General features: G+C 47.1%; 3 protein-coding genes across 4 annotated transcripts; 1 reads left to right on the top strand and 2 right to left on the bottom strand.

Moving 5' to 3' along the window:
- Positions 1-145,668: 145,668 nt before the first annotated feature.
- RECQL4 (RecQ like helicase 4) lies at positions 145,669-395,029 on the bottom strand. The gene is made up of 26 exons (XM_086966354.1): positions 394,946-395,029; positions 347,071-347,167; positions 346,825-346,935; positions 345,562-345,595; positions 342,186-342,310; positions 326,151-326,294; positions 318,192-319,492; positions 316,264-316,363; positions 308,006-308,135; positions 303,210-303,320; positions 290,884-291,036; positions 278,735-278,827; positions 256,912-257,048; positions 255,874-255,957; positions 243,085-243,273; positions 222,227-222,415; positions 212,255-212,450; positions 211,847-212,124; positions 209,264-209,401; positions 191,152-191,314; positions 189,961-190,090; positions 182,832-183,004; positions 171,073-171,259; positions 162,641-162,821; positions 151,539-151,647; positions 145,669-147,576 (listed from the first exon to the last, which is right to left on the bottom strand). Exons 3-26 carry the CDS (start codon positions 346,906-346,908, stop codon positions 147,455-147,457), a joined length of 4,551 nt encoding a protein of 1,516 aa, XP_086822480.1. The 5' UTR covers positions 346,909-346,935; positions 347,071-347,167; positions 394,946-395,029; the 3' UTR covers positions 145,669-147,454.
- A 271-nt stretch (positions 395,030-395,300) lies between these two features.
- On the top strand, positions 395,301-458,165 carry VPS28 (VPS28 subunit of ESCRT-I). Of its 2 annotated transcripts, none has more exons than XM_086966353.1 (10): positions 395,301-395,549; positions 437,388-437,456; positions 440,426-440,454; positions 441,760-441,797; positions 444,061-444,150; positions 444,375-444,480; positions 445,238-445,339; positions 447,315-447,368; positions 450,339-450,430; positions 454,018-458,165. In XM_086966353.1, exons 2-10 carry the CDS (start codon positions 437,420-437,422, stop codon positions 454,133-454,135), a joined length of 666 nt encoding a protein of 221 aa, XP_086822479.1. In that variant the 5' UTR covers positions 395,301-395,549; positions 437,388-437,419; the 3' UTR covers positions 454,136-458,165. The 2 variants fall into 2 exon arrangements, with proteins under 2 accessions (XP_086822479.1, XP_086822478.1); XM_086966352.1 differs by having other exon boundaries at positions 395,526-395,629.
- A 67,907-nt stretch (positions 458,166-526,072) lies between these two features.
- On the bottom strand, positions 526,073-527,170 carry CCDC166 (coiled-coil domain containing 166). The gene has a single exon (XM_086918120.1). It carries the CDS (start codon positions 527,168-527,170, stop codon positions 526,073-526,075), a length of 1,098 nt encoding a protein of 365 aa, XP_086774246.1.
- Positions 527,171-576,716: the final 49,546 nt, after the last annotated feature.

The raw sequence follows: 576,716 nt of genomic DNA, 5'->3' as shown, positions 1-576,716 counted from the left end.
TTATGGCATCAACCTCATTGGCAATGGGCAAATAATGAAAACATCATGGCATTACTGAGAGTGGCACCTTCTGCACAAAATCGCCAGTGTAAATGCACCATCCCGATAGCCATAAATCAAACTCCTTTCATTAAGCATGAATTACATTTGTAGGAGGCATCAGTAGCCTACAGGCCACAGTAGACCTGCCAATCATACTCTGCACCAATCCTATGGTTTAAACATATTATCATGTGGCTTCCCTTTTGCAGGAACACAATAGGCCTAAAATCAGCACTGAAAACCGGAGGGAAAAGCACTAGGTATCATCCTAGGTACAAATGCATTATGCAACAATAGTATGCAATAAATCATATGGGGCAAAAGGCCTCGCCAGCACAAACACAGTTCGCCCCAATCGGAGGCACAACACTCTGAAACTGACCCGAGGCCAACTGACCTCTCTCCGGGGCTCAAATGCCATATGTCCCGCAAAGTCAGGGCTGGATGCAAAAACAGCAAAGTGCACAAAGCGCTGGGGCAGGGCATGAGTGTCTCTCACTCCTCTCTCTCTCTTCTCATGAGGAGTACAATGCCCCCAATACGTTGCAGCTGCCTGCGCACTCGCGACGCTGCTGGGAGTCAGGCCCAAAAATAAGCACTGGCACCACTGCGCAGTTGGGGGCCCAACTCCGGGACCCCTGAAATTCACAGTGCTCCCCAAGGTTGCAGCTGCCCGCTGTCAGACGAGGCTGCTGTAAGGTCAGCACGGGCACCACGGTGCCCTCACAGCGGCACCAGGTCGAGGCGAGTACCGACAATGTGCCCCAACACCACCCCCACCAAGATGGGACTGAGCCCTACTCACCGGGCTCCCTGGAGTCCTTGCGCAATCTCTGGGCACCGCACTGTGCCCCGATAGGCCCCTTCCTGCTGGCAGGCGATGGGGGCAGCCGGAATGGAGCACGCACTGCTGCCGCTTCTTCGGTAGCTGCAGGGCTCTCTCTGGCAACACCGTGGGGAGTCCCACAGGCCTTCTCCTTGGGGGTGGGGTTGAAATACAGCACACAGGAAAGTAGTGCCCACGCTCCTCACTTCCTTCTGGGGCACAGCTGTAGCGCTCACGAGGCGCTAGAGTCCTCCCAAGTCCAGGGTGTCCCAGAATAAAGTAGCGCTCTGGCAGCACAGCGCTGCAGGCATCAGCTTCTCACCTCCTTGATGTACAGGCCACCAAATATAGCGCTTTGACAGCACAGCGCTGCTGGCATCACTCGGAATGGAGCACGCACTGCTCTGCTTCTTCGGTAGCTGCAGGGCTCTCTCTGGCAATAACGTGGGGAGTCCCACAGGCCTTCTCCTTGGGGGGAGGGTGGGGGGGTTGAAATACAGCACACAGGAAAGTAACGCCCTGTTGCATTTAACAAAATAAATTGATGACTCCTTGTGTTGCTGCGTCCAGATGTGTGTTCATTCTTGGTAATCAAATAATCAAGTACAGTATTTAGATAAGGTAGTAATCCAGGTTCCAGTAAAGGTTAAGGTAAATGCCCCACCGGGAGCTGCTGCCCTGCTGCTCAGCCTCCAAGGTAATGGACAGTACACTTCAAGACACACAGATAGAGCTAAGGATGACATCATAGAGACAGGCTGAGCAGCAGAGTACAAGAGACTAAGAAAGGACAAGAATGAAAGATGAGCAGGGAGAAGCAGGATACAACACGCCCACGCTCCTCACCTCCTTCTGGGGCACAGCTGTAGCACTCACGAAGCGCTAAGAGTCCTCCTAAGTCCAGGGTGTCCCAGAATAAAGTAGCGCTCTGGCAGCACAGCGCTGCAGGCGTCAGCTCCTCACCTCATCACCTCCTTGAAGTAACAGGCCACCAAATATAGCGCTTTCCCAGCACAGCGCTGCAGGCATCACTCCTCCTCTGGCATCCAAGAAAATAGTGCCTTCAAGGCGCTAGGGAGCTGGTGAGGATCCTGAGTCCCACACAAGACAATAGTGCCCACGAGGTGCTAGCTCCCAGGAATGACATCATGGTCCCACAGAAGCAAGCTGCAGCAAAAATGCGGGGAATTGAATATATAGTGCTTTAGCAGCACGGCGCTGTATAGAAAATAACCAGCTCTCCCTGGCAGCACGTGCTGCAGGTCCCACATACTTTCTTCTCCTGGGCAGGTGCTGGAGGCAGCGCTCACCAGGCGCTAGAGAGGCCCAACAGCTCCAGGGACAACTGACAGTGCTCCTCTTCTTTGGCAATGTAGACAATAGTGCCCACGAGGCGCTAAGAAGCAGGAAAGTACTTGGGGGCTGGGATAGCGCTGCCGGTCCAGTGAAGGAGATTAGGATGCGCCCGCCACACTGGCGGGGGCATTTAGCATTTTTTACATTGCGGCGAGCAGTGCTTTCAGCAGCACCCACCGCAATGCGAAAAAGGAATGATGTGCATTTGCATGAACGTGGCAGGTACCACACGGTGCCTACCACTTTGTACTCTCAACTTTTGACAAGTAACACAGCAGTATTAATTAAAGGGAAACATTTGAAATGGATGGTCAAAAACATTTGGGAGACAACTGTCACGATTGCCAGTTCCACATCAAATATGGCCACCATGCACAACGCATGTGCAAGGAGGTCAGGCAGCCTTAAAAGCCTGACTTCCCCTGTTTGATGCGCTTCGTGTTCTAGTGCTCGACTCTTCGCCGCGTCATTTACGCCTCGCTGCGTCACCCTCTGTTCTGTCCTCATCAGATTTCCTTCGTTCCTGAGAGACCCTTGAACTTTTGTCGGTTCCGCGTCTCCTAGAGTTTTCCTGGCAGCTCTTGGCCTTCCCCGGAGCCACAACCTTTGCAGCTGTGAAACGCCCGAGTAGCTTGGCCGTTCTTCCTCCCATTGCGGCATCTTAGAACCTCCCTTTGTTTTTTTTACTTTGAGCCGGCTTTCTTCTCCTCTGTCCCGCAGGCTGAACGGACTGTTTCTTCGGCTGGACTTGTTGTTCCGTCGGCCGGCTGGACTTCGTCAGAGCAGTTTCCGTCTACTTTTCCGGGGCATTGTGGTTGTTGAAGTCCGCTCTACATGATTGTCATATACCCCTTATTTTTTGTTGTCCTCCTTGGATACCATTGAAGTCTTGACACCAGGCACCTGTCACGGCAGTGAATTCCTGAAAGACTGGTAACGGCGCAGTGCGCTACTTTATTATTACTTCCACCAGATTATATGTACCTTCAAGCTTACAACACCTTGTATCTTTCAGAACACACATGGTAAACTGATAGATTCTAGGGACCTCATTTATGAGAAATTACGCATCGCTGCGTGAAAGCAGCGATGCGCCACTTCTCAGTGCGCACTCCTTGCGACATTCCTGATGCGTCATATTTAATGTATGACGCATCATGTCGCAAGGAGTTACAGATACGTCAGTATTTCTGACGTATCTGTAAGCGCAAAAGTGACGCATTGCTGGAGTGTGTCACAAAAGTGACGCAACTCCAGCAATGCGTCCTTTCACATGGGGCAAGCCCCATGTGAAAGGGCCTGCGTCAGTCTTACGCCTGCTGTGAGGCAGGCGCAAGATTTTGACGCAACAGCATCCTAAAAGTGACACAGTGAAATCTCATAGTTTTCACTGCATCACTTCTACGACCCTTTCTTGCGTCAAAACGCTCCCCTTGCATACATTATACCTGGCGCTAGATGCGTCACTTTGTAAATATAGCGCAACAAGGCGCATTTCTTACGCCACTGGTGCGTCACAAAAAGTGACGCACCAGCGGCGTAAAAGTGACGCACAGCCTCATAAATTAGGCCCTAGGATTCCTCAAGACCTACGCCCACTGTCGATGAGCCAGATAGGGTGATCCTCTATTAGGCGCTGGTGTGCCACTGTAGATATTGAGCCGGTTCACACATATCTTTTCTTTTCTTTTCATTATTAGGCTGCTTAGAGTAGTGGTAGTCTCTGGTCCAATCTATTGTGGGATCCTGTGAGAAAACTTTAGTAACCTGTGTTCTGAGAACCTGCAAGAAGACCTTAGGTAAACTCATGAAGGAATACCCAGTTGTGTTTTTCTCTCTTGTTGTCTATTGATCGCTATCCTTTTTTTTAGTACCTGTGTCCTACTCGCCTGTTTGAAGACTCAACCAGTCCAAGGAATCTCTTCCCTCTTCCTTTCCTTGTTTTGTTCCCTCCTTTCCCACCATATCACCATCGTGGTCTAGAGTTTGATAGACGCAATAGGTGTAGGTGGGAGGGGGTGGGTCTGTCTTAGGTTCCAGGACACTCTTGAAGAAACAACGCTTGGATCCTTACAACAATCAAGAATTAGATCCTACAAATAGTCTTTCACCAGGGTCCCACAAACCCTTCTGAATAATCTGCTATGTGGATAGATTTGAATTCACTAGGAGGAAATCTGATGCTATCAGACCCATCACCCAAACTGTTAGTATGGTATGTCACAATACTCCACTGCAACCAAAGACAAGGAATGCAAGCTCCCATTAGAAGGTAGTTTAAAGTCAAAGACAGGAAAATGGGTCCTGGGCATGGTCACAACTCTACCCACTGGATTGAACATTACTAAACATCTGTTACTTTAGTTTCTTAGACATTTATATTTTAGAAAGATGTTGTCAGAGTCTAAACAGCAATCTTAAAATAATTTTGATAATCTTACTAGCTTCCCCCATGGCCCACACCCAGGTTTCCTTCCTAGATGTAGAATCCAGAAGCCGGGCCTGATGCAGCAGCAGAATTACAATATGGCTGAGATACCCGCCACCCCCTCTCAACACAATCCCCAGGGATGGGAAACCGGAAACAGTTCTGAACTTTTGGAAGACGGGAGGGAGTGACCCTCCCGGCCGTATTTATTAAAATATGAAACAAAATTAAAACATTAAAATAACAGTTTCATATTATGTACAATTTCATTACCACATTGCGATGTTTGGCTAACCTTAACATATTCTCTAATACAAAGGTTCTCCTAGCCGAACTAACATCCTACAAAACATTTAACTTGAAATTTTGAAATTGTACATCCTAACGTTTAAGGGCCAACGGCAAGGTCGTAACCGGTGTCAAGATCCCTAACCAGAAATATCCCCCTCACTTGTGAGGGGCGACCGCACAGAGGTGTACCTCGAGTGCAACTACCAATTTCCCTTGACTTGACGGGGGCCCCAATAAACTCGACGCCACTTAAAGGTCGTCCGAGGACTCGTGTGAGGAATCTAGAAGGTAGCGTAGACCCCCCCCCAAACCCCACACAACTTACCACATCTGCCGTCGCAGATGTCCTGGCCCCGGGAAATTCTCCAGGAGGGGGCTGTAGCCCCTCCTACCCAGGAAGGGGCCTTGACCGCCTTTCCTTTCCTTTCGGCGGCCCATCCTTAGAAGGGACCGCCTTCCCCGTTGAGGGGCCAATGGCCACCTCCCTCGAGCGCTCCCATCCGTAATGGGTGACGCCCACTCATAGGGATCTTCCAATTAGTGCTCACCGATCATGACCTTACCGCCCGACCCAAATAAATACGACAGTTCTAAACTAAATGACTAATTTACTTAAAAGACAGTTAAAACAACAACTTTATTAAAAGCATGCTACTGATCAACACTAGAGCAGGATTACTTTATTTGCAAAACATACCACAAATTGACCATTTCTTTATTGCATATTCAAAGTTAACACGATAATAATCCGAACCTGCAAACAAAAAGAGTTACCACATCAAACTTTATTCAAAACCACTTGCTGTCCTCAGGGGCTGGTGGGTGGGTCAAAATTGGCTCTTCGTTCCGTCTCGAGCTCACGTGCAGCGAGGTGGTGCAGCTTCAGAGCACAGGAACAAGAGGATGCTTCCTTGGCTTGTTGCTCCTTTTATCCGTCTTCAGGGCGGGCGTAAACCCGCCCCGGCCTGCCCCGAGGGCGTGGCCCGGCCGCGTCAGTGTCTAGGCCAGCCCACTCCAGGGCGGGAAAAAGGCGCGCCCCGGCTACGCCGCTTCGGGCATACCAGCCGAGACTCGCCTCCCGCCCAAGATGGCTTCCCGGGGGGATCGTGGTACTCCGCCATACGTTCGGGGGGACCGAATGGTCGCCCCTTTCCATATGGCTGAGATACCCGCCACCCCCTCTCAACACAATCCCCAAGGATGGGAAACCGGAAACAGTTCTGAACTTTTGGAAGACGGGAGGGAGTGACCCTCCCGCCCGTATTTATTAAAATATGAAACAAAATTAAAACATTAAAATAACAGTTTCATATTATGTACAATTTCATTACCACATTGCGATGTTTGGCTAACCTTAACATATTCTCTAATACAAAGGTTCTCCTAGCCGAACTAACATCCTACAAAACATTTAACTTGAAATTTTGAAATTGTACATCCTAACGTTTAAGGGCCAACGGCAAGGTCGTAACCGGTGTCAAGATCCCTAACCAGAAATATCCCCCTCACTTGTGAGGGGCGACCGCACAGAGGTGTACCTCGAGTGCAACTACCAATTTCCCTTGACTTGACGGGGGCCCCAATAAACTCGACGCCACTTAAAGGTCGTCCGAGGACTCGTGTGAGGAATCTAGAAGGTAGCGTAGACCCCCCCCCCAAACCCCACACAACTTACCACATCTGCCGTCGCAGATGTCCTGGCCCCGGGAAATTCTCCAGGAGGGGGCTGTAGCCCCTCCTACCCAGGAAGGGGCCTTGACCGCCTTTCCTTTCCTTTCGGCGGCCCATCCTTAGAAGGGACCGCCTTCCCCGTTGAGGGGCCAATGGCCACCTCCCTCGAGCGCTCCCATCCGTAATGGGTGACGCCCACTCATAGGGATCTTCCAATTAGTGCTCACCGATCATGACCTTACCGCCACAGGCCGGATAGTTGACCGGCTATCCGGACCCCCCACAACACTCCTACCTAAAGGTCATGTCTTAAAGTCTTTAGCCAAGCTATACAGTCTCCTATGAGTAACTCGTTCCCCACCCGGGACAAATGAACACCATCCCCCAAATACATACTGTCACCAGTAATACAACCATGCGAAATAGAATGCAGTGTATTGGAACGGAACAATCTACTCACTTTGTTATTAATTTTTCTTACTGAATGATTCAGAGCAGAAACAGAAATAGCCCCCCGCCATACTTTTCGTGGGATCATATGGGACCATGCAATCGTGCACCCTGGAACTCTCCTCGCTAACCAACTTACAGTGGAAAGCATCGCCTCAAGAAGAAGTCGTCTACCAGTGGTGACCAAATCATTGCCCCCAAGATGTACTATGACTATAGACGGCGGTGACCTCGTCCGCCCTAGCAAACCCTCAAAAAATGATTGAAACTGGTCAATACAGAGTCCGCCCTTTCCGTAGAAGGACACACTGTACCCGTATTCCCCAGCCACGTGAATCATGTCACCTGCTTTGAATACGTCCGCGGCACGCCTCACGTATGAGTGGCCCACGACCCACACCTCCTTTTTCACAGCCGGTGAAGTCTGACCGCTGGCCCGGTGTTGGGTCGACTGCATAGTCCGCCCCGCCTCGTAGGCTTGCGCAACTGAAACCAAACAAAACAAGAAGCGTGAGTACATCATTACAGCTTCACAACATGTGCAACCGCACATACCTTTTATAACAATTGGAGGACCAACGCCCCACACATTTAACTTGTTCGACATTCAGACCCCTGGCTGTAGCCTCTGTAGCAGCCCCTATCCGAAAGGAATGGGTCCCAAACTCGCCCGGGTTCAAGCCCGCAGCAGTAATCGACATCGCAAGCACCCGCTGAAACTGAAACCTCGTCAGTGGGGTGGCGTCAGCGTGTCTCAACAAGGTCCCCCCCCATGATGCCACCCTTTGTGCTAAATATTCCTCTACACAACTCACCGGGCACATGGAGGACCCGGGAATCCTTTGTATGATTATGCAATCACCCATCGCACCCTGATCGGTCTTGGACCTGACAAACGAGACAGTCATTGTCTCCCCTCTGATCTGAACGTGCTCTTGGCACAGTCCCCCCATCACGTCCTGCTTGTTCCTCGCCACTAGTTCGCTTACCCGCATAGCCCCATGGAATGCCAGCGTAAAAGCGGCTCGGAATAACACTGTTTCATACTGGGATGAACACGTTGCAGGGAGTCTGGATAATAACAGGGCCAACCTATCCAAACCTATCGGGGGCCTTTCATCTACTCTGCGACCCTCAAGGCGTTGCCACCCACGTAGCGCTGTTTGCACAACGAAAGACGCTGTCGGGTCCTGGATCCCATGAGCCCTAGCCACAAAGGAAATGGCGGCCCGATGCCTCTGGGCCGTAGCCACTGATTTGCCTGCCTGATGTAAAGACAGCAGGAATTTCACTACCAACTCCTCCTGGCCCCAAAGCTCCCCTCTAGCCGCCCCCAAAAAGGCCCAATAGGAACGGAACGCCCCTTCATATGCCTTCCTCGTCCTGGGTGCTAAACTCTCTCCCACGAGGTTACGAAGTTCGGGGCACCGAGAGACCAGAGAGCTTCGGGAAAGGGTGCCGCCACCGGGTCCGCTGTGGGCAGAAAACCCCAGAAGGCCTGCATACGAAAACGAGAAAGTGCATCAGCCGCCTGGTTCATCACCCCCGGCACATGTCTTGCCTTAAATAGCACATTCAATTGCATACACAGTAATACAATTTCTTTGAGCAATCTCAGAATCCATTTGCATCATGCTGCCTGGCTATTGATACACTCAACCACGGTCATGTTATCAGACCAGAATACCACAGAGTGATCTCTGAACCCCTCGGGCCAAGTTCTCAGGGCCACCAGAATGGGAAAAAGTTCCAGAAAAGCAATGTTACTTGTCAATCCATTATCATGCCACCATGACGGCCATTTTTGTGCCGACCACTGAGTGCCGAATATGGCACCAAAACCAATGCTCCCTGCCGAATCTGTCCACAGCCCCAGCTCCTCAGAGGACACCGTCGGTTTGTTCCAGACAATTCGACCATTGAAATCCGCCAGAAATGCCAACCAAATGCGCATGTCCTGGCGAACCTCTGCCGAGAGCCTTGTGCGATGATGACCCTCCTTCAGGCCGACCATGGCTTGAGCGATCGAGCGGGAAAAGGGGCGGGCCATCGGTATTACTCTTAGGGCAAAATTCAACTGTCCCACCAATTGCTGTAATTGATGTAGCTTAACCTTGGACTCATTTATACACGTTTGCAGGCATGCCCTGAATCTTAACACTTTGTCTCCTGGTAAACGAAAACAACCTTCTTCCGAGTCGAGCTCGATCCCCAGAAACTCGAGGCAAGTCGAGGGACCCACAGTCTTACCTGGTGCCAATGGCACGCCAAACTGATTCATCAAGACACAAAATTCAGTCAAAGCCTGTCCACATTCCGGATCCCCGGCTGCCCCCAGAAACAAAAAGTCATCGAGATAATGCATAACATGTTGAAACCCCGTCTTCCTTGTGAAGACCCATTGCAGGAAACAACTGAATTTTTCAAAATAGGCACAAGATATAGAGCACCCCATTGGCATACACCTATCCATGTAATAGTGACCCTGAAACATGAAACCAAGGAGACGCTGATCGTCTGGATGTACCGGGAGCAACCGGAACGCTGACTCGATATCAGATTTTGCCATCAGCGCACCGGGCCCCAGGCGATTCAATATGGCTACGGCCTCATCGAAGGATGCGTACCGCACCGAACACACTTCCGGGTCTATCGCATCGTTTACGGAAAGACCACGTGGGGCTGATAAATTATGTATCAGCCGAAACTCACCCGGGTCCTTCTTGGGGACCACCCCTAAAGGGGAACAAACAAAGTTAGCAACTGGTGGCACATTAAATGGACCGGCGACTCGACCTCGAGTGACCTCTTTCCCGATCTTCTCCTGTACCACGGTCGTATGTTGCAAGACCGATATTTGGTTTTTACATTTCGCTATACCCTGAAACTCACCCACTGGGATGCGGAAACCATATGAAAACCCGTTCCGCAACACCCCAGCGGAAGCGTGATCCTGCGTTGCTCACTGCACCATCCCAGTTTCAGAACCTGGCTGTATGCAAATTAGTCTGTTCCTGTCCCAGTGCATGATGGGAACAGGGCAAACCAAACTACAACAGCCAATTCTTAAACTGGGAAGGAAACAAGCTCCCGGGGACCGGTTTCTGGCATTACAGCCATCTTCCTGCATTGCCGGTCGGCCTCGAGTGGTTGTCGTTACTCGTACCTGATCGAAAGGGCGTCCCAGCATATTGGCGGGAGGATTCACCCACGCTACTCCCTACCAATGGCAACTTCAACATACCAGTATCTTCCATTTTGGACCAAGACACAGAATCATAGCAATCCCAAGTTAAGTTCTTATCATGTTCTTTCGCTTTTCTGAAAATATTATCGTAACAGAACCATTGATTGCCCTCGTGTGATACAGAATACCCCATGATCCGCGACTGATAAATCGGCAATTCGGACAGCAATTCGGGCCTACGCTCACCCATGATGGATGTAAAAATCCCCCACGCTCTGCCCCAAGTGCCAATGTTTTCATTTACCTTAAAGGCGGCCATCTTTGCGCGCCAAACACTCGGATGCATGAGCTCCTTCTGGCTCTTAACATGCTCCATCTCATAATGATCAGTAAGCAACGAGAAGATGTTTATATACTCCTCTGCCCATATCTTCTCTTTAATAGCCAGAGGGACATGTTGACCCAACTTTTCCCTTCGTGAGGGTGCAGACTCGTCCCTCGCAATCGGCAATGGCCGCTTACCTGAACCGGAAGCTGTATCTGCGACTGGACCTGTCCCAGGTGGCTTCTCTACTGCCGCAGCCGGCAATGGTGCCTTCGCCGCTTCCCTTGTTTCCCGCAGTTGCTTCATCAACACCTGCGCGTCGTCAGCCGTGGCGCCCTTGCTACCTTTACCCAACCACGCTGCTAATTGTGCTGCCAGCTCGGGCGGCATATCCTCCCCGGACACGGGGGTGACCACCACGGGAATCGGATTCCCCTCTTCCGGCACGGGAGTTGGTTCCTCGAGTGGGGTACAGGGAACCGGGATGTCTCCCCCAGCTGCTCCCCTTCTGGGCCTCTTGCCTTTTCCCCCCGGAGCTGCTCCTGCCAAAGGACGTTTCGGTCCCCCTTCCTCGTCTTTATCCGCCATTCGCCTCTTTAGGTCGGTCACCTCTTTCATAAGAACACGCAGCATCTGGTCGGTAGTCATTCGCTTTCCCGCTTTCTTGGGCATTCTCCAACAGAGTGTCTGCAAAACAAACAAGAAAGATTACAACGCTCAAAATTGGCTCTTCGTTCCGTCTCGAGCTCACGTGCAGCGAGGTGGTGCAGCTTCAGAGCACAGGAACAAGAGGATGCTTCCTTGGCTTGTTGCTCCTTTTATCCGTCTTCAGGGCGGGCGTAAACCCGCCCCGGCCTGCCCCGAGGGCGTGGCCCGGCCGCGTCAGTGTCTAGGCCAGCCCACTCCAGGGCGGGAAAAAGGCGCGCCCCGGCTACGCCGCTTCGGGCATACCAGCCGAGACTCGCCTCCCGCCCAAGATGGCTTCCCGGGGGGATCGTGGTACTCCGCCATACGTTCGGGGGGACCGAATGGTCGCCCCTTTCCATGATGTATGATTCCTGTGTTGGACTTTTTTCCGCTTGCAGATTCTCTACTGGCAGCCACTCCCCAAGGTGCATATGAACTGGTCCAGAAGAGAATATACCCGATAGGTCAGATTTAAAAAAAATAACATGCAATGCAGCGCAACACCCAAAGAGGCTGCACTACGTTCCGTGACAGGGAGGGAGCAGGAGAGCGCCATATCTGCTATATGGCTCTTTCCTCCCCTTTCCTTAGCGCCAGCACTGATTTCAGCTGCTGAGCACCACGGACACACCTTAGCGACATAGTGCTAGGGTGTGTGCATGAGTCTAGCATAGGTTGTATACAGGAAGGGTACCCTTCCTGTACCAAATACCATGCCTAGACAAGTTTGAAAGTTTTTCCCACTTTGTATGTGTACTGCATAGTGCATCACGTAGGCAAAGTTGGAAAAGAAAGGAGAAATAAAAACATTTCCCCTGTTAGTGCTTCCTTTAAAGTGGTGTTAACTTTTGGTGCAAAATCCTGCCTACAATTATTGGTAGATAGTTTTGCATCAAAAGGCATGGGCGGTTGTATGGAACAGTCATGACGCTCGCGCAAATTCACACATTGTTTTATCCTCTGACCAAAACCCGTTGTCCAACACAGTTGCACTTAGCAGTAGCGCGTAGATGCTATATGAGAAGCTTGAAACTCACTAGCTCCATGAAGCTGTACGCTCTGATCCTACCCCTGCTGGGGACACCCAGGGAGTGCGGCCTGGTCACAGAGACGGTGTTGAACAGCTGGGCGCAAGCTGGGGTAGATACTGTCGGAGATTTATATGCAGAGGGGATGTTAGTCCCCTTTGGGACGCTAGCCACTGACACGGGCCTCCCAGCAGGACAGTTTCTGCTACATGCAACACTCGCAGGCACACTAACACGGGCCTGGGGCGACCTCTCTGAAGAACTACAAACTCATCTGCTAATACAATATTTGCAGGTCATGGGGAACGGGTCCCACGTGGTATACTGGCTTGCGCAGGCCCTCCATACCCACACACAGTTTTCTTCCCAGCGCCTGCGGGACAGGTCGGCGGAAGACAGGGGACGGGAGTGGACAGACAAGGAGTGGGCAGGGGTACTGACTGGCGTAACGAACATACCGCGCAACTCCCGCTTTAAACTCATTCAGTTCTACATCATACTCCGTCCTTATTTGTCTCCAGACAAAATCAATCGCTACTTCGGGTTCACAACGTCTGCGTGACCCAGATGTGCGCTTGTAGCTGCAGATCTTTTGCATATGCTTGGGTCATGCCCCTCGCTGCAAGCTTATTGGCGTGCAGTGACAGCCTCCTTAGCTGAAAGTGTAGGCGGGGAATTGCAACACACATGGGAAACATGCATCTTAGGCCTCTACAAAAGGACGAAGCAGACAAGAGTTCCTACTAGATTCTGGGACCTTGGTTTAATCACAGCGAAAAGGTTAATTATTAAACGCTGGAAAAACAGCGAGCCCCCCCCCCCAGGCGGCACATTGGCGCAGCTCTTTCGACAATTGGGCGAGAGCGGAAAGCACGACACTACATAGGGAAGAAACAGCGGGATTACGAACGTACCCTATAGCACAGTCCTGGCATGACACCTTGATTGCCTTTCACCGGGCGTGCCTTCAATGTGGAATTACATAGACGCACTCTTTGACCCAGTCTGTGAGCGAGACACTATCACAAGAGGTGGCCCAGTGCAATTATTTCGTGCCTGGCTTCCACCTGGGGAAAAGTCATTTGCGAAGCAGCGTTGACATATTCACATACTAAATTCCGATAACTCGGTTCCTAACATGCTGAAACCCTACTGAGGCCATTATTGACACTTGTACCTCCCCGCTGACCCCCCCCCCCCTCCGACCACGTCACCTACATATCCCCTGACTCCCAAATAAGCCACACCTCGCATCAGATGCTTTACATTAGCAGTAACACAACATTGACAACCAGCCTCTCTTTTTTTTTCTTTCTGCTTTTTTATATTTTCTGTTATTATTATGTATTACGTTATTGTTGCAGTTTTTGAAGATAGTTTCAATGTTCTGAATATTGACTTGTACAAGCACCCCTTTGGGCTCTTCCCAATGACTACGCTTGTGGATTTCGTTACATTGGTCCTATAACTGTTTAATGATACACACTACTAGAGGCACATAGGTGAGACTATACCTTTTGAACAGAATCATCGGCTGCTAGGAAGAACGGCTAGACAGACCACGATGTCATGCACTCTTTGCATTTCTTTTGCTTCATGTATCCCCTGCACCTTTCAACACCTTAGGTAATGTGGCACTAAATTATTTTGAATTGTATTTCCTTTTCTCTTCTATGTGAACCCACCACATCTTGGAAGAATGATTCCTTAGTAGTCGTGCCTTAGGCTGCATATTTGACATGTAAGATATGGAACATGAGTAATACCATCGTAGCACACTGTTGTCTCTACTGCATATTTTTATATGACTACGATTTGTTATGATACATTTTCACTATTGGTACTTTTGATATGTAAAGCAATCCACATAAAAAATGCAATAAAAGATATTTTAAAAAAAATGGGTGGTTGTATGTAAATGCCCATGTAACGCCCTGATGGCGCAAAGTAAAGCGCAGTGCTTTCCGCTTATTTGCAACACTTTTAGGGTACTTTCCAGCACATAACAAGTTTTGCAGAGAAAAGAAAATCCCCCCCCCTCAATTTTTTTGTGGTGGTTAGCGTTACTTTTGTGATGGTAATCCAGTTCAAAATGTTTGAAAATGTACCCCAATGGAGCAAATTTTCAAAAAATATATACAACACAGCACCCAAAGAGGCTGTGCTTCGTGACAGCGAGGAAGCAGGAGATCGCCATATCTACAGGGATATGGCTCTCTTCCCCTTTCCCTAGCGCTGGTGCGGATTTCAGCTGCTGAGCACCACGCACATACCCTAGCACCATAGCGCTGCAGTGTGTGCATGTGTCTAGCATAAGTTTCGTACAGGAAGGGTATCCTTCCTGTACAAAATACCATGCATAGACAAGTTTAAAGGCTTTTCCTACTTTGTAGGTGTGCTGCACAGTACAGCACGTATGCAAAGTCAGAAAAGAAAGGAGAAATACAAAAAATCCTCCTGTGAGTGCCTCCTTTGAAGTGGTGTTAGCTTCTGGCGCAAACCTCTGTGCACAATTCTTTGCAGATAGGGCTTGGGTCAAAAGACATGGGTGGTTACATGGGAATGCCCATATACCACCCATGTACGGTCTCCTTGCCACTAAGTAACACAAAGCAGTTCTTCTTTTTGCTACTTTTAGTGTACTTTCCTGCGCAAAAAAAATTTTGCGCTGGAAAGTAAATTCCTTCAAAAACATTTTGTGATGGTTAGTGTCACTTTATTGATGCTAACCCAGTGCAAAATGTTTGAAAATCTAGCATGCAAAGTCAGAAAAGAAAAACAGAAATATAAACATTCATCTTGTTAGCGCCTCTCTTGAAGTGGTATAAACCTTTGGCACAAAACACTGTATACAATTGTTTGTAGATAGGGTTTTGAGTCAAAAGACAGGAATGCCCTTCTACCACCCATATAACTACTACTAGTAGCTACTTTTAGATTATTTTCATAGAAAGTAAATTTAAAAAGAAAAACATTTTGTGCTGGTTAGCATCACTTTTGTGATGCTAACCCAGCACAAAATGTTTGAAAATCTATCCTGAAGTGTCCTTGCAACACAAAAGATAAGGAAACCACTTTTTAAAAGCACAGACAAAAAACGAATCTAGTGATGGTGATGGTATACTGGTCTTTAACAGAGAAAAATCGCCATTTAAACAGTTTTTGTTAATTTAAATATCAATCGTGCAATGTAACTGTAGCAATTTCAGAAAAAAACTTGTACAAAACCAAAGCTGAAGATAAAAAGCTATTGAAAAAATAACCAACATATTAAAGAAATGTAAATTTACAAACGGAGAAGGCTTAAAAATATCAGAACCTTCCTGTGCAGCGCTTTTCTTATTCCCCGCAAATGATTGACCTGTGCCTCTAAATATATCCTGATATTCGGGTGTGTGCTAACATTTAGTTTAAAAGTACGTGGTTCTTTCGAATCCTGTTAAAAGAAATCCAGAGGCTCTGCCCAGCCTTCCTGTGCAAAGAAAAAAGAAAGGGCGCCCGGACGTTTCCAGGGTCAGCCAAAGATATGCAAATTCACACATCTGCATAACAAAGCGCAAGTAATCAACTTGGCTGATACCTGCTGGCCGTTGTCACGTCGTGATGCAGTCTAGTAGTTGGGGGGCGGAGCCGGGAACCAGGAACAGGAATGGGAGGGACAAAGACCGAGAGGCAGTTAGGAGAGAGCATGAACGAATAAAGATGTATTGAACTATACTCTCCGGCTCCTGTAGTAATTGAGGGGAAGGCATGACACTGGCGACCAGGGTGGGATAGCAACTGAAGCCCACATTGCCTAAGACCCCTGCCGCCCGTGGACGGCCAAGAAAACAGAGAGCCTGCAGCCTGTGTCAGCGCAGCGCGTGAGGAGCGCGAAAAGGAAATGCTCCACACGCCGCGCTTGAATGCTGCCCTTTTTGAATGACCGGTAACTGAAGAAAAATAAGGGAGCTGCCTGCCGAACACGTTGAGTCTGCAGCCTGTGTCGGCATAGCCTGCGGGGGCTCGGAACCAGGATCACATCTAGCAGTGCGCGCGTATGCTGCCCAAAGCGCGAGGATCAGCGCTGCTCCAAAGAAACTGCTGCCCGTGCCCCAGACCTGCTGATCAACATAGCGGAGGCATTGCCCGCTTACCTGTGTGCCTCCGGAGGGTGACCCGACACCTGAGAGCCTGCAGGGGTCCCGACGCGATGCTCAGAAAGAGCGCGGAAAAGAGAAAGCGAAGACCGGACTCGAGACCGCCTGCCGACAGCACCAAAGAGGCCTGGGGTGAGTCCTGAGCGTTTGCGCTTCCACATAATGAGCCAGAAAAATAAATAAATAAATAAATCAGAGACTTTAAATTTGGCACTCACACGAAGAAATCTCGAGCAAATACAAGCAGAGTCTGTCTCGAGCGGCGGCCATCTTAGAGTCAGGCGCCAGCCATAGGCCCCCATTGAACTGTATGTGTCGGCCATGTTAGAGTCAGGCAGTTGTGGAATCTGCCAACAAGTGTGAGAAAATGCAACCCTTGAAATCAACAGAAAACATAAGCAAAGGCAAGAGGCCTAACAAAGAAACAAGCACAGGCAAGTGCAAGAAGGAAAATAAGCAAGATGCAAGTGACGAAATAAGACTGACACACATACGACAAGCATTGATGAATGCACGACAAACAAGTAATAAAACAAGACTGCGTAAATACAAGAGATAGAATGAGTGAACAAGCACAAGTGACCGCAGGAAACAATCAGCGGTGAAGACTAGAGGAAACCACAACATGCATTGGCAAATACAAGAGAACAAGCCCTAATGAGCGCACACGACCAGTGCAAGCAAACACGAACGACCAAACACAACAACCACGGACAAAGAATCATACCGCCAACGGCTGAGTGGCAGACAAGCTGATCTCAAGAAATCAAGTCCGTTTACCTGAAGCTTGCGTACTACACCATCGTAAGCAAACACGAACGACCAAACGCAACAACCACGGACAAAGAATCATACCGCCAACGGCTGAGTGGCGACCAAGCTGATCTCAAGAAATCAAGTCCGTCTACCTGAAGCCTGCGTACTACACCATCATGCCTATGAGGAAAGACAGGCATAAACCCAATCCCTGCATTGGAGTACCTCCTCCAGTGACACAGACCAGCGCTCACCGTTTAGGTCCTGAATGGTCCAAGTGGCTGGAGTCGTTGGACGAATTCCTCACAACGATCGGTGAGTGGAGGGATAGCAGAGGTCGACTACTACTGCTTCAGCTGGTGGGTCACGAAGGCCGACGTTTAATCAAAACATTTTTAGCAAAAGACACAGAGACATATAGGGGACTCAGAGAGATGCTGTTCGCTCATTTTTACGCGAAGGAAGACGTGGATCATGCACGCATTGCTTTCAACGCAGCACGGCAGGAACCATTAGAACCCTTACCAAGCTTTATTACCCGACTGCAACGTCTAGTGAAATGTTGCCACTTCGACACCTTCACAAATGAAGATGCAATCCGACTGCGGGTGATTGAAGGCTGTTCAAAACCCGACACCAAGCGCAAGATCATTCAAGGGCGGTTCTCGCTAAAAGAGATCATCAGGAGAGCCGAAATTGGAGAGCGGGTCACAGCGAGGGAAGAGTCCGAAGAATTCCACCAGGACGCTGGAAACAAAAAGAGAAGTAAGGAGTCATTCCCCATGTCCGCGAAGAAAGCTCAGGAGTCAAACAAAACCCGAGAGAGGGAGGGCGAAAGCGGCCTAGAAGTAAGACACCATGAAAGACGAAGTGACAGGGAACTCCCGAGTCACCAATACAAAGGACAATGGATAAGGGTGTACGAAAGACTGGGACAACCAGGAATCGTGACAACCGGTTTGACATAACGCCGAGAAGCCACTCAACACACTACTCTGGAGACATATCAAGCAGTGACACAGACCACACAGAGGAGGCCGAAGACAGTCTACTCAATGGTCATAACGGAAATTACAAACACCGGCGAGGGGACAAGTCACGTTATATTCGGAAACTAACATACTACTCCGGAGAACCATCAAGCAGAGACACAGACCACACAGTCTACTCCGGAGAACCATCAAGCAGAGACACAGACCATACAGAGGAGACCGACGACAGTCGACTCAACAGTTATGAAGAAAGGACCAAACACCGGCGAGGGGACAAGCCACGTCATCCCCAGAAACCGATACACACGTACACTAGAACAACTCAAGATACATACGCTCAAGCCATTTGTGATCTGGACACAACAGAGAACAGTCAAATATTCCAAGATTAAACCAAGGAAGTAAACACGTGACCAGCAAACAACCCTCGAACAACTCAAGACGCATACGCTCAAGCCATCTGTGATCAGGAGAAAACAGAGAAGAGTCAAACATCTCAAGACCAAACCAAGGAAGCACATACGTGGCTAGCAAACAACCCCGTCATAGCAATAACTCAAAAGACACTTCAAAAGATGCACCCAGAGGAGCGTCTCCTCGATAGCGTCGACTCCAGGAGTGCGTCGTCGACCGACTCAGAAAGCATGTCCGGACGATCACTTAAATCAACAGAGCCCTGGTACCGACAAGGGTCACGGTGTCCACCACTTGAAAATACAGTGGAAGCAAAGGCCGCCTTCCCTGTCCAAAGCAACACACCTCAGGCCAACAACCTGCAATGTCTGAACTCCCCACAAGACAACATGCCATGTCAGCCCCAGGAACACCATGACGTGAAGAATATACCGTCACCATTGAAGGGGTCAGCAAGGCTTACGCAAAAAGGGCACAGAAGAAGCACAGATGCAGGTGACTGTACCCGCTGGGCGGAAAGGGACCACCCAGTCACCCTACCCAGAGGGGCCAACACGTTGGGGAAGAGAGGTCATCATCATCAGTCAGAAGGAAAACGTGCACCTGTGTTGTCTGATAAGCCTGTCCAAGGACAGGAGGACAGTGTTGTCCTTGACCGAATAAGACAACAAGAAGTAGAAGTGCATGCAGGCGCTCGGAAGAAAACTAAAACAACGGACACACGTGCAAGCGATCAATTGCCGCTCAAACAAGAACTACAAAAGAATACGAACGGCCGACATCTAGCGGAGCCATCGACAGCCACATCACAAGAAGCGATACTCCTGTCAAGACAGCCGGAAAGACACAATGAAGTGTCTCCAACAGACTGCACCCTGCTGACACCTGAGAAACAGACCGAGTTTGAGTTTGTGATGGAGATGTGTCTCATGACTCAAACAGGCGGGTTGCCCCCCTGTGCAGCTGATCAAGACACTATAGAAGTTTCGGGAATCAATTTTGTTTGTTAAAAAGGGGGGAGATGTCACGTCGTGATGCAGTCTAGTAGTTGGGGGGCGGAGCCGGGAACCAGGAACAGGAATGGGAGGGACAAAGACCGAGGGGCAGTTAGGAGAGAGCATGAACGAATAAAGATGTATTGAACAATACTCTCCGGCTCCTGTAGTAATTGAGGGGAAGGCATGACAGCCGTGACTGTCAGAGATTGGGGGTTGGGCGCTCCTCCAGCCTAATACACACACCTTGGCTCTGCGAAAAGTTATAAAACAGTGTTATGGGGGCATGGCCAAGATGGCGGAGTGAATGGAGTGCTTTCCTCGCAATCCATCCCCATCCAGAAAATCACCTGAAACTGCACCCCTCCCCTGGCTAGATAAACAGCAAGGGGCCCCTTTAAGTGCCTCGGATGGGGGTGTGGGGGGGTCCGATGCATCCGGGAGCTGATCGGTGCCTGAGTGACATATACCTGATGGAGCCAAGAGATCTGGCCTGTGACGTGAGCGGGCCACGCCACTGTTGGACGAGCACGGACAGGTGAGTGAGGTGGAGGTGGGCCCCGGCGGGGGCGTATCGGGAAGAGATGGTGCACCTGGGAGGGCTGAGGTCAGTTCCCCTGTGACTGGCAGGCTCAGGCGTAGCAGCCACAAGGGAGCTCCAAGCCTTCCCTCATCTGTGCTCTGGGCCTGGGTCAAACCTGGAAAGTGTTTCGGGTGTGCACCAGACGGAGTGCAGCCTTGAACACTGTAGCAGTTTGAGGATGGGTGAGCTCGGACCCTCAACGTCAGTCTGGGAGGCCCTACGTTGACAAATGGATTTCCCCAGGCCAATGACTATGTTGGGGCTTCGTTGGGCCCGCTCCTCGCCCAGGGTCAACCTTTGTGACCACGGCTGCTGGTGGTGACTTTGCTCAGCTTTTGTTCAGATCTACTTCCCGGACTTCCCCCCACCCTCGGAGCTGCATCCCACTGTCCACCCTCACTCCCCCCGCGACAGAATCTCCTGGTCCCCGGTGGAGGATCTGTGGCCAAGTGTGGCAATGCTGGTTTCTGTCCGTGACTGGGGGGGGGGATAGCACTGGCCTGAAGGCCCCCATTGTCTGCACGACCCTCTGGAGTCCCTTGGCAGCTTGATGAAAGCATAAGGGCCCTCCTTTCTCTAGGGGCCTGTCTCTGGGAGTCAGGTCTGTCCTGTGCGCACCTCGGGTAATGGACCGCCCTGCCTCCCCCAATTCTGCGCCTCGTGCCCTGGCAGCCCTCCCCCTGCAGCTTGACTATTTCAACGCTTTGTGGACTTCGGGGGAGGCCATCAGTTATTGCACATTCTGCACTGGAATCGGACCACCTAGGGGTCATCATCCTAAGTCTCCCCTGGCCGTAGGGGAGAGTCTATCTTGCTGGCCTGCCACCTGGGTCTCGTCAGGGAACAGGATCGCTGGTTTGTCTCTTTAACAGGTGCCTTCACACTCTCATCGCCCTGGCTGGGTTGCTGGGGGCAACACTCAGAGCCCCCACCTGGCTTTCGATTTTGCACTTCCTGTGCATGATGTGACCGGGGGTGTGACATTGCTAGGCATTCTGACGCCCGAGGGCTGCTTCCGTGTAGAGTATGCTGGCCGTGAGTTCAGCGGTTCCCTCTGGGACCCCGCATTCTTATGCCCCTGGGTTCAAGATAAGTGCGCCATGGCTATAAAGGTGAAGAAAGACAGATATGTTAAAGATATGCTATGTAAGAATACGATGGGTCCGCAGCAAGAGAACTCCAAGCACTTGGTGTTGGCGACACAACTGAGACCTCAGTGACCCGTGAATTTCTGAAGGCGCTGTTCATCTCTGCGCGAAGACCTACAAATGGGTAAAAAAGCTCTTACTGCAGAGCTAAGGAAAGTATACTGAGACATCGATGAGGTGGGGGAGAGAGTGGTGGCACTGGAGGAGAGCTCCCTATCTAGGGGCGTAGAGGTCGAGGAGCTACAGCAGGCAATCATTCGCTTGCAGGACCAGCAATTAGTTCTCCAGCCCCATGCTGAGGACGTGGAAAACAGATCAAGAAGGAATAACATTTGCATGAGGGGAGTCCCTACGGGTGCAGAAGGCATGGACCTTGAGGGCTACATCCAGGCCCTATTCAAAAAACATTGTAGGAGACAACTCGCGACTAGCACCAAGGTAGACCGTTGTCACAGAGTCTGCCCCCAGAGCATCGCATCACCCACCTGCGGATATCTTCTTTGTATCCGTACATTCACTGAGAAAGACGCGATCCTCAGGGCTGCCAGATTTGATCAGACGACCGTTCTGCTGCCACTCCAGATATACCAGGAACTGGTGGCCTCTACCCTTCTGAAGCGGAAATAATTCCAGCCTGTCACTGGTCACCTTCACTCCCAAGGAATCTCATACTTCTGGGGCCACCCTTTTCACCTCGTCTTCCAGTTGAATGGCAAATCCTACCAGTTGAGTTCCTTCACGGAGGCCTGTAAGATTCTCAACCTCGAAATTCCTGACTCTGGACTCCCAACATCCCTTAAATGATCAGAAAATCCAGGGCAGGAGCGGCCGGGGCCTCTGGCAGTTTTTGAGATCTATGCCCCACTGCCCACACTCTGCACCCACGGCCTGGGAACGTTCAGAAGTTCTGCGTTCCCTCACTGGTGAGAGCAAGCCTGATGGTGACTCCCCCTTATATGGTACTGTGCATTGGCAAAACGGATGCTATCATACGGGTGGGGGAGGGAGTGCTAATCTACTTTGTTTCGAAGCTGGCTCACTGTGCCTTGCTAACCCCCAAGGACCCGGACTTCCAAGTCTCAAAACACTTCCTGGACAATATGTTTATTCTTATTTTTCATGTTATGTTGTGGTTCTGGGGTTTTCCTCTTCCGACTGACTACAGGCGGGCGACACAGCATGCCACGGAGCAGCTATGGCCTTCCTACTTGTCGGATCCCCATACATTGCACATCTATCCCTTCGTGCCCCCAGACTACATTTGCTTGGTCCTCTTCACACCTCAGAACATGGAGATAAAATTACTTAGTCTCACTGTAAAAGGCCTTAACAACACTACTATGAGGGTAGCGATTCTGTCTTTTTTTAAACACGCACAAGGAGATTTCTGTCTGCTTCAGGAGACACATCTGCTCGCACATGACACTTTCAGAATGCACTCTAGGAGAGTCCCTCACCAAATCTGGTCATCTGCGCGGGGGAAGAGAGGGAGAGTACCAATGCGGTTCTCCAGATGTTTCCAAGGGGTGATCCTGGGTACCTGTCAGGAGGTTAAGGGCCGTTTGCTAGCCGTCCGGGTTCAAAAAGGCACATTTCGCTAAACAATAGCCTTACTGTATGCTCCCAACGAACAACAGGAGACCTTTATCCCTGACGCTCTTGCCAAGGTCTTGCAGTCGCCAGACCAGGCCGTCTCGGTGGGAGGAGATTTTAACATAGTCATGGACAGGAAGTTGGACCACTCAGGGCACAGGACACAACACTTGAGGGCTATCTCTCTCTCTCCTGTGGGGCTGGCCTGACTAGCAGACTGCGGGCTATGAGATGTATGGCTTTTACAGTACCCCGATGAACAGGACTACACATTCTACTCAGTGGCGCACAAAACCTAGCTTCTCACTCCGCTATCCGACACTTACCTTACTATTGCACTCACTGGAGTGGGAATAGTACATTTTCCCCTCCGCTATCCATCACTTTCCCTACTGTTGAAATTACTGGAGTGGGAATAGTACATTTTATCCCTCTGCTATCCAACACTTTCCCTACTGTTGCACTCACCCATGCTGTCTTTCACATACCCACTTTCTCACCCATATACTGACACATACTGCCCCACACATACTCACTCACTAACCCATACAGTCACTGATTCACCCACTCACTCTTCCATACAGGCAGTCACACACACCCTCACCCACCCACACAGGCAGTCAGACACCCACACAGGTACTCATATGTTCGAGGCATGAGGGCTGCTGAATTCATATCTGTGCATAGATCGCCGCCTAGTGTTGGGTCCGGATGATTGCAGTCCTGGAAGAGTCTTCGAAGTATCACAAGATAGGTGGCTCCTCCCCTGGACTACAGTGCGCATGGGCATCCTCTGAATCCCCAGATTGTTTTTTTCCGCCATTGGGTTCGGATGTCTAATCTCAACTCCAGTTAAATAACTTGTACTCTTTCTATTCCTAAGGCCAAAAGGCCTTCATAGCGTTGGTATTGTACCGTTCAGTGCCTGGCCCTTTCGGTTCTTCGATCGGCATCGAAAGAAGATTCTCTCGACAACACAGGCCCAGACTACATCGACGATGGAACGGACCCCGTTTAAGCGGTGCCCCGTTTGTAATTCAAAATATTCGAACTTAGATGTGCACCCAGTGTGCAATACCTGTTTGTCCCCCGACCACGACGAGTCAAAATGTTTCGCCTGCTCAATGTTCCGCTCAATGAAAATACTATTAAACTTTGACGCGCGGCGAGGCAGTCGGCCCAGCAGTCGGCTCCAGCACCTGCAAACATCTTCGATGCCGGGGACGAGGAACTCTTCCAGGATGAGGAAGAGGCGGAAGAAGACGTTTCCGAAGAAATGTCGGAACCGGCTTCGGAGCAGGACTCCAATTTCGAGGTGGACGAGCCAGATGAGGAGTTCGTCCACGACCAAGACGTCGTCGAGGTAGGGGACAACGATCAGGCCCTTGCGACCGTTGATGACGACACCGGTGGAGAACCGAGTCCGCCCGCAGTTCCGGGGCCTATCATTAACATTCAGCCCTCTCCGGCTCCGGTCGAGGCATCGCCGAAAGGCCTTAGCCAAGATTCATCCTCTCGGTCTACAGCCCCGCGACATAGCCAGGCTAAGACCCTTTCCAAGGAGCCATCGGTCGATTCAGCGAAATCGAAACCGAAACAGACGGAGCCGAATTCGAAACCGAAACTACTCAAGATGGTGGTCGGTTCGACGTCGACGACCACCTCGAAGGTTGTCCACGATCCTTCGACGCCGAAGATACCCGTCGGCGCCAAGACTGGGACTTCGAAGCAGGGCTCGGCCACCAAGAACGTCGCCTCGAAGGCCTCGGCGTCGGTGCCGGCGTCGACGACCAAACATGGCGAGAAGGGCAAAGGACTTCCGTTGGGAAAAGGTCTCCAGCCACCCCTCTCAGGACTCAAGACTGGGCTGGCGAAGAGGGTCGAAGCCACGGCCAAGGACGCCCCGAAATTATCGTCAACGTTCAAGGATGGAGGCGCACCGCGCCGGGAGCTCGATTCGACGCGGTAAAGAGAGCGGCCTACACAGGCGTCGAAGAAACCCGAAACAGGCGCTTCAGGTTCGAAGAATACGGAATCAACGCCACTTAAGTTTGGCCTTCCGCCCACGGCCTGGCCAAAGCATCTCGAGACTTCCAAGATGGCGACAGTGTCCCCACATGCACATGTCGTCTATCATGAGCCTTCTTACGACAACCAAACAAAACTGTTTATTGACTCGGAGTCGGGCAGGCTTACCGTCCACAAGCGGAAGATCGCGCCTGAACATCCTTTGGAAGGTTACAGGATTCCCCTCAAAAAGAAGATGGTCTCCACCACCTCTCCGGTTCTTGTTGAACATATTCAGGACTACTCGCACCATACTGTTCATTCTCCAACACAGAGTGAGGAGGACTTGAATGTGGACTATGGCCAAATGGCCTTCTCTTACAATACTGACACTGATCAGGATGTCTCAAATCAATGGTCAGGAGCAGGAGATCAAGGCGATGACCCTGATGACCCCCATACCGCTCCAGACTCTCAGTCCTACATTGTGAAACCATCTCCAACTGAGGACACTACAGCATTCAATGCATTAATAGAGCGGGCAGCCCTTAACCATGACGTCGAAATGCATGCGGAGCCAGTGGATGAAGATTTCTTATTTGACACCTTCTCCACATCTGAACGCTCCACCAAGACTCTGCCCATGCTTAAGGGGGTCCTCAAGCATGCCACAGCCATTTTCAAGGAGCCAACCAAAGCCAGGGTTATCAATCCCCAGATTGACAAGAAATACAGGCCTGCCCCAGTGGACCCCACCTACATCAAAGGCCAGCTCCCCTTGGACTCCCTCGTGGTGGCTAATGCATGCAAAAGGGCTAACTCTCAATCAACTGGTGACGCTCCCCCTCCGGACAAAGAGTCCAAAATCTTTGAAGCGTCTGGAAAGCGTGTGGCGGCGCAAGCCGCTAACATTTGGAGAATAGCCAATACACAGGCCCTGTTGGCTAGGTACGACAGGGCGCACTACGACACCCTAGAACAATTAATGCAGAACATGCCTGATATGTACAGAGAGGCAGCGGAAATGGTTATACAAGAGGGAAAACTGGTCTCCAATGCGTCAATCAAATGCGCACTGGATGCAGCAGACACTGCAGCGAGGGCAGTCAATACTAGCGTGATGCTGCGACGCCATGCATGGCTGCGCATCTCAGGGTTTAAATCCGAGATCCAAACTACTCTTCTCAATCAGCCGGTTAGTCTGGACTTCCTGTTTGGACCCGAAGTTGACACAACACTTGAGAAAATGAAAAAAGACACTGAGACAGCGAAGTCCATGGGGGCTCTCCAGTCACAGCAGTTTCGGGGCAGTTCCTTTCGTCGCTCCGGTAACAGGGGAGCAACAAGAGGACAGGTTCAACAGCATTCCCAGTACGCCAAGGGCAACACGCAATCTGCCTACACTAAAAACACCAGAGGCGGATACCATGGGAACAGCGCCAAAGGGAGAGGCCGCGGCAATAACAACGCCAGGTCCTCCACTCCCAACAAACAGTGACTTCTTGTCACTGCCCCCCGACCATCTAACACCTGTCGGGGGGAGACTCCAGCAGTTCCTGCCACTCTGGGAAAACATCACAACAGACAGGTGGGTGAGACAACTTATCCGTTACGGCTATTGTCTAGAACTAACCTCCACCCCCCCAACATACCCCCAAGAAACCGTCCTATGTCTGCAGAGCACTCGCTCTTATTGCAGCAAGAAGTACTCTCCATGCTGCAAAAAGGAGCCATAGAACTCGTGCCTGCCGAAGAAAGGGGTGCAGGGGTGTACTCCCTGTACTTCTTGATTCCAAAGAAGGACGGGTCCTTGTGGCCCATTCTAGACCTCAGACCCCTCAACCAATACATCCTTTCGGAGCACTTTCACATGCTAACCTTACAACAAGTCCTGCCGCTGCTCCGTCAGGGCGACTTCCTAGCCACCCTGGACCTCAAGGATGCGTATTTCCACATTCCCATTCACCCAAGTCACAAAAAATATCTCAGGTTCACAATCAACAGTCAGCATTACCAATTCAAGGTTCTGCCGTTCAGGGTCACTACTGCTCCCAGAGTTTTCACCAAGTGCTTGGCGGCTGTGGCAGCGCACCTTCGCAGGGAAGGTGTTCACGTGTATCCCTACCAGGACGACTGGCTCGTGTAGGCCAAATCTGCCATGCAGTGCGGCCGCGACATGTCGCGGACCATTCACCTCCTTCACAGTCTGGGGTTCTCTCTCAACTACGCAAAGTCTCACCTGCAGCCAGCCCATGTGCAACAGTACCTGGGGGCCACACTAAACACCCAGTCGGCCACGGCGCAGCCGAACCCAGCCAGGGTCAACAGCATGCAAACGCTCATCCGGAGGTTCCAACCTCAGCGATCCCTCCCAGCGCAGGTTTTCATGCAGCTGATCGGCATGATGGCATCCTGCATATTCATTGTCCCGCACCCGAGACTGCACATGCGACCCCTTCAAGAATGCTTAGCCCGTCAGTGGAACCAGGCTCATGGCCATCTAAAAGACCTAGTGTTGGTGACCGGTCGTGCTTACAACTCTCTGCATTGGTGGAACCCACAAAACCTTTGCAGGGGACGACCATTCCAAGAGCCTGTCCCACAGATAGTGCTAACGACGGACGCATCTCTCCAGGGTTGGGGAGCGCATGTCCTCCACTACACAGTGCAGGGACTATGGACAGCACAACAGCAGAGGATGCATATCAATGTGTTGGAACTGATGGCGATCTTCATGGCACTGAAGGCATTCAAGTTGCACCTGTGCAACAAGGTCGTGTTAGTCCGGACGGACAACATGACCGCCATGTATTACATCCAGAAGCAGGGAGGCACGCACTCCCCGCAGCTGTCTCACCTAGCCCAGAGCATGTGGAAGTGGGCCATTCAGAGGAACATCTTCCTCATGGCGGAGCATCTCCCGGGTGTCGACAAACAAATGGCGGACCTGCTCAGCAGGCACAGTCATTAGATGCACGAGTGGGAGATCCACCCGTCGGTTCTCCATCCATACTTCCAACAGTGGGGTCATCCAGACATCGACCTCTTCGCCACAAGCGAGAACGCAAAATGTCCAAACTTCGCCACCAGGTTCCCACACCCGCAGTCTCAGGGCAATGCGATATGGATGAACTGGTCAGGCAGATTTGCGTACGCTTTTCCAGCCCCCCTCATACCTCTGGTGGCGCGCAAACTGCGACAGCACTCCATGACACTCATCCTGGTTGCTCCAACGTGGGCACGGCAAGCTTGGTACACCACGTTCCTGGAACTTTCAGTGGTGCCTCACCAACGGCTGCGCCTCACTCCCAGCCTCCTCACTCAGAGCCATGGCGACATTCAGCACCCAGATCCCCAACAGTTGAACCTTGCTATTTGGCTCCTGAGGTCATAGAGTTTGGATACCTGAACTTGCCTCCTGAGTGCATGAACATCATCAAGGAGGCAAGACGACCGACTACCAGGGCCAATGGAAGCGGTTTGTTATTTACTGCTCCAACAATAACATTAATCCGTTGGACGCATCTTCGCAAAACATCATGTGTTACTTATTGCATCCGTACCAATGCAACCTGGCATACAGTTCCATCAGGATCCATCTGGCGGCTATAGCTGCTTACCTTCAAAACCGGCAGCACCTTTCCGTTTTCAGGGTACCTGCCATTAAACATTAAGTATGTGAGTATGACCACACGTAAAGTCCGCATAAGGATATCGGAGCACAAAAGTACCATTCGATGTGCCAGACAGGCCACGAAATTAACCACCCATTTTTTGGAAGCCAAACATCTAGCTACGGAGTTCCAGTGGACCGTTCTTGAACAACCCTTCATTCCATCACACACAGCGGATGTGGCTAAATACCTATTGATCAAAGAACAAAAATGGGTACTGAAACTCAACACACATCGTGAAGGTCTGAATGATGAAATCCCATGGTCCACCTTATAGTCTGTCTTACTGTAATGAGTGTCCTGATCTGAGATATAATCAACTAAATGAACCTGTCATTACCAATCTGTTTTGCCCTTTGCACGGTTCTCCTCTGAGTCCTCTTGATAAAGTATACGAGTACTGTCATCTGATCCTGTTTACCTTGTTGTAACAGTGCTAAATTATATTCTACAACATAGTAACAACAGTTACCTAGACAACCCTGTCTCACAATCAAACCTTGTTCAGTTTGGCCATATGTCCACCCATGTGGACATTTCATCCCTCTAGAGCGGGATTTTTCTAGTCCACACTCTTTGTATTTATGACAACACAGGACACGAGTACTGTCATCCGATCCTGTCTATGACAACGCGTTTTACCTTATGCATTACAGTGTGACATCTCATTCAATAACACAGTACCAACAGTTACCCAGACAACATTGTCACATAATCAGACTCTGTTCAGCTTGGCCGCGTTGCTGCCTATCGGATCGCTTGTTTACCAGCAAAGCACCAATGGACAAGCTTGTAAGTCATTACACGCGAGAATAGCCAATGAGATCGTGCGTCCATAGACACCACGTGACTCGGCCACCAATTGGAGCCCGGTTGATAAACAGCCCTGATCCTGCCGTTCGGTACCTCCCCAGTCGGCAAGGACGACGGCCACGGAGCACCGACGGACAGGTAAGAAGAGTTGTTTTGTGCCGAATTCTTAACTTTAATTTAGGTAAACTCGCTGCTATGCTCCGTTTCGAAGAGGACGTTAGACTAAAGGAAGCCTCCCCTTCTTTTAGATCCAGTCACGTTACGCTGGGAACTGCAGCATTGTTTGCCAGTCTGAGATTTGCTACTTTCCGGTCATTGATAGTAGAGAGGTGTATGTATTTTGTTCTGCACACTATGTTTACATGTGTTTTACATGTTTTTTAGAGTGGTGCTTCATTTTCCCCATAGCCACTGCCAGGTGGGGTGAGGCAATTCTAACTTACAGATTAAGGTAAGAATTGAAAGATGTTTGGTTAATAATATGTATTTGCAACTGACCCTCTAATAATAAGAGAGCATGTATCAACATCATTTTGATGTGACGTTCTAGTTGATCCATAGATGATGGACTTATGTTGGAGTTCAAAGGGTGCAGATAGCCTTACCTGACATTCACTTCCTTTATTTTTATTCCACAGTGAACAACACTAACTGTAATGGCATTTGGATCATACAGGTGACCCCTTGCACTTGTTTCACTTTTCCTGTTGTCACTTTATGATTTTTTTCACTTTGTGCAGTAGCACTAGCCTCATATTTCTGGTCCTGATGAAAGCAAGGACGCAATAGTCCATGTTTGCTGAAACATGTCGACCTCACCTCAGACGGTCTACCTAACTTGACTGCCTAAGGTTACATTTTTTAATCTTGGTATTTAGAGCATACACAGAATAAAGGTTGTTCTGTGCTCTCATAACCAATTTTAACACACTTTCCTGTTTTGGTTTCTTTTTCTCACTCACAGTTATTTGCACTGCACACCCCAGTCCCATATTTCCTCTCCACTCATTAAGATCGAGTGGTAGACCACACTGTAATTGGAACAACAAAGGGGACCTCCTAACCACCAGGTCATCCTTTGATTGTGACACTGATTTTCTCAGACGGGTGGTCCGGATAAATCCCAGATGATGAAGGGCGGATCCGTATGGTGACTGATGGGTATTTTCCTCATCCCCTTGGGAGCCTTTGTGTCGATCAATTTGACCTCTGGTTGAGTAAGGGACTGTGGTCTGTTGGGTAGATATCCTACACCTTTGAACTCTTTTTTTGTTCTTAGACCCTCTGGTACCTTTCGTTATTACCTGCCATTAAAGCCTTTTTAGAAGGACTTAAGAGAGTAATCCCTCCCAGACACCCCCCTTCGCCAGTCTGGAACTTAAATATCGTTCTCACCAGACTCATGGGGCCGCCCTTTGAGCCACTCCATTCCTGTGAAATACAGTTCCTCACCTGGAAGGTGGCCTTCCTAATAGCTATTACATTGCTGCGGAGGGTCAGTGAACTGCAAGCCCTCACAATTCAGGAACCCTACCTGCAAATCCATGCAAATAGAGTGGTGCTTCGCACCAACCCTAAATTCATGCCAAAGGTAGTTTCGCAGTTCCACCTTAACCAGAATATTGAACTGCCAGTTTTCTTTCCTAACCCAGATTCAGTGGCAGACAGAGCACTGCACACCTTGGATGTCAAAAGAGCTCTCCTGTATTACATCGACAGGACAAAAGACTTTCGAAAGACTAAACAGCTGTTCGTTGCATTCTCTCCACAACATAAAGGCAACCCTATCTCCAAGTCAGGTATAGCCAGGTGGATTGTTAAATGTATCCAGATCTGTTATCAGAAAGCTAAGCGCACATTAACAGTTCCCCCTAGAGCGCATTCCACATGCAAGTTAGGGGCCTCCATGGCTTTCCTGGGTAATATTCCTCTAGAGGACATATGTAGAGCAGCCACATGGACCACCATACATACATTTACCAAACACTACTGCGTAGATGTACACTCCAAGCAGCAAGCTGCTGTAGGACAGGCTGTTCTCAGAACTCTCTTTCAGACTGCTGCAGCTGGCACGGGCACCCGCCGGTAAGGAGGAAACTGCTATTTATTCTATGCACAGATATGAATTCAGCAGCCCTCATGCCTCGAACGGAATATGCTACTTACCAGTATGCATCTGTTCTTGGCATGAAGGGCTGCTGACATTCATATCGCCCGCCCTCCTCCCCAGTGCCTGTCGCAGCTGCAGCTCTCAGAATCATTTTCAGGCATGGTCATCACTTTCAGTATTACACTCCATCTCTGCCACAATGGCGAAAAACAATCTGGGGATGGAGAGGATGCCCATGCGCACTGTAGTCCAGGGGAGGAGCCATCTATCTCGTGATACTTTGAAGACTCTTCCAGGACAACAATGTGCAATCATCCGGACCCAACACTAGGCGGCGATCTATGCACAGATATGAATGTCAGCAGCCCTTCATGCCAAGAACAGATGCATACTGGTAAGTAGCATATTCCAACCAATCAATTCCCCATACATCCACCCATGTGCTTACTCACACCCCCATACAGCCACCTGGACTCCAACTGACAGACTAATACAGACATTCAGACAACCTTGTAGGTGACCCATACATTCACTGAGACACCTAATCACTTGCTTATACAGTCAGTCACACACCCACTGAATCATTGATACAGGCACTCACACACCCACTGATTCATCAATGCACCTTGGTGTATATATATTTACCACTCACAGTCACTGGATGATGTCATTTTAGATGTCATGAGTGATGTTGCTGACCATGTCATGAGTGATGTAAAATGTGAGGTCATAAGCAGTTTCTTGCGAGAGCGCAAGTTTTAGTTGCCCAAGGTAACTATAACTGCTACATTTCTATGGTTCTGTAAGGGCAAAATCTGAGCCTAACTGTACATCCCTATAACATTTTTTCAGTGAATATATATATATATATATATATACAATATATACAAAGTAAAAAAATTACCATTAACAGTAATTAAAAGCATATATTAACAAAAACACATTTGATTAAATGAAAATATTAATTTTAAATGAAAAAAGATTTTATATATTTTAGAATTAAATATAAATACAACAATATAAATCATTTTAACAATATACCAACAAATATTCATTTAAAAAAAAGAATATATTAATAAAAGTTGGAAAAGAGTCACACTTGCGAGGAGTTACACTTACTATTACCACTCCAATGTATACAAAATCAGGGAAAGGTTGGAGTTTTGGAGGTGTTAGATTTGTTAGTCCCACTCCAATCTAAACAACAGCAGGGAGAGAACTTGACTTTGGAAGGGTTAGATTTATAGTTCCCACTCCAACTTAAACAATACTAGGGAAAGTATTGGACTTCAGAGGGGTTTGATTTACTGTTCCCACTATAGACTAAGCAATAGTAGGAAATTGTTATAATTAAGAAAGAAAGACCATTCCAAAATAGAATCACCTTTTAATAGAATCTTTAAATACCTAACAACATAAAGTAATTAAAATATATTAAAACAAAAAATATATATACTACATACATTTGAAGAAAATAGTTTTTAATACAAAAACACAAAATAAAAGCACACATTTAATTTACATGAAAATGAACTAACATTAAATACAATGTATAATTTGATTAACGTCCAGCCCTATTTCTTTATAATACTAAATTATAAACTACTGATTATCTTGAAATAACTATAAAGTACAATTTGAAATAACAATATATTTAAATATATTAAAATGTATTCCAATAAGACTTACACATAAAATGTACATATACATATACATAATTGCTTAAAAAATAATGATCCCAGCTATATTAAAGTAAAGTATAATAATTACAATAATATCCTTATTAACAATATTGCATACTAATAACCTGTTCTTCTTCTTTCGATATTCTGTTTCACAATATTTTTGTAGTGATGATATTTTTGACACATTATTCTTGTCAGATAATTTTTTTGAATCAATATTTGTGTCATGTAACATATTTGCCATGTGCCCATATTGATACTCTCTTTTCCAATGGAAAATGTAGCTGCACAACTTTAACTGATTTTCTCTACTCTGGAAAAAGGGACTGCAGATCCAATTCAGAAAATAATATTTAATACTTTATGTAAAAATGCTCATTCATGAAAATATGTTTTTGAACTTTGTGAAGGATTCCTATCTATAACTAGGGCACATTTTATGGATTCTTTTCCCACACAAATGGGTGTTGCATGCCTATCAAAGTCCCTCATGTCAGTCGCTCACATTCTGTTCCTGTATGTTAACTGCAAATATTTTACTCAAACTGCGCAATTTGTGATTAGCAGCGAATATTGCGACATTATAGGCATAAAGGTGTATTTACTGGAATTTTGCATTAACAAGAGTAACATGAAATACCTGAAGTTATAAGAAATGTGTTGCATAATTTACATTTCACCCATGCCTAGCACTAAGCTGCATATGTGCTATGATTGCATCCAAATGCAATCAGTTAATGTAGCATCAGTGTTAGGCAAGCAGAGCAGCTGAAAGGAACTGATGCAAATCCATTCATGTTGCCCAAAAGACTGACTGTGGACCAACAGGGAAGTGTGAAGAGCAGTAAGGAATCTTGTGCTGAGACACAACCAGCTGAGAATGCAATGTGGGGATCTGTGATTCATGTAAGGGGTTGGTGGGTGGGGCCAAATTGTAGGTGGCAACTGAACAAGGGTTCCTAAAAGAAAAAAACCAGATCTGTGCCTACTCTACTGATAGGTGACCCCAATTGATGTTAATTACTTTTGGCCCACTTAACCCTTCAATGCCTGTAGATTATGCCTATGCCACTTTTAGGAGAACCTCAAATACCCCTGGAATTGTTGCTTTCCATTGGGTTGCTCATTTAGTACCTCAGAAGGCCCCAAAGTTTTGTAAATGCCTGTTAATTGTTAGATTGACACCTCCCACCTTCCTATGACCCCTATAAGGAAAACTGACTACCAGAGTAACATGTAATAGAACAGCCACTGAAACTAAAAATCTCTATTGTCAAAGAGAAGCTCTGCAATCTCATCAAAATGTGCACACTACGCGTCCATTTTCCAAGAAGATCTTATGCTCCTGAACACCAGTCTTACCACTCTAGCCTCTGTATCCACCCTCTATCTTATCACTTCAGTCTATTGTACATCCTGAGTACCTCCTCCACACTGGTATCCTCCTGCAAACTGCTCAATGCCCCTCAGTCTTTTAATACAGAATAAATGAGACAAGACAAAAACAGCATTTAAAGGCATCTCTATGCCTTATTCATCTTTTGACCCCCGGCTTACTTATTTTGAGGGTGCTGCAGTAACCCACCTTCCCATCCTTCAAATATTACTTTCCACTCCCTTTCATATAATCATACAATTTTTTCCACCTACTCCCATAAAGTTCCTCTCCATCTAACAGCTCACTTCCCAACATTCCCAGTCACCTACCCTAACATCCCGTACCATCTCAACCATCTCAACTCTTTCTAACCTACCTAACAATTCCCTATCTCTCTTATCCTGTCTGTCCGTCAACGCATGATTTACCAACAAGAATTGCTTAATTATTTACAGTTAAAACATGCCATTTTAAACTAAAAAATACACTGCATTCACCAGTTATAGTTATCTCAAGTAATTATAAGTTGAGCTGAGTGGAAACACCAGGAGTCAAACCTTGAGTGGGAGGTCAAACACTGATCCTTCAAGTGAATACATTAGTGTACTAGTCCACCAGACTAATATAATCTGTTCGGTATCTTTAACATGGCATCATTGCACACATTATTGTGGAGACTTGAATTTGACTACGGTCACACTCTAGCAGCTGGGGATCTTGGCACCCCTATAATCACACACCGTCTCGCTGGGGACCTGAGCAGCCCTATAAGCATAGACTGTCTCTGTGGGGACCTGGGCATCCCTATTATCACACACAATATCTGTGAGGACTTACACATTACTACAATCACACACTATCTCTGTGGGGACCTGGGCATCCCTATAATCACACACTATCCGTGTTGGGACCTGGGCATCCCTATTATCACACACAATATCTGTGAGGACTTACACATTACTATAATCACACACTATCTCTGTGGGGACTTGGCTTCCCTATAATCACACACTATCCGTGTTGGGACCTGGGCATCCCTATTATCACACACTATCTGTGTTGGGACCTGGGCATCCCTATAATCACACACTATCTGTGTTGGGACATATAATCACACACTATCTCTGTGGAGACCTGGGTATCCCTATTATCACACACAATATCTGTGGGGACTTGAACATTACTACATTCATACTCTATCTCTGTGGGGACCTGGCTTTCCTATGATCAGATACTATCTGTGTAGAAACCTGACCATCAATATAATCACACACTATCTCTGTGGCGACCTGGCATCCCTATAATCACATACTATCTGTGTGGGGACACATAATCACATACTATCTCTCTGGAAACCTGGCCATCTCTATAATCACACATTGTCTCTGTGGAGACCTGATCATCCCTATAATCACACACTATCCGTGTTGGGACCTGGGCATCCCTATAATCACACACTATCTGTGTTGGGACCTGGGCATCCCTATAATCACACACTATCTGTGTTGGGACATATAATCACACACTATCTCTGTGGAGACCTGGGTATCCCTATTATCACACACAATATCTGTGGGGACTTGAACATTACTACATTCATACTCTATCTCTGTGGGGACCTGGCTTTCCTATGATCAGATACTATCTGTGTAGAAACCTGACCATCAATATAATCACACACTATCTCTGTGGCGACCTGGCATCCCTATAATCACATACTATCTCTGTGGGGACACATAATCACATACTATCTCTCTGGAAACCTGGCCATCTCTATAATCACACATTGTCTCTGTGGAGACCTGATCATCCCTATAATCACACACTATCCGTGTTGGGACCTGGGCATCCCTATAATCACACACTATCTGTGTTGGGACCTGGGCATCCCTATAATCACACACTATCTGTGTTGGGACCTGGGCATCCCTATAATCACACACTATCTGTGTTGGGACATATAATCACACACTATCTCTGTGGAGACCTGGGTATCCCTATTATCACACACAATATCTGTGGGGACTTGAACATTACTACATTCATACTCTATCTCTGTGGGGACCTGGCTTTCCTATGATCAAATACTATCTGTGTAGAAACCTGACTATCAATATAATCACACACTATCTCTGTGGCGACCTGGCATCCCTATAATCACATGTGGGGACACAATCACATACTATCTCTCTGGAAACCTGGCCATCTCTATAATCACACATTGTCTCTGTGGGGACCTGATCATCCCTATAATCACACACTATCTCTGTGGGGACCTGGGTGCCCCTATATTCACACACTATCTCTGAGGGGACCTGGGTATCGCTATTATCACCCACAATATCTGTAGGGACTTGAACATTACTATAATCACACACTATCTCTGTGGGGCCCTGGCTTCCCTATAATCACATACTATCTCTGTGAAAACCTGACCATGAATATATTCACACACTATCTCTGTGGGAACCTGTGAATCCCTATAATCACACACTATCTCTGTAGGTACCTGGCACACCTATAAATCACACATTATCTCTGTGGGGACCTGGCGATCACAATATTCAAACACTATCTTTGTTTGGCCCTGGGCATCAATATTACCAATCACATGCTATCCTTGCAGGGCACTGCGCCTGCCTATATTGACACACTTTCTCTGTGGGAAATCTGGTAACACCCTTCTCCAACACTATCTTAGTGAGGAAGTAGACATCCCCATACTCACACACTGTCCCTGTGGGGAACCGGGCATCCCTACATTCAAAAACTATCTATGGGCATCTGGGCATCAATATAATCCATTACAGACTATCTTCTTGAGGAATCAAACATGGCTATCATCACATACTATCTCACTAGTGACCTTGCCATGTCTATAATCACACACTGTTGGGACCTGGCCATCAATTTAATCACACTATAGCTTTGTGGGAACTTGAACATTATTGTCTTCACACACTATCCCGGCAGGGATATGATTGTGTCTGTCAAAAAAATAATTCCATAGAGAGACTTGTGCTTGACTGTTGTCTCACACGTGCGCTGCAGGTCTTCAGTCACTATTGTTGTGGGGGTGTGGGCATCCCAATCATCACACACTATCTTTATGCGGGCCTAGGCTTCACTATGATCGTACAACACAACAATCCCTGCAGGACTTGAGCAAGACTATAATACCCCACTATCCGTGCAGGCAACTTGTTATAACTATAATAACATACTATCACTACAGGGACATGAGTATTATAATAAACTTGAACATTACGATCATAACACTCTCTATGTGGGGACTTGAACAGAACTATGAACAATCACTATCTATGTGGCATGTGAACATAACTATAATCACAAAATATATTTGAGGGACCTTGAACATGAATATAACCACACACTATCTCAATATGGACTTAAGAGTGACTATAATTAAACACTTTATTTGTGGGGACCTGAGCATTAATGTACTGACACACTATTTCCACATAAACATCAGTATGACTACCATCGTACCCTATCTCTACAGGGACTTGCATATGACTATTATAACACTTTTTATGTGGGTACTTGAATATAATTATGACACACTCACTCTGCAAGAACCTGAACCTGACATTATTCACATGCTATTTCTGCGGGGATTTGAAAATGACAATCACACACTATCTCTGCGGGGACTTGAACAAGACAATAATCACACACTATCATTGCGGGGACTTGAACATGCCAATCATCACACACTATCTTTGCGGGGACTTGAACAAGACAATATTCACACACTATCTTTGCGGGGACTTGAACATGCCAATCATCACACACTATCTTTGCGGGGACTTGAACATGCCAATAATCACACACTATCTTTGCGGGGACTTGAAAATGACAATAATCACACACTATCTCTGCGGGGACTTGAACAAGATAATAATCACACACTATCTCTGCGGGGACTTGAACAAGACAATATTCACACACTATCTTTGCGGGGACTTGAACATGCCAATCATCACACACTATCTTTGCGGGGACTTGAACATGGCAATAATCACGCACTATCTTTGCAGGGACTTGAACATGCCAACAATCACACACTATCTTTGCGGGGACTTGAACATGCCAATAATCACACACTATCTTTGCGGGGACTTGAAAATGACAATAATCACACACTATCTCTGCGGGGACTTGAACAAGATAATAATCACACACTATCTTTGCGGGGACTTGAACATGCCAATAATCACACACTATCTTTGCGGGGACTTGAAAATGATAATAATCACACACTATCTCTGCGGGGACTAGAACAAGATAATAATCACACACTATCTTTGCGGGGACTTGAACATGCCAATAATCACACACTATCTCTATGGGGACCTGGGCACTTCTTGAATAACACACTATATTAGCATGAACTGCAGCATGACTGTCATTGTACATTATTTGTAGGGGGCCTGAATCGGACTATAACCAAACTAGATCATAATCAGACACTGTTTTGTAGGATTTAAACATGTCTAAAATCACATCCTATCTGAGAGAGAGTCTGGGCATCGCTATAATGAAAAACTATCTCATGTGACTAAAACATAACTAGCATCAAACACAATCTCGTTGGAGACTTAAGTATTAGTATACCCACACATTATCTATGTGGGACTTGAACATAAATATAATCACGCACCATCCCCATAGGAATTTGGGAGTGACTACATTGAAACACAATTTTAATATAATCACGCTCTATCTCTGCAGTGGCTTAAAAATGATTATCATCGCATACTCTTCGGTCAGCTGTAGAACATTACTATAATAACATACCATATATTTTGGGGCTTACATGGTAAGGTTGATGAAAAGGGCCTAGGGAATCTCAACTTGCCTTTCCTAATAGACCACATTGCAGGATGTGTGGCCTCTAAATTATCTTAACAGTGTGTTTCCTTATTCCTGAATGTTTGTGAGCAATCAGAAATAGACAAAATACTTGTAAATCCATTTCCAGGGACTTCATATGCAATAGGCTGCTGCTGAGAAATTCATGATCATCACAGTTCTTGTGCTCCTAGGACACAATGAGCTATTTATATATGAACAAACGATCATGTAATGTAAGTACAGCATTGAAAAATAACATTTAGCCACGTGTTTATGAAGGCATTCAATCACATATGACAATTATTGAGTAAGTCCCCACAAGGATGGTAACACATGTTCAAGTCCCCACAATGATGGTTCTGTGCGCGCGATTAAAAAACAATATATTTGCAAATTTGAAGCAGGATCCTTTATTATGAATTTTTTCTTAACATATTTCTGTTATTTCCATTTTTTCAAACCATTGGGAAAGGTGAGTCTCCACAAGGCAGGTGTTCACACATAGTCCCCACAAGGATGGCAACACGTGTATGTGTGTGTGTGTGTGTGTGCGGTTGGGTGTGTGGTTGTGTGTGTACTGTATTGAATGGCAGCTCTACATGTAGACATCTTATTTTATAACGGCTTTCAATATTTCCCAGAATTAAAACAAGAAAGCATTTCGTACAAGTGAAAGACTATGTTAAAAAAATGTATTACCTATAAATAATGTCTTGATCTAATTTTGTTCTTTAAATGCTGGCAACTTGTTTCTGCGTGTGCCAATGCTTGCTTATGTTTTTTTTGTTATTGGGGGGGCATAAATAACAGGAGGCTGAAGCTTGGAAAATTGTACCTGTGTAACAGTTAGTGAGATAGCAGACAGTCTGCGGCATGTAGGCGCTACCTCTAACCAGCCTGTGACATAAGACAAGCCGCTGGGCGGTGCAAAAAACTGAAAAGTATCACAGCAACCACAAGCTGGGGACCACGGGTCAGATGGGAGTGGGTTTTCATTCTGGCTCGTGGGTAATATTAGCGCTTTACAAACTGTACCAATGTGCATTCTGTGTAGTTTGGGTCAGCGCTTTACCATACCGAGGCATTACGAATACCGACCTGAGGGTGGCGCTTTAGATACAGTGCCTGTGCCGGACCTGTTGGCTCCGCTGCTGGTCTGCGAGGGGTGTTTCGGTGTTTCTGGTACTGTCTGACTTCCAGCATGTGAGGGTAGTGAGAGGATGTTAGTGGTGTGACAGTGCTTCCGGTAGAGCAGGACTGTTAGTTTGGGAGGCGTGTGAGAGTGGTGTCTGTGAAGGGTGTGTGACAGTGTTTGAGTGAGTGCGAGACTGTTAGTCTATGAAGGGTGTGCGAGTGTTGCACGTAGTGTGAAGGTGTGAGAGTGCTGTTAGTGAGAGACTACTACTCTATGTGGAGTGTGCACGTGTTGTTGGTAGTGTAAGACTGCTAGTTTGTGAGGGATGTGGCTGTTGTGAGTATTGTGGAACTGATTGTGCGGAAGAGCTGTGAGCGGCTGGTGATAGTAGGGGGATAAGAGAGTGGTGAAAGTAACGTGGGGCTACTACTTTACACTGATTTACACTCACCACCAAGCCAGACCAACTGTCATCATCCAACTGCTGCTGCAGTCATTCGCTGAGGGTGTGCATGTTTATTTTGGACCGGATGTGTCACTCACATTACTGGTCCGAAATCATTACCTAGGTCATTGCTAGAAGTACACAGCTGAAAGTACATTTTAGTACCGAAACTGCCTAAACTGAAAGCATGTTAAAAACAAGTATCATGAAGACATTGTCTTAATGCCTTCATTGTAAAGGCATCTCGTTGATCACCCTTCGTTATAAAGGCTGTTTCCCCTGATATTACCACAATCATTGGCTGCAGCAAGCATACATCCATGCAGTCTCAAACATGTTTAAAACTGACCCGGGTTGTTCGAAGATAAAGTGTACATGTTTTAAGTATGTAATTCACTAAAGGGCCCAATCTAACCCCGCCCAACTTTTACCTGCAGTAGATACCAAAGTGAAGGTCTGCAGCATGCTATTGCAGTAGTGGTGCAAAAGATTCATTTGGAGTGGATGTGGCGGAATGGTCAGAGCTCCATACATAAATATGAATCTGTCCTCATATAATATAACTGGTGCTCATGTAAAGCAATCCTAAACCTGTAGGCCGCGTTTGCGCTATATAAAAACTACAAAACAAAATATAAGATTGGTCAGTGTCGGACTCAGTAACCGAACGGGGCAAAACTGTGAATAGACTTGGAGAGAAAAAATATACATTTACAAAACGGAGTTTGAGGTAAAGCATTAGGAGACGAGGGAATGAAGTAAGCAGAGAATATGAAGTGGCCACAAAAGACAACTGTGGAAAGAGCACGGGGATACAGATAGGAGCACATAAAAGGGCTCTACGAAGAATGACAATTTCATAAAATAGACTGACTTCACCAAAGATCCGTGCCTCATGACCCAGTGGCCAGTAATTCTGTTCTGTGTATGAGAAATGTATGGTTTATTTGATGGCAATGGAATCTACTTAATGCATGTTTTGTTCATGAGGAATACTCTAAGCTGCAGCAAACACACGGAAACTGATAGCGCGCTTTCCCTGCCACACTGATCATTGGTGTCTGGGCATGTAATTGCAGGAGCAGGCTGGGGCTGTGACGGTGACTGTTGGGGAAGGGGGGGGGGGGTGGGCTCATGTCAAGGGTGGAAAGCAATCGCGGCACAGGGCAGTAGTAAAAGTGTTCATATACGAAGGTTTGCCATCTCCTGTGTGAGCAGTGGTAGAAATAAGGGACTCCGTATAGCTACAAATTGTGATTTTGTTGCTACCAGAGTCCCTGGTTTGTGATCCGAGCAGCGGGATTTTATCTCCAGACTGGTACCTGCCCCACCCCCTGCCTGCGCGGCTGCTCTGAAATCTGGTGGTTCCGTGGACAGAGGGAGCCATCAGGAACAGCCATTGTCGAGATGCTGCCTGCCCAAGCTTCAAGGCGAAGGAGTAGTTTCTTACCTGTAACTCCAGTTCTGTAGTAGGGGTATCTCTGTTATAGTCATAATTAAGCATGGGCGAATTTTGCGAATCTCGCGTTCGCGAATTTTGCGGATTTGCGAACTCGCAATTCGCAAAATCCGTGAATTCTCGCGGATTTTTTTTTTTGTATGTTTGCGCGGGTTTCTGCCAGTTCGCGAGGGTTTTGTACAATTTCGCAAACGCGAACTTACCTGTCGGGTCGCAAGTTTCGCGAACTTGTTGTTTCTACGTGTCCAGCCTGTTTGGGACACTCTTCTTCATCACTGCCACTCTCTGTCACCACTGCCACTCTCTGACTACTCATGCCACCCTCTGGCCCACCCATGCCACCCTCTGTTTCATCACAGCACCCTCTGGTTGTCCAGTCAGTGTACATTATTGTGGCAAAGCAAGCACACCTTCCCTGCCTCAAGTGACCTGAATTAATTTGGGGCTGATTAATGTGTCACAGAATATTTTTTTAGCTGGCACCTGCTTCCTTAGTGCTTCCTGATTAGTGATCTTTTGCACTTGCTAAGTGCTTTCATTGTTGCAAAATTAGTTACAACACCTGCCCTGCCCCAACTGACAATAATGAATTAGGGGCTGATTAATGGATTTGAACTTCCAGCCTGGCTCCTGCTTGTCTCCCTTAGCTGTAATTCAGGACCTTTGTGGCATATGTGTAACTATTCTGAGGTTCAGAGCAGGGTCACATAATAGTTGCAACTGGCAACTGAACTCTGGAGGGGCCCCTCAGGAAGCACTACAGGAAATGGCTACTAATGATGAGCCTGAACTTTTGAACCTGGTAAGTAGTTTCAGTTTTGCTCAGATCGTATTTCTGCAATTTTGCGCTTATTCGCGGGGCGCGAAGTTGTACTGGGAAGCCGCGAACTCACGCGAACAGTGCGAGCAAGCCATAAAATCCGCTGCTCGCGGATTTTGCGGGAGATTCGCGAATCTCGCGGATTGCGAATTTACCGAAAATCCGCAAAATCCGCGAGCGAAACGGATTTTCCGCCCATGCTTAGTCATAATCTAATGAATAGTCCCGCCCATGTGCGTGGACCCCGGAGCAATCAAAAATAATCTCTTAAACTGTCCTCAGTGCAGACCTGCATAGACACTTAAGAGAAAATTAAAGACAATAATGCAGCCTATACCTAAAAGGCTACACTGTCCAGTACTTCAACTAGAAATGCAAAGGATATTTCACCAACATCACATTTAGCACAGTCTGTTAAGTTTCACCTATAGAGAAACTTCCCCTTCACAAAATCCTTGGAATGATAGAGAGGAAGGGATGGACAGACAAGCCCCCATAGGCTGCCATTATATGTCTGGAAAAGGGATACCGTGCCTTTAAGGAACTCTCCAGAGACCCTCGGTATCCCATGATGCACAGCAAACTACTTTTACTTTCAGTTCTTTTTGAAGGTGTATAAAGTAAGGCCTGTAGCATACAATACAGTACCATTTTCTCCACCGGGGAGGAGGGCGGGCGCTTATGACTATAACAGAGATACCCCTACTACAGAACTGGAGTTACAGGTAAGAAACTACTCCTTCTGTAGTAGGGGATCTCTGTGTATAGTCATAATCTAGTGAATAGAATGGCAAGCCCATCCCAACAATCTAACCGGCGGTGGAGAAAAAGACAACACCATTATTGTGCAAACAGATTTCTTAACAAAGACTGCCCAACCTGAGCATCTGCTCTGGCATCAGAGTCCAGACAGTAATGCTTAGCAAAGGTATGGACCGACTTCCACGTGGTAGCCCTGCAGATCTCTGCAATGGGAATATTACGTAGCAAAGCCGTTGTAGCCGCTTTGCCCCTGGTAGAATGAGCCTTAAGCTTACCTCCTAAGGTCTTATTAGCCTTCTGGTAACATAACTGGATACAGGACACAATCCACCTAGAGATGGACTGTTTCGAGGTAGCAAGACCAGTCCTGACCGACCCATAGCTGACAAACAGTTGGTCTGACCTACGAATGTCCTTGGTCTTATCCAGATAGAATTACAACACCCTTCTCACATCCAGGGAATGAAGAGATCTTTCCGCTGGAGTGGAACGATTCTGGAAAAAGGTAGGTAAAGTTATAGTCTGATTAACATGAAAATCAGAGATCACCTTAGGAAGGTACTTGGGGTGAGTACGCATCACAACCTTAGCAGCATGAAAAACAGTATAAGTTTCTTGACAACATAATGCCTGAATCTCACTCACCCTTCGGGCCGATGTAATGGCCACAAAGAAAGCCGCCTTCCACGATAAGTGTTGTGGTGAGGCCTTATGAATGGGTTCAAAATGATCCTTCATCAATCTGGACAGCGCCACATTCAATTCCCAGGAAGGCGAAGAACTCCGAACAGGAGGACACACTTTCTTCAATCCTTCCAAAAAATCCTTAATCACAGGGACCTGGAAGAAGGAAGTCTGTGAAGGACATTTCCTGAACGCAGTTAACGCTGCGAGGTGAACCTTAATAGATTGAAAATTAAGGCCAGACTGAGCCAAATGCAAGAGATATGGAAGGACCAATCTTCCTTGCAAGTCGTCGGATCATAGTTCTTGGACATACACCCGATACAGAACCTCTTCCACTTGTAGGCATAAGACGTCCTAGTGGAAGGCTGCTTAGCCTCCTTGAGAATGTTCATGCCATCCTCAGGCAGATTAAGGTGTCCATATTGCACTATTTCAGGAGCCATGCTGCCAAACTCAACGATGAGAGGTTGGGGTGCACCATCTGCCCCCCAAACTTCGTGAGAAGGTCCGGCCGACACGGCAGTCGCATGTGAGGCTGAAGAGACCGGTGGAGCAGATATGTGAACCACCACTGTTGAGGCCACTCCGGAATCAGGAGAATGGGTGGAAAAGCGTACAGAAAGCTGTTTGACCAGCTGATCCATAGCGCATTCCCCAGAGTCCCCGGTTGGTAATACCTGGAGGCGAAGTCTCAGCATTTTCGGTTTTTGGCGGTGGCGAACAGATCTACGTCTGGAGTGCCCCACCTCCCGAAGATGCCTACTAGAACCTCGTCGTTCAGAACCCATTCGTGGTTTTCTTGCACGAGCCTGATGAGGGCGTCCGCCTGAGCATTCTGCACACCTGGCAGATGAGTGGCCGTTATCGTCAGTCCTCTGGCTAGCAGCCAGTGCCAGATCGTCTGCGCTTCCAGTGACAGAGTGTGCGATCTCGAGCCCCCCTGCTTGTTGAGATAATACATTGTGGTCGTATTGTCCGTCTGCACAAGCAAGGAGTTGGTCTGGAAGGACAGATGAAAAGCCTTCAGGGCCAAGTGAACCACTCTGAGTTCCAGGAAATTGATATGGTATGTGGATTCCGCAGGGGACCACGTTCCCTGAATCTGTAGCTGGTCTGAATGCGCTCCCCAGCCGAGGAGAGACGCATTCATGACGATAGTCTGACTCGGAATGTCCTTGTGGAATGGAACCCCCTTGTGGATGTTCTCTGCTGAACACCACCATTTCAGGGACTGTAGGGCATGAAGGGACAGCCTGATCCTGTCGTCCCAGCTCCCTCGCCTCTGATCCCACTGATCCTCCAGACATTCCTACAGCGGTCTCATGTGGAGCCATGCATGTGATGTGAGGAAGATGCAAGAGGCCATTGACCCCAGTAGAGACGACACCGTCCTCACTGTCGGAGATGGAACAGCCATGAGAGCCTGAGCCTTCTGAATGATCAATAAGCGTCGCTCCTCCGAAGGAGACACGTTTGCTGACAGCGTGTTGATGGAGGCTCCCAAGTACTGTAGGCACTGGACAGGAGTCGGGACAGACTTGGACATGTTCATGTGCAAACCCAGCTGGTTCAACAGAACGGCCGTCCAGTTGAAATGCAATTGCGCTTCCTGGAAGGTGGAGGCTTTGATCAACCAGTCGTCCAGGTACGGGTAGACAAACACCTTGTTCTTCCTCAGGTGCGCTGCCACCACAGCCATGCATTTCGAAAAGGTCCTGGGTGCAGACTACAGTCCAAACGGTAGTACGGCGTACTGATAGTGATTGGTGCTGACTAGGAAGCGCAGGAACTTCCGGTGTTTCTGTGCAATGGGCACATGGAAGTACGCATCTTGCAGATCTATTGCGCAAAGCCAGTCTCCTCTTTGCAGCTTAGGATAAATCCGGCGCAAAGACAGCAACTATCTGTTTGCTTATCGCAAAACCAGAATGGGTCTGAACTCGTTCTGGTCCTTCTCTCGCACCCGAAAGCACAGTGAGTAAAGACCCTCTCTTAGAGACCGAGGGACGTCTTATCTCCCTTCTTCTTAACAGGGTAACGGCCTCCGCTCGGAACTCGCGCAGCTGGAACTGCGAGCGAAAGGTGGAATTGCTGGAGGAGGGCTGACAAACGAAGACTGTCTTTGACCCGGCCGGCCTTTGTTCGCCGAGGAGCATCAAGCTCTCCCGCGTATCCACTGCGTACAATATACTTTTGAATTATTAAATGGCGGCCCGGGACCACAGACAAATTCTGGGAGGAAAAACGCCGCTAGAAAGGGCGGAAGGCCTTAAGCCGTTCTCCACGCTTCCCCAAACATCAGCCTTCAAAAGTTTCTGATTCTGACACCATGCGGACCACTCCCTACCCGCATGGCAGCCCAAGGGTTGCCCAAAGAACGGGAGAGTAGCAGCACACTGCTGTGCCGCAGGCAGGCAGAGATGTCAGACAAATCCGAGTATGGCAACGCAGGACAAACCCATGGCAATACCTGGGGGTCGCCAGGAGAGAAAACTTCGCTCCAACACCGATGATTAGATCTGAAACTATCAGGCCCTTTAGACTACCTCTTGTAAGAAATCCCTCCTGTCTCTCGGCAGAGGAACCACAATCAGTGAAGAAACACCCACACACAGGGATCTTACCACAATGGCCCAGCAACAGCAGGCCACAGCATGCTGTCTGCATGCCGTCACCCCTGTGACCAAGTCAGGAGTACGTTCGAAGCCAGAACCTCCTGGCAGGTGGTAGTGGATGAAAGTTAAGTACCGCCAACCAGTGACCAACCCGCTAGGAGGGATCTGTAAGAGTAGGAGAGCACCTCCTCGTACTCATGGAAGATGCATCCCTGGCATCCATAACGGTGACGTCTGGACCCATCGGAAGACAGCGGAGCCCATGCGACCAACGCCCGAAAATGAGATCTCGTTCTAGGTCATCAAGGTTCCACGGGGTTCGCAGACTGGGGGGCCGAAGGCCCCTGAGGTGGTGGGTGGGAGAGAGACCAGAGAAAATTCCGAAACATCCCCGGTGGTCTCACCAGTGGTGGCAGAGCAGGAGGCGACCTAGACAATGAGTAGGTATGCAAATATTCAAAACTAAGCAAAAGGGCCAACGTCCCTCGCTTACGAGTGGTAAGTAGCCACAGACTCCCCATCAGAAGGGTTCTTCACCGCTGATCAACTGCTCGGCGTCGAGAGTGGACGTTGCTGGGAACACAAAGTCCCCTTCTACGATGAGAGGCTCACCATGGAGCAAGACCTGGAACAAGACCCAGGCATCAAGCGCCGGCAATGACTCCGCGGCGGTAACCCATGACGTCGACCTCACTACGACGTCACCATCACTAAGACATTGACTGTCTCTACGACATTGACCAACACCCCGATGTCAAAACGTCACTACTGTGTCAAACCCTCTTCACTGCGACATCAAGCAGCACTGTACCGAGACGCCGAGCATCACTGCTCTCCAAAGCAGAGAATCACTGTTCCTCGACGTCGAGCATCACTGCTCCTCGACGTCGAGCATCACTGCCTCTTCGACGTCGAGCATGACTGCACTTCAACGTTGCCACTATGACGTCGAGGCACCCCATGACGTCGAGGCACTCCATGTCGTCGAGGCACTCCATGACGTCGAGACACTACATGACGTCGATCACTCCATGACGTCGACCTTGAGCCTCATGACGTTGATCATCCTCACAACGTCGAAGTCCTCCAGGTCTACTCCTAGACGTCGACTTTCAACGTCACATCGACCGGAGTCCTGGGTTGACGGAGAGTATCCCTGCTCTTGACGTCGCCGTCCTCGACGCTGACCAGAACCGCGTTATAGTTCAGACGCCCTCCTACTGGGGAGAACCCCAGAGGTCACAGCATGGGACTCGGTAGAGGACCTACCCTCTCCTTACCCAGAGGCTGAAGATGCCTTCAAACTCCCCTGCTCCAAACCTGGAAGCCAAAGCCTCCTGGAAAAGAAGTTACAGAGAAGACAGGTGTCAAAAGACATAGGCAAGCACAGAATACAAACCCTGTGAGCTTCAGCTTTTGTCTTTAATTCAACTGCAGACAAGCACTTGTCAGATAGAAATAGTATAAAGACAAGAAGACTGCAGAAATTCTGCCAAAAAAACACAGCAGAATGTAGATAAAGGCCAACGACGTCGAGCGAAGTTGCAAAAATTCAGAAATAATCACAAAAATTGAATAAAGAAAAGCTCAAAAATGAAGAGCTAATGCTCCAGGGTCCTGCTAGCAGGAGCCGGAAAAAAGAACTGGAAGTAAAAGGAGTTTGCTGTGCATCATGGGATACAGAGGGTCTCTGGAGAGTTCCTTAAAGGAACGGTATCCCTTTTCCAGAGATATAATGGCAGCCTATGGGGGCTTGTCTGTCCATCTCTTCCTCTGTATCATTCCAAGGATTTTGTGAAGGGGAAGTTTCTCTATGGGTAAACTTAACAGACTGTGTTAAATGTGATGTTGGTGGAATATCCTTTGCATTTCTAGTTGAAGTACTGGACAGTGTAGCCTTTTAGGTATAGGTTGCATTATTGTCTTTAATTTTCTCTTAAGTGTCTATGCAGGTCTGCACTGAGGACAGTTTAAGAGATTATTTTTGATTGCTCCGGGGTCCACACACATGGGCGGGACTATTCACTAGATTATGACTATACACAGAGATCCCCTACTACAGAACTGTGCTACGCCGGGCAGTGTGCAGGGCGGAGGAGGTAGGCCAAACGCCGCACCACGTGTGAAAACATGAAAGGATGTTTATTTTTTTATTTATAAAGTTTTATATAGCGCAAACTTGATCCCGAAGGATATCAAAGCGCTTTACAATTTGAGGCACAGGCAACAAATCAGAACATTAGTCTAACATGGGGTATCTAATGGGCATTGAATCCACTAGTACAAACATAACTCCTCAATATAACCTGAGTGCACGAGTAGGAATGGGCTATGCGATGGAGCATAGAGAGATAAGGGGAGTACATACAATAATCATATACAGGAATAATAACCAGTACCCAAAACAATAATCAAAAAAGAGCCAAATGGGGAGTCTAAAAGACATTGAATCAAATGTTGAACATCTAATGCCTCTAGATTACTCGGCTAACGCACTAGTAGGCTACTTTTATCCTTGGTTCTAATGTCCCTCATTGCCCTCCAGGTTCCCCTGGCTGCCGACGGATACCATCGAGTATCGCGGCTTCCGCTGCCCGATTCTGGTAAGACTCGCCCCGCTGGCACTTTAATCACCTCCTTACCCCACAACGTAGCTCATTTACTTAATTCTCTCCCTCCCTTCTATCTAGGGCGAGCGTTATCTCCTACTGCCAACCATTGATGTATTTTGGTAAGCACGATCCTATGTGCGGTCCCGCCCACACGGCACCACTTGCGGTTGTTAGTACGATCTGCTGTGCCTCACGTTTACCTTCCACGGGCACACGGTCATAAATTCTTGGAAATCGTTCACTACGCTCGATTTTTAATAGCGCCCACTCTGTAAACGCGGTCATTTCGCACTACGTCCACTACGGGCTCGGCAACGCTGCATGCGGTCTATTCGCCGTTAAATTACACCCGTGGGCTCCCATGACTTTTACTGCTGCACCACTTCCGTTCCAACTCAGGGCAGCTCGACTGTTGTCCAACACTCCTGCAATTTAAATAGAACAGCTCACCACCTCTAGCACCTCTGCGCCGATTCACATGACTTCACGCACTTGCAGCTATTTAACGCTGGTTAAACACTGCATTCTGTCAATGTTTTACTGTAAGCTATTTGGAGTCACAATTTTAGTCACCTAGCTAGCACTTCTGCGCCGATTCACATGACTTCACGCACTTGCAGCCGCCTAACGCTGTTGAAAAAATTGCATTTTGTCAATGCCTTACTGTAAGCTACATGGAGTCACAATTTCAGTCACCTAGCAACTCACCTTACTTTCCAGGGTCCACACCCGCGTCGCACAATTGTCACCATAAGTCACTTTCTCTTGAAACCCGAGTTCATGTAATCAAATGTATATATTTTCCTTTCCCCCCCCCCCTTTTTTAGGCATTTAGAGGCTATAACCTTGTTAAGGCTTTCATTGCAAATGTCCTGATGATGGACCCTATGATTTACTAGGGGTCCGAAACACCGTCGACCTTTAAAGCACCAAAAAGCTTAAACGTGATTACTATGTGTTCTGAGGTGCTTAGTTGTAATACTCTGTACGATTGCATTTATGACAGAGCAACGTGTTTTGCCTTATAAAGCCCTTCTTTGCTTTCTATATCCACCCTTTGTACCCGTTCTGTAAGTGCTGGGCACAGGCTTGTGTTCCACGCTGGCTGACTTGTGGAAGGTACTCTGTGTGATATTAACTACATGACAATTGAGTAAAACTTTGAAAGACCACTGTCCGGCTGGACATGTCTCTCTTAATATAGATTGACTCTGTCTATATTTTTATTTGCTTCCAACTCCTTTGTATGAATGGGACCAATGTTGTTTGAAAAAAATGAACATCTAATGACAGCAAGTTACCCGTTCAGGAACAGACACTAATTATTTTTTATTTTTATTTATTTATAAAGTTTTATATAGCGCAAACTTGATCCCGAAGGATATCAGAGCGCTTTACAATTTGAGGCAAAGGTAACAAATCAGAACATTAGTCTAACATGGGGAATCTAATGTACACTGTCTGCGAGGCGCTGCCTCGTAAACATCCACTGCACGAAGAAACTACGGTTTCCAGCAATGCCAAGGAGCTTTGTACAGGACTGTGGGGTGCACAAGATGCGCTTAGTGATGGGGGAGGGAATGAGCGGCCGCGCTCGTAAAAAATAAAAACAAGAGTGGTGTGGTGGACAGACTAAAGGTACTCACCTCCTCTTTACTTTGACAGATGTGAGACTCCAACGTGCAAGTGGACAGCAGAGAGCTGGATCGCAGGAAGACCCTCCAAGTTACAAATGCAACCAAGCCTGTCGGAGAGAACGATGAATTTGAAAAGCAGAGTACATTGCAGAAGTACAGGCAAACACACACACACACACAGATGCTTTCGCAAAGATACACAATCATGCACACATACACACACACGCCGAGGCACACACACACAGATGCGCACACGCCCAGGCACGCACACACGCACAGATGCGCACACACGCCTAGGCACGCACACACAGGCCCAGGTATGCACGCACACACACTCAGATGCGCACACATATACAGGCACACACACATAGGGACGCACACCTCCCCAGACACATATGCTTTCACATACACAGGCAAACACACATACACACACACAGAGATGCTTTCAAATACACAAGCAAACACACACAGATGCGCACACAACCCCTTAGTGCACAATTTGCACCACAGCTGGGATTCCGTTTTCGATGCAAACTTATTTTGCAGCACATCGGGATGTACACGGCCCTTGGGATACAGAAACAGTGTCCATCAGAAAAAAAGGGAAATTGTGCTTGTAATAAAAGAACCGACGAGCTACAGTGCATACCAACAGTCTGGCTTTTTTGATCAGCGTAGCTTGGTATGAGAGCAGGTGTAAATTTAGGGAACCGAGATGTCAGTCAGCATTATGTGAAGTAATCTGGGTGTTAGAAAAACACTAAAAGCGGTCTTTGAAAATTGTGTGTTATCACACACCCTGGTCTGTCTCCAGCCTGGCCCTCCATAACTGAGCCTTTCCTGGTAGACAGACTGAAGTGAACGATAGGTGCTAGCGTGAGAACCGACAAGGGAGACACGTGATCATTTTACAGCTGCCACCACTTCCCCAAAGCGGAAGGGAAAGAAACGTTATCTGTTAGAGATGTCAGCCACGTAATTGTGATAATTAAATATAAAGGAAACGTGGAGCGAAAGGCGGGTAATACATTGCTATAGTAACAAGCGGAAGCTTGTAAAGTAATAGTATGTTTTCCAGCACACCTAAGACAATGCTGGGACCTTGTACCCAAACCCCCACATTTTGTCCAGAAAGTAAGGGGGTGTCCCAGGAAGTTCAGAAAAGTGTGGGGGAAATGGCGAAGCTATCACGGACTGGATGCTGGATTGTAAGGGTTCATGGAGGGAGGCCCAAATCGGCAGACAAAGAGACTTTCTAATAATGGAGACGCTGATGAAGTGGTGGAAAACCTATTTTGGACTATCTTTGTGTGTGAATTACATGCCTTTTCATGGGTAATGGCTGGGATGGGGAGGCGGGAATGGGGGGAAATGCATAATGCACTTTATGGTAGTGATGACTGCACTGTTCAGTTTGGAGAAAATGTCAATAAAAACGGTTTAAAAAAAAGAAAAAGAAAGTAGCTTTTAAAAAAAATATAGGCTCAAGTAGGAAATGTGTAGTCAGCCCCAGCGCTATTTAAATGTCGAAAAAACACAATTCTTCTGATGCTCGTCCAAGTACAACCTGAAACACTGATCGGTCTCCTTCAAGTACAACCGGTATCCCCAACTCCATGCACAACATGCAAGTACAACGTTGCTTTTTCAAGTACAATATGGGCGCAGGGAAGGGCTTCGCCTCTGAATGGGGCTGGCGGTCTCCCAACAGAGGCGTCGGCACTCTACCTGTTCAAGAAGTTTCGAAATCAACACGAAAATGTACAGCGCCACATGTGGGGGTTGTTAATTACGATTCTTTCTGTGTTTAGGAGGAAAGGGTCGATTTTTAAACTCTTAAGCGATTCTGCGGTGTTGCATTACGAGGTGCTAAGTGCCAAAGTTACTCACTGATCTTGGATCAGACCAGCTGCCTTGTGAAGGAGGGGGCAAAGGGCAGACAGGGGAGAGCAATCTGCAGAGTGGAGAGCACGTTTCAACCCTCTCAGCTACAGAACGTGGAAGAAAAACAAGCGGCTGCACGGAACGAGGGAGAGGAGAGGGCCAGATGGCACACTGCAGGCAATCAAGTGCAAGCGGAGTGGAACTGTAGTTAGGCGCCGCTGCCTCGGGACTACACGGAAGTGACCACAGGGCCAACAGCCAACAGAAATCAAGAAAACAACAGCAATGCCTAACTTAAACCAATCACGAGGGGTAGGAGAAATTACATGAAGGTGAAGTCAATATAGAGATTACTTTAGTCTCGCTGAGCCAGCACATGCAGTGCATGCGCTGCCAAACTCAAGACCTAAAAATACAGCATGGGCAAAAAATATGCAGTGCAGCGGAGGAGGAGAGAGCAATAAAAGAAAAAGCAAGAGTGACATAGTCTGGTCACCCACTATCCATGAATGTACAGAGAGAGAGGAGACAACTCGGATAAAGAAGACTAGGTTAATTGACGTTGGTCATGAAAGTATTTGTTTAGGAGATGGAGTTTCAGGTCCCTTTTGAAACAGGAGAAGGAGGGGTTGCATCTGAGGACTCCAGTGAGAGCGTTCTATATCCTGGGAGCGTTGCCAGAGAACGATCGGTAGTGGGTGGTTTTCTTTTTAAATTTCGGAGGAATAAGTGAGTTGGAGCTTCTTAGCGTTCTGGATTGACCTGCTCTACTCAGTTTATTATTTAAGTAGTTGGGGCCAGGAGAGTGAAGGGTTTTGTGTGTGATGCAGGCCAATTTATAGATACATCTCCCTTCCATGGGAAGTCAATTGAGGCAGTTGAGAGCTGGAGTGATGTGTTCAAATCTTTTAACTCCTGATACGAGTCGAGCGGACATGTTCAGCACTGCTCTTAGAGGGGCTAGGTGCACTTTCGGAGTCCCTGTAAGAATGGCGTTCCCGTAGTCTATTTTAGAGAGAACTAGGGATTAGACTACTGTCTTGAGGTCATCGTGGGGTAGAAAAGGTTTCAGTTTCTTGAGGTGTTTTAGAGAGAAGAGAGCACTTTTTGCAGAGTTTTTGATGTGAGCTTCCATTGATAAGTTCTTGTAAAGGGTGATGCCTAGAGACTTAACTGAGTCGGATTGGGTAAGGGGGCAGTTTAGGGCTACCAGATTCTTGAGCCACTCTTGGATTGTACAATGGTTACTTTTCGGAGAGAATAGGATTAGTTTAGTTTTGTCTGGGTTGAGCTTTAAGTGGTTAACGTAGAACCAAGTTTGGATCTCGGTTAGGGTCGTATTGAGGAGTTGGATGTCGCTGGGAGACTTGATCCTGAAATAGATTTGGGTGTTGTACGCGCAAAGGTGGTAGTTCACTCCGGCTTTTTTTCCAATATGATTGTGAGGGGCTCCATGAAGAGATTGAAGAGGGACTGGGAGAGGATCGAGCCTTGTGGGACCCCAAGCGTGACTTTTGTTGGCTTTGAGAGACAGGAGTTAATTTTAATTTGTTGCGAGCGGTGTTGAAGGAAGGAGGTGAACCATTTAAGTACTGTGCCATTAATGCCGGACCGTTTCGACAGGGTCTCCAAAAGGGCTGGATGGTTTACTGTGTCGAATGCCGCAGATAGTTTCGATAGAGACTTTGAGTGGACCTTTAACTTATGCTTTATAAATGCCATGCTTGAACTGCTGACCTCTGTTCTGCCATGGGAACACATCAACATTGCACTGTATAAATGTATTATACTGAGATTATGTAGAGTCTGGGGATGTGGGGGGACCATAAGAGGTGTTTTGCTTGATTGTGAAACTGTCATATTATTCAATTTGTCAATTTTGGTAACAAAAATGTGGAAACATCAATAAAAATGTATACTTAAAAACAAAAAAAATAGCAGCACTGACAAATCCAGAACTACCATACAAGACACATAGCAGAATAAAAAATTGTTCAATGTAATTTGTTGATGCAGCTCTCCCCCTCCTCGCTCATTCCGTCTGTTCACGTCCCTAGACCATATTTTACGGGTTTTTCGTGGGCCAACTTCTCAGTTTGTGCATGGTTTGTTCTGTTGCTGCACAGAGGCCCGTTCCTCGTGTTCAGTCATCTAGGGCAGGGGTGGTGGGTGCAATCCAGTGATGAGCTTCCGTTTTTTGGCAACCAACAAACCCATTGCCACTAAACGTCGTGCATGGCGAGGTGGTCAGAGGCTATCCAGTGCTTAATTTGTATAAAATACTTTTTTTAAAGAGTGCCAGAGGTCTCGTCAGGAGGCCAAAACAGCTTGCACCACCCATTGCCCCTGCCAGCACTGCCAATGACAGTCCAACACAGCTTACCGCCACACGCTCCTCCAAAGTGACAATTCAGACTTTTCAAGGCCTCCAAATGTATAAGGTATTTGTCATTTTTAATGTATATTCAATCAATTAATCAGGGAATTGTGAAGCGCGATACTCATCTGTGAGGGCCTCAAGGTGCGGGTGTGCAGCTCCGGGTCAGGGGAAGAGCCAGGCCTTGAGGCTCTTCCTGAAAGTGTGCAGAGTGGGGGCGCGACTGATGTGGATAGAGAGCTTGTTCCAGGTCTTTGCTGCGATGTAGAAGGCTCTTCCACCCATTCTTGCTCTGCGGATGCGCGGGGTTTCGACAAGGGCGAGGTCAGTGGATTGGAGGTTTCTCTTGGGTACATGGAAAGAAATTATTTCGTTGAGATATTCGGTTTTGATGTTGCGAAGGCATTTGTGAGTGAGTATCTTGAAGGTTACTCTCTTCTCGACAGGGAGCCAGTGGAGGTGTTGCTGGTGTTGGGTGATGTGTTCATGTCGACGGATGCGGAGGACGAGTCTGGCTGCAGTGTTCTGTATGGTGTGAAGCTTGCGGAGCAGGGATTTGTTGGATGCGGTTCGGTGTCCTGAGTCTGTTCATTGAAATTGTCGTAGAGGGATCTTATCTCCAGGTGGAACTAGGAGCCGAGTTTGTTGCAGAGGTCCTGAGAGGGTGTGACGTCTGTGGCTTCGCTGGGGGGCTTGGTGAATTCCTGAATGATGCTGAAGAATTTCTTGAAGTTGCTGGTGTTGGCATGGATTTTGTGTTGGAAAAAGGTCCTTATGGTGGATCTGATGAGATGGTGGTATTCCGTTATGGCGTACTTGTAGGTGGTCCGGTCTTCTGAGATTTTGCTGTTTCTCCATAGCTTTTCAAGACATCTGCTGGTGCGTCTGGATTCTTGGAGGTCAGTGGTGAACCAGGTGGCCTTACTGGGGCGCTTTCTGTTGGGGTTACGGAGGGGGGCGAGCTTGTCTGCGCAGTTGGTGATCAATCTGTGAAGTTCTTTGACTGCAGAGTTGGCGTCAGCGAGGTGAGCGGCGGGATCATGGATGAGGGTGAAGTTGAGGTGCTCCTTAGTGACCTTGCTCTAGTTCCTTAGGGGAGGGTGTGGTGTAGGTTTGGGGAAGGTGGCTTTGTCGAAAGAGAAGTGTATGCAGTGGTGGTCCATCCAAGGGGCTTGCATGGTGTGGCCTAAGTGGATGTTGTTACCTCCTGCAAAGATGGGGTCGAGGGTGTGTCCTGCCTTGTGGGTGGGGTTAGAGATGATCTGTTTCAGTCCGAGGTTGGTGAAGTTGTCCAGGAGGGTGGCGGAGTTGGGGTCGCTGAGGTTGTTGAGGTAGAAGAAGAGTATGTAGACTATGGAGACGATGGCGTGGGGTGCTATAAGGTCGCAATGGTAGTGGTGAACGAGATTCGAGGTCTGGGGGGCCTTTAGGCAAGGGTGCCACATAGGGTTGTTCTTGGGCTGGTCTGGATCTGGAAATGGAGGTGTTCGGTGGCGGATGGGGAGTTGCTCGTGCTGGAGGTGGAGAGTCGGAGGGAGCTCGTGTGCAATGGTGAGTCCTCCTAGGCGGTTGGGGCGGTCCTTCCTCTGGATCCTGTATCCAGAGGCAAGCCCATCTGCGCCCAACTGCGCCGGTCTGCGCCTGGACCATGCCCAGCGCCAGAAACCCTGTACCCCGCGCCCTCCGCAACGCCAGACTGCACTACGACTCCAGCACCCTCCACGCACTCAACTCCGGACGAGACCACCCCTGCTGCCAGGCCACCCCGAAGCACACCCAAGGGCCCTTCCCCTGCCAGAACTGCAGATTCACCAGCATCCAGCCCACCAAACTGCCAACCAGAGAACCCTCCGCTGCATCCTCCTCAACGCTCGCTCCGCTCGCAAACACGCCATCGAACTCTGGGACCTCCTAGACTCTACCGCCCCCAACGTCGCCTTCCTGATGGAGACCTGGCTGAACGTCACCTCAGCACCAGACATCGACATTGCCATCCTACAGGGCTCCAAGATCTCCCGCAGAGACCGTGCCAACAGAGTGGGAATCGCCATCATCCACAAGGACACCATCAGAGTCTCGACCAACACCAACGACACCCTCACCACCGCCGAGCACATGCACTTCCAGAACCACACCGACCCCAACACCACCCTCAGAGGAACACTCGTCTACAGACCACCCGGACCACGAGCACAGTTCAGCGACACCCTCGCCTCCACGGACTACATCCTCCTCGGGGACCTGAACTTCCACCTCTAGAACAATGACGACGCTAACTCCACCACCCTGATCGATAACCTCGCCAACCTCGGACTCAAACAGCTCGTGACGACACCCACCCACACCGCTGGACACACGCTGGACCCCATCTTCTCCACAAGCCCCCACGTCTCCTTCAACCACACCACCAAAACCCACTGGACCGACCACAGATGCGTCCACTCCACCTTCAGGAAACCCACCACACACCACCACACCCAACAGCTGCCACGCCGCTGCTGGGGCAAGGTCACCAAGAACCAACTGACTACCACCCTCGCCCTGAGATCACCCGCCGACTCACCGACCCAGACACCGCCGCGACTGACCTCAAACAGTGGATCAACGAATGCGCCAACACCCTCGCCCCCTCAAGACCTCCACAACCAACCACACCAACAAGAAAGCCGCCTGGTTCACCGAAGACCTCCGGATCTCCAAGTGCACCTGTCGGAAGCTGGAGAAGAAATGGCTATACCACGACCGAACACCAGACAGCCACAGAGCCCACAAGAGCGCCACCCGCAGACACCACCAACTCATCAGGACCGCCAAGAGGACAGCCTTCAAGGACCGCTTAGAGAACAACGCACACAACACCAAAGAGCTCTTCAGCATCGTGAAAGAACTCTCCAACCCCAGCTCCAACACCAACGACATCCCACCATCACAAGACCTGTGCGACTCCCTGGCCACCTTCTTTCACCGCAAGATCACCGACATCCACGACAGCTTCAACTCCAACACCCCCGCACCAACCACAGAGTCCACCACCCCTGCGACCACCACCCGCACCAGTCGCCTGACCACCTGGTCCAACGTCAGCGATGAAGACACCATCAAAACCATGAACTCCATCCACTCCGGATCCCCATCCGACCCCTGCCCTCATCACTTCTTCAACAAAGCCAGCACGACCATCGCGCCCCACCTCCGGAAAACAATCAACAGTTCCTTCGAGATCGTAACCTTCCCGGAAAGCTGGAAGCACGCCAAGATCAACGCCCTTCAGAAGAAGCCCTAAGCGGACACCAATGATCTCATGAACTTCCGGCCCATCTCCCTGCTCCCGTTCCCAGCAAAAGTGACAGAGAAGATTGTCAACAAACAGCTAACCCTCTACCTCGAAGACAACAACATCCTGGACCCCTCCCAATCCGGCTTTCGCAGCAACCACAGCACCGAGACCACCCTCATCGCCGCCACTGACGACATCAGGATCCTGATGGACAAAGGAGAAACAGCCGCCCTCATCCTCCTGGACCTATCAGCAGCCTTTGACACAGTCTGCCATCACACCCTGTATATCAACAAAAGGAGAGAGAGGGATCTAGGGCACTCTTAGTCCCCAAACAATCTACAGGTAATCAAAGAAAGAGTGACCATAAAGGTAAAGTATATAAAGGAGGTGGGTGTGGCACGTGAAGTCTGAGGCCAGTTGTAAGTGGTCCGGTGGTAGGACTAATTTCAAGAAAAAATACACTGTTTTTTCAGGAAACCCTCACTCACCCTAGTGGTGACATGCTTCATCATCGGGTCCACCGGGAGAGATCGAATACCTCCCCGGTGTGCTGCGACGCCAGGAGACTGCGGAGCAGGTTTTTGTGTGAAGATGAAGTGTGAAAAGAATATTAAAGTTTAAAAATGTCAGAGGTTGTACCAAAAAAAAACTTTATTCGCTGGTCAACCTGACATGTTAAAACAAGATATGTGAAGGGAAACTAGCCAATTACTTTATACTGGTGTTTACCCTGTGAAGAAGGTCAACATGTTTCTGCCCGTTTTATGTGTTAATTTACTGGGCTTTCATCAGGACCGGTAAGCGAGTGTGCCAATGACAGGAGGGGCGCGCTAAGGCCCGCCCTGCCAAAGGTCGTGAAAGTTAAAAATAGCACTATGTGTAAAAATGGTGCAAAAGAAAAAGAAACAAACTCATAAGTAGTGGGGTTTTACCTCTTTTGCGAGGAACCTAGGAGTCTGTAGGAAGGAAAATGACAAACAGACAAAAACAAACATAGACACATAGATATTAGATCAATGATTTGTGCATATGTACAGTGGCCATAAAGAGTGACTTTGTGGCATGACACGTGCTTGCATACCTATCAAGGGCCGTGGCCGGTATGCCTGGGTTGCGTAGTTGAGGTCATGCCGAGATCCGGAGTGGAGGGGCCTCAACTAACGCTGATTAAATCTATTCAGCGCAGACTGTTGCATATGTGCAGTATAGCAACAGTGGCTAAACAGGCAGACTTGTCACGTCTGAGTCTATTAGTGAAGAAGTACAGGAAATAACCTACTACCTATGGTGGGGTGTCAGGGAATGAACCCCGATGGGAAACAACGTTAGAGCAGTGTTCCGGTGCAACGCGCCGTGACACTGCTGGCCGTGGTATATAAATTACCCAAGCACACAACACTAAGTACAAGATATAGGAAAGATGTCCTCACTTGTAAGAAAAACGATCCACGCCCCATAGAACACAGGAGGGGGGTGGGAGCGACAATGGCACACCCTGTAAATAAGGGGGAGAGAGACACACAAAGGAGGTTTTTAGGAAAGGCAGAGTCCCATTCATACAACTTATCTGGTTAGGATGAAGTCTCCAAGGTAAGGTCTCTTACGCCCGCAACGCTCAGCACCCGCTCGGCACCTAGCTGTACCCTCGCTGGATCTCGTGGATCCTTTGCGACGGGCGAGCGAGGTGTTTATGGGGCGGTGGCTGCGCACGGGCCAATCGGGCGCCTTGGATAAAAACGAGGCTTGGAACTCAAGGCTGTTAGGCCTATGAGGGACGCTCGCGTGGTCTCGCGAGAGGGCGTGAAGACGAGGCTTGCATTGAGACGCAAGCCTTGCTCATGGGAAGGGCGGGGTCCGCCCTTGTGTACTCCTTTCCGATGATGTTGACTAGGTGCTCCCGTGATAGCGTGAGAAATAGCCTGTGATGATAACGAGGCTTGAAACACAAGCTATATTGACACGCAAGCCTGGATAGTGGAGTGGGTGGCATTATGCAGGCAAACGCTGTATCCGGCATATATTGCTAAGCAAGGTTGGGGTACATAAATGAACAGCATGGGTATGGGAACCCTGATCAGGGTAACTGATACAGGAAGTTAACAATGAATCTTGGTAGTCGCGTTGGTGTCAATGAATCACTCAACACGTGTGATTGTGGAATATACATATGATGTGCAAAGGCATCAGAGGACTCAGGATACTTTTAGTGTTTGAGGACACTGGTCCACGGAATTTGGTCATTTAGTCCGTTAATATGTGTGCTGAGTCGATAGACCCAGCGCTGTTCTTTTTCAAACAATATGTTTTCTTTGTTTTTAACACAGTTGACCTGTTCGATCACTGTCCAGGTCATGTCATTCGGAGTATGATTGGCTTGCAGGAAGTGCTCGCTCAGTTTGGTAGTAATTTTTTTGCATCGTATATTGCTGCGGTGTTCTCCGATGCGTGTTTTAACTTTCCTGGTGGTCATCCCTACGTAACGTTTCGCGCAGGGGCAGGTAATTAAGTAGATCACATTTGTTGAGTTGCAGTTTGTGTGGGATTTTTGTGTCCACACTTTTCCTGGTTCCAGGTGGAGTTCTTTCGAATGACTGGTCAGATGACAGACGCTGCAGTCTGTGCATGGAAAATGGCCTGTAACTGGGGTTAAGTGCCAAGCATCAGTGACAGACCTGATTGCTGTGTTTGCACTGGGGGCTGTGAGTGGTCTGGTATGCACCAAAGCATCTTTAATACTCCTCCCTTTCTTAAACGAAAAAAGGGTTTTTTCCCAGTTACTGAAATTGCTGCTGATAGTTCTCCAATTTTTGTTAATGGATTTTTTCACAGTGTCTGAAAGGGTGCTGTAAGTGGTTACACATGTAAGTGGTGTTTCCGTGGTTGTCCTTACATTGTCCTCTAGTAATGCCTCTCGGGGTTGATTTCGTGCTCTGGTTTGGCTTTTATTCAGTACCCCTTTGGGATAACCTCTTTGTGTAAGTTTGACTGTTAGCTCCTTGGCCTGTTCCTTGTAGTCGTTAATATTACTACAATTCCTTCTCAGCCGTAGGAATTGGCCGTAGGGCAAGTTTTCCCTTAAAGGTCTTGGATGGAAACTCCTGAAGTCGAGGAGGTTGTTTTTCGCCGTTGGTTTGTGGTGAGTCACAGTAGTGAGAGAGGTGCCCTCTATTTTAATTACCACATCAAGGAAAATGACCGATTCCCTACTGAAGTTATTAGTAAACCTCAAGAAGGGATCCAGAGTGTTGACCCACTCTAGGAACTGCAAAAGACTGGCTTCAGTACCTGTCCATAGTAAAAGGATATCATCGATATACCTCCTCCATAGTCCTATGGAGGAGGCAAAGGGGTTGGTCGGTGGTAAGATATGTTTTGTTTCGAAATCATAAACATACAACCCCGCTACGCTAGGAGCGAAGGTGCTCCCCATAGAGGTCCCTGTGCATTGTAGATACAATTGGCCCTTATACTCAAAATAATTTTCTTTGAGTGCCATTCGTGCACATTTCAGGATGAATTCTTTGGGGGTGGTGTATTCCCAATTTTCTTTGTCTAATGCTTCCCCTAGTACCCGTAGTGTGTCTTCCTGCGGGATACTAGTGTACAGACTCTCTATGTCCATTGTTACCAATATTACTGAGTCTGCTGGTAGAGTGGTATCGTTCAGTAAATTGAGTAAGCTCTTCGTATCTTTTAAGTAGGTTCTGGAGTTCTGTACTAGTGGTTTCAAGTAATGGTCACAAAAAGTGGATAAAGGTTCCAGGACTGACCCGATCCCTGATACTATTGGTCTGCCTGGAGGTGGGTCCACATTTTTATGCGTTTTAGGCAGGGTGTAAAAGTAGGGTATGGTTTGTCCCCCTGCCATCAGGAATGCTGCTTCATGCGAGGAGATGTGACCTTCAGTCTCTGCTTCCTGCACTAAAATTCGAATGCGTTCCTTCATTTCTGTGGTAGGGTCTGTGTTGAGGAGCAAGTAGTTTGTTCTGTTGTTCAGAAGTGTCATGCAGGCCTTCTCATATTCAGTGGTGTCCTGAATCACTATCCCTCCACCCTTATCGGCGGGTTTTATAGTTATTTCTTTGTTGTTTCTCAGGTTGTCCAAGGCTTTGTGTTCTGCAGCGGAAAAATTGTGGAATCGTTTGGGGTCTTCGCAATCACACCCTATCAGCACGCCTCCATGACGCCGGAATTCAAGAGAAGGCCCTGGCCTGGACCACATCCTTCCTCTCCGGCAGAACCCAGAGCGTCCGCCTCCCACCCTTCCGCTCAAAAACCACTGAGATCATCTGCGGCATACCACAGGGATCCTCCTTCAGCCCGACGCTGTTCAATATCTACATGGCACCGCTCGCCCACGTCGCACGACAACATAACCTCATCATCTCCTACGCCGACGACACCCAGCTGATCATATCCCTCACTGAAGAGCCCCACACTGCCAAAGCCAACCTCCACAGAGGACTGAAGACCGTTGCCGACTGGATGAAGGACAGCAGACTGAAGCTGAATTCAGACAAGACGGAGGTCCTCATTCTCGGACCCACCCCATCAGCCTGGGACGACTCTTGGTGGCCCACATCGCTAGGCACAGCCCCAGAACCCACAGACCACGCACGCAACCTGGGGGTTATCCTCGACTCCACCCTTTCCATGACCAGGCAAGTCAGCGCCGTCTCCGCGTCCTGCTTCAACACCCTCCGAATGCTTTGCAGAATCTTCAAATGGATCCCTCCCGACACAAAAAAATCCGTCACCCAGGCCCTCATCACCAGCAGACTCGACTACGGGAAAGCCCTCTACTCAGGAACAACAACCAAGCTCCTGAGATGACTACAATGAATCCAGAACGCCTCGGCACGACTGATCCTCGACATCCCCAGACGCAGCCACATCACACCCCACCTGAGAGGCCTGCACAGGCTCCCCGTCAAAAAGAGGATCACCTTCAAACTCCTCATCCACGCACACAAAGCACTACGCAACACCGGACATTCCTACCTCAACAACCGACTCAGCTTCCACACCCCCCCCGAAGCCTCCGCTCAGCCAACCTCGCCCTCGCCACAGTTCCTCGTAGCCGTAAAACCACAGCCGGCGGCAGATCCTTCTCCTACCTCGCCACCAAGACCTGGAACGCCCTCCCTACCAGCCTACGACAGACTCAGGACCTGCTGGCCTTCAGAAGACTTCTCAGGACCTGGCTCTTCGATCAGTAGCGCCGTGTCTCTCCCCCCCTCCCTCCGGTGCCCCACGGCGCGCCCCCCCCCCCCCCCCCCCAGTGCCTTGAAACCCTCACCGGTAAGTAGCGCGCTTTAGAAATGCAGTGATTGATTGATTGATTGATTGATTGATCAGGGATGGCAGTTGCGATGTCAGGAGCGGAGGTGGGGTTGGCCCAGGTTTTCGTGAAGAAGGTGATGTCTGGCGAGAGGGTATTCAGCAGGTCCCAGATCTCCACAGCATGTCTGTGCAGGGAGCACACGTTGAGGAGGATGCACCTTAGGGCTTTGGGGTGCTGGCATCTGGCGTGAGTCCAGCGGCCGGGGGGTGCGGAGGATGGTGAAGGATTGCAATCAGTGTCGGCAGGACAACTGGCCGTGGGTGTTGTTCAGCGTAGACAGCTGGCAGTTGTTGTTCCTTCTAGGGTTGAGTGCATGGAGGTCAGCTGAGTCATAGCGGTGGGTGGTTGGAGAGCCAGGGTCCCTAGCGCTGGTTGAGGCCAGGTCACGGACAGGTGCAGACGGGCTTGCCGTCCGCTGCGAGTGGCCACCATTAAATAGGGAAGGGTGGAGGGAAGCGCAGCTGGGAGGCGGGAGTGAGAACCGGCAGGGCGGAGGGGCCGCAGAGTTGGGAAAGGAAAAGGGCATGGAGGACACAAACAGGCAAAAATAAACAGAAAGACAGAAAATAACAAATACTAAGGCAAAATAAACAGAAAGACAGAAAATAACAAATACAAAGGCACAATAACAAAAAGACAGATGAAAGACAGAAAACGGGCACAAAGAAAGCCGGACAACAGCGGACCAGCAGAAGAGCAAGGCTCTCCCACTGGACCACCAGAGATGAGGCGCAGGCAGGAGCCAGCGGGTGGAGGAGGGCCTCGAACACCTACCTACTCAGAGAGGTGTAGGGGGCAGCGGTACAACAGCGAAGCTGCTGGGGCAGAGAGCAGAGTCTCTGACCAGGAGGGCAAAGGTCTTACTCACACACCCGAGCAGCGGACGCTATTAAATAGGGAAGTGGGAGGGAAGCGCAGCCTGGAGGTAGAAGCGGGAACCGGCATGGGGGAAGGGCCTTGGGGGCAGCAGCGACAGGAAAGGGAATGGGCACAGAGGACACAAACAGGCAAAAATAAACAAAGTCAGAAAATAACAATTACAATGGCACAATTACAAAAAGACACCTACTTTCTCAGAGAGGTGTAGGGGCAGCGGCACAACAGCAAAGCTGTTGGGGCAGAGAGCAGCGTCCCTGACAAGGACCAAATAATAAGCAACAGTTGTGCTCAACTCTAAATTAGACAGAGAGCGCCATCAAGTGCCGGTGTTGGCGAGCACTGAAAGCCACGGCTCAAATTAAGCACTGGCTATATCACCACTTACCCAACCTGGAGTATATATCCAACCAGAAGTTAATAATTTGGGGAATATCCAAATCATCTGGATGACATCTGCTTGCTTCTCATTACAGCGCGGGCATGAAGGGTTTGGTGGGTTTGTAATAAGTGGGGTGGAAGTATTTTACTTGATTCATTCTCAGTATGATTGGTACAACCAATGAACTAGTTGCCATTTTCACCTTCATCTACTCAACGTCCTCCAATGGACCTATAATCAGACTGCCACTTATCCCTTGCTGCCACTTATCCCTTGGTTGCACGACAAAGTCATGGGAATGTATGAGTAAAGATCGATATATAATCGAGAGGCCTTTCGTAATGATAGGCACTGAAAGAGTACTTTCCTTAGTGCAAATTTTGGTGCAGACAAAGGTTCATGAAGAGCTCCCTGATGAATCTTTAGTTCCGACGGAACCTAACATCAGAATTCAATATATTTCAATAATATGAAGCACATTAGGCGGGGGATGGTTACGTTTCAAACCATAAAGGTTTTTTTCAAAGGATTAGCAAAGTAAAAAATTCTGAACATCAAATTAGTTTTAATCAATAATCAATACATGAATGCTTTATTCAATATGTTCAAATCAGGTCAAAAGTTCATAAAACAAAGACAAACTATTATAAAGTTCTCTCAAAAGGGAAAATTAATTGAAATCAGTTATCCCATAAAGCGAGCACTCCACTCTCCTTAATCAGGGAGAGGTTATGTTAGTAAATCATGAAATGAGGGTTCTGAATTTCCATCTACATTGCAGTAGTATAAATCCCACAATTCTATCAATTGAAACACCTACACATGGTTCCCACATAATCAACCAATCAGAGTTAAGGCACAAGTAAATAACTAGGCAGGCTCCTTATTTTCTAAAGCCACTGCTCAGCCAGTGCTTGTTTTTCTGTAGCTCCAACCTAGCCCAAGGCCAACAGCGCTATTTAAAATAGAACGAAAGCTACTTTAGACCTTTTAAAACATTTTTTAGTCACATGGAGATTAAGAGATTCACATGCCGTTACGCTGACGGGGGGATCCCCATGTGCAGACGTCGGCAGCTTCAGCCCTTAGGCCACACCCCTCCCCTGCCTGCCGCACCTTCACGGTTGCAAATCTCTCGTGCGCAGCTCGGGGAACAATATTTGAACATCTGCCCACACTCTGGACCGGCAGAGTGGAGAGGGGGCTTTGCGGATTTTCCTAAACAAAGACAGGCCACTGCCTCTGGAGCAGCCATGCTGCACTGGTACCCGCAGCAGCATCGCCTCAGCTGTGACGCAGCACAAACACATGGAACGAAATGCTGCCAATGGCACGTCACTGGGAATCCCAGGCTGGGTACAACAGAGAGCAACGCCACACTGTCCCCCTGCCAGGCACCTGCTGGGCACAATCAAGAATGCCACACAGTCCTCCTGCCAGGCACGTGCTGGGCACAATCAAGAACAATGCCACACTCTCCCCTGCCAGGCACGTGCTGGGCACAATCAAAAACAATGTCACGAAGTCCTCCTGCCAGGCACGTGCTGGGCACAATCAAGAACAACGCCACACAGTCCCATGCCAGGCACCTGCTGGGCACAATCAAGACAAGCATTGGAAATGCAATGTGTCTTGCATTTGCTTGAGTTAGAGCTATTGGAGTTGTACATAGAAACGTCTTTTACCCCTTAGTTCTGAATGTATGTAATGTGTAGTGGAATCGAAATTTGCCTAGCGAAGTAACGGTAAGTTTCAATTCTATTAAGGACACGGAGGCGAGGATTATGCTTTTCTCTCTTCGCTGTTTATTCACATAACATCACACAGCAGCCAGAAAAGCATCAAAAACTTGAAACATTTTTGTATTCCAAACACAGGAATATCAGAAAACATCATAATAACATTTTTAATAACTACAAGTCCCTTGAGCTGAACATTAGGCAGTCCTTTCTTAGTGTCCATAAATCCCAATATAAGGCGTCCATCCTGTGAACTCCTCCTCTTTCTTCGTCGCGAGTCAGGCCAAAGTCTCAAGCATCTCATTTCGCACCATCATTCCCTGGCGGAAAAAAGAACAACGTGAGCTAAGCCATACCCGCTGGGTTCGAAGGCAAGATAACAAGACAACGTCACAAGTCAATGACATGCAATCCAGAACAATAATCCACATTGAAATTCGAAAAGAGATTACTTACACCAATACGGGCAGGATCTCTGCAGGAGGTATGGGTGGGATAATCCTCGCCTCCGTGTCCTTAATAGAATTGAAACTTACCTTTACTACGCTAGGCAAATTTCGATTCTATGTCAGGACCGGAGGCTTCGGATTATGCTTGTTCAAAGCTTGTCCACCACCAAACTAGCAATATCCACCACCGGCTTAAAATAGAACCTTTTGAAGGTGGAATCCGAAGACCAGTCCGCAGCGCGCATGAGGTCTTCTAAACGTGCCCCAAGGGCAAACGCTTTGGAGGCCATGGCCCCTCTTGCAGAGTGAGCTCCGAACTGCTTTGTATCAATACCAGCTTCCTGCATTACCCAACGCACCCACCAGGCTATAGTGGGGGAAGAGACAGCCCTGTGAGGTTTGCGCAGCGCAATGAGTAATTGCCGCTCGCCCGGAGGGCGAAGTTCCGTCGTGACCTCCTCATAGGTTTTCAAACACTGTACCACACACAACTTAGGGGCATCTGCAAATGCCGGATAAGAAATAGACCTTGTAGCCGATTTCGTACGGCGGCCCACGGTAAAAGGTCACCCCATCCGGGGAAAACGCTCTCGCCGTGACATCTAGGGCACGCACGTCAGACACTCTGCGACATGACACTAAACAGAGGAGCATCGCCAGTTTAGCTGACAGTTCCTTTAAGGAGAGATACTTGTTAGGCTGCCAGGAAAGAAAAAGGTTCAACACCACGTTAACATCCCACAGGACGGAATATCGTGGCTCCGGCGGTAAAGCCAGATGCACTCCTCTGAGGAGCCGACACACAAGGGGATGTTCCCCAACCGCCACTCCATCCAACTGCACATGAGCTGCTGATATGGCAGAACGTATCGTGTTAATAGTCCGGTATGCTAAGCCCGCAGTAGAAAGTTCCGCTAGAAAATTCAGGATGGGAACAAGGCCTGCGACCATGGGATCCAAATCCCGTCGAAGACACCAACGAACCCACCTGGTCCAAGCCGATCTATACCTCTTGGCAGTGCTGCCTGCCCAGGCCTTGGACAAAAAGTGCTGAGCTGAGTTCGAAAGGCCAGGGAGCGACCAGCGTCGCCTGAAAGCCTCCATGCCATGAGGCGGAGAGAACCCTGGAGGAGATGGTGAGGAACCCCGTCTGGACTGAGGAGAAGACGAGGAAGCCGGGGGAGTAGGATTGGAGAATCCCAGGAAAGTTTCAGAAGAACTGGAAACCACACTTGCGACCTCCACACGGGCGTCACCATCACCACGTCCGCCGTTTGACGGCGAATCTGGGCCGCGGCCCGCACTATCATGGAGAAAGGCGGGAAGGCATACGGTCGTTCCTGGCTCCAGTCTTGGAGGAACGCATCCGTCGCCTCCGCCAAGGGATCCGGTCTCCAGCTGAAGAACCTCGGCAGCTGGAAGTCCAGACGGGATGCAAACAGGTCTATGGAAAAAGGACCCCAGCATGCCGCCAGCCAGCGGAACACTTGAACATCCAGCTTCCACCGGCTGGAGTCTCGAAGGTATCTTGAGTGCCAATCTGCCACTTGATTGGCCCGACCCGGCAGGTATTCCGCCGTTACCGAGACCTGATGGGCGAGACAATAATTCCAAAAGTCTTTCGCCAGATCCGCTAGGGCTCGTGAGCGCGGACCCCCTAAATGGTTCACATACCGAACCGCCGAGACATTGTCCATCCGCAGAAGGACACATGACTTCACCGAGTCCCTCGTCCAGCAACGGACGGCGAACGAACCTGCTAGAAGCTCCAAGCAGTTGATGTGAAGTCGCTGTTCGTCGGACGACCAAGCGCCGCCTGTGGAGAAATCCCCGCAGCGGGCGCCCCAGCCGGACCTGCTGGCGTCGGACTCGATCACCAAGTCCGGAACGGACCTGAAAATCGCTCGGCCGTTCCACGCCTCCATGTGGGCGAGCCACCAGGACATTTCTTCCTTGACCTCCACCGACAGGGGAATCAAGCGGTCGTAAGAGAGACCTCTGCGCAAATGGTGCGCTTCCAGTCGCTGAAGGGCCCGATAGTGAAGAGGGCCTGGAAATATCGCCTGAATTGACGACGAGAGAAGGCCCACTACTCTGGCCACCTGCCGGAGGGAGGTGTGCGATTTGGAAATAGTTTGCCGTAGCACATGTTTGATTTTGGCCATCTTCCTGGACGGCAAACTGAGAGTCGATTTCACCGAATCCACCACAAAGCCCAGGAACACCATTTGCTGGGCGGGCGTGAAAACCGACTTCTCCCTGTTGACAATAAAACCCAGACCTTGCAACAGGGAGATTGTCTGGGACAGATGAGCGGCCAACTTGCTCGGGTCCTGGCCCAGCAGCAAGATGTCGTCGAGATAGACGATCAGCCGAATCCCCTGACTCCGCAGGGTTTCGATGGCCGGGTGCAGAATTTTTGTAAAGCACCAAGGGGCCGAGGAAAGACCGAACGGAAGGGCCTTGAACTCGAACACCATGCCTTTCCAGCAAAACTGGAGGAAACGACGATGCGGGGGGTAAATAGGAACCACCAAATACGCATCTTTGAGGTCCAGACGGACCATCCAATCGTTCGGGAGCAAAACGTCTCTCAACAGATGGATGCCCTCCATCTTGAAGTGGTTGTACACTACCCAGCCATTGAACTCCCTGAGGTTGATGACTGGCCGTCTGCCCCCGTCCACCTTTTCCACAAGAAAAATATTGCTCAGGAAACCCCCGGGGTGGCGCGTTGTTCGACAAATAGCCCCTTTGCGCAGCAGCGCCGAGACTTCTTCGTCGATCAACAGCACGTCTGGCTGAGAAAAAGTTATGGGCCGAGGAGGCTGTAACTGGCACGGTTGGTCGTAAAACTCTATGCGGAACCCCCGCACGGTCTGAAGGACCAATGCGTCCGTCGTAATAGCCGCCCATGCCTGGGGGAAACATGCCAACCTCCCCCCAATAACAACTTGATCCGCAGGGATTACACTCACCGTGTGAATTGTTGCCGCCGGAGTCGTTCCGGAAGTTTCTGCGTCCTCGGAAACGCTGACCTCTGGTGGGGTAAAAGTTGTTGTAGTTCACAGAGGAGTTGTAGCCTCCTCTGCCTGAGCCATGCCCTTTTCCGGGTTGTTGCTGACCACCACGGCCGGTCGTGAGGCCCCTACCACGACCAGCCCCTCGGGAAAAACGCTGGTGGAAGACCCGCTTGATGGTCGACAGGGCCTTGTCCAGGGAGGTGAAGGTGGAAACAAACTTTCCCAGCTCCTTTATGAACGGCTCCCCAAAGAGACCTCCTTGGGCGACAGCGCCAGCTTCCGATGAAGCCAAATCACCCAACTTGGGATCCAGTTTAATCAGCAGCGACCGACGCCGTTCAGTCGAAAGGGCGCAGTTAGCATTCCCCAGGAAAATAACGGCCCGCTGCGCCCAGTTGGACAACACCTCCGGGCATATGTCGCTGCCCGACACCTTGGCTTCCTCGGCCATATCTAGGATCTTGGTGAGGGGGCCAATGGTGTCCATTAGCTTGTCCTGACAGGAGCGCCAAGAACGGTCGATCCCCTTACGGGGGTCCTTCACAAACTTCTCCATGAAGGTGGCCATCTTCCCATCTAGTTCCGGCGTCATGGCCACCTACCCATCCAAAGTCGGGCGGGGGCATTCGCCCCTCAAACAACTGCGCGCCTCCTTCTCCAAGGGCTTGCGGAGGCGGCCCGCCACAAATTGCGCCACCTTGTCTCCAGGCGCCCAAGCAGCCGACCGTGGGTGCATGATTTCATCCGGGTCGAGCATGCCCGAAGTGTCCTTGGGCAACTCCGTCGAATTAGATGCCGGTCGCCATGACCGCACGGAGTCTTTGTCGTCGTCGTCGTCAGTATCCGCGGGGGAAACACCCCCCGGCATCCACCGGTGTCGAAGGGGTCTGAGGCGGGGGCGCCTCGGAGGCCGACCCGGACGCCTTAGCCAGGAAAGCATCTCGTAGGCGCTCGAAGGTGTCCTTGTCCACGCCTTGTGCACCACTGGGACCCACGTCCCCACGTGGCTTCTTGGCCGCCGGTGGTCGGCCAGGATCGTTGGCGGGCATCCCCGCGAGGCCCGGCGCCAACTTGGCACACTCCTCAACAATGCGGGCCGATAGCCTGTCCTCCATAGGCCCAACGATTTCCTGCACGCAACGGTAAATCGACTGATCCACAGCCGCATAGAATTCGTCGTCTTGGAGGTATTGGTGTGACTCCTCCTCCTCGACGTAGTACCCCTCAGCCATGGCGTCCACCACGCAGTAAAGAAGAATCAGGTATCCGAGGGTTCCGATGGCGTAGACAAACAGCCACGTGTGGGCCAACCGGAGGTTAGCAAGGTTTGTAGGCCGGCAGAACCAGGCAATCAAGAAGGCAGCACCAGCCTTCACAGCGCGCCGACCCTCTCTCCAGAGACCGGGTCGCACCGCCTCCCAGCGCGCTTGAGCGTGTAACACCCCAGCGGAAGCTGATGCAGAAAAAGGTGCTGAAAAATCGCCCGCAGGCGTCAACGTGGTCACAACTACCAGTACAGACCCCACCGGGGCGTTCAAGCACAGGACAGTACAACCCAAAGGGGCGTCAAGGTTAGGCGGCAGCAGGGCTCCTGCGACGTCGACTCCCCAGCGCGGCTCCAATCAGCGAGATTGAAGCCACGCGCGGGCAGGCGAGACGCTACGGCGCCCTCTAGCGGCAAAATCAACACCGCGGAACACACGGGGACATCGCGTAAGGGGCGAAGGCGTCCCCGCGATGGAAGGGGCTCTGGAAGGGAAAAAACTGGATTCCGCCCGGGTCACGGCACAGATACCGCCCTCCTTGCCGTCATCGAGGAGACGAGGCGCATTCTGGACTCAGGAGGGTCAGTGGCAGTGATCCTCCTGGATCTCAGTGCAGCCTTCGGCACAGTCAACCATTGTGTCCTCCTCCATCGACTCGAGGCAGCAGGGATCACCGGGACGGCACTCAGATGGATAAAATCCTTCCTCACCGGGCGCACGTTCCAGGTATGGGACGGCAATTTCCAATCGTCTACCCTCCCCCTCACGAGCGGGGTCCCTCAGGGATCTTCCCTGAGCCCGACGCTTTTTAATGCATATATGGCCCCTCTTGAAGACGTGGTGAAAGCATTTGGTATAAAAATAGTAAGCTACGCTGATGACACACAACTGGTCGTCTCCCTATCCCAACTTGACGACCACCCAGACAACCTGGCTAATTGCCTTACGGAAATCCACGGTTGGATGTGTGACTCATCGTTAAAACTAAACGGGTCAAAGACCGAAGTGATGCTCCTAGGAAAGCAATGGGTGACCATCCCCCCAGCAGTCTGGCCAGACGTGTTCGGGGAAACTCCCACCCCGAAGCGCGAAATCAAGACCCTCGGAGTGTGGCTTGAACCCGAGCTCTCAATGAAGACGCAAGCGGCCAAAACCGCAGGCACCTGCTTTGGGCTCATGCGCACTACCCGCAGGATTCTTCCCTTACTGCCACCCGTCTCCAGGAAGTTACTTATCCAGGGGCTAGTGTTGTCACGGCTGGATTATAGTAACATGGTCTACCTGGGAGCCCCGGAGGCCACCCTGACGAGACTGCAACGGACACAGAATGCAGCAGCACGTCTGCTCATGAACCTTCCATCCAGAGTGTCAGCTAAACCTGCCCTCAAGGCCCTGCACTGGCTCCCTGTGCGCCAAAGGGTGAAATTCAAAGCCATGTGCACGGCATATAAACTGATCAATGGGTCTGGTCCTGCGATCCTTAGTAGCATGGTCACCCCCTACAAAGCACCCAGATCCCTACGATCTGAGAACGAGCACCTAGCCAATATTCCTAAATTCAAAAGGACACGCACAGGAGGCCGACGATTTTCTGTACAAGCGGCTACTGGATGGAACTCCCTCCCACGAACCCTCAGACTGGAACCTAGTTATTTGGCCTTTCGTAAAAAACTGAAGACACTTCTGTTTCCTAAATAATGTCTCCCCTCTCTCTCTCCCCCTCATCTGGATAACAATTTCTTTACAGCGCGGGGATGCCCTTGGGTCACCAGGCGCTTTACAAGTCGCTAAATAAATAAATAATAACGAAACCCCCACAGACCCCCCAAAGCAATAACAAGAGTCTATGCAGATAGAATACCAATATGCAAGAAAAACACACAAGACCTCAGCAGACACAAATTGTGAAAGAGAGGGAGAATAGTACTTAACTGGCTGCGAAGCAGCGAAGAAAGAGGAGGAGTTCACAGGATGGACGCCTTATATTGGGATTTATGGACACTAAGAAAGGACTGCCTAATGTTCAGCTCATGGGACTTGTAGTTATTAAAAATGTTATTATGATGTTTTCTGATATTCCTGTGTTTGGAATACAAACATTTTTCAAGTTTTTGATGCTTTTCTGGCTGCTGTGTGGTGTTATGTGAATAAACAGCGAAGAGAGAAAAGCATAATCCGAAGCCTCCGGTCCTGACATAGAATTATGTGGGTTGGATTGTAATTGTTAGTTGTAAAATTGTGTGGCGGGGAATAGTGTGGTGTGGAATGGATTTGTGTAGTGGAATTATGTGGCATGGCGTGAAGTGGAAATATGTGGATAATATTTATGTGGTACTGAGAATCTATGTGGGTGATAATTTCTCAGTCCGGGGTCGTTTGTTTTCCTTTAAAGTGAACCAGACGTGTCACTGCGGTCTGATACTCACGTTTGTTCTATACAGAACAGAAAAATATGACCATTAACAGAAATAACAGCATGCTTATCACAGCTCTCACTACACTGCTGAACCTGTTTCCTGCACAGTGGGACTTTAATTTGTAAAGCATCTTAAGGATACTGAAGTGCATTTCCATAAAATAAGTTACAGAATGCAAAGCTAGCAAACACGACAGGCAGAAAGAAATAACACGTGGACTGATAACAATATGTACATTCATCTTGCTTTAGTAAGTTCCAATCACTGATGATATCTAGTGTGACCTTCATGTCAAGATTCATCTTTCTGAGGTCGAAAATCGAGTACCATTCGATTGTATCATAATAACAGCACTTTAAAGTTAACACATTACTCTTGGCATCTTTATATATGCAATGTGTGCAATGCTGATTTTCGCGTGCATACATCAGAACAAGAACAGAATGGTTTAAATCTGTGCATTACACGTATGGGACCAATAGTTTTGCTGTGTACAGCAGTGCTTAATATGGAAAAATAGAAGTGCTGGCACCCTTACTTTCTTGCTTCTGATACGTGTTGATATTCTCCAATTAAAAGCATTGCACCTCTGCTGAGAGGGTACTCTACCTCGCAAAATCAATTTATCAAACAGCATTTGTAAAGCGCAACAATGTCACCGCTAGGGGTATCTGGGCGCTATGTCTCAGACGAAGAGCTTCTCCGTTGAAGAGAACTGTAGGTACTGAGTACATGCCCATCTAAAGCACTGATATACAGCATTGTTTGTATGTAATACGCAATCTATGATGCAGTAGACACTGAACTTTCACCTATAGTAATACACGAGTGAATGTAGTGTCACATGAATGAATGTGTCGAGTAGCAGATTTTATTTTCACTAGCATCGCAACGCTCTTTCAATTAATAGTAGCTTACTGCAGAGATTTACCTGTGGTTTAAAATACCTTAGTTAATATCTTCTGCATGTGAAAAATACGTCACGGCGTGAATCGAATCGATCGGGAGATATGCGGCCAGGTAGATTACTGGGACAGCTCTGCCCTGAGGAAATCCCAACGAAAGAGAGACTTAAAAGTTCAGACGAAAACTAAAACCCTAAATCTATGATTATAGGATTACGCATCATCAACTCAGAAGCCAAAAATCAGAATTAACTCAAACGTTCTCAGCAATATGATTAGCAGCACAAACCCAGCACACCCACTCAAGCAGAAAGTAAAGACCTACCGCATAGTCTACCAAGACTTCAAAAGACAAAGTGACGCAACTACATGGGTTAGTTGCAGAAACAGAGGACATGGACCCCACTGCATACATTATGGAGAAACAACACTGTAAATACTCCACCCTCCCACGGCTATGGCCAAGGCCACAGTGGCGCACCTACCATTTGGAACTCAACCTAAGGGAAATATTAAAGTCCATTACAACTGCACTTTTTAGGTCTCGCCTGTCGATGCGCATGCGCATCGAGCTTGCGAGTCTATGGTGGCTTATCCACTCTTTATCCAACTTGCAAGGAATCGTGGCGATTCCTTGCAGTGCCCGTGACTTTTAAGCTCAATGCGCATGCGCATTGAGCTTAAAAGCGCGTGCACATCAGTTCCCTCCCTCCCCTTATCTCTCTTCACTCCGTCTTGTTTTTTTACCCGCTCCGCCCCCTCCCCTGCCCGCCGTGTCGCATTTCTCCTCCCCCCTCCCCTTCTCTCTCTTCCCTCCGCATTTCTCCTCCCCCCTCCCCTTATCTGCCTTCCCTCCGCCTGTTCCCTTTCCCCGCTCCGCCCCCTCCCCTGCCCGCCGTGTCGCATTTCTCCTCCCCCCTCCCCTTCTCTCTCTTCTCTCTCTTCCCTCCTTTCCCCCACCCTACAGCCATTAACACGGTTTCGTCTTTTTATTAATATGTGGCGATTCTTAGACTTGTTCTTGTTTCATGTGAAGTGCTCTGTTGCCCATGTGGCTTTGTTTGCGGTAGACAGATACGCCTAAAAAATAAATAAATTAACGACTATTCCCGTTGTACGATTTGGACATCATTTACACGGGACAAGCTGTGCGAAATCCCGTTCGCTCCACTCTCGTGAGGCTGTCTGAAGAAGGATAATTAAGTGAAATTGGCCCATATGTCGGTGCCCAAACTTGTCCATTCAGTATCTCGCATACCACGCCTGCTCTCTCTCTTGCCACAGACCCTCCACAGCCCCCCAGTCCTTCATTAGCAAAACATGCTCAACTGTGACTAATACGCTTTTAAAATATAATTAGCAACACGCATCCATCTCAAACTGGGATTCCTGGACATAATTGCTGCCCAAAGCTAGAGTGATTTGGCTAATAATCTATTTTACGTGTAACTGACTCGCAGCTTTCAAATTAATTGGAAAGGATGAATTACTTGTTAGCTTAGCTTTCTCACCCAATCTAATGAAACATTGGTGCGGACTCCTTCCAGGCACTACTGATTAAGACATGAGACGCTGCATCTGCTCTGTGTTGCTTCTGTTAAGCGGCGCACTGAAAAGTAGACTTGCACGAGGGAATGAATATTTAGGATACAAATGACATTAGCCCACACACCTGTTGCCAGGCACACATAGGAGCAGACCTATGTTTTTACATAAATTAGTGTGGGTATAATTTGGTACGACTTTGGCACATAAAACAAAAAACAAAATAGAATGACGTATTTTCCATTTTCACAAGCTGTACAAAAAAAGGCGCGCATACATGTAGCTATCAGTGAAGCGGGTGCAGTGGCACCGGGGCCCAAAGATGGCAGGCTTTCCTGCGCTGTATGCAGTTATCTAATGGTCCGCGTGCTCCGACTTATTTTCTTTTGTGATTGCCTGCCTGTGTCCCGGCTCTGTTTTCTCTTCTTCCCGCAGTTGGGATGAGGGAGAGAGTGACGCTGGTGTGTGGTCCGCGAAGCAGCAGGTGGTTTGAGGCTGCCTCAGATGAGCTGCTGCTCGTCATGGTCTAAAATTGAAAATATGTTTCAGTTGGCCTGCTCCAATTGACTCTATATGATTTGCCGCAGAAATCTTCAATAAAGTTCGTTATAAAAAAAGCATGTTTTTCGTGGCACTGAGACTAATAGCGAGGTGACGCCCGGTCCACCACAACGCTGTTAATACCGTCATCATTGCGCACACAGCTTTATCTTTTTAATGCATCTCACACTGTATGGTCCTAATGCTTTAAATAATGATGACTTACGTTGGTGGCGCTAGGCAAGACGCTGCTGCTAAAAGCCGTTCTTTGGCACTTTAGCTTGAATGATTTTAGCGACTCGTAATGTAGCTAAACTGCACCTGTAAAACTTGCTAGCACCAGGACTGCAGATACAGCTCTGACTCCCATGAATGAACTGCAGCTCGAGCGCATCTTCTTATGGCCCCTCGACTAATACTGAGATTAGTTCATGGACCATGAAGCTAAGATCTTTCACAGTATGGGGCAGATCAGAAGACGAGGGTTTGGAAAGTTTCTGTCCCCATTGTGCACAAACTATTTTTTTTTTTTACTTTAAAGAGGATTTTATTGAAATCACAAAATGTATTACACATAGATTAAATTCAAAAGTGAGTAAGCAATACAATGCATGTAAATGTGTTGGGACCCTCAACTCCTCACCCTCACTCACCCTCAACACCTCACCCTCACTCACCCTCACTCACCCTCACCCTCACCACCCTCAACCCCTCACCCTCACCCTCACTCACCCTCACCCTCACTCACCCTCACCCTCACTCACCCTCACTCACCCTCAACCCCTCACCCTCACTCACCCTCACCCTCACTCACCCTCACCCTCACTCACCCTCAACCCCTCACCCTCACCCTCACTCACCCTCAACCCCTCACTCACCCTCACTCTCACTCATCCTCACTCACCCTCAACCCCTCACCCTCACTCACCCTCAACCCCTCACCCTAACTCACCCTCACCATCACTCAACCTCAACACCTCACTCACCCTCACCCCCTCACCCTCAACCCTCACTCACCCTCACCCTCACTCAACCTCAACCCCTCACTCACCCTCACCCTCACTCACCCTAAACCCCTCACCCTCAACCCCTCACTCACCCTCACTCTCACTCATCCTCACTCACCCTCAGCACCTCACCCTCACTCACCCTCAACGCCTCACCCTAACTCACCCTCACCCTCACTCACCCTCAACCCCTCACTCACCCTCAACACCTCACCCTCAACCTCAACCCCTCACCCTCACTCACACTCTCACTCACCCTCAACCCCTCACCCTCACTCACCCTCACTCACCCTCAACCCCTCACCCTCACCCACCCTCACCCTCACCCTCACTCACCCTCAACCCCTCACCCTCACACAGTGCAATAGGTCTCAGACCATTTCAGTTAGAGCTTTTAGAAATGTTTATGGCTTTTTTTATTTGTAATTCTTTAGCATTGGCTACAGGAAACAAAAATGCTAAACATTTACAAAAAAAACCCATAAACAATTCTAAAAGCACTAACTCTAATGGTGCGAGACCTATTGCATTTCCAATGCTTGTTATCTTTTGGAAATGGGAATCCAAGGACACCCTTCAGAGTGTACCTACACCGGCTCATGCGTCTGCAAGAGCAAACACTAAGGGGCCAAGTAATTGGTGCACTTGCACTATATATAAAATGCAAATGCTCAGAGTACTGTGTGCTATTTACTCTTAAAATCCGAATATGTGGTTTTTCTACCATTATGTTATTTTTTTCATGTTCAAAATTAAGAAAGTAGGGTATGTGTCTAAAACTGGGGTAGGAGGTGTTCAATTTGTCCAGTAAGATAAAACCCAATTTAAAAAAGACCTCATGAACATGGCCCATGTTGACAAGGGAGAAGAGCCCACTTCAAAAGTAGGAGGAGGAAAAAAAAGCCAAAAACTGTGTGAACACAAAAGAAAGACCCCAAGAAGTTATGTTTTCGTGCAGTAAAACACGTTAGTACTGGAAAGACAAATACAGTTGTCGTGTTCTAATCTAGGACCCCGATCAATATTGTGACCTTATGCCCCAATACGGCTATAATCCATCCATACCCCTATAATGGCATAAACGATCAGAGCCATATTTCAGAAACTCGTCTCTGGCATAAACGATCAGAGCCATATTTCAGAACCTCGCCTCTGCAGCTCATTACAGTAGATGACACAGTAGAAGCCACTATCTTAGATTCCTAGATTACACTCCGAGTTCTTCAACTAGATAAAACCCCCAGCAACCTGGTAAAGCCCCGCTTGCTTTGTTTTTATTAGTAATAGAACTCTAATGAGCACTGTAAGAACGACCAGTTCCGAGTGACATCTTTATTGACGTCTTATGTCCAAAACTTACGTCAAACAAGGAACCTTTCAGGTATAAATATTACCAACGTTGCCTTAGGCAAATGCAATGGTGTGGTGAATACAGGACCAGAACAGCTGTCCCTTGCAGAGCCCAGCAGATGCGAGAAGCCCACGGACGTTGCCCCTCCTCCTCCTTGATGCGCTGAGAAAGACGCTGTCTTTTCTCCTGCAGAGAAAATCCAGCTCTGGCGTTTCCAGCCTACCCTTGCGGGTGACTGGAATATCGAGTCCTGAAAAGAGATACCATCCCTCCAACATTCTATTCCAGAGGTATGGTGTTGACTAAACCCTTAGAGAGAATTCTTGAAGCAAACCCTTGGCAAAACCAACTTAACTAAACTGCTACTTACTTACTCCCTCCCAAGTATTAGGCTTAGGTCAGGTACACTGGGGTAGGCGTAGTTAGAAGCACCAGTTGAGTACGTTAGTCAAATGTATATATGAATGTATATATTTTATTCATTTTAACCATTGTATGGCTAAGAAACCATATCAATGCTTTTACAGTATTATTTCGCAATTCTCCTTTTACTGTACGCACTTTTTATAATAACAAGTCTTGTAATTGTGGCAATTCATTTCTCTTGCATGAGAAGAAAGACTGTTCAATAAATAATACCTTTTATTGAAAACGCCCGTCTTGAAAAAAAAGAATGGGAAAAGGGGTTTTGAGCACAATTGCACCTATCCTATATATTGCCTCGTTTTTTTTATGGTGCCGCGGATCGGAGATTCTTTTCCCTAGACCTCCTAGAACAAAAGATTTGTTCGAACATACAATTTTTGCAACAAACGATCCAGCACACAAATCAATGTATTGAAAATCTGTACAATAATAGTCACTATGCATAAATCAAAAAATGAAAAAAGTTCAGTAGCAGAATCTTTGGATGTTTTTTTTTGAAGTTCAGTCTTTATTTGATTCTTCACACATGTAGCCAACGCGTTTCGTCCTCCATGGACTTCTTCAGGGCTACAAACAATGTATATACATATACACACAATTAATATATGTACAATATATACAACATAATACAAAACATTATTTTCCACATTTCAATTAATATGTCGGGAGTGCCCTCGTGGCGAAGAAATGATTATGCCTGCCTTCTCGAATCACATTCCGATTCACACTAAATATATATATGCGAGGAAATGGGCAGTAGCCCAGGCACCAGCATTATATAAAAATCATGCAGGATGGGATGAGGACTCTCCTCCTCACAAAATCCAGTTAAAAAGTCAACCGACTGCACAAAGGCAGTATCCAATTAAGCAAGAAGCTAAAAAACAAGTCAGGGAGATTTTAGATCAACTTGAATACCAGGGGGTGATTGAAACATGCACCTCCCAAATGAACAATCCTTTGTTTCCTGTTTCCAAACCGGACGATTCATATCGTCTAGTCTTGGACTACAGACACCTAAACTCATGTTGCAAAACATTTGCAGTACAAAATTTGCATAGTGCTGCACTAATGAATAACATAGTTCGTAAAAAATATAAAACGACATTAGACATATCTAATGGTTTCTTTTGTCAAAATATTGCACCAGAAAGCAGATACTTGACCGCTTTCTCAGTAATGGGGTCTCAGAAAAAATTCTGTAGGCTCCCACAGGGATTCAAGAACAACCCAGGACTATTTTCAGCCAGAGTAACAAAGTTACTACAAATATATGATGATGAGGCATTATCTTACGTCGATGACATCTATCTCACAGACGACGACTTGGAGACTCACTTGAAAAGGGTGAACACCCTAATACTTGGGTTCGCTGCAGAGGGTTACAAATTCAACTTTAAAAAGTCTCGAATTGCCCATCTGACAGTATTATTTTTAGGATACGAATTATCAAGTGAAGGGAAAAGCCTAGCGGACAACTTCTTAGAGAAGTGCACTGTACTCCAAGCACTAAAAACGCTGAAGAACTTACAATCGATTCTAGGTTTCCTGAATTTCGGAAGAACTTACATTCTAAATTATGCGGAGAGGGTTAAACCTCTCTACGAACTAATTAAATCTTATTTTAAACCAATCAACTGGACTCAAAAACAGACATGTTAGCAAAAACAAAATTAGATAGACGTGATAATACACGAATCCTTGTAATCCGAGTCATCCCAGGAAGATGCGGATTCACATACCTGACCTCTAATGAGGGAGAAACGGTACCAATTGCTTACAAATCTCACTTGTACACACAAGCAGAAAAAACATTCAGTCTCTTAGAAAATACTGTGAAAGCAGTAGAAACTGCAATAGCGAATGAACGAGAACTAGCACATGGCAAAAGGATCAATGTCCTCACAGCGGAATCTGCCTTCGAGGCGCTATTCAGCCCAGTAAACCTGCCTACAGTGTCACTGGATCCAAAATGGATACAGTGTGTAAATTCTCTTGGCGCGGAAGATGTGAAATACTATTTTGCCCCGCACATGAAAAAACGGAATGATTTAACTTATGAACAAGAATATCCTCTGCCAATCGAAATTCTTCCTCTACAACAATACTCCTGTATAATCTACACAGACAGATTTGTACAGCACTATAATGTAGAAAACAAATCGTACGATGCAGCCTGCGCGATTGTTAAAGGTCGCTGGCTGTGCGGTAAATTCAGACCGAAAATAACAAAAACTGAATTAGTGAGAAACTGTTCGGCTTAGCGAGTTGAAATCAGATCTTTAAAGATGGCGCTTGAAAATGCAGAACGTGAATTCCCGACACTAATCGTGTGCGATTCGCATTTTTGCGTCAACTCTTACAATAATAAGTTGCAGAGCTGGGTTCAAAATGATTACAAAGATGACACAGGTGCCACAATCAAGCATAAAATGCTTTGGAAACAAGTAGTTCTTTTTCAGAAAGAACTACAAAAGGCTCACGTGATACACACTGTGAGTCATCAACGTGATGGCGTTCACGTTGCAGGGAATTCATTGGCTAATACAGCCATAGCGGAAGCTACTAAACCGGCTTCCGTAGCCACAAAAATCTTTCAGAAAAATACATAGACGGGGAAACCATGCTGGCAGTAAAGACGTCCTTAAAAGGGACTATGCAGCACTACCCGTGAACTATCCACTCAATTATGCATACGTAATTGATGCAAAGTCCGTTCCTTTTGCTCGAATCCCTGGAGTGGGGGGATAGGGTAATTCCAAACACGAACCGGAGAAAGTTATTAATAGCAGACGCACACATGGGTGAAGGTCCAAGGCGCATACAGATGAAGGAATCCCTGACTGAATTACAATCAGTATACTGGTGGCCGGGGATTGTTGGACAGGCCTCGTGAAAGGCCCGCTCCCTCCCCACATGATAGGGTCCGAGCACAGACTCTCCCGGTGTCGCCAGAGGAACCACCCCGGCAACCCACAGAAGCAACCCGCAACCTGTCCCCCACGGGACGCCTGCTCCCGAACATCCCAGCATCGGCTGACCCGGGCCCCCGTCAGCACCATTGCCGGCCCAGCCGCCATCTTGGACACTGCACCACGAGGCCGCGTGGCCTCAGCCCGACCCCAACCCTGGGCCTGGCCAGGCCCCGACATCGAGGCACCACCATCCACCCAGGAGGTGAACGGACCACTTGGCAGGTCAATGGGAGAGAGGAGTGTCAATGGCTCTCCCCCGCCAGGTGCCGATCGCCCCCAGCCTCCCTGGGCACTGGCTCCACCCCCCTGCTGGGTGTCTGGACTCCCTCATCCCGGACCTCCAGACCTCCAAGAGCGAGGGTCCGGACATCAAAGGAGGCCAGACCTATAACTGGGGCAGCTCCAGAGCAGGAAGGCAGTTGTATCCTGGAGTCGAGAGACACCTTGAAGAACTCATCCTTGACGGACTGCTGGCGCTGCCGCAGCCCTGCCTTGTGAACCATCGTCCTGCCTGCTGGCGCTGCCGCGGCCTTCTGCAACCTACATCCTCGTCGGGACCTGCTGGCGCTGCCGCGGCCCTCTACAACCTACATCCTCGTCGGGACCTGCTGGCGCTGCCGCGGCCCTCTGCAACCTACATCTTCGTCGGGACCTGCTGGCGCTGCCGCGGCCCATCCTTGTGTGAACCATCGCCCTTGCCGGCTGGCGCTGCCGCGGCCCTTCTCAAGTGAGACTTATCATCCGAGCCTGCTGGCACTGCCGCGGCCCGACCTTCCAGAACTCCGAGCTCGAGGATTGTGAGCTATTCATCGTACCACCAGTACCAGACCGGTACGAAGACTGTCCCGCTACCCTTTTCCCCTCAGAGACTAGAATTGAGAGGACCCTTGTGTCCCGATCTCACTGTATCACTGATAACCTTGCTTCAAGAAACCTTATATAAAGAGTGTTGACCTCATCCTTGTGTGGTGTCCATCTGTGGGGGGAAGTTACTTGTCTGTACGATCGCTGGAGACGGCCCTCTCCGGAGGCCTCTCCCCTTGTCCTCGGCCGACCCTCCAGGTCTCCGTCTAACATTGGTGGCCAGCGGCGCGATCCGAACCAACGCGTAATCGTACAGAGAGTAACTCACCCCACGACTCAACCACAATGACAACAAAAGAGAGCGGATCCACAGAGAAATTCCAGATGGAGAAACTAGAAGAGTACAACCATCGAGAGCTAAAGCAATTTTGCATATAACTAGGCATTGCTACCACCGGGCTGAGCACGAAGAGGACTTCAAACACGCCCTAGAATCTTAGGCAGAAACGGGTACAGCCGTACCCCAAAACCAAAACCGCGAGGCGCCAGAAACAAACACCACTCCGACGGAAGGAAGGAGAGCGTGTCTCTCCCTGGAGGAGATCCAAGAACGAGAGAAAAGCAGACTCCATGAATTAGAGTTGGCACGGCTCCGGTTGGACGGAGAGCTGAAATTGGCGGAACAAAAGATAACATTAGAACACTTGCGGCTCCGAGAGGAGCGGGAAGAGAAACAAAGGCAGAGAGAACTCGAAGAGAAAAAACTGGCATACGAACATGAGCGAAGCTAGCGGAGATAGAGATGCGGAAACAGAATAAAGACCTCGGGGTGCCCGAGCGCCCGAACATCCCGGGCACTGCCGAGCCAAAAGTCCACATCCCCAAGGATGTCGTCAGAGAATACTATCGGAACGACGATATCCAGCAGTGGTTCAAGGCCTACGAGATCGCCATGACCTCCCACCGGATTGATCGAAGTGACTGGGGAGCCGGGCTATGGGGGAGGTTCGTCAATGAGGGGCGCGACGCCCTGCTGCAGCTCCCGGACCATCAGATGACATCCTATGACCACATGAAGGCCGCCCTCCTCACTCGATACGGACTCACGCCCGAGATGTACCGCCAGCGGTTCCGCGACTGCAAGCGGATCCCGGGTACAACTTGGGTGGAGTACGTGAACTATTTCAGCCGAGCCTTCGAGGGGTGGATCAAGGGCAGCCACATAACTACCTACGAGCAACTCTTTAACCTCATTGTGTGGGAGCACCTCTCCAACAATTGCTTCGTCGAGCTCAGGCAGCACCTCCTCGACAGTAAACTGACTGAACCTCGGCAGCTCGCCGCCGAAGCTGACCGATGGGAAAGCACTCGAGTTGCCCGAAGTGGGCCAAGTGAGCCAAACAGAACCAACCAAGGTCCCCATCGCCCCGAGGAGGAGGAAGCCAGGGTCGGGGCAGAGACGCCGTCCCGGCGGCTCCCGCCAGCAACACCCCGCCCCCGGCCGGTAGGGGAAACCCCCCGATGCGTCCAGGGTTCCGAGCCAACGTTACTTGCCACCGGTGCCAGCGGACCGGCCACTATGCCAACGACCCTAACTGCCCGAAGAACCAGAGTCCCATACCCCGCCAGGTCGCTGCCGCCGCCCTGGGAGAAGAGCAAGCTCCCGAAGATTATGAAGAGTACGACCAAGAACAGCCCGAGTGGGAACCAGCCGCCATGACCCTGGTTTGCCTAGGGGAAAGAGACATGATCCCGCGGGCTCCCCTACCCGCCAACACGAGAAAATATAGCCAGTGGGTGAACATCAATGGGCGCAAGGCCGAAGCCCTGCGTGACACCGGGGCCAGTGTGACGGCAGTCCGCTGTCATCTGGTAACCCCGGAACAGATCTTGCCAAACGTTCTTTGCCCCGTCCGATCAGCCGACAATTCAGAGAGCCTGTGTCGGATGGCCTGCGTGCCCTTCGAATGGGGAGGAGTGTCCGGGATACTGAAGGTGACTGTCCGCGATGATGCCCCGGTGGACTGCCTCCTGGGAAACGACCTCGAAAGTTCCCCCTGGGCAGCCGTTGAGAGGAGAGAGCACCTGGGGATGTTGGGCCTGCCGGACTGGGCCTGCGTAACGACCCGGTCCATGGCCGCCCGCACCATCCCCAGTCCCGAAGAACCCGAATGGCCAGCACCTCCTCCCCCGATCGTCCCGGAGAGAGACGCCCTTAGTACTGACCCCCCAGAGCAAAACCCAGAAGGGCCCGCTCAGCTCCAGGACCTTCCAGACCTGGCCCGTGGCGTCAAGAGGGTGGACCCACCCAGGAACAATTCCGGCAAGAACAGAAGACCTGTCCCTCCCTCGAGGGACTCCGACAGCAAGCCCTCGCCCAGAGCGCAGGAGACACCGCAGGGGCACCCTGGATCTATTGGGACAATGACCTCCTCTACAGCGAGCAAAGAATTGCTGAGATGGGGGCCAGCCGGGTGCTGGTGGTGCCCCTCCGCTTCAGAGACTTCCTTTTGAACTTAGCGCACGATGTCCCCCTTGCTGGGCACTTGGGACAAGACAAAACTTACAACCACCTGGTAACACACTTTTACTGGCCCAAAATGCGAAATGATGTCTCCAACCACTGCCGGGCCTGCCCCACCTGCCAGGCCAGCGGGAAGAACGGCCGAAAACTCAAAGCACCCTTGCAACCATTCCCCGTCGTCACCACCCCGTTCGAACGGGTGGGAATAGACATTGTGGGGCCCCTGGACCCCCGAACAGCACAGGGGCACTGGTTCATCCTGGTCCTGGTGGACCACGCCACGCGCTATCCCGAGGCCTTTCCCCTTCGGACCGTAACAGCACCAGTGGTAGGCCGAGCCTTAATGGGGATCTTCTCTCGAGTGGGCTTCCCCCGGGAAGTCGTCAGCGACAGGGGCACGAACTTTATCTCCAAATACATGAAATCTCTCTGGCAGCAGTGCGGGGTTACCTACCGGTTCACGACCCCCTATCACCCGCAAGGAAACGGACTGGTCGAGCGGTTTAACCGCGCTCTCAAGGGGATGATCATGGGCCTGGAAGAACCCCTACGTCGCCAATGGGACGTGCTGCTCCCGTGCCTCCTCTTCGCCTACCGAGAGGTTCCCCAGAAATCCCTCGGTTTTAGCCCCTTCGAGCTCCTGTACGGACACCCTGTCCGGGGGCCCCTCAGCCTGGTCAAAGAAGAATGGGAGATGACCCCCCAGAAGACCCCTCCGGACGTGTATAAGTACCTCCTGACCCTCCGCAACCAGACCCGGCGATTCAGGGAACTCGCCAAAGCCAATCTTGAGGCCAGTCAGGAGGACATGAAGAAATGGTACGATCAGCATGCCTCGTCCATTGAGTTCGAGCCCGGTCAGCAAGTCTGGGTGATGTCTCCAGTTGAGCCTTGTGCCTTGCAGGACAAATGGACGGGGCCCTTCAAAGTGATTGAGCGCAAGGGCCCTGTCACCTACCTAATAGACATGGAGTCCCCCCGGAACCCCCTCCGGGTCCTCCATGCCAACAGACTCAAGCCACGCTTCGTACGCTCGGAGCTCAGCCTACTGATGGCAACAGATAGTGGGGCGGAAGAAGACTCCGAGCCCCTCCCTGACCTACTGAGGACCGGTGAAAAAGATGGCTCAGTGGAAGGGGTCCGACTCTCCGATGCCTTGACCCCGGATCAACGCCAAGACTGTCGGGCTCTCCTGCTGCAATTTGCGAACCTGTTCTCGCTCACCCCGGGGGTCACCCCCTGGTGCCTCCACGACGTGGACACTGGGGATAGTCCCCCTATTCGACACAGGGCGTACCGAGTGCCGGATCGGGTGCGCGCCTGCATCCAGGACGAAGTCTCTAAAATGCTCGCACTCGGAGTGATCGAGCCATCCGACAGCCCCTGGGCCAGCCCAGTCGTACTGGTCCCCAAAGATGCCGCCCCGGGCACCACCCCCGAGCTCCGATTCTGTGTAGACTATCGGGGCCTGAACGCTGTCACCCGAACCGACGCTCACCCCATTCCCCGGGCAGATGAACTGGTTGACCGTATGGGGGGTGCCCGCTACCTGAGCATCTTCGACCTGACAGCGGGCTACTGGCAGATCGGCCTCACCCCCGAGCCCAAGAACGATCTGCCTTCTCTACCCCGGATGGCCACTACCATTTCAAAGTGATCCCATTCGGCATGAAAAACGCTCCAGCTACTTTCCAACGACTCGTGAACCGGGTATTGGCGGGCCTCGAAGAATTCAGTGCTGCTTACCTGGACGATATCGCTGTGTACAGTCGTCACTGGGCCGACCACCTTCCCCACCTCCGAGAAGTCCTGCACGCCCTCCAACAGGCCGGCCTTACCATCAAGGCCAGCAAATGCCAGATTGACCAGGGGTCCGTGACCTACCTCGGACACCAAGTGGGGAGCCGTCTGGTGGCCCCCCTCCAGCTCAAGATCGCTGCCATCCAGTCCTGGCAGCCACCCGTCACCCAAACCGAGGTCCGAGCCTTCTTGGGGCTCACCGGCTACTACCGACGGTTTGTGAAAGACTATGGCAGCATTGTGGGGCCCCTCACAGAACTCACATCCAAGAAAAACCCCAAAACCGTCAACTGGACTCTGGACTGTCAAGCGGCCTTCGAGAAGTTGAAGGCCGCCATGTGCACCGCCCCCGTGCTCCAGGCCCCCGACTACAGCCGGGAATTCCTCGTCCAGACGGACGCCTCGGATCATGGCATTGGGGCAGTCCTCTCTCAACTCAACGCCGAGGGAGTCGATCAGCCAGTGGCCTTCATCAGCCGACGCCTGCTAGCCCGAGAGCAGCGCTGGAGCACCATCGAGCGGGAGGCCTTCGCAGTGGTATGGGCCCTCAAGAAACTCCGGCCCTACCTATTCGGTACCCATTTCAGGGTACAAACAGATAACAGACCCCTGCAATGGTTGATGCAGATGCGGGAGGAAAATCCAAAACTGTTACGATGGTCCATTTCCCTGCAGGGGATGGACTTCACTGTGAAGCATCGCCCTGGCCAAGACCACGCCAACGCGGACGGCCTGTCACGATTTTTCCGCCTCGACGAGGAGAGTACCCAAGAAGATGGGTGACTCTCCCCGCCTTCAGCTGGGGGGGACGCATGTTGGACAGGCCTCGTGAAAGGCCCGCTCCCTCCCCACATGATAGGGTCCGAGCACAGACTCTCCCGTTGTCGCCAGAGGAACCACCCCGGCAACCCACAGAAGCAACCCGCAACCTGTCCCCCACGGGACGCCTGCTCCCGAACATCCCAGCATCGGCTGACCCGGGCCCCCGTCAGCACCATTGCCGGCCCAGCCGCCATCTTGGACACTGCACCACGAGGCCGCGTGGCCTCAGCCCGACCCCAACCCTGGGCCTGGCCAGGCCCCGACATCGATTGCAAAAACAACAAGTGATGGACTGAATGTGGATCAATGTCGCACACTCCCCCAGTCAAAAGATCTGGGCCCAAATCCATCGTTTTTTTGCACTCCACACCACCCTGGGTTAGACAATGGCGATATGCAAATCAGCTCTGACCCTGTTGCCTCATGGGAACAGTCCAGTCCGAACTACAAAAGCCATGTCCTTCCCAGAATGGAATCAAGCATCCGAGGACCGGACCGGTTTCGAGGTAACACCTCTCATCAGCCCGGCTAGCTTGACTCCAAGTGGTGTGGAGTGCCTGGGACCCACGTCTGGGCATCCCCAGCGCACTTAGGGCGGCAATTGCAAAAACAACAAGTGATGGACTGAATGTGGATCAATGTCGCACACTCCCCCAGTCAAAAGATCTGGGCCCAAATCCATCGTTTTTTTGCACTCCACACCACCCTGGGTTAGACAATGGCGATATGCAAATCAGCTCTGACCCTGTTGCCTCATGGGAACAGTCCAGTCCGAACTACAAAAGCCATGTCCTTCCCAGAACAGAATCAAGCATCCGAGGACCGGACCGGTTTCGAGGTAACACCTCTCATCAGCCCGGCTAGCTTGACTCCAAGTGGTGTGGAGTGCCTGGGACCCACGTCTGGGCATCCCCAGCGCACTTAGGGCGGCAATTGCAAAAACAACAAGTGATGGACTGAATGTGGATCAATGTCGCACACTCCCCCAGTCAAAAGATCTGGGCCCAAATCCATCGTTTTTTTGCACTCCACACCACCCTGGGTTAGACAATGGCGATATGCAAATCAGCTCTGACCCTGTTGCCTCATGGGAACAGTCCAGTCCGAACTACAAAAGCCATGTCCTTCCCAGAACGGAATCAAGCATCCGAGGACCGGACCGGTTTCGAGGTAACACCTCTCATCAGCCCGGCTAGCTTGACTCCAAGTGGTGTGGAGTGCCTGGGACCCACGTCTGGGCATCCCCAGCGCACTTAGGGCGGCAATTGCAAAAACAACAAGTGATGGACTGAATGTGGATCAATGTCGCACACTCCCCCAGTCAAAAGATCTGGGCCCAAATCCATCGTTTTTTTGCACTCCACACCACCCTGGGTTAGACAATGGCGATATGCAAATCAGCTCTGACCCTGTTGCCTCATGGGAACAGTCCAGTCCGAACTACAAAAGCCATGTCCTTCCCAGAACGGAATCAAGCATCCGAGGACCGGACCGGTTTCGAGGTAACACCTCTCATCAGCCCGGCTAGCTTGACTCCAAGTGGTGTGGAGTGCCTGGGACCCACGTCTGGGCATCCCCAGCGCACTTAGGGCGGCAATTGCAAAAACAACAAGTGATGGACTGAATGTGGATCAATGTCGCACACTCCCCCAGTCAAAAGATCTGGGCCCAAATCCATCGTTTTTTTGCACTCCACACCACCCTGGGTTAGACAATGGCGATATGCAAATCAGCTCTGACCCTGTTGCCTCATGGGAACAGTCCAGTCCGAACTACAAAAGCCATGTCCTTCCCAGAACGGAATCAAGCATCCGAGGACCGGACCGGTTTCGAGGTAACACCTCTCATCAGCCCGGCTAGCTTGACTCCAAGTGGTGTGGAGTGCCTGGGACCCACGTTTGGGCATCCCCAGCGCACTTAGGGCGGCAATTGCAAAAACAACAAGTGATGGACTGAATGTGGATCAATGTCGCACACTCCCCCAGTCAAAAGATCTGGGCCCAAATCCATCGTTTTTTTGCACTCCACACCACCCTGGGTTAGACAATGGCGATATGCAAATCAGCTCTGACCCTGTTGCCTCATGGGAACAGTCCAGTCCGAACATCGAGGCACCAACATCCACCCAGGAGGTGAACGGACCACTTGGCAGGTCAATGGGAGAGAGGAGTGCCGATGGCTCTCCCCCGCCAGGTGCCGATCGCCCCCAGCCTCCCCGGGCGCTGGCTCCACCCCCCTGCTGGGTGTCTGGACTCCCTCATCCCGGACCTCCCGACCTCCGAGAGCGAGGGTCCGGACATCAAAGGAGGCCAGACCTATAACTGGGGCAGCTCCAGAGCAGGAAGGCAGTTGTATCCTGGAGTCGAGAGACACCTTGAAGAACTCATCCTTGACGGACTGCTGGCGCTGCCGCAGCCCTGCCTTGTGAACCATCGTCCTGCCTGCTGGCGCTGCCGCGGCCTTCTGCAACCTACATCCTTGTCGGGACCTGCTGGCGCTGCCGCGGCCCTCTGCAACCTACATCCTCGTCGGGACCTGCTGGCGCTGCCGCGGCCCTCTGCAACCTACATCTTCGTCGGGACCTGCTGGCGCTGCCGCGGCCTATCCTTGTGTGAACCATCGCCCTTGCCGGTTGGCGCTGCCGCGGCCCTTCTCAAGTGAGACTTATCATCCGAGCCTGCTGGCGCTGCCGCGGCCCGACCTTCCAGAACTCTGAGCTCGAGGATTGTGAGCTATTCATCGTACCACCAGTACCAGACCGGTACCAAGACTGTCCCGCTACCCTTTTCCCCTCAGAGACTAGAATTGAGAGGACCCTCGTGTCCCGATCTCACTGTATCGCTGATAACCTTGCTTCAAGAAACCTTATATAAAGAGTGTTGACCTCATCCTTGTGTGGTGTCCATCTGTGGGGGGGAAGTTACTTGTCTGTACGATCGCTGGAGACGGCCCTCTCCGGAGGCCTCTCCCCTTGTCCTCGGCCGACCCTCCAGGTCTCCGTCTAACAGGGATGAGCGTGCAACATCAAATATATGTAAAGAACTGTCCCGACTGTGACAGGGATCGCAGTAATGAACCGGTCCAGTCTGTTGCCCAGTTACCGTTTATAGGCAGGTTAATGCTGTCTATATACAAACCCGCGTCCTATTAATTATTTAAGACTAGATTCACTTAGAAAATGTGGCCCCAGCGCTCGGCTGACGCCAAAACTGTTATAAAAGATCTGCGAGTCTTTATCGGCACATACGCAATTGCCATGTTCTATTCTGACCAGGGTCCTGCTTTCAGCTCTCGAGCTTATAAGGAGGCCATGGCCAGTATGGGCGTTGGGTTGTGATACTCTTGTCCATCACACCCTGAGGGGAACAGTGTAGAGGAAAGAAAAAACCGAGACATAAAGCAATCTATAACAGCGAAGGTATTAGGTTCGGGTGATGGGTGGGTCAAACATTTAATAAGTGTCCAACTTAGTCTAAATAATTTGCCAAGAAATTCTCTAAAAGGTTTCAGCCCGTACGAACTATTGTTCGGAACTAGAATGCATGTTCAAGACCTCGATAGTCAGGCTTCAGTGGTAAAAGATAAAAACTTTGACATCAAAGATCGTTTGACTGTTTTACAGGACTTGAATGAAACAAGAAAATCCTTAAGCAACATAAAAATAAAGCAACAGCCAACTACCACTGAAGAGGCACCACCAGCCCCAGCAAGACCTGTCTGGATTCCAAAGATTGGGGATCTAGTCAGAGAAAAAATAGCGGTGAAGAAGGAATTTGGGCCTTCTTATAGAAAAGCAGTACCTGTCTTGGCAATCAACGGAACAAGATCAGTAGTACTACCGCCTCTTGCTGGTAAAAAGGAGAACAGAGTTGTATCAATCGACCTGGTAAAACCACAATCATGTGGCCTATAATCAACAGTAGGCCAAGTGGACTCCCAAGAAATAACAGAATACCCAAATTTGCAACAATCCAAGAGGTTCAAACTGAAAGACTAATCACATTTGATAAGCCTGCAGTGCACAGAGAAGGACTATGCAATAATGCCATGGAACTTGTGCCTCTTGAAACACAGATTGAAACAGTTCATCTTGAAACACCAGTTTACAATGATGTGGCATCAGAATGTGCTACAGAAAGACAAATTGAGAAAACAATCCCAACAATTGACAGAACTGTCTCTGGCTACTTCATCAACTTCGATACCTTTTCTGAAAATCAAAACGACCCTGAAGTGACGCCAGTAACAAAGACTTTTAAAGAAAAAGCAACGGAACTCTTTCATCAAATCAAAGAAGTATATCTGGATGCACCATTGATTGAGCATTGGATTATATCAGGGGTACTTATACTCCTACTAGGCCTAATATTGGTTTTAATTTTAGGAAAATGTATTACAATTCAATGGACACAGCCAGCCAGAACATCAACTTAGTTCTGAAACCACACAAATCATCCCACGTGAAGAAAAGAGGACTATCATCGGTAAATGTAACAGCCATTCCAATACCTGGTGGGGTAGTATGGGACAAAACTGACTATGAGTATATGGCCCGGTCGAAATCCTTAAATATCCTCACCAGTTCAAGGTTTCATTAAGTGACTTTGTAAAACCAAGTACATTTTCTGATGAATGGGATTTTGAAAGTATAAATAATATGATGTCTGATTTAGTGTTGTCAGCAAGATTTACAGAACATGATTATTTACAAGGTTCGTCTAATTATGAACAGATGTACTGCTTCACACATTACGGAGACCATTACTTACATAAATCTGCACAACCTAGAAATGTTTTAAAATATAACCAATGGGAACATTGTGCTACTCCACCTAAAAGTAGTTCTAAAACATTCTATGAGAAACTCCAGTACTTCTCAGGGTTTAATACAAGTAATGCAGAAACATTTTATTGTAAACTGTTGGATAAAACAGGGACGAAAACCATGTTGACAAATACTAAATTGATATATTCAGAAGCATTTTATGAAAAAATGATGTCATTTGGTTTTGAGTTTTGGAAAAATAACATTGAAACAAAAACCATCTGGGGTACAAAAGAAAGGCAGGTACAAGGCATAGAAGCATTATTTTGAGCCTGCATGATCCCAGAACAAATAATGTTCTTAAATGACACAATTCACCAAACATCCCGTCTTGGCCTAGCTAAGATTAAAGACCTTAATAAACCGTCTATTCCAAAGCCAATACCTGATAATGTAACCACAGATATTGAAAGAGACGTATCTAAAATTTTACATCTAAAGAGAACACATCCTGATTGGAAAAAGTGGTTAATCTGGCCTACTGACACAAATAACTGTCAAGATAGATTCCTGAACAAAACACAGGGGTTAAAAATGACCAGACCAGACCCTAGATACTCCCAGAGACAACATCCAGGGATAGTAACAACATACAGTGTAGGGAAACTGTGCCTTGAATGGCTAGAATCATCCACACTGGCAGAAATTAAGCAGCACTTATCTTTACTTAAAGATGGAGCTGACTTGCGTGATTTCATTATGGGACCACGCAAACAGCGTCAGAAACGCTTCATAGTGGCCAGCATCTATGCGGCATACAACGAGGCTTGGAAAGTAACTCAAATTGAAACAGCTGAAAAAATACGAGAAATTGATCGTATTAATTTGGAAAAATCACTTTCTGTTGTGGACAATGGGTTAATGACTCTGTCCTCCAGAATATATTCACTGGACAGTATTGTATCATCTGCCATCGATATAATAGATAAAAACTTGCTAATGTTACAGCATGGCCAGTCGCAATTGCGTTCTATTGTACAGCTAGGCTGGACGCTGCAAAATCTTCGTTCAGGCTATGTGCCATGGCGTTTAATCAACACAACGTCATTGTTTTCCATCTTTAACCTTACTGATAAACAAATCAGCTTGGCACAGAAAGGAGCAGACTATACAATCCTGAGCATCGAAAAACTTGAGAGATTACCATTGACAATGTCAGAAAGACCTGTCATTGAATGGATAATACACGGGATTATCACAATTCCGATAAAAACTTTCCAATTTAAAAATTGCCTTGAATATATACCGACTGGCCAGTATGAACGATTGGGTAAAGGGTACATTAAGTCAGCATGGAAATTAACATATACACACACATGCTATAGTGACAGCAACAAAAATGTATTTCTTAGTGGTGAAAATTGCAAACATTCACTAAGCGGTATACTTTTGTGCCAGGGTATTAATTTACACGTGGCCTGTGAAGGAACTTCAAACAACCTTTCATGCCACCAACATGTCACACCTGCAACGCAGATAGAGCCTTTCTTTAAGCAACTCTCTAACGGGAGTTACATTCTAATAACGGATCACAGCTGTTGTGGCTTGATGCCAGGGAAAGCATATCTCGTAAGCGTAACTTCCATGGTCACTTGCTGTATGCAAGCATTGTTTCCAAACGGCCCTGGAGACTCCGAGACTCCCATTTGGCCTCGTTTGAATGTCTCTTCTATACGAATTGATACTTTAAGCAGAATGAAGTCTGTGCTTTTACAGACAACAGTGCCCATCACGTCATCAAAAGAGACGTATGATCTCCAAGTTGCAAGGACAGCTTCGGAGATACATGACCTTTTATCAACAAATTGCCCCGTGCATTTCACAGAAATGCTTAGACAAATTCTAAATATGTCAGATGCCGTAGGTATCTCAGGCGTATTTAAGACGATTTTTTCGGGACTGTTAACACCATTCAAAGCAATCCTAGGAATTATTCCTAATTTTGTCCATTCAGTCTTTGGCGGCATACCCCTAATTTTGGGACTTGTAGCAGGCATTTTATTTTTGACCCTCCTGCTCCGATATGGCAAGCCAAACCACAGACATGACTCCGGCAACGATGGAAGAAACTATCCTAGCAGTACGCTACTGGGACCGCATAACTAGAGTCCTTGGATTGGCCAGGCTGAGAGATCTGAACATGACCTGGTTTCTTTCATTCAGACCTATATGGCAGACCTACATCTTACCTGTGCTTCGATATATGCTATGCGGAGAAGAATGCGTGTTAGACACCTGTCTTGCACTTCCATCAGCAGTACCAATGGATATCGATACTTTGCTAAGTCCTGTAACGGCTCATGCATTGTGTTGTCCCCAGCGGCTACCAATCCTGATGACGGCATTCGTTGAGACTCCTGTGCTATGACTAGGTGGCGACAGTGGAGCGAGAAATAAAAGCAACATCACCCAGGAACGACCTTCTGTGAGCATTGCTGATCCAGACATTGATGATAGCAATCATTCTCACACCTGCCAAGTTACAGCATTATCGAACTTGGTCGAACTGTCACCTGATTTTGTAGACCAATTCTTTGAGAGCCTGTCTGATATGATGTTCTCCCCTGAACAGAAAAAATTATTTTTGAAAAACATTCCGACACACAGCGTTCCCGTGAACTCTGAATTCGGCCTTCAGTTTTGATCAACAAAAACTACTGAAAGGCGTTGGAACTCTATTCCCCCGTTCACCATGATTTTTTTTTTTTTTAATTGAACACTTTTTCTAAATATTTACCTTTTTTTTCTGGCACGACATACCATTGCTTAAAGTAGAACTATTCATAAAGAACAGAACTTCTATTTTTAGTACATCTAGAGACATAATAACCTCACCTCAGCCTCTAGCACATGTTACAGCGATTGCATTTATATGTGATGAAATAATCTCGCCCTTCTTTTCTGTATAAAGAGATATTTCATGTGTAATTCTTTTTTTCTCGCAAAATCGTTCAAACTGTTTATATATGCTATAATTTTTGAATGATTTCTATGCTTAAAGACGTACAGTACCTATATTTTCATGTATTTCAAATACACCATTTCAAATGCAAAATGTATTTTGGGGTGGGTAATGTTACACGCGCATCTTATTGCTTTAGTTTTTAGTAATTTGATGGACATAAATTCGTGGAGTGGGTGTCGTGTTCTAATCTAGGACCCCGATCAATATTGTGACCTTATGCCCCTATACGGCTATAATCCATCCATACCCCTATAATGGCATAAACGATCAGAGCCATATTTCAGAAACTCGTCTCTGGCATAAACGATCAGAGCCATATTTCAGAACCTCGCCTCTGCAGCTCATTACAGTAGATGACACAGCAGAAGCCACTATCTTAGATTCCTAGATTACACTCCGAGTTCTTGAACAAGATAAAACCCCCAGCAACCTGGGAAAGCCCCGCTTGCTTTGTTTTTATTAGTAATAGAACTCTAATGAGCACTGTAAGAACGACCAGTTCCGAGTGACATCTTTATTGACGTCTTATGTCCAAAAACTTACGTCAAACAAGGAACCTTTCAGGTATAAATATTACCAATGTTGCCTTAGGCAAATGCGATGGTGTGGTGAATACAGGAGCAGAACAACTGTCCCTTGCAGAGCCCAGCAGATGCGAGAAGCCCACGGACGCTGCCCCTCCTCCTCCTTGACGCGCTGAGAAAGACGCTGTCTTTTCTCCAGCCGAGAAAATCCAGCTCCGGTGTTTCCAGCCAACCCTTGAGGGTGACTGGAATATCGAGTCCTGAAAGGAGATACCAACCCTCCAACATTCTATTCCAGAGGTATGGTGTTGACTAAACCCTTAGAGAGAATTCTTGAAGCAAACCCATGGCAAAACCAACTTAACTAAAATGCTACTTACTTACTTCCTCCCAAGTATTAAGCTTAGGTCAGGTACACTGGGGTAGGCGTAGTTAGAAGCACCAGTTGAGTACGTTAGTCAAATGTATATATGAATGTATATATTTTATTCATTTTAACCATTGTATGGCTAAGAAACTATATCAATGTTTTTACAGTATTATTTCGCAATTCTCCTTTTACTGTACGAACTTTTTATAATAACAAGTCTTGCAATTGTGGCAATTCATTTCTCTTGCATGAGAAGAAAGACTGTTCAATAAATAATACCTTTTATTGAAAACGCCAGTCTCTCTATTCTCTGCATCTTGGTGAAAGTAATCTGCACAACTGACTGAGTGAAATAGCGGTCTATTGTTTCACACGATTCTAGAGATTGACTCTTATTCTAAGGAGCAAAGTTGTCATGTTTATGCAGTTGTTGGAAAACTGAATCCCTTCTTGTCTGTACCAGGGAAGCTGATCACTTCCTATTCAGTCAAGAAAGTTTCCAGTGACCTCTGAGCTAGTTGGTACAAACCCAATTAAGTCTAACATAGTCAGTAGAGACCTGGAAGACCGCACTTCTACGTCTACACTGTTGTTTATGTTATTCCAATGCGCAGGGCCTACAGGGAAAATAGGAACTACACTGTTTAAAACCGGTTGAAAGTTATAAAATTAGACTGACAGGCAATATTATGATGCAGGAGGGGAGTGATGGAGATAATGCCTCACGGAGCCTGGCAGTACAGGTGGGGTTGGCAGGAGAGTGAACAGGAGCAGATTGGCACGGCAATAGTGCACAAGTGGAGCAGCAAAGGGTACCCCCTTGATGGGGAACCTCACAAAGGGTGGCTGCAACCCCGACATTTCTGTTTTTAAGCAGAAACAATGACTATGACAATAGGGTCATATTCAAGAAATATGATCTGTCAGCGAGGAGATACAGGCAGATGGGTGCTTTCAGAGTTCTCTGCATCTAACTGACCTATACTGCGACAGCAGCCTTGGCCATGAGCTCCTGGCACTCACAGTGGCATCGCTCGGTCTCCAGCCAAGAGGAAGGGTTGTCGTCTAATTAAGGGCAACGCTGCGTTTTTACTTGGAGGGTGGGGGGGGGGGGGCTCATGATACAAGTTGGAAGGGAGAAGAAAAAAGAAACAAGCGGTGACGAGGGGAAAGCAACAATTAAAACAAAGAGTTCTCACAAACAACAAATAAACAATGAAAGCGTAAGAAAACTGTACTTGGCTGGTGCTCCTCAGCCTTGAGTAGAAGTGAGGTATTGGCTGCACTATTGAGTTAGGAGGCAGCAAAGAAGTGCAACACTAGAGTGAACCAATGGTAAGCAGGAGGCGGGAACAAACTCGTTTTATTGAATACAGCAGGTTTTGCGTTTTGCGTAGAGCATGAGCGCTCGTTAAGATTGAGCCCAAAGCTCAATCTTAACGAGCATTTACAATGCAATGGTCTCGGCATTATTAAAGGTAGAGCTATTCGCATTGCTCATGACATTTTTTTTTCAATCTTAAATAAATGGCATTGTCATTTACATTGCTAATAGCTTAATCGTTAAATAAATGGCATTGTCATTTACAATGCCAATAGGTTAATCGCTCGCAAATGCAAATGCTATTGCATTTACACCCACACAGAGCCACACACACCGAGCCACTCACACAGAGCCTCCCCCACACACACACACACACACACACAGAGCCCCACACACAGAGCCCCCCCCCACACACACAGAGCCCCCCCCCACACACAGAGCCCCACACACACAGAGCCCCACACACACACACACACAGCCCGCCCCACACACACACACAGAGCCCCCCCCACACACACAGAGCCACACACACACAGAGGGGGATACTTTGGGCATTAAAAAGATTTCCCTTTCGGGAATAAAACACAGGGACGATGGTCTACTGTTCCTTGTAGACCATATTCCTTTGTGTGTCATCAAATACAGGGAGTCACAAATAGCAACCTGCCTAGTTAATTTTATTTAAGCTAGTCGTTCTGATGCCCCTTGTGGATAGCGATTTTGCGACGTAATTATTAGCATGTAGGTCACATCACAAAATTGTAAAAAGTTGGTGCTAAATTTGTGACCACTTTTGATGATCTGTCTATTCGTACATCTGACCCTTGGCTCTACATGTAATGATTATTATAAGAGTAGCCCCTCTGGGCTACTGGGGTTCCTTTTTGGACAGTTTTTCAAAAGAACAGAAAAAAGAAAGAATGAAAGAAATAGGGAACAGGGGGAAGAAAGACAGAAAGAGTGAATGAAGGAAGGGAGAAATGGAAATAAAAGAAGTCAGCAAGAATATAATAAAGAAAGAATGTCAGAAGAAAGAAATGATGGAACAAATGGCTGAAAGATACAACAATGAAGAAGTGGAGAAAAATAAATGTGATAAAACAGGAAATTACTGCTACTAAATGGGGAATTGTGTAAGTGAACTTTCATATGCCTCCCTCTCTTTTCTGTTTTCTCTCTTTCTATTCTCAAGAAGTAAAGAACACACAGAGGATCACTAAAATATTTATTTAACATAGCAGTAACCCTAAGGTGGTATATCACATGAATAGGTCAGAGGAGACACAGGGCCAAACCCTGCACCCAAGAGCAGAGGAGACACGGGGCCATCCCTGCACCCAAGAGCAGAGAAGACACAGGGACACCACTGCACCCAAGAGCAGAGGAGACACAGGGACACCACTGCACCCAAGATCAGAGGAGACACAGGGACACCCCTGCACCCAAGAGCAGAGAAGATACAGGGACACCACTGCACCCAAGAGCAGAGAAGACACAGGGACACCACTGCACCCAAAAGCAGAGAAGACACAGGGACACCCCTGCACCCAAGAGCAGAGGAGACACTGGGCCACCCATGCACCCATGAGCAGAGGAGACACAGGGACACCACTGCACCCAAGAGCAGAGGAGACACAGGGACACCCCTGCACCCAAGAGCAGAGACGATACAGGGACACCACTGCACCCAAGAGCAGAGAAGACACATGGCCACCCCTGCACCCAAGAGCAGAGGAGACACAGGGACACCCCTGCACCCAAGAGAGGAAGAGACACAGGGACACCCCTGCACCCAAGAGCGGAAGAGACAAAGGGACACCCCTGCACCAAAGAGCAGAGGAGACACAGGGACACCCCTGCACCCAAGAGCACCACCTATGAGCCAGGGATGGCGGGTGTGCCTACGGGCACAGAAACACCCCCGGTGTTGAAGCAAAGAATGAATATTTCCGGGAAGGTTGAGGGGTCTCAGTGTCATGGCGTGAGTTGGGGGGGGGGGGACTAGGGAGGGGGGGGGAGTCACAGCCTCAGCTCAGCGCGCCAGATCCTATAAAAGTAAGCCTGGCAAAGAATGCCCTGTCACATTTGTATAAAGTAAACACCCAGCCTGCATTGCACAATACTACCCCCCCACCCCAGCCTGCATTACACAGTACTACCCGCCCCCCCCGAGCCTGCATTGAAGAATACAAGTGACCTCAAACTGGACCTTTACAGTGTCTTGGATCCAACCGGTTCTTCCCCGTTCCGGACCCGGCAGAGACACCCCCCGCCGGCATTTAACCTCCCCCCACCCCGTTACCCCTTCACGTCACTTCAACCCTGCCTGAAGCAAGAGGGTAAAACCAAACCCAGAACCGAAACCAAGCAAGAGATAGGGCCGGGCAGAAGAGGGGGGGCTGGGCCAGGTAGAAAGGGGGTGGGGGGAGAATCGAGGCAGGCAGGAGGGGAAACGAGCCAGGCATAATGTGGAGCCGAGCCAGGTAGAAACAGGGAAGGGGGGGCGGCGAGTCGAGCCAGGCAGAAAAGGAGGAGGGCGAGTCAGGTAGAAGGAGGGGCGAGCCAGACAGAAGGGGGGGGGCGAGCCGAGCCAGGCAGAAGGAGGGGGCGAGCCAGGCAGAAGGAGGGGGGGGCGAGCCGAGCCAGGCAGAAGGGGGGGGCGAGCCGAGCCAGGCAGAAGGAGTGGGGCGAGCCGAGCCAGGCAGAAGGGGAGGGGGAAGCCGAGCCAGGCAGAAGGGGGGCAAGCCGAGCCAGGCAGAAGGGGGGGCGAGCCGAACCAGGCAGAAAAGAGGGAGGGCGAGTCAGGGAGAAGGAGGGTCGAGCCAGACAGAAGGTGGGGGGGCGAGCTGAGCCAGACAGAAGGGGGGGCAAGCCAGACAGAAGGGGGGGCGAGCCGAGCCAGACAGAAGGGGTGGGGGGCGAGCCGAGCCAGACAGAAGGGGTGGGGGGCGAGCCGAGCTAGACAGAAGGGGGGGGCGAGTTGAGCCAGAAAAAAGGGGGGCGAGCCGAGCCAAACAGGCTAGGAACATGGTAAGAAGCCTGGGCCGGTCATGCATCTGCTGCAAGGGTCTGCATTGAGCTCACTGCCTGCACTGCAGGCTCAGTGCCGTGTAGGAAGCCTTGACGGGTCAGGCACCTGCTGCAAGGGTCTGCATTGAGATCACTGTCTGCACAGCAGTCTCTGAGCCGGGTAGGAAGCCTGGGCGGGTCATGAATGGGAAGGCTACCACAGGAAAGAAATGTGATCCAAATCGAGATATAGCAATACACTTTTATTGGATGGATGATGGCTATCCCAGATGGGTGGGGGGGAAGGCCGCAAGGAAACCCCCCCTCCAGTCCCTCACCGCCCCCACCAGAGCAGGGAACAATATGTTGCGGCTCCAGCAAGTCTCCCCCCGCACCGCAGCCGCCCCAGCCGATCAATGTCCAGTAATGCCGCCGAAGCTTCCTCCAATCAAAATGGCGGCGGCTGTTGTCGGTGCCCGCCGTCGTAGTGATTGCCAATAGTTGTAGCAGACCCCTCCGCTCCAAACGCTGACTGAGAGTGAAGCGCCCTCGTAAATTCAATAGGGGAGCGTGTCCTCCGTGCCCAATGTTCGTCCAAACGCTTCCCCCTTGCAATGTATGGCAGCAGTAGCAGCTTCACTTGGGGCTTAGCGCTCCTCTATGTCAGCGCCGTCACCTCGGCATCCCCGAGCCCCCGAGCGCGTGACTCACCCTCTCCAAGGCTGGGTATCGGCCGTGCAGGCAGTATGTCTCTGCGGGGAGGGGGGGGACCGCTGACTCCGATCCAAGGGACCAACGCTGCTTCAGCCAGAGCAGTGGGAAGGCGCTCCGGCGCAGCCGATCCCGCACGCCAACAGCCGCCCGATGTTTGCCGGTCCTCTGGTGCTCTCCGCCGCTTGCTCCGTAATGGAGGACACACAAACATCTTGCACCACCCTTCGCGGCTGAAACAGGTGAGATGCGGCGCCCGTACCTGACGGGAGCCGCCACGGTTTTGTAATCTACCGGAGCCGCGTTTGCACAAACCTCCTCTGCCCCCGTCCACCTGAAACAGGCGAGAAGCGGCGTCGATACCTGGAGGGACAGCCAGCGTCTTGGAATATACCGGAGACCGGAGCAGAGTCACAAAAACCCTTTTAGAGCCAAACGTTCAAGATTGGACCCGAAGGAGGCATTTTATTTTACTTAGAAATCAGTGTAGAAAAAAAAAATGGCGGCCACAAAGCTCCACAAATTTCAGATTCAGGGGCGTGTTTTTGGGTTCTGAGTGACGGCTGACGTCACAGGGCGAAAGAACGCCAAAAACACGCCCCGAATCCGAAAGAGACGGCGCTTGTTTTGAGTGACTCCCTTCTCCTCCAATGGCTGGCCTCCGTTTAGGAAGCCAGCCAATGGAGGAGAGGTGGAGTACAGAGGCGGGTTCAAGCCCCGTACTCAAAATCATTAAATCTCCAACCGGAAGCTGGCAAGCCAGCATTTCCGGTCCTCGACCTAAAAATACCACTTAGTTCTCTTGCCAGGCACATGCACGTGCTAGGTACAACAGAGCAATGCCAATCAGTTCCCCAGTTAAGGCACGTGCTAGGCACAATAGAAAACAATGCCACACAGCTCCCCTGCCAAGCAAGTGCTGGGCATAATGGAAAGTAATGTCAAACAGTTCCCCTGGCAGGAATATGCTGGGCACAATGGAGAGCAATGCAACACATTTCCCCTGCCAGGCACACACTGGGCAAACCGAGAGAAAACCACACAGGCTGCAGTTTCTGGTGTTCTTACTGAAATCCCTGTACATTTGACTCCTTGGATCAACTCTGTAAGTTTACAAGGCTGATTTGGGGTCTAATTTGGACAGTCTACTGCAGCCTGCAGATCTGACGCAAGGCTTTCACAGCAGGTGTTCAAGTAAGTGAGCTATCAGTTGAAAGAGACACAGACGGTAGCAATCGTGGGATGCAGACTGGACCATGGCAACGCTGTTTGTCCTTGGGATGCAGACTGGACTTTGGCAAAGCTGAATATCCTTGGCAACGCAGTTTGTACTTGGGATGCAGACTGGACTTTGGCCAAGCCATATGTCCTTGGCAACGCAGTATATCTTTGGAATGCAGACTGGACATTGGCAAAGCTGTAGGTCTTTGGCAATGCCATATGTCTTTTGGATGCAGACTGGATTTTGGCAAAGCCATATGTCCTTGGGAAGCGGACTGGACTTTGGAAAAGCCATATGTCCTTTATGACGCAGACTGGACTTTGGCCAAGCCTAATGTCCTTGGCAAAGCAGTACGTCTTTGGGATGCAGTATGTCTTTGGGATGCAGACTGGACTTTGGGCAAGCTGTATGTCCTTGCGATGCAGACTGGACTATGGCAACGCCGTATGTCCTTGGGATGTCGACTGGAATATGGCAATACCGTATATCTAGTTCTGGCTAAAATGTTGATTCTGCAGCACGTCTGGAAGTGGTGGGGCATTTAACCTCTTTTCTGCTAGCGGCACTTAATGGTTTCCTACCCTAGCTTCAGTCAATTTCAAAGAACTCTTTATAATGCATTGGGCCCGTAATGGACCAGCAATTCATTTCTGAAAAAGAGAACAAACAGTGAGTTTCTTGTACTCTTCGGAGATCTTCGCAATAATTTGTTTAGAGAAACAGGAGTGGGGTGGCAGGGCCTTTTCTGTTAAGGCCCATGATATCTGGAGCAGAATTTGAAGAAGGCGGGTATTTGGCAGGGGGAGAAGGAAAGGTGAGCTAGGAAACACATGCCCTCTCAGAGTGCTGAAGCAAGAAGAAAGACATAGTTCCCTAAATGTGAGCAGTGAAAGGATAGAAGTTAGACCATGAGAGAGGTGGTAAAGAGGCTATGCTCCAGAGGAAGACCGTGACAAACACAAGATGGGTACGCTGTGGCAAGAAAAGCCATCAAATAAGAAGCAAGCAAATGAGTGAGAAGAAAGAAAGCCCATTGTGAGCAATGGGCTGACTGTGAGGCCCTATAAAACCTTTGGTAAGTGCAGAACTGGCCCTTTGCAACCAGATTCTGTGCACTTTCTGGTCGGCTCAATCTAAAACGGCGAGAGGGAGTGTCAACACGAGGGGTAGTTATGACGGCATGCATGCAGAGCCACCACATTACTGGCCCTACCTCTGCACCTTTCTTCCCAATGAGATCTCACCAAAGGGGTGAAAGGTCCAAACCTGCATATTAATGGGTCATCTCACTGCCCTTCAGATTCGGTCTTACATCTCTTTCTGTATTATTGGAGAACTGGTGGGCAAGAGCAAGTCCTACTTACTCCCATCGTAAGTCATGCAGCCCCTTTATTCTTCCGCAGAAAATGTCTATTGCAAGATTTACGGGGTTCAGATCAGATATTACAGAAACTTTGTGCTGGAGTAAAGAAAAAAAAGGGGGGGGGGGGAGCATTTTTGCACTATTAGCTAATCATATATGTTGGACCTGACACGCTTGGCAAGCGTTTCCACCAACATTCTGCCTTCCATCCTTCTGTTTTTTTCTGACTTTAGGACTCTGCACTCAAGCAGTGCTAAAGTACACATTCTCTCTCCTTTAAACATGGTAAAATGGGCTTACACACAATTTGCACATTTAATTTACTTGCAGGTCCCTAGAAAAGTGGTACTACATGTGCCCAGGGCCTGTAAATTAAATGCTACTAATGGACCTGCAGTACTAATAATCCCACCCACCTCGTTGGCCCTTTAAACATTTCTCAGGCCTGCCATTGCAGCCTGTGTGTTCAGTTCAAACAACAACGCTGGCCTTGTAAAATAAACATTTTGTTAGGTTTACACCCACCTTTTCCAATATTATAAGTGACCCCTATGGTAGGCCTATACAGCCCAAAGGGTAGGGCGCAGTGCATTTAAAAAGTTGGACATGCACTTTTAGGTTTTAAATATCCTGGTTGTGAAAAACTCTTAAATTCGTTTTTCACTACTGCAAAGCATACCTCTCCCACATGATAACATTGGGTTGCTTTATTACTTTTAAAAAGTGGTAACTTTCAATTGGTAGCAAGTAGAATGTGGAGCTTGTTGTCTAAAGAAAAGCAATTTAAAGCCCTCTTTAATGGTAAAGTCGGATGTAAAGTCACAATTTTGAAGACGCCACTTTTAAAAAGTTGCAATTTTCTTGCCCGAATTGGTGTCTGCATCCAGGGTCACATGACTAGGTGTAGCTGGCAGTTGCTATTTGTTGTTTGCTCCCAGACAGTGAAACAAATGTTAAGAGTTGGCAGGCTAGGCCATCTCGGCCTTGAATAGCGAAAGGTGTCATTTGCCACACTTGTACATCACAAAGGCTCTGTCTGAGCACCCTCACAAAGGGTTTGACACTAGTCTTTTGTGACTCTAGACATGCTGGGGCCAGGGCAGGGATGCAGAAAATGTTTAACAACTCTGGGTGCATTCTGCAGCAAACAGAGAGAGAAAAAGCCTCCCAGGATTGTTTTTGTGCAGGAAGTGACCCTTCCTGCACAAAAACAATCCTAGACGCAACAGAGGCACCCTTGCACCATGGTGCCTGCGTTGGTGCTAGGCTGCCGTAGGCTGCCAAAATGGTACCAGCACAGGGGGGGAAAAGGACAGGAATGCGCTGTATTGGATACATTTTGCACATTCTTGCCCTTTTCCTGTAATGCTGGGCAGGCCATCAAGGTTTCCTGCTGCACTGCCCTGCTCCACAAAAAACATAAATATGCCCCCAAATATTCAACACTACATCTTGACTGATGATTACAGCTTCTTTCAAATTGGAATCATGAGCCAACCATAAGCCTTCATGAATATTTGGACTGCGCGTTATATTTGTTTTGTTTTACACATCAGCTATAGGTTCGTAGAGCGATATTGACTATTAAATGTCCTTAGTCCAGCTACTTTTGATGCACCATTTCGCTTAGATTCTGTGCCCTCAAGAACATTTTGTACAATTCCAAAATGACATGCAATTCTTTTACCAAAGTACTCCGAAATTGTCCCCTGGTCTTTAGATATGTACAATCTCTAGAACTGCTTTTTAGGTTTTGCCTGGCGAAAGCTGCGCTCTGCGCAGCTTTTTCGCGCAGGCGAAAACCTAATGAGAACTGTAGTGTGGGTTTGGGTCGGCCCTCGTCATTCATTGGCTGGCTCCATAAATGGAGCCTAGCCATTGGACGAGGGGCCTGTCCGTCAATGCCGGAGTAGACACGGGGGCGTTCCCGAGATTCTTTGGCTTTTGCCGACGTCACGCGACGTCAGCCGAAAGCCGGGAACGCCCCCGAATCCGGTCCGGCATTGAAGGCACCCGGAAGAAGTCCAGGTGAGTGCCTGCTTTAATTTCCCGCTGTTCCCACCCCCTCTCCTGCTCGCAGCGTCTCCCGTTCCCGCCCCCCTCCCGCTGGTGACCGTGCTTTCCTCTACAATGCCCGTTCCCGCCCCCCTCCCGCTCTCCGTGTCTCCGGGCCCCCTTTCCCGCTCTACAATGCCCGTTCCCGCCCCCCGTGTCTCCGGGCCCCCTTTCCCGCTCTACAATGCCCGTTCCCGCCCCCCGTGTCTCCGGCCCCCGTTCCCGCTCTACAATGCCCGTTAATCTGCTCTGCTGCATCGCCTTCCTGCTCCGGCCGTCTTCTGTGGAGGGAATGCATTCCGGACTCCGTTGAGCCTTGGGTCCACCTGAGAAACTACTTTTCCACGCCTTGCCATTTCTGGCTGCTGTAAGTTGCCCTCACCGTGCTCTCCCCGAAACGCACTTCCCGTCCTCCCCAGTTCCTCGCTCCCCCGCTTACACTCTACAGCCCCCTCAGGTTATCGCTAGCTTCCAGACGATTGTGGTCTCCACCTACCCTCCCTACCATAGGCCACCGCCCCTCTTTTGACTGTGTGCCAGACTCCGCCAATCGACGGACACAATTCCATTGTCTGGCTTGCGTCCACTCACTGACTCACCACCCCGCATGAGCGCCCTCCGGCACTCTATTCGCTTCCACACATCCACATTGCCAGTTTCTCGCCTGCCTCCTCCCCGCCCCGGCACCTCTCCCCGTGATTTCACCACCCACTTATCGAACCTCAATCTACCCGGAGCCACCGCGCTACCAGCGTTTCTTACATAAACCGATGTAGCCCTACCTCGCACATCCTCCCCTGTCCCGGACACACCGTGTGATGACTTTCCATTCCCCCGCTCCACAGAGTCTTAGCCCTTACCTGGCTCAGCGCACCCACGCCTGCAACACCTTCACCATCCTAAACCTTGCAACCCCCACGGCGTCCGCAGTCCTCCTTCCGGCCCTCATTTTCCCTTTTCCCACTTACTAATCTAGAATGTACTCTATTGACTTCTGTAAGATTGCTGCTGTAAGTTGCCCTCACCCTGCTCTCCCCGAAACGCACTTCCCGTCCTCCCCAGTTCCTCGCTCCCCCGCTTACACTCTACAGCCCCCTCAGGTTATCGCTAGCTTCCAGGCGATTGTGGTCTCCACCTACCCTCCCTACCATAGGCCACCGCCCCTCTTTTGCCTGTGTGCCAGACTCCGCCAATCGACGGACACAATTCCATTGTCTGGCTTGCGTCCACTCACTGACTCACCACCCCGCATGAGCGCCCTCCGGCACTCTATTCGCTTCCACACATCCACATTGCCAGTTTCTCGCCTGCCTCCTCCCCGCCCCGGCACCTCTCCCCGTGATTTCACCACCCACTTATCGAACCTCAATCTACCCGGAGCCACCGCGCTACCAGCGTTTCTTACATAAACCGATGTAGCCCTACCTCGCACATCCTCCCCTGTCCCGGACACACCGTGTGATGACTTTCCATTCCCCCGCTCCACAGAGTCTTAGCCCTTACCTGGCTCAGCGCACCCACGCCTGTGGAAAAAGGGTAGGGCTATGACCTTTTTCAAGATTTGCCCGGCGCTAATCGCCCTTGTACCATTCAAATTACCAAGCAATGAGGCAGGCGCCGGAGACCAGAAGGCAGGAAACAGAAGTTTTATTCCGACGGAGCAGAACACATCAGATCAGACAACAAGGTATCGTCTCGAGGTGCTCTAACAGCCTCTCTGAGGCCTGGCCTCTTATACACCGGTTTATGGCATGTGACCTTTCTTTATTACAATCATAACATTGTGCAGTAAGGAAAAAGACATCCCCATAATCCTCGTGTCAATCCCACCCCCGTATACCTTCACAATAGAGGTCCTCAACCTGCTGATAAGAGGAGGGGGTCATCACGCAGCTGAGTGTTTCGCCAAGTCTTAGGATGTGTGCGCCTGATCATATCCCAGGGGGTGGGGAGGCCCTGATCAACAGTGTGTCCTTTGAAGAGGGGCGATTCCATACAATGAGGGGCAGTAAATGGTATCTCCCGGCTTAGGCAATGGCCTCGGACCTGTGTGGACAGTCGGACACGGGGTAAGAGGTCATCAAAGGAGTGGTATTCATGCCGTGTGGACAATTGAGCGCGGAGGGAAGGTTTATCAACAGAGGGGCATTCATGGGAGGAGAGGAGGTGCTGGTCAGGCGCTGGCGTGACTCCCAAGGACAGGGTCATGCAGAAGGGTTATGCTCATGAGGGGGAGGGAGGGGGAGCCAGGGTGCGCGGAGGATGCTTGCTGGGTCAGAGGGGCGCGCTGGCGATCGATCGTGGACAGGGAGACCATGATACCTAAAATGGCTGCCGTGCACGTCGTACGTGGGTGACAAGCTGGCGCAGATGATGTTTAGATCGCAAACTAAAATTCCACAGTCCTCCCTTTTAACATGTCTCGCCAACTTGTCAGTTTGGATTTATCCCCATAAGGCCACGTATCTCTACTTCATAGAGGGGACTCATGTGCTCATTTCGGAAGTCCAAAGTCTTTGGGCACATACAGTTAGAAACAAGGCCGCACAAAGATGGCAGACATTGGATACCTAAGCAACACCCACATAATATTACAACAGGTATCAGTATGAAGGAAAACAACCTCCAACCCCAGTTCCTCAAAGTGTCCCAAAACCAGCTCCCAAGCGACCATCCTTCTTGTTCTTGGTGAACCTCTGAGGAAAGTCTGTGGAGGTGTTCAATTGCCTTGTAGACGGAAGGTGAGTTGTCAGGCACGTAGGTGCAGCAGCTAGATCCGATGATGCGGCATGCTCCTCCTCGGTCGGCTAGGACCACGTCTAGGACAAGGCGGTTTTGAAGGGTCACAAGACGGACCGCCTGAAGCTCCGCCGTGTTGTTAGCGAGGATGCCAGCCGTGATGTTGATTGTCGTTTCTACTGCCTGGGTCAGGTGTCGGATAGCGCGGCTGTTTGCCATTGGGCCCCACAGGGGAACAAGTCCCTTTGCTGCATCCAAGAACTGAGCTCCAGTGGAGTCGGCTTGTTCCATGTCATCTGCACGCCTCTGCCGGTGATGGTTAGCAGGGGCTACATACGTGGGGGGAAGAATGAAGGCAATGTAGCAGATACCCTTCCAACCTTTCGGGAGCCAGGTGTAAGCTTTGGTGCCACACACAAAGTACATGTTTGGAGAAGCAACAAAGGAAGGGGGGTCGGCTGAGTCCAATGTTATAATGATTCGGCAGGAACTGCGACCCACCGGCTGTGATCCCTGGCCTTCGAGACACACAAGACCTGTGACATTGATGACTGAAAGAGCCACGGTCAGAGTGGCGGTGGTTTGTTTCTGCAGATGAGAGAAGGTGGATCTAGCTGGATTGTGGAGTACCTGTACTTCAACACGTTCTTTGGCTGGAATGTCTTTAAGGAAGGTGGCGCCTGTGAGGGCAGGACACAAGGCAGCAGAGGTCTTTTCGGTTTTGTTCAGCCAGAAACCAGAGTAGAAGTGCGACACTGTCTGGCTGGAGGTGGCGTTGTCCTTGTGGCTCTCTTGCATGAGGATCAACCAGGCGAGGCAAGAGCCGTGAACTGAGAAAGGAGAAGGGATGAAGGGGATGGAGTGTCCAGTGGCATGCGGGAGCAACCCGCAGATCCAGCAGTTCGTGGCGTTTGCAGCAAGGTTGTGTTGGTGCAACAGTTGCACGAAGGAATTGTTCCAGAATTCCCTGCGCCTTTCTCGCAGCTGAGGCGACAGAGGGATTAGGTGATGCTCTTTCAGGGGTGTTGGTTGTGCAGTAGGTAGCAATGCCTCATGAGCCGGTGTGCTTTCCTCCAGAATCCAGAAGGAGGTCATGAGGAGGAGGCAGAAGAGGAAGACAATAAAGAGGGCGATTGTCTTTGATTTGTGCAAATTGTCAGTCTTTGGGTTTCTATAGTGGGTATTTCCTGTTGCTTCCATCATCTTCTTATCTGGCGCTTCCATCATCTTCTTATCTGGCGCTTCCATCACCTTCAAGGGGCTCGGTAGCGGGCAGAACCACAGACTTCGTTTAGCTTCTCTTCCGGCAACCCTTGGTTGTGCTTAGGTCACCGTTCTGAGATTCAACTTAGTCCGAGGTCTACTTAGCCGAAGCTCCCTCCTTTCGACGCAGGAAATACCCTTCTCTAGATGGCACAGTGGGATCAGAGAATTTTGCAAGTTCAAGTGCCCCAGTATCGGGATAACAGTTCAATGTCGGTCGGTCCTTGTTCAGGAGCTCTTCTTGGGTGTTGACGTTTTCTGTCGTGGCCAGGTTCGCAGAGACCTTCCGGCAATGATGTGCGTGCAGCCAGTGCTTCTTCCCCTCTACTCGAAGCGCCGTTCGTGTGGTGATCAGCACTTGCCAGGGGCCCGTCCACCGGGGTTCCAGACTCTTGGTCCGCTGGAAATTTCGTATTAGCACGAAATCTCCCGGTTGGATGTCGTGGCCGGGGCCCCTGGAAACATCGGGGATGGCCTGCTGCACCTGTTGATGAATGACAGACAACGTTTTAGTTAATTTGCACAAATAATCAGACAGTAGGACGTCCGGGACGTCATGGATGGAGGTTGGTTTGGGAGCAGTCCAGAGGTTCATCGGTCGCCCGAATACAACCTCGTAAGGGGTCAAATGATGCTTGGTGGGAGTGGAGCGCATCGATAACAATGCCAGTGGGAGGGCATCCGGCCATTTAAGTCCAGTGGTGGCCACTATTTTTGACAATTTCAGCTTCAGTGTGGCATTATGGCGTTCCACCAGGCCGGCGGATTGGGGGTGGAAGACTGCATGAAATCTCTGTTTCACCCCCAACCCCTTTAGGATTAGTTGGATAACCTCAGCTATGAAGTGGGGGCCATTGTCGCTCCATAAAATTCGGCAAAGGCCATAGCGAGGGAAGAATTCTTTCAGTAGTACTTTGGCAGTAGTCATGGCCGTGTTGTCACGGGTTGGATAGGCCTCTACCCATTTGCTGAAGGCACATACGATGACTAGTACATACTTCAAGCTTTGGCATCTCTCTAGTTGGATGTAGTCCATCTGAAGGACCTCAAAGGGGTGACTGGGGATCCCAAACCCTCCCCGGGGTACCACAGTTCCTTTCCCGGGGTTGTGTTGCAGACAGATAAGGCACTGCTGGACTAGGCGTCTGGCTGAGTCGGGGATTTTGTCGTTGTGCCAGACTGTGGAAATGAGTTCGATCATGGGTGCAGATCCTATGTGTGCGGGGGAATGAGCCATAGTCAGTATGGGGATTAGGTATGAGTCAGGCAGTAACCATTTGTCTGCATCTCTTGTTCGCCAGCAGCCCTCATCATCCTTCAAACCCACCCCTGCCCACTTAGTCAGTTCGTGAGGGGTGCTGGCCGACTGGATGTCTCTGATCATTTCCCTTGCGTCAGTCCATTTCTCTGCTTGTGACCTGGTCACATACATGCGTGTCACCGTCCTATTCTCAGCTGTGGTTCGTGCAGTGATGTTGGCCAGTGCATTCCCTTGTCCGACTATGTCTGTCACCCTCTTGTGTGCCTGACATTTGATCACCGCCAATCGTTTGGGGAGGAGAACTGCATCAATCAGGGCGGAGACTAGATCTCCGTGGAGGATAGGGGTGCCGTGGGACGTCAGGAATCCCCTCTCCCTCCACAGGAGTCCAAAATGGTGGACCACCCCGAAGGCATACTGGCTGTCTGTATATACGTTCGCGGTGGTCCCTGTGGCTATGATGCATGCTCGTGTGAGGGCTATCAGTTCCGCTGCCTGGGCAGATCGTTGTGTGATGCAGGTTGTCTCAACTACTGTTCGAGCTGTCGTAACTGCATAGGCAGCTGAAGTGGTGCCATCTGGGAGTTTGATGCATGAGCCGTCTACCCATAGCTCTCCATCGGGGTCAGTGAAAGCGGTGTCTCGGAGGTCAACCCTACTCCTGGTTTGTTCGTCCGTGAGGGTCACACAGTCGTGTAAGGGAGGAACGTCGGGGTCATTTTCAGGCAAGGGCAACAATGTGGCAGGATTCAAAGTCGTGCATCTCTTTAGTGTGATGTGGGGTGCAAGTAGCGTCAGTTCGTACCCTGTCAGTCGTGCGCTAGTCAGGTGTTGAGTCTTGGTTTGGTTCAGAAGGGTGTCGACTGCATGGGGTACTAGCACAGTGAGGGAATTTGAAAGTACGATTCCCTCACTCTGACGGATAGAGACAGCAGCGGCAGCTACTGCTCGAAGGCAGGCAGGTAAAGCTCTGGCTACAGGATCAAGAGTGGCGGAGAAGTAGGCACAAGGGCGCTGCTTAGGACCAATTGATTGAGTCAGGACAGACAATGCACACCCCTCCCTTTCGTGGGTGAAGAGGGAGAAGGGTTTGGAGTAATCCGGGGTTCCTAGGACGGGTGCTGAACAGAGTGCATTTCGTAATTCACAAAAGGACGCTTGACACTCAGGGGTCCAAGGGAGCGGGAAGGAGGCATTTTTGGTTAATAGGGCAAGTAGGGGTTTTACAATGAGGGTGAAGTTAGGTAACCACTGTCTGCAAAAAGAGGTTAGGCCAACCAAAGAGCGGACTTGCTTTTGTGTTTTTGGGATGGGGGTGTCTAGGATGGTTTGGATTCGGTCGGGTGTAAGTTTCCTTCCTTCTTTGGACAGGAGATGGCCTAGGTAAGTCACTTGTGGCTGGCAGAACTGCAACTTCTTTTTGGAGACCTTATGGCCATTTTCTGCAAGAAAGTGTAGGAGTTGGACAGTGGCTGTCGTGGCAAGTGGGGGGGTGTCGGCCGCCAAAAGGATATCATCAACATATTGGATCAACACCACTCCATCTGGTAGCTGGAAGGCATCCAGCTGTCTTTTGAGGGCCTGGCTGTAAATGCTCGGGCTTTCAGTGTACCCCTGGGGAGCTCTACAAAATCGGTACGAGCGGGATTTTAAAGTGAAGCCGAAGAGATAACGGCTGTCTGGATGGATCGGGATAGAGAAAAACGCATTTTTAAGGTCGATGACAGTGAAGGTGGTGGCAGTGGACGGGATGAGGGTCAGAATGGTGGTGATGTCTGAGACTACAGGGTATTGGGGTACAACCACTTTGTTAATTTCTCGCAAGTCGATGATGAAGCGGTATGCTTTCTCATCTCCTTCGCCTTGCTTCTTAACAATAGGTAGGATTGGGCTGTTGCAGACGTTGCTAACCACCTCTTCAACCACTCCTGCATCTACCAGAGACTGAATGATCGCTACCAGTGCCTTCTCGCCCTCTGGGGATATCCGGTATTGTGGGAGCTTCGGGAGCATAGCGTCCTGTCTTACAGTTATATGAATAGGATCAATCATCATTCGACCCACATCAGAGTCATTTTTGGCCCACAGGTACGGAGGCAGGGTGTCAAGCAAGGACAGGTCAGCGTCAGTTATGGAGCACATGTGTCGTAAGGGGCAGGGTCTGGGCATGCCTGGGTTGTCGTACAGGATGACTCGGATTCCATCCGGGGAACATCTAATGGTAGCTCGAAAATGTTTCAGTAAGTCAATGCCCATAATGGCGTCTGGGGAGTTGGAGGAGAGCAGAAATGTCGTGTCAGTGGTGTTGCTTTCTAGGTCAAAGGTGATAGGTACGGACAGGGGGTTAGTGGAGGGCGTCCCATCAAAACCTATCGATGTAATGTGTGAGCCAGACAAGGGTGCCCTTGGAATCAGTCGTTTCGATAACACACTACGTGTCGCCCCAGTGTCTACCAAAAATGGAGACTCTGTACCCAGGACCTTAGCGGTGACGTAAGGACCTTGCTGGTCAACACAGAGCTCGACTGGATCCCTCCCTTGCCCCTGGCAGTCCTATGCAAAATCAGGGGCATTCACACCATCAGATAGTTGATATTGGTTCTGTCGGGGGCGGTCGAATGTGTTCAATCTCCCTGATCTGTCATTGTTGGTGTCGTTTGTGTGCCCTCGTCCTTGTCCTCTGTTTCTTTGTCCACCCGCCACATCCCTGGGGTCCCTATTTCTATTCATCTCTAGCAGAACCGGACACTCGGATTTCCAGTGGCCGAACCCTTTGCAGAAGGCGCATTGGTCATTGCTAATGTCTCTACGTCCAGTGTGGGGTGTTGGGGTGTGATCTTTAGGAGATAGATCTCTGGGGGGGGTTGATTGGTAGTTCCCCCTTTTGCGTTCCCGTCCCACCGCTATACCTTGTATCTGGGCTATCATTACCCTTTCTTTTAAATCTTTCTTCTTTTTCTCGGACGCCCTATCATTCTCATTCTTTTGGTGCTCGTAATACTGAGCCATCTGAAGGATAGCTGCAGGTTTGGAGGCCCCCCAACTACTCTCACTTGTCTGCAATTTTTGGGAGACCTCTTGTGTTAGGCCCTTTACATAATTTTGTACAAACAGGTGCTGTCCGGTTGCAGTGGTCATATCTTGGCCACTGTAGTCGGAGAACACTGTCTCGAATCGGGAGAAGTATTCTGACACGTCTTCCTGGGGTTTCTGTCGACAGGCCGTGACTATCGACCAGTCTACCTTTCTTTCTGGGATCAGCGTCTTTAACTTCTGAACTAGTTTGTCTGGGAGCTCCAGTATGTCCTTCACTGGTTTCCTTCCTGGCTCTCGCTGTCTATCTAGTTTACCGAGTTGGTCCCAGGTATGTCCAAACAGATCCGTGTGGTCAGCCTTCCGGATTTGCTTCCACACGTCAGCTGGCAGGCATAACCCGAAGAACAAGTCAATGTCCGCTAAAGTCATTATCGTCGAACCCAAAGCTGTGCCTAATTCGGTATAGAATGCTGTCGGGTTCTTTCTCAAATCGGGCAGAGTTTGTTTAAAGGTTAGGATATCTTGTCGGTCCCATGGTTGGTAAACCCAATTATACACAACTCTCCCTTTTGCATCTGCATGATTAATATCATCGCTTGTTCCCAGGCCACGTGGCGGGATCCAATAAGGGGCCGCCTCTCTGATGGGCATCATAGTATTGGCTACTTCTACTGAGGTCGTTTCAGGGACTGTAACCTTGGTTTCTGGATTTTGTTCCATGAGGTGGCGGAAGACCTCAAGCATCTGCATGAAGAGCTCCGTCGCCTCACACTCAGTCCCATCTCCAACATCAATCTTCCTATACAGCTTTGTTAGTTTAGCGGGGCCCTTACTTTGATACCTATCTTCATATGCGTTCAGGGTGTGGTAGCTGAATCGCAAAATGAAATGCCGTCTGTGGCTGTCGGCATGTGAATTATATATGTTCATTGTGTATTCTTCGCTCTCCCTTCGTTCTACTAAGGTCTTTGCTATTTTGTCGATCCCATCCCGCTCATCTTTGCTCAACCTATCTGGCCTGGCTGGTGGTTGCTTGCTAGCCTCGGGATCGTCTGACGATGTTGTTAATGCGGCTGGTGCGGAGGCCGCGAGGGCCGGTGCACTAGCGCCAAGATCGCTCTTGTTTGCACTTAGGGCCTGCGGGTGTTGTTGGCAGGGGGCATACGGTGGGGGCATGTAGATGATTGGGGGACCTAATAGTAACTCATCGTTCGCCCGTTGTTTGGAGGGCACTTCAGGGTAGAGCGCAGAGGGGGTCCTAACAGGACATTGACCTGTCGACCCTGATTCTTGGTTTTGTGTAGCTTCCTTTCTTTCTTTTATTTCTTCTTCTAGTTGCTTAGCGGCTAGGTGGGCTGCCTTTCGTAATTCTTTCCCTATTTTTGCTTCTTCTCTTTTCTTTCGTTGTTCCGTTTCTTTGCGCCACATGCCGATACTGTCGAGCATAGTGGGCGTAGTCTTATTTTTCTGAAGCGCTATTTCTAATGCTTTTATTTTATGATCGTCAAAGGAACCTATCAGTGGCCACTGACTTTCAGGGTTCTTCTTTGTATATTTATGCCATAACTTAGTATAAGCTATAGCGACTAGTCCATGCTTAGTGAACATGTCCTTATTAGGGGTGCCTTCCAGTGGAGCTGGATGGTTCATCTCTAATAAGCGGTCCGAGCTGTACAGGCTACCAATCAGTGGGGAGAAGATAGGCATGACGGGTTACAACGGGGACAAAGGTCTGCACTACCTATCTTATCATGGCGGGCAAAGACTAGACAGAATATTTCTATTCTCCGTTGTTTGCCGGCGGTGAATACCTCAAAAGAACCAATACCGAACAATCAGTGTTCGGTCAATCAAACAATCAGTGGGGAGAATAAGTGGGTACGAAAAGTTTGCGTTACCCACCCTTTCTCTACCTGCAAAGAGAGACCTTGTTCTTCCCTGTTTGCAGACAAAGAATCTCCAGACAATAATCCCCGAACGATAGTTCGGGAAAACAGTGGGGGAGGAAGATAGGCACGACGGATTACAACGGGGACAAAAGTCTGTGTTACCTATCCTTCACTGCTTGCAAAGAGAGAGCCTGTTATTTTCTCCGTTTGCAGACGGTGAATCTCCAGAGGGTTCAACAAAGCGTAATACTAGTATTATCCAAACCAAACAATCTTTTCTCAGTTCGTCGTGTCTACACGACCTTACCCGGACCGCATGGACGGTTTCCTGTCTTCTGAATCCAGCGCCCGATCGTCCTCTCTTCTTCGTGATGTTCGTGGCACTCCTGATGGTTCCCAGTCAGGACCGTAGATCACTCGAGAGAGGTCTGTTCGGAACTAGTGAAGGTCGGATGATCGGCTGTCAGACGAGGGTCTATCGGACACGAGCTCTCCCGATCGTTGCAGTCGTTCATTCTGTCGTCGGGACCTCTCCCACTGGATCCACGTGTCGCTGATGGGCCCCACGCTTTGGGACGCCAATTGTGGAAAAAGGGTAGGGCTATGACCTTTTTCAAGATTTGCCCGGCGCTAACCGCCCTTGTACCATTCAATTACCAAGCAATGAGGCAGGCGCCGGAGGCCAGAAGGCAGGAAACAGAAGTTTTATTCCGACGGAGCAGAACACATCAGATCAGACAACAAGGTATCGTCTCGAGGTGCTCTAACAGCCTCTCTGAGGCCTGGCCTCTTATACACCGGTTTATGGCATGTGACCTTTCTTTATTACAATCATAACATTGTGCAGTAAGGAAAAAGACATCCCCATAATCCTCGTGTCAATCCCACCCCCGTATACCTTCACAATAGAGGTCCTCAACCTGCTGATAAGAGGAGGGGGTCATCACGCAGCTGAGTGTTTCGCCAAGTCTTAGGATGTGTGCGCCTGATCATATCCCAGGGGGTGGGGAGGCCTTGATCAACAGTGTGTCCTTTGAAGAGGGGCGATTCCATACAATGAGGGGCAGTAAATGGTATCTCCCGGCTTAGGCAATGGCCTCGGACCTGTGTGGACAGTCGGACACGGGGTAAGAGGTCATCAAAGGAGTGGTATTCATGCCGTGTGGACAATTGAGCGCGGAGGGAAGGTTTATCAACAGAGGGGCATTCATGGGAGGAGAGGAGGTGCTGGTCAGGCGCTGGCGTGACTCCCAAGGACAGGGTCATGCAGAAGGGTTATGCTCATGAGGGGGAGGGAGGGGGAGCCAGGGTGCGCGGAGGATGCTTGCTGGGTCAGAGGGGCGCGCTGGCGATCGATCGTGGACAGGGAGACCGTGATACCTAAAATGGCTGCCGTGCACGTCGTACGTGGGTGACAAGCTGGCGCAGATGATGTTTAGATCGCAAACTAAAATTCCACACGCCTGCAACACCTTCACCATGCTAAACCTTGCAACCCCCACGGCGTCCGCAGTCCTCCTTCCGGCCCTCATTTTCCCTTTTCCCACTTACTAATCTAGAATGTACTCTACTGACTTCTGTAAGATTGGAGGAGAAAATTCAGTATAATTTAGCACACTAGAAGATAGGGTCATACTGATTGCAAAAGCTAGTTCCTCAGTAAACTCCAGCTAGAAATGTAACAATGGCCGTCTTGCATCTTATTCAGCACCATACCTTCAGATTATTTGGTGCTTTGGGCCCTGAGTCCTGAAATGCTATTAGCCCCATGTTGAGAGCAAAGCCAACAACCTCCGCTTCATAAAATGTGAGGAGACCTGGCTGGTTGGGCAGAGTGATGAGTGTGAGTGAATGTAATCTTAACTACGTTAACCCATGATTCAAGTTTTTGCTTTGAACTGGATCCACAAGTGCCTCGTAGTGACCCTAAGGCAATCTGTCTTATTTTAGAAAAACGAAATAATATCTACTGTTACATGCGTAATATCCAGTGGTGTAATTATCTCTGGCAAAGCATATACTCTGTGAGAGCAGTCAAATACATTTGCGCTTATCAAGTTAAAAGAACACGCATGTGTGTTAATACATTCTAGCCTATTCCAAAATCGATGCTCTTCCTTTTGAAATAAGTCAGAAATGATTGGAGAAAGACAGCCGCCACAAAGTGTAATTTTTCCACTTTAAAACGTGGATACAAGTGATAAAGAAACCTTAGAGAAAATAAAGACTGGGTGATTCTGCTAATTCGAATTGCGGGGCATGCTGTTGCCATAAGTGTTAGCAGCACTTCTTTAAACTATTTGGTCAGTAAAAGTTATTTTGTGATGCGTTGTTAAATATATGCTGCCTTGGTTGTAAGAAGGGGTAGAAATGTAGAATTGGTTCTGTTGTTAATTTCACCAGCTCTTAAGAAGCGCCTCCTGCGTTTCAGGAAGTTAGCCATGATTTTGCACTGTGGAGTTCAACTTTTGGGACCTTTGATACTCCCTTTACTTTTAGTCAAGTAGTACGAAATCTTTTTTTTCTGCTCCTTTGGCATTGCCATAGTTGTTGATTACACTCCTGCATAATTATGGTAAAGCATTAAACAAGCTGGAGACTGGGCACTATGGTGTTTACTTTCACTGTGCCGTTCTTCTCTAGTTAACATGTTCACCCATTCCAACCATACTGGCTTTTAATTGGGACTGAACAGCCACTTGGCAATATTCCATTGAAGATGGTGTGTGGGAAAATTGTAGAAAGTAGACAATGCCTATAATATAACTACTGTAGTTGGTCACATTTGTTTTGAGCTACATTTCCTTTGGTGTATAAATAGCAGAAAACATTTTCAATGTATATGTAGTTATTGAGACATTGGCCCTTCTGATGCCTTGCTATTTTTAATGATGTTTGCATTCTGCTCCACTCTCTCCTCTCACCAGTTTTCAGATTTTGTGGTTGGCTCTTAAAAGGCTGCTATATCATGTTTGGCTTTGAAATAACTGTTATGATGTTCCTTCCTTTGTGGTAGCTTCTGCTGGCTGTCCTTATCTACCCACAGAGCCTCAACATTTGAGGATCACTTCTGATTAGGAAGTGGTCCAAGTCTCTTGTTTTTTCTAATAATTCGTTGCTCCTTTTGAATATGAAATCTGCATTTGTACACACTTCAGTAGACTGAGATGGAAGAGGACAGGGAATTATGTGGTGTCTACATTTTGAAGTGTACTGGTATTCAGCTGCCAGTTTAGTCTGACATCCCTTGCTTGTCATGGATCCCCCTGGCTCCCACTCTCCATTGAGGAACTAATGCTTGTATTTAGTCTTTAAGATCATTGTCGTTTGTCTATCAGAACTATGCTTTAATTAGCTAGAACTCTTGAACCAAGGCCATTAACAAGGTGAGGTAAGTGTAGGATACCCCACCAACTCCTTGTCATCAAGGTGCACTTCTCTTCAAGCAAATTCTATATTGTTAAAACATGTTGTAGTTATTTTCTACTCTAGCTACTCTAGGTTTCCAATGTTTCCCTATTTTTTTGAAGCATGCGCATTCTTTCACTACCAAGTTTTGTGATGTCCTTTCAGGGGCACATTAAAAAAATGTTTTTCCCATTCTCCAAAGCCCTATTGTCTAATCTAGCGTTTTGTGGCAATTGCTAATTTGTGTGGCCAAGACCCATTTGTTTGAGGTGCTTGTTTTGAAACACGTTTGTGAGCTGTGCCCATGAGGCTTTTATTGTAGTACATTTGTTGCATGCAAATACCTTTTTATATACTTAATTTAACATACTGATCAGCATTAGGCATGAGCGGATTTTGCGGATTGGCAATCCGCGAATTTGCGGATTTGCGAACTCGCAATCCGCAAAATCCGCGAATTCCCGCGAATTTGCGGATTTTTTTTTTTTTTTGTGTTCGCCCGTGTTTCTGCCAGTTCGCGAGGGTTTTTACAATTTCGCAATTTGCGAACTTACCTGTCGGGTCGCAAGTTTTGCGAACTTGTTGTTTCTACGTGTCCAACCTGTTTGGGACACTCTTCTTCATCACTGCCACTCTCTGTCACCACTGCCACTCTCTGACTACTCATGCCACCCTCTGGCCCACCCATGCCACCCTCTGTTTCATCACCACACCCTCTGGTTGTCCAGTGTACATTATTTTCGGCAAAGCAAAGCACACCTTCCCTGCCTCAAGTGACCTGAATTAATTTGGGGCTGATTAATGTGTCACAGAATATTTTTTTAGCTGGCACCTGCTTCCTTAGTGCGCCCTGATTAGTGATCTTTTGCACTTGCTAAGTGCTTTCATTGTTGCAAAATTAGTTACAACACCTGCCCTGCCCCAACTGATAATAATGAATTAGGGGCTGATTAATGGATTTTAACTTCCAGCCTGGCTCCTGCTTGTCTCCCTTAGCTGTAATTCATGACCTTTGTGGCATATGTGTAACTATTCTGAGGTTCAGAGCAGGGTCACATAATAGTTTCAACTGGCAACTGAACTCTGGAGGGGCCCCTCAGGAAGCACTACAGGAAATGGCTACTAATGATGTGCCTGAACTTTTGAACCTGGTAAGTAGTTACTTTCAGTTTTGCTTAGATCATATTTCTGCAATTTCGCACTTATTCGCGGGGCGCGAACTCACGCGAACAGTGCGAGCAGTGCGAGCAAAATCCGCTGCTCGCGGATTTGCGGATTTTGCAGGAAATTCGCAAATCTCGCGGATTGCGGATTTCCCGAAAATCCGCAAAATCCGCGAGCGGAACGGATTTTCCGCCCATGCCTAATCAGCATGTCATCTTATGACACTGCCTGCTGGTGCCTCCTTGTGCTCCTGTCGCCTGCTTGTGCCTCAGTTTTCGTGCCCCTGTTGCCTGCTTGTGCCTGTTTTCGTGCCCCTGTTGCCTGCTTGTGCCTGTTTTCGTGCCCCTGTTGCCTGCTTGTGCTTCCGTGTGCCCCTGTTGCCTGCTTGTGCCTCCGTGTGCCCCTGTTGCCTGCTTGTGCTTCCGTTTTCGTGCCCCTGTTGCCTGCTTGTGCCTCCGTTTTCGTGCCCCTGTTGCGTGTGCCCCTGTTGTCTGCTTGTGCCTCTGTGTGCCCCTGTTGTCTGCTTGTGCCTCTGTGTGCCCCTGTTGCCTGCTTGTGCCTCTGTGTGCCCCTGTTGCCTGCTTGTGCCTCTGTGTGCCCCTGTTGCCTGCTTGTGCCTCTGTGTGCCCCTGTTGCCTGCTTGTGCCTCTGTGTGCCCCTGTTGCCTGCTTGTGCCTCTGTGTGCCCCTGTTGCCTGCTTGTGCCTCCGTGTGCCCCTGTTGCCTGCTTGTGCTGTGTTCGTGTGTGTGGAGGGCTCTGTGTGGCTGTGTGTGTAGGAAGCTTTGTGTGGCTGTGTGTGTGGGGGGCTCTGTGTGGCTGTGTGTGTGGGGGGCTCTGTGTGGCTGTGTGTGTGGGGGGCTCTGTGTGGCTGTGTGTGGGGGGCTCTGTGTGTGTTTGTGTGTGTCATTTGCGATAGATAAAGCTAGTGGCATTGTAAATGACAATGCCATTTATTTATGTTAAAAAAAACATAAATAAAAATAATGTCAAGAGCAATGCCAATAGCTCTAACTTTAACAAAGGCAAAACCATTGCATTGTAAATGCTTGTTCGAGCTTGTTCTTCATACTGATTACTTTGAACATACTCCACCCTTCAGCTCCCAGGCCATTCCAAATCATCGCCAATTTCTTATCTTTAGAAAATCTCTCACCTCCATATCCTACTACTTCTACCCGTGCCGTAAATATTTGAGGTGGAAAGCAAAATAAACAAAAGTGAGAAGCCAGGAGGGCTGAATAAAGCCAGGTGTATGTTAGCCCAAAATGGCTACGGCAGTGCCAGGTTGGCAGGCCTAGGGCAGAGCCAAGTCACATATGGGTCTTTGGGGCTAGGGCAGAGTACGTAGAATGCCAGGTTAGTGGGGCTGGGCTAAGTAGCCCAGGCCAGAACAGCTAGTGCTGAGCCAATCACATCATATGCGGCAAGGACAGTACATAGCTATTTACATTATAGGGCACTGTAACTGGGGCAGTCTGCTGTTCAGCAGACCAGGAGGGCAAAGTTATAGCACGCTGCATGACAGGCCATTAGGGATAAGGAGCTGTGGTATGGCACAGTACTGGAGTCATAACAAGTGTTGAGTGTTGCTGGCAGAATGTGGAGAGTGTGTTAGTTTGACAGTAGAAGCAATTGACTTAGTCAGAAGACGCTGGTAGCTGCCAGGCCTAGTTGCTTAATTGGCTGTATCTCAGTAAGGAAGATTGCATTTTAATACATCAACTATTTGGATGTTATTCCTTACAACAATGGCGACGAGGATAGGATACTGAAGAAGATCACGCTGCTGAAACATATGAACATGTTGTCGAAAGCTTCAGGTTGCAGGGTGGTGTGTTGATGGAAACTGAATGCTTGAGGTATGATGAAGATATATGTCATTGGAGAAGACATGTTTGGGATAATGAAGACGTTTTTGGTGCATGGTTGGCCTTCTGAGAAAAATCTGTACAGAGACTGGATGGAAGGAAGGCTTGGGAAGACTGACGGAACACTGAAGGGAAATGTGTTATCGAGGTATGACAATGTGGTATCACCTCCAGGTACACATTTCAAATTCAAAAGGTCTTAAATGAGAAATTCCATCTAACAGTAGCACTGTCACATGAAGGACATAGGGGGAGGTCGGAAACCAAAAGAACAGGAAGGCAATCAAAGATTTGAAATTGGTCCAGAATGGATGCAAAGATTGGCAAGTGTGTGAGACAATGTTATTTGTGTGGAGGAGTGATAAGTTTCCACGGACGCATAGTGTGTCAAAATGTATGGTGGAGTTACCGGATGGGCCTAGAAGGACGTTAGCCATAGACATAATTGAGCCATTTTAGGTCATACGGCAGGAGGAGTGTTATGTGTTGATGTTAATTATTTCTTGAAATAGCTGGAGGCCAATATAGTAGGCGATGTTATTGTTATTGTTATTTTTGATTTGTATCGCGCCCAATCACCTGCAGGTCTCTAGGCGCTCGGAAATCGATGGTAGGAACAATAACTTAGCAATCACAAAAGAAGGCATCCACTAGCCTATATAGCACTCATGGATCTTCTAAACAGCAGTGTTTTTAGCACCTTTCTAAACCGTAGGAGATTCCCTTCCCTGCGCAGCGTCTCAGGTAGTGTGTTCCATAACTGAGGAACTAACACAGAAAAGGCTCTCCCTCCCTTGGTTACAAGTTTGTACCGGGGACAGACCAATAACTGAGAATCTGAAGATCTAAGAGTTATCAATGGACTGTACACCACCAAGCGATCTTTAATGTAGGCGGGTGCCAGACTGTAGATTGCCTTATGAGCTGTACACAGATTCTTGAATTCCACTGGCTCTTTGATAGGGAGCCAGTGCAGGCTCTGTAACAGGGGAGATGCTTTGGTTCGTCTTGGGAGCCTGAAGATGAGACGTGCAGCATCGTTCATGACGACCTATAGCCTATTTGTCAGGGTTTTCGGCAGGCCGAGATAGAGGGCATTCCCGTAATCTATCCTCGAGATAACAGTGGCTGCTACGATTGAGCGCATCATGGATTGTGAGAGAACGGGGACTAGCCTCCGTAGCTGTCTGATGATGTTGGTACAGCTTCCCACCACAGAAGAGCTCTGACTGACCATTGATAGATCGCAGTCCAGTTTGATCCCCAGGCTCTTTACATTCAAGCTAGGTTTTGGAGCCGGGCCTAACTCCGCAGGCCAATAGAGGTCACACCAAGGTGAGGTGGCAGATGGAATCACCAATACCTCGGTCTTATCTGGGTTGATTTTCAAAAGATTTTCTGTCATCCATTGTACAGTGTACCTCAAGATGTTCTGGGCTTGGAGTTGTGCGGCGCTTGTGTTATCGACACTCAGCAACAGCTGCGTGTCGTCCGCATAGTTAAATACTGTACAGCCCATGCACGCCAAGGAAGCAATCAGAGGTTGCAGGTAGAGATTAAATAGAAGTGGGGACAGGGCCGAGCCCTGAGGCACCCCACATTCTAGAGTCCCCACCTCGGAGATTTCGTCCCCAAGTTGTATCCTTTGGGTCCTTTCCAAGAGGAAGGATTGCAACCATCTGAGGGCCAGGCCTTTGATCCCGAAATCACTCAATCTCTCCAGAAGCAGGGCATGGCTGACGTAAAAACAGATGTTGTCATGCATTTCTTGGAAGATGTTTCTTGCTGCAAGGGTATTCCAGAAGATTTGGTGATCTAATAACATCACATAATTTACGCCTGTTAAGATGCAGCATTTTGTATCCTTGAGTAGCAACAGACGCTCGAGAGTGGCTTTGTCTCATCCTCAGGCGAAGGGACAAATTGAAAGTTTTAATACGGAAGTAAAACAAAAATCCATACAATTGGCACACATCAATATAAGTGCTAATACTGTAAGAATTGTTGAGGGGTGGAAGCAAGCTTCTAAATTGGTTCCCTGGTGGTTAATTCCTTGGTAAGAACTGGAATTGGAATTTGCCAAACATGTGGTATTAAAAGAGAAGGTGAAGTAGGGCCAGGAGAAAATGATGCAGCAAATGGTTGGGCATTATGAGAGCAGAAACAGAAGTTCTCCTGCAGTGTGTGTGGGGAAGCGGGTGAAGATCAAGAAACCTGGTTTTGTCATAAAGGAAGTGTGAGGTGGTCTGAGCCCCAGGAAATGATCGAGGTATTGAAACTCCTGTTGGGGTTCAAGATGAACGTGTGTGGAATATGGAAAGAGTGTTGGTGTCTAGCGGTGCTAAGTGGTTGGCGGCATCTGAAGGTGATGTTGGAGGGGAGATTGAGGACAATGTATTTTGAATTCTTGAAATAGAGTTCGGTGTGGAGGTTTCCCTCCAGGATGCACATGATCATGCTGTGAGATCCACAAGTAATGGGGTTAAATGGGAATCAGAGCAGAATTTGTCAGGCAGTTATGATGTGCTTTAAGGTGGTTTTGTGCCTAGTGACAAAAGAAGGGTGAGAACATGTAAAATGCTGGTTTAAGTAGAGGGATTATATTTAGAGTTATGAGGAAGAATGTCTTATTCTAGTGTGTTGTTGAGAGAGAACATATAGTACAGTACCGCAGCCATGGAATGGATGGAGTGTTTGTTTGAATGCAGAGGGACATGGCTTGGTCAGAAGATCCTGGAATCTGCTGCATCAAGTTGCTCTCTTGTCTATACCTCAGTAAAGAAGATCACCTTTTGAATGGATGTTCTTCCTTACAGCAGGAAGGGTTAAGAGAATGCAAAGTCAGTGTGGCTGGGAAACGGCTTGATCCCCGCCACCCTGCAATGAACTGGCTGAGTTAGTCACTTGCCAGGCCGGTCAACCACAGAATGAATCAATAGCACGGCTAGCCATTAGGGGTGGCCGTAGCCAGTGACATGACAAGTCATAAGGTTTGGGGTAGAGCAAGTCACGTAGAAAGCAGGAGAGACTGGGTCAGGACAGCTGCCAGGCACACGTCAGGTTGAAAGGGAGAGGGCAGAGCCATGTCACATACCAGGCCATTAAAGTTAGGCTAGAACCAGCAGGCTAGTGGGACTAGCTGAGAGCCGGTGAAATATTACGCCAGTGGGGGAGGGGCAGGGCAGACTCAGTCACCAGACAGGCTGTTAGGGCTGGGACTGATCCTTTTGGATGGCGAACATGGGGCATAGCCAATTGCCATGCACATCTGCCCCAGATTCTATTTTACCTTCCAAAGCAGCTGTGTACAACTTAATGCAGTACACAGTTGGTTTTAGAGGAAGAGGGGCTTGACGAACACAGTGGCTTAAGGTCACAATCTGCACTTAATCCCTACTGTGCGCAGCCATAGACTGTGTGCATTGTGCTCCGACAGCTGGTGTTTTGGGGGGGTGGGACGGGGTTATGGGCAGCAAGGCAGTGCCAAAGACTGTGCAAGGTAGCCAGAGAATGTTTACCCCTGAAAGCAACTGAACACAGCTGTAGGCCTGTGGGATGGGGCAGCTTTGGATGCAGGGTGTGGTCATTCAAGGAGATCTCCCAACACCCAAACACCCTCGCTTTCGCAAAATCCACAGCAACGTCAATGCAGTTTGTTGGTTTCAATCAATCCTACACTGACTGAAAATTAGGGAGAGGGTCTTCTGCTAGGCTTCCCTGTTTGCAGCAACAGGTCATCTCCTGAAACCAAGATTTAATCTCAAGCACCCGCAGCTACCTCCGCTCTATGCGTGGCATCGTGCAGACAACGCACACAACAAGGGATCCTACTTTAAAAAGTATCAGCCATCCCAGCACTAGTAAGACAAGAACATTTTAGGGTGGCCTCCGAAGACTATCAATTGGCTTGATAGGTAAGTGATAGAGCAAGGTGTTGCAATTTAAAAAGATAATAATTAAAAACATCTAATTGATTGCATTGTAGGTTTTAGCACTTTATACCCCAAGTGCGATGACAGAGTACATTTTCGGACAGGAAATGCTACACCTTGAGGAGTGTGTTGTTGGCAATGTTGTATTTGTGGTGCTAGGTGGGAAGTGCTTTGGTGTCTTGCGTGAGTGAACAGAGAAGTTCTCTTGTCTTGGTCAGAGGTACCTACCTAGCAGTGGGAAGGATAAGGGGGGTTGGGGATGGTGAGATAAAGGCACAAAAAGTATATATGGACATTTTATCTGGCAGGTCCAGTCGGCAAGTGTTATGTTTAAGTTTTCTTATTAATCAATCAAAAAAAGACGGTGGACTAAGAGCGAGCTAAAGGTCCAGAACCCATGCTACCATAAAAGAAATATATGGATACAAAGGAGGGGGGGGGGCGGGTTATCTGTTTCTATAATAAGAAACAATGTCTGGTGGAAGTGTGGAAGTGTAAGTGGAGATTCTTCAGTTAAGGGGGTGTGTAGGAGAGTAGGGTCTGCAATCCTATGGTCACCCCCCGATTTTTGCTTTTTGCTTCACTGGTTTAAGACTTTCCCTGGCTGTGGGTCTGCTAATCAGACCCACAGCCTAGCTGTTCTCTCTCTAAATTGACAAGCATGTACCTTAGGTGCATTTACCAATTGGTACTGGGCCACCTTATCAGTCCCTGTACAGTGTACTATAGGTACCCAGGGCATAGGTGTAGCCAGGGCCTACCAGGGGCTGAAGCATGTATTATGCCACCCCTGGCTGGCCATCTAAACAGACACAACTGGCTGCACGACAGCTGGGGCAAGGTGGTGTAATCACCCTTTGCTTTTGATATAGTATCTCTATATCTAACCCTAAAATGGACACATATATTCCTATCAGTCACTCCTATGGCAGGCCTTATCAATTCTGAAGGTAGAGTGCTTGGAATTATGTGAGATGGTGCTCTGGCATGAGCTGAGCCCGTTTGCAGCTTTCGGAACCAAGTCCTAATAGCTGTTCCATGATAATGCTATACCATATACTCTTTTTAAGTGCATTATGAACCTTGCGGTCAAAAGCTAACTTTGGCATAGCATTATCAGAACATGTCGAGTAAGGTGTCATACGAATTGGAATACTACCCCCTCGCCAATTCTGGCGACGGGGGTAGCATTCCACCCTTCTAGAGTGACACGACATGTATGTAACTGTGAACCCCGGTTAAAGTTAACTCGAGCCTCAGCATCACAAAATGGATGCTGCCACCACAGACACAAGTCTGACCTCCTGCTGCTGGGAGTCCTTCCAGCGAGGGAGGCTTGGACAAAGGGTTTCCTGCCTTGGAAGGTGCTAGCACCACCCCAGACAGGATTTAGTTTATTAGGTAGGACAGGGCTGAAAGGAATGAGACATGCCTGGGGCACACAAGGTGTCCCTGTGCATATGCCGGTCTAAACCAGTTCCTGGGGCACTCCAGCCCCAGAGCTGGCGCAAGACCGGACAAAGGAAAGGGGGTGTAACCACCCCCCTTCCTGGTCCCACCCAGGAGAGGGACCTAGTCGTAGTGCAGCCCCCTTTAGCTGAATAAAGGTAGGAGCTGGTCCCATTCCAGATTAGATTATCCTGAACAACTCTACAAGAAGAAACTCTGGACTTCGACGTTCTGCTCCACAGAAGACTGAAGAAAATCTCCCTTGTGGGCAAGGAGTGTCCACCCTGCACCAGCAGGCACCATCAGCGTACAGCGGCTTCACTTTGTCGTCTTCCTGCAAGGATCCAGACTTCAGAGCCCCACGAGACCCGGACTCCCAGACCTCTCTGACCTCTACCTACATCTGCAGCACAGCTGAGACCCGTGGGTGCGACGAGACACGTGGGACTGGCCATCTTGAAAGAAGCAGCACTTCGCTCCAGCACGACTTCCGAGGCCTCCTCGTCCAAGTGCTTTGGGGACTGAGAAGCCCCGACCCCGAGCAGCTCCTGCACCGAAGATCAGCCCTCTAGCATCCACGAGATCTGCGTGGGGCCCTTCTGCCAGTTTGCTGCTCGATGCGTTGTCTGGTCACTTGCCGGCTGGCTAGTAACCTTCTAGACGACGAACTCCGACAACTTTGCTGCTGGTCTAGTTGCTCCAGACTGGCCCTGGCTCCCTTCCAAAAGAGGAGCACCCCGGACCCTCCTGGTCCACTCCAGACGCTGTTTCTACTCACCGCGTGGGTTGCCTTTGCCAAGGCCTGTTGAACCCGAATCCGGAGACGACCCCGCCGACAGCGAGAATCTGCGCGGGACAGCTCGTGCCTCCATCTTGGTCATCGAAGATACCACCTGGTCCACGTGGCTGCAGAGACAAGCGTCCACCTTCACCTGATCGCGACGACGACATCTGGTTCCACTCCAGTCACTGGCTAGTGACTGTGAACATTGTCCCCTCTGCTTTCAGGTCCTCCTCTTCACTGATCCACCCTTGGATCACACCGGACATCTTCCTCCTGACCGCCTGCAGCATCTTTTCCTCCAGGCTCCATAGACTTCAACGCCGGAACCCGACACGACTTAGCACCTATGCACCCGCAGCCTGTGGGTGAGGTAACTCGAGCATCACGGTGCTCAGGGGTAGCTTGACTCTCCTAGTGTCCAGATCCACAGTTGTTTTTGTCCTATCTAGTCAGGGACGTCCGTACTCACCTTTTCTTAAAACTGTACTGTCCATAGACGTTTGTACGCATCTCGCGTGTGAGTTCACACTCTGCACATGCGTTCCGTGGGCCTCCTAGTACTTACCTCAAGTTAGTATAGCGTGGTCCCAGCGATCCTACAACCTCTGGACAGCTCCATTCCTTTGATTGACTTTCACATTCCACTTACTTAGTATATGGTTTGTCGTGCCCCTAGGGCACCTTTGTAAATCGTGCAACTTAAACGTATTTTTCCTAAGAGTTTGTCATGTACTTAGCCCTCTGACATCATAAAGAGTTTAGAGGAGTATGTTAGTTAATAAATATCGGTTTATGTTCATAACAACCTGTGTGGTATCCTTTCACTTGGTATTCAAGGGGTTATATGTGGTAAAACAGCTGGCTTCACATGCCATTCAGAGTTTAGCCTAAAGACTGCTTTTGTCCACGCTACTAGGATAGCTGGTCTATAAGGTTGACTTACAACCAATCACCATAAGGGTTGTTTGGACTGATACAAGGTGATCACTAGAACTAGTGAGCATCATATATCAGGCCAACTTCTCACATTGGTGTGCAGCGGTTGGGATTTGAGCTTGCTGTTGTTTTTACCAAATATAATCTTGAGATATCATTTGAAAGATCACATAAGGTACCATAGGTACATATAACAAGCTTAGAAATACTCTGAGTTCTACTGAACCAGCTGTTGTGGTAGAAAGGGAGTAGCACCCCCTGACTACAACTCTTAGCAAGGGATCAGTAGGTAAACCCATAGTGTAGGTAAGTGCACCACTTACACCTCACTAGAAAAGCATGTCTGACACAGAAGAGAACTCAGTGGCTCCCCTTGTGTCAGTTGACCCTCCACAGGTCATGTCAAGATATGTTGCTCTTAGCTTCCAGGAGATGAGACAATTGTGTACCTCCAGGAAACTAAAACAGGGTTCTAACCCTACCACTCCTTTTCTGATAGGTCTCTTAGAGACATATGATGCCAGAAGGGCTTCTAACACAGGCCCCTCTAATCCAGATGGAGCATGCCCCCCTTAGAGGGAACCCTTGGTGATCCTGACCTTAACCTCCATGGAGCAGACAGTGAAGGGGAGGAAGAGGAAGAGGAATTATAAGGGGATGAGGCAGGCAAAGGTCCAGTAGTAGTCAGTAGGCTCACCAGGACCAACTTAAGCATCCATGAGAATGGAACTGGGGGACTACAGGCCCATCCTCAGGCAGGCTTAACCTTGGGAATAGACGAGTTAGGTCTCACTAGTCAAGTCAAGTCAAGTCATAAAATGTGTATAGCGCACTACATACCCGGAGGGTTTCAAGGCGCTTAGGAAGGGGAGGAGGATTATTTGTCAAATATCCATGTTTTAAGCTGCTTTCTGAACGCTAGGTGGTTCTGGGTGAGGCGAAGGTAAGCGGGGAGTGAGTTCCATGTTTTAGCAGCCAGGTATGAAAAGGATCTGCCCCCCATGGTGGACTTGTTGATGCGAGGTACAGTGGCGAAGGCTTGGCTGGAAGAGCGAAGTTGGCGGGAGGGGGTGTAGAAGGACAGTCGAGAGTTGAGGCAATCTGGTCCGATGTCGTAGAGTGATTTGTGTGCGTGGGTAAGCAGTCGGAAAGTGATCCTTTTATTGACGGGTAGCCAGTGGAAGTCTTTAAGGTGACCAGAGATGTGTTCGTTGCGTGGGACGTCTAATATGAGCCTGGCTGTGGCGTTTTGGATTCGTTGTAGTTTCTTCTGGAGTTTAGTGGTGGTACCTGCGTAGAGGGTGTTTCCGTAGTCCAGTCGGCTCGTGACCAGAGCGTGGGTGACTGTTTTCCTTGTTTCGGAGGGGATCCAGCGAAATGTTTTTCTGAGCATGCGAAGAATGTTAAAGCAGGAAGAGGATACGGCGCTGACTTGTCTGTTCATAGAAAGTGAAGAGTCTAGGATGACGCCAAGGTTCCGTGCGTGGTCTGTCGGGATGGGTGCTTTTCCGAGGGCTTCCGGCCACCAGGAGTCGTCCCAAGCAGAGGGGGATGTACCTAAGATGAGGACTTCTGTTTTGTCTGAGTTCAGTTTCAGACGGCTTTGTTTCATCCATTCGGCGACTTCTTTCATTCCTTCGTGTAGGTTAGTTTTGGCGGTGCTGGGGTCCTTGGTGAGAGAAAGGATCAGTTGAGTGTCATCAGCGTAAGAGATGATGTTGAGGTTGTGTTGGCGTGCGATGGCCGCGAGGGGGCTCATGTATACATTGAAGAGGGTGGGACTGAGTGATGATCCTTGTGGTACGCCGCAGATGACTTCAGAGGCCTCGGACTTGAATGGAGGAAGGCGGACTCTCTGGGTTCTTCCGGTGAGGAACGAGGTGATCCATTCAAGTGCTTTTCCTTGGATTCCGATGTTATTGAGGCGTTGTAGAAGGGTGCTGTGGCAGACTGTGTCGAATGCTGCAGAGAGGTCGAGGAGGATGAGGGCGACTGTGTCTCCACTGTCCAGTAGAGTTCGAATGTCGTCTGTTGCTGCGATGAGGGCGGTCTCAGTGCTGTGTTTTGCTCGGAAGCCAGATTGTGAGGGGTCGAGGGATTTGTTGTCTTCGAGGAATGCGGCGAGCTGGTTGTTGACGGCTTTCTCGATGACTTTGGCCGGGAATGGAAGAAGCGAGATGGGGCGGTAGTTTTTGAGTTCGGTGGGGTCTGCTGTTGTTTTTTTCAGAAGGGCGGTGAGTTCAGCGTGTTTCCAGTCTTCTGGGAAGGTGGCGGAGTTGAAGGAGCAGTTGATGACGTCTCGGAGGTGCGGTGCTATGACGGAGTCTGCTTTGTTGAAGATGTGGTGAGGGCATGGGTCTGTGGGGGATCCAGAGTGGATGGAGTTCATCAGGCGGATGGTGTCCTCGGTGGAGATTGGGTTCCAGGCGTTAAGGGTGTTTACGGGGGGAAGATGGTCAGCAGATGGTAGGGTGGGTTGGCTTCTGGGTTGGTTGTCAAAGCTGTTGTGGATGTCTGCAATCTTGTTGTGGAAAAAAGAGGCTAGGGAGTCGCAGAGGGTTTGAGAGGGGGTGATGTCGTTGGAGTTGGCCGAGGGGTTGGAAAATTCCTTGACGATGTTGAAAAGTTCCTTGCTGTTGTGGGCGTTGTTGTCAAGTCGATCCTTGAATGCTGTTTTCTTGGCTTTTCGGATCAGTTGGTGGTGAGTGCGGGTGGCGCTTTTGAAGGCGTCCTTGGTGCTGGTGGATGGGTCTTTTTTCCAGGCCTTTTCAAGGGAGCGGCATAGTTTCTTGGACTTCTTGAGATCATCGTTGAACCATGAGGCCTTCTTGCTGCCAGGTTTGTTTTGACGTTTTTTCAGTGGTGCTAAGGTGTCGGCGGTGTTGGATAACCATAGGGTGAGGTTGGAGGCGGCTTCGTTGGCGTTAGAAGAGAGGGCTGGGGAGTTTTGAAGGAGCGATGCGGAGATCTGGTCCGTGGTGATTTAGTTCCAGTTTCTTTGTAGAGTTGGTTGGAGGTGGTTGATGGGTTTCGGCTTGTTGTAGGTGAAGTGAACGCAGCTGTGGTCAGTCCAGAGGAGATCCGTCGTGTGGCTAAAGGAGACATGATTGCTGGAGGTGAAGATTGGGTCGAGTGTGTGACCTGCGATGTGGGTGGGGGAAGTGACCAGTTGTTTAAGTCCGAGGTTGGCGAGGTTGTCTAAGAGGGTGGCGGTGTTGCGGTCGTTGATCTTTTCAAGGTGAAAGTTGAGGTCTCCCAGAAGGATGTAGTCTTTGGAGGGGAGCGCGTGTGGGGTGATGAAGTCCGTGATGTCTTCACTGAATTTTGCGCGGGGTCCTGGTGGTCTGTAGAGGAGGGTGCCTCTGAGAGTTGTCTTGGGATCGATGTGGATCTGGAAGTGAAGGTGTTCGGAGTTAGCGAGGTTGGCGTCAGAGCTGGTTGAGATGCGGATGGATTTCTTATGGACGATAGCGATTCCTCCTCTTGTATGGTCGGTGCGGTCCTTGCGTGTGATCTTATAGTCATCAGGGATAGCGATGGTGATGTCTGGGGCGGAGGAAGCGTTCATCCATGTTTCCGTTAGGAAGGCGACGTCTGGAGAGGTGGTGTCTAGTAGATTCCATAGGTCAATGGCGTGTCTGTGGACCGAGCGGGTGTTGAGAAGTATGCATTGTAGGAGGTTGGGGTCGGGAATCTGTGGTGTGGTCGTAGCTGAGATGTTGTTGGTGCCGTTGAATTTGCACAGAGGCTCTAACAGATCTGTTCACACCCATGTCTCTCAGGCATCTTCTCAGAGAGGGATGACATCCCCTCAGAGAAGAGAGCATGAAGCCAAGATGAGGGAAGTCAATCTGAGGATTGAGAGGGAAGAACTTGCCCTTGCCAAAGAAAGACTTGCCTTTGCCAGAGAGCATAAATTGAGTGGGGCAGACCCCACTGGTGGCAGCATTATCATTAGAGATAAAGACAGGAGTTTTGATACTAGACACCTGAGTAAAATAGTGCCCCCCTTTAAGCAAGGGGATGACATCCAAAAATAGATGACTGCTTTGGAGAGGGCCTGCACTGTCCAGTATATCCCCCTGAGTCAGTGGGCAGCTATTTTGTGGCTCTTCTTTGAAGGTAAAGGTAGAGATAAGCTCCTCACTACTAGAGCTGAGGATGCTAACAATTACCAAGTCCTGACAAATACACTGATTGATGGGTTTGGCTTAACAACTGAGCAGAACAGGTTGCTGTTCAGAGACACCCAGAAAATTCAGTCTCAGGATTGGGCTGACGTTGTTGATTGTGCCACTAAGGCTTTTGAAGGCTGGTTACTGGGAAGTAAAGTTACTGATTACACAGGATTGTATAATCTAATTATGAGAGAACAAATCTTAAGTAATTGTCAAAATCAGTTGTTGCATCAGCACCTTATTGACTCAGATCTGACCTCTCCCCAAGAATTGGGAAAGAAGGCAGACAGATGGGTCAGGACAAGGGTCAAGCAGCAGAACCAGAACCAGGGTGGTGGCCAGAAGAAAGCAGACCAGAAGGGTAATGAGAATAAGCAAAATGACCAGAAGTCTTCAACATGGCCCCAACAATCTAAGGAGGGTGGGTCCCAGAATTCCCAAAAGAAGAAGAATAATGGTCAGAAGAAACCATGGTGCCAATACTGTAAAAGTAATACTCACTGGTTTAGTGAGTGCACCAAGAAAGGCCCAGCTCCTACCACTACTGCCCCTAAGGCACCTGCAACCCCTAGTTCAGTTAGTAGTGGTAGTGTTCCCCCTAAGGCTATAGTGGGGTTGACATTGGTATCTGAGGCAGGTTCTGACCTAGTCAGAGTACCTACCCAGGCTTTTCTTGTTTGTACTGGGGACATGGATTTGACCCCTACAATAAGTCCCAGTACTCTGGGCAAGTACAGGCAAACGCCTTTGATCAATGGTAAGATGGCTCAGGCCTACAGGGACACCTGTGCCAGTGTCACTATGGTGACACCAGCATTTGTGGACCCTGGACAGGTAATACTAGGTTCAGACTACCTAGTGACCAATGCTAGCAATGTCACTACCAACCATAGTATGGCACTTGTTAATTTCTCCTGGGGAGGGGTAAATGGCCTCAAAAGGGTTGTTGTTAGTTCAGACCTCCCAGTGGACTGTCTTTTGGGCAATGATTTGGAATCCTCCTTATGGTCAGATGTGGAGTATAGGACTCATGTGGAAATGTTAGGTTTGCCAGCACATGTCCTTGCTGTGACTAGGTCACAGGCCAAAAAATGCCCGGCTGAACTAGTGCTGGATCCTGGAACAATGGACCAGACACTAACCAAGAGTAAGAACAGTAGGGTTAAGGCAGTGCCTTCCCCCTTGCCTCAAGGTGAGGATCAGCTATCACAGGAGACTGACCCAAAGACCCCAGAAGGAACTGTCCTAGAAGAACTTGAGCCTGAACAGGTTGAGTTTCTTGGGACAGGGGGACCTTCCAGGGCAGACTTGAGGCAGACACAATTAGACTGTTCATCTCTTGAACCCCTCAGACAGCAGGCTGCTGCTGAGGCTGCAGGGAATGCCACAGGTGCCCATAAAGTGTATTGGGATGATGGACTCCTTTACTCTGAGGCAAGAGACCCCAAGCCTGGTGCTACCAGGAGGCTGGTCATCCCCTTGTCTCTGAGAGGTTTCCTTCTCACCTTGGCCCATGAAATTCCTCTTGCAGGTCACTTAGGCCAGAACAAGACTTGGGACAGGCTTGTCCCACACTTTCACTGGCCCCATATGTCTGAGGACACTAAAGAGTTTTGTCGCTCATGTGTCACCTGTCAAGCCAGTGGCAAATCAGGTGGCACAACAAAGGCCCCCCTTATACCACTACCTGTGGTGGGGGTACCCTTTGAAAGAGTGGGGATTGACATTGTTGGACCAATGGACCCCCCAACAGCATCTGGGCACAGATTTATACTGGTGGTAGTGGATCATGCCACCAGGTATCCAGAGGCTATTCCCCTTAGGACCACTACAGCTCCTGATGTGGCCAAGGCCCTACTCTCAGTTTTTACTAGAGTGGGGTTTCCTAAGGAGGTTGTCTCTGACTGAGGTGCAAACGTGATGTCAGGATACTTGACTGCAATGTGGAAGGAGTGTGGTGTCAATTACAAATTCACCACCCCCTATCACCCACAGTGCAATGGGCTTGTTGAGAGATTCAACAAGACCCTAAAGGGATGATAAAAGGGTTACCAGAAAAGCTTAGGCGAAGATGGGACATCCTTTTACCCTGCCTTTTGTTTGCTTACAGAGAGGTCCTACAGAAGGGGGTTGGCTACAGCCCTTTTGAACTTCTATTTGGGCATCCTGTAAGAGGACCCCTGTGTCTTGTGAAGGAAGGATGGGAGAGACCTCTCAAAAAGCCTAAGCAGCACATAGTGGACTATGTACTTGGTCTCCGCTCCAGGATGGCAGAGTACATGGAAAAGGCATCTAAAAACCTTGAGGCCAGCCAAGAACTGCAAAAAGCTTGGCATGACCAAAAGGCTGTCCTTACTGTTTACCAGCCTGGACAGAAGGTGTGGGTGTTGGAGCTAGTGGCCCCAGCAGCTCTCCAAGACAAATGGTCTGGACCCCATACTATCATTGAACAGAAGGGAGAGGTCACCTATCTGGTAGACCTTGGAACTCCCAGGAGCCCTCACAGAGTACTTCATGTGAACAGGCTCAAGGCATTTGTCAACAGGGAAGACATGGGCTTGCTCATGGCTACAGATGAGGGACAGGAGGAAGAGAGTGACCCTCTCCCAGACCTGCTCACTCAGAACCCTGATGACGGGTCAGTAGATGGTGTAGTCTTTTCTGACAGCCTCTCTGAGCATCAACAAGAGGATTGTAAACAAGTTCTTCAATCCTTTAGACAAATGTTCTCTCTGACACCCAGTCGGACAAACTGGTGCACCCATGAGGTGGACACTGGTGACAGTCTGCCTATAAAGAGTAAAATCTACAGGCAACCTGACCACGTCAGGGACTGCATAAAACAAGAAGTACAGAAGATGTTGGAATTGGGAGTCATTGAACCCTCGGAGAGCCCTTGGGCTAGTCCTGTAGTTCTAGTGCCTAAACCTCACACCCAGGATGGTAAGAGAGAGATGAGGTTTTGTGTAGACTACAGGGGTCTCAATGCTGTCCCTAAGACAGATGCCCATCCAATACCAAGAGCAGATGAACTCATAGATAAATTGGCTTCTGCCAAAATCTTGAGTACATTTGACCTGACAGCTGGTTATTGGCAAATCAGGTTAGCTGAGGATGCCAAGGCCAAGACAGCATTTTCTACCCCAGGAGGTCATTACCAGTTTGTGGTGATCCCTTTGGTTTGAAAAATGCACGTGCCACTTTTCAAAGGTTGGTGAACCAAGTTCTCTCTGGGCTGGATGACTTCTGTGCAGCATATCTAGATGATATTGCTGTCTTTAGCTCCACCTGGGAGGATCACCTGATCCACCTGAGGAAAGTTTTGGAGGCCCTGCAAAAGGCAGGCCTCACTATCAAGGCTACCAAGTGCCAGATAGGGCAGAGTCAAGTTGTATACTTGGGCCACCTTGTAGGTGGAGGCCAAGTTCAACCTTTGGAGAGCAAGATACAGGCCATAAAGGACTGGGCTCCTCCAACCACCCAGACACAGGTCAGAGCTTTCTTGGGCCTGACTGGTTACTATAGGAAATTTGTCAGAAATTATGGAACCATTGTGACTCCACTTAATGACCTGACAAGTAAGAAAATGCCAAAGAAAGTTCAGTGGACAGTTAGCTGTCAAAAGGCATTTGATGACCTAAAGCAGGCCATGTGCACTGCACCTATTCTCAAGAGTCCAGACTACTCCAAGCCCTTCATTGTCCAAACAGATGCTTCTGAGTTGGGTGTGGGAGCTGTTCTATCTCAACTGAATATTGATGGTCATGACCAGCCCATTGCTTTTATAAGTAGAAGGCTGACCCCTAGAGAGAAATGTTGGTCAGCTATTGAGAGGGAGGCCTTTGCTGTGGTTTGGGCCCTGAAGAAGCTGAGGCCATACTTGTTTGAACCCACTTCAAGATTCAGACCGACCATAAGCCCCTCTTATGGCTAAATCAAATGAAGGGTGAAAACCCCAAACTTCTTAGGTGGTCCATTTCCCTACAGGGGATGGACTTTACAGTGGAGAACAGACCAGGGGCTGACCATGGCAATGCAGATGGTCTCTCCAGGTACTTCCACTTAGAACAAGAAGACTCACCTGGTCAAGGTTAGTTTATTGTCCCTAAGTTTGGGGGGGGGGGGGGGGTTATGTAGGAGAGTAGGGTCTGCAATCCTATGGTCACCCCCAATTTTTGCTTCACTGGTTTACGACTTTCCCTGGCTGTGGGTCTGCTAATCAGACCCACAGCCTAGCTGTTCTCTCTCTAAATTGACACGGTGCATTTACCAATTGGTACTGGGCCACCTTATCAGTCCCTGTACAGTGTACTATAGGTACCCAGGGCATAGGTGTACCCAGGGCCTACCAGGGGCTGAAGCATGTATTATGCCACCCCTGGCTTGCCATCTAAACAGTCAGAACTGGCTGCACGACAGCTGGGGCAAGGTGGTGTAATCACCCTTTGCTTTAGATATAGTATCTCTATATCTAACACTAAAACGGACACATATATTCCTATCAGTCACTCCTATGGCAGGCTTTGTCAATCCTGAAGGCAGAGTGCTTGGAATTATGTGAGATGGTGCTCTGGCATGAGCTGAGCCCGTTTGCAGCTTGCGGAACCAAGTCCTAATAGCTGTTCCATGATAACGCTATACCATATACTCTTAAGTGCATTATGAACCTCGCGGTCAAATGCTAACTTTGGCATTAGATTATCAAAACATGTCGAGTAAGGTGTCATACAAATTGGAATACTACCCCCTCGCCAATTCAGGCGACGGGGGTAGCATTCCACCCTTCTAGAGGGACACAACATGTATGTAACTGTGAACCCTGGTTAAAGTTAACTCGAGCCTCAGCATCACAAAATGGATGCTGCCACCACAGACACAAGTCTGACCTCCTGCTGCTGGGAGTCCTTCCAGCGAGGGAGGCTTGGACAAAGGGTTTCCTGCCTTGGGAGGTGCTAGCACCACCCCAGACAGGATTTTGTGTATTAGGTAGGACAGGGCTGAAAGGAATGAGACATGCCTGGGGCACACAAGGTGTCCCTGTGCATATGCCGGTCTAAACCAGTTCCTGGGGCACTCCAGCGCCAGAGCTGGCGCAAGACCGGACAAAGGAAAGGGGGTGTAACCACCCCCCTTCCTGGTCCCACCCAGGGGAGGGACCTAGTCGTAGTGCAGCCCCCTTTAGCTGAATAAAGGTAGGAGCTGGTCGCTCCACAGAAGACTGAAGAAAATCTCCCTTGTGGGCAAGGAGTGTCCACCCTGCACCAGCAGGCACCATCAGCGTACAGCCGCTTCACTTTGTCGTCTTCCTGTAAGGATCCAGACTTCAGAGCCCCACGAGACCCGGACTCCCAGACCTCTCCGACCTCTACCCACATCTGCAGCACAGCTGAGACCCGTGGGTGCGACGAGACACGTGGGACCGGCCATCTTGAAAGAAGCAGCACTTCGCTCCAGCACGACTTCCGAGGCCTCCTCGTCCAAGTGCTTTGGGGACTGAGAAGCCCCGACCCCGAGCAGCTCCTGCACCAAAGATCAGCCCTCTAGCATCCACAATATCTGCATGGGGCCCTTCTGCCTGTTTGCTGCTCGACGCGTTGTCTGGTCACTTGCCGGCTGGCTAGTGACATCCTAGACGATGAACTCCGACAACTTTGCTGCTGGTCTGGTTGCTCCAGACTGGCCCTGGCTCCCTTCCAAAAGAGGAGCACCCCGGACCCTCCTGGTCCACTCCAGACGCCGTTTCCACTCACCGCGTGGGTTGCCTTTGCCAAGGCCTGTTGAACCCGAATCCGGAGACGACACCGCCGACAGCGAGAGCCTGCGTGGGACAGCTCGTGCCTCCATCTTGGTCGTCGAAGACACTACCTGGTCCACGTGGCTGCAGAGACAAGCGTCCACCTTCACCTGATCGCGACGACGACATCTGGTTCCACTCCAGTCACTTGCTAGTGACTGTGAACATTGTCCCCTCTGCTTTCAGGTCCTCCTCTTCACTGATCCACCCTTGGATCACACCGGACATCTTCCTCCTGACCGCCTGCAGCATCTTTTCCTCCAGGCTCCATAGACTTCAACGCCGGAACCCGACACGACTTGGCACCTAAGCACCCGCAGCCTGTGGGTGAGGTAACTCGAGCATCACGGTGCTCAAGGGTAGCTTGACTCTCCTAGTGTCCAGATCCAGCCCTCTAGCATCCACAATATCTGCATGGGGCCCTTCTGCCTGTTTGCTGCTCGACGCGTTGTCTGGTCACTTGCCGGCTGGCTAGTGACATCCTAGACGATGAACTCCGACAACTTTGCTGCTGGTCTGGTTGCTCCAGACTGGCCCTGGCTCCCTTCCAAAAGAGGAGCACCCCGGACCCTCCTGGTCCACTCCAGACGCCGTTTCCACTCACCGCGTGGGTTGCCTTTGCCAAGGCCTGTTGAACCCGAATCCGGAGACGACACCGCCGACAGCGAGAGCCTGCGTGGGACAGCTCGTGCCTCCATCTTGGTCGTCGAAGACACTACCTGGTCCACGTGGCTGCAGAGACAAGCGTCCACCTTCACCTGATCGCGACGACGACATCTGGTTCCACTCCAGTCACTTGCTAGTGACTGTGAACATTGTCCCCTCTGCTTTCAGGTCCTCCTCTTCACTGATCCACCCTTGGATCACACCGGACATCTTCCTCCTGACCGCCTGCAGCATCTTTTCCTCCAGGCTCCATAGACTTCAACGCCGGAACCCGACACGACTTGGCACCTAAGCACCCGCAGCCTGTGGGTGAGGTAACTCGAGCATCACGGTGCTCAAGGGTAGCTTGACTCTCCTAGTGTCCAGATCCACAGTCGTTTTTAGGTCTCGCCTAGACGTAAGCAAAGCGAAGCTTTGCTGTCTAGGGAGACAACTAATGTTGTCGCTTTCCGGGGAATGTGGACTGCAGACTGTGACGAGCCTGTCCTCCTGGAGATTGCAGCTCGTGAGCGCGCACGTCGCGTCGCCCTGCCTGATATTCGCATTCACACAAAGGCTTCCGCACGCATGCGCACATACACACACTGCATACACACACGCACCCCCCCTTTAACAGACACACGCGCAGACAGACACACGCACGCACAGACACACTACAACCGACACACGCGCACACCCCACCTCCACTCACCCCTCCTCCTCCGCAACACATTCACCTGTTCTGGCGGTGCTCGGCGTGCCTCTCGGGCGGCGGTTGCGCTTTGCGGGGCACTCTCACCACATGAGAGCCCCGCCTTCTTCATGCGCCCGGCCGCTCTTCACCCGGTCCCCCATCTCGGGACCGGGACTCGATCAGGAGCCCTCGGGGCTCCTCGGACAGTGGCTTCTCTCTCGCGCCGCGATGGGGGCGGGACTTCCGGTTGGGGCCGCGCTGCGATTGGCCGGCTGCCCAACCGCTACCGGGTCGTCGCAGGCAGCGCGGCGGCCCGGCGGGAGTAGACCTGAGTGATTTAATTGTGAGGAATTTCTCTTCATTGCGGATCACCAGGGCCACATAAAACACGAGGTTGACGCAGAGTTCAGGGTCCCGGGTGCGCGGTTGCTGCGTCCTCGCAGCCATGAATCCAGTCATGGTTTACCCCGGGGTCGCTTTACCTGCAACCACATCTCGGCCTTACCGGTTAGTCATTGGAACGTCTCGTCCGTTGTGACTTCATATCTATCATCAACGCACGGCCTACTCTTAAATCTCTCTTACTTTAATTAAGACGATCGTAGATAAAATATTTTCACAGTTCGCGCCAGGTAGGCCACGAAGGTTTAGCAGCCCCTTCGTCACTCCTCCTGCTGGGGAAAAGCACGTCCGTCTCTACCCGGACTGTCCCTTCAGGGCCGCAGACGTCACGCTGTTTTATTGGTTTCATAAAGCATACTTCACCCTCGACGCTCTTGTTTCATTCCGTTCTGCAATGTACCGCTCGGAGAAAATATTGCACGAGCCACAGGGGAAACTGTTGCTTGTTATGTGTTGAGTTGGGAACAAAAATAGCTTTTATCTAAAGTTGCTATTGCACGAGTCATAAGTAATCGAGTTAAAGCGGGTCGGTGTGTTCAGAACTGCAGCTCACGTTCAGTGGGGTTGAAGACACTGGGAAATGGCCGCCTTACTGGGCCGAGTACGCATCAGGGCCGGAAGGGAACCCAAAGTCCTGGCAAAATCTGTCCGACCATTCCCCCAGACAAGCCCCCCCTACCAAAAAAATGTACAATGATAACAATGTGAAACTGTGGGGTTTTTTTTAACGCGGCTCCTGCATATGTTACATTCAAAATCAACTCTCATAACGGCCCATTGAGCCAGTTACGGATATTTAGGTAATAACGGCGGATTCTGGGACTTGTTCTGGTTAGCAGTCTGTGTGTTTTTCTCTAGTGGACTCAACATTTGTGCGAGCGCGCTAGATGTATGCGAGCACACTAGATGTACGCCCATTTTAAAGATGAGTCATCAGAGCTGAGCTTTGTTGTTGAGGTAGGTAAACATGGAGATACATTCCTCACAGTTTAGCACTCTCTTCTCTTGTACCTGGACACAAATAACGGGGAAATGACTTGCCAGTTTTTGACTGCACATGTGAATCTGGACTTGGGCACAGTTGCTTCAAGACTAGTGTCTAGGTGTCTCTGTTGCATATTATATTGTGCTTGTGTCTTTCATTTTCCACCTGTGGGGATGGGGAGGGAAGCTGTTAATGTTTTGGGGTGGGGATACTAAAAGTGGTAGAAGATATCTAACTTTATTGAAGTACTGCATACAGCAACCACTCTTCAGATTAAATGTTCAGTACAAATGTTTTTAAAACAAGCATTTGCAATGCAATAGGTCTCGCATTTACTCGAGTTTGCGCGATTGGCATTGTAAATTGCAATGCCTTTTTTATGTTTTGGTTTTTAAAACATAAATAAAAGGCATTGTAATTTTTTTACTTTAATCAGTGTGGCGCCATCTTAACGGAAACCCGCGCTATGCAATGCAATAGGTGTTGCTTTTGGTATTGTAAATAACAATGCCTTTAAATTTTTTTTTAAAGACATTGCCATTTACAATGTCAATAGCTCAAAATAATGTCATTGCGAGACCTATTGCATTGTAAATGCTTGTTGTCCTATCTAGTCAGGGACGTCCGTACTCACCTTTTCTTAAAACTGTACTGTCCATAGACGTTTCTACGCATCTCGCGTGTGAGTTCACACTCTGCACACGCGTTCCGCGGGCCTCCTAGTACTTACCTCAAGTTAGTATAGCGTGGTCCCAGCGATCCTACAACCTCTGGACAGCTCCATTCCTTTGATTGACTTTCACATTCCACTTACTTAGTTTATGGTTTGTCGTGCCCCTAGGGCACCATTGTAAATCGTGCAACTTAAACATCTGTTTATTTTCATAACAACCTGTGTGGTGTCCTTTCACTTGGTATTCAAGGGGTTATATGTGGTAAAACAGCTGGCTTCACATGCCATTCAGAGTTTAGCCTAAAGACTGCTTTTGTCCACGCTACTAGGATAGCTGGTCTATAAGGTTGACTTACAACCAATCACCTTCCCTGGACGGGAAACAAGCTTCCGAGGACCGGTTTCTGGCATTCCAGCAGTCTTCAGCCCGGCTGCTTGAATCCAGTGGTGTGGAGAGCATGGGACTCACGTCTGAGCATACCCATCCCACTCGGAGTGACAAATGCAAAACAAATGGAAACAAGCTTCCGAGGACCGGTTTCTGGCATTCCAGCCGTCTTAGCAGTTCGGGCTGGACTGTTCCCATGAGGCACAGGGTCAGACTGATTTGAATATGGCCATGTCTGAACTGGGTTGGTGTGGAGTGCAAAAAAACGATGGATTTAGGCCCAGATCTCTGTACCGGGGTGAATGTATGACATTGTTCTGCATTCTGTCCATCAACTGTGGTTTTTGCAGATCTCAGTTACCTGCCCAGGCTCAGGTGCTGTTCGCCAGCCGCACAAAACGAACCTGACAAGCAGACGCCTTTATAAAGTCCATGCAACACACAAGACCTCAAAACAATTGTTTTATTAGAAAAATATGATTTCAAAATATAAAATGACAGCACATGTTGAAAGATCCATTCTGTGAGGTAGAGCAAGGCCTCAAGTAGAAGTATGACACAGGGAGGACTACGGTCCAGTCTCAATAATGAAGTCATATTGATGTGCTGAATGGCATTAACCGGAGTTCGGCTAACAAAGAGGCGTCCGAAAGTTGTTGACCTTTGGAGGGTGGTGTCTGGGAGTTGGCCCCTTTGCTAAATTCACCATATAAAATAGAGAAAAGTGGTAAAATAAAATAACAAATATAAACATAATACACTTTATAAATACCACAGGTAGAAAGGTCAGAAATTAAAAGATAAACATGTAAAAACAACAGGCACTGGTCATACTCTATGCAGGCCTCTGAGACGTGAAAAATAAACCTGCTATATTATTTAATATCGACTCACCATGGGGAGCACAACAAGACACTACAGGAATGACTGATTCCGGAGTTCGGAATGAGTGATGTCATTAAGAGAAGAGAGACATCGACTGTTATTTATATGGACTTACAATAAACATTAGAAAATTTAATGTAGGCCTGTGCTCATATCCCCCTTTTTATGGCTCGTGGAGCAGTGATTTCCAGAAATCCATTGATGTGTCACCTAAGTGCAAAGTTGGTACTTTGAATTCATAATGGTGTGCCCTGCAACTTCCACTATGTTATTTTGGGTTCACTCGCCTTGAAGAACTAGTTCCGTATCTGCTATGCAACTCTTGCGTTGTATAATCCATTTCACTTCTCTAGTCCCACCTGCTTTAGAAACGTGCTTACTAAATAAACTATTATTATTTACAAACACCCTTATCTCCAGCCTCCGCCACTGACATCTTTTGGGCAATTACTTCAAGGATGCGTATGACTTAAAAGCAATCTGCAACAGATGAAGATAACGTTAGTTCAGTTCTTCGAAAGATGTGTATGACATTAGTGCAGCTTTTCGGATAAGTATGATGTTAGTGCTGTTCTTCAACAGATGCTTATGACGTTTGAAGTTTGTACAGTTCTTCGACACATGCATATGTGGCTGGTGCAGCTCTTCAATGGATGTACATGGCGTTAGAGAAGATCTCCAGCAGATGCGTATGATGTTCGGGCTGTTCCTCAATGGATGCATACAAGTTGGGGCAGTTCTTCCACCGACGCTTATGACATTGGTGAAGTTCTTCAATGGATATTTAGCACCCTTGATCTCTCCAGCCTCTGCCATTTATAGCATATGGGCAGTTCTTTGATGGATGTGTATGACATTAGGGTAGTTTGCCGATGGATCCCAACATCATACTGTAGTTCTTCCATATGTATGATAGTACTGTTCTTCAACCAATGCGTATTACGTTAGTGCAGTTGGTCAATCGATGTGTATAATATTTGAACAGTTCTTCAACAGATGCGCATGAGGGTATTGCAGCTCTTCAACGGATGTGCATGCTGCTAGGAAAGATCTTCAAAGGATGCGTATAATGTTAGAGCAGTTCTTCAATGATTGCGTATTATGTTAGTGCAGTTTGTCAATAGATGTGCACAATGTTTGGGCATTTCTTCGACAGGTGTGTATTATATTAGTTCAGCTCTTCAATGGATGTGCATGGCGTTAGAGAAGATCTTCAGCAGATACGTATGATGTTAGAGCAGTTCTTCAATGGATACGTTCGAAGTTTGTCGATGGCTGCGTATGATGTTAGGACACTCCCTCGAAAAATGTACCCTTTCTAGCAGACACAGCTACCTGCAAAGTAGCAGCTCACTTCCAGCGAATAATCTCCTCAGTTGCCAGACGTATGAGCTCGTTAAAATCAAAATGGATATACTTTCGCCAATATCTGCGGTCCCGCCCATACACCTGAGGAGGATAGCAGGGACTTCCTGTTAAACGAAAGAGAGGCTGAGTTAATAAAAAAATATAATGGATACTGCAAAACAAGACAACTCAAGAACATCTTTTCTGACAGCAAAGAAACTGAAGTACAGCAACAAGGAGATGGTGCAGTGAGTAATGCAAGCTAATATCTATTAAGGCTTACAAAACCAAGATGGAAAAAATCAACATTTTATTTAAAATACCCATGAGTACATTTATCTCCTCAATATGCATGTTACAATATCAATAGGATACGCCTTCTGTTCACTTTACATCTACATGGTGGAAGCCGGTTAATATCAGCTGATCCATTGAGGGAAGCGATTGAAGCCTTTGTAGTGTGTTTTGTCTTCTTAAAGGGGCGGTTCAGTCTCAATTGAAGCAGAGGTCATCAAACAAAGCAACATTCTAGAATGCCGATTGTTGGTGGTAGTTAGTGATGTAGGACTTCTCTTCACTGGATGGCCCTTTAAGTCTCCGGGTTGTTTCCCAATTGTGCTGATGTTTTCAGCAGTAGAGGACATGACCACCAAACCCAACTGAGCTAATACACTCCTAAAAAAACAGCAGTGTCCTCCAGCAGCTCTCCGCTCCACAACAAATTAACCTTGAGACCCAGGACTTCTCACCCTCAGCCTTGAAATGAAAATGTGCCATCAACTGCACAGATGAACAGATCACGCATCCCGGAAAACCTTAATACCTAAAGGTGTATCATTGAGGTCATACTGCCTCCTTCCATTCATCCAGATCGGACTATTTCCACCTCTTGTATTCTCAAAAACTGACCTTTGATACCACTGCATACTTTGAACTCCCTCCTTGTCCTATTACCTCTTTCCAACCTTACTGTTAGTGACTTCAACACATATCTTTCCTCTTAAAAAACTTGACTACTTTGCCCCTATCTAGCCACGGAACTGAAGTATATTCTCAAATCAACCAAGCCATTGTGTGCTCCATCCGACTCGCTTACACCCTCCTATGAGGAAATCACTAGCCCTCTCATCCTGCCTTCTGTCCTATCTCTCCACCTTCTACAACCAATCCGATCTTGCTGGTTTCTTTTACACATAATGTTTAAATCTGCAAGTCCACTCCCTCTCCTGTAACAAGCTGCTGGATATCCCACCTCCCCATCCACATAACGCCCGGTGCCCCACTATCTGCTTTCTATACAGCTCTCGAACAGCTAATACGCAATTGACTCACCTGTACGCCTTTTGTTCTCCGGCATACCTAACCTGCTACAATTTGGTTTTCACCATCTTTAGTCCATTGACACAGCCCTCCCGATTAATTGAAACTCAATAACTTTGGTTCCTACTGATCAATTTACCTCAATGCTTATCAATCATGATCTTTCTGCAGTTTTCGAGCCGGTCAACAGTACAGTCCTTCACTCCTTGGGCATATCAGGTAAGATTCTACGATATTTTTTTCTTACTTCTGCAACCGCTCATTTTCAGTCTCCTGACGTTCTTCCCTCTCACCGCTGATACCTTACTGATGGGTGAACCTCAAGGTTCAGCCCTGCACTCTCCATTCCATATTTACACTACTATCCTTGGGGACGTCATTTCATTCTAAGGTTTGTCTTGCTTCTATGACACAGATTATTTACACATTTTCATTTCCTTTCCCTTGTTGTCACACATTCACCAACACCTGACTGCGTCCGGATCTAGAGACAGTGGACGGTCTTCGGCTCTCTAAAGCTCAACTTCTGCAAAACTCTTTCACCCTTCCCTCCCCAGATCCAATGTGTCCCTCCCCTTCTACCAAAACTGTAGGAGTAAAATTGGTAGAGGCATGAGACTCTCCTCCATCATCTCTCCTTCTCCGAGAAACAATCCCTGATGAATACTCCAGTGCTAAGGAAGCTTGATTATTGAAATAGGTTCCTTAGAGATGTTCCCAATATAGCGATGTGACAAAGTACTAAATACTGTCAGAGGAATTACGTACAAGCTTCCCTGATGCTCACCTAGGCAAAAGAGCCTACTACATATTACTTTCCCTCACATTCATAGCTACTCAAGGCCTTTCCCGGCTTACCAATTTACCATAATTTCATGGTGCACCCTCCCATGACCATTTTTCTCTGCCACCCTTTGTCGGCTACATGTACCCAGACTCCCAAGAATCCCTCATGGTTAGATCTTCCGAAGGGGGGTTTTGAGGCATGGAGAGGCCACCTTTGAAATTCCAACAGAGGTGGGGGAACCTCTTGTTCTGTTTGCTACTTGGCCCTCACTTTAATCTTGCTATACTGGGTCTAGTTGAGGACCTCAGAGGTAAATTCAGAGCGAGTTCTGGGAGACATCTGATAAAATTATCTTGGGGGAAAAAAAAAACAGGAAAACCAAATATCATAATCGGCCCTTTCAACAGTGGATGGCTTGCAGACGAGTATGTGTGTTGCATCAATGCAGGCTTGCAATGACGTGGCGCTGCAAGCGGAATATGGGGGGGGGAACTCTGTTTTCAGGAAGTTTAGTTTCAGATACAGTGTCATCCAGGACTGAAAGGTCCACTAGGGTCTTCACAAGTTAATGTATGTGCTCCAGGGAAGAAACGTTCAGATATAGCTATATGTTATCGTTGTATAAATGGAAGTGGATGTCGGATTGTCTCAGAAGGAGCTAAGGGGTTCATATCGAGAAGTTAACGAGTGTGAGAATTATGCAGGACTACATGCTAAAGAGGCGAGGTGCTGAAAAGAGCACTCAATAGTCTTACTTGCTAATAAATATTGCAAAGATAACATTCAACCTATCTCAGAGCTGTGCCCCAGGTCTCCTCTTCTCTTTTAAGGTTTTTAGAAGAGTGGCATAGTTGATTGTAGCACACTCTGCTGACAGGTCCAAAGAAATAAGAAAACACAATTTGCCTCTGTCCAAGATGTGCACCTTTGCCATCTCTGTGCTGCAGTCAGGCCTGAAGTCCGAATGAGAATCATTAAGCAAGTTGTATTTTTCCAATGAAGATTCAATTTTCATTAGTTTTTGCCACGAGGGGTAGATTAAATGCAGGACAAACATTTTGTTAAAGTCTTCAGGATACCCATCAGGTTCTTTTGAGAAGGAGGTAACCTCTCCAAATATCAGGCAGGAAAGGACTACTCTTTTATTCAGAGAAATTTTGCATGCATAAGTCAATAGAGTGGGATCAGCAACTTTAAGTTTTTGACATAATTTGCTGCATAGGGTCAGCATAACGAGAATGTTCTAAGGCCAGAGAGTGTGTACAACAAGTCAATTTGAATGAACTCTTAGCAAGTTCTCCACTCCCCTGATATTTTACTCATTAAGGCCTTTTGTCGTATGTTGGTTGTTGCAGAGACGAGAGAAAAGCTCAATCTTTTTTTTATTTTGTTGTCAAAGAATCGCTAGAATCTCCAACAGTTTTCTTTAGTTTTAGAAATATCAAGAGTGACAGAAGGCTTGGTGGACTGCATGAACAGGTCAAAAAGATTCCTCGGGCATTTGTTGCTGAATTGATCTTTAGTTTGAAGAAGGTACTTTGGCCTCAAATAGATGTTTTTTGTATTGCTTGATTAGAAATTAGAAATTCTGTTTATGGGGGTCTTAAGATCATATATGTTCATTGCTTTACAAGTTTTCCGCTCTTCAAATATAGCTTTTAAAACCATTGTGTAGTTATATAGTTGTGCTGATACTGCTCATCTGCTTGCTGTGTGCTTTGGATATGAAAAGTTGGCGGCATACGTCTTATTTTGGGTAGGATGGAGTGGGACAAGATTTCAAAAACTCCTGGCACCTAGTGGCTGCAGTCATCTCTAAGGTTTTCCATGCCAAACTGCGAGGCATGTCAATGCTAGTTTCGGCTGTGGGATAAATCTGATGCTGTAGTGATGAGAGGGGGGACTGCATGCCACCCAAACCAATCTGAACCTCAAGTGATAAGTAACCAAGGCTGTCGGCTAATAGAAGACAACACTTACCGATGCCATGGAATATCCGAGCGACGGCGCGGCCTGAAAACTTCTCCTCACTGCGGATGGACAGAAACTGCCGGACATCAGCACTGATTAGGTTCTCCCAGTCCCGCAGCTGTGAAGACAGGCAGAGAGGCATTAGAGTGACACAATAAAATACATTCATACTCAAGAAAAAGTGTATTCGGTGTTTATGCCCTAGTCAAGAGGGTTCAATAAAGCATCAGTCACACGATACAAGTAGCGTGTATTATACTTTTGTCAAAAACAGCAAACTTTGTGTTAACTCACTCAGCCTGCAGATCCCCAGCCATGCTAATTTCTTGTGCACAGTTCTTGTGTATTACATTTAGTGTGAGTTACATTTGCTTCAAACAAAGGCTGAATGTTATCCTGAAGTGCTGTGTGTCGCATATAAATACATCCATTAAGGAGACGCCACCCAGCCTGACAAAAAATACTGCAATGATGGCCAAGAAGTAGAGTGCAAATTATTCTCTCTAAGACATCAGTACTATCCCGTATGAATATATCAGAAGCAGATTTGTCTGCAGATACATTTAGGACTCTCTCCTACTGTAGTTTGCTTTAATTACAATGGACACACACAGCTCCCTCACGCAAAGAGTGAGCCCGCATCTGCTTGAGTGTACCATGTAAACAGAGGCCTATGATATGAGGCAATCCAAAAATGGAGCAATGCTTATATTATAAAAAGGAAAAAAGAAAGGAAAGAAAAATAATAGGTGCACAGGCTCATGTTTTTTCTTAAGGCCTTCCACTGCCAAATGCCGGAGATACCAACTACAAGGGTGCCCAGTATTGGTTCTACATCCACCACAGCCTTCTTTTTCTTTATTACACTCTTGCAGACTCTTTTTAATCCCTGCTTTATTCCTTTGTCACTATTTTTCAGCCTCGCCTACCTTTTCCTCCTCCTTTCTCTCTGTTGATCTAAGTCACAGTCTGAAGATGAAAAGGAAGACCTGGCCCTCAAAAGTGATTACTCCTGCCCACTGCTTGCAACCACCAGCACAAATGGAACACTACAATAGTGGTCTTAAAAATATTTATCACCAACTAAAGACGTCTTTACGATGCAGCTGCCTTTACCGTAAGATCACAGTATAGTTCTCCTGATGTGCCATCTGCTGCTGAAGTTATTTCCAGAAGTGAATACAGATCATTATTTGGCAATGCAAGGAAATTCCAGAAGCACTCTTGAACCCTCATATGCTTTATGAAATGTGTTGCTCCCTAAATTCCCAACAGATCTGAATATTGTCAATTGTGCCCATTTCCTTTGAAATTCTCTCTGTGCTTAATTATACTTCCACCCCTATCTCTGACATTTGCCATGCTGGACTGGTTTATGGGCAGCATTGCAGAAGTTCAGTCGCTGAAATCCCTACCTCAACTCCTCAGCATTGGCAGCAGTGCTTGTGATGTCAGAGGTTTGCTGCAACCAACCAAACACCATTTCCAATCTCATGATCATCTATCTGAAAACATTTCCTAGACTTTTCCAATCCGCTTCTCATTTCTTTAGAGCGTTCTCCAAGTATTAATAGCTAGCCAAGTATTTGTCGAGTATTTACAGCTAAACCAATGCCCAAGCAGAAAGGTAATAAACCACAGTAGGCTGGAAGGGGGTGTTGGGACAATGGAGGATTTAAACTGGTCACAAACCTTTGAAACGCACTCACTTAAAATTAAATAGAAAAATCTCAGTGTGTTGAAGAAAAAAAAAAAAAGATACTAAACGTGCTTCAAATGCTTCCATAAATCAATCTTTTAGGGATCTTGCATTGCCGGCTTGAAAACGAAGGGACCTATTATGATCCCGGGCGGATCGGCGGTGGCGATTTGTCCGCCAAATGTCCCTGTGACACCCCGCGCCATATTAGTATGGCAAGGGGCACCGCGACAAACGGTCCGTCTGCCCCTTTTCCGCCAGTCGGATTGCCAGCCGGGCGGAAAAGGTAGATAATATGGTGGTGGTGCCTTGCACGCACCGCCATCCATATTATCATGTGCCATTGAAAAGGCCTTTCCATGGCGGAGATGCCATGGAAAGGCCGGCGGAAAATGCAGGGGGGGCAAGAGGGTTGGGGGGTTCCACTTGGGAGGTACCTATGGTCCCCCCTTCATTGGCATACAAAAGGTGGCAATGCACAACATGCATATTTTACATTGCGGCGGGTGCTGCTTACAGCACCGCCCGCCACAATGTAAAATATGCGGGATGCGACCGCCAGGGTGGCGGTCGAATCCTAATGGGCCTGGTGAGACCGCTGCACCTCTGGCGGTCAGTCCCGACAAAATCCGCCCACCATTGTGATGGGGCCCTAAGTAACTGATTACCTTCCACTTTGTATCTCCCATGCATTAAGATGGTTGCATCGTTCTGCTATAATATACAGAATCATATTTTTAAAATGCCAACTTAGCCTGTGGAAGAGGAAGTACCTGTATTAAGTTCTACGATTTCATTCGCAAGTCCAGATCATTGTTAAATGGGCCCACCAAATAACAGCTTCATATTTTTCTGAACGCCATCATATTGGGGTCTAGAAGCGGACTGTTTCATATCACTGTGACAAGGCTGTACCTATTTGTTCTTGATTGGTCTTATTTTAAACTTAGACTTTGGGGTCTTTGAAATAGAACAGACTATTTCAATTGCTTATTGCCTCTAAATGGAAGGCTGGGATATGCTTGATAAGTGTGTACACCTCTTGCTACCGGACCAAAAACCAGAGGACTAGAAAGCTTGCCAATGGTCCAAGCCAAAGTCCCTCAAGTTGAGAGAGTGGACAGAGGATCTTAACTCAAAGAGGGTGAAATATTTAATGTCCACTGTGATCCTCCTCAACTCTTTGGTAAAAGATCAACCGACTAAGATGAGTCGCCTCTCTGGTCCAACAAATAGGTCTCAGACATGCTATGAAACATCTTGTAAAAAATAATATAATAAAGATGGCATGAAGGCAATCTCTTTGTGAGCTCAATAATCTTTCAAGAAAAATACCAACCCAAATAGATGTAAGCCTCGAGACCAGCCAAAGCAGCATCACTGTCAATGCCCCACTCGAAGTCAAGATGCTACGTATGAGCATCAGTAGGCTTTGGCATAGAAACACCAACGGGAATGTTAATGTTTTGTAATGTTGCGGAGGAAAACAAGAAGTTGCGCTCCAAAGAGGATATCAACCAGATTTTCACATGATGTAGGAGGACATCTACGGATTCATTCTCTGTGTGGCTGAAGAGTACATTAAATAGATTCCAAAATAAAAAGAACAATTGTGAGTCATAGTTGAATCTTTGCCTGGATTTGTAGCTGTGGCCAGGGCTTTCCTAGAAAATATCCAGGAAGCTACCCAAGGATATCATAGTACTTCTGCATGCTGTAAGCATATGGTATAATACATTCTTTTGAAGTAAAGTTATAAATAAAGTAGCAAATTCCAATCGTATCACATTAGCATTCACAAGGAAGGAAGCTAAGACCTTCAGTGACGTCGTTGTAAGGCAGTAAATAGAACCATTTTATGTCAAACCAAGAAAAGGAGTGCCAATTCTAAAGAGATAAAAATTATGACAGTATACCTCTGCACTATTGGTAGGAATTTGGAAACACCGAATCAAACAAGGTTAAGAGGATAACAGTCAAAATCATGAAGGGTTTAGTCCGAATCGTTTAAACAAAAGCACAATTTGCAGACCCCCATTACTTTATTTATTCATTTATTTATTTGTTAGAAAAGTTTTATATAGCGCTGGCTTGACCCGAAGGTATCAGAGCGCTTTACATGAGATAGGACCTTGCACCAAACATTTTCACATAGTTACATCAGTTACTTATTAACGTATACGCACGTCTTATGAGGAGTGGAAAGGTAGAGGGGAGAAGGCGAACCGGGGTAAGGAATTCAAATAGTAAACACAACGGGGAGGCGAGGAAAACAATCTCCGATGTCCGGCTGGGTAGGTGCTGGCCAAGGGGTGAACCAGAGCCAAACTCCTCTTTAGCTGCAAGGGACAGCTCCACCGAGCATCGGCCAAGGTTGCTTGAGCACCGTGGAAAATAAAGACCAGTTCAGTTTTCCGCCCAGGAGGCATCGTCAAAAGTTCCATCAAAAGTATTGGTTAAGGTATTGTTGGAGGGTAAATGTCTGAACTGGAGATCTCGTTAGGGTTCCTTGCCTTGGGATTGGTGGTTTTGTTACCGTAACTCAGTTGCATGTCATCCTCATTAAGGTCAAGCAGACCGGTAATCAATCAGTACATATGTAGAGTAGCGATTGTGGGAAAAGATCAGGGTTGTTTTACATCCTCCATGGCTAGTCTTCCATGTTTCACACAATGAACCACCTGCACTTGGACTAAGCCATGTTATGCGACACTCAGAGCTCCTTTCCGTTGGATCAATATCTACATATTTTTAAACCTTTAATGCCATGTGCAAAATAGGTCTATTTTCCTTCATGTAAATAACCTCCTTGTTTTCAAACATATAGCTCTAACTAGATTGAGTTTGATGCGTAACTACAAGTGAAATATAGGTTTAGACTCAGATTATATGCCCTCACTTACCATGAAGAGGCATGTGTATAATTGTAGTAACTTGGCTATCCAACTGGAGAACAACAGTATCTGAGGACCTGTGACAGCAATGATAAACTACTGTGCCCACCAATCCTGGCCGGTAAGCCCTGATTAGCCCAGGACAGAAAGCAACAACACTAAAACAAACACACTAACAGACACACATACACCAACCACAAAACCTCATTGTAGGAAAGTGCCCCTATGTGACATGGTCACCCCCACTTTTTGCCTGTTAAATTATGTGATTTTGACTGAAAGTGCATTGGGTTCCTGCTAATCTGGTCCCCTGTGCCAGAACTCTTTCCCAAAGGTGTACAATTGTTCCCCTAATTTCTAAAACCTTAGTACCCTCTATAAGTCCCTAGTAAATGGTACCCTGGTACCTAGGGCCTGAGGAACTAAAGAGTGCCGTAAGGGCTGCAGCACAAATAGTGCCACCATAAGGGACCCCTCACCAAGCACATGCAAGACTGCCATTGCAGACTGCGTGTCTCAGTGCTGACAAAAGTGAACAAGCATTTGCAATGCAATAGGTCTCGCATTATTTAAGTTTGAGCTATTAGCATTGTAAATGGCAATTGTTTTTTGCTTTATGCTATAGTTTTTTTTTTACATAAAAAGCTTCATATAAAATATGTTTTATTAAAGTTATTTATGCAGTATCTAAATTTTGTTTGCATAAAACAGTATAATAATATCTTAGTAAAAAAGTCAAATATTTTAATGGAAATTCACCAAATGTTCATTTATGTGTTGGTTTTGAAAATAGCTAAATTAATAGCTTTGTCATTTACAATGCCAATAGTTTTAACTTTCGCAAATGTGACACCTATAGCATTTGTAATGCAACATTTGTATTTACGTGACTTAGATGTATTGATATTACAAATAACAATGGCTTTTAATGTTTTTTAATACTTAATAAAAGTGATTGTAATTTATAATGGCAATAGCTTAAACTTTTGTAAATAACTTTTGTGAAGATTATGTTCAGTGTATTTTATTGTAACAAAATCCAAGAACAGAAGTGAAATATTAACATCTTTTTGTGACATTTGTAATAAAGCTTGAAACATTGAGAGAACATATTTGTGCTGTGGTGGTGCTGAGTGATGCTGTGGTGGTGCTGAATGGGGCTGTGGTGATGCTGAGTGATGCAGTGGTGATGCTGAGTGATGCAGTGGTGGTGCTGAGTGGTGCTATGGTGGTGCTGTGGTGGTGCTGAGTGATGTTGTGGTGGTGCTGAGTGGTGCTGTGGTGGTTCTGAGTGATGCTGTGGTGGTTCTGACTGATAATGTGGTGGTGCTGAGTGACTGTACTCACTGTCACTCTGCACTCACTGTCACTCTGCACTCACTGTCACTCTGCACTCACTGTCACTCTGCACTCACTGTCACTCTGCACTCACTGTCACTGCACTCACTCTGCACTCACTGTCACTCTGCACTCACTGTCACTGCACTCACTCTGCACTCACTGTCACTCTGCACTCACTGTCACTCTGCACTCACTGTCACTCTGCACTCACTGTCACTCTGCACTCACTGTCACTCTGCACTCACTGTCACTCTGCACTCACTGTCACTCTGCACTCACTCTGCACTCACTGTCACTCTGCACTCACTGTCACTCTGCACTCACTGTCACTCTGCACTCACTGTCACTCTGCACTCACTCTGCACTCACTGTTTCTGCACGCACTCTGCACTCACTGTCACTCCGCACTCACTGTCACTCTGCACTCACTGTCACTCTGCACTCACTGTCACTCTGCACGCACTCTGCACTCACTGTCACTCTGCACTCACTGTCACTCTGCACTCACTGTCACTCTGCACTCACTGTCACTCTGCACTCACTCTGCACTCACTGTTTCTGCACGCACTCTGCACTCACTGTCACTCCGCACTCACTGTCACTCTGCACTCACTGTCACTCTGCACTCACTGTCACTCTGCACTCACTGTCACTCTGCACTCACTGTCACTCTGCACTCACGGTCACTCTGCACTCACTGTCACTCTGCACTCACTGTCACTCTGCACTCACTGTCACTCTGCACGCACTCTGCACTCACTGTCACTCTGCACTCACTGTCACTCTGCACGCACTCTGCACTCACTGTCACTCTGCACTCACTGTCACTCTGCACTCACTGTCACTCTGCACTCACTGTCACTCTGCACTCACTGTCACTCTGCACTCACTGTCACTCTGCACTCACTCTGCACTCACTGTTTCTGCACGCACTCTGCACTCACTGTCACTCTGCACTCACTGTCACTCTGCACTCACTGTCACTCTGCACTCACTGTCACTCTGCACTCACTGTCACTCTGCACGCACTCTGCACTCACTGTCACTCTGCACTCACTGTCACTCTGCACTCACTGTCACTCTGCACTCACTGTCACTCTGCACTCACTGTCACTCTGCACTCACTCTGCACTCACTGTTTCTGCACGCACTCCGCACTCACTGTCACTCCGCACTCACTGTCACTCTGCACTCACTGTCACTCTGCACTCACTGTCACTCTGCACGCACTCTGCACTCACTGTCACTCTGCACTCACTGTCACTCTGCACTCACTGTCACTCTGCACTCACTGTCACTCTGCACTCACTGTCACTCTGCACTCACTGTCACTCTGCACTCACTCTGCACTCACTGTTTCTGCACGCACTCTGCACAACATCTCATTATTTTAGTTCCTAAAATTATCTTGCAGAGTAGCCTAAATTGAGGACTGTCAGGAAACGCAAAAAGAGTCTGCAGAAAGAAAACCGTATCCATTACACCAAACATTACCAAAGGTTTGCAACTTTTTCGCTGAGGGGGAATACTAAGGAAATACCAATTTTAGGCCTGAATGTGCTGTTTGTCACGTAGTAATATGTTCCCAATATGTGCTGCTCAACCATGACAGCCAAAACTACTTCAACCATGTCATTTCCGAGGGGAGCCAAATGTGCATCTGTACGCTGTTTGGATCTGGGGGGAACATCATGCCCGCATTCCGAGTCTTTAACGAGCTCCGTGGAGCCCACCTTTTTACACTAAAAATAATGCAGGTGATACAGGTGCAAAACGGAGGTTGGGCAGAAGATCGGCATGTCATTTAATTAATAATTGATGATAATCAAATGCCATGCCGATCTTCTGCCCAACCTCCGTTTAACACCTGTATCACCTGCGTTAGTTTTAGTGTAAGAAGGTGGGTCCACGGAGCTCGTTAAAGAAATCAGACATAAAAAGACAAGGCAAAGCCTTCTCTCTGGCTGCTTTAACAAGCTCCGTGGAGCCCGCTTTTTTACAGTCTGGCTTCTTGGCTTGTGTATCACTGCCGTACTCCTGTTCTCCTGTTCTACTGAACAGGAATCCCTCCCATGCCAGTTCCTTACCTTACTTGCGAAGAGGATCCCACGGTGGGCAGCAATAACGTGCCTCAAACGGTCAGAGGCGAGCTGCATATGCCAGTAATGGCGACTACTACGCCTGTGAAAGCACGACTCGTACGTACGTGCGCTCTTGGGCCAAATAATTTTCCCGGATTATGCAGGCAGCAAGTTTTTTTGCGCTGCAGCTGCAATAAGGTCAATTTTCCCAACGTGAGCGCGGCGCCCCTGGCTGCTCATGACGGCGCACCGGGGCGCCGCGGCGCACAGTTTGGGAACCACTGTTCTAAGCATTTTTTATGCAGCGTCGTTTTGCGCCGGCCTGCGACCAGGAAGTCAGGCAGGCCGGGCGGGACAACCGGAAGTAGGAGGGCGGGAGCCTACCCCGCCTCCCACGGAAGAGCCGCGATTGTTTGGCGCACCGGAGCAGGCAGGAGCCTACCCTGCGCCCCGGTGCCGAAGAAGGGAAGAAGAGTCTTGCTGCCGGTGGGAGCCGCTGCACTGAGGATGCCGGTGAGTGGGGCGTCGCCTTGTTGGGGGGGGGGGCATCTGTGCGCGCGCGCGCGCGGCGGCGGACTGTGTATGTGTGTGAGCGTGCATGTGTGTGTGTATGTGTATGTGTCCTGGAGTCTGTGTGTATGCGTGTGTGTGACGGGGGGGGGGGGTTGCCTGTCTGGGTGCCTGCGTGTCTGTGTAAGTGTAAATGCGTGTGCGTGTGTGTGGAGCCGAGAGGAGAGGGGCTGGTGTGTGTGGAGGGGTCTCTGTGTATGCGTGTAGGTGACGGGGGTGTGCCTGTGTATGCGTGTGTATGTGCGCATGCGTGAGTGCTGTGTATGCGTGTGGCTGTGATGTGCGCATGCGTGAATGTTGACGCGCGTGCACGCAGCTCAATCCAGCCAGGATAAGCTCGTCACAGTTTCTTGTCCCTCATTCCCCCGTGTCAGACAGCTTTAAGTCTCCAGCCTGGACGCATCCTTCGGATGCGATGTCCAGGCGAGACCTAAAAAACGACATGTCACACATCCCTGTGTGCCATGTCCCCTACCACTGCATGTAATTGTATGTAAGTCACCGCTACAGCAGGCCTTACAGCCCTAAGGCAGGGTGCTGAATATTACATGTAAGGGCATACCTGCATGAGCAGATATGCCCCTGCGCTGGTCAGTCCTATTACTGCCAGTACAAGTGAGCAGGGAAAACATTTTAAAATATGTGCTGGACACAGGTGAAACAGAGTTCCCCAGCTTTGATGGCTTCACTGAAAATAGGGATGTTTGGTATAAACATCTTGTATTGGTGAACCCACATTGATGCCAGTTAAGGAATTACCAATACATGCACCCAGAGGGCACCTTAGAGGTGCCCCCTGAAAACATACCAGCCTCTGGTGTGCTTGTGGATTGGTTTCTTCCAGCCTGCCACCGAGACGCTATTCTGACCTCCTAGGGTGGGAGTCTTTTCTCCCAGGAGACCCAGAACAAAAGCCTGTCCAGGAAGACAGTAACACTCCCTCCCACAGGTTGACCTGCTGATTAACCTGCTTGGGTCGGCGGGCTTCAAAGAAGCGGACACCTTTGGAAGATAACAAGGCAGAACTTTTTAAAGTAAAAAGAATTTATATTTAAAAACGTAGTCACCTGAATGATTTTCTCTGATGCCAAATTATATATAAAAGTACTTGGTATTTTTAATCAATCAATCAAGGGTTTATAAAGTGCAACTACTCACCCTTGTGGGTCTCAAGACGCTGGGGGGAGGGAGAAAGTGAGGGGGTTGCTGATCCTTCAGGGTGCAGGGCTTCAGTCGAAAAGCCAGGTCTTGAGATCTTTCCTGAATTTGGTCAGCGATGGGGATTGCCTCAGGGGGAGAGGCAGGGAGTTCCAGGTCGTGGCGCTGAGGTAGGAGAAGTATATTCCTCTGGTTCTGGTCTTGTGGATCCGTGGGACGGTGGCCAGGGCCAGTTGGGCGGAGTGGAGGTGTCTGGTGGGATGGTGGTACATGGAATGAGAGGTGGTGGTTCAGATATGCTGGTCCTGCATCACGGAGGGCTTTGTAGGGTTGTGTGAGAAGCTTTTTCTTTTGTTGACTTGGAGCCAGTGGAGTTCTCTGAGATGTTTGGTGATGTGACTGCAGCAGGGGAGGCCAAGAACCAGTCAGGCTGTGGCATTCTGAACTTTATGTTGTTTTCAGATGAGTTTCTGGTTAACGCCGGCATCGAGTGTGCTGCTGCAATCGAGTCGGCTGCTTGATGAGAGCATAGGTGACCGTCTTTTAGATTCGGTGGGGATTCATCTGAATGTCTTACGAAGTAGGCAAAGCGTGTGGGAGCAAGATGAGGATACTGCATTGATATGGCAGTTCATTGTGAGTGAGGAGGTCAGTATGATGCCGCGGTTTTGTGTGTGGTCCGTGGGGGTGGATCCCACAGCAGCAGGCCACCAGGAGTCGTCCCAAGCTGAGGGGGGTGGGTCCCTGGATAAAGACTTCGGACTTGTCCAAGTTGAGTTTGAGTCAACTGTCTTTCATCCAGGTGGCAACGGGCTTCATCCCCCCATAGAAGTTGTTTCTGGCGGTTGCATGTTCATTGGTGAGGGAGAGGATCAGCTGGGTGTCGTCGGCGTAGGAGACAATGCGGAGTCCCTGATTCCTGGCGATGGCTGCGAGCAGTGCCATATAGATGTTGAATTGGTGCGGATCTCCTTCTTGAGTCGTGTTATCATTTATAAATCATTCTGTGTATTTTGTGAATATCTTTCACTCCTCTGGGATTAGCCTAAGGCTGCTTGACCACACTAACTCCTAATAGGGCACATTGGAATTGCACAACAAGCCCCTGTACACTCATAAGGGAACTCCTGAACTCTTTACATGGTTCATGAACTTATTGATATATCACGTAAAGTGCCAGCTTCCTACACTCATCATCCCAAATGCCACCTACTAGTGTTTCTATATCTTCTCAATTCCCTATAGGCCCACTCACACATGCTACTATTGTTCCAGGACTTACTATGCAGCCTGGTTGATCTAGATCACATCTGGAAGTTCTGATCACTCTCCCACTAGCTCTTTTCCCAAACAGCAAATAGTACTCACTTTAATATCCTGGAGATCCTTGTCGTCCTCTTCCTCATCTTCATTGTCACTGAGTACACGTATCCCATTCTCATCAGTGACCAACTTCTTCTCAAAGTACTCCCTCAGCTTAGCCTTGAGCTTCTCGCTTCGTTCTATATTCACCTCATCTGCACACCGACTACTGCTCCTGAAAGCCACACTGTGCAGGGAAGGAACATTTGATTACAACAAACTGGCATGACCAGGTCCAAAATAAGGATAAGGTAGATGTGGGCTGGACGTTTGAAGGAAAATGTAACAGAGAACTGATTATGTAAAGCCTGACCACACACAACTTAGCAGAGCGAAGAAACCATGTAAAAAAACATTGGGTAATGCTTCTCAGAGGACCGGTTTTATGACATGGCACGTCCTTTAAATGACACACACAATATCTGCATACTAATTAAACAAAAGCAAAATGAAAAACATTCAAATCAAACCATCTTGCTTCAGTAACATCAAATTTCCACAGTGCACCAATGGACACTACAGTTTCATCAAGACCATTCCATTCTAGCAACTCTGCAGGTTTAGTCTTTTCTATTAAAACAAGCATTTGCAATGCAATAGGTCTCGCATTAGGAAAGTTTGAGCTATTGGTATTGTAAATGGCAAAGTTTTTATTTATGTGTTGTTTTTGAAAATAGCGAAATTAATAGCTTTGTCATTTACAATGCCAATAGTCATAGCTTTCGCAAATGTGATGCCTATAGCATTTGTAATGCAATATGTACTCCTCTGTAAATCTATTATCTAATTTATCATAAAATGCAACTGGTTTCCCTTCTTTAGACCTCTGCCTAACATATATATCATATGGGGAAATGCAGAGCTAACCAGAACTGCCGGCGTACATACCACACATCTACAGGTGCGCTTTTAACTCTCACATTCCATTCCATCACAATGTTAAGCACACGATCCTTAACTCGATAACTGCACTTTGGTACTCATCCTGCACAACCTACAACTACTTCCCACAAACGCTCAAAACAAGGAACGCACCCTCCCAGCCACATTCCCACATGGTGTAGCTTACCATCCGTGCCAGTAAGGGCTTTAGCACTCCACGGAAGGCTAGTAAGTGCTACACAAATGTTACAGTACAATAGCACTTTCTAATGTAAGCTGCACAAAAACACGACTTGGACGACTAAGGCATGTTGGCCATTTTTTTAGTTTTTACACCTTCATGAGGGATGAATGCTCTAGATACACATCAGTCGAAGTATAGGGACAATGTGGCTCCATAGGTCACAATGAAAACCCTCACAGCTTATAAGGCGTGACACTTCGTTTAGCAGGCCTTAAAAAGAAAGGCCGAGCACTCGGATTGCAGTTTTCTCTTACCTTACAACAACTGCGAGGGCAGGGAAATCTTCGCGAGAGCGCGTGCTGCAGTCCGTCCAGAGCTCGCGCCGCCGGCCTGCGACCAGGAAGTCAGGCAGGCCGGGCGGGACAACCAGAAACATGAAGTAGGAGGGCGGGAGCCTACCCCGCCTCCCACGGAAGAACCGCGGCTGTGTGGAGCACCGGAGCAGGCAGGAGCCTACCCTGCGCCCCGGTGCCGAAGGAGGAAGGAAGAGTCCTGCTGCCGGGCCCTGCAGCTGCCGATGAGAGGAGCCGCCGCCGCTGCACCAAGGAAGCCGGTGAGTGTGGCTTTGCCTTGTTGATGATCTGCGAGGGCGGGGGCATGTGTGTGTGCGCGTGCGGCAGTGGGGGGCTGTGTATGTGTGTGTGCGTGCGTGTGTGTATGTGTCTTGGAGACTGTGTGTGTGACTGTTGGGGGGAGAGGGGGTGTGTGTGAGCGAGTGTCTGTTTGTGTATATGCGCGCCTGAGCTGCGAGGGTGGGGGGCATGTGTGTGTGCGCGTGCGGCGGTGGGGGGCTGTGTATGTGTGTGAGCGTGCGTGCGTGTGTGTATGTGTCTTGGAGTCTGTGTGTGTGACTGTGGGGGGGAGAGGGGGTGTGTGTGTGAACGAGTGTCTGCTGTTTGTGTATATGCGCGCGCATGTGCATGGCACGGGACGGAACGTGCGCGTTCGCGCACCGAAATCTGCCTTCAAAAGCTCGTAACACTTTCTTGTCCTCATTCCCCCGAGTCAGATAACTATAAGTCTCCAACCTGGACGCATCCTTTGGATGCGAATTCCAGGGCGAGACCTAAAAAAGGACATGACCTCTCATTGTCAGACCCAACATATTAGCTCCTGTACTGCTTAACAAGGAATGTGCAATTGCTGTGTACTGCCCTGTTCATGTCTAGGAGTAGAGATCTCTCTATAATGTTCCTTTTATTATTATTGGTTGTCTGCTGTTTGTGTATATGCGCGCGCATGTGAATGGCGCGGGACGGAACGTGCGCGTTCGCGCACCCAAATCTGCCTTCAAAAGCTCGTAACACTTTCTTGTCCTCATTCCCCCGAGTCAGATAACTATAAGTCTCCAACCTGGACGCATCCTTCGGATGCGAATTCCAGGGCGAGACCTAAAAAAGGACATGACCTCTCATTGCCAGACCCAACATATTAGCTCCTGTACTGCTTAACAAGGAATGTGCAATTGCTGTGTACTGCTCTGTTCATGTCTAGGAGTAGAGATCTCTCTATAATGTTCCTTTTATTATTATTGATTTTAAAATCATATACAAAGTTGTACTAGTTCCAATAAGAAGGCAATCTATTCTGAACAATGACAATTCCCTTCACTTTTGAGCCAGCCCATCACATCACTGACGATGCATGGTCTGATGTAGATATGCATTTGTTCATAGCGCAGCCGTACAAAAATCTATTACTCAAGGGAGAGAACAAATTACGTACTCTCATTCACACTTTATTTGACAAATATTCCCAAAGATAACTTACAACAGACTACTCACCTTCTAGAAATACTCTTACGTATTAAGATTGTAGGTGAAAATATGTCAGTTCTCTTCTGGAGTTATACTGAGCAGCAAGAACTGCAGATCAAGGAGTGGCAATCTAGGCGTCATCATGACAAGTGACACGCCCTCCTTGCAGTGCCAACACCAGTGATAATATGTATGCCTTAAATTCCTGGATCACACATGGCAAGAAGATACAGAGGAAAAAACGCTAATATTTTGTGCCACAAAAACACAAATTCAACTATTGGTTCCCCGAAAAAAGGGGTGGCCAGAGGGCTATGAGGAACCTAGAGGAAGGGAGCGTATTCCTCAAAAAAGGTGGTATTTGTAGTACATATATATATATATATATATATATATATATATATATATATATATATATATATATATATATATATATATATATATAAAAATATATATATATTCATCTTACTGGTGGATGCCTGCACCACCAAACTTTCGGGGGAGGGATGCTGAGACAAAAATGCAGGAAGGCTCGGAGCAGGGTGGTGGCGTCTCCAAATTTGGCAATTGGGGGGCCAGAGTACATTTCTGATAAGGTCACCAAGAGAGTATCCATAAGTGGCTCATTGAAGTGGAGGAGGGGCCCAGTACATGCAGCAGAGCATACAACACACTAGAACGTCACAAATAAGTATATATAAACATAATATTTATGAAATCGTAGTTAAAACTGTTGCGCAGTAGCCTTAAAACAATTATTAAAAGCTGATGGAGCCTAAAACATCATAAGAAAAATATATACACACCAAGAAACATATACCACATAAAAACATTCATTCAAATTTGTATTCTTATTGATCATTCTCAGCAAAAAGGTCGAAGTGCAGCACAATAAAGCGGAATTAGCTACTTGAAAAGACCAGACTATTGCTAGGGTGAAATGGGGATTACACCATTACCTTAGCTCTAATCGACCAGCTCCAATGAAGGAGTATAGCAACCGCATAGACAACCGACTCCCTGGTAGCCGTAAGTAAAAGCCTCAGCATCGGGAGGTACTGTCAACAACCAAGGAGCCTACAGATAGGAAGATCCAACTTTTCCTTGGTCAGAAGTACCCAGGGCAGAAGAAAATAAAATGTGGCAAAGTGAGCTGAGGGGAACTGTTACCATTAGTCCAAAACTCACAGGGACCAAGATTAGTCAGCATACCCTTTACATAACCTAGCAATTTTCTTTTGCTTGATTTGTACAGTGCAACTATTTCCCTTAGACCATGGTAATAGTCATTCAAAGATGGTGTGTACTTAGGTCTGCACCAATATAGCGGAGGCCGTAGCTGAGTACTGTGAACCAAAGGGGTGAGACTCCTGCCCAGTCGTAATGGTAAAAGGGGTGTACTTTGCTTGCAAGCATGACAGAGCCTTGCTCTCCTCAATCCAGTGTTCAATCTGATACAAGATCTGTCTGCTAAAGATCTTCGGAATTATGTCGATGAGACTAATTGGTCTATAATTCAGCGGGACGTCTTTTGGGCCCTTCTTCTAGACAGAGATGATCTCGGCTGCCTTCCAGCTAGATGGAATTTCCACCCCCCACCAATGCTAAGTTAGCTAGTGTGTTTGGATAGTGAGACCAATTCTCGACATCTGTTAAGAGGAGATCCACTGGAACCCCATCCGGCCCGACACTTTGTCGCCCGCTATGGATTTTATGGCCCTCTCGGTCTCACTGCTCTTGATGGTTAATGGGATGGAGGGGGCTTGCCCTACTGTAAGGGGCAATGCCTTAGTGTCTAGACTCCTTACTGTCATCTGGGCATACAAGTCAGAAAAACGTTTATGCCAGGTCTCGGGATGAATAGAAACCGCAAGCCGGGATGCAGAGTGTTGGACCCTGGTTTGCGACTGCCAGAATTTCCTAGTATCTTTATTAACTACAGCCACATGCATGTCTTCCCTTAGTTGAGAATCCCACTTATGCCGCACATTCCTTTATGCTATTGTATGCAGTTTCCTAATAGCTCTGTCACCAGGGTCTCCTCGCTCTAAAGCCAACTGCAGCTCCAATTTTGCCCCTTTGCAATCAGCATTGAACCAAGTGCATCCCCCTTTAGTGGTCTTACGAATGGGTGCATTATGGCGTGTAAAGAACTCACCCAAAATAAACTTTTGTGTATCTGTTGGGCTGCAGCATACCTATTATGGGAAGGAAGGGAGATATCTAGGTCTGAGGTGGCCGTAAGCATAGCCATATTCATTTTGATCGGGAGGTCAGAGTGAGTTGCTACAACAGACAAACACTTCTTATTTAAGTTATCCCCACTTCTTACCACATTTTCTGTTGTACAAGTGATGCCTAGTGGATCACGAGTGGCAGTTAACACCTGGAGGTGGTGCAAAGTATCTTCCGCAATTGGGAAGAACCTTAGCTCAATCTATTTGTAAACAATGTGCAATGTCAACAGTTCTGCTCATTGGTGTTTTCAAGGTGTCTCTCACTAGGAGATGCGTTCTGCCTAGAGTAGACCCCAGGACTCCTGTATGCATTTCTGTCTGTACCTTTTCTGCCCAGAGTTCTGAAGAAGATCAGGGCCGAACGGGCCCAAGTCATCCTAGTGGCCCTGGAATTAGCATGGAGAGTATGATATAGAGAACTCCTTGGCTTGAGCATCAGTCCTCTAATCACGTTGCCCATCCGGGGGTACCCCTGCTGTTGCAACAACTGAGCAGGACTCTGCATGCCTGGCAAGGCTCTGGGCAAAGTTAAAGGGTCCTTTCGGCCTTTTCATTGTTGCTGGAACAGCCCTCATTGTTTAAATCACCTGGTGTGGTGTCTTTTTTTAAAGTCCTGTAACACTGGTTTCCTCGGTCTCCTTTTCTCATGCCAAAGTGGAACTTAACTTAGACCACACATATTTGATGTGAACTTCGTTTGAGCAGCTTCACAGCTGCGCTTTGTGGCTTCTTACCCTCAAGGCGGACTGATAATTCTCGCATCGGTGCCTACTCCGACCAGGGAGCACACTCGGCAACTCTGGGCATTAGCTTGCCTCATCTCCACAACGGCCCCACACAAACGCCGGGGATGCCTGGTTTCACCTTGGAGACCCCCAGGAGGGACTATCTCACAGGGAAAGCCAGGACGGGTTCCCCAGCGGTCTATAGCGCTACGAGGCCTCCGGGTAGCAGTGCGCTTTACAAGACACAACAATTTAAAGATGGTATTCCTTATGTCATAACCCCAGTACAGCGAGTGAGTGAGCTTCAGGCTCGGGGTTAACCTGCCATACACCACTTTCTTCCCAGATAAAACAGGTTCTGCGTACACTAGCATCCTTCTTGTTTAAAACTTTAAAATTGCGACAGTTCCACGTAGGTCAATCCACCATCTGCGAGAGTTTGAGATATTGTGGAAGAAGTCCACAGCCTAGTTTCTACTTCCCCCTTGTGACTGAAATAGGCATTAAGATTTAAGATGCCCGCCACCTCAGGATGTAGGTACTACTCCTGATCTGCCAGGTGACGTATGTTCAGTTCCTCCGCTCCTGCATTCAGGCACCCCACCAGGTGGTTGGTGCTCAGGAAGATGACCTGGACTCATGCTACACCCAGAGAAGCCACACCTCTAAGCACAAGACCCAGGGCCCCACTGCGCCCTGCCTGTTTCAGTACCAAATGGCAGTGGTTTGGCCAGTGAGAACTAGCACCGGCCTTTCCCTGATAGATGCAAGGAAGGCCTTCAGGGCCAGACCAATGGCTCATAGCTTCAAAAGATTGATGTAGAGCCAGATCTATACTGGAGACCAGAGAACTTTGAGCTCCGCATCATTTGAAGGGCAAGTATTTGAAAAGAAGCATCCTGCAAGTCCAAGAACAGCATCCAATGTCCGGTTGAGGGAAGAAAGGATCTGAGCAAGCATGAACATTTTGAATTTGTCCTTCTGTAAAAAGAAATTCAGCTATCAGAGGTCCTGCAGACGCTTGAGGCCCTTGTCCTTTTTCCAGACGAGGAAGTAGCGGAAATAACAACCCTCTACCTCTCTCCAAGTCTGATATCATCTCAACTGCACCATATGAGAGCAAAAAAGACACCTCCAGTAGCCTGGATTTTTTCGTCTTTAGCTAAACCTTATATTTTGGCTGGCTTTAGCACTCTAGCACTTTACCTCTGCTAACCTGTGCTCCCCTTTTAATGTGGTAGAATTGGTTTATTCCTAATTAGTACATTTAACTTACCTATAAGTCTCTAGAATATGGCACAAATTGTACCCAGGACGTGGAAATTAAATGCCCCAACCCCCACAGTGGATTGTAGCACTTATTGTGTCATCCACTAGAGCGGCAGTGCTAACATGGCTTTACGCCTATCAGCATATCCTGACTGCAGCAGTGTAAAAACCGCAATTCAACCGGTCAAAATAAACCCTTTTGACAGGCCAAAACCTCCCCTTCAAATATTCCTAAATCATCCCAATAAAGGCTCAGTCGCCGACAAGGCAGGGTGCACGGTATTAAAAATTAGGGCATGAAGAAATTTTATGTTTCCATTTTCTTACAGTAAATATCACTTAAAAGCTATTTTTCACTCTGGCAGTCTTAGCTGTTCTATGTGTAAGACCATAATACAGATTAAAATCCTAATATTGTATCTCAGGAATAGACATAGCTAAAAAAATTATTAAAATAGTTTTAATAATTATTAAAAATCCAATTTAATGAGGGTCTGATTTTTAATAAATACTAAGCAAAAGCAAGTTAGAAAGTGCCGTTTTGCCGAATTTCCTGGAGGCTAAATTGACATTTATTTTCCCACTTATGACAGTTAGTAATTAGCATTGGAATAGGTGTGAAAAATATGTGAAAAGATTCCTTGGCGCAAACAATAGGCCGACCTGAATGGACTCTATTCACAAGGATAGAGCTTTAAATCAAAGGCAAATCACAACTCCAACCAAAGGTCATCAGAGACCTTTCTCAAAGGAATTGTCACCATCTAAGTATACTTAAACATGCCTAACATCCAACTGCCAGGTCCATCCTCGCACCAAAGTTGAAAGCTGGCTTCTACAATTGTAGCACTGCCCTGCCCCAAGGCATTCTCTGCAATAATATACAGATATGCCACACTGAAGGAGACTTGAAAAGCCCATCGGCAGCCACTTGTACTATAATTTCAGCAGGTGCCCACCCTTAGGGCACTCTGAAATAATAACCTGCCCTGCATGAAAAGCCAGAGCTTACTCAACTGGCATTTTATGCAAGTCATGGAAGGCACAACGGTGGTCATTGGAATAAAGACTTCAGAAGGTGTCCATCTTTAGAAGGCGGTGCAGCGAAACCTGGCCCACATGAATGAATTGTTGGGGGCACAGTTATCCGCCACCATGAAGTAAATCTCTACGAACAGACACTAGCCAGGCGGATAGCATATTAACATTCAAGCTCCGCCCTCACCTCTGGAATGCCCTGAAGCAGGCCTGTAGGTTTTGTTACTAACCACTAGTCAGCCACATGCCGGGAGTGTAGCACATAACACACTGGCTCAGAACTCACCTCTGGAAGGCCTTGAAGCAGGCCTGGAGCTGGTAGAGCGCAGCCTTCTCACGTGTAACCACCTTCTGGTGCAGAAAGTCACAGATCATGTCCAGTTCCTGGTCTGAGAGGTCACCGTAGGAGCGCAGGTGGAAGGAGAGGTTACTGAACTCACAGAAAACACCGCTCTTGCCGGTGCCTCGGAAACCTAGGGAGGAAACAGACTACAGCTAAGGCTCACGCTTCCTCAAAGTTGTAGCCGCGCTAGAGTAATAAAGTTTCTCAAAGGCATCTTAGACAATGTATTGTAAATGCATGTAGAGTGACACAGAATAAATGTACAGCTACTCCAAAAAGCGAGGAAGGAGCACAACCGTGCCTTCGGACATCTATTGTACCCTCTCTCATTGTTCACTTCACACAATGTTAGATGTGCATTCGAAAAATGATAAAAATACGAAAGTGGCAGTTCAAAGAAACGAACATGGATCTAAGCCACACAGGACACCTTGACCACAAAAAGAGTCCCGGTGGAGTAAAGGAGTGCACATGGGTGAAAGAAGAATACAGGGGTGAGTGGAAGGGTGGTTCATTTTGAGCAGGCTAATGGGGAATAAACATTTACGGATTACAAGTTCATTTATTTCATTGTTTTAGAGGGAGATGGTCGGGATGATACAGCGGTTAGGACTGAGACCTTTACTGTACTGCCACTGAAAACAAGCATGGCAGTGCCAATAGGTATGGTTTAATGTGACAACACAAACCTACATTCATGTAGAAAAGACTGTTCCTTGTGATAGCACATTATATCCAGACCTATTGGCTTTGCCAAAATCTGGCAGTAGAGATGGTTTCGGTGGTGCAGACGGTGTTGTTTTGATGGTGGTTGTGCTATTAGTGATACATGCGGTGTAGATGGTTCGTGGTGGCATAAGTGGTATTGGTTAATGTATTGTGGTTGCAGTGATCTTGATTATGGTGTTGTAGGTGTAGTGATATTGGTGCTACTGTTATTCATCGTACTTGTATTAGTGGCTGTGAGGTGGGGCTGGCCATATTGTTGAGAGTATTGGTGGTACTATGGCATTGGTGGTAGCAGTATCGGTGGAGGGCATGGAGGCATTGGCGATGGTATGGCATTGGTAGTGAACTGGTACTGGTTTCAGCATAGATGGTGGTGTGATACGGGTGTTTTTAATCGAGTAATCACGTCTTAATGCATAAATCTTGTACACACAGCTCGTAAGCACTTCGGGACGGCCTGACCTGAAGATTCACATAAAATGTGATAACAAAATCAGCAATTATGAGGCTGTGTTAGGGTCTGGCGAGGAATCAAGTCATGACAAAAGCATAAAAAATACTGCCACAGTAAACAAAAATGCATTTTATATACAATACACTATGACTAACAGTGTGTATGTTGAATGTAGTTTTCCAACAACATAGATTGAGAGAAAAACACTTTTACAGGCTTATCTAAGAATTCATTGACATCTCAAGCCAGTGGCTTAATGAGGCAGATCCAAACAAGCAAGTTCCTGAAGGATGTTGACTGAAAGCCCGCTCAATGAATTTTACAAACCATACATACGTATGATAGGCAGCTATGCTGTCAAACAAGACCTAAAAAGGCTCTGAAGCAGGTTCTGCCCTCGTTAATGAGGGGCATTTGAAGTAGGTTGATGTTATTTCTAGAGTTGTCAGATTGCGTGCCATGTTTCGGATTGACGGTTAGCTGGAGTATTCCAATTTCATAGGGATGCATAGTTGTATATTTGCCAACGCTATGTAATATGGGTCGCGCTTTGGCCCTCTCAAGGCAGTCCTTACTCAAGAGCTAACTCTCACAGGGGTCCTACCTGAAGGCAGCGAATTCACAAAAACCATACTCCATTACCTCATGGGACAGTTGTTGGTATTGTCTAGCGGAGATGCTATAGGAAGTCCAGCCAGTGCTGGCTGACACCATTAGGGCAGAAGTGGAAACGAATAAGAGATGGAGTCGGCCAACAGATGGAAAAGTGACATCAACGTACCTGGCATTCCAAAGGGCTCCACGATCAAAAGAGGGACAGACTTTAATGTCACAGCAGAGTAACATTATTGAAGACTCATGACGTCACTGTAAAAGACATCTCAAACATAACCCATCTTCAGCAAGTTCCTTGTGGCTGCAGGAGGCACACTGTGTTTTGCTGCTAGTTCTTTCAGTTTTTTTTGTAATGATCTGGTAGAGCAGCTGACAACATCAGTCATTTAGGAACACAAAATAGAGTGGGTGTTGTTTAAGAGGTAGCTGTCTGCCTGGGCAACCATTAACAATGACTCCTTCAGGAACATGAAGAACAAACATACAATAGTACACTCAACAGATTCTACATGACCAAGCCCGGGCTGTAGGATAATATAGGGCATCAACTACAATGTTAAATAGTTAAAGCGTTAATAAAAGGTGCTGAGACCAGTCTTTCATTCTGGTTCCTTATTCCAACTATCATTCCTCTGCGGTAAATAAGACCTCTACTTTGTCTAAAGTAGTGTTTTCACTAAACTTGACTGTGTAATTATTGTGTCATACAGAGACCGAGGTTCAAATCTATGGATTTCTTAGAGTACGCCTTCAATGTTTACCCAAACTACTACTTGTGAGGCAAGTGTGCACAGAAATGTTACCCATGCAATTGGAACTCCGATGGTGAACAATATTTACAAGGACATTGCGAATAACCACTGGAGAAAAGGCCAAAAGTTGTCTTAATCGACAGACAGCAGGTCTTGCCACTAGGGAAGTCAATACATTCCATCTGAAGAAGAGGAGGATGCCCAAGAATTGAACTTTCTAGTTGGGACGACAAAAATAACCAATCATCTGGAGAGGTCATTGATCTTTGAAAGACTCTCAGAATTACTCTAGTTGGACAGAATTCATATATGAATGTCCAAACAGTCACTTGGCTGTACCCCAGTGTTCCTGCACACTTGCCTATCCATGAGGTGAACTGCTTGCAGCTGTATTCCTGGTGAGTAGCAAAAACATCGGTTATAAGGTCTGGAGGAGGAGCCAAATCCAACATGGCTGCTCGGAGATTTTGCTACTTTGAAGCCCCGTGCTCTACAACCTAGAGCGGTGCTTAAACTCCACCAAACCAGCTGATGGAACCCTCCCCTGTCATCGGAAGTTGGGGAGCGTCTATTGTTGTGGCCGCCATCCCATCTAGACCCTACATCGCCGGGAGTTTTTCTAAAGTCTTGCCGTACGATCTCGCCTCAAGATGGTGCCTGGGATAGAACAAACTGGCGTTTTAAAATGTTTTCGAGCTGGGGCTGCGACATCGGTGAGCTGAATCCTGGGATCCTGCCTACCCGCTTCTCTGATGGGCGCCCGCAACGGAATTTGCTCTACTGCACCTTAGGCGCAGTACTGTACATCGGACCTGCACCCAGTTCGATCCTGGCATGTTGTGAGCCTCCTTCCGCTTGTGTGGTCCGATAGCTGCGAGCGGAAGGCATCAGGCAGCCGCAGAGGATATGCCGGAGAGTTTTCCAGGACCCTGGAGACACTTGTTGCCTAGGATTGAGGTTAGCGCCCCCCCCCCGCCGCTTCCCCACACAAAGCTATATGGCAGCTCCTACCGCGCTGCTTTCCTTCTTGGAGATGTGTCCCAGTTCGCTTACAGAGACGGTGCTACTCCAGAGCGCCTGGGAAGTCTTGTATCTTTTTTAAGACCTAAGAGAGAGTGGCTCTTCCTTCCCTGCAAACTTCTATCGCACTCTCAAGGTTTGGAAAAGGGTCCCAGGATGCCTGACCCAAACATGGCCGCCAGTGGGGACTTTCTTTTTTTCCGCCTCCGGATCTTCTTCCTTGCATAATCCTTACCAGGACTATGCCTGACCACAAGACAAAGTCTGTAATTCTCTGGGACCATGGCTCCCCCCGCACAAATCTGACTATCCCTGAGTGCACATTAGCTCTATCTCGACTGCGGAGTCCGAGCACCATGTCCGACGCCCGGTGGAGCTGCTCTGTTCAGCTGAAGAGGAGATTGGAATAGGTTCATCCCCTGATCGTCGCGTACCCAGCCGGACCCTGGGCATAGTTTCTCTCCGTCTCCCCGTCTCACCCCCTCCTCTTCGTATTTCTGCAATTTTTCTTTTTCCTTATATCCTCTCTGTCCATCCCGCTGCCCGATGGAGCGACTTTGCGTGCTATAGGGGAGATTGGCTGTCGATTACCTCCTCGTTCCGTCACCTACCCACTCGGTTTCTGGGCTGACACCCTCTTCCCCCCCTCGACTCTCATTCCTTCTCCCCCCATCATTTCCCCTCTTGTCTCTCCTTCTCTACCTTTACGGTGTCACATATATTTGATGTATCGTGCAATTGTTTTCTGTGCTGTAACATTGTTGACCTTATGTAAAGCGCTCTGATACCTTCAGGTCTAGCCAATGCTATATAAAATAAAATAAATAAGGTAACTCAAGTCCTTCATGCAGACATGGAGGACTACTTGTAGGGAAGTGGGGATGCCTGTTTAGTCAATTCGCTTATTGGTTTTGAATCTTAGTGATCTGGGGTACAGATAACCGCTGACAAGTGCCCACTACCAGGCAGCCCGAAGTGCAGAGGGCGAATACCCCTGCTTCTCGATGTAGAAGCAGACTGTAGTGTTAACTGCGTCGATATTCGCCACTCAAAGAGAGGCGTTAAAATCCAGCAAAACAGCCTTCAGCTCCATGAACTTTAGGAGGAAGGATGGCTTGTGAATGCCCACAAAGAAGGCATGGATAGAACTCTGGTGAGTTGGCTGTGACTGTGCTCTCTAATCGTGGCGTTCGCTCATCAACTTAGAGATAGACTTAGGCTGCATGTGTAGAATCTGACCTGAGTGCTCTTGCAGGTTCAGTTGCATGAGAAGGATACCCTGATGCACAATGTCTGCAGTTCCAGAAGCCTCTGGCATCACCAGGGTAATATGGTCACTTTCTGTTAAGGGCTTCTCTCTGTGCTAGAGAAGAAAGGTAAATCCCTTAAATGACCAAATGTTCTTTATTCTTGTTAAAGGAATAAGGGAAGATTTAAGATTGTTTTCAAAAATTGAAGCGGGAACCCGAGAACCATGCCCACATCTGACTGCTGACCCATCAGAAGCCGCAGAAAGCGAGGTATATCTGAGCGAACTTTTCTGAAAACATGAGTTTTGGACTGAGTTGTTGTGGCATCTTACACACCATGAACTGGAAGCACCACCTTTTGATCTGCTGGCTAAGTACGGGAAATAAAGCCACTTGCAGAACCATATATCAGAACCAGTCCTTGTTCCGGGCAGCATATTGAACGTCTGCCGGTGGAGAAACTGGTGTATATTTTATAGATCTTGCATTGAAAAAAACCTGCACACTTTTTTCTGACCTAGAAATAGTGAGAATCCTAGAACAATTCTCCAGAAAGGGTAAGCAGATGAATCTCGCAGAGGTTTCGGAGGTGGAGACTGAGATGGAATGGGGCTAGAGAAGGAGGTTGCTGAGAAAGATGTAAAGCACTGCAAGGGTAATTCGGGTCCACTGGTGTTTTGGGAGGGGGGAGGAGGGACAGGGAGGTCTTTCCTCTCTATCGACAGGAAATGAAACTCTGGAGATAGCCCTGTGAAAGATGATAGAGAAACCAGTGGGATTTCCTGGCCTCTGTTAACACCTGGTAAATGCATGATTTTCATTTTCCCCAAATATATTTCCAAGTTAACAGGCAGACTCATAGGAGGTCACTCCTCAAGGCTTGGGATTTATAGCGTTTGCAGTATGGCAAGGTTTCAGATCTGGCTGCCATTTCCTGGATGACAAATATCAATGTGGTTGTAATTTTGACTTTAGGAACTTGAGGACTTCAACCACTCTTGCAGACACATGAAAAGGACAGAGCTTAAGATGCCGGAAGCAATATTGAAGTGCCAGGACATCAGCCAATTCAATATAGCCTGAACTTCTACATATACTCCTCTCGAATGAAGTCCGGGAGCAACGGCAGACAGTGGTCAAGCTCATGTGGGAGCTGTGGCCCATAGCTAGCCACAATGGCACCAGCTTGCCTGAATGAAACAACTAGATTGGCATATCTTCCTGAAACTCAAGATATTTGGTCTGTGTGTCTAAATTAAAGGAGGGCCAGTCACCAAGCAGGGAATTTTCCATCACTTTAGGTTGGTTGTGAGGGAAAGGTTGGGGCACTACCAGTGTAAGTTATCACTAGCAAGCTTGGCAAACTTGGAGATTCGGGACTCTAGGTCAAGTTTTGGTTTCATGGGAGACACCGAGAACAACACAAATGATTTGGCGCCCGGTTCCTCTGTCAACCTCTCAATGAATAGCAACTCAAGGATTTTAGTTTGCACCAAGAAGGATCATATGATAAGTGCTTGAGATCAGTTGTCCATGACAGTGCCTGGATCAACAAAGCACAGCTTCTCCAAAGAGCAGCTTGGGTTATGGATCAACAGGAGTTTCTCTTGTGCCCATTGGTCCTGCTGGCATCTTCAGAGGCTGGGGTGAAAGTGCTAGTTGAAAATGCACGGATGATGCAGGAATGGGGCTATTGCAGGCTGACCTGGTCGTGACATGAAAGGCACAGGGCAGGGGAGAAGATTTCTCGTATGCATGTTGCCTGGGAGTACAGACAACCAGTGCTCATGTTTATATTGTCCAATGGACAAGTAGGTACAATCCCCGGCAGCACAAACTCTTTGGCTGCCATTTTATGTATGCATGTGGTATATATTCAGTGAAAAGCAAGTCAAAAGGCAGCAGGGTGCCATACTGGGTCTAAAGCAGGCATGCAGCCAACGAGTGATAGGGGGTGGAGGGTTCTGGGTGCAGAGGAATACTGTCAATGCATTGTGATGTAGTGTGCTTTAATGAGGTTTACAGTAAAACAGTATGTTTGAGGCACAGACGATTGTCGTATAAGTATCCAAATAAACAAGAAGTTCATAAATGTATACATGGGTCTTTAACTCAAAGCCTTTGCTATTATGATGAGTGCTCTGAGAAAATACAGTGAGCTATAAGCTCGGTTTGCACTAGTGACTGTGGTTCCATCTTGGAAAAAGTGTACACATTTGCAAAATTTGACAATTTTAAGCTATTTACAATGCTTTTGGGTTATATGCAAATACATTTAGAACAACGGAATCAAGATTAGTGATTGTTTTCAAAATATAATATAGTCAAATATGTGCAATTTGAAAAAAATTACAAAATTTACCAACAGATTTGTTAAATTATCATACATTTTTTAAGAGCAACTTTAAATATAATTTCTCTAATAGAGCATTAAAAAACGGTTTGATACATGCTATTGTTTTAAAAACATTAGTAGGTAAACACTCACTCAGGGCAAAATGTTAACAAAAATTATAGGTCTCATTCTTAAAGATCACAAAAGAGCGGTTGCATTTGTATGACCTTGCATTGGAGCAGATTTAGGACTTTCACGAAACAGTAAATAAAAAAAAACCCTAGCAGATGTTGTGAATTCCATTTTCGAATGAGCAAATAAACATTGTGTCCCCAGCAGGGGCGTCTTCACTTTCCTATGTCTTATTATTTATTGCACTACCAATGTTGCAGCACAATTTGCAGTTATGCCCCCAATATAGATGCACAGCACAAACAACAGCTTTACTCTGTCACCTTGTGTGTTGCAATACACACTTGTGTAACTGAAGAAATAATTATGTTACTGAACAAATTATTACTGATTGCTGTTGTGTCATATTTGCTATTATAGAGAAAAGTTACGCATGTTAACACCATTAGTACTGCAGCAATTCCCCCTCTGTGTTGAAAGGCTTTGAAGCCCATGGTTCATGACGAGCTCAGCTCGTCATGAGCACACGAGCAGTGTACTGCATGACGAGCTGAGCTCGTCATGAGCATCGAAGGGGTAAACTAGGTTACTGTAAACACAATTATATATAAAGAAGTGTGTTACCAAGTTCAAATGTAAGTGACAAGAAACAAGGTTAGATAGAATCAGTCCTGACGTGCCTCCTGAAAAAGGGATAGAAGTTTTAGAATCAAAACAAAATGAAACAAAATATATAAAATGTTTTACAAACCCTTTAGAACTAGAATGCTGTGAGACTCAATATCCATATAAATTCCCTTCTTGGAGTCATGTATCTAAAGTTTAAATTGTCTGTTTTTTTATTCTCTATAACCATATTGTTATTGGTGTTTTGTAAAGCGCATGAATCACCCGGGGGCATCTCCGCGCTACCTAGTTCAGTTGCCGAGAGCAGCGAAAACCCAGAGCATATCATCAATATAGGAAGGCTTTCAGATGTTTCCTGAAAGTCAGGTAAGAGGAGGACTTTCACAGCACTTCCGGTAGGGAGTTCCAGTATTTGGGGCAGACGTATGAAAAGGCTTTACCTCCCAGGCGATTCCGATAGATACGCGTCATCGCTAGGAGAGCTTTGTCATTAGATCTTAAATTACAAAACGATGTCAGTTTGCATAGTTTGGTTTGTAGATATTTTGGGCCAATTTCCCTCATGGCTTTAAAGACTAGGCAGCATGTTTTGAAGAAAGCTCTCTTTTTGACCGGCAGCCAATGCAGTTCCTTCAGAAGGGGGAGCGATGGGGTACCCGGGGGGCGATTTAGAACCATCCGGGCGGCCGTGTTTTGAATGACTTGGAGCTTTGCTAGCTGCGTGACTCCTACTTCCGCCAGCAGAGCATTGCCATAGTCCATCTGACTAATAACTAATGCTTGGACTACCGCCCTGCGATGGCTCAAGGGGAGATAAGGAATAATTTTCCGCAACAGCCATAGGCTGTAATAACAAGAGCTCATTATATTGCTGACATTTTTTTCATAGACAGGTTTTCGTCAAGCTGGATTCCCAGACTTTTCACTGAGTCCGAGGGGACTGGGGCGGTGCCGAGCTCTGCTGGCCACCAGTCGTTCAGCACGAGTTCCTGTCTTTTTCCCAGAAACATTAGCTCTGTCTTTCCCGGTTTTAATTGAAGGCAGGATTCAGCCATCCAGTTTGCAATAGCAGCATTCCTTGTGCGAAACGCGCTCTTTCCTCTGCCAGATTTTTCCCAATATGGAAAATCAGTTGAGTGTCGTCTGCATATGAGACGACCTCAAACCCATACTGCCGCACTATTCTGGCTAGTGGAGCCATATATACAGTGAGGAGGTCGGGCTTAAGCACGAGCCCTGTGGGACCCCTCTCTCCAACAGGTATTTGGAAGATCTGAAAGGGCCCATCATAACCGGTTTCCTGTTAGCCAGGAAGTGGACCAGCCACTTCAGTGCCAGATCCCGATTCCGCAATCCTGCAGCCTCTCCGCCAGCAGTGGATGTGACACAGTATCAAATGCTGCGGAGAGGTTCAGAAGAATAAGCATCACGGATCCCCCTCCGTCCAGCATTCGCCTGATGGAATCCGTGACTGCCAAAATGGCAGTCTCTGTACTAAATCCCGGCCGAAAGCCGGACTGCGATGTGTCCATGATGTTATTGGACTCCAGATACTGGCTCAAGTGAGTGTTAATGTGTGCCTCCAGCATCTTTGCCAGCAGAGGGAGTAGTGATATTGGCCTATAGTTGCTCAGGACTGCGGGATCTGCTGAACGTTTTTTAAGGATAGGGCGCACGTGGGCTTCCTTCCACGTCATGGGAATGTAGCCGCTGGCCATCGAGGAGTTAAAGATCTCCTGAATAGCCGGCGCACAGCTGGTTGCAATCAAGGCCATGACATATGGCGGGCAAGTGTCACTCGGGGATCCGGACTTTGATGTTTGGAGAAGACGAATGACATCCTGCCGGGTAATAGGCTCAAACTGGTTGAGCCATTTCCCGGCACCACAATATGGGCACAAGGTTCAAATAGGCTGGTGCTTTTATTTTTAGAAAACTTCTCATATACCAGGGAGATTTTATCCTGGAAGTAGGAGGCTAACGCCTCACAGAGCTCCTGTGTTTCCATTGGTTGTTGTATGCAGGCCTGCGGGGAAGAGAAGCCCTTCACCATAACAAACAATGTCTTTACAGAATTCCCTGTCTGTTCTATTTGCATTTGGATGTATATGCATCTGGCCGATTTGATATTGTGGTGGTAACCGGCTAGAGCTTTTTTATAGGTCCTTTTGTCCCCCTCGTTTTTGGATCGTCTCCATTGTCTCTCCAAAGTTTTACAGGAGGATTTTTCCGTTTTTAGAGACCCTGAGTACCAGGGTGCTGAGACTCGGCTAGGCCTAGGCTTGGTGTTCTTTTCCGGGATAACCACGTCCAGTGTCTGAGTCAGAGCCCTGTTAAAATTGGCCAGTAGCGCCTCCGTATCGTGGTCCCTCGATTCCTTAACCTGATTCTCAAAGATCTGAAACTTTCCCTCAAATGCTTCTACGGTAAGTTTCTGCCAAGGTCTGGCTTTCTGAGTTTTTTTTAGTCTGGGTGGTTGCTCCTGTTCATATTTCATTTCCTCTGGGCAGCTGAAAGAGATCAAATAATGATCTGTCCAGGTCAGAGGCTGAGCACCTGCAACTACTAGGGTTTCATTATTCGAAAATATCATGTCCAATGTATGTCCAGCTGTGTGTGTAGGGCCGAGGATGTATTGTCCCAGACCCATATCTGATAGTCCTGAAAGCAGCTGCGCCACTTCGGATCCTGTGTGGCTTCTCCATGATAGTTAAAATCTCCCAACAGTATAAAACTCCTGGAGGCTACGACCTGTGCTGCACAAGGTTGACAAAGTTCGATTTTGAACTAGGTGGACGGTACAAAAGAGCGCCCTCCCAGGTCTTGGTAGGTGAGATGCTGACCCTAAAAAGACCTATCTCTAGCTTCTCATTCCTAAGCGTGTCTAGCCTTTGGACCTTTACATTCTCTTTAAATGCAATGGCAATTCCCCCTCCCACTTTCCCCGCTCTGTCCATAGATATCCGGAATCGCGATATTAATTGCCGGGGTGTTTTGGGGGTCAGCCAAGTTTCTGTCAGGAAACATATGTCTGGGGAAAGCGAAGACAAAATATCCCAAATTTGAATAGCTTGTTTTATCAGTGAGCGAACAGTGCATAAAATGTAGCTCGATTCTTCATAAGTTGCAGCAGGGGCGATCTCCCCTAATTCGCATTGGCTCCTACAAGCCCTGCACCCTACTGGCCCTTCTAAGATATTTGGTAGAATAGTGGAACAGATAGGGGTTTTCTCTGTTTGGGGCCCTCTTTCCGATGCCACGTAGCGCTTTACTCGTGTAAGTCAAAGGGTCGGTGCCTAATTGGCCAGCATTACTCGTCCCCCGTCGTGGCCCGGCGCGGACAGGTGCAGACGGGCTTGCCTTTGGCCCGCTGCGTGCGTCCGCTGCGCGTCCGGGTGTGAGGTATCATTTTATCCCGGAAGTCAGGTGTTGTATCTCGCCAATGACTGGCCCGCTCACCCGTCTTTCTAGCAAGATGGCGCCCACTATTAGCGCTAAGGAAAGAAACTGCAACAATTATGCCCCAATGAAGCAGAGAGCATGTAAATCTGCCCTGCCCGCAATTCTTAAAAGCAAGTATCAGGTGAGTGGAACATAAAGTAACAATACAGTGAAATTTAAAATAAGTGTCTGGATTCCTGGCTTTCCGCCTCAGGATTGTATTGTATTTCAGTTTCTAGAACTTATGTATAAACTACTAATAAGGGAATAGTTTGCAAATCAAAATAAATGACAAAGCAACAACTATATCCAGGATTTACCTGTGTAACTGGGAGATAAAAACCTACCTTTCTGGAAATCAGTGTTCCACTGCAGCTGCCGGAGTGCACGTTTCACAGGGATAACCTCCCACCCCATGGAGTCAGCCAATTCAACCACGTTAAACTCCAATTCGCTGCAGTGGGTATGGTCTTTGCCTGCCAGGCGTTCGCGTGCCATGCACACCGCAATGGGAGGGCAGCTGGAACAACAGTGAAAAACATACATGAGTAGAGAAGAGGAAGGAAACGGAGGACATGGCATGGCAGAACCGATGCAACCTAACACTATTAGGCAGAAAATGCCACAATAGATCTCAATACCCCAGCAGATGTTGTCTAACAAAGCAACATTCTAGTATGCTTATAGCTGGTGCCTCTTAGACACAGGAATGGGTAACGAGCAAAGCTTACACAGGACTGCTCCATTGAGCAAGTTATTATCAAGACCATTCTCAACCACAAGAGACTCACTCCCACCTGTTTTAAACTTACCTCTTTAAATGCTACAACTAAATCTGTACTATGCTAAAAATCTGTCTGTCGTAGCACAGCATTAAATGCCTGATTGCCTCTATATTGCTTATTTCATAGTTATTCTGTACAACACTATGAAACCTGCCTAGGTGGAGTTTGCCCTATTTGAGGCAGCAAATAAATAACGCGGCTTACCTTTACTGCAGGTCCATCTGTCCAGCACCCCACTGCTGTATGAACAGCTAAATCGCCCTTCAGTAATACATTTGCTTGCTACTGCACTAGACTATAAAGTTTGAATCACAATAGCCCATGAATGCATCTATCTTGAGTTCCTTAACTATAGCCCTGCACTCTAATAACATGTATTGTATATTGGAGTGCTGCGGTACTGTTCATGTTTCACAGGTACTGTTCAAAGCCTGTACTATCTCGCCATAATATTCTGAAGACATGCTTTAGATATTCAAGTACAAAATATACCAGTTGGAATGCAATTGTGGACAAGGGTATCGATGATGTACATTTGGAATTCAGCTGGTGTTGCTGAAGTAGTTGCTCCAAAAAGCGTATATAAATATTAAAGAGCTAGCAAACGACAGGCGATTATGTGTAATTCTTAAGATTTTGTTTCATATCTTTATTTATTAAAAACATATCTGAACTTCGTCTGGTCTATATCAATACAGTGGATCAAGTTAATCTCATGTGTTAAAAAGCACACACATTTCATTTTCTCATATTTTTTTTTTAAATAACAAATTCAGCCAACAGCAGTTGTTGAATGGGTACTGTTGGCACCAAGTAGCTCTCTTTGGGGTATGCACCTCCGGTACCTTGTTGCCGTCTTCACCTGTGCAGGTAAGGTTGGAATCGAACTACTTTTTCTGTCAGGATACTGGAAGGCTTCATCTACAAGCCTATTTCTGCCTGTCACTGTACATGTGGTCCACTAACCGTTTGTGCTATGCATCACCTATCCGCAGTGAGGCCGTGGCTGGCTGGTGCTGGCATGTTGTCTCTGTTGAAGCCAATACACATGGCTTGACTAGTTTATACCAGCGCTTTCCTCCTCCTCAAGTCCTCCACCCTCACTTCCACTGCTTTGAAGAAAGCCCTGGAAGTGGCTTCCTGCCTAGAATGGGATTGTGTTCACATACTTGAACAAGCGTGTTCTTTGGTTGTCACTGGCTACAAACAAGTGCCAGTAAAGCAGGATGTATAGTGTCTCGTGCACCTGGCATTTGCGCTTTGTAGGAAGCTGGCTCTTTATGTGAGCTATCAATAAGTTCATATACCGTGAAAAGAGTCCCGGGGTTCCCTTATGAGTGGACAGGGGCTTGCTATGCAATCCCAAAGTGCTCTATTGGGGGGTAGTGTGGTCGAGCAGCCTTAGGCTTAAGACAGAGGAGTGCAAGACAATTGCAAATAGACACGATTAATAAATGTAACAACTCATGAAGGTGATCCATAACCACTTTATAAAAATATCAAGTACCTTTATATATTATTAGGCACTAGAGAAAATCATTCAGGTAAGCACGTTTTTAAATATAAATTCATACATTTTGAAAAGTGGACACTTGCAAACAGGTGTAGTACATCGACTTACAGGACCAATCTCCAGGTGTTAAGGTGAGTGGTGGGCAAGGTCCTAGGCAGCACCAACAGTACACCACCAGGTCCCGGGTGCAAATCAGCGTTGGAAGGCCAATGCACTTCAAAGGGGATCGGTCACTGTAAAAAGATGCTGCAGGCTCTGGCTAGGAAGCTCGTCAGGCTGAACAAGAAAGTGAGCTCAGACCTTGAGATGGTCGGGAACTGGGGGGACACCTTTCGTCCTCTTCTCCAAGGCCCAGGGGCGATGGGTGCAGAGGTGTCCTTAGATGCCTTACTGAAGCACTCGCGGTTGCTGGGTCCTGCATGCAGAGGCTGCAGGTGACATTGGGGAGTCCAGGAAGGGTAAAACCCCGTAGGACTTGAGCTCTGGAGGGCTTGGGAACTTTGTTGGCACCAGTAGCCAACTTTAACTAAGGCTAAAGGCAACGCATGCAGTGTTGGCTTCGAGTGTCGGGTTTTGGCTGTTCGGGAGGACTCAGAGTCTCCTCTTTTGGAGATTCTTTAGACCAGGTCCGCTGTTCACAGGAGGTCTTGATTCTTTTTAAAAAGGCAGGCAGTCCTCCCAAGCTACTGGAGTCACAGCTGCATGACGTGTAGACTTTGGCTCAGTTTTCGACGAGGGATGCAGACAGGCCTGCAGGGTTGGTACCAGGTCAGCTGCTTCTTCCCTCTTCTTGGCTTTCACAGCTCTTCATTGTGCTCTCTCTTCTTGAGTCATCAGAATATGCTTCTATAGTGCCAGAGACTTCCCTAATACTGAATTTAGGGGCGCTAGGCGAGTGTAGTGTAGCAGCCAATGGGCAACTGACCACAGGGGGGCACTACGCCCGCTATGACCACTTCCTTTGGAAAGTGTCCATTACCCTGTTCCAGATGGACACTGCTGATAAATCGTGTCCACCTTTCAGTAGCCCACTTTAGGGGTGGTACTAGCATGAAGGTGGCACACCCACCTGACTAGCTAATTTTCCTGCCTGTCCAGGTGCCAAGGGGGCTCTGGACAGGAGGGGTGGGGAGGGTCTTCCTCTCCTTTGAGGAGAGCCAGATTCGAAGTCCAAAGGTGGCAGTTTCTTTGAAGCTCGCCAGCCCAAGGAGGCTAATTAAAGGCTTACCCTGAGGGTGGGGGTGTTACATCCTTTTCCCGAAAAGGCTTTTATTCGGGGTCTCTTGAGAACAAAAGGCTCTCACTCTAGGAGGTCAGAACAGAATCACGGGTGGCAGGCTGGCAGAAACACACCAGAGGCTGGTAGGTTTTCAGGGGGCACCTCTAAGGTACCCTCTGAGTTCATGTACTGGAAAATCTGACACGGACATCAGTATGGGTTTACCAATACGAGATGCTTGATACTAAACATCCCTATTTTCAGTGAAGCCATCATGTAGCTGGGAAATTCGTTTTCATTAGTGTCCAGCACATGCTCTTCAAATGACTTCCCAGGTCACTTGTACTGGCAGTAATAGGACTGACCAGCACAGGGGCATATCTGCTCACGCAGGTAGGTATGCCCTCACATTTTATATTCAGCACCCTCCTTTAGGAAGGTTAGGCCTACTGTAGGGGTGAGTTACAAATATTCCATGCAGTGGTAGGGGAGATGGCACACAGGGATGTGCTAGATGTTGTGTCAATTGAGTCTGGATTGTTGAGGATCGTAGAGAATGTCCGGCTGAGTGGACCAAATTTGAATAGAGTCCCAAAGGGAGATCTATTAGACTTCACACAGGGATGAACGCCATGTTGTGTTTTCACTTTTGTCTGCACCAAGACACGCAGCCTGCAATTGCAGTCTTGCATGTGCTTGGTGAGGGGTCCCTTAGGGTGGCACAATTCGTGCTGCTGCTCTTAGGGACCCATTTAGCACCTAGGTACCAGGGATACCATTTACTATGGACTTATAGAGGGTGCTAATGGTTTTGCCAACTGGGTAAACAATTGTACATTTTTGGGAAAGAACACTTGTATTGGGGAACTGATTAGCAGGAACCCAGTATACTACAGTCAAAGGTGTATCAAATACCAAGCAAAAAGGGAGGGCAGTACTGCAGCAAGTACCTGGCTTCCTACACGCTTTGTGTGAACTTCATGGTGAGACAATGCATAAACCCAGAGAGGAGTTTGCTAGGAATGGGACCTTCCTGGTGGTTTCCTTAAGGGCAGGAATAGGACCAGAGTCTGAAGAAGCCCTGCTCCTGCGACTTCCCTTGGAATAAGAGAAACATGTAATATTAAGTGTCAGGAAAGGAGAAGGACTAACTAGAAGGACAAACGGTAGCTAGCATACTGATGCTTGTGTAGAGGTGTCTCAAACACATGATTCTACTGAGAACCACAAGTATCTTTTATCCCAGCTGGCCATGATCGAGCCAAGATGAATCTGGGTGGCCAGAGGGCTGAGGATCGACAGGGAAGCGTAACAGAACCGAGAATGTGACGAGTCATGAAATGTCCCCAACTGGTCTGGTACCACCCCTTGGAAGACAGCGAGGCATCCTTCCAAGAAAACTGAGCTTGTTTCCCTTCACCACATGCCTTGGGGTAATATCCCCGTAGCTGCTGTCAATCACCCAGATTCCAGAAACATTGGGTGTATCTCCCTAATTCTTTTGCAGCTTGGAATATCATTCTTTGAAGATGTTCTTGAAAGTGACCTTCCAGGTCTGTTTCCTATTCCAAAATCATGGGTCTGCTTGATCAGTAGGCACCTCTAGTCCCTGACATCCTTTGCCAACTGAAATTCCCAACTGTGACCGCCAAGTTTCGAGATATGAACTGGCTGTTTGTTTGGTACCTCTTGTGGATGTATGTCAGATGCAAGTCCAGCTCCAGCCCCGGTAGTGGCCCGAGTTGAACTGTGACAGCCAACCCAGTTAAGACCACAGCTTGTCCTTACCTGAACTGTGGACTGTTGAGAATACAGACTGACCATCACTAAGGCAGCTCCTTTAACCGCACAACTAACTTTGAAGTTTAGCATTTTCATTGAATTTTCAGCCACTTAGGTCAAACTCACTGTGTATTCAGTCAAACAATTGCAGAATGAGGAACAATAGTGCGCACCATGAGTGGGCAAATACCGCAGAAATCAAGAGATTCCCAGGTCTCGGCATTGCACATTTGAGTGACTTTAGAAGGATGCGACAAAGGTGGGGTGGTTTACATTGAGTGTGGAAGTGGCGCCTCTTAAGTGTGCGTCAATCAATGATCCCTATGTGAGCAGTTCAAAAGGTGAGGGAAATAGACACACTGAACCCTCCTACTGGGCAGTCTGCACGGTCCACCTATAAACTGTAAAACTTGTCCTTTGCACACACTAGTGTTCTTAACATTATTGTTCAATTAAACATCTATTCTTTACCCGTTGTGGTTAAGTCTATCTTATCGGCACGTATAAACATTGGTTATTCAGTCTGTGGTGTCCTTAACACTCAGTATATCTCTTAAACACGGCCATGTGTAGGTTTCTGAGTGAGTGCCCTGCAACAAATTCAAGCCGCTCTGTACGTGTGTCTGGTGACCCGGAAGTCAAGAATAGACTTAGAGCCGAACACACAAACACAGCCGGGACGGAAGTAGAGCCAGCGGGGAGAACGGGACAGACACAGTCCATTTGCTTGTAAGCCCTGAAGAAGTCGATTGGGTTATTTGCCCAAGACGAAACACGTGTTGGCTGGGCAATTCGTATGAAATAAATGAACACAGGAACACCTAACGACTCATTATTGAAAAAACGAAGATTACAATTAAGTTTACTGTGTGTTGCATACTAGTCACATGCATTTGTGTCATATAGATGTTTGACTTTAGAAGGGTGCCCGGAATGGGTAATTCAGCGATCCACATGCAGGTCGGTAAGTATGCTGCTGGCAGGTGATTGCGGAAACAAGGGGGACCTAGGTACGGTGACCAGTCCGCTCCAAAGGAGTCTGAATAGAGAATCCCGGTGGAGTAATGTTTCCGCAATCACAGGAATCACGCACTTCGATGACTGCATCACCTGCCAGTTCTATACTTATGGACCTGCACTTGGATCACTGAATTGCCCATTCCGGACATCGTTCTTGGATATACTTCTTGATTGTGATATTTCTATTCAGCATCATGGACTGTTTTAATAGGCATATTTCTCAGGCATAAATCTTGTGTCCTGATTATGATGCCTCAACTATAGTTGGTTTTGAAACGTCGTTGACCTTAGTGCCTTGATATTGATTGTTATGTATATATTGTCGAAAAAACAAAGATACTCTTATGTATTGTGGCCTACAGAGTGAGCATCTCCTTCTCCGTCACTCAAATGTGCAATGCCTGAGACCTGGGAATCTCTTGATTTCTGCAGTTTTTGCCCACTAATTTTGCACACTATTGTTCTGCATTATTATGTGACTGAATAAATGAATTTCTCCATTTGGAGACTGCATACGTAGATTTCATTGTACTTTTATGCTTTATTAATTAATCAGTCTTGGAAGGGACCATTTTTCTTGTGATACTTATGTACATCCTAGGTCCCTCTGACTTCCAGGGTTCCTTGTTTCTTTAGAAATTGTTTAGAGAAAGAAGACACAAATATTTTAGTAAATATTTTATACTGCAATATTTTGCCTGAAAACATCTGCTTACTGGACAATTGTGAGAAACAGAACACATAGTAAACCAATGTCATTGCCATAACCTTTCACCCCACTCATTGAGTAAAGGTAATGCATTTGATTTGTCCTGTATTAGTGTTCCATTGTGCAAGCATGCCACTACATATTACAAGCTAAAATGCTTCTCTGAGCAACGTGGGGACAGCACTGGCCCATACATGCTATCTTAGCCAGTGCACTTTCACTGCCCTGTGAGCCTGTGTAATTTCAGCTCTTTTACCATTTTAACAATACCTCTCTGGCTTTGTCCTTAAAAAATATATAGATGAAAAGACACCTAGCTATTCGCTAGTATATTTGCTAACGCTCGAGATTCATGACTGGGTCATCCAGCTCTCTTAGTAAAGAGGAGTGTTAGAAAATACATTGTGGAGAGTGAAAGCTAAAAAAGGTTGTTCAGAAACTCTCTCACCGTTTTGCCACTGTCCGAAGTTGCTGAGGTCCACCATAACAGAGGATTCGACATGAAGCAAATGTGGGATGCATCATCTCCAACCAGTTCCGGGGATGCAGCTCCAGGTAGCACAGTAAGGTTTCTATACCTGGAATGAAAGAGACCAAGATGGAAGGTGCGTGTTTGCCACCACAGCAAATGGCCCAATGTTGCTAGTGTGCAAGCATATAATGTGCACGTGATGGATTTTGCTAATGTGTACTCTACAAAGAACCCATGTATACATCCGATAATAGGCGGTTCACCATGAGCCCGGTGATAGACACTTCTAGTATGTGGTTTACAATGATCTCAAGGAAAGATTCTGCAAGTGTGTGCTTTTTTTACTTGTCCAGGCATAGATATTCTGCTAAACTGCCACGTGCAATGAGCCACCACGGATATATTATACCAGTGAGTGGTTTGTAATGTGCCCCTGGCTAGATTCTACTAGTGTGTGGTGAACACTGAACTCATTGATAGCTCTGCGGATCAAACCAGTCCCAGGTACAGGGTGTAGATGCAGTTGTCTGCGGTTCAGGATGAGCTCAAGGATACAGTCTGCTTTATTTGATTTTCATACTGTGAGATCACGTTAATGCTAAGTTGTGATGTCAGCAAGTAGAGGTCTAACCAACGAAAATGAGTGTAGTGCTCATAAAATATACTTCTAATGTGGCTCACCTGCACATAGTATATACGACTGAGGCAAGAGGCAATTTACACATGGAAAGGGCGAGAGATGGATCTAAATCACGACAACATGCAGATCTTTTCTTGTTCCCAGCTCTCGCTACTCCCTTGCCGACTCCCTAACATTTGCCTCCTTTGCCAGAAATGCTTCCCCCAGCAAACCCAGACTATCCTGCAGCGACCCGCATAGCACCTCGCTCTCATTTACCACTTTCTCAGAGCAAGACTTGTCCCCCAGAATACTTATCAACACAGAAAAGGACCCAGCGAACTTGGGTCTACATAATATTACCCATTCTGGGAATTATAAATGATATCAGCCAGATTTAGGTATTCGGATATGAACAACCGAGAACGTTAATTCCGGCCACCTGTATCCCTCCATCTCAATCTGCCAAATTAAACTCTGGCACCTAGTGTGCTGTGTTCTATAAATCATGTCTCTTGTTCACTATACAGGCCAGGCACACTTCTCACCTTCCTCTCGGACATCCATGGCCTGTACTGTTGCCTCAATGGGGATGGTCCGCTCGTGTTTGTAGCAGACCCTCGGTTGTGTTCCAAGATCGGTCTCGGACAGTCGGGCCGGTTCCTCACACTGCTCTAGTACATCCATCATCTCACAGTCATCCACTTCCCCCTACCGCAGAAACCAGAGGAAAGAAACAAAGTGACAATCGTCAGAGGTTGGAGAAGGTGGTTACCTCGGGAAACATACTCAGTGCAAAGAATTACAGGTACAAAGAAAACTCTACACGGAAAAAATCGTAAAATGTAATCAGTATAACAAAACATTACAAAATAAGTCCTACAATGTAATTAGTGTAACAAAATATTAGAAAAGAAACTCTATTCAGTAATTAGTGAAACAAAACATTACACATGTCATCCTACAAAGCAATTCGTGCAAACATGAATAAGTGTTGAAAGTAAAGCCCCACTGCCTCAACACTAGGAGTCTGAGGAGCACAATCAGCCAAATGGTTGGTTCATATCTCTAAGCAAAAACGAGAAACAAATCAAAGTTAGTTACTCAATATAGTAGCACTTGTATTTCTAGTATTACCATTCCTCATGCACACCAATAGAAAGTCATCCCATCGGATAGTGCCAAAGATTAGATGCTTTAGAAATTAAAATGCTTAAAAGCCGTATAACAAGAAGCCGGCTAGATGCCATCTCTCCTTCCTTGAGGCTCCACTTCTTAAATTCAAGCAGCTCCAGTCAAATGTTGTTCTCTTTTCATTAACCAATAGAAAAAAATTAGAATGTAGAGAGTAAAGGCTCGGACGGTGAAGGACTAATGATGCAAGTATTAATACTGTGATTAACTAACATTCCGATGGCCCACTCCCTTCGGTCCAACCAATGGGAAGATTCAACTACATGAAATTATAGTTGGGATTTGGAATGAATACAGATCAGAAGATGTCTGCTGAGATCACCTGCAGGCCTGACCAAATTGTATTATAGCCTGGAACTAGAATCCAAAGCATAGTTTTACAGAGTTTTAGACCAGGTGGCTGTCTTGCACTGATGTAAATAGGGTCATACATCTGATAGGTAATAGACGCTATTTTGGTTTGATAGCTTGTCGGTGAATTCCAGTAAAAAGAGGAATTACCTGAAAGGAGTGTCAATCAAGAATTCAAGAAACAGTCCACCTTACTACAGAACTACCAAAGTTGACAAATAGTTTCAAAGACTAGCATAACTCTTTCAATCTGTCAATGTAAAATCTAAAGCGTCTTCAAATCGAAACACCAGATTGAGTAGCACTATTTCTGGCTCTGAAGATGTGTTTTTCAAATGATCAGGCAAGCAGACTTTTGAAACTAAATTATCTTTAGCGAGTTTCAACTGTAATAAATGAAATTGTATTAATACATTGTACAGTTGCTTAGTGGTCTCACTAGATAGGTTTACAGTAGTTCCTTAAGTGCAACAGATGTGTTTTGCAAGAGTCTGCAATTTCTTACATGTTTTGACAGTGTAGATTAAACAACCCTACAAATTAGTTAAAAATTGTATCAATAGTAATTGTCATCATTGCAATATTTAATTTGTATATTTACAATACAAAGGCAAATTCTTAATTTGACCAAGACGGTACTCACCCTCAGGGCGAGTCAGTTCTTGCATAAAAGTTTGCCAGTCTTGCACATCTTCAGTCAATTTTATATCCCTACACAACAATTTCATATTTACTTCCTCTGCAGCCGTCCATTCAGAGAAATGCAGATGTCCATGTGGACATCTAGAGAATATCTATTCACCTTCCTGCCCTACAACAATGTAAATTCTGCAGCTTTTTAAAAAATCCTTAGTTTTGATAAAGAAATGCCTCCAAATTTATTCTCAATGATAAATTTGTGATTTACTTACATGCGTTTCCCACAGATTTCCAATTTTGCTCCCACATCATTTAGGCTTGACATTTGGGACATTGCAGCAGACCGTCCTGTTTCATCATATGTGATATATGTAAGATTCCATGGCTTCTATGTAAAATATGCCAATATATAAGTTGGAATCTGGCATTACAAGATACATTCCAAGATAACTGGCTCTGTCTGTCATGGTCTCTCCACAAACCTTCATCAATTTATTTTTATCATATAGATCTTTTTCATGAATGCCATTTCTGATCGCTGTGTACAGTGGTGTTATGGCTACATTGTACACAGACACACCCAACAACACAATTAGTGAACCCGATGGTGCTGGTGTGCGACTCCTACTGGACCAGATATTTTCCACTGCTCTTCGTATTCTTTTGTATTGGGACAAATTATGTCGAGGGCAATGCGAACACTAAATGTTATGATTTCCGCACCTGTGTATAGGTGCACCATATTAAAAATTCTCCTACACCCAGGATTTTCGCGATTTGGCTGAATTCATGTAGAGGCCATAAAAGCTCTTACAGCACCTTAATTATGTGCAGCGCTACCATCCTCCTCCATTGGGCTGCTTTCATCCTAATTCTTGTTTACTTAATAAGCCCCTCCAAAGTCCGGAACATCACAGCTAACATTTCATTTCACAACCACAGACATCTTGTACGTTTGATGTTCAGTCCCCTCATCAAATAACCATCCCACCATAATTTGAAGCTGTGTCGCTAAGTATTAGCTCTGCATGTAAGGCACCTTTTTCCACCTTCCTCGTAACATAGTTAAAGAAGATTATCTAATTTACCTGTATATCTTTTACAAACTCATAGCATTATTGAAAGTAGGAAATTTAGGGCTAGATGTACTATTATTCAAGTAGCAAAAAGTGGCACCCAGAATCTTATTTTGCAAACCGACCTTCCTGGTAGTAGGATGTTTTCAGAATAAGGTTTCTGAGTGTGTACAATCCGACCTACCTAATTAATATTAATCTGGTTGTTTGCAAATTGCGACTCACTCTAACTGGGCAAAATCACAAGGATGGAGACCTGCAGGGCTCTGCGGATCACCATTAATTGCTGTAAAAACACATAAACAACAACAAAAAACAGAAAGCTTTTTGACGAATTGCTCAATAGAGCCAGGTGACTAAGCTCGGACTGTGCAAAGAATAGAGGACTGCATTTGTCGTGGGCTCAAATCGCTGTATGCACCACAGCTTTTTCAGCACTATTTACGCTCCCATAAGTAAGAAGGATACCCCTACTCGTCCAAATTGAGCCATTAATCCATGAAAGGTCAAGAGGGTACCCCCCTGAGGATAGATTACCTCATTCTCACCAGGGTACGAGGTCTCTTGTCATGAAACGTCCCGAGTCAGTAGCTCCAAAAGAGGTACTGTCTGAGCGAAGGGTTGCGGCTGTGTAAAATAGAAGATAGCATTGTTAAGTCAACTAATGCCAGTCTACAACAGTAAAGGAGACTTCCTTAGGGGACTAGAGCCCGAAAATAGAAGTTGATGTAGCGCCCCATCCTGCAGCTATGTCTGAGGGAGCCCCTTCTGGTAGAGATGGTGCCCCGCAAGCCAGTAAGCCTGTCAGGGCAGCTGTGCTGCCGGATAGCTGGCCTGAAAATCTTGAGCCCCAAGCCCATCCTTTGACACTGGGAGACTGCCCTTTGTTAACGCAACTTGTCTGCGCCGATGCTCCAAATTTAACAAATACAAACCAAGGAATTTTACCGGCCCAGAGAAAGGCACAGAAGTACTGGCACATATAATTGAAAAATTGTACTAGAGCATCGTATGGGTAGTCCTGCAGAACATAACAGGCAGGGCTGTGAAATCATCTTAAAGAGGGTGATTCTGCTCTAGGTAGATATCGGGTGATAATTTCATCCATGTAGGTCTTTATGGAGAGCAACTAATAAAAGCTTAATATCTAACTCCGAGCTTAGCAAAATGTTTCACCATGCATGCATAGATACTTAAAGCTTTACCTTGAGATACATGATGTGATTGCATCTGTCAACCTGGGGTAGAATCCCCGCCCTACATGGGAAGATGGATTTATCCCAGTTGAGAACTAGAGCGGAGGTATCACCAAACTTATGAAAGAAATAGCCTAAATCTCCTCAGCGGAGAGCCTGCAGCGTACTCTGTTTGCAGAGGTTGCTGCTATCAAAAGCTATGTTTTACATGTGACCCATCTAATGTGAGAATCAGCCATGGCTGGAACCCCCTATTAAACAGAGCACTCAGTACAATGGTCCAAACCCACAATGGGAATAATAATTTTAGAAAAAACCATAACAATGTCCTTTAATCCCTCCTTTTGTAAAGAATACATGTGATCCAGATGATTCATGTAAATACCAATGGCGGCCTGGAAACTTTGACTCCCAAAAAAGGAAAGAAACAAGACTGACAAGTAAACATGCGAGAGGCTCAATGCATTGTTCCAGTGTACAACTAAAGCAGCTTTGGCATTATCCCATGTAGTCTTCCAAGTAGCTTGTACGATGTCCATGTACACCATCAGGAAAAAAGTTCCTTACTTAAAAACTGAGAGGACTGTCGAAAAAACGTATTCCCTGGATGTGTAGCCTTCCCTGAGACATAGTGTTTTTCCTGGGACATAAAGGGGAGATATCAGCATAAGTGGATGGGTACAAGAGGCTCCCACGTATGCACAATAAAGCACTGGATCCCTCGGTGTGCTTATAAAAGTATCATGTTTCGCTGTAGCACCCTTTTAAATTTTGCAAGATGTTTTTGGGGTATTAAAAGATACGTTTGTCACGGTAGGGGACATGTGGTACAAGGGGGAAGTTGTAAAATTTGAACGCCTGCAACAAAACGAATTAGCGCGCGCCGAAATTTTTAGGTACACGCAAATACGGCATGCTTTGACAGCAGCATTACCACCCGGTACCGAGGTCCCGGAGGCTTCACCTCTCGATGATAGATTACTGACGAAATGTAGGTATAAGAAGGCCACGTCATTCACTTACCGTAAATTAATTAACAACCTTCAAGATCCCACGGCAAATCTTAGGAAAAAATGGTTGCACGAGCTAGGTGACATTGACGACACGGCATGGGAGGAGGCGCTAGCTTCACCGATAGAGTTAGGCATTCCATCATGCCTTAGGTTGGTGCAGCTTAAGATTTTGCATCGGGCCTACTACACCAGAGTCACCCTGTACATAATAGGTAGGTATTCACACTCATATTGCCTGCGGGCGGAGGGTACCTTTAACCATACCATATGGCACTGCCCGAAGATTCAAGAGTACTGGGCAAAAGTGATGAGGATGATTTCACAGTCAACGGAGGTGTTGTTGACACCAGAGCCCAGGAGATGTTTGTTTAATATGTGGGAACACAATGACCTTACACACCCTGGGCAAGATTGGTCCACGCTGGGGATAATGATTGCTAAACAAAATATTGCACAGAAGTGGGGGGCAGGGGAAGTGCTGACACTCACCGCATGGTGTACAAACATGGACGCGGCAATGGTGGCGGAAAGAAGGATTAGTTACTTACCTGTAATCCTAGTTCTCTTCCAGGGGTATCCTCATCAAAGTCATAAGCATTCGAATATTCCCGCCCATGCGCGGGACCCCGGAAAATAAATATATATATATATATATCCGATTCAAGTTCCTGCTATGTCTCGATAGAGGAAAAGCATTCCATGAACAGAGAAAGCCACAGGTACAGACCACTCCACAGCGCTGCAAATGCAAATTAAAGGTTGTTTATTGTCTCCTTGTCGCCAGCATGACGCGTTTCGGCTACGTCACGGTAGCCTTGAAAATATATATATATATATCCCGAATGCCCCTGAGCTCAGAGACGCCACTCCACAGAGAAACAGGAAACTCCTTCTATTAATTCAAACCGGCTCACTTTCCAACTGATTCGTTTGTCCCTTACGCGTTTCAATGCACCTGCATCTTAATCATAGGGCGGGGAAAGTCACAAAACACGGAACGGACTACAAACATATTTTGACCCTGTTCAATTGTAACCACCTTCCAATCCGTGGTATTCTGGGTATTGTAGTCCCAATTGCTACCCTCCGGTGGGGTCCGTGTAATTGTCCTAGTTTTTAAACCCCCAAATATTTTCCTCAATGTTTATGGCCCTCCAGTGGGTTCCAGGAAAATGCTCCGTTTCTTTTTTTTAATTTTTATTTTATTTTTGGTAAACCTTTATTGTTACGTAAAACAGTTACAATCACGGGCCTACAACCATCACGGCCGGCCAGCAATACAGAGACGGTCAAAGCAAATCAATAAAGCCATAAGTATGCAACATTCCGCCTCCCAAATGCCCTATTGTAGCTCAGGATATTGTCCGTACATATAGGTACCAGGATTAAAGAGGTTTCTTTTAAAAGTTTAAGAGAGAATAGGATTCGACGCCGTACAATCGAATAATACCAAAGCAAGGGTTTATCAGTGATCAGGATCTTCACAGTCAGGACTAATGTAGGCAGGGCGTTGGCGCTAGCGCATATTAAACAGGATAGACAATAAACAGTACAGTTCGCCCACCAATGCAGTACATGCCCGCTGCAACTTAAAACTTTAGAGAAACATCCACCCTTGTAATTCGAACCATAAGAACGTACGGTGAGCAACCTACTGCTCGGTTTCCCAAAAGAAAGGGAAAAGAAGAAGAATAAAGGGAAAGCCAAGAGAAACAAGAGAGAAAAAAGGGGCCCTAGAAACAGAAAAAGGAAAAGAAAAACAGTAGTACCCTCCCGTAACCCCCCACCCTGCACCCCTGCCTACGGCTACGGCCTCCCCCTCAGCAGCGTGCCTGTCGCCCATTATATGGAACCCGAAATTTAGAAAAGAGAGGAAGAGAGCTATCGCTCAACTAAATTAAAGGAAGAATCTAAAAGAGGGAAAAAAGAAAGAACGGAGGAGGACACCAGGACAGACCCCCAGCCCACACCTACTCCCCCTCCCCCACCACAGGGAATACCCACTCCATACAGAAAACGGAATGCAATACAATAAACGTAATTTGAGTGGGTTCGATCTTCGCCAGCCTGCCGTTAGCGCCACAATGACATAGGTGAAAAGTCCCGCACTAGCCCCACACAAAAAAAACAGTACTACGATACTTAACCCAGGCCCGCCCGGTCCAAAGTACGGATGCGGCCCAGACCCTCTGTTACAGGTGTAAGTGAGTCAAAGTACCAGACTGGGACGAGGATGCCATCTTGAGGTACGGCAATATACAGTGATGTTGTTCGAAGGACGTAGTCATCCACATGCCCAAGGGCCGTCAGGGAGCGCAAGTGGTGGCGCTCACTCTTTAACACCAGTCCAAAACAAAGTAAAAAGGACATGTCGTAGCGCCACCGCTGCCCGCCGCTGTCGTTCAGTTGATTATTGGAACAGGGTAAGGCTCCCGGGAATAGTACCATCATAAGCTCTTCCGCCTCCGCTGTAATTGCCGGACTGCGCACAGCATTGCTGTCCCCCTGTCGGGCATGGGCACACAAGTTGCCTCCATGTACTCCCGAAACCACAAAGTCCCGGGGACACTCATGAGCCGTCTGCCAATAATCCCCATGCCCCACAGCCTCTAGTGGTCCGTCCATCGGGGCGGAATCCGCTCCACCGAGACGACCCTCTCGCACAACGGCATCCAGGGCCCTCCCCACGGTCTCCATCTTGTGTTGCAATGCGAAATGCAAGTCCGCAATGGCCGCCATGACATCTCCCAACCGCAGCTCCATTTTCTCTCCCCCCATTAGCGGCAGTCCCAGCATCAAGCGGGGCTTCATCACGCCAGGCCGATCCACGCCGGGTATCTGATCGCATCATTTTTGTGGCCCCTGCAGAGCAATTAAGGATCGATTTCGAGACCCTCTCAGGCACCATTGCGTGCAAGGCGTTCCCACCACGGAGTGCACCTCACTAGGTGAAAAGTGTCCCGAGGCCGCTCGTCAGGTAGCCGGCAAATAATCTCAACGGGGGTTTTGGGATACACTCACCTCCGGGGCATACAGTCACAGTGCCACCAACGGGGAGGAGGGGCGGGGGGGGGGGGGGGGGGGGTTGTTTCTTCGAGCATTCGCAGAGAGGCGGCAGATCAAATTTCACCATTGCTGTGATGTTGTGCGAGAATCGCCGTCAAAATCGGGAAAATCCGAGTCCCCATCTCCCCAGACCGGTACTTCCGCCATACACCCTGCCGTTGTTGTTGAAGTCGAGGCCGGGCACTTCAGCACCCTAGACCCCGGTTCCAGGTCAGGGGCGGGCCGCAATCTTCAAGACGACACATCTCCGGCCAGGAAGCCGTCAGAGCACTCGGGCGCGCATGGATCAGCGCCGCTTTATCTCGGCCGTGCGGGAGCATAGTAAGGGCGCTTGCTAGAAAGCTGGATATGATGGTGGGAGACGGCGGCCGACGGAGCTGGGAGCCCGAGCGGCCATCTTGGTCTACGACCTGGCTCCTCCCCCCAATGCTCCGGTTTTTAATGACAAATCCCTCTGTGCTGAAAGGTGGCTGTAGTCTTTTGAACAGCCACACAGACCTGTCTGCTTCATCAGGCGGTGCAATCTCCCCCGGCCGAGGCCGCCGTGTCCAAACATTCCTCCCGAATGCCCCTGAGCTCAGAGACGCCACTCAACAGAGAAACTCCTTTTATTAATTCCAACTGGCTCACTTTCCAACTGATTTGCGTTTCAATGCACCTCCATCTTAATCATAGGGAGGGGAAAGTCACAAAACACGGAACGGACTACAAACATATTTTGACCCTGTTCAATTGTAACCACCTTCCAATCCGTGGTATTCTGGGTATTGTAGTCCAAATTGCTAACCTCCTGTGGGGTGCGTGTAATTTTCCTGGAGCCCACTGGAGGGCCATAAACATTGAGGAAAACATTCGGGGGTTTAAAAACAAGGACAATTACACGGACTGAAAAACCCAAGTAACAAATAGGTTAACAATATCTCCTTATTAAAGAATGTCCTTTGCCCGGGGAGGCGGGAGGGTTGCTTATGACTATTGATGAGGATACCCCTGGAAGAGAACTAGGATTACAGGTAAGTAACTAATCCTTCTCTTCCAGGGGATCCTCATCAATAGTCATAAGCATTAGAATAGAATAGCGAGCCTCTCCTCATCCCTGCGGGCAAAGGAATAACAAGACAGTAATCTCATCAACAAGCCTGAGCAGGCGATAGGCTACCCAAACAGATTCCTCAAGGAGGCATGTCCTACTTGAGTATTGGCCCTGGAATCAGATTCTAGACTGTAATGCCTCGTAAAGGTATGAACTGATTTCCAGGTTGCAGCCTTGCATATTTCTGACATTGGAATGTTGTGCAAGAAGGCCACTGTGGCCGCTTTCCCTCTGGTAGAATGTGCTTTGGGTGACACCAATGAAGGCTTGCCTGCAAGCTGATAGGGCAATTTAATGCAGGAGACTATCCATCTAGAGATGGACCTCTTGGTCGCTGGAAAGCCCGTTCTCATTGAACCATAGTTCACAAACAGCTGATCCGCCTTCCTGATTCCCTTGGTTTTTTCCAAATAGAACTTGAGCACTCTCTTTAAATCCAAGGAGTGCAATGACCGCTCTGCTGGGGTCGCTGGATTTGGAAAAAAAGAAGGGAGGGAGATGGACTGATTTATATGAAAATCAGAAACCACCTTAGGCAAGAAGGATGGATGGGCCCTCAGGTCCACCCTATTGTGATGGAAAACAGTATATGGTTCCTTCGCACAGAGCGCTTGTATCTCGCTTATTCTGCTCGCTGACCTGATTGCCACTAAAAAGGCTGCTTTCCAAGATAGATGTTGCAAAGAGGCCTTGTGGATAGGTTCGAAAGGAGGTGACATTAACCTGGATAGAACCAGGTTCAATTCCCAAGGAGGAGAAGGATTTCGCACAGGGGGATAGATTTTTTCAACCCCTGGAGGAAGTCCTTAACCACCGGAACCTGAAAGAAAGAAATCTGATTAGGCGATTTCCTGTACGCTACTATAGCTGACAGATGCACTCTAATGGAAGCATATTTCAATCCAGAAGTTGCCAAGGAAAGGAGGTATGGCAGAATTACCTCCTCCTGCCCTTAAGTAGGATTCAGGTGATGATCCCTACACCATATGTAAAACCTTTTCCACTTGAACGCATAGGACGCTCTCGTGGAAGGCCTCTTAGCCTCTTTTAAAATGACCATACATTTGTGAGGCAAGTTCAGATGTCCATATTGCAGGACCTCAGGAGCCATGCTGTTAGGTTCAGTGATGGGAGGTTGGGATGCAGTATCCTCCCGTTCATCTTGCTCAACAGGTCCGGCCTGCAAGGAAGTCGTCTGTGTGGACACACAGACAGATGCAGAAGGTCCGGGTACCACCACTGCCGAGGCCAATCCGGAGCTATCAAGATCATCTCCATGTCTGATCTGAGGACACTACCTTCGGAATCAGAGCCAGGGGAGGAAAAGCGTAAGCGAATGTTCCCGACCAATCCATCAGGAGAGCATTCCCCTGCGTCCCTGGCCGGTGGAACCTGGACGCGAAGGCGTGGCATTTTGCGTTTTCGTCGTCCGCAAACAAGTCTATGGCCGGACGACCCCAGAAACGAAAAAGCTCTTCTACCACTTCGTCGTTTAGCACCCAGTCTGGCTGATCTTCCAAGTGCCTGCTGAGTGCGTCTGCTTTGACGTTCAATTCGCCTGGAAGGTGCACCGCCACTACTGAGAGGCGGCGAGAGACAAGCCAGTGCCAGATGGTTTGAGCCTCTCGGGAGAGTGGGCGTGACCGCGTACCTCCTTGTTTGTTCAGATAGAACATGGTGGTCGTATTGTCCGTCTGAACTAGGACTGAGTTGGACTCGATTGCTGGAAAGAAAGCTTTGAGAGCTAGAAATACCGCTCTGAGTTCCAGCATGTTGATGTGGTATGTCTGCTCCTGCGCAGACCACTGACGCTGAATCTGAAGCGGACCCATGTGCGCTCCCCAGCCTTGCAGAGAGGCACCCGTCACTATAGACTGGGACGGAAGAGATTGGTGAAAAGGCACTCCCACCAGCACATTCCTCGTCCGAGTCCACCATTTGATGGCATCCTTCGTTGCTTGGGAAAGAGTGATACGATCTTCCCAACACCCTGTCGCTTGGTCCCACTGGTCTTCGAGAGCCTGTTGCAGAGGCCGCATTCTCAGCCTGGCGTTTGGGATGAGAAAAATGCAGGACGCCATGGAAACCAGCAGGGATGCTACTTGTCGGGCTGTTGGAAACAGAGACTCTAGCAGAATCCCACATTTCTGTCTTATGGAAAAAAGTCTCTCCTCCGAAGGAAACGCTTTTCCCAATTTTGTGTCCAGAACGGAGCCTAGGTAGTGGATGGACTGTGTCGGCCGCTGGACTGACTTCTCCAGGTTTACATGGAGACCGAGCCGGTGCAACTGGTGTAGGCAAAGTTGCAGATCGTGTGCTCCCCGTACCGGAGATGGACCCTTTAGGAGCCAGTCGTCCAGGTACGGATAGATGAAGAGTCCCTTTTCGTGAAGAAAAGCCACCACCACTGCCATGCATTTGATGAAGACTTGTGGTGTGGACTTGAGTCCGAAGGGTAGCACTTTGTACTGGTAGTGTTTGTTTCCTCGACAAACCTCAAGTACTAAAAGGGGACGCGGTAGCATCAAAAAGCCATACATTCATTGAAACAGTTAAAATGAAGTTATGGTTAGGTTTGGTTGCAGCACCTTAATATAGGTTAAAAGAATCACTTGATGGGGGGAGGAGCTTCGCCGGCGATCAAGATGGCCGCGTGAGCTCGGAGCTCCGAAGACCTCCCGATCCTCCGCAATAATCCTGATGCCTATCCTGTCCCACAATTGTGGGAATCGATTGCTGAGTGGGTCCTGATGCGGCGCCCGCTTTCGGAGTGAAAATCGGACATTCCTGGACCCCGTTAGCTCGACGGGCCTCGGTGGCTCCGCCCGTGCCACTGGTCTATTGCTGTGGTGCGCAGCGGTGCTCCCATGTGGGCGCTCCTTTGTCTACGCCTGGACCCTGCGGTGTGTGACTCCGATATCTGAACTCCCTGAGACTCGGTTGGTGTATCGGACCCTGGCAGCATCATTAAATGTGTGGCGCATCTCCCGCTGGACTTCTTGGTCCCTGTTGATCATCTTGTTGGACGCGCCAATATGGCGGGCAGAGGGGACCTGGACAAAGGCAAGTCCCAACGGGTCAACAGAAAACCGTCCCAGTCCCAATCTACCATCCCAGAGAGCTTCTCCCAGTCGAAGGGCTCGCCGGTTCTGGCAGGCCGTGCTAAAGACCCGACTAGGGATCGATCGCCGGAGGACTCTGAGATAACGCTTCGGGACGTTATGGGTGCAATCACGGGAGTGCAATCAGAAATGCATACTCTCCGAGAGGAACTGTCCAGTAAGGTCGACTCCCTGAAGATTGAGTTGAACCTCATCAGAACTGACCTCGGGAAAACCAACGACCGGGTCAAGTCGCTGGACCTTAAGACGACTAGCCTGACCACTGATGTGTCGGATATACAGACGGAGATGCGTGACTTGAAACTGGCTAACGGTATGCTGGCGCGCCGGCTGGACGATTTTGAAGGCCGTGCGCGACGCCAGAATGTCCGCATTACTGGGGTCCCGGAGAAGGCCGAGGAGGACTCGGTGGAACTTTTCGTGGAGGACCTGGTGCTTAAGAACTTGATGCCCGGAGGCTTAAGTAAATTCTTCTCGGTGGAACGGGCCCACAGGATACCGGGGGGACCGCCGAAGTCAGGCGCCTTCCCTCGCCCTATTATCGCACGGCTTTTTAACTTTAGGGACAGAGACGCTATCCTGCAGGCATCGAGGACCGCGGGCCCTCTGCGTTTCCAAAACTCCGAAGTTAACTTCTTTCCGGACTTCACCCAGGCCGTGCAGAAAAAACGTCAGAGTTTTACTGGGGTGAAACGGCGACTGAGGGAAATGGGCCTGCGGTACTCCATGCTCTACCCAGCCAAGCTTCGGATTGAGCGTGACCACCGGACCCTGTTTTTTGACTTTCCGGATGAGGTGGGACACTGGCTGGACACCCTTCCCCAGGAGCGACAAGAACCGGCTGACCAGACGGAGGAGGCTACCGGAGGCGCGGAAGCACGGGAGTAATGGTTTTCAGTTTGACTTTCCGCTAGCTGGGTGACCGTATGGGACCTCAACTTCGGACATTGCTGCTATTGGTTTTGACTCTTTTTGTCATTAATATGGGGGATGACGGGGGGCGATAGGATGTCTCCTTTCTCCTCTGTAGACTTCTTGTAGGTTAGTTAAGGGGCGACAGGCACACTGCTAGTTGGGGTGGATTATAGTCTAATGCAGGGGTGCAGGGTGGGGGGTAGTTGGGGTGTGATCTTTCAACTTTCCTTTCTGTCTTTTTCTTTGTTCTGGCTGAGGGTTCCTTGGACTGTTATGTTGTTGTGGTGGGCGCCATTGCGGGGGGTGGGGAGGGGGTGGAGCTTCCTTGACGATGGGGGGTAAATCTCTAAACTTGTTGAGTTGGAACGTCAACGGGTTAGGGGATCGCATTAAGAGGGGTGTTGTTTTGCAGATGCTTAAACGATATTCGCCTGATGTCATTTTCTTACAGGAGACCCATCTAGTGGGACACACTTGTAAAGCACTGAGCAGACGTGGATTTAAAATGGTGGCACACTCGGGGTTCTCTTCGGGATCACGAGGGGTGGGCATCATGGTGCGCATGTCCCTCCCGTTGGAGGTGGAGTCAGTGGCTGCGGATGAGAGAGGCAGATATGTGGCTGTGGTGGGCAAATGGGAGGGCCGTACTCTGGTTTTGGTTTCAGTTTACATTCCCCCGGGGTTACAGGAAACTACTTTTAGGGACCTGGCTGCCGCCATTTTGGGTCTCCCCGAGGGCCTGTTGTTGGTGGGTGGGGACTTTAACTCTGTCGTGTCTGGAACCCTGGACCGCTTCCCATCCAGAGACCTGCGTCCTTCCCAGTCCTGGTTGCCTGACTTTATGGGTTCAATGGGGATGGTTGATTGCTGGCGGTTGATGCACCCCTCCCAGCGACAGTACACGTTTCTCTCCAGCGCACATGGTAGCCTATCCAGGATAGACTACATTCTCACCCCGGCTGCCCAGGCGCAATCCGTCTCCACGGCGCGTCTCCTGGCTAGGGGTATCTCGGACCATTCTCCAGTTTGGGTTTCCTTCGATTTTCAAATCCCCGCGTCATCGCGGGTGGCTCCCATTAACCCGTGGTACTTCCGTGACCCGAAGTCCAGGTCGCTACTGACCAAAGCAATGGACCGGTACTTTGCCGAAAACACTGGCTCAGTTGACTCAGCCGTCTCCCTCTGGGAGGCTTTCAAGACCGTGCTGCGCGGCGAGGCCTTCTCCTTGATTGCGGAGGCCCGCCGCCGGCGGGATGAGGATGTTGTTCGGCTGGAATCCGACCTTGCTGAGCTAAACTCCCAATTGGAGCTAGACCCATCTCCCGACCTGCTTCACACGCTCTCCCTCAAACAGTCCGAGCTCCGCGCGTCTGCCACGGATGCGGCGAAGGCCCTGGGTAGGGAGCAACAAGGTAGGATATATGACGCGGGGGACAAGGCTGGTAAGCTCTTGGCGTGGCTGGATAGACGGGAACTTGCGTCTCGAGTGGTCCCGGAGTTGGTGGGAGCGGAGGGCGTCACCTTGACGGACCCGGCGGCGATAGTTGGGTCCTTCGCGGACTACTTCGAGGAGGTCTACGCCTCAGCGGACCCTCTTCCGGAGTCTGCGTCGGCCTCCTTTTTGGAAGATATAGAACTTCCCTGTCTCTCGGACCTTGAGAGAGACGACATGGATCGGACGCTGACGGCGGACGAGGTGGCCTTGGCTATCAAATCCTTGCGCTCTGGCAAAGCGCCGGGGCCTAACGGCATCCCGGTTGAGCTCTACAAACTCAGGGCTGACTCGCTTGCCGGGCCCTTGTTGAACATGTTCCTTGAGGCCCGTGCTGTGGGAGAACTCCCCCCAGACCAGCGGTTGGCTACTATCGTAGTGATACACAAGGAGGGGAAACCGCGCGATCTTTGCCGGTCTTACCGACCCATCTCCCTTTTGAACGCTGAGCCTAAGATTCTGGCTAAAATACTGGCTAACCGGCTAGTGGGCGTGATTTCGGACCTGGTCCACCCGGACCAGTCCGGATTCATACCGCACCGGAACACAGCGCTCAACCTGAGACGACTTCACGCAGTAATGGCACGTGTGCACCTGATCCGTGAACCTGCTGTCCTCGCCTCTCTCGACGCCACTATGGCTTTCGACTCGTTGGAGTGGAATTACCTGTGGGCTGTACTGGCTAAGCTGGGGTTTGGACCCGCATTCATTGGCTGGGTCCGATTACTGTACTCTGCACCACTGGCCAACGTGGCGGTTAATGGTCGGCTGTCGGCCTCTTTCGCGCTAGGCAGAGGCACTAGACAGGGTTGTCCGCTTTCCCCGCTTTTGTTCGCTCTGGCACTTGAGCCATTGGCGGCGTGGATCAGAACGCACCCCGATATCTCTGGCATATCGTGGTCCCCGGGGTTTGAAGACCGGGTGTCGCTCTATGCTGACGACATCCTTTTGTACCTCACTTCTCCCTGTCACTCACTCATAGTGGCTTTCGATCTCTTGAGGACCTTTGGGGCCCACTCGGGCCTGGTGATCAACTGGGCTAAGTCCTCGCTGTATGTACTGTCCGGAGATACGCCGCGCCTCCCCCGGGGATGCTCAATCCAGGTGGCCCAACAGGGCTTCCGGTATTTGGGCATCTACGTGTCGCGGGACTCCCGAGCCCGTTATTCACACAACCTCCTTCCACCGTTGGAGCGGCTGCGCCGGGACGTAGAGGGCTGGCGGAAGTTGCCGATCTCCCTTATGGGCAGAGCCGCCCTTTTTAAAATGATGGCGTTACCTCGCTTCCTGTATGCCCTGCAGAACACCCAGGACCCTGTGACAGCTAAATACTTTGCGCAAATTGAATCCCTCCAACGAGCGTTGCTGTGGGACGGCAGGCCGCGGATTTCGCTGGCCAAGCTGACTATACCGAGTTATGATGGGGGTATTGCGTTGCCCGACGTGCGGCGATATTACTGGGCGTCCCAACTTGCGGCAATCAATCACGGCCTCTACGGCCCGGCGGTTAACCCAGGCTATGCGATGGATCGATGGCTCGTGGGGGACGGGAATTACTACAGAGCGTTATACTCTAGGTCTCTGGATCGGAAGCTCACGGGTCCCACTAAGACTATGGTTCATATCTGGCGCGCAGTTACTAAAACTTTGGGCTGGCACGATAGGGTTACCTTGGCCACCCCGCTGTTTGACTCGGATGTACTGGGGAAGTTGTGGCACACGAAGGGCTTCGACAGGTGGGACACCATCGGGATATCCAAGGTTGGGGACATGGTGGCCATGGGTAGGGTCAAGTCTTTCGATGTGTTGCAATCAGAGTACCAATTGGCGGCAACGGAATATTTCCGACACGCTCAGCTTAGCCATGCTCTTTCCCCTTATGTATCGGGGGAGGAAGCGATCCCCGAATCATCTCCCCTGGAGGATCGGGTGTTGGACGGCCATATGCCGGACAGCGCTATCTCCCTGACCTACAAAAAGCTCATTAATGTGCGAGTTGATTTGCTGGTGCGATTGAGAGAGCTTTGGGTGCAGGATGGAATTGAGGTGGATGATGAGGATTGGCAATCGGCGATTTCCTCTCCTAGAGAAGTGGCAATTTCGGCGCGTCTCCGCCTGGTGCAGCTGAAGATACTGCATAGGGTGTATGTCACCGGCCCCAGACTAATACACATGGGGCTGTCGACGGATGGCATGTGCCGGAGGGGATGTGGAATGCTTGGGACCTTCCTACATATCATATGGGAATGCCCTTGTGTGACCCGATATTGGGCGCGTGTGCATGCCGTGATGGAAGAGGTAACTGGTGTGACCCTGCCGGCTGAGGCCCGGAGATGTCTCCTTAACATCTGGGGCCCGTCTGATTATAGTGTTGCGCAGACTCGATGGGTCACCCTGGGTTACATGGTGGCCAAAAGGGATATCGCCCAGAAATGGGGTGCGCCAGCTCCCCCCTCGCTCAGCCTCTGGGAATCAAATATGGACTGGTGCATGCTGCGTGAGAAGACGGTGTATGTGGCCAGGGGTAAGCCTAGAATGTGGATGTCTGTGTGGGGTGCCTGGAACTCCTATAGGGGCGACATCTGCGACCCTCCCGTGGCACTCGGTTCCGAGACCCTGCCTTCCCCGTAGTATCCCCCACCCGGGACTCCACTTTGTCTCCTGCTGTGCTGCCCCCCACGTAATTCACAGTTGTCATTCTTTTTGTGCACAACCTTGGGTGTCGAGCCTCCGACCCCCTCCCGCTACAAAAGCCCGCTATATCTGTACTGTCCTCAGCCTCTTTCTTTTCCGCTGTTTATCGTGCTTTCTGCACGCCTTTTTTCTCTTGGCCTTTTCTGGGCCTTTCTATCTCATGGTTTATTTATTTTTGAGTTCACTCTTATTTTAAAAATTAAACCTGACTGCTTCTGATTATTGTGTTGTGCACGACCTTTCCTGTTGAATACATGCTGCCTGGCCTCCGGGATGTATGGCTGAATAGCGGTGTACTTTTTTTTTCTTCTGCAAATAAAGGTTTTCCAAAAAAAAAAAAAAAAAAGAATCACTTGAAAAAACACAGTTAAGGCACAGTTAGGGATATAAAAAACAAAAAAATTACTTAAATTCCCCAGATATAGTTAGCTCCACAAACCATAGCTCGTACACCTGTCATGCAAACAATAACTTGCACACTAAATGCAATGCTTATGACTAGAGTAAGGATAAGTGACTGAATCTAGGTCTCCTATTGGATGGAATCCAATATCCTGTGAAACACGCTTAATAAACAGCATTTTGTGGAATAAAAGCACTTGAATGATATCTGAACATACATACACACCTTAATGTCAGGTAGGTGATATGTTATTTTGATTAATTCCCACTGACGGTGCAACACACATCTCATTAAAACATCACCTCTCACCACTACTAGGGTGCTCTCTGGCTCACTCTGGTGTTTGAACCACAACATACTGGCAGAGGCAATCAAAGTCAGCAGCCAGACCCCTTGAACCTCTTACCAAGTTGAGCGCCTGCGTCTTCTGTTGGATTTCCCGACACTTGCATTTCAGAAAAGCCTTCTGCACCAGCTTCTTGATGGTGAAATAATCCACAGTATCTGCATAGATGTGTCTTCTCAGCTCATGCAGATCCCCGCCCTAATAGAGTAAAAAGCGGTGAGGTTCCAAACAAGAGAAGACGCAGCAAACACGACATGCAGAGCGAGCAATAGAGGTCCACAGTGACACGGGAGTCTCACACAGCAAAGGCCTGGGTTTTTATCCCATTACTGCTGGGAGACCAGCACCGCACACCGTGACCGGTGCGCTTGATGGAACTTTTGGACTATGCCCCATCCCAGGCAGAAACTATAACCTTTCTGTATGTACTGCGGTGCCCGAGCAACCTTTGGCCGATGACCGGTGGAGCTGTCCCAAGCAGCTATAGAGGAGTTTGGCTCTGGTTCACCCCTCCGCCATCACCTACCCAGCCAGACATCGGACACTGTTTTTCCTCGTCTCCCTGCTGTGCCTCCTACTCCTCTTCTCTCCATTATTCTCCGTCTACCTCCCCTATTCCTTCCCTCTCTCCCCTAATCTTCTCTCCCCTTCCTATTTTTTTCCTCTTGTTTATGATATGATTTTGTACTCATGTTATTCCTGTAACTACGCTTCAGTAACTTTGTAACCATGTTCTGTAACAATGTTTCTTCCTCATGTAAAGCCCTCTGATCCCTCCAGGTCTAGCCAGCGCTATATAAAACTCAATAAATACAAATAAAAATAAATAAAGGTCATGTCAAGCAGGGAATGCAGGTGGATCTTTGGCAGCCTCTAATACTGTAGGAACATATGTACACTCATCTTTACAGACCCCTTTCATTCATATGCCAGGGCCATTTCCTGCAGGGGATGCCATGGTGGCCACAACAGCAATAAGGGAAGTCCGAGTGCCCGGAACGCACTTCCTGTGCCCAGGCAATGCTTCACATGCGTGTGTGGCCTTTGTTTACTCCTTATCTATATTCCAAAATGGTATACAAGAGTTTGTGGGTGAGAGCGGCCGATGGTTCTAGTCACAACATAGTGACAGCTCTACTCCAAGTCCAGCTTTGCTCACTTCTGTATCCCTTTCACTACCAGTGGGTTTCCGCACCTCTAGGCTAGAGCTTTTTTTTTTTTACTGTAGTTTAAAGATGTATACAAACTAGTTTTTCAGCACATTCAGAGCTGTATACCAGTACAAACAACACATCAATATTTTGTTGCAGGCTGAAGCTATAATAAAAAATATGGATATATTTTCATTTTTTGTAACAAATTTGGTCAAGATTTTGTTGCATTTCTCAAATGGACAAAAATAAATCTGCTAACGCTAACCAAGCAAATGCTGCCCTGAATGGCTGGAGTTCGGCTACACCAAATAGGAGTGAATATTCATAGGAAAAGGAGTCTGCGTCATCAATTATGTTTATGTAATATTCATGTAGATAACTGAGATGAGGCATCAATGTTTACGCTGCACTGTTCGATTGATGGCCAATATAAAACTTATGACTATATAGATTATATCTTAAGCTATCAAAATATCCAAACAGTGTTTGTCACTTTGTAAGGGCACAGACCCAAAGTTCATTTGTTTCACAATGCTTCTCTTGGACGGAGAAGCAATGTGAAACGAAGGAGCTGTGGGAAACTGAATCAGGAAGTGGGGACTGGGAGGGAAATGGGAACAACCCCAGTCCCTCCTCTTCCAATCCCCAGCTCCTGGTTCATTTCTCCTGTTAATGGTGCAGGAAAGAGGTTGATAAGACATGGGCCGTGCTTCCACCCTCTCTTCCACCTTCAGAAAAAGTAAAGTGAGCTAGAGGGCATGGCTTGGCACAGCTGCCCTAAGCTCCTCATGAAGCCCTGCTGACCAGCTGGCTCCTGGGATAGACTCAAGTCTAGGGAATGCCTTCTAAGTCCATGCGATGAGTATGAAGTCTTTCGTGATGTCACAAGCATGTTAACGAGGTGGCCTCGAAGTGAGCAATGGGATGCCTTCTTTGGAAGTCTGCCGGACCCCCAGAAAGGATCATGCACCGGCAAACTACCTCTCACCACCCACACAGGCACAGCTGCCACTGAACTGTGATCTGTACACTTTAGAGGGGCCGAGCAGACGGGTTGCTTGAAGAAAGTGGGTGTAATAGACTAGGAGTGAGAAGGATTTTGTTTTCAACAACTTTCCAATTCTCTTAGGAATATCCACTGACTAGTTCTACTGTAAACTGGGCGGTGTTCAATTACAAGTGCCAAGACACCTAAGGGTATATGTGCGCTATACGAGTCATAATACCATAACATAACAAGCCTTAGTACAAGAAACAATTGAAAATGGCATTTATATGGCTCCATGTGGTCCATCTCGAGGCCTCACCACCATCCTATAGGCTCAAACACTTAAGACTGCCAGGCGCATGCAGCCTGCCAGTTTACTATAACGCAACAAGCTCTACAGCTGCCTTTGCTGTCACACTTTAGCGCCCAGGCCTGCCCCATGGTTTTATGAATTTACAACCTGCAGGTGTGTATTTACTGATCTCACTAGGATCTTCCTACCTCAGGGTCCAAGAAGAGGTGGCAGTGCGCAGGCTTCCCGTCCCTGCCAGCTCTGCCAATCTCCTGGACATAACTCTCGAAGTTCTTGGGCATGTTGTAGTGCACAATACCGCGCACATCGGACTTGTCCAGGCCCATCCCGAAAGCCACAGTTGCCACCACGATGCGCAGCTGGCCGCTCATGAAGTTGTTCTGGACTCTACGCCTCTGGGCTGCAGACATACCCGCATGGTAGGAGTCAGAGATCCATTTTAGAGGCTTGCGGATCTTCTTTTTGGCTGCAAAGAATGGACAAGCGATACAACGGATCAACCATAAACCACTGGAACAATTTCATACAAGAACTAACACTTCTTTCAGAGGAGGTGAACCAGAGAGAAATGGCCACTCAGCATAGGGAAGTACTACCTTCAGCTTTCTTTCTTTTTGACTTTAGGTCTTCCTCTTCTCCCACTTCCTCCGTGGTTGCCTGTTTCAGCGTCACTCCCTGGAGACAGGTGCGCAGCAGGGCAGCTATGCGGGCAGTCTCCTCCCTGCGGGTGCAATAAATGATGACAGAGTCCAGACAGCTGAAGCGGTCACCCTTTAATAAGGAGACCAGAGCCTGCGGGGAAATCGGAAACAGGTAAAGTCAGACTTATCTAGGTATTCAATGTAGTATAAGTAAAACAGGCTTTTTAAGACGCATGTGTTTGGAAACTGTATATAAAGTTTTACCAAACCGCTGACTTCAAAACATTACATGGATTTCAAGCAGCAAGTATTTGGTGTCATTAATGATGTCAAAACGGGAAAAGTGAGTGGGACTGGCCAAGGGAGGATGCTGGACTGTTTTCCTGTCACTACCTATACTATTGATTTGTATTATGCGACAGAGAAAGATCACTGTGAATTTCATTTAAAGTGCAAGCCGAGGTCTACAGACATAGGACTTAACCATTTGAAAAAGCCTTGAATGGCAAAGGCATCCTCACCACCAGATGTGCCACACCTTGCAAGACCGACTGCTCTCCTTGGGCCTCCCTCTGGACTCTTCCACACTTGTAACTCCAACTTCTCCAACCCTGTGCTCCTGAATGACTGTACTGAAAAATGCTCAACATGCCTGCATCTAGTGGAGGTGTCATCATTTCTATTGATAATGCAACTACCAAAGTTACATGCCTGTACTATCCTTAGTAAGACAAGCTTGCTACATCCTAAACATCTCCTTCGCCTGTTCTTCCCCAAAGCAAAACCATCCTCTCGTACTGCCTCCCAATGAAGGCCACTCATTATCTACCTCGCTTTCTCATCTTGCCATGTAGTGCGATAAGCAATTTGCTATTGGAGACTTCAACTTCTGGATATACCTTCTTGGCTCCCACTGAATCTGGGACTCAGTGGCCACTTGTTACTCTACATCCCCTCACATTTCCTTGCTTTACATAGAAACTAGTACCAAATGCCTGGACCTTATACCCATCACCTAGTCCACCACCACATGCACTAGGACCGCCAACCACTTCACCATGAAAACTCTTCGCTTGAAATAAGCAAGCAGAGTCTTTCCAACTTATGGGAAGCCCGAAAAACACCCTCTTTTCAGATGTCGTACCCTGGCTGTTCACCCTCACATCAGACCCTTCCTATTCCATTGTTTACATCAGTGGTTCTTAACCTGTGGTCCGGGGATCCAAGGGGTATGCAACGCCTACTCAGGGGGTCTGCGACTGCTTAGAAAATTAAATAACTTTAAAGGATTAATAAGGTGTATATAAATAAGCAAAATGCAAAACTGAAAATGTTAAAACATTCATGTGGAGGAATTTGACAATGGAAGCTAAAAATGAAGCTGGTATCCTCAGATTGATTACGTGGGAGCAGTCAAACAGATTGTAGTTTGGACGATGGTTTCAAGTTAAGTTTATTTAGCACAGTTACTTAAAACCATTGCTACAAAATAACTCATTACATGTCATCAATTTTTAAAATAATAATACCGATTTGCTAAAAAAATCAGTTAAAACATAAAATCGATGCAAACTAATTGATCTTTGCAATACATTTGTAAAATAATCAGTCATTTAACAGCATCTGACATTTGCTTTTCAGCCATATTAATGATCTGTCTAGGCATGTTCTTCTCCACTTGTTTCAAAAACTTTATAAAGTGGCAGTTAAGCAGCGTGTCCTCAGGTGCAAAGCATGTCAACAAAGCCTGCGTCCGTGTGAATACCTCTCTGATTTAAAAGTGGTTTTAAAAGCAGTTTACTTTCCTGTGTTAGTTCTTTGCACGTGCAGAGAAGGTGCAGCATATCTTCTTGCGCTATACCGCATAGGCGACGAATGGAATCAGATTGGTTTTTTAGCCAATGTGGAAAGTGCCCGGTGCATTGAAGCAGGCCTAATCTGTATTTTAAAAATTGAATTTTGGTAAATTTGGCAAACCCCAAAGATAGATATTTTTGTGCAGCCACGGAGGTATAGCAGCTCAAAATCATCCAGCCATGCGATCTTTTTGATAAGGCTGCCTTGTCTTCAATCCAGGATTGGTTCTTTACTATTCTCTTTGTTGTTTTTTTGAGAAGGCAAGGACGATGGGTGGCCTCAATTGACTTTTGAAAAGTTCCAACCTTCCCACTAAAATTAAAGGATTAGTATTTCTTTATATTTGCGAATTAAATATAATATCTCATAATTTCTGTATTTCTTTGATGAAAGGTTGTTTCCATATTTGTATATATTGTTTTTATCTCATAATTTCTGTATTTCTTTGATGAAAGGTTGCTTCCATATTTGTATATATTGTTTTGTGGTGAAAATCATCGAAAATGCTTCGGTTGGGGACCCCGGCTACCAGTTACTGTAGTTTAAAGATGTATACAAACTAGTTTTTCAGCACATTCAGAGCTGTATACCAGTACAAACAACACATCAATATTTTGTTGCAGGCTGAAGCTATAATAAAAAATATGGATATATTTTCATTTTTTGTAACAAATTTGGTCAAGATTTTGTTGCATTTCTCAAATGGACAAAAATAAATCTGCTAACGCTAACCAAGCAAATGCTGCCCTGAATGGCTGGAGTTCGGCTACACCAAATAGGAGTGAATATTCATAGGAAAAGGAGTCTGCGTCATCAATTATGTTTATGTAATATTCATGTAGATAACTGAGATGAGGCATCAATGTTTACGCTGCACTGTTCGATTGATGGCCAATATAAAACTTATGACTATATAGATTATATCTTAAGCTATCAAAATATCCAAACAGTGTTTGTCACTTTGTAAGGGCACAGACCCAAAGTTCATTTGTTTCACAATGCTTCTCTTGGACGGAGAAGCAATGTGAAACGAAGGAGCTGTGGGAAACTGAATCAGGAAGTGGGGACTGGGAGGGAAATGGGAACAACCCCAGTCCCTCCTCTTCCAATCCCCAGCTCCTGGTTCATTTCTCCTGTTAATGGTGCAGGAAAGAGGTTGATAAGACATGGGCCGTGCTTCCACCCTCTCTTCCACCTTCAGAAAAAGTAAAGTGAGCTAGAGGGCATGGCTTGGCACAGCTGCCCTAAGCTCCTCATGAAGCCCTGCTGACCAGCTGGCTCCTGGGATAGACTCAAGTCTAGGGAATGCCTTCTAAGTCCATGCGATGAGTATGAAGTCTTTCGTGATGTCACAAGCATGTTAACGAGGTGGCCTCGAAGTGAGCAATGGGATGCCTTCTTTGGAAGTCTGCCGGACCCCCAGAAAGGATCATGCACCGGCAAACTACCTCTCACCACCCACACAGGCACAGCTGCCACTGAACTGTGATCTGTACACTTTAGAGGGGCCGAGCAGACGGGTTGCTTGAAGAAAGTGGGTGTAATAGACTAGGAGTGAGAAGGATTTTGTTTTCAACAACTTTCCAATTCTCTTAGGAATATCCACTGACTAGTTCTACTGTAAACTGGGCGGTGTTCAATTACAAGTGCCAAGACACCTAAGGGTATATGTGCGCTATACAAGTCATAATACCATAACATAACAAGCCTTAGTACAAGAAACAATTGAAAATGGCATTTATATGGCTCCATGTGGTCCATCTCGAGGCCTCACCACCAGCAGCCACGGAGGTATAGCAGCTCAAAATCATCCAGCCATGCGATCTTTTTGATAAGGCTGCCTTGTCTTCAATCCAGGATTGGTTCTTTACTATTCTCTTTGTTGTTTTTTTGAGAAGGCAAGGACGATGGGTGGCCTCAATTGACTTTTGAAAAGTTCCAACCTTCCCACTAAAATTAAAGGATTAGTATTTCTTTATATTTGCGAATTAAATATAATATCTCATAATTTCTGTATTTCTTTGATGAAAGGTTGTTTCCATATTTGTATATATTGTTTTTATCTCATAATTTCTGTATTTCTTTGATGAAAGGTTGCTTCCATATTTGTATATATTGTTTTGTGGTGAAAATCATCGAAAATGCTTCGGTTGGGGACCCCGGCTACCAGTAATGACTCAGTGAGGGTCCACAGATTCAAACAATGGTTCAGTGGGAGTCCACTGGTTGCAATAATGGTTCAGCGGAGGTCCCTGGATTCCAATAATGGTTCAGCGGAGGTCCCTGGATTCCAATAATGGTTCAGCGGAGGTCCCTGGATTCCAATAATGGTTCAGTGGAGGTCCCTGGATTCCAATAATGGTTCAGCGGAGGTCCCTGGATTCCAATAATGGTTCAGTGGAGGTCCCTGGATTCCAATAATTGTTCAGTGGAGGTCCCTGGATTCCAATAATGGTTCAGTGGGGGTCCCTGGATTCCAATAATGGTTCAGCGGAGGTCCCTGGATTCCAATAATGGTTCAGCGGAGGTCCCTGGATTCCAATAATGGTTCAGCGGAGGTCCCTGGATTCCAATAATGGTTCAGTGGGGGTCCCTGGATTCCAATAATGGTTCAGCGGAGGTCCCTGGATTCCAATAATGGTTCAGCGGAGGTCCCTGGATTCCAATAATGGTTCAGCGGAGGTCCCTGGATTCCAATAATGGTTCAGTAGGGGTCCCTGGATTCCAATAATGGTTCAGTGGAGGTCCCTGGATTCCAATAATGGTTCAGTGGAGGTCCCTGGATTCCAATAATGGTTCAGTGGAGGTCCCTGGATTCCAATAATGGTTCAGTGGAGGTCCCTGGATTCCAATAATGGTTCAGTGGAGGTCCCTGGATTCTAATAATGGTTCAGAGGAGGTCCCTGGATTTCAATAATGGTTCAGTGGAGGTCCCTGGATTCCAATAATGGTTCAGTGGAGGTCCCTGGATTCCAATAATGGTTCAGTGGAGGTCCCTGGATTCCAATAATGGTTCAGTGGTGGTCCCTGCATTCCAATAATGGTTCAGTGGTGGTCCCTGGATTCCAATAATGGTTCAGTGGGGGTCCACTGATTGCAATAATGATTATGAGGGGATCCACAAAAGGTTGAGAACCACTGGTTTACGTCATTATTTCTGTGCAGGTATTTGAGTGCTGTCCTCTATCCCTTGCTGTATACTTCAGGTATTACAGTAGAAGCCTTACACCATTCACTTGCTTGTTCTACAATATAAATAGAATACTGTAAATACACAAATTAGTTGTGTTTTTGTCATTTATAAAATATGAAAGCCCAGAGGTATACACGTGCGGATAAGTAAGCTATGCACATAGGCAGACAATCCAGCCCTAACTCCATCAACAAGCGTGAACTATGCTTCATGGGGATATTACAGCAACCATGCCAAAGTGTACAAAGAGAGGACGAGCAGACCACCACTGCCCGACAGCCTCCTCCCATGTCCTCTCCGTGTAGCATCTGTGGAAAGCCCAGAGTTTCCAAACACCCCCGTCTGTTCTAATGATTTGTGCTTCTCTGCTAGGGATTTGCTAATTAACTTCATATAAAGGGAGAGCAGCAGGGTTGGTGAGAGTAGTTGGCCTAAAGGCTAGGGCAGTCAACCTCGAATCTGGGGAACTGGATTCGAGTCTCAGCAATGACGCTGAGCATCCTGTGATTCTGGGCAAATCACTGAATCTCCCCGTGCCTAGCAAAAATAAATGTGTCCTCATGCAACGCAACTGGTGTTAGTGTAAAGCTCTCTGATACCCGATACCGGGTCAAGTTCGAGCTATATAAAACTCAGTTTAAAAAAAAAAAAAGGGGTAAACCATGATGAGGGACGAGGAGGCCTTTGAGGAGATGCTCCTGCAGCAGAATCATTGTATCAACCAACAGAAATAGGAAGCTAGGCACATGGAGAGGCACCAAGTGCAGGAAAAACATGCAACAGTCATTCTGGTTCTGTAGGCAAGCAGTCATGAGAACTTGGCGGACTGTCAACCAGCTTGCTTTGAAATTGGAGATGACCTTGAAACTAGACATAGTTGTCATTACTCAGGGAAAGGGCTATAAACAGGCCAAAATACAGATATTGAGTATGGCCTAGAATGTCTCCTGCTGAATGTCACTTAATGTTGTGTCTGTGAAGAAGGTTCTCTAGCTGTATATGAGGGTTTGAGGAGAAAAGAAAACACCACCCCCAAAATTTAACAGGCCCTTTGGAAGGTGACCTTCTTGTAATTGCAGTCCAACCTCATACATATTTTCTCAGAAATCATTACCCATACTTTATAGCCATCAAGCGTTGGGATTCCGCCTTAATAGGCACAATGTACACCTTAGAAAAGGCCACTTAAAATGAAACTGAAGCATGCAGTGCAGCCTACAAACATTGCATCTAATGTACAACAATTATGACACTGCTGCTTGAATTACATTCATCATGGAAGCATTCATGGCGAACGCACTCAAAGAAAACACTCACCATGGAGAAGGTGGATTTCAAGTAAATAGTTTTCCCAACCAGATCAGAAGATTTTCCCTAGCATCCATAGACAGTACATTAGAGCTAAGGAAGAAATGATTATGTAACCTGTTGCCCAGAGGGTCCTGACCCAAAAAGATACTCATGGGACAATTACTGTCAACCACTTGGACCCATCTTTAGGTGGGAGTCCTACAAACTTCAGAGACAGGGATATTTCTCAGGAGGGTAGCAATGGCCACTGTACCTTTTGCGGAGTGAGCCCTGGGTCAACTGTTGGCCTTTTGGCAGCAGACGGTAAAGCCGGATAATATCCACTCTGATAGTCAAGTCAAGTCAAGTCATAAAATTTATATAGCGCACTACATACCCGGAGGGTTTCAAGGCGCTTGGGGAGGGGAGGGGGGCTGGATATCCCTAGGGAGGGGGATTATTTGTCAAATATCCACGTTTTAAGTTGTTTTCTGAACGCTAGGTGATTCTGGGTGAGGCGAAGGTAAGCGGGGAGTGAGTTCCATGTTTTGGCAGCCAGGTATGAGAAGGATCTGCCTCCCATGGTGGTTTTGTTGATGCGAGGGACAGTGGCGAGTGCTTGGCTGGAAGAGCGAAGTTGGCGGGAGGGGGTGTAGAAGGACAGTCGAGAGTTGAGGCAATCTGGTCCGATGTCGTAGAGTGATTTGTGTGCGTGGGTAAGCAGTCGGAAAGTAATCCTCTTATTGACGGGTAGCCAGTGGAGGTCTTTAAGGTGGCCAGAGATGTGTTCATTGCGTGGGATGTCTAGTATGAGCCTGGCTGAGGCGTTTTGGATTCGTTGTAGTTTCTTCTGGAGTTTGGCGGTGGTACCTGCGTAGAGGGTGTTTCCGTAGTCCAGTCGGCTCGTGACCAGAGCATGGGTGACTGTTTTCCTTGTTTCGGTGGGGATCCAGCGAAATGTTTTTCTGAGCATGCGAAGGATGTTGAAGCAGGATGAGGATACGGCGCTGACTTGTCTGTTCATTGAAAGTGAAGAGTCCAGGATGACGCCAAGGTTCCGTGCGTGGTCTGTCGGGATGGGTGCTTTTCCGAGGGCTTCCGGCCACCAGGAGTCGTCCCATGCAGAAGGGGATTTACCTAAGATGAGGACTTCTGTTTTGTCTGAGTTCAGTTTCAGACGGCTTTGTTTCATCCATTCGGCGACTTCTTTCATTCCTTCGTGTAGGTTAGTTTTGGCGGTGCTGGGGTCCTTGGTGAGAGAAAGGATCCGTTGAGTGTCATCCGCGTAAGAGATGATGTTGAGGTTGTGTTGGCGGGCGATGGTCGCGAGGGGGATCATGTATACGTTGAAGAGGGTGGGGCTAAGTGAGGATCCTTGTGGTACGCCGCAGATGATTTCAGAGGCCTCGGACTTGAATGGTGGGAGGCGGACTCTCTGGGTTCTTCCGGAGAGGAACGAGGTGATCCATTCCAGTGCCTTTCCTTGGATTCCGATGTTTCTGAGGCGCTGTAAAAGGGTGCTGTGGCAGACTGTGTCGAAGGCTGCAGAGAGGTCGAGGAGGATGAGGGCGACTGTGTCTCCATTGTCCAGTAGAGTTCGAATGTCGTCTGTTGCTGCGATGAGGGCGGTCTCAGTGCTGTGTTTTGCTCGGAAGCCAGATTGTGAGGAGTCGAGGGATTTGTTGGCTTCGAGGAAGGCGGCGAGCTGGTTGTTGACAGCTTTCTCGATGACTTTGGCCGGGAATGGAAGAAGTGAGATGGGGCGGTAGTTTTTGAGTTCGGTGGGGTCTGCTGTTGGTTTTTTCAGAAGGGCGGTGAGTTCAGCGTGTTTCCAGTCTTCTGGGAAGGTAGCGGAGTTGAAGGAGCAGTTGATGACGTCTCGGAGGTGCGGAGCTATGACGGAGTCTGCTTTGTTGAAGATGTGGTGAGGGCATGGGTCTGTGGGGGATCCAGAGTGGATGGAATTCATCAGGCGGATGGTGTCCTCAGTGATAAAGAGCATTTTGAAAATGCAGAGACACTGCATTTAGAGCCATAATTCACCTATGGTTGGTCTGATTTTCGTATAGATCTAGTTTGAGCAAGACAACTCTTTTCAACCTCCAGTTTATCATGGAGCTTTTCATGGAGAAGTCAAATTTAGGGCAAGTAAATAACTGGATTAAAATAGAAATCTGGTGTAACATTGGAAAGAAAGTAAGGATGAATTCTTAATAAATCCTTATTGTGGTTGAGTGTGGCATAAGACTCGTTGGCATGAAGAGCTTGATTCTCACTCATACTTCTAGCGGATGTCATACTTAAAAGGAAAGCTACCAGCCATGCAGTAGGCCAAATACCACCGTATGAAAATAAACCATGAATACATACTGAAATTATTAAAAGTTACTGGAAAGCATACAAGTTGTGCCCAGTAGGATAGCTAGTAAAGAGCAATTCACCTTATATGTGTAGGGCGGGTATCCACGATCAGGGGTACTTAAAAAGAGGCACGCTCCAAGCAAGTTGTTATCGCATACTTCCTGCTGGAGATCTTCTGCTCCTGGTTGTGACATAACACACATTTGCAAATGTCCACGTTCCAGACCCTTTTGGCTCTTTGTGGGGAAGACTTTGACTTCTACAATGTCATTAACATTACCTTTTACATCCGCCACCATTATTCTACATGATTTTCGAGGTTTCCCGAAACTTTCTAAGCCACAAATTCGCCTTCTTCATACTGGTTTGGCCACAGCCAAGATTTGTATTTTACGTCACTGGAAATCTCCCTCCGCTCCCTCTCAGGAAGAATGGTTGGTGGCAATGATGCAAACAGCTTTACATGAACGCACAATTTACAATCTTCAGGACCAAGCTTCCATTTTTCTTCAAACTTGGTCCCCATTTTTGGAAACTACGATAGATGATGACTCTACATCTACTCCTTCTTCTTTTACACATGCTATATCTACTTAACTTTTTTCCTTCAGTGACTCCTTCTCTATTACTCTACTCTAGTTATCCTTTCTCTCCCCTCTTTCCCCACCCCTACCCTTTCCAACATTGTTACTTCAGTACTTTCTTACTTTATTTCTTACTGTATTTCTTCTTTTTCTTTTTACTCATCTATCTTTCTTGTTTTTTTTTCTTCCTCTTTTTTGCTTTTATATTTTATTTTTATTTTATCTTTCTCTCCTTTTTCTTTGCTTTGCCTTATATGCCAAGACATATCCTTACCTTTTTCTGATGTTCTGAGTTATGGAATATATGCTATTAATTTTTTTTTTCTCTCATATTTGTTCTATTTGGCATAAGACTTATTATTACTTGTATTTCCCTTTTCTTACTATGACATTTTATTGCTTTATTATTATCTTTGTATTTTATTGAATATTTCAAATAAAAAATTTCAACACCAAAAAAAGAGGCACGCATCACACTTAGAAGCACGCAGTCAATGAACATTTTTTACACAATGTTGCAGAGTATAAAGTTGTCTTATTTTTTGATTGTAGGATGTCCTTAGGTTGTCTGAATCCCACTGTTTTTGAGCCCCTCAAGTAGAGTGTAAGGACCATCCCCGACCATACTTTGCCTAGTTTTACCTGATCCTTCTCTCGGTCCATAGAGACCGACACATGGAGGTTTGATGGAACTGCAGCAGAGCGTACAGCTATTCCTCCTTCCTCCTCCTCTGACATGCCCAGGTGATGGCTAATATCCTGGGCTGTAGCCAAAGTCGCTGTGGCTGTCAGCCCCAGCAAGCAGCGCACACCTAGGCGATCCCGCAGCACCTAGAAGAAAAATAATGAATAAAATGGCAAAATTATAACTTCTTTTGCTCTTCTACATAATAACAATTTTTTAAAAAATGTAGTGTTTAGAACGTATTCATTTAACAAAATCTGACTGGTGTAACTTGGAAAAAACTCTGATGGTAGTAAATTATGGCTTTCCATAGATCCAAGACACACTAAATCAAAGCACAACATAAGGTGTCAGCAGCGGAGTTGTGGGTGCCCAATAGAAGAGTAGGGTGCTGTAACAATTAAAGCAAAAACAAGAACCCATAAAATGAAGCAAGCCACATTCCATCACACACAAGTATTGTTGCATTATGTCAAATACAGCGGTGGAAGTAGTATCGTATGATGAGACAAAACTGGTCTATACACAGACCTTAAAAAAGGTCTCCAATCAAGTGCAATTCTACCTTGAGCACAATACGTCAGAGGAAAGCTCAGTGCAGGTATTTTACATTAAGAATTTTACAAATAACAAACTAATGGTTCAGTCTGCACCAACATCGAGCTACAGAGATATTCTAAAGAGATACATTCATTCAGCAACAATACAAGCCAAAAGTGTACTCTACCATTGGACTGAAGGTCTAGACGACAATGTGCACTAGAACAGAAACCAGCATAGTCTTCACACTACCACAGAGTTACAGATTTAACCATTTCTTCTGCCACTGAGCAACAGATGTAGCATAGACTGCACCACCATAGAGTCACAGATACAGCTCAGCCTGCACCACCATTGAGCCATAGATACAGCTCAGCCTGCACCACCATTGAGCCACAGATATAGCCCAGCCTGCACCACCAATGAGCCACAGATGTAGCATAGACTGCACCACCATTGAGCCACAGATGTAGCATAGACTGCACCACCATTGAGCCACAGATGTAGCATAGACTGCACCACCATTGAGCCACAGATGTAGCATAGACTGCACCATCATTGAGCCACAGGTGAGGCATTGTCTGCACCCCCATTGAGCCACAGATACAGCTCAGCCTGCACCACCATTGAGCCATAGATACAGCTCAGCCTGTACCACCATTGAGCCAAGAATGTAGCATAGACTGCACCACCATTGAGCCATAGATGCAGCTCAGCCTGCCCCACCATTGAGCCACAGATACAGCCCAGCCTGCACCACCATTGAGCCACAGATGTAGCATAGACTGCACCACCATTGAGCCACAGATGTAGCATAGACTGCACCACCATTGAGCCACTGATGTAGCAGACTGCACCACCATTGAGCCATAGATGCAGCTCAGCCTGCCCCACCATTGAGCCACAGATACAGCCCAGCCTGCACCACCATTGAGCCACAGATGTAGCATAGACTGCACCACCATTGAGCCACAGATGTAGCATAGACTGCACCACCATTGAGCCATAGATACAGCTCAGCCTGTACCACCATTGAGCCAAGAATGTAGCATAGACTGCACCACCATTGAGCCATAGATGCAGCTCAGCCTGCCCCACCATTGAGCCACAGATACAGCCCAGCCTGCACCACCATTGAGCCACAGATGTAGCATAGACTGCACCACCATTGAGCCACAGATGTAGCATAGACTGCACCACCATTGATCCACAGGTGAGGCATTGTCTGCACCACCATTGAGCCACAGATACAGCTCAGCCTGCACCACCATTGAGCCATAGATACAGCTCAGCCTGTACCACCATTGAGCCACAGATGTAGCATAGACTGCACCACCATTGAGCCACAGATGAGGCATTGTTTGCATCACCATTGAGCCACCGATAAAGCTCAGCCTGTACCACCATTGAGCCACAAATGAGGCATTGTCTGCACCACCATTGTGCCACAGATACAGCTAAGCCTGCACCACCATAGGGAATATGCTACTTACCAGTATGCATCTGTTCTTGGCATGTAGAGCTGCTGACATTCATATCTGTGCATAGATCGCCGCCTAGTGTTGGGTCCGGATGATTGCACATTGTTGTCCTGGAAGAGTCTTCGAAGTATCACGAGATAGGTGGCTCCTCCCCTGGACTACAGTGCACATGGGCATCCTCTCCATCCTCAGATTGTTTTTCGCCATTGTGGCAGAGATGGAGTGTAATACTGAAAGTGATGACCATGCCTGAAAATGATTCTGAGAGCTACAGCTGCGACAGGCACCGGGGAGGAGGGCGGGCGATATGAATGTCAGCAGCCCTACATGCCAAGAACAGATGCATACTGGTAAGTAGCATATTCTGTTCGAGGCATGAGGGCTGCTGAATTCATATCTGTGCATAGAATAAATAGCTGTTACCTCCCTACCGGCGGGTGCCCGTGCCAGCTGCAGCAGTCTGAAAGAGAGTTCTGAGAACAGCCTGTCCTACAGCAGCCTGCTGTTTGGAGTGTACATCTACGCAGTAGTGTTTGGTAAATGTATGTATGGTGGTCCATGTGGCTGCTCTATATATATCTTCTAGAGGAATGTTACCCAGGAAAGCCATGGAAGCCCCTAACTTGCGATGTGGAATGCACTTTAGGGGGAACTGTTAATGTGCGCTTAGCCTTCTGATAACAGATTTGGATGCATTTAACAATCCACCTGGCTATACCTGACTTGGAGATGGGGTTGCCTTATGTTGTGGAGAGAAGGCAACGAACAGTTGTTTAGTTTTTCGAAAGTCTTTTGTCCTGTCGATGTAATACAGGAGAGCCCTTTTGACATCTAAGGTGTGCAGTGCTCTGTCTGCCACTGAGTCAGGGTTAGGAAAGAAAACTGGCAGTTCTATGTTTTGGTTAAGGTGGAACTGCGAAACCACCTTTGGCATGAATTTAGGGTTGGTGCGAAGCACCACTCTATTTGCATGAATTTGCAGGTAGGGTTCTTGAATTGTGAGGGCTTGCAGCTCACTGACCCTCCGCAGCGATGTAATAGCTATTAGAAAGGCCACCTTCCAGGTAAGAAACTGTATCTCACAGGAATGGAGTGGCTCAAAGGGGGGCCCCATGAGTCTGGTGAGAACGATATTTAGGTTCCAGACTGGCGAAGGAGGGTGTCTGGGAGGGATTTTAAGTCCTCCCAAAAAGGCTTTAATGGCAGGCACCCTGAAAACTGAAAGGTGCTGCCTGTTCTGAAGGTAAGTGGCTATGGCCGCCAAATGTATCCTGATTGAACTGTATGCTAGGTTGCATTGGTACAGATGCAATAAGTAACATATGATGTTTTGCGTAGATGCGTCCAACGGATTAATGTCATTGTTGGAGCAGTAAATAACAAACCGCTTCCATTTGGCTGCATAGCATGCCCTGGTAGTGGGTCGTCTCGCCTCCTTGATGATGTTCATACACTCAGGAGGCAAGTTCAGGTATCCAAACTCTATGACCTCAGGAGCCAAATCGCAAGGCTCAACTGTTGGGGATCTGGGTGCTGAATGTCGCCATGGCTCTGAGTGAGGAGGCTGGGAGTGAGGCGCAGCCGTTGGTGAGGCACCACTGAAAGTTCCAGGAACGTGGTGTACCAAGCTTGCTGTGCCCACGTTGGAGCAACCAGGATGAGCGTCATGGAGTGCTGTCGCAGTTTCCGCGCCACCAGAGGTATGAGGGGGGCTGGGGGAAAAGCGCACGCAAATCTGCCTGACCAGTTCATCCATATCGCATATCCCTGAGACTGCGGGTGTGGGAACCTAGCGGCGAAGTTTGGGCATTTTGCGTTTTCGCTTGTGGCGAAGAGGTCGATGTCTGGATGACCCCACTGCTGGAAGTATGGATGGAGTACTGACGGGTGGATTTCCCACTCGTGCATCTGATGACTGTGCCGGCTGAGCAGGTCCGCCATCTGGTTGTCGACACCCGGGAGATGTTCTGCCATGAGGAAGATGTTCCTCTGAATGGCCCACTTCCACATGCTCTGGGCTAGGTGAGACAGCTGCGGGGAGTGCGTGCCTCCATGCTTCTGGATGTAATACATGGCGGTCATGTTGTCCGTCCGGACCAATACGACCTTGTTGCACAGGTGCAACTTGAATGCCTTCAGTGCCATGAAGATTGCCATCAGCTCCAACACATTGATATGCATCTTCTGCTGTTGTGACGTCCAGAGTCCCTGCACTGCGAAATGGAGAACATGCACTCCCCAACCCTGGAGAGAAGCGTCCGTCGCTAGCACTATCTGTCGAACAGGCTCTTGGAACGGTCGTCCCCTGCAAAGGTTTTGTGGATTCCACCAATGCAGAGAGTTGTAAGCACGACCGGTCACCAACACTAGGTCTTTTAGATGGCCATGAGCCTGAGTCCACTGTCGGGCCAAGCATTCTTGAAGGGGACGCATGTGCAGTCTCGCGTGCAGGACTATGAATATGCAGGATGCCATCATACCGATCAGTTGCATGAACACCTGCGCTGGGAGGGATCGCTGAGGTTTGAACCTCCGAATAAGCAGCTGCATGCTGTTGACCCTGGCCGACTGAGTGTTTAGTGTTGCCCCTAGGTACTGTTGCACATGGGCTGGCTGCAGGTGAGACTTCGCGTAGTTGAGTGAGAACCCCAGACTGTGTAGGAGGTGAATAGTCCACGACATATCGCGGCCGCACTGCTTAGCTGAACTGGCCTGAACCAGCCAGTCGTCCAGGTAGTGATACACGTGAACACTCTGCCTGCGATGGTGCGCTGCCACAGTCGCTAAGCACTTTGTGAACACCCTGGGAGCAGTAGTGACCCCGAAAGGCAGAACCTTGAATTGGTAATGCTGATTGTTTATAGTGAACCTGAGATATTTCTTTTGACTTGGGTGAATGGGAATGTGGAAATATGCATCCTTGAGGTCAAGGTGGCTAGGAAGTCGCCCTGACGGAGCAGCGGCAGGACCTGTTGTAAGGTTAGCATGTTAAACAGACCCTCCAGGATATCGCGATTTCGCGATTTGCCGCGAAATCGGCACTTTTGTAAAAATGCCGCGATTTTTACAAAAGTGACCGCGAAATCGGCACTTTTGTAGAAATCGCTGCATTTTTACAAAAGCCGCTATATCCTCGCTATATCCTGGGGGGTCTGCTTGATCAGCTTGCCCAAGAAGTGTCCTTTGCTTGGATCCTCTGCCCACCTCGTATTGTCCGGCACCGAACTCGGTTATAGACCTCACAGATTTTAGCTGACAACCCAGTAACACATCTTATGGGGCTAACATAACGTGCGGCTCGGCTGAAAGGGGGCATTGTGGTGCCAGTGAGATGCGCGCGGGCGACCCTGCCGGCGCTGGGGAGGAGGTTGCGCCATAGGAAGCCCCCTCCCTGCCGCCCTCCCAGCCCTGGAAGCATGCATCGCCCCCGTGCCAGCAGGGCTTCAAATGGGAAAAGAAATACGTGCAGGTATTCCCCCAAATAAGCCGTGGAGTTAAAACGGGACTTCTAGTAAGGGCTTAAGATGGAAACATTGAATCGATCGAAATGAAGGAAACGGAGTACCATCAAAACTGGGAAATGGCCACAGCTGTTATTTAGAGTGATTATAGAAGGAAGAAGTGTGAATTTAAGCACTATACATCAAAAGCAAATTTAAAGTGCACCGTACGAAGTAAGGATTATGCCCACAATTGCGTCATATATCATGCATGCTCAGCTAGGACACATGGCATTTATTTTTCATAGAATGCATTTACTATTGTTGCAGATCGCTTTCCCCAAATTGTTTTTAGAGGTGGCCAAGTCCATTACGTTCTGTAAAAGTATGAATGATAATGTGTTCGATTATAAACACACTTTTACCCAAGGATTTCCGTGATAGTCTCGCCTTTGTCGGTCTCTTCGCAAGCTCTTTTTTGTCTCTCTTGCACAATCTCTCCCCTTCCCATCGTCAACTGTGTGGTTAAAACGTGTCTCTCTATTTTTGCTCTCCCCTCTAATATCATATCCCCTGGCTTGGCCCCTATCTTTCACTTTCCATGTTTGTCCGGTGTCTCATTCTCCCTCCATTCACAGTCTCTTCTTGCTCTCTTCTCTCCGATGTCTCACCCTTCCCCTTCCAGCTTCCCTTTCTGATGCCTCTCTACTGTGCTTGCTTCTGTCGGCCAGTCTGCAAAAAGACGACGGAAGGGAGAACTGCTGGGGTCATCTCATCTGCTCGCAGCCCCTCTGGATTTGTCGGGACAGCCACGACTAGCTTTAAAATAAAACAACACAGTATCTGAGTGTACTGCTAATACAGACCCTCCAGGATATCGCGATTTCGCGATTTGCCGCGAAATCGGCACTTTTTAAAAAATGCCGCGATTTTTACAAAAATGCCCGCGAAATTGGCATTTTTGTAGAAATCGCGGCATTTTTCGCTATATCCTGGGGGGTCTGCTTTATTCAAAGACATGCACCGGTTGCCCCACACCTGTAGATGATCTACAGACACTGGGGTCAGAGGGTTAAAGCAGCTCGGCTGCAGCTGGCAGTGTGAAGGTCTAGGCTCTTTGTCATTCAGAGCTGCCCGGGACTGAGCTCGTTCGCACCTCTTCCTGGCCCACACGAATGACAATGGGAGCCCTCACCTTGCACATCAACAGGAGGGGAGGGGGGGATGGGTTGTTGTCACAGAGGATCGGCCTATTTTTGCAAGGATTGTAAAGACACTTTTTTTAAACATTGTGGAACGAACAAAAAACTTTTGTTTTTACTTTTGGATGAAACCGGGTATTTTGTTTTCAAAGTTTCCTCCGTTGGATTTGGCGTTTCTTTTGCGCTGTACTTGAAAGTGGAGGTTGTACAGCAGAAGGGGGGGCTTGTTTTGAACCATGGCAGAGGGGGCGGCCAGAGGGAAGTACCGCATCTACAGGAGCGTGTCCTTCAAGCGCCTGGAGATCAGGAGCGCCCCGGCGGAGGGGGCTGGGGAGCCGGAGGGTGTCGCCCGAGCCTCGGGTGAAAAAACTCCCCGGGCTCCTCTCCGCTCTTTGAGTGTGTCCAGAAAGCTGTCCAAAATCTCCACTGCCGGTGCCAGCAGCACTCCCAGCCCGGAGCCCAGGCGGCCCGCCCGCTCCCATTTGCCCTCCGTCAGGCAGCTGTCGGAGCGCTTCAGTGCCGCCCCCAGGGGGGCAGAAGGGCAGCTCCGGGACGGAGGGGTTGTTCATGCTGGGACCCCCGAGCGCAGAGGACCTCTGGGGGTGTCCCCCGAGCCCCCGCTTCCTGCTCCCCAGGACCAAGCGAGAAGGCCCGAAGCCCCGAGGGTCCCTTGGATGATTTGGCCCTGGAGGGCCTGCGCAAGGCGGACCCCAGGGAGCAGACCCCCGAGGCCTCGGCTCTCTGGCCCAGCGTCACCGAGATGCGCAAGCTGTTCGGGGAGAGCTTCAGCAGGTACCCCAGGGGCCCCGAGGAGGGGAGGGCCCCTGGGCAGACCTGGAGGGACCCCCTGCTAGCTGGCTACCCCGAGCACTTCAAGCACCCCTGGGCCGAGGGCCCGCCCGGCCACCACAGCTCCTCGGACAGCTTGCCTGGGGCGCCCTCCGCCAGGCGCACGAGCCTCTGGAGTGAGGGCAGGCCGCCTTCCAGCAGCAGCACCCCCGAGGGCAGCCTCTGCACCTATGAGGATGAGGGGAAGGATGGATGATGAGGGGAAGGATGGATGGATGATGAGGGAATGGATGGATGATGAGGGGGTGGGTGAAAGGATGGATGGATGATGAGGGGAAGGATGGATGAAGAGTGGGTGGGTAGATGGATGGATGGATGATGAGGGCAAAGGATGGATGGATGATGAGGGCAAAGGATGGATGGGTGATGAGGGGAAGGATGGATGATGAGGGGAAGGACAGATGGATGGATGGATGGATGATGGGTGGGTGAAAGGATGGATGGAAGGAAGGATGGCTAAGTGAAAGGGTCGATGGAGAGAGAAAGGGAGGATGGATGACTAAAATAGTGGATGGGTGGAAGGATTAGTAAGTGAAAGGATGGCTGGATTGGTGAAAGGGTAAATGGCTGAATGGATGAGTGAATGGATGGATGGGATGAAGAGTGGATGGATAAGTGTACAGATGGATAGGGTGAAAGGGTGGATGGATAATGGAGATGAGTGAAAGGATGGATGAGGGGACCAACATGCAGTTCGCTACTGTGTAACAAGTGACCACTTGGCGGTTTTGACTGCTCTTTCTCTAGTGGTTAGGTCTGTCAAACGGGCATCCGGTGGGATATCAGGTTGTGTTCAAAATACACTGTACTATTTAACGTGCTTACTAATAAAAGGGGCGATAGGTATAGCCATCATTAGTGCAGCAGGTACTGTGGCACCCAGCTCTAAGGCTATTGCAAGACACAAACTGACCTGCAATGGTACGCCTCTTCTGGCGCAGGGCTTTGAAAAGTGACGCATCTGGGAGATGCGTCACGTAGTAAATACCCCGCACCATGGTGCATCTTTTGCGCCGCCGCTGCGTCACAAAAGTGACGCAACGGCGGCGTAAAAGCAGCGCAAGGGGCTTGTAAATCTGCCCCAAAGTGTCTACATTGTAAAGAAACCAAATATACATAGCTTCATGTTGTTAAATAACAAAAAAAACTAAGATATCTGTGTTTGTTGTAGGAAAAATGGCCACATAAAATGCCGCTAAATTGCCGCTAAATTTCCATATTTGTGCCGCTAAATTTGCTATTCCATGCCGCTATATCCTGGGGGGTCTGCTAATAGCTATCATTCATGAAACACAGCAGGTGGGCAGCAGACCCCTCAGTCCGGAATCAACTTTCTTGCGCTGGGCCTCACCTCCCGCTGTTCTGCACTAAACACAAGTCAAGGCGACAGGATTCTTTTAGTCCAAACTGCGATGTTTTACCCTCAAGATAAAGTACTCAGTGAATGGGCGATTTCCCGGGCGTCATTGTGCTGGGTAAATCGGCTCCACTGCTATCTTTCACCTTTTAATGCCGCAGGTGGGAGGGACCTCTAGGTAAACTGTCTTTCAATCTGCTGTGTTGCCAATTTTAAAAGCGGCTCAGTTTTAGTTTATAAAAATGGTCTCGAACTTAGAAAATGTAGAACAGCTTCCAAACCGTTTCTAAATACCTGTCATATTATTTGTGCATGGTTGTGTAAAGAAACTTGATGTTTTTAAATTAATAGCTTTTGCATCTATTAATCTAAACATTTTATAAATGGTTAATACAATCTGCGTCAGTGGCATGCACTCTTGTACTCCTCCTTAGGTGCTCAAGGTCTCTTCTTAACAGCTCTAAAGTAAAAATGTTTTCAAAAAAGCAAAAACTACAACCCCAGCATGCTGTTGCTAGCAAAACGCCTAGACCGTTCTTTAAGGTGTCATATGTGGCATGGGCCTTTCTGGCAAGGTCTGTTAATTTGCATGTGCAGCAAGTAATCACAGTTTTTCAATCTGAGAGACCGTATTCTTGAGGAAACAAAGTGTCTACATTGTAAAGAAACCAAATATACATAGCTTCATGTTGTTAAATAACTAAAAAAACTAAGATATCTGTGTTTGTTGTAGGAAAAATGGCCACATAAAATGCCGCAAAATTGCCGCTAAATTTCCATATTTGTGCCGCTAAATTTCCATTTTTGTGCCACTAAATTTGCTAATCCATGCCGCTATATCCTGGGGGGTCTGGTTAAAGTGCTCTGAAAGGATGTATTGGTTGAGGGGTCGGAGGTCCAGAATGGGCCGCAGGGACCCGTCCTTTTTTGGAATCAAGAAGTACAGAGAGTACACCCCTGTACCCTGCTCTTCTACAGGCACGAGTTCTATCACTCCTTTTTGCAGCATGGAGAGTACTTCTTGCTGCAATAAGTGTGTGTGCTCTGCGGACATAGGACGGTGCCTTGGGGGTATGTTGGGGGGGGGGGGGGGTGGAGGTCAGTTCTAGACAATAGCCGTACCGGATAAGTTGTCTCACCCACCTGTCTGTTGTAATGTCTTCCCAGACTGGCAGGAACTGCTGGAGTCTTCCCCCGACAGGTGTTAGATGGTCGGGGGCAGTGACAAGAAGTCACTGTTTGTTGGGAGCGGAGGATCTGGCGTTGTTATTGCCCCGTCCTCTCCCTTTGGCGCTGTTCCCACGGTATCCACCCCTGGTGTTTTTCGTGTAGGTGGATTGCGTGTTGCCCTTGGGGTACTGGGAATGCTGTAGAGCTTGTCCTCTTGTGGCTCCCCTGTTACCGGAGCGACGAAAGGAAGTGCCCCAAAACTGCTGGGACTGCAGAGCCCCCATGGATTTCGCCGTCTCAGTGTCTTTTTTCATTTTCTCAAGTGTTGTGTCAACCTCCGGACAAACAGGAAGTCCGGGTTAACCGGTTGATTGAGAAGAGTAGTTTGGATCTCGGGTTTAAACCCTGAGATGCGCAGCCATGCATGGCGTCGCAGCATTACGCTAATATTTATTGCCCTTGCCGCTGTGTCAGCTGCGTCCAGTGCGCATTTGATTGACGCATTGGAGACCAATTTCCCCTCTTGTATAACCATTTCTGCACCTTCTCTGTACATATCAGGCATGTGCTGCACTAACTGTTCTAGTGTGTCGTAGTGCGCCCTGTCGTATCTAGCCAACAGGGCCTGTGTATTGGCTATTCTCCAAATGTTAGCGGCTTGCGCTGCCACACGCTTTCCAGACGCTTCAAAGATCTTTGACTCTTTGTCCGGAGGGGGAGCGTCACCACTTGATTGAGAGTTAGCCCTTTTGCGTGCATTAGCCACCACGAGGGAGTCCAAGTGGAGCTGGCCTTTGATATAGGTGGGGTCCGTCGCATGCTTGAGGACCCCTTTAAGCATGGGTAGAGTCTTAGTGGAGCGTTCAGATGTGGAGAAGGTGTCAAACAAGAAATCCTCATCCACTGGCTCGGCATGCATGTCGACGTCATGGTTAAGGGCTGCCCGCTCAATCAACGCATTAAATGCCGCGGTGTCTTCAGTTGGAGATGGTTTAACATTGTAGGACTGGGAGTCCGGACCGGTATGGGGATCATCAGGGTCATCACCTTGATCCCCTGTCCCAGACCACTGATGCGAGTCATCCTGATCAGCGTCTGTGTGGTAAGAGTAGGCCATTTGGCCATAGTCTGCACCCAAGTCCTTCTCACTTTGTGCTGGAGAATGAGCTATTTGTTGCGAATAGTCCTGAACTGGTTCAAAAAGAACCGGAGAGGTAGATGAGTCCATCTTCTTTTTGAGGGGAATACTGTAACCTTCCAAGGGATGTTCAGGTGCGATCTTCCGCTTGTGGACGGTAAGCCTGCCCGACTCCGAGTCAATAAAGAGTTTTGTCTGGTTGTCATAAGAAGGCTCGTGATAGACTACATTCTAGTGTGTGGACTTGGGGGACACCTTCGACGTCTTGGAAGCCTCGGCGGTTTCATGGCGTTTGAGATGCTTTGGGCGGGCCGTAGGCGGAAGCCCAAACTTTATTTGCGTTGAGCCCGCAGTTTTTGAGCTTGAAGTGGCTGTTTCGGGTCGCTTCGACGCCTGTGTAGGCCGCTCGCTTGACCGCGTCGAATCGAGCTCCCGGCGCGTGGCGCCTCCATCCTTGGGCGGCGACGACACTTTCGGGGCCTTGGCCGTGGGTTCAACCCGTTTCCCAAGCATAGCCTTGAGTCCTGACAGGTTTGGCTCGAGACTTTTTTTCGACGGGAGGTCTTTGCCCTTCTCGCCATGTTTGGTCGTCGACGTCGGCGCCGAGCCCTTCGAGGCGACGTGCTTGCTGGTCGAGGCCTGCTTCGATGTCCCAGTCTTGGAGCCGACGGGCATGTTCGACGCCGAAAGATCGTCGACAGCCTGTGTGGGAACGTGCGTCGACGTCGAACCGACCACCATCTTGAGTAGTTTCGGTTTCGGTTTGGCTCCGCTTGTTTAGGTTTCGATTTTGTAGAATCGACCGATGGCTCTTTGGAAAGGGTCTTAGCTTGGCTTTGGCGCGGGGCTGTAGACCGTGTGGAAGGATCTTGGCTAAGGCCTTTCGGCGATGCCTCGACCGGAGCCGGAGGGGGCGGAATGTTAATGATAGGCCCCGGAACTGCGGGCAGGCTCGGCTCTCCACTGGAGTCGTCATCGACGGCCCCAATGGCCTCATCGTCGTCCCCTACCTCGACGACGTCTTGGTCGTGGACGTATTCTTCGGTTTGCTCGTCCACCTCGAAATTGGAGTCCTGCTCCGACGCCGGTTCCGACAGTTCTTCGGGAACGTCTTCCTCTTCTTCTTTCTCATCTTGGAAGACTTCCTCGTCTCCGGCATCAAAGATGTTCGCAGGCGCTGGGGCCGACTGTTGGGCCGACTGCCTCGCCGCGCGTCGCAGTTTAATAGTTTTCTTTGAGCGGAACTTCGAGCAGGCAAAACATTTTGCCTCGTCGTGGTCGGGGGACAAACATGTATTGCACACTGGGTGCACATCTAAGTTGGAGTATTTTGAATTGCAAACAGGGCACCGCTTGAACGGGGTCCGTTCCATCGTCGATGTAGTCCGGGCCTGTGTTGTCGTAACAAATTTCTTCTTTCGACGTCGATTGAAGAACTCGAAAGGAACAGGCACCGAACGATACAATACCGACGCTGTGAAGGCCTTTTGGCCTTAGGAGTAGAAAAAGTACACGTTTTTGGAACTGGAGTCGAGATAAGTACATCCGAACCCAATGGCAGAAAAAAACTATCTGAGGATGGAGAGGATGCCCATGCGCACTGTAGTCCAGGGGAGGAGCAACCTATCTCGTGATACTTCGAAGACTCTTCCAGGACAACAATGTGCAATCATCCGGACCCAACACTAGGCGGCGATCTATGCACAGATATGAATTCAGCAGCCCACATGCCTCAAACACACAGATACAGCTCAGCCTGCACCACCATTGAGCCACAGATATAGCTCAGCCTGCACCACCATTGATCCACAGATGAGGCATTGTCTACACTACCATTGAGCCACAGATACAGCTCAGCCTGCACCACCATTGAGCCGCAGATACAGCTCAGCCTGCACCACCATTGAGCCACAGATACAGCTCAGCCTGCACCATTGAGCCACAGATGCAGCTCAGCCTGCACCACCATTGAGCCACAGATACAGCTCAGTCTGCACCACCATTGAGCCACAGATGTAGCATAGACTGCGCCACCATTCAGCCACAGATGAGGCATCGTCTGCATCACCATTGAGCCACAGATGATACATAGTCTGCTCCAGCATCGAGCCACAGATAAGGCATTGTCTGCAACACCATTGAGCCACAGATGAGGCATTGTCTGCATCTCCATCGAGCCACAGATGAGGCATTGTCTGCATCACCATTGAGCCCCAGATAAGACATAGTCTGCACCACCATCGAGCCACAGATGAGGCATTGTCTGCATCACCATTGAGCCACAAATGAGGCATTGTCTGCACCACCATTGAGCCACAGATACAGCTCAGCCTGCATCACAATTGAGCCACAGATGAGGCATTGAGTGCACCACAGATGAGGCATTGTCTGGAGTGGTGTGGCTCACTGGTTAGAGGCGGCGGAACCGGAAGCAGAGAATGGCCCGGGACTAGGGTTCAATTCCCGACGCGGCAGGGTTGTGGACCAGGGTCAACGGACTCGATAATTCTCGCCTCGGTGCCTACTCTAACCAGGGATCACACTCGGCAACTCTGGGCATTAAGCTTGCCTCATCTCTACAACGGCCCCCCCACAGACGCCGGGGATGCCTGGTTTCACCTTGGAGATACCCAGAAGGGACCATCTCACAGGGAAAGCCAGGACGGGTTCCCCAGCGGTCTTCAGCGCCAGGACACGCCGAGATGGGGTAACAGTGCGCTTTACAAGTATCATCATTACACTACCATTGAGCCACAGATACAGCTCAGCCTGCACCACCACCGAGCCACAGATGCAGCTCAGCCGGCACCACCATTGAGCCATAGATACAGCTCAGCCAGCACCACAATTGGGCCACAGATACAGCTCAGTCTGCACCACCATTAAGCCACAAATACAGCTCAGCCTGCACCACCATTGACCCACAGATGAGGCATTGCCTGCACCACCATTGAGCCACCGATGCAGCTCAGCCTGCACCACCATTGAGCCACCGATGCAGCTCAGCCTGCACCACCATTGAGCCACAGATACAGCTCAGCCTGCACCACCATTGAGCCACAGATGAGGCATTGTCTGCATCACCATTGAGCCATAGATGAAACATAGTCTGGATCACCATTGAACCACAGACGAGGCATTGTCTGCATTACCATCGAGCCACAGATGCAGCTCAGCCTGCACCAACACTGAGCCACAGATACAGCTCAGCCTGCACCACCCTTGAGCCACAGATACAGCTCAGCCTGCACCACCATTGAGCCACAAATACAGCTCAGCCTGCACCACCATTGAGTCACAGATACAGCTCAGCCTGCACCCCTATTGAGCCAAAAATACAGCTCATTCTGCACTACCATTGAGACACAGATACAGCTCAGCCTGCACCACCATTGAGCCACAGATACAGCTCAGCCTGCACCACCATTGGGCCACAGATACAGCTCAGCCTGCACCACCATTGAGCCACAGATGCAGCTCAGCCGGCACCACCATTGAGCCATAGATACAGCTCAGCCAGCACCACAATTGGGCCACAGATACAGCTCAGTCTGCACCACCATTAAGCCACAAATACAGCTCAGCCTGCACCACCATTGACCCACAGATGAGGCATTGCCTGCACCACCATTGAGCCACCGATGCAGCTCAGCCTGCACCACCATTGAGCCACCGATGCAGCTCAGCCTGCACCACCATTGAGCCACAGATACAGCTCAGCCTGCACCACCATTGAGCCACAGATGAGGCATTGTCTGCATCACCATTGAGCCATAGATGAAACATAGTCTGGATCACCATTGAACCACAGACGAGGCATTGTCTGCATTACCATCGAGCCACAGATGCAGCTCAGCCTGCACCAACACTGAGCCACAGATACAGCTCAGCCTGCACCACCATTGAGCCACAAATACAGCTCAGCCTGCACCACCATTGAGTCACAGATACAGCTCAGCCTGCACCCCTATTGAGCCAAAAATACAGCTCATTCTGCACTACCATTGAGACACAGATACAGCTCAGCCTGCACCACCATTGAGCCACAGATACAGCTCAGCCTGCACCACCATTGGGCCACAGATACAGCTCAGCCTGCACCACCATTGAGACACAGATACAGCTCAGTCTGCACCACCATTGGGCCACAGACACAGCTCAGCCTGCACCACCATTGGGCCACAGATACAGCTCAGCCTGCACCACCATTGGGCCACAGACACAGCTCAGCCTGCACCACCATTGAGCCACAGATACAGCTCAGTCTGCACCACCATTGGACCACAGACACAGCTCAGCCTGCACCACCATTGAGCCACACAGACAGAATATTGTCGGCGCCACCATCGAGCCACAAGACCTATCCACACTTTGGTGGATCTGTATTACATGTTAATGGAAAAGTCTACATTACAACCAAGCCAGAAATGGAGGACCCAATTTGCACCACATTTGCAATACAGATTTTACATACATTATACGTTACCATTGAGCCAGAAACCAGCACAGTATATGTATTGCTGTCAGGATGAAAGTCCTGGCTTGGCAAGGAAAGCTGTGCTTCACTGTTACTTTTAATACCTGCCCTGTGATTTTAACCCTGCTCTGCCGCACCCTACACAATCTTTGAGTACACTGAAGTGTTTCCACCTTTTTGGTAGTGATCAGTTTACGGGGTGATCCGAAAGTGTACTCCACGTTTAGTCGAGTTTCACCTCATACCAGACCTTCTTACCTATACCCAAGTGTGTGAGACGGCTGACTGGCAAATCCCTGGAAGATTATTGTAGTTGTGATTTATCAGAGACCTAACATTCTACTCATGGTGTGTGCACTTATGATCTTCAGAAAGTACTATTAAAAGCATGTTCTCATCAGTCAATGTATTTCAGCTTTTTAATTAATTTATGCATTATAAAAATAAAATTGCTGTTAAGAGCTTCTTATTTCCCAGCTGGAGGAATTTCTTCTTTTTTCCCCTTTTCAGCATGCAGACTGCTTTTAATGTACATTCTTCTTACAGTGAGGAAATGTCTCGGGCGAGGGTGGGAGCATACTGCTATTTTTAGGAACCATTTACAATGTTCGAATAGAATGATGCACCAGGGAGAAGGGTTGAAGGTCCCCAACTCACTCTCTCCCCTGAACTTTCACCACCATTTCTCATTAATTACCACCAACCAAGTCATGTATCAAAATTGCTCAATGCACTCTATGACCACGTAGGCTATGCACTCCGCCAGCCCAATATCACCATCCACTAACGTGTCAATGGGTGGATGAATGACTGTGTAGACAGATGAACAGGTAACGGACTGGATACACAGATAAATAAAAGTTCAAACCTTACACATTGGCTATAATCCTTCTGAAGTATTTTAGGTGGCAGCCAACTTGTTTCCTGTGCATGTGATTGAGAACTTCAATATGTTCATAAGCCAAAGCATGGAAAACAACACAAACATATCTTTTAATATCCCAAAAACATGTTACAAAAGTGAAAAGTGTGCAACAGGGAAACATGATACTTTTATAAGCACACTAAGAGAGGCAGTGTTGTATTGTGCATACATGGGAGACTCTTGTACCCATCCACTTATGCTGATATCTCCCCATCTTGGAGCTGCAAGTTCCGAGGTTTCATAAAGTCTGCAGGGTTGGCCTTGCTTTCTCGGTCCCGGCCACTACGTTGTGGAACTACAGTGTGCTTTATAAGATTGTGGCATCCAAACCTACGTCTATCAGAGAAACCACACAATGGATTGCGATGCAGGCTGAGCCGGGTGAACACTACACACATCATACAGTTGCTAAACCTAACCACCGTAACTACAGCCCCGATAGTCATCATCATTAATCTTTATTTCGGTTAATAAAAACAATACAAGTACATATAGCAGCATAGGTTTAAAAACATAGTAAATTGTAAAAAATTTCAATTCATTAAAGGAAATTTCTGCTTCTAACTAAGAGGAAACTTAGTAGGGTCTTTTTGTCAAACCCTAAAATCTAGCAACTGTTCATGTGCCGAGATAAAAAAAATACTTAACACCATAATCCATCTACAATCAAAAAATATCCATAATCCAAATTTTACTTAAAGTGCGTTGAGGAAGTGATACCTCTTTTAGTTAGCTCGTAGCTGAATAAACAACACAGATCCTAGTGTCTGCCCTACATATTCTCAAGGCATTATGCCGGTCGTCAATCCCCTATAGTCATTTGGCACGAGCCTTCTACGAGGCATGAGCCTGCTAACCAAGGATAAACTTTGTGCAACAAGATTTTCATGCACTTTCAAAGGAAAATAGTCTTCATTTGGTGTAAGAAGAAACAGACGGATTAATCACAAGGAATTCCCAAGAAGAGATAATAATACTTGATGCTCTTCATCTGGCTAACAATTTCATTCTATTAAAGTTCACCTAACAGCTTAACAAAAATACCCTTCATAGCTATCCTTTTTAACTGTTCTGGATAATGAATTTACTTGAGGGCTTGAAAAACATCCCCCTGTTCCCATGAGAAGATCATCCTGTCTAGAAATCAGTTCTTCCTAAACTGATGGGCTCTCCACCAGAACTAATGCCTCAATCTAACCTTCGGTCAGCATAGTGGTCATTATACAAGGCAGAATATCAAGTGCAGATCCTCTTACCCATGACATTTTTATGAGCCTTCCATAATATGTTCTCTGTGAATCCACAAACGTATTTCATTCTGAAGGTTATCCTAGATTAACACACACTTAATTTCGCCATCTTAATGTTTTGGAAATCATTCCTCATTAGAATAAATGTCTTGTTCCAACTTATGATTCAATAGAGACATTGGGTACTACCATGCCTAAACATGTCCCATTAGAATATCCAAGCCACTCTTCATTAATTCTAGATCCATCCACACAGGTTTAATACCCAGACGTATAAACCATGACGTGTATTTGGATGCTGTCAGAAAGCCAACAGACCCACTCTAGGTAGGTCTAAAGTTCATTCTGCAAAAGACAAGGTAGCTTCAGATTCACTGATGAAAAACATTCCTCTCTGGGATCGGTGAGTGGGGTACTTCTAGCACAGAAGAGAACTCTATCATCTACTATTGTCTTGAGTCGTACTCAAGAACATAAGCAGTAAAATCAGGGATGCACAGAAGTTCAAACCACCTCTGAAGAAGCGCACAGCAGACCCATTGGCCCTCAAGAACTAACGCCCCATCTTGCTCCACCCCTTCCCAGCCGAGTTACTGAAGAATGCCGTCAACCTCCAACTCACTGACTGACTGACTGAATATTAAAAAGCACACTATTGCCGAGCCATCTTGGCGCTGAGGTGTGTGAAACTAGGTAAACACTCACAGACTACCTGGAATTGAACCACCTGCTCGGCCCCTCACAATCCGGTCTCTGCCCAAACTACAGCACAGAAACCATCTTTACAGCCGTCATGGACGATGTAAGAGCCACCCATGGCCGTGGCGAGTCAGGAGCCCTGATCCTCCAAGACCTGTCAGAGGTCTTCAACACAGTCTCCCACCACCTCCTCATCCAAAGATTTCACCCCATCAGCCTCTACGGCAATGCCCTCAAGCTGCTATTCTCTTTTCTCACTGGATGCACTCAGAGAATCAGCCTCCCGCCATCCACCTCTGACCCCAAGTGCATCATCTGCGGCATGCCCCAGGACTTCTCAAGCAGCCCCACTCCGTTCAACGTATAAATGACTCCGCTGGCACCCATCACTCGCAGCCACGGTCACATCATCATCTCCTCCGACACCCAGCTCATACTCTTCCTCACTGAAGACACAGACACCACCAGAGCGAACTTCTCGAACGCCATGACCGATGTCGCAGACTGGATGAGAGCCAACTGCCTTAAACTCAACACCCAAAAAACCCAAAGTTCTCCTATTGGGAAAAGCCCCCTCACCGTGAGATGACTTCTGGTGGCCCTCGGCTCTCAGTCCAGCACCGATTCGGAATAATCCTCAACAGCTAAATCTCCATGAGAAGTCAGATCAACTTGGTTGCCTCCACCTGCTTTAACACCCTAAGAATGCTCCGTAAAGTCTTCAGATGGATCCTAACCAACACCAAAAGAACAGTCACTCAAGCCCTCATCACCAGTCGACTTGACTACGAGAACGCCCTCTACGCCTGAACCACCACCCTCCTCCTCAAGCGCCTCCAAACAATCCAGAAAGCAGCAGCAAGAATATTCTTGGACCTGCCCAGACGAGCCCACAACCCCCCCCCCTCCCCCCCCCCCCCACCTATGTAGCCAGCACTGGCTCCCTGTCAAGAAAATATGCCACTTCAAGCTGCTCATGAACACCCACAAAGACCTCCATAAAACGTAACCAGAATACCTGAACAACCGTCTGATCTTCCACCAGACACCTGCATTCTCCCGCCCTGGCCATCAGCACTGAACCCTGCATCCATCGTACCCAAGCTGGAGGACACTCCTACCTCGCAGCCAAAGCCTGGAACGACCTCCCCATCCACCTCCGAACATCTATCTCCCTCGCGGACTTCAAGCGTATACTCAAAACCTGGCTGTTCGATTAACACCACCTCAAACAATTGCCTGGATATCCCTTGGGGTGATTAGAGTGCCCTACAAGTTCCAAATGATTTCATGTTTCTCTCAATTGCCTTAGCTCACCCACATTCTTGTACAATGATTATGAATCTTATTGAAGATATCGGGATGCAGAAATAATGTTTACCTAATTCTAGTGCAAGTTCTGCCTCCTGGGTATTCCCAATATATTCACGAATAAGACTTCTACATTCACAGTAAAGGTAACATACTGGATAGACTAACTGCAATCCAGATTCATTTCTTTGTTTGATCCATTGTAAATGTGCTGCAACTGCACTGCAACCAAGGAAACCTGGGGCAGTGTTCTACCTTAAAGTATCAGTGTTAACTTTCTCTATAATAAGTTTGCTGTCTATCAGGCCCCACTGCAATAATTTTTCTTTCAAACTGAGAGATGAAAAGCACTTTCAAACTCTTTGTTTTTGTGCAAACTTTATGTTTAATTCGAATAGATAACTGTTTAAATATTTTTGAAAAAATATGGTTCTCTTTAGAACCTCAGAGGTATTTAATACTTAGGAATTGTATGAAGCCACAACGAGGCAGACCAAGGATTAAAAATAAGTAACATTTCCAAACTGATCGTCTTCTGGGCTGGGGTCAGGGGTATTGATTCCAGGTGGGTAAACAGCAGGCTATTATAATAAGACAGTAAGCCTCGTAGGGATGCTATGACCTTATGGTGGATGCCACGTATCCTCCCTTGGATGGAAAGTAAACCTGGGATTGATAGTAGTAAATAAGGAGAGGAGGTCAGTGAGCCGGAGCGGTCAGCATTAAGCTATGGGTGATCATTAGTTAGTATGGGCAGGCGGCAGTAAACTTTGGGGTATGACAGTAAGGTTGGGACAAACAGCAACATTCTCAACAGTACTGGTATAAGGCTAGTGTGCTAACAGTAGGATGAAGAGTTTCGTTTCCCTAGGAGTGAATGAAAAGCAATCTGACCAATGCCCATACAAGTTTGAGAAGAGAACAGTCTGAAGAGTGCTGAAGAGTGACAGCCATTGTAAAATTCTGCTCTTCCTACCTTACAAAGGCGCAGGTAACAAGGCCGGAAGTTGTGGGACCATTCGGAGACACAGTGAGCTTCATCGATACAGGCGAAAGCCACAGGCGGGAGTTGATCAGCTGGTGGGAGGCAACTCGACCCCGAGAACCCTCCGCCAACCAGAGCCTCTGGGGAGAGCAGGAGCACATGCACAGCCCCTTGTTTCACCTGCGTACACAAGATGTGGAGGGACAGATGAACACCTGGAACTCGTGTACTAACCCCAATACAAGCCCACCTTTGCTTCACCTGCAGATAGACGGACAGTAACCAAGCATAGAACTTTAGTTAGTCCAGTTCCAGAGAAAGGAAATGTAGTCAGGGAAGGCATTGAGAAAAAGGGAATAAGGAAAAAGAGCTAGATATATATAGATGCTGAGGAAGCGGAAATGGGACGGAAGGGCAGCACGTGAAGGTGGCCATTGTTGAGGGTGAGGGATGCAGGGAACAGGGCCAAAACACGAGGCAGGGGCAACAGAAGTAACCCTTGAGCACAAAGTAGGGGGCATGAAGCAGGAATGAGGCACACGGGGCGTGTCTCAAGGGCCAGAGCAGGGGGAGTTGGAGAAATGAAGGGAGGGAGCTAGGTACAGTGGTGGCAAGAGACAGGTATATGAAGTGAGGGATTTGCTGGCAGAACTGGGGCATAGTAGGCGTGTCTAGGGTATCTGCGTGAAGTGATGGGGACACATGAGTGGAGAGAGTGAAACAGAATGACGTAGAGTGCAGACAAACTGAACAAGGCAAAGAGGCAGATATAGTGGGACACAGGAGTAGAGGGCGTGGGACACAACCAAAGAGGAAAAATGAAACAGACATGGAGAGAAAATACAATGGTCCAATGCACAACTTATTTATGTTGTTCAGAAAAAAATGCTTAGCATCACCCTGTTGTTAATTAGTCTTAAAATCAATGATTGGCAATTGCCGATTGGTGCTCTCCCTTTCCGAGCACCACATTAGAAAGCTGCTGTTTTCTGTAATTGATTTATGATGTGAATAGTCCTAATGATAAAAGAAAATGTGCAAAAGAATCACATTCAACTCTCTAATGGGTACAATTAAAAAATATTGTCGTTACACTGACTTACATGAAAAGTGCTGAAGGGGCAATGTTTGAGGTTACCTACAGAAACATAGGTCAGTGAGTGGAATCTCTCCACCACGCTCTCTTAAAAGAACATGTTAAGCATTCTCAATGACCAATCTATGTTTCATGTGTTACAAAAATGATCACAGTCAGGGATTCAGCAGGGCAAGATACATTTAATGAACTTTCATGACATCACTATCAGCGCACTCAAATCATGTGAAATGCACACTTTTAGATAAAATACTGACAAAATGGACAATGTTCCTTTATTTCCAAATGTTGACAGTGTTGCTATAAGCAATAGATTTAAGAGCACTTTACAAGTAGCAAGTGAAATACAACTAATTAAGTGATTTCTTAGATGGTTGGCTTGCCTCTCATTCCTACCCCGAAGGTGGCCCTGATGAGGTGAGAGCGCACGACCCAGGGGGCATCTAGTCAATCACACAGAGCCTCTCACACCAGCTCGCCGATTTGAAGGGGCCCACACACCGCCAGGTTAGAAGTTGGGATGCTGAATCACGAGTGGCCTAGAACCCGTCCTGCCTGACCTCCTTGCCTGGCCTTAAGATGGCTGCCTGAGCCCTCACATCTTGGCAGGCAGCCCACTATCTCCTACAGGACATTACCTATGTTTGTAAGGAGTTCTTCACCCCTATGCTGACCCCTCGCCTGGGAGGCACCCAGCACTTCCTTGCCTTTATTCACTCATGCATAGAGTGTGAATTGGGCTGGTTCCACCCTCTGCATTTGGGGGCCATCTTGATGTGGGCAAACTGACATTATCCCACAGATCTGGTTCAGGAACTCTCCTCTTAACATCACCCATGTGCCACTGATAAAACATTACCATCGGACAATAGATCAAATGGAGCAACCGCGCGGGCAGCTGCATCGTTTCTTCCTATCTATTTAAAGGACACATTGTGTGCCCTGGCGGCCTTTCCCTCATTTACAGCTGCGCAGCAAGTAGTGCCAGCTGCACAGTTTAGGCCTTTTACAGCTGCGCAGCAAGCAGTGCAAGCTGCACCGTTTAGGCCATTAACAGCTGTGCATCAAGTAGTGCCAGCTGCACCGTTTAGGCCACTCTATCTGTGGGGAAAGTTCTGATTGAGTTAGGAGTGAGATGCACTCCTTCGCCCCATTCCCTCACAGCTGCGCAGCACTTCGTGCCAGCTGCAACGCTTAGGTTTGCATAAGTGCGCATCCTTTGGCTTTCGCTGCATTGGCAGCAGCCCTGACATTCTAGTTACAGGGCTTCTGAGCCCCCCTCTGAGATTGCCAGTTGGCCAGGGAGGCTGGGAGGTTTGCTGGGCGCCTGACCCTATTACGGTTATGTGGTGCTAGAAAATGTTTTTCATGTAGTATGATTTACGCACCCTGCTCTGAGTACCTCTAAAGGTGGTGTTATGATGATGAGGTTGTCTTGCATATTTTGGTTATGCTAGTGAGATTGTGTTCCATCTTGTGCTCTATGCCCCCAATGTTTAGTGATTCTCAGGAGATTAGGGTCCAATATTAGTCTGTTGAGATTATGGGCGTACAATGCGGTTGGTGCCGAATGTGGTTTTTGCTACAGGCTGATGCTAAGTACAGTGATCACCAGTGGATACTGGGTGTTCGTTTATGATCTGTTTTACTTTTACTAAATTTGCTTTGTGATGGTTCTGACAGTAGTCCAGTTGGCCCTGTCATATGTAAAAAATTCCCTTGTAAATATCATCTAGAGCCAGTTTGCATCATGGATACCTAGATGTAGGACCCAATAAATACCTAGATGAAGGGCCCAGCGGAATCACTGAGAATCCAAAGCCCCCCATCTTCTTCTGCTAACAATCTATTCCTAATCACCTCACCTCCCGGATGGCACACGAGTTCAGATATCCTCACCCGACGTCTGGAATGTGTGCCCCCTTTATGTCCTTTTACTTCTCCTCACCACCGCTTTCCTAGTAACACCCTTCTCTTATGCCCCCCACCCTCCTCCTCCTCATTGTCCCAACATGGCCACCACTCGAGTTAAGGCTGGAATTAACTGCTACAAAATCATTTATCCTCCCAACCAGACTAGAGTTTCAGTGAAACGATTGAAGCATAACACTATTGAACGTTTCTCTGATTCCCTTTTTGTCGATCAATTTTACTTTAGTCGTTTTAGGAGGCTCAATCACTATTTCATTTTCTTCACTCACGACACCCCCTCTTGCTCCACCAGCTTTTATAATTCTCTTAACGTCACCTCCTCCTTTTCTATCCCTCATTGGAAGCAACTAAATATTTCCCCTCCTCGTGTTTCAACGGCTCCCTCACTATCTATCAATCAAAGAATTTGTAGAGCGCGCTGCTCACCCGCTAGGGTCTTAAGGCGCTGGGAGGGGGGTGCTGCTACTGCTCGAAGAGCCAGGTCTTGAGTTGCTTCCTGAAGGAGAGATGGTCCAGGGTCAGCCGCAGATGGGTGGGGAGGGAGTTCCATGTCTTGGCCGCTAGGTAGGAGAAGGATCTTCCCCCGGTGGTGGTTCTGCGAATCTGTGGGACAGTGGCGAGGGCGAAGCTGGCGGATCGGAGTTGGCGGGTGGGTGTGTAGATCATGAGTCGGTTGTTGAGGTATTTTGTGCCCATGTCGTGTAGGGCTTTGTGTGCGTGGGTGAGGAGCCTGAACGTGATCCTCTTGCTGACGGGGAGCCAGTGCAGGTCTCTTAGATGGGCGGAGATGTGGCTGTGGCGGGGGACGTCCAGGATGAGTCGTGCAGAGGCGTTCTGTATGCGCTGGAGTCTTTTCTATAATTTGGCTGTGGTTCCTGCGTAGAGGGCGTTCCCGTAGTCCAGTCGGCTGGTGACGAGGGCCTGGGTGACCGTTTTTCTGGTTTTGGTGGGGATCCACCGGAATATTTTTCGGAGCATGCACAGGGTGTTGAAGCAGGAAGATGAGACGGCGTTGACTTGCTTGGTCATCGTGAGGGAGGAGTCCAGGATGAAGCCCAGGTTGCGTGCGTGGTCCGTGGGCTTGGAGGCGGTGCCCAGAGCAGGGGGCCACCAGAGTCGTCCCAGGCGGAGGGGGATGGTCCGAAGAGGAGGACTTCCGTCTTGTCCGAGATCAGCTTCAGACGGCTGAGCTTCATCCATTCCGCAATGTCTTTCATTCCTTCCTGGAGGCTGGCTCTGGCGTTGGCGGGGTCGTTGGTGAGGGAGAGAATCAGCTGGGTGTCGTCAACGTAGGAGATGATGTTGAGGTTGTGTTGGCGTGCGATGGCTGCGAGGGGGCTCATGTAGACGTTGTAGAGGGTGGGGCTGAGCGAGGAGCCTTGAGGAACGCCGCAGATGATGGCTGCTAGGTGGAAGGGAGGAAGGCGGACTCGCTGGGATCTGTCGGCGAGGAAGGAGGTGATCCATTCCAGGGCTTTTCCCTGGATGCCGGTGTGGTGGAGGCGTGTAGTTAGGGTGCGGTGGCAGACAGTGTCGAAGGCGGCTGAGAGGTCGAGGAGCATGAGGGCAGCAGTTTCCCCGTTGTCGAGCATGGACCTTATGTCGTCTGTAGCTGCGATGAGGGCTGTCTCAGTGCTGTGGTTTGCTCGGAAACCTGACTGTGATGGGTCGAGGGAGTCGTTTGTCTCAAGGAAGGCGTTTAGTTGTTTGTTGACGATCTTCTCGATGACTTTCGCGGGGAACGGGAGGAGCAAGATGGGGCGGAAGTCCTTGAGGTCAGTGGTGGGCTTCTTCAGGAGGGCGCTGCTCTCCACATGTTTCCAGCTTTCTGGGAAGGTGGCGGATGCGAAGGAGGAGTTAATGATGTTCCGGAGTTGGGGTGCGATGATGGAGTCGGCTATGTTGTAGATGTGGTGTGGACAGGGGTCGGCTGGGGAGCCAGAGTGGATGGTGTTCATCACGTGGGTGGTGTCTTCAGTGCTGACGGGGGTCCAGGTGCAGAGGGTGGTGGTAGGGGGTGTTGGTTCGGTGGATGGGAGCGTGGTGTGGGCGCCAAAGCTGTTGTGTATGTCGGCGATCTTGAGGTGGAAGAATGAGGCGAGTGAGTCGCAGAGGTCTTGAGAGGGCGTGATGTCGTTGTTGCTGGCTCTTGGGTTGGAGAGTTCTTTAACGATGTTGAAGAGTTCCTTGCTGTTGCGGGTTTTGTTATCCTGCCGTTCCTTGAATGCCGTCTTTTTGGTGGTGCTTATCAGCTGGTGGTGTTTGCGGATGGCGTTCTTGAGGGCTGTTATGTTTTCTGCTGATTGGTTGTTGCGCCAGGCTTTCTCGAGGGTACGGCAGGCTTTCGTGGAGATTTTGAGGTCGTTGGTGAACCACGAGGCTTTGGTGCTGCCTGGTCTGCTGGGGGCATTCTTCATTGGTGCAAGGGCATCGGCACAGTTAGTGAGCCACTGTGTGAGGTTGTGGGCTGCTTCGTTGGAGGCCGTTGTGATGCTGGGGGGGTCTGGCTCAGGGAGGTGGTGAGCTGGTCGGTGGGGATCTTGCTCCAGCATCTTCGGGGGCCTGATGCGGGTGGTGGTTGGTTATGGTTTTCCTGAAGCTGAAGTGGACACAGTTGTGGTCTGTCCAGTGTAGTCTGGTTGTGTGGCTGAAGGAGATGTGGTTGCTGGAGGAGAAGACTGGGGTAAGTGTGTGGCCGGCGTAGTGGGTGGGGGTGTTCACCAGTTGCTTGAGTCCGAGGTTGGCGAGGTTGTCCAGTAGGGTGGTGGTGTTGTTGTCATTGTTGTTTTGCAGGTGGAAGTTGAGGTCCCCTAGGAGGATGTAGTCTGAGGAGGTGAGGGCAAGCGGGCTGATTAAGTCTGCGATGGCTTCGCTGAATTGTGTGCGTGGTCCCGGGGGTCTGTAGATGAGGGTGCCTCTGAGGGTGGTCTTGTGGTCGGTGTGTATCTGGAAGTGAAGGTGCTCGGCGGCGGTGAGGGTGTCGTCGGAGTTGGTCGTGATGCGGATGGTGTGTTTGTGGACGATGGCGATGCCTCCTCCGGTTTGGTTGGTGCGATCCCTCAGAGTGATCTTGTAGCCCTCAGGAATGGCTATGGCGATGTCGGGGGCTGAGGAGGCGTTCATCCAGGTTTCTGTGAGGAAGGCGACGTCCGGTGCTGTTCTGTCGATGAGGTTACAGAGTTTGACGGCGTGTTTGCTGACGGAGCGGGTGTTGAGGAGGATGCACTTGAGGTGGTTGTTGTTGATGCTTGGTCCGGCGGGTGGGGGGGAGGTGCGGAGGCAGGTGAATTTGCAGGCTTGGCAGGTGAAGGGTCCTTGGGTGCGTTTCAGGGTTGCTCGGTGGCAGGCGCGGGCCCGGTCGGTTTTGAGTGCGTGGAGGGTGGTGGCATCATAGATCAGTCTGGTGGCCTGTCCTCGACGGGGGCCAGGGGTTCTGGCGCTGGGTGCGGTCCAGGCGCGGACGCGCTTGCCTTTGGAGCGCCCGCTGCGCGCAGCCGCTGCGCAGCCTCCATAAGAAGGAGAGATGGAGGGAGGAACAGCTGGGAGGCGGGAGCGGGGCGGCCAATGGGAAGCGGGGGGCGGGGCCACGGGAAGCAGGTGATACAGAAGGCAAGAGGGGGCTGTGGGGGAGAGGGCACAGTGGAGAAGGCAAAAAAAACACACTGAGGGGGTCACAAAAATGAATTAGAAGTGCAGGCAGGCAGAGAAGGGGCACACATGGGCACACAAGGAGCGAAAAACGAAGGGAAAAGGAATGAATCATAAACGAAATAACAGTGCAGGCAGAGAAGGGGCACACAGGGGCACACAAGAAGCGAAAAACGAAGGGAAAAGGAAGGAGTCACAAACGAAATAACAGTGCAGGCAGGCAGAGAAGGGGCACACAAGGGCACACAAGAAGCGAAAACGAAGGGAAAAAATTAATTAAAAATGAGTCACAAACGAGATAGCAGTGAGCAACCAAGGGCACACAGGGAGCAACGAGGCAGTCAGGAGAAGCAGCGGCGCACAGGGTGACTGTGCGGTGGCAGATGGAGCGACCTGCCTGAACACAGGGCATCACTCTATAACAACAGTACTGTCATGATCCAAGGCAAAGACACCTGCCTCTCTCTCTCTTTGACAACCTCTTCCCCTCCCTACTCCCCACCTCTGCGACTGGGTCATCCCCTGACTCTTCATCTAGCTCCACCCATTCCTCCCTTTCTCCTCCCCTGACCCCTCCTACACTCCAATAGGCTGCACCCCGAGAAGCACAGGTCGGCCATCTTCCCTCCCTCTCCCATTCCTCCCCCCTCACAGTATGCCCCCCCCATTCATCATTTCAGCCTTACCTCTAGCTAATACTCTCCTCGTCCAATCTGCACCATCCCGGTACTCCAATCTCATCTCCTCTCACCTATTCTTTGCTGCCACCCCCCTTTTTAGTCCACCTCTCCTCCAACCTTCTCCCAGAGTTACCTTTCCTTACGCTCCCCTTACTCCTCCCTCTCCCCCTACTCTCTAGACCCTCCTCCCCTCGCTTTTTACCCCGATTTCCCCACAAACCCATTGCATCTCTCTCCTTACCCCCACTCCTCCAGCATTGCTCTGCTACCCTCTCTCCCCCCTTGGTAACCCCTTCCATTTCCCTCCCTCTGACCCAGCAGAACTATTTCCTTTCTTCAACTTCCCTTTCTCCCAACTCCCCTCACTCTGCCAGATGCCCGTTCCCTCACAGCCAACTCTCCTAGCTGACAGGACCGCTCCAACCACCTCCCCTCTTTTCCGCCCTAACCTCCTACATCCCTATGATTCCACACAGTCCTCCCCTCTCCTTCTACCCCAACGCCTTGATCCGCACTCATCTCCCCCTAAATATGTCCTTAATTCCTTTCCTTCTTGCAAAGCCAACAAAGACAACCCGCCCTCCACCTCTGACACACCAATCTCGCTCGCAACCTCCACTTTTCCCCACCTATAAACCCTATACCCCAACTCTCCTCCTGTCCCCCAACCGCTCCCCGCCCTTCACCACCAATTTCACCCCCTCCTGTTTCCATCGAGCCACCCAACCTTCCGTGCTCTGCCCTACTCTCTCTGGAAAATAAGCTAGGCTCTCTTATCACCTCCATCTCCCAGCTTGTAGCTACCATTTCACTTTTAAGCTACAAGAGCTCCACTATTCTTTACACCTCAACTCCTTTGGAAAACTCCCACCTTCCCACGAGATGCACCTCACCCCCCCACCCCAGTATAGCCAAGCATAACCAGTCGTCTGCAAACATCGTTAACTCACACAAGCCCTTGAACACCACCCTTCAACTTGCATCTCTGAATAACCCAGCTATATACACTATTCCGACCATCTCCTCTGTCAGAACCAAGCATCCACCTAAACCCTCCTGTGCACCCCTGTATAAGTACAATATCCCTATCACCCTTCTTAGCCCAAGTGCCCCAGTCACCAAAACAGTCTTGACAGAGCTGCGCTGTCTGCTCCACAACTGCAGATCTGAAATAAAACACAAACTTGAAATCTCCGATACCATCACCTTTCACAATATTGACATGCTCTTCCTAACAGAGACCTGGTTCAATGATACCTCTCACTCTATGTTTGATCTCCTATAACCCACAGGCTATTCTATTTTTAGGAATGACAGAACTGACAAAGTTGAGGGAGGTGTTGCAGTCATCTTTAGAAACTCCCTTCAACGTAAGGCTTTTCCTATCAGTGCCTTCCGCACTTTTGATTGTCTATCTCTTGAGCTACAACTACACCACCGCTCACCCCTCAGATTCCATGCCATTTACCGCCGCCTGGCAGCGGCTCTTCATTTATGGAGGAACTCACTGACTTCATCAGCGACCAATACTCGCAAAGTGACAATCAGACCTTCGTGGGTGACTTCAATCTCCACTGGGGCTCACTGCAAGACTCATCCGCGAATTTGCTGGCCACCTTCCTCTACACATACGATCGTATCCAACACTGCACAGAATCAACACATTCTAAGGGCTCAATCCTGGACCTTGTTATTTCGAAAGCAGGCATGCTCTCTATTGCTATCCCTATTCATGTAGGCTGGTCTGACCACCTCCTCATCCCATTCTCTCTTCACCTTGAAATGAAATGAAATGAAATGAAATGAAAAAGGTTCTTAATAAAGCGCACTGTGACCAAGCGGCTTCCTGGCGCTAGAGGTAAGAGCTGAGGGAGATGGGAGAAGCCAAAAGCTATTTAGCAGGAATATGCAATAGAAAACAAATGGGTTTTTAGGGCCTTACGGAATTGGGAGTAAATGGTGATTGATCTGATCGACAGAGGGAGACTGTTCCACTCTATAACTCTTGGCCAACCTAAGAGGGCTACCTCCTGGTTCTGTGACACTAAAAATATTGACACAAGTTCCCTCTGTGAATCAGCTTTGCTGTCACTTCCAAGGCTAGAACCGACAAGATGTTGACGGACTCACCTCCCAATGCCTCTCAGTCCTTGCAGTCGAAATCAATAACGTCGCTCCTCTCCAGAGCAAAAAGAAAAGGCCCATTCCCTCAGCACCTTGGTTCAACAAATCCCTCTATGAAGAAAGGAAGCACCTAAGACTCCTGGAGAAACAATGGAGGCAAGCGCCCTCCACCGAAAATGTGGCCACGCTTCGTTCAGCAAGATCCAAGTACCACAAGCACATCTTCCTTGGGAAAGCGTCGCACTTCAGAACCCTCCTTGACTCAGCCAAAAATAGACCCAAAAAACGAGTTGATCTCATCAAGAATACTAACAGCTCTCCCCCAACCTCCAAGTTGGAGGATTCTACAAAGAAAGCAGTGGACTTCGCTGTATTCTTTGACGAAAAAGTGAAATCACTTGTTGATCAGGTCGATCATCCTACCCCTCTAGAAGAGCGCAAATCACTAGCCATTTGGCAGAACTTCGACCCCATCTCCGAAGAAGCCCTCCTCAATTGCATCCTCGAAACAAAGCGCTCCAACCATTCTCTTGACCCCATCATTAGTGCCATTGACCTCTATACCCACTCTCTTCCCTATTGGACCACTCTGGTCAACCTGGACAACAACTCCATTGCAAAGTCTGCTTGATACCAACTGCGCCTTCTTTGGGGAATTTGTCGCTTCGTCCCGGAGCAAGACCTTAAAACCCTGGTCCAATTGCTGGTCCTCTCCAGACTGGACTACTGCAATTCTCTTCTCACTGGCCTTCCCAAATCCCACCCGTCCCCCCTTAAATCTGTTCTCCATTCAGCAGCTCGCTTCATTTATGGGGCCAAAAGAAGCGACCACATCACACACATGCTATCCTCCCTCCGCTGGCTTCCAATCGAGGCAAGATCTATCTACAAGACTGCCTGTATCACCCACAAAGCCTTGCACTCCTCCTCTCCTCGCTGCATGGCAAATAAACTGAAACTCTCTGGAGGCTCTAGACCATCACGTAATGCAGAAAATGTACTGCTGGAACCTCCCACTTTCAAGAAGGAATGATCAATGGCCAATCCTTTTCAGGCAACGCAGTGAGAATCTGGAACTCACTTCCGCCTCAGCTCCGGACCACCACCTTCCCCCAGGCCTTCAAAAACTGACCTCAAAGTTCTCCTCCTTCAAAGACACTTCCAAATTTAATTCACACCCTCTCGATTATCTGAAGGAAGACCTTCCATTATAGTGAATCCTTTTCTCCATGACCTTGGAAGGGCCTTCACAGTGTGTTCTGCCATTTATTGCAGTATTATCCTTCTACCTGTGTTTGGTACTCTTTTGTAACATGCACATGTCACTTTTCTCTTGTAACACACTGTTTGCTACCTCTTACATTTTGTTTGCTTTCAATACTTGCACAAGTACCACCATTGCCTACGTACCGTTTGTTCTTGTGTTTGAGTATCTGCCATATATTGCAGTACTATAACTCTACTTGTACTTTGTACGCTTTTGTAACCTGCACCTATGTCACTTTTTCCTCCTGTAATGCACCGTCTGCTACCTCTTGTACTTTGTTTGCGCACAATTGTCACTTTTGCCTCATGTAACTTAACGTTTGCTTTTGTAATTTGTTCACTTGTAATGTTCTCCTCATGTATCAGTTCTGTTCCTAATGTGAAGCGCTCTGACACCTTCGGGTAAAGTCTGCGCTATATAAAAACACATAAAATAAAATAAATAAAAAGGAGGTTGCTATACACTGGGGCAGGAAAACAGTTCCTAAAGTACAAGACTGGCTACGCAGTTTGGCATACTGCAATGTAAATGCTGAGACCTATGCCTATGCCCTACTCATCCCGCCCATATGGGGCCCATTCCGTACATATGTGGAAGCGGCCAAGCAGGCCTTGAACTCTCAACCGGACAACGGTATTGTGCCGGAGGGAGTGGGGTGATTGTAACTCATATCCTCAACATACACAATGTGTTATACAACCCGCAATGCCAAGCTGCTTTATATACTTGATTAAGGTGAACAGGGGGTAAGAGACCTGAGCCCCTGGGACACAAATTAGGGGTGGGCTTGGAGAAATGGCCCTACGAGAAATACACCTACAGCTACGTAGTTTCATTGTACTAGCCGTGCCAAATACAATTTTGATCGAGTTATCATAATGCACATGTAGAACTTGCGATGTCGATTTTTAATGGACTGGTAAACGAGGCTGCTCATATGTAACTTTTGTGTATGTTTACATAATGAAAAATCAAGTGTTTAAAAAAAATCAAGTGATTTCTTGAAAAAAAAGCAGCAAGAAGCCAAAAAATAAACAGGTGTGTTTTCAGCATCTCCCTGCAGGCGAGGCGGTCGGTTGGGTCCTCAGTGATGATGGGAGTGAGTTCCAAGAACTAGTTGCAGTGCCAGTAGAATTGCTTCGCTGCCAATGAAGTGTTGAAGAGAGGTGAATGTATAAGGAGGGAGGGCTTGCTCTGAGGTCCTTTCTGCCATCCGGAGATGGTGAGTAGTAATGCTATGTAGGGATGTGTACCTAGGTAAGCAGCTATAGGTCGGATGACAATATAAGGCCAAGGCATCCCTTGCTGATTCAAATGGAATTAGCACCCTATATAGAATGCGGAGGTTGGCGCGGGCTATCTGAAGGCGTACAATCCAGGGCCAGGCTACCCTTTGGCTGCTTTTTACGTTCAACTGCAGTTACATGAAATATACGAGAGAGATATAGGGCATGCTCATTAGGTTGTATTGTATGATATTAACGGGCGATGGTGTGACCAGCTTTACAGTCCACATGCAATCAGGCACTAACAGCTGGTCATTTTCCTCCCCATCATTAGCTACCCTCTCCTTCAGCTTTGATCCATGATTAAAAGATGGGCGACTCTCTTTCCTGTAGAGAGCATTAGCAGAGGTTAATAATGAATAGCTCTAGTGAGGCCAGCTAGTTTTCATAGTCAGCACAGACCTTTGACTTTTCTCGTTTCTCAAAATTAGATGGATATTCTTTAGTAGGCCACTGTTAATGTGTAGATGGAAAGAAGGAGCCCAGGAAGTGGAGAAAAGCATAGAGTAAATGGAGACCAAGCACAAACGTAATGGAGGAAGATATGGCGTGAACACTAAGCTCGGCACTAAACAAAGTAAAATACCATTGGCTTGGTTATTCACCCCAAGCACGCTCTCCACTCTCATCACAGAAGCTAAGCACAGAGATCACACCCGCTATGACATTTACATATAGTACTGTACCTGTGCCACAGGCTTCGATGCCTAGCTCTACCGTTCAAAGGGTGGCAGAAAAACAGATTACCTTCTCTATGGCCGCCTCTCTCTGGTTCTTGCTCATATTGGAGTGAATGCACACAGCCTTCAGCTGCGAGGGTAGTCCTGAGACCTAGAGTACAATGTGAACAACAGCGGGTAAGCGACAGCTCCACCAACTTACTTTTAGTATTACCTAGGGCCAGTACAGTTTTAAGACTATTATGTTCCAAGAGTCCTTGCATGTTTTTATTCGGTGTTTTTGCTTTAGACCTTTGATGCATCTTCTTTGTTATAGAGAGCTACAGTAGAATCCTTATTCATTCATTTCGCTGTAGCACCGGGTCCTTTCAGGGGCACCCATTCCTGTCACTGCTCAGACTTCTAGTTGCAGAATTACTAAAGTCTCTGTAATTATTTTCATTTCTTACTTGTGTTGGACTCTTTGCTTCCTAGAAATGTACAACAGGCTTGTGCATTTTGTCTCCCAAAGAGTTATAAAGGAATAGCTGAAAATAATGTTGTTGGAAACTTAGCTCTCTGCCACTTCATCAAGGAAAGTAATTCCAATGGAACAAACCTGTTTTTCCTAACTTTGATTCCTTTCTAATATAAAGTGCATTTAAAGAGTGTACCTTATATTAAGAGTTGCAAAGTTTTTGCTTGCAACCTTTGTAAAGTTACATGGATAATTTTTCAACTTCACAAAACAGCAAATTTTTTAACATCCCAAACATTGTAAGTAGCAAAGGAGAAGCTTGCGGAGATAACATCTATAAAGATATGCCACTGTTTGAGAAGAATTAAACATTTCTTGCAATGCAGTGAAAATGATGTTGCAATGAGCAATGTGAACTTAAACAGGGAAATTGAAGAAAAATGTGTTACACTTTTACTTTACAAACTATAAAGGATGGCTTGGTGTGTTAAAATGAACTTAGTATTATCAAGGAATTCAAGAAAGGGGCAGTCAATAGAGGGGAGATGGGAGCATAGAGGAAGTGTTGGAGGGTGAGGCACATTTATATGGTAAGCAAGAGCAACAAAACAATATAATAAAGCCCTCTGGCCTTTTCTGTTGACATACCTGGTCATCCATCAAAGAGACGAGGGGTGATATCACTAGGGTGATGCACTTGGACCTCTTTGCATAGAGGTATGCAGGAAGCTGGTAGCAGAGAGACTTTCCCATTCCGGTGGAGAGCACAACCAGAGTGGACAGACCTGTAAAACAATCAATGCAAAATGATGTGAAGAAAAGCCTAATCACACAACCACGTAGACATTCACGTAATGAGTAGGTTGAGATAACATTGGTTCTTCTGTGCAATCATATCTATTGAGATGCAGGATCATGTGGAGGGCCCTTACCTGCCTTATGAATCCTTGATGGCCAAGCTCCATTGACTCGGACTTTAGTGCACACTCAGGAATCTAACCTTAGGCACAAGTTATTCATTTAATGACTACTATTGACATGCATACGTTCTGAAATGCTGAAGAATGGGTAGCCAATTATCTCAAATATCAAAACTGTAGTGTAGCATGTCACGGAGCTGGGATTCATCTAGCACTTACATATATGTAATAACAAAGTATACATTTCATTACGTTTATTACATTTGTTCTTAAAATATGGGGGGGCGTGGCTTAAGGTGTCAAGATGGCGGTCGCACTCTAAGAGTACTCCGGACCCCCTCCGTCATCTGTCTTACATCCACCCGCTTGCGGCTAAAATCGGCTCCTGGCACCTACCTGCTGCGACTCCCCAGCCCACCTATATAATAATATAATAAGGGAAATTTATAAAGCGCATGGTTACGCTAAGAAGCGTGTCCCCGCGCTAACTGAAAAACTCAGGAGCGGAAGTGAGGAGTGGACCCGGTTATCTTGAAAATAGGTGTGTTTTTAGTTTCCTCCGGAAGCTAGATTCAGAAGGACCCAGACGGAGATCAAAGGGTAGAGCATTCCAGCTCTTCGCCACCAGGTAGCGAAAGGATCTTCCTCCCATGCGGGCCCTTCTCACCCTAGGGACCTTTAATATGCCTCCATGCGAGGAGCGCAAAGCGCGAGATGGTACATACCTGGTGACTAGGTGCTGGAGTGGTGCAGGCGCCTTCTCAGCAAGGATACGGTGACAGGTACAGAGGGATTTAAATTCAGCTCTGCTCCTTACTGGCAACCAGTGGAGGGTCTGAAGGGCAGCTTTGGAGTCCGATCTTTTAGGAAGTTTTAAAATGAGGCGGGCTGCAGCATTCAGTAGCACCTGAAGGCGATTGATTGCCTTACAGGTTGCTCCCAGATAGAGCAGGTTGCCAAAGTCCAGACGCGATGTGACGAGGGCATGCACCAGCGTTCTACGGGCGGACGTGGGAAGGAGAGCTAGGACCTTCCGTAGGCTTTTTAAAACGCTGAAACAGACGCCCGTCACCCTGTCGATCAGGGGCCCGAAAGACAGGTCTGCATCAAGCCAGACCCCAAGATTTCTGACTTCTTGCCGGGGTGTTGGAGCCTCACCTAGGCATGGGGGCCACCACGCCGAAGACCAGACAGATGGGTTCCCCCCCACCACGAGCACCTCGGTCTTGTTGCCATTTAATTTCAGGCAATTTGTGGACATCCAGGTTGCAAGATCTTGCATGCAAGCCCTGAAGCTGTCCATAGCAAGGCCGGGTGCACGCGAGAGGGAGACAACCAGCTGCGTATTTATTTTATTTATTTATTTTATATTCTTATAAAGCGCCAGACTAGACCCCCGAAGGGGTATCTCCGCGCTATTGCTGTACCACGAGAGTGTGCTAAATCCGAGTGTGTATCTAATATAGGGTGCAGAAGCTGGAAGGCAGTTATTTGTCAGGATACAAATACGTTTTTAGAGTCTTTCGGAAACTCAGATGACTGGGGATTGATCTGAGTTCTGCCGGCAAAGAATTCCAGAGTGCTGGTCCGGCATAAGCTAACGCACGGCCACCTTGTCTGGCCTTTTTTACTCTTGGTGTCTGCAAGAGCTGCTGATGACTGGAGCGCAGAGGTCGCCCAGGGATGTAGGACTGAAAGATCTTAGCCATGTATTTAGGGCCCTCTCCTATCATGCTCTTGTGTATGGTGCATAAAGTTTTGAATTGGACTCGCTTCCTCACTGGGAGCCAGTGGAGTCTCAGCAGCAGGGGATTAGAAGGGGTCCTTGCTGGAGCGTTCAGGACAATCCTTGCTGCTGTATTTTGGATTACTTGCAGTTTACTGAGCTGCTCCTCGTTTGCTCCGAGGAGCAGCCCATTGCAGTAATCCACCCTGCTGATGACCAAAGCCTGCACCAGCGTTTTTCTGTGATGGTCTGGTATGTAGGGGAAGACTCGTCTCAACATCCCAATAGCCCGGAAGCAGGTGCCAGCAACCTGATTAACATGTCCCTTAAAGGTAAGTTGCTGATCGAAGAGCACTCCCAGGTTCCTAACAGAGCTCTTAGGGGTGGGGACAGGACCTAGCTCCACGGGCCACCAGTCGGATGACCAATATGTTGCCGCTTGTCCAAAACACATGACCTCCGTTTTCCCCACATTACACTGCAGACAGTTAGTTGACATCCAGTCTGCAATGGCTCTCATGCCATCTGCAAAAGATCTTTTTATTGCAGATGTGAGAGTTTTGAAAGGGAAAAGGAGTTGGGTGTCGTCGGCATACGACACCGGGGTGAACCCGAAAGATCTAGCTAAGTTGGCTAGGGGTGCCACATACACATTGAAAAGTGTAGGACTGAGGCATGAGCCTTGTGGCACTCCCTTATTGAGCTCCCTTAGCGTGGATTTGTGGGAGCCCAGCCTAACTTCTTGGACACGACCAGTCAAAAAGCTCTTCATCCATGTCAGAGCCTCTCCCTCCACACCCACCTCACCTAGGCGGTCGAGGAGCACCGTGTGAGACACCGTATCGAAAGCGGCGGAAAGGTCCAACAGCTCCAGAATCATGGAGCTGCCCTCATCCAGTGCCATTCTGATGTTATTGGTCACTGTCTGAAGGGCTGATTCTGTGCTGTGGTTTGGACTGAAACCAGATTGTGAATAGTCCAGGCCATCCGTCGCTTCCAGATGTTGAGAAAGATAGGTGTTCACGTGCCTCTCTGTAACCTTGCCCAGGTAAGGCAGGAGGGAGATAGGTCGTAAGTTGGAGAGGTCTGTCCAAGGAGAAGATGCCTTTTTTCTAATCGGGTTCACCACCGCCCTTTTCCAATCTGCAGGAACCTGACCTTTCTTTAGGGAGATGTTAATCACATCCAGCATGTGCGGACCCATAAGAGAAATCATGGGGCCGACCATTTTAGTTGGAATAAGGTCATTAGGCGATCCAGATTTAATGTGGCTGCAGAGGGAAAGGAGCTCTGTGTTGGTGATCGGAGGAAAATATGAAAGGGTAGGTTTGTTGGTAGATACTAGTTTTTGAGGATGGTGGTGGCCTGTGTTAGTAATTTTTATAGCGTCATTGGCTGTTACTATTTTTGCATAAATGTTATTTATTTTATCCTCAAAATATCTCGAGACTTCATCGCATAGCTCTTGTGAGAAGTCCTCAGAGCTGTCACAAGCAGTTGGCTTAATGAAATTCTGCAGAATGTTAAAAAGCTCCTTAGAGCAGTTGCCAGCCTGTGCTATCTGCTGCGTTAAATGTTGTTTCCTGGCTTGCTTGATGTTTTTGTAATACTTGGATTGAGTGTCTAAGAAAGCTACTCTACTGCTCTCGGTCTTCCCTTTTCTCCAAGCTTTCTCAGCTCGTCTGCAGTTTTGTTTAGCTACCCTCAGTTCGTGGGTATACCAGCTATCTTGTTTAAGCACAGGATATTGTTTACAGGAAATTGTATCCTACGCCGTATCGTCGGCGTAGGATACAATTTGCAGTCCATGACCCACAGCAATCGGAGCCACTGGGGAGACATAAAGATTAAAAAGGGTTGGGGTCAGGGACGATCCCTGGGGAACGCCCTGACCCAATCCTATGTCTCTGGAGTAGTGATCACATTGGCGGACCTGGAAACTGCTCCCAGTCAGGATGGATCCATTGGAGTGCGGCTCCAGATATTCCTCCTCTATTCAGACACTGTAGCAAGGTGGAATGAGCTACAGTGTCGAATGCCGCACTCAGGTCCAATAGGATGAGGGCCATAGTATGACCCTTATCCACCCCCTGCCGTAGGGTCTCCACCGCCATCAGGAGCGCCGATTCCGTTGAATGGCGAGGACAGAAGCCAAATTGGGTGTCGTGCAATAAGGCAGCTTTGTCCACGAAATCCATTAGTTGCAGATTAACCGTTTTTTCGGCCACTTTGGCCAAGTAGGGTAGGAGAGAGATAGGCCGTAGGTTTTCTAATTTATCAAAACTGATAGTAGGTTTCTTCCTAAGGGGTAGGACCACCGCCTTTTTCCAGTCTTTGGGCACGGTCTTTGTGTTGATAGACACGTCCAGTAGATGCCTAATGTAGGGTTCTAAAACCACCAGGCTATCTGCTAGGCGTTTAGGTGTGGTAGGGTCCCGTGGAGATCCCAACTTCACAGATTTGCAGATTTTTAAGAGATCTTCTGGGGCGGGGTGACAAAGTTGGTCCATCTAAGTCTGTCTCCCCATTCCCTTGGGCTTTCCACAAATTCTGGCCCATTAGTGGGTTGAATTGGAAATGCCGAATACATTTTAGATATCTTTTCCGCAAAGAAATCTGCGATCCTATCGCAGGACTCAGGCGAGCAGTCATCAGGAACAGTGGCTGATTTCCCACTTGAAAGAGTTTTGTAGAGCGAAAACAGTTCTTTCATCGAGTTACCAGCTTCGCTAATTCTGGTCGCGTAATACGCAGCTTTAGACTTCCTAATTAAGCCATGGTAAAGTCGTCTCTCAGTCAAGTAGGCATCTCTAATATCCTTGGAGAGAGCCCTACGCCATTGTCTTTTGGCTCTCTTCAATGCGGTTTTCGTGTCTCGTAATTCATCGTTGAACCATGGGGCAGTTTTTTGCACACAGGTCACCAGGTTTGGCTTTTGACAGAGGAGCTGTACAATCTAGCGCATCATTGATGCGCTTACAGAGATAGGTGTTAGCCGTGTCTGCATCATTCCCCCCCAGGGTTTCCTCCTATAGTCAACGCCTCGCAAAACTTAGACTGGGAGAAGGTAGCCCATTTTCGTCTGAGATGATACAGTGCCGTTGGCTGCGGAGACCTACCTTCAGGAATTCGAATAGTGAAAGGTACCAGATGATGATCCGACCAGGGAATAGGGATAGGGGTCATAGCTTCTACTTCCCCCCAGTTGACGAATATGGGATCCAGCAGGTGTCCTAACTGATGGGTAGGACCACTTACAATTTGATTCAGTTGAAGGGCTCCTAATGCTTGACAGAAATTCTTGCTAACGTTATCTGAAGGGTTGTTAAAGTGTAAATTAAGGTCTCCGAGTATCAGAAATTTATCATTACATAGCGCGGTCTCAATAATGCTTTCAACCAGACTCTCCTCGAACCTGGCTGTGGGTCAGTGCTCAGGGTAAGTGCACAAGGAAATTAAAAGCAACAAAATACACAATTCAATTTTTAAAATGTGCGAGCATTCACTCCCGGCTTCCGCCTCAGGAGTCAATCAATTACAGTTCTGGCGCGCTAGCAGTCAGCGCTTTTAAAGGGTGTGAGTCGGAGTGGGCGTGGCCTCTAAAGTGGGCGTGTCCCAACGTTCGAGCCGCGATGGCGGCAGTGTAATCCTTCCCTGTCACAGCGCTCAGATCCGCTGTAGCAGGATTACTAACTGGCGTTTTTGCTGGGGTCAGTGCTCAGGGTAAGTGCACAAGGAAATTAAAAGCAACAAAATACACAATTCATTTTTTAAAATGTGCGAGCATTCACTCCCGGCTTCCGCCTCAGGAGTCGATCAATTACAGTTCTGGCACGCTAGCAGTCAGCGCTTTTAAAGGGTGTGAGTCGGAGTGGGCGTGGCCTCTAAAGTGGGCGTGTCCCAACGTTCGAGCCGCGATGGCGGCAGTGTAATCCTTCCCTGTCACAGCGCTCAGATCCGCTGTAGCAGGATTACTAACTGGCGTTTTTGCTGGGGTCAGTGCTCAGGGTAAGTGCACAAGGAAATTAAAAGCAAAAAATACACAATTCAATTTTTAAATTGCCTCGGTTCCAATTGGAGGCTCACCGTTGCTTCTCTTGCCTCCGTTGGGACTCCTCACTCGTGGGGCCTTCGGACACTTAAGATGGCGGCCTCCCCGCCGTCTCGTCTACGGGCCTGATGTCCCTGCCCTGATGGTCTGGCGTTCGGCTGCCCCGCTGGCTGCCTCTGACTTCCCCCTGAGGTGGTGGCCTCCGATGTCGACCAGTTGAGACGCCCGACGACCCGGGGCAGCGGAGCGGAGCTTCCTTATCCGTGTGGACGGGATCTGCTGGGGGCAGACACGGCTGTTCGCGCTGAGGGCATCGCCAGGGGCCCGGCGGGAGTCCTGCTGTTTCTTCGGCGGCGACAACCCGGTGAGTGGGGACCGCCGGTTTCGGATGCTGCTGCCAGACGGGGGCTGGTGACGTCAGACCCCCGTCCAGCTCTGTGTGGAGGTCTCCCCGATCCTTGGGTGGAGAGCAGGGGGCTGTGTGACGTCGGGAGCCGGCCCGAGACGCCGTGGACGCCGGCCCCCGGAGGGGCAAGGCATTCATTCCTGGCCCGGCTCCTGGATTATTGGGAGGCCCTGTGGGGGTGCGTCTGCCAGCTCCGGCCTGGTCCGGGCCTTCTGCCCCTCCTCCTTTATGGCGGGCGTCGGGCACCCGGCCCTCTTCTGCTGCGGCTGCTGGCTCCCGGGACCACAAGATGACTACCAGCTGCCCTTGACCTCTGGGCCTCGTGGAGGGTTGATGCCACTGGGTGCCCCATCCTCTGCTGCTCTACGTGTGGCCAGCTCCCCCCGGGGTCGCTGTTGGGGTGCTCAGCTTTGACCGCTTGGCTGGACTGCTGGAGATAGTGCCGCGCAGCGGAGCGCTTCGGCTACCATATTGGGTGGCTCCCCCCACCCCCCTTCCTGGAACCCCGGGGACCTTGTCACTATCGCTGGAGGTGGCCGGAGACGCTCTGGGGTCTTGGGGGTCACAGCTGTTGGCCAGAGGACTGTCACTGCTCTTGACTGTTGGGCTCTATCAGGAATCTCCTCCATCCTCTGGGTGACGGATGCCCCCCCTCATCCATGGGTGGTGGTGGCCGGAGGTACGGAGGCAGACTGACCTTCTGCATACTGAGCCCTGGTGGGGGGAGGCTTCCATTCTTTGGCGTCGGGGAGTGGTGACCGGCCACTACATAGGGTGGCAGGGGTTTTGGCGGCGGTGCCGGCCTGCCTCCCCCCGAATCCCCTTTAGGCGCGCTTGGTCGTCTTCTCCAGGGGCATGGGCAGAACCTGCACCACCCAGACCCCCATTCCTCCAACCCAAACAAAAATGGACCAATTCACTACATCGGACCAAGACCCTAGTGGAGGGGCTCCGGCTGCGCCTGGGATCACCGGGGGAGATCTCTCTACCAACCAACAGGCGATAAGTACCTCACAAGCCTCTGTGGAGAGCACGATAGGGGAGGTGCGGTGGATGTGCCCATAATTCGGCAGGACCTGCGCAACGCCACGGCACGCATCACGGAGACGGAATCCCAAATTTCCATGGTGGAAGAAGATGTGAGTACCCTCAAATCCCAGACACAGACCGCCGAACTGCATCGCAGGGCCGAGGACGCCGAAAACAGGGCGCGAAGAAACAACCTCGCCTACTGGGATTTCCAGAGGGAGTGGAGTGGGGACGGTCCAACACCTTTATAGAGTCCCGGATCCGCTCCTGGATGCCCAAAGAGAAACTGTCCCCCTGGTTTGCGGTGGAGTGAGCCCACTGCTCCTTTGCTCCCAAACCTCCACCTGGAGCCCCTGCTCGGCCCATTATTCTCAGACTCTTCAACTTTCGAGACAGGGACGCGATTCTGGGGGCGGCCAGGGAGCTAGGGGCCACTGCAATTCCAGAACTCCAGAAATATGGTCTTTCCGGATTACTCCAGAGAGGTGCAGACTCTGCGCCGATCCTACGACGCAGTTAAACAAAAACTCAGGTTGTTGGGCCTTCGCTATGGTCACCTCTTCCCGGCTCGGCTTAAGGTGATCTTCCAAGATAAGACATTCTTCTTTGATAACCCCCCCGACCCCCGACGGCATGGACCTGGCTCACGGAGGAGCGGCCCCTCCTGCCTGGAGCGACCCTTTCTTCTGCTCGGGGGCCCAGATGCAGCCGAAACAAGTTGCGCACAAGTCCCAGCGGCGCCGGACCGGGTCCCGGAGGAGGGGCAACCATCGGGGAGAGGTATCCTGGTCAGCGGTCCCAGCGCTCTCCGGCCCGCACTCCGAATCAGAGATCTCCCTCCCCCAACTTAGCTACTTCCCTGATTGATTTGGGCAGCATCCCTGGGCCCGGTGCGACTTTGCGAGGGGCTGTGTAAGACTCGGACCTGTCCGGAAGCCCTGTGGTCCGGGGATCGGGTGAGGAGGAGGGAGTGTGACTGGTACAGTGCGATGAACACTCCACAGTACACCCTTTGGGACTCCTTGCAACGTGACTATTCCTGACCCCATGGGCCGGGGCCGGCCCGGCTCTTCTGAATGGTTCAGTTGGGGTCTGGAGCATCATCGCAGTCCCGAGACTGTTGCCCCTTGCGGGCTACAAATTTATCATCTCATGTTTTAAGCGGTTAGCAAGTCATCCGAATAAATGGAGGGGGTCCAGCTTAGCCATGTCCTTAACTGCTCGCTTGCTAACCGTTTTAGATTAGTGTTTCCCCTCAGTGTGGGGTAGTTTATGGTTGGGATTTGTTCAGGGCGACAGATGCTTCCACTTCAGAAGTGTAGGGAGGAGCGAGTTAGGGGGCACGGGGAGGGGGGAGATCGTGGTCTCCCAACAGTATATTTTTTTAACCGCCTACTGGCCGCTGTGTTTTGTTTTCATTGGTAGCGCGCGTTCCTAGATGTCCCCGCTGATGACAGGCAGCTCACTACACCCCTTGCTTTTCTTCCAGGGCCCCGGGCCTGGGTGGGTTTTTCCCAGGGGTGAATTACAGTCCCTGCGCATGCATCCGCCCTTCCCCATATTGCTCCTCTAGATGTCCTATACCCTCAATAGACCTCTCCACATCCTCTCCTGGAATGTCAACGGCCTCCTCGACCGAATTAAGCATACAGCTGTCCTCCGCACTGCCCACCGCCATACACCCGACATTCTGTTTCTCCAGGAGACGCACCTCATGGGCTCACAATGCAATTTCCTAGCCCGTTACAGGTTTGACAGGGTCTGGCACTCTGGTTTCGCGCGGGGCTCCCGAGGGGTGGCCATTTTACTTAGGAAAGGGCTCCCCTTCACCCTGACTAGAGACAACACTGATGCACAGGGCCTATATGTGGCCATGTCGGGGATGATTGAGGGACACACTCTGAACCTCCTGTGCACTTATGCTCCCCCGGGGCTCATGTCCCCACCCTTCACCACCTCACGATGGTGATTTCATCCTTTCCACAGAGCCTGACTGTTGTTGGGGGGGACTTTAACGGCGTCCTGCAGACTTACCGTGACGCAACGGGAACTCAGTCGGCGGCCGTCTTGCCTCCGCGAAGAGTCTAGCGGATTGGTCGTCGGCCCGGGGTCTTTGCGACGCTTGGAGGGTGTGGAACCCCCACAAGGCGCAATACACCCACACCTCTACAGCCCACCTTACCCACTCCCGTATAGACCTAATTTTGATGCCCGCAGCGGATTGCCAACTGATGTCTGGGGCTACTAAATTGCCCAGAGGGATCTCTGACCACTCTCCCGTTTCTCTCCGCATTGGTTCTCCCAGTGGTGGCCTACGCACGGCTTGGCGGCTGAACGCGTGGTTCCTGCAGGACTCGGCACTGGTGGAGTCCCTCGGACTGGAACTGCGCCATTACTTACTAACCAATATGGGCTCGGTTCCCTCACCAGGGACGCTGTGGGAGACCGGGAAGGCGGTTGTGCGGGGTGTGGCCAGGGGGCTGGTTCACGCGAAACGTGTGGAGCAGTCTGCCCAGCTTGTGCAGCTGGAGGCACGGGCAGAACGGCTGGAAAGACTCCAATTGTCCGATGATACCGATGGCTCCTCTGGCCAATTTGAAATGGTCCGCGAAGAGATTCGCCGGATCTCGCTGGAGTCCGCGAAAATGCTCTGGCACTCTTTGGTGGTGTGTATTTATGGTTGTGGCGATAAAAACGGCAAGCTTCTCCACAACCTAGTGTCCTATCCCAAAGTTAATTGCATTATTCCTGAGAATCGGTTGGCCGATGTAGTTCATCAGGAGACATCCGCTGCCATCGCACGGACTTTTGTTGGCTACTATGCGACCCTGTACGACTGTACTTCCTGACGGAGACCGGTACTCAGCTGTCGTGTCTTCCCCAAGAGATCGCTGATACCTTGGACCACCCCTTTACCCCGGAAGAAGTACACGGGGCGATCTCAATGTTGCATTCAGGCAAGACGCCCGGGCCTGATGGCTACCCCCAAGAGTACTATGCGGCCTTCCGCGATGATTTGATTCCCCATCTAGTGGAACTATTTATTCATGTGGTGGAAGAGGGGTCCTTCCCGCCTGAAACCGACGTGGCCACCATCGTGGTCATACCCAAAACGCAGCCGTCCTCCTTGGATTGCGCGGACTACTGCCCGATCTCATTGATCAATACAGAGATCAAGATTTTCGCCACAGCAATAGCCCAGCGGCTCCGCCCACTCCTACAAGATTTGGTCCACATTGATCAATGCTGATTCATGCATGCCAGGGGTACCCGTCATTGCATTTGTCGCTTCCATCTGGCTATGGTCACAGTCATCGCCTAACCGACTTTGAAAAAGCCTTTGATACAGTGGATTGGAGCTACCTGGAGGAAGTGCTGGAGCTGATGGGTTTCGGTCCTCCCTTCCGTAGCTTGATCAGAGTCCTCTACAACAGCCCCAGGGCCCCTGTTCTCATTAACGGCGAACTTTCGGAGGCGTTCCCAATCTGGAGGGGTACCCGTCAGGGGTGCCCACTTTCCCCTCTTTTGTTCGCGCTGGCGATGGAGCCCCTGGCGGCGCTCACCCGCCAAGACCCTCTCATCCGAGGCTGGGCCTGGGACCAGAGTCAGATTGACAAGATAGCCCTCTATGCGGACGATGTCCTGCTTTTTCTGGCGGATCCAGACCATTCTGGGCCCAGATGCTTAAAGGCCCTTTCTGTCTTCGAGCGGGTTTCTGGGTTGTGTCTCAACCCGGCAAAGTCAACCCTGGTCCCATTGCATCCCTGTCGGGCATGCTTTGATTGGCAGACGACTATCCCCCTCCGGAGGCAATCCTTCAAATACCTGGGTGAGTGGGTTACCCTCCTGCCGGAGCTCGAGTAGGCCCTGAACATTGCACCCTGGGTCACTAGGATGAAGGCAGACCTTAAGAAATGGCGGACCCTACCCCTCAACCCCTTGGGCAGGAGTGCGCTTTTTAAAATGATGATCCTCCTCTTTTTTCTCTACATTCTACAAAATGTCACCATCCACCTCCCAGGTAGCTAGTTCTGAGAACTGGATGGCGTTTTTACCCGGTTCTTGTGGGGAGGAGGAAGGCTGCGTATGTCCCTGGCACACTGTCGCATTCCCCCCTTCGATGGGGGCATGGGGGTGACCAATCTCCACCTCTACTACCTGGCCACGAAGTACCTCCAACTCAGACACGCCCTACACACTCACATCCCATCCCCCACCTCTCTCCCGGAATTCAGTTCCTTGGAGGCCCAGGTGATGATGGGGAACCTGGGGAGGGGTGGGGTCTCCCGAATATATAGGTTGTGGGTGAATAACGGTCCTGCGTCCCTAGGATCGCTGGGAGGGCTGGGTGGGTCCCCTGGAAGAGGCGGATTGGCGAGATGCGCTTATGGCACCCAAAATCTTGACCACATACTCCAAGTTACGTCTGGTCTAGCTTTATTTCCTCCATGCAGCATACCTCACTCCGGCGCGCCTTTTCCAGGCACGTATGCGACGCTGCAAGTCTGTCCCAGCAGATTTCTATCACATGGTATGGCAGTGCCCGGTCCTGGCGCCGTTCTGGAGAGGGGTGGAACTTGAACTTACATGGGCCCTCGGATGGGAGGTTCCTCATGACCTGAAGCGCTTGCTGCTGGGAGTGTGTGATGGCCTTGATGGCTCCAGGGCTGACAAGCGCTTCCTGGGGACATCGGTGGCTGTGGCTAAAAGGGACATAGCCGTGCTCTGGTCTCAGGCTAAGGCGCCGACTGTGCGGCGGTGGAGGAGAGGATTGGACTGGTGTGGGTGCAGAAAGAGCCTCTCTTTGAGGCCTGGGAATGCCCGGAACTATTTGAGAAGGTTTGGGGTAAATGGTTCAATATGCTGCCTGTGTGACGGTCCGACTGCACTTGTACGCTTATAGTGTTTTGAGATTGCCACGTTCCATTCGAACGGATCGACTGCACCTAGTGTCGAACGTATGTGACTGAATTTCCTTCATTGTAACGCTTGCTTTGCTACCAATTAATTTATTTATTTTTATTAAAAAGAACAATTAAGTTGATTATCAAAAAAAAAAAAAAATGGAAATGGCCAAAAGTAAATAAGGATACTGTATACCTCTCCTTTCATATGCAACATATCCTTGTTGGATTAGTTAACACTTATTTTATGTGAACCCCCATTGACTGGCACAGATACTTAACTTTTATAGAATCAAAATTAAATACCACAGATCTCACGCCACAACGGAATCAGGACAGAGCTGTGGCAGCTGTACAATAACCAATAACGAATATAGGGCCATATGTATCATTCCAATTTGCGATCGCAATTGGGTTCAGTGGTATGTACGAAAGAAAAACTGCCTCACAAAATAAGGAATTGCAAAATGTGCAATTCCCTATTTTGCAATTGCATTTAAGGACTCACAAATTGCTATTTCTTATATGCAATGTAAGAAGTACATAAAAAGTGCAATTTGGCTTTAAAGAATCACAAATTACCACCAACTTCTAGGCCCATAGGTATGAATGGGGAGGTATTCCTTAATTGCGAATCGCAATTTGAAATTCACAATTAAGGAATATGTAGGATTCGCAATTTTTTTTTGCAAATCCTACATACACACCGTCTTGCGATTCTCAAATAGCGATTTGCATCCAGCCTCACAATAACGTCCCGATTATGCTAGCATCTATGCAAGAAAGGAAAGATAACAGGCCCCTGTCCCCGGGTATATCCACATCTCCAGGTTTAACTTACGCCAATACACTCTACTCTACACTACCCCGTCCCGAACCCCAAGTTGCCTCACATGCATAAACACCTGACTGTGTTAGGACCTACGCCCAAAATAAACAGTTGACAAACATGTATGGCATATTATGGACAGCTGTTAATGTTAATAAAAATAATGTTTATTGCAATATACTTGCACAATTAATGTAACGGTCAGTTCCCGAAGAGACATTAATGTTGCACTTCTGCGTTATTGTATGAATAATGTTGTTTATATATCCTTTTCCATATCAATGCTTAGCAACTGCATGGAAGAATGTTTGCACACTTTGGTGTACAAACTTATGAAAAAACAGTATTTAAAGATCAAACAGTTATTTTATGTGCAAGTTGATTACACTTCTATATATATATTATATATATATATATTTATTTATTTTTTTCTCCATTAAATTTTTATTACAACATCTATAGTTAACACAGCTGAGCGCCTACAGCCTCAGGGGCTGGCAGCATATATTGTACGTCTGTTAGCTCGTTGAACACAGCCTTTCTGTTGACATCCCCTTGGGCCCGGCGGCGTTTGCAATTCCCAAAACCCTGAAACGTTTCTCTTTAAATCAAGGGTCTGCAGGCGTAAATTCTCCCCACAACTTCCCCCTGCCATTCTACAATTGCCAATTCAGTGCTACATGCCTCGCTGTACAATCGCTATATAATGTCCATAGTCTTCCACCAGTCCCGTCTGTGTTTTGTCTCGTACCCTCTCTTTTAGTTGCACCAACATGTCTGCGCCCTCTGCGTTCACCCTGAGTGAGACTATCTCCTCCCCCCTCCAGCTACGATACCCACTTTAAGTGTCGTCCTGAAGATCTGCGCCTCCCGAGCCCAGCAATCTCACAAACGGCTCTCAAATATCCACTAGCCTCGATCTAGCGGCCTCAGTTCCTAATAGTTTGTTAGTTGATCTCTGCAGTATGTAACTGTATTTAACCAACCCGCTATCGTAGGGAGGCGTTTTTTCTTCCAATGAAGCGCCACCTGTTGCTTTGCCAATAGCAGCAGCATAGCTGTGAGCTTGCGCGACCCCCTCTGAATCGCCATTACGAATCCCATTGGTGCCACCAGTGGGGTGAGGTGCATCTGTGTTTCGGTGATGTCTCCAATGTGTCTGCCCACCTCAACCCAATACTAGTTGCAAGCAGCTAAATTGCCACTGTTTATCAGTTATTATGGATCCAGTCTCACCCGCCCACTGTGCTTTGGAAGTGCTTATGGTAATGGGGGACTTGTCTTGTGTCGTGCTATATATATACAAGTGATTAGCTTACGTGGAGATGTATTTAACAGTACGCCCTCCAATGCCGCCCGCGTGGGGGGCACCTGCGGGAAGCTATCATACCTAGCTCTGCTCGCAGCTCTAAGTTGGTAATACAGCAACATGCCTGATGCCGATGGTGTCGGTTGTTTGCACATCTACTGGAGAGTGAGAAAGGTGTCTTCTGGATATAAGTCGCTACCCTTCGTCAAGCCATGTGCCTGTGGTCTCAATGTGGTGGCCCGATCCATCAGTGGCGCCAGCAGTGGATTGCCCCCCAGTGGCATTGTGGGGGCATACAATTCGGTCTGACCAGCCCTCTTTGCTATATTCTTCCAAGCCCATCTTGTTGTCTCCACTGTGTCTATTTCCTTATGAGGCCTCCTGTAAGGTTGGTAGACTGCCGTATTCAGCGGGGTAGGCGCAACTCTGTCTATCTCTTTTGCTACGTGAGGCTGATAGGGCGTGGGGTGGCGCCAGAAATGCAGGTATTGTGCCTGTGCGCTAAATGCTTAGAGCTCAAAGTCCGGAGCCGCCAACCCGCCCTGGTCAAAAGGAAGTTTCAACAGGTTCCAGGATACCCAGGGTTGCTTGTCCGCCCATTTCAGCTCAATAATACTAGTGCGTAAAAATGTGTATTTAGGGGCATCGGTATATTTAGAAACAGATATAAGAGTTTGGGGGTATCACCATTTTTGTGATCGCTATCCGGCCCGTAAGAGATAGAGGAAGTCTCTTCCAGCATTGGACCTTACTATCAACCCAGTCCATCACTCTCCCGTAGTTTGCCAGCCGTAGTTCCTGTATGGATCTACTTATTCAAATGCTGAGTTTCCCCCTTTGCCCACTGAATAGGAAATTCTGTATCACATTGTCGGCAGTGAGAGGCAGCAACACAGATTTCTCCCAGTTAATCTGTATCCCGGTCAATCCGCCAAAACGCACCAGTTCTCTCATTATTACATCCAAGTTTTCTCTGGGGTTTATGAGATAAAGTGTCATGTCATCCGCATACATGGATATCAATAAACCCCTGGACGTAAACCCTATACTTCGCTGAGTGTGATGTTGTGTCCAGCTGCCTGGGCTGGGTTAGCCCGGGAGGTATATAGTAGTTTATAAAAGTCAGTTGTGTGCATAATCTCACTCGGTGCTCTGACTGTTTCACCGCTCTCCGTTTGTAATTCAGTAATATAATTTGCTCCCCTTGGGGGTCTAAGCAGGCCAGCTAATGTTTTCCCGGCTCTTTCCCCCTCTCCGTATCGTCTGGCTTGTGCATATTTATACAGATAAGCCGTTTCCCGTTCTGCCTCTGACTGGTACTCCGTCAACTTCGATCGCAGCTGAGCTAGAGCCGCAGGTGTCGGGCATGTTGGACTGTTCGTTCTATTGCGCCAATTTCACCTTCCAACCTTCCCACAGTGTTACGTATGTCTCCAAGTACCCCTGTTTTGAGCGCCATGCAATTCCCTCTGATAACTACGTTGAACGCCTCCCACAACACAGCTGGTGATTCCACTGTTCCCCCATTTAACGCAAAGTAATCCGTTATCTTTCCCATTAATTCTTCCCGGAATACCTGATCCAGTAACGCTCCCGTAGGTAACCTCCAGCTAAAGGGTTGACGATAAGGTGGTGGAACTTGTAGTGTTAGCAGGGAAGTAGCGGGATCGGACAATGTGCAGGGGCAATGTGCAGCATCTGTCACCCAGGCATGCACGTTTCTAGACACAAGCCAGTAGTCCAATCTGGACCATGCATTCCGATGATACATCATACAGGTACCCTCCCTAGCTGCTGGATGTAGCCTTCTCCAGGAATCAACTAAGCTAAGATCCTCAATAACGTCCAGTAACACCTCAGGCTGCCTGTCAACCTCAGGTGAAGGGGCAATGCTAAAATCGCCTCCCCATAAAATCGCTGTGTCACCTTGGGTTCGGATCCTCTGGGTTTGGAGGAAGGCGGGATCGTCTGTGTTCAGTCCGTAAGTATTTATAATTACTACTGGGGTGTTGTAGAGCGTACCTTGTAGCAAAATATATCTCCCTTCTCTGTCAATGTATTTGTGGTGCGTTTGTCATTGTAGCCCTCTGCGTATTAAGATCGCCACTCCCCTCGAGTAGTTAGAAAAACCTGCCTCCACTACCTCTCCCCATCTTGTATGTTTTAGTGCCGCTGCAGCTGCGGCCGTTAAATGGGTCTCCTGCAATAAGCAGATATCTATTGCATGTCTCGTTAGGTAGGAGTGGATCAACCTGACCTTCCTACGATCGTTCAGGCCCCTTACATTCCAGGAAAGACATTTTAGCGCAGTCATGTATAGTGCTTTGGACATGTGAATGAGCAACCAGCGACGTGCTTCGTGTAGCATCGTTCCATGAATTGTGGGATGTGACTAGGCAGAAATAACAAATACAATAGTTCCCCTCCTCCCCTCCACCCACATCAACCCCCCAAACAGATTGTGAACTACCCTCCCTCTCCACCCCCGACTGTAAACATAAGGTCCACAGTAGTGAACACACAGGAATCATCCCAGTGGAGTGCATGAGTTTGCTGGCAATACTTCCCCGTACTCGTGACAGGGTGGTCGAGTATAGAACACACATCTCTGGCCCGAGACATAGAAAGTTCTGTATTGCAGTGGTCGTACATCTATTCATGAAATGCAGTATTATACCATAATGCTCCCCAGCATGTTCAAATCTCCCATGCCCCCTTACACCCAGGAGTGTCCCAGCAAAGTAGCACAATGTTCAAGACTTGTTACTTATCTGCGTGTTTAATGCACAGGCAGCCCTCTCTTAGTCATTGTCACTCAGGTTCGCCGTAGTCTGCGAGTCACTTGTCACTGCTCGCTGTTTTTGGTCCTTGGCTAGCTGCTTGGCGTATGTCAACGCTGCTTTTGCATCCGTAAAAAAGGTAGGTTTTCCAGGCCCCTGGACTCTTAGCTTCGCAGGGTAAATCAAAGAATATTTGGTGCCAATTTGTTGGAAGATTTTCTTCGCCGGTATGAATTATCTCTGAGCTGCTTGGATATTGAAGCGGGAAGTCTGGGTAGAGTACTAAGTTATTACCTTTGTACTGGATTTCTCCCCTCTCCAGTGCCTTCCGTAATATTGTGTCCCAGATCCCTGTAGTTCAACACTCGCGCCAGTATGGGTCGCGCCGGCGCTCCAGGTCTCTGTCGTGGTCCCAACGTGCGGTGCGCCCGTTTAATAAGAAATATGGCCGACAAGTCCTGACCAAATAAAACCGTCATCATCGTCTCAACATATTTCTCCATGTTCTGGATATCTGTTGATTCTGCGATTCCTGTGATGCGCACATTATTACGCCTCGACCTGGCTTCCAAATTGTCAGTCTTCTGTTGGATTGCATATAAAATTCCATCCATGCTGCAAATCTTCTTGTCCATTTCCGTTTGTCCCTATTCCGTCTCTGTTACTCTTGTTTCCAGTACGCTCACACGGCCTTCCTGTTTATCCATCCTCTGCGTTATTCTGTCCATCCTCTCCGCAAGCGAATCCATGTTTGTATCTAGGCCCTGCAGACTAGATTTTAAAACATTTCCCGGATATCATCAGGTGGTGGCTGCTGAGCCGCGTGGTGATCCAGTTGGTCCTGATGGCCAGTGTCCGCATCCGCACCCGTAGCAGTTTTTTTGTCGAAGTTTAATTTGGGCTGCCTTGTGTCCGGCTTCCCCATGTTTGGTCTCCAGCGCCTTCATGTCCTAATGCCGCAAACTGTATTTTAGTGCGACGTCACCACTCAGACAGTATCCTCTGGACACTCTCCCTATGCGTGTGGTCTTGCCAATCCTCTGCTATGCACTGTAACGAGCCAGGCTTGTGTAGAGGCTATCGCCGTTTCTGCTAGGTCCTTCACAACGGTCCCCTCCATATTTATTGCCCACTGTCTGCAGATCACCTGCTCCTCCTATCCCCCCAGGCTCCTTGAGAGAGCGCCCATGCGTTAGTGCACCACTAAGGCGATTGCAGGCCTCTTGCAGATCACCCCAGCAGCTGAGCAGCTCCTAGCCCAGCTCTCTGACTCTTTATCGCTCTCATCCTACTCCGTGAACTACGCTTTCGCGATGGTACCCCCAGTTGTCATAGCATGCAGAGCCCGTATTCACCCGCCTTGGCTGCTTGTTTATTTGTGCAGTAACTACAGAGTTGTTGCCCCCCCCCCCTCCCCTTCTGTTGAGGTTGGGTGGGTATCGCCGTTATTCTACACAATTCTCAATCATTTCTTTCCCCCTCAGCCGTCATCGAGCTGTCCAGGCTGCTTTTTCCCTGCTCATCAGGCTCCCCTTCACTTGCTCACTCTACTGCCTGCCAATAATAGTGTCCGCCGTTATTTCACTCTCCTGCGGCCTGTCTGCTTTTCAGCCTCTCTATGTGGTGACGGACAGGTGAAGCTCTAAGAAGGGCCTGCGCACTGGCTCCAGTCTTGGCCAATGATTTCCCCGGTACCTCAAGATGGTGGCCTCACAGCCGCTACGCCGCCTGATCAGTGCTCCGGCCAGCTGAGACACGATCCTCTGCCTACCTCGGCTGTCGCTTCTCAGCACTATCCTTTACTGCTCCGCTTCCACCCGCGTGGCCGCCCATACATTCTCTGAACTTCCAGCTAAGGCCCGGCTGCACGTCGTGTCTTCCCTGCTCTTTGTTACCGGCAGAGTTTGCACTGGTCAGCTTTCCGTCTCCGCTCGCTTCCCAGCCGCTGTTAATTTTCTCCCTTGCCTCCAAGTCGCTTGCTTCTCACTTCCAGCGCCACTCGTCTCCTGGTGCTTTTCGTTGGTCGCGGCTGCCCGCGACTTTTCCTTTCCACCTGGCGCGTCTTCAAACTCCAGTCCCCAGCTGTGCCCTGCGGCTGGTCGTCTGGGCCTCCCGAAGTCCCGGGAACTTCTCCTCCTCCTTTTGCTGCTGTATCCTCCCAATTCGTCACCTCTCACTGCCTGTGCGTTTCTCCGACAGTGTTCCTCAGGTAGACCTTCGTCTTGCAAAATGTTCTCTGATTATTATCGGATTAATAAACCCGACCGGCGGAGCCGTTCTGTTTTGTGGCCATTCCGCTGCTCAGCCAAGCCACGCCCCCTCGATTACACTTCTATATATAAGCTCTGAATGCACGGTCTCTTAATTCAACAGTCGAACCAACTATCAGAATAAAAACCTTCTAGGCATCATGTGCTTGATAACAAAACTCACAAGAACAGTTCTGATATGAGTTGAAGGCTGAGTATACTTGGTTTATGCTCTCTACCTCCTCAGGTTTGGTTTACTACCATGGTATGGCACCTAGCGTGACTTTTTTAGATTTTTAGATCTGAGGCCTCTTGTCATACAACAAACTACGATCATAGTGTAGCCACTTGGCATAGCAGGGTCCACTGAAATTAAACAAACCCTTTGATTCTTACTGCGTTCATGAACAATACGCTCCTTTACGGTGACTCTGACAAAGGCGCACGTTTAGGATCATCAGCTTTCTCACAACCAACCACTGGTCATAGTTTTTTTGGGATGCGCATGTGGTAAAGAAATAGTGAGGGCACACTGTGTAGAACTAGGACTGAGACCAGAATCGGGAATAAACGTAGGCCCATATGTTTTTCTATAAGCAATTAGCCAACTACTTTTAGGAGTGGTTGAAAAAAAGTGATGTATGTTGCTGTGATCTCTGTTCCGTTTTTTAATATTTCGACCAAACCTGCAGAGGGTCGTCCATTTTATTTTATATATTAGTGAATCGATTGGGGTGGTGGGTGAGGAGTATGATCTTTGGGATAAAGAAGTCCCACCACAAACATATCTACTGTAATTTGTTCAGAAAGGGATATCTTTTGCTTTCTATAGTCCATTAAGAGATCTGAACCTGATCAAAGGATCTGGTTTTTAGCAAAAACATGTGCCATATGGGGTTTTTGGTCAGGGCACAATTAAGATCAAATGTGTTTTTTAGTCACTTCTGAAGTCATTTTCGAACCAGAAGCCCAATTTCTCAACTGTGGTCACATTCACAGGAGTTGGACGTGTCGTAGAGACTCGCTCAAAAGGCAGTAGTTGTAAATATCTTTTCCCCAGACCGGTGCTCCCATTTTTTTCCAATGATGGCTTTCTTCAATATTTAAGTGGGAAGATGAATAGCAGCTGTAGACCCCCAGCTTGCACTTTGGGGTAAAAATAAATGTACAAGCTGTGTTTACAATCACATATTGCATTCTTGGTAATGGAATACTGTGTGTTCCTCTATCAGTGGTTAAACCAGCATCTCTCCTGCATTTTCTATGCAGTTAAAACCTTCACATACTGTTTACAAGCATATGTGCCAGGGAAATTAGGCCCAACAACTGCTAGTCAAATCATCATGCAGCAGAAATGGAGAATAGTGACTCCTTGAGCTAATGTCATCAAAAAAAGAAAAGTGTACCTGTGGGGGTATTTAGGCTGGTTTCTGCACCAGCACGCTTACATTGTGTTGAAAAAACTCTTCCAAAGAGGGATGAATGATGTTTAAAACAAAACGTGCAGTCATGCCATCGGCCTTTAAGTGGCTAGCAAAAGTGACATTAGTGGTATAGGAGATAATGTCGAAGGCTAGATATTCCACCCAAACACAAACTCTTCAATTGCTTGCTTCAGAAAGAATGTACCCAAACAGATGCAACATCAAGATCCTCATGGCAATGATAAGACACACCAGCTTCTGAAGATAAACCTGCCCAATAGCTCACAAACAAAAGACATTAACATTAATTTGCAAAGCTTTGAACCTTGAACAGCCAGCCAGGCTCCTACCCTGTCAATGGAACCTCATATCATTCAAAGATATTTAATCAGGAGGCCCTGTTTTTAGCTCTAAGGAAACAGCTTCCCAAGGAACACAGAGAGAGCATCATCTAGACTGGGATAAAAACATGGAAGTATCCTGGAAGTGTATCTTGCCACGAGGTTTAATGCAGTACAAATGTACAACATACAGCCTAGCACCAAACATATTCGCCCAGAGAACAGCCTCCCTTTCAACTCTACATGGACCGAACAACGATAGAAGAAATAAAGCAACAACAATGGGCATTGGATTAGGGAACTGGCCATGGAAAGGCAAGAACAAATCCCAACGGGAAAGCCATCGCACCTACCCTCATACATGATAAATCACCCTAAATTCAGACAAATTCATTGGAGTTAGAAGCTTCTTGGCTCTCTAACTCAAAGCCCTGGACCAAGTAATTTTCAAAATTGCATTATGAATTAAAGCCTTTTAAATTTTCTATAAAATGCAGTCTTACCGGAAAGAATCCTCATGATTGCAATTTCCTGTCCTGGTCGGAAAGAGCGATATCCCAGTTCAGAGAGAGCTTCAAGCACCTCTTGCGGAGTCTCTGACCAACGAAGAAAGAGAAATAGAAGTGAAGTAACTACTAGTGTGCGTTGTTAAGGCATCATTTGCTACACGGTGATTTCATTGATACAAAAGATCTGGTGTTAGTGTTTTAATTAGATTGAAAGCACACGCGCACACACACACTAGGCTGCATGCAAATAACTAGGGTAAACCAAAACTTAAAAAGGGAAGGTTTTATCATTGGAAAGAACAAACTCAGCATATAATTTCCTTCCCAGCTCACACATTTTCACCACTAACAGTACACAAGATCTGAAAGAATAATCGGAGATTCAATTAGACAAAAATGCACTCATCTAAAAAGTTGATGTTTATCACACCTCCAGTTGCTGTAATCATTAGGGAGACTCCCTCATTCACAGAAATTATGGATGTGGATGTCTCCCTCATTCAAAGTTACAGTCCTCATCACTTTCTCATTGAAACTAGCATTGCACAAATACCTGCACCTACATACATATAGCACTTTTGTCATGACATAGCCCAAACCAATCACCACACCTTTGTTCAAGGTATTCATCATCATCATCATCATCATCATGCCTGATAATTATTTGCTCCTTGTAGTCAGCTGTGATTGTGAATGTCATCATCACCGTGCTCTTACGAACGTCGTTCATTGTCTACCTGGCTTCCGATCGAACCCGATCCTCCTTATATTATCTTATAAACCCAGTCCTGATGCCCCGGGCATTTGTCCAAACTAGTCCTCGTCACCAAGATTTCAGCCAAATCATACAAGGCAATAACCATCTGCGTGCATTCACGTAACCTCAATTACCTTAGTGATTTAGCCCTGGCTTATGCATAACTAACATCTTACTGGCGCACTGTCATGCACGCAGTTTTACACATTTCCGATGGTCAAATCTTTTTCCACACAAATCATGTCCATGGCTTCAGCAATGTCAACAACACAAAAAAGAAATCACCCACATAACTTCCAGTCATTGGTATTATGCTTTCCATAAAATGAAACAACACAGCGCACTCCTATCAGAGCTAAATCAATTTAGTGAACACAGCTACAAAACCATCAGCTTGTTAATGATACAAATACTCTTTGTGAGAAGTTGGCCTGGTATATAATGCTCACTAATTCTTAGTGATCACTTTGTACCATGCCAAGCAACCCTTATGATGATGGTTGTAATTCAACCTTGTAGACCAGTTATCCTAGTGGTAACGTGGACAAAGCAGTCTTAGGCTAAACTCTGAAAGGCATGTGAAGCCAGCTGTTATACCATACACAACCCCCTTGAATACCAAATGAAAGGGACACCACACAGATATATATTGAAAATATATATTGATTTATTAACTATTAAAATCCCCTGGACTCTTTATGAGCACAGAAGCACAAGCGTTAAATCACAAGACAGTTTAAAATACACAAAAGTTGCACAATATGGATGAGCCCTAGGGGCCACCTAAACCATATACTAAGAAAGTGGTATAAGAGATACCAAGAGGAAAGTGAAGAGGCCTAGGGCCTTGGGAATCGCTGGAGCTATTCGAGACTGGCAATGACTAAGTCGGGAAAGGCCCACGGGACTCGGGTGCAGTGTTCAAAGTGCACGCACTTCGCAATACAAAGTCTATGGTGCGTAAAAAGCACAAAGTTAGAAAGTTAGGAACCTTCCGAGTGACCTACGGAGCTGAAACTTAAAACACAGGCCCTTGGGATGTGTACCAGTGCAGGAGCACCGGCGGAGCTGAGTTACCTCACCCACAGGAAGCGGGTGCACAGGGTCGAAGTTGTGTCGGGTTTCGTCACGCTGGTCGATGGTGCTTGGAGCTGAAGATGCTGCAGGCGGCTCGATGAGAAGAGTTCCGGTGGATCCAAGGGTGGATCTGAGGATGTGAAGACCTGAAAGCAGAGGGGACAGTGTTCAAAGTCACTAGCCAGTGACTACCGTGGAACCAGATTGGAACCAGGCGATGTCGGGTGCAAACAGGCGTTGTCGGGTAGCTTCTTTCTGCAGCCACGTGGATACCCGGGGTCGAGGACGTCCAGGAGTCGGTCACGAGCTGTCCCACGTAGGCTTCTCGCTGTTGGCGTTGTCGGCGACCTGATCGGAGCAAACAGGCCTTGGCAAATGCAAGCCACGCAGAAGTTGAAAGATGCTGTTCACTCGGACCAGCAAGGTCAGAGCGGGTGCTCCTTTTTACAGGAGCTTGAGTAGGTCTGGAGCAACCAGACCTGCTGTGTAAATCTTCGGGTTCGTCGCCAAGATGGCCGCTGGCCGCGTGGCCGGGATGGCGCGTCGAGTGGCACAATGCAAAAGGGCCCCACGCAGATCGTGGAGATGCTGGAGGGCTGATCTACGGTGCAAGGGCTGCTCGGTGGTGGGGGTTCTCAGTCCCCAAAGCACAACGTCGAGGGTGCCTCAGAAGCTGCGCAGTCAGCTTTTCGAGTGTCTTCCAAGAGGTCCGGTCCCACGTCACTCGGTGCCTCCACGGGTCCCTTCTTTGCAGGGACTGCGGATCGGGCTCTGAGAGGTCTGGGAGTCTGGTTCTTGTCGGGCTCTGGGCTCGGTCTCCGGCGGGAGGCGGCGGCAAAGCAGACGTCGAGTTGCTGGTTGGTACCTGTGTTCACAGGGTGGCCACTCCTAGGCCACAAGGGAGATTCTCTTCAGTCTTCTGTGCAGCAGAATGTCGAAGTCCAGTCTTCTTCTTGTTTAAAGTTGATTTCGGGATGATCTGCCGTGCAATGGCACTGCTCCCCCTCTTATTCCCAAACTGGGGGTGGATCACCTACTAGGTCCCTTCTCTGGGAGGAACCAGGAAGGGGGGCGGTTACACCCCCTTTCCTTTGTCCAGCTCCGCGCCAGGACTGGGGCTGGAAGGCCCCAGAACCGGTTTGGACTGGCCTATGCACGTGGACACCTTGTGTGCCCCGGGCATGTCTGATTCTATTCAGCCCTGTCCTACCCAATACACAAAATCCTGTCTGGGGTGGTGCTCGCACCTCCCAAGGCAGGAAACCCTTTGTCCAGGCCACCATCTGCCGAGTTTCGGTCAGCAGCAGGAGGCCAGACTTGTGTCTGTGGTGGCAGCGTCCATTTTGTGAAGCTGAGGCTCTGTTTAACTTTAACCGGGGTTAAGGCTACGCACATGTCGTGTCCCTCTAGAAGGGTGGAATGCTATCCCAGTCGCCAGAATTGGCGAGGGGATAGTATTCCAATTCGTATGACACCTTACTCGACATGTTTTGATAAAGCCAAACCAAAGATAGCATTTAACCGCGAGGATTATAATGCACTTAAGAGTATATGGTATGGCAATATCCCGGAACAGCTTAGGGAGTTGTTCCCGACAGCTGCAGACAGCCTCAGCTCATGCTAGAGCACCATCTCACATATTTCCAAGCACTCTGCCTCCAGGATTGATGAGGCCTTCCATAGGAGTGGCTGATAGGAACATATGTGTCCAGTTTAGGGTTAGGCACAGACATACTGTACCTAAGTAAGAGGTGGTTACACCGACTTACCCCAGCTGAGTGATCAGCCAGTTGTGTCAAATATGGAGGCCAGGCCAGGGGTGGCACAATGCGTGCTGCAGCCCCTGGTAGGCCTTGGATACACCTATGCCCTGGGCACCTAGGGTGCACTATTACAGGGGCTCATAAGGTGAACCAGTTCCAATTCGTAATGCACCTAGAGTGCATTGGCAGTAATTTAGAGAGAGAACAGCAGGCTGTGGGTCTGATTAGCAGGCCCACAGCCACATTAAGTCAGAAACCAGTGAAGCAAAAAGCAAAAATTTGGGGTGACCATAGGATAGCAGACCCTACTCTCCTACATAACCCCCCCTCCCCAAACGCAGGGACATTAGACTAACCTTGACCAGTTGTGTCTTCATGTTCTAAGTGGAAGTACCTGGAGAGACCATCTGCGTTGCCATGGTCAGTCCCTGGGCGGTGCTCCACTGTAAAGTCCATCCCCTGTAGGGAAATGGACCACCTGAGTAGTTTGGGGTTTTCACCCTTCATCTGATTAAGCCATAGGAGGGGCTTATGGTCGGTCTGAATCTTGAAGTGAGTGCCAAATAAGTATGGTCTCAACTTCTTCAGGGCCCACACCACAGCAAAGGCCTCCCTCTCTATAGCTGACCAACGTTTCTCTCTGGGAGTCAGCCTTCTGCTAATGAAAGCAATGGGCTGGTCCTGGCCATCTACATTAAGCTGTGAAAGCACTGCTCCCACTCCCAACTCAGAAGCATCTGTTTGGACAATGAACTCTCTTGAGTAGTCAGGACTCTTCAGGATAGGTGCAGAGCACATGGCCTTCTTCAGGTCATCAAATGCCTTTTGACAGATTTCTGTCCACTGAACCTTTTTGGGCATCTTCTTGGATGTCAGATCATTAAGAGGAGTCACAATGGACCCATAGTTCTTAACAAACTTCCTGTAGTACCCAGTCAGGCCCAAGAAAGCTCTGACCTGAGTCTGGGTAGTTGGAGGGGACCAGTCCTTGATGGTCTGGATCTTACTCTCCAGTGGTTGAACTTGGCCTCCACCTACAAGGTGGCCCAGGTTTACAACCTTGCTCTGCCCTATCTGGCACTTTGTTGCCTTGATAGTGAGGCCTGCCTTCTGCAGAGCCTCAAGCACTTCCTTCAGGTGGACCAGGTGATCCTCCCAGGTGGAGCTAAAGACAGCAATATCGTCCAGATAAGCTGCACAAAAGTCATCCAACCCAGTGAGGACTTGATTCACCAACCTTTGGAAGGTGGCAGGTGCATTTTTCAAACCAAAGGGCATCACCACAAACTGATAATGCCCACTAGGGGTAGAAAATGCTGTCTTGGCTTTAGACTCCTCAGCTAACCTGATTTGCCAGTAGCCAGCTGTCAAGTCAAATGTGCTCAAATATTTGGCAGAAGCCAACTTGTCAATGAGCTCATCTGCCCTTGGAATAGGGTGTGCATCTGTCCTGGTGACAGCATTGAGTCTCTGTAATCCACACAGAACCTCATCTCTCTCTTGCCATCTTTGGTGTGAGGTTTGGGGACCAGAACCACTGGGCTAGCCCAGGGGCTCTCTGAAGGCTCAATGACACCTAATTCCAGCATCTTTTGCACCTCAGTCTTTATACAGTCCCTGACGTGGTCAGGTTGCCTGTAAATTTTGCTCTTTACAGGAAGACTGTCACCAGTGTCCACCACATGGGTACACCAGTTAGTCTGACTGGGTGTCAATGAGAACATATGCCTGTATGCCTGTAGAACTTGTCTGCAGTCATGTTGCTGATGTTCAGTGAGGCTGCCACCTAAGGCCACACCATCAACTGAGCCATCCTCAGGGTTCTGAGTGAGCAGGTCTGGGAGAGGGTCACTCTCTTCCTCCTGTCCCTCATCTGTAGCCATGAGCAAGCCCATGTCTGCCCTGCTGACATATGCCTTCAATCTATTTACATGGAGCACCCTGTGGGGGCTCCTGGGAGTTCCTAGGTCCACCAAGTAGGTAACCTCTCCCTTCTTTTCCAGAATTGTATGGGGTCCAGACCATTTGTCTTGGAGTGCTGCTGGGGCCACTGGCTCCAACACCCATACCTTCTGTCCAGGCTGAAATTCAACAAGGACAGCCTTTTGGTCATGCCAAGCTTTTTGTAATTCTTGGCTAGCCTCAAGGTTTTTGGATGCCTTCTCCATGTACTCTGCCATCCTGGAGCGGAGACCAAGTACATAGTCCACTATGTCCTGTTTAGGCTTTTTGAGAGGTAACTCCCATCCTTCCTTCACTAGACACAGGGGTCCTCTTACAGGGTGCCCAAACAACAATTCAAAGGGGCTGAAGCCAACCCCCTTTTGTGGGACCTCTCTGTAAGCGAACAAAAGGCAGGGCAGAAGGATGTCCCATCTTCGCCTGAGCTTTTCAGGTAATCCTTTAATCATGCCCTTTAGGGTCTTGTTAAATCTCTCAACAAGCCCATTGCATTGTGGGTGATAAGGAGTGGTGAACTTGTAGTTTACACCACATTCCTTCCACATAGCTGTCAAATATCCAGACATGAAGTTGGCACCTCTATCTGATATTACCTCCTTAGGAAACCCCACTCTGGAGAAAACTCCAAGTAAGGCCCTGGCCACAACAGGAGCTGTTGTGGTCCTAAGGGGAATTGCCTCTGGGTACCTGGTGGCATGATCCACTACCACCAGTATGAATCTGTGCCCAGATGCTGTAGGGGGATCCATTGGACCAACAATATCAATCCCCACTCTCTCAAAGGGAACCCCCACCACAGGTAGTGGTATCAGGGGGGCCTTTGTTGTTCCACCTGCTTTACCACTGGCTTGGCAGGTTTCACAGGAGCGACAAAACTCCTTGGTGTCTTCAGACATGTGAGGCCAGTGAAAGTGAGGGACAAGCCTGTCCCAAGTCTTGTTCTGGCCTAGGTGTCCTGCTAAAGGAATATCATGGGCCAAGGTGAGTAGGAAGCCCCTAAATTGCAGAGGTATAACCAACCTCCTGGTAGCACCAGGCTTGGGGTCTCTAGCCTCTGAATAAAGGAGTCCATCGTCCCAATATACTTTATGGGCACCTTGAGCATTCCCAGCAGCCTCAGCAGCAGCCTGCTGTCTGAGGGGTTCAAGAGAAGGACAGGTTAACTGAGCCTGCCCCAAGTCTGCCCTAGAAGGTCCCCCTGTCCCCAGAAACTCAACCTGATCAGGTTCAAGTTCTTCAGGGACAGTTCCTTCAGGGGTCTCCAGATCAGTTTCCTGTGAAGCCTGATCCTCACTTGTAGGCAGTTGGGAAGGCGCAGCCTTAACCCTCCTGTTCTTCTTCTTGGGAGGTACTTGGTCCATTGTTCCAGGATCCAAGACCTGAGGTTCAGAGAGGCACTTTTTGGCCTGTGACCTGGTCACAGCAAGGACATGTGATGATATCCCTAACATCTCTGCATGAGTCCTGTACTCAACTTCTGACCATAGAGAGTTCTCCAGGTCATTGCCCAACAAACATTCTACTGGGAGATCAGCACTAACCACAACTTTCTTTAGGCCAGTTACCCCTCCCCAGGAAAAGTTAACAAGTGCCACACTATGTGTAGTAGTGACATTGCTGGCATTGGTCACCAGGTAATCATCGCCTGGCATGTATTGTCCAGGGTCCACAAAGTTAGGTGTCACCATAGTGACACTGGCACATGTGTCCCTGTAAGCTTGAGCCACTTTGTTGTTAATCAAAGGCGTCTGTCTGTATTTGCCCAGGTTACTGGGACTTATGTCAGGGGTCAAATCTATGTCCCCTTCACAAACCAGAACAGCCTGGGTAAGAGTTCTGACTAGGTCAGAATCTCCTTCAGTTCCCAAAGTGATTCCCACTAATCCCTTGGCTTGAGGACCAGCACTGCTAACTGTACTAGTGGGTGCAGGTGCCTTAGGGGCTGCAGTGCTGGGGGCTCCACCCTTTTTACACTCACTTGTCCAGTGAGAGGTGTTCTTACAAGTTTTACACCAGGGTTTCTTCTGACCTTCTTTCTTCTTCTTCTTGGAAGTTTGGGACCCACCCTCTGTCTCAGTTTGGGGCCCTGTTGAAGACTTCTGGTCTTTAGCTTTCTGCTCCCCACCCTTCTGGTCTGTTTTCTTCTGGTCACCACCCTGGTTCTGGTTCTGGTTCTTTTGCTTAACTCTGGTTCTTACCCATTTATCTGCCCTCTTTCCCAATTCTTGGGGAGAGGTCAAATCTGAGTCAACCAAATGTTGATGCAACTGCTGGTTCTGACAATTATTTAAAATTTGTTCTCTCATCAGCAAATTATACAATCCTTCATAGTCTGTAACCTTGCTTCCCAGCAACCATCCCTCCAGAGCCTTAGTGGCACACTCAACAAATTCAGACCAGTCCTGAGTCTGTGTTTTCTGGGTATCTCTGAACATTAACCTGTACTGTTCAGTGGTTAAGCCTAACCCATCAATCAGAGCACTCTTCAGGACCAGGTAGTTTCTAGAATCCCCATCACTAACTGTGAGGAGTCTGTCTCGGCCTCTACCTTCAAAGGAGAGCCACAAGATTGCTGCCCACTGCTCCTAAGGGATCTGCTGTACTCTGCAGGCTCTCTCCATTGCAGTAATCCATTTATGGATATCATCCCCAGCTTTGTAGGGGGGCACAATCTTACTCAGGTTTCTATTATCAAAAGACCTGTCTTTATCCTTGTGGATATTGCTGCCACCAGTGGGTTCTATTACCCCACTCTCTCTAGGCTGTCTTGCTCTAGCAAGTTTCTCTTGGGCCAGGGCAATCTCTAACTCTTGTCTCTGGACTCTCAATTCAGCCTCTCTAATTTGAGATTCTCTCAATTTGGTCTCATGTTCCCTTCTCTGAGGGCTAGTCATCCTCCTTCTGGAGTGACCATGAGAACCTCTAGAAGCATAGGAGTTGTCAGAGTCACCTGAGTGAATCCTTCTCCTCCTAGGCTCCTGGTTAAGTCCACCTGGGGGTCTGAATGGGTTGTTACCTGATTCATTCCCAAGTTGACTTAAGTTAGCCTGGTTCAGTCTACTGACCAGCACCTGACTATCTCTGTCATCATCTGACTCACTGCTTTCCACCTCCTCCTCCTCTTCTTCTTCCTCTACATCTACCTGAGGAGCTCCAGTGGTGGAGGCTTCCTCATCTACCAGGATGATAGGGGCAGGGGTGTCTACAGTGTCATCCTCTGAAGGATGGCCTCCTTCAGCATCCCCTGTGGGGTTTGCTTTAGAGGTCTTTAGAGCCTCAGACTGATCCAAGAGCTCTCTTAGGTGGTCTGTAGTATGGGAAGGCCCTGTCTTCAGACCCCTTAAGACACAAAGCTGTCTTAATTCCTTAAAGGGAAAAATAGCAAACTGGGATGGTGCCCTTGGAGGGTCACTCTCAACAGGAGTAAGTCCACTGGACCCCTCTGTTCCAGACATTGCTCTAGTGTGGGTGGATGTGTTGCAATCTACCTACACTGGTGTTTACCTACCAAACCTATCTAGTAGTTGTAGCTAGGGTGTGCTACTCCCTTTGCTCTACAACAACTAAGTTCAGTAGAACTTAAGTATACTAGTCTTGTTTTATATGTACCTAGCAGGTACCTGTATGATCTTTCAAATGATAATCTCAAAGATTGTAATGGTAAAACAACAGCAAGCTCAGATCCCAATCCGCTGCTCACCAATGTGAGAAGTTGGCCTGGTATATAATGCTCACTAATTCTTAGTGATCACTTTGTACCATGCCAAGCAACCCTTATGATGATGGTTGTAATTCAACCTTGTAGACCAGTTATCCTAGTGGTAACGTGGACAAAGCAGTCTTAGGCTAAACTCTGAAAGGCATGTGAAGCCAGCTGTTATACCATACACAACCCCCTTGAATACCAAATGAAAGGGACACCACACAGATATATATTGAAAATATATATTGATTTATTAACTATTAAAATCCCCTGGACTCTTTATGAGCACAGAAGCACAAGCGTTAAATCACAAGACAGTTTAAAATACACAAAAGTTGCACAATATGGATGAGCCCTAGGGGCCACCTAAACCATATACTAAGAAAGTGGTATAAGAGATACCAAGAGGAAAGTGAAGAGGCCTAGGGCCTTGGGAATCGCTGGAGCTATTCGAGACTGGCAATGACTAAGTCGGGAAAGGCCCACGGGACTCGGGTGCAGTGTTCAAAGTGCACGCACTTCGCAATACAAAGTCTATGGTGCGTAAAAAGCACAAAGTTAGAAAGTTAGGAACCTTCCGAGTGACCTACGGAGCTGAAACTTAAAACACAGGCCCTTGGGATGTGTACCAGTGCAGGAGCACCGGCGGAGCTGAGTTACCTCACCCACAGGAAGCGGGTGCACAGGGTCGAAGTTGTGTCGGGTTTCGTCACGCTGGTCGATGGTGCTTGGAGCTGAAGATGCTGCAGGCGGCTCGATGAGAAGAGTTCCGGTGGATCCAAGGGTGGATCTGAGGATGTGAAGACCTGAAAGCAGAGGGGACAGTGTTCAAAGTCACTAGCCAGTGACTACCGTGGAACCAGATTGGAACCAGGCGATGTCGGGTGCAAACAGGCGTTGTCGGGTAGCTTCTTTCTGCAGCCACGTGGATACCCGGGGTCGAGGACGTCCAGGAGTCGGTCACGAGCTGTCCCACGTAGGCTTCTCGCTGTTGGCGGTGTCGGCGACCTGATCGGAGCAAACAGGCCTTGGCAAATGCAAGCCACGCAGAAGTTGAAAGATGCTGTTCACTCGGACCAGCAAGGTCAGAGCGGGTGCTCCTTTTTACAGGAGCTTGAGTAGGTCTGGAGCAACCAGACCTGCTGTGTAAATCTTCGGGTTGGTCGCCAAGATGGCCGCTGGCCGCGTGGCTAGTGGCCGGGATGGCGCGTCGAGTGGCACAATGCAAAAGGGCCCCACGCAGATCGTGGAGATGCTGGAGGGCTGATCTTCGGTGCAAGGGCTGCTCGGTGGTGGGGGTTCTCAGTCCCCAAAGCACAACGTCGAGGGTGCCTCAGAAGCTGCGCAGTCAGCTTTTCGAGTGTCTTCCAAGAGGTCCGGTCCCACGTCACTCGGTGCCTCCACGGGTCCCTTCTTTGCAGGGACTGCGGATCGGGCTCTGAGAGGTCTGGGAGTCTGGTTCTTGTCGGGCTCTGGGCTCGGTCTCCGGCGGGAGGCGGCGGCAAAGCAGACGTCGAGTTGCTGGTTGGTACCTGTGTTCACAGGGTGGCCACTCCTAGGCCACAAGGGAGATTCTCTTCAGTCTTCTGTGCAGCAGAATGTCGAAGTCCAGTCTTCTTCTTGTTTAAAGTTGATTTCGGGATGATCTGCCGTGCAATGGCACTGCTCCCCCTCTTATTCCCAAACTGGGGGTGGATCACCTACTAGGTCCCTCCTCTGGGAGGAACCAGGAAGGGGGGCGGTTACACCCCCTTTCCTTTGTCCAGCTCCGCGCCAGGACTGGGGCTGGAAGGCCCCAGAACCGGTTTGGACTGGCCTATGCACGGGGACACCTTGTGTGCCCCGGGCATGTCTGATTCTATTCAGCCCTGTCCTACCCAATACACAAAATCCTGTCTGGGGTGGTGCTCGCACCTCCCAAGGCAGGAAACCCTTTGTCCAGGCCACCATCTGCCGAGTTTCGGTCAGCAGCAGGAGGCCAGACTTGTGTCTGTGGTGGCAGCGTCCATTTTGTGAAGCTGAGGCTCTGTTTAACTTTAACCGGGGTTAAGGCTACGCACATGTCGTGTCCCTCTAGAAGGGTGGAATGCTATCCCCGTCGCCAGAATTGGCGAGGGGATAGTATTCCAATTCGTATGACACCTTACTCGACATGTTTTGATAAAGCCAAACCAAAGATAGCATTTAACCGCGAGGATTATAATGCACTTAAGAGTATATGGTATGGCAATATCCCAGAACAGCTTAGGGAGTTGTTCCCGACAGCTGCAGACAGGCTCAGCTCATGCTAGAGCACCATCTCACATATTTCCAAGCACTCTGCCTCCAGGATTGATGAGGCCTTCCATAGGAGTGGCTGATAGGAACATATGTGTCCAGTTTAGGGTTAGGCACAGACATACTGTACCTAAGTAAGAGGTGGTTACACCGACTTACCCCAGCTGAGTGATCAGCCAGTTGTGTCAAATATGGAGGCCAGGCCAGGGGTGGCACAATGCGTGCTGCAGCCCCTGGTAGGCCTTGGATACACCTATGCCCTGGGCACCTAGGGTGCACTATTACAGGGGCTCATAAGGTGAACCAGTTCCAATTCGTAATGCACCTAGAGTGCATTGGCAGTAATTTAGAGAGAGAACAGCAGGCTGTGGGTCTGATTAGCAGGCCCACAGCCACATTAAGTCAGAAACCAGTGAAGCAAAAAGCAAAAATTTGGGGTGACCATAGGATAGCAGACCCTACTCTCCTACACTCTTCACAACATCGACAAAACCGTCAATTACAATTAAATCATTCTCACTTTCTCATTCAAATTATCATCTCTGTTGTGCCGTCAAATATTTATCATGCTTTCAATTATTGCATACCTGAAGAGATTTCTTACCTTGGACCTTTCCGTCCTTTCCCAACGGGTACAGAGGTTCCATGGGAGAGGGCGCCACAGGGGGTTCGTACGCTGGTCTGACAACATCTAGCGGAAGTGGTTCTTCTTCTACATCTTGGGGATCCTCTTTAGAACATTCATTTCCAAAAGGCTCTAAAACCAAAGACAAGTCATATCAGCCTGCAGGTAACAAATGTATTTGAATTGCAAAGGAAACATGTACCTTGAGCACAAAGTGGTCTTAAGTGGACTGGTGGGAACTGAATGTCCCCTGTATGGTGTACGTTCTTCTGCCCAGAGTACCCAACTGTGTGTAGCTGGTACCCCGGAATACTGCTCCTGTCATATTTGCCATATTTGTGTTGGCAAACTTAGGAATTCTGGCACAGGGCTATGTCCACTTCCCACAGGAAGTGATCATATAGGGGCGTAGTGACCACAAGGGTCAGTAGCCCATTTTTCACTACTCTACACTCCCCTAACACCCCTAAATGCAGTATTTAGGGGAACTATGGCACCAGAAAAGCAGATTCTGCCGACCTGAAAGAAGACAGACGTGAAGAGTCGCAAAGAGCAAAAACTGAAGACCCGGCAACTGACTTGGCGCCAACCCTCACGGCCTTCCTGCTGACTTCGATAATTGAGCCAAAAGACGACTTGTCCTGCAGCTGCTGTGTGTCCAAAGTCTGGGAGACCTGCCAGTACTTCACCTTGAAACCAAGAACTACTGTGAAATAGCAGTCCTGCTTCTCTGTACTCTGCAGGCAACCCAAGAAACCTGAGAGGATTTCAAGACTGCATAAACCCGACGCCTAGGGACACCCGACGCTCCAAGAACGAGTTGAAGTAGGCCATGGTGTCAGCGTGGTCCCCCTGCCCTCCAGAGAGTGAATTGTGGTTTTGCCTCTCGTGGACTCCCCAACATCGACTGTAACCTCTGCACGTGGGTCTCCCACTACCACGACTGCTCCTGGTAAGGAAAACCTGTCCCTAAAGACACCTCTGCACCCATCTCCCCTGGGCCATGGAGGAAAGGACCAAAGGTGTCCCAATGTCCCCGAGCATCGTAAGGTCAGAGCCCCCTAGTTGGTTCAGTCCGACTGGCCTGCTAGTCAAAGCCTACAACCTTTTTACACAAAGACAGATACCCATAGAGTAACACTGGGCAACAGATGCCGTTTTGCACCTCTGCACCCGGCCGCCCTAGTGCAGCTGATGGTGTTCTACTGGTGCTGCGATGGACTTTACCCACCACTCTCCTTTACTCCTGTAGATTGGTCCCGTAAGTCACTGTACTGTATCTGAATGGCTGACCTCTTCCTCCTATAGGATAACATTGCAGCTTCTGAAAATTGCAGCTTCAACTTTTTAAATGCAACAAAATGTCTATTGCAAAACGTACTTACCTGATCAAATTGGTCCTGGTGCCTGATGTGTGTTATTTTTATAAATTGGTGTGGATCTCCTTTTTGAGTCAGGTGCATCAGTTAATGACTATTGTGTGTATTTGGAGATGTCTGTTAGGGTTTGGGGTTAGTCCCTTTTTAGTGACCATGCCTTGACATCACATGACAGTGGCAAGGAGGATAAATGTTGGTCCTACCTTTAGTTCGATGCTTGATATTGCCAGTGTTCGGATTCCTGTATCCTGGTTGTTGGCTGCTGTTTGCTGCTGTGTTGAGACTTTCCTGCAATTCGATACCTTTTTTGCTTTACCCTTTCTCACGGGCTCGTGAGAAGGGTTCGTTTATTCCTTGTTGGTTTGACTGTTCCCTTTACCCCCCATTTTTCCCTTTTAGTTAGAGAGTGTTGGGTCCCGGGGTTTTCCTTCCCTTTATATTCCCGTTTTTCTTGTCCCTGCGTTTTTTGCCTTAATTCTGGGTGTTCGGGGGCTCCCGTTCATTCATAGCGTTGTCGGGAGATATTTCTCTCGTAAAGTGTAAGGAGGCAGCGCTGAGTGTAAACGAAGCTTTGTTTTGTTTTAGCGCGTCTTTGCCTAGACGCCGCTCTGCTTCGTTTTGGGCGGAAGTGACGTTTTGGGTCACTCCGCGAAGGCTCCGTTGTAGAACGCTGGGTTTGTTTGATATTTCCGAGAGGTTTTCCTCTGTCCCTGCCCCATCGGTCAAACCTACGAGAACGAAGGGGTTTTTTCAGGCAGTGGCATATTCCATAGTAAGTCCTTTTTCCCCTCGCTGTAAGGACATTGATAAAAGACTCCCTCCATTTCCCTGCTATAGAGACTCTGCTGCAGATACCAGAGTGCCAATTTTTTGTTTTTTACTCCATACCTTTACGAAGCTGAACCTGCGCTTCACACTGGTAAGTTGGGTCATGTATGTTTGGCAAGGCATGGTCATTGGGGTTGGGATTTAACAGTATGAACAGAGATACATGAAGGGTTTGTTTTTTCCCTATTGTACATAGGTGCAGAAGCGTAAAGGAAGGAGGGAGCTGTGTCCTATCGTTACTAAGGGTGGAAGACTTGGTGTCTCCTTAACATTACCACCCTCTTTTCAGGTTCATTGGTGCACTCATAGTGGTTGTCCTGTGAGTGTCTGGTGGGCAGGCAAAGGGGACTGGTAAATGCTACGTTCCTGCAGTGCTTGGGCTGGTCGGAATCCAACAATGTCTCTGATAAGCCTAAGGCAGCTCGATCAGACTTACCCCTAGAAGAGCACCTTGGGACTGCTAGAGAAAGCCCCTGTCCACTTATAAGGAAACCCCTGGACTCTTTACACATTAGATCTCATTTTGTTATCCATACTAATATAATAAAGAGAGAGCCCAAACTTTTGAGGCGGGTAATCTCAGGAACCACAGCACCAATCACAACACCCAATACAGTGTTGGAAAGGGCAGCTGCAGCAGAAGGACATAGGCTATGCAGACGCCCACATTTGAAAGGTAAAAGAACTGTGCCAGCAAAGTAGTCCCTTGTGTGGGTGTCTGCGTTGTGCTGTGGGCGTGTGCTGGGGGTGTGTGGTACGTTCCGCCCTTCATCCCATGTCTCATATTGTGTGCTAATCCCACCCTGCTCCCTTTAAATACCCCTGCACCCCATAATCATAACCCACCCGTACTCCTTAAAATACCCCAACAACCTTAAACATTAAGCCATCTTAACCCTATAAATATACCCTGTACCCCAAAACCCAAACCTATCCCTAAACCCTAAAAATACCCCTGTACCCCAAAACCCAAACCTATCCCTAAAAATACCCCTGTACCCCAAAACCCAAACCTAGCCCTGAACCCTATAAATACCCCTGTACCTCAAAACCCAAACCTACCCCTAAACCCAAACCTACCCCTAAACCCTAAAAATACCCCTGTACCTCAAAACCCAAACCTAGCCTTGAACCCTAAAAATACCACTGTACCCCAAAACCCAAACCTACCCCTGAACCCTTAAAATATCCCTGTACCCCAAAACCCAAACCTACTCCCTGAACCCTAAAAATACCCCTGTACCCCAAAACCTAGCCCTGAACCCTAAAAATAACCCTGTACCCCAAAACCCAAACCAACCCCTGAACCCTAAAAATACCCCTAAACCCCAAAACCCAAACCTAGCCCTGAACCCTAAAAATACCTCTGTACCCCAAAACCCATACCTATCCCTAAACCCTAAAACTACCCCTGTACCCCATAACCCAAAACTATATCTGAACCCTTAAAATACCCAAACACTCCAAAACATATACCGCAGTACCCCAAAACATATACCCCTATAAGCATATAAAATGTACTGCCATCCGTTATAATGGCATTGCGGAGTCATGGTACTTTTGTAATGAAAGTTTGCGGAGTGATGGTATGCGGAAAGAAAGTTCAATCAATCAATCAAGATATTTGTATAGCGTGCTACTCACCCGGAGGGTCTCAAGGCGCTTGGGGGAGGGGGGTCCGCTACTGCTCGAACAGCCAGGTCTTGAGTTGCTTCCTGAAGGAGAGGTGGTCTTGGGTCAGACGGAGGTGGATGGGGAGGGAGTTCCAAGTCTTGGCTGCCAGGTAGGAGAACGATCTACCTCCCATGGTGGCTCTTTGAATGCGTGGAACGGCGGCGAGTGCGTGGCTGGTCGATCGTGGGAGTGTAGAAGGTCAGGCGGTTGTTGAGGTCGTGGAGGGCCTTGTGTGCGTGGGTGAGGAGTCGGAACGTGATTCTCTTGCTGACGGGGAGCCAGTGCAGGTCTCTCAGGTGTCCGGAGATGTGGCTGTGTCGGGGGATGTCCAGGATGAGTCGTGCGGAGGCGTTCTGGATGCGTTGGAGTCTTTTCTGAAGTTTGGCTGTGGTTCCAGTGTAGAGGGTGTTTTCGTAGTCCAGTCGGCTGGTGATGAGTGCCTGTGTTACCATCTTCCTGGTTTCGGTGGGGATCCATCGGAAGATCTTTCGGAGCATGCGTAGGATGTTGAACCATGATGATGAGACACCGTTGACTTGTCTGGCCATTGAGAGGGAGGAGTCCAGGATGAAGCTCAGGTTGCGTGCATGGTCCGTTGGTTTGGGTGCGCTGCCTAGGGCAGGGGGCCACCAGGCGTCGTCCCAGGCAGAGGGTGATGATCCAAGGATGAGGACTTCCGTCTTGTCTGAGTTCAGTTTCAGGCGGCTGTTCATCATCCACTCGGCTACGTCTTTCATCCCTTCGTGTAGGTTGGTTCTGGCGGTGGCTGGGTCGTTGGTGATGGAGAGGATCAGCTGGGTGTCGTCGGCGTAGGAGATGATGTTGAGGTTGTGTTGGCGTGCGATGGCTGCGAGGGGGCTCATGTAGACGTTGAAGAGGGTGGGGCTGAGTGATGATCTTTGTGGTACGCCGCAGATGACTTCGGTGGCCTTGGATATGAACGGGGGGAGGCGGACTCTCTGGGTTCTTCCGGTGAAGAACGAGATGATCTATTCTAGTGCCTTCTCTTGGATTCCGATGTTGCTGAGGCGCTGCACTAGGGTGCGGTGGCAGACAGTATCGAACGCTGCGGAGAGGTCCAGGAGGAGGAGGGCCGCTGTTTCCCCGTTGTCGAGCAGGGCTCGGATGTCGTCCGTGGCTGCGATGAGGGCGGTCTCGGTGTTGTGGTTGGCTCGGAAGCCGGTCTGCGAGTGGTCGAGGGATCCGTTCGTCTCGAGGAAGGCGGCAAGCTGGCCGTTGACGGTCTTCTCAATGACTTTGGCAGGAAAAGGGAGGAGCGAGATGGGGCGGTAGTTCTTGAGGTCGGTGGGGTCTGCTGATGGTTTCTTCAGGAGGGCGCTGAATTCGGCATGCTTCCAGCTCTCCGGGAAGGTGGCGGTGCTGAAGGAGCGGTTGATGATGTCCCGGAGTTGGGGTGCGACGACGGAGTCGGCCTTGTTGAAGATGTGGTGGGGGCATGGGTCGGTTGGTGATCCGGAGTGGATGGTGTTCATCGTGAGGGTGGTGTCTTCGGTGCTGACAGGGGTCCAGGCGCGGAGGGTGGTGGAGGGGGGCGTCGGTTCGGTGGTTGGGTGCGTGGTCTGTGCGCCGAAGCTGTTGTGTATGTCGGCGATCTTGCTGTGGAAGAACGAGGCGAGTGAATCGGTCTTGTGAGGGAGTGATGTTGTTGTTTCCGGCGCTGGGGTTGGAGAGCTCTTTGACGATGCTGAAGAGTTCCTTGCTGTTGTGTGCGTTGTTGTCGAGTCGTTCCTTGAATGCTGTCTTCTTGGTGGTGTGGATCAGCTGGTGGTGTTTGCGGATGGCGTGCTTGAGGGCGGTCATGTTGTCTGTAGTCAGGTTTTTTCGCCAGGTTTCCTCGAGGGTACGGCAGTTCTTCTTGGAGTTCTTGAGGTTGTCGTTGAACCAGGAGGCTTTCTTGCTGCCGGGTCTGCTGGGATGGTTTTTCAGAGGTGCGAGGTCGTCAGCGCAGTTGGTGATCCACTGTGTGAGGTTGTTGGCTGCTTGGTTGAGGTCCGTTGAGCTGGTGGGAGGGTTCTGGCTCAGTGATGTGGTGAGCTGGTCGATGGTGATCTTGTTCCAGCTCCTGCGGAATAATGGGTGTTTACCCTCCCGCGGTAAGTACATTGGTGGCACGGTGGCCCACATCTCCAGCAACATACTCATATTTTTTCACCACCCATTTGAAAAATGCACAGGTCTCGCTCATTGATGGCCAGCTCCGACATACACTTTTAGACACACCTCCCGCCACAAGTTCTAGAATTGCGAACTTTAGAGCTGGGGAGCTACGTTCGAATCTCGGCATCAGCTCTACATCCTGTGATTCCAGGCAAATCGCTTTGTCTCCCCGTGCCTACCACAAATGAATGTGTTCTTCTGTAATGTAAATTGTGCTCATGCCATGTTGTCGACTTCGCGCTATATAATATTGCAAGGAAAAATAAAGTAGGGAAACTCGAGTTCACACACTACTGAACGCGCACTCTTAAGTGCATCAGCAGTGCACTGTGAATCGGAGCGTTTCACAGGCCTGTCACAGATAAGAAATTCTATCAAAACGAAATCCTAAAAAACAATATACTACTGGCCGGCAGCAATTCATACCTGGACAACCTCGGGACGGGCTGCTAGTATCATAAAAAGAGCCAGCTTCCTACAATGGCGGTAAGGGTTGTGCGCCTAGACAGTGGAAAGTGTATTACTCGCATTCCTGAATCTGGAAGCAGGAGACCTTGACCCTGAAGTGAGGGGAGGAGAGACAGGACTTCTTTACATATTTGATTAGGCTTGTTGATTAGAAAGGAGGTACTAAATAGTCTACCTGAACACAGCCATTAGTAGCATGGTAGGATTGAGGAATGGGACTGCAGACTCAGTTGTGCAAGGTGCAGCCACTCAATTGGATTGTGCGAGTGAGCCAAGCAAGCAAGACCGATCTGTGAGGACTGATTCCACTTAATTGGTAACAGACTGAGCTCACATACTATTAGGAGGTGTACTGGAGTTATTTTCTTGCTACTGTTGTTACCTCCATATAGAAGGGTGGGTCACCCGCAACTGGGGAGAGTGCCTGTGGTGGAGGGAGGATGGAGATGGCAGGGGGACAGTAAGGAAGTGGAAATGGGCAGAACCAGCCAAATTGCACCCAGAGAAACTATACTGTTTGTTATTAGTTGTGTGTAGTATTGTGTACTGTTATGAAATAAAGTACTTTCTTACTTGAACAAATAAGCACTCGCTGAACATTTGCTTTTTGAATTGTTGCGCTTAAGCTTGAGAACCCTACACATTACTTCTCTGAGAAGCCTGTGCCTATTCGCCTTCATCACAATTGAGAGTCAAGTGCTGAAGGGATGGTACTTAGCTAACTGAGCAGGGCCCTAGTAGAATATACTCCATGACATCAGAGGCAAACTAAGTCTGCTCTCGCAGTTGAGGCGCAATGGTACCTGCTTGCCCCGAAGCCTTTTAGAATGGGGTCTGACGTGAATTCCTAACTTATCAAGAGAAAATTGAAAGCCATCAGTGAGAGATTCCATGTTTACCTCAAGTGTATCATGAACAGTGCACTTACACCCCAAGGTCTGATTTGACTGAGCAGTGGAAAGTAGCAGTAGAAAGTTGAAGATGAAGACATGAGGAGACTAGAGTTTATTGTGCCATGTTTCGCTGTACAGTGGCAAAAGGAAATACATTTATTCAAGCAGCACGTTTGGAAAGCACAACACGAGACCATAAGGAAGACTGGAAATGTTAAGTTCAGTGCAAAGTTGGACCGAACATCATGTTTGCACACTGGGTAACCGGGGAAGGGAAGGAGACTATTACACACTGTTAGATGGATTCAAGAGGGTAGACCGTGAATGACGCCAAGTATTGTTTTCATTGAGGTTAAGGCATTGGTTGCACATCTGCTACAGGACTTGGAGAACACAGATCTTGAAGGCAGACACAGACGGCTCATTGCCAGTAGGGCGCAGGACAAATTATGTGTCACAGGCATCAATAAAAAAACATCTGTGAACATGGATGATGTGGCTAAAGGTTGGATACAGAACTTTAATAAGCCCAGTGAAACTGCAAACCCTCGGAGGAACGCTATATTTCAGTGGAAGAACTTGCAAGCTGAAGGGAGAAAGGACCACCAATTCAGAAAATTTGTATAAGAGAGTAACGCCACTCTGGAGCCTCCAACTTATCGAAAACGGCTGATAGGTCTACAGGTACCGAAGCTCTGACCCCGCCAACATTGATCACAGTGTTCAGATGATCCAGTGCTGTTAGAAGTACATGTTCTGTGTCATGGCATGACTCAAAGCAGGATTACAAATGGAGTGGGACAGTGGAGGCCTCAGAGAAAGTAATGGGTTGTTTAATCACATGGTATTCCGGAAGCTCCTGTAGACAAGAGAAAGAATGGTCGATGATTCAACAGAAATGATGAATCAGCTTCGGAAATGAAAGATTAACTTCAGTTGCAGAGTAGGGTTGAAACAAGGACCAAGGGCCAGATGTATTGAACAGATATACCCATTCGATGGGTCTATGGGAAAATGTGTTCATACATCTGACCCCAAGTGCTGGGATAGTGTGCCACTTGTGAGTTCTGGAAACTGTACATAAGCACCACCGAAACATCACAACAGGCTTCCACTTTTATCAGAAAGAGTCAATGTATAAAACAGGGAAAGTGATTTCCACCACTGCTGTGCTAGGATTGTTCAGGTAAAGATTTCCAGAAACACTAAAGAGCCTGAAGAAACAAAAGTATACGTCAGTCTTCAAAAATATCAAAAGACCAAAGGTGTACTTGTCTCAATGTTTACCTGAACTAAGAAGTGTAGAACGATGGAAACTGATTCTAAAGGTACAAGAAATTCAGCTGCAAACACAGTAAAACACTCAAAAACAGAGGTGGCTGTGGATAGTCAGGAACAAGATGGACACAGCCCAAACGTTACCCCATTGAGCGCCCCTGACTGAACCAGTTCCCTGAAGCACTGTCCTAAAAGGGTCCTAAGTTGCTTAGCACTCCCCTGGTCACCATACACCTCACAACTGGATCTGAACCAGGTCAGCCGGACTGTTCTCAGAACCAGTACTGTGGTTCAGTACAGATGCAGTCATGCACAGGCATGCTCACAGGGACAGCGCTGACAATCCAGTGTGGCCTAAGTTGTGGAATCTTCAATGACTGCCAATGAATATTTTCATTGTGGCTACACAGTGGGCCCACAAAAGTGAACCAGAGTGGATGCCCAGAACAGAAGCACAAGAGGTCTCTCAGTACGGGATCTGACCCGAAGAAAGGGTGCAGGCCCTGAAAACACTAGGCAGACCCTCACCCATTGGCATCACCACCTTCCTTGATTTCATGGAGCCCTAGAGATCTTTCTTGGGATTCTGCACCAGAGGTAACACATACAGCACTGTACTACAGGGTAGGACATTAGAGGCGCCATATTAGAATGCTATATGCTCCATCCCTTGATTAGGTTCAGACTCCTTAAATGGGATGGGAGGCTGCAGAAGATACCCTTGTGTTTACAGATTACTCTAGTTATGTTCGCGTTCCTACTAGTGTATCCCAAATTCATACCCACACCTCCACTCACTGATACATTAAAAAATGCATGGGCCTCTGCCCAGCAATGGTATACCATGTACACACCTGCACAGTACACAGCAAGATATGTCTGAATTAATAAACTGCAGGGATGACGTCCTGACATCCCAAAGGAAGTGCACATGGCATGGCAAACCTGAGATTTTCAACCAGCCCTAAAATTGGTTGGTTAAGCACTTGCTTAATTGCTTGGCTAAGCACTTACAGCAAAAGCATATCGGTCTGTGTCTCTGGGGTCCTAGTATTACACTAACTACTACACGGTATGCCCTCACCATTTCTTAAACACATGCATGTCCGAAAACCCAGTGAACAGTAGTTGGTTGTGACAAATGGATGGACTGAAAGTTGGCTCTTTGTAGGAATCTACACCTCACACCCTAGACCTGAGCAGGAAGATCGCCTTTGTGATTAATCCTGCCAGTCCACTCACTGTATTCAGTGCTGGTAAACTCCGTCTCAAAGGTCACACCGTTAGACTCTTCATTGAGTAATCTGAGAAGGGGGTGCGATGGCACCAGAAATGTAACTCACTACTCAAAGCTCTGCAGAAAGTTTGTTGAAAGTTGTTGGGTCTGTCTCTTGGCCGTAGGAGGGGTTCATTACTCTTCAAGAAGGAGACAGAAGTGCAACCGGCTTTCTGTTGACAAACTGCCCCGACGGGACAGAATATCTGCCGATGCATTTGCTGACCTCATGGTAAAGAAATGAGTTCCACACATTCTCTTCCATACCGAGGCTACCTGGACTTCATCATTCCTTAGAGGTTTAGACTCTGTTGCTGGGCACGAGTATTTCTTTCTATTGCTCAACATTATGTTGAAGTCCGGTTGTGAATGAGATTTTAGAAGTAACTAATCTTGCTCAGTTCTCATGTACTTTTTTAATCTATCTCAAGGAGCTGATGGAGGTGCCCTTTTGGTGGAGTGCAAAGAATTTCTTGGAACAAGTGGAACAAATTACATCACAAAATGACGTAGATGGATAAAAACAAACGGAGACACCAAATGATCAGCAATAGGCCAGTTTTCTCATTCCCCTAGCCAGAATTTTCTGGTAAATGTAAATATCATGCACTGGCAACAATGCAACTGAGAATGGAAACACAGAAACAAGATAGTTGTTGCATGATGGATTCAAGACAGCTGCAGTAACACAAGTGACTGAACGTATGCATGTTCGTATACATCAAACCTCGCTATTCAGCAAAAGAAAACTTTATTTCTAAAGGATACCCAAGTATGGAAGATAAACACTTGGTAAGCTGCTGACTTTGGCACCCCTTGGCAGTATTGCAGATCTACACTGAAAAACCTCAGAGGTCATAGAGAAATTTGTATGGGAAGACACAATTAGGCATTTGACCACCAGTACGTTTGAGCTTGGTGAGCCCCGACCACTAGCCGATGAGAAAGAGAAGATTAACTCCTCAACAGGTTTTTCCTTTCATTGTTAAGAGGGGAAGAATACCCAGAAGGGCTTTATGGTGGTGAGAAGAGTACCTTCTGGCAGTCAGTTCAAAGACCATCTTACCTGCCACTGGCGCATGGTAGGGCTAGAGCAAAAGCCTACTGAAGTGTATTTGACGTTCCATAGAGGGGCAAGGGAGGATGTTGGAGTCAATGGTAGAGTAAACTGGCATTATTGAATATGGAGTTCACAAGAGCTGCTTCAATATTAAGAGGCGCTGTGCCAGCAAAACGGGCAATGTGGGTCGAAACTAGTGCAGTTGGAAATAAGCAGACCTTTCAACAGGCCTGATTTGAGGATGGAAACAAATTAACATGGCCCAGACTGGGGCTGAAAAGGTGACACCTTGGCACACGAAGAGGTGGGGAAGCAGAGAATGATGTAGATTTTTGGTCTAGTTAAAGGCGCCCCATGTAAGAGCCCTAGAATTCCAAATTTGGAAGGAGATTAATGTGCTGACAAAGCAAAAGTCCCAAGCATTCTAGACTGGGTAATGCGCACAACTCTTTGGGGACACAAATTAAAAATTATTCTGAAAATGTAGGTCTGTACAAAGCAATGTCTCAAGCAATGCTCACTGGAAAAGCCATATTTGAGATAAACAAAGTGGAAAACCTTTGAGGGATAAATATTCTAATATACTACTCCATCCAAATCAGTCAACCATTCGAATATCAAACAATTACTATAGAGATTTATGTATTTCAATTTTTTAAATTACATTTTATCACCTAGAATGGTGATGTATTAAATATGAGTCATTCCTCAAAAACCTCTGCAGCACTGTAGTTGGATCATAGTGCCAAACATAAGTATCTTACTCTTCGCTGTGGAGAACTTTTAGGCTGGGAAAACTGCAAAGTTATACCTTTGATGAAACGATGGCTTTCCATTCAATATGATAGAAGACACCTGCAAGAAAATCGCTTTCCATCCATCAAAGACAAGTGATTTCCATTCTTCGGACTTTTCCAGCAGCACATATCCATTTTCAGAAAACAGTAAAAGCTACTTTTCAGTAGACTTACCCGAGTAATCAGTGATATGATGAGCGAGCAGAGGGAGGGCTGCTTAATACGGCATCCGACACTATACAAGGCCATATCATGAATTATCTGCCACAGCCAATAGCACAGAACCACATCTGGACAGCTCACTAGTTTCACCCGCATATTAGCATAAGCTACCTTGAAATATCCATAGGGCTCCTTTAAGCATAGATCCATCAAACCTCAGCTCTGGTTCCACACACCTACCCTGTTCACATAGGGTAATTAAATCAGCTTTGTGAAAGACATCCATCCCTTTCTTAGCCATGCCTCACTCACCTGCACTGGTCTGCAGCTGTGTGTTTGTCAAACGAGCAACTTCCTCCAGGGTGGGCAAAATGATCTCTTCCTCCTCAACATCATCCTCCTGTGGCAGAAGAGGTGCAGCCGCTACAAGAAATGAAAAATCACTGAGATCAATATAGGCACAATCACACTGACAGCTGAAACACAATGGGAGGCAACACATCGGTAGAGAAGGTGCAAAAGAATGGCAGGCCTATGGGAAACGGCCTTTACAATGTGGCCTTAAGCACGCGGGCCGTTTCCCCACTAGCGGAAAACCGCTTGCCTTAACCATGCATAAGCCTTAACCACGCATCTGCGTATTTCGGGCAGTCCGTGTTCTAGCTGTCTGAGCGGATGTGCAGGGAGAGGAGCCGGAAGGATCGCGACAGGAAGAAGGACTGGGACTCGGCTTGGATAACTGGACTGGGGCCGGGGTGGAAGAGGAAGTAAGTTTTAGGGGTGGGGGCTGGTTTAGGGGCTGAGGACGGGGCTGGAATCAGGGTAGTTTTTTAGGCAGGGAGCCAAATTTTAGGGCTCAGGGCAGGGGCATATTTTGAGGGCTCTGGGCAGGGGTGCTGGGGTCTAGGTAGATTTTAGGGCAAGTGACTGAACTTTAGGGCTCAGGGAAGGGGCGGTTTTCAGGGCTGGGGTAGTTTTTAGTGCTCAGGGAGGAGGTACTGGGGTAGCTTTTTTGGGCTAGGAGCAGGATTTTAGGGCTCAGGGTAGGGGTAGTTAATAGGGCTGGGGCAGTTAGATTAAAACATGGTAGGGCTGAATTTTAGGGCTCAGGGCAGGGGGACCGGCGTTTGGATCTTTACCACACATATACCTTTACCAATCATGCCTTTACAAGGAAATTCATTGCAAAGACATGCGTGGTAAAGGCATATGTTGTAAAGACGCGGTCACTGTAAAGACCGCGTGCTTAAGGCATGCATGGTTTAGGCATGCGGGGTTGGGTCATACAACCCAGGGTTACAGTTTCTAGCTGACAAAAAATAAAGGAACAAGCAAATGTTAGTAACTGGAATATAAGGCATGCTTCTAGTTTTGAAAGAGCTACATGTAGTGCGGAATAAATATAACCACAGTCAGATTAAGAACAATATTATGATACCAGCCCATCAATTTAATTAAGGTTCTTTTCATTTCAGTCACCGAGTGGTTCAGCTATTGTGGCCATGATATTTTTACTCTGCATATCTAACAAGCCAGTCTGAGCCAAGCCATTGACTCTTTATCAGTTTCTCCTTTAAAATAAAAATAATTAATACAAAAGTTAAACACTACAAAACTTGCAGCTCTTTATAGAATTGAGAAAAGTACAGTGGATTTCCCGGCCACATGGAAAACCTACACCACATGTGAGTGTTTCACCTTTAGGGGCCGTATTATAGAAAGTGCCCCGGGGGTGCAACCGGCGTTTGCGCCCACTTTGCACGCCCCTGGGGCCCTTTGGTATTATAGAATGGGGCGCAGACGCTTGTGCGGCCCCTTCAGTAATACCAATAGCGCTGGCGCACTTAAAGCATCAGTGCTATCAACAGAGTGTGCTCCCTCATTTGCATAGGGGCGTGCCTAATGCAAATGAGGGAATTCCTTTGACTCTGCACCCGCGCCATATTGCAGACGAAGAGTCAAAGAAGCCCTCAGGAGTCACACTGACAGTGCGCCATTTAAAAGGTGGGACCCTGTCAGGGAACCCCCTGAAAGCAACGCTCTGCTATGGGCAAATAGGGTTCCATGGACACCCAGGCATTCCCTTGCATGTGGGTGCAGTCACTGACTGCACCCGCCTGCAAGGGGATCTCTAATCTCCTTTGAAAGTGCGGACAGGTGTCGCCTGCTCTGTGAAAACACGGAGCCGCTGCTCCATGTTTTCACATGAATGCGCTGCCCTGGGGGCAGCGAATACACCACAATGAGACGCAGTATCATTGTTTGTGCCCGGGACACCTTTCAAAAGGTGCCCCGGGCTCAAACATAACACAGCCCCAGGTCTCTGGAGATCAGAAGCAAAGAAAAAGTGGTGTACCTTCAGTCAAGATGCCAGGTGTTTGAGGAAGGTGGGGGATAGGGGTTTCAGATTATAGTCTAGTACAGGGGTCTACGAGCTCTCCTTTAGTCAGAGCTACTTCTGATAAATGAAAATCGTTGTGAGCTATAGTAAATATGGGATAACTGTACACAGAGGCCAAATAACTTTAATAGTGCACCTAGAGTACCCCATTCCTGCTACAGGGAGCACACCATATTAATGCAATGGGAGCTGCATCAAATGGTTAACATATGGGGTCCCTGTTGATCGGTTTTGTCCCTTTGGTCCGCAAAAGAAAGTAGAAGAGAAAAAGAGGTCGAGAACATGAAAGGGAAAAAAGGAAGAGAGAAGAGATGGAGGCAGAAAGGAAAAAATGGCATATTGGGGGGGAAAGGCAACAGAGAAAGAAGGGGAAATAGAGAACAAAAACTCAGAGAAAGACAGGAAAGAAATAAAAAGAATAAACTAAGAATGGAGCAAAAGAAAGGAGATGAATGAAGTAAAGAAAATAATAAAATGAAAGAAGAAAAAATAAAGAGTTAAAGGAATTAATGAAATGAGAGGAAGAAAGAAAGAATTACAACGAAAAAAGAAGAAAATGAAGAAAGCATGACAGATAGTGAAAAAATAAAGCAAGAGGAAGAAAAGGATAACAAAAAAGGAATGCAAAGTAAAGAAAGGAAAACATGAGCAAAAGTAAGGGAAATAGAGTAGAAGAAAAATGAAAACAAAAAAGAAACAGCTGAGGAGACATGGAGAAAAGACAGAAAATTAGTATATACAAAAAGAAAAAGAGAATAAAAGCATAACAGAGGAGGAGAATGAGAGAAAGACGATAAGGCTAAATGATAGAATGAATAGGAAAGAATAAAAGAAAAAGCAAATAAATTAAGAAATAGCTAAAGAAATAGGGAAAGGATGAATAGAAGGCAATAAATAAAGAAAGTGGGGGGAATAAATGGAGAAAGGACAAATACTGAAAGTAGACAAAAAAGAAAAATGGAAGCAGACTAGGAAGAATTGAGAGAAAGAAGGAGTGAACGGAAGGCGAAGAAGAAAGAAATAGAGAAAAAATGGAATAAGCAGAGAAAAGAGGGGAAATATAATGAGAATTAAAGGAGAAGAAAGAAATAGGTAAGAAAGAAACAAGGAAAGGGAAAAGGAGGAAAAGGAGAAAAGTAGAGGTAGAAATGAGAAAAAAAGAAAAAGTAGAGAAAAATAGCAAGAGTAAAACAAAGACAAGAAAAAAAGAAACTGAAAGAGAACGCGTAACAAACAAGGAGGGAAAGGAAGGGTAAAGCAGCGAAAGAAAAAAGTAGTGTAAAAAGATAGGAAGAAAGGTAGTAAGAAGGGGAAAAGCAAGAAAGGGGGATGAGGAAAGAAAGACATGAAAGCAAGAAAAAAGGAGCGGCAAGTATGAAAGAAGAAAAATAAGTAAAGAAAGGATTTTTATGAAGAGGCCATCATCCTAGCATCTTGCGCTATCATCTTTTCAGCCTTTCTCAGAAATGGGGTGTTTTAAATAGATCCCGTACATTGTTAAGCCTGCTGACAGGCAATTATCATGTGCAAGCAACTCAGTGGCAGCCTGGAGCTACTGGTAGCTCGCGATCGACCTGTTGGGGATCCTTGGTCTAGTATATCATAAAGGCAGAATCTCACCAGACCACCCCTTAGCTTCCAGAAAAGTACATCTCAGCTGAATTAAGAACACTGAAGGAGCTGGATGGAAGATGAGGAATATTCAAAGTTTTATTACTTATTTTTTAGCATGTACATCCTAGAATGTAATTCCATCTTTCACTTAAATGTTGTCCGTCAATACTACATTGATAGACTTCAAAGCATAATGACTGGAACATTGTAACTGCATATAATCTGTGCAACATTTGCACTGCTCTGCATTTAGTGTGGAGACTAAAAGAAAATAAGCAACTCTATAGAGTGATTAAGATGAAACTCTGTAACCAGATTAAGACGAAAAAGAGGTTTCTCCCTCAATGTCACTTTTGACTCAAGGTATTCAAGCTCCGGTTACTGCTCGGAGGCTAGGGGTACCAGCAGTCCTCTGGAGGTTAACTTATTTACTACTGATGTCACAGGAACCTGGGAACGATTACACTGCTTGTTTGATATGAAGTATTCCCATTTGTGGGCTGGCTATGAAGGTTAGAGCAGTCAAGTAGTCATGGCATATCTTCAAAGGTTATAAGGGTTTGGATCTTAGTACAAGTATGACAAAATTGGCAATCAATATTGTGCACTGTCCAATAGGTTAGATCTTGTAACACATCTACATCTATTTTCACACCAGAAAACGGTAGGAGAGTTAAAATATTAGGTCTGTACACCTTCTGAGGCTGAAATGCAAGCCAAACATATTGAAAAAAATTATCAGATAAGGTTCAATAACGCACTACATTAGTTCAATAACGCAATAACATTAGAACCAATGGCGATATTTGCCCATTGAAGGTAATTGTAAAATGTCAATAGACATTTTCACCTACTTAAGTAACTTCAGCAGTAAACTTTCTATCCGGGACCTAGGTTTTGGTGTATCGCTTGGGGAACCAAACATGGTCTTTGGGAAAAGACAGGTCTGCCTCTGTTCTCGTTTCTTTGTTGCCTTGGGTTTAAGAGATGAAGCATTTACTTTGGAAGTAGAATCTGCAGATTTGGCATACATATGACTTTTAATCTTTGGGCTCATTTCGAAGCAACTTCACAAAGATCAGCGCACACCTACCTTTCCCCTTGCAATCTGAGGCCCAGTGTCCAGCCTCTCCACATCGGAAGCAGGTGTCTGAGCTTCGATTAAAGTGTCTGCCGCCACCTCCAAACTGCTCCCCCTTTTTTAGGAACTTCTTCTTCCACATCTGTCAATGACAAGAGGCATTGTAAAACTGATCAGGCAGTACTTTTGAGGGAGAACAGACATGGCAAAGGCACAGCAGAAGCTTTCACAATGCTTACACGGCTCAAAGACTATAACGTCAGTGAAAGTTTGTAGATAATTATACAACTTTAAGCATTCCAAAGATACACAGGAGTAGCAACTACTCATTTCCAGCCACAGCTTCAGAGAGTTGTAACCTTGACGAGAAGTAGGCTCTTACTGAAGTAGACACCATTCACAAGTTAATAACCGATACTCATAGCAGTTACCAATATCTAAACATGTACGTGTGCAGGAAGATAATTTTTCTATTTTATGCAAAATTACATTAGAATGTTCAGAGCTACAATAAGGTGGCAGAGGATCAACAATAGCTGGTTTTGTCTTCTGCTTTAACATTCAAATATTTGCCTTCTTTTCGTCAAAATCAAATGTAGAATATTTGTAACCCAGTGGGTGGAATGACGATTGAATGGCTTTATAACACTTCTTCCTCGGGCTATAATGGTCTATAAAGTCCCTCTACTGCACTACAGGTAACTGTCTATAACCTCCTTCCAAGTGGGCTACAGTGAACAATTGAAGGATTGGTAATTAATTCCTAATGTTTGTTTGGACAGAAATGTTTTCCTGTACACCTCTGGCAAGCTATCACTCATTGAGGAATACGTAGAAGACAAAACAGCAATGTGGTAAGGGAAAACTTAGCTGGCAACAATGAGTACTCAGTCAGAGAAATCATAATAAATGGGGGCTCCCGACTTAAACTTAAGGATACTGGAAGTCACCAAGGAGGCTCCTTTGTAGTATCATTGAATTCCGAGATGACTTCCAATATCCTTTTAAAACATGTCAGAGGGTATTTCATTATATATATATATATATATATATATATATATATATATATATATATATATATATATATATATATATATATATATATATATATATATATATATATATATATATATATATATATATATATATATATATATATATATATATATATATATATATATATATATATATATATATATATATATATATATATATATATATATATATATATATATATATATATATATATATATATATATATATATATATATATATATAAGGTTTAATCCTGAATGTGAAATTAGTAATTTCTTACAAAAACATAACAGAATCATTGTTATTAAAGCTGATTAAAAAGAGCTGTAGCGCAGAATGAGCAATAAGATGCAAAGAGATTGCTTCTTCTCTGTAATGACCGAAGGAGCACAAAAAAAAATCTACATGTTGCGATAAACTTTCTGCTGAGAGCGGTTCATTTTAGAAACAGGTCAGAGAATGAAAACCAGTTCTTGTTCTGTTTTCAAACTGATGCTGTAGTTATGTGGCCTGCCTTTTATCTTGGCTATTTACTCTGGAAACAGGCATTAGGGTGTCACAAACTCAACTGGAATAATGTATTAGTTGAGTACCTACGTCATTTCACTATTCCAGTGGACTAGAGAAGTCACAATTTGTCCGTAATAAGGAAATTATAGTCAGGCTTTCATACAAGGATGGCAGACTTCCATGTTTTATAAAGTAATTTCAACTCAGTGGTGAGACTCCTTGACACCCTATACCGAACATACTACAAACATAGAAGCACAAGTTACTACTTGTGTAACAATATATCTGTAAGAGACATTAGTTAGTGATAGATTCCTTACCTTAGAGTATCCCTAGGCGTCAGACTGGATCCAGAACGTTTTTCGTCAGCTGTACCCCTTGCACGTCGGTAGGTGGCGTGGTGCAGCTCCGAGTCCGTCGCTGGCGTTGCAAGCGCCGAGATGAAATCACAGAGACTACTTAGGCATCACTCATGCGCGGGGATGTCAGTTCTGTACACAACTTTCCGCACCAGGAACGCAGAGCCATGCAAGAAACTGACCACTGGTGCCATGAAACTAGGGCCCTGAAAGGGATGACCTTAACCCTAGAAATCAGTTTGCAGAACAGGGAGGATGGGTGGGGTGGTAAGGAATCTATCACTAACTAATGTCTCTTACAGATATATCGTTACACAAGTAGTAACTTGTGCATCTGAAAGAGAGACGTTAGTGATAGATACCCCAGGAATACCAACCCCGGTGGTGTGTCTGCGAATAAGATTACACCGGAAAGTCATGGAGAACAGAATGGCCAAAGAAGCCATCTCTCCGGACTTGACTGTCAAGGCAGTAATGCTTGGTAAGCGCTTGCAGCGAGGCCCACATAGCTGCCTGACAAATATCCTGCATGGGAACGCCGCGTCCCAAGGCAGTAGTGGCTGCAGTTGCCCTGGTAGAATGAGCACGCAGCCCCACAGGAGGCTCCTTCTTAGCCAACGAGTAACATGCTTTGATGCACAGAATGACCCACCGAGAGATGGTCCGTTTGTGCACGGCCCGACCGTTGTTAGCGCCCACTTAGCCAACAAAGAGCTAGTCATCCCCCCCGAACTGTTGCGTGCGTTTCAGATAGAACAACAGTGCACGTTTTGGGTCCAGACGGTGCCTCTCTTCCTCTTTTGAAGGATGTGGAGGCGGAAAGAAGGTGGGCAAAGTGATGGTCTGCCCGAAGTGGAAGGGTGTGACAACCTTTGGCAAGAAAGAAGGACGGGTCCTTATAAACACCTTGTCTGGATGAACAGAAAGGAAAGGAGATTTAGAAGAAAGAGCCTGGAGCTCACTCACTCTTCTGGCAGAGGTGATAGCTACCAGGAAAGCCATCTTTAGAGTGAGAAGATGTAAGGGACAGTTATGAAGTGGCTCAAAGGGAGCACACATCAGATAGGTCAAGACAAGATTCAAGTCCCATTGAGGCATTATGAAAGGCACGGGAGGACACATGTGTGTAATGTCTTTCAGGAAACGGTTAACAACCGGGGACTTAAAGAAAGAAGGCTGATCTGGAAGCCTTAGAAAGGCGGAGATGGCCGAAAGATAACCTTTGATAGTGCCCAGAGCAGAGCCCTGCTGGGCCAAGGATAGTAGGAACAGAAGGACCTCAGAAAGAGGGGCAGCCTTTGCTGCGCACCATGCCACAAATTTGTTCCACCTGCAGGCATATACCATCTTAGAGGAGGGATGCCTGGCTGCCATAATGACATGATGGACTTCGGGAGGAAGATCGAAAGCTGCCAACTGTCGCTGTTCAATCTCCACTCATGAAGGGAGAGGCTGTAAAGGTTCGGGTGGAGGACCGTCCCCTGCTGCTGCTGCGACAGAAGATCCTCCTGAAGAGGCAGTCGGATCAGGGGATCGATTGCCAGCTGAGTAGCTCAGGATACCAGTGTCTTCGTGCCCAATCCGGAGTCACAAGGAGGACTTGGGCCTGGTCGCGCCGAATCTTCTTCAGCACTCTGGACAGAAGTGGTATAGGCGGAAAGGCGTACAACAGACCAAAGCTCCACTTGTGAAGAAAAGCGTCGCCGAGCGAGTGCCACCGTGGAAATTCCAAAGCACAGAATTGATGACATTGCGCGTTCTCTTCGGTGGCGAATAGATCTAACCTAGGCTCTCCCCACTGTAGAAAGAGACCTCTCACCACATCAGAGTTCAGACGCCATTCGTGATCCATCAAGCACCGGCGGCTGAGTTAGTCCGCACTGGCGTTCAAAGAACCAGCCAGGTGTTGAACCACAAAGGCAATGCCTTGATGTTCCAGCCATGTCCAGGGGCACTTAGCTGCCTGACAGAGGGTCCACGACCCCACCGAGTCCTGTTTGTTGCAATACCACATGGCGGTGGTGTTGTCTGGGAACACCTGCACTACACTTCCCCGGACAGAAGAAAGGAATGCCTTCAGTGCAAGTCAGATCGCCTGAAGCTCCAAAAGATTGATATGGAGCCGGGACTCCGCCGGAGACCAGAGGCCTCTGATGTCCGCCTCTCCCAAGTGGCCGCTCCATCCCAGGAGGGATGCATCCGTCACCACTGTGTGCTCCGGTTGGGAAAGGGAGAGGGATCTGCCATTGACCCAATTGCGATTCGTGAGCCACCACTGCAATTGCCGTGCAGTGCCCTCCAAGATCTGGACATGATCGGACAGGTTGCCCTGATGCTGTGTACACCGGAACTTCAGGTCCCACTGCAGAGCCCGCATATGCCATCTGGCATGCTGCACTAGCAGGATGCAGGAGGCCATCAGGCCCAGGAGCCGGAGGGTCATCCTGAATGAAACCCAGGATAGAGGCTGAAAGATCGAATCATAGCCTGAATAACCCGGACTCACTGCTCCGGAGGATAAACCCGAACAAGCGTCGAATCCAGAACCGTTCCGATGAAGGGGAGCTTTTGAGAGGGACTCCGGTGCGACTTCGGCACGTTGATGGAGAACCTCAGCAAATGCAAGAGGTCGGCCGTAGTCTGAAGGTGGGTGATGACTGCCTGGGGCGAGCCCGCCTTCAACAACCAGTCGTCGAGGTAGGGAAAGACTGACACCCCTAACCTGCGACCACCGCCATCACTTTCGCGAACACCCGAGGGGCTCTGGTAAGTCCGAAGGGGAGCACGGCAAACTGAAAATGCTCTGGGCCTACCAAGAGGCGCAGGTAGAGCAGGTGGGCCGGCAGGACCGGGATGTGAAAGTATGCGTCCTGCAAGTCCAATGCTACCATCCAGTCTCCAGGGTCGAGGGCAGCCAAGACCTGAACCAGATTCAACATTTTGAACTTCTCCTTCCGGAGAAAGCGATTGACATTCCTGAGGTCCAAGATGGGGACCAGAAAGTAGTGGGAATAACAACCATGACCTACTTCTGGCCCAGGAACGCGCTTGATGGCCCCCTTGGCCAAGAGGAAAGTGACTTCTTGTTGGAGAAGCGCAAAGTGATCCCCTGACATGCGGTGGAACTGAGGTGGCATGGCTGGGGGGGCAGACTCTAAGGGGAGGGAGTAGCCCCTTCGGACTATTTGCAGCACCCACCTGTCTGAAGTGACAGAGCGCCAGTGGGGGAGGTGATGTTGAATCCTGCCACCCACTGGCATTGGGTGCACCCCAAAGCTTGGACTAGGTAGGCTTTGAGGCGGATGCTGTGGGATCGGAGGTGGACTGACCCGCACGCTGGCCCCCTGTGCCGCCACGGCGGTCCCCACGCCCGCGCTGAGGTTGGTTCTGAGCCCGCTTCTGGCTGAACGAATGTGTAGGGGCGCCCCTTCCATGGTCACAAAAGGAACGAAAGGTAGAATGTGGCCGGGCGTGTGGTGAAGAGACCCAAGGACTTGGCCGTAGCCCGAGAGTCCTTGAAACGCTCCAGCGCACTGTCTGCCTTTTCGCCAAACAGGTGAGTACCATCAAAAGGCAAGTCCATGAGGGAACTCTGGACATCCCCCGAAAACCCAGTGGAATGCAGCCAGGCATGGCGACGCAAGGCCACCGTCGTGGAGATCGCCCTACCCAAAGAGTCCGCGGTGTCCAGCCCACACCGAATGGCGAACTTCGTGGCATCCTTCCCCTCTGAAACAGGTTGGGAAAGTACAGCCCGAACCTCCTCCGGGCACTGGGGCAGAGTTTGCACCACATGTCCCACACAGCGTGAGTGTAGCGGCCCAAGAGGCATGCGGTGTTGACTGACCGCCGCCCCAAGCTGGCAGAGGAAAACAACTTCTTGCTAAACTGCTCCAGCTTTTTCGATTCCTTATCCGGTGGAGCGGTAGGGAATGTATTTTGGGAAGTGGAGGCCTGAATGACCAGGCTCTCCGGGGTCGGATGATTTGTTAAAAAAGCAGTGTCACCCGGTGCCGGGCGATGAAGCCTGGCCACGTTTTTATCCACAGGAACCCCTGGAACCCCTGTGGCTGGTTTAGGCCAGGTAGCTAGCAAAACATCCGTCACGGCCCCCTTGAATGGAACCAGAGGTTCCATAGAACTTGCCGCCAGCTGAAGCACTTCAGTAAGGAGGTTCGTCTTGAGAGTAACAGTAGGCAGATCGAGGTCAAGAGCCTTAGCTGATCTACGGAGCACCACAGTATATGTGGCGCCTTCCTCCATGACAGCAGGAGGAGAAACAAACCCAGGCTCAGCGGAGAGGGGCCACCTGCATCCTCCGGGTCCTCCGCCCACTAATGTTCGGACTCGCACTGCCGTGCAAGAGGGTCCTCCGACCCCTTCCAGTCATCCCCCTTCTCCACGGCCTGAGGCACAGGCTGCAGCGACGGGGGAGGCATATGGGAAAAGAAATGCTCCAAAGGCGCCGGTCGGTGCTGATCAGTCTCCATGCCCCAATCAGAGCAAAATAGCCCAGAAACTCGGGCAAGGGTGGAACAAACGGAACCCATTGCAGCGCCGGCAACGGGGCCACAGGGGGCGTCAGGCCAAAGCCGCCGGCGGAGGACCCTGCGGCACCAGGGACGGAGCTGCCGGCGGAGGACCTGGCGGCGCCATGGCAGCCGGCACCGGCAGCAAGCAAGGGCCCTCAATAGGGAACGCGGGGCCCGAAGGCCTGCTGGGGGTATCCCTATGCCTGCAAAGGCGTTCCATGGTGGCAAGAAACTCTTGCACAAGGATCAGAGTCGCAGACAGACCCAGATAAGGTGGGTAGGCCACAGGACTCTCAGGCTCCAACGGAGTCGTGGGGGAAGGACCCCTGGCCCCCTCGTCCGTGTCCGGAGACAGACGGGGGGGACGGGGGGGGACGACGGAGAGCGTACACGCTTCTTTGACTTTTTCTTGTGACGTCTTTTACCCGATTCTGAGGGTGAAGACTTTGACCCCGAGAAGCGATTATGATGGCTCCGGGGCCAGTCCCTCGAGCGACCCCTGGACCTCGAATGGCGCGGAGATGACTGCTGGGCCTCCAGCAGCTTTCGGGACCTCTCCCCCAAAGCCTGCAGAGCCATGGGCAGGCAGTCGGACCATGACCGGGAGTCCTGGTCGAGCTCCAGACAGTAGAGACAAACGCCGTGGGGGTCGACCACCGACATCGTACGGTGGCAGGTCCGCAGGATTTAAACCCAGGCATCCCTATGCGGCACCATGAGTCAAGATTCAACGAAGTAGAGACAAAAGTCTAAAAAAAGTTAGTCAAAAAGTGACTAGGGTACGTGCTCTAACCGGATCTACGCTTGCTGGCATGGAAAAAGAAAGAACTGACGTCAGCGCGCATGGGTGGCACCTAAGTAGTCTCCATGACGTCATCTCACCGCTTTCGTCAGCAACGGACGTGGAGCCGCACGATGCCACCTACCGACGCGCAGGGGTACTGCTCACGAAAAACTTTCTGGATCCAGTCTGATGCCTGGGGATATTCTAAGGTAAGGAATCTATCACTAACGTGTCTCTTTCAGATAAATAAGATCTATTTAGGGCGAATGGGAGGGTACAATATAATTGTCTTGACAGAGAACAACTAAGAGAAAAGTTTGAACAAAGTCATTAAAACAACACAATGCAATATGACCCTCCAGACCACTTCAGCCTTTTTTTCTTCATTCTATACAGAAGGAAGGAGAGTTGTGTCCTGGAAATAAGTCTCTGCAATGGCACTTGAAGAGATTTAGTTCCTCATCTTAAGGTGAAGAAATTGATACACAACCTTTCACTTAGACTGCCCATCACTTTATTTAACTGTTTCTTGTATGTTTTATTACCACTACATGCGCCGCTCAAACAAGCATTGCTCTCTAGTCACTAACGACAAAAAGAGAAGCTTTAAGTCAGTAAGTGAAGTCTTGCGGCCTCTCCTATTAGCCGTTAACTTTATGCTGGTCTGTGACCATGCCTTTTGGCTAGGTTTGCGCAATAGAAATACCATATACATACTTTACTGAGCTCGATCTCAACCGGCCTCAGAGGCTGACCCCTAGTTACATACATTTTCCTCCAAGCACTCAAATTGCTTAGATTGCATTGATGGGTCTCATAGCAACAACAAAGTACAAGATAAAATCCTTTTGGATGACAATTGGGAATTAAGGGAAGGCCACCAAAGGAAACAATTACATTTCAGCCATTATCAACCACTGGGGAAACATGAAGATGTAGATGGTCAACGCTGGACTGAAGGATATTTCCAGACTTCGAAATAAGCATAACCAAGAGAAGGGATGTTAAATGCCCACCATTACCCAAACGAATAATCAGTCATGTCTCTACCTGCTTCCGAAGATGGTTTCCTCTTAAGGCATATCCTTTCACATGGGACTTATTCTTTAAGTTTATTCGGACAAAGTTGGCATTATGGTTTGTAGAGGGTCTGCATGAAAGGAATCAGAAGTTTAGAGAACACGCAAAAGTATGTTGAAAAAAACAAGACTTTGCTTTACCACCTGAATTCTGCTCTAGCAGTATCACATTTTAGAAAAAGGAATTCTATTCAGCCACTTACAGCATCCATGAGCGAGTCAGTGCGCCTTTAAGGGCATTCTACATTTAGCACAGGTTTTTCATTTAGGGTTTAGTGCTAATGAAATACCTGTTCCACCAACCCACCAGAAAATGATATGCTTACAGGGAATAATATCCTATAACCCGACAAGACAACCTGGCATATATGTAATAACATGTGGAAACACACTTTGTGCCCTGCACCCCACATTGTAGAGCGGGAATAGCAACTCGATAGCCGATATATTTTTGTGAACCAACAACATTAAGGAAAAGGTATATATCAACTACTCTATATGGGTCATTTTTGGAGAATAAAATACATATATACACACACATATATCTATCTATCTATCTATATCTATCTATATATACACAAATATATATATGAATATATATATATATTTTTTAAGATTGCCTCAAATATATTTATGTACATAATTTGTTTTCAAAACTGACCCATCTAGGGGAGTGGGAATACACATATTCCCTAATGTTGGTTCACAAAATATATATACATATATATATATATTATCAGATGTGGAAGTGGAGCCCTGCTGTGCTGTGATTTCATGACCTGTGGGGAAAAAAAAGAAAAAAACATTTTGTTTTCCCCACAGGGAATACTCACATAATGGAAGGGCTCCACTTCTAATGCTACTTCCCTTCATCAGTATATAGCAGGGTGTATAAAAGGGCGGAAAGAAACGGAGTGGCTTTAGATATAGAATTCCAGCAGAAGTTATAAGACTACGAAAGAACATTTCATCTTTAGAAAACATGTTCGACCACTTTCACTAGCTGGACGGAAAGGTTTTTGAGGTTCTGCCTAGACATTGTTTCTAAAGCCTGATGAACCTGCTTTCACCCGTACACACGGACAAGACATATATATATATACCTCCACAGTACAATGCAGTACCAATGAAAAGTCACAGGATAAAGGTTTAAGGTGTGTGCATCACTGTGCAGACAGGAAGTCTCAACCACAAATAAGAAAACTTAAAAAATCTGCAAAAAACAGGCAGCAGTTCACAAATGAACCTACAGAGTATAATAAATCAATAAGAAAGTACAGACCACTACAGAAATAAAAGCGCCCCTTAGCTTGGGTCGACTGCAGCATCCCACAACAAGGGCTTCCTATCTCTCCACCAGGTACCTGTGTGCCGGAGGGCATCAGTAAAGGGTTTCTTTTTTTAAATTTACTGCACAAATCTGCTTACATGTTTGAGATAACATTCTTTTCTTTCTGCAGGATTGCTACATGTGACCTTCCATTATTTGCCAGAAAGAGGGGCTGAAGCAGTAACTGCACTCTCTGTACTACTATAAATAGCCTCTGCAAACCCTAGTTCTGCACCTAGTCAACCATAATTCTGTAGTATTTGAATGAAGTGGCCAAAACATTTTTAAGCTCTGGGGCGAGGACTGTTGCAGAGGACTAAGCACCATAGAAAGGGAGGAGAAAAAGTATAATGCACCGAAACTGAAAAAAATATGAAAGGAAGCAGATGACCTAAATCAAATGAACCTATGCAGACTTCCCGCCATGATGCTACTGCTGAGATCACAGTTTTTACCTTTTCTTTTGTTGAGGTTATCACTTTGCCAACATATGTTACAGAGAAGAACAAAAAACATCTTACTGGGATAAAAGAAAACTGGCACAAGTGCCCATCTTGCGGTCTACGCACCCGGAAGTCTTGGCTCTGATGGTAGACGGGATTTTCCCTTCTTCTTCTTCAATGTCTCCAAAGAGGTTTTCTGTGGGCACTGTGGACTTTTTGGTTGTTGAAGTCGGGGGTAGCTCATCTTCCTCATCCACATTGTTCTTGCTAGCCTTTGTTTTGCGTCGGCGAGCTGGTTCACTCTTCTTCTCCACGTGTGCTGTTGATGCCTTTGTCTTGCGCCGCTTTTTGGCAGTCCCTTCTTCCGTAGCTGGCAAATCTATTGTAAGTTCTTTCTCCACAGAGGTGTCCCGCTGTCTTTTCCTTCCAGCTCGCTTCTTCTTTTTTTGGAGTGGAGCTTCATCAGTCCTGGGTAAAACCATGTCCGCCTCTTGCACACCCTCACTTGCTGGATTGTTCATATTGGCATGTCTCTTACTCGCTGAGAGACTCTCACAGTCGCCAGCAGGCACAGTTACTCCAAGTGTCCTAGAATGATGTGCTGTAGGACTACTAGCTTCATTATCTTTCAGTGTTTTTATATCCTTCAATGCCGGTCCAACGCTCCTCACTGCTTTGCGACAGTGAGTTGGAGTCTGATCCTCAGTCTTCCTAGAACGTTCTTGGGAGTGTGAAGTATTTTGAGGAGAAGCAGGCCCGGTTGATGGAGGCTGATCATCACTTGCTATATCAGTTGGTATTGGATGGTCTGGACTCGGAGGTAAACGGGTATCTGAGGATGAAGGCTGAGGGCACAGTGGAGAAGAAATGTCCAAGTCCTCCTTGATTTTAACATCTGTGACAGGAGCACTCTCTGCTTCAGGTCTACCTGCAGCTTGGCCCTTAATACCCTGACACCTGTCGAGCCAGCTAGAGTCCAGAGAGGTCATGCGTTGCCCCACAGTCTGCCTCAGCTGTAGGAACTTGTTTGGTTGCAGAGGACTAGAGGTAGGCCTTGAGCTCAGTTTGGATGGATTGAATCCTAGCTTCAGTGGGGGAAGACCTTCATCGGTTTCAAGGTGGAAACCATTCTCTGTTGAGGTGATCAAGGGTAGTGGAGAGGCAACCACTGAGGTCCGAGCTAAGATGTCAGAGAAGCCATTTAGGGACTTTCCAACAGCACCGTTTCCTGGGGACATGGTGGGTTTAGAGCATGGACTACAAATACCATTTATGGGACTCCCAACAGAGGCATTGGGAGTGAAGCCATCTGAAAAAGCATTGGTGGGATTTCTGGTCGGGGTGACAGATTTCGATACAGGTTCAGAAAGTCCATTTTTTGGTTTCCATTTGGGAGAAAAGGGTTTTCGCAAAGATGAAGGATGTTCCTGCAAGCAAAAAGAAGAGCCAAAAAGATTAGGTTTGCTGCAAATTTGTCAAATCATACAGTTGTAAATATGCACTTTTTGGACAATCGTCAATTATTTCAACTGCCATGACATCATTCAAGCTCCAATCATACTGAACTTCCATCTGTTGCTTCAACTAGAAATAGTAGAGTTTATCGATCAATTAATAAAAAACATGGACAAATTAGTACAGCTAAATATACAACTCAGACCAACATTACTTCCACTTAAAAACTCATCATTTTGCAAATTCATAAATGTCTGCCAGTTTAGATAATAATTAAACCATTTTCACAATAACTACTTCATTCGTATCTCCAATTATTTTGCAGCGAAGATTACTTCCATCTATGACACATTGCGTCTTTCTGGCTGACTCATGTGGGAGGGTGCTCATCACCTTCTGGCTCACTGTCTGGTGTTTCTTCTTTTGACCATCTTCCAGTTCCACAAGAAGCTGTCTATGTGTCTACACCTGGCTTAGATCACATCCTGTGTTTATCTGTGGAACAGTTTTACTTGATCTCTGGGTCTATTAAAACAGTTTTTCCATTTGACTTGAATCCTCATACATATTGGAATTTGGACAAATCTGTTCTCCAACTTTTTGTGGAGGTGTGTAATGGCTCACTTATCAATGCCTGGGTGCCTCGTGAATGGAAAAAGGCACTGCTGAAGAAACCAAATGTGGACCAAAACTGCCTTTCGAATTTTCTCCCAATTTCCAAAGATGTTAAAATCTTGTAGATATAAGTTAATCAACAGCTTTCTAGATTTTTAGAACAGAACCATCATTAGAACCCAGATAGTCTGTTTTTATTCAGGGCACATCACTGAAACTGCACTGGTTTCAGTTTTGGATGATTTAAGAATGCTAGCGGACAAGGATAACCAGCTGCCTTAGTCCACGATTGGTCTGTAGCTTTGGATACTGTTCCTCATTGCATCCTTTTAACCAGAATGGTGGAGGTTGGTATTGGAGGATCTGTGTTACAGTGGTGTAAAGCTTATCTTACAGGCAGCCACCAAGCGCCTTATGTGTCCGCTTATAATCTGGTAGAACATGGTGTTCCACAGGGGTCATTCTCAGACCAAATCGGTTTAGTATTTACAATTACCCCTTTTCTCTATTGCTTAGGTCTTATGGTGTCACCTGCATGAACTATGTAGGCAACACAGAGGTTAGCTTATAGCTCTGAAGAAAATGGGGCCTGTCCCCTTTTACAACTTCCTTTAGTTTATGTTCGCAGTCGCCTCTTGGCGGAGACTTAGTGTTTTAAATTTTAACATAAACAAAATTGAGGTTCGCTGGCTTTCTCACTCCTCCTTTGCAAAACACTTCCCTTCCTCCCCTTGACCTCCTTCTAGGCTGGAGTCTCCAACCCCTATCAAATCCATGTTGGATTTGGGTATCTTTCTGCAGGACAATTTGTCTTTGGAGAAACAGGCTAAACATGTTCCCTCTTATTGTTTTATTGTATTGTGTTAAGGGTTCTCAGAAAAATAGTTCCTCTGCTCCCTCCTCAGGCTTGTCGGATTGCAGTACAGGCCACTGTCCTCAGTCGTCTGGACTATTGTAACTGTTTGTCTCAAGGGACCTCTCACAGCATTCTGAGGAAGCTACATCAAATTCAAAATATGACAGCTAAAGTAGCTGTTGTTTTACCAAGCTCCTCCGCTCTTGACTCTCTAAACTGGTTACCACGGATTAAATAGATTTTTAAACTCTTTGTGCATTGTTTACAAGGCTTTTCACCAATCTGGGCGAAACTATTTGAACAATAAATGTAACTTATGTTCCAAGTCGTTAACAGGATTCTTTTTTCTTTGTATTGCCAGAGTATTTTGAGTCCGCTCTGTCAGGAGGGCCTTCTCTGTGGCTGATGCCAAATTGTGAAATTCTATGCCTATCTCTTTGCATAAGACGTCAGTCCTGATTACATTTAGAAAAGCCTTACAGACTTAGCTATATGCCTACTGATTTCATTCTGTTTGGCAGTAGGATTTCAGTGCTCCGTTAGCGTCATGACACCTTTCTACCATTTGTGGGCTCTATAAAACCCTTTAACATAATATACTAATAACATTTCTGCTTTAGCTGCACACATTCTTTGAATGTAAAGATTCATGAATGTTGGAGAAAGAGGTTTTTTATTATTTCTTCTTTTCCTCACATTGGGCTCCCCTGCCTAGACTCTGCACCCACCACACATACCTAAATGAAACGGTCTGTGTTCAAACTGCAACTAAGCTGCAATGATTTTCCTCTTTATTTCTTGTTGATCGAAAACTAAAACAAATTAAAAAATAGAGGATTCTGAATATTTGCAAGTTTGTTCATTAAAACATCAACTAATTGTTGTTACTTTGTGTAGTATGAAAACTGATTCAGAGTTCAAGCAAAAGGTAACAGCTTTATTGAACGTTTTAAAAAAATTGACAAAAATATGGGTTGTGAAATCAATTTCCTTTTCTAATCTAAAGCTGCACGTAAACATACCATGTGTGACGAGGATTCATTTTTTGCTACCACACAGCCTACAAGCTTCTGATTTTTCCCTAAAATCACTCCAAAGAATGTCCTTGGGGTGACATTGCAGAAGTAATTTTAACAAGCATTGGCATAGCCAATAGGTCTCGCCTTCGGGACCTTATAAGTGTTTAGCCATGCAATGGTTGATGTTGTTGCACCAAGGATATTGTGCTGCATAACTAAATACTTATAAGGTCCTAAAAGCTAGACCTATTGGCAATGCCAATGCTTGTTTATGTATTGTTCGTTGCAGGTGGTGGGCACTGGCAGTCATTTTTGGAGACGTGGACATATTTTTTTATCATCAGACTTTGTCCCAGAACAAGATTGAGAAAAACAAAAAAAGACACCCAGATAAAGGAAGGGAAAATTGGAAAGTTTGACACTGGGAGAAAGCAGGAATGGAAAGTAACCTTAAAGAATGAGATAAAAGAGACCGGAAGTGCAAGGTGGTAAAGATGGAAGCATGAGGTGGAATCCAGACAAGCAGCCTTACAATCAGCAAACACGTAATTAAAAGGTGTTGGAAGAGGGCCCCTACACATATTTTTTTAACTTTTACAATAAACATTTTCTTTTTTTACAGTTTTATATAGTGCGAACTTGACCCAAAGGTATTAGGTATCAGAGCGCTTTACATGAGCACCAGTTGCGTTACACAAAGAAATATTCATTTTTGTTAGGCACGGGGAGATTAAGTGATTTGCCCAGAATCACAGGATGTTACGTGTCCTTGCCAAGACAAATTAAGCACTATCAGCGAGTCACCAGTGCATAGCCTTTCTGCAGCATTATCTTATCACAACACAAACATCTGCCCTTCAAGTTCAGCAGTTGATTTTGGAAAGAACAGTAAAACACTAACAGCAACTGAATTAGACTTTGCCAAAGGTGACGTAAATTGTTTACGTCCTAGAAACTCAGTTTAATGTGTCACCAGATAGAAACGAAAATGAAAGCATAAGTAGTTTCAGTATGGAACGTACGTATTGAGGCGTGGAATGTCATGAAGTGCATTGCATTTTGTTAGATCGCCTTGCGTGCCACGTCAAGTGCGTATATATAGTGTTGCCTTGACAAACTAAGGGATAACAAGCACGAATGTTCCTGCCCCGAAACAAATGAACAACAAGTGTGAGGGGTGGGGGGGTGTGGACAGAATGCTTCCGAAGGCGCGCAAAGCAGTAGCTGTTTGCTCTTTTCGGAAGCACATACTCGTGCTTATGGTGCGCCCCTGCCCGCTCCCGTAAGGTGAATGCCGCCACAAGCACAAGTATGTGCTTCGAAAAAGAGCAGAATGACAGCTAAAGGTCCTCCTTTGCAGCGCATGCGCGTTGTGTAGGAGAGACCTAAAAACCGCTGTAAATAGATAGGATTTAAGAAGGGATGGCTGGTTGAGGTAGACTGATGAGGAAAACCACTGTATGGATGAAGAAATTACAGGAGAAACCAGAACTGTCGCAGAGATAGATCTTAACTGATATGCAATATGAAAGACTAGAGGTAACCTAGTGTAGCAGTTGAGAGGGAAAAACACAATGACAATTTACGTCCCTATTGTTCAAACATAACATAGGCCACCAGTTAGCCTTCTGCAGATTTATAGTGACAAGTTTGAAATGTGCACCCAGCAGAGTTTAGAAATTTGGTACAGTCAACTGGAAACGAACAGTGTCATTGCACAATGGGCGTGGTCTTCCGTGCTGCAGTCAAGCTGCTGCATGCCTTTTTTGACTATTAGAGAAGCATTGACAGCCAATATGTAGCATACTTCTGAAAGGATGATGAGCAGGATTACTAATGACATCCATTGGCCAAGTGATATAAAAGGTTTACGTTATAGGCATCCAGAGTTGGGACAGGCTAGGTAGAACTCTTTGCTAGGCCTCTCCACACTAAAGCACCAATGGTGCAGATGGGCCAAATTGCTACAAAATCTACAACAGCCAATATACTTTAAGCAGTGTTTGGGATAGAATGGGATTGTGGAAGTGTGCATAGAGATCTAGAACCTCAGTGAGTTAGGATGATCCAAAACTCATCTCAGTGTCAGAAATCCCCTTACCTAGCTAGCTACAGTGTCTCATGGATCATTATGAAATGATCCATGTCTTAGACAAACCAGAACATGATCTTTAGAATACCTCAGGAATCGTGGAACACATGAACACTCTTTCGTTATATAATCATTTCAAACCAAAACTGAGAGTCAAAGAACACACGTGCAAGTTTGAAATATTTATTATTCAATGCAAGGTTCTCAAACGCAGTATCTTGTAGAATACCAAAATGCAGATTATAAAAATCAGAGTTAGCAGCATAGTCACTAATCCATAGTAAGCAAAAGGTGATAGCATGTTACAATGCAAAATCTATAGAAATCTATATCACCTATATTTCGCGCACCCTATTTAGCATATTATTTTATATCTAAGAAGGTCTCATTCGGGCTTTAGCAGGGCGGACCCATACCTCTAAATGTCAGTAGGAGTAGATCACATCAACAGCTACCAGCTCTCTTCATGCGCAGCACCAAGTGTCTACGTTCATTCCCTGTAACTCTATCTTAAACCCGCGTAGAGCCCAAAATGTTGGCATCAACATTATTTGTGTTATGTCTAATGTGGTGCGAGGATCAGGCCTCCCAGCAACCTTGTGTTAGGTTATTCCTAGAGTGTGCAGCTCTCAGTGTGCAGACAGTTGTACCAAGTGTACCAGGCAAAGCTGATAGCATAGTAATAACATATTATTCTCAAATAAATCACATCACCGCTTCTAGGTTGAAGGCGACAACAACAAGTAGGTGTCGTGTGCAAAACTAAAGCCGAAGGAAAAATGGCTGTTTAAACATGTAATACACTCATGCTAACTTAACGCAATATATGTAACGAAGTATCCATATGACACTAGTGCTGTTGTTGCACTGCGGAGAAGCCACTATCAACCGGACCTCCAGTGTCCACGGAGATCCAGACTGCTTACGCGCAGGCACGTGGGATTAAAGAATTTAATTGATTTTACGACACAATGTGGCGCTTTGAATAATGCGCATTTTCCAGCTACATCCAAGACAGATGGCCGGTCCTCTATCAGAGTGGGGGAATTAAGTATCCCTATAGAACAGTCTTTGCTCAACACATGCATACAGTGAACATTCGTAATAAAAGTCAATGAGTAACCTGGAACAAATTGTGCAAATAAACATGTGTTTACCTGCTGAGATCATTTCAGAAAATATTTACCAGAGAAAGTAAGTCCTTGGCAAAGATCTGTCCGCTATATCAGAACCAATCGCAGATGACAAGGGCGCAGAATTCCGTATGTGGAGTAGTTACAAAATGTACTGCTAAGTAGAGGTCTCATGGTGAGAAGAATTCAGCCAAATATAATAGGGTCACACAGATCTTAAAATGCTTTGAAAATGTCCTGCATGATGCATTCCATATGGTGAAGTGAGTGCTGTTGCCAGCTGGTGGGAATGAGCTGATCGATGTAAAGGTTGCCTTATTGTATAAAGTGCGCATTTCTGGTAAAGGTTTAAAGAGAGCTTCCTATATCATGAAAACTCCCAGCAATTTGGATTTAAGGTTCTTTACCACAGGATGTAGAGGGTTCTCAAGGCAGCAAAAACTTTAATCTTAAACCTTACCACATTTCGAATTCATTAAAGAAAATATACTCTGTTCCCAAAGTAGGACAAGCAAATCTCACCTAACCAGTTAGCTTGGTGTACAGCTCCAAAATTTAATCAGTTCACTAACAGGACCATATTGTTTCTCCAAATAAATTGGTGCCATTCGATCACACTTCGGCTCTTCACTCAAAGACACAACAAAGGTTCAGGAAACATTGAAGATTAATGTACAAGATTACGCTTCCATGTATTTCCAATGACAGGTTTCTTATGCACGTTCCCCTCCATCAGCGCTCTCTTCTCTGGCTTAATATAGCTCCTCCTCCCTTTCTCCACACTGTCTTTGTTGGACCACTTTCCATTATTTCATCAATCTGCTTCTCCTACAGCTCTCCGCTTCTTTGCAGCTGTGTTTACTCTGCTCATATTACTCATATAAATAATTACTTACATACGGACATTGCCCATACCTTTATGGCGGCACCAAGGTTGGTTTTTAGCTTCATCCCAAAGTACTGTGCTGAGGCCTTAAGGGAATCGCGGTCTGCGGGTGTTAGCTTCGGAGGCATGGCTGCACGGTTCAGGTGACTGCCCCAAACATCTGCCCCAAATTCCTTTGGAGAAAGAACAGATAATGTCATACAGCCCGAATGTGGCAATCAAAAAACATGGGTACTGCTTATCACTACACAGGATCCTGCTACTCCCATCAACGTGTGCCAAGCAGGGGAGTCACAGAGAATGCATCAAAGATCCTTGTGGACACACTACGATGCAGCCCGCAGTGGTTTTCAACGTCATTCCACACCCCCTTACCTGAGTGATTGGTCTGTGTCGTACCCTGCTCTCTTCTCCGTCTAGTCCTTTCTCTGTGTTCTGTTCTCTGCTGCTCAGCCAGTCTAAGTGATGTCACATTATGTTCCCTGTGTGTATGTTTGAGTGTGAATTGTCAGTTGCTGTATGTGGACTGAGCAGAAGGGATGCTGCTCCCGGTGGGGCCGATTTTCCTGATACTACTTTCAATACTACTACAACCATCTTATCTTCAAATGTTCCTGTCCTGACTGAACTAAAGAATAAATATACCATTTGGACACACCTACACCTCAGGATACTTCTTTTCCTGCATTACACACTGGCAACGAGAACAGGATTTGGGTTTCTTGTGTATATTTGTCTGGTGGTGAGCAAGTTACTGATCTCAAACCTTTCTATTGGTACGTCTTTTTAATGTTGAAATTTTCTGGTGATGGACAATTAGTGCACTCAAATCATTTTACATTTACTTTCAATAGTGTTAGGATTGCTGGTTGTTGTCCTAAACTATTTTCCTTCTGTGTTGACGCCATCGTTTTGTAGTGTCAAAACTATTCTTTAAATTGACTGGTGCTTAGTGTGATATTTGGAGCTCATATTACTGATGATGGGGTATAATACTTCCCAATTTTGCTTGTGTTTTCAGGACTTAATTGCTACGTCTAAACCTTTTCTGTGTGGTGGTGGGTTCTTCTGTGGATGGATTCTCAAACTGTTGTGTGCTTATCTAGGATCCTGATCGATACTGTGACCTTATGCCCCTATTCAGCTATAAATCCATTTATTCCCTATATTGGCATAACCGTTCAAGTACAATATTCAGAAAGTCATCTCTGGCCTCACACGAACAGAGCCACATTCCAGAATAGTTTTCTCTGCCACTTCCTTTGCAACCAATTAGTGCAATGACAGAGCAGAAGTCACTATCTGAGATTCCTAGATTAACACTCCGAGTTCTTCAACAAGATAAAAACTCAGCAAACCTGGAAATCCCCGCTTGCTGTGTTTTGATTAGTAATGGAACTCTAATGAGCAACTGATAGCTACCACTTCCTAGTGACATCTTTAATTGACGTCTTATGTCCAGCAAACTTACGTCAAACATGGCACCTTTCAGGTATAAATATTACCAACGTTGCCTTAAGCAATTGCCTGTTGCTAGCTGTCTGCAGTACGCTGATGCTGCTGCTGTCTCGTTGCTGTTGGCGAAGCTGATGCTGCCAGCTATCTCGCTGCTGCTGAAGAAGCTGTCATGCTGATGATACCATAGCTGCTATCGCTACTGCTATCGCTGCTAACTGGCGAACGATGGTGTGGTGGACTTAGGAGCTGAACAGCCGTCCCTCTGCAAGAGCCCAGCAGATGCAAGCTGCCCGAGGACGCTGTCCCCCCTCCTCCTCCTCGACGCGCTGAAGAAGAGACGCTGCCTTTCTCCTGCCGAGAAATCCAGCTACAGCGTTTCTGGTCTACCCTTGCGGGTGACTGGGATACCGAGTTTCCCTGAAGGAGATACCAGACCTCCATCATTCTATTCAGAGGTATGGAGTTGACTAAACCCTTAGTGAGAATTCTTGAAGCAAACCTTGGCAAAACCAACTTAAACTAAAGCTACGTACTTACTCCCCTCCCAAGTATTAGGCTTAGGTCAGGTACACTGGGGTAGGCGTAGTTAGAAGCACCAGTTGAGTATTTTAGCCTAATGTATATATGAATGTATATATGTTTTATTACTTTTAAACCATTGTATGGCTAAGAAACCATATCAATGCTTTTACAGTATTATTTCGCAATACTTATCTTACTGTACGTACTTTTTATAATAACAAGTCTTGCAATTGTGGCAATTCATTTCTCTTGTACGAGAAGAAAGACTGTTCAATAAATGTTAACCCTTTATTGACAAACGCCCGTCTCTCTATATTGTGAAAGTAAACTGCACCAACCTGACTGAGTAAAATAACTGTCTATTGTTTCACACGACCCTAGAGATCGACTCTTGATCTGAGGAGCAAAGTTGTCATGTTGCACGGTTGTTGGAAAACTGAATCCCTTCTTGTCTGTGCCAGGGAAGCTGATCACTTCCTATGCAGAGAAGAAAGTTTCCAGTGACCTCTGAGCTAGTTGGTAACAAACCCAATTAAGTTTAGCATAGTCAGTAGAGGCCTGGAAGATCCGCACTTCTACGTCGATACTACTGTTTATGTTATTCCAATGCGCAGGGCCTATTGGGAAAATAGGAACTACACTACATAACCACCTTTACGGGGCATCTTCGCTTCACTTTTGCATTTACAATTGTCTTGTGGTGGAGGTGTGCTGTTTTCAAGTTTCTTCTGAGTGGTGATGGGTCCTTCTGATACTGTTACTCAAACCACATTAAGTGAGCATTTTCGCTCCATGTTTGGATTTACTGTTGTGCACAATGCATTTTTGTTGTTCCGGGTGTTGGGACGCTTCGGAGGGCTCAAAACCCACTTGCTTTTATGTTTATTGTGTTGCTTTCTTTATTGCACACATATCTCTACTGTTGAAAGGGTGTGTGTGTGTTTTGTGTCTTTTGACCTGCTTTTCCTTTCTCTTAACTTATTTGTTCTCACTTCCATACCTCTTGCCTCTTTATTCGTTATTGTCTCCGTTAGGGAGGGAGGTGTGTGGTATCCTGCTCTCCTCTCGGTCTAGTCCTTTCTCTGTGTCTCTGCTGCTCAGTCAGTCTAAGTGATGTCACAGAATGTTCCATGTGTGTATGTTTGAGTGGAATTGTCAGTTGCTGTATGTGGGCTGAGTAGCAGGGATGCTGCTCCCGGTGGGGCTGATTTTCCTGATACTACTTTCAATACTACTACCTCAGATGTTCCTGTCCTGACTGAACTAAAGAATAAATCTACAATTTGGATACAACTACACCTCAGCATACTTCTTTTATTGCAATTCACACTCCCCTTGTTATACCTTTAAAAAGGTTGATGTCTTCATTTAATTTCTTATAACCAAATACCCTCATTTCAAGGGTGCCTGTTGGATGGTACCATTGTAAATAACACTGCATTGGTTTAACAGCCTAGAAATTCTTGCCACTCACTCTCCAATACCGACTCATGAGCTTGAACCATGCTCATATTAATTCTAATCACTCCCAAAAATGGAAGTATCCTGCAGTCAAATGTATAAATTAGACCATGCTTTTTCTAAACATTAAGATAATTTGTAGACTCTTACTGCTGGCCCTATTAGTACCACAGGAATTGTCTGTGAATTCTGGTGCCTATTTCACTGTATATCCAGATTTCAAGGCCCATCAGTGCAAGGTACAACAACCACTGCTGCAGTGTGCAATGCCACATTTCACTTTACCTGCAACAGTCTGTAGCACATGCTGCGCAGGGATAAAACAAAAACGTGTGCATGCTTAGGAAAGGTGTACCTCCCTGCCTTCTTTCTTTTTTTTGCTATGCCCTACATTTTTCCTTCACTGTAATGACCAACCTCTCAAGTCCACCAGAAGAGCTTGTAAGTTAAGTCTAGTCTTACACATTCGTTGTGTCCTTAAACTGCCGGAGAGTATCACACAGATAAGCTAGGTCAGGGGTCTCCAAACCGGTCCTGGAGGGCCGGATCCATGCCAGATTTTTAAAATAACTACATGTATCTCAATGGGGATATCCAAAAAATCTGGCATGGATCCGGCCCTCCAGGACCGGTTTGGAGACCACTGGAAAATAGTCCTTAAATAACACAATTCATTTGCAGGAGCCTACAGTACACCATGGTTTGTTTTGGGGACCACACGCCAATCCATATTCTGGGATCTTGGCGACATCTATCGTTTTTACACTTGATTCTAGCTTTCAAATGTGCCAGACATTCTTGACGTTAAATTTTTACAAAACTACAAAGCTTAAACCGCTTTTCAAAAGTTGCTTGTGGTAGCCTAAACCAGGCACTATCCAAGCTGTGTAATAATGATCTTTTAAACACTTCCCAAGAGTTTCTTAGGAATTCCTACAAAAATGGCAATCTGTCCAAGAGCCCTCAGTGTGGTAGCTTCATCTGCTTTGGACACGGACACCACATGCTGCATACTGCCAAGCAAGAGGATGTAATGGCAAAACATGGTGAGGTAGTTGACCTGCCATTCCAAGTCATCAGGCTGTTCTCCAATACCTCCATGGTTTTAGATTCTCTTGAGATGGAGCTATCAAAGTCACAAAAGGTCATGCTACTCTTTACAAAAGCAAAAGCTACATCCCAAGTAAAGCTGTGGACCTGTGAGAGAAGAGGATCTGGATTACCAGGAATTTTCAGGAGCTGCAACTTGACCACTGGAAGACCTCTACAAGACCCAGATGGCTGAATACGTGCTTAGAAGTGGACTCAAGAGCCTAGAAGATCCCTGCTACTAGCTAGGCTTGAAGCAAGACAAAGACAAAAGTGAAATTCTGCTTGTGTTGGGGGCTGCAAAGACGCTGCCCTGCATTGTGCCTTACCAACCATAGACTGAACACATTTCTCTTGTAATTCTCAAGTGTGATGGAAAAAACATTTTAATAGGATCAAAACAAATCAAGACGCTTATTTGGTGGTGCACAAATGATAAATATCCACTAAAACCCGATTTTCACACATCATCATGTGTGCAATATAGTTTTATGAGTAAGACTGTATGTTTGTGTAACTTTATTGACCATGCTAATGGGGAATGTGCTCTCTGTAAATGGCAATGCTCTTTTACATGATGCTTTATTTATATTTTAAGTGGTACAAAAGGGGGTGGTGATGGACGGAGCATCTGAACCAATCAAATACTCACACCCAGTCAACAGATCTGGGTTTAATCCATCACCGTTCTTTAGCCCACTCTGCCACCCCAGTTCAGACATGGCCATATGCAAATCAGTGTGACCCTGTGCCTCATGGGAACAGTACAGCCCGAACTGCCAAGCCATGCCTCCCCTGGACCGGAAACAAGCTTCCGAGGACCAGTTTCTGGCATTTCAGCCGTCTTCAGCCCGGCTTGCTTGAATCCAGTGGCAAAGTGAGCAAGGGACTCACGTCTGAGCATACCCTGCCAACTTATGGCGAAAAAGCGGTACAAAAGGGGGTGGTGATGAACGGAACTGGGGTGGTGTGGAGCGCAAAAAAACGATGGATTTAGGCCCAGATCTCTGTACATTGGTGAATGTATGACATTGTTCTGCATTCTGTCCATCAATTGTTGTTATTTGTATTTATTTACACTTAAAACATTATTTGCCTCACCTGCAATATGTCCATTAAATCTAGGTGGGTTGCAAACGTTTGTTGTTGTAAAAAGTGGATTGTGGTTCTAAAAAGTTTGGGAATCGCCGATATAGAGGCTGCAGTGAGTGCGTGCAGAAAATGGCAGATCCCAATTTAGGAATTGGCACGACACTCCTCAAGGACATGCTAGCCTGCTTGTTGCTGTTCCTGGGGATGAATCCCCAAGGACACTTTAGATACATGCCGAGCTAGGAAAATGAAATGAACACACACACACAGAAAGAGCATCTCTATGAGCAGACTATATATTTGCTTATCTGCTACTCAGGTTCCGTCTGACACAGCAAATTAAATCTGCTTGCCACCTTGTGTTGTATTGAATGCCCACTAGCAATGTACATTCCATTGCTAAGCTGATATCAGCACTTCTCTCTCTTTTTTGACAGCCTGTAACAAAGCTACCTGTCTTTTTTAGATCAAACTACTGTGTGAGGGCCACACAGTAAGACAAGCATTTGCAATGCAATAGGTCTCGCATTAGGAAAGTTTGAGCTATTGGTATTGTAAATGACACATTTTTTATTTATGTGTTGGTTTTGAAAATAGCGAAATTAATAGCTTTGTCATTTCCAATGCCAATAGTTATAACTATTGCAAATGTGACACCTATAGCATTTGTAATGCAATATTTGTTGTATTTACGTGACTTAGATGTATTATTACAAATAACAATGGCTTAATAATTAATACTTAAATAAAAGTTATTGTAATTTATAATGGCAATAGCTTAAACTTTTGTAAATAATTTTTGTGAGGCTTATATTCAGTGTATTTTATTGTGACGAAAATACAAGAACAGAAGTTAAATATTAACATCTTTTTGTGACATTTGTAATACAACTTGAAACATTGAGAGAACATATTTGAACCAGTTGTTGAATGGTTGCATAGATTGATGCTGTGGTGGTGCTGAGTGATGTGGTGGCGACGAGTGACGCTGTGGCGTTCAGTGATGCTGTGGTAGCGCATAGTGATGTTGTGGTGTCCCTGAGTGATGCTGTGGTCGTGCTGAGTGATGTGGTGGCGACGAGTGACGCTGTGGCGTTCAGTGATGCTGTGGTAGCGCATAGTGATGTTGTGGTGTCCCTGAGTGATGCTGTGGTGGTGCTGAGTGATGCTGTGGTGATGCGATAGATAGAGTGAGTGTGATAGATAGAGTGAGGGCAATAGATTGATAGAGGGAGGGCGATAGAGTGAGGGCAATAGATAGATAGATAGCTAGATAGATAGAGTGAGGGCGATAGATAGAGTGAGGGCGATGATAGATAGATAGTGTAATTATGTGGCGTGTAATTATGTGGCACTGAGTGGTATTTGGCGTGTATGTTGCATTGAGAGCAGTGTAATTATGTGGTGTGTAATTATGTGGCACTGAGTGTGTAGTGTATGTTGCGTTGAGCGCAGTGTAATTATGTAGCATATAATTATGTGGCACTGAGTGGTATTATGAGGAGTGTATGTGGCACTGAGTGGTATTGTTTGGAGTGTATGTTGCATTGTAATTATGTAGCATATACTTATGTGGCACTGAGTGGTATTGTGTGGAGTGTGTGTTGCATTCAGTATAGTGTAATTATGTGGTGTGTAATTATGTGGCACTGAGTGGTATTTGGATTGTATGTTGCATTGAGTGCAGTGTAATTATGTGGCGTGTAACTATGTGGCACTGAGTGGTATTTGGAGTGTATGTTGTGTTGAGCGCAGTGTAATTATGTAGCATGTGTATTCTCTGGTTCAGAGGAGCATCATTCCTGGCCGATACTCAACATGTTTTTGGTGCTGCGACCTGGAAACCTAAATTTTATTCTGCTGTTCAGAAAGCACACCGCCCGCACACTGCTGCCCACTAAATCTGAGACCTGCCAGATATCAGGAACTGTCCCTTCAGATGTCTCCCAGGCCTGGCTGTGGATGTCTCCAGGGCACAGATGTGCTTTAGAGACCTACAGCTCAGAAGACCATATGAGCCATTTATATTTCAGAGCTCGATAAAATCCATACAGTAAAATTAGGTAATATTGCCAGTGTTTTCGAGCGCTAAGAAAGGTAAAACTGTGATAGCTAGCGCTGTTTGTATTATAGCGTGTGCATTTTGACAGAGCTTTTGAACTCAGTGTATGAAACATCTTGCATTCAAATTCATATCCTACTTACTGTTGTAAAAAACGCGCTTTCTACTAGTTGCGCAGTTTCAAAGCGCTGTGAGTGCTTCTAAGTATTATATATAGCCATGTTTATGTAGGGAATCCTGGCTCCGCTGCTTGGGCATGTTACTTCCCTTATCCGCCTGGAATGGGAGCGCCTGAAGTTTCTAGACTCTTCAGAGCGCTGGGGGGAGGAGGAATGATGCCCTGATGTCAGTCGAGAAGGTTTTGCATTCCTCTTTTATGGCGTACCGATTTGGGGGCCCACAAGGACCTTGTTTTCCTTAAGCCCCGGGTGGGCCAGGTCCCGTGGACAATGTTGATAAATACGCTGCCATATAAAGAGAATATTTGGTGCCTGAAAGTTGCATGCCCCGATCCACTGTTCTCCCACACAGGCTTACACATACCACACGCAGACACAAACTCACGCACCACCCAACACGAGTATATACACAGCTGCCCACAGTGCACACACGTCCCAGACATGAAACAATTGTGGGTTTTTTTCTGCAGTATCCACAACTAATAGCAGCCGTGCCTCTAGCCTACATTGTGACTGCAACCCGGGGGATTGCAAACCAATTCCAAAAATCGAAATAAACCGACGGACAAGTGACGGATGACACATAATATATATATTGCCTCCAGCCGTGTCGCCCAGAAAATGAAAGAAGCGGAACCAGATTAATGGCGTTAAAAATAAATAAACCAATAACCACAAAATTAAGTTTCAGTTTCACATTCTCCATTCCAACGACGTGAACTGTAAACCAAGAACCGCTCTGTGCTTTTCAAAAAGCAGCACACGGTAACACGAACAGGTGTGATCTTGAAATAAAGGAATCATGCTTTAAGTTACATTTCAATTTGTCTTCCAAAGTCAGACTGCGCTGCGACTGACTTGACCCACTAGTGATCGTGTGTGCACACTCACGCCGTTGCGCATGGAGAACACTTGTGCTTCTCATTGTGTTTAATGTCTGGGAGATGTGGATTGCTCGTCTGCTGTAAAACGTCCCCCTTTTCCTGCTCAAACACGGTTTTAATTCAAATCCCGTTATCGCATTTTTCCTAAAAATCACAGCTGGCGCCGCTCACAGCGTGCAGATGTCACGCACCACTCCACCAAACACAAGTATCAGCCCCATTGTGTGAGCACGACGGGATACACAGGATATATGCACCTCCTCCATCACACCAGATGGTGCCAGCACCTCATGTAATCGCCTACCGCACATGGGTAATGGGTGGCATCTCAAAGAAAAGTCAGCTACCATTTAGTGTCCCCGATCATCAACACTTTCAAGATGTAGCGCCTACATTAAAAACTAGTGTAAAACGCTCCAATACCTTTGTGTTGATTTCGTGCTTAAAAAATAAATACCGCAAATCACTGCCGGCCTGCGACCAGGAAGTCAGGCAGGCCGGCGCGACAACAGGAAACAGGAAGTAGGAGGGCGGGAGCCTACCCCGCCTCCCACGGAAGAGCCGCGATTGGACGGAGCCGCCGTGTTTGGAGCACCGGAGCAGGCAGGAGCCTACCCTGCGCCCCGGTGCCGAAGGAGGGAAGAAGAGTCCTGCTGCCGGGCCCTGCAGCTGAGGAGAGCCGCCGCACGAAGGAAGCCGGTGAGTGGGTTGCTGAGCGGGGGAGGGGGGAGGGGGGAGGCGGGGGAAAGCATGTGCGCGCGCGAGTGCGGGCGGGCGGGCTTTGTGTGCGTGCGTGTGTGTGACTGTGGGGGAGGGGGGTGTGTGTGTGTGTGAGCGAGTGTCTGTGTGCATGCGCTCGCCTGTGTGTGCGTGCGTGCATGCATGCAGAGGGGTGGGGACTGCCTGCCTGCGTCTGTGCAAGGGCTGTGAGTTACTCTGCGCATGCGCGGGGACTCTGCGCATATCAGACGCGCGCTCCCGCGGTGAAAACTGCGAGCTCGTAACAGATTGGTGTCCTCATTCCCAGCATTCTCACTAACGGGCCACAATAGGTCTGAAGCAGACACCTTCAATGCTCACGCATTGAGGGTAGGTCTGCTCGACCTAAAAAAAGGCTAGATAAAACAACTTGATACACTCACTCATATCATTCTCACCATACAATCTACTCATGCACACACCCTCTCACATTCTACAGAGAAAATCTAAAAAAACAACAGACAAAAACTGAGTTTAATGAGCCAAGATAAGAGATATTATTCAAATATTGTCCATGGGCACATCCCCAATTTTTTATTGGTTATCTTTTTCTTAGGGGTCCTTCTCAGTGGTATTCTCAGCTTGGAGGAATTACCACGTTACACGCGTATGGCGAAACCACATCTCTGATAAGCCACAAAACGCCTCGCTTAGGATCTGACATCTATCGATAAACGGACTAATCATATAATATATCAGGATTAACTTCCAGAAGGCGACATAACCAACAAGGTACTCCTATGAAAAACAAAGAGATGCGAGATACATAGGACCTTATATGATAAACAGCCCTAGACATCTACAGCAAATATAAAAAGACATGTCAAAGAAACACAAAGCATAAAAAAGTAGATCTTGATTTTGGCATTGGCACACTTGAAAATTAGATATTTCGACCAATATATGCATTTATAAGAAGTCCAGTTCTGACAATACTAATGTGAAGAACCCCCAGTCTTCCAAGGAAAATTAATAGTATTTGGCACTGAAGGAGGCATTATTTTAGCTTGCACCGAAACGCGCGTAGGCCATTTACAGACAGCTGAGAATTCCACTGAGAAGGACCCCTAAGAAAAGGATAACCAATAAAAAATTGGGGATGGTGCCCATGGCCAATATTTGAATAATATCTCTTATCTGGGCCCATTAAACTCAGTTTTTTTCTGTTGTTTTTTAGATTTTCTCTGCAGAATGTGAGTGTGTGTGCATGAGTAGATTTTATGGTGAGATTGATATGAGTGAGTGTATAAAGTTGTTTTATCTAGCATTTTTTTATTAATTGTTTTTGTGGGGGTTGAATATGAACACATGTATATAATATATTCGGTCATTAATTTTTTGTGATAAGTATTTTTCTCTAATATGGAAATGATGAATTGCCAGTCACTGTTTTGTATGGTAAAAATTTAAAAATATGTGGTATGAATGCCATTTAGTATTAGGTGTCTTGCAAGCCAAGTGCATGAAAGCTTGCATTTTGCTGTGCATAAGGTTACGAGGTGGCCCATATCATTGTGACAGCAAGTTCTAGTCCAGTATTTCGATAAACAACCCGATGTTATCTAGAACCTTATTCCATTGACTCAATCGAGGCGAATCCTGACCACAACTTCAAGAATTAATTAGATTACTGAACGAAATCCTGGGGGTAGTACGTGGAGTGTCTTTTTACATTGAACCATTAGATAGCCTTAGCCATACCAGCAATCAATCATCCGTAGGTTTACTGTACTCACTCTCTTTGCGTGCAATGTGTTAATGATGCCACTCTATACGCTTGCCTGTTTGGTCCCAGCTTCGGCTCAAACACCTGGGTTTCCGGACAAATCGTGTAATCTACATATGCCGGTTCGCCCTACTTAAAACATGCAAAAAGTTACCCAATGTACAAAGATGTAGCCATATGTGCTCTAACTTACAGCTCGTTCATATATGCCCAGAGAGATTCATGCAAAGAGTCTATTATTTCCCCGTTTAGCATTCGCCTGACAAGGCGACTAGGTGTTTTATGTCTTGTGTTAACAGAACAGTCTTTCGCGCAGCACTCACCCCCAGTGATGAGGAAATAGGACACGACCACCAGAGCGTATACTGTCATGGCAGAGGGCATATGTAACCAGGGCGGCTTTTTGAGCTTGATGTTGGGGCATTCTAGCACCGCAAACGGGATTCGGTAAAGCGACTCCATACCGCTCAATTCCAGAGACTCACAGAACCGGGAACATGAAAGAAGCGTCAGTGCCACAGCACACACACCCCTGCCTCTGATAGAGAGAGAAAAGAGACTAAATTTCGCTATGCGAACAACTCGGCCCCCTTAATACCGAAAGATTTCGCCTTTGCGGACACACGTTTACCACCAATATAACGTAAAACGCGCCTTTTTATTTATAAAAACAAAACACGAATATTACGTATCTCTCTTATGAGTTTCTTGATTAAAACAAACAATATTGTCTGCCAGCAAATCAGTATTCAAAATTCTACAACGCAGTCTAGAATGTGTTGAACGTAATAACAATACACACTTACAAAAATGACCAAAACGAGAGATCGTTCGCTGACCTTCAATAGGCGACCCACGAACACTGGTTATTTTAAGATGGCCGGTGCACTCGCTTCATGCTAGTGGCCGCCTAGGAGCAAATCGACTTTGTTGACTGCTTCGGTCGGAAATTGCTGCTACGTGTCCTTCGAGGCTTATTGGACATGTTCATCCTTTTCTAGCCTCTGTATACCAAAATAGAAACAAGCCGTGAGCGTGCACTCTCCCGAACTTCCGGTCTCGGGATGTGCACGCTCACGGCAGTCGTGGGGCGGGACTTCCGTCTTTTGGAGAAGCCCGCGCCCACTCTCACAAAGTGGATGGCAGCAGAAGTCAGGAGAGGCGGCTGAGGCGGTAAGTGGGGCTTGGCACCTGTGTGTGAGCGTGTGTGTATGCAGTGTGTGTGTGTGCGCGTGCGTGTATGCAGTGTGTGTGCGCATGTGACTGGAGAGGCATGGCTGACCCTGGCAATCGGCTTCTGGAGATGTGCACGGCTGGGGGGGGGGCGGGGCATGCGCGTCCACGAGGAGCAATCCGCGCTCGTTCACCAGTTGACCTCCCTTGAGGAGCCACTCGCTGACAATAGGTCGAGACAGAGCTCGACCTAATAAATACTGGCCCTACTCACTGAGTAGTTGCACATCATCTGTATCTCTTAATGCAGGCTCTATACAGCAGCTCTGAGATACATCTGCTTGGAGTTTCTCTTAAGGTCAAGGATGGTCTAGGACTCTGCAGTAGTCCAGCAGCTTTGTGGTGCCTTGAAGAAAAACCATGCTGTACAGTGCGAGGAGAGAAGGTGGTCTCTGACCAAGACAACATAGAAATAGAGGACTTCAGAGAGGTTATATTGAAGAAGTGATGCTGCCAGGAATCATAATTTCCATATAACCCAGTTGGACAGAACTAATCCAAGATGGAAATCCATGGCCAGGGGTCGATGACCTGCAGGGAAACAAACCAAAACTGCAAGCATTATCCCAAGACCCCACGGGGTCGTCCCTGACTGTGGGGGAGCTGGCATTTGCTTCTTTCCACCCCCCTGGGAGTCCGTGGCCTTTTCTCTTCACTCTAGACCTTGGCCTAGTGACCTGTTGGGATATATTCACAAATATCCCGAGGCATCCTCTTCCCTCATTAACACCAATAGTAAACTACAATACGCAACAGAGATTATGTACAGTAAACATGTAAAGTCTGTGGCACTGAGTAAGGCCAGACACCATCCTCTCCCCCCCTCCCTTTCAACTCAGCCCTCTACTCAAATCTAACGAGTCAAATAAAACTTCGTTCTTTTAGCCTCCAAACAAATTCTTAGCTCTCACTGCTAGAATTTTGTCCTGCCTGAGCACTAACTTTCCAAAAACTTTGTTTAATCAGGCACTTAATCACACACCATCAAATGAGCTACTGAGCAACCACTGCTCTAAAAAGCAACATCCTTCCCATGTTCACCCTGGCCTTTTTTTTTTTTTTTTACAAATTCTCCTTGCTCCTCACTCTGTAACCCTATATACAATCTACACAACAAATCAGGCTTAGAAGAAGTCCATTTCATTTGGAAACAGGTGTTACATTTTCTCACCTCAACTTTTTACAAGTATAAGTCCTTTATTTTCATTCTACTTGGCCTATAATCTCAACCATCTACCAACGAAAGCGAACCTAAGCATGTTGGGCGCTGCATAGGCCCAGCTTTGATCTGAACACACTGAGCGCTAGCTGTCAGTCTTTATGCTCCGAGCCTATTGTTCCAACAGTACGTGTCTACCAGTTCAGTTCTGGATGCAAACTTGTTTGTTCTTCACTTGTTCAAGCTTAACTCTGCAAAAACACAAATAATGTATTTCCCAGCATTTACTACACTTACACATCTCTTACCTTCCTCTGTTTGTACCACTCCTTACGTAATTTTTAAGCCCAAAATCATAGAGTGGTTCTCAGCTACACTATGTGGTTTGACTCATTTATCCATATCTCATAGCTGCAGCCATATTGCAGGTACTTAACATGCACAAAATCTGTCCATTTGACACAGTTAAATCCTTAATCAATGCTCATACTATGAGTAAAATTGATTATTGTACGAGCTTCCTAGTGAACTTAACACTTACATGTTCGCTGCTCTGGATACAATCAAACTTCACCAAATAAACACTATTAAATCTTCTAAAGCACACACCTATCACCATCACACCAATCACCATCACCCTATTTGTCTGCCTATCAACTCAACATCGGGGACGTATACAAACTGCTTGCCCCGCCCTTTTAAAAAGCATCCATATCACTACTCCAGATTACTCCCTTGGTAAGCAACATTCATGCCGCATTTTCTGTGCCACCTGTAACCACTGAAATAAACAACGTGGAATATGTAGGCAACTAAATACTACCAGCAAAAAACACAAAGGAGAAGAGGTATGGTCGGAGACCCAAAGAAAAAACAGTATGAAGAAAAATGACACGGAAAGCAACTCCTGTTTAAAGAGAAAAAGGCTGACCGGCAAATCGTGCATACAGAGCGGCACATGGACCTTGACATTAAATCTCATGACTTTCTTCCAAATAGACACAAGTGCAGCACAGCAAAGTAAAATAAAAAAAAGAGCGGAATTGACATTAAACAAACAAGCATTGGCAATGCCAATAGGTGTGGCTTATGAATGCATTGTTAAGCCAGATCTAAAGAACCATGTACGCTAATGACTGTCCTCCTCCCACATGTGTTGCTGCCAGATAAAAAATGCCATGCATTATCAATACTCTTTAATAGCATTGGTACAGAATGTGTGTGCCCCTGAAAGTTCAAGCTCAGGAAGCTAGATAAATAAACAAAATGATCACATCTTTGTGTATGGCAGTACTTTTTTTGTTTGTGGAAGCACACCTCTGCCCAATCAAAATATGTACTCCGGACTGCCAAGATGTGGGCAGGCCCAAAGCCCCTCTCTAGTGATGCTCACCATAAGAGATATAACCGCAGGGCAAACACTGCCGTGTCACAAAGTCACCATATGCATCATGTTGAAATGTCCGCAAATCCAAAACCGTACCCAATTCCCTGCTAGGAATCTCCATTCATCCAACCATAACGTCTGCATAACACCCACAAACCACAGCTCCTGGGTTTTGATCCATACGCCTACTACAGCTCCTCCACTGGGATAGACCCACAGGAACCTTCAAGGCATTACACCTTTTTCCTTTTTCTGAATTTCCATGCAAATGTGCATTGTATTGCACTAAAACACTTTTTTTAGAGCTTTCTACCACAGATGAACTTTCCAAAGCAATTGTGGGTGACTGAAAAAGTGGATGAACAGTTTGTTATGGATGGTTGCTAGATTGAGATTATAAAGGGGCTTGCATGACATGAATTTGGTTGTTTGGTTTGAGATTCTGGAGGTGTGCCAAACTTGTAGTAACACGTATGCATGTTACGCACAGAAAAGTCCAAGAGATAACGTACCTTTTGCATAAACTTACTTTCTTCGGGTGATACAGTTATAAGTTCTCAATGCCTGTGTCTGGATGAAGATGTGGGGATTTTTAGACCCCTTTAGTAAAAAGCAATCGGTGTTATGCAAGGGGTTTGGACAGGTGTTAATCGTGATAAAGCAATGTTGCAGTTAAGCCTTTTGTCATGATTATGACGGATTTGGTAATGCAAGCATGAAATACCTTTCTTCTGAAAGATAACCTGAACCTATAGTGAAGTCAGGAGAAGAAAGGGGACTTATGAATCAACACTCCCAGCACCAACTCGGACTCAAATGACATCCAACATTCCCAAATCAGATTTAAATAATGTATGTAAATTAAGCTACATTATTAAATGAGTCCAGTTCATCATATCTCAACCACTCTTCCATTCCTTTGAATAGCCATACCCAAACTGGGATTGTGCATCAACACCATACCTTTACTACTCATCGACTATGAACAGTCAGTCCAATAAACACCATTGCAGACTACTTATACCAAAACAGTGCACCCCATGTCCTGCTTACTGTCTGTGGCTCCGTCTCTTGGGGCGCCTGTGTTCTGCATGAGGGGTTGGATTCTGAAGCACTTCTGGAAGTTGAGCTGTTCTGCTCACGTCCTTCTTTGATAGCCCGATACTCTTTGTACAAATCTGTAGCGCAAAAGCAGCAAGTGTTTAGTGCAGTGTTTGCAGTAAGGTTCAGTGTACAGCAAAGAAGGTTTCTAGGACATACCAAAATATCTAGCCATACAAAACACAACAAGATGCCAGTAAGAAGACCAAGCCATTTAAATAGCATACCCACTCATCATAAGCCAGTGGAATGGTGGTTTTGAGAGGACGCTTGTCACTCATACAACTGATTGTTTCCCTCACTGTACTAGCCTTTTAAATGAACTTCTTGGTAAGAGAATTTGTGGATCTTTCCCCAGTACTTTAGATAAGTTGATGCACTTTCACTGTGTGCATTGTTGAGAAGCAAATGAACAACTGTTTTTCTGTTTTTACGCATACATTATGCATTAGGGTCTGCCAGAGCACTAGACAACAACGACAGAATTTTTACTTAAAAGTGATCAGTACACACAATTTATCATATATAACTGTATGATGTACATCAATGAAGTCATAGGATGTATTCCATTTATTCTTTCAGAGGAGTTTCTGTATTCAAGTCTTCATGGAAACAGTGTAGCCAACGCGTTTCGTCTCCTTATGAGAGACTTCTTCAGGACTTCCGTATGTTCGGTAGCGCCTATCAACCACAGATGCCTTGTACCTGCGTGTCCAAACAGGCCATATTCAATTAAACGTTCTTATCATCCTTCCATGACTAATGCATATGTTTGGTACACACAGTGTGCTTGTTGTCGCTTCATTTTATTCCCATATAATCATGTTATGAGTCCTCTCGTCTTCTCAGTGAATGGTTACCAAACATATTGAAGCCTGAAGAAGTCTCTCATAAGGAGATGAAACGAGCCAGCATTAATCTTTAGGACATGAGAAAGAGGCCCAAGCGTTCCCGTTTTTGAGCAAAATACCTATTAAACTTATGATTTTGTATGATTTATGGAACGATCTAAGGGCCTAATGATGAGTTTGGCAATGTTTGAGCGGGCCGCCACACCAACATTCGCTCTCACACCGCCAAACCAGTTTCATGGCATGGGAACTGCCATAAGACCGCTGGCGGTGAGGAAACCTGGAATATGCTTGGCAGTGCTGCAGCAGTACCACTGAGCATATTGCAGACGAACGACCGCCGCGCCAACAACTGAGTGATGGATCCCTGGCATTCCCGTGGAAGTCCCACCGCTGTACTCTTAATACGGCGGTCAGCCCACTTTCACGGCAGTCTCCCACCACCACCACACCTCCACCAAGAGTTTGGCGGCCCTATGGACTGCCAAACTAGTAACTAGGCCGTAAGTGATGCATGAAATCAAAAAAGGTGTCAAGTAAGAGTTGCATCCCTACCGCCGTCCTTGACATGAGGATGGCATTGTCTGCATAGAGCAGCACTGGTATCACCCGCTGGCCTACTAGAGGGCCATCACATGTCTTCTCAGTTAGCACCTCCTCAAGGCGATTAATATAGATGGCAAACAAAGATAGAGCCAGGATGCAGCCCTGCCTGACACCACAGCTTATTGGGAAAGAGCTTGAGCAACTGCCAACCCTAGCAAACCGGACAGATGCGGACATATCCTTATGCAAATCCCCTGAAAGGACACCAGAGCCAGATCTACCCCTAATGACAACTTCAAAGCCCATAACTTGGTACGGTTTACAAGATAGAATTGCAGAGGTAAGAGCCATAAAACTTAAGCATAAAGTGCTCTTTTTGGCCATAGTGTACTTCTGGGTTAGGTGGTATAGGTTCAGTGACTGGTCGATGGTACTGAGACCAGGCCGGAATCCATTCTGTAACTCTGAGATGATGCTATTCTCTTTATCCAATAAGGATAGCCTCTCCAGGATCACCGGGCCCACGACCTTGACAGTTGGGTTAATCAAGAAAATGGCTGTGTAACATCTCGGGTCAGCTCGATCGCCCTTTTTTAACACAGGGACAACAATGGATTGTGACCATGACCTGGGCGGGCAATGCGACACTGCGGCATTTAAGACCTTAGATAACAAGGATGAGAAAATAAGAGGATCAAGCCTAAAGAGATCACCTAGGACTCCATCAGGACCTGGGGCCTTGTTTCCGGCCAATCTTAAAATGGCCTGTTACCACAGCAACAGAGAAAAAGGGGTTCGGTTTTGTCAAAATAGGCTGAGAAGAAGAATCTAGCCCTGGCTCTAACAAGTATACATGTAGAAAATGTTCAAACCATTTTTCTTCTCCAATCACAATGATCAGGGAGAGCAGGCCTTCTGCCACTAAGACTGGGCAGTTGACAACCCACCAAAAGGTGGTGCTATCATGAGTGTCACATGCACACATTAATAATCCCAGGCCTCACCCTTTAGGGACTCTTTCCTTTCCTTGGTAGCCGTCTTGTTCTAGCGACGTAGTAATCTCACCTCTGCTCCATCCCACTGAACTGCACTGGCACTAGTTTGCTTGACCCAAAACTTGTCTGGCAGCATCTAGAAGAAATTCTGCTTGGTGTGTGCACTACACAAAAAACGCACTTACATGTATATTGACACTCTATAATAAAAAACTATTAAAAATGTATACAGTTCACCCCACAATATGAATGGCCTCTTGGCTCACTTTTGACAACCATGTGAATGAAGGGGAAGTATTGAGTTTAAATCGGTCTAGGTTTATCTAGAAAAGTTATTCATGTTAGTAAATGTCACTGGATGCAGTAAAGCCACCAAATGTCCTACAATTATGGACTTGTAAAATTTTAAAAATACATTCTTTATTATATGTTACATAACATATCAGTATGTTAATTAAACATTTTTGTGTGATTTATAAAAATCTTTCCATGGACTGGCTTGCATTTTGAAACAAGTCAAAGTACCAGCACAACCTGGCTCTCACTATCAATTTCCAGGGACCCACTTTTATTCCAGGCACCACCAGTTGCCTACAGTTGAGGATGTGGGTAAGGGACACATGCCCTTTCACTCTGTACCCTCTGCATCTAGGGCCTACACCCATGTTTGTGTAGGAAGCTTGGTTCTCTGTGCATATACTTAACACTTTATGATCATTTTTACTTTTGAATAACATTTCAGTCCCATTGCAAATAGCAGTGTGGATTTTTTTCTTAATTTGGGGCATGACTTCAGCTCACAGGGCCCTTCCACAAATCTTCTGCAACAGTTGTCCTGTAGGGTCACTCTATACGAAACTTTAAATCTCATTGATGCTTCAGACAGGTTCCACATATGCAGAACTATGTTCAGTAGAAATAAGTGGGTATACTTACTCTTCGTGTCCTCAGTGGCATTGTCGATGTCCGCCTGTCAAGGAAACAACAAAGCATGTGTTGAAATGCATGCCTCACAGCTCTGCCATTTACTCCTCGCGGCTCTGTAATTGATTCCCTCTGCTCACTGCTTTGCATTTCAAGAAACATCAGAGCTCCACACACATTCTAGCCGTAATACATAAGTTGCCATTGACACTTGCAGAACTGATCACATAAGTCTTCCTCCACCACTTTTCTCAAGTTCCACTCAGGTCTCATATCTTTGAAGGCACTTCTGCCATTTAGAACTCATTGTTGTGCTATTTATACTCAACAACTGTGCTACTTTTGCTTCACAACCCTGCTCAGAGCTCTGCCATCCATGCCGCACAGCTCTGCTCACAGATCTGTCATTCCTTACACACACCTCTGCTCACAGCTCTACAGTTCCTTACTCAAACCTCTGCTCACAGATCTGTCATACCTTACCCACATCTCGGCTCACAGCTACGTCGTTCCTTACTCACACCCCTGCTCACAGCTCTGTCGTTCACATAGCTGCCAAGGTTTCAGATTGCCATGTGTGAATTTTTTTATCATTTCAGTGAAATTATGAGTGACATTTCAAAGACTATGAGTGACACTTTCTCGCGAGCAAAAATCATGCAATAAGATGATGGAAAGATATAAATATCAGAAATTACAGCCATTTGCGCAACAAGGAACTCCAAGAACTTATTTAACTGCTGCAGAGCACCAGAAACCCTAATGCTCCCTCCTGTAACCTGACTGTACTGTAAGTCAACAACACAGGTCGCAGAAAAACAAGATCTGCCGTCCATGCAGAAAAACCAGCTCTGCCGTCCATGCAGAAAAAACAGCTCTGCCGTTCATGCGGGATCAGCTCTGATGCCATTCGTGAGGAACAGCTCAGCCATTCGTGAGGAACAGCTCAGCCACTCGTGAGGAACAGCTCAGCCACTCGTGAGGAACAGCTCAGCCACTCGTGAGGAACAGCTCAGCCACTCGTGAGGAACAGCTCAGCCACTCGTGAGGAACAGCTCAGCCACTCGTGAGGAACAGCTCAGCCATTCGTGAGGAACAGCTCAGCCACTCGTGAGGAACAGCTCAGCCACTCGTGAGGAACAGCTCAGCCACTCGTGAGGAACAGCTCAGCCACTCGTGAGGAACAGCTCAGCCACTCGTGAGGAACAGCTCTGCCATTCGTGAGGAAAAGCTCTGCAATTCATTCCTCAGCTCAACACTCACCTTTAGACTTACCTTATTGGGCTTTCTTTTGTGCTGCGCCAGGAAATCTGTCTCCCAGTTCTTAAGCTGTACCTTCAGCTCGTTGTAGCGATCCATTACCCTAAATGTGGATTTTTAATACACCTGTGGTGAAGACGACAAAACCACTTCAGTTCAAAGTCTTCACATCAGCCAGTGAGTCAAAGCCAGCATCACAACATACAATAGAAACAGTAAAATGTCAGTGCTTTTTGTGTCCTCTTCAGCTAAAATACTTACATCAAGCCTGCTTTTTAACTGTGATCCATTCTTACAAGGAACGGCATACACCTTTGCACCAATTGATTGATTTTCAAAGCACCTTCTTGGCTGTCACCTGTGGAGCAATACAATTGGTTCAGGGTTGAGGGGATCCTCTGTTTTGTAGATGGGACAGAGACAGAGATTGCTCTGAATTAGCGGTCTCTAACATAAGAGCTCCAGTTAGACATACAATAGGTGTGTGTGTGCATATGTTTCTATGTATGTACGCATGTTTGTATGGAGTGGAGGGATGCGAGAAGTGTGAATGAATACATGATCATAACATCTGCTCTGCAGCAGGACAACCCCTCAAGTGACCACAAAAACATAATTTGCTCTACCAACCAGATTATCTGAGAGACCCTTTGAGTGTTACTACTCCTTCCCCCTTTGCGTCTCCACTACCTATTGCAACCTCAACACCAAGTTTTCTGCCATATGTTAAGAACCTTTTGCTTCAGACAAGGCAGCTGTAATAGTGCATGACCCAAAGGGGGGAGTGGATACTGCTGGTGTACAGTCAGATTGACTTGACAACACCACGGTTCACCAACTACAAACACACCCAAAGGTTTGTTACTCTTTAGACATGTTTTTCTGCCAAAATGTAAGCAGTAACCTTGTTCACTGCCTTGTACCTATTCAACTACTGCCATGACACAGCTTAGCAGAGTACTCCCCCAAGTCCCCTGTAAACTCAAAAGATGTGTGACTCACATCATATAGTCCACAGTCTTCTCCGAACTGATGGACACCAACGCAGCTGCATGGTAGTGAAGTAAGCGAAGAACAGTGGTTGTTGGTGGCATCCGGGCTAAGGTTAAGTGTCAGATACACTGGACAATATTCTTATAGTAGTGAAAAAAACTTGGGCAAATGCCCAGTAAGAACAAAAATCCAATAAAAAAGTACAAAAGTTTCACATAGGTACAGAATCTGTATGACCCTGAAAGGATGCTCACACCGAAGAAGGAATAAGGGTGCATTGATAAGAACTAAACAAAAATCAAGAAGCATCTTAAACTTAAATACACCAGCTAAAACAAGTGTCTTTAAATTTCCAAGTAAAAAATCACTTTGAAACCATTTTCATACCCTGTCCACCTCAGAATGGTGGACACAAAATACTACAAGCTTATTTAGAAAAACCTGCCTGCGTCAAGACCACTAATCGGGTACCCAGTAGGTAAGAGGAACAGAATCTGGTCTGGCAACCATCAGAGAGCATTGCCTTGCCTCTCACAATACAAGCAGCAAAACTGCCCTAATTCTTTGTAATCTGTTTGTGATTGTGAGGCATAAGACATTTTTGACCACGATATTTTGATGTCCAGGCTAAGAATATGATTTTAGACTAGATCTGCTTTCTCCACGAACACCAAGAGGTCAGAATCAGATCTATTCAATCTTCATTCCTGGGGTGTCATGCAAAGTACCAACTGTGCCCCTGGTGGTTGTTGTTTAACAGGTAAGTACATCTTACTGCTCCTTGAACAACATCAAATGCATTTCCAGATGTGTGACAATGACACCCAGACCCATAGACATTTGGACAATGACATAATTAGATGCCTAAGCAATGTCCACTAATAGGTGAGGGATTCATCTGGTGTCTGAGGGAAACAAAATAAGTGAACCCTAGTACTAAAGAGAATAGATCTTCCTCTCTCTGAACCTGCTCTCGACATAAATGTGTCACATCAGGCACGGTTAAGCAGCAGGGATTCAGTTTTACCAGGCCTAATTTGCTCCTCAAATCATTATTCTTGTTAAGGAAGTCAACAAGGAAATCACCCATGCTCGGACAGAAAAATCTGTGCACATTGGTCAGCTATTCACCAAGTAGTGCTGATGAGATGCCAGATTATGAGAGCAGTCACTAATTAAATGTGGTCCACGCCGGCCTCCCAAAAATACTTACGCACGGATATGCTGCAAAGAATTCAAAGGCAGGTTTCCCTTGTCTGAAATTATATAACAATGACTATTGGAAGCAAGGTCTATAAGTCCTTCATAAGCTTCTGAACTAAACTGCACTCTTCTGTCATTCAACTTAAGGACTAACCTTGGGACGAGAAGATTAACCCTGTGTTCAAATGTATTTGGTTTTCGATCAGTGAATTATCTTGGTTTTATCATACGCTTTTCTTTCTGTGAATGTCTAAAGTGACCACAAGTGGATGTGAAGCACTTTACTGAATACTTTTTTTTTTTAAAATTTTTTGAAAACCTTTATTGGAAGTCGGAACACACAGCTATTCAGCCTGACATCCCGGAGGCAAGGCAGCAGAAGCAACAGGAGAGAAGTAGTGTCAAACAATTGAGTCATAGTCGTCGAAGGTTAATTTTATATTTAAGATGAACACAACAACAAGGCGCCCGCGGGCGCGAAAGTGGCAGTGGGGATAGTGTATCGCTGGGTGTCAGGGATGGGTGAGGGAAAAAGGCAGAGAAATGTGCATCAAGGCTAGGTTACAGGATAAGAAGGAGGAGGGAGGGGGAAGGTGACAGGAGAATACAGCACAATAGAGCTCAGTTGGCGTCACAGGCTAGGGAGACACATTATCATGTAGGCTGACTGATTCAGGCGGTAAACACACATCTCCCCTGTATTCATTCCATGCTCCCCAAATTTTAGTCCAAGTTCGAGGTCTCCCTCTGGCCACATAGACTGTCTTCTCCCTAAACATGCACCAGTCCATGTTGGCCAGTCCACCAGTCCACTGTATCAGCAGGGGGGCCTCGGACGCACCCCACTTCTGGGCTATATCTCTCTTAGCTACCATGTTCCCAAGGGTAACCCACCTAGTCTGCACTACGTTATGATCGGAAGGCTCCCATACGTTCAGAAGGCATCGACGGGCTTCAGCGTGAGCAGCCACACCAGTCACCTCCTCCATAACGCGGTGCACTCTCCTCCAGTAGGAGGCGATCACCGGGCAGTCCCAAAGGATGTGCAAGAAAGTGGCAAGAGCTCCGCAGCCCCTACGACAGAGACCGTCAGGCGAGAAACCCATGCGCATTAATCGGGGTCCTGTCATATACACCCGGTGCAGGATCTTAAATTGCACAAGGCGAAGGCGGGAAGAAATGGCTACCTCTTTAGGGGAGGAAACTGCGCTCTGCCAATCCTCATCGTCCAATTCAAGGCCATCCGCCACCCACTGGTCTCTCAAACTAAGGAGGAGGTCCGTGCGCACATTGATCAATTTTTTGTATGAGAGGGAGATTGCGCTGTCCGGCATGTGCCCATCTAGTATCCTGTCTTCCAGAGGGGAACTCTCAGGAATGACGCCGTCCGGCGGAGAGGCCGAGAGCAGCGCGTGTCGCAGTTGAGCGTAGCGAAAAAACTCCGTCGCGCCCAGCTGGTACTCGGTTTGTAATTGGGGGAAGGTCTTAATTGAGCCCCGGGAGAGCATATCATCAACCCTGCTGATGCCAATAAGGTCCCACTTATCAAATCCCTTGGTGTGCCATAGTCTACCCAGGATGTCCGAATCAAAGAGGGCAGTGAACCTCATGAGTCTGCCCTGCCACCCTTGTGCCTTAGTAACCGCCCGCCAAGTGCGGACCGCCGTACGGGTGGGGCCCGTCAATCGTCGGTCAAAAGATTTCGAGTATAGGGCACGATAATAGTTACCATCGCCCATCAGCCATCTATCCATGGCATAGTCGGGGCTCCCCATTGGGCCATAGAAGCCGTGGTTGAGGGCAGCTAGTTGCGAAGACCAATAGTAGCGGTGCACATCTGGGAGGGCGATGCCACCGTCGTACCAGGGGAGTGTGAGTTTGTGAAAGGCAACGCGGGGCCGACCTTCCCAGAGGAGGGTCCGGAGAAGGCCCTCAAGATCACGGAAGTAGCGCGCTGGGACAGGGTCCTGAGCGTTTTGGAGCGCGTATAGGAACCTGGGCAGGGCCATCATCTTGAATAGAGCGGCACGGCCAAGAAGGGAGAGCGGCAGTGTACGCCAGCTGTCCACATCACGCCGTAACCGCTGAAGAGGAGGAAGTAGATTGTTATCATGCCTCAACTTGGGATTACCAGAGATGTAGATGCCCAGGTACTTGAAGTCGCGCGTGGCAATCTGTATCCTGCAGCCTCTGGGGAGACGTGGTGTATCCCCCTTGAGGACGTATAAGGAGGACTTGGCCCAGTTGATAATCAGGCCAGAGTACCGCCCGAAAAGTCTGATCACATCACAAGCCACAATGAGGGACCTGCAGGGGGAAGTCAGATAAAGCAGGATGTCATCGGCGTACAGGGAAACCCTGTCTTCAAAGCCAGGGGCCCATGTAATGCCTCGCAGGTCAGGATGCACCCGCAGTAAAGCTGCAAGCGGTTCAAGGGCCAAGGCAAACAGAAGGGGCGACAGGGGGCAACCCTGTCTAGTACCCCGACGTAGGGGGAATGGCGCCGACAGGCGACCGTTGACCGTAACATTAGCCATCGGGTCCGCATATAAGAGCTTCACCCAGCTCACAAAGACAGGTCCGAACCCGAGTTTGGTCAGCACTGCCCAGAGGTATGGCCATTCGAGCGAGTCGAAGGCCATAGTGGCGTCGAGAGACACCAGGACAGCCGGCTCTTCGAGGGTGTGGGCCCTGGCCATGACACCATGGAGGCGTCGCAAATTGAGGGCGGTGTTTCGGTGGGGGATGAATCCCGACTGATCGGGGTGCACGAGGTCGCTAATGACGCCAATCAATCGGTTGGCAAGCAGCTTGGCGAGGACCTTGGGCTCCACGTTAAGGAGGGAGATAGGACGGTACGATCGACAGACGTCCCGCGGCTTACCCTCCTTGTGGATGACCACAATGGTAGCTAGTCGTTGATCCAGAGGGAGACAGCCTCTCTCAAAGGACTCCAAGAACATTTTACGAAGGTGCGGGGAGATCGCGTCCGAGCGGATTTTATATAGTTCCACCGGTATGCCGTTAGGCCCGGAGGCCTTTCCGGTCCGTAGGGAGCGGATCGCAAGGTCAATCTCGTCAGCGGTGATGTCCCTATCCAGGTCCGCTCTCTCCTCCTCGGAAATGCAGGGTAGGTCAATATCCGAGAGGAAGGCCGATGAGTCCGCCTCCGAAAAGTCCGAGACAGACCCATAGACCCCCTGAAAGTAGCTAGCGAATGAGTCAACGATAGCACTAGGGTCCGTAAGGATCACACCATCATCTCCGAGGAGTTCGGGTACCAAACGGCTGGCCATCTCCCTTCTGTCTAACCAAGCCAGCAACTTCCCGGCCTTATCGCCCACGTCGTAGATGCGGCCTCGCTGTTCCTTGGCTAGAGCGAGTGTGGCATTCGTGGCCAAGGCATGGTACTCCGCTCGTTTCAGCGAGAGGGTATGCAGGGCAGGGGGGTCCGGCTCGGGCCCCAACTGGGCCTCGAGTCTCAGGACCTCCCGCTCAACAACCAGCATATCAGAATCCCTAGTCCGGCGGGCCTCAGCGATGAGCGCCTGGGCCTCGCCACGGAGCACCGTCTTGAAGGCTTCCCAGAGTGTAACGGCCGACCTCACCGAGCCCACGTTCTCGGAGAAATAAAGATCAATGGCTTTGGCCAGGAGGGAGCGGGTTTTGAAGTTCCGGAAATACCACGGATTGATCGCTGCCGGTCGTTCCGACAGGACCAACCCAAAGTCAAAGGAGACCCATAACGGGGAGTGATCAGAAATGCCCCGCGCCAGGAAGCGGGCCTCGGAAACGGCCAGTGCATCAGAAGCCAATGTGAGGACATAGTCGATGCGAGAAAGACTTCCGTGTGCACCCGATCGGAAGGAAAATTGTCGGAGCGTGGGATGCAGAAGTCGCCACCCGTCTACCAGACCCATGGACTCAAGAAAGGATGGCAGCCACATCTGCGGGCTGCGTAGGTCGCGGGGCGGTTGGCGGTCAAGCTGACCAGAGCAAACTGAATTAAAGTCACCCCCCACTATCAACCGGCCAGCCGGCATAGACAAGATGGCACCACCAAGGTCCTGGAAGGTACTAGATTGAAGCCCCGGGGGGACGTACACAGAAAACAGCGTGAGGGAACGCCCTTCCCATCTACCAGCCACGGCGGCGTACCGCCCCCTGTCATCAATCAAGGTGGTCTCCATCTCTAGGGGAAGGGACGCGCGCACGAGTATGCCCGCCCCCCGGGAGCCGGAAGAGAACCCCGAGTGCGCCACCATTTTGTAGCCCTTACGATTCAGAGCTTTACAAGCGTTGCCCACCAAGTGCGTCTCCTGAAGAAGGACAATATCTGGCATGTGCCGTTTAATCAGTTGTATCACCACCCCTCTCTTGATTCGGTCACCCAACCCGTTGACATTCCATACTGAGAATTCTTAACATCCTACCCCCCATCCCCCCACTGCCCGTCCCACCCAATGCCCAAAGACACCCGCATCAAAAACAGTTCAGGAGCACCAATGTCCCATTGCCACACAAGAGAGAGAAAGGAAAAAACACACAAAATAACTGTACCCAACAAACCCCCCACCCTGCACCCCTGCAGTAGACTAAAAAGCCCCCCCAACCAGCAGTGTGCCTGTCGCCCCATTAACTACTCTACGAAAGACCCAGAGGAGTAAGGAATCCCCGTGAAATCGTCCCGCCACCCACCCTGTAAATGAAGGAGAGATCATTAAGTAACAAGGCACCAGTCCGGCGGTCATTCGGGGCGGGGGTAGCTTCAGCTCCTAGTTCAGTCTTGCCGCTCCGCTCCGCCCGAGGCGCCTCCAACTTCATCTTCTTGCTCGTCGCGAGCAGGCGAAACAGTGTCCAGCCATTCACTGACATTTTCAGGATAGTCAAAAAAGAGGGCACGTCCCTTGTGTTCAATTCGGAGTTTCGCAGGGAACATCATTGAGTACTTGAGACCCAAGTCTCTGAGGCGTCTCTTCACCCCCGCGTAACTCAGGCGCTGACGCTGCACCATCCTGGTGAAGTCCGGATAAAAGTGCACCTCTGCATTTTGGTAGTGAAGTGGTCCATGCGATCTGGATGCTTGAAGGATCGCGTCTCGGTCTCTGAAGTTGAGAAGGCGCGCCACAATCGGTCGCGGCGACGCTCCCGTTTTCGGCGGGCCCCCTGGTACACGGTGGGCACGCTCCACTGAGAAAAAATTACTCAGTCCAGAGGGCGCCAAGTGAGTCTTAACCAAGTCCTCCACAAACAGGTCAGCTGCGTCATTCTCGGATCCCTCCGGTACCCCTACTATGCAGACGTTCTGCCGCCTGGCTCGCCCTTCAAAGTCCTCCAGCCGCCTTGAGAATAAATCAGCGGTCGTCCGCAGATTGCGGACCTCAGTCTGTAGCTTGGAAACGTCCGAGGTTAGGCTGGAGGTCTTGATATCGAGAGCCTTCACACGCTCGTTGGTCTTGCCCAAGTCGGCCCTAATGAGGGTGATATCAACAGCCATGGAGTCCACTTTATGAGTCAGGGTCTCGTGCTGCTGCTGCATGTCGGCACGGAGGCTAGTAATGGCACCCATGATGTCCACGAGGGTGGGGTCCGATCCATCCGGCGGGCTCGTCGATGGGGTCCCTTTAGAGACGGCTCCAGATGTAGGTGGCGACTTGAGGGTCACATATCGCTCCATGCGATTGTTCTGCGTTTGCGATTTGCCCCGACCACCTTTATTCGATGCCCTGTCCGGATCACCTCTGCCCGCCATGATGGGTACGTGAGAACAAAGGCGAGGTGGCAGCAGGTCTGGGTCCACAGCCGAGAGGCAGACGGATCAAGAAGGCGAGACCAGGGTGTCGAAGGCTCAAGCAGGAGCGCAGTTACTTCACCAACGAAGGCGGCAGGCGGGCACTACGCAGTCCGATCGTGCGAAGTGACGAAGTCCGGAGGGACAATGGCACCGTCACGGAGCGGAGTTCAGCTCGACGTAACTTTGCTCAGGATCCACTGATTCGGAAGCCGATGACAGTCCCCACCTCAGCAGGCCACCAGCATTACAATTCCACCAATGTGGACCAGGATTTCATGCAGGATAATTGCGGTGGGTCGGACGGTCCACGGAGCTCCGAGCTTACGCGGCCATCTTGGTCGCCCGCTTTACTGAATACTTTTGATACAATAATGTACATATTGTGTCCACTGGGAACATGATTTGTACCAAAGAACCCACTCATTGTTCTAATTGATATTAACATTTTCTGGAGTGTTGTTTGTGAGTGATGTGGAGATCAAAACAGTTATCAAGTTCCTGAAAGTTGTGCTGGCACACCACACAACAACACCTTGCTCATCATTGCTTTGAGGCCCAAAGGCCTCATATGTTCTTATATATTTTCAATACTTATTTTTCTACAGTTATAATTGCTATTGTGACAATGTGCGTTATAGGTATTACGCATGCTGATAGTGTGCCTGTAGTTTCTATATTTAGGTAATGACTAGTATTTTAATACAAGTTTTATTTCAAGTATAGAGGGATTGATTATGTAATACGGATAAAAATTTGCATTAGTATTCTCTCACGTGACATAACTAATCACAAGGTCAATTTATCACCATACTAGCGCCACTTAAATTATGCAATCATGTGGCTTAGCGTGCAAAATTTGCTTTTTCTTGCCACATCATTTTGCCAACCCTACCACATAATTCCAGTGACCTTCATGATAGCTCTAAGGATCAATATAATAATACTATTTCTGCTTTCTCGGGGACTGAGGAACATTTTCAACCTCTGGGAAATTTGCTGTTCCAGTAAGGTTTCAGACTGAGATCCCATTATAATCTCTTAAACATAAACTAGCCTTGTAGTCTGCTCTGGCCGGTCTACTTTCAACGTCTAGTAAGCAACAAATACTGTGCACCCCTCATGATGGCAGACATTTCAGTGCTATGAACAAAAGGAGGGACAAGGAGCTAATTATCAGGCCCAGGACCCATGCTCCTGTGACGGTTAAACATAGAAGGATGCTGTTCCTCCAAAGAGAGGGAAATGAGGGAGGAGAAGCGGTCAGTCGGGACAGGGAGAGAGGTTGATCAACTGGATCGGCAGATCTGATTGATCAAGTCATTGCTCCCACACACCAAGATGGGTGTCATGGTTCATCATTGGGCAGCTCCTAGTTGGGCGACGCTGCAATGCCCAAAGGGCCCCTTGAGGGGGCTCTTTGCCGGAGATCTTCTGATTTGGTTGCCGTAATGGTGAATGCAAGAGAGGATATCGTGGTGCAGAAAGTTGTTAAAAATCTCTAAGGGATACCAGAGTCGGTTTGATAAGGTAGTCCTCTTGACAAGAGTAAAAATAAACAAAAAATTGTCCTGGGAACCAATGAACCCTGAGAGCTTCAAATATGTGAAATAGGGCCCACATGTTTCATGCCTTGTGGCCCAACCGGATCTTAAACAATTCGTCTAAGAGATGACACCTAACCTACACCTGAGCGGGAACGAAGGTGTGTTTTTCAGTAAATGTGCCCAATCAATATCTTGTGTCAACTATACCTGCTATGGTACAGGACATCAGAAGTCCAACCGGAATAGAGTGCTGTTTGTGTCCTATAGGATTGTGAAGAGGACCGTGCTTAGCTGTGGAAACAAAGTGGTCCAACGCGGTAATGCACCCATGACCTTCCCTCATGTGCTGGCCTGGAATGCATATAAAAATGAATGTACCATTTGTATAATGTAAGTGGAGCTTATGTAAAGTGCTATGATTGAGTTTGCGCTATATAAAACTGCATTTAAAAAAAGAACCCATGACCATGTCACCCCTCAATCCAAAAACACCACAACCTGCCCCGGTCATATACAAAATATATTAGTCTGTCCTACTAAATACACAACAGCAGGCTTATACATAGGATGGAGGAGGGCTCCTTGGGACACAGCGCATGCTGCAGATGCCACACACACATATATATGCCCATACACTACATTTCCACTGCACCCCCTTATAAGGCATGCTTCCTCTTCCACGCCGTGAGCTATCAATAAAGATCACGCATCCCAGAACCAACATCCCAGCTCCTAAAACAGTAAGACACAGAAGACCTAAACACCAGTGTTTTTGCTGATCCTCTCTATGCCTCCAAATTAGATTCAGTTAAATTCTGCTGTGTGTGCTGCATTTTTTATGGGGTTGTTTTATTGTTTCAGAAAGTTAGTCAAAGGAGAGGGGGGAGAAAGCACAAACAACGAACAGAAGGAGGTGAGGAACAAACAACGGACAGGTGGGGTGGGGAGACCGTTGGGATAAATTAAGCAATGAAGAGGGTGGATTAAAAACAAGGGAAAGTTAAAAATGGAGGCTGAGAACAGGCGTGTGTGAGTTGAAAGCAACCTGCTGAGAGTGCAGGACCCCAACAGCTGCACCCATGGGGAATATAAATACAAAGAAGTGCAGTATGGGAAGCCCTTTTGTCCCATTCCATGTGCAGTACATGTAATTCAAAAGTTTAGTTTACGGTACTGTTTGTAGTCACAAACGTGTAGCTTTCATAAGTATCAGAAACCACATAGCTGCACGCTGAGACTGGGTTCAACAAATTGCTACTCACAGCTGCAGTGTCCGAAAAGGAACAATTTTCTTTTAATATGTGTTGGCTTTGAAAATATATAAATTAATAGCATTGTTATTCACAAAGCCAATAGCTTACACTTTCCTAATGCGAGTCCTATTGGCTATGGCAATGCTTGTTGGTAGCAAGCAAGGACAGTGCTGTTGTGGTGCTGAGTGATGATCTGGTTGGGCTGAGTGATGTGGTGGTGTATTAGAGTGATGTGGTGGTGTCCCAGAGTGATGTGGTGGTGTCCCAGAGTCATGTGGTGGTGTCCCCGAGTCATGTGGTGGTGTCCCCGAGTCATGTGGTGTTTGTCCCCGGGTGATGTGGTGGTTGTCCCCGGGTGATGTGGTGGTTGTCCCCGAGTGATGTGGTGGTGCCCTTGAATGATGTGGTGGTGTCCCTTAGTGAAAGCTCCCGGAAAGCTCGCGGAAAGCTGTCAAAACAAACCGGCCTAATGCAAAGTGTCATGTGTCGCTGCGATATATTTAGAATGGCTGTGCTGTAAGGCAGTGTAAAGAAAGCACAGCGTAGAGTTGGCGTGCAAGCCGTGGCAGGCGGTATTGGGCAGAGGCGGGTGCCGTGCTGGGATCATTTTAAGTGGCGATGCGGAAGTGTCTTTTGTTGTGGGTAGTTTCGTTTAGTGGTGTTTGGGATAGTGTGTGTATTAATGTCCCAATACGTGCTGCACAATGTGGTCATTCCGTCTGGGCTGGATTGAGGTACAGTGTTTTTATTACCTGAAGTTATGTGCCTTTGACGTGAAGTACGGGCAGTCTGTCGTCTTTGGTATTTTGCATTCGGTTTATAGAATTTGTGGAGGCAAGCGGCACTGTGCCTTTAACTGGGGGGCAGTATGTGTAAGTGATGGCATATTTGTAAATGACAGCAAACGTAGACGAAGTTCCACTGTTCGTGGTGCTTTGAAGGTGTGAAGGTAGGACGGCCTAAGATGATATGAAAGAAATACGTGTGAGAGACAGCAGTCAGAGAGTCGGGGAGAAAGAGACTTGGTACTAAGGGACTGGGAGAGCTCAAATGGACAGAAAAAGAAACAAGCTCTCGGCATTGCTGCAGCGGGGGCGGGGGAGCGGGCGCGCATTCCTTTGACGTCTGATGCGGGGGAGCGGCAGCCTTTTAAGTCTGATTAGGGTGGGAGCGGCAGCCTTCCACTGTTCGTGGTGCTTTGATGGTGTGAAGGTAGGACGGCCTACGATGATATGAAAGAAATAGGTGTGAGAGACAAATGGTGGTGTGTGACGTGGCTGGTGTTGTGCATGCGCCTGTCTCACATGAACTGTGTCTAATCTGCCGCTTTGGTAGACTTTTCTTTTCCCCTTACTATAATCTCACCAGCAATACGCAAGCGCATTGGCTCAGGCCAGACTTAAAAAGTAGTACCCACATTTCAGAACCCTGCAGTGGACAGACACTGCCAAAGGAAGCAGTACTTAGTCCAGGCTCCACGGACAAAGATGCAAAAAATCGAAACCCGGAGGAATACAGAGGCACTGACCAACAGGAATTAAGGAAACAAGAGTGATGTTGGAGCCATGTGAAAGCCAGCAAATGGTAAGTTAAGTGATGTGAGAGCCACGTGGGAGCCAGCCAATGGTTAGTAAAGGTATGTAAAGGTAGACTAAGCCCCTTTAAAGATTCAATTTTCTATTTTTTAAATACTGTAGATTTTGCAAGCGCTGTGCAGGTAAAACCTAATAAACCATAAGGACATTCAATATGCCATGTTAAACAATTCTAGGCTCCAGTTCACCGAGAACGGTAGATATAAGTGTTTTGTGACCACCAAGTAGCAGCAAGGTTCCTCAATCTCAACAAAAGAAGTAAAAGACTGACCAGTGTGCAGAGGAGCAAGAGTAAAACTACAATCTCAGAGATAAGGAATGAGTGGTAACAGGAACTAAATTGGTTGTTGCTGCTCAACTGCCTTATCCCTTAACTATTTAAAATACATATACCACAAATGGTCTCCTTTCTGTATTTTCTAAATGAGGTCTTTTCTCCGATCTTCCTTTGTTTCAAGGTTGTTGTTTTTTTAATGTCATATTTTTGTACCCTTTTTACATGCTACTAGATAAAGTCTTGCACTCCCACATAAAAATCTACTTAAAACGTATATTTGTATTCCATGTTATTATTAGCGAATTGTCTTGCACCATTTATTTACATTTAAACAAGGGATGCAGGTAGGAACAACCAGTCTAGGGTGGGGGTTGCGCTCTGCAGTAACATAAAAACTGAACATGGTCCAGATTTGCTGGATATTGTACTGTTAAACAAACTAGAACGCTAAAGAACAGCTCCAAAATAAGTTGAGGCTTGCATGGACGAACCAGTAAAACATAGGCAAATGCTCAAAGAATAAAGATTAAAAGACAGCTGATAAAAATAGAGACTGGTCAACTAAAATAAGCAAGAAACTGCGAAAAAACAATATCTGCTAACAGTGAAGAGAAGAGGAAGTATCACATTGTGCTATACTGCCCTGAATACAAAGACTCCAATATCTACTCACATTACTGCATCTCTGCTGCAAATAAAATGCCAGCCCATGCCTTATAGACCTTAACCTCTTACTGCCCAAACAATGACAGCACTTTGTGGGACAGTGCCCTTTACAACATGGTCACCCCCACTTTTTGCCTGGTATTTGATGTGATTTTGACTGAAAGTGCACTGGGTTCCTTCTAACTAGGTCCCCAGTGCCAGATCGTTTTCCCAAAACTGTGCAATTGCTTACCCAATTGGTAACACCTTTAGTACCCTCTGCAAGTCCCTAGGGAATGGTACCTCTGGTACGTAGGGCCTAAGGTACTAAAGAGGGTCCCCAAGGGCTGCAGGACACATTGTGCCACCCTAAGGGTCTCCTCACCAAGATCATGCAAACTGCCACTGTAGGCTGCGTGTCATGGTGCAGACAAAAGTGAAAACACAACATGGCACTCAGCTGTGTGCCCTACCTGCCGACACTGCATGCAGTAGAAGTAAATCACCCCTACAGCTGGCCTTGCCGCCCTAAGGCACGGTGTGCTATACTACATGCAAGGGCTTAGCCGCATGAGCAGACACACCTCTGTGCTGGTTCCATAACTGCCAGCACAAGTGATCAGGGAAACCATTTTAAAGTATGTGCTGAACACTGGTGAAAACAAGTTCCCCCGCTATCTGATGGCTTCACTGATACAGGGATGTTTGGTATCAAACATCTCATATTAATAAACCCACATTGATGCCAGTATTGGATTGAGTATTACCTGCACACAGAAGGCCCTTTAGAGGTGCCCCCTAGAAACCGACCAGCCACTGATGTGCTGATCGACTGGTTTGTGCACGCCTGCCACCAGAAACGAGTTTCTGACGCCCAAGGTTGAGGGGCTTTGCTCTCAAGGGGTCATGAACCGAGCTTGCTCAGGCAGGGGGTGTTTTCACCTCCTCCCACAGGATGGCCTGTAGATATGCATTCCCAGGCAAAGGAGCTTCAAAGGGCCTAGTGCCTTTGGTATGCAAACCTGGCTTCTCTCACAGGAGAAGAAGCCAACCCCCTTTGTCCAGAGCCATTTGGCACCTGGACTGGCAAGACCATTAGTTAGTCCAATAAGCGTGTCTACCCTAAGGATAGTGCCACCCCTAAAGTGGGCTACCTGAAGTGGAGGTGACTTTTCAAACTTAGCCATCGTGTTGATGGCAAAATCAGGAATTCTAAGACAGGGTTATGACCTCCTTCCCCAGTAAGTGGTCATACAGGGGGCGTAGTGACCCCAGAGGGTAGGTAGTCCTTTGGTACTATCCTACAATCCCGGACATCCCTAAATTCAGTACTTCAGGGAGCCCCTAGCTCCAGAGAAGAGCTGTGAAAGCAAGAACTACGGAAGAAGCAATTAACTTGGCACCAGCCCTGCTGGTCTGTTTTCGACAATTGTGCCAATGTTATCTCGCCCTGCAAGCCACAGATCCTCCAAAGGTCCAATAGGCGTGTCTACCCTAAGGATTGTGCCACCCCTAAAGTGGGTTACCTGAAGTGGAGGTGACTTTTTAAAGTTAGCCATCGTGTTGATGGCAAAATCAGTAATTCTGGGACAGGGTTATGACCTCCTTCCCCAGTAAGTGGTCATACAGGGGGCGTAGTGACCCCAGAGGGTAGGTAGTCCTTTGGTACTATCCTACAATCCCTGACATCCCTAAATTCAGTACTTAATGGAGCCCCTAGCTCCAGAGAAGAGCTGTGAAAGCAAGAACTGCGGAAGAAGCAATTAACTTGGCACCAGCCCTGCTGGTCCGTTTTCGACAATTGTGCCAATGTTATCTCGCCCTGCAAGCCACAGATCCTCCAAAGGTCTTGGAGGACTGCCAGCACTTCTCCAAAGACACAGGAACTCCTCTGGAACACTAGAGCTGATCCCCTGCATCTTGCAGGTACCAAAGACTGAGCCGTGAGGCTCCAAGACAGCAAAAACCTGACACCAGGAAGCACCACTGCACCCGGGCAACCTAGCCCGAGCTGACCAAAGGTGCCAAAGTGGTGCACAGACACTCCAGACTCGAAGCCCACCTTGGATCTCCCCACTGTGGACTTTCCAATGCCGCCTGCAACATCTCTTTGCAGGCCTCATCTATCACGACCGCTCCCAGTGACGAACACCCCATGCCTAAGGACACCTCTGCAACCGTTGCCCCGGACCCGTAGAGAAGAGGACCAAAGGTGTCCCCACATCCCGAGCATCATGAGGTCTGAGCCCACTACGACCCTGAAGTCTCTGCTCACTAAGACCGATCCCCATCGACTTGCATTGGACACCCAACACTGTTTTTCACCAGTGCACCCGGCCACACTCATGCCACTGGAAGGAGACCTGCTGGTGTTGCCTTGGACCTTGCCCCATTCTCACCTCGTGTCCTGGAGATTGTTATCGTAAGTTCCTGCAAAGAACATGAATGCCATACTTGTTTTTCCTTCCATAGGATAACATTGCAGCCTCTGAAAAATTAACTGTCGACTATTTAAATGCAAAAGTATTTCTCTTGAAAAATCTTACCTACCTGATCGTATTGAACCTATATAAAGTTATGTGTTATTTTTATATATTGGTGTGGATCTCCTTATTGTGTCATGTGAATTATTTATTGGCTATTGTGTTTATTTGCAGAGGTCTCACACTCCTCTTTGATTAGCCTAAGGCTGCTCAACCACACTACTCCCTAAAAGAGAACCTTGGGATTGCTAGAGCAAGCCCCTCTCCACTTGCAAGGGAATATCCAGAATGTTTGCACAGTATATCTCTTTTTGATATACTACATAAAGAGCAGGCTTCCTACACACTGGTATAGATTTGATCAGAATGCCGGTCTCTGTGGAGTAGACCTCAATAATGCCTACCTGGACATTCATGTGTAGTCCGTCTCACTGTATTGGTAAGGAGATCTACCTACTGCAAAACTCATCTTTTCCAGGTTTCACTTTGGTGTGATGTCAAGTATTTGCATTTTCAGAAAGGTAATAAGACAAGAGTTGGCTTGCTTATGCCGACAGAAGGTATATGTTTAGCAATTCCTGGATGACAGGCAGGTAAGGGCTTAATCTACTCTGGGGCTGCAAAGTTGCTAAGCCAAGAAACTCCACTCTAGTCCACTACCTCAGTCCTTGCCACCTCTATTCCCAAAAGAAGAGCTATCTTGGACCTGAAGCATGAGCTCCACCAAATTAAAGTATTTCTCCTTCTCTGGTTAATAAAAAATAAAAAGAAATGAGCATCACAGATTCAAAAAAACAACAAACACAACAGACTTCTAATTATCGACCCGTATCTAATGGTCTATTGATATTCTAAGGCTAATTTATAGAAAAATCAGCCTTCAATTAAAAATTAACAATCATCAAACTAAACCATATTCTCTCTAATTACCAAAACTGATTCAATCTTGTTTACGGCATGGAAACTTCTTTCATTTTCACACAGGATGACATTGTAACTGCTGTTGACTCAAATGAAGTCACTGTACCTCTGCCACAAGATCTCTCCTCTGCTTTTGACACTGAGCATCATACACTACATCAAAGACTTGACAACTTGAGAGCACAGGTACCACTTGTGACAGGACTGCCTGCTTCCGATCGTGCAGACTGATCCATTATAACCTCACCATAACCCTATAGTCAGTGTCCCTATAGGGTCTGTCATCAATGTCTTCCTTAATGTGTACCTAAGCCCTCTCACAGCTTCATAACCTCCTTTACTCTTAACTGCTAATACTGAACTGATAGTATTCAATCATTCTAAGGCAAGACTGTTGTAACATTCTAGAATACCTCGGACAACCACTAAATGCTCAAAGTAAACTAGAATAAAATTAAGATATTCTAATGTGGAAAATGGACAGAGCACCACCACCCATAACTTGGCCCCAATAACTTTGTCCACATCAAATCACTTCAGTGCAAGAGAGGAATTTGGGAGTGGTATTGGGCTACTACCTCTCCCTTGTGACACAAGAAAAATCTAGTTATTAAAGGAATGTTGTACATCATGTAATGCCTATCCTAAATCTAACTGTACGTACGCTTCTCTTGGCTCACAGTCTGTCATTGCTCTAGTCCTCTCCAGCCTTGATAATGGTCAATTACCAATACATTGGAGACCGCCCCCTCCCTCTTCTATTCACTTTGCAGGCTATAGCCAACCCAAAGAATAGCAACTATACAGCTTCTAAATCTGCATTCCCCTATCCACATCATTGGCCCTCCAATCCTTATACTAGCTGCTTATGGCTAAACGCATCACCTTAAAAACTACATGCGCTGAACTTCAAGTCATCCCTGAGCTCAACCATTCATCCTTCAACATAAATACCATAGATACTGCCAAACAAGGTTGATGCATTCAAGATTGACTCACTCTGAACCATTTCTTCCATCTTAGTATTGCACTTGCAGAAGCCCTTTCTCAGTCCAGGTAGTCAACCTGTGGAAATTGATATCTTCAAAAATCAGACTTAAGGGTTGTCAGCCTTCAGTCCAGGGTCCATCTTGCTATGGTTCTGCAAACTGCGACAAATACAACCCTTTCAGAACTTGACTCTCAGTGGTAGGAATAGAGAGCAGTCAAAGGCTTCTCAGAAGTTAGTGAGGGGTAGAAAGTGTTGCATAAGTCCTTGTGAATTGTCCTGAGAAGGCCCACAGTAAGAGGGCCAAAATGTATCCACCAACTTAGTATGTGGACTTCCTAAATTTGGGAAAACATGTAGCATTTGTGGATTTATTTACAGAACACAGAGTTAGAAATAAGCATATATATTATCAATTGGGGCAAGATATGGACCTTTTTTGTGAAAAACCATAAGAGTAGACTATTTTTGCTAAATTATTCTGAGACACTCAAGTTAATAAGCGCAACTTGGAGGAAGACTGTAATAAGTTTCAATTATGAATTTGTGTAAGTGCTGTCTATTCTTCTGTACAATGTCTAGCATTTGACCAAAATATTTTCAAGGTGTGGCAACTCCGTATTAAAGTAAAGCAAATTTAAGTTGCATGTTTGAATGATAAAAGGTTTGTTCTCCAAAAAGTGACATCTATTGCAGAGCCTAAATTGAACACGACTAATACCTATAGGGAACCCTTTTTTCCTGGGGTAGATAGGCTCAGCATACAACACTAAAGGCAGCAGCATATTATTGTCTCACCCCATGCTTCCCTTTTCTGTCCCAATACTATTCATTCCATTCTGTTGGCCCTCTGCCACCTCGTGGTCTCAATGCCCCACCCTTCTCTCCCCTGCACTTCTCCCACTACTTGTCCCAAGAGCCTTACCTTTTCAAAGCCTTTCCGGTCTTGCTCACTATCTGATTATTACCTCTATGTCCCTAGTCCTTATCCCTGTCATTACAAGTAAAGTAATGTTACCTCACACCAGGAACAAAGCAGGAGATTCCCAAAAGCCAAATTGCTTGGGTGTCATAAAGGGGGCTGGCACTCCTGGCTCCTCCCATTTTGTTTCCTACACTGACGGACGAAGACTAGTGAGGTCTCTTCTGAACTCATGACGTGTTGAGGCTTAGCATTAGCCTTGACGGCTGGTATTTATGTAGCCTACACAGCTCGATCTCAGATTACAGACTTTAAGAATTAATTCATGGCCATTAGGAATAATCAGAGGATATTGGCTGTCAGATGGAGCTGCTTTCTGATATTTTGTTTGACGTGGTCAGATCGGCAGTCTCGATAGGCGGGCTTCTGTGGTAGCTAGAAGGAACCTATATCTGAAAGACTGGAACACAACTGCAGCCCAAGGTTGACTGCGCTCAGATGCCACTTGAAGGTTCCAGACTCTTTGGGGTAGAACTGGAGGATAAGCCCCATCGTAAGAGCTGAAGCATTCATCATCATTTTAGTGACAATCCTGAAGCGGTCTCAGTTCTTCAAAATCAAAGACGTCTGTTTGTCAACCTTTCAGGAGACAGCCGAATCAGGAGCAGCCTTCAATGACTCAAGCAAGATCTTTCAAAACTTTTAAAAAACAGAAACAAGACGCCAATGTCAAGTGTAAGTGGCCCTGAATATACCAAGTTGAAGTTGTCGTCATTATAGGTTGGAGGTTGAATTCAGCAGTTCATTTTTTCAGCGGCAAGAAATGTCATGGGACAGATGGATTCTTCAGGTCATTGCCATGGGTTACAGAATAGACTTCTCCTCAAACGGGAGGTCCACAGAGACCGTTCATACTACTTTGCCTTGAGATCTATCCAAGAAGGCAGCCTACCTGAAAGGGATCCTAGACCTTGAAAGGAAGTCAGGAGAGGGGTGAATGGGTGTACTCTATTGTATTTCTGGTTCTGAAGTTGTTCGATGTTACCAGCTGGTGATAGATCTAAAGACACTCAACACGTTCATTACGACATCAAATTCAAAATGGAGATGATACAAAATAACTTTCTTATTACACTGGACCGAATGGATGCATCTCTCCATATTCCTATTGCCAAGTCTCATGACAAGTTCTTGAGGTTTGCAGTTCAGGATCAGCATTGGCAGTTCAAAGTACTCTCTTTCAACCTGAAATCATCCCCAAGTGTGTTCACAAAGGTGCTGACTCCAGTAGTGGACTATCTCCATTTATTGGAGTCTCCTCTCTTTCCATACGTCAATAAATTATATTTTGGGGTTTTGAGAGCAGGCGAAGATGACTTTGACCTGGCTGGGACTTCTTCTCAATTTGCCCAAATTCCAGCTGACCGGGACTCACCATCTAGTGTTTATAGGAGTTTGATTCTGAACGTCCTTGCAAGAGTCTTTCATCCAGTGGAGAGAATCAATCACCTTCAGTATGTTCTTCGCAATTTGTTATCAAAGGAACAGGCTCCTGCCAGTCTTTTGTTAGAAGTTCAAGGCGACATGTCAGCAGCCTACATTCAGTCCAGTGGGCAAGATTGCACCTTCGACCTCTACTATGGCATCTCAACAGTTGTTGGTCTCAAACTTCAGATCCTTTAACTAAGTTGGTGCCTGTAACTGAGGAGTTCAGAGACAATTCGAGTTGGTACTTGAACACTGGGAAACTCTCCAAGGGCATGCTTATGCATCAAGTGCCTACTGTAGTGATCACAATAGATGCCAGTGCCGTAGGATGGGGAGCAACCCTTCACGACAAGTCATGTCAATTTAGATGGTCCCTTCTAGAAAGGCGGCGGCCAATGAATTGAAGGGAGCTCATAGCAATTCTCAAGGCAGTAACATTCTTAAATTGCAATGTTGTACAGAGGAATGTGGATCAGCATCTTGATTTGCCATCTCTTCTGTATGAGGAGCCAGTGGAGTGAGGGGTGATGTGGGTCCGTTTGGGGGAAAAAGGTGGGACGGGTCGAGGATGAGTCTGGCTGCGGAATTTAGTATGCTTTGTAGCCACTTTAGGAGGCGAGCGGCGATACCTGCATAGGGTCTAATGCTGTAGTCCAGGCGGCTGGTCATTAGAGCCTGAGTGACGGTACATCTGGTGTTGATGGGGAACCATTTGAAGATTTTCTGGAGCATGCAAAAAGTGAAGAAGCAGACTAATGAGACTGTGCTGATCTGGGTTTTCATGGCAAACTTACTGCCTAGGATAATGCCATGGTTACGAGAATGATCTGTCAGTGTGGGTGAGGGTCCTAGTTCAGAGGTCCTAGTTCAGAGGACCACGTGGAGTCGTTCCACCAAGAGGTGTTGTTGCCGAAGATCAGCACTTCTGTTTTGTCTGTGTTGAGTTTTAGGCACTTGTTTTTCATCCAGTCGGCGCCACCCATCATACACCTGCAAAAAATGGCTCTCAGGGTGGTGGTGTCTTCTAAATGTAATGTAAATGTAAATGTAAATGTATAGGCATTTATATAGCGCACTACTTACCCGGAGGGTCCCAAGGCGCTTCGACCGCTGCGAAACCCTTCCTGGCTTCCCTGAGAGATGGTCCCTTAATGGGTATCTCCAGGGTGAGACCAGGCATCCCCGGCGGTCTGGTGGGGCCGTTAGTGAAGATGAGGCAAGCTAATGCCCAGAGTTGCTGAGTGTGAACGCTGATCAGAGTGGGCACCGAGGCGAGAGAATTATCGAGTCCGCTGACCCTGGTCCAGAAACCTGCCGCGCCGGGAATCGAACCTTAGGATATAATGTTTAGTCCATGGGTTCCCATCTCAAACAGCAAAGATGTAATTAGTGAAGCAGGTGCATAAAGAGGCAAGAGAGGTGCAGAAAGAGATAAGATGTGTAGAAAGAGGAAAAAGAGGTGCAGAAAGAGGCAAGTGAGGTATCAGATCCCAGAGGTGTGCTGGGCCCCATTGCACTGCTGATTTGGTTTTCTTTCCCTATCCAACAGTCAAGGAGAAGTCATTTCAACTTGCTTGCATTAGAGACAATGGTAAACTTTCCATACCATTGCAGACTCAGTCTATCGGGTACCATCTTTTCTGCCGCTCTGTATTTCACCCTCCCTATGTGGTTGGCAATCTGCGCCCTCCATAAAACACTTTCTTTTCTTCCCTTTTCCTATTCTCACCCATGCCCTTTGGGCTTCCTTTCGTCTCTGCCCCCTGTTGTTTTTATCTTTCTCCTTACAATCGCTTACCCCACCAGTCCACACTCTTATTCGAGACGTGAAGCCAGTACTAGGCTTAACATTTGGGAAATGCCAGTAATGCAAGGGAACTAGATCTGGGTGATGAATTCTGCTATGTCCGCGAAGTTTGCAGAGTTTTCGTCACTTTGCGCTCTGCAGAGTTCGTGGAGTGCAGAAAACTCTGCTCTGTGTAGAGCAGCTGAGTTTTTTCCCTGCTCGCGTTCGCAAACGGTAAGTTTGCGAGAGCAAGCTGCCGCTCTGGTAGAATTTCAACCGAGTGGCAGGAAGACAAGCACGACCAGCAGTTCGCACTGCACACCACCACTTGCGCAACTCCGCTGAGTTTTTTTGTCACTTTGGCCTATGCCCAGGCCTAAAGGGAACACAAGATGATAGACTGTGTGCTGAAACTTTTCAACCACTCACCCAGTCGAGAGATCTGGGTTTAATCCATCTTTATTTTGCTCACCATGCCACCCCAGTTTGGACCCACACATATGCCAATCAGTCTTTTTTTTAAATCTTTTTTTATTAGCAAATAATCAAGAACAGATACAATAATTCCATTAGAAGTATAAGTTTCACATTCCGTAGTTCTTATATGTTAACAATAGTGAGTCATTTATCAAACATTTTCATTTTTGGTATATTCCCAACGATTTCTCTGCAACTCCCCCCTCCCATTCTCTCCCTCCCCCGGCACTTACTCGGACATATTAATCATTCATAGTACACGACCCAGGTGAGTATATCTAATACACAATCATTGTTCTGACACAAACCTATATAGGACTACATACAATATGGTGTATACATGTTCTTCTTATTTTGCACCTAGAACTATTCTCACTCGCCGGACTAGCGTTGGCTCTAAGTTCAGGGGAAAATCCACATACTCCAAGTATATCACCCTTCGCCTAACTATCAGTAGTTGGTAAATTAGATGCCGGGTCATCACCTGTATCAAAGGCCTCCAACATAGCATTCCAATCTAAAGATATTAGGGTCTTCCTGAGGCCCCTACGCTCTTCACGCTGCAGTGTCATACCCTCCGCCTTCCCCAGCGCACTACTTCTGCCTTCCACGCCTCTGGGTCTGGTGGTCTAACCGACTTCCATCTCATTGTAATGGTGCGCTTGGCAAGTAGCAGGGCTAGGTCAGTAAAACGTGTAGCTACGCTTTTTTTCCGTTCAACAGGTCCCAACCCCAGTATGGTATATTCCAAAGAGGTGTATGGTTTGGAAGGAGCCAGTTTATATAAAGCATCATGGACCGTCTTCCAATAGTACCCCAGTTTTGGGCAATTCCATATCTTGTGCAGTAGGCACGCATCATCTGCACCGCATCGGGGGCATGTGGCAGCTGTGTTAGGGAACATTGCATGTAAACGATGGGGTGTGAGGTACGCCCTGTGCAGGACCATAAGTTGAATGAATTTAAATTTCGGGTTCCTCAACACTTTCTTCGGGAAGTTGAGGATTCGTTCCCACTCCTTGTCCCCGACTGATCTCCCTATATCACCTTCCCATTTGTCTCGCAAAGGTTGTAGCGATGTTGCCCTCCCAGTCCTTATACCACTCGTTATCCATTTCGTTAGGTGACTGCCCGATCCCATGAGGTACTGCATTGTAAGCAGCGGATTCGTGGGCAGTTCTTCTCCGTTCAGTGTCCATGTCTTTGCAATATAACTTCGCAGCCCGGCATGTGAAAGGAACGATCCCCCCGGGGTATGGTGCGTGCCGCGGAAGTCCTCAAAGGACATAGTTCGGCCATCCGCGAACAGATCCCCCACCTGTGTCATTCCCGCGTCGTGCTACACTGTGAGTATTTGATTCGACAATGGGCCCGTTCCCGTCGGGAGTCCCAACAGTGGTATCGTGGGGGCGTAAGAGGACGTGGGGGTCGTGTATTTCACCGCCCTCCTCCAGCAGTTGATCGCGAGTCTGAGCAGGGGCGGCGTCAACCTAGGGATCTCCTCTCTTGGTAGCAATAGTGTGTGGATGACCCCTCTCTCCCAGTCCGCCTCTGACATGCTAGTTTCGTGTAAGTTGCGTCCCGCCAACCAAAAAGTCAGCCACTGCAATTGACAGGCATAGTAGCTATACGCCTGGAAGTCCGGGACCCCCATACCACCTGCCGCTGTAGGAAGCTGCAGCTTAGCCAGGCCAATGCGTAGCCGTCCCGACCCCCACACCAGTTCCGTAAGCAAGGTATTTAACATCTTAAACATGGGAGCGGGGATCACAAAAGACAGGCTCGTGAAGTAATAAATAAGACTGGGTAGTACGACCATCGTAGAGATGGCCACGCTGCCCGCCACCGACAGCGGCAATGCAGTCCAGAATTGTATCTGTGGTTTCAGCGTTGTGATCGCCCTTCCCAGGTTGCCATCGATCATATCCTTCGCCTCTCTGTATGCCCAGGTATTTGAAAGTCGTTTCCGCTATCTGGAAAGTGTGTGGTGGGAAGGGCAGCCAGGCAGTCGCCCCGGAAGCGTTGAAGCAGAACCCATAGGACTTAGGCTCACTGATGGTGAGGCCCGACAATGCCCGGAAGTCTTCAAAGATCCTGGGGATAGGGTCAAATCCGCCCCTCAGTTCTCGTAAATATAGGATAATATCGTCCGCATATGCCAACACCAAGTGGACTGTCCTGGCCCTCTCTATGCCCCTGTGTTGTGCTGAGCTTCGAAGCTTACACAGCAATGTTCTAATGCTAATATAAATAATAGTGGGGATAATGGGCATCCTTGTCTGGTTCCCTTGGCTATGTCCAGTGGCGCCGAGATACATCTATTCGTGCAAACCCGGGCTGTTGGGCGGGTATACAGCAGTTGGACCCAGGCAACATACTCTGGCGGTATCTCAAATTTCGCCAACGTCGCAAACATAAAGTCCCATCTGAAGGAATCAAATGCCTGCTTCAGGTCTAGGGAAATGCAGCCCTCTGTCCCCACCGGTGCTTGCTCGTGTAGCATGAGGTGGCTGAGCCTTCGTAGGTTCATAGTCGTATTTCTGCCAGGAACAAAGCCGCATTGGTCGGGGTGTATTAGTTGCGGGATGTACTGGGCCAGCCTCGTCGCAAGAACCTTACTCAGTATTTTATAATCTGTATTGAGTAAGGACAGAGGCCTGTAGTTAGGTAGCTGCATGACATCCCTGCCCGACTTCGGGAGTGATACTATCAATGCCTGCAGTGATGACCACGGCAGACCCCGTGACCTTATCGCTTCTTGGTACACCACATGTAGGCGCGGGGTAAGAAGGTCGACATAGGCCCCATAGAACTCGGCCGGGAGGCCGTCTGCTCCAGTGGTTTTATTCCGTGGGAGCGCACGCATGGCCTGGCGTATCTCCGCGACCGTAATAGGTCGTGCCAGATCCCTCCTCTTGTGGTCCTCTAGTCGTGGCAAGTCGAGTCCCATCATGAACTCCTCAAACACCGCTTCTGATAGTTGTCGGTGTGGGCCGTACAGTGTCTCATAGTAATCCCTGAAGGCCGTATTAATGTCTATTTGCGTTGTGGCTGGCGTCCCTCCCTGATCAGTAACCTCTAGTATGGGCAAGTGCACTGGGTCATCCCGCACTATACAGGCCAGCAATGGCTCCGACCTTTCAGCCTGCGCATGTTGCCTGCATGTGTACTCCCTATAATCCAGCCCCCGCAGTTCCTCTAATAGTTCAGCGTGCTGTATGTGTGCCTCCTGCAGTGGTGTAAAGGACAAATTTGTACCTGCAGCCTCGCTTTCAAGCATAGCCAGGCGGCCCTCTACTTCTTGGAGTTTCTCCATCACATTAGGTCTCATGCCCACCCGTGTACTCATCGCCTCCTCTCTTATGGACACCTTAAAGGCGTCCCATTCCATCTGCCGGGAACTAGCCAGGTTAGTGTTTATGTTAAAGTAATTTGTTATGGCGTCTGCAAGTGATGCTCTGAAAACAGTGTCCTCCAGCAATTAAGTGGTGAGGCGCCATGTTGCTATAGGCGTTGGGACCCTACCCCACTGTAATGTGACTTCCACCGGGTTATAATCAGAGAGAGTCTTGTCCATATGCTCCGCTACTGTCACCGCCCCCAGTAATGATTTGGTACAGAATACACGGTCTATTTTGGTGTGTAGTCTATGGGGCGGGGAGTAAAAGGTATACTCTCTATTCAGTAAGTGTTTGCATCTCTATGTGTCAGCCAAATCTCATCCCTCCGCCCACTGCGCTAGCGCGTCAGCCTGCCTCTTGCCCTCAGTGGCCTATCTAGTGACACGTCCAAAACTGCATTAAAATCCCCACCTACGAGCCACTGATATTCTGACCAGTCTGCCAACACTCTGTTAAGGGTAGCTAGAAAATCTGACTGGAATGAGTTCGGCGCATAGACACTGCCAATCACTACAGGTGAGCCATCCAACATCCCACGGATGAATACGTATCTACCCTCCGTGTCCAGTCTCTTTTCCACCAGTTTGAAAGGAACAGTGCTTCTTCCCCATATGGCCGCCCCCTCGAGAACACAGAATAAGAGGTAGCAAACAGCTGACCCTTCCACTTTTTGCGCAGCTTTACGCTCTCTGCACTGTTCAGATGAGTTTCCTGAAGACATGCCACCATAACATTCCTCCGATTGAGTTGTGCTAAAAGTCTGTGTCTCTTATTTATGGACCCCATGCCTCGTACGTTCCAGGTGCACATTTTGTATGTGTTAAGAGTCCCCATTTCGGTCCGTGTCAGGTGTTTCCAATAGGCCCTGTACCAGAAAGAATGTATGTAGTATATGTAATGTTCCAAGTGCCATCAAAACATGTAACCCCTTAACTTTGAGGTCCCCAAGTGAAAAACCCTGAGGTCCAAACATTATCGCCCAACGTGAGCAATAAGTAAACCAGAACATGTCTATGCTTTGGGGGGGTGGAACCCACTGATACCCGCTAGGGACCTGTTGCTGTTACCACAGCGTGCCCTAAGCTAGTGTATCCCCATTCCCTGTCAGCCCACTCTCGCTCCTGTGCAATTCTCATACGTTACCATCCGAAGCCTTCTCTGGTTAAAATCAAAAGTCATGCGCCACTTGTGCAGTAATTTTGGGGAAGAGCTGTAGGCTGTTGGCAGAGCCCGACACCTCCGTGTGCGTGTCAGAGTCGCTGCCCATGTCCGATTTGTCCCCTGCCTCCGTCAACTGGGCTATCCCTGGCGTCTTCCCAGCTCGGGCCGATGTTGTTCCTCCGCTCGCCGTCGACCCCTTTGCGCTTTTCCCACTCGTGTCGGCCCGCTGCTCCTTTTGGTGCAAATGTCCTTTACTCTGGTCGTCCTCAAACGGGTACTGTGTGTTTAACGGTGTCAAGGCCACTTCCATCCACTCCGCCGCCTCCTCAGGCGTGCCAAAGAAATATGATTTGTTTTCATGTATTATTTTGAGGCGGGCCGGGAATAGCAGTGCATATTTCAGGTTTCTGTCCCGTAGTTTGCGCTTTACCCCCATGAATGTCGACCTGGCCCTCTGCACCGCCGGGGTACAGTCTGGGTATACGGAGACGGTTTTGTTTTCATACCTCAGTGGTGCCTTCTCTCTTGCCACTCTCAGCACTGAATCTCTGTCCTTATAGTGCAGAAGGCGCACTATTAACGGTTGCGGCGGCGCACCCGGCCTGGGTGGCTTCGCTGGCATTCTGTGTGTCCTCTCCACGCTGTACAATGGGGTAAGATCTTGTGGTCCCCCAACCTTTTTTAGCCAATCCTCAACAAACTGCGTGGGGTTCCTCCCTTCACTGCGCTCCGGAATTCCTAAAATTCGCACATTATTGCGGCGAGCCCACCCTTCCGCATCGTCCATCTTGTCCCAGAGCAGTTTGAGCTGTTTCTCCATATGCTCGAGTTTCGTGGAGTGATCCGTCTGCTGCGGTATCAGGTCGTCAAGCGCGATCTTGTGCTCCGAGACCTTTTCGGCTAACTTGTTGTGGTCTGCCCTTTGGAGCGACAAGCCAGTCGCCATACTGTCCATACGCGACTCAAGTGCCTCCCTGGATGCCTTTATTTCAGCCAGTATGAGGTCTAGTTTAGCGTCCTGTGTGCACTTGCCTGTTGGCGGTATTATCTCCATGTTGGAGGAGGCCAGTGGGTGGTCTGAGCCAGTAGATTGGATGTCCGCATTTGTGCTCTGGTCTTGCACCATGGCCCTGTTCTTCCCCATGGCTCCGTCTTCAGGATGGCGGTGGTGAGGTCTCACGTGCGCTCTCAATGCCGATGTATTCCGTGCTTGCCCGCTGTTGCCGCTCATCCACTAGTCACGGACGTTCCCACCTGCAACTGTACGTGCCTGGGGTCAGGTGCACCTCAGCTCTAGGAGCACAGTTTAATCGTCTGGCCCCTGCAGCACCACCGACCCATGTTTGTTGGGCTTTCCGCTGCTCCCCTCACCAGTGTCCGGCGTGCCACAACAGTCGGGATGTGGGTGGTCGCCCTTCTCAGCACCCCAGAAATCAGCGTGGTATGTAGTCAGCAGTCCGTTATTCACTGTAGTGCACTATGGCGGTGCCCTTCGCCGCCTCGGTGCTCCGGCGCGGTCAGCGATGTCTCGGCATCGGTCCCCGCACCGGTCGCAGAGAAGCCGCTGTGACCACGATTGCGTGATGGTGTTCGCCGCGGAGAGCCCAAGATGGCGTCCCCTTTTTCAGGTTCGGTCGCGACGGAGCGTGTCTGTAGCAGCTCAATTAAGGAGTTCCCCTTCAGGGCATTAAGTGTCTTGTTGTGGCCCGTGGGTCCTCGGGCTAGTCGTCAGTATCACCGTAGCTCCCCCACGAGGCCCGCGAGGCCACAGTCTTTTCAGGCGCCGGTGCTCCAAACCTCGCGTTTACGCGCCTCCAGGATGTTTCCGGCGCCAGCCCAGTATATGGCGTCCTCGCTGCTCCGCACACACACTGGCCGTGTAGCGATCAGTAGTGCCAGGCACCTCTCCAGTCGGCCACTCCGCCGCAGTAAGGCACACCTCGACTCCGCCAGTCTCCGCGCCGGCCGATCCCTCCGAGACCGGCTCACCCATCTACCACAGGCCGCGGCTCACTCCCGGAGCTAGGCCTCGCCGGCGCCGATCTTTGCGCTCTCTCCCGGGGGAGCCCCAGGGGTCGCCGCTTGTGTCTTGACGCTCGCCACACACTTGGCGGTTCCAGAGCCTGAGTGGGCGTCCCGTGGGATACGGGGAAACAGGATATTTGGCTAGTATTGTTGGGCAGAGGACGGAGCTAGCTCAAAACGCGTCCGCCATGCTCGGCTCGTGGCCACGCCCCCCCATGCCAATCAGTCTTGACCCTGTTCCTCATGGGAACAGCCCAGCCCGGACTGACAGGCCACATCCTCCCTGGACCGGGAACAAGCATCCTGGGACCGGTTTCAGGGTTTCGTCCCTCATCAGCCAGGCTATCTTGAGTCCAGTGGCTGAGCAAGCATGGAACCCACTTCTGGGCATACCCCTGACCACTTAGGGCGAAAATAGTAAACATAACAAGATGATGGATGGAGTGCTAAATCTTTTCAACCACTCACCCCCAGTCAAGAGATCTGGTTTGTTCAACATTCTGTTTATCGATTGTTCTTTTTGCAGTAATGCAAGGGAAGCCTCACACGGAGGACATAACCCCCATTACCGCCGTCTTGGAGGATGGCCCATTTGCCTGCACTGTCAGCGCTTGTACAAAGTGAACCCCCGCCACTGGAACACTGAAGCACCAGCATCAATGCCAATGGACCCGATTCAGGTGTGAGACTCCTGATTTTTTAAGCGAAAAATAGCTTTACATTGCTGTATCCCACCTGAAATTGCCCTCAATGGGGGAAAACGTTCTTGATGCAACTGAAGACAACACTAGGGAAAGTGTTGAAGACTTTATTCCGTTACACCACCTCAAGCCAAGTCAACTGGAGTCAGCTGTGTAATCTTCAAAACAAGGTAAGCATGAACCAAGGGGGAGTAAGGGGGCGCGGAATGTACCAACTGCCAGATTATAACTAACTCTTATGCAAGATGAACAAAGGAAAAGGAAAGGGAAGAGGAGAGGGAAAGAAAAAGGAGAACAGGAAAAGGTACAGGGAACAGGGCAATAAAAGTACATTAGCATGGATACCAACTAAACCATTACTCTACATGAGCAAGAAAAAGTGGAACGTTCATAAACTCAGGTTAAGCTACAGTCTGACCCACACCAGAGTAGTTTTATTCCTCTAGGACATTCTGGGAACTTAAGGTACCATATCCCCTTTAGTTCTGCCTTGATCAGAAATGCCATTGCACTTAGCTCCAACTTGATCCAGATTGGCGCTGGCCCCCCTACCCCCGCCAGCCCTCCCTTATGTATTATTTCAGGGACTTAATTTCCTCATCTGCTCCAACACAGGCTTCTCATTCCTCTCTGTTAAGACTTGTTAACTGTAAGCCAATTTCCCCACACTTCCCATTGTCAGCATCCTCCTCTACTTCAATCGGTGAGCAGGATAAATAATCTGCCACAATATTTTGTGCACCACGCACATATTTGACCTTGAAGTTATAACCTTCCAAACCCAAAACCCATCTAACAATCCTGGGTATAGTCCTGTTGACTCTTTTGTGGTGAAAACAAACATAAGGGGTGTATGATCTGTTTTCACTGTAAATGGTATTCCCCATAAGAAGAATTTGAAATGTCTGATAGCCCAAAAACAGGCAAGCGCCTCCTTTTCCACCACCAAGTACTTTCTTTCTGCACCTTTGAGAGCACGAGAGGCAAATGCCACCACTTGCTCCTTGCCCTCCACAGATTGAGTGAGACAGGCTCCAAACCCTTTATTGCTGGCATCAGTACATATAATTGTGGGCTTGGTGGGTCAAATCTGCCCAGATATGGTGCTTTCACTGCCCTGAAAGCGTCATTACATTCACTGCTCAATACATATGGCACCTTGGATTTGAGCAAGCCCGGGAATGGTTCAACAATACTGGCATAGTTACGAACAAATTTGGAGTAATACTCTGATAGGCCCAGAAAAGACTTAAGGTCCTCAATACACAACGGCGATTGAGTGTTTTGAATAGCTTCTACTAGGTCTAACTTGGGTCTGATGCCATTGGGTGAGATAGTGTGGCCCAGGTACTCCGCTGATGCCACTCCTATTCAACATTTCTCCTTTTTCAGAGTGAGTCCTGCCTTTTACAGATTGGACAACACACTTCCCAGCCTGATATTATGCTCCCCCACATCCTTTCCATAGAGGAGGATGCCACCTTGGAAGCATAATGTTCCGGGAAGATCCCTTAGCACATGCTGCATGATGCGTTGGAAAGCAGCTGCAGCCGAGGCCAATCCAAATGGCATGCGCAGGAAATGGAATGCACTCAACCGGGTAATAAAAGTTGATGGGAATCTGGATGGAGCTCTGCCTGGTGATCGGTCGCTGAAAGATCCAGGACACTGAAGCAACTAGCTCCTTTGATCAATGTGAGGACCTTATGGATGCATGGCAGAGGGTGTCTACACCATGGTGTTTTCATTTAGGGGCCTGTGGTCCACACATAGCCTAATTTCTTTACCAGAGGCTTTGGTGGCGAGAACTATGGGGGCCAACCATTGGGAATTTTCAATGGGTTCAATCACATTTTAGGACAGTATGCGATCCAGTTTGAGTGTTAAGATGTCTTGCATCAGGTGGGGAATGGGCCTAACTATGACCAACCGGCTTGGCCTTAGATTGGAGTTTGATAGAATGTTGATCGTTTTTCAACAAACCCAAATCTTCACTGAAAACCTTAGGGAAATCATTGCAGGCCTCCATCCCACCCACTGGCATGGCAATCAAGACCGGTTCTGCCACTCTCACCAACTTTTTACCCATAACTCAGGACCAGCTTTCGGAGCTACTGACGAGAGTTAAATCTGGGTCCCCATTAGATATCTGCCCCCCCCCCGCATCCTGAAAGAATGCTTCTCCGCCTACCCTACCCCTGTTCTTGCTCTCCTTAATGACTCTCTATTGTCGGGCATAGTCCCGTCTGCTTTCAAAGAAGCAACGGTCATACCCCTATTGAAAAAACCTGGGGCTGACCCGGCATGTAAGGCAAACTACAGGCCCATCTCGTTGTTGCCTTACCTGGCAAAAATTTTAGAGGCACACGTGGCGAAAATCCTCTCCAACTTTTTGGAGGAGTCCTCCTGCTTTGACCCCCATCAGACTGGATTTCGGCCTGCACACTCTACGGAGGCAGTAGTCACTGCGGTGTTGGACACTCTCCAAGATTGCGCAGACAGACGCTCTCCCCAGGCACTGGTGCTCCTGGATTTGTCGGCCGCGTTCGACACGGTCGACCGTGTCGGACAGGCCGACATACAGGGCACAGCGGCCTGTTGGTTGAGATCCTTCTTGGAGGACCGCTCACAAGCGGTACGCCTGGGGGACCTAACTGGCGTTAAACAACTTACCCCATGCGGAGTGCCACAGGGTTCCTCCTTGTCACCTCACCTCTTCAATATATATATATATATATATATATATACTCCCCCTGATACAAACATTGAGGGACAAACAGGTGAGAGTCTTTAACTACACAGATGATCTGCAATTACTCTTCACCATTGATAACTCTGAAAAATCTGTCAGTCACTTCCAGTCAACCATGAGGTTTATTAAATCCTGGATGGACCAAAATCAACTGAAATTGAACCCGGGGAAAACAGAACTGGTATTGACTGGGGACAGCGCTAAACACTGGGGCCCTCATTACTGGCCCTTAGACCTGGGTCAAGCCCCACAACCATCACCATCGGCTAAAACGCTGGGAGTCATCGTGGACAGTGACCTTTCATTAAAGGCACTAGTGGGCCAGGTGGTTTCCAAGTGTTTCTATCAGCTAAAAAAAATCAGGAAGGTTCGGCGATTACTAACGCTAGAGGCCACTACCCAGGTTGTGATTGCCACTGTTCTGTCCCATCTGGATTACGCGAACGCCATCTATTTGGGTCTCCCAGTCTTTCTACTCAAGCGTCTCCAGATGGTACAGAACTATGCTGCCAGGATGATACTGAAGCAACCAAGGTGGCAAGCAGCGACCCCCCTTCTTACTAAACTACACTGGCTCCCGATCACACAACGCTGTGCCTTCAAGGCAGGCTGCATGATTTTTAAATCACTGCATGGCAAAAGCCCCAAATTCATTAATCAAATAATCACCAGATATGTTCCCCCCCGCAACCTTCGCTCACTCCACCTAGGCCTCCTTCAGATCCCTCCGTTCAAGCTTAAACGTTCTGGTGGACGTAGGTTTGCAGCACTTGCCCCCCTCCTATGGAATACCTTGCCACTGGAAATTCGGCTCTGTCAAGATCTTCTACCTTTTCGGAAAGCACTGAAGACTTGGCTTTTCAGACAAGCTTTTTAAATTCTACTCTTTTACCTCTGTTGTGTTACTGTCAAACTCAGTGCCAAGAAACTAATCAGTGTTAGTGCGCTTAATAAATAATTTAATAACATAACATAACCCACGAATGGGTCCACCAGAAGGACTTGGTCGGGGGTATTAGGATCGAATGTGATACCCAATTCCTTTTTGTGCATCCACCCAAGTAAACTGGAACCTTTCTGTGTAACATAAATCTTGCCATCTGTTCTCCTGCCTTTGAATCCAACTTCCATCGAAGTCATCCCCAATAAAGGTATGAGATCTCCATTATATCCCCCAGGTTGTATATCAGGAGACTGCAACATGTCTTGCCATGCAGGAAAAAGTTCAGAAAAGCAGATTACAGCCACGAAAGTGTAGGGGGAGCAAGAGTCGGCAAACACAGATACACGTTTCTTATCAAAAGTGATACTGCTTGAAGGAAAACATGTGGCTTCAGTGCAATCTTGAAGTTGGAATATGAATTTAGTCTCAGTGGGAAAGTCATGTTTAATAGCTAAGACTGGTTTATTGCGTTGTTCTCTACAGACTCTTGCCATGTGGCCTTTTTTCCACACTTGTGACACACAACTGCCCTCACTGGGCAAACTACATTATTTGCCAAATGTGCTGGCTGCCGCATATGTAGCACTTGGGTTTGTTTGCTGGAGAAGAGGTGCCACTGATTTTATTTTTGTTGTCCTTCCCTGTATCTTGTTTGTTAATGACATATACATCAGTTAGCTTGTCTCCACCTTCCTTCATAGCTACAATTCCCACTGAAATGTCAATTGCTTCTCTAAGGTCAGGATTATCTACCAGTATTCTTTCCGGGTTATTGGTGCACCTGACCAATTGATCTCTAATAAGTGACTCTTGGAGAGACTCAAACTCAAAACTATTGGCTAAACCTTTTAAAGCAGCAATGAATTAGTTTTACTTTTTCGTTTCTACCTTGGACTCTTGAGAAAAATGTGTGCCTATCTAGTACTACATTAATTTTCATCCCGAAGTGCTTTCCTCACCTGTTCATCACAGCTTGATAGACATTTTCATCTTAATCGCTGTCCTCTTTCTCCGGACGGGGCACTGAAATATTATCATAAGTCTTATGACCTTTAATACCCAAGTTATGAAGTAATGTGTGTAGTTTCCTCAACGGGGAGAATTTTTGTCCACCTATGGCCATAAGATAGGATTCCAATAATCCAAACCACTGTTTCCAAGGTAATAGGTAATCACCTACATCATTTAGGAAAGGAGGGGGTTGTGACATATTCACAGAAGCCATGGCAACAGAGAGAAGAAAATGGTATGGTCACAACAAAAATTTTTATTATGCTGGAAAATATCACCAAAAAAGCTGTGCCCGTCAGCTCGTAGGAAGGCTGACAAGCATTAAATATCACTGGCTTATCCCCATCAGCGATTTAGGAAAGTACACAGTGTATGTAAAAAAAATACACAAGATGTGCCTATCAGCATGAAAGATTTGACAGGCAGTGGCTATTATTGAGGTGAATAGGCTGTGCCTATCAGCGAAGTGATCAAAACTTGCACCATTTAAATTGAACTAGCTGTTCCCATCAGCAAGCAAGGGGACTGACAGGCAGTTTCTTTATGTAAGGAGCAATGATGTGCCCGTCAGCGTTGAAGCAAACACTTCAAGAGGACTGACAGGCAGCTTGCTTCAGTAAGGAGTAATGCTGTGCCTGTCAGCGTTGAAACAAGCCCAGGGAATGATATTTTCCCCTGCACTTCTTAGAAAGAAGCCAGCATGAACAAAGACGATGAAAAGCCAGTGGTTCCTTCGGCCGTCACTGTTAGCTGCGAAACACACCCTCACAGTACAACACAACAGGAGGGGCAGCAACCACAAGGACGCCCTGCGTGAAGAGAGGAGCGGAGGGCTGCAACCCTAAGGCAGAAGAATGCAGCCCCAGGAAGGTGGAGACTGGTATCTGCAAATCGGCGCCGAAAAAGATCACGGTCCGAGGAACGGCCACTCTGTCTGGAATGCTCGATGAGGTGGACTTGTGACTCGGCCTCGTCGCAGGGGACCGTGCTGAGGGGAGCGAAGGGGCAGCCGATTGCGGCACATCAGGTGAGGGTCTGTCACGTTATGAGGCAACAGGGTGAACCGCTGATAATCGCAGCGGGTCGAAAGTTAGCGGTAGGGAACCAAATACCAGGAAGATGTATGTCCCCAAGGTGCCCTGCTGAAGCAGGTATAGAGTTTGTCACATTGGGAAACTTTGGAATAATTACTGCCACACACGAGAATGAAGTAGAGCAGCTTTATTCATGTCTTGGTTCTCCGCTGCCAGCCTCACACAACGTTCTATCACGAACGCCCCACCAACATTCCATGGGCCAGTTTACAGTACACCCAGGGGAAGGGGTGATTGGGGCATACCACAACTAAAGTGAAATAACTAAGGGATATTACAACACATCTCCCTCTGTAAGGAATAAACAACAGTTGAAGAACAATCCTCCGGGGGAGGAAAAGTATACTGACATAGCTCTATTTTACATAGTCCTTTTGCCAACCTGGTGGCTGACGTACCCTGGTTTCTCTGGCTGCTTGAACATCCGGTAGAACCTCATCTTGGCTTTCCTCACCATCGGCCATTGGAACACACACATTTGGGGCAGCCTCTTACATTGTCTATGCTCCATGTGCTTCCATCTTCCAGAACCACCGAGTTATTTTTTACCCTCCGTATTCTCGCTGGTTTGGAGAAGGAGGGCATTTTCGCACGTCCTATAACAGGTCTTTTGACTACTACCCATTGTCCAACATGGAACTTCCTGCTAGTGGTGCCCCACTTCTGGTCGTACCTGGTTTTATACTCCGCTTGATGTAGATCCACCTTTTCTCTCACAGAGTCTCTATCCACCCACACCGGAACACCACCATTTAACCAGTTTGGGTTGAGCTTAGATCCTGGATTCCTCCCTTTAAGGGATACAAAAGGAGATACTCCTGTCACTGCATTGGGGGAAGAATGATAATACCATAGTGTTTTCCTTACTGCTTCCTCAACAGGTTCATGCATTGTAACAGCCATTTGAATAGAGTTCTTCAACATTCTATTTGTCCTTTCTACCATTCCATTTGCTTTAGGACAATAAAAAGGAGTTCTTATATGTGAGATGGCCAACTCTGCTAAGAATTTTTTCATTACCTCCGACGTAAATTGGACCCCGTTATCGGTCACCAGAGTGCTCGGTATACCTTCTGCTGCGAACACCTCCTACAAAAACTCCATTAAATCTTGTGTAGTTATTGAAGGTACGAATTTGGTACTGATCCAATGAGAGTGATAATCAATGATTACGAACATAAACCTCTGGTTGGTATTAAGTAGGTTCAAAGGACCAATTATATCAATTCCCAACTTGTCCCATGGTTTAGTCGGTACCCCCACCGGAATGAGTGGTGCTTTGTGTATTACCTTGGATTTGTCACACCTTCCACATGCCTCACAGTCCTTTACAGTGATTTCCACCAACCCATCCATCTTGGGGAACCAATAATGTGGTCTGATTTTACTCTTGGTCATGCTTCTCCCTGGATGACCTTCATGTGCTAATGCTATAATCCTATCCTTCATGTTGCCGGGAGGAATGACTTTATTTCCTCTGCACACTTGACCATTCATGTTAGACAACTTATTTCTCACTGCCCAATATGGTTTGAGGTTCACTGATAGCTCACTGTTATGCTCAGGCCACCCTTCCTCAATCAATCTCCTCAATTCCCTTAACACCTGGTCATTTTGAGATTCTCTCTCCCACGCCTCTTTACTAATGGCTGGGTGTTCTACTGCGAGGATTACCTCTTCTGGTGGGCTGCACAAGTTGTCCTCACCCTGTTCGGCAATCTTGACATGCAGTCTGCTATAGTGTTCTTCTCACCGGCCACATAACACATGGTGAAATTGTAACCTTGCAATGCCAAGACCCATTTAGAGATGCGTGGAGTGGCTCTTTCAATGTTCTTTGTGGAGAATAAAGGAATTAGTGGCTTGTGGTCGGTCCTCAGGGTGAAGGGGATTCCCCACAGAAAGAATTTTAAAGGATTTATGGCCCAATAGCACGCTAAGGCTTCCCTTTCAATGGTTGAGTAATTAGACTCTGGGACCTTCAACGCCCTGGAAGCAAAAGCAATTATTCTCTCACAACCACCAACCATTTGAGTGAGGGATGCTCCCAAGCCTTTACTGCTAGCGTCAGTAGTCAGTGTGGTTTTTTCATTGGGATCAAACATCCCTAAGGTGGGTGCCTTGGCAATGGCTGACTTTACATATTTGAATTCTTCTTGGCACTCAGAACTCCACACAAAGGTGCTACCCTTCTTCAATAGTTCCCTCATTGAGCATGTGTGACTTGAAAAGTTTTCAATTAATTTTGTCATGTACTCCACCAAACCTAGGAAGGATCTTAGCTCATCTTTGTTAGAGGGTGCAGGAGCTAACATCACTGCATCCACCAGGCTAGTTTTCAGCTTGATTCCCTCTCCTGAAATGGTGTGCCCTAAGTAAGTCACAGTCCTTACCCCAATCTTGCACTTGTCCTTTTGGGTAGTAAAGCCTGCTTTGCTCAACTTGCTCAAAACCTCTCTCAAGTTCTTGTTATGCTCACTTTCTGAGTCTGCATAAATTAGTATATCGTCCTGGAAGCACAAGACTTTTCCTAGACACTCTAATATGTGCTGCATAATTCGTTCGAATACGGCAGCCGCAGACGCCAATCCAAACGGCATACGACTGTATTGGTATGCTCCAAAGGGCGTAATAAAAGTAGTCAGGCTTTTAGACTCCGGATGAAGGGCGACCTGGTGGTAAGCTGCCGAGAGGTCTAAAACACTGAAGTATTTTGCACCGTGTAACACGCTAAGCATCTCATTTATTCTGGGGAGAGGATGCCTCTCCACCCAGATGTTTGCATTGAGGTTCCCTGAGATCCACACACAAACGAATCCCTTTGCCAGCTCCTTTTGAAGCTACTACAATGGGGGCAAGCCACTCTGAGCTCTCAATCTTTTCAATCACCCCAATGGACTCCAACTTCTCCAGTTTACTTTTCAGAGAATCTCTCACCACTAACGGCACAGACCTTGCTTTATGTACAGTGGGCTTACAATGCTTCTTCAACTTTATCTTATGGAGGAAACCCTTCAGCAGTCCTAACTTATTTGAAAATACGTCGGGGAAGTCCTCACACACTTCTGTACCTACACTTGGTTGCTCCACCAAGTACACTGGCTTAGAGGCATTGGGATCTAACTTGATGCCAAGGTCTTTTTGATGTTTCCACCCCAGTAAACACGATCCCCTCTTGGTTAAATATACTTTGCCCACAGTGACTCTATCCTTGAATTTTATGTGCATAATGACCATTCCTACCAAGTGTATGGTGTCATGGTTGTATCCACCTGGGTTAATGTCTGGGGGTAATAGCTCATATTCTTTGTCAACAGACCTTGCCTTAAATGTGGTCTCATTTATGAGTGTATAAGGTGAGCAAGAATCAGCGTATACACTATAAGGTACATTGTCAAGCCAAATTTCACACTCAGGGTAACTACACTCAGAGCTCTCAAGAAGCTCATTCACCTGGAATACAATGTCACCTCTGGGTTCTTCTTCATCAAAAATAACATCGGTCACATCTTTTTTTCATTTCATGACACACCTTGGTAAAATGTCCCCGTTTGTTACACTTCCTACATATAACACTCCTTGCTGGACACTTCACATTATTTGCTAGATGGTTAGGATTGCCACAACGGAAACATTTTAACTTTTGGGTTTCAGCCTTATGAACAGAACTTCCCATTGATACACTTTTGCTTTTGTCATGCTTTGCAGATACCTTCATTACTTCATCATCACACACTTGTTTTACTTCAACAGCATCCTTCATCTCACTCATGCAGAAGGCTGTGTGCTCAATACTTTTGGCTATATCCACAGCCTGTTTCAAATCTGGGGCATCTGCTAACAGCTTTTCTTGTATCTTTATCTGATGTACATCTAACCAATTGGTCTCTGATCAGAGAATCAGTAAGGTTTCCAAAATCACAAGGGGAAGATAGGCCTCTAAGTACTGCTATATAATTTACCACTCTCATACTTTCCTTGAGAAGAATTTGTGTCTCTCCAAAACAACATTAATTTTCTTCCCAAACTGAGCATCTAGTTTTATTAAAGCAACCTGATATACACCAGGTGGAGCATCAGCATCCACACTTCCACTGCTGCTATCGCTAGCAATGTCAGGTAAATTGTCATATATCTCTCTAGCATGCTTTCCTAAATTATGTAGCAAAATGTGTAGCTTTCTTACAGATGAGAATCTATTCCCACCAGTAGCTATTAAATAGGATTCAAATATCCTTACCCAATTCTTCCAGGGAGTGAGGGGTTCCCCATCTTCATTTAGGAAGGGAGGTGGTTGGGACATTGACATCGCAGTTGCCATAATTTGAGTTAAAATTTGAGCAACGCTGACAATATGTATTTAAGAGGGATAGTGAAGGAAAGTGGCAATAAGGGTACGGCTTCTACAGCTTTTACAGACTCAATTACTTATACAATAACACTTAAATTCGCAAAACTTGTGGGGAAACAAGAAAATTACATTCCTTCTTAAACTTCCACACCCTTCACAGGATTGCAAGAATACAGGCTGAAAATGTTTACTTAGAATTAATACTAAGCTTATCAGCGCACACAGTTTCCAATGTAAATGTCAAAACACTTTGTCTAAAGTCCTCCAACAAGCTGTGCCTATCAGCGTGATTTATCAGGGATGTTGATCCTGACAGGCTTCCTGCGTTTAGCTGTGCCTGTCAGCGTGTTTTTATTTATTATTTTTCAACACCAATAGGCTTCCTTTCAGCTGTGCCTATCAGCGTGATCAATCACACAAAGCCTCCACCTCAAATGTGCCCAAGCTCTCTCTCCTTGATCAGACGCTTCCTAGGGTACACCATCCGTGCGTCGAGATAGTCTCAGTGTGCCCTCTTCTGGCTGGATTGCGCTCGCACACTCTACTAGCTTCCTATGCGCAGCTGACTGGACACCGAGGGACGCCTGGCTGTCAAACTCTGACTGACTTTGTGCGTCAAGATATTCTTGGTTCGCCCTCTCCAGGCTGAATTGCACTCGCACACGCTCATACGTTCCACTGTGCGCAGAGGACGGAACTCCGAGGTACGCCTGGCTGTCAACCGCTGACAGAGTTCATACGCGTTCAATTAAGGCACTTTCCCTCATAAAGCCTCACCGCAACACAACTGGCTCACTTCAGGGAAAACAGAACGCCTTCTCAATGCTTGGATACACTTTACATTATCTTCATCACAAGCTGTGATAACGTCGCGCTCACGTTTCGCCGACTTTCCCATCAGGGTAATTCGCCCTCGCCGCCGCTTCTAAGTAATGTCTATAGGCTTCACGAAGCGAGACAAGCAACGCGGACGCGTTCACATATACGCACTGCGTTATTAAGCTTTGTCTCAGACAATATTCGCTGGCGAGTTCATTCCAGCGCTGTCAATTTCAGTGCGACTCACTGTTATCTTCACAAACGAAGCGAGACGATAAGCGCAATGCGTTCTTAAGCTCCGTCTCTAAATGTTATCGCTTGCAAGTTTATTCATGCGCTGTCAATTTCACTGCGACTCACGGTTATCTTCATAAACGGTGTCTCGGCTATTCGGCAGCGCTGTAGAAACGGGGGAAGACCAGGACCTGCCCCCTGCGCAGCCCCGTCGCCAATTTGTTGGAATAATTACTGCCACACACAAGGGTGAAGTAGAGCGGCTTTATTCATGTCTTGGTTCTCCGCTACCAGCCTCACACAACGTTCTATCACGAACGCCCCACCAACATTCCATGTGTCAGTTTACAGTACACCCAGGGGAAGGGGTGATTGGGGCATACCACAAGTAAAGTGAAATAACTAAGGGATATTACAACAGGAAACAAGTAGGATAAACGGCTGAATAGAAAGGGCGAAGCAGACCCAGGCGGCAGCCGCTCACCACAGTAATAAGTTTCCAGTAGGTTACTTCCCGATGCCATGATGAGAGAAGAACAGGGGTGACAACTGACAGAGAGCACGCTATGCACAGTACCTTAAATCCTCACTGGGAAGAGGATCGATCTGCTTGGATATACGACAGTTGATGTAGCAGGACACCGGTTGACAGCTTAGAGATTCGAAGCAGGACACCGGTGCCAGTAGGTGAACTCATCCACCCAACCCACATCACTCCGTAGGACAGGACCAATAATGCAATTGAAGACAACACTAGGGAAAGTGTTTAGGAAGACTTCATTCCGTCACACTACCACAAGTCCAGTCAGCTGGAGTCAGCTGTGAAACCTTCTGAACAGGGTAAGCATGAAACAAGGGGGAGAAAGAAAAGGGGGGGGGGTGTAAAGTACCAACTGCCAGATTAAAACAGTTATCCAGATTATTTTTTTACCTACTTTCCTTTTCTAAAATGTTGGCATGTATGCACTAGAATACTCTCTCCTCAATGCTGTATGCAGTCTGTCTGCCCGTAGTGTTGTCCCCCATTAACAAGGGATGAGTCAGTGCTGAATACCGATAATGAGGAATTCAAAATTTGCAAACATACGTGACAAGAATTTTCAATTTTATTAAGGACAAGGAGGAGAGGATTATGCTATCTCATTTCTTTACTGAAAATTACAGCAGCCAATAAGAACACAGTAAAGAAATAACACACTACATTTCCCATGAGTACCTAGTGACCATAGAGTGTAGGCAGTATAAAAGGTACCATAGAGGATAACACTTCCTCTTTCTTTGTGTAGAACAGTTCAACCGTAAATTAAAGTTCCAAGAATCCAAACGATAGATGAAAGGAAAACACGAAGCACAGGCCCTCTGGATGCAGGACGAAGAAACAGAAGTAGAAGACTGTCTGCAGAGTAGCAACTCCTGGCACGGGAAATACGAGAGCAGCAGCCCGTTTAGGATCTGAACCAATCCGGAGCGCCCATGGAAACACCAGGAGACCAACATGCGACGAAGACCGGAACCACAATCCAGAGGGATTAGGCAGGAAGACCAGGCATCCAGTCGAAAAACATCACGTGGATTCAGACTCTGAAAAGATAAATAGAGCCGTAATACACATTCCGAATAGACGTGAGCATAATAAAAAGGGGGGTAAAAAAGAATCTACAGCAATCATAGAAACAACATGCTCGTAAATGCAATAAATGCATATAATACTGGGTGGGATAATCCTCACCTCCTTGTCCTTAATAGAATTGAAAATTCTTGTCACGTATGTTTGCAAATTTTGAATTCTATGTCAGGACAGGAGGCTCCGATTATGCTTGTTCAAAGCTGATCCACTACTACAGAAACAACATGAACAATAGGTTTAAAATAAAACGTTCTAAAAACAGAAGCAGAAGACCAATCAGCGGCCTTCATAATATCAAACAAAGTGACACCCATTGTGAAGGCTTCAGAAGCCATTGCCCCTAGAGCAGAGTGTGCTCCAAACACAGAAACATCAAGGCCGGCCTCTGCCATGAGCCAACGTACCCAACAAGCTAAAGTAGCCGGATAACAGGGCGAAAAGGCGTTTGCAAAGCAATTAACAACTGTCCCTGCATATCTGGACGTAAAGACGCTTTACTTACCTCGTAATATTTGAGGCATTGAACCACACAAAGGTTGGGATGGGCAGGAAAAAACGGAAGTAATGACAGTAGTATCCGTCTTTGTACGTCAGACACTCTCTTGCATGAGACCAGACACCACAACATAGTCAATTTGGCCGACAGTTGTTGGCGGGTCAGCAAAAATTGGAAGGCCAAGCTTCCAGAAAAACGTAAAACAACCAACACGTCCCATAAAGAGACGTATTTGTGACCTGAGGATGTTGCCAGGTGGAAAACCCTTGAGCAATGTAGTAATTAAAGGATGTTGCCCCGCCAGCTTACCATCTACCTGGAGATGGCCCGCGGAAATGGCTGAACGAAAGCGTTCACCGTGCGAAAAGCCAAATCAGCGGAAGCAAGAGAGGCCAAAAAGTTTACCATCACAGAGACATCTGCAGAAGCGGGAACGTCCCGATGAACACACCAAGCACACCAACAATTACAGGATCCCCTGTAGCGTTCGTGTGGACCGGGAGACCATGCGTCATTAATGAACTTGGAAGCGTCTGCCGAAAGGCCTGGGACCGACCAAGGTCCCCCGAAATCCGCCACGCTAGGAGACGGAGAGACCCTGACTGAACCAGGGGATGCGGGTTGCGAAGAGGATCTAGCAGGAGATTCCACCTCTGAGGAAGAATAAGAGGCACTGCACAACACATTTCCAGGAGAACCGGAAACCATGCTTAAGCTCGCCACAGAGGAGCAATCAATATCAGTTCTGACTGATACCGTGTGATGCAGGCCAGCACCCTGGGTATCAGTATGAATGGGGGAAAAGCATAGCATAGAGTGACTGGGCACTGCTGGAGAAAAACATCAGTGGCCATGATCTCCGGATCCGGTCTCCAACTGAAGAACCGAGGGAACTGAGAGTGGAGGCGCGAGGCAAAACAGGTACAGGAGACACTGGCCCCAGGTCCGGAGAAGAGCGCGGAACACGCGGGAATGGAACCTTAATTAATTAATTAATTAATTGTGGGTTTATATAGCGCTAGGATAGACTCCCGGAGGAGTATCTCCGCGCTTCGACCGCTGCGAAACCCTTCCTGGCTTCCCTGGGAGATGGTCCCTTAATGGGTATCTCCAGGGTGAGACCAGGCATCCCCGGCGGTCTGGTGGGGCCGTTAGTGCAGATGAGGCAAGCTTATGCCCAGAGTTGCCGAGTGTGATCGCTGATCAGAGTGGGCACCGAGGCGAGAGAATTATCGAGTCCGCTGACCCTGGTCCAGAAACCTGCCGCGTCGGGAATCGAACCCTGGTCCCGGGCCGTCCTCTGCTCTCGGGTCTGCCGCCTCTAACCAGTGAGCCACACAACCTTCAATTGCTGAAGTCCCTCAGATGCGTGGAGTGCCAATCCGCAATCTGATTGTTGCGTCCAAGGAGATACTCTGCAATAATCGTGATCTTCTGTTGCAGATAAAAGAGCCAAACTCCTTGGCAAACTCCGCCAGTAATCACGAGCGAGAGTCGCCCAACTGGTTGATGTAGCGGACCGCTGACACGTCGTCCATGCGGGCAGTATACAGCAATTCGCTTGTAGGGAAGAGAAGCAACGGACCGCAAAGGATCCCGCCAGGAGCTCCAGGGCAGTGGATATGCAGGGAGCGTTCCTGGGGGGGAACACCGACCCCCCCGTCGAGATGGAGCCGCACCGGGCTCTCCAACCCCATTGGCTGGCATCCGACTCGATCACGAGTGTCGGCGAGGAACCAAACAGGGCCCATCCAGTCCAGGCCTCCATGTGGTCCAGCCACCACAGCATCTCCCACCTCGCCTTCACGGAGAGAGGGATCCTGTCGGAATATCGGAGACCTGCTGGAAGATGACGTATCTTCAAGCGTTGCAATGCTCTGTAGTGCAGAGGGGCCGGAAAGATCGCCGGAATGGAAGAGGCCAACAGACCGACAACTCGTGCCAAGGACCTCAACTACACAGCCGGTGTGGAAATAACTGAAGGCAACTCCCACCATGAGGCACCGTAAGTGTTGATTGGGTAACAGAAGTTGACACGTAAGTGAATCGATTAGAAAGCCCAAGAATCTATCATTTGGGACGGGGTCAAGACCGACATCTGGATGTGCCCAAGGTACTCCAAGGATTGCAAGAGATCTATGGACCAATGTAAATGAGTCAAAAACTGGATTTATGACTCCGCTAAAATCAGAACGTCGTTCAGATATATGAACAGACAAACACCCCGGGAACGCAACAATTCCACAACTGGCCTCAGGAGCTTCGTGAAGCACCATGGTGCTGACGATAGGCCGAAAGAGAGAACCTTGTACACGTACCACGTCCCCTGCCAATGGAATTGAAGAAAACGCCGGTGTGGAGGAAAAATCGGGACAGACAAGTACTGCAGAATGAGCACCAAGCGGGGGCCTCCTCCTTTCTTTTCCACCAGGAAAAAACCTTGCTGACGAACCACAGTCGAACGATCGCCTCTTGTAGAAGAAGCGAATCCGGTTCCGCAGAAAGGAACTACTGGTCCCGAAGGAAAAAGGAAAGAGGAGAGGGAGGACGAACCTGTCGCTGGGTTTGATAGAACTCTATCATGTAACCCCGGACTGTCTCCAGCACCCAAGCACCGTTGGCGAACAATTGCCTAATGCCTGCGGAAAAAACGTATCCTGCCCCCCAGAACTACACTGCATGCAGGAATGAGGAGTCCTGGTATCCTCCATAGTTGCCACCGGACCGAGCCTTCGATAGTGTTCCCTTCCTTTTTGGAGGGATAGAAATTCGAGCGTTGCGAATATCCAGAGTCTTTAGGGCCTACTTTGTAGGGCTGATTACAAATGTGGCAAGTTCCTTTAGAAAAAGGTGTGCCGAAAAGAAGACCCTGTGCATCCGGCCCTGATTCAGATGCGCATAGCTCTGTCAGTTTGGGATCTAACTTAAGGAATGCTCCTGGGCAACGAAACCAAAGGTCCAGAATCTTAGCTAAGGGACCCAGCAGATCTAGCACATTGTCCCGGCACGACCTGCAAGACTTGTCCAGACCCTTTTTGGGGTCTTCTGCATATTTGCGTAGAAAGGGCAGCATATTGGGGTCTAACTCAGGGTGGCAGCAAGATGATCAGTCAGAGCAGGTCAAGGACAATCTGACCGTAGTCGAGCACGAACGGCCTGCTCAAAAGGCTGACTAATGTCAGCGACTGCAGGGAATGGGCGCCAGGACTATCTCTGAAGTGTCAAAAAGGAAGGACTGGGGGATGTGGGGGCATCAACAGAATGCGTCGTACACAATATATGCCTTAGGAGGAGGAACATTATGGTCAGAAGAAGAGGTAGAAGTAGTGCTGTGTGGAGCTGCAGACGACGCACTCGCAGAAGGCTTAGTTATGGCAGAAGACAGTGTCTTCGTCAATCTCTGAAAGTCCATAGAATGTGGATTATGAGGAGAGACTTGCGAGAAACAGGCCCACTGGGTGAGGTGACGCTGCAGCGGCGTAATGGCTTTCACTAAAGCCCTATTGACGGAGTGCAGGACTCCCTGATCTAAAGCCACCAGTAGATCCTGCTCCAAAGAGTCAGAGGTGACTTCGTCATAAGAATAGTCATCATCCACATAATAATCAGTCATTGTGCACATTGAGTGCCAATATGTAGGAGCCCAAATGACGACTTTATCTGCAATACCAAAGGCAAAATTCAAGGGGGAGTGCAAAAACCCCACAGCAAGCCGAAATACGCAGGAAAAAACTGCTGAAAACAATTATAGCGTGGAGGGAGGGCTTGCTGCCAACATAAAACATATACTCTCTAGGCAAAGCCTATGCATTAGTTTACTGCCTTAAGCAATTTGACATGCCAAAAGCGTCTGAAGGGGTTAACTGGGGCTTTGTGGGCGGAGACGCTGTAACAAACGTCCTTCTCTGAGCTCCGGTGAAGGATCCCGCACAGGGAGCCGGAAACCCACTCTGCGCATGCGCAGGATCAATAAAAATGCCCGCAGTTGTGTTTGGAGAGCTAGCGCTGCAGCGCGCAAGTCCCCTGACCCCTCTCCCACTCCACAATACCGGTATCGTCTAGGCGCTGCGCGCCCGAGATACGGGAGGCTGACACGCGCTCCCAAATGCGCCGAAACTGCAGCCGGTAGACTCGCTTTGAACGGCGCTGAAGCGCGAGCAAGGTAACAATGGCACGAAGTGCGGCGCTGAAGCGCGTGTAAAGGCAAACAAAAAACACAATGTTAACAAATGTAACAATGAGGCACGAAGTGCGGCGCAGAAGCGCGTGGAAAGGGAAAGCAATAAAGCAATATGAACAATGCCAATTGAAAGATAAAAATTAAATAGCACTTAACTGGCTGCGGAGCAGCAAAGAAAGAGGAAGTGTTATCCTCTATGGTACCTTTTATACTGCCTACACTCTATGGTCACTAAGTACTCATGGGAAATGTAGTGTGTTATTTCTTTACTGTGTTCTTATTGGCTGCTGTAATTTTCAGTAAAGAAATGAGATAGCATAATCGGAGCCTCCTGTCCTGACATAGAATTCGTGTTACACTCACTAGCCAATAAATCCTAAACACAGGGTCTCAACTATGTGGGATTACCTTAAAAGGTTCCATCTAACTTGCAACATAAAAACTCTAACTGCAATTTACTTTCCAGTACCCGTGTTTATGTTGTATTTCAATACTTGACGTTTTGAAATATCGACAAAAACAGAACTAGAAGTACCAAAAATCAAAGCCAAATCTCACTGAGGATTTCAGTTGTGTTTATGTCCAAGTACTTGCCACATAGTGTCACACTTGAGGTATGCAAATATCACACATAACACGTCAAACATAGAAATGTCAAACCTACCTATACTGAAAACGTGACAGCTACGACTTAGAAGCTACGTATATACCTTTATTTTTCAAATGCGGACGGTAAATACGAAGATTGCTATTGTTTTACATATATATTCACGTAATATGCAAGTTCGCGCAGTAGAATGTCACAATAATAAGCATTAAAACTAAATCAAGACCCACTGAGTGTACTTACTTGAACAACACTTGCCATGCTAAGCTGTTAGTAGAATACTGAGGCAGTGAGCTCGTGCGTAAGTCTGCAGTGCAAGAGGTGACGTCACATACGTTGGGGTTTTGACAGGTTCTGAGTCTTACCTGTAAGTACAGTGTAGCCCTCAGTAACTTTACATGTCCCGCGCGCCCACTCCCAGCCTCTCGCACAACAGACACACCACGCTCAACCAATCACAACCTTCAGCGACCTCGATTGGTTCTGACACACATGGACATAAAAAGCAGACTAGTGCCTAGTTGGCATTAACACAGAAAACGGGCTTTACGTTTTTATCTCATTTTGGATTAGATTTCTATCTTTGAGTGCCGGTACCGAAGAGAAAGTAACCAGACGTGTTAGTTACGGGCATGCTTTGTGAAAACAAAACAGCACGTTTTGAAGCTGGGATACGGACATAATTTCTCCTCGAGGCATAACTTGGGTCACATTAAACACGTTTCAAGATGGCCGATAATATTGGTTTCTTGGGCATCCCTTAACGCGAGTACGCATATCACATTGCAAAGCAGTAGTTGTCACACAGCGGTGTTCAATGCCAATGACTGGAGAGTCGGCTAAGGACTGTGCCTGTACGCATGCGCAGAGTTGTCTGGAAAGTTGACATCGTCACCCGTTAACAATGTCACCGCAAAATACGTCACCAGTAGGCGACCAGGAAGTGAGTTGTTTTGAGCGGCTGAGCAGGTCAGTGTATGTTTGGGGATCGGGATAACGGCAAAAATGGGCAAAAATGAGGCAACCTGTTGAGGATGCGCAACGATATGGTAGGGGAAGGATAAAAGAATCGAGGCGAAATGAAAAATTACTTTTGATTCTGTTTTCAAGATATCTTCTCTTATGGAGCTCAGGATTAAACTGACCCTGTTAGTAGCTCACACTTTCGATTGTTCCGTGTTGTCCGCTGTACGAACCCTTGTCAGCCTGTCCTCTAACCGTCCCCCCAGGTTTCTCTGGTTGCCAGCTCCCATCCGTTCACATGACGGAAACTTTAAGGATTCACTGAAGAATCCCTGATATGCCCGGGGAAATCTTCAATATCTTTTCAGTCTTACATCAAACACAATGAATGCATTATTTATTTCAATGTACTGATCGTTGTAAGAGGAGCAGATTTTCATTTCTTATGTCAGAGCAAAATATATGCTATGGGTGTATGAAGCTTGCTGCCTCCCTTTGGTTTTGTATGATACTTCATTTACCTTCGTACTTCTTTGTATCTTGTCACTCTATTTGCATTGGTGATGAAATTCATTATTCCTATCTAAGCTGCTGCTTTTCTTGTGAAGTTCTCTAACATCATCCGGTTCTGTCTGCACTACATGAAACCGCGTACATAGGTATTTTCCTGAGATTTGTATAATGTATACATTTCTTGGCCTTCTATATGAATTAGTGTGTCAGTTATATGTCAGGCTTGTTAGATAGTATCTGCAATTAAGGACTAGAAATTAACGTTCCTGTCGGAATTATAGTATGACTTAATAACCGTGTAACACAGCGACTTTGGGGACTCATTTGAATGTCAAACTGTTTGCCAAGTGAATAGAGGCGGGACAGCCGATAACCTTTTCCGTGCTCATGAGCCTTGGAAAGCTCACACGTGGGGATAATTCCCCTGCTGTGCTGAACGTTCCACGGGAACGGGTGTGGTCATGACGTGTTCAGCTCGTCATGAGCACACGAGCACTGTGCCTCATGACGAGCTGAGCTCGTCATGAGCACGGGGGCACTGTGTGCGCCCGCCCCCCAGCACAGCGGGGGAATTACCCCCGCTGCGAAGGGGGATAAACTAATAGGTGATCTGACCCAGAGTCAAACCAATGTTCTTTCTTGTTGTTAAGAGCCATGCCACTAAACAAGCCATCAACACGGTTGGCATGTAAATTAAGCAATGAATGCCATATACTAAAATGAAATAGAATCATTAGATTGTATCGGCATATACAGAGTATTCATTAGAAATGCTGGTTTCTAAACTTAATGATCATACTGTTAGTGAACCAAGAGGTAAGTCAGTTGTTATATTTACCCTTTGTGGCCTTGGTTGTTATTGTAGATGGAGCAACATGTACCCTTTTAAAACATCTACAAGCGAGATTGTTGCACAGCACACATCCTCAATTGATATTTTCCAAGGTGCTCTCAAATGTGATTGATCTTGGGTTTCATGTTGAACAAATTAGGCATTGGTGGGGTTGTCTTTGTCCCATTCTTTAATTCTTTGAGGAGCTGTTCTCGTTATTGCTTCAGTCTTCACTTGGTTATATTTATTTATTGCATTTTTTATATATATCATGAACCAGATGCTAAGGGTATCGGAGTACTTTTCACAATTAAATGTAGGAGCATATAGAGCAGAGGAGAGCAGAGGAGTTATAAAGTCCTGAGAGGAGAAGCTCAAATTCACAATTGGATGTTCTTGTTTATGAAGGAGAATTCTCCGATCAATGATTATGCTAATCACTATATTCATAAAGTTCCATATAACTGTAATCCTTCCTCCACAACACAGTTGACTACCTAGAAGCAGCTGAGGGTGGGCTGATAAAAATTGGAAGAAACACTGTTAGAAAAATGATTGAAGTTCTTTTTAGGTCGCTCTTACCAGACATTACAAACTGTCTATTGGCGAAAAGACCTACTGTCAGCTTACAGTGGGCTAAGATCCCGCCCATTACTTGCCATTGATTGGCTTTAATGTCACTCTCATTTGCTTGCTTCTTATGTGTTACCTTATGTGGGCTTTACTTTCTACTCTAGTGTTTGTCCCTTGCCTGGAGTTTGAACACATTACTTGTGTTCTTCCACTTCTGATTTTCGTGCTCCTTTTTTTCTTTTTGTTTCAGCACTCCCAAAAGTTTATATGCTTTCCAGCTGTCTTAACTCATGTTCTTCTCCCCCTCCATGGTGCTCGTCCCCCTTCATGTGATTTTCCATCTCCCTCCCCCTCATTTGATGTGCTTGCCTAAATGTGTAAAGTTGAGACCTGTTGATTTTGCCAGTGCTTGCTTTAAAATGCAGTGTGACTGGTTCGTTCTTAATGGTAGGAGGAAAGAGTTCCAGATTTGAGGGCACTACTCAAGAAGTTGATAGTACAAGGGTTTTCTGAAGAATGGAGTTTGAAATCTGAGATAGTGTGAGCTTCGGCGTTCATGGGATCCACCCACATTGATGAGTTTGTGGGCTAGATAGGTGATCCTGTGTAGAGCTTTGTACATGATACATGGTACTTTGTACTGGCATTTGGCCTTCAAGAGAGCCAGTTGAGGAAGAGTAAAATGTGGGGCAGGAGGATTGTGATCCTACCTTTTGGAGCTTCAGTCCAAGTGGGCTGCAGAGTTGAGTGCAGCTGTTAGATGCTCAATGTGTGTTCTGGGTATGCTGGTCAGTAGGCCATTTCCATAATCGAGCTTATTGAGTACAAGAGATTGTACTATGGTATTCATTGGCCAGGATACAGTGCTACAGCCAGTTCAGAGCCTGGATTAGTGGGGGCCAAGCTAGTTATTTTTTTATTTTTTTGGGCAAGACTTTCAGTAGTTTCTCCTTGCAGGTTTCCAATACTTGTGCAAAGAAAGAGGAGAGTGAAACTAGTCGGAAGTTGTTCTGGTTCTTCACAGTCATCATTGGGTTGTTCAGAAGGGTTGATTTGATCGATTTTAAACCTGTCTGGGACAGTTCCCCTTGACAAGGACTCGTTGATTGTCTGTGTCAGACGAAGGTAAAAGGAGGTCCTAATATCTTTGAGTATTTTAGCTGGTAAGGGGTGCATGAATTGAGTAAATGGTTTCAGGTTGGCAGTTGTTGCTAGAACACCCAAACGTCTGTGAAGGACAGCCAATGTGATAGTGTTTTACAGTTAAATTGTTAATTCATGGTCAAGCTCGAAATTGCTTCAAGAGACGGCTCAATCATTTTAATTTTTTTTTTTTTTGGTGTGAGAGTTTATTGAAGTTTGCCATCATTACAATGTCAGTACATCGCATCACAGGAAATCGTTTCACATTCAATCACATTTCTGTACTGTTACACAGCTATTCAGGCGACAACCTTCCGGTCCGGCAGCAAACGCTTGGTATAGTGCAAAATGCAATAAGGATATAGTGATAGAATACATGTCATCTTACTTTTATGTTATTTTTTGTTTTAAATTTAACAAGAACAGAAATAATAGACTCCTGCATAATGTATAGTCACAGTGAATCATCACAGTTGAGTTCAGTGTTGTTTGCCGGTTCCAGGTTCCCAGGCTACTACCTCCCCCTCTCTGAGCACCAAACTAAGTGAAGCCCCCAGCAGTCGATTCCTATCCTACTACACTCATCTATACATTTCCCCCTGTCTCATTCATCCAGCTCGTCATCATCTTCTGAGCTGTCGTCCTCTTCTTCCGGCAGTGGCTCACACAAATCCCCCCTATATCTGTTCCATGCTTCCCAAACCTTGTTCCACTTGTGGGGCTTGGCTCTCATTTTATACACGGTGCGTTCGGTTAGCATAAGTCCATCCATCGTCCTACACCACAGTGCTAGAGTAGGTGTTTCTGCCACTCCCCATCTCTGTGCAGTGTCGCGTTTGGCCACCATAGTCCCAATAGTGACCCATTGTTGTTGCCGGAGTGTCAGGTCAGTCCCCTCCCACACATTCAGTAAGCACATACGTGGTTCCGGTGTCAAGGAAGTGTCAAGAGTCTGGGAAATGGTGCGCATGACCTGCTGCCAGTAACTCGAGATGGCCGGACACTCCCAAAGCGTGTGCAGTACTGTCCCTTCCTCCCCAAACCCCCTAAGACAATACGGGGTTTCCGCCCTGTGCATTTTGTGCAGAGAGGTCCTGGTGTAATATACTCTATGCAGTATTTTAAGTTGTATGAGCCTAAACCGGGCTGAAACCCCCGCCTCCCTTGGTGATGCTAGTGCGGCATTCCAATCTGTCTCGTCCATGGCACCTAGCTCAGCTTCCCACTTCTCTTTCAACCGTTGTAAGGGGTCCGGGAGATTGTTCAGTAACTTGCGGTATGTATGCGAGATAGCTCGTGTTTGCATAGTCTGTGAGAAGTCGGTCTTCCAAAGGTGAGGACTCTGGAACAGTGGACCCTGGCTCAATTACTGCCATTAGTGCGTGTCTAATTTGTATGTATCTATAGGTTTCAGTGGGGCCTAATGCGTATTGTTGCTGCAGGTGTGGGAAAGGGATCATCCCAGTAGTGGTCCATAGGTCCCCCACCGTCGAGATTCCAATAGTATCCCATTGGGTAAAACCTTTACTGGATCTAAGACAGTCTAGCTGTTTAATGTCCCATAGTGGAGTAAGCTTGGTTATGACTCCCCTCCATTTAAGCCGTGTCAGCGCCCTATACCATATTGTTACTGTGTGTTTGGTTGGACCGAGCAATCGCTTCCGTAGGCTTGGATTATACAGTGGGGCCAGTAAACTATGTGTTCCCAATTGCGCTCTATCTGCTAGATATGCCGGGTCATCATGTGGGGCGTGGATCCATTGATTAATGACTTTGAGCTGTGACGCCCAATAGTAAAGCTGCATGTTCGGCAAAGCTATCCCTCCGTCATACCACCCACGATTGAGTTTAATATGCGCTATTCTGGGCGGACGTTCTCCCCATAACAGATCGGTCATTACTGCCGTTACTTTTCGGAAATAGGAAGGCGAGATCAGATCTGGGGTGTTCTCTAGCACATATAAGAGGCGCGGCAGTGCCATCATCTTAAACAATGCCGCGCGCCCCAGCAGTGTGAGGGGCAGGGCTTTCCAGTGACGTACATCCGCCTTCAGGCGAGTGAGCGGGGGTGCCAAGTTCTGATCGTAAAACACACCCGCGTCACCAGTTACGTGTATGCCCAGATATTTAAATGAAGTATCGACTATTACCAGCGGGCAATTGTCGGGGAGGAGCGGCGCAGGACCTTTCAGCACGTAGAGGACTGACTTTGTCCAGTTGATAGTGTATCCGGAGGTCAGACCATGCCTATCACAGATTGCCAACAGTATCGGGATGCCCACCTCTGGGTTAGATAAATAAATTAGCATGTCATCAGCATATAAGGATATTCTATCTTCCCAGGTGTCACCCCACGTTAGTCCTTTCAACAGTGGTGTAGTCCTAATAACAGTAGCGAGCGGTTCCAACACCAGTGCAAACAGTAGAGGGGATAATGGACAACCCTGACGCGTCCCTCTGGCCAGAGGGATCGCTCGGGAGATGTCCATTGGCTGCTATATGTGCAACCAGGTTCGCGTATAAGAGTTTAATCCAGGAGAGAAATTTGGGGCCAAAACCCATATGGGCCAGGACTGCGAATAAATATTACCACTCCACCATATCAAAAGCCATTCTGGCATCAAGTGACAGAATGGCTGCCAGCTCCCGTACCAAATGGGCTCGCGCCAGTGCCCCATGCACACGCCGGAGGTTTAATGCCGTGCTTCTATGTGGCATGAAGCCTGACTGGTCCGGGTGGATCAGGTGTTTTAAGTGCGGGGTCAGTCTATTCGCAATCAGTTTTGCCAGAATTTTTGCTTCTGCATTGAGCAGCGAGATTGGGCGATACGACGCACAGTCCGTGGGCGATTTACCTGGTTTTGGGATGGCCACTGTAGTCGCCATTCGTTGATCCAAGGGCAGAACCCCCGTTTCTCGACACTTTGCGAACATGGCTAACAGTGGTGAGCTCAGGGTGTCCGATACTGCTTGGAACCACTCAATCGGGATCCCGTTAGGGCCCAGCGCCTTGCCCGTGTGCAGCGCACCAATTGCCGTTCGGAGCTCCTCCTCCGTTAGGTCTGCCTCCAGTTCGGACACTGCCTCTGGTGATAAAGTTTCGATCTGTATATGTTGAAGCGCCGACACTGCCGCCTCAGCCGTGACCACCTCTCCTGGAGTATAGACTGCTTGGAAGTGGTCAGCTAAAATGTCTATGATCTCAGAGGGGCGTGCATGAAATGTCCCTTCCGGATCCTGCAGTTGTAAAAGGTGTCTGCTGCCTTCACTTTTTTTATCTAGCCAGGCCAATAGTTTGTTGGCTTTGTCGCCTATATCATAAACCCTATGCGCAGTCGTCTCAATATTTTCTATTGTCCGTCGTCTGAGAAGATCGTCATGTTGCTGTTGACAGAGGTGGAGTGAGTGGCGTGTGTCTTCCGATGGGAGTGCCATATGGGCCGCATTAGCTTGTTCCAATTTTAGTTCTAGTGCTATCAGGTCTTGCTTTTGTGTACGTTTTATGTCTCGTGATCGTCGCAATCGCCTGCCCTCTCAGCACTGTTTTATATGCTTCCCACAGGGTTGTTGGGGAGGACACTTAGCCCGCATTTTCATTAAAGTAGTGTTTAGTCGCTTTCTTTAAGTCTTTACGGACGTGAGGAATTTTGAGATATCCAGGGTAGATTGGGTAGATTCTCCTACGTGCTATCGCTGTACAGGACCTGGTCATGGTCAAGGGGGAATGATCTGATATACCCCGGGGTCTTATCTGTACATCATTGATCGTGAGTCGGCCACCCCCCAGTGTAAGAAAATAATCAATACGGGACAGGCAATCGTGTGTGGCCGAATAATAAGAGTATTGCCGATCCTCGGGGTGTAAGTGCCGCTATATGTCAACCAATCCCTGTGCCTCCATGAACTCTCTGAATCTGGTCGGGCCTGGTAAATTCGCCCGGGTTGGGAACCTATCCTGTGTGACATGAGCTATTGCGTTGAAGTCACCTCCCACCACTAGGTCTCCGTCCGGGAGCTCTAGAAGGAACTTTCCCAGGTCCGGAAGTGCTGATGCATGTTGTGCTGGTGGGATATAAACAGACACCACATTAATGAATATCCCCTCCCACTGCCCACAGACTGCAGCAAAGCGGCCATGACCATCAATCTTAGTAGTCTGTTGAATGAACCGTGATGCCTTCTTCACTAAGATGCCTGTCCCCCGGGACCCCGAAGTGAAGTCTGAATGTGTTACCATGCGGTATCCCCGCCTATCTAAAGCCTTGCTAGCTGCACCCACTAAATGTGTCTCTTGAAGAAGGACCAGGTCGCAATTTAATCTTCTAATACACTGGAGAGCCAACCCTCTCTTTACCTTGTCTCCCAGACCCCTGACATTCCACGACATTATTTGTAACGGCGGCACAGGCCCCACATCGGGACCATCCATCACGTTACTGGGCTGTGGCGGTCCTGCCATCGTAAAATTGTAAACAGAAACACAGACCCCATAGGACGAGGCAGCAATGTGTCCGGTAGAAACCCATCCCCATGGGCGCCCACATTCGTATGCTGTAACGGGTCTAGTGTCCTCAGATCAGTACCGGTCTGCTCGGTGTGTGAAATCCGGCATAATGTGACTATAATGATTGTCAGTGTAAACAGTGGAGTCAAACAATGCAAACCATCAAACCTTATTAACCCCCCCATGCCCCGAACTCCCACCCTCCCTGCTTCCCTGCCACACGGACTCAAAACTGCCCGCCACCCCAATTTAGCAGAGTGCTTGAACCCACCCAGATAGAAACACAAGGTTACTTGCTCGTTGGGGGTGAGGAGTACTCCGGAAACAGCGGCCACTCATACCCTCTGCAGAGGCCTTCAGCCCAGTGTCCATGGCAGTCCCGGCGGCAGTCCCATATCAAGAATGTCTCGTACCTGCCGGGCCAATCATTTTAATTTTGTTGTCAAAACATTTGGCGAATTATTCGCAGGTTTCTTTGGTGTTTGGGAATGCACGGGTGGCTATTGTGCTGGTTAAGCTATTGACAGTCAAACAATGTTCTCAGTTGATTTTTAGATGCATTGATTTCTGCTGTAATGTTGTTAGCTTCTGATTCAGTCATTAGTTTATGCTTGGAGGGCTTTTTGCACCATAATTGTTACTTATGTTTTTGTTTTTTTTAAAAATGTCTTTCTATAAAGAGTTCTTTGGAGAACCAGCTCATTGATTTTTATTTTTTATTTTCAAAGGACTGTTTCGTCTGCTATTTCTCAAATGTCTGTATTGATATAGGCTAAAACAGAGTTTGGCTTGGGATGATGTGATATTTTGTGGCGATCTTATTTTCTAGGATAGATGAGTTGACTTCATTGAAGTTTCTGGCCCAAGTCATTGGATGATTGGGTTGACTCAGGAAGATGTTTTGGCACAGAGATGTTTGAAGCATACTAGAAGATGGACAGTCCATTCAACATGGATGGGAGAGTTGGTCAACCTTAAGCTCAACCCTGGATAGCTATGGCATTCGAACAGCAAGGGTTGAACAAATAGGCTTAGTATAAAGCACTTAACAGTGCCAAACAACGAAATAGGAAAGCCACCCAGGATGAAGGAAACACAAAAACAATTTATAAAAATTGATTATATTTTAAGGACTTTTTAGAGTCCTTGAAGAGCAAAACCGCTACTTCGGGCCTGGCTTGGGTGACAAAATCTGACCGGATGAAGGTCTGGGTGTGGGCAGGTGGGGGAGTCAATGGAGTAGATTTGGAAAGCGACCTGGTCTCCAGAGCGTTTTCCAGTCCAGTTCCAAACTTTGTTGCACGGCTGCCATAGACTAATGGAGTGGTCCTGATGCTGCGGATACAGGAGGTAAAGATGCTCCTGTTACGGTCAATGGGGCTGTCTTCGTGGTAATTCCTTGGTCCACAGGCGACTTTGACCATAGAAGTCAGGGTACCTTGAAGTGCTCTTTGAGACACAGGAAGGCCTGCTGTGGCTGGGCTACCAGTCACCACAGTTGGGGCGAAATTCTTTAGTGGAGGCTAGTGTTCCTCGGGGGCGGCCAATCTGGACTGTGACATGCCTCCTAGGTCCAGCTGACTTGGATGCAAATATTGACCATCAAGAATTGGTCTCTTGGGGTGCCCAATTGCGATTCTCTCGAAGTGGCTACCAACTTGTCGGGTAGGGCTTCTTCAGCTTTAATGTCCCTGGTGCTGTTCCAGAGGGCCAGCCAACTGACCCGTGGAGTCACTGCTTTAGTCTGGAGATGGGGAGTGACTTTTCTCTGAGCCAGGAGCCACATGCAAAGACCTCACTTTGCTAGCTCAAAAGTGCAGCAGGTGCAGTCCAGCAGACAGTGCAGCCTCTCTTTGTGCAGTCCAGAGGCAGCAGGGTAATCCTACTTCGGTCATTGTTCCAATTTATATGTGTACTAAGGTTCAGGGCGCCATAATTAACCTGGGAAAGAATCCTGAAGGGACAACACGGCCACTAGCCAATGGACTCCCCTCCCTCTTGGTGATGATTTTCCTGCAATGTGTGGCATATGGCAATCCCAGAGCGTACTATTCTGGCCACTCTCGAGATGTCTGAACCCCTCTTCGACCGTGAGGAGCTTGGTAGCTCATCCTAGAGGTGTGGCTACCTGTGGGCTACACGCCCACAGGAAACATGGTTTGGTCACTGGTCTTCCCTCTCTGGCCCAGTCTCCAGCATGTCTACCAAAAGAAAGGGCACCCCCTCGAGAGTGTTATCGTTGTTTGCCCACCAAAGGCGTCTTCACCTTTGAAGTTCTCCTTTTGGGCTAACACCCTGAGTGCCTTCCTGCAAGGGGAAGGTGACACCTCTTCCTACAACAGGCTTCAATTGTTTTTATCATTCACACAACTCCCGAGATAGGCAGAAAGCTGTCTATGGGCCAGTGCCCATGTTAGGCTACTAGATCAGCATGGGTCACATTTTGGTAATTTTGTAAAAGTTGCTTTGCTTTGATAGAAACATTAAATTCGACCTGGGCATCAGGTCTGGTTAAAACCACAATGAATTGTTAAGGGAAAAGGTGGCTTTGCAATTAGTGGTAATTACTAAGTCGAACAGGCAGTGTGACAACTGCCCTTCCAGCCCGCAGTGGCGGGCTTGGCACCATTTTGTACTTTGTCACACACAGAGTGGCACAATCTGTTCTGCATCCCTGGGTGGAAACTGACTTGCATGCCTTGGTACCATGGGTACAACATACTAGGGACCTATAAGTAAGTCAGTGTTTGCCAATTGGGGATAACCAATTGGACGTACACTTTGTAATGGGTAAGAACACTGGAAATTAGATTTGTTTTGCAGGCCTCTGTGCGCTCTCAGAGTCTAAAAATCAGCAGCAAGTAGTCCGAATAGGGGGAAAAGTGTGGGGAAACCTGCAAAAACCTATTTCCTTACATTCTTGACTTCCTTTTGTGGAGAGAACGAGGTTGAGAATATTGCCTTTTGTTGAGTGGAATTGGAACATGATTGTTCATGGTAATTTTTAAGTAAAATGGTTTTGAGCTGTGAGACTATGGTGCACTGATTGTCTCTCCAGTAGAGATTGAAGTCTCTTAGGGCAATGTGGGTTGTATTAGTGCTGATATCCTCCCCTTTCCCTTCTGTCATTTGTTTCAATAGAAGTATTTTTCATTTAAGGATGGCAGATGATGTGAAGTAATATGGGCTTTGGATCAGAAGTATTTATTTCCACAGATTTGATGATTCTTGATTGTACAGTTTTTAGAGTTTTACACTGAATTGAGGTTCTGTGTATGACTGCCACTCCTCTTCATGTATTACTTCTCAATCCACGTGGACAATTTCATAACCTGGCGGCATGAGGCGGGCTAGATCAGGTTTATATGAGGTGGTTAAACATGTTTCATTAAGGAGCAGTAAATATAGGCCATGTGATTTAATCACTCCTCTAATTTTGAGCTCATATTGGTATGCAGATCTGCAAAATAGTCATGAGGTCACCATCTTGGGGGGGGGATGGGGGGGGGCATGGCTTGGCACCGATGGAGGAGGTCACTTGATCGCCGTGCTCCGTGATCGAGCCATCATTAATCCTGTACTAATCCACCTATAACCCCTGTCTCCCCTTGAAAGGTGGGTGAAGGGGCTCCCCAGCATCGGAGCGATATAATGCCGCTTGAATGACCCGAGAAGGATCGCTGACGTGACGACCGGGGGACCTCTGGAGACGCACTCAAAATGGCGCCCGTGAGGAAGAACTGAGACCCCGGGCGGCCAGGACTGCTGGCAGACCTGTGGGGCCCCTGGGCTCTCAAATTGCGCTACCGGAGCTTAATAACACTACCCGTTGAACAGCGGGGCATCTCTGGAGCCGCACTAGTGATCTGCGGGGGCGATCAGCGCTCTCATATCGCCGGCTGTGACTGAGGAGGCGGGGCGGCCAGATCATTCCCCGGGGACCCATCGAAAGCAGCGGCGCGGCCGCTGAGGAGCTACTGGAGCACCGCGTAGGATTGGCCCTAGGGACGCTGAGCCCCATTTGGAAGCCGGCGGAGGGCTCAGTGGGCAGCCACCCCTTCCTCCCCTTGCCCGACCTCATTGAGCGGCGCCCTGGCGGACCTGGATACCAGAGTGGACAATAAGGAGGTGAGAACTGGAGAGTGCCCTGGAGTGTTCGTCCCTGCGTGAGTGAGCAGAGAGGGGCCAGTCTGCGGCTACAGCAGAGGGAGTAAGTGGACGGGAGAGGCCTGGAGGCGCTTGTTAACGCTCTGAAGCGCATATGTGCGCTCTCTTCCTCCTCTTCTCCGACACCCCTGATCTCTGAACTACACCTGAGTAGATGGGAAGTGGATGAGCAGGGCAACACTGGGAAAAGCGGTCCTCTCAGCGTCACCACTAAGAGAAGGCGGAATGCTACACTGGCATTGGGGGCCACGCTGCGAGTGCCCTGAACTACACCTGCTACGGGACGAGCGCTGTACTGGTGCCCAACCGATTATAGTGCCCAACGAGGGAGCAGATACCTGTCGCAAGACGACAGTGCTCTAAACTTGGGGCATCGGGACACTGTTGAGAACCGGTTTGCCCAACTTGGATGTGCTACAGCTGCTGCTCGCGAGATCGGGCCCTTGGCGAGACCCACCCGAGGTCAATTTATTAGACTATTGATGGTGGCCTCCTATGCTAGTCGTACCTGAACTGCGACTTGATCAGTAGAGGGGGAAAAAACTGGAAGACGGCTAGCTGAGCAGAGTTCTTGCGTTGGAGCCGCTCTGGCTTCTCCACCTGCAACGAAACGATCAGCGATCCCGCAGCATGTGGAAACCTAGGGTAACAAGAGTGGCGCCCCTTCAACGTCAGACACCGAGGCACCCGATAAAGGGGAACAAACTGACTCTGGACAATTGCGAGACCCCCAATTGCAACTTCACTTGGATAGAATCCTGACCGCGCTAGTGGACACCCGCACAGCATTGCAGCAAGATATTGCACAGGTGGCCACAGGACTGGGACTACTGAGGGCAGACCATGGAAAATTGACCGATAGGGTCAAGATTGTGGAGGACACGATCCATACTCTCGACCCGGAGCACAAAGACCTTAAAGCCACCATGACCAATGTGTTGGACCGTGTGGATGCTCTAGAGAGGGAAGCGGAGGAAGCCGAAGGGCGCAATCGACGGAACAACATCATAATAGTCGGCCTTCCGGAGAAAGTGGAAGGCCAGGACATGGTATGCTATATCAAAAACTGGCTCCGAACGATGGTGGCGCCGTAGGGTTTATCCAATTTTTATACACTGGAGCGGGCACATAGGGTCCCGACCAGGCCACCGTTACAAGGTCGGCCTCCGCGCCCAGTGGTAGCCCGGCTACTACATTACCGGGATAGAGATCTGCTACTCCAGCAAGCACAAATGAACGGTCCCTATCAGGTGGAGAACAGTAAAATCAATATCTTCCCTGATTACACATATGAAACGCAACGCTGGTGGACCTCTTTCCTGGCAATCAAGAGAGAACTCTGAACCGAGGGGCTACAATACTCCCTTCTCTTCCCGGCTAGGCTACGAGTAATACTAGAAGGCAAAACTAGCTTCTTCGACACTCCGGACGACGCCTGCGCCTGGCTAGAACTCTACAAATCCGGAAAGACTGTCCAAGAACAAGGCCCAGGAATGAGCTCGGGAAGCTTACTGCAGCAGAAATCACGACGGCTACGTAATCGGCGGAGGGGACTGAGGGGGCCTCCACTGTCGGAGACGGCAGCAGAGCGACGAGAGGTCCTAGAGGTGGTGAACCATCGCAGGACGAGGTGGAGTCGGAAAAAGGCGATGATCAATCGGACACTGCGGGCTCAGACACGGACAGTGTGCCCTTACCTGTGGTTACCCCGGCGATAGCGGAGGGAATGCTAGATGAAGGATAGAAGCACCGGGTGAAAAAAAGGTTGAGAGCGTCACAAGTTTCTTAGGTGGGGGTTTGACCTGGAAGAGTTCTGTCATCAGAGGTAAGTTCATTCATAATTTTAAACAAGCATTAGAAATGCAATAGGTCTCGCAGCATTAGAGTTAGTGCTTTTAGAATTGTTTATAGGTTTTTTGTTGTAAATCTTTTGCATTTGATTTGTTTGTAGGCAATGCAAAAGAATTACAAATCAAAAAAGCAATAAGCAAATGTAAAAGCTTTAACTAAAAATCCTGCGAGACCTATTGCACTGTGTGAGGGTGAGGTGTTGAGGGTGAGTGAGGGTGGGGGTGAGTGAGGAGTTGAGTGTGAGTGAGGTGTTGAGGGTGAGTGAGGTGTTGAGGGTTAGTGAGGTGTTGAGGGTGAGTGTGAGTGAGAGTGAGTGAGGGTGAGGGTGAGAGAGTGTTATTGTGAGTTAGGGTGAGGAGTTGAGGGTGGGTGAGGGTGAGGTGTTGAGGATGAGTGAGGATGAGTGAGGGTGAGTGAGGGGTCGAGGGTGAGTGAGGGTGACTGAGGGTGAGTGAGGGTGAGTGAGGGTGAGTCAGAGTGAGTGAGGGTGAGGTGTTGAGGGTGAGGTGTTGAGGGTGAGGCGTTGAGGGTGAGGCGTTGAGGGTGAGGTGTTGAGGGTGAGGTGTTGAGGGTGAGGCGTTGAGGGTGAGGCGTTGAGGGTGAGGCGTTGAGGGTGAGGTGTTGAGGGTGAGGTGTTGAGGGTGAGGTGTTGAGGGTGAGGTGTTGAGGGTGAGGTGTTGAGGGTGAGGTGTTGAGGGTGAGGTGTTGAGGGTGAGTGAGTGAGTGAGGTTGAGGTGTTGAGGGTGAGGATTTGAGGGTGAGGGTGTGAGGTGTTGAGGGTGAGTGTTTGAGGGTGAGGGCGAGTGAGGTTGAGGGGGTGAGGTGTTGAGGGGGTGAGGGTGAGGTATTGAGGGTGTGTCATTGAGCGTGAGGCTGAGGTGTAGAGTGTGAGTGAGAGTAAGAGTGAGGGTGATTGAGTGTTTTAGTGTTAGTGAGGGTGAGGTATTGAGGGTGAGTGAGGGGAAGGGTGATTGTGGGATTGAGAGTTAGTGAGGGTGAGGTGTTGAGTGTTAGTGATGGTGAGGTGTTGAGGGTGAGTGAGGGTGAGGGTGAGTGAGGGGGAGGGGGAGGCGTTGAGGATGAGTGAGGTGTTTAGGGTGAAGTGTTGAGGGTGTGGGTGAGGAATTGAGGGTGAGGGAGGGTGAGTGTGGGTGAATGTTTGAGGGTGATGTGGTGATGGTGGATGCGGTGGTGGTGGTGGATGCGGTGGTGGTGGTGGTGGATGGGGTGGTGGTTGTGGATGTAGTTAGTGGTGGTGGGTGTGGTGGTGGTGGATGTGGTGGTGGTGGTGGTGGATGTGGCGGTGGTGGATGTGGTGGTGGTGGATGTGGTGGTGGATGTGGCGGTGGAGGTCATGGTGGATGTGGAGGTGATGGTGGATGTGGTGGTGGATGTGATGGTGGATGTGGTGGATGCGGTGGTGGTGGTGGTGGATGCGGTGGTGGTGGGAGTGGTGGATGGGATGGTGGTTGTGGTGGATGTGGTGGTGGATGTAGGTGGATGTGGTGGTGGATGTAGGTGGATGTGGTGGTGGATGTAGGTGGGTGTGGTGGTGGATGTAGGTGGGTGTGGTGGATGTGGTGGTGGTGGATGTGGATGTCATGGTGGATGTGGCGGTGGATGTCATGGTGGATGTGGAGGTGACGGTGGATGTGGTGGATGTGGTGGATGTGATGGTGGATGTGGTGGTGGATGTGGTGGTGGTGGATGCGGTGGATGTGGTGGTGGATGCGGTGGTGGTGGTAGTGGTGGATGGGGTGGTGGTTGTAGTGGATGTGGTGGTGGATGTAGGGGTGGTGGGTGTGGTGGATGCGGTGGTGGTGGATGTGGCGGTGGATGTCATGGTGGATGTGGAGGTGATGGTGGATGAGGTGGTGATGGTGGATGTGGTGGTGGATGCGGTGGTGGTGAATGCATGCAGTGGTGAATGCATGCAGTGGTGGTGGATGGGGTGGTGGTGGTGGATGCGGTGATGGATGGGGTGGTGGTTGTGGTGGTGGATGTAGTGGTGGTGGGTGTGGTGGTGGATGTAGTGGTGGTGGGTGTGGTGGAAGTGGTGGTGGAGGATGTGCGGGTGGTGGATGTGGCGGTGGATGTCATGGTGGATGTGGCGGTGGATGTCATGGTGGATGTGGAGGTGGTGGTTGTGGATGTGGTGAAAGTGGTGGTGGATGTGGTGGTGGAAGTGATGGTGGAAGTGATGGTGATGGGTGAGGTGGTGGATGTGGTGGTGGATGCGGTGGAAGTGGTGGATGTGGTGGTGGATGCGGTGGATGTGGAGGTGGTGGATGCGGTGCTGGTGGAAGTGGTGGTGGTGGTGGATGTGGTGGTGGATGTGGCGGTGGATGTCATGGTGGATGTGGCGGTGGATGTCATGGTGGATGTGGAGGTGGATGTGATGGTGGATGTGGTGGTGATGGTGGATGAGGTGATGGATGTGGTGGTGGATGCAGTGGTGGTGGTAGTGGTGGATGGGGTGGTGGTTGTAGTGGATGTGGTGGTGGATGTAGGGGTGGTGGGTGTGGTGGTGGATGCGGTGGTGGTGGATGTCATGGTGGATGTGGGGGTGATGGTGGATGTCATGGTGGATGTGGTGGTGATGGTGGATGTGGTGGTGGATGCGGTGGTGGTGGATGCGGTGATGGTGGATGCGGCGGTGGTGGTGGATGCGGTGGTGGTGGATGGGGTGGTGGTGGAGGCGGTGGTGGTGGTGGATGGGGTAGTGGATGTGGTGGTGGATGTAGTTGGTGGTGGTGGATGTGGTGGTGTGGTGGCGGTGGTGGATGTGGCGGTGGTTGTCATGGTGGATGTGGTGGTGGATGTGATGGGGGATGTGGTGGTGGTGGATGTGGTGGATGCGGTGGTGGTGGTGGATGCGGTGGTGGTGGTGGTGGATGTAGTGGTGGTGGATGTGGTGGTGGATGTCATGGTGGATGTGGAGGTGATGTTGTATGTGGTGGTGGATGTGATGGTGACGGTGGATGAGGTGGCGGTGGATGCGGTGGTGGTGGTGGATGCGGTGGTGGTGGTGGATGGGGTGGTGGTTGTAGTGGATGTGGTTGTGGATGTAGGGGTGGTGGGTGTGGTGGATGCGGTGGTGGTGGATGTGGCGGTGGATGTCATGGTGGATGTGGAGGGGATGGTGGATGAGGTGGTGATGGTGGATGTAGTGGTGGATGCGGTGGTGGTGAATGCATGCAGTGGTGGTGGATGGGGTGGTGGTGGTGGATGGGGTGGTGGTTGTGGTGGTGGATGTAGTGGTGGTGGGTGTGGTGGAAGTGGTGGTGGTGGATGTGGCGGATGTGGTGGTGGATGTGACGGTGGATGTCATGGTGGATGTGGAGGTGATGGTGGATGTGGAGGTGATGGTGGATGTGATGGTGGATATGGTGGTGATGGTGGATGTGGTGGTGGTGGTAGTGGTGGATGGGGTGGTGGATGTTGTGGTGGATGTGGTGGTGGATGTAGTGGAGGGTGTGGTGGTGGATGTGGCAGTGGGTGTGGTGGTGGATGTGGCGGTGGATGTGCATGATATGGGGTCCGCAGACGTTTTGGTAGACTTTTCTTTACCACTTATAATTCTCGCCAATGGGCTTGAAATGCTTATTTCTGAGAAGTGCCTGTACACTCTAATTAAAAGTATTACGTCTCCCTTGAGAAGAGCCGGTACTGACGTAAATAATTAATTTACTCTCTTAATTTCTATGCAGGTAAGTACTTAATCAATAATAACTCAATCAGAATGAAAAACAACAGAGTCCGTGGTGTTAGAGTTTCTAAGGGTTTTATTCCTCATAAAGGAATCAGGATATCATGTTCTGAAGGGATAGAGCGCTTTCGTTTATTAACAATACATAGCTTATATACTTGATTTATACCATAAGAATCAATGTAAGAGGCGTAACAGCTGAGAGAAGACAAGATAACAGTATACACGTGGTACTAATACATCATCAAGAGGCGTAAACTAGGCGTGAACTAGGCGTAAACTAGAGGTGTGTGCTAGAAACGTCACTGATAGGTGACGCAAGTGGGTGGCACCAAGGGGTGGTGCTAACAGAATGTTGCAATGTCAGCAGAAATCGGAAGCTTGGATGCGCGCGCAGCTGCATGACGTGTGATTGACGGGGTGCAGGGGACTTGACATTTACACTGACGGAAAGAGACAGAAGTCTGGCATGTCAGATCAACTTGTACTTCTATCATATCTGATATCTGGTGTTTAGGAACTATACTATCTGGGCGGAAAGGTCTCTAGGGCAGAAGCTATTCTACGCTAACTAACTGTGGATGCGTGTATAAGCGCCTGAGTGTCTACATGTGAAGCGTGGGGGCACGGGGCCTTCCATGGAAGCATGGCAACAGAGGCTATGATTTACTTGCGTTAAGACAGGTCGGCCCTTTGGCTCTGCAGCTGGGGAGGATGTTTACAGGATCTAGTAGGCAGGAATGTATTCTCGGGGAGCGGAACAGATAACTCGAAGGTTATAGTCAGTCTTGGCAGAAAGCAGGCTTGAGCTGAGCGCGAGGGGCCGCGCTGAAAGTAGGACAGAGTTCACGAGTACAGAGGTAGCCTGGGCAGAGTCAGGAGCCACAAAAGAGGTTCAGATGGCAGGAATTCAGGGCCTACTCTTGCTAGAGCAGGAAAAATACGAAAAGTGTACTACAAAAAGACGGTGGCATAGCATACTTAGGAACGGACTATATAATCCATTCATGGTGGATCTGAAAAAGGACAAGTTAACGGTGGACGCAAATGTATTTGCGTCTTCATAGCTGGCACAGGAGGGAAGTTACATGCACTTTAAGCTGGTACATGGAGTCGGTGGGGTACGCGCTAGGGAACACAACATGACCAAAATATAATTTTCCTCATTCCCTCCTTGTTCCCTACGGACCCTTCATGAAATATCGATCCTCATGAATCGATCAGTCTGTTCTTGTAACATCATTTGTTCTTCTTTCTTTCGGTTACGTTTTGAGTGAAAACTGGAATGTTCAATACAAGAGGTGGCACACAGTCCACAAATCGCTGGCCCACACTGCAGGCACAGGCAGCAACTGAATACTAGGACTAGGCCAATGCCTAGGAAGGATAGGATCTTCCATCCCCAAGCTGTTAACGTTGTCCAGAACCAACCGGACCAAGTCCAGGTGCCTGGATTCTGATGTATCTGATTTGCAATTTTATGAAGACGGGTGATAGCTTGATATACAGATGGTGCATTTTGTGGAATGAAAACACAGCAGCTTGACCCGATGACCTTACAGGCTCCACCTCTATCTGCCAAGATGACGTCAATTACAAGACGATTCTGAAGGACAACAACCCGCATAGCGGACTGCTCTTCTGTTAAGTTACCTAAGGCGGAGGTAGTTTCATTTACTACGGCTTCAAGTGTTCTAGTTAATCTGCGTATTAATTTACTATTCTGAACAGGTCCTAAAAAGAAAAAGAATCCTTTATTAAAGTCAGTGTACTGTTCCCATGCCGTTTCTGTGTAGTCGACAAGTGGGACATCTCTTCTGGGTCTATTCTTTACTAGATTGCTATTTCTATGGTAATCAGGAGGAGCTAGAAAAACAGGTGGCAGGAGGAATGCAATGTAACAGGTACCATCCCAATCTGGAGGTAGACGTATGTATGCGGTATGACCACAAACAAAGTAAGAATGACTGATAGCTTTGAAAGATGATTTTCCATCATCACTGAATTCGACCACAGTAGTGCATTTACTATGACCTAAGTGTACGGAACCTTTCTTCTTGATACATAATTCACCAGTGACTGGCAGTACTGACATAATAGGTAGAACGGGTGTGGCTTCGGATTCGACCGTAAGAATCATAAGGCTAATTGTATAATTACCTAATCCATATACTTCATTTTCTAGATCAGTTCCTATTCTAGTGGGGAGTCCCTCCTTATCTGGGTAACAGGCGTCGAGCAGGACCAAGTTCAGGTTTCCCCAAACCCAACCCCCATCGAAAACAGCAATGTCGGGATCTAAAGAATTAATTATCTTAAACCATGCTCCACAGGAGCCATTGTGAGAAAACGGGTACGGAAAGAGAGGCAGGGCTCCCTTGTAATTCTGGTAGGGAGGGAGTCGGCCACATATCCAGCAATTTGTAGCATTGTTAGTTTGATGGGAATGATGTAACATACTAATGAATGTATTGTTGCGCAGCGCGAGTCTGTAGGAAAGCTCATGAGGAGGTAACTCACTAAAAGTGTGTTCAGCAGAGACATTGTAAGCAGATTGTTCACGCTTGAAAATAGGATAGTAGATAGGTAATAGGATACTAGTAATAATAATTAAAACACTGAGAATAAACATGATTAATAGTGTCACTATGCAGTGACTACGAAGTGATTTGCAATATGTACGTTTCTTTGCTTCTCTCTCTCTAACTCGATCTAGGGGATACATGTCAGAAACTATTTAACCGATTCACCTAGGGGAGGACTTAAACAATTAAACTGTCTGACTTGCTAGATCGCAATTTCATACGATATTGTTCTTGAGGAGTTTTTTCTCGTTTGGATTCGGTAGAGTCTTTGTTAACACAGTCTTTGGTGGGGGTGGGTGTGTCTTGTTCCGGTTTCAGTCCTGGGAATGTTTTGATATGGCTTAGGTGGACCCACCCCTTTCTGCCTTCCAATTTGACTGCGGTCTTCGTGGTAAGAAGAACGGTCTTCGGAGACTTCCAGCGGGGCTCCAACGGACTTTTTCTGTCGAAGTTGCGGACGAGGACAATATCCCCGGGACGAACGTCATGCGGCTTCACATCAGTGTTGTCAGGGAAAGCTGCGGCAACCTGTGAACGACATGATTGGAGTGCAGACATCAAGGAGGCAAGGTAATCTGTCAACATATTAGAATCAACATCAGTAATCTTTTTAGGAATGGGCGTCCCCCACATATTCGGTGGTCTGCCAAAGACCACCTCGTACGGGGATAGCCCTGATCTCGAATGGGCGACCATTCTCATATAGAATAGTGCCACTGGCAGGGCGACTATCCAGTCGACCCCTTTTTCCTGACATATTTTGGCAAGGCGGATCTTTAATGTCTGATTATGCCTTTCTACAAGGCCTGCTGCTTCTGGATGTCGGACACAATGGAACTTCCACTGGTATCCCAGTAACAAGGAAACTTGCTTCATTAATTCGGATGAGAATGGCTGACCGTTATCTGAGTACACGACACGAGGCATGCCGTATCGTGGGAAGAATTCACGAACCAACTGTTTGGCAGTGGTCGGAGCAGTGTAATCTGGGACTGGGTATGCTTCGGTCCAGCGGGACAGAGCACAGACAACTACGAGAACATATTTAAATCCTCGACAACGGTCCATCTGGATATAATCCATCTGGAGGACTTCAAAAGGGTGATCGGGAGGATGAAATCCACCTTGCTCTACAGGGACGCTTTTACCTGGATTGAACTGACAACAGATCATGCAAGTACGCACTTTCTGTTTTGCTGCTGCTCGTAAGTGTTTATTGTTCCAGAGATTTTGTAAACTGTCTAGCATTGCTTTCTCTCCTAGGTGGGCAGGACTATGTGCTGTATTTATCATGACTTGAACCATAGAGTCAGGGAGAAACCATGTAGATTTTCCCTTCGTCATCCAACCTTGATCTGTCTGGATCCCTCCTAGTTCGATCCATTTCTTTATTTCGTCTGCAGTAGCATGTGTCTGACTGTCAATAACATCTAGTGTGGGATCTCTGACTGTCATACAGTTTGTCGGATCTGTTGTCTTTGTCGTGTCAGTTGTCTGAGTGTGAGTCAGTGCTGTATGTTTTGCTGTCTGATCTGCCAGGTCGTTACCCTGGGAAACAGAATCTGTGACTTTAGTATGTGCTTTACACTTCATGACGGATATGGCTGAAGGCAGATGTATTGCTTCTAACAGTGCTTGAATGAGAGGACCATGCTGTATCTTTGTACCATGAGAGGTCAGGAAACCTCGTTCTTGCCAGAGCATGCCGAAGTCGTGTACGACTCCGAACGCATAACGGGAATCAGTGTATATGTTAACATTTCTATTCTTGGCTAGAATACAGGCTCGGGTCAGAGCAATGAGCTCTGCCGCTTGAGCAGACAGTGTATCAATACGATGTGTTTCTTTAACCTCAGTTTCAGTGGTCACGGCATACGCGGCCACTAACTCTCCTGTACTTGTTCTCATGCATGAACCATCCACATAAAGTGTCAGGTCTGGATTTGTCAATGGAACATCTGTTAAATCTCGTCGGGGCTTTGTTACTGCATTAATGATCTCTATACAATCATGTGGAGCTGGATCTGTCATAACTGTAGGTAACAATGTCGCTGGGTTCAAGATACTGCAGCGTCTGATTTCTATGTGTGGCTGGAATAATGTCAACTCGTAACCTGTCAGTCGTGCTATAGTCAAGTGTTGAGTCTGGGTTCTGTTTAACAGAACCTCTACAGAATGTGGAACTTGTACTGTTAACTGATGACCTAGAACAATTGAGTCACTTTGTCTGATTGCTAACGCTGTTGCTGCTACTGACTTTAAGCACGCAGGGAGTGCCTGGGCTACTGAATCCAATGTACTTGAAAAATAAGCACAAGGCTTATGTGAACCTGCTTGATCTTGAGTGAGGACAGACAACGCTGTACCGTCACGTTCTGTAACAAAAAGTGTAAACGGTTTGCTGTAACATGGTGTCGCTAAAACTGGTGCTTGGCATAAAGCTTTCTTTAATTCCTCAAAGGCTTGTGTGTGTTCCTGAGTCCAAGGGAGGACAGTCGAAGTCGCTGCCTCCTGTGTCGTTAACTGGATGAGTGGTTTAGCTAGAAAGGCATATTGAGGAATCCATTGTCTGCAGTACGAGGTGAGGCCTATGAAGGCCCGCACTTCCTTTTGTGACTGGGGTCGAGGCATGTTTACAATTAACTGAATGCGATCGGGAGTGAGCTGTCTCCCCACTTTGGACAGCAAGTGACCCAAGTACACAACTTGCTGAACACAGAATTGTAGCTTCGAAGGAGACACCTTGTGTCCCTTGTCGGCTAGGAAATGCAAAACTGTTAGTGATGCTTGTTCACATTCGGGCTCACTTCGTGCGGTGATCAGTAGATCATCGACGTACTGCAGTAAGGCGGTATTAACTGGCATTTGAATACAATCTAGTTGTCTTTTCAGTGCTTGACTATAGATGCTGGGGCTTTCTGTAAATCCTTGAGGTGCGCGGGAAAATTTGAAACTTCGTCCATTTAAACTGAATCCGAAGAGATATTGGCTCTCCGGGTCAATAGGTACACTGAAGAAAGCGTTCTTGAGATCGATTACAGTAAAGAACGTTGCTTCTGAATCAATAGCAGTCAATAGGGAAGAGATATCGGGGACCACAGGATACTGTGGTACAATGCATTTGTTCAGTTCTCGAAGGTCAATCACCAGCCGATATACCGGTGGTGCATTGCGGTCTGTACGTTTAAGAATTGGAATGATGGGTGAATTACAGATATTGGAGTCGGTCTCTACGACCACTCCCTGGGCAATAAGCTCTTCAATGATTTTCAGTAAAGCCACTACAGCATCGGGTGGTAACTTGTATTGTTTGATTCTGGGTAGAACAACTCCTGTCTTGAGTGTAACACGATATGGAGTGATATGCATACAACCTACATCAGCTGGGCCTTTTGCCCATAAGTGATCTGGTACATTTTTCAATCTGACATCAAAGTCACGTAAAACATAATGACCCTTGAAATCCCGTAGAAAGAGTCTGACTCCTTCCGGGGAACAGCATATGATAGCTCCTAGAGCCTTCAGTGTTTTAATTCCTAACAGATTTTCTGGACATGATTTCGTAAGTAACAAATCTGTAACTCGAGATAATGGACCCACAGCTAGTGGTACTGGTTCCGATACTTCATTTACAATAGGCTGTCCTGAAAAACCAAGGGAAACATTCTGTGAGCCTGAGAGGGGTGCCCCTGGGACTTCATTGTGACTTATAGTAGTGCGACTTGCCCCTGTGTCAATTAAAAACTTTCTGTCTTTTCCTAATACGTGACTGTGTACATAAGGACCTTCTTGATCTACAGGAATTTCAATAAGAGGCAAATCACTTTCCCTCCCTAGGCTGTTTCATGTATATCGCTGATAATCTGGATATGCCGACTGGGCATACTGGTACATCTGTTGTGAGACTTGCCGAGTTGCGGCAGCGGGCTATGTCTGAGCATGCTGTGGCTGCGGTACTGCTACTGTCTGTACTGTATGGGACTGATCATGCATAGGCTGTGTATTCTGCATTGGCTGTTCGTTCTGTGAGGTCTGTTGATGACCCTGTTCATGTCTAGGCGGACGCGGTCTTTCTTTAGTTTTACCTGTCTCGATATTATGTTTCAGGACTGGACATTCATGTACGTAGTGACCTGGCTGCTTGCAATAATTACATGTCCCTTTAACGGGAGCGGCAGAATGATTTGTCTGGGCCCCACCTTTTCTATGACCGTCGGCTGGAATCGTCTGAGCTACTAACATTTTCATTTTCGTGTCTTTCATACGTTTCTGTTCCTGATCTTGTTCTTCCCTAATTCTGTTCTGGTGATATTGTAACATTTGTAACATCTGGGATGGCGTATTTGCCTGCCAAGTACTTTCAACTTTGTATACTCTATTTTTGACTAATGGTAGGGCATTCTCAACTAATTTTGTTACAAAAAGGTGTGGATATGACTCGCTACTAGTTTTTAGACCACTATTGATAATGAAACATTTCTCGAATCTTGAATAAAAGTCACTAGTATCTTCATCTTGTTTCTGTTTACAGGACGAGATTGCGTCCCAATCTTCCTTTCTTGTTGTCAATAATCTTGGCAAAACCTGTACTATTAAACCTGGTAATGCTTTAGTCTTATCCCCAAGGCCTACCCCTGGGACTCGTTTGCTTTCTTCGTCTTCTATTTCTGCCCATGCTATCTTTGACTCTCCCACCTCCCAATCCTTTTCCTTTAATTTCTCGTAAATGCCCGTGGGCAACAGTACTTTTAACATTTTCATAATATCATCATACGTGTAATCTCCCATCAGTAACATGTCTTTAAGCTCTCTATGAAAACCTGCAGGGTCTTTATCATGGCACGGAACTAATTTCTTCATTTCTAACAGTTCTAACTTAGTCAGTGGTGTGTGAACATACACACGCTTCAAGCGTTGGTCCTCACCCATAACTGGATGTACTTCTCGTAAGGGATTCTGACTTTCAATGCCACCACCGCATTGCATGTGGTACGTTTTTCTTTCCGGAGGCGGGGCGGGAACATATTCAGAGCTTAGGAAGGTGTAATACTTACGTCGTTGTTCTAGAATTATTTGTATTAATTTGGTACTGAAACCTCTCCATCTATCCATGAGTAGTGCTTCTAATGTTTCGTGTAAGGGACCTGGATCAGAATGATGGTTTCTGAACTTGATGAGGAGGTGCTGAATCATATATTCACCTGCTATTTTCTGCTCTTCCGGGGAAAGGTTCAAGAATGTCTGCACTAACGTGTCATCATTATACATGTCTGGGTTCTCGGCCCATAACACAGCTGACCGGGCTAGTTCCTGTTCATCCATAGAATTGAGTACATGGTACCCCATTCGGTCTCGAAGCCTTTTATCAGTTTCCTGGAACTGATGTTCAGAAGAATTCGGATTTGTTAACTCAGAGAGAAAGACTCTCTTGCTTTCTGGACGGACACCCTTCCTAAGGTAGGCTCCCCTACCTACATATGCTATAGTATCTGTAGATTTTCCTGATGCTTCATGTTCATCTTCCTCCTCGGAGGAAGTTTTATCATTCTCTTCCTGGTGTGCAGTCAATACTGCCTTTCTGATTTTCTGGGACATACTGGCTATGCAAGCCCCCTTATCATGCCTTGCGTCTGCTATATTTTGACCCCACTTGTTTAATGCGTCTAATTCACTTTGATCTGTCCCGGGCCTGTCTCGTTCTCTTATTACACAATTTATGAAAAATCGTAATATCTGTGCTTGAATGTCAACTTTCTGTTTATGCATGGCAGCTTTGACACTGTCGGGGTCTTTCCCTGTCTGTATGAACTTATATAGTCTGTCGAGAATTTCCTGCATTCCTACATAGCATAGCAAGTTATCGGTGGCAGATCTTAATCGAAGTGATGCTAATATCATTAAATCGTCTTTTCCGGGTACTGGATCATATCTGCAAACTGACATCTTATCTTTGAATGCGTCAAGCCGGGATGAGTAGGGAGACTGGAAAGGATTCTGCGTGTCCCTTAAATGCAATCTGTGTGTCGGTGGCGGGGTCTGTAGACCCGCTGTCGCACCTCTTGAGGCGGATGCTTGGGCATTATCTCTCCGCGGAGTCTGGATCTGAGTCTGAATTTGTCGTTTAGTAAGATCAGGTAGGACTGGTTTCGGTAGGTCTGTTTTGAGTACGGGGAGTGGCGGAGCTGTCGGAACAGAGGAGGTCTGTCGCGGTACCGGCGGAACCGGATCTGGGGGCGTAGTGCCACCCCCATCCCTGTCAGTAGGCAGGGCACGAACAGGCAGATTGGTGTAAGCTGGTACTACATCCTCTAGATATGAATTCAGGAATATGTCTTTAGTAGTTTTATGCATTACTTTAGTTGGAACTAATGGTGTCGGTAAGTTTTTCGGTATCTCTGATTGGGTTTCAGATGTGCCATCTGCTGCAAGATACATACCGTTTACAAGATTATTTCGGGCACGGTCTATTTGTTCTGTTTTTACTCGGATCCCTTCAGTAACTAATTCGTTTTCTTGGTCTTTATCTGATTCTTTAAGTCTGTCTTCTCTACGGAGTGCTTTGTCAGCACGCTTACGTGATTCCTTACGCCAAAATTCTATGGCGTCCTTCTGGGATTGTCTAGCTTTCTTTTTCCATAATGCTTCTTCTACCCTCATGATGCACTCGGCATCCCACGTTCTAGTGACAGGCCATCTGTGTCTTTCGTCTAGGTGTTTGGTGTAATCGGCCCATAAATCTAGATATAATATGGCATCTATGCCATGTTTCTGATACATAAAATTGCCTGGAGTGTCCCTAGGGGGGATAGGAATTTCTTCCTCCAGTAACCCTTTCCTAGTTCCTATCTGTTTTAACTTGTTGAAGAACGGCATCTTGCTTACTTATTACTGAACGCTAGATCTTTATTCCTTAATACGAGTTTACAGCTAGTTGATACAAGAAACACAATAATACACATTTAACAGTCGCATTCATACCACAACATTAATCACATAAAACATTGAAGACATAGATGACTACCCCCCTATACTGGATGTACTGCTCAACAGTACGGATACACTGGTGTAACAGTGCAGAAATTCGGAATACTTGATATACTGCTAAACAGTACAGATACACTGCCTAAAAACAGTGCAGACCGGACTTGCGTACCCAAACCCGTCTAGATACGACCCAGCAATGGTACTCACCGGGAAGCACCGAAACAGAAGGCCTCGGAAAACTCGACTGGACTCGACTCGGAACTTCGGAAAACTTCGGAAAACTTCGGAAAACTTCGGAAAACTGGTGGGCCTCTTCACACCTCGGACCTTGCTTCTTTTCGGCTGGGCCCTGGTCGGGATCCTCCGCACTCCTCACCGCCTCGTCTGGGCACTGATCGCAGTCTTCGTCACCTCCGTGGGTCAGAGGGAGATGCAGGAAATCCTGCCAGTACACGTGTGTTCCGTCTAACTGATAGCAGGGGACAGAGTTTGCAACGCACCAACCGGCGCGTGAGGTGGGGGAGGGGTCCCTGTTCGGGCGCCAAAATGACGTAAATAATTAATTTACTCTCTTAATTTCTATGCAGGTAAGTACTTAATCAATAATAACTCAATCAGAATGAAAAACAACAGAGTCCGTGGTGTTAGAGTTTCTAAGGGTTTTATTCCTCATAAAGGAATCAGGATATCATGTTCTGACCACCACAGGGGTGTCAGAAGGGATAGAGCGCTTTCGTTTATTAACAATACATAGCTTATATACTTGATTTATACCATAAGAATCAATGTAAGAGGCGTAACAGCTGAGAGAAGACAAGATAACAGTATACACGTGGTACTAATACATCATCAAGAGGCGTAAACTAGGCGTGAACTAGGCGTAAACTAGAGGTGTGTGCTAGAAACGTCACTGATAGGTGACGCAAGTGGGTGGCACCAAGGGGTGGTGCTAACAGAATGTTGCAATGTCAGCAGAAATCGGAAGCTTGGATGCGCGCGCAGCTGCATGACGTGTGATTGACGGGGTGCAGGGGACTTGACATTTACACTGACGGAAAGAGACAGAAGTCTGGCATGTCAGATCAACTTGTACTTCTATCATATCTGATATCTGGTGTTTAGGAACTATACTATCTGGGCGGAAAGGTCTCTAGGGCAGAAGCTATTCTACGCTAACTAACTGTGGATGCGTGTATAAGCGCCTGAGTGTCTACATGTGAAGCGTGGGGGCACGGGGCCTTCCATGGAAGCATGGCAACAGAGGCTATGATTTACTTGCGTTAAGACAGGTCGGCCCTTTGGCTCTGCAGCTGGGGAGGATGTTTACAGGATCTAGTAGGCAGGAATGTATTCTCGGGGAGCGGAACAGATAACTCGAAGGTTATAGTCAGTCTTGGCAGAAAGCAGGCTTGAGCTGAGCGCGAGGGGCCGCGCTGAAAGTAGGACAGAGTTCACGAGTACAGAGGTAGCCTGGGCAGAGTCAGGAGCCACAAAAGAGGTTCAGATGGCAGGAATTCAGGGCCTACTCTTGCTAGAGCAGGAAAAATACGAAAAGTGTACTACAAAAAGACGGTGGCATAGCATACTTAGGAACGGACTATATAATCCATTCATGGTGGATCTGAAAAAGGACAAGTTAACGGTGGACGCAAATGTATTTGCGTCTTCATAGCTGGCACAGGAGGGAAGTTACATGCACTTTAAGCTGGTACATGGAGTCGGTGGGGTACGCGCTAGGGAACACAACATGACCAAAATTTAATTTTCCTCAGTACTCTCCCTCTCAAATAAAAAAAAAGTGCCGGACCACAGAACCGGCCCATTTGTATAACTGTTGAATGTTAGCTAGCGGGCTGATGAGCTCTGGGTCACTGTCATTCTCTCGTGCGCACGCCCATAGGCTTTGTGAATGTACATATGCAAACATTGGCGCTCGCCCTTCCCTAAGCCAATAGATGGAAATGCTGGCGCTGCCGAGCCAGTCACGCTTCCTGAAACCCGAAAACTTGTCTTCAGGAGATTGTTCTAAATCAGCACAAACGCTAACCTGTCCGTTCCGTATTGGTTGTTTCCCAGCCAGGGCAGGTGTTTGTTTATATGAAAACTAATTAATTATAGCAAAACAGTGTCTAGAGAAATAAGCGTTTTAAAGAGGAGAAATAACTGCAGCGGTGCAGCCCCAAGGACCAATATTTTTTTATAGGGAACCTGCCTCGTACGTCTGTGAAGCATGAGCGGTAGAATTTAAAGTAATTTCAGTTATTTTGTGTTATTTCCGGAGCGCAACCGTCACAGAGAACCTACGGAATACAGCAAAGCCGGCCACGTGACAAATTAGTAATTTTAAATGTGTATTTTGTAACGGGGTGAGGTGGAACACAAGACAAAACCGATAGTGTTGAATTTAAAAGCCGTACGTGAGAAGGGCAGACCAAATAACGAATCATCTCGGCGCGTTTACCTCTGCGAAGGTGACTGTGTCCAGGGACACTGCTCCCTTGGTATGCATAGCATCGTTACTTTTCAAACATAGCGCAAATAAAAGTAGCACGAGAGCCGTAAACATAGATCTTTTTAGCTTAGTTTTTTTGTCAAACTACGCAAAGCAAATAAGGTAACTTTCAATGATGATGAAATATATAAAAACTTACCTTTAGTTTTTAAACGGCGTGGGATATAATGAAACACAATTGAAACAAGCAAGACGGAGGGAAGAGAGGGGAGGGGGGAGGAGAAATGCGACACGGCGCGAGGGGAGGGGGGAGGAGAAATGCGACACGGCGGGAGGGGGCGGAGCGGGTAAAACACGACGGACGTGCACGCGCCCGTGACTTTTAAGGTCAATGCGCATGCGCATAAGCTTAATGCGCATGCGCATTGACCTTAAAAGTCACGGGCACTGCAAGGAATCGCCACGATTCCTTGCAGTGTAGATAAAGAGTGGATAACTCGCAATACTCTCGCCTTGCTCGATGCGCATGCGCATCGACAGGCGAGACCTAAAAACTTCTTTAGATTTGTTATCCGATGATGTGAGTCGGTTAGAGAAGTGGGCTGATTTAGCTGAGGCGATTGCGATTTTGTAGTCTCTGCGGGCTGAGGTGTATTGCAATCTATCTGATTCGGAGTAGTTGCGTCTCCATGTCCTTTCCAGCTGACATACCTTCAGTTTGAGTTTTTTGAGGTCGTCCGTGAACCATCTATGAGAGTTGTGGTGTCTGGTCAGGGGGAATTTGATAAAAGGGGCAAATTGGTCGCTGGCTGACTTCAGCCAGGTATCTATGTCACTTTCTAGTTTATCGATGTTGGTTCACAGATTGAGGGCAGGCCGGGTATCGGAGAGGGTCGCAAGAAATCCTTTGGAGTCGTAAGAACTCCATTTGCGAGAGAGGCCGTCAGCCATCAGTGCGGTGGAAATTCTGCCACTGACCGTGAGGGTGGTATCTATTAAGTGGTGGTCTGACCAGGTGCAGGGGGAAACGGATGGAAGAGAGAGAGTTAGATTTTTAGTGCAAATCTGGTCCAAGATGTGGCCCTTAATGTGAGTAGGCGAGGTGATTTGTTGAATCAGGTTGAGCCTGGTGAGAGCCTCAAAGACCTCCAAGGCATGGGGCCCGGCGTTGGCGTCGTTGAATCAGTAGTTGAGGTCACCGAAGAGGGCGAATTTGGGGTTGGAGGTGAGAAGGTTGATCAGCTGTTCGGTCAGGTTGGCCGCGAAAGAGGGCATCGGTTGGGGGGGTCGGTAGAGGAGGAGGAGTGTTAAGGCCCCAATGTCCATTTTAGGCTGAAGATAAGATTATCTACTCCCGAGAGGGAGAAGGACGAAGTGGAAATGAAATTAAGGTGTTTGGATATTATGGCAGCTACTCCACCCCCAGAGTGATTACCTGGCTGGTCGGGACGGAGGATGTAGTAGTCTGGGGGGAGGGCTGCCAGGATGTCGGGGAGAGAATCAGCAGTCAACCAGGTTTCGGTGAGCAGGAGTACGTCCGGCTTCTCGGTGGATAGAAGGATAAAGATGTCGGCATGATGTTTTACCAGGGAGCGGGTGTTCAGATATAGCACCCGGATGGTAGTATCGCTCTCGGTAGGTTTGGCGGGTGGCGTGCTCCGAATGGTGGGGCGCCGATCGGTCGAAGTGATGCCGGTAGTGGTGATGCGTTTGGTGGAAGGAGAGGGTGTGAGGTTTGTGAGTTGTAGATCCCTGAGGGAATCAGCCGAGTATGAGATAGGGTAGCCGACTTGGCTGGCCCCTGGGCCCGGCCTGGCGCGGACGGGCGCAGACGGGCTTGCCTTTGGCGGACAGGCGGCACGCCCGTTGCGCGCGTCCGGGGGTGGCACATTGTTTATATAGGAGAGCCGGGGGCGTGGCCTCAGGGCCGTGGGCGTGGCCTTGGGCTGATAAAGGAGAATGGCGGCGGAAAACTTAGTGCTGTGGCAGTGTTTAATCGGCTGCGCAGCGATTTTTGAAGTGAATAACGGCGGGAGTGTGCCCTGAAAGGAGTGAAGAACAGGTAAAAGCAGTTTTTTAAATTCACAACAAATGTTTAAAATGCGAGCGTGCTCCCGGCTTCCGCCTCAGGAGTGTAGAACCTCTTACTGCGAGCTAGAGCTACAGCGCGCCTTATGTAGCAGGTTTCGGCAGGGGGGCGTGGCCTCAGGGCCGTGGGCGTGGCCTTGGGCTGATGAAGGAGAATGGCGGCGGAAAACTTAGTGCCGTGGTAGCGTTTAAATCTGCTGCGTGGCGATTCTTGAAGTGAATAAGGGCGGGAGTGTGCCCTGAAAGGAGTGAAGAACAGGTAAAAGCAGTTTTTTAAATTCACAACAAGTGTTTAAAATGCGAGCGAGTGTAGAACCTCATTCCGAAACTGGCCGCCCCAATGAATTGGATTTTGTCCCAGAAGCCCAATATCTTGGGATTACCATCTCCCCTAAGATCGAGGAAATTGTTCCTCTTAATATTGAGCCAGTGCTGAAATCTTCTAATACTACGTTGGAAAGATTGAATAACATACACTTTTCTCTTTACGGCCGTGCAAATATTTTGAAGATGCTGATCTTTCCTAAATTTTTATATTTATTTCGAACAATCCCCCTCTTGTTTTCAGCATCTTACTTTGCTAAAATAGATGGAATGGTCTCTAGGTTTCTATGGGGCTATCGACGATCTAGGCGTGCTCTAAGATGGTGTTCTCTCCCGAGATTGAAGGGTGGATGGGGGATTCCCAATTGTCGCCTATATTACTGGCTAATATCTCTAAAAAATATGGGCATATTAATATTTCCCGATATTACCTTGGACGAAGCAATCAATCCCTCAATTTATGGGATGTTGTTAGGAGAGGAAGTCTCTCAATGTCTGATTAAAATTATAGAGCCCAGCTATTATAAGAAGACTAAATTTAAAATTATATCAACAGCAATATCAATATGGCGCCAGATTTTAAAAAAAGTTATCCGATTAAACGACTTGAATTATTATTCTCCAATTTTAAATAATAATATGCTTCCCGAATTCTTCAAAGATAAAATCATGAAAAGATGGCACATTGCAGGCATTTGTAAGTTGGGAGATCTTTATTCTGATACTTAATTTGCCCCTTTCTCCAACTTACAAATTAAATATCTTCCTAGAACAGATATTTTTAAATACCTTTTGATACGCAGCTTTTTGGATGCAAAGGGCCTCATTCAGCATATCTGTGTGAGTAAAAACAAGATTTTAGAAGCTAGTAGAAGATCAAATAAAATTGGACCTATCTATCAGATGGTTATTAATCTGATGGATGATGATCTAACTATCATCGAGAATAAATGGCAAAGGAAACTCGCAATGGGTAACATTGATATTACAAGGTCTATTCAATTATCGATCAGACTATTGTTTAATCGTTTGCTACAAAGCCAGCACTTTATGGCAATCTATGATCTTTATTATTCTCCGATAAAGATGGCTAAATGGAAAAACAGTCTGTCTGTGGCACTTAACGTAAGTGTCAGCTCCTTGGGCACAACCTACTAGAACATGGTTCTCACAAATTATTCCATAATTTTCAATGAATTGCTTCACAAGAAACTGTTGGATTCCTTTGTTTTATTTCACGTTGTTTTCACACAAAATTGGATTAGCTTCTCAAATGATTATAATCCACAAAGTTCATTCTTTACAGTTGATACAACACATGTAGATACGACACGACCCAATGCATTTCGGACGGTCTGTCCTTCATCAGGGGTATTCTGCAAATAAGATAAACATTCTATGTATATAATCCTCCGAAGATGTCTAATAACATTAAAAAACATCATCAATATGTAAGTGGTAAAGATTTTGCTAATAAATTATCCTTATATCCCAAATTATGAAAAAAAGTTCTGTAACCACGTGTATTATCATCGTGCACAGGTATGGGGAAATAGTTAAAAAGTAGCAAGAAAATTCACATTGCATGCCTATAACTGAAGAGATATGACCAATCGTGCCGGTGACCCAACCGCCTGAATAGACATAGTTACGTGAAAGAAGCTGACAAAGTATAGTCTTAACCAAAAAAAGACCCTAAACGAACAATTCACATGCAAACATATTCAAACTTACTAGTGAAGTAGTTTAGACGCACGCGTCTACCTCCTACGCCCTTCGCTTCTAACTGCCGTGAATTCAAACATATATACTGAAGTGAAAGTCACCCGTGCAACGGCATAGAAAGAGGACCATGTACAATGTAACTAGCGGCCATCTTGAAATGGTGTCAAACCCAAAAATGATAATTGGAATACAAAGATGATGTCAAAAAGGTACAAACATATATGCGTCATGATAAATTAATTTTACATATCCAAGATTCTCTGTCTCCAACATATAGTGTTCAAAGATAACATAGAAACTCCATCCGGTCATTTAAACCGAAAGGTTTTAAAGACTGCAAAAACGTGATCCAATGGTTCTTACGTTTGAGTAAGAAATTGTTGTTGTCCCTGTCATCTCGCTTTTCCACGACCTCTACAGCGGCAAATCTAAGTTGGCTAACACTGTGTTTGTTCTCTTTGAAATGTATGGCTAAGGCAGATTTAGCGTTCTCTGTTCTTATATTGCTCTTGTGTTCATTGATGCGTTTTTTCAATTTACGTGAAGTTTTCCCAGTGTAAACAAGTCCACATGGACATTTTATTATGTAAATTACATTCTCAGTGTCATATGTAGCGTTCAGTCTTAAATTGATGTTGGTACCTTTCATTGGATGTTTCATGGATGATCCTTTTATTAAGTTGTTACAATTTTTACAGTTCAAACAAGGTTGATTACCTTTGAAGTTCACGGAGGAAGTTTGTTTGGGTTTTTTAATGATCTCTTTGAGATTGTTTGCCCTGGTGTAAGCAAATAGCGGTTGTTCACTGAAGATTTGATTGAAATCCTGCTCGGTGTTGACAATGGGCCAGTGTTTCAATATTGATGTTTTGTAAGCTTTTGAAACTACTGAAAATTTCGAGACAACCACTGGTCTCCTCATGTTCTCTTTTCTTCTGGTCGCCAAAGCGTCCTGACGGTTGATTTTGTCACATCGTTCATTGGCATTGATTAGAATTGATTCAGGATATCCTCTTTGTTTAAAACGTTCCATCATATTGGTGGCTTGTCCCTCATATTTATCCGGATCGGATACTATCCTTTTCACCCGTAACAGTTGAGAAAATGGAAGATGGTTTTTGAGAGGCTTTTGATGAAATGACGTATAGTGTAATATGTTGTTTTTGTCTGTCTTTTTCCTGTATATATTAGTTTCCAAATGGTTATTCACTCTTGCGACACTGACATCTAGAAAAGTTATGCTGTTTTGACTCCACTCAAAGGTAAATTGAATTCGATCATTGATTTGGTTGAGTTGTTCAAGTGTTGTTTCCAAAGTTGTTAATAGGACAAATATGTCATCAATATATCTCAAGAAAATCCTGGCATGAGTATTCCAGGGATGACGGCTCAAGATATAACTCTCTTCAAAGTGTTTCATGAATGCATTTGCGCAGACCGGTGCTGCACAATTGCCCATGGAAGTTCCGGACAACTGTGCATAACATTGGCCCTCCCATGAAAAGTAACTTTGATACAAAGTGAAGTGTATCAATTACATTAAGAAAAGCTGAAAGTCTGTCTCCAGATCTGAGTTCAACAAAATGTTTTCAATGGCCTCCAGGCCCAGATCGTTAAGTGCCACAGACAGACTGTTGCTTACCACACTTCTTACGTCGGGGGGTGATATCCCTGGTGCACACCACAAATATTTAGTTTGGAATCAAATGAGGAGTACGTGATCCGTATCTTTATTGTAAATGGAAAAACAGCAATAATCACATGTGCAAACGCTGTGACATGCACATGTTCTTTAGATGCCCTAAACTTCTTCAATATATTTCGGTATTGAATTTTTTTTTAATAATAGTTTGGGGGTCACCATAAAATTGTCTGCTGAAATGGTTATTATGGGTGTAGAAATGGGTCAGATAGAAACAAGGTCGGCAGCTGAAGAAGCTTTCCTATTTATATGTATGTCTGCGTATCGTTTTTGTATTACCTCATGCTGGCTAGATATCGAACCTCCTGTGTTTCATAACTGGCAAGTCAAACTGTTATCTATCTTCCAACTTCAAATGGCTATCTACAAACATAAGGGCACTAAAAGAAAGGAGTTTGGACAAAAAAATGTGGGCGCCCATCATCAATTGGATTTAATTTCGTAATGCCTCTAAAATGTAAAATACTTTTGTTTTTTTTATATAACAAATCATGAACAACTAGTAGAGCACTGTTAATATGATGATAAAGCTGTGAGGTATGTTTATTGTCTGACTGTTTGCTGAAACAAAACTAATAAAAAAAATTTAAAAAAAGACTCTGCAATGCCATTATAACGCATGGCATTACATTTTATATGCTTTTACGACACATACATTTACAACCAAATTCGTTGTAAATGCATGAATGGTAAAAGCATGTTTTTTTAATGTTTGGATAAGGTAAGTATGGGTATAGGGGTATATGTTTTGGGGTACTGAGGTATATGTTTTGGGGTTTTTGGGTATTTTAAGGGTTCAGATATAGGTTTGGGTTATGGGGTACAGGGGTAGTTTTAGGGTTTAGGGATAGGTATGGGATTTGGGGTAGTTTTAGGGTTCAGGGCTAGGTTTGGGTTTTCGGGTATAGGGGTATTTTTAGGGTTCAGGGGTAGGTTTGGGTTTTGGGGTACAGTGGTATTTTTAGGGTTCAAGGCTAGGTTTTGGTTTTGGGGTACAGGGGTATTTTTAGGGTTCAGGGGTAGGTTTGGGTTTTGAGGTACAGGGGTATTTATAGGGTTTAGGGATAAGTTTGGGTTTTGGAGTACAGGGTATATTTATAGGGTTAAGATGGGTTAGTGTTTAAGGGTGTTGGGGTATTTTAAGGAGTAAGGATGGGTTATGATTATGGAGTGCAGGGGTATTTAAAGGGAGCAGGGTGGGATTAGCTCACAATATGAGACATGGCAGGAAGGGCGGAACGTACCACACGCCCCCAGCGTTTGTCACGCCCCAGCACACGCCCACAGCACAATGCAGACACGCCCACAAGGGACTACTTAGCTGGCATGGTTCTTTTGCCTTTTAAATGTATATGGTGGGCATCTGCATAGCCTATGTCCTTCTGCTGCAACAGCCCTTTCCAACGCTGTATTGGGTGTTGTGATTGGTGCTGTGGTCCTGAGATTACCCGCCTCAAAGGTTTGGGCTCTCTTTATTATATTAGTATGGATAAACGTTGAGCTATATTGTGCCTATTGTCAAGTATTCAGACTCCCCCACGGTGTCATCCAATGAGATATGGTCAGTGCACTTGCTTCTGAAGTGCTGTCTTGATTGGCCATGATTGTGCTCTTCAATAAACATGTCTTTTTTTTAAAGTCTAGCTTAACATTGGGCAAGTAGTCCTTTTATGACCTATTCAAAGTGAGTGGACAGTGTAGATTAGTAAAAATAGCTTTAGTCCATGCATCTAGGTGGTTGGTATATGCCATACATTCATAATGTCCGGGCAATTATTTGTGTACATGAAGCGTCATTTCTCGTAGAGGTCCAGAAATGAAAAACCTGTTTTTAGTGCTTCACTTCTCTACATTGCAAGTTGTATAACTAAGTATCCATCATTTAAAAAAAAAATATTCGAAAAAGCACAGGGAAAGAAGAGAAGGACAGTGAAGCTGCGGTATATATGAATTGTGTATGACCCAAACAATGCCTATGAGATGATATTTATATCCTACTGGCTAAAAGATGCATAACCATGCATTGGATAGCACCGGAAGGTCCCCCTCTAGCAGCATGGGTGGGAGCAGTCAAGAAATGGTGCGCAGAAGAAGAGGAAGTGCTCCGTACAGAGGAGGTTAAAGGTACCCGTAAGCATCTAATCTCTGTGCCATGGGCCATGATACTCCATTCCTTTATACAGGAAACACTGACGGCGCCGGGGTCTCCAACTACCAGTTCTCCTAGGGCGCACACGACCCCTGTGGCAACTCACGGTAACTCTCAGAGGGGCCAGATCCCCGTCGAGTTACAACGGGCAAACGCGAGCGTGCCATAGCTACACTGCCACATATGTGATTCAGATATTCCCCCCCCCCCCCCCTCATGTATAACTAGCCACCATATCATACTGCAACATTCAGGCAGCTACCACCAAAGGGAGCAATATAAGACACTGTATACCCCCAGTCCTACCTTCTGGTTTGTTTAAGTTCATATTACTAGTGGCACAAAACAACCCTTACGACATAGTGCTAACATAGAGAGTACGCCTCGCATCCCTACACACAATGTAGCGTGCCTTACACTCAATGCTGATACTGCATCACCACTTGCTCCTAAAAAATATCACCAATTCTTGGACTGTACAGGAGGCTTTCAACCACGATGTTAATCAGCCTCATGTTAAGGTGTAGAATGTATGTGATATATGTAGGAAGGTACATCCTGACTATGGTTGCCCCCAACTTTTTGCCCTGTGTTTTAGCTGGTTTTGGACATAGTCGACCTGGGATCCTGCCAATCAGGACCCCAGGCCTACTGCTCTCTCTTTAAAATGGATTCCATGTACCCTAGGTACATTTCCAATTGGTACTGGGCCACCCTATCAGACCCTGTAACTCAGGGCATAGGTGTACCCAGGGCTGCCAGGGGCTGCAGCATGTATTATGCCACCCCTGGCTGGCCTCCTAAATTTGACACAACTGGCTGCATGACAGCTGGGGCAAAGTCGTGTAATCACCCTTTGCTGTGGGTGTAGTATACCTATACCTAACCCTAAAATGGACACACAGATTCCTATCAGTCACTCCTATGGCAGGCCTTGACAATCCTGAAGGCAGAGTGCTTGGAATCGTGTGAGATGGTGCTCTGGCATGAGCTGAGCCTGTCTGCAGCTTGCGGAGCCAAGTCCTAATAGCTGTTCCATGATATCGCATACCATATACTCTTAAGTGCATTATAATCCTCGCGGTTAAATGCTAACTTTGGTATTGCTTTATCAAAACATGTCGAGTAAGGTGTCATACGAATTGGAATACTAACCCCTCGCCAATTCTGGCGACGGGGTTAGCATTCCACCCTTCTAGAGGGACACGACATGTATGTAACTGTGAACCCCGGTTAAAGTTAACTAAAGCCTCAGCTCCACAAAATGGATGCTGCCACCACAGACACGAGTCTGACCTCCTGCTGCTGGGAGTCCTTCCAGCGAGGGAGGCTTGGACAAAGAGTTTCCTGTCCGGGGCGGTGCTAGCACCATCCCAGACATGGTTTTGTGTAGCCTGGGTAGGCAGGGCTTTTCAGGAAGGTGACTGCTGAGTGGCACCCCGGTGCTCACTACGCATAGGCCAGTCAGAACCAGTTCCAGGGGCACACCAGCCCCTGGCCTGGGGAAGTCCGGCAGGGGAGAGGGGTGTAACCACCCCCCTCCTAGTCCCACCCATAGGCAGGACCTATCACCGGGTCAGCCCCCTTTTTTAGTATAAAGATGGGAGCGGGCCCCCTGTTAAAATTAGATCATCTTTGGAATCAAGACACGACTTTCTGCGAAAGGACTTCAAGATTTCTTCCTCAAGATTCTCCCTTGTGGCTAAGGAGTAGTCACCCTGCATCCGCAGGCACCATCCGAAAGAAACACTGCGGTCTGCTGCAAGTCCTTCACCACAAATCCGACGACCCAGCTCGACGAGACCCGGCTTCCCTGGCACCTCTGACCTCTACTCACCTCTACAGCAAAGCTGAGAACCGTGAGTGCGACGAGACCTCGAGGGACCGACGATCGCCAAGACTGCACGACATCTTTACAACAAGCCCACCGTGTCCTCCACTGGTGAGTGCTTTGGGGTCCGAGAAGCCCCGACCCTGCGCAGCTCCAGCACCCAAGGTCAGCCTCCCTGCATCTCCACGATCTGCGTGGGGCCCTTCTGCTGTTTGCTGTGCACCGCGTTGTTTGGCTACTAGCCGGCTGGCTTGTGGCCTTCTGAACGACGCCCGACGACATCACTGCTGCTGGTCTGGTTGCTCCAGACTGGCCCTTGCTTCCTTCCTGAAGAGAGGCACCCCGGACCCTCCTGGTCCACTCCAGACGCCGTTTTAGGTCCACCGCGTGGGCTTGAATTTGCCAAGGCTTTGTTGCCCAATCCTGGGTCCAGCGACGCCGACAGCTTCTATCTTCGTGGGACAGCTCGATCCTCCTTCCTGGTCGCCGACAACGCCTCCTGGTCTGTGAGATCTCCGAGCCCAGCGTCACCCACACGCCTTGTCGAGGTGGCTACCATCCGGTGCCCTCCTGGTGCCCACTGACTACTGGCTAGTAGTCTCGAACTTGGTCCCCTCTGCTTTCAGGTGTCATCTTCCATCGATCCAGGCTTGGATCCACCGAACTTTCTTCCCTGGTCGCCTGCCAGCAACTTCTTTCTTCCAGGCTCCTGGTCCGTCAACGAGGATTCCCGACGTCTTTTGAGTCCTATGCAGCTGCAGCCCCTGGGCTAGGTAACTTCGGCATTTCGGTGCCCCAGTATAGCCTCACTATCCAAGGGTCAGAATCTACTTTCGTTTTCCTCCTACCAGGTCGGCTTCGCCCGAGAACACTAACTTTGCAATTCCTAGCTACCATAGACTTTGTCCCGCATCCCGCGTGAGAGTGCACACACTGCACCCGAGTCCCCTGGGTCTCCTAGAAGTAATCTAACGATTCTATAGTCAAGTCCTAGCGATTCCAAAGGCTATTAGTACTGTACTTACCTGCTAGTAATTTCGCATTCCACTTTTCAAGTATATGGTTTTCCGTGCCCCTCGGGCATTTGTATATACTGTGCTAACTTAAGTATTTTTGTAAGAGTTTTGGTTTGTGCTTAGTACCCTGTCCTCATAAAGAGTACAGGGCTGTTGTGATCTTAATAAATAACTGTTTATTTTCTTAACACTTGTGTGGTGTCCTTTCACTGGGTGTTCAAGGGGTACATGTGTGGTAAACAGCTGGCTTAACACGCCCTCTCGAGTCTTTAGCCTTAGACTGCTCGTATCCACGCTACTAGGATAGCTGGTCTATAAGGTTGACTTACAACCAATCCTCAATAAGGGTTGCTGGACTGATACATAGTGTTCACTAGAATAGTGAGCACTGCATATCAGGCCACCTTCTCACAATATATCTTATGTCACTGTCGCCAATAGTGATGTGATGTACTTAATTAAAGAAAATACCAATACAAAAGGTTTTTAAAAAAAAGAGATGATATTTACATAGTCTAAACAACACATAACATGACATCTCTATGCAGATGACACATGCCCACATTACTTAACATGCTGTCTAAGGAAAACAGTTGTATTTGTACACTTAGTCAACTACACTTCATCATCGCCAGTGCCAGACTCAATATTATCCAGAGCACGCTGTGCTAGATGTGACTGAAAAAGAGCCCAAATGTACCTAAGTCTAGATCTTGGTGGCATGCTAAGTACCCATCTTTTAATTGTGATGGTGCAAGCTTGATCTTTAGACTTATTCTTCCACTGCCGGCATTTTTGATGGAGGACGGGATATTGCCCACAAGGGTTTTCAATAAACAAATTACGTAACCTCTCTGGACTTTTTCAAGAATTCTATATCCTGGCTCCCTATTGTCAATCTGGAGTATATGATTGATCCTTTTACTGAAAACTTTATATTTAGTGTTTTTCTTACATTAACAGGATTTCTCTTCGAATCCTTTCTTTAAAAAAAATTGATGTTGGATAAGGGACGAGTATTTGCAGGAAGATTTCTAAGAACCTAAATAAGTGGTCGTTTTTTTCACTCTTGAAGTATATTGTCCTGATGATGATCCTCAAAGCAATTACGGGTTGAAACGCCATTGATGCCTTTAACATGGCCTAAATCAGAGATGACACTTGTTTGATTGTGTACTGTGTTAACTGTTTTATGTATTTTTTTTCTGCCACTGTTTTTTGATTTTACACATGTCAGTGTTTTTTTTGTGTATAGTATGAGTGAAATTGGTTGAGCGCCCTTTGTTTTTCATTGAATTTATATAATCATTTATGCACATGGGTATCTGTGAAATCATGTTTATATAAGGTTTTTTCTTTTTCTCTTTATTTAATTTTTATTTAGTTGTTTAGTATGCTAACGTAGCAAGAACCATTGTTTGGATAATAGCTATTATTACCCCTGGTTCTTGCTCTAGGGTCGCCCTTGTGGTCAGTAAATCAATATTATCCAGAGCACGCTGTGCTAGATGTGACTGAAAAAGAGCCCAAATGTACCTAGGTCTAGATCTTGGTGGCATGCTAAGTACTCATCTTTTAATTGTGATGGTGCAAGCTTGATCTTTGGACGTATTCTTTATCAGACATGTTTTTTGTATAGTAACATATATATATTTTTTCTGAAGTGGTGGCATTAAGTTATATTTCTGTTTTTCAGGACCCAATAGAAACTCAACTGAGAGTGCCAACATGTTTCATGGAATACCAGCTACAACAGGAGTCACAGGTGAGTCAAATGCAGGTCCTTCTAATCAAGAGGTAGCTATTTGAAAGTGCTTTTTACTAATGGATCTAGATGTATACCAGTCTAATCTCGATCCATGAGACGGATTGCAGTGTTTTGTATCAAAACAGCCTGCATTTGGAGCAAACATACCAGATGTGAATGCAGGGCTTGTGTTGTGGGAGACATTCCTTCTCCAAATGCACGTGGGATGGAAACTTTATTAGCTGAAGTTTCAAGGCTGCTTTTTATTGCCTTTGCTTACAAAAAGATTAGAATTTTAGAGAGGAAATGGGGAAAACAGCATAGCGGTGGCACAAAAATCGGATTAAAACAGAAAACTTTGTAGGAAAGAAGTAAGAGTTCATATCCACTAATTAAAAATAGTTAGTAATCCGCCTTATTCAGCATTCTCTACCCTGGACATATTTCATAAGACATTCAAGTACTTTCGTGTGTCATTGGCTTAAAATAAAAGGACATTGAAGGTGGTGAGGTCTGCTGTGTAGATCACTCTTCCTTTTATGCCTTGGTCATCTTTTTCTTCCTCGTGGATTTCTTTCTTTTGATTTCCAATCCAGTTTGTGCAAAACACATCTCTTCAAAAGTTGCTGCAGAGAGTGTTCGGAAATGGTAGCAACGAAGCAGTACTTGTCACACACAGTACAGTTTAAAGAGGAACTCGAGGGAACATCGTAAGACTCCTAGACATAAGATCCTGACATTAAAGAGGCAGATGGGACCCTAAGGGAATAAACACAAGGGTGTGGGAGTGCCTCCAGTTTCAGACTGCAACTCCAAAGATCAGAAGTTATGCAGGGGTGTGCAGGTGTGATGGAAGGTGATGTTGATGGTGTATCTAAACCTCAAGAATTGGAAGAGCAATGCGTGATCGCCTCATCCTCCCTGCTGAGAAACACTAAAAACAATGGAGCTGAAATACTAAAAGCCTGAGAAAGTGCTGGGGTTGCTGGGAAAGTACAGCGGTTCCAAATCTCTACTTTCCTATTGGAAACATTCTATCTGATCCACAAGTATGCCAGGCACCATAGTAATATGGATCGAAGGATGGAATTAATGGAGAATTACATCAGAGCTAAATATCAGAAGATCTTTGGAGTCTCCTAGAATGTAGAGGGACACGATTTGAGAGGGTACATGGCTGATCAAGTTCCTAGGAATTCTTAAGGAGGTGTTTGAAGAGGAATTTCGTAGGTGTTGAGTTCTGTGAAGCTGAATGAATATATTGATATTAAGAGATGAAGACCTCCAAGTACACAGTTTTCTAGTTGGCCTAACCTGTAAGAAACTTTCAGACGAGGGGACACCAGGATTTTTTTCCAGATGCCTCTAGTGCCACAGAGTTGAGAAGAACTTAAGGTGAAGGGAGCATTGGCGTAGATGCTCTACTCAGTGAAATGTTGTGTTTCAACCAAAGGCAAGAAAGATGTATTTTGGAGAAGATGCTTCTCGCTGACTCTCGCTTACTCTCATCTATGACCGTGGGAATAACACCCCCTAATCAGAGGAGAAATGATGTCCTTTTCGGAGCCAAGCAAGAAAGTTTGTTAGACAAAAGATGCTCTAGTCGACGCATGGAAAGGACTTAGCGCCATTTAGTAGGATTCAAAAGCAAGGAACGCCATATGATATTATGAATGCTAAGGCACCGGAAAGCAGTCGACCTGTTAAGAAAGTGCCTTTCTTAAGTTGATTACTCGCACACAAAGTCCTACCCACCCACTTACTCCAAACCTTATTATGATTTTGATCTTTCTAGAGTTAGTACAGCTCAAGGTCTGGTGTATATATCATGCCTCCTTGTGGAGGAGATGCGGGAAGGAGGAACAATGGAATATATCAGACTGCCAGCATCTACACTTGCAACTATCAGTACAGACTGGAGGTTGTTAGAGCAATGAAATGGATACATGAACAAATACACCCATTACATTTATTTAATTTTTACTGTGTGATGCAGTAGTGCTGGGGTTGAATGCTCTGTATGCATGAAAGTGTCTTGGACGTATCTGAAACTTTCCTTTCTCTATTACTCTTTCAAATACAAGATTGATATAGGACTGATCAGACCTGACCCTGACGTGACTGTGCTGAGCAATACAAATTCTGCCACTGATCTGACATTTCAGTGAATCTGAACCTGCCCTCTAAGTCTTTGAAGCAAATCTGCCACATGGCTGACCGTAACCATGTGGATGGATTTTGCTCACTCTTTCAAGCCTTCCATTGATAATGCTGGGCTGTGCTAAATCCTGCCAGGTGAGTCAGTGCTGCCAAATTCCCCTTGTCATTTATGACGCCTTCAACCAGTCCCAACTTGTAGCCAGTATCACTCTGCCTCAGGGACATGGAGCTTTGATTTTCCCTCCCCCCCCCAATAAATCTGTGCATCCTTGTTTCCGCATGTGAAGTGGTGTTTGCTCATCTCACTTGGCATGGGAGTCTCTGTGAATTCAAATAAATACTGATTATATATTAGCAACAGAAGTTGGATAGATACATATTGCTTGAGTAAATACACCTATTAATAAAAGTATATAAAATGGCACATTGTTTTTTGGCTGCCTAATCTTTGGAGGATTGTGATTCATTTTCACACACCTGAATTAACCAGGCGGAGGAGGTCAGTCGGGGCACTGGTGGCTAACCTAAAGTTTCCAGAGCTCCTGAAGTTCGGCAAGTGCAAAGGAACACCATGGCTGGGAATTACATTACAAGACGCTTGGGATGAGTAAAGAGGTCACAACAGGTTGACCTTGGATTTCTATAAAGCCTCTAGTCTAGACTTTCCTGTAGTGTGCTTTATGAAACAATTTTGCTGTTTATACATTTATGCTTAAAGTGTCTTTTTTTGTGGGCTGCTGTGGCTTCTTAATATAGGATTTGTTGTCCATGAAACCAGACTGTCTTTGTGAGACTCACTGTTCAGCCATTGTGTTCTTCATTTTCAGCACCTGCTAACAAACCAGAGCTGTATGAGGTGAGTGCATCCTTGGAACGACGAGGCTGTCCTACTCCATAAAGTGGGCTCGTGCAATGTTTTATGTCAATGGTAGGCAACTAAATGGAGTCACTTATTGAATGTTATCCGCAAGGCCCAAACTGTTTTGCATCAGGAAATGTGGCTTGTTTATGAGGGGTTGGTCTGCAGTGGCATAGGTCATTTGATTGTACAAATTGTGATCTGGATTTTAGCAAAACTGTTTGGCTTTTTATGAACTTTAGAAAGTGAAGTTTTGTTCGTAGCTTGAGGTCGTTATGTTCTGGGGTGAGCCCCGTCTTACTGTGACCTTTAAGACCATGAAGTTTTCACAAGTGTCTGCAAATTGAAATGTGTTTTGGCATCTGAGAGGTGACTGGCGGTTGTGTCCTTGATGTTTTGTACTGAATGCCATAAGCAGTTCTGTGTGCAGTGCTGAGAGTTGGTAATGTAATCCATACATTGCCCAACTGTCTCCCTATTGGACACAGCAGTGTGAAAGTCCTAATAAATGTACGTGTCCAAGACACTTCCCCCACACACATTATGCTGTGCCCTCCCTTCATACTCTGAGATGTGACGCAGACCTACTCACCCTTATACTAGCTCCCACCCACACTGCCAAGCTCATGTGGCCCCCCAGGGACCTTCTCTGTGACAAATAGTGCTTTACTCTTGAATCTGCGTGCTGCTTCTCCAAGTCCAACCCAGAGATCACAGCTCTCTTCAATGCCAACCGGGACATGACTCATGAACTCCCTCTTACACCCACTTTGAGGGCAATGATTGCACTGTCACATGAATATTAATAGCCTTTTTATTGGCAATTTGCTAGGGAAGCTGATGTCTAGTTGTGGAAGCCGGATGAATGAAACACGTATAACATCATTATCGTCAATGCTGGGAAGGAGGAGTTTTGTCTTTCCTAGAGAGTGTGTGGGGCCTTTAGATGCCTACAAAACTTGCTTGAGATGGGCGGAGAAAAAGTCTGGATGCGGTGCAGGACCATCTATTACTCTGAAAAAGTGTTGCGGTCACCCCTTTTCCCTTCTTTCTAAGAACATGTTAGGAACCGAAGTGTGGCTTCAAGATATTTGTACCACTTGGCCTTTCGGCTTCTGCTTCGATCTTCTCTTTCAGCTATTTGAGAATATTCATTGTACACGTCTCCAATGACACTAATGTACAGTGAGGCCCAGCAGTGGGTTACCACAGGTGGAACTTTACCAGCGATCTGGTCTTCTTTAAAACTATAAGAATGATAATTTTGTAAACAATTAACTCCTTTCCCCACTTAATTTTCAGGAGGTGAAGCTGTACAAGAATGCCCGGGAACGAGAGAAGTAAGTCCTTGCCAAAGCTTCTTTTCATTATTCTCCTAGGGCATTTTATTTCTGAAATGGCAGTCGGTAATAGATTATTGTTGGCTCAGTGTGAGTTAATGCAGGAGAACATTCTGCGAATGTGAAAACGGGTGCAGTTGTAGTTAGACAACTGCTCATATGTAAAGTTATTGTGATGTTATTAGGGCTCCTAATGACTATTTGCTGTTAATTGTATCCTAGAGACCTCTTCATGAACTAGGCTGGCAGCTCTTAACCTGTGGTTTGAAGACCCTTGGAGGTCCATAATGCCTACTCTGGGTCCGCAGCAGTTTAGAAAATTGAATAATATTAGTATTAATAAAGTATATGCATAACAAAATGTTAGTTTGAAACATTTTAAATGCTCTTTAAATGTTCAAGAATTTGAAATTGCAACCTAAAAATGAAGTAGGTAACTTTAGTTTGAGGCCTGGGAGCAGCATAAGTACAGCAAACTGTTGAATAGACATTTGGTGTCCTTAAGTGAAGCACTAGTATGAAACGACAAAAATGATGCTAGGAGTGAAAAAGAAAGTTATGTGCTACAGCCCAGCATATCACTTTAAATTCTAGACACAAAAAGAGCTTTGAAAAGCTCCAACTGTCCCATTCAAATTAAAAATGTGCATTTTTTGTTTGTCATTTAAAGATAATATTTCATAATGTGTGTATTTGTTATATGTGTTATTGTTTCTGTAGTTTTGTGTATTTTTATGAGGTTCAAATTGTAGACATCGAATTGGCCATGGTCCCCTGTTTCCAGCATTGATTCAGTGAGATTCCACAGAAATCAAAAGGTTGAAAAACACTGAGCTAGCCAAAAGTCAGGGAGATCATTCCAAACTAGGAACAGGTCACCGACTTCATCCTGAATGCGGGGAGTGTCAAATAAGTTTCCCTTGAGTTAAAGAGAGCTCTAAGAGCACCTAGTGAATTATTAAAATTTCAGGGAGCTCTTTCTGACCAGGCATAAAGTCTCTGCATGCCCTCATGAACTAAAGAAAGGCCAGGCAGTTGCAGAAAAGGAGTAAAGATCATAGACCACCTCCTTAACTAGAAAAAGGTCAAAGTGTTTTCTGGACGTGGAGAAAGGTTAACATCTGCCTCCCAAATTTGGGTGAAATTCTGAGACTTCTCAGAATCTGAACGAACAATCGGCATGCATCTCCTGAATCGATTGGTATAGCCAGAAAGGACGTGGAGAATAGGCGGGATGCAGCAGGAGCTGGGTAAAGGGCCAAGAGGTTATAGAGAGCTCCAGCATGCTCCTACTAAACGATGTATGGCGAGTGAGCTCCTTCCACACTTTCTGATGGTGGGAGAGGTGCCTAATACTTGGAAACAGTGGAAGAGCTACTCCTGGATACGTTGATGGTGGCAATGTTAGAGTCCCTCCTAAACTTGGTTGACCCTTCTAGACACTGAGGTGGTGAGGCAGCTGCTACTGCACCTGATATTTGTGAAAGAGAGCCTTCTGTAGCTAGAAGTGATTTGAAGACCTAGTGATGTTGGTGGAAGAGCTCCTCTTGTATGCAGAGTTGGTGGGAGTGTTGCGTCTGAAAATGGAGGAAGCTGGAGTTCTTCTACACCTGATGGAGGTGGGGGAGATCTTCTCTTGTACGTAAGGTCATGTGAACAGTTGGTGTTGGGTGGTCCCACAATATAACTGGTGGTGTAGAGGCGTTGTTGGAGGTAGTTTTGAAAAAGAGGATGGTTGTGTTGTATGTAAGTGTTTTTTGTATAGTGCGATCATAGCCAAAAGGCAGCGGAGTACTGGTCAAACATGAGCATAAAGCCAATGAGTGATCGGAGAGTTAGCTGCTTTGTGGACAGTTAATACATGGGGATGTAGTGTTTTTAAAGAAGTTTTTCTTCAACTCTTTCCTAAAATGGAGCAGCGTTTGGGAGGTCCTGATGCATATGTGGATGTTGTTCCAGATCATGGGTGCATAGGTGGAAAAGGCCTGATGCATTGTGGTGGTGGTGGTGCTGCTGGTGGTAGAACTTCTAGACCTGTTAGTGGTAGCTGTGGAAGACAGTAAAGAAAATGGCTGTGAAAGGCCTTTAAACAAGGACTCGAAGAATCAGTACTTACCAAAACATTTTTTTTTATTTATTTTGACAAAATGATGTTGGCAAATGCTAGAGTGGTTCTGCACATACAATTGTTCGACCTGTAGCGTTATAGCACTGCTCTAATGACTTATGTTTTGTGACCTGACTAGCATGTTATCTCCTTTAGATACGATAACATGGCTGAGCTGTTTGCTGTGGTGAAGACACTGCAGGCACTGGAGAAGGCCTACATCAAGGACTGCGTGTCTCCGAGCGAGTAAGTCCATAAATAGTTTCACAGCAGGTCTCTAGTATTGATCTGTCCTGTAAAGAAGTCACCTCACCCATACTAATCCTAACGCTAAATCGTAACCTCCACCTATCTGTACTCTTACTGCTAATCTTACTGATTATTGTTTTTAACACCAGCCCCATGCAACATTGAAGTGAGGCCATGGTTGCACCCTGATTCTTACACATGCTCTTCTACCCTTACCCCAGGTATACTGCTGCATGTTCCAGGTTGCTGGTCCAGTACAAAGCTGCGTTTAAACAGGTGCAGGGCGCTGAGGTGGGATCCATAGATGAATTCTGCAGGAAGTACCGGGTGAGCAGGGCTGTGTGCATCTAAATCCAGTTATTAAACTGTGAAATAAAATTGATAGAGGATTGTGCTTTCCTCCTAACTATTGCAGGGTTTATTCTGATCTTCTCGCCGGACTGGCCTATTTCGTACTCAGCTTGGTTTGTCTGTTTTACCTCTTTTTAGTCTCTTGCCAGCACTCCATATGTTTATTTGATCTAGTTCATGCGGTTTCCTATATGTGGCTGTATTTTCTTTTCTTCCTAATCTATTCCATTTTCTTAAGCAGAAAGCTAAGCCATCCTATTGTCATTAGCCCCATCATATAACTTTTCCCCATGTTACTGTTTCATTCACACTTTCTATATATGGGCCATGGAATTCTATCTCTGCTTCTCCAAATTAGATGTGGGTATGGCTGGACATTATTTGTCTGACTGATGCTATTTCACACAAGTAGGATGTTGGATTCTGACTATTATTCAAACAATGAAATATCCTTTAAAATGAATGTGTCATTGGTATTTGGCTGTGCTTCACAGGGATGCTGTTCAAGTAAATAAGAAGGTGTTTGTTTTTAAGGAATAGGATTGTATTAATCTTTTATTGCAAACATTACACTGTATGTGTAGAGAACTGTTGCACTTTAGTATGATAAGATGTCTTATCATAAGATCTCTCACACATCATCACATTAATTATGCAACTTTAACTGCTGCACTGTATGTTTAGGTTGTAGTTCAACAGTGCATACATTAAATGTACTCTTTGTTCTCTGCAGCTGGACTGTCCTCTTGCTATGGAGAGAATAAAAGAGGATCGTCCTATCACCATTAAAGATGATAAGGGTAACCTGAACCGGTGCATCGCTGATATTGTTTCCGTAAGTAAAATTGACACCCTCCTGCGTATTCTTCATCACAGCCTGATTAAAGTCATTAGATCCTTTCACTTTTAATATATCAATCCCTCTCTCTTTAGTTTTCTCCCTGCTAGGATTTTACTTAATTTCCCCCCTGCACTCCCCCCAAGAGTTCAACTCTAGTTGATCTGTTTATGGTCTAATTCATCCTTCACTTTCGTCCCTGGCTACTTTGTTTCGTTTACCGTTATAAACTTTATTTTTCTCCCGACTCCTGTGATTAAGATCTCATTCTGCCTTTCCTCATTTTCCTAACTTGATTTTTGTGTTTGATATCTAATTCCTCACGTTCCTCCCCTGGTTTTTGTATTTTTTTTATTATCTCTGTCCGGCTTTCCTCGGTCTTCCTCCATTGTTGATGCGTGTCTTACATCCCCATCATTTCTGTGTTCACTATTTGATATCTCCTTTCTTCTCCTGTACTGGTTCCTGTATTTGACATTGCATTCTCTCTTTCATGAGGTTCATCCCATGATTGCTTTGTTTGCTATCATTCTCTCTTCTCCGTTCCCTCTGCTGGTTTCAGTGTTTGCTAACTCATTCTCCTTCTATGGTTGATCTTTGTCATACTCTCCTTAGTTTCCTCACGTTATTGCTTTGTTCAGTATTTAATAGCGCATTCCTTCTTTGCTCATTTTCTTTCCTGGGTAGCTTTGTTAGTGCCTCTTTCCTCATCCCTTTCTTCCCAGTACAGTTGCTGTGTTTGTTATCCCTCGCTTTCTTCATTTCCCTCTCCTGATGGTTGTGTATGATAGCAGATCCTCTCTTTTCCCCATTTCCTCCAGTAATTTCTGTAAGCTCTGTTAGATAGCCTATTTCCTTATTCATCCACTATTTGCTGTGTCACACGTTACTCACACTTTTCTCTGTTTCCGTGCTTGTAATAGCTTGTATCCAGCCACCCCTTAACTTATGTTTATGTGTAATATCATGTTCCCTCGCTCATCACCTGGTTGCTGCATGACATCTCATTCCCATGTCCTCCTCTAGTTTCTGTGATTAATATCCTATTCCTTCTCACCCTCCACCCCCAGTTCATGTGTTCAGGCTCTCATTCCCTCTTTCTTTCGCCTCCTCCAGTCTCTGTGTTTGTTCTCATTCTCCTTTTTCTCAGTCCTACCCACCATGTGTGTCTTTCAGTGTTCCTATTCCCTCTTTCCTCCTGATTTCTGTATGTTTTATTTTGTTCCCTCTTCTCCTCTGTTTGCTCATGTTTGCTGTGTTCTCTATTTGATAGCTGATTCTCTCTTCTCTCAATTTATTTCCTTTGTTCTTTCCTCAGCTGCTGCGTTCACTAGCTCGTTTCTTTAATCCCTTGTGGCATTTAAATTCTCTCTCCCTCGTTCTACTGTGTCTTCCCCAGTGTTCTTTGCCAGCTTTATCTTTCCGGCGTTCCTCATTTTCCATCCTTTGTTACTAAGTTATGTGATTGGCATCTTATTCCATCTTCCTTACCTGGTTGCAATGCTTTATTTTTTATATTTTTTTCTCTTTCCTTTGTTCGTATTTATTTGGTATTTGCAAAGTGCACAAACATCCATAAGTTAGTGGCGCCATAGAGAAATCGTAAGATTTTGCTCTTGGAGCCATTATAAGAATGCAATCTGCAAGCAGCATGGTTTTATTACTTTCCTAATTGTTATATTGTTTAAAAAACATCCAGTAGGGAGCATTCCACTAGATAGGGGTCGGAATTGAGCATGCTCTGCCTACCATGTACTGATTTTATGACCTGGAAACAGTCAAACAAAGACATTTACTGGTGCAGTGTGCCAGGATGGTAAATATGGTACCACCCGTGTTGGACACCACATTTCCTGTGTGTTCCCATTCTCTGCTCTTCTTCTGTTTTACTTGTACCCTTCCCTTGTCCTCATTACTCTCCCCCTCTTCCCACCTTGCTTGTGATGAATCTCATCTGGTCTGTATTTTCCAGCTCTTCATCACAGTCATGGACAAGCTGCGCCTGGAAATCAGAGCCATGGATGAGGTAAGAGAAGATCCTCAAATGGTCTGAGAATAGCTCCGACTCCCTCTCTCTCATGGTTTGAACCCAGATCTTGTTTACCAAGCTGAACCTCAGAAACGGCAACCCTGTGGCCCCAGGAATATGTTTGTTGCAGGAGACTCTTTCAAAGTCTCCATTTTCCCTTTCATTTTTATTGTTTTCAGATGGATTATATTTTTATGGACTTATGTATAAATTCTATGAATTTTCTTGTGTATTTATTTTCAATGTCTCCTTGGTGTATGCTGAAGTTGTGTGTCAAATAACTTTCCATTCTATGCTGCCTCTCTGCTTATAAAGGAGCTCCCACTAGAAGTGAGAACTTGCAGGGAGCCTGGATGTTCAGACTTCTGTTCTTCTTTTAGTAACCAATGTGTGTGGGACGAAAGTTGTATTTTCGTATCTAGCAAAATTAGAGCTTTTTAAGGCAGGTGCTTAAGGGCTTTAGGGCCTAGTTTCAGTATGGTTAGGAGAAGCTTGCTTACCCGTAAGGAATTCTGTCAGCATGGGCAAAAACAACAAGGTTATAGATGGAATGCTTGAATTAATCTCATAACTGGCAATCACTCTGGCCCACATCCCACTCCACAGTTTTTTTTGCTCTCCATGCTACCCCAGTTTGGACCCAGCCATATGCAAATAAGTGTTGACATTGCTCCCCATGGGAATAGTCCAGCCCGAACTGCCAGGCCAGGTACTCCCCGGACCAAAAACCAGCATCCTGAGGCCGGTTTCGGGGATCACCCCTCAACAGCCAGGCTAGCTTGAATCCAGTGGCACAGTGAGCAAGGGACCCTTGTATGGGCATATCCGGCATCCTTGTAGCGGCAGATGCAAAAATAACAAGGTGATGGATGGAATGCTTGAAGATGGAATTCTGTCAGCACGAGTCCACAGTTAAGTGTTGTTCAGTTAATCCAGCCATTGTATTCTCATCCACTCACTTAGTGGTGATGTGCCCTTATTAACTGGCTGCAGCAGTAATATATTTTCTATACAATTGGGTCATGATGAGTGTTTTTTATTTATGTGCCTTATATCATATGAACATCCTTTCAGGCTTTCGGCATGGAGGTAGCACTCTCAGTGCTTAAAATGTCTACCCACCTGCACACTGCTCTACATAAGGGGTGTAAACAGTTTTTATAATGTAAGTTTTGTGTGGTTCCTGATTATTGGCCTTCATGTATTTTCCAGAGTTTTCCTTTTGCTAATGGTAAACCGTTTTTGTTATTGAAACCAGTCGACTGCTAACATTTTGTATACAAGAGCGCACCTAGTGTCAGATTTTGCTCCACAGGATCCGGTTGTAGTATATAATGGTCCACCTCCCAACGTCACAAACACTCGAGATGTAATACACAGAGTATTTGAGCCATTAGGCAAAGGGAAAAAAGAAAAGGGAGGAAAAGGGACGGGAAGGGAAAGCAGGGAAAGGGAGTAACCTGTAACGACAAAAACATTCACTTGGAAACAGTCCACATACGTTAGGCTACTCTCGAATGGTCCCACTAAAGGATCATCTGTACCTGCACAATAAAGGAAACAAACTTCTGTTGAAATCCTCCTCATTCACCACCAGTCTTGACTGAGTTGCGTCTAAATGAAACCTAAACAATACTCAAGTATCACACAGAAAAAACATGTGGCCTTTACATTGGTAATATCATAAACAACCATTCTGCCTACCATGACAATAGTGTGAGGATTGCGTTGCAATAATGGGTTCTGATGATGGAAATCAAATAATAAACACACAAGCCAAATATTCCTTATGTGAGGCAAGGAAAGAAAAAGGTAACTGAAATGACGCCCAGGCCTTACAGATACGGTAGTGTGTAGGGAGCAAGAACCACAACACTCCGCTCTGTTGAGGAGTATGAACAAGAGTACTCGTGAGGTACACAGTAATGGAATCCAGAGGAAGAACGACTGTACACAGGAACCTTAGGCACTAGTATTACTCCTTATTAGTCTCCGGGTTTTAATGAAAAAGAAAGACCACATGGTAGCGCGTAGTTGTGACCGCTACAGCTCTCCGCTGGTAATCCGCCTGTACAGAGTTTGTCCCACAAAGCAAAAACACCAAACCCCTAGAAGAATGAGCTCTCTTCTAAAAAACGGGATTGCAACTGTAACGCGTAGCCGATAACTACCGCGCTCCGCTTCTGAAATGACACACAAGGAAAATGCTCTTTTCCGTACGGCAACGTGGCTGAAGGCAACGCGCACCGTGAAACTTAAATCAAACAAACTCGTTCCCGCGCCTACCTCGGGACGGGAAACGAAAACAAACAGCTCCTCCAATCTCCGAAGCCTGGAATCAAAGCGACGTGAAAGGGTGCTCCTCTGCCAGCCGGCAAGGAACAAGAATGCTACGAATTACACGCAACAGGAAGCGTGTCAGGATTGCAGAAATCACCTCCCCATCTGCCCGGGAGTCTGGGAGTTGTAGTTTTCTGGGCATGTCACTCCTTCACAGTGCCTGATTATGAGCAGGTTCACACAGCAGTGTAGGCGCATGACCTGGATCCTGACACCTAGTGCTGTGTTTCTTTGCAAGTGATTTCTTACTCAAGAAGTAAAGATAGGCCAAATTATACATGTGCCAAAATAACAAAATACAGGAAAATGTAATACTGAAGTGCTGCGAAAGTCCCAAAATTTAATGCAAACTTCTGAGTCGTGTGGAACTTCATGACCGTAACATATTTTTGTGAGAACTATTCAACTTTGCGAGACATAATATCTGTATAATCGCCCACCCCTACTGCACAATATATTGACTGGTCATGATGCTCATGTTTAAAAGGCGTCCACTCTGCCATGATCCGACTCAGTCCAGTAGAGTTCAAGAGATAAATGTAAGCCCTCTAGTGTACAAAATGCCAACTTCCTTGTGATTTGAAAACTGTCTGAAGGTGTTATTGATCCACTCCTGTGTGTTTCTAGATCCAGCCGGACCTGCGGGAGCTGATGGAAACCATGAATCGAATGAGCCATCTTCCTCCAGACTTTGAAGGCAGAGAGAAAGTCAACCTCTGGTAAGTGGACTAGAAGTTAAGCACTATTTCTTCTCTGAACAAATGCAGGTCTTGGTCTCACATTTGCAGGGTTTCGCCTCACTTATGCAATGTAGGCACTGTCTGGTCTAAGCATGGGTGAACTGACTTACACCCTGGGCCGTGAATTGCTATTCACGGCCCAGCTTAAAGATTACAAGCTAGCTATCCTCCAGGCAAAATCCTCATACTTCTCGAAGAAGATTATAGATTCTGCCGCTAAGGCAAAAGATATTTTTTGTATAGTGGAAGAGCTCTCACACCCCGATAGAGTGACCATTAAGCCTCTCCCTTCCCAAGCCCTCTGTGATTCCCTTAACTCCTTTTTTGTGGACAAAATCGCTAAAATTATAAACAGTATTCCTTTCCGTACATCATCCTCCACCCCTACATTTGCCACTACATTTGCCACCAGTAATTCCCACATAGTAGAACAGATACCCCTGATATCTGAGGATGAATTTTTTGCCCTGTTAAAAAAGGTGGGCTCTGGCTCCCCCTCAGATTGTTGTCCCCCTCATATCTTATGAGAGGCCTTCACTACTTGCCCCAAACCCCCTCTGGCACTCCTCAATAACTCCCTCCGACTCGGTCTGGTCCCTGACTCCTTCAAGACAGCTGAAGTGGTACCCATTCTAAAGAAGCCTAATGCTGACCCCTCCTTAATGAGTAATTTTCGTCCTATTTCCCTGCTCCCCTACCGTAGCAAGGTGTTGGAGGCCCATGTCACCAATTTTTTTAGCTCATTTATCGAACGCACTCAGTTCCTCGACCCGCAACAGGCCGGCTTTAGACCAGCCCATTCTACTGAGTCAGTCATTCTCTCAGTTATGGAGGAGTTGAGGAGAGGAGGGGACCTTAAGATCAGCCAAGCCTTGGTGCTCCTGGATTTGTCGGCTGCCTTCGACTCGGTCGACCATGACACCTTAGTCGGCCGTGTCGGAGACGCTAGGGGCCGGCCCTTGGGTGGATCTGCTCCTTCTTGAGCAATCACCATCAAGCCGTCCGCCTTTCCAACTTCTCAGCAAATAAAGTTAAGCTGACATGTGGCGTCCCCCAGGGCTCCTCCCTCTCTCCCCTTCTTTTTTAATCTGTATCTGACCCCCCTCATCCGGTCTTTACGGGACAGCAGTGTCCTCGCATTTAACTATGCTGATGATATTCAGCTGGTCTTTGACATTGACTCCTCTGACCAATCAATTTATATTTTTCAGTCCACTCTGTGCCTTATTAGCAATTGGATGGAGGATAATCACCTAAAGCTCAACCCCGACAAGACCGAGCTGGTCTTGGTCGGTGGTGCCTCCAATCCTTGGAATTCTAATTTTTGGCCTTCTTGCCTTGGTTCCCCCCCCTTGCCCTGTCAACTCAGCAAAAAGCCTAGGAGTCATTATTAGCAAGGACCTTTCCATGAAGCCCCAGATCAGTCTGTGGTATCCTCTTGTTTTTTCCATCTCCGAAAAATCCGTAAGATCTCCCGTTTCTTAACCACGGAGGGCCTGACTCTGGCTCTCCTAGCCCTGGTAATCTCTAGGATTGACTGCGCAAATTCACTTTATGTTGGCATCCCTGCGTACCAGCTAAATCGATTACAGCTGGTACAGAACCAGGCCGCGAGACTAATCTTCCATCAGCCTAGACGCCGTCATGTTCGCCCTTTGCTTAAAGCTCTTCACTGGCTCCCAGTGGCTAAACGCAGTGAATTCAAACTAGGCTGCATTATTTTTAAAGCCCTGGCCGGCCTTGGTCCGGTCTTCATCTCCTCCCTCCTCCACCACTATCTCCCTTCGTGCAACCTCCGCTCTTCTCATCTGGCCCTACTCACAACTCCCACTTTTACCCGTAAAAGACACGGTGGTCTCAGATTTTCTTTCCTCGCCCCCTCCTTCTGGAATGCACTTCCTTTATAGCTGAGACTTTCCACTTCCTACCCCTGTTTTAGATCCCTTCTGAAAACGTTACTGTTCCGCCAAGCTTATGGATAGTCACACTCTCTTCCTATTACGTACACTGCTGAATGTTTGTTCTCCCTATGCTCACAGCGCCATAAAACCGTTGGGTGTAAGTGCGCTTTAAAAGTATTTTTAACATAACATAACCCTTTACATAATTTAAGAAACATAGCATGCTCGTCCAGTGAATACATTTGATTCCCCGCATCCTCAATTTGTCATTTTTCTGATAGAAGTAGAATGCATCTTGGTGGCAGTCACCAGTGCAGTGCCAACCTAACTGATTTTACAAACTTCACTGTGCTTCACCTGACTCGCTCCACGGTGTTTCTTTATATTTTGTATTGTACCTTGTGGGATGACACTGCAGGTCCTCTTCTGTCACTTGTATCAAAATTACAATTTCTTTAGAGGGTTGTGGCCAGGAAACAAGCTCTACCCTTCCTTTCCAGAACACCAACCTTCTGCAGACTTAAGAGTCTGAAGGCTTATGGTCTTTCCAAGTTATGTTAGACTTTTAATTTGTGTGCTCACCTTAAGACACCATCATCATAGCAGAGATTTACAACACACTAGACCATTGGATCCTGTTCAAGAGACTGATCTGTAGGGCATGTTGTTGTGAATTTAATCATACCTAGCCTAGATGATTATTACCTATGCACCACGAAGCCACCATTGGAATGATTTCTAACAATAGAGATCCTCTTTCTACACTTGGCTGTGCGAGGACGTTTGAGTCAGTCAGTGCATAGGCTAGGAATTTCATTATAGTGAGACACTCTGGGCTCTTCTACATGAGAAATCCCGCTTTAAACTTCGTAACCCTTATTGAAACAACAAGCATCTAGATAAAAGCAATATAAATGTATTCAGTCAGGCAACATGTAATCTGAACACCACTACTCTTCTGAAGTGCAGTGTTAAGGGCACTGTCTTCTAATAGCTTTTATTGCTAACCAGTATTCTCCTTCCCTAAACCAATCTGCCTTGTATTGATTTAGTAGCTTTGTGCTGCTGCAGACTAAATATGCCTGCCTCTGTCTGTGTGGCTTCGGAGTATTATTTGTTCCAGACAGAAAGCTGATGTCCTGTTGACTGAGAGTCATCTGGCCACGTGCTTTTCCACATATATATCCTTGGCGGCATCTTTAATATACAAAATGTACTTTGTGTACTCGACTAGCTGCACTCTATAACCCAGCAGACTGAGCTCTGTCACGAAAGGAGGCAGCATGGGTGTCTGTTCACAAGACTCTAAGCTCAGTTGAAAAGGTAAGGTAAAGCTTGGGCTATGGACAGCGCACTGAAATGGGTTAAAAAGATGAAGTCAACTACAGCAGTTGAGCCGAATCTGTGGTCCTGATACCTACTGGAGTCTGCGGGCTTATTTTTTTTATTCATTAGTAATCCACCACCCTTACTTCCAAATAACTTGCTTCCCTGTGACTGCAAATATCAATCCGCTGTGGAAGGATAGAAGTAAAGTTGCTTGCTACAGTCTCATAGCTTTGGGACTGTTCGTGTTTCTGTTTGTTTTTGTTGGCATTGCTGGCATCTGATCTAGGTTCTGCCTTCACCTGGTCTCATTGTCCTGTCTCTCTCCTTCATCCCCAGGCTGCAAAAGCTGAGTGGCATGTCTGCCTCAGATGAGCTGGACGACTCGCAAGTCAGACAAATGCTCTTCGATCTGGAAGCCGCTTACAATGCCTTCAACCGCTTCTTGCACTCGTGAACATACTCTGGCTGCACCCTGGACTCCCTTGACCTACCCGACCAACGCGGCTACATGCAGACATCTCCTGTCTTCTCCGTCCCTGAACACATGCAATGTCTGTCCCTCATGCCGTCGGGTCACTGCTGCTGGCAGGGACTGCTCCATCCTCCTGTGGCAGCCCCACATTTCCTCATCTGTCCTCCTCCAGTTACCACCTTCATTCTCCTGTGACAACTGATGTAGAACATAGGATTTCAGTGATGCTGTAAAGGTGGTAATGATAATGTGGAAAAGTTTAGTATCAAGACTAGCAAATCCAGTTGTGAAGTCAATGTTTCGAAGTCGTTCTGCCCTTTTAGGACTTTAGCGTACTCTAGGTGGTATTAACTCTAATAGTTATTTTTATTTTAAAGTCACCCTTCTGTTTTGAGTATGCCACCCTTGTGTTTATTATTCAAGTTGATAAATGACAAAACCAGATTTTGTATCTTTTTGCACGTTACCCTTCTCGGATATAGTGCCTGCCCGATAGGACCAGGCACAACTGTATTGGTCTCCCCAAGGAGCAAAACTACGAACTTAATTCACATCTTGCATCTACCAAATGCAGTTTGATTGTGTTTTCCTTCGTTCTACTTTTATGAAACTAATGGAAAGAGTTAGCTGATGTTTTGACCCATTTTACGTGACCTTTGGAGGCCATGCATTCAAATGTACTTTTCAACCTCTTTTGACAAAAGAGATAGAGCACTACAGCACCTAATGGTTAAACTGTACTCCATCGATTTTAGTAAGCTATCTGATTTTAAGCCATCAGGGTGGGATTAGTGGGCCACATTACAGCACAGCTGCTCTCTCAGTGCTCTGCAGGACCACCATGTGCCCTGCTGTTGACTTGAACTCAGCTACGCTGTCTCTAAAGTTTCTCCTCTGTCCTTCAAGGTACCTGGATTTTTGAGAGAATTATTCTGCAGGTTGTGAGCCACACTTTTTCGGTCTAGTAGTTTTTGAATCCTCTAAACATGAAACGTTTATGGAGATGTCATTCACATAGGACCTCGAGATTTTTGTAAGTAAACCCCACTCAGTGTGTTTTTCTCTCTTTATTTTTTAATGGGCTTAGCAGAAAGAATTGTTAAAGTTATTTAATTTACCAAACACGTGCTGTCATGTGAAAGTATGTCTGACTTTGCCTGGGTGCTTCTTCTCCTTTTTCATTTTCCTTGAAAACTCTTCGTTACTTTGGCAATGTAGCCAGATGCTAGCAGCAGTTATCGCCACCTGTGTCCATGACGCAGGCTTCCAGGCTGCTGAGCAGTGTTCTGTCACTTCTCAATTTGACTTGCTTGGTTTCCATGACAGTTGCAGTCATTGTAACAGCTGCTGTCTCTGCCCTTTGATAAAAACAGTCACAGGCTTTTTTTGATCACTTGCTGTTCCATCTGCTCTTAAAACAAATACAATTGGATTCTTTGTGGCTTTGAGGAAAGGAAATCCCAATTAAAAAACAATAAGAATGTTCCTTTACAAATGTGGTGAGCAGCATTAAATGTAGAGATAGACCTGACAAATGGCCTCGCTGGTGGCAAGCTTAAACGTTCTGAGCAATCTAGTGCAGTAGCTCTCATTCGATGGAGGGGAGCAACCAAAGGTGGGTCCTGGGATAGTCAAGAGCCAAAAATACATTGGGTGGGTAGGCAGGGGGAGAGGGTAAGTTGGGGGAGCATCAGGGGTCAAACCCTAGAGCCTACTTATAAGTGAAAGAAAAATCTTTTAACTACAAAAATAAAGTGTCAACATAAACGCTCATGGACACAGGGTATGTGCAGAATCTGCATGAATACTTTTATATATTGTGATTTCTGGCCACATTTTATTGTTGTTGATCATGTCCCAGATTAATCTAAACAGCATGACCCTGGTGGGTTTCCCAATTCTCCAGCAGTGATAGAGGAGGCAGGTTGGCACTTAAGATTCAAGAACTCCATAATGTCTAGAGTGCATGGAAGCACTTCATCCTGACAGGCAGACCTTCTGGCACTGTGAACTAACACAATTAGCATGCCCCTGAAGCAGTACTATTCAAGGCAGGATAGACTGGGGGTAAGACTTTTCCTCTTATCCCGCATCCTGTCAATAAGGAGATTCTTTCTGTCTCCAGTCACGGAAAAGGCACTTTGTTACTAGCAGTAATACTTGTTTTAAAAATGTTGTTCGCCATAGTTGTTATTGCAAGAAAATGATTAAGTGAAAATAAGTCGCATCGAAACTGTAATTACATTGGGGTAGGTATGCAATTGTAAAGGCAGGTGATGGGGAACATCATGGAATGCATCATTGACCTAGTAAACTATGCATCTATGCATGCATGTGTCTAGCATTGTGCATGGGATTCTAGCACTGAGGAGCAAACTCTGATATGAGACATGATGGGAAGGGAAAATATGCAGCAGTAAGTAATGCACAGTGGTGCTCTCCCCGTTCTGCTTTAGAAGGTTTTCCAGTTTGAGCAGTTACCCCCGTGAAAAGCACCACATTCACTGGTACAGCTTGTTTAAGAACTTTCCAGAGTTTAGCACTCCTGCTTACAGTGACCAACTGTAGCGGTTATCAAAAGAACACTCCAGTTGTTAGGGGAAAGCAAAGTGTACTGATGTGGAGGAAAAGCACATTAATTTGACAAAAATGCAATGTTGGAAAACCACTGAAAGAATAAAAAGCCAAAAGAAATGAATTGTAATCAATGGGCATGGAAAAACAAGGAACTTTAACAACTTGGAGTCGAATGGGTAGCAAAATTGGCACCTAAGCTACAGGACTCCGCAGTGGAAAGTAGATAGAAGTTAGAGAAAGTCAGATTTGATCTTGCGCAATCTGGAAATAAAAATGTGCATTTGGCTTCTGTCTTTGTGTTGTTGGTCCTGCCCTCCTGAAATTTGGAAACAAACTACGAACTGTAGTGTTGGACTCCTAAGAATCCATGGTTGGCCCCACTTTAATCTCACTTGAGCACTTGTTGAGTATGTGGTAAATCCCCAGGTCCTGCATATTGATTTCTATTCGTTCATCTCTCCACACCGCCAATCACCTTCAGGTTTTTAGGTGATGGTATGTCAGAACCTCACCCTCCTTTCAGTGCCATGGACTTGTGAGTGCACCTTGCTACTGGAAAATTGTCCTTTTAAAATCACACATGATTACACCTAGCCATTCCTAAGATCTGATAGTGCAGGATTGTACCAAGCAAGATCTAAGATAATTTTGTCTTTAGCAAACACAGTGATTGGTAGTTTAATTTCGAGTATCGAAAGATAATGACTCAAAGTAAATATGGTGTCCTCTATTGTCCCGGGAGGGCGCTTTGGAAAACTAGTGCCCACAATGAAGAAAGGATCAGGGATTTAAATTGTAAAAAAGAAGGTGCTGTGCAGAGGAAACTACAGATACCTCAGGACTCTGGGGGCCAAGAGCATTACACAGTTTGTATCCACTGCCTCCCCAGATTCTCTTTCTGCTCTCAACATCCTCCTCAAGGCCATCGTCTCCCTACTTCATCGACCCTCATGGTGGCCCCATCTGCTGTTTGTGATGGTACCAGGTGTGACGCCTACACGCCTGTGTGGAATATTGCTGGTCCCATTGATCTCCATGGTTCCTCGCTTTCATTTATGACCACAGGGTTCCTGGTCCCAGCAGCAGTGTGAGGATACATCCTCTCTGTAATACAGTGAGCCAGTGACTGCATTGTGATGAGTGCAAGTCCTACTGTGAACAGGTGCTCCTGTACTGCCTCCTTGCACTTGCTTCAAACCTGGTGGATGATGGACCTCTTCTGTCTGCTATTACTTAGTCCGACTGTTTTAACACCTGTTGATCTTCAGTATCCGTAAGCCAGCGGCTGTAAAGAACCCTCTTTTCAGTACTGTTGTTTAATAGAGCCCTTGATTGGACATCCCTCGCTGTCTGTATTGCTCTACCGTTTTTTCTGATTCCTTATGATTGTACAGATCTGTAATATTAGAGATTAAAGTTTGACCTTCTCTTGTGATTAAGTATTTTGTATTTCTTCATACTTTAACTTAAAAATAGTGAATCGAAATTTGCCTAGCATAGTAACGGTAAGTTTCAATTCTATTAAGGACACGGAGGCGAGGATTATGCTTTTCTCTCTCCGCTGTTTATTAACAAAAACACATAGCAGCCAGAAAAGCAAAACTTGTAAAGGATATGATATACCACCCAACACTGGGATAAACATATCACAAAAACATCAAACACATGGGATAAACTACAACTCCCATCGGTCCATAATCATAGTCCTTCCATAGTGTCCACTGCGCTAAGGTAGGGCGTCCTTCCTGTGATCCCTTCCTCTTTCTTCGCGCGAGTCACGCCAAATCAACCACGATCCTGTTTAGAGTCGCTACCTGGAAGGAAAAACAACAACTGCGTCAGCGCCGCAAACGTTCATATGTAATTTGAACAAGGCAAGAAACAATACAATGCCGAACGTCAGAAGCAAGTACTTTCAAGTGTTATTAACCACACCAATACATTAAAAGCAAGAACCTTCAAGAGATTTTACTTACACCAATACGGGGAGGGATCTCCGCCGGAGAGTGGGTGGGATAATCCTCGCCTCCGTGTCCTTAATAGAATTGAAACTTACCGTTACTATGCTAGGCAAATTTCGATTCTATGGCAGGACCGGAGGCTTCAGATTATGCTTGTTTAAAGCTGACCGACCACCAAACTCGCAATATCCACCACTGGCTTGAAATAGAACCGTTTGAAAGTGGAATCCGAGGACCAATCTGCAGCACGCATTAAGTCCTCCAAACGCGCTCCCAAGGAGAAAGCTTTTGAGGCCATAGCACCTCTGGCCGAATGAGCTCCAAACTGCTTGGTATCAATGCCAGCCTCTTGCAATACCCATCGTACCCAACGGGCTATGGTGGGAGAGGATACCGCCTTATGCGGTTTTCGCAGTGCGATCAGGAGCTGCTGTTCGCCCGGAGGACGAAGTTCTAAAGTCATATCTTCATATGCTTTCAGGCATTGGACCACACATAGTTTGGGAACGTCCACGAAGGCCGGATAAGATATAGATCTCGTTGCGGACTTCGTTCGACGACCCACCGTGAAGGTAACTCCATCCGGAGAGAACACTCTCGCTGAGATATCCAAAGCACGCACATCAGATACCCTTCGACACGACACCAGGCACAATAGCATGGCCAATTTTGCTGATAGTTCTTTCAGAGAAAGATACCTATTCTGTTGCCAGGAAAGGAAAAGGTTCAAGACCAAATTAACGTCCCAAAGGACAGAATACCTTGGCTCTGGGGGCAAGTCCAGACGTACCCCCCGAAGGAGCCTGCACACCAGGGGATGTTCCCCAACCGGGGCACCGTCTATCTGGTCGTGTGCCGCCGAAATCGCCGAGCGAACGGCATTAATTGTTCGATAGGCCAGACCACTAGTCGCTAATTCCGCCAGGAAATTTAGGACGTGAACGATTCCTGCGACCAGGGGATCCAGATCCCGTCGAAGACACCAACGCACCCACCTGGACCACGCTGATCTATATCTCTTCGTGGTACTGCTGGCCCATGCTTTAGACAAGAAGGAGTCAGCTGCTCCCGAAAGGCCAGGGAGCGACCAGCGTCTCCGGAAAGCCTCCATGCCATGAGGCGGAGAGAACCCTGCATTATCAGGGGATGCGGGTCCCCGTCTGGATTGAGGAGAAGATGAGGGAGCAGGGGGAGTAGGATTGGAAAATCCCAAGAAAGTTCCAGAAGAACCGGAAACCAAACTTGCGACCTCCACCACGGCGTCACCATCACCACCTCCGCCTGCTGGCGGTGAAGATGGGCCGCCGACCTCATTAACATTGAAAAAGGTGGAAAAGCGTACGGGCGCTCCTGACTCCAGTCTTGTAGGAACGCATCCGTGGCCTCCGCCAGAGGATCCGGCCTCCAGCTGAAAAACCTCGGTAACTGGAAGTCGAGACGTGACGCAAACAGGTCCACCGAGAACGGGCCCCAAATGGTCTGCAGCCAATGGAACACCTGCGTGTCCAACTTCCAGAGACTCGAGTCCCGCAGGTACCTCGAGTGCCAATCCGCCACCTGGTTGGCTCGACCCGGAAGGTACTCCGCTGTCACCGAGACCTGGTGGGCTAGGCAGTAGTCCCAAAAATCCTTTGCCAGGTTCGCCAAGGCTTTGGACCGAGGGCCGCCCAGGTGATTGACATAGCGCACCGCTGAGATGTTGTCCATCCGGAGAAGGACGCATGAGGACGCTGAATCCTTGGTCCAGCAACGGACCGCGAAAGAACCTGCGAGGAGCTCCAGACAATTGATATGGAGTTGCTGCTCCTCTGACGACCAGCCTCCGCCTGTGGAGAAATCGCCGCAACGGGCGCCCCAACCAGATCTGCTGGCGTCGGACTCTATCACTAGATCCGGAACCGATCCGAAAATCGCCCGGCCGTTCCAGGCCTCCATGTGGGAGAGCCACCAGGACATCTCCTCCTTTACCTCGTCGGACAATGGGACCAACTGTTCGTAAGAGAGACCCTTCCGAAGGTGGTACGCCTTGAGGCGCTGAAGGGCCCGATAATGAAGCGGACCCGGAAAGATCGCCTGGATGGAGGACGAGAGGAGTCCCACCACCCTGGCGATCTGACGTAGGGATGTGCGCTCCCTGGCGATCGTCTGCCGGAGTTCGTGCCTGATCTTGGCCATCTTCCGCGACGGCAGACTGAGCGAGGCCTGCACTGAGTCCACCAGGAACCCCAGGAACTCCATCCTCTGGGAAGGTGTCAAGACAGACTTGTCCTTGTTGATGATGAAGCCCAGACCCTGTAACAACGTTACCGTTTGGTTGAGCTGAAAAATTAGCTTGTTGGGACATTGCGCCATCAAAAGGATGTCGTCTAAATAGACTATCATCCGGATGCCCTGACTCCGGAGGACCTCCACTGCTGGATGCAACAATTTGGTGAAACACCACGGGGCCGAGGAGAGTCCGAAAGGAAGGGCTGTGAACTCGTAAATCCGGTCCCGCCAGAGGAACTGCAGGAACCGACGGTGAGGCGGGTAGATGGGCACTACCAAGTAAGCGTCCTTCAGGTCCAAGCGGACCATCCAGTCGTTCACCCGTAGGACGTCCCTGAGAAGATGGATCCCCTCCATCTTGAAATGGTTGTAAACCAACCAACCGTTGAACTCTCGGAGATTTATCACCGGTCTCTTGCCGCCATCCGGCTTCCCCACCAGGAAGATGTTGCTGCGGAAACCTGAAGGATGCCGTGTTGAACGACAGATGGCGCCTTTCTGGCACAGCGCCAAGACCTCCTCGTCGATCAACCGGGCATCCTCTTGGGAAAAAAGAAGAAAAATACGGGCTCTGTAAGGGAAAACAACGTTTTTCAAACCCCCACAACAAGAGCCCACACAATCGATTAATACACACAGTACCCAAAATCCCAAACGCTCTCACCACCCCAAAAACGAGGGAGAGAACAGGAAAGGCACTTAACTGGCTGCGAAGCAGCGAAGAAAGAGGAAGGGATCACAGGAAGGACGCCCTACCTTAGCGCAGTGGACACTATGGAAGGACTATGATTATGGACCGATGGGAGTTGTAGTTTATCCCATGTGTTTGATGTTTTTGTGATATGTTTATCCCAGTGTTGGGTGGTATATCATATCCTTTACAAGTTTTGCTTTTCTGGCTGCTATGTGTTTTTGTTAATAAACAGCGGAGAGAGAAAAGCATAATCTGAAGCCTCCGGTCCTGCCATAGAATCCTTGGATAAATGTTTGGAATGATCTAATGTACATCAAAACAGTTGTGCCAACCCTACGTTTGCACCTCAAGTATGGGTTACAGCCACTTCATTTCTATACATGAAAGCTCCTATAACATTGTGATCTCTATCGACCAACATGCAGACCACACGCACATTTACTTGAAAACGTCAACACTCTCTAATATATATATACACTCTGAGAACAGATCTTTTGAACAAGTTCTTGAAAAAGACTTTCCTCACCCTCAATCCGAAAAAAAATGGATGTACCCTTTTCTAGATTAAACATATAAAACCCTTCAACCCAGATCTTCATAATCATCCACACATGGATGAATACTCTACTTCACTCTTGCCATCTGTCTCTTCTCTCTGAGTTATGCTTGACCCATCTCCTATGATTTCACATGTTAACAAAATTATAAAAACAGAGCACTTTCAATTTGTGATTCTACCAGGGATCTCACAATCTATCCTCATGGTCCACACGGCTGCCCTGCATGCTGCTACTCAACTCCTTCAACTAAAAAGATGTTCCCTCAAAGGAAATTAGGACAAAACCTTTTCTGCAATGATTCTGTCGACTTCTAAAGACTTATCTTTTCATACTACATCAGTCTGAATACATATGATGTCAATATCTCTTGGGCTTCACCTCTCTCGTTCTACAGGTGTGAGAAAGTGGCTCTATATAAACTGGACCAAGTAAGGTACAGTTTGTATAGAGTTCACAACCCCCAGAGGTATAACAGAGGTTGAAGCCAGGTGTGACCTTACTCTCAAAAGTGGTAGCTTGGTCGAGCAGTAAGGCAGTACCAGGGGACAGTGTAAAGCATTTGTTGTACACACTCAGTCAGCAAAAGGTTTCACACACTCAAAGACTGAACTCCAGGCCAATTGTTTTTATATCAAAGATATAGTTGTTTTATTTTTAGAACCAGCTGGTATCAAAATATACTTTTCTCAATATGAGAGGTCTCTGATGAGTACTTTGCAGAAAGACAATAAACTTTGTAAACACAATAGGTACAGGGGTTGCAGTCTAAACACAATTTAGCATTGAGCTCAATGGGTTTTTCTATATAAGTACAGCTGATTACTTTGTAGATTACTTTGGTAGTTCCAGGACTGGATCCTAGATTCAGTCCTGGGGTCTAAGCTGAAAACAGTTTAGTACAAACGTGTTAGTTATTGCAGTGATTTTTAAGGAATATAAAGCTAGTTTAAAAGTTCACACTTAGAAACCTTTCAATGAAAATCTGGCAAGGTTATCCAATAGGAGAAAATTCAGGTTGCAGTTAAAGTACGATCTCGTTACTTTTGTAATCCAGTACTGGGCTCCTAGGTCCAGCACTGGGGTCTCAACTTAAAACAGGTAAGTAATTACGTTTCAATATTTGGTATGATTTTTAAAGAATATTTCAAGTTTTCAAAAGTAGATACTTGGAAGAAATTTCATAGAAAACCAGACAATCGATTCCTTTGGAGAAAATACAGGTTACTAGTAAACCCGGTTAGGATTACATTTGCGGTTCAGTACTGGGCTACAAGGTACAGTACTGGCTTCTCTCCTGATCACAGGTGAGTACTTCGGAATTCGGTTGATTTTATATGAATATTTTAAGTTTTCAAAACTTCACACAGGTAAGTGAGTTACCGTTTCCAGGTGAGTACTCGACTGGTGGAGTTAAGGTTCTGGGCAAAGACTGAGGGGTCCCCTAGGGTCAGGTAGGTATAGTTGGTACACCCTCAGCGGCACAGGGGCAGCCGGTTGCGGAGGTAGTTAGGTCCAATGTTATCCAATGAGGGGCAGGGGCCTCCGGTTGGTGACTGCTGGCTAGCAGGCCACGCGACTGTGGGAGCTGGGCTCCGGGTCACTTGCTCAGGGCAAATGGGGAAGTAGGACAGGGCAAAGGTTGCACGGCCAGAGGCACTCGGGCGGCTGGGTGCAGGGTGCTTTTGAGCCATCGGGTGCTCAATGTTATTCAATGGGAAAGGTAAAAAGTGAACAAAGGCTCTGGGACGGAGACTCTTCAGGGGTGACCACCACTTTGAGAGGTAAATTGGGATCTTGGAGCACAGGTAGGTACCCCAAAGGGAGGCACAGGGAGCTGCAGGGCGCCGGGTGCAGGGGTGTCTTTGGGTGTCGGGAAAGCTTACCCTCAGCTGGTCGTGGTTGGAGGGGCCCCTGGTACTGAGTCTGCAGGCGTCGTCTGGTTCATCGAGGAGGGTCTTTGGGCACTGGACTTTGGGTCCCAGTCGCCAGGGCGACGTCCTTGTGGTCTTGGGTCACTCTGGCACTGGCCGGGCTCGGCGGGTGCAGAGTGGGTTGATATTGAGCTTTCTGGCTGGCACCAGGGATGTTGCTGTTAAAGCAGAGCCTCTGCTTAAGGGAATCCCAGTCTTTCAGAGGGTCAAGGCAGGCAGGTCCTCCGGGTGTCACAAGGTTGCTGTCCGCAGGATTCGCCGGGATTAGGCAGGAGCAGGTTCCAGGATCGACAGGCCGGTAGGGCTGGGGACAAGATAGTTGGTGTCGTCCTGTTGTTAGTAGCTGCACGGCGGGTCTTCTTCTTGATCTTCTTTTCTTATCGGGATCTGAGGAAGGAAGGTTCAGGATGCCTCTAAATACTAGGTTTAGGGGCATTACAGGTTGAGGAAGGGCAGGGACCAATCTCCTGTGGGAGGGGGGCAGGAGCCTAGCTGTGATTGGGCAGGGCTCCCCATCTCCAAGATGGCCGGAGCCCGGGGTCGTGCTTCACCGCGCCTCTCCCACCTGAGGGATGTGTTTGGCACAGGCTGGCACACCCCCTTCGTGATGTAGGTCTTCCCGCCAGAGTGGGGGTTAGAACTGGTGGGGGCCAGTTGCTGAGTACAGCAAGTGGTCTGGAGAAGCTCAAAGAGGCGCATGCCTTTGAAGCTTCCCCTTGCCCATCCTGGGGGAGGAGACCTAGCACCTCGCCCAGGATGTGCATTGTTGCAGGCCCAGGAGAGCGAGGGGCTCTCCACCCAGGGGTCCAGCAACATGTCTGCTGTGTGGCAGTCCAGACGTGGATTGTAGGTTAGGTTTCAGGGGGCATCTCTAAGATGCCCTCTGTGGTGCATTTTACATTAAATCCCACACTGGCATCAGTGTGTGTTTAATGTGCTGAGAAGTTTTGTACCAAACTTGTCATTCTTCAGTGTAGCCATTATGGTGCTGTTGAGTTCGTAATGACAATCTCCCAGCACCATATACTCTTAATGGCATCACTGCACTTACAGGGCTCATGCACCTGTGCCCACACCACTGGCATAGGGCACCCAGCTATAGGGGTGACTGAGGTATGCCAGGGCAGTGGGTCTTGTGGGTCCTGACCTGGTCAGAACCGGTCGCTCCAAGCCGTCCTGGTATTGACCCTGCCTGCATCCTGCGCTGGTACCGGACTGACACTGCCTGAATCCTGTGCTGGTATCGTATTGACACTGCCTGCACCGTGTGGTAGCTCGCCTGCATCGTGACCCTGCTTTAATTTAAGTATTTGTGCCAGACTGTAGCGCCTGCATCGTGACCCTGGTTTAATTAAGTAACTGTGCCAGACTGTATCGCCTGCATCGTGACCCTGCTTTAATTAAGTAACTGTGCCCCCGATCTCGCCTTGTTGTTGTTTGGTGCCATTTTGTTGCCCCAGCCCGTCTCTCCACCCCGCTCCCTGCCGCTGCTCCCCCGCAGCCCCACCCCCGTTCCCTACAGCATCGCCGACCGATCCCCTCCCCACTCCCCACTCTCCACCCCGCTCCCGCCTCCCAGCTGCTCCTCCCTCCCACTGGAACTTAAGGATTGACCTGAGGGGTGTAGAGCTGTGACCGTCCTGATCTGGTCAGAACCGGTCGCTCCACCCGCTCCAAGCCGTCCTGGTATTGACCCTGCCTGCATCCTGCGCTGGTACCGGACTGACACTGCCTGAATCCTGTGCTGGTATCGTATTGACACTGCCTGCACCGTGTGGTAGCTCGCCTGCATCGTGACCCTGCTTTAATTTAAGTATTTTTGCCAGACTGTAGCGCCTGCATCGTGACCCTGGTTTAATTAAGTAACTGTGCCAGACTGTATCGCCTGCATCGTGACCCTGCTTTAATTAAGTAACTGTGCCCCCGATCTCGCCTTGTTGTTGTTTGATGCCATTTTGTTGTCCCAGCCCGTATCTCCACCCCGCTCCCTGCCGCTGCTCCCCCGCGGCCCCACCCCTGTTCCCAACAGCATCGCCGACCGATCCCCTCCCCACTCGCCACCCCGCTCCCGCCTCCCAGCTGCTCCTCCCTCGCTCCACCCCCTTCCACTATCCACTTATGACAGAGACTCTTACGCGCAGCGAATGCGCCCTAAGCGCTCCAAAGGCGCGCCAAACGTAAGCCCGTCTACGCCCATCCGCGCCCGGACCGCGCCCAGCGCCAGACCCCCTGGATCCCGCAAAGGCCATCCCTCTCGCCGAACTTACGACTTCGCAACCCTCACTGCTCTCAACACCGGCCGCCACCACGAATGCCACCGAGCCGCCCCTGGACGTACCCATGGACCCTTCACCTGCCAATCCTGCAAGTTCTGCTGCATCAAGACCCACTCTACAACCACAAACGCCAAACTGAGCTCCAATAACAACCACCTGAAGTGCTTCCTTCTCAACACCCGCTCGGTCCACAGACACGCCATTGAACTATGGAACCTACTCGACACCACTTCGCCTTTCTCACGGAAACCTGGATGAACGCCTCATCAGCGCCCGACATCGCTATAGCCATCCCGGACGGATACAAGATCATCTGAAGGGACCGTATCAACCAGACTGGAGGAGGCATCGTCCACAAGAACTCCATCCGCATCACGACCAGCTCCTACGACACCCTCAAATTCGCCGAACACCTTCACTTCCAGATACACACGGACCCCAAGACCACACTCGGAGGCACCCTCATTTACAGACCCCCAGGACCCCGCGCACAATTCGGCGATGACATCGCTGACTTTGGCAGCCCACACGCCCTCCCCTCCGATGACTATATCCTCCTAGGGGACCTCAACTTCCAAATGGAGAATAACCACGACAACAACACCACCACCCTGCTGGATAACCTCGCTAATCTCGGACTCAAACAGCTGGTGAACACCCCCACCCACTACGCCGGACACACGCTCGACCCAATCTTCTCCTCCAGCAAGCACATCTCACTCAATCACGTCAAGGGACTCCACTGGACAGACCACAGCTGTGTCCACTTCAGCTTCAGAAAGACCACAAACCACCACCACCCGCAACAAGTTCCCCGCAGAAACTGGAACAAAATTACCACCGATTAGCTCACCACATCCCTGAACCAAAACCCTCCCACCACATCAAAGGACCCAAATCAAGCAGCCATCAATCTCGCACTATCACCCACTGCGCTAACGAACTAGCACCCTTGAAAAACCAGCCCAACAAGCCAGGAAGCAAGACAGCCTCCTGGTTCAACGACGACCTCAAGAACTCCAAAAAGAACTGCAGCACCCTCAAGAAAGCCTGGCGAATAAACCCAACCACAGACAACATGACCGCCCTCAAGAACGCCACCCGCAACCACCACCAGCTGATCCGCACCACCAAGAAATCAGCATTTAAGGATCGACTAGACAACAACGCCCACAACAGCAAGGAACTCTTCAGTATCATCAAAGAACTCACCAATCCCAGCGCCGGCAACAACGACATCACTCCCTCTCAAGACCTCTGCGACTCTCTAGCCTCGTTCTTCCACAGCAAGATCGCAGACATACACATTAGCTTCGGCGACCATCCCAGTCCCTTCTCCACGGAACCGAACCCCCCACCATTACCCTTCACGCCTGGACCCCGATCAGCACCGATGACACCATCCGCTTGATGAACTCCATCCATTCCGGATCGCCAACCAACCCATGCCTCCATCACATCTTCAACAAGGTCAACTCCGTCATAGCACCCCAACTCCGGGACATCATCAACTGCTCCTTCAACACCGCTACCTTCCCTGAAAGCTGGAAACATGCCGAGCTCAGTGCCCTCCTGAAGAAACCCACAGCTGACTCCACCGAACTTAAGAACTACCGCCCCATCTCGCTCCTCCCGTACCCCGCCAAAGTCCTAGAAAAGACCGTCAACAGTCAGCTCGCCGCCTTCCTCGAGTCCAACGGTTCCCTCGACCCCTCACAATCTGGCTTCCGAGCCAATCACAGCACCGAGACCGCCCTCATCGCAGCCACAGACGGCATCCGCTCACTGCTCGACAACGGGGAAACAGTGGCCCTCATCCTCCTGGACCTCTCCGCAGCGTTCGACACAGTCTGCCACTGCACACTTGTACAACGCCTCAGGAACGTCGGGATTCAAGACAAAGCACTAGATTGGATCATCTCGTTTCTCGCCGGAAGAACCCAGAGAGTCCTCCTCTCCCCCCTTTCAGATCAGCGGCCACCGTAGTCATATGCGGCGTCCCACAAGGATCATCGCTCAGCCCCACCCTCTTCAACGTCTACATGAGTCCCCTCGCATCCATAGCACGCCAACACAACCTCAACATCATCTCCTACGCAGACGACACCCAACTGATCCTCTCCCTCACCAAAGACGCAACCACCGCCAAAACCAACCTACACGAAGGGATGAAGGACCTAGCCGAGTGGATGAAGAACAGCCGCCTGAAACTGAACTCTGACAAGACGGAAGTCCTCATCCTAGGATCATCCCCCTCTGCCTGGGACGACTCATGGTGGCCCCCGGCCCTAGGCAACGCACCCAAACCAACGGACCATGCTCGCAACTTGGGATTCATCCTTGACTCCTCCCTCTCAATGACCAGACATATCAACGCCGTCTCATCATCATGTTGTAACATCCTACGCATGCTCCGAAAGATCTTCCGTTGGATCCCCACCGAAACAAGGAAGACGGTCACCCAAGCACTCGTCACCAGCCGTCTGGACTACGGAAACACCCTCTATACCGGAACATCTACCAAACTGCAGAAAAGACTTCAACGCATTCAAAACGCCTCCGCTCGACTCATCCTAGACTTACCTCGCCACAACCACATATCTGGTCACCTAAGAGACCTGCACTGGCTCCCTGTCAACAAGAGAATCACTTTCCGCCTCCTCACCCACGCACACAAAGCCCTCCACGACCTAGGACCCAAATAACTCAACACTCGCCTGACCTTTTACACTCCCTCCCGCCAATTGCGATCGTCCGCCCAAGCCCTCGCTGCGATTCCATGCATCCGAAGAGCCACCATGGGAGGAAGATCCTTCTCCTACATGGCGGCCAAGACCTGGAACTCCCTCCCCACCCACCTCCGTCTGACACAGAACCACCTCTCCATCAGAAAACAACTCAAAACCTGGCTGTTCGATCAGTAACGAACCCATCTCCCTTAAGCGCCTTGAGACCCTCTGGGTGAGTAGCGCGCTATATAAATTCCTAACTTGATTTGACATGGTACACAGGGATGTGTGCCAAGTCGACTCTTTGATTAGTTCTGTACTTAGACACTCAGCGTGTAAAGGCAATGTGTGGGTGTCCGGGTACAGGGCCCCTGGGGGTGGTACAAGAAGTGCTTCAGCCCTCAGGGGCATTCTCTGGTCACCATGCCCATGGTACCTAGGGTACCATTTACTGGGGTTTGACAGGTGGCCAGAGATGCCAATTGGGTTTTAGTTTCAACAAAGTTTTAGGGAAGGAACAAGGCCCTGGGTACCTGGTTGGCAGGAACCCAGGGCACACTCAGTCAAAGAACATCAGCAGTTCAGAAAAAAGTGGGGGTATACCAAGGCAAGAAAGATGGCACTTTCTCACAACAGGGGCGTAACTTTAAAGGGGGGGAGATATTTGGGGTGTTACACCCCCTAATAAATGTTTATCTAGTAAATAGTCGGGTACAGGGGGTTTCAGTCCGGTATGGTGAGGTGGCTATCAGATTTCACCTATGATGTTAACATACAAGCAAAAAAACATAAACACACACATCTCTGTTTTGTAGTTCTTAAAAAACCAATAATTTTAAGTTACCCGAGCAATGCGCCCTGCTACACCTTCCCACTGCCCCTTAAGCTCCCTCCTGCTCTGTATCTCAAATAATGTATTTTACCATAATATGCCAGCCTGGTTGTTGGGAAATTAGACTTCTTAGTCTGAGTGCATATTACCTGTGAGTATTTTTAGAACTGCAGAGATGAGGCAGGTGTAAATTGAGATGGCTTTGTAAATTGTGCAGCGGGTTTTGAATTTAGTGCTTTCTTGCAAGAGAAGCCAATGGAGTTCCATCATGAGGGGGGTGATGTGATCATATTTCTTCGGGTCCTGTATAAGATGTGCTGCAGTGTACAGGATGCCACAAAGTGGTGCCTATGTGAAGTCTGGGAGACCATGATTACCATCATCCACCATCTGTTCCTCGCCGCAGGTCTCCTTCCGCTCTTCCTCAATTTACTTCTGAATTCTTTGGTTCCTTCCCTGTGACGCCCTACTGTTACTTCTGCATCTCCTCCTCTCTTCCTTCCCGCAGCATCTCTTTTGGCTTTCCTTGCCCACCCCTGAACTTGTCTCTCTTACCTGTCTTTAAATCCTATATTTACCCCTGCATTCTTTGTTCCCTGTCCACTGACCCCTTGTTGTTTCCTTCGCCCTCTCTTGTCTCTTCCCTCCTGTCACCCCTTCACCTGTTACCTTTACTGTGCTCCCTGCCCACTGACCACGTACCATTTTGACCACATCCTCCTCTCGTGTCTTTCCTCTTGCAACCCCTTTCCCTTCTCCATTCCTATACCTTCCCCCCCCCATACTTGCCTTTCATACTTGCTCCTTGCTCCCTTCCAGTCAACCTTCTCCACTTTCCATATTGTTGCTTTTTTCCCCTTCTTACTTCCTTCCCCCCATCTTGACTCTATTTCCTCTACCATCTACTCCATGTTGGTTATTGTAGGACAATTGTTGCTCTTTTGTTACCATGTAAAGCTCATCTATACCTCTAGGTGCCCATGCTCCATAAATCCATAAAAAATGAATACTGTTATTTTAAAAGCAGGGAAGTCAAGAAAATGAGCTAGAGTTCAACTTCTAGTAAGACTCATTAAATCAATTTATAAACTTAGTTGCAAAAGAAGATTTCATGCATTGATAATCTCAGGCCTGGAATATATGTTCTCCACCCTCATCAGCCTCTCTGCTATATTAATAGCCCCACTAAGAGAGGTCTTTTGTGCAGCCGGGTGACTGCCACAGGCACTGGAACATTTCACAGCTGCACTTAAAGAGCTTAGTTTGTTGCCAAGCCAACTTTACTTACAGATCTTCCTGCCTCCCATTAACTGAGAAACAAATTGGCCAACATATTGGGCTGTGCAGCTCCAGCTATCTTCAATTGGAAGCAGTTCCAGGAGTCAAAGCTCCTCTACCCTAACCTGATCTGTTTGAGTTTTATTTCCTAATGTCTGGACTGATATCCCTTTAAGTACCCGACAGGACCCACCCTTCATATCTTTCAGAACTCGGATGTATTAAGCACTTTAATGGTGGCAGATTATTCAATTCGAGCTCAAAGCATTCTTTATGCAAGTCTTTTTTACTGCTTTGTGGAGAGATTGTGTATCCGTCTTTACCTAAAATAACTTTTGAAGGGGGACTCCATTTGGGATCTCCTCAACAATGTCCTAGCCAGAATTCCCATTCTGTTTCCAACCCAACATTGCCAGGAATTACCCAGCCTAAATGTTCCTAACCACTTCCTGCCGTTTACAGGTTTCATCCGATTCTTAGATGTAATCTTGTTCCTCCTGTATATTTGTATGTGCCTATGTCTGGCATTTGCATCATAGCTGCTGCGGAATTCCTAGGCCAACTTTAAACTGTATTCAAAATGAAAATAACATCACAATTGTAATGAGAGAAGCGGGCACTCTTAAATAGAAAAATACAAACATATTATTTTATTTTCTATTAATGATGCAACGGATAAAGTTCATAACAGAAAAGTAGATTAAAAACACTTATTTGCTACTTTCATCCATATACCCATTCATACTTTTCATTCAGATATTTACTATGTTCACAATAACACATTTTTAGAACAGAATATTATTGGAAATAATAGTATACATAAAGTATTGTTTCAATTGTATAGAAAAAACTAAATACTCTAATTAGATTTCACAAAACAACAACAGAATGTGATATCTTTGTCATGTAGCGATTATGACTCTTGGGTGGTTTCTTGCCATCATCTCTATTTTTCTATTTAAGTGTGCCAGCTTCTCTGTTTACAATTTTGATGTTATTTTGATTTTGAATACAGTTTGGAGTTGCCCTAGGAATTTCACATTATGTATTTCCCTGTCTAGAGGAACTTCTTGCCAATAGCAGGGGGCTCCTTATCTTTACAGTCATTTGCACCATAGCTTACATACTCCACATTAGAAGACACATCAGAAAGGACCAAATTTGGGGCAGATATGATGCTGGGACTTGCAAGATCTTCACCCACAAAATTTCGGCATGCTTCATCATTTGGCATTCCCATTCTCGAACTCATGCAAGTGCTAGCGGGCTATAACCTCATTGGTCTGGGCAAGGTTATTTTTGTTTATTCACGAGATTCAATCTTCTGCTGCCAGAGAAAACCAGAAATAAAGTGATGCAAACCATATGATTTATCACTGGTTACCTTAACTGGATTAAAACAGGGAGTAGTATCAAGTGTTAACTGCAATGGATGGGGGGCTATTGGTACCCTTCCCTTTGGACTAGTCTACATGTTTCAGCCGCTCGTAAAAAGCCCAGGGGTCTACAGCTTTCTTCAGAGCCTATATGAGTCTCTGGCTTCTTTTTAACAGGAAGTACCTATGTATAAAGCCTATTGGTCATAATTATCTGTGAAACGCATGCTTTATCTCCAAATGTAAGGATAATCTGTACCAAAATAGTCCCTCATCAGTTATTTTCAATAGTTTATGCTAATTACTCTTAACCCGGGGAAGAGAAAGGGCTGTCACCCTGTAGTCACATAGTCCTCAAGGGTAAGATACTTCAACTAAATGCTGTCTTCTTCCTCCTTCAACTAGTTATTTACACCAGAGCATCATTTGAGCAGATTATTTAGGGCTGATGAAGCAATCATGACGTGCCAAAATTTGCAGACATTGCAGGCTGAGCCCTAACCCCATAATGTGCAGCTCATGACTCCAGAGTCCATTGCAGAGGTGACCTCAGAGCCCACCCTTACTAGCCCACAGCCTTATCTTAGTTCTGCCAAAATCTCTCATAAGTGTTACTGCCCTTGACTTCATCACTGGTTCCAATTGCACTGATAAGAATGGTGTTCCTGGTACTGCGGACTGCAGTGCGATGATGCAGTAGTGTTCCTGCGGTATCCCTAAAGACCTTCTGCACCCTACCAGATCCTGATGTGGCGACTGGTAATATTGAAAGTCGACAGGACAGAATATTGTTGCATCAATATCGAGGGACAAAATATTAAAAGGTAAGTTTCTATAGATTTTCTATACCGATCTCCACTAAACACACCTTAGTAATATATATATCTCTTTGAGGCACGTCAATGTGAAATTAAGAATAGTAAATCCTTACCTCTCTCTGTGCACTTACCTTTCAATATATTCTGTCCCGTCAATATTCAGGATTCGATATTCCCAAATAATCTTATCTTGCTAAACTACATACCTGTGAAGGGCAGCTGCATTTGCCAGCAAGAGATCATAGCTACAGCAGATCACCACTGCGGCGCAATGAAGTTAGTTAGAAAGAAGTCTAGTCCATCTCTGGGTAAAATCCACAAGAGGACCCGAACATCATTTCATGGGCCTGGCTAAGGCTCAGTGGCTTACTCAGAGCGATGCAAATAGTGGCTATGCTGTCATTTACACATATCTGATCAATAAGCTTCATGTAGCCTAATCTTAGGTATAGCTTTGGACCTCTGTATAAATGATCCTGTAACTGAGTGGTGTTGATCACTCCATTGGCTTACAGCCGAGTATCATAATCGATTCAAAATCATGTTTCTTGGTCAACCGGCCATCAGTAAACACAGTCCTAGGTACATACACATACATGATGATTAAAGCTGAGGCTAATGCATCTTATTGCAGTCATGAATAGAACAGAGAATGTGAGGAAGGACTTTTTCAACACTGGGTCTCAGATATTGGTTGCTCCCCACAAAGAAATCATGATAGAAGATCAACATTGCCCTAAACCTACTCGTCTGTCTTCTTGTTCAGGTGGCAGAGCTGCAGGATGGATTGTTTCGTATTTTTCGCTCTGTGAATATAATGCATCATCATGTTAAGACTCCAGTTTCATAGCCTGACATGCAGACCCAGTCCTAGATAGGATGATCCATGCTTCCGCTTTGAGCAAGTGGAGGAACTAACCAGTAGCTGCTAGGTGACTGTTTATTCAGTAGGTGCATCATTGCACTCCAATGAGAAGCCATAAGAAACCAATCCAGTCCTTCTGGTGTTTGACTTCAGCCATAATGGCTCACGCTCACTCCTTGTGTTTCACAATGGAACATGGATAATGTTCTTCTTGTGGTTACTTGTGCCTCTCTGGACCTGCTGTACATCACATACTGGGATACCACAGTGGTCGTGGTCCTGGGCCAATCTCACACTGCCCTACCCAAGTGGCCTCTCCACGCGGTGCCACTCCCATGCTGAGCTACCACTTGGGCTCAGGATCTGGCACCTCTCCCACCCTGAGGTGCTCCAGGGGTCCCCACTCAGCACCGCTCATGCAGGGTCTCTGCACCTGGCACTCCTCCCACACTGAGGTACACCAGGGGTCTCGGGACTTGGTGTGTCTCATACTTTGCAGCAACACCAGACCCCTGGGGGGTTGCATATGCTGCTGACACCCCTGTTCTGTGTGTTTGGAAAGTCAACGCTGCTGCTGACCATGGCATGCCTCTTCTGTATGTGTGTGGATTGCCAGTCTAACTTACACATTTTTAGCAACCAGTTGAAATCCTGGCTTTTTGCTCTCCCATTGTAGCTTTGATTGTTTTGTGTGGCAGAGGATCTGATAGCTGACGTTTATCACCAAGACGCCTTAAGGCATATATACACTTTATAAAACAAAATCAAATCAAGAACACGCTGCTGGCGTTCTATAAGGCAGCGCTGCAGCTGACAATGCTTCCCAGTGCGGAAGCATAAAGTGCTGACACCTGTCCTGTGCGCTTGCAAATGCTAGTGCTGCTGCTGACCTTGCTGCGCCTCTTCTGTATGAGTGCGGGAGCATACAGTGCTGACGCCTGTCCTGTGAGCTTGCAAGTGCTAGTGCTGCTGCTGACCATGCTGTGCCTCTTCTGTATGTGTCTGGAAGCACACACTGCTGACGCAGGTCTGTGAGCTCGGAATGCTAGCTCTGCTGCTGCTGCTGACCAGACTGCACCTCTTCTGTATGAGTGCGGGAGCATACAGTGCTGACGCCTGTCCTGTGAGCTTGCAAGTGCTAGTGCTGCTGCTGACCATGCTGTGCCTCTTCTGTATGTGTCTGGAAGCACACACTGCTGAAACATGTCTGTGAGCTCAGAATGCTAGCTTTGCTGCTGCTGCTGACCAGACTGCACCTCTTCTGTATGAGTGCAGGAGCATACAGTGCTGACGCCTGTCCTCTGCGCTTGCAAATGCTAGTACTTTTGCTGACCTAGCTGCACTTCTTCTGTATGTGTGCAGCAGCAGACACTACTGACACGTCTGTGTGCTCGTAAAGCTAGTGCTGCTGCTGACCATGCTGTGCCTCTTCTGTGTGTGTATGCAGAAGCATACACTACTGACACGTCTGTAAGCTCGTAAAGCTGTTGCTACCACTGACCCAGCTGCTCCTGTGTTATTTGTTAGTGAAACACTAGTAGTGTGGATTATGCCATCCCTGCCTAGGGACACAGGGGATATTTTAAACTCCAGAAAAGTGCCCCTTTAACTACACTTTCTATTATGCTCCTACAGATGAAGGCCCCTTGCCCTCTTCTGCAAAAAAATGAAACATGACTGACTCAGCTCTCCTCTTTGCTTTCGCCCTTGGAGTCTCTTCACCTCTCTAATTAGCTGCGAACTCATGAACTTACTACCCAGTTTCTTCTAATGGCTGCTGTCTTCTCTACTTACTTTTCTTCCAGAATCGATCCCCTACACTCTACATCTTCCTCTGATTTCAACTTGTTTTTTCTTTTTTCTTTAGTATTTTTAAAATCAGGCCCTTTCCATATCTGAACAAGCTCTGGCAAAGCCAATAGGTCTCACCTTAAATATGCGTATTTTGTTGCTTTATTTGTATAACTTATAACATTAAATGTCAGAGAGAATCTTCCGCTTAATTTTTGTTGTTCTGTTTAATATTATTTCAATGTTTTGAAATGTGCCTGCATCTGCCTAACCTGATCAAGTCCCAGCCACCCTTATCTCTATCCTTTTTGCCTTTATTTGGCATCATGTCATCCTACTAGACTGACCACTGGCTGCCCGTTGCGACAGATAAGTGTTACACTTGGCTTCCTCGCTTGCTACTGTGTCCTTAGGTACCTGAAGGGAAAAAATTCAATTTGTATCATCAATTCAGAAACATAAGGAGCCAGTACCGGTGACTGACTGTTATTCCCCACGGTAGGCTCAAAGGCGGAGGAGGAGTTGTGAGAAAGATGGCTGGGATTGTGCATCAAACTTAATAAACTTATTGGGAACTTCACCAGTTCAGGCTTGTTCACTCATCCCAAAGCCAGTGGTATGGTTGAGTTTTTCAATAGTGTTATAGGAAACCATCCTTATTGCCAAACGTTGCGAGTTGTAGTGGAGAGGTGTAGGGTGTATTCGAGTTGAAGTGTATTCTTTAACTCCACACTCGGTAACAGGTAAAACTCCATATTAGTTATTCAAGGGGAGGAAGCCAGAAAGTTTGTCTCCTTCGTGGGTGAGTGCAAAATGTGAGAGGAAGGGTAGTGAACACGAGACGTGGTGTGAGAGAGATAAATGAGAGAAAAAATGGTTTGGTGATTGAAGAGGTGTGAAGATGACAAATGTGAGATTTGGTGAGAACCAGAAAACCTGGGATTGTTCAGCAAGTTAAGTTCTCAAGTCCCATAAGAGTGGTCCAACCGTTAATTAATGCAGTCAATTCATGTGTCTGGAACTTGAACAGGGTGGGTGTGATAAGAGGTAATGAAAGAATGGGTACATTGTGTGATGGAAAAGATGGAAAGAGAAGTGATCGAAAGAAAGGGAGGCTGGTTAGAGCTAAGAAACCAAAGAGTTGTAACGGCATCTAGGTTTTTAGAAGCTTACAATATAGTATCTAGAGATTTTTTTACAAGACTTTCTGAAGAAGAGAATTGGCCTTCAGTTTCCTCATATATGCTAGTGTTCGTATGTTCCTGCCCTTCATGACTTGGCCATGAGTTCTTTGTTAAAGTACCCTTTGTGGTTTTATATACATAGTTTTTCTAGTGGGTGGAAGCTGGTTTTGTGTTTGTAAAAAGGGAGGTGTGTGGAGTTACCACACACATCGCTTTTTTATGATGTCCTCTTTCTCAACAGAATGTGTTGGGATAAGATATGTTCTAAAGAGGAATGTTAGCTTTTCAAGCTGAGAGCTGGAGGTGCTGCGAGGTTGATGGCTTAGATTGTTCCCCTAACTTAATAAACGTATTGAGAGTCTCACCAATTCAATTATGTTAACTTTTGAGGGTTTAGTCTACACTTCAAGGAGGCTGCTCCTTTTCAGCACAGCCACCTGACCCCATCTTTTGGGATTTTTGGATCCTCCCTCAAAAACCTAGGCGTGTCTCATCAAGATGTTCTTGCTGTAGTAGGTGACTAGAGGATCTACAAGTGGAGGCTGCTTTACTAGTGTCCTGATTGCTATTTCACTCTTTGACTTTCCTCTGCTGTTTTCCCTGATTCTTTTAAAGCAACATTTACTTAACCTTTGGTTCCATCTTACTTCTGGCCTAATCCAATGCTTCTTGAACATCCTCCATCCGACTCACTGAAGTAAAGCTGACCTTCTTGCCATTAAACACCCTCACCTTTTCACCCCTATGATCTTTCAGCTCTTCTTAGCTTGCTTGATCTTTTATCTGTTTTTTTCTATCCTCTGTGCACTATTGTTTCCTTAGGTCTTTATAATCTTCTGTTATCTTGCTTTTTCTTTAATCACTCATGAGCTGTAACTTGAGCTATATGTTCTTGTTCTCCTCCCTGTAGTGCTCTGCAGGGGTCTGTTTTGGGTCCTCTACTCTGCTCTAGGTACACTTCTCTTTGGCAATCACCTCTTCTATCAACGTGTGTGGTAAAGATTACCGAATCCAGTGAGATAGTGTTTTGTAAAGAATTTTAATAAAGAATCCACTTCACCTCCATCACCTTTCTAACCTAATCATAACATTCTCAGAACCTTCGATGCAGAACATTCCCCACATACAAAGAATACTCCACACCAATGAAAAATATAACTAAAATAAACGTACAAATATACAAGGTAAAAAAAAAAAACCTAACCGAAATATAAAAAAATGGCCATCATTCATCAAACAACAATTCGATCAAAGCTATGAAATAATTTTCAAGACAGTGCACTTTGCCACTCGATTAAACACAGTATTTTAAATAACAAAGTTCTTTGCATTCTTTAGAGCTTTTCCGCAACCTATCCTTTGCTTGCAGTTCCAATGTCTTGTCTAGAGAGTCTCTCAAGCACGATGGCACTTCTTCATGAAGACAACCTCTCCTTACTGCAAATTGTGAAAATATTGTTTTCCCTTTAGATTCACATGAAGTGGATTATATTTGACAACTGTACCTCAGTTTCAAATTCCACGATCTTCCGTTTTCACAACAATTTTTGCCAATTTAACCACTTTCATAAGTATCCTGAATGTTGAAACATTCATATTTGAGACTAGAATTTCAGTCTTGACCCAATGACCTATCTGTACATTTGTTACCTTGGCTCTCCGGATCACTAAACTCTATCTTTCTCGCCAGAATCTTATTCTCTTTATTCATCCATTCATTCATTTCACCTTGTTTTCCTAATACCACTACAACCTCTCCTTTTACTAACCCAATTCGGACACATTAAATATTTGGGCTTTCTATTCGTAGAATGTGCCGTCAACCTATACCCTTTTACCTTTCCCACCAACTCCTCCTTCCAACATTTGCCACTAGCTATGGCACATTGTATAGTCGCCTTAAGAACTTTGGTAAAATAGTCATTCCACTGGCTCTGGGATGATATAGCACAGTTTTCAAGAATTGTTCCTTCTTTCTAGAAGTGAATTTTACTCCATTATCCGTTAACAAAACAGATGGATAGTCTTCTCATGCAAACATTTATCAAGAAAACCAATCACTACACACTTTTTTATTGAATACTCCTTCTTTATGTCCGGACACCAAGAATACATTTCATTGCAGCTCAAAATATAAAGATACATATTACCTGTACGAATGAGACCTACAATATCCAGAGCAATTTCTTCGAAGGTCCGGATGGTAACGTATGCAAACCCATGGATTTTGTTCTACATTTTAAAATCTTGTCACAGCCTAAGTATTCTCTACAGTCTATCACCATTCTTTCTACATAAAACCCATACCTGGCCAGCAGTTCCGCGCTCCCTCAAACTCATCTGTAGAATGAATCTACAACCTCTTCTCAGTAAACCATTTTTCAAGAAAATGTAATCTTTGACATTCTTATACCACCCAGAATTCATTAAAGCTATTACTTTTTGTAAAATGTGATCATTTTTCATCTCTTTTAACCACTAATCCTCAGAAATGATGCCACACGTCACTTCACCAACTTTTAATTCACCACTATAAGATATCGTCAAAAATGTCCCCCATTTTATCCACCTCGCCCTTTCCACACAATCTTGAAAAGCAATCTGCAAATGAGTTCTTCATACCAGGAACATAGTTCAAACTGAATTCAAATTCCTGAAGAGCCACCACCTAAATAGGTGTACAATACGTAAATGTATTGTACACAAAACCAAATCAATACCTTTGCTTGTGAATATCTCTCTTAAGAGTCTGTTTTAACTTTATAAAGGTGTTGACTACGCACTCCTTACTTTCACTTTGGAAACCCAAAGGATATTTTATCTTTATAATGATCAGTGTGCTGCGTTTGATGGTGTGTACCTACCACACCTGGCCATTCAAGAAAATGGAGGGGCCAGAAGGTGAAAGTCCTGCTGGACTCGGGTATGCACAACTCAAAAATGATATACAAACTATTGTGCTTGTAAACATAAATTCAAACTTTTTTGCCAAACACGTTTTGATAAAGTTAGACCATGATGTTTTAATCAACACATTCCTTACTGTACTCAACGGTACATGTCTGTGCAATAATATTTTTCTGTCACTTTTGTGAAAAATTAATTAACAATACTAAATCAACATCATTACAACAAAACTTAATTCAAAGACATAAGCCCAAGGCATTTCGAGACTTTTATCGTCCCTTCTTCAGGGGCGTCTCTGCAAAACAAAGTAACACAGTTCTGTAAATGTACATTCCTGCCGATCTAGAAGTCGTCTGTATACTATATACAAAAATGACATAATGTAAAGTATTCCCCTGTTCCCAAGCTAAGAACCATTCTGTGTTGCCCATCTGGGTTACCCTTTAAGTCCTGAGCCCATGAATGTACATGTTTGTGAAAAAAATGCATGACAAAGGGATCAACGTGACGCAAAACATGAAGAAAAAAAAACTAAGCAGAGAAAGAAGAGAAATACAAAGTTCCCAGTCTAGTCAAATTAATTTAATTAACACTAGAAAGGCCATACTTGCTGAATATGTAATGAGTTGCGCACTACAACATGAGAAGTGGGGGCTAGCACACGCTGTAAAAGTTCAAAGAAATGCTTTCAGTTAAATGTCTCCATGACTATAAACAGAAACAGCAAACCTGAAAGAAATGCTTTCGGTTGAACCTTTACAGTTGGAAAGAGTATTGCATGTAGCATTCACATTAGCATCATAACGCCAATAGCAGGTATGAATTCGTGATGGATCCGGTTTGCTGTTTCATTTAGTGGAAGAGCTAAAGAATCCCAGATCTAGAGTATCTAATTTAACCTCTACACAGCAGTGCGAAGAACTAGCCATTTTCTTTGTTGAAAAAGTGCAAAAAATCTATAAGACCTTTTCGCAGCATTTTCCGGGCCCTCATCTTAGCTTGGGAACAGGAGAATACTTTGCATTATGACATTTTTGTACTTAGTATACAGATGACTTATAGATCGGCAGGAATGCACATTTACAGAACTGTGTTACTTTGTTTTGCAGAGACGCCCCTGAAGAAGGGATGATCGAAGTCCCGAAATGCATTGGGCTTATGTCTTTGAATTATGTTTTGTTGTAATGATGTTGATTTAGTATTGTTAATTAATTTTTCACAAAAGTGACTGTAAAAATATTATTGCATAGGCATGTACCGTGGAGTACAATAAGGAATGTGTTGATTAAAACCTCACGGTCTAACTTTAGCAAAACACAGTTTTGCAAAAAAAGTTTGATTTTATGTTTACAAGCACGATAGTTTGTATATTATTTTTAAGTTGTGCATACCTGAGCCCAGCAGGACTTTCGCCCCCTGACTCCTCTATTTTTCTGTTTTAACTTTAAACACACTTCTCCACAAAAATGTCCTCAATTTCTATACCAACCAATATATAGCCACAGCTTCTTTCTCAATAACAGAGTAGGTCAGTTCTGCAACCTTCCAACTCCTGGAAATGTAATAATATCATTCTTTCCTGATCACCATTAGTTTGCATAAGACCAGCTCCCAAGCCATTTGAGCTGGCATCTGTCATCGGGATAGTTATCTGACCTGTTTCTAAACTGTTCAAACAAGGGACCTTTTTCAAATTCTACTTCAGACATTAAAATTCTTCACACTAAAAATCCCACACAAACTCTTTCCTCTTTCTAAAAAGATCCCTTGTGTTTTTAGGTCGAGGCTACCGTTGCACTGCATAAGCAGTGGGCGGAGCCGAAGACTTTATGTTGTGTAGTATGGGGGCTTGAACCCACCCCTCTTCTCCATTGGCTGGCCTCGTAAATGCTGGCCAGCCATTGGAGGAGAGGAGCGTCACTCGGTTCTAGCCCCGGCTTGAGCAGATTCGGTGGCGATTTTCTCTCTTTTTTTAAGCCCTGCCCCTTTTCTAGTGGTGGACGTTACACCCTCCCTCTTGCCAAGGTCCCAGTCTGACCTAAACACGCCCCTCAATCCAAAAAATTATGGGCTATTCTCCGAGCCATTTGGGAATGACCTTGGAGAAACATGGTGGTGTGGAGCGCTCCTCTCTTGCCTTCCGAGATCGTAAGGCAAGAGAGAAGCGCTCCACACCACCATGTTTCTCAGATAACCTTCACAAATGGCTTGGAGAAACGCCCGGGGGGGGGGGGGGGGGGAGCTGCCGTAACTCCGCCGTGAAACTTTACAGGAAACTCGCCATGCTGCAGTTGTTCCCTTGCTCTCTAACTTGTTCTGTATTGTATTTCTTTCTGTCCCTTTTCCGTTTCCAGATTTTTATCCTCTTTTGCACTCACTACTCCAGGTAATCCCCTTGTCTTCTCCCACATACAGATCACAGCAAAGTCGGCCCTTCCCTCTAACTAGCTCCTGAAGTGCGTGCCGCCCTCCCCGTGCCCAGAGTAGGCGCTGCTGGTCCTAATCCCAGACACTCAAGTTTGTTTTAAAATGTCCGCCTCTCTGGGTGATGTTAAGAGGGGTCAGGCCGTCTCTCCGCGGCTCCTTCAGAGCCGGCACTCCCTCCCAGACTTGTTTCTTTTAGTTTTTACTTGCTTATCAAAGTTTGGTACACATCGGTCAACCTTATCTTTTAACTCGCCATAGCAAGTTTGTTATCCACGATTTGTATGAAACGTCTTCTATAATGGTGAGTAAAACAAAATGTGGGGTGGGAGGAGCTAAGGGGTGGTGTGGATCTGGTGTTGTGAGTAAGTGCAGTGGGCTGCACAATGTTTGGGGCCTGCCTTTGAACCTTGTGCACCTCAAGGAATATCGCCAACATGTTTCCATCCATCCAGCCGGGGAACTGCTAAAAATCAAGTAATCAAGTGCTTCACAGCTCTGTCAGGGGTAGGAAGCGCTGTACAAATATTCCGACACAATCCAATGGAATGTTTAGAACAAAAAAAAAACCTCTTTAGCCACCTACACGTTGCACAGCCCTACGTCCAGCAATGTCACCTCCGAATTACGAATGGAGCCAAAGGGCAAGGACAGCATACAGGCGCAGCGGCAGCCAGGCCAGCTCTCTGGTGCAAATACTTTGCCTGCCTTCCACACTCTGCTAAGCCAGGCGCGCTATGCCTCCTTCCTGCTTCCCTTTTGTTTTTTATTTCAACTATGATGGTCTTGCATCAGCTGGAGCTGGGGGAGCGAAGAGGTTGCAGGCTGGATGGAGAAGCGCTGTGGGAGCAGCGAGGAAATGAAGATGCTTCACAATTAGAGCCCGTGAATTGGTGATGGCCGCAGAGTTTGTGGGTGTGTGGGTGCGTGGATGGAGAAGCGCTGTGGGAGCAGCGAGGAAATGAAGACACTTCACAATTAGAGCCCGTGAATTAGTGATGGCCGCGGAGTTTGTGGGTGTGTGGGTGCGTGTTTCGGAGCAGCGAGGAAATGAAGACGCTTCACAATTAGAGCCTGTGGTTGAGTGGGGGGCGCAGAGTGTCTGAGTGCGTGTGAGGAGTGGGCCACATGGGGGCTACGAGACGAAAATAAGTCCTGATGGGAGCTCTTCGATTTCTGCAAACCAGGCCCCTACTGTCACAGCTTCGTATCAAAGCAGCTAAAAACAGTATTTTGTCTGGATTTCAGGCAATGTACTATTTTGCAGGCTAGCAACATTTTACAGACGTTGTATCACTCACATTTTAAGTTACATGTCTGCCCGAGGAGGAAAACTTGTCAGCAAATCCCAATAGCCGACCTTTGTTTATACGACGCATGATACATTGTCAATACATTTGAGTGACATTTATTAACTTCAGTGTAACTGACCCACAATAGAATGCTCGTGACCACTGACCAGATATATTTATTGACCAACCACATACCACACGAGGCTACCAATTATGCGTGCAGAACCGAACAGGTTTGTTGTGCATATATGCTCATATATATCCCTTTGTTCCTCTTTTTACTCCAATATCTTGCCAATCACTGTTGTTTCTACGGACCTACTGGCCTACCTCTTTTGGTCGGGGAACATCTGTAAAGTGCTCTGATACCCGCCTGGGTCTTGTCCGCGCTACATAAAACTTTATATAAATAAAGCATCCTCGAAGAAAGTAACAAGGGAACTATTACTTGCCTCTCTGCATGTCCAACCAACTTCTAGTGTGAAAAAATTGTGCTTTTGTTTTAAGTGAGGAGATTAATCATCACCTTTGATTACAGCACCTCCTCATATTGCAGACTACACAACACTCATTCAGAGAGTCCAAGTAAAGAATTAGGCACTCTCATGAACAGGTTGGCGCCATTTGAATCTAAGATCAACTGTGATTACCCTGAGGGCATCTGAATAAGCAAAATGATAAACTTTAAACTGTAAAAGGGCAATAGCACTTGCCTGAATGATTCCAAGAAAGACTCTACAGTGAATCTCTCAAGGTGGAGTCAGAGGTACAGGATTAGTTACAATACCATAAATGTATTGATTATTCCTCTCTGATGATTTGGAGTACACAACAGACTGACACTGCCTCCTTTCAGATGCCTTACCCCATCAGTCAGTCCATGACCAATCCGCTGGCGGAGATATTGTTTCTGTGGAATCTCAAGTAAAAAAAAAAAAATGGTTTTTCCTTATTTATACCCCTCTCTCCTCTTTAAACAGTGTGGAATGAAACCTGACACTCTTTTACACGCAAGAACAGCTTAACTTGTTGTTTAGGAATAACTTGGCCATAGTCCTAACCCATGAAGGATAGGAGGTTTTTGTTCTAGAAAGATTTATTGCCTTGGCCTTTAAACACTAATCCAAAAGCGTTGTTGTCCCATGAACAGCACCTTACATGTGCAGTTCTTCTGGGCTTTCAGTCTCTATGCCCCAGTGTAGTAACAAGCCCTAGTCACCACAGTTGATGCTCTCAAACAAAAAGTCACACATAAATGTAGCCTGTATTTTAATAAAGACTAGAGACTCTGGGAGACTATGGTATTGAAAGACCTGGGGCGTACAGAAGGGTGGCAGTTTGGGGATCAGCTGAGTATCTACAAACTAGAACTCCGCCCTCCAACTCCAACTCCGCCCTCCAACTCCAACTCCACCCTCCAACTCCACCCTCCAAGTCCACCCTCTAAATCCAACTCCACCCTCCAAATCCACCTTCCAACTCCACCCTCCAACTCCACCCTAAAACTCAAACTCCACCCTCCAACTCAAACTCCACCTCAAACTCCACCCTCCAACTCCACCCTCCAACTCAAACTCCACCCTCCACCTCCACCCTCCACCTCCTCCCTCCAACTCAAACTCCACCCTCCAACTCAAACGCCAACCTCCAACTCCACCCTCCAACTCCACCCTCCAACTCCAACCTCCAACTCCAACCTCCAACTCAAACTCCACCCTCCAACTCCACCCAACTTCACCCTCCAACTCCACCCACAAACTCAACCCACCAACTCCATTCACCAACTCCGCCCTCACCATAAAACTCCATTCTCACCCTACCCTCCACTCTCCACTACTCTACTCTACTCCTCTCTCTACTACTCTCTTCTACTCCTCACTCTCTACTCTCTACTACCCACTCTCTTCTACTCACTATCTACTACTCTCTACTACTCACTATCTACTACTCACTCTCTACTACACTCTCTACTACCCTCTACTACTCACTCTCTACTACTCACTCTCTACTACTCAACTCTACTACTCTCTACTACTCACTCTTTACTACTCACTCTCTAATACTCTCACTACTCACTCTAATACTCTACTACTTACTCTACATCTCTCTAATACTCACTACTCACCCTACTACTCAATCTCGACTACTCTCTAGTACTCACTCTACTACTCTCTACTCACTCTCTACTACTCACAATACTCACTACTACTCACTGTAGTACTCTCTACAACTCTCTACTACTCACTCTATTAATAACTATTACTATCTAGTACTCACTCTAGTACTCTACTACGCACTCTCTACTACTCACTCTCTACTACTCACTCTCTACTACTCACTCTCTACTACTCACACTCTACTACTCACTCTCTACTACTCACTCTCTACTACTCACTCTCTACTACTCACTCTTACTCACTCTACTACTCTACTACTTACTCTACAACTCTCTAATACTCCCTACTCACTCTACTACTCAATCTCGACTACTCTCTAGTACTCACTCTAATACTCTACTACACACACTCTACTATGCACTCTCTACTACACACTCTCTACTACACACTCTCCACTACTCACTATTACTTACTCCACTACTTCCTCTTTACTACTCACTCTTTACTACTCACTCTTTACTACTCGAACTTTACTACTCACACTTTACTACTCACTCTTTACTACTCACTCTTTACTACTCACACTGTACTACTCACTCTCTAATACTCACTCTCTACTACTCTCTCTACTTCTCCCTCTAGTATTCTACTACTTACTTTACAACTCTCTAATACTCCCTACTCACTCCCTACTACTCACTCTACTACTATCTACTCACACTCTACTAATCACTATACTCACTACTCACTATAGTACTCTACAACTCTCTACTACGCACTACTACTCACTCTGTATTAATAACTCTATTACTCTCTAGTACTAACTCTAATATTTTACAACACACTCACTCTCTACTAATCACTCTACTACTCACTATTACTCATTCTATTACTCACTCTCTACTACTTACTCTACTACTCACTTTCTACTACTCTCTGCTCTACTCACACTCTCTACAATCTACTACTCACTCTCTACAATTCTACTAACTATATTACTTGCTCTACTACTCTCTACTACTCTACTACTCATTCTCTACTACTCACTCTCTACTACTCTCTACTCTCAAATCACTATACTACTCGCTCTATCTACTACTAACTCTACTACAACTATTCACTACTCACATTTGCGAGAGATTAAGCTATTGTCATTGTAAATGGCAATGCCATTTTTTATCTGTTTTCGGGCCCAGATCTTTGGACTGGGGTGAATGTGTGACATTGATCCACATTCTGTCCATCACCTGTTTTGTTTGCAATACCGCCATAAGTGCGCTGGGGATGCTCAGACGTGGGTCCCAGGCACTCCACACCACTGGAGTCAAGCTAGCCGGGCTGATGAGAGGTGTTACCTCGAAACCGGTCCGGTTCTCGGATGCTTGATTCCGTTCTGGGAAGGACATGGCTTTTGTAGTTCGTACTGGACTGTTCCCATGGGGCACAGGGTCAGAGCTGATTTACATATCGCCATTGTCTAACCCAGGGTGGTGTGGAGTGCAAAAAAACGATGGATTTGGGCCCAGATCTTTGGACTGGGGTGAATGTGTGACATTGATCCACATTCTGTCCATCACCTGTTTTGTTTTCAAAAACAACACATACAGAAAAATTTGTAATTTACAATGCCAACAGCTCTAACTTTTGCAAAGGCGAGACCGTTGCATTGTAAATGCTTGTTTTTTCTTCTCAGCAAAATTGGCAATGAAGTCCCCGTAGTATTCAGCCGTTCCCAGAAACTTCAACAACTCTTCCTTGTGAGAGGGTTTTGTCACATCATTAATAGTATTCACTAGATCATTTTTAGATTGAATTCCTTTACTTGAGGTATGATGACCTCAATATTTAATGGAGGGTTGTAGGAAAGTGCAGTTTTTGACATTCTCACTCCTACTTTTTGCTTGATATGCGATGCAATTTTGAAAAAAAATGCACTGGGTTCCTGCTAACGAGGTCCCCAGCGCCAGATCTATTTTCTTAAACTATACAATTGTTTTCTCAATTAGAAAAACCGTCAGCCCCCCTGTAAGTCCCTAGTAAATGGTACCCATGTTATCTAGGGGATGGGGTACTAAAGAGGGTCCCTAAAGACTGCAACATGCATTGTGCTACCCTAAGGGTCCCCGCCAACCCCATGCAGACTCCCATTGCAGGCTGCATGTCTTTTTTTTGTCAAATCTGTTTATTGGCATTTATATTTTATAGGCAGTACAATACTTGTGAAGTTCCATACACTACATCACTGTAATTATGACAAGCGTTCATGCATACATAGCATATTTAGTCCCCTAGGTACTGCAGTGTGACACATGAATATAACCATGTACCAGAATATGTCTACAGCCTAAAGGGGCCTATGCGGCCCAGCCCTTTACACAGAAATGCTTTTTATACAAGAACAGTAAAATTTCTTTTTAAAGCAGAACAAACAAACTGCGGCATGATCACAGATATACAGTATGTGTTGTCCCCCTTCCTATCCCTGCACCCTGGCAGTCCCCCCCCCCAATCCCCCGTCCACACGCGTCTCCAACCTCCACTATTCCCCTGCGCTGCAGCACCGTGTATCGCACCGGTCTAGATGTCCGGTGCATTGTCCGCAGTATGCCACCCCAACTTCCAATGTGCCCAGCTAATCCTCTGTGCAGGTTGCATGTATTGGTGCAAACAAAAGTGAAAACACAACATGGCACACAGTCAAGTGTGTCATACCTGCAGATACTGCAAGCAGTATTGGTGAGTCACTCCTGCTCAGGCCTTACAACCCTAAGGCAGAGTGCACTATACTGCATGTGTGGTCAGATCTGCATGAGCAGTTATGTCCCTATGCTGGACAGATCAATTACAGCCAGTACAAGTGACCAGAGTAGCCATTTTAAATATGTGTGCTGGACACTGGTCAAAAATGAGTTTCCGAGCTCCATGATGGCTTTACTGAAACCAAAGATGTTTGGTATCAACCCTCTTGTATTAATAAATCTACACTGATACCAGTGACAGATTATTTAATACATGCACCCAACCTTGCAGGTGCCCACTAAAAACCTACCAGCTTCTAGTGTGCTGGTTGACTGGTGTAGACCAGCCTGCTGCCACAGAGAGGTTTCTGACCCCCAGGGAGGAGAGCCCAATCTCTTAGGCGGTCACGCACACGCCTGCTCTGGATAGGGTGTTTTATAGCCCCTCCCACAGGATGACCTGTAAATTAGCAATCCAAGGCAGGGAGCTTAAATAACCCACTGCCTTTGGTAGGCAAATCTGGCTGCCCTTGGAGGTGAGGGCATGCCACTCCCCCTGACCAGGGCCAATTTGAACCTAGACACGCAGAAACATTAGGAGGCAGAAGGTGTTTTCACTCTCAGGCTAGTTCCACCCTTAAGGTGGGCTACCTGATGTGAACACGAAATATAAAAGTCTGCCATCTTGTAATGGCAGAATTAGGAACTCTGGGACAGGATTTTGCCCACTTCCCACAGGAAGTGGTCATGTAGGGGACTAGTAATCCCAGGCCTACATAGCCCATTGGCTACTACCCTACACTCCCCTAACTCCCATAAATCTAGTATTTAGGGGATCCCCTGGCATCAGATTCCTGCTGACCTAAGAAGAAGGAGAACACCAAAGAGCCACGAGAAGCAAGGACTGTGGAGAAGCAACTGACTTGGTACCAACTCTGCTGGCCTGTCTGCTGTTCCCTCCTTATTGTGCTAAAATCGTCTTGTCTTGCAGCTGCTGTGCCTCTAACAGTCTGGGAGGACTGCCTACCTTCAACAAAGACCCAGGAACTCTTGTGGAGTTGTGGAGCTTCTTCCCTGCTTCCTGCAAGCACTCCAAAGAACTGTGAGGACTCTGGACCGCTGCCAACACGACACCGGAAAGCACCATTGTACCCATGCCCCCTAGCCCGAGTTGAAGTGGGCCAACAGTACCAGCGTTGTCTCCTGACGCTCCAAGATGAAGTCGACATAGGTTTGCCAACAGTGGACTTCCTGACACCGCCTGCTGCCTCTTTTTGCAGGCCTCCTCCACTGCAAGTGTTTCTGGTGACAAAAACCCAACGCCTCGGAACGCCTCTGCACCGAGCTGCGCTGGCCCGAGGAAAAGAGGACCAAAGGTGTCCCCATGTCCCTAAGTATTGTGAGACTTGAGCCTCCTTGTTGGTTCAGCCAGACTGGCCCTCCAGTTCCAGCCTACAGCCTCCTATTAACCGGACTGATCCCCATTGACTTCAACGGGGCACCCAACGCTGAATTGCAACTCTGCATCCGGCTGCCTCAGTGCTGCTCGAGGTGACCTGTTGGTGCTACCTTAGACCTGCCCTATACTCACCATATTTCTGGAAGATTGGTTTTGTAAGTCACAGTAAAGTACCTCTATGTAGTATGCCTTTTTCTATAGGATCTGGTCCAGCTTTAGCGCTGTTGGCGCCCTGTGCAAAAATGCTTTTTGGCACCCCACCCCCAATGACCTCCTCCTCTGATTCCCTTACGACCACTCAGCAAAAGTGCCCCTTATCTCTCCATAGCTACTCTCTGACATACATTTAATTTGTTTTAAAGCACTAGTAAAGGCTGGATTTACTAATCCACACAGCTATCCACATAAAATACATATCTCTGTGCTACTTTATGACAAATACATACCCTCTGCGCTACTTTATGACAAGTCAAAACTACTACTAGCCAAAAATCCAATCTCTTTTCCTAGCAGGAATATTATTCACAAGAGTAATCTTGACATTTTTTATTGCTGCCTAAAAGCTGAACCACAAGGAACTCTGCAGCAAGTTCTTTTATATCCTAAGTTATTGTAAAAATACAGGGCCCCTTGAGGTCAGTCCCCTCCCTTCCAGGTCAGAGCCAAGTGTGGGCTCACCGGTCGCACTGCCTTAAAGCCGGTCCTGCATAGTGTTGATTTTTCAAATGTGTAAAAACTCATAACTCGAAACGTACTTACCTGATTTTGATGATCTTGGTGCCTTTAGGTTCTTTTTATAAATTAGCGTGGGTCTCCTTATTGAGTCATGTGCATCATTTACTGACTGTGTGTATGCAACAAACATCTAACACTCATCTCTGATAACCTTGAGGCTACTCGACCACACTACGCCCTAAGAGAGCACCTTGAGATTGCTAGTGAAAGCCCCTGTCCAATTATTATGGTTATCTTGGACTCTTTGCACAATACACCTCTTTTTAGGTCTCACCCTGGCAAAAGCACGCGCGATGCGCGCTCTCGCTGCGAGACCTATAGCCGTCCACTCTGCTTCCAATGAGACAAGTGATTGTCCGGCGCAGCACGCCGTAATCGGATCAGGTCGCGCGCGTTCACCATCTTCTGTCACCCTTGCAAGCCTGCAACACACACAGGCACACCTCCCCCTGCTTTCCCCCACCCACACACACACACGAGCGCACACATACAGAGACACACACCACGCCGCCCCCGCCCCCACACACACACACACATGAGCGCATACACGCACACATACTGAGCGACCCCCCCCGCACACACACGAGCGCACACACGCACACATAAAGAGACACCCCCCCTCCGTACAACTAACCCCACTCACCGCATCAGCGCCACTCAAGACTTTGCAGCCTCCGCGGGGATCTCCCTCGGGCATGGGAGCCCCGCGTCACCACTGCTCCTCTCTGGGCCAGCCACTCTGTGGGCGCGGGCTTCAGAAGACGGAAGCCACGCCCCACGACAGGTTTCGGTTTCGCTCACAGCTTTTTTCAATGCTTGTTAGTAATTTTGGCTGAGGTATGCAGTGAAGCATGCATAGCTGAAGAGGTTTTAAGGTTTTATTCAGGTCAGCGACCAGCGCTGTTTGCGAACTCTCTTGTTCCCTTTTGCCTCTGCCCTCTTGCTTACAGAAGGGGCTGTGAGGCAGTCGTCGCTTGCGCCCTGGGTGGAAAAGAGTGTCAAGACAGAAGCCAATGTCACCTATTTTTACCTGCATTTTGGGGTGGGATTCCTCAGCATCCCCCCCTCCTTACCCCATCACTCTGTGTGCCCATTCTGTCGTGCTACAGTCCTTACTCTAACCAGCCTGGTGCTCCGGGTGACGCGCTTGAGGTTAGCTGGCTCTCGGTAATGTCTCAGCAGGGATGGAGCACGCCTAAAACACATTCTTGGGCACATGCTTCCGGCGTGGGAATTCCCTAGGGGCAACGGATGCGGGTGTCCCCTGTAAAGTGCATAATCTGTTACAGGCAGGTTTAAGCACCCAACACATGTTCTGCCTAATACAATCTGACGATTTACAAAAAGGGGGTGGTGATGAACAGAGTGTCTGAGTTAAACAGACCACTCTTACCCAGTCCAAAGATCAGGGCTTGATCCATCACCGTTATTTATCTCACTGCCCCATCCCAGCTCAGAACCTGGCTATATGCAAATCAGTCTGTCCCTGGCCCAGTGCATCATGGGAACAGGGCAGACTAAACTACCAAGCCAATTCTTCACCAGAAAGGAGACAAGCTACCGGGGACCGGTTTCTGGCATTTCAGCCTTCTTCGGCCCGGCTTGCTTGAATCCTGATGGAGCAGTGAGAAAGGGACTCATGTCTGAGTATACCCTGCCACACCTATAGTGGCCAAAAACGATTTACAAAAAGGGGGTGGTGATGAACAGAGTGTCTGAGTTAAACAGACCACTCTTACCCAGTCTAAAGATCAGGGCTTGATCCATCACCGTTATTTATCTCACTGCCCCATCCCAGCTCAGAACCTGGCTATATGCAAATCAGTCTGTCCCTGGCCCAGTGCATCATGGGAACAGGGCAGACTAAACTACCAAGCCAATTCTTCACCAGAAAGGAGACAAGCTACCGGGGACCGGTTTCTGGCATTTCAGCCTTCTTCGGCCCGGCTTGCTTGAATCCTGATGGAGCAGTGAGAAAGGGACTCATGTCTGAGTATACCCTGCCACACCTATAGTGGCCAAAAACGATTTACAAAAAGGGGGTGGTGATGAACAGAGTATCTGAGTTAAACAGACCACTCTTACCCAGTCCAAAGATCAGGGCTTGATCCATCACCGTTATTTATCTCACTGCCCCATCCCAGCTCAGAACCTGGCTATATGCAAATCAGTCTGTCCCTGGCCCAGTGCATCATGGGAACAGGGCAGACTAAACTACCAAGCCAATTCTTCACCAGAAAGGAGACAAGCTACCGGGGACCGGTTTCTGGCATTTCAGCCTTCTTCGGCCCGGCTTGCTTGAATCCTGATGGAGCAGTGAGAAAGGGACTCATGTCTGAGTATACCCTGCCACACCTATAGTGGCCAAAACGATTTACAAAAAGGGGGTGGTGATGAACAGAGTGTCTGAGTTAAACAGACCACTCTTACCCAGTCCAAAGATCAGGGCTTGATCCATCACCGTTATTTATCTCACTGCCCCATCCCAGCTCAGAACCTGGCTATATGCAAATCAGTCTGTCCCTGGCCCAGTGCATCATGGGAACAGGGCAGACTAAACTACCAAGCCAATTCTTCACCAGAAAGGAGACAAGCTACCGGGGACCGGTTTCCGGCATTTCAGCCTTCTTCGGCCCGGCTTGCTTGAATCCTGATGGAGCAGTGAGAAAGGGACTCATGTCTGAGTATACCCTGCCACACCTATAGTGGCCAAAAACGATTTACAAAAAGGGGGTGGTGATGAACAGAGTGTCTGAGTTAAACAGACCACTCTTACCCAGTCCAAAGATCAGGGCTTGATCCATCACCGTTATTTATCTCACTGCCCCATCCCAGCTCAGAACCTGGCTATATGCAAATCAGTCTGTCCCTGGCCCAGTGCATCATGGGAACAGGGCAGACTAAACTACCAAGCCAATTCTTCACCAGAAAGGAGACAAGCTACCGGGGACCGGTTTCTGGCATTTCAGCCTTCTTCGGCCCGGCTTGCTTGAATCCTGATGGAGCAGTGAGAAAGGGACTCATGTCTGAGTATACCCTGCCACACCTATAGTGGCCAAAAACGATTTACAAAAAGGGGGTGGTGATGAACAGTGTGTCTGAGTTAAACAGACCACTCTTACCCAGTCCAAAGATCAGGGCTTGATCCATCACCGTTATTTATCTCACTGCCCCATCCCAGCTCAGAACCTGGCTATATGCAAATCAGTCTGTCCCTGGCCCAGTGCATCATGGGAACAGGGCAGACTAAACTACCAAGCCAATTCTTCACCAGAAAGGAGACAAGCTACCGGGGACCGGTTTCTGGCATGTCAGCCTTCTTCGGCCCGGCTTGCTTGAATCCTGATGGAGCAGTGAGAAAGGGACTCATGTCTGAGTATACCCTGCCACACCTATAGTGGCCAAAAACGATTTACAAAAAGGGGGTGGTGATGAACAGAGTGTCTGAGTTAAACAGACCACTCTTACCCAGTCCAAAGATCAGGGCTTGATCCATCACCGTTATTTATCTCACTGCCCCATCCCAGCTCAGAACCTGGCTATATGCAAATCAGTCTGTCCCTGGCCCAGTGCATCATGGGAACAGGGCAGACTAAACTACCAAGCCAATTCTTCACCAGAAAGGAGACAAGCTACCGGGGACCGGTTTCTGGCATTTCAGCCTTCTTCGGCCCGGCTTGCTTGAATCCTGATGGAGACTCTGACCCTCACCACCCCTTGTTGTAAATATTTTTGTCCACCCTAAGCGTGGAAGGGTATTCTCAGATGTGAGACCCTTGCTCATTGCACCATCAGGATTCAAGCAAACCGGGCCGAAGACGGCTGTAATGCCAGAAACCGGTCCCCGGGAGCTTGTTTCCTTCCCAGTGTAAGAATTGGCTTTTGTAGTTTGGTTTGCCCTGTTCCCATCATGCACTGGGACAGGAACAGACTAATTTGCAAACAGCCAGGTTCTGAAACTGGGATGGTGCAGTGAGCTAAAAAACGGTGTTGGATCTAGCCCTGATCTCTTGACTGGGTGAGAGCTTTCTGCTTAATTCAGAGACTCTGTCCCTCACCACCCCTTGTTGTAAATATTTTTGTCCACCCTAAGCGTGGAAGGGTATTCTCAGATGTGAGACCCTTGCTCATTGCACCATCAGGATTCAAGCAAACCGGGCCGAAGACGGCTGTAATGCCAGAAACCGGTCCCCGGGAGCTTGTTTCCTTCCCAGTGTAAGAATTGGCTTTTGTAGTTTGGTTTGCCCTGTTCCCATCATGCACTGGGACAGGAACAGACTAATTTGCATACAGCCAGGTTCTAAAACTGGGATGGTGCAGTGAGCTAAAAAACGGTGTTGGATCTAGCCCTGATCTCTTGACTGGGTGAGAGCTTTCTGCTTAATTCAGAGACTCTGTCCCTCACCACCCCTTGTTGTAAATATTTTTGTCTACCCTAAGCGTGGAAGGGTATTCTCAGATGTGAGACCCTTGCTCATTGCACCATCAGGATTCAAGCAAACCGGGCCGAAGACGGCTGTAATGCCAGAAACCGGTCCCCGGGAGCTTGTTTCCTTCCCAGTGTAAGAATTGGCTTTTGTAGTTTGGTTTGCCCTGTTCCCATCATGCACTGGGACAGGAACAGACCAATTTGCATACAGCCAGGTTCTGAAACTGGGATGGTGCAGTGAGCTAAAAAACGGTGTTGGATCTAGCCCTGATCTCTTGACTGGGTGAGAGCTTTCTGCTTAATTCAGAGACTCTGTCCCTCACCACCCCTTGTTGTAAATAATACAATCTGACAGCAGAGCTTTGTGCAAGTGAAGAGGCACCGTCGGAGCCTGCGAAACCACTAGCAGTGCAATGAAAGTGCTTTCGCCCTACCCTGTCAGCGCGTCAAAGCTGTATTGTTGTTAGGTGAGTGGGAGTTGAATCCCTCTCTTCCCCCTACCCCCCCCTCCTTGAGGAGTAGTGGTCACCCATAAGAGCCTCATGAAGTGCCCGTTGAAAGATGCCAGGGACCTTGTGAACAGCCCTCGTTCGTTCGTCTCCCGTAGCCTCATGAAATCGAGGTTGTTGCTCCACGCAACTATGTTCACGTTTATCCCAGATATTTGAGTGTTTGTTTTATTTATGTGTTTAAAAAGACCTAGAAAGGCTGGTAGCACCTCCCTCCTCCCCACCCCCTTCCTTAACCTTTTTGCTCTCATGAAAGGACCTCTGGTGTCAGAAAAGCTGGTAACCAAAACACACATCTGTCTCTTAAAGGTAATATCCTTTTAGGAGCACTTGCAATTCATTTCATCAAGAAAACAAGCATTTATCTGCTGAAGGCCGCATTTTCCTTACTTTTATCCCTAATGTTTTTGAGTTCTTAGATCCCTGAAATCTGCCACGCGTATAGATCTGTAGTTGTGGCCAGTTGCTCAAGCCCACTCTGAAATCATAAACCCCGTAGAATTGTATGGGTCTGACCTTGTGTTTTTTAGATATAACTTGTGATATAAGAAAATGTGTTTAAACCAATGTGTCATATCTATTTTGTGGTGCAAGGCATGGTGGACCTGTTGAATCAAAGGGAATTTTATTGGAAGCAGTATTTGATAGCTGTCTTTCGAAATCAATGTGCCGTGGTCGTTTATGCCACCATTGTGAAACTGATGTTTTTGTGGAACACTGTGCTATTGATATTTTGTGCGATCAGTGTACATTGAGGATGTATTACAACGAAAACCATTACACCGCATTACACCGGGGGGCGCTCTAGGATAAGGAATAGTTTTAATTTACTATCCAACACCTTCCCTAGTGTCCACGGGGACTGGACTTGGAATAGTAAATTAAAGTATTCACTATCCAGCACCCCCAAGTGTAAAGCGTTGTAAAGGTTTTCGTTGTAATACTTGCGTTGTAACAGCATGCGTGGTAAAAGCATGCGTTGTAACGTCATACATCCTGTTCTGTAGGCATAGTATGTTGATTGAGGCCACAATAGCTGGAATGGCTTGGGATGAATTACTCAGTCCATCTAAGTTGTTAAAACGTAAGAGTGGGCATGCTGGTGTTTCGTGCTAGGGTGGGTACTATGTGTGATTGTTTGCAGGTTTCTGGTGACAGTCCTTAGTGGTTTGTAGAAAATGAATCTGTGTTTTGTGTCTGTTGAAAATGCCCTCTGTATGATGTGAGACAGGTGGCTTGATTGAAGTTTTTATGAAGTTCCCAGTTACTATGCAGATGTATGCTATAATCATTCAGCAGACGCCAAACTAGGCCTGGTGAAGGTGGTGATGCCACCCCAAGTGCTTCGAATGGAGGGCAAGGTGTGGCCACAGCTGCTATCTGGGTGCCACCATTTTAGTTGCTGATTTGTAATCATCAAGAACTAAAAGGGCGAAAAGAAAATCCAAAGTAAAGCCCTCTGCATTGAAAAGCTGCTCAGGTAAAAGGACCTTACCGCAGGGCAGGTAGTCACTAAATCCCAAATTAAAGGTCACTCAGGAAGGCTACTCAGAAAATAAAGGTGGGTGACAGGGAAGCCATCGCTACGAACTGATAATCCAGTCAGTGCAGCTTGCTCCTGGTCTGACGTACAAGGAGGACAATTGTCTGGCTCACTATGCATAAATGCTCCGAGGATATTATGCACTGCATAGTCGTGTTCCACCCTGCAACTCTAGAGTGCGGCCACACTGTCATACGTTTTATGACGCGTGTCTTTTCTTACTCCTGAGAAAGCTTTGTGTTTCAGGGAACAGTTAGGTTTCTGTTTCATAGTGAAATCTAGGTGAACGCTGATTAAAATAATAAAGAAATTTATAATAATAATAATAAAGAAATTTATAAAGCGCCTGGTGAAGCTATCTCGGCGTGTCCCCGCGCTATGGAGATAAGATAAGTTCAGTGTTGTGGTAGGCTTCTCCCCCCCATCAGTGTACTAGAGATTGTACAGGTAGGTTTTTAGGTGTTTTCTGAAATTGGTCTCTGATTCTTCCAGCCTAAGGCCAGCCGGGAGCCGATTCGAGTTGTTAGCAGCTAACACTCTGAAAGAGCGGCCTCCCAGTTTTGCTTTTTTTACACGGGGGATCCTCAGTAGGCCTGTTCCTGCTGAGCGTAGTGCTCTGTTTGGCTCATAAATAGGAATAAGGTCCTGGAGATAGGATGGAGCTTTATGCCATATGATCCTGAGGCATATTAAGACTCTCTTCCTGACCGGCAGCCAGTGTAGAGCCGCAAGAGCGGGTTTAGAAGCTGCTCTTTTAGGGAGTTTTAGGACCAAACGTGCTGCTGTATTTTGGAGAACTTGCAGGCGCCCCATGTTTTTTTCTGTGGTGCCTAGGAGTAGGACATTACCGTAATCCATACGGAAGGTTACCAATGCTTGGGTCATGGTGCGTCTGGCCTCCTGCGGAAGTAGATCTAGGGTGTGGTTTAGAGTTTTTAGCACCCCAAAGCACTTTCCCACTAGTCGGTGAATGTGGCCCTCATAAGATAGTTTGGGATCAACCCACACTCCCAGGTTTTTTGCCTCTTTACAGGGAATGGGCGTTGGGCCCAGACAGGACGGCCACCAGTCAGCCGTCCAGCTAGAATCGTTCCCTCCAATCACCATTACCTCTGTCTTGGAGCCGTTAAGCTTCAAGCAGTGAGAGTTCATCCAACTTGCTAGGGCCTGCATACAGGCCTTAAAGTTAGCTGCTGCTATTGTCGGTGCTTGGGACAAGGAGATCAGCAGTTGAGTGTCGTCGGCGTATGAGATTAGCTCTACACCGTACTCTTGCACCACATCTGCTAGGGGGGCCATATATAAGTTGAACAAAGTAGGGCTCAGGGCCGAGCCCTGAGGCACCCCTTGCTCTAAGGCTATCGCAGAAGATGTAAAGGAGCCCCGCTGGACCTGAAAGCTGCGGTCTGTAAGAAACGCTTTCAACCATCCCAGCGCGGACTCAGTGACACCTGCTTTGTTTAGACACTGCAGCAAGATGGAGTGCGCTACAGTGTCAAACGCCGCACTGAGGTCCAGCATAATCAGTGCCATGGTGTGTCCGCATCTGCCTCTTGTCGCAAGGTCTCAGTCGCTCTCAGAAGGGCTGTCTCCGTAGAGAAGCCCGGCCTGAAACCAGATTGAGAGGAGTGCAGGAGGTTGTTCTTCTCCAGATGTTCCATTAGCTGAGTATTGGCCACTTTCTCCGCCACCTTGGCTAAGTACGGTAGCAGGGAGATCGGCCTTAGGTTTTCAAATATTTCATGGCTTACATTAGGTTTCTTTTTAATGGGAAGCACAATCGCTTGTTTCCAATCTTCCGGGAGTGTTGCGGATGCAAATGAGACCTGAAGCACATGCCTTAATGCACGGTTCCAGCACCGTGAGGCTCTCTCCCAACACCCAAGGTGGTTCTGGATCCCGAGGGGAACCAGATTTAATACCCTGACATATACTGCTTAATGTCTCTGGAGGGGGTATCGAGAAGACCTTTAAACATTCCCCCACTTTACTTGCACCTGCCTTTTCTTTAAAATCGTGTCCACATATCGTGTTGCCAGGGAAAGTCGCATAAATATCTCTAACCTTTCCTGCAAAGTAGTTAGCTACTCTGTTACATTCTTCAACTGAGTCATTTTGTGGTGTATTAGCATTAACTACCACTGAGATCTCCTTGAAAATTTTAAAAAGCTCTCTCGGAGTTTTCTGCCTCCCCAATGCGATCTTTGTAGTGCATAGCTTTAGTTCCTCGCAGTTTAGTTTGATATTTTCTTTGTGCTTCCTTATAACTAGTCTTAGTTTGAGGGCAGAAGTCTGACCGCCATCTCCGCTCTAGTTTTTTGCATTCTGATTTGGCAGCCTGTAACTCAGATGTAAACCAAGGGGCAGATTTCTTCCTTCTGCTCTCTCTCTTAGATAAGCACATCAGGGCCGTCGCATCTAGGGCATTTAGAATGCGCATCTCTAGCTCGCAATTTGCGCTTTCGCAGTCCGCACCCCCTGACTGACCACCTAACTCTAATAGTTTGTTGAAGGTATCTTGTGAAAAGTTCTTCCATTTGCGACGTGGGTAACCGTTGTTATTCTCCCTGAGTGTGTACGACTCTGGAATATGAATATTGAAAGGAATTAAGAAGTGATCCGACCACGGTATGGGTAAGGGCGAATTCACCCTCACTCAGTTCCAGCTACAAAAAACGGGATCCAATAAGTGGCCGTGTTTATGGGTTGGGGCACTGTTTTTTAATTCTAGTTGTAAGGCCTGTAATTCTTGCCTAATGTCACTTGCCTCTTTAACTTGTTAATCCTCAAGATGGATATTGAGATCTCCTAATACCAGGATTCTGCTCTTCCTTATGGCTAAATGAGCCACAGCTTCCACTAGGCTAGATGTAAAACCGTTGAGCCTTCCTGGGGGTCTCTAGATGAGGATTCCCGACACATCCTTGTTCTGTTACGTAAAATATTCCAGAGCTTGCACAGAGAAGCCCCCCACCTCCCTGTGGGTTTCTTTTGAATGAGGACATGTGTAAAAGAGGGGCATTCTAGTCTTGAACTTCCTCCTTTGGCTGTAGAGTCTGAGTTTAGATTGTACAGAGAGACTGGTCCTGTCCCACATGGTGAGTGAGGACAAGACCAGTGAACCAGATTCTTCTTGCGGCTGGAAGCCATAACAGGATCGTAGTGGCAGACCGGACGTGATTGCATTTTATCAGATTTAGAACATGTCTCGTTGTAGCATTCTTGATTTGTTGTAGTTTGCTGATTATATCACCAGGAAGTCCAATGTAGAGTGTGCTGACATAGGAGGAAACAAAGCACTAAAGCTTGGCCTAGAGATGGGGTAAAACCACAGTAAGGAAAGATGCACTGTAATCTTAGCTGAGCTAGAGTCACAACTCCAAGGTTCTTAACTAATGCGAAGGTGGTTGGTGGCCGTCCATTCCTTGAGGTAATAAGAAAATAAGGCCATATTTATGCCCTGAACACAGATGAAGACCTCTAGATTACAGGAATTGTGGTTCAGGCAGTTCTGCATCCTCCACTGTTTTGCTGCCAGAGGCATTGGCAAATTGCTGAGTAGTCCAGGTCCAGGGTTTTTTCCACTTTTTTGGATCTTGTTATCATCATCGTTGTAACAGATAAGCTTGAAAGAATCGAAACTGTCAGGTAGTGGGCCAGATGTACATGAAGAGGGGCAACTGTTGAGCTTTGGTATTCCCTACTCAAAGGATGAATGTTGATAAGGAGGAAATGTGCTTCTCTATGCGGTAAACGTTAATCCTTTTAAGAACCCACGGTACCTGTGTTACGTTTCTAGGTCTCGCTGAGCAAATGAGCTTGCGCATTGCTCCGGCGAGAATTATGTAGGGGCTCCAGGAAAGCCTGCCAGAGGGCTTTGGAATGCGGATTATGGCCAGTGCATGTGTGCCTGGCGCGCGCTCGCCATTTGCTCCTACGCCCCGCTCCCCCCCATCAGACTTGAAAGGAAGCCGCTCGCACACCACCATTTGCCTGAGCCTCAGCATCAGACTTCAAAGGAAGCCGCTCCTCCACTCCCCGATCAGACTTCAAAGGAATGCGCTCCTGAACTTGCTGGCCTCGCTCTCGTGAGCCTTTATTTACTTGTTTCCTATTTCTCCTCAATCCCTTCTAAGTTCTTCCTACTCTGTCTTCACTTCCCCCGCTCTCTCTTGCTTCCTTTCCCCACCTTTCCTCCTAACATTCCATGTTGTGCTGTTTATGTTATATTGTTATATTATACAACGTTATGTAATTTCGTGACACACTTGTATGTAATGTTAATTTGATGCAGCGCTGCCAGTATTTCTGCTCCTACACAATGTTTGCTCCTGTTCCCTCTCTCACCTTCCGCTCAATCACCCCGCTCTCTTTTCCATACGTCCTCTGCCTACTTTCTCTTAACTTCTCCGTTCTCTTCCTTGCACTATTATTTTCAGTCCGTCACTCACTCCTTTTCATCTCCTCGCCTCTAGCCTCATTCTTTCCTCCTTAATAATTTATTTTCGTCTTCCTCATCCTACTTTTCTGCTTTTCGACTCACCTTTCTCACTTAATCTTGCAGTTTCTCTCGGTTTATTTCCTCGGCGATCTCATGCCGCAGTCCTTCTTTGCGGTCATTTCTTGCATTGACTACCCATGTAGCCTCTCTTTGCTATCCCTCATCTGTTACTCCACTGCTTGTCTGCTGTCTTTCATTCTATTTCCAGCTGTTTTGTCTGTCCCTGTCCTCTGTCTTTTGTGGCGCCCCGCCTGTTCACTCCTTTCTCTCTCCTCGTAATGTTACCTCTCTCAGATTTTTTTTTCTCCTCTGCGATCCCTCAGTTCTTCCCTGCTGTATCCTCCCCCCTGTCTTCTACAGGTATGTCTCTCCCTTCTTCTCCGTCCACCCCTTCTGTCTCCTACAAGGCTGCCCTCTCCCAGCTCTAGGTCCTTAGCTGAGCTCCATTCCTTCTCTGCAGTCTTTCTTCTCTCTACCGCCCACCTTGTCTCTCCTCCCCCTCTTTCCGGTGTGCTCCACTCTGTCTTCCATTCTCTCTCCTACGGATCTGTTCTCTCCCAGCTCTTTTCTTCGAGGTGATTTTACTCCCTCACTGTTGTCTACCTGTTTCTCTCTCCTTTATATTGTCTTTCCCTGCTCTTTCCTCTGTTGTGCTCTGCACCTCCTCTGTTGTCTTTCCTTCTCTTTATCCTCTTAAGCCTTCTTCAGTGATGTCTCGCCCTTTTTTAGGTTTCACCTAAAGAGAGCATGCGCTGTCAGCGAAAACATTTATCCTAAAAAGGGAGCTTATAGGCCGCCCATTTCTTAACTTTATTTACCATTGGTAGACTCCCACGTCATTCTTGATTCTTTGCGTACCATTAGTCAGCTGCTCCTCCTGGCACCCTCACATCCCCTCACCCTCGCATCCCCTCACCCTCACTCACCCTCTCACCCTCTCACCCTCACCCACCCTCCCACCCTAACCCACCTTCTCACCCTCACCCACCCTCTCACCCACCCTCTCACACTCACACCCCCTTACACCCCCTCACCCTTATACCCCCTCACCCCCTTTGCACCCCCTCACCCGCACACCCCCTCAACCGCACTCCCTCACACCCCCTCACCCGCACACCCTCACACCCCCTCACCTGAACACCCTCACACCCCCTCACACACCTTCACCCACACACACCCCCACCCACACCCCCCTCACCCTCACTCACCCTCACTCACCCTCACACATCCTCACACACCCTCACCAGCATAACATAACAAAACACAGCATAGGATAGGATAGCATAGCATAACAAAACAAAGCATAGGATAGCAAAACAAAACACAGCATAGCAAAACACAACAAAGCATAGCATAACAAAACATAGCATAGTATAACAAAACATAGCATAACAAAACACAACAAAACATAGCAGAACAAAACATAGCATAACGTAACAAAACATAGCATAACATAACATAGAACAAAGCATAGCATAAGCGAACATATCATAAAAAAAATAGCAAAACACAACAAAACATAGCATAGGATAACAAAACACAACAAAACATAGCATACATAACAAAACATAGCATTGCAAAGCATAACATAACAAAACACAACATAGCATAGCAAACCGTAGCATAACAAAACATAGCATAATATAACAAAACATAGCATAACAAAACACAACAAAACATAGCAGAACAAAACATAGCATAACGTAACAAAACATAGCATAACATAACATAAAACAAAGCATAGCATAACTAAACATATCATAACAAAACATAGCATTGCAAAGCATAACATAACAAAACACAACATAGCATAGCATAACAAAACGTAGCATAACAAAACATAGCATAATATAACAAAACATAGCATAACAAAACACAACAAAACATAGCATAACAAAACATAGCATAAGGTAACAAAACATAGCATAACATAAAACAAAGCATAATAATACACATAGCATAACAAAACATATCAAAACACAATAAAACATAGCATAGCATAACAAAACATAGCATACATCACAAAACATAGCATTGCAAAGCATAGCATAGCAAAGCATAGCATAGCATAACAAAACACAACACAGCATAGCATAGCATAACAAAACAAAGCTTAGCATAGCATAACAGAACATAGCATAGTATAACACAACAGCATAACAAAACACAACAAAACATAGCAGAACAAAACATAGCATAATGTGACAAAACATAGCATAACATAACATAAAGCTAAGCATAGCATAACAAAACATAGCATAACAAAACATATCAAAACACAACAAAACACAGCATAGCATAACAAAACACAACAAAACATAGCACACAAAACAAAACATAGCATTGCAAAGCATAGCATAACAAAACACAACATAGCAAAGCAAAACACAACATAGCATAGCATAACAAAACAAAGCTTAGCATAACAAAACATAGCATAACAAAGCATAGCATAACAAAACATAGCATAGTAAAACACAACACAACATAGCATAGCATAACAAAACACAACAAAACATAGCATTGCATAACAAAGCATAGGATAGCAAAACTAAACATAGCATAGCATAATAAAACAAAGCATAGGATAGCATAACAAAACATAGCATAACAAAACACAACAACACCTAGCATAACAAAACATATAGCATAGCAAAACATAGCATACCAAACACAACAAAACATAGCATAACAAAACATAGCAACAGAGCATAGCATAATAAAACACTACAAAACATAGCATAACAAAGCATAGCATACCAAACACAACAAAACGTAGCATAACAAAGCATAGCATAGCATAACAAAGCATAGCATAGCAAAACAAAGCATAGAATAGCAAAACATAGCATAGCATAGCAAAACATAGCATAGCATAACAAAACAAAGCATAGCATAGCATAGCAAAACAAAGCATAGCATAACAAAACATAGCATAGCATAACAAAGCATAGCAAAACATAGCATAACAAACCCTAGCATAACAAAACATAGCATTGCAGTACATAGCATAGCATAGCATAGCATAACAAAACATAACATAGCATAACAAAGCATAGCATAGCATAACAAATCAAAGCATAAGATAGCAAAACATAGCATAGCATAACAAAACAAAACATAGGATGGCAAAATAAAACATAGCATAGCATACAGCATCACTCCGCACCACCACAACATCACTATGCGCTACCACAGCATCACTGAACGCCACAGCATCAATCATTCACCATTGCAACATCAATCAGCGCTACCACAGCATCAATCTGTGCAACCATTCAACAACACCTGGTTCAAATATGTTCACTCAATGTTTCAAGCTTTATTAGAAGTGTAACAAAAATATGTTAATATTTCACTTCTGTTCTTGGATTTTCGTCACAAAATACACTGAACATAATCTTCACAAAAGTTATTTACAAAACTTAAAGCTATTGCCATTATACATTACAGTAACTTTCATTTAAGTATTAATTATTGAAAAAAAATTAAAAGCCATTGTTATTTGTAATATCAATACATGTAAGTCACGTAAATACAAAACATTGCATTACAAATGCTATAGGTGTCACATTTGCGAAAGGTATAACTACTGGCATTGTAAATGAAAAAGCTATTAATTTCGCTATTTTCAAAAACAAAACATTAATAAAAAATTTGTCATTTACAATTCCAATAGCTCAAACTTTTCAAATGTGAGACCTATTGCATTGCAAATGCTTGTTTTGTATCCTATACAAAGAGCCACAGTGAGCTTGCATTTCTCTAGCTTTAGAGAGTGACCACTAGGTTCCTGTCTGCAAAGGACTTCACACAATCGCTCATCATGTTCATGAGAATTACTTCCATATACCAACACGCCATCTTTGATAGATCCTTAACTCCTGTACTACTTTCAATACACTTTCTATTAACCTTTGAAAAACAGACGGCGCAGAAATTAAACTAAAAGATGTTCTGACATATTAAAAGGCACCAAAGGAAGTGACAAAAGATGGCAATTCTTGTGACAAAGGATATAATCTGATCTGATGGTAGGCTGAATTTAAGTCCAGGGAAGAGAAATATTTGACATTGACCAACAAGCTTAACATTTCTGTTATATTTGGTAGAGGATAATGATCCACAATCACATACTTGTGTAATTCATTGAGATAAATACAAAGTCTTCCTTCTCCATTTGCTTTTCTTGCCATCACTACCTCAGACAACAATACAGATCCTTCCACTTCTTCAATTATCCCATGTTAGAAATTAGTTTTCTGGTTGGCTAGGGTATGTACCTAAGCCAAGCAGAATCCACTACTCTAATCGGGATAAGGGGATTACATGTCTAAAATAACCCCTGCTCACCCCTTTGGTAATTTGGCACGAGAAGTCAGGCTTATTTCAGAGGCAATGTGTAAAGCATTTGCACATAACAAACAGTAATACAGTGAAAACACCACAAAAGGACATCACACCAGTTTTAGAAACATATCCAATATTTATCTGTGTAAAACAAGACCAAAATGATAAAAATGCAACACACAGTGATCAAAATACAGATAATGTAAATATAGGCTTTATATACAGTTCCTTGAGGTCGATAGCTCTGTCCGGGGTTATCACTGTGTCATGAACAAACAAATCCAACAGTTCCAAGCGGTTGCGGCAATGCGGGTCAGCTACGGTGTCGGGGAGACACGTAAAATAGTACCTTTGGAGATGCTGGCCGTTGGACCTTGCTGGGAGCTCCGGAGGAGCGGTGTTGGCAGGCATCTGTTCGGACGTATGTGCAGGAGACGTCTACTCATGAAGTCACTTGCATTGCAGGTCGAACTCCGTGTGTTTGAAGTCAGCAGCATCGGCGTTGGCAGGCGTGAAGGTCCGGAGTGAAGCGGAGTGCGGAGCCCTCAGGTGGCCATGCAGGCAGTGGCTCAGTGATGGTCATCCAACATCAACAGTGAGTCCAGGGCTGTGGTACGAAGTGGGGCGGTGTGGTGGTGACAGGTCATGGTGCAGGTAGTGGCATTGTTGCTGGAGTGCTGTCATTGGTAGAAACAAGAAACTGGAGTTGATGGCGCTGGCATCGGTAGGCCAAGGCTGCGGTGTAGATGGCATGGTCCGTCTTATAACTTACGAGTCTAGGCCCCAAACTGCGGTGCAAGCAGCGGCATCAATATCATCTTGGAGCTAGGTCATCAGTGAGGCCACGGCTGCGGTGTGAAGCGGGAGGGTGCTCCGTGTTCTCCATGAGTGGTATTCACAGATCACGGTACAGGTAGCCGTGTCGGGGATACCATGGCGGTGGTGTGAAGCGAAGCAGTGAGGATTATAGTGCCCAAAGGTAACTGCTCAAGCAGCGACTCGGTGGTGGCATGTGATGACGGTGAGACCAGGGTTGCGGTGCGAAGTGTGGTAGTGCCCTCTGTGGTGCCTTCCGGTCACAGGGCCTTCAGCGACATCATTTTGTCGGTGTCAGGTGACCTTTCTCCTTTGTGGCAGCTGGAACCTCCAGGAGGCTAGCTCTACATCAGCCCCCTGGAGATACTTAGTATGCAGAAAGAACAGTCCAGTCCTTTCCCTGCCGAAGATAAAAGCAGCAACTGCAGGTCAACCCAACACAGCAACAACAGCAAAGGGACAGTACTCCTCCTGGCAGCTCTTCTCTGTGGCAGATTCCTTAGTCCATCAGTAATCTAAAGTTCTGGGGTCAGGGTCCCAATATTTATGCCACATTTTCCTTCGGAGTTGATACAAACAAAGTTCCTTTTGCATATGTAAACCAGTTCAGCCTGGTTGAGGCCAGGTTCACTCCATGAGAGGGAGACAGCTTTGAGAGAGGCAGCCACAGTCCATTCAGGTGCAAGCGACAACTCCTCCCACTATTCTAAGTACAGCCAGGTCTATTTAGCCAGGCTATGAGTCACCCAGGAAAGGCAGGATACACCTCAATCGCCCCTTGTGTCTGTCTAGAGTGAATGCACATCCCCAGCTCCTGTCACTACAAACCCAGATGGTAAATACACAAATTGCAGAGGCACACAGGATGATTACGCAAGAAAATGCCCATTTCTCACTGCACCACTGAATTCAAATTTGCCTACCTGAAGAGGGGTGATACCCTGAGACCGGTCCGAGCATGTTTGTTACTGGTACAGGGAGGATCTGGCTTGGCAATTCGGGCTGGACTGTTGTTCCCATGAGGAACCGGGTCAAGATTGATTTGCTTATGGCTGGGACCAAACTGCGGTGGTGTGATGAGCAAAAGAACAAAGGATTAAACCCAGATCTTTGTGACTGGGGTGAATGTTTGCATTGTTCAGCATTCAGTCCATCATTTGTTTCTTTCACTTTCTAAAAGTGGCATTTTCAAACTATCTTCACTAAAAGATGAATTTTTTAAATTCTGAGTTCAGGAATCCTAAACTTTAGTTCTCTATCTTGTCCAAATGGAAAGTTACACTTGTAAGATGTTACAGCAGCCCTGTTAACCTATAGGACAGGTAGCCTTTCAATAGTGAAAAACGAACTTGGCTGCGTTTCACCATCAGGACATGTAGAACACACAAGCACATGTCCTACATTTCATACACTGCACCCTACCCATAGGGCTACCGTGGGCCTAAATGAGGGGTGGCTTACATGTAAGAAAAGGGATGGTAACGGCCTGGAAAGTGGGTGCACTTGCCAGGTTGACATGGTAGTTAAAACTGTGCGCAGATACAGCAGTGGCAGGTCGGAGACACCTTTGAAAGGCTACTTGTGTGCGTTGCACAACCAGTGTTACAATCCCACTAGTAGCATTTGATTTAGAGGACCTGGCACTCTCAGTGCATTGTACTAGGGACTTACTAGTAAATCAAATATCCCCATCATGAAAAACCAATCCTACACAATTTACATGGAGAGCATATGCACTGTAGCACTGAATAACAGTGATAACGGTGATAAAGTGACTAGAGTCCTAAAACTAATGAAAAATTGGTCCTAAAACAGGAGGACAAAAAGTCTGGGGATAAACTCCCTAAAAAAGCCAAATCTAACTTCCATTACACTTTAGTCTGTCTATGTCTTGGGCCATGTCATCCTTCACCTGAAGTGGAACATTCCTCACAAAATCTGGAGGTACCCCTGTTACATACGACAGGTGGGGGAACTGAACACTAAGAAAGGACAAGAGACCCTGTCTTCGTAGTTATAGGATTAAATTTCCTCTTGTATAAGTTTAGAGAACTGAGTATTAGGGAGACCTATGAGGTAGTGTTAAAATGGTAGCTGAAGCAGGGCAGTGCAAAATAGACAAATAGACAGAATGAATGTAAACAATTAATAACAATGAGTGAACAGAAATTATATGAATTCAAGCATAAAATTTATTTCCTCCCGAACGGGTTACAATCTAAAACCTGGTTAAAAACAGTTCATCAAAACCACCAAAGGGTGGACAATAATAGACAATTTTTAGAAAAAGCAATCCTGTCTAATCAAGTGAACACAGTCGACGCAGCGTTTCGGTGTTTTAGTTAGTCTTCACACCTTCTTCAGGACGTTCACACAAATGAATGGATGTCTGCTGAAGATGGCGGATGAATGTATCTATTCTGATCATCCGGCAGACAGTATATTCTTGACGGTATTATACTCGCTCAAACTTCTCTCTAGATATAGATATTTCGAAAGTGCCCGGAGGAGCCACCGAAGATGATTGGATTTAAAAGACCTGTTTTGAATTCAGGTTCCCTCTAATCATTTCATGACTCTTGATAATTGTCGTTTCTTCTTAAGATTCAAGATACCAATATGTGAATCTCGATCAATGAAATCGGCCTCCTTGCTCCTCCGTGCTTCCGTGCTTCCGTGGTTCGTGTCGTCTTCGTGGTGATGCATCGTGGTGATGCATCACCACGAAGACGACACGAACCACGGAAGCACGGAGGAGCAAGGAGGCCGATTTCATTGATCGAGATTCACATATTGGTATCTTGAATCTTAAGAAGAAACGACAATTATCAAGAGTCATGAAATGATTAGAGGGAACCTGAATTCAAAACAGGTCTTTTAAATCCAATCATCTTCGGTGGCTCCTCCGGGCACTTTCGAAATATCTATATCTAGAGAGAAGTTTGAGCGAGTATAATACCGCCAAGAATATACTGTCTGCCGGATGATCAGAATAGATACATTCATCCGCCATCTTCAGCAGACATCCATTCATTTGTGTGAACGTCCTGAAGAAGGTGTGAAGACTAACTAAAACACCGAAACGCTGCGTCGACTGTGTTCACTTGATTAGACAGGATTGCTTTTTCTAAAAATTGTCTATTATTGTCCACCCTTTGGTGGTTTTGATGAACTGTTTTTAACCAGGTTTTAGATTGGAACCCGTTCGGGAGGAAATAAATTTTATGCTTGAATTCATATAATTTCTGTTCACTCATTGTTATTAATTGTTTACATTCATTCTGTCTATTTGTCTATTTTGCACTGCCCTGCTTCAGCTACCATTTTAACACTACCTCATAGGTCTCCCTAATACTCAGTTCTCTAAACTTATACAAGAGGAAATTTAATCCTATAACTACGAAGACAGGGTCTCTTGTCCTTTCTTAGTGGAACATTCCTCACCTTGCATACTTTGAATATGTAATTTAATTTAAGTTTAATGAAGATCATTTTTAACAGTTTAACAAATTCTTAAAATCATTATAAAAGGCGTTTTCATAACACAAAGCCGGTGGTGAAACCTGAATGAGGTTCATTCTTTCTCTTAATTTTACGGTTGGAGACTCATTAGGATCAAGAAATACCACCAAATCTCTCTGATTGAATCAGCTAGTGATGGAATCACCTTTTACAGAAAGATAAATCTTTCCTTTAGCAAATCTACCATGAAATTCCATGCAACTGTTGAAGTAACACAGCAATTTAATCCATTCTCATCAATACCCTTTCGGCTTTGTCAGGTTTGAAAAATGTTACTTTCCCTTTCAATGTAGAGATATAAAAAGTTTGGAATCAATGTAATAATAACTACTGAGTCTAAAAGCATTTTAACCGTTGCACCATCAACGTATACCTCATCAAAGGACCCACTCCCGTCATTAAAATGTACTTGTTGGTCTTTCTTACTGCAATCAACTTTTCTCACTCTTTTCCTAACCCCATTGCCGCGGGGCTAATTACCCCGCGAGGCGGGGGAAGGGGGGCTTGTCATGGCCCCGCCCGCTCAATGGAACGCCCAGCACAGCGGGGTAATTATCCCCGCGTGGGCGTTCTGCGGAGGCCATGACGAGCTCAGCTCGTCATCAGCACAACGTCACCGTGCTGCATGACGAGCTGAGCTCGTCTTCCGCACGCGAAGGGTTAATAGTGGTAGACCTGCAACTGTTGGTAAAATGGCCTCTTTCTCCTCCCTTTTTACATGAGGCTTTCCAGCTTGGATATGCTTTAAAATTTGCGAAATGATTGAAACTACCACATCTAAACCATTTGCTATGACCTAGCTTGAATTTTGTAACCATCACCTAATTCATGGTGAACCGTCTCTTTTTAGGTCTCGCCTAAGCAGTGTGCATGTGCTGCATAGGAGGAGACCTCTTGGAATCAATTAGCTTTTTAGGCCAAAATTGTGCATGCATCGCTTTGCTTTCAATGGCAACGCGTGCACGTTTGGCGATTCCCTTGCAGGAACGAGCTTTGAAACCATCTGTTTGTAATTAACTTGCAAACAGATTGTGCCCCTGCTTGCTCCCGCAAGGGAAACAGGCGCAGGCCCCCCTCCTCTCTCCCCAACCCCCTTCTGCCTCCTCCTCTCCACGGTCTCGCCTCCTCCACCCCTCTCCCCTTTCCCTCTAAACAAACGAGAAAGCGGGTGTGTGTACTGGGAAGGGAACTGGCGGAGCTGTGGGAACAATGAGTAATGACAGAAATGCAAATAAATAGCAGTACTTGCCACGCTTCGCACTTTGCGTTGGAGCTCCTTCCACGCACAGTCAAGGGAAGCACGCGCTCATCTGCGCATCCCCGAGCAGACCGTTCCCATGAAGTCTGCGGCCTTCCAGCTTTTCATATTATATTTAATATATATATTACAGATGGAAAATGCACATAGGGTATTATTTAATTGGCGTAGCACCCAGATAGGCTGCAATTTACTACGCAATATATAATATGGTTCTTTATACAAACAACGGTACAATCTCAGTATAAAATAATAACGCGATGCTGAGTATAACAGCATATGATCATATACATTGCTTAACAGTGGCATATGCTAAAAACGTGTATTCATTTTTGGTCACCGCTCCTCATTTAAAGAGACTGCGCGTGCGTTCTTAACTTTGCAGCCTCGGTTTAAAACTGCAAACATTCAGGCAGCATCAGCAATGGATTAAGGTACTACATCCTATATTACTGGCAGGCAAAAATGTACATTGTGACCGCCCCAAAACGCCTCACCCATCCCAACAAGTTTGTGTTGTGGTTCTGCGGCCAGTGTTGATTGCAGCTTCTGGTGCTGCTGCCGGTGCATTTGTGTCAGAGGTCTGACCCCGGCCACGTATCTGCAGCTTTGTAGGGGCCTTCACCTCCGTGGACCTGAAAGCATGGAGCCGGGCAGGGCCTAATGCGCTTTAACATCACAAAGGCTGCGGGCGGCCGAGTGGGAGGATGAACTTTAATTTACTGAAGATTTATTAGGCCTCATAAAACCAGACCAGAACCTCCCAACTTCTTTATCATATACTCCTCAACCGGAGGGGAGCCCTTTGTTTTAGCCGGGGCAGGGAGGTGGCTCATTGAATATTACTCGGCTACAAATCTTGTTGCGCATAAAAGAACGAAAGAGACAAGGAAGCGGCTCTGTAGCAAGGGTTCACGGCTTCATGCTCTGCACACGCAGCACAAAAAACTGACAAATGTGCTGGGAATGCCCTTTCACAGCTGCGCCCAACCCTCAACTTTTATTCTTTTTGGGGATACTCTTTGAAGGGGGACTTGTTTACCCAAGCAGATTAATGCGCGTGGCAGAAGTGCCATTTCAAGGTGTTCATGTGAAACTGCGCCACAAAGGTGCGTGCCATGGGGGAGGGGCGATCGCACTAGAGCGCTGTAACTTATCCTCAGGCTTTTCTTGTTTTTTGTTTCCTGCCTCTCGTATCCCTCAGGTTCCCGGCTCCAACTTGCTACCATTGGTCTGTTTGCTTGATGCGTCTGGCCTGCTTTTCAGGATGCAAGTGCTGAGTCTGCGTTACTGGCCAGCCCACTAATTTTCTTACTCTGCAGGACCTTACGTCTGACATCTGAGAGCCTGCAGAGTAGCAGTTGTTCCCATTTGGTTTCACCTTTTCTTGTGTTCTTCTACTGCTAACACCGGGTCCTCTCAACTGTAGAACTGTTCTTGCCCCCGTTCGTAAGTTGGGTGGTTGGTAAGATCTTATTTCAGGGTGCCATACTAGGGAGGAAAACAATAGATTGGAACTGCACCACTTTTCTTAACATATGTGTAAGGTAGGATAGAGAATGTTATTTTTTTTTCTTTTTTCCAAAAGCCTTATTATTGTAGTTTAGAACAATGAAATCAACCAACTGGTATCGCACAGTAGTGAATGTGTACAGGTGCACAATTGAAAATCATTACTATACATAATAAAACACCTCAACCAGTCAAGGAAAGTTACTAACATGTTATTATCTTGCTGGTCACCACTCGCAAAACTCCCCTAAATTCGAGGGTCAGCGCAATAGGTCAGAGCAAAGACACTGATCTTCTCAAAGAAATCAGTCTCTGGGTCGATAGTACTGGTCATCAACTAACGGGGAAAGTCAGTATCTGCAATCGTAGAAATGTGTAAAGCAAAAGAAACAAGCAATGGCATAGCCAATAGGTCTCGCCTTTGGCACCTTATAAGTGAATAGCCATGCAACAGTTGATGTTGTTGCGCCAAGGATATTGTGCTGCATAACTAAATACTTATAAGGTCCCAAAAGCGAGAGCTATTGGCTATGCCAATGCTTGTTTTGAAGGTTTCTATACATTCCATGTAATGTCCATATGTTTTGCCAATGGTTAATATGTCCTTTAATGAAGGGTTATCTGTGATATTGTTATGTTATTATACTTGGTTATTTCCCTTCTTCCCGTTGGCTATTGTGGTAAGCACCAGCAGAATGCTTATGTTTCACAAAGGGAACTGAGAGAGAGAATACTGTTTCAGAGTCTAGGGGGGAATTGCATTGTGCTGTGGCTGGAGTTACTTCGGCTTAATAAAGAAAGATGTGATTTAGAAAAAATGGAGGGGCATTTACAGTCTGCATTACATGAAATACTTCTAGATCAAATAAAGTATGAAACAGTTAAAGAAACGAAACAAAACAGAGAACTAAAAAATCAACAAAATACAAAAAACACACCGGTATCTGCAAAAAAATACGAGACCTGAGACCCGTAGTTAAAAGTAAACAGCCGTTTATTTTAATTAATAATTCAAAAATAATGTAATAAATTGTGTTCTGTAAATGTGACGACAATTTCTCAAATCTAAATTGGCCACCTCGATGACTCAATGGAAACTGAAGTATTTCAATCATTGCTGGTGACATGCCCAATCCAAGATGACCAACATGCGAGTCCAATAATACCTGATAAACAGCCTAATCCAAGATGGCTGCTCCGTAAACGGCATAAGTGGAACTCGCGTCAAGATGATGTTGTTGATAGACAACCTGAACTATAATGGCCACCACGGTGTCGGACAAGACGTGAAGCTAAAACATTGCTAGGGAGGCGCATGGGGACTGCAGACAAACTTGCGCATAGGCTGGAGACCGCAGGCCTATAACAGTAAGCGAAGCTTTGAACAAACAGAGTATTTGCGTGCTAATATCTTTCACTTTAAGTTAAAATAAACAAAGATTAATATATACAAGACAATGACCTTAAGCGGATTATATGAGGGCACGTACTGAAGACTACCTTAACTCTGCATCAACATCACAAACAAGTAGTTATTTCCCTTCCGGGCTCTGGTGTAAGTTCATTATGGATGATCAGAGACAGTGCTCACCGAAGTCCAAAGTATAGCGCAGTCAGAACCTGAGGAATCCATTACATGACAATTCATGAAATGAATTTGAGGCCTTCGCCAGCTTCTTCTGCTCGTCACCAGTGTAGTAACGATGACCCACTCCAGTGAGATAATTTTCGTAAAGGTTGTAATAAAGACTGCATTTAACCACGACCCCACCAAGTTCACCTCTTTTCCAATCTAATCATAACATTTGTAACTGCACAACATTTCCTACATGCAAAGAATACCACAATGTGATTTTGGTCCTTCCATGATCACAATTTTCTTTCTTTTTCTACTACTCCTCCACTTCAGGACAATATCACACAGCTGTCCTGCTGTTATTGTTGCACGTGGCCCCATTTTTAGGTTGAGCCTGGACAGCGCATGTGCTGCTCTGCGAGGCATGCTGTATTTGAGTATAAAATTGAAGCCCCGCCCACTTCGCCCATATTTGTCATTGGTTTGTGTCAATGTTCTTCATAAATGTTGGCTTCTGATTCATTAATAGGCTTGTTAGTTCCTCCTTAATACCGCCTTGTCTTTATTTGTAACCTGCCATTAAGACTGGACCTTTTACTTCTGTTGTTACACGGCATGTCTGTAAGCACTATTTTCTTTAATAAGTTTCTCGTACTGCAGGCACAACAAGCTTTCCTGCAACATTCAGCACGCCATGCACGCTTTCACTTTCCAAGCAGCCCAGGACAACGGCGGCCGCTTATTTGAAATGAAATAGGTCTTGCATTTACAAGAGTTTGAGCTATTCCAATTGTAAACAACAATGCCTTTTATTTATGTGTTAATTATCAAAACAGATAAAAGGCATTGTCATTTAACAATGCCAATAGCTTAAACTCTCCCAAATGCAAGACCTATTGCATTGCAAATACTTGTTACTCCATCCTGCTAAGACTAAGGTTCTCCTATTTTCACCTCTTCACCCTCTTCCTATCTATCTTATTTCTTCCTGCTCATCCTTGAAATTCCACTACTAAAAACCTTGATGTTATCTTTGATTCTTTTTTCTTATTTTCACTGCCTCTCTCCAGTTTCATGTAGTCCTTGCTTTCAGCTTTATAATATTTGTATGATCTAGTCTTTTAATGCTGCCAAATGTTATTGTAGGACTTGACGTTTTCTCTTCTTGTTTGCTGCTTTGCAAACGTATTGCTCTTACTGATTGTTCACTTGGTCCTTTCGTCTTATTTTCTTAGTCTGATATTCAAATCCATTCATTGTCTTGCTTCTTACTGTCTGTTATGCAGCTCTATGCCCCTGCATTCTGGATCTTATGGCTATCTGGTTCATCCTTTTTCCTAGTCCTCAATTGTCGGACCTTATTTACTTCAAAGTGACGCAACGAGACGCCGCAAGCCATTTGGCTGCGCCGCGCTATGTCGTTTTAAAAGCACAGGGATGCGTCACATTTACAACAATATGACACACCCCTGTGCTTTCCCCTGCGCTGGAGCACAATTGGTTGCCATGAACCAACACAGGTACCCTTGCACCATTGGTGCAAGGGTGTCTGCATTGCGGGGATGACTGTTTTAGCACAGGAAGGGAGACCTTCCTGCACAAAAACAATCATTGATGGTTTTTTCCTCTTTCTATGCATGTTGCAGAATGCATTCCCAGGTTTATGAAACCTTTAACCAGAGTGGTGCTCTCAAGGAAGATACCACCGGATTCAGAGCATCCCGATTTCCTGCAGCTGGATTTGCAGGCTCGATTTTTAAAACCACTGCTTCTGAGGCCAGAGAGCAGAGGCTCAGCCCCAGCTCTACCCGGTCCTCTCCTACATCACAGGGAAGCATGATAGGAATCTTCCACCTCCCACTGTGTCTGCCTTCACTACTCTCACTCCCCTGACCCGTACATCGACCTGTTGCGCCCTTGCAAACATTTACTACACACTCAAAGGTGGTAAATGTGAGAGGGTAAGTCCTCAAAATAGAGAAAAATATTTGGGCCCTCATGAGTTCAGGGTTAAATTTCAGCCACTGTGCAAATCCGTGTTAATAAAGGTATCGGAGTGACTGGTTGTCTGATAATTATCACACACTCGTAGTTTTCCTCTGATAAATTCCGCAAAGTCAAACCTGCCAACGTTTATTGGGGGTAAAAGGCCCTGAAAAAAAGCAAAACATGAAATTCCGTGTTTTAAAAACAGATTACACGTTATGCCTTGTTTTCCTGCTCAAAACTCAGAATAGCATGTGTGGTAAATAGCAAGCCCCATTATAACAAAATTGCAAGGTTATTCCCCATCCCTGGTACTAAATCCTGTATTTAGCAGAATTATGAAATGAGACACCAACCAGATTTGTTATTTCTAGCCGCAATCCCTCGCCAAACATGTTCCTGGCAATTCTTAAAATAGCTCATATTCCTGTATGAGCGAACAGTGGCTGCTTTGGGCTTTGATTGGGAAGCACTTTTGATTGACCCTCCGGTCATCCAAACTTGCACTCTGGCAATACAAAAGTAATGAAGCATGGGGGGGTTGGGGGAGCGGTTTTAGGGGAGTTGAGTTGGATTCTGTGCTTATAATTTCCTACTGGAGCATTCCCATACGCCGTAACGCAGTTTCAGTTGAGTAAAATGTTTATAAAGGAATTATCAAAGAATACAAAGAGGCAATTGTTTTAGCAAAATCACATTTCTTTACTGAGAAAATTAGCTCAGTGAAAAATTGAACTAGAGAGTGTTTCAAAACAGTCACCGCATCTATCTTCGATGGAAGTCAACGGTTCACTCCAGATCAAGATTTCTGTAATAAACTGGCAGATTTCTTCTATGATAAAGTAAAAATTGTACACAAAGAGTTCTCAGGTCACCAAAATGGATCTAGTCCAGATGAGCAGGCTTGCCTGGATCATAATACTAAAATCACACAAGCTTGCCTAGAAAAGTTCCACAGTTGACTCCCGAAACAGAGAAGAGGCTCATATTATCAACCAAATCCGGTCCCCATTGGACCCTTGTCCGGCGCTGGTACTTCACACCCCTTTTAAATAATATTCTTGACTGATGGTCTTTCCCAAATAATTGGAAAAAAGACCCTATGGAGGTTAAAAATTACCGGCCAATCTCCTTTTTCCGTTTCCATCCAAAGTCCTCGAAAGAGCCTTAAATGAAGATCTGGTACATTCCTAAGAGACAAATGACAAATTGGACTCATCACAACACGACTTTTAGCCTCCGCATTGCATAGAGTCAGCTTTAATCGCAGCCACTAAAAAGACTTTAATCGAGGTAGACAGGGGAGGGAAGGCAATACTCATTTTGCTAGACCTCTCAGCCGCGTTTGATATGGTAAACCATCAAGTGCACATTCAGCGACTATCTGAGATGGGGAATTACAGGTGGAGCATCGAATATTATTAGATCATTTCTGTCAAACAGAACGCAAATTATAATGTTGGGGGGACGCAAATCCCACTCCTATGCTCTGCCATGTGGGGTGCCCCCGGTAATCATCATTATTTATGCCCAACCCTATTCAATATCTATGTTACCCCACCGTCGAAACTCATCCGCTCACAAAGATTTACTGACATCTGTTATGCGGATGACACACAAATAGTGGTGAAACTATCATCTAAGCCAGAGAACATGGCGAAGAAATTTATTAACTGTATGGCCCACATCAAAATGAGTACTGAAAAAACAGAGGTTCTACTATTTGGTAAAACCACCTCGTTCTGGAACAACTCCTGGTGTCGGACGATGTCCATCCCCAGTGAGGAAAGTAAAAAGTCTGGGAGTCACTTTAGATGATCCGCTATCCTTATCTGACCAGGTTAATCTCATTACATCTTCTTGCTTCTACACTTTGAAGATTCTAAAAAGATCTTTCCTTTTAATATGATGGATCTACAGAAAACAGCGATGAAAGATTTGGTATTATCAAAGCTAGATTACTGTAATGCTCTCTACTTGGGAGCAAAAAAGTTGACGCTACGGAAGCTACAGTCACTTCAAAATGCAGCAGTACGTTTATTTCTCAGTATCAGGGATCTGCATTGGTTGCCCGTCCAGGCCAGGGTGACATTTAAGCCCTTGTGCATTGTTCACAAGGCCCTCTATGGTGCCCGCCCTGTTTACTTTAATAAATTCACCAGGAGGTATGTTCCATGACGTAACCTTACATCATCCACCCCTTGTCTGTTGGACATTCCTAGGGCCAAGAAGGTAAATTGGGAGGGTAGAATCTTTTTCCACCTGGCCAGTAAACTATGGAACACCTTACCTCTCACAAGGAGGACCCATACAAACAGGCAGATGTCCGGAAACTCTTTAAAAACATGGCTATTTGTATCCAAGGTTTAAGCCTGCTCTCGCCTCTTTCCAGTGTGATCAATTTAGGTAACTAGTGCTAAGACACTTTGGCATTCATGCTCTTTACAAAAACATTTCATTCATTCATACAATATAATGCGGAGGCGTAGCATGCATTGTCAGCGCCTGGGGCAACATTTTAAGGAAACCCAACAAACACTGTGGCATCTACCTCCGGTCACTGGCCACTATCCCTGTGGCATGTGTGGAGTCTGCCGATACACCATGACAGTTAAAACAATACAGCTCTCTGAGACCTTCACATGGGAGATTAGGCACCACACCAACTGTAACACCTCACACTGTATATACCTTCTCACGTGCCCTTGTGGCTTACAATATATCGGGATGACAACCCGTCCTATCAAAACCCGAATTATTGAACATCGCAGCAACTTTCGCTGCAAGAGGACTCACACAAAAATGTGCAAACATTATGTAGACCACGGCCATGACGAAGATTCTGTTAAGTGGGTAGTACTTGAGTCCAGCCCCAACTGCCCGAAAAATGCTCTCTTTCAGAAAGAACAGAGATGGGTCCATCGTTTATCTTCTGATAAACAAGGTCTCAACGAAGACATCCCGTGGCACTCTCTCTGAGCCATCCATTCCTAATTAATATACTGTTGCCACCATTTCTATGCAGCCTTTTAACAACCATGAGGCTATATACTGAATCAATAACAAACCCCCCCAGCTGGTAATACATCCCTTAGTGAACTACATACACACTCCACATGGTTCACCTACCATTGTGGTACCACTGCCACACTAATCACCACTCTTTCAGCCACTCCGCAACTATGTGCAACCCCTATGACAATGGAACATGGGTCGCTGTTTTCTAGTCATACATGTAACAGGCGATGCAGCCCGCCCCCTTTCTTTACTTAGGACAGCATATGAGCCATTAGCGCCTAACCACTAAAGCGACTACACTGCTTACACATTCCATGACTGTACACCAGGTCATTTAAATCATGCTTAGCCTTGATTGTACTCTTGGTTTTAGACACAGTTGCACCAGTCAAACATGGCCGCCGCCATACTAGTCGATATCGCGCTAAATAGATGGCAACTGTCCCACTGCCAATACCGCTGCAGCGGTTTTAAAATGGGTCAAACCAGGATTCGATGAGACCAAAATCATCTGATTATCAGATATTCAAGGCACTTGTTCTTAGTTCCACGGAGCGCATTTTAAACAACCCAGCATCCCTGGAATTGCCAAAACACTAGTCCAAGATGGCCGCTCCGCGATCGACTGAAGTCACGTAACACGCCTAAGAGGCGGAGACGCGCAATTCATGCCGATTTGTTGTTGCCGGTTTAAATAACCCTGACCGCCGAGCTCACATATCTACTCGAGCTCGGCGGAGAAGGGTAGGTCAAGAAGCCAGGACACAAGAGATTGGAGGTGAGTGCTGTAGCGACCTACCATGGAGTTAAGGATAGGAGTCCCTTGTTGTTTTAGATATTACCTACCTGCTAATAACCGGTTGGCGGTCTGTTTATCTTCTGCCTTAGTTTTGACCCAGGGACTCATCCTTGATGTCTAATCCCGCCGACCCCTCTGGTGGCTGTTAGTTCTTAACTTAGAGGTGAGTTGGTGATATGCGCCTGTCATACCTGTGGCTACTTTAGAGTTAGTGTGTGTGAGTAAGTGTTCACTTAACCACCTGATTTTACCAATGGTGTCTCTCACTCTACTTCCTGACAATGCCTGCACAAGGTATGAACCCAGGTGCACACTGGAGCCTGGATAGCTGTTGTATATTTTAATATAATAATTTTTAACCTTTTTACCTCCACAACCCCACAACAATCCACCTCCCCAGCTCAGTGATTGTTGTGTGTGCCCCACCTTACTCAATATGCACATACAACCTTTAAGGCATGCTATGACTGTTGCTTTGAGCACATGTACACCAACAGCATGCCACACTGTTCACAGTTCCTTTCCATGACGTGACCTGTCTGCATATTGCAAACTGTTTTTAACCCTTGTTGTTTATCTCTTCCCTATGTTTAGGCATAGGACAAATCCCACAGAGGTAATACACACACCACTTCACACATGACATCAGCATGTTGTTGTTCACCTTTTTATAGGTCCTGATGAATCGCGGGTAACTATTGCCCATTGCGAGAAACATGTCGACCATCTTCACCCCTAGCCCCATCTAGGGTCACCTGACCTTACTCGTTGACACCTAGTGAGCTAGCCCCCTGTTTTTAATTGCAGCCAGGGGACCCCCAGAATAAAGTTAATTCCGGTACCCTTAGCTACATTTTAACATCCCTTTTCACTACCACACACCATCCTGCCCACACACCCACACCTCACCATAAGGCTGTTGGAAAAAAGATCTCCGCCAAAGAGCCCCTCTTTGAGGTGAGCCCGTCGGGGATTGCACCGCCTCCCCGACGAGGAGCAACCGCCGATGATGAAGCATGACACCCTTCTGGGTGTGTGAGGCAAATCCATCCAACAAAATGGATGCCCCAGGGTGTTACTCTTACACCTTTGGTCACGCCAGTTAGATCTTCCCTTAGTCACACATAGGAACAGTCCGGCAACTCCTTTTTGTTGTATTCGCAATATTTTAAAAGACAGTATTGTGCCCCCTAACCTGTGCACCGTTAGCTCAGGAAGTGCTAACTGTCAAGGGGTAAGGGGGCACAATACTTTCTTTTAAAATTTTGCACCCCTAAGAATTTTGTACCCAGGGCAACCACCCCTGTGGTTCCCCCCCTTACTGCGCTACTGATGTGGTGTGCTGTAATTTGCTACAAATATTCATTTTATGCTTTGAACATTGTGGGGGAGATTTACTACTATTTCATTCAGCTCAGTGCAGGAGCCATAAATGCTGCTCTGCGTGAAAGGAAGAGAGCGCCAAATTTACTAAAATAAGGCACTATCCTCTCCTCTCCCTAGCACCGCTGCACTAAAATCCGCTGCAGGGCATCACGAAGACACCTTTGTGCCAGCGTTATGTGCTGCTTTGCATTACTTTCACGTTATTTCCTGCGCTAAACAAGTTTAGCGCTGGAAAGTAAATGGAGTAAAATATTAGTAAATCTCCCCCTTTGACTCTTTCCCCAGATGTTTGGAAACTGTGTTTTTCGAATGAGCATAAGGGACCACAGCGACTCCACAAAGATATTAAATTGGAGATCGAAAACTGTACCCTGGAATGCAGGAGTGCAATGGAGGAAGCGATTCACAAGCTTGCTCTGCAGGTTTTTAGGGCCCGCTTTCGAGACCGCCTTCTATTGTGAGACGTATTAGCTTACAGTGGGCTTAGTCTGCTCATTGACTAACATTGGTTGGCTTTATTGTCACTCTCTTTTGCTTGCTTTCTTCCTCTTTTTGTGTTTGTCCCTCCCTTGGAGGATGGACACATTACTTGTGTCCTTCCACTGCTCACTTCCCACAAACTACTTTTTTTTTTGGTTAAGCACTCCACAGAGTGCATGTGGTTTCCAACCGTCTGCCTTGTAGACTTTTCCCACCCTCTCCGCCACTCCCCATCTTCCTCTCCATCACCCGCATCCTTCACCCTCTTCAGCTCCATACTAGTCTCTCTCGCTTGTCTGCTTTTTTCCACCTGCGTCCTCTGTTCTTCTTCCGCCACCCGTGCCCTCAGAGTTGCGTCTTGCATCTTGTTTCTTCCACCTACACACTCCCAGTTGCGTCCCGCCGCCTCTGCCTTATGTGTTCCTTCTGCCCCTCACCAGCGCCATCCATGTTGCTTCTGCCACTCCCTCTGCAGTCTGCACCCTCCATGTTGCTTCTGCCACTCCATCTGCACCCTCCATGTTGCTTCTGCCACTCCACCTGCACCCTCCATGTTGCTTACGCTCCCTCATTCAATACCTCTTGTTGCTCTCCAAAGCCACTTAAAAAAAGAGCACTTTTGCACGTTTCCTTTTTTTAGTTACCAATTCAATTAGGATCAATAAATAAAAAGAAAAAAAAAGCTGCCACATCATTTTGTAGGCCTGTGCTTGGATGGTGTGCACACCTACAAAATAATGCAGCCTGCCACGTCAGAGACTTTTAAAATATGTTATTCTTTTTTGAAAAAAAAATATTTTTATTTGCTTTTTGCAACATATAAACATAACAATCATGTCACATGAAATTGTCCACCATACCCTACCCCCTTCCACCCTCCACCCAACCTTCCCAGAATCTCGCAGCAAACATTACACATGGATACAGTGGTGCCTCACCTATCGCCACATTGCACAGTGCCGTCTATAATCTCCCCCGCATGTACCGGGACAACAGGGTGGCCTGACCTCCTTCTGTCACAGTCCTCCATCTAGGCCATAATATTGCCTCAATTTCCCCCACACTCTATTGAACTTCTTGGGGCACCCTCTGGTTTTGTATGTGACCCTCTCCTCTGCCATGTAAATATCCATGCCTCTTCTCCATTCATCTAGTCGAGGCGGCATGGGAGCACCCCAAGCTCTAGCCACATCTTTCTTGGCTACCACCAAAGCCAGTGTAAGGAAAATCAAGAGTGGGCGATTCCGATCCACCTCAGTTGTAATACCCAACAGAACCAGTTTAGGCTCCACCGGCAGGGTCTTTTCCAGTATTTCACTTAATTCACTCAATATCTTGGCCCAGTATTCCTGAATAACACGGCATTCCCAGATGATATGATAAAAGTCTCCCTTCACACACCCACATCGCAAACAATTAGGATCGCTGGTCTGCCCCATCAGGTGCAGTTCGTATCTATCGTAGTAGACCCTATGGAGGATTTTAAATTGTATGAGCTGAAGCCGAGACTTTATCGCGACTTCCCTGGGGTGCATCAGGGCTGTCTTCCAATCAAGAGTGTCCATCTCCTCCAGATTTAGTTCCCACGCTCCTTTCAACTTCGCCAGTCCGTCAGGCATATTGTTAATCAACGTTTTATAGGTCAGGGACACAAGTTTAGTTGGGACTTGCTCCTGCAGCAGACGGCCCAAGAGCGGTGCTTACTCCGGCAGGGGACCTGTGTGCGCCACCTCTGCACTCCATGAATGACGTACTTGTATGTATTTCAAGTACTGGGTATGCTGCAATCCATACTCCACCCTCAACGCCTGGAAGGACTTCAAAGCTTCCCTCTGCAGTAGATTGCCCAGTGCAGAGATACCAATGTCATCCCACCTTTTAACCCCCTTCAATTTATGCAGTTCCTTTAGCCATGTACAGTGCCAAACCGGAGTTTGTTTCGTAGGTTTGTGTGCCCAATCAATCCTCTTAGTCGCCCTCTCCCATGTCTCCAGTCACACGTGTTGCTGAGAGTAGTCTTCCCCTTCCCCTGCCTTCATATATGTAGTGCAGACAGGTGCGCTGCGCCATTGTCTCTCCATCCAATCTATATGTGGGATGATCTGCCGGGGCATGAAGCCAGTAATTTATTGGCGATAAATGTTCCGCCCAGTAATACGCCTCAAGATTGGGTAAGGAGATCCCTCCATTATATTGGTTTCTCTGTAATGTCTCTAGGGCTATTCTGGGATGTTTCCCCAGTCAAAGCAATGATCGGAGCTCGTCATTTATAACTTTAAAAACCTGTCTGGGAAGGGGGAAATACTCGTTCTGTAGGGCGTACAGGAACCGTGGCAGAGTTATCATCTTGAACATTGGTGCACGCTCTCGAATCGTAAGGGGGAGGGTCTTCCATCTAACTGCATTGCTAGCGAAGTTTGTAATCACTCAATGGATATTCCTCTGATACGAGAGTGATCGGTCCTTCGTCGCGTATATCCCCAGATACTTAAACCCCTCACCCGTGACCCGATGCGCGCCAGGCAGGGTAGGCCATACCTCCTCTCCCCCAAGGCTATACATGAGTGACTTGTGCCAATTTATCGTGTATCCGAATGAGAGCCATAGCGGCCCAGCAGGATGAAAAGTCGTGGTATCGAGACCTCTGGGTGGGTGACATATAGGAGGATGTCATCCGCGTATAGCGATATTTTCTCCTCGACCGTGTCGCTCCAGTTAGTTTTAAACCCTCTTATCCCTCTGTCGAGTCTTATCTCACACGCCACTATTTCAATGGTAAGGGCAAACAATAGCGGTGATAGAGGGCACCCCTGCCGGGTCCCTCTCCGTATGGGAAAATCCACCGATAACACCCCGTTAACCTTTACCCTTGCTCTGGGGTCAGCATAAAGGAGGCTTACCCACCGCCGAAACTTAGGACAGAAGCCAAACTTAAGCAATACTCCCTCCAAGAAGGGCCAATGTACTGCGTTAAACGCTTTTTCAGCGTCCAAAGACATGGGGTTCCTGAGGGTCACACACCTCCATCAACCAATTATGAGTTCTCCTCAAATTTAACCTGGTTGCCCTATCCAGCAGGAAGCCAGTCTGATCCAGATGGACCAGATCTGGAATCCCGCGTCTCAGCCGCAACGCCAGAATCGTCGCCAGGAGTTTAACCTTAAAAGATGTTATTCTTTAGCTATGCTGCACAGCATCAGGGATTCTGAGCTGCTTGGTTAACAACTATTGTGAAAACCATCAGGTCGGTCCCAATGGTGAGAATTACTGGCATTGTCAAAGGTCAAAGAGACTAAAGCTGTGTAGAACTATGCTAATCACACCAAAACAGGGGAATCATAACTGCAACAAAGTGGATAAATAGATTTATGATAATTTATTGAAAAAAGAAAACGAGGTAAGAAGAGACATGCTTCTAAAAACTACGATTTTATTTTTACATGCGTGCTTATTTCGCTCATGCTGAGGTCATCCAAGCCTTCAGCCCGGTATTTGTCAATGACGTGCTGCAGACCAACATACTGATGGTGCTTTTTGGCCACCACTGGAGCAGTTGTCCTTGTGCTGGAGTGCTTTAGAATGTAATGCAGCTCGGCCAGATCTTTGCAGCGCTGATATTCTTCAGGTACGGGATACTCTTCAGGTTTGTCTAGGATTGGATGCCGCCTTTGGCACCAGCGGGCTAGGTCCTTCGTGTGCTGGACCTCCTCTTGGAGCTTTTTGTTCTGTGCCAGCAGCCTGAGCTGGAATGCTTTCAGGATCGTCAAGCGCCGGAGGAGGTACAGCACCTTGTGACGAAGTTTCGTGCTGTCTTCTTGAGCGTGTCGAGTCAGTTCGATCAGCGAACACCGGGCTTCCTTCATGGCGTTGCGGGATAGCTTCTGCACCTTCAGCACAGCCTCTTTCTCATAGGCGTCCTTCTCCTGCAGGAAGGCGTTCTTCACCATCTGAACACTGTCCGCGTACCGGACCCTCATGCTCAGCACCTGCATCTCCAGCCTCTTGATCTCGGCCAGGTTTTCCGCCTGCAACTTCCTCATTGGCTGCAGTTCTTCCATCTCCATGGCCACACGTGCGTACTCCTGCTCCTTCTGCATCAACTGGCTTTGTAGCTCCTGGTCCTTCTCCTGGTACTCTGCGACCAAGGGTACCATTTCCGCCTGGACCTCCTCCAGGTCCTTCTTGTTCTGGTCGCTCAGCCTAATGATGAGGCCTCGGTTCCTCTTGGCATGCTTCGCCAGGTAAGAGACGTACTCTTTGTTCTCCAGCTGGATCCTCTTGGCCTCCTCCTCCAGGAAGTCGTTGTCCAAGTGTAAACTTCTCAACCTCCTCATTAACATGTCCAAATGCTCTGTGAGCGTCTTCAACTCATTCTGCAGAAACACTTCTTTCTCAGTCACAACGTGAACAAACTCACCTTCTCCCACCTTTTTCTCCTTGTCCTGGGAAGGGTCTGGTTGCTGTTTTCCCTTTTTGGAAGCAATGTCCCCCTTCCCTGCCTTCTTTCCTTTATCTGCCATGTTGGACTACTGCCTTCTCGGTTCAAGCAGGATTCCTGGTGACGCTACAAATGGAAAGAAGAGTAAATTTACAAACTTGACAAAATCACCCTAAGAGATGGGTTATAGGACATTTAAAAACCAAAAGGGCCTGCTCTTCGGGAGGGTGATAGGAATCAAGCACTGATAGATAGCTATTTGGCTTAAAATCCAAGACTGTGCCTATTATCATATTTTATATATTTATGAATTAGTATTTTTTATATGTGACTTCCTGAGGGAGAGTAATCTGAATTAGGGCACCCGCAGGAAGGAGGATGAGATTCAAGACGTGTATCACAAAGGGCAGAATAAAGTCTGATGGTCTTTCTAGATCATGCATGAGCGCACAAGGTACAGGGAATTAAATGGCAATTTGGTTAGAAGAAAAGAAAGAGAAAATGTTAAGTAAGAAACCTAGCATGAAAAAGAGTACGTGGGGCCTAATGATGGGGTATGCTCCCTCCTAGGGGAGAGTGTATTTGTTTAGCAGCTGGCACTGGAGGGGAGGAGCTTCTGTTGTTTATATTTAAATGTGATAACTTTTATGGAGACATTTTCTGCACATTTAAACACTCCTTTTATATTTTTAACCCATCAACCAGAAATTATAAAACCTCCCCTCTAATCCTAACTTTAACTACATCGCGTAATTTAGGCTATGAAATATTACTTACCCTTAGCCAAAGTATTTACCTTCAGGTATCTCAAACCCTACTCTAACTTTAACCCCATTCCTTACCTTTATAGTTTACATGTGCTAACATTTTCCCCTAATCCTAACTTTTAGCCTACCCCTTACCCTAGCCTAAAAACTCTCTCCTACCCAAAACCTAATTATAAACCTGATCTTAACCATCAAACCACCCCATCTGCTAACCTTACAATTACCCTACCATATTGGTAACCACATACTTTTAACCTAACCCAAATCTCTGCATTGTTATAAATAACTTTGTTCAGACTATTTAATTTTTGTTTTTAATTTTTTTTTTATTTAGTTGTATGTGTTTTTTTCTGTTTTCTGTTTTCCTCTTTTTCACCCCACGTTTGACCTAAAAGGATCTGGTAGATGTATGTAGTGTCAACTGATAATCACGCAATGGTAAAGCAAACAATTTAGTGGGTGACCAAGGTTGGTCTTCGTGTTCTGAAATCAGCTGGCTGGTTGACTTTAGGCCTCTGGATGCATCGGTCTGTAAGGCTGGTCTGACAGAGGCCCTGTGGGAGATATTCTTGGGCAATGTCAGAGAGTGCTTTCTGAATGAGGCGCAGATTATTACACCACATTCTTTCTTTAAGGGGGATACAATTAGGGTCTTCAATGCCGGCCAAGATGTCATTGTGGCGGTGTAGAGAAAACAAATCTCGGCACATGGTTGTGCCTATATTGCAGCTTGGAGAGCTCCTTCTTAGTTGGCTACATTTATTTGTTGTTGCAGTAGTAATACTTGGAAATCACCACTGGTGAAATCATGAGGATTTCTGTTCGGATCTACACCTACTCTGTAGGGAGGGATTATAACTACAACACCTTGACCATAGGAGCTAACCTAGGTAATTCTATGGCTTCCTGATTCATATTCATAGTTTTGTAATAGTCAGCATTAGCCCCTTAAAGTAACTCTGCTTGTTTCTTTTAGCTTGATGGCTTGTTGGGCAATTCCAAACACTTTTTTAAGCCTGCTATTAGCCTGTTAGTTGTACTCAAGCTTTGGTGGTTTAATGTAACCTTGCTTACCCTGTATTTGTTTTTCTTTTGTTCTGATGACGCCAACCTCTTCTGATCAATACCCAGAAAGTGAGCTTTGAGGTTATCCCTTCAAGCCGCAGGCTTGCTTGAGTGAGCCCTTTTCTGCCGCTGGCTCTAGACATTGTCAATCCTATTTTAGATCAGCTCATGAAAGTATTTTAGTCTCCCTTTTATGCTATTGGATGTCTGTGTGTGTTCTGTCTTTTAGAACTAGGTTCATACCATGGTGCTTGAATTTGGTTTGTCTTGACAGTTGCAGTTTGAAAAGAGTATTCCAGATGGAACAGGACTGGCCCAAAATCAGTACTTTAAATGGAAATATAGAAGTGCTCATACTCACTGTTTAGGGTGCCTGTTTGCTCCTGAAAATTGTTGGTACTCTCTCATAAATTTATTGTAACAGTGACCAGAAGTGTAGGTACCTCTCTTTCAAATTAAGGAGTAGCAGGTACTCCGTACCAGAGAATACCTGCCCATTTAAAGCTCTGCCTAAGATAGTGAATTTCTGAAAAGTTAATCTAAGGAGACGGGTATAGAATTGTAAACCACCCTATCGACTCCTGTGTCCTTCGTCTATATCAAATTCAACTTCCTTTCAAATCTTTGTTATTGTAAATAATTCAAGAACAAAGCATCAGTCCTTGTGCTTCCTCATCAAAAATCATTCAGTGAAAAAACACAGCTACAGCGGCACAATTTGTGATAAAAAAAATAGCTCTTTAAGGCAGTACATTTTATACATTCAAAATGTCACATATATTCTTATAGATTTACATCTTGTTGGATGCACTTGAAACAACATTAATTCCCTTTTAGTATACCTGTTTTATATAGATACTAGCAGCCCGTCCCGACCTTGTCCGGGAGCAATCAGGCTTCCCGGACCCCCGCCCGCCCCGACATTGTGCAGCAGCCCGGCCCCCAGCCCGCCCTGACATTGTCAAGCAGCTCGGGCCCCTGCCCGCCCCGTCCCCCCGAGCAATCAGGCATCCCGGACCCCCGCCTGCCCCGACATTGTGCAGTAGCCCGGCCCCCCGCCCGCCCTGACATTGTCAAGCAGCTCGGGCCCCTGCCCGCCCCATCCCCCGCCTGCCCCGACCCCCGCCTGCCTGGAGCCTTACCTCAGCTGCTCCTCCCCCGCGCTCCTCATTTCACCGCTCCGCCGGTCCTTGCCGCTTACCGCTCCTCCCGCCTGTCCCCCGGTCCTCACCGCCATTCCGCCGTTCGTCACTGCTCCTCCCCCGCGCCATCTCCACCGCTCCTCTTCGGCTCCTGCACGCCGCTCCTCCCCGCGCTCCTGATGTCACCAAGCAGGTCGCGGCCGGCGTAACTTGCAAGGGACTACTTTTTTTTATCGTCAATTTTTTAGATAACGTATATTTTTTTAATTTATATAGCCTATGTCCATCTGCACACCTTGACGATTACAATGATGTATCGGGTGTGTGGATTGGCGCTGTGGTTCCCGAGTTTACCCGCCTCAAAGGTGCAAAGTTCTTCCTTTATTATAGTAGTATAGATATATATAATTCACTGAAAAAACATAGGTTACAGGCCTTATATAGTTAGGAATTAGCTTTTAAAAAACCTTTGAAATTCACTCAAAAAACTATAAGTTTTAGGGGTGTTATAGTTAGCTGGAGATTTCACTCATACAAAACCATTGAAATTGCTCCTACATAGTTAGTTGTACTAACTATATTTCGCGCACCCGCAATCCACTGCTGATGATGTCACATATTAGATCATTCATGACATGGTCAGTGACATCACTGATGATATCTCAAATGACATCACTGATGACATCACTGATGACATCATCCAGTGAATGTGGTTTGCTTTGTTATTTAAATATGCATTGTATATATAGAAATTTGCATTGAAGAATGAGTGGATATATATAAATAAATATTTGGAGGATTTAGTAGCAGTGTAATTGACTGTTTACTTTACCAATTTATGGTGTCTCACTAAATATAGTGGATAGTGACTAAACTGTGTGAATATCTGTATCACTTTGTCAGTTGTTGTGTAAACAGGTTCTACAGTTGGTTACTAGCTATGTGAAAGTCTATTTTAGTTATTGATTAGTTAACTGAGTATTTGTATGGGAGAGTGAAAGTGTGTGTGGTTCGGTGGGGGGTGTGTGACTGTCCAAAGATCTGTGAATAGTTGATTCAGTAGATATATGAAGTTAAAACTACATGTTCTAACAGTTGTTTGGGTGAGTGAATCTCTTTATGGGTGTGGTGATGTGCAAATATATTTCTCAATGGTACATGTCCAAGAAACTAGAAAAATAAAAAGCAGTGTATGTGTCAATTTTTGTATAAAAATAAGTATACATAAGACTCAATTATTGTGTGAGTGACTGTATGGATAACTGTATACTTGTAATAATGATTTCATAATTCACTAAGTATGACTTACTATCTAAATGAATAGATGAAGTGGTGTTTGTATAAGTGTGTAGCTAAGTAAATATGTAAGTATGATCCATTGTTTGCATAAGTGAGTAGGATGACTTCATAGGTGAATAGGATGTGTGCTGGTGTGTAATGTCGATATGAGTGTATAAGTATTTTTGATAGTGTTCTATTGTTCATTGAAAGCATGTATGAGTGAATCTACAGGTAAGTGATTAGATGTGTGCATACATCTATGAATCACTGAGTGGGTTTTTAGATACTTGTATTGCTGTGACAATGGATTCAAAATATAATACTCTGTATTTTACAAAGAGTGATGAAAGATTTTACTAGTGTATGAAAAGGTGTATGTGATTGTCACGTGGATGATGTCATCAGTGACGTCATTTAAGATGTAATCAGTGATGTCACTGACCATGTCATGAATGATCTAATATGTGACATCATCAGCAGTGGATTGCGGGTGCGCGAAATATAGTTAGTACAACTAACTATATAGGAGCAATTTCAATAGAGTGAAATCTCCAGCTAACTATAACATCCCTAAAACTTATAGTTTTTTAAGTGAATTTCGAAGGTTTTTTAAAAGCTAATTTCTAACTATATAAGGCCTGTAACCTATGGTTTTTTCAGTGAATTTGCAAGGGTTTTTAAATGTTAGTTCCTAACTATATAAGGCCTGAAACCTATTGTTTTTTAATTGAATTTGCAAGGTTTTTAAATGCTAATTCCTAACTATATAAGGCCTGAAACATATGGTTTTTTCATTGAATTTCAACGGTTTTTTTAAATGACAATTTTTAAATGTACTAAATATTTTTTTATACTGATTTACAACATTTTTGCAGGCAGGTGTTCAGAGGGCACGCCCCCTTTTTACAACACTCTGCAGCACAACCCCTGGCGCCTTTGTAGAGAAGGAACTAATTCCCCTTGCATACTGGGGGTCCCTGGGGGGGGCAACTAGCCCACCAGGAGCCTCCAGTATAAGCCAGGGGGCTGCATTGCAGAGAGGTGTAATGAGGCCACACCCTTTTTTACACCTCTCTGCAGCGCAACCCCTGGCGTGTTTGCAGAGTAGGAACTAATTCCCCTTGCATACTGGGGGTCCCTGGGGGCCAACTAGCCCACCAGGAGCCTCCAGTATGCGCCAAGGGGCTGCGTTGGTTTGCCCCGGGGGCGGCGGTCCCCGGGGAAGTGTGGGGGGGTATTGTTTTCCCCCCACACTTCTTTTTCACTATGCCCCCGCGATTTTGGTCCCCCGAGGGGTATTTTTTTAAAACCAGACCAGGTTTTTTTAATAAAAATTTGGGTCTTTTTTGTCCTTGTGGGACCACCTGGGCAGGCCTTGGGGGTCAGGGTATATCTACCCTGCCCCCTTTTTGAGTTATTCACAATTGTTTTTCTGCTTTCTTGTGCCTCGGTCTATCGAGCACAAGATGGATGCCAACACTGCCTGGTTAGAAGTGTTGACAGCCAATGAGCATGCAGCTTTCTCGGGAAGGCATGCTGATTGGCTGCCAATGTCTGTCAACACTCCAAACCAGGAAGTGTTGGCAGCCATCTTGTGCCTCGGTAGAACAAAGGCACAAGAAAGCAGTGAAACAAAGGTGCAAAACACACAAAGGGAGCAGGGTAGAAGCACCCTGACCCCCTAGGCCTGCTCAGGGGGTCCCACAAGGACCCCCCAGACCCCCAATTATTATTATTTTTTAAATCGCGGGGTACGTGCACCGAACACGTACGTACGTGCACGGTACGCGTACGGTGCGCGTACCCCGCGATTTATTATTATTATTTTTTAAATTTGGGGCCCTGGAGGGTCCTTGTGGGACTCCATGAGCAGGCCTAGGGGGTCAGGGTGCTTCTACCCTGCCCCCTTTTTGAGTTCTACACATTTGTTTTTCTGCTTTCCCGTGCCTCAGTCTACCGAGGCACAAGATGGCTGCCAACACTGGGTTGGAGTGTTGACAGACAGTTGACAGCCAATTAGCATTCAGCTCGTGCTCGGAAAGGTACAGAGTACGGTATGCTTACAGTAATCTTACAGTAAGCTGCTGTAGATACATAATTTTTTTCTCTTTTGATTTTCTCAGGAACTACTGGAGGGATTTACACCATTTAAACAAAAGGCCCTACTGCGTACCAGTCCCTACCATTTTGCCAAGTTTGGTGTAATTCTGTTCAGCGGTTGGGGCTGTAGCCGTGACTAAACGTCCTATGGAAATTAACATGGGGAAAACACGTTTTGGGACCCCCCTTTTTTCTCAGCCCCCACTTGACGAATCCCCCCCAAACTTTCAGGAAGGCAGCGGAGCGGAGCGGGCTATCTTCTTTGAAGAAGGACTAAGCAGGTGAGTTTGAACACAGCAAATTTATTCAACATTAAGTCCCACCCCAGTGGGCTTAACCACAGGCATTCTGCCACAAGACTTAAAAGTTTGTAAAAGCATGTGCGCTGCTACCTCCGTCTTGACAATATTAATCCCTGTTAGGTGAGAAGTCCGATCAACGTTGCTGCCACAGCGCCAATATGTACCTGTAGCTCAGGCCCCTCCATTCCCAGCAGTGTCCGTGGTTCCAAACACTGAGGATCCGCTTCAGTATTGCATAATAAAGAATGTCATACATTTTTTTTTATATGGACTTGGTTTCAGGGGAACAATGGCCCACACTTTGATCTACCACACAGTTGTCCATAACATCCTTAGATAGGCGTCTTGCTATCACTGTAGGCGGAACACTCTTGTTATCCATTTATCGCTTATTGATGATAATAAATCAATGGATGATGAGACCCATTTATGTCATAAAATGTCAGTTTTCATCATGAAACAGCTGTATTTTCTCACTGGTTGATTTGTGACAAGAGAATGTACAAGAAGCGATTTTGTAGATCTTGAATAATTCACAAAAAAGTAGCTTTGCAAAGACATTGATTTTGATGTGGATTGATGGACACAGGAGTTAATTTGATGGTTTAAAATATGTAATGAATAGGACAAAGTGGCTTACAATTCTATACTCACCTCCTTGTTTATTAATAGATATTTGCAAGACAAATTATATATGGGTAAACTGGTATTAGGAGAACTTTAGCAATTCTCTTTTACCCAAAATTTTTTTACTAAATGGATTTCTGATTTGGTATTGCAGGTTCTGGAACATATAGGTTTAAATACAACATAGGCTACTTAAACAAGAATCCAGTTAAGGGTGACCAGAACTGATATTACCTGGTACAGATTTCTGGTTCCTGAGGCCTGACCCTGTATTGCTCATTTTGGCTGATGTTCTTTTATCCCTTCCATGTATCTACCTTATTGTAAATCTAGAGCTAGGCTCATGCTATAAAAGGGTGAGACAAGGACACTTCAAGAAGTATTTGGGGTGCTTCGTGATATTTCCCATTGTAAGGTGATTGTGGGAGCTTAGCAATGGTAAGTAGAAACATCTTTGTCTGCTGCATCTTCAGCAAACATGAATATGCTCCTCAGCTAAACTCTCCTTGATGAGTTAACATCTGATAAATGTCCTCCGACGAGCAAATACTTGTTTTTGAAGATCTGGCTGCAGAAGTACCAAAATGCAAAATAACCACCTCTCAGCAGGTGGCACAAAATGGGTAATGATAACTGTATGTGGCTTTACCTGATCACAGGCGATGCTGTTGACGCCTAAGCCTTTGGCTGCTGCTGAGGGTTCAGTGTGACGACCAAGACTGCTGAAGCCTCACCATTGTGTTTCTCTGGTACTATGGTCTGGACATCTCCGGGACAACAGAATCGGAATGTGGAATGAAACATGGAGAGGCTTCTATCTGCAAACCTGTAGGACATGCACAAGAGCCTGCAGGGATATAAGAATGCATTAATGATTGTGTCTTGTAAAGCAAAGTTCATCTTCAGCCTGTCCCTAAGGGCGGTCATCCAAATACAGTCTACAAAAATTCTATATTCTATCCCTTTCTCTCATAACCCAAAACCAAAATTAAAAACAACCTTTGACCTAAAAGAATCTGGTAGATGTATGTAGTGTCAACTGATAATCACGCGATGGTAAAGCAAACAAGTTGGTGGGTGACCAAGGTTGGTCTTAGTGTTTTGAAATCAGCTGGCTTGTTGTCTTTAGGCTTCTGGATGCAGGGGTCTGTAAGGCTGGTCCGACAGAGGTGCTGGGGGAGATATTTTTGGGCAATGCCAGAGAGTGCTTTCTAACTGAGGTGCAGTCTATTACACAGCATGCTTTCTTTAACTAGGGTCTACTATGCTGGCCAAGATGTCATTGTGGCGGTGTATAGAAAACCTAGGTTACTCTTTGGGTTCCTGATTCATATTCATAGTTTTATAATAGTCAGCATTAGCCCCTTAAAGTAACTCTGCTTTTTTCTTTTGGCTTGGTGGCTTGTTGGGCAATTCCAAACACTTTTGTAGGCGTGCTATTAGCCTGTTAGTTGTACTCAAGCTTTGGTGGTTTCATGTAACCTTGCTTACCCTGTATTTGTTTTTCTTTTTGTACTGATGACGCCAATCTCTTCTGATCAATATCCAGAAAGTGAGCTTTGAGGTAACCCTTCAAGCCGCAGGCTTGCTTGGGTGAGCCTTTTTCTGCCATTGGCTCTAGACATTGTCAATCTCACTTTGGATCAGCTCATAGAAGTATTTTAGTCTCCCTTTTATGCTATTGGATGTTTGGGTGTGTTCTGTCTTTTAGAACTAGCTTCATACCTTGGTGCTAGAATTTATTTGTATCAACAGTTGCAGTTTGAAGAGTATTCCAGATGGAACAACTCTGGCCCACTTTAAATGGAAATATAGAAGTGCTGAAACTCACTGTCTAAAGTACCTGTTTGCTCCTGAAAATTGTTGGTACTCTCTCATTAAATGTATTGTAACAGTGACCAGAAGGAAGTGTAGGTACCTCTCTTTCAAATTAAGGATTAGCAGGTACTCAGAACCAGAGAATACCTGTCCATTTAAAGCTCTGCCTAAGATAGTGAATTTCTGATCACTTAATCTAAGGAGGCGAGTATAGAATTGTAAACCACCCTATCGACTGCTGTGTCCTTCGTCTATATCAAATTCAACTTTCTTTAAAATCTTTGTTATTGTAAATAATTCAAGAACAAAGCATCACTCCTTGTGCTTCCTCATCAAACATCATTCATTGAAAAAACACAGCTACAGTGGGACAATTTGTGATAAAAAAATTTGCTCTTAAAGTGAGTACATTTTATACATTCAAAATGTCACATATATTCTTATGGATTTACATCTTATTTGATGCACTGGAAACAAAATGAATTCCCTTTTAGTATACCTGTTATATATCTATATATATATATATTCCTTCAGTATTCCATATTAAAGAATGTCTAATAATTTTATTTTATATGGACTTGGTTTCAGGGGAATAATTTTCCACACTTTGGTCTACCACGCAGTTGTCCCTAACATCCTTACATAGGCTTCTTACAATCAATGTAGGCGGATCACTCTTGTTATCCATTCATCTCTTATTAATGATAATGATAATAAATCAATGGATGCTGAGACCCATTTATATAATAAAATGTCAGTTTTCAGCATGAAACAGCTGTATTTTCCCACTGGTTGATTTGTGACAAGAGGATGTGCAAGAGGCGATTTTGTAGAACTTGAATAATTTACAAAAAAGTAGATTTGCAAAGACATTTATTTTGATGTGGATTGATTGACACAGAAGTTAATTTGATGATTTAAATTACGTACATGTAATGAATATGAAGAAGTGGCTTACAATTCTTTACTCACCTTCTTCTTTATTAATAGATATTTGTGAGACAAATTATATCACGGTTACTGGTATTAGGAGAACTTTAGGAATTTTCTGGTATCCAAAACATTTGTACTAAATGGATTTCTAATTTGGTATTGCAGGTTCTGGAACATAAAGGTTTAAGTACAACATAGTATACTTAAACAAGAATCCAGTTAAGGGTGACCAGAACTTATATGAATTGGTACAGATTTCTGGTTCCTGAGGCCTGACCCTGTATTGCTCATTTTGGCTGATGTTCTTTTATCCCTTCCATGTATCTTCCTTATAGTAAATCTAGAGCTAGGCTCATGCTATAAAAGGGTGAGACTAGGATACTTCAAGAAGTATTTGGTTTTCTTCTTGATATTTCTCTTGGTAAGGTGAGTGTGGGAGCTTAGCAATGGCAAGTAGAAAAATCTTTGCCTTATCTTCAGCAAACATGAATATGCTCCTCAGCTAAACACTCTTTGATGACTTAACATCTGATAAATGTCCTCCGACGAGTAAGTACCTATCTTTGAAGATCTGGCTGAAGAAGTATCAAAATGCAAAACAACCACCTCTCAGCAGGTGCAAAATGGGTAATGATAACTTTATGTGGCTTTACCTGATCACAGGCGATGTTGTTGACGTCTCAGTTGTTATCTAAGTCTTTGGCTGCTGCTGAGGGTTCAGTATGACGACCAAGACTGCTGAAGCCTCACCATTGTGTTTCTTCAGTACTATGGTCTGGACATCTCCGCGACAACAGAATCGGAATGTGGAATGAAACGTGGAGAGGCTTCTATCTGCAAACCTGTAGGACATGCACAAGAGCCTGCAGGGATATAAGAATGCATTAATGTGTATTGTGTCTTGTGAAGCGAAGGTCGTCTTCAGCCTGTCCCCGAGGGCTGCCATGCATGGACAGAGAGCTACTGAGTATATTGCTATAGAATCCTTAATTTATCTAATTGTAAAATCCCTCCCTTTTTTTCTTTTTTAGAGTTCATTCGGTTAGTGGGTTTAGCATGGGTCAAATCTAGAGGCAGTATTTGTCCATTAGCACACTATTTATGCTGTGTATAGAGCAGTAGGCTTTGTGTATCTTCTGGTGGACCTAGGCACCTGTCTGAAAAGGCAACAAGCAACATAATACTTATCACAACATGCAAGGAGCATCTGGAATTAGGTGTAAGGAGGACAAGTGATTATAATAGTTCTCTGGAACAAAAGGGGCAACCCAGTAACCCACGGATCTTGGGTGGACAGAAAATATGTAATAGGTGGAGCACCAAGGGGGCAGGGTAGCCCTTGATTTCCACTGCAATTCAACCAAAACAGAGAGAGAGATAACCTCTCACAACAATAGCTTTTCAATTATGCGTTTAGTGCATTTCATTTTATGTATCTTTTCAGTCACGAATAAATAGATCAATTTTTAGCGATTATTATGCATTACTTATATGTTAAAAAAGATAGGGTGCTCTTATAAAGTAACGGCGCAGTAAGAGTGATCAGTAGTGAAAAAGTGCATACGTGCTATGTATAAAAATATATACATGCGGCTGATAGTGATAAAAGAGTATTTGAAGTCAATGCTCATCAAGCGATTATTGATACCCACCATCAAATTCTTAAAAACACAGTCCACATATGTTGTTCATCTACATTTCGACCCTTGGGCATAAGTTATTTAAAGCAGGGTCATCATCAGGAAGTACAATATACATGAAGCATCAAAAATTGTGGTAGAAATTACATAAACCATCCTCTTCTCTTCATAACAAAAAATATAACATAAATACTAGAATATCACAATACTAAAGAATACTAATAAAGTATAACATAATAATTACTACTCTACATATAACAAAGTTACTCTGACAACAACAATATCAACACCTCTCTCCCCCCACCCTCCAGAATAATACCATTGAAGAACTGTTTAATGGAATTCAATGTCATATTCTTCCAAGTGCTCAGGTTTTTTTTTTTACCACACATCCACTCCTGCTTAGAATTTCCTTACATTCCATTTTCAAACTCTCACTCACACCTTCCTTCTCCCCCTTGTGAGAGGTTATATCTTTCTCTCGCTCTCTGTTTTGATACTACTGCTGTGGAAGTCAAGGGCTACACTTGTCCCATGGGGACCACCTATTGCATATTTAAATATTATGATAAGCAGCATCTATATTGGCCACCAATATTTTTCCTCCGCCATTTTCTTGTTTTTAACACTGCCCAAATGGCCTTCATGGCATAATTCCACAATTTTACGTTGTAAATGATCGGGTGGGATAATCTTATCCCCTCTCAATAAATTGTGCTTCCACACAGACAACTCATCATGCACTTTCCAGAACTTGTAACAATCCTCTTCCAAAAATTAACGTAAATTCCATCCCTTAACCACATATCTTTTCACCTTCTATAATGTGGCATCCTCGTCCAGTGCTTCTTGTGATTCATCAGTGGATAAAGCATTCTTCTCCTCCTCATCCATAAAAGCCACCTTCCACTCTTCACCCCTCTGTTCACTCCCTTTCTTCACTGGCAAGGGAAGTCTACCACCTTGTTTTTCACGCCTGGCTCATTGAACCATGTAGTTATAGTCCATCAATCTTATAGATAACCTCGCAATCCGAGTGATCGCTGTAAGTAATACCTCTGTGATAAGTAACTTGGCCAACGGCCTATGGTCACACCTCACCAGCACCTTTAAGCCCCATAAACAACTCCTACAGTGTTCTAATCCCCATACCACCACCAATGCTTCTCTCCCTAACACTGAGTAATGCTCCTCAGCTGGTGAAAGCACTCAAGCTGCAAACGCCACAGTGGTCTCCTTGTTTGCATTATCTTTTTGAGTTAAAGCTACCCCAATGCCTGTTAAACTCACATAAGTAGTGAGGATAGAACTCATATTAGGTAAAAACCCATGCAACTGGGCTGCTTTACATAAATTACCTTTTATTGAGGTAAACTATCCCCTTAGCTTTTCTTACCACTCAAATTTAACTTTATTTTTTAATAGTTGTCTCATCCCATAGGTTTTTTTTTTTAGAAACCATTCACAAATTTAGCATAAAATTCTATTAATCCAAAAAATTACCTATGATCTTCCTTACTCCTAGGATCTGGAGCATCCTGAATTGCTTCCGATAGAGCCTTCTTTGGCTTTATACTAACATTGCTTAATTCATGGCCCAAATAATCAAATGTTTGCATCTTGAATCTGTATCTTCTCAATTCTACATACAACCAGTTCTTTTTAAAGTGGACAATACTGTTTTCAGACAACCATCATACTTATGTCCATCTTTACCCATCATAAGGATAACTTCCTGAAAAAACAATTACCCCTTTTCCCCCTTGAATAGTTCATACATAAGTTTCCGGAATACTGCGGCCGCAGAAGCCAAACCAAATGCCATCCTCACAAACCTATAACAACCTGATGGTGTCATAAACGGAGCAAAACTTTTTTTCTCCTGGTGCAACTTGACCTGATGAATTGCTGATGCCAAGTCAATGGTCGAAAACCATTTCATCCCTCATGTCATGGCCAACATCTCATTTATCTCTGGAAGGGGACTTTTTTCTACCACGAAGTTCTGATTGAGGTGTCTCATGTCCACATATAAACTGATTCAATTTGGGTTTTCTTGCTACCACAAGGGGTTAATCCATTCGTATGCCTCCACCCTTTCAATTATTCCAGCTTTTAACAGTCTTTCTCTCTTTATCCCCCATTACCAACACATGTTCTTTACTATTAGCGTCGAGGATGATATTAAGTACCCTCTGATCTATCCATTCCAAAACTGATGGTCCTTCCTTGGCAACATACATTTTCCCCGCAGCCATCTTATTTTTTAATTCAAATTTCACTTTTCCATATCCCACAGTGGGTATTGGTTCGCCCTTGAAACTCTCCGGAGAAATATCTGCCTTGAGGAGATGATGACCTAACTCCACTTCAAATGTATTTTTCCATTGATCCCAATCCACTATACTATTTGGGGAACCTGAGTCCACAGCTATTAACACTTGAACCCCTCCTAACCTAATCTCGCAGGCATTTTAGTTAGGCTGCTTACGATTTCTGACTTGTTCCTTTCTTCCCCTTCTATGCTTAACACAATTCTTTCTGTAATATTCTATCCTTTCTTATGGCGTGTGTTCCGAAACTGAGCTGCTGTTATCCTCCACACTTCTTAGTATTCCCTCCTTGTCCTTCCTGCCATATACTTTAGATTAAGGTCCCTTGATGCCACAAGCGGAACACTTTTGATTTATTGCCGGACACCACTTACTAAATTCTAGGTGTTCACTACTGCCTCACCTAAAGCATCTTTTTACAGGATTCCTACTCTTAGATTTATAAGAACTTGTTCTGTTCTTACTGTTACTCCTGTGACTTACTCCTTCGATGCCAATACCTTGTCCACTTTTGGAATATTTGCTCGCATTTCTTTGTGTATTCGTTCTTTTCCCCAATTTAACTTTTGCCACCATTTCACCAGAAGTCTTAGCTAAGTAGTTATGCTAAGCTACTTTGGGACATCTATTGGAAACCTAAGCCTTCTTCACTAACGTCCCCAGCTCACTCAAAGTCGAGTCCCCAGGTGTCCATAATCTCTCTTGAACATGTGCACTATTTACGTGCATTATTAGCTGGTCTCTTACCAGCTCATCCCGTAGTGGCCCAAATCAGCATTTAATTGCCAATTGCTTTAACGCTGCAACATAGTCTTCTACTCATTCTGACTTTGCTTGTTTCCTTTGAAAGAATATGTATCTGTCAACTGCAATACAAACTACAGGTGAATAATAACTATCCAAGTCTGACAAAGCATTCAGAGAAATATCTTCTTCGTCTGGTAATCTACTTTTTTATCAACACTGTTATACACCTTTAACCTCATCAGAGCGTTGCACGTTCAGCGCCCAGTGCTGAACGTTCGAAGAAAGAATGCTGGCCCGTCGGCCAACGGTCGTGCGCAGCACTGGGGAGGTAGTGGTCGTGACGACCGTTGGCCGACGGCAGCAGTTAAGGGGTTAAACCATGAGCACCAAGCAAATGTAATAATATTTTCTTCTTTTTTTCCACAGACAATTCCTCTTCCTCTATCTTTTCTGGAAGACACATCGGTGGTTGCCTTCGGCGCATCAGTGCAACAGTCAGTAAACCGAGGCATTGAGTCGGCCGTTCCCCAGACGATTAACCAAGCCCTGGCAGTGGCACTCAAGCCCATTACTGCCCAGTTGGAAAGATTTGCGAAGAGGCATGGGTTTCAGGACCCTGATAATGCAGCCTCAGCGGCTGGTACCTCGGAGGGAAAAGGCAGGAACAAAGCGAAGTCATCGTCTTGACCCCATGCACAGGCCCTAGAGAAATTACCCCAAGCGGCCACTGGGGATCATCAGTACTCCGCCTCAGCGGTTACGGCTCCTGTGCCCAAAGATCAAGATACTGATGCAGGGACGGATACTACCTCTACCCCCATAACTCCCTGCCTAGGAAGAAGAAGGCTAAGACGGCGTACATAAATTTGCCCGCTCCTACCAACTTCCAACGTGTGAGCCCTTTTGATTTTAACCCCCAAGACATTGTGCACCCAAGTTATTCAGATTGGGCCCTGTCCCCAGAAGTTTCTGACTACATCCATCAGAACCTCCGCAGACACTTTGATAAGGACGTCCGTACCAGGCTCAGAGAAGAGTACCCTCGGCCCTGTATTCCGAATAAAGTAGACAATACTCCGGATATCGATCTGAACATGCTGCCGTTCTTAAAAAAGTTTGCTAGAGATCCCAAGAGGGGAACAGACCGAGCTTGGGGAGGAGGCCAAGATAAGCTCTTGGACGGCACCGGGCCCTTGGCAAAAATTTTCAGATGGCGCTAGTGACCAAGGAGGCGGGTCTCTGGTGGACCCAGACATTTTGGCTGGATGGAACCAAAGAGCCATCTGTTTCTTGGGCAATGCAAACTGTTTTATTTTAACCGAGCGATGAAAATCCTTGCTGATGAGAATGGACAGCAATCTCACGCGGAGGCGGTCCCTTAGCGGCGGGTCTCCTCTTTCGCGACAAGTTTGCGAAAGAGGTGTTGAAGTAAGTTCATGTCTTTGGATAAGGCGCAAACAAACATAAAAAGAGTATTCAAGGCTGGCCTTTTGGACGGGACGGGCGATGCAGGGGCGCTCACCAGCCCGCCAGTACTATCAGGGCCCTCCCAAAGGCGGCTACAGTCACGGTAGACGAGACTGGAACGACCGCACCAGAGGTTGTACCTTCTATCCACCAAGAAGATTTACCCATCGCCGGTACCATCGTGGGGGACAACGGGAATACTTCCAACCCCAGATTACCTCTGGTAAGAACAATCAACTCATCTCTGTATCCTCGGGGGGGGGGGTCCCACTCGTCATTTTCTGCATAATTGGGCAGCGATTAGACGAGATGCCTGGGTCTTACAAACAGTTCACGGATTTCACATAGAGTTTTTCCATACCCCAACGCAAGAAGTTATTCCATCTCCATTGTGTTTTTTCCCAACAAGACAACGTTTTGATAGAATTCGAAATAGGAGACTTGCTGGTGAAATGCGCAGTAGCCTACTGCGACACCAGGCCAGAGGGTTTCTGCAGCAATGTCTTCCTGGTCACTGACTAGTTTTAAACCTGAAAGGGTTCAATCAAATCGTCCTATACAAACACTTCATAAAGGTATTTATTTACTGACTATCATTTTGAGGCGGGGAGATTGGATATCCCCCTGGACCTCAAAGATGCTTACTTAACCGTGCCAATCTTTCCTCCTCTAGATGTTTCTTACAGTTCCAGTGGCAGGACCCATGGCTGGAATACTTGGTCCTGCCTTTCGGTCTTTACTCGGCTCCTTGGTGTTTCACCAAGTTGATGAAGCCGATGACCGCTCAGCTCATGGAGCAGGTTATTCGTCTAAAAATTTACCTGGACGACATGCTCATCATGTCACCATCCTTATCCCTAGCATCTCAACATCTTCAGATGACTGTACATTTTTTGGAGAATCTAGGCTTTGTGATCAATTCATCCACATCAGTCTGTGTCCGACTCGTCCGTAGGGTTTCTAGGTTTTGTGATCAATTCTCAGACAGCTCAACTCAAGTTGCCCAAATCCCAGTTGAGAGATCTGACGATTGAATTGAAGATGACATTAACCAAGCAGGTCATTTCGCTAAGAGCTATTGCTCGCCTAGTGGGGTTTCAAGTGTCCTCAATACAAGTAATCTTCCTGGCCCCATTGCACTACCAGGTCCTTCAATGTCTAAAGATACAGCACCTGCAGAAGGGTTTTTCATATTCAGACAAGGTTCTCCTCACAAATGAAGTTAGGGAAGAACTTGAGTGGTGGCTAGCCCACATGGATGCTTGGAACAGCCAAGCGATATTCCGCTCTCACCCAGAAGTGGTGATAGAATTCAATGCAAGCTGGTGGGGCTGGGGGCACGATGTGGAGAGATAGCCACAGGGGGCAGATGGTTCCTCCAGGATATTGTCATAATATATCAATTGCCTCGCACTCCTGGTGGATCCTTTGCGATTCGAACTCTCTCACCCAAGAAGGTGTCTTGGACAACATATCAGCGGTGAGAAACATAAACAAACTAGGGGGGAATGAGATCCCCGATGTTGGCGGAGATCGCCAAAGACTTTTGCCATTATTGCCTCTCTCACCAAATAACGGTGATATCGGAATACCTTCCGGGACAGGACAACACGATAGCGGACTGGAATTCCTGTCACTTGAAGGATTATAGTGAGACTCAAATCAAATAGCCCACCAGAAGGCGTAGATCCTTTTAGTCACACCAGTTTTAAAATCCTAACCCTGGTTCCCAATACTGTTGGAGTTGACGTGGTCTCAGATGATGTTCTTGGGCCCTCAAGGAGAACTGTATCCATTAGGTCTATCGGGGCAGTTGTCCCTGATGGCCTGGAGGCTTTCAGGCAGTGGCGGCTGGTGACATCCGAAAGTGGTGAGGCGTAAAAGCCCACGATGAGTGCCCTGTGGCGCGCCAGCGCAGTGAGTGAGCCAGACCATCCAACAAAGGCCTCTGGGGGTTCTCCCTCAGAACCCCTCCGAAAAACAAGTGGGCAAATGGTGCATACCCAAGCAAATTCGAGAAAGCAAGAAGGGCAACAAAGCAACTTTGAAACTGTAGCAATGACATCAATAAAAATACTTCATGGTAGCTGCTCACTCAGTACACTCAGAGAATTGCCATGCCACCTCAATGGACCTGTGTTATAATATACGGGTTGACCCAAAAGTACTGGGACCTGGGTAGTCCCAGTTCATACAAAATTAAATCAAAAGTACAAACTTATAACTTCATAAAGTGAACAATAGAGAAACTTCATAAGATTAAACTTAGAGAGATGCTATTTAATATACATCCTCATTTGGCAAAATAATTGCAATGTCTTTACAACAGAACATTTTTTAGAAATTCAATAACATGCCCAGGACAGGGGGCGTGGAAAGGAAAGGAAGGGTGAAAGGTAGGAATAGTACAAAATAGTCAAACCAATTATGCAATTAGATAGTCTGTGGTCTCATCTACTTTTCACAGCGAGTACCACATAAGACATGTATTACATTGTCATTTATTGATTCTGATACTAGAGAGCCTATCCTGTTACAGCTTGCACAGTCATAAATGATCCGTTGCTAACAGGTGGGAACAAACAAGGGCGTGTCGACGTTTCGACCCCAGACGTGCAGGCGACGCTATAGCCCTACGGCGGGGTCTTCCTCAGGACAGACAGTGTTAGGGTGTGAGGGTGGTGTGGAAGGGCACAAGGGGACGGTGATTTCCGTGACTTTGTCTGAAGCAGAAGGTGGGCGCAGGGCTCCTGATGAAAAAGAGAGCGTAAACCTATTTACGCTAATGCTTCGCTGTCTTACTTTCCAGTACAACGTTCCTCTTTAACAAAAACCGAAAAGGCTTCCATTATTCAACAGAGATCAGTTCCACGTTTTTATCCCGAAAGGAAGTTCGGAAAGCGGAATAAATTGTTTTACTCTTTTGGAAACGAGAAAAGCTTCCCTTCAAAAATAGCGATCTATTCCACGTTCATGTCTCGAAGAGATGCTTTTGAGGACGGAACAAATCCGTGCTAATCGGGGGGTCTCTGTGCGCGCATGGGCCTCTCAGCGCGAGGTGCAGGACGCCGAAGAAGAAGCACAGATTTGTTCCGTCCTCAAAACAATTTATTCCGCCTGCACGTCTGGGGTCGAAACGTCGAAACGCCCTTGTTTGTTCCCACCTGTTAGCAACGGATCATTTATGACTGTGCAAGCTGTAACAGGATAGGCTCTCTAGTATCAGAATCAATAAATGACAATGTAATACATGTCTTATGTGGTACTCGCTGTGAAAAGTAGATGAGACCACAGACTATCTAATTGCATAATTGGTTTGACTATTTTGTACTATTCCTACCTTTCACCCTTCCTTTCCTTTCCACGCCCCCTGTCCTGGGCATGTTATTGAATTTCTAAAAAATGTTCTGTTGTAAAGACATTGCAATTATTTTGCCAAATGAGGATGTATATTAAATAGCATCTCTCTAAGTTTAATCTTATGAAGTTTCTCTATTGTTCACTTTATGAAGTTATAAGTTTGTACTTTTGATTTAATTTTGTATGAACTGGGACCCCCCCTTCATATACTACCTCAATGGACCGTTCACAAGAACACAGTGCATGCCCTCCTTTGAAAATTGCCACTGGTGAAGCACAGGTTTGTGAAGCACTGGAGAGGGAGGGTAAGCACTCTGGAGCTTGTCATGAGACTAGCAGCAGTGCTACCCAGTCTCTCACCCACGCCAAGGACCATTCCACCATCCAGTCTCGAGCCTCAATGAACATAAACAAAACAAAACAACAATACAATACTACCTAGGTCAGCACTCCGGTACAGTGCACACACAAATAGACTGAAAAACAGAATCCGCACACAAAAAGATGCACAAAAACACAATTGGCTTGCCCGCTGATCAACCGTGCTGCAATAAATCATGTGCACATCTTCTCTTCCTGACCCGAGGTCCACTCCAAATAAATCAAATGAGCGATTACATGCTACAAAAACAATACCTGCCAATTCCATAGTCGTGTCTATGCCCACTATATCTGTTACACACAATATGAATGGGCAAGGCGCGGATTTACACAAATACAATTCAAATATGCCCATATCTTCCCACATGCACACACTACACATGCACAACAAGCTGATGTATTGGTAAGGGACTGCAAACTATGCATGTGAATTGAGGTGCAACATGCATGGCATAGCGAGCACACACAATCCCCTGACTGTGAACCCAGCCCCTCGCACCTCACCTGGAGTCAAAGGGGGTGACAAACGCTGTGCCATTGTCTTTGCGATGCTTGCCAAAGGTCCGTCCTCTCTGTCTCCGATAGGTGATGCCTTGGAGTTAGCACCAACCTTGATGCTCGACTCCTGGCCCTCCCAGACACCCTGCTTTGCACAGTGCTCTTCCCTGGTTGAACATCTCGAAGCCGCCATTGCAGCAGGCCAAGAAGAGCTGTTGGACTTTGCCCACGCCAAATTGGCTTCAAAGGGCAGACTGTGTAGCCAAGATATTTTTGTGTGCATTAATGGGCACACTCATGTGTATTCCTCTGGTTGCCTGGAGGTCAGTGGTGCAATGCAAAAAGATGCCCCTGCCCCGCAGAATGTGTCGAGGGACCCCTGAGCCTCCCATCTGCTAGGTTTGGTGGGGTGGGGGGACCACAAGGGCCGTAGGGGCCTGCGCCACACTCCTGCCAAGTGTAACCTGTTGCCTGGCATCATCACCCCCAGGCTAGAGGCCCAGGTTTTCCATCTTCGGGCCACCTGTTACTCACAGCACAACTTCATCCACACTTCCACCGTCTCGCAACCCTCTCTCCGAAGAAAACATCACAACTCTGGAAGATCAACTATCCAGACATCAACTTTTTATCTCACTGTCACAAAAGTATATCCCATCTGCTAAATATGCCCTTCCCATTAAGCACTTTGCTCTCCTAGAGCCAAGCCAACACATGCTGTACATGACCAATCAATTCCACAGTTCGAGATACCAACTCTACAAATGTTGTGGCATGACATGCCAGGACTTGGATCATCAGCTGTGACCGATTTCCCACGAGAGACAGCAAAAGGTGTACAAAATGGCATCCACCAAAGCTACAGAGCTGTCAAGGCCGCCGGCCGGCACCACAGAAGGGTGGGGGGAGGGTTGAAATGGGGCCGTCGTGCCGCGGGGGGTTGGCGAGAGGGGTTTAATAAAAAAAAGATATAAATAAATCAAAACCTACGGTCCCGCGCCATCTTCCGAAAGGGTCCGACTCCCGTTCCTCTCGTCATCATCACGAAAGGCAGCCTCCCTCCCTCTCTCCCTCCCCTCCGCCAATCACAAGCGGTGAGGCGAATCCAAGTGCGCCCCAGCCAGGCCCCTTTCTCTATGTAGGCAGCCTACATAAAGAACAGGGAGAGTGGGCGGTGTTGCTCGAGGGCAGGGGGAGTGGCTTGCCCACTGTCGCTCACACTGACAGCTTGGGCAGCCTGAGGTCGCCCAAACAGTCAGTATGAACAACAGTGGGCAAGCCACCCCCCCCCCCTGCTCCTGAGCAGGACCGCCCACTCCCAACAGCACTTCTGCTTTCTCGCCGTGCGAGAAGACAGAAGCATAAATGGTAGTTATTACCATTTATGCTTCTGCCCTCTCGCACTGCGAGAAAGCAGGGGGGGCAGCACCCAAAACGCCCCTACAGAGGAGCCGCCACTGCTTTACTAATAATAATAATAAAAGCAGCTTATATAGTGCCTGGTTACACTAAGAACAGTGTGTCCCAGCGCTGTATGAACAAAGGAACTGGGTCGCTACCGGGAGAAGAAAGAAACTCATAATTTGGGGAATAGATAGGTTTTTAGTTTTTGACGGAAGCTCTCCTCTGATGGCTCCATCCTGAGCTCAATGGGTAGAGATTTCCATTGTTAACTGGCCAGGTATTTGAAGGACCGACCTCCCATACGCACCCGGTGAATTCTGGGCACTTGAAAAAGCATACTGCCTAAAGATCTTAAATGGCGTTTGGGTTGATACTTGGTCAGTAATTTTTGGAGATATATTGGTCCTTTCTCTTGGGCAATACGGTGAGTCAGGCACATTGTTTTGAATACAATGCACTCCCGGCTGGGCAGCCAGTGGAGGGTAGCTAAAGCACGTTTCCCTGAGGACTTTCTAGACAGGTTAAGTGCCAGTCTAGCAGCTGCGTTCTGCACGCATTGCAGACGTTGAAGACCTTTTTGCTCAGGCCCATGTATAGTGAGTTACTGTAGTCAAGATGGGGAGTTACAAGGGCATGGATCAAAGATTTCCTACTAGTTGCAGGAAGAGAGTCCAGAGTCTTACGTAGAGTCTTAAGAATGCCGTAGCATTTGCCTGCAATCCCTTTAGTGTGGTGTTCGAAGGATAGAGTCGAGTCCAATCTGACCCCTACATTTTTCACCTGCTCTGAGGGCTTTGGAATGGCGCCGAGTTCTAATGGCCACCATGCAGACGACCAGATGGACGGAGTCTTCCCCAACACGAGAAGCTTTGTTTTATTCGCATTGAGGCACAGACAGTTGGTATTCATCCATCTAGCTAGGTCACTAAGACACGCCGAAAAGCTAGCCGAGGCTTCCTCGGGAGGTCGAGGGAGTGTCACTATCAGCTGAGTGTCATCCGCGTATGACACTATCTCGACCCCGTACGCCTCTTGGCCAGGGGTGCCATATAAAGATTGAATAGTGTAGGGCTCAGAATTGAACCCTGCGGTACCCCGTGCCTGAGTGATCGTATTTCCGATTTGAAAGGTGGGCAATGGACTTAGAATTGCCTATTTGCCAAGAAGGTGCGCATCCATTCGTGAGCCCGGCCCTCAATTCCCACCTCGCTAAGACTTGAGAGTAGTAGGGGGTGTGAGACAGTATCAAATGCTGCGCTCAGATCTAATAGAGGAGCGCAGCTGTCATCCCCTCATCTACTCTACCTCTTAGTAGCTCGGTGGAAAAAAGAAGAGCTGATTCAGTAGAATGATACGCTCTGAACCCTGACTGCGAGGGGTGGAGATAATGACCCTCTTCTTAGTGTTTTATTAGATGGGCATCAACTATCTTTTCCACCACCTTGGCGCAAAAGGGCAGGAGCGATATAGGACGATAGTTGTCCAGCTGAGTTATACTAAGATTGGCCTTTTTCTTGACAGGAATAACCTGCGCTGTTTTCCAGTCTTGTGGTACATGGCTCGTCTGAAAAGATATTTTAGCCATATGGCTTATATGATTTACAAGAAGTTCGGCCTGATTTTTAAAGATCTTGGGGTGAGATACGTCTTTAGGGGAGCCTGATTATTATTATTATTATTATTATTATTTATTTTTATAAAGCGCATAGTCACCCGGAGGTATCCCAGCGCTGGAGAACCCTAGAACAGTAAAACTGAGGACCGAGGCTGAGTTCACGAGGAGGACATAGGAGCTAGGGAAAAAGATGTGTCTTTAACAGCTTCCTAAAACGCAGGTATTGGGGTTCGAGACGTAGATCACGAGGAAGGGAGTTCCAAAGACGGGCCGCTTGGACCGAGAACCGTCTTCCTCCTGAACGTGCTTTCCTAAATCTTGGGGCGTTGATGAGATTTTCTGCGTTGGAACGGAGGGATCTAGTGGCTATGTAAGGGGTGATGAAATTGCGGAGAACTGGGGGGCCTTGGTTGTTCAAAGTTTTGTGCACCAAACACAAGGCTTTAAATTTAATTCTCTCCCTTATAGGGAGCCAGTGAAGGAGTTTGAGGGCAGGTTTGGCCGATGATCTGGCCGGGGTGTTGGTAATAATCCGGGCAGCAGTATTCTGAATTCTCTGCAGTTTATTCAGTGTTGCTTCCGGTGCGCCCAGATAAATCGCATTACTATAGTCCAGTCTTGATATAATAAGACCTTGGACTAGTAATTTTTGCGATTTCGGAGGAAGAAGGGGCAGGACTTTCCTCAAGGATTTTAGAAGACCGAAGCAGGTCCCTACGACCTTCTTTGCTTGCGGGGCGAATGAGAGTTCCGAGTCAATCCATACACCCAGACTTTTCACCTCTGTCTTTGGGTCTGGGGGAGGACCTAGACATGTTGGCCACATGTCCAGAGGAAGTGAAGTTCCTTTTGAGCCGAGTAAAAGGACCTCGGTTTTTGTCCCGTTTAGTTTTAGCGCTGATCTATTCATCCAGTGATGGACCTGATTGAATACTATGAATGATTCTCAGCAACTCAGTGTTATCTGGCACTGTAAAATGGTTGATGTGGCAACAGTGGTCGTTGCTAGGAATTTCGAAGGAGGATTCCGTTTTCATCCAGCAAGCCTGGGCTCCCTCTACTGGGCAGCCACATTCTTCGGCATGGTGAGCATGGTTGGGTTGGTACTTGGAGAAGCAAATGGATTCTGTGGAGGCGGATCTCTCACAAGTATTGAATTTTCTATCCAAAAAAGCGTCCGAAGGGCTGTCTTACAGGTCAGTTGACACATTCCGATCCGCTATCTCGGCCGGACATGTGCACATAGATGGTCGACTGGTAGGTATGTACCCTGTGGTATGTAAACTTCTCAAAGGACTACGAGTGGTGAATCCTCCTAAGGCTAAGTATTCTGCTTTATGGGATGTGTCTAAGATTTTACATTTATTCGATAGTTGGCCTCGTAAAGCTGAGTTCTCTTCCAGGGGATCCTCATCAAAGTCATAAGCATTAGAATATTCCCGCCCATGCGCGGGACCCCGGAAACACTATATCATATGTGCCCCACATATATATATATAAACCTATATATATAAGAAACATGCAATAGCAGCCAAATAACGTCAGAGCTGAAATATGCTGTGAAGAATGTCCACCATACATGAATAATAAGCATTAGAAACATGAGTAACAACAACAAAGAGTGTTTAGAAACTGTTTTAATGCTCAGAAAGCAGTAGAAATTCTCATAACTCACTGGAAGCATAGAAAGCTCCCAGGCTGCATTGCAAACACACAGTCTAAAAAGACTGAAAAGCTAACCTGTAGCTGCATAGCAATAAACTGACACCGTGACTTTAAGGCACCCCTGACCCCCTGTAGCCCATCATGTCTCAGGGGTGACAGTCAGGTCAGTTGTTCTTTCCGGCTCCTTCAGGAAGGATCCTGGTTACACAGCTCCACTAATTTCTGTTTTCTGACAGAAAATTACTACACTTTAAACAACTTTTTTACTTACTTTGACATTTTTCATCTTGTCAAATAAGGAACTGCCTTTTTTAAGTCAGTTTTCTGGGCTTTTTCAGTTGAAAATGCCTTCACTTTTTGATAAGTGTCCTTCTTGTGGTAACAAGAAAGCAAAATCAGACAACCACGATGTTTGTATCCTGTGTCTGCCTGAAGAACATGATCCAGGCACCTGTCTTCACTGCCAGCACCTGTCAGGAAGAACTCTCAAAGACAGGGAGAGAATTGCATCTATGGCCTGGCTCATAGGTCATCCAGAGGAAGGTCTCCGGGGAAGAAGGGTTCTAAGAAGACTAAGACATCTTCAAAACACAGGTCTGTCATCCCTTCAGCCTCAGCGTCAGGCTTGGCGCTGAGGAAAGAACCACCGGTGGATCGTTTGGCTTCAAAAAGGCCGTCGAAAAGAAGAACAGGTACGTCGACGACGTCGAAGGATCCAATTCCGTCGTCGAGATCCCCTCCGCTGCCGTCAAGCGGGTGACGATCGGCGTCGAGAGATGTGACTCCGCCGCCGTCAACCGGGCGACGGTCGGCATCGAGATCAAAGGCCCCTCCGCCGTCGTCAACCAGGCGACGATCGGCGTCGAGGGAGGTCACTCCTCCGCCGTCGTCATCCATGCGACGACCGGCGTCGAAATGTGTGTCCCCTCTGCCGTCGTCCAAGAAGAGGCGTTCGGCGTCGAGGACCAAGACCCCTCCGCCATCGACAGTAACTCATCGATCGGCGTCGAGGACGCAGTCTCCGTCAGTGTCTCTTCGACGCTCGGCGTCAAGGGTGCCCAATACCCCTCCGCCGTCGTTGCACAGGCACTCGACGTCGAGGCAGAAGACCCCGTCGACAACTGGTCATTGCTGTTCGACGTCGAGACAGAGAACTCCGTCGACGGCCGGTCATCGCCGTTCGACACCGAGGCAGAGAGCTCCGTCGACGACTGGACATCGTCGTTTGACGTCGAGAGAGAAGCCTCCGTCGACGACTGGACATCGTCGTTCGACGTCGAGAGAGAGGGCTCCGTCGACGGCCGGGCATCGCCGTTCGACGTCGAGACAGAGAACTCTGTCGACGGCCGGTCATCGCCGTTCGATGTCGAGACAGAGGACTCCGTCGACGGCTGGTCATCGCCGCTCGACGTCGAGAGACTATAGATCCTCACAGCGATCGCCGTTGAGGCATTCGAAGTCGAGATTGTTTGACCCGCTGACCCCCCGAAGGCGTTCGGCGGCAAGGGAAGAACGCTCGACGTCGAGGCATTCAGAAAGAAACTCTGTGATCATGGTAACGGAGTCAGCTTCTCGTCATTCCACTTCACAGGCGTCTGGCTCCTCAACTGCATCTTCAAAGTCCAGAAGTCCTGTGCGCAGATCTTCTGAGCGTCAGCCAGATCCTTCGGCTGAGTAAGTCAGACTGTCACCTAGATGGTACAAGTCTTTGGACCATTGGCGAGATTCTGGGGCTGCCAAACATATGCATGAATATGCCAGCCCACAACACAGGTCTCCTCATCAGAATCTGGTGGAGGAGATGGACAAGCGTAGTGCTCCCAGGCGCAAATCACCTGTGAGAACACCAACCATATCTCCCAGAAGATCCCGATCTCCCAGAAGAAGACCTCGTTCAGAAGATCGGGTCAGATCTCGCTCTCCTAGATGGGAGGAGCGTTCAAAAAGATCGCGGGAGAGGAGGCACAGTGCTCACCCTAGACGTTGACGAACTCCGTCTACTTCATCTACCTCTTCTACCAGGTCTTCCAAGAGGGATTACTCCCCTACGTTGACGGACAGTCCTACGTCCAGATCCTCCCCAGTGGATGATATTGGCACTTATCTGGATGTCCTGCAAAGAGGAGCTCAGAAGCTGAGCATTGAAATGTCTGTCCCTCAGGTTACAACAACAGTAATTTTTGAGACTTTACACAAAAAAGCTATCTCACGTCCACTGCTGCCTTTAGTCCCGGGGATTATGGATCCTGTCAAAGAGGTTTTCCTAACTCCAGCAGCTATCAGAGCGGTGCCAGCCCGCATTCAGAAGAAATACAAACCGGCCTCTTCTAACCCGGTTTTTGTAAAATCTGACCCTCCAGCAGACTCTGTAATTGTGGCAGCGGCGAGGAAGACGCACGCAGTTGCCGGTTCCTCTTCAGTCCCACAAGACAAGGACAGCAAATCTCAGGACTCCTGGGGTCGCAAGGTTTGCAATTCAGCTGTCTCCACTCTGAAGGTTTCCAGTGCGGCGGCACTTCTGGGTCAATACGACAGAGCCTTATGGGACTCCATGGAAAGGTTCAAATCCAAACTGCCAAAGGAAGACCAGCAGTATTTTGAAGAGACTGTAACAGAAGGATGTCTGGTGGCGAATCAGATGATAAGCACGGCTGCGGATGGTGCAGTGCTTGCGGCGCATTCCTATTAACATGGGGTTTGTGCCAGGAGGTCGGCCTGGTTGCGCCTTACAGGCCTGAAGCCGGATGCTCAGCATCGCATCCTTAATCTTCCTTTTTCGGGTTCCTCTCTCTTCGGGGAACATGCTAACGAAGAGATGACCTGTATGAAAACGGAACTAGATACAGTGAAAGCGGTGGGTTTGGAAAAGAAGAAAGAATTCAAACGCCGCTTCAAGACCAACAGGGGAAGAGGGGCTCAACAGAGGGTTCAAACCCCTCAGTGGTCCCAAAGTAAGAACCAGGGTAAATCCCAGTTTCGAGGTAAAGCCAAAAGAGTTAGAGGAGGTCACCAACAGTCCTCTAACACCACCAGAGGAGAAAAGGCCTGAGCAGTGGCTTCCTCTGGCGCCGTTGCACACTCCAGTGGGAGGAAGTGCTTCACAACACCTGGCAGAGTGGGTCAGCATCACAAAGGATCAGTGGGTGCTGAATATGCTGCGCAATTGATACAGGCTACATTTCCGTGCGCCTCCGAAGAGCATTCCTCCAAAGAACTCTTGCCCTCATCAGCTAAGCTTGCTCCGAAGAGGGGTGAAAGTTCTACTACAAAAAAGAGCTATAGAGGAAGTTCCTCCCGCTCAAAGAGGAAAGGGAGTTTACTCCAGATACTTTCTTGTCCCCAAAAAAGATCAGGAGGACAAGTTCAGACCAATACTCGATCTGCGACAATTAAACAAAGTCATCGTCAAAGAAAAGTTCCGCATGTTAGCGCTTCACCAAATATGCCCACATCTTCAAGCCGGAGATTGGATGTGTTCGGTGGATCTGCAAGATGCGTACTTTCATATCCCAATTGCTCAACAACATCGCAAGTACTTGAGGTTTGTCGTAGGGAACAAACACTACCAGTACAAGGTGCTACCCTTCGGTCTCAAGTCCGCACCACGAGTCTTCACCAAATGCATGGAAGTGGTGGCGGCTTTTCTTCACAAAAAGGGACTCTTCATCTACCCATACCTGGACGACTGGCTCCTAAAAGGCCCATCTCCGGTACAGGTAACGCACGATCTACAACTTTGCCTGCACCAGTTGCACAGGCTCGGCCTCCATGTGAACCTGGAGAAGTCAGTCCAGCGGCCTACACAGTCCATCCACTACCTAGGCTCCGTTCTGGACACAAGATTGGGAAAAGCGTTTCCTTCGGAGGAGAGACTTTTTTCCATGAGTCAGAAATGTGGGATTCTGCTAGAGTCTCGGCTTCCAACAGCCCGACAAGTAGCATCCCTGCTGGGTTCCATGGCATCCTGCATTTTTCTCATCCCAAACTCCAGGCTGAGATTGCGTCCTCTGCAGCAGGCTCTGGAGGACCAGTGGGACCAAGAGACAGGGTGTCGGGAAGATCGTATCACTCTTTCCCAAGCGACGAAGGAGGCCATCAAATGGTGGACTCGGAAAAGGAATGTGTCGGTGGGAGTACCGTTTCACCAACCTCTTCCATCCCAGTCTATAGTGACGGATGCCTCTCTGCAAGGCTGCGGAGCGCAAATGGGTCCGCTTCAAATTCAAGGCCAGTGGTCTGCGCAGGAGCAGACATACCACATCAACATGCTGGAACTCAGAGCGGTATTCCTAGCTCTCAAAGCTTTCTTTCCAGTGATAGAGTCCTACTTAGTCCTAGTTCAGACGGACAATACGACCACCATGTTCTATCTGAACAAACAAGGAGGCACACGATCTCGCCCACTCTCTCGAGAGGCTCAGACAATGTGGCATTGGCTTCTCTCTCGAGGCCTCACAGTAGTGGCAGTGCACCTTCCAGGCAAGTTGAACATAAAAGCAGACGCACTCAGCAGGCACTTCGAAGATCAGCCAGACAGGGTGCTAAACAACGAAGTGGTAGAAGAGCTTTTTCGTTGCTGGGGTCGTCCAACCATAGACTTGTTTGCAGACGACGAAAACGCCAAATGCCACGCCTTCGCGTCCAGGTTCCACCGGCCAGGAACGCAGGGGAATGCTCTCCTGATGGATTGGTCAGGAACATTCGCTTACGCGTTTCCTCCCCTGGCTCTGATTCCGAAAGTAGTATCCAAGCTCCTCAGGTCGAACATGGAAATGATCCTGGTAGCTCCGGATTGGCCACAGCAGTGGTGGTACCCGGACCTTCTACATCTGTCTGTGTGTCCACACAGACGACTACCTTGCAGGCCGGACCTGTTGAGCAAGATGAACGGGAGGATAATGCATCCCAACCTCCCATCACTGAACCTAACAGCATGGCTCCTGAGGTCCTGCAATATGGACATTTGAACTTGCCTCCCGAATGCATGAACATTTTAAAGGAGGCTAAGAGGCCTTCCACGAGAGCGTCCTATGCGTTCAAGTGGAAAAGGTTTTACTTATGGTGTAGGGATCATCACTTAGATCCGACTAAAGGGCAGGAGGATGTCATCTTGCCATACCTCCTTTCCCTGGCAACTGCTGGTTTGAAGTATACTTCTATTAGGGTGCATTTGCCAGCCATTGTAGCATACAGAAAATCACCTGATCAGATTTCTTTCTTTCAGGTTCCAGTGGTTAAGGACTTCCTCCAGGGGTTGAAAAAAGTTATCCCCCTGTGTGAAACCCTTCTCCTCCATGGGAATTGAACCTGGTTCAATCCAGGTTAATGTCACCTCCTTTCGAGCCCATCCACAAGGCCTCCTTACAACATCTTTCTTGAAAGGTGGCTTTTTTGGTGGCGATTACCTCTGTGCACAGAGTAAGCGAGATACAAGCCCTCTGTGCGAAAGAACCATATACTGTTTTCCATCACAATAGAGTAGTCCTAAGGGCTCATCCATCTTTCTTGCCTAAAGTCATTTCTGATTTTCATATAAATCAGTCCATTTCCCTCCCTTCGTTTTTTCCAAATCCTACGACCCCAGCCGAGCGGTCACTGCACTCCTTAGATCTTAAGAGAGTGCTCAAGTTCTATTTGGAAAGGACTAAAGGGATTAGGAAAACGAATCAACTGTTTGTGAACTATGGTTCTATGCGGACAGGTTTTCCAGCGGTCCATCTCCAGATGGATTGTCTTGTCTCTTGCATTAAATTGGCTTATCAACTTGCAGGCAAGCCTTTGTTGGGGTTACCCAAAGCGCATTCCACTAGAGGGAAAGCCGCTACAGTAGCTTTCTTGCATGACATTCCAATGTCAGAAATATGCAAGGCTGCAACCTGGAAATCGGTTCATACCTTTACGAGACATTACTGTCTCGAATCTGATTCCAGGACCGATACTCAAGTAGGGCAAGCCTCCTTGAGGAATCTGTTTGGGTAGTCTATAGCCTATTCAGACTTGTTGATGAGATTACTGTCTTATCATTCCTTTGCCCGCAGGGAAGAAGAGAGGCTCGCTATTCTATTCTAATGCTTATGACTATTGATGGGGATCCCTGGAAGAGAAGGATTAGTTACTTACCTGTAATCCTAGTTCTCTTCCAGGGGTATCCTCATCAAAGTCATAAGCAACCCTCCCGCCTCCCCGGGCAAAGGATACTCTTCAATAAGGAGATATTGTTAACCTATTTGTTACTGGGTTTGTTTTCAGTCTCCAAAAAGAACAAATGACCTAACTGTCACCCCTGAGGCATGATGGAATACAGGGAGTCAGGGGCGCCTTAAAGGCACGGTGTCAGTTTATTGCTATGCAGCTACAGGTTAGCTTTTCAGTCTTTTTAGACTGTGTGTTTGCAATGCAGCCTGGGAGCTTTCTATGCTTCCAGTGAGTTATGAGAATTTCTACTGCTTTCTGAGCATTAAAACAGTTTCTAAACAATCTTTGGTGTTGTTTCTCATGTTTCTAATGCTTATTATTCATGTATGGTGGAAATTCTTCACAGCATATTTCAGCTCTGATGTTATTTGGCTGCTTTTGCATGTTTTTTTATATATATAGGTTTATATATATATGTGTGTATATATATGTGGGGCACATATGATATAGTTTTTCCGGGGTCCCGCGCATGGGCGGGAATATTCTAATGCTTATGAATTTAATGAGGATACCCATGGAAGAGAACTAGGATTACAGGTAAGTAACTAATCCTTATCTAGGAAACAACTGTTTGCTAAAAAATGGCTATGCTTCTTTGCTTATCTGCTTGCCGACGAGTCTCTGATGTTAGAGTTCTAGACTTAACAGGTAGGGTTTTTTCCCCTTAAGACGTTTCATTTATAATTTCTGCAAGGACAAAGACTTTCTCATGGTCTATTGATTACAATGCATTTCCTGCTAATGATAAATTGTGTGTAGTAAAATGTCTTGAAGTTTATGAGGAATGTACCCGACCTGTCAGACTGGTTGGTTGTTCAAGGCTTTTAATTGCGTCGCAAAAGCTGCCAGATGGCTCAGATATATAATGACAGAGGCTGGCATTGATACTAAAGTGTGGGGCTCATTCTTTTATGTTAGGCACTAATGTACAAGACATAATGAGAACAGCTGATTGGTCATCTGACTCTACATTTAAACAATTTTACTATAAACCTGCGGGCGATATTGCTTCTATTCTACTGGACAAGCGTTAAACTAACATAATCCGAAGCCTCCGGTCCTGTAATAGGATAAAGAATTTGCTAGCATTCGCGCCAAGAATTTTGCAATTCTTTTAAGGACACAGAGGCAAAGATTATTCCACCCATTGTACAATTCATGTTAATTATTGTCATTTATTACCCACCCTGATATGATTAGTTATCACAGTTATTACTAGTTGATATTTCTGTTTCAGGAGCTGAGCCGAAGGGTGACTAAGAAATCGCTTATTTGGATTGCTTTGAAGGTGTGCTGTACATCCTTCGTCTACATGGACTTCTGTTTAGTCTGTCATGTTAATTGGCTTGCAGTTTTTTCTACAAATTTCTGTCATCATTGGACAAGTTGCAAAATTACATAGATAATGCTCGTTCAAGGCAACGAAAGAGGAAGGGCTCATGTTTGGGACTCCATATATAGGGCTATAGTCTCCATGTCTATTGGTGATGTACCATGGCATTGTGGGAAATGTAGTTTATTTGATGTGTTAAAACGTTTTGTCATTGGCTGCTTTGTTTTTCAGTAAAGGAAGAGAAAGCATAATCCTCACCTCCCTGTCCTTCATAAAATTGAAAATTCTTGGCGCAAATGCTAGCAATTTTTTGTATTCCACCTTAGATACTTGACTCAAGCACGAGTCAAGAATCTGATGGCATAAGAGAAGGCCTTTAACTCATGACGTGTCAGGGAAATAGGATTAGAGGAAAGTATGGGGCAGCAGCTCTGTCGTCCCTGCGTTCATCAAGCTTCATTTTGGCTCGGGCATCCCTCCTTCAAATGGATGCAGCTGATTGCAGAGAGACACAGTGACATCACAATATCAGTTGACAGTTGCATTGTCTCTGCAATCAGCTGTCTTCATCGTCTCACAACCTCGGGGTTCCATCTTGTTCCTCATCATCTCCAACTTTGCATCCTCAAAATTCACTAGTACATTGATGACACAATTTTACTTGAAGAATTCTCCACTCCAGACATTGAACACCTCAAGCAGTGCCTACATCTCATCCAGACCTGGATGTCTAGCTCCTATCATTTAAAAAACACAACAAGTGGCAGCTGGTCCAAACCTTGCTGGGATCTGAACCCAATGCCAAGCCTCCGTTTTCTCCCAGACTCCACACTGCCCCCCTTTAGGGCATTGTATAAGCCACAGCCCACATCATCAGGGGCTTGGGGAAATAAAACCACTTCACTCCCAACCTGGTGGATCTCCACTGGCTCCCCTGGTCACCCGGCACTATCTTCAAAACAAGGAGGAGCAGATTTACAATAACTGGTGAATCCCTTGTATCAGCAGGGATGCGCCAGTTATTGTGCGCCATGCCTCCGCCATTTAAAATGCGGCGCACCATGGGTAAAAAACAGCACAGATGCGTGACGCATCTGTGCCGTAAAAGCGGTGCATTGCTGGAGTTGCGTCGCAAGCGCGACGCAGCTCCAGCAATGCTCAGGGGGGCCCTATTCTTGCAATGCTGCGTCAATCCTTCCGCTTGCTTCAAGCAGGCGCAGGGTTTTGACGCAGCATGGGCCCAAAAGTGACTAAGTAAAATCTTGTAGATTTCACTCAGCCACTTTTAAGAGGTGTTCCTGCGCCGGAACGCCCCCCCCCGCGCCAGAATGCCTCCTTCTGGCGCAGGGCTTTACAACGTGACGCATCTCTCAGATGCGTCATGTTGTAAGAACCCCGCACCATGGCGCATCTTTTGCGGCGGCGGCGTAAAAGAGGTGTAAGGGGCTTGTAAATCTGCCCCGTAGTATTTCCCAAGAAGAAGTCTATTATGATGTACAGCCCAGCCTGTCAGGCTGTCCACTTGCCTCTTGGCAAATCCAGGACACAATTACACTGAAGATATGAAATGAAAAAAATAGAAATTAACAAAGCAAGACGTCTTCTCCGTTTATGCATCCAGAATCTGGAACACCCTCCCTGTGTGTATTGGGACGACCCAAATCCGGCTCAAATGCTGGAGAGAACTGAAGGTGCACCTCTTTAAAGAAAACTATATGATTAAAAAAGTAACAGTTCACCTGCACTCTCACAAACCAGCTTTCCTGCAAATCACTCATTGAATCAATCATTGCCTTTGGTCCTGTAAAGTGTTCCACAGACTGTAGACAAGGCTTGTGCCGTACAAATACCACATACAACCATAAACATACAACCATTAGATGGGCTGTAGTGATATGTGAAAAACGTTTTATTGTATTTTTCTATTTCAACTCCGTGAAACCGACTGGATGGCTCTCCTGTGTGTGTGTGTGTCTCTGGTTGGTGCTGCTGAACAAAGCAGGCACACTTCCTAGTCCATGTGGTAAGTCGGTGTAGTAGTTTGTTTACTTTTAATAGTATGCATGTAGAGCTTGTGTGGGGATTCAAGATCAGTATTCTGACAGAGCTCTTCCCATTGGAATTCTTACTTATTTTATTTCATGGAACTTTCCATTTTAGCATCAGTTGGTTTCTTAATGTACATTGTAAAAGCTGTTGTTGTTTGGCTCCATTAAGTATGCAGGAGTCCTCCCCGGTTTTGCAGTGCACTTGAGGGACATCTTCTATTTCATTCAAATGCAAAATCTTCCATTTGGGTTCCGGCCTAAAAACTCCCATCAACGATTCAGAAAAGGGGGTGGTGATGAACACAGTGTCTGAATTAAGCAGACCACTCTTACCAAGTCCAAAGATCAGGGCTTGATCCATCACCGTTATTTATCTCACTGCACCATCCCAGCTCAGAACCTGGCTATATGCAAATCAGTCTGTCCCTGGCCCAGTGCATCATGGGAACAGGGCAGACTAAACTACCAAGCCAATTCTTCACCAGAAAGGAGACAAGCTACCGGGGACCGGTTTCTGGCATTTCAGCCTTCTTCGGCCCGGCTTGCTTGAATCCTGATGGTGCAGTGAGAAAGGGACTCATGTCTGAGTATACCCTGCCACACCTATAGTGGCCAAAAACGATTCAGAAAAGGGGGTGGTGATGAACAGAGTGTCTGAATTAAGCAGACCACTCTTACCAAGTCCAAAGATCAGGGCTTGATCCATCACCGTTATTTATCTCACTGCACCATCCCAGCTCAGAACCTGGCTATATGCAAATCAGTCTGTCCCTGGCCCAGTGCATCATGGTAACAGGGCAGACTAAACTACCAAGCCAATTCTTCACCAGAAAGGAGACAAGCTACCGGGGACCGGTTTCTGGCATTTCAGCCTTCTTCGGCCCGGCTTGCTTGAATCCTGATGGTGCAGTGAGAAAGGGACTCATGTCTGAGTATACCCTGCCACACCTATAGTGGCCAAAAACGATTCAGAAAAGAGGGTGGTGATGAACAGAGTGTCTGAATTAAGCAGACCACTCTTACCAAGTCCAAAAATCAGGGCTTGATCCATCACCGTTATTTATCTCACTGCACCATCCCAGCTCAGAACCTGGCTATATGCAAATCAGTCTGTCCCTGGCCCAGTGCATCATGGGAACAGGGCAGACTAAACTACCAAGCCAATTCTTCACCAGAAAGGAGACAAGCTACCGGGGACCGGTTTCTGGCATTTCAGCCTTCTTCGGCCCGGCTTGCTTGAATCCTGATGGTGCAGTGAGAAAGGGACTCATGTCTGAGTATACCCTGCCACACCTATAGTGGCCAAAAACGATTCAGAAAAGGGGGTGGTGATGAACAGAGTGTCTGAATTAAGCAGACCACTTTTACCAAGTCCAAAGATCAGGGCTTGATCCATCACCGTTATTTATCTCACTGCACCATCCCAGCTCAGAACCTGGCTATATGCAAATCAGTCTGTCCCTGGCCCAGTGCATCATGGGAACAGGGCAGACTAAACTACCAAGCCAATTCTTCACCAGAAAGGAGACAAGCTACCGGGGACCGGTTTCTGGCATTTCAGCCTTCTTCGGCCCGGCTTGCTTGAATCCTGATGGTGCAGTGAGAAAGGGACTCATGTCTGAGTATACCCTGCCACACCTTTAGTGGCCAAAAACGATTCAGAAAAGGGGGTGGTGATGAACAGAGTGTCTGAATTAAGCAGACCACTCTTACCAAGTCCAAAGATCAGGGCTTGATCCATCACCGTTATTTATCTCACTGCACCATCCCAGCTCAGAACCTGGCTATATGCAAATCAGTCTGTCCCTGTCCCAGTGCATCATGGGAACAGGGCAGACTAAACTACCAAGCCAATTCTTCACCAGAAAGGAGACAAGCTACCGGGGACCGGTTTCTGGCATTTCAGCCTTCTTCGGCCCGGCTTGCTTGAATCCTGATGGTGCAGTGAGAAAGGGACTCATGTCTGAGTATACCCTGCCACACCTATAGTGGCCAAAAACGATTCAGAAAAGGGGGTGGTGATGAACAGAGTGTCTGAATTAAGCAGACCACTCTTACCAAGTCCAAAGATCAGGGCTTGATCCATCACCGTTATTTATCTCACTGCACCATCCCAGCTCCCATCAGGCATCCTGCCACAAAGCAAACTCATAACTGGCTTTGTTTACAAAATGCCCAGTCCCAGCAAGGCAAAATTGGAAGGACCAACCATGGCTATCAGGAAAGTATGGTAAAGCCATGCATTTGAGGTAGACTTGCACTCATTCTGTTCCTTACTCACTCAGCCCTAGTGGCTGTGAAATAGGATGAACAGGACATCACAAGATGAGGTGTGTAACAATGTATTATGTGCAGAGCGACAGCCTCAACCACTGAGTACATAGCAGCTCTCAAGGCCCTGAACCATAACATTCTCTAGGTTCTCGCCTAGTTCCAAAAATGCCACGCCCCTCCCTTTAACACAAAAATATCAAGAAGTAAATGTTACATTAAATAGGTTCCAATACCAAGGAGCTGCAATATATAAATGTATCTACGATAAATAACTGTAATTTTATTTTTTTAAAACAAATCATCGCTCATTCTTTGTGAGGCAACAGAAAATAAAATGAGAGATGGTTGGAACCCACATATAGGTCATGATCTATGATTTTTATGAACCATGAGATAGTGCATGTGCTGTCACTTGAGAGACATTTTGTTCGCTTTAAGCCTGCCCATTGCTTTTTATTTGTTGTCTTCACTGCACTCTTATTTGCTGGCTCCTGTTTGGTCAGGACATGCCGGCTTCTAGTGGCAGCTCGCCCACTAAGGCAGAGGAGCATCGCCCCACTGCTCTCTGATAATAACAAGACATTATTATAATTGTATTTTTCTGTGCAATTCAAAGCCAGCGTAGGGCAGGGCTGGGCTTGCTTCCATCAGAGGGCAGAGGAGTGGTTTGTACTCTCTAGGTTCGCATGACAGTTTGGCTGGCCCTCTTGGCCCGGCTAGACCATCATGCACTGCCTGAGCGACCAAACAGGCCTCTAAGACCAATCACAACACTGCTCATGCAGCATCATGAATGTCTGGGAGCCTTGGGTGCTTCCAGTGCAGAGACTGAAGAGAGAAGAAGTGGCTGCGAAGTTGACAGGTACGTTTATTTATTTGATTTTTTTTATACACATAACCACCCCCCCATTCCGAGGTAGCCCCTTTGGGTGGCTTCAATTTTTCTTATGTGCATGGCCCACATACTGCTTCCTTCCTCCGTGAGTGTCCTTCTGATGCTTGCACTTTCTGGCGTGGGCTGCTTTTCTCTTCTACTTTCAGCACTCACTAAGTGTGCATGTGTTTGCAGGCCGCCAACCCACCTTCCCCTGTCCCGCTTAGTGTTGTAGAATGCCCCTACCCCCACCTGAGTTGTTGCCTGTCGTCTTTGCTTGCCATCTCCTTCTCCCCTGTCCTGCGTTGTTGATTTACCAGTTTGCTCCTCTGTTCCCTCTGCCGTTGCTTTCTGCATCCCCTCCTATCCTGTCATTTCTTGCCTGATCCCCCACCTACACTGTTGCCCCATCGTCTTTGCTTGCCCTATCGCCCTTCCCCTCTCTTATTGTTGCATGGCCTGTCCCTCAATCCCTATCCATCATGGTTGGCCCCATAGCCCTTCTCTCCATTGATGCTTGCCCTGTCCAGGGTTGGTACCTGTGGTATAGCTTTATGTATGGTAGAATATTATAAGACTCATAGGGGCATATTAGCAACAACTATCGATAATTATCGCTATGATGGCTTAGCGGCTCGGGCTGCTTAATTTTAGACCTTGAAAAAGCGATTCCGTGGAATGGCCCTATCTACTGGCGGCGCTGCATAAGTTCGACCTGGGCGATGATTACATCGAGCTGGTAGGATTACTGTACAGGAGGCCTGAAGTGAGAGTACGCACGAGCAGACTGTTATCGATGCCATTCGAGTTAGGAGGGGCACCAGACAGGGCTGCCCGTTGTCCCCACTACTCTTCTCACTGGCGATGGAGCCTCTCGCCGAGCGTTTGCGTAGCAGTGGCACACAATGGGGCATTCCACTTGCAGATGGTACACATATAATATCACTGTACGCTGACGACTTACTTCTGTACGTCGGAGACCTTGAACACCTGCCACCGGTGATGGAGCAGATTTCATCTGCAGTCAGGCATTGTTTTATTTTTTGTGCTTCAGACAGACTGCATTTAAATTGCCACGCACCTTTTGGTGCAAGTTAAAAACATGGCACATGAAAAATATGAAAGTGAGGCCTATTCACTCTGCAATGCTTTTGCTGAATTAACATGTGTTTTTGCAATGTAGAGAAAAGTGGCCTTTTTAGCTTTGAAGATTAATAGAATGTGTTTCTCTCTTCCCAGCTCGTCCCTTGCAGTCTAAATGTACTATTTCTGTCTTAAGAGACTTTGACTTGTTGCATATTTTGATAAATATTTTCAGTTAATAACACCTCTTTTTCTTTGTTGCACATTTATTTTGCATGTTGTCATAAATAATAGAAAAGCTGCTTTACACTAGTAGCTTGGCTAGGTAAACATTTATAAGGGGTATTAGTATAGATTTGGGAAACATAATGGGCTGATTTACATGAAATTAATATTATCTTTGTGTTTGTTTTATTTTGGGGCCTACCATTAAATGGCTGCCTGTGAAACCAGCAAGGCTATGGCTTGCTTTGAAAGAGAAGAGAGCATGCGCAGACTGTGGCAGCTTGACTCAAACGGCGGAAGGAGTCAAGGACAGCTTGAACTGTACATTCTTGTGATTGTGCCAATGTACCAGCTAACTAAAGTGTCCGTCCTACTGCGCTGTGAAAGGAAGGAACTATAGAAACATTTTCCCTAGCAATTGTTGCAAACTTATAAAATGTAGTTATTCATGTATGCTTCTTTTGTTAAAACTGATAAAGTCAGGTTTTTTAGAATGAGTCAGGGTTGTGAGAACTCATGCCATCATGACTGACCAATCACATACAGGTTTTCCTGAAGTTGAAACATTTTGTGTAGTCTGCCAACATTTTGTGTATAAATTCTGACCTCTCCGGAGGAGGGGCTGGCTTTCTCAGCTCAGCTGGCTTCTTGCTCATTTTGGCTTAGGCTTTGCTTCATTCTATGGGTTAGGTACGAGATCGGCACGGGTGCTGCATGGGCGTCCGAGGAGAGTCAGGGGGAGGTTTCTTGCTTCCACGTCATATCTTGGCACTGCAGGCCACATTCTTTTGAGGTCTGGTGAAGGGCGGGCTGTCTCCCTCCCTGTTTTCCTCTTTAGACACAGACAGACAGAGAGTGCAGCTGATTAAAATAGAATTAGATGCTAAACTTTAAGTTTATGCTTTGACTATTTAATTAGGTCTGAAAAGATTTATTTGACTTATGCATTTATTTCTCTTAATGGGAGATTTTTGCAAACAATTTGATTTTTGATTAGCCTTGATTAGCCTTGCAAGACTATATTTTTCTTAGAAACACTTTAAGAGTCTTGAATGACATTTTGCGCCACATTCCTAGATGTAATGCTTATATGCAGACAGTAATATGTTCTGTATTAATGCTATTTTTTCTGTTTTCCAAATTCTGTAACCTGATTGATATTTTACTAATGAATAAAGGGTCAGAGAAAAATTAACTTTTGACTAGAAAATAAAACCCTTTAAATACTCAACAACTCTCTTGATTGGCTTAAAATAATAATTGCATTTTTGACTGTTCATCTTTATTTAAAGTCTCCTGAAGGGGCCAACACCTTTTGAGCTATAAATTAGAGGTAGCATGAAGGTTTTGCATTGAGAAACTACCAGAAGAAATTACCGCTCCATCACCGGAACTATCGGACATCTTCCGAACGTTCGAGATCATGTCGGGCCTAAAAGTCAACTGGGCCAAGTCGTGGGCGTACCCGTTTGCTCCCAACACCCCAGACCCTGAGCTTCGGATCAACGGCGAGAGGTTGCCGTGGCATCAAACCACGTTCAAATATCTGGGAATTCACATTTATAGAACTCCCCCAGCCATCTTAGATGGAAATTTGACACGAGCCATAACATCTAGCAGGTCACAGATCGCCTTTTGGAAGACTCTCCCCATCAATGTGCCGAGCAGGGTGACTTTAACGAAAATGATCGTTCTACCCAGACTCTTATACTACTTTGCGAACATCCCACTATACGTCCCGGCCCGCATCTTCAGAGAATTAGAGACCATGCTTAGAGACTTGATCTGGAACACGGGAAGACCCAGAGTAGCACTGACGAAATTGTATATTCCAGTTAGCGATGGAGGTCTAGCGGTACCAAACCTGGAACTCTATTACCTGGCGGCGCAACTGCAATGGGTAGTGGCTTGGCTTTCAGGTAGAAATCATGAGGACACAGCCACAGCTGTGGACGCACTATCCTCGCTACAGGTACACTCACTATTCCACCCGCTGACAAGCGCTAGGAAACATACCCAACTACATGTAGCGGTGGCCGTAAAATGCTACTCTCGATGCCTACGGCTTACCAAAACCACCACATTGTACGCCCCGGCGCTCCCACTTCTAGGCACCCCCAAGGCCGCGACCGTGGTCACGGAAACGGCCCTGGAGCAATGGACACGCTCGGGTATAGAAACCATGGCAGACTTATACGCTGACGGCGCCCTGCTCCCCTTCGAGACACTTTCCACCGACACAGGGTTACCGGCGGGCAGTTCTTACAACACGCTTCCATAATTAGAGCGTTCACACAGAAATGGGGAAACATTACTGAAGAACCTCCCATACACCAACTGGTTTCAATGCATACATGTCATGGGGAATGGCACACACGTGGTGCACTGGCTAACCCAAGCACTGCTCTCACACACACAACGCACCTTACAACCACTGCGGGATAAGTGGGCGGTGGACAGAGGGAAGGCCTGGACAGACAGGGAGTGGGCGTTGATACTGGTGGCAAGCCCCAAGAACATCCCCCGCAACGCACGCTTTAAACAGATCCAGTTCTACATATTGCACAGAGCGTACCTCTCCCCAGACAGGATCAACCACTACTTTCCAGGAGCAGCGACAGGGTGCCCGAGATGCGATACGGAAGGGGTGGATCTCTTACACGTGATGTGGCAGTGCCCGCAGATCCAAACGTACTGGCGGTCAGTGTTGCCGATACTGGAGCGGAGAACACGATGCCGATCCCTCACACGTGGGAGGCGTGCCTATTGGTCCTCTACCACAGAACCAAACACAACAGAGTGCCCTCCCGCTTCTGGGATCTTGGTCTTATTACAGCAAAGAGACTAATCACTAAACACTGGAAACGCGCAGAACCACCCAGGACAGAGCACTGGCGCACCTCCCTGGACAACTGGGCCAAGGCGGAAAGCATCTCCGTTCACAATGAGGAGACGGCAGGGTTGCATAAGTTCCCCATTGCGGCGCTCTGGGACGAAACACTACACTCCTTCCACAGAGAATACCAGACACCAGGAGACCCCACAGGACACGCCTCCCCAAGCGGAGAACACGGAGACGGGCGCACAACACCAGGCAATGCTGATAGTGGCCCCATTGCCGACATTCCCATCATATAGTCGGGATGGGCACCGCCCCACAACGCCCCCCGCCCCACCGCCACATGCACCCACCGCTGATAACGCATCGCCCTCCCTGTACTAGTAGGGCGAACACGGGCCGACCGCGACACCGCCTCCAGGCCCCCCCCCCACTGCAGGAACAGGTGTCCATCACGCCACACGCCATACACTTCCAAGTTTGGTAACCCCACACCTCCCCGATTTTACTATTTTCACCTTTCCTTTACACCATGATAACAAGGGTGGCATGATTGAGCTATAATTCCACCATCGTATTTCAATGTGATGTAACAATGTAACATATGCTTTGCTCCGTGATCCATGTATACACTTTTTTGAGTTTCGTGATATGGTATACTGTACAATTCATGCTTTCTTTATCCTGTGAACCCAATAAAGGATATATTTAAAAAAAAAAGAAAAATGATGGCTTAGCGGTAATATTTTTATCGCCGAGCTGCGGCGTTTTTTATCGCTTAGGAACCTTGCTATTATCAAGGTTTATCTCCTAAGCGATAAAAATGCATGACTATGGCTGAAAAGTCAGCGATATTCATGCATTACCGAGCTAATGCTCTTAGCCATGTTATCCACCTACCATTGGATAACATGGCTAAGAACTGCTCAGGGCAGGTGTTAGCTTTTGGAGATAATTGCGCTTAGCGCGAATATCTCCAAAAGTTGGTAATAGGAGATAGCGATGTTAGCGACTGTTTCCAGTCACTAACATCTTGGCACGCCCACTTTGCATGTCATTAGTGATAAATATCACTGACATGCAAAGCGGGGCCCAAGATGGTCGCTATCTCCTACTAGCTGTCGCTAACTGGTGTTAGCGGCAGCTAGGTAATAGGGAGATAATTTTATCTCCGCTTTCTTGGCTTTTAAAGCCAAAAAAGCGGAGATAAACCCCCTTGATAATATGCCCCTTAGATTCTGTGTGTTGTCATGGGGGACTGTGTTGTAGGGATCTAGAATGTGGATCCTGGGAAGGGGGCAGTTGGAATGTGGCTTCAGAGGTGGATGGGACATTCCTCTGTACTGGTTGTACTTAAACAAAATAAATACATTTTATTGCATTACATCGTTGGAAGTATGATCGTTTCCACAGTAGCCATCAATGGTGGCTAGCTGCAAGTAGCTCACTGCCCACTAAGGAACGCCAGGTCCATAAATGGAAACTCTCCAACCTCTGCACTTTCACCTCTTGTGAAGATGGTCTACATGACACAGACACCATTGGGGAATCGGCCTGCCGTAGGCCAGGCAAGTCCTAGGGCTTGATTTCTAAGCCACTGGGAGCCTAAGGTCCAATGCTGTCTGGTTTATCAGGACCCTCCCATCAGGAACGATGCCAGGTCCCTGCCACCCATACCATGCTTGGTAAGAGAGAAGCTCAAAAAGACTGGCCTGTAGGCAAGAGCCCTAGTACCTCTTCACTGCTCTTCTCGAAGTCTAGCCTTTGAGAACAACAGACTATAGCTGCTAGAAGGTTCCCTTCCATGGACACACAATCGGATAACAGCAGTGTCCTAGTCTTTTTTTTAAAAACTTTTTTTTCCGATTTTTGCAAAAAATAACAGTCAAATCCCCCCTCCAGTGTCCTAGTCTTTATTGAATCCACTACCTCATCAGCTTTTGTATCAGCTTTCCTTCCTCAACAAGATACATTTTGAAGCATCCTGCCAGGCCTGCATGCGCATCGCTTGATGTTACTCTGCCACTATGGTATCTGTCACAGTCCTCAAGGTCTTATGAGCACAATCCTACAATCCTGTAGTAAAGGTGGCGGCACTCTCTCCCTCCTTGAATGTCAAGAAAAGCCCCTCTGGTCTGGTCAGAGTTGCCATGCTTGACACCTGCCTCTACATGAATCTCAGGAGACCTCTCAGATCTTAAGCCATAAACCCATCCGACCATATACATGTGTAACAGACATTCAAGTCACACTTTTTCCTTGCATAGGCTCAGCAAACTGCTACAATAGCTTTGTGTACAACCTACGTGTGCACATACCAAAATCGCAAATTGATACTTAAACTTTACTCATTGCCTGGAACATAACTAGGCACCTTCCCAAAAGTAAAATGCACAAGTCAATTAACGCGTCAATGACCATTTACTTCGGGTTTGTATGATACTGATGTGCTCTTCAATAACACAATCAATATGCCATACCGAACCTTTCAATTGTTAAAATGAAAGCGTTCCACCTTAGGGGGACATGCCATGTCAGTTAAAACCCTAAACAATGGGCTTGAGTACCATTATAGCCCCTTCGCTCACACTCTTCGAGGCTTCAGAACTGGCACTCCAGAATCCAACATCTCCCTATGAATGGGTCACTTCCAACTACAAAGCCCATTAAGTTTCCGGGCAACTCAAGGAATGGACCAAGATGATCACTGTCCTAAATTGTACTCTGATCCTAGTGGACTCAACTAAGTCTCTAGGAATTACGCTTGATAAGAACCTAAACATGCGAACCCACATCAACTCGATGGCAAAAAATGCCCACTTTCACCTGAACTATCTCAGAAAACTAGAACCATTCATCGAAACGTCAGACCTTAAAATGGCAGTCCAGGCATTGAAAACGGATGTACAACTTTATCAGGACTACCCCAAGATTTCAATAACTCCACTAAAATCTTGTCTCAATGCGGCTGCAAAACTCATAACGGGCTCTAGAAAATTTGGACATCTCTCTACTCCTGAAGGCTCTAAATTGGCTGCCATATGAAGCAAGAATCTGAAATTAGCTTACCGCAAACATTAGAAGAATCCAGACCACTTCAGTATTCAAGATGGAAGTTAAGATCTTTCTAATGGGCAAATTACTTCCATAATCAACAGCAGACTGAACACATCTATGGGCTAATTAGAGATTATTCTATAAATCATTCGATTAATATAATCTGCTCTCTCCAGAAGATTACATAAATGCAAACTAACAGCCCCTTCCAATTTATAGAAGAGAAACTATCTGATCAATCAGCCACAATAATATTCCTTGATGTAGCTCTATAATTTGTATCCAGACTGTTTGCTGCGTACACTCCACTGTACTAAATGTCATATGATGTACTCTTTTAGGACATGTATTATTTTAAAATGTCTTATGATGTACTCTATTATTACATGTATTTTTGTAAAGTACACGTTTCCACTTAGAAGTTCATAGGTATGCTCTGTAGTTTGTTTAAAGGACTCATCTAACTAACTTCCGCAGTGATAATGCTATAGATTTGTGAAGTGCTCTGATACCCAATTGGGTCATGTTTGCGCTATATAAACCACTAAATACATAAATAAAGACAATCCCTTTCTGAATGCGGTCCAGTTCACATCACTCGTGTGTTCATGACAGTAGAAACTAATTTCTACGCAGGCACCTGCAAACATCCAAATTAACTGTTTCAATGACTCACTCAGAGATTGAACACTATCTCGACAAACCCTGTGAAAACAAATATTAGATCATTGCCCAATTATTTTGTAATGTTTTCCTGGATTTGGCCTAGACTCCGTCCACACAAACAGACAACAATTTCACTGTGTTTTTTAATAGATCCAAGAGAGTCCGTGGATAACTGGGCATAAGATAATCATGTTGTTCAAGCTGATTCTAAGGGTGATGAATGAATGAAAGATAGCGATTGCCTGGATGTGGATAGGAAAGACAACAGAAGTGTGAGAGCTAGAATAACAAGATCCCCTGGAAACTTTACCTCCAAGACAAGATTCTTGGCTTCACCATGAGCTGGACACAGGGAGGCAGAAAGTTCTGACCCCCGGCTAATTGATGGTGGGGTGGATTTCTCTCTCCCTTCAGACTGGACTTAGAAGATCTAAAATCAAAGGCACCTCAGGTAGCATTAAGTCAGTGGATCCCTTTTTGCCTGATCTCATGGGAAGGGCATCGACCCATTTCTCACACTACTTGCTGGGGACGAAGCAGTGCAGAGAAATGGAGCTTGGTTCTTGTTATCAAGGAACTCCCCAGATAGGGAATATCAGTCCGGTACTAGTGTCACCGAGGAGACAGAAGTTTAAGCAGTGGAACCGCGCCCAGACCATTGACCTTTAGGAAGAACACAAAGTGGTTTTCAAACAGCCCACCTTTATGTGTGGGTCTGTGGCTAAAATAGTCGATAGAGGTAGAAGGGTTTGACCATGGTTTATATCCATTGGCATGTATCATAAAGTGAAAACCAGGCTTCTGTTAGGCTCTTCGGGCCTTGTTTAGAGTTTGGCAGCAGTGATATTCAATCACAAATGTGCCAGATATCCCTTCCGCCATATTACAGGTGCATTATAGCCTATGTTGTACGTCATACGACAGACACGATGTCCATCACATTTGTGAAAGAGTACCCATCTGCCAAACTCAAAATCAGACCCTTTGTCTGGAACCTTGATAAAGACAGCTCGATCAATCTTCGATTTATTGTTCCGTCTGAGTGAGGTGTTGTTATACCATAAGACATTGCAGTAATGCATGGAGCGTGCAGTACCTTTAAGAACTTGTTATGAGCGAGTGAGCTCACTTGTCAAAAGTAAATGCATTCCGGTTGCTTTGTTTCCTTTCAAGTTACTGCTTTATGGCCCGCGCTGCTGTCCCGCATCGGTTGCCGAGTCTTCGTTGGCCGTCTCTTCATAAAGACAGGCTGCTCGTGGGCTCCTTGTTTATTATGTTGTACTTCACAAAATAAACACTGCTCTTATCTCCGCTTGGCTCCCGAAGTCTCTATGTAACAAGTTTCTATGTGTCTGACTGCAGTTATACAACACATTTACTTTGAATGTTTTTCGGTGAATAATATGGTCCTCATTATGATTCAGGAACTAAATACCGAATCTGGAACCAACTGCTGTTTGCACGTGAATCTGGATTACCAGATGTTTGCAAATTGCACACCCTACAGGTTTTTCCCACATGATTTTCATATAACAATTTGTACAGATTGTGAGGACAAATAGCACAAATTCCATGATTGTGCACCTCAGAATAGGGGAAACATTCCCCTGTGTTCTCCTCCATTGTGAGACACTCGGAAGAGCATTTGTAAACAAGATGCTATTACCCCTTCCATGCTGATGACGGCCCCCAGCCGTCACGCATCACGGTGCTCGTGTGCTGATGACGGCTGGGGGCCGCCATGAACACGCCCACTCAATAAAAGTGCCGCACAGGCACAGAATCGCGGCCGCGCCCAAGGGGTTAAGAGCCCAGTCGCTAGCGGGCAGAATAATTCACCACAATGAATCTGGAATAGGTTTAGGCTGCATAAGGATGGAGAGCAGTAAGGCAGAAATGAAAGAAGGCAGGGAATCAGAAAGGCAGAAGTGATGAAGGCAGAAGTAAGTGAAGGCCAGCATGAGCATTGACCAAAGCAACTGAAGGGAGTTATAGGATCAAACGGTCCAATGGGAGTACATTAGGCTCTTCCCAAATCTATACATGATGCATATGATGCAAGTTCTAAAGTTTTGTGTGACGTGACACTGCTCTACCACCCACACAAAGAACCTAGGAAATTCTTTAGATCTTGAAAAATATTAAGTTTTCACTGGTGCTTGATCTATGAAATAATAAGTGGTGGGCTCAAAGTTTTATTCAGAAGCATGTGCCGGTCACTATTACAGGTTGGGTGCCAAATACCAGGCCTCTTTTTTAAGGATCCCACCTCATGCCTCTTAAGTCCACCACAAGAAACTCCCTGCCTCTTTATCTCACTCTTGCAGGTTCCTGCTTGCTGCCGCTGTCAGTCTTTCGCTTGTCCTCCTGTCCCCTTGTGTGTTTTTCTCTTCCATGATCTGGGTTAAAGTCTGATGAGGAAAAATAAGCGCGGGGTCTCAAAAATTAAAGCCGGTGACTCCCACCTGCAATCACTGGCAAAAATTAAGCACGGTTTTTCACTATACTCATTTAGTGAGACCAGGACAAGTCCCTTCAAAGGGTGGTCAGGAAAAGAAAGTGGACTTGTTTGTGATGGCATTCACACAGGAGGACGCACAAATCCCATACCTTAAGGGTGGGCAGAATTTGTGGAGTTCCGCTAACGGGCAGAAATGGGCACGCTGAGCTATTCGTGCTGTGATCTAGCGCCAGTGGCGTGTTCCTTGCTGACAAATCGGCGCGAACGGCACCACAGAGTGAGCCAGAGGGCGCTGCTACTTGAGTTGATTTTGCTGTCACTCAAGTGGATTTTTTACTTGAGCGTCAGCCTTCTTAGCGCGGACGCTCGCAACTGCCCACATTAGAAAAATCTCACTAGATGTCCTCCTAGTGACCGCAAACCCTGCTAGGTGATGCCAAATCTCGCTCGCCAACTTACCATTTTGGAGCCTTGCGCGTATAAAAAATCCTCCACATGTAAATTTTCAGAATTTGGCTGGAACGTGGCAATCTAAGAGTTGTCAAATACAAAAATTACGCGGGTGCCGCAGAATATTCTGCCAACCCCTGCTTATAATCCACCCTGGTGTGGGTACATGAAATATGCAGTTAGCCATGCATACTTTCAGTGATACTACTAAATAGACAGGAGTTTGTTGAGTTATGTAAGATACAGGAAGAATACAGAAAAGGTTTAGCACTGAAGTCTATAGGAAGAAGCAGAACTACCTGATTAGGGTTTAGCCAGCGATGTAATTCACATATGAACTACACGCATAATCTACAAGGAATTCCTTACTCCAACCGTTTGTGGTCGTTTTCCAAGGTTTGTTCAAATTATTCTTCCTGTCTATGAATGTATATGCTGTTAGAAAGTTAAATGTGTATTATGTATTTTAAAACTTCAACTAGAGAGTTTTTTTTTAAATTATTGTACAAAACATAGCCAGATATTGGTAAAGTAAGTAGCAAGCACATATGTTGTGAGTGTTGGCACAGACGACAAGTGTTTAATCACATTGAATTTTTCAAGGCAGTAAAATATATATGGTTTTTTTTTATTGTTTAGAGCTTTATTTAACGCGACTGGACCAGAGACATCGGGTATGAGAGCGCTTTACATGAGCACCAGTTTCGTTACAGAAGGACACATTCATTTTTGTTAGGCACGGGGTGGGGGGATTAAGTGATTTACCCAGAATCACAGGATGTTGAGGGTCATTGCCGAGACTCGAACCCAGTTCACCAGCTTCGAAGCCGACCTCTCTAGCCGTAAGGCTACATCCTCTCCCAAGGTTATTGTAACTCATGAGATACCAGTGTATATATTTTACCCTTTTAGCCAATTGTCTCATCTTTGCATGCTCTTTGACTTCTTCTAAACACTCATTTGTTTACTTATTACCCT

The sequence above is a fragment of the Lissotriton vulgaris genome, chromosome 4_1, assembly GCF_964263255.1.
Source record: "Lissotriton vulgaris chromosome 4_1, aLisVul1.2, whole genome shotgun sequence".
Lineage (NCBI taxonomy): Eukaryota > Metazoa > Chordata > Amphibia > Caudata > Salamandridae > Lissotriton > Lissotriton vulgaris.
Note: the sequence above shows the minus strand (reverse complement) of the source record. Positions and strands in the feature narration are given on the sequence as shown.

Coding starts and splice junctions, on each gene's coding strand:
- RECQL4 (XM_086966354.1), bottom strand. CDS start 346,908: ATGGATCGCTACAACGAGCTGAAGGTACAGCTTAAGAACTGGGAGACA. Junction 319,493..326,150: donor ACCTTGGTGCCGCCATAAAG/GTATGGGCAATG, acceptor TTTTGCTTGCAG/GAACATCCTTCATCTTTGCG. Junction 183,005..189,960: donor CTTCGGACAGTGGCAAAACG/GTGAGAGAGTTT, acceptor CTGTTGTTCCAG/CTGCCCTCCCATTGCGGTGT.
- VPS28 (XM_086966352.1), top strand. CDS start 395,596: ATGAGGCAACCTGTTGAGGATGCGCAACGATATG. Junction 437,457..440,425: donor AGCTACAACAGGAGTCACAG/GTGAGTCAAATG, acceptor CTTCATTTTCAG/CACCTGCTAACAAACCAGAG. Junction 445,340..447,314: donor GCATCGCTGATATTGTTTCC/GTAAGTAAAATT, acceptor TGTATTTTCCAG/CTCTTCATCACAGTCATGGA.
- CCDC166 (XM_086918120.1), bottom strand. CDS start 527,170: ATGGCAGATAAAGGAAAGAAGGCAGGGAAGGGGGACATTGCTTCCAAA.